The sequence below is a fragment of the Balearica regulorum genome, chromosome 1 (assembly GCF_011004875.1).
Source record: "Balearica regulorum gibbericeps isolate bBalReg1 chromosome 1, bBalReg1.pri, whole genome shotgun sequence".
NCBI classification, from domain to species: Eukaryota; Metazoa; Chordata; class Aves; order Gruiformes; family Gruidae; genus Balearica; species Balearica regulorum.
The window spans coordinates 105,894,741-106,471,456 of record NC_046184.1 but is presented as its reverse complement, the minus strand read 5'-3'; the positions used below and the strand labels follow the sequence as shown (position 1 = coordinate 106,471,456).

The 576,716-nt window shown below is 38.0% G+C and overlaps 1 protein-coding gene across 3 annotated transcripts; it reads right to left on the bottom strand.

Moving 5' to 3' along the window:
• Positions 1-106,126: 106,126 nt before the first annotated feature.
• ROBO1 (roundabout guidance receptor 1) lies at positions 106,127-419,525 on the bottom strand. Of its 3 annotated transcripts, XM_075769520.1 has the most exons (29): positions 418,674-419,525; positions 375,047-375,373; positions 220,214-220,371; positions 193,371-193,491; positions 189,573-189,711; positions 188,192-188,319; positions 169,413-169,537; positions 167,312-167,483; positions 164,551-164,756; positions 163,070-163,151; positions 162,734-162,902; positions 162,473-162,639; positions 158,925-159,046; positions 156,250-156,481; positions 154,862-154,983; positions 151,183-151,354; positions 143,718-143,915; positions 140,337-140,363; positions 137,620-137,662; positions 133,799-133,953; positions 130,174-130,509; positions 127,587-127,694; positions 124,771-124,915; positions 124,211-124,462; positions 119,993-120,402; positions 118,016-118,168; positions 109,933-110,241; positions 108,443-108,639; positions 106,351-107,839 (listed from the first exon to the last, which is right to left on the bottom strand). In XM_075769520.1, exons 1-29 carry the CDS (start codon positions 418,726-418,728, stop codon positions 107,825-107,827), a joined length of 4,845 nt encoding a protein of 1,614 aa, XP_075625635.1. In that variant the 5' UTR covers positions 418,729-419,525; the 3' UTR covers positions 106,351-107,824. The 3 variants fall into 3 exon arrangements, with proteins under 3 accessions (XP_075625645.1, XP_075625652.1, XP_075625635.1); XM_075769530.1 differs by lacking the exon at positions 140,337-140,363 and having other exon boundaries at positions 106,127-107,839; positions 418,674-419,012; XM_075769537.1 differs by lacking the exons at positions 130,174-130,509; positions 140,337-140,363 and having other exon boundaries at positions 106,127-107,839; positions 418,674-419,272.
• Between the last annotated feature and the right edge of the window lie 157,191 nt (positions 419,526-576,716).

Genomic DNA, 576,716 nt, shown 5'->3' with positions numbered 1-576,716 from the left:
AAATCTAAAACGTATCCCCACACTAGCTACTGTGAAGAAAAATCAATCCTCTCAGCTTAAACCAGGACAGAAATGTAAATCTCCCACATCACTCAACTTTGCTGCATGGTTTATCATTAACTTGCCATGTTTTTGAACCAAAAAAATACGTGAAGCAGGGCATAGAGCACAACATGTGTCGAGGAAGCCATTATGTGGGTAGGCTCAGTAATGAGCAGGAATGTGATACCTCTTCTGGGGTTTTTTTGGCATCACAGTGCCCCCATTTATTTGGGGAATACTGGGGGTAGTTGCACTCATACAGGTGCGTTGGAAGTGTCTCTCCTGGGAGTCAGCTGTCACCACGCTGTTGAACAGCAGTCTCCCCTTTCTGTAAAAAGTGGCTGCTTCTGTTTCTCAGCTCCTGCTGAACTCAGCACTTGGCTAAATGTTCTGCCTCCTGCAGGAGCAAAGATCCCATTTTCCTCAGAAAAATGGGCTCCTGCTGCCTTCTGGCTGCTGACTTCGCTCTGCGGGAAGTTAGCTCCCAGCTCTGTGATCCCACTCGCCTGCAAGCACAACAAGAGTGGGAGCTGCTACCTCTCCTGCAAGCATAATTTCCATCTATTTAAAGAGCTGTGAATCACAAATCATGAGAACTCCAAATTTAGCAAAGCAAATTTTAGAAAAGCAGAAGTCCTGCCCCTTCTCCCCACTTGGCCTCAGATCTCAAGAGAAGCCTGAGCAAAGGTACAAACCCACCAACTCACCAGGAGCCAGGAGCAGACTGGGGAAACTTTGCTTTAGAAGAAAATTTAATTATTTTTTTTTTTTTAATTCATTTAGGAAAGGATTGAGAAAGCAAGCATTCAAGATATACAGTTCATTTAAGAAGAAACATGTAAACAGCATTTTTATCAGGTCATCCTGGAGAAGATGTGATTGTTACCTTGAACAAAAATGCTTTATCTCCCTTACTGAGATCTGCATGATAGACTGACTGGCAGAGCTATTAATTGATTCTTTGTATTTCTGATCTCACTAGGGCCAGCACGCATTCCTAACGGTTTCAAATTCCTCATCATGACATCCATTATGTTCACCTCTGAGATGTCTAAATGTATTCCATGTATAATGGCAATGTTATGTAAAATGCAACATGACAGGAATACTTAGAATTGTTCAAAGCTGCGCTGTGGAAACCAACCTTATTTGTGCTAGCCATCCAATATGGGATTTGCATGTTTTGGTTTTCTACGGGCACACCAACAAACTCAACTACGTAAGGGTTTAGACATTGCAGGTGGGTTAGTGTTATATCCCTTGTGGCTCCACTATGAACAGGAAACCAAACACAAACAAAAATAATCTATACAGGAAGAACAGGCACGCTGACAGAGATTGTTTGAAATTAGAAAAGCACAGTTACAGCTGCCTACTCTTTGTTATAATGTCTATGGTAAATCTGGGATAATGCTCACATGAGAAACAAAGACCTACCACAGAGGACTCTTAAATAGGAGAAATAGATTCCAAAAGGTGTCAATTTAAGTAATTTAGCTACAGAAAAGGAAAAATAAAACAATTCTCTAAAATCTGAGCTTTTCAATTACAGAAAGCAGCTATGGGAAAATCTAGGCTTTCTTTGAAATGGAGAAAAACAGGACAGTTTTATGATATAGGCAAGAAACTGTATTCATAAAATATAGCGTGCTTTGCTTATCTATATAGCATAGAACCAATAAAAAACTTAAATCTACTTTTCCTGTGCCTGAACTGTCAGGAGAGTGTGCAGGAGGTTGGACTAGATGATTTTTACAGATCGTTTCCAACCCAAGCTATTCCATGATTCTGTGAGTATGCTGTAGGGTCTCCAGCACGGCAAAATGACTTGTGTTCACAGAAACATGTGAACACATTGGTTCCTTGGTGTTATCTTGCTCTAGTGCCATATAGTAGCTACCTCAGAGGTCTCACCCAGCCTGGGAAGGTCAGAGAGTAGCCACTTAACAGAAGAGCAAATTGTACTATCCAGAGGGGCTCTGCAGGTTATGATTATGTAGGAAAATTAGTAAGACAGTGTTTTAGGACTTGTAGGATTTGTAACTCAAAAGATGTTCCAAACTATGCTGAAAATAAACAGTTTATTCTTCTGCCAGCTGAGAGGCTGGAATCAAAGTTTCTTTTGGATTTACCAAATGTCTGCGAACAAATGTCCAGTCTAAAAAACTCAATGTGAAAAACTATTTGAACACAAAATGAAATATCTGTGACGCAACTTTCTCCAACATGTCTGAGAAAGAAAGACCTATAGCACTGCTAACACTCCAAATTCATTCACACACAGATTGACAAGTAGTGCTATTGGAACACACAGAAACATTCCTTTTTGGCTTTGCATTAATGTGTATTATCTCCCAAATATCTGCAAGCCTTATCTTCCTTTTTTTTTTTTTTTTTTTTGTCAGACAAACAGAACAGTTATTAAAAGACTCCTTATAAGAGAGAATTGAGATAGAGATATTAAACATTTTCTGCTTTATGAGAAACTAGATCATCGGTTCCTCCCTATCATCACAAAAACAATAGATCCTTTTCGGAAACATATCAGAGCAAGAAATCTGTGAAGAACATCTGGGGGCCAGAACTGACAAACAAAGTGAGAGCAGAAAGATTAAATGCAATTTTTTTTTTTCTTTTTATTCTGGAATTTGGATCTCACTCTAGTCTTTCGCAGTAGAACATCTGAATCAAATCAAAGTGCAGATAAAAGTTGTAGACTGAATAGACTAAATGAACGGCAACAAATTGTCAGGTTCATATGATACTCATCCAGCATTTTAGCATAACTCAGGAATAAAATACCTTGCCTAATCATTGTGGTGTATAACTTCTCTGCATTCACCTGTGATGACTGGGTGGTGGCCAAATATCTAATCAATGTTCTAAAGGTTTTGAGAATCTGACATCCAGGGAACTGCAAGTTGATAAACCTACCAGGAAAATGAATAGAAGCACAAAGAGGAAAAGAAAAATCAACACACCCTTTGAAGGCTAAGTCCAAACTCACAGATGGTCAGATTTCTTTTAAAGGAGTCAAAGGCATATGGATAGAAGAGGCCTTGTTAATGCTAATCTCCATGAATTTCAGAAAAGCTCTCACCATAGGCTCTCAGGAAAAATATACAATCACGAAATAAGAGAAAATGATCTTCCGTTGATAAATAACTGGTTAAAAGAAAAGAAGAAGAGGTATTGGTAAATGGGAAGTTTTCACAGCAAAGGAAAAATTCACAGGGGTCTATGCTTTTGCTTTTCAGCATATTCATATTCATCTGGGAAAGGGCATGGCAAAATTTGTTGATGATACCAAGTTGTTAAGGATGGTGGTACATATTATGGCTGAGTGAACCACTGTCAAAGGACCTATTAAAAGAAATAGTAGTTAATGATAATGGCAGTTGAAATTCAAGATAGGCAGATGTAAAATGTTGCACAAAAATAATCCTAGCTTGATATATAAAATGATCAACTCTGAGATGACTATTCCCATTTGGGAATGAGATAGTAGTTCTAAACTGAATGCTTGCTGGTGGGTGAAAAAACCCAAATAGAAAAGAGAGCAAAACTGTTATACCCCTCTATAAATCTGCAATAGACCCACAACTTGATATTGTGTACAGGTCTGATCTTCTGCAACTTGGAAAGAGTAACATGGAAGTGATAAATGTTCAGGCAGGGACAACAGGGATGTGAAAGGTATGACATTGTTTCTATACGGGGACTTAAATCAACTGGGACTCCTAAGTTTGAAATATTAAAAATAATAGGAGATGCAATAGAGATCAATAAAACCACAAGTGGCATAAATAGAATGATGAAGGAATTTTATCTTCCCACATAAGTAGTAAAGTTAGCAGGTGTTGAGGGCAAAATTCAAAACAAAGGATCCTCTCACCGTTAAGCTGTGTAATCCTGAAGCAGGATGATGTGAATGCTGAAAATTCAGATGCCTCATACAGGTTAAGTTCTTGGGAGAAAAAATCCATCACAGCTTATAGGAAAAGAAATAACCTCTGGCACAGGTAGTCCTTGAGCCACAAACTTTGGGAGTTTGAGGAAATTTTGTATGTAGTGTCATTATTCTACTCTTCAGTCCACATCTACTAATGGCCACTGTCAGATCCCACCTTGTTGAATTTAAGTATTATCCAGTATGACTATCCTTATGTTCTTATCTTAAACATTTCCCAGACACATTACAAAAATGAATCCAAGAAAAGAACCATTCTTGAGAAAAGGTAGCAAATTAATCAGGGCCTTCAGAGCTCAAGGGAAGCATTTAAGATAAACATTAAGTGTAAGAATATTTTTGTTTACTACACATATTTTCCAATCCATTTGCATTAGATGCTTAATGATATTTGTTTAATTTCCTTTTTCAATATTTCTCAGCTCTCTGCAGGAAGAAGTTGGATGTGAAGGTGAAGATGCTAAGGAAGTTCAGATAAAGAAAAACAGTAAAGAAGTATTTCAGAACAAAGAACATGTGGCCTATTCTGAGTTTAAAAGACCACGTGAAATGTAAGTAGAGCAGAAATGTGAAGATGATACAAATGCACAGTTGAGATTTATAAACAGAATGGATGAAGGAATTGTTGGGGTTTTTTTCTTTCTTTAGAATTGTGAATCTGACAGCATACCTTCCCTACTTATACAAGAAATGACAGACTAAACCTCTTTTTGTTTACCCCTTTTCTTAAAAGGCTCAAGCAATCTCTCTGCAGAACCACGTCCTTCCAACGCTCAAGATGATGATCCCTAAACCTGTTAAAGGGATTTTGCTAACAAAATTATCTAGGTAAATAGTTTCAAGAACTTTCAGAGAAATCAGATTTAAACTTCACTTCAAATTTCAGAGTATCCACAATTTCAACATTTGAGAACAAGAAACAAGTAAATCTGGCTTAGCAAAAAGTAAAGCCAGGCTTTATTCTTTCTTCCAGCTACATTGTTCTTTTCGTCAAGCACTTTTTAAAAACAGATTTCTGTGAGATTCTCTGCATAATCACACCACTGAAACTCCTGCTGGGCAGCTGTGTAAAATAGCCACTTAAACTACCCTGCATAGGCATTGTGGGCTCTGTACATGTGGTAATTTCTACAGTAAGTTCTTAAAGAAATAATTTTCATAGTCATCAGAGGTTTGACTGATGACAATAAGAACATTTAGTTTCTCTTAAGTGAAAAATTATTGCTTGTGTCTTTTGTAAAGACTAAAATCCTGCATATTTCATTTGTAAATCTTAAAAGGGAGAATAAGAACAGACACACTGGAAATCTAAGTCTTTGGCTGTAACATTTTTTCAAAATATAAAATCCTTGAAGTAGGGAAAAAAAAAAAGGAGAAACTTTTTACTTCTTACCTTGGAAAACTCCCTCTATAGAATCAAAAAGAGATAAGCCTACAAGGGAGAAAGAAAATGGAAGAGGATTGTCATAGCAACCAGTTAAGAACATACTCAACACAAGAAACAATCTGATTAATCTCCTCCTTTTTTAAGAACCGCAGGACATACTGCACCGTGCAGTTGAGTAACAGGACATTTTTTAAAAGATAGTAAATTAAATCTCATTTCATTAAAATTTGTGGTTTATTTGTGGAGCTTTTGACTCATTTAATGTGTATACAGCTTATGAAAATGAAAACAGCCACATCTTTTATTCGTTAAATTACCGAGGTTGTAATTAAGCCCAAAGATTTTTGGTAGGAGACAAAGAAAAGGTGATATTACTATTAAAAAATAAGAATAGATACTCTTGCACTGAAAATAAGAGTATTAGAAAATTAAACTAGTCCAGGGCTAGAGACTAAAGAGTGTAATCCCAGCTATCCTTTCCCATTTTTTTTTGCAAGCTGACCTACTATGCTACAGACACCTTGGTGGCTTCTGAGCAATATCTTCAACTCATGAAATCATATTTCTGTTTTAATAATGACATCAGCCATTCACTCAGTCTTACTCAGTCTCAATTTTACCACATGCAGTAATCAAATACCACTACATTGCTAGGTTTATGACAAAACATAGACACTTATTTACTTTCCCTTTGGGGATAGTCTTCATATAAGTAACAGTTTATGTGATATGTTTCTGAAGGACTTATTTTCAGTTACTACATGAGTTCACATTAAAGAATTCCAGGAAAGACTCATTAGCAGATCTGGATGGAAAACATTGTAGCTCATTAGTAAAACTTTATTGCAAACAGAAGAACAAGAGGCAGCAAAATTTAATAAAACGTTCCACCTTCTTCAAAGAAAGCCAAAGTACTAAATACAGCTAAAGCTTGCTCTTCTAAGAGCAAGTTAAAAATTCTGCAAAAAGCCAACACTTTCTACTGCTGGTAAATAGTTTTGATGGGATTTCTATTTTTCAGCACAGGAGAATTTGCTCTGATAATAGGTCATTTGCTATTCCACAAATTTTCAGAACCAAACTGCATTTCCTACAAATCCTTTCCTCTGTGTAGCTGTTTATATTTAAAAAGTCAAGGAAAAATACTGCATAAGCTAAATAAAAAGGGTGTTTATTACATAATTGAAATCTGCAATTATTTTCTAGGAAGTTAAATGCATCTATCTATTTCACATCCTTCAGAAAAAAGCACTATTATTGCAACTATTAAACCCTGCATATTTCTGAAGTCTAAATCTTTATCCTCAGGGCTTCCTTCTTCAGATGCAAGAAAACAAAACGCAGAAACTTATTCTGGTAGAAAGGATGAATTATAAATTTGATCTCACTCATTCATTTGCTTTAAAATGCTTTGACAGATACTAAACATTAAGCCTAATTCTTCACTATACCCCAGGGCAGAGCCAGAGTTTTTACTGAAGCGAAGGTTACATCTACTTACTTCTTGGCAGGCCCCTGGGAAGCACCCTTCAGTCCCTGGGCCGGGCAGCACAGGGTGGCCCCCAGCCATGCAGAGCAGCAGAAGCTCTCCATGTCACCAGACCTGTCCCAAAGACCTGCCCTTTCAAAACTGATGCCTCCCTTGTGCACCCGTCTTGGTCAGACCTCACCAGCTTTCTCCCTACAGCAGCCTGGAGTGGCCACTTGCCCCTTCACCACCACCTCTGTAGAGTGGTGTGTCCCTCATTATTGCTGCCTCTACTGTTGTCTTCACCGAGGAAAGCTGTGCTTTCCATCACACAAACTCCTGACAGCGGACCGAGCTGTCCCAACAGCCACAGCTTTCCCAAAACAACGGGTGGATTTGGTGGTGGAGGCAAGCAGGCACTTCCCTACAGACTTGGAAAAATCAGCAACGGGTACATTTTTGTGTGATGACCTCCTCACTTGATGGCCTTAGAAATATTTAGTACCTCAATAACATCTGCAGGACAGCACTCACAAAACCAGCATTGTGTGGGTTTGCTGCCATTTGCCAGTGAAAACTATCTGAAATTTACAGTGATGGATCTGCTATGGCTTTGCAAGGCCATGCTGTGTATGTGCACCATCCTCCACCAGAGGACCACTATACCACTGCCAGCCAGCAGTTCCTCAAGCCGAAGGGTTCCTCCATTCTGTCAATTGGTTTCCTATTCATATTAATTTTGCTACAAAACCACCAGTAAACTATTCAATTTTGGAGCCATCACTGCTTGAGGAACATAAGAGGAATATATCCCCTCTCCTATACAAACCTCTGTGTCCCAGATTCTCCCTCCCTTCTTCCACACTCACAGGCTTCTTCCTTGTTCTTGACTGGTCCCAGAAAGCGAATGAGACTTACATTTGCAGAACTATTTAAGGTTCAGTTTTGAACTGTCTAACAGCTGATCACAAAAAGGTACAGGTAAAGTACTAGTGATAGTGGCAGCTGAAACATGCCCCTTAAAATTGAAAAAAAAAAAAAGGTAGAGGTTTGGCTTCTACCGTTTCCTGACACACTCCACCAGCCTTCTCTACAAGCAGGCAAGGTGCTGGCCTGAAAGTGGCAGGGCAGATGTGGGAGGCTGGGACAGTCTATGAGGGGGTGCACGGGTGTGGGTGTTGGGGGTGGAATGGCCATTTCAGTGGGGAAAAAGGTACTTAAGAAACTGCTGTGAACTTCAACAAAAATGCTAGTAACCCCATTCCCCAAGAACACGCAGAGAATGGGAACAGGCTCCAGTTCTAAAATTTGTGCATCGTGTGATGTGGATGTAAAGATTTAAAGATTTATGGCTCATACTTTAAACTGTCGGCTGTCTAAGCCTCCTTCTGGTATTTTACGCTCCTGACCAGCATAGTTCTTATTTAATGTATTCAGCCTTTCATCTTACAATAGCTAATTCATAAGTCAAATGCTCACTTACTGGATTTCAATTTCATCATCTGTTGTTTCACGTCTTCTGAGGATTTTGTTGAAGCTCTTGATAAAAAAATTCCTGCTATTTTCCTTTTAATACTCAGCTGCATTTAATGAAGTCTCAACAAAGTATGTGTTGAAAGAGCATCCATCTTCAATTATTGTTGCCTTGTGTTGTCCTTACCTTTCATGAAGGATAAAGTGGCATTATTTATTTTCTGTATAAATACACTGATTTACGATAGATTTATGTTGTACTTATACAAAATCAGGGATCGCTGAACACATTAGAGGGATTAAGTATTAAGCACTGAAAAAAAATGATATTGTGCAAGTGTCAAAATTGCAAAAACGCTACTGCAAAGAGAAGGTTTAAAAAAAGACAAAGCAGTAATATTTTTCTGCTTCTTCCCTATTGTGAGAACTGTATTATATATTAACACAACATATGGAGAAGTATAGTAAACATTTTCCTTTTCTGTATTTAGCCTCAGGATTATTGTATAAAAAAGCATCAGCAGAAATCTGGAATCAGTTCTAGAAGAATCCACATGAATTTATCTCCCAAATCTCTAAACAGAGGTTAATGAATGAACAGTCCTTGAAACTACGCTGTATCTTGAGCATACTTGCAAATGAGGACAATCCACAAAACAGTGCATTACATTTAAACAACCTCAAGGGCAGACAAAATTCTTTTGCCAAACAAGCAAGCATTATAACCGAACGTCACACAGAGATCAGCTGGAATGAACGTGGCCACTTCAAAGTGGTCACGAATGACAAACTGCCTCCTGCAGACGTTTCAGTGACAGCGTTGGAATATTTCAGGCCTACTGTTTCAGCAGAAGATAGGTTTGGCACTCATGTGTTATCACAGTGAAGATCACTAGTAGCAGTAAATCAATGACGTATGACACCATCCATTGGCAAAATAATTTTTTAACAAAGTGTGATTGGCAAAATGACCAGTTTGATGGAGAATTTTGCTTTTAAAGCTAAGGACTAAGTTGCATGTATATGCCCTTTCCTTCAGTGCAGCTATCTCAAACTTGTACTTTACTTTTTGATGTAACTTACACTTCCAGAACTAATAAAAAAGATACAGTAAATGGAATCAATAAAAGCTGTATCATTTATCCCTGTGAGATTTCAATGTGTTCCAGTTAGATCTTGCTGGATATTTTTTCACTGATGACATTATATCTCATTAATTTAGATTTCTGTAGTCAGGGGCTTTTTTAAAAAAGAAGATTTTTTTTTTTCTACACATGTACCTGTTTGTTAGTCGTCAAAGCAGTGAATTTACAAGGTCCTACAAGTGAGAGAAATCACATTTGAAACAAAACAGACAACGGAATACTCTTACCACAAGCTTACTCTAAGTGTAACCACCTATATGAAACGGTATGTAAGACGACATTATAATTTCAAATGAGCAATAAAAAAAAATGGATATTGCTTAAAATTATATCATTACCAAGGAATTTGAGTAAATACTCATAAAATGGTATGTGAAAACTTTTTTAAAAACTGAACCAACATGCAGATTAAGGAGACAATTAGCATATTTGCTTCAAAACCACACTGCTGTTCCAAGCCAAAAAAGTTAATGTAGACATAGCCTATTTAGCCTGTTGTGGAAAGATCCCCTACAGAAACGTATGTTTTTGCACATGTATATATATATGTACAGAAGTATGTCTATAATACCAGTGCACAATAACACACTCATTTAACATAAAAAAATGAGCTGCTCAAAATATAACAACAAAAGAGTTTAGAAGCCAATCCATTTTTTTTTGTATCATACAATGTTGCTCAGAGCAAGATTAAATAATTTGGAGGTTGAGAGAGAAAAAAAATACAACATATTAGCATGAAGAGAGTTACATGTTAAAAAATAGAAGGTGGGGGTTTTTTTGTTCATTTTTGTTTGTTTGTTTGTGGGGGTTTTTTTTAAGCCATTAGGAACAAGTAAGAGCATTACCACAGTGACTCCTTGGACAGGATTAATAAAGACTGATTGTTTACCATCTTACTAGGGGACATCAGACGAACTTAGGAGGTAATAGGTTCAAAACAGTGAAATGGAGGGGGTTGTTCATGCAATGTATAGTCAAGCATTGAAGCATCTTGTTCCAAGATGCTATAGGTGTTTAAAGTTTACTTGAATTCAAAGGACAACTGAGTAATTAATGGAACACATATCCGCTGTAGGCTATTATCTATAGCAAAAAAAAAAAAAAAAAAACCCACTGGTTTTCTTTTAACCACAAACTGGGAGAATACTTTGAGGAATTATCATTCAATGAAACTTCTGGTGGCTTTCTGTGTGTATCACACCAAAGGAAATGCAAACATTAAAATATGTTGCTGTTATCAGGTTTCTGACTTCAGTTTCTGACTTTTATTTATTATCATTCACCATTGTGTAAAACTTCACTGGGTAATCTCAAATGGTGGTGTTCTGCCTACGGTTCATGGATCAATAGTGACTTGTAAAAGTCACACGTGAAAACTGTACATACACTACACTGCAATTGCAAGCAAGTGGGACAATGAATAAGGTAGAAATAAAGCACATATATAAACAATCATAACTTAACCTAATTTTCAAAATAATGTAAAGCACTGAAAGAGTCTGTAGAGAATTATTCAAGAGTTTGGAACTAGCATTGCTTTTTTTCTAAAAGGCTAGCTAAAAAGATTTAAAAGCAACAATCTATATATACATTGGCTGCCCTAATACAGCCACACTGTCATACAGTTTCTTATTCTACACCCAGCCACATCCACCCACACTAGTAACATTTGAAGAAATGGGGACCAAACCAACCTGTTTCAAGAGGAGTGTAGAAGACATACCTCCACATGCAGTATAATATGACCTTAAATATTCATGTGTTTACATTAATACTGTAAGCAAATCTCATTTCATATGCATAGTTTAAAGCTTTAAAACAGAAAGCTGCACTGTCCCTTATTTTATTCTGTTCAGTACAACTGAAAGTGAAGTCGCATTTTCTTAGTTAAGTCAAAAACAAAAAACAAAAGCAACTTGTTTTGTTTGGAGGCTTTGGTTGCTTGGAAGCGCTGGAGAACTCAGATACTTGAGTAAATCAGACAGCACAATTCACGGTTCATTACGTCTGCTCCGTGTCACTCTGACAGTTCAGTCGTATGTCTTTAAATCTGCAAACAAGAAAAATAAGTAGTTTTGTGAGTAGCAAAACTTAAGAAACTCAGCTTCCTGTGTCTTTATGTCTTGTTTCTAAATTTTTCCAACCTATTAGGTTTCTCTTTTCAGTGGGGCATTCACACTTCCAGTGTAGATTTTCTGGTGTCTGATGACGTAATTGAGCTGGCACAAGAGTCTTTATCAGAACATATAAGTTCATGAAAATATTTTAGAAAGGTACGGCAGAATTCAAGGTGAAGGAAGCCAAAAGGCTTATACAGTAACAATTCTGAAAATCTATGTGTATCTATGTGGGTCTTTTTTTCATTTTCATCCATGTTGGCTGATGGAAGATGCCAGGTCTACTTCCCCAGGATTAGAAGCATAGTATCATCTCTCAAAACAAAAAAACTATGGTAAAGCTGGGCATATGTCAGTGAACAGTGAAAAGTTTCCATATATTTATTTTTTTTAAAAAATATATTTGTGTTTACAGACATATGAACATTGTACAATGAAGTCACATGAGCCTTGCTTACTACAGTAAAAATACATATATACATAAGATTGAATCAAGAGCTCCAGGATAAAGGTCTGTTTATGGATGAAGGTCATTTTTAGTACGCTATATGTCCCATTAGTTGTCTGTAATTTTCAGATCCTAACTTCTGTGGGTTTTTTACAGTAGCACTGCATTAAAGGAGGACTTTTCAAAATTAGCCTTGGAATGCTGCAAAATAGTTTTATGGATTATTATCCATAAAATGGGTATACATAGATTATGGATTCATATGTGCATCTGTAAGCTTTCATAACAAAAACGTATGTATTAATTGACATTAATAATCTATAGATACTGTGTGCTTATACAAATGACTGTATAATGGATGTACAGGGCTTTAAGTGTGGGTATGTGTGTCTGGAGGGAAAGATTGATAGATTTTTACCTTTAATAGGAAGACAAGAATGTTTTTGTGCAGTTATTAATATTTGTGTTTAAATATTTAGGAACTTCATGCCATGATGCTGGCTTATATCTCTTTTACATTATTTCCTGTCCCATATTAATAAGCTAATAAATAGAAACAGAAAAGTAAAGAATAAAATGTGCGCATTGTTTGAAAATTCTTCTGTATTTAAGCATGTTGGGAATACTGGGTACTGATCTTATTTCATAACAACACAAGACAAGCTGACAGCAGAGAACTCATTTATCCTTAACACAGAGCACAAAGTAAATATTCAGCCTTGTTGTTTGAATGTACTGTCTGGACACACTGCTCACTTATTTACATCTGACTACATTACTTTGAACAAGTTCAGCTACAGCTACCAACAAACCTTTGTGATTTAAATTCCTCAGTCATTTTTCTCTTTATAGCTTCCAGATTTTATGATGTTTCATCTTGAACCAACTGCCTTGGGCTACTACTGCTCTAACAATGCTCAGTCTAGAAAACTGTCTAACCTAATGGAAAAGGTAAAAATCAGAAAACAGAATCACGTGGACTCTGTTCTCTTAGGAACTGTAGTTTATGCTCTGCATGCTCTCCACAATGTTTTAGGTAATTTTCTCTCATACTTCCACAGTCCATTTTCTGAACTCTACAATATTTCTACATTAAATACATTTATACCTCTGACTACCTCCAGGGCTGAAAATACTAATATTCAGAAATCATAACTTAGGCCACACTAACATAAATATAATTAAATAAATAAATAAAATAAAATAAATATCCTAAATTTGCATTCATATTATTTTTAAAATGTATTTGTAGTCCTCACATCGGAACAGAAGACCCTAGTAAGTAGCACTCATATAGAGCAAATCCCAGATTACCTTTTTTTTTTTTTTAAATAAAGTGTTTTTAAGGTGATCGTCTTTTTTTCAGTATTTGAGGCCATAGTCAAAAAATACTTTGTGCCACATACTTTTCAATGCAGTCTTAAAAATATAGAATCCACAAGTTCTTTCATAATTTTACTCTTTCATAACCCCCCCCCCCCCAAAAAAAAAGCAAAGAAACAAGAATTCCCAGATAATTTATGTCTGCTTGTTCTGTGCACAACAGAATATGCCAGCATGAACTGAGCTAATAGACCTAAGCAGTCTTCAGTGTTACATTTGAGGTTGGTCCTTGGTGTAATTACAAAAAGAAAGAAAAGAAGAAAGAAAAGGAATTTGTGAAGAGCTGGTACCTTAAAGCATGATCATTTGAACTTAAAATTATTTTTCTTTGTACTAATTAGCTGTACATTCCTCTCTGAGGACTTATATTGCAGAAGGGATGTGCCACTTAGTTTGCCTCTGTGCTGGCCAGAATTGAGTACAAGGGAAAAAATCTTCATGAAAATGGTCTTCCAAACACCACTGGTTCCAAACACACCAAACAGAGCTCTAGCCTTAACTGTTTAGGAAGAAATTGCAATATTTTAACACTAGTTACTTTGAGTGACAGAGTAAATGTAAAGTTAGTCTGACTGTAAAAAAAAAACCAAACCACAAAACAAAACCTAACCAAACCAAAACAAAAAAAAAAACACACAAGGAAGGTGCCTGGAGGAAAAAAAAAGATATTCATAACAAGATTGAGTTCCAAATGCATTCAAGTGATTTATTTTTAGTATGTGCTTACATATATTCATACAGGCAGCTCATTAAAAAAATGCATGCCCCTAGAGTCCAGGTCTCCATCTAAAATGCCAGCAAGTGCACCTTTGCACAAATGTCGAGTAGTAAATAAAAAATAAATTATCTACTAAATAGCATTTAATGAGGTTTAAATGACAAAAAGAAACAAACTAGTATTGGAAGAGGGTTAGAAAAGAGGCAGGCAAATCTCTGGCTGGCTTTAGCATACAAAAGAAAAATAACAGGCAAACAGAGATTCAGCAGTGAATAAAGGGAGTTTCAATGAGCTGAAAGACAGAAATTGGTATGGACAGTGAGAAACTTCTGAACTTTTTGTGAGCAAATGTAAGCTGTAAATGAAGCGGCAAAATGAAATACTGGTATAAGACAGAAGAGCAGATACTAAAGAAACAGAATTATAATCAAGTTTGGTAGGATTTAGTATTTATTGGTTAAGTTTTAATTAATTTAATTGGTAAACACTGTTTTTTGCTGTCTCTGAGTTGTTGGGATACCTATTTCATGGTTATAATTTCTGGACAATACAGCAACAACTGTGGACTCCTGGAGAGAAAGTTCTGGGACTCCAAAGTTGTTGTAGGGAAGAAAGGATAAAACTACCCAGAAATTCCAATCCCCAATAAGCATCAGCAATCAAACCTTGGTTTTAACGCATAATTTTCAAGAAAAATGCAAAATCTAATCTAAGAAGCTTAATTATAATAAATACCAAAAGTTATATGCACTAGAAAGTAAAATGTGAAAATAAAAGATATAGGGTAACTAATATAGACTGAATAATTAATGCTAAGCACAATTATAAAGTGCAGCTATTTCAGGATACAATAGTAAACAGATTTATTCACCAAATACCTACTGAGTCAGCAAGAGATGATTTTATGCTGTTTTTAGATGAGGTTTTGGTAAGTGGCAAGGACAGAAAAGAAGAGCTGATTGCAGAAAATAACCTTGAATGGGCTGATCACGAGTGAATTCAATTTAAACCAAGATTAATAAACTATGGATTTCCATTTCGAAAAGACAGACTTTGAGATAGCGGAGTCATCTGGACTGCATTGATGAATAAATGTGGAAGAGGCTTGGAATTCCTTTTAGTCAAAAAGTGAAAGGAAAGGTGTGGGATTCGTACCCTAAGGGCAGAGTAAAAAGTTGCATTATGGCCTGTATCCATACACAAAGGGCCTTCTCCTGTTTGCGCTGACCTGAGTAGCTACATCAAATGCCATTCCCCATGAACATCTAAGATGTAACTTATGCACAACCCGAAGCACGACAGTTCTGTGTCTGCAATGCTCTCTATTCATTTGTGTTCATTTCTTTCAAAATGGCAAGATTTGCTTGCAGAAAGCCCAAGATCTCTGTACTCTATAAATAGACTGCTTTCTCTTAAGTCTGATCTTGGCAGATGTGTTGACGAGGCAGGGTGCCAGCCCTTGAAAAACTCTTGATATTCATCATTATCCATATTATTGTGTCCTTGCGTACTCAGAAAGTAGTTGATGTCAAAGATATTCTCATGACTGGCCACAAAGAAAGATATTTTCCACTTCAATATATGAGAAATAAATGAAATGTCTGGAAATCGTCTCTAGGCTGCACGGACGCTCCAGTGTTCCAGCTGTTGCCATGAGACCTCTGGATTAACTGCCCACATGCCAAAAATTCTCAAAACCCACTAATAGGTTAAAGATGAACGGAACAACTTGCTGTAAACAAATACATTATTAGCAGATGCAAGATCACAAATCATTAACAGAAGAGGATGGTAACATCTAAAAAAGTGCATTTATATTATGTCAATTTGTCCCATGCTGTCGAACAAAATGCTATTGTTTAACTACCTGCCCTGTGAGAATCTAAAAATTTAAAAGATACCATTTATGCCTACCTGACACAGAAAGTGACACTCTTCAGTCAAGGGCCTGATTACTTGTTTTTATTTTGTTTCTTAAATCAGAGACTATCAAGCAAGAATCCAGGAAATCTGGATTGTTGTACAATTGGTAGGTTGAATTAAAGCAGAACAGCAAGTAGAGGAACATATTTAGCCATTACGAGATAAATGGGGGAACATTGGTTTGAAAGCAGTCACAAAGTTATGCTTTTTTCCAAAAAACATTGTTTGTTGTTATTGTTTTTCTGAGGAAGCACTGTTTTGGGTTACAAAATTTTTCTCTTTATCAAAGAAGGGGCAAGTGTGTTCATACGGATATGGACAAATATGTACCCAAAATGTCACCCAAAATTGAGGAATTTGTTTTTCTTCACAGAAAAAGTGTGATGCATATTTTGTATTTCTCCCAAATGGGAGAAAATTGCATGCCAAATGATAAAAACATGCATTAAATACAAACATTTAAATTCCATACAAAATGATAAAAACATTTCAAAGCTCAGGAAGCTTCAGTATCAAACAGAATTACTGTCCTCTGGAAAACTCAAAATTAAGACAGAATCACTTCCTCTGTCATTATATTATGCTGACATAGCATCAATAAATGTGTCTTAAGCTAAATATATTAATATAGCTGATACATCTTAATTTTACAATACCAATAAGTATGACTGTGTCCCAAGTTCCATATATTAGATTGACAAAATATCAGTGAGAAAACTATCACTGTAACCATTCCTGTCCTTGTAATTGTAAACCTATGTTTGAGCTGACATGTTCTCACAACTCACTGATTCTCCCAGGATTAAAAAAAGAAATAAATCAGAAAAGGTAAATAAAGATAATCAAAGAAATGCTACAGACTTTTATACAATATATCAAATTCCATAGTAAGCTGCATCCCAAGTGGCCTTAATTTTTTTGACTGTAGATCTGTAACAGGTCTTGTTGCATAGTTTACTATAATTTTAATCATTAATGCTAAAATAACAAGTTACTTGCTTTTCAAAATTGCCAGCTTCAGCATTAGCAGTAGTGGCATGGTTCACACAGATTTAATGGATAATCCAAAGCTCAGTGGCCAGTCTTTCATTAACTTTCACAAGCAGTGTGTCAGACCTCTGATGGTGTAAACTTTATAACGTTTTATCTCATAACCTACAAACTATAAAGAAAGCAAATAGGATCCTACTTTTTTTTTTTACTATTACCCTCCTGATACCAAAAGAAAATTCTGTTATGTTTTCCTGTCCTAATAATGTAAATTATTTTGCCATTTTATGCAATTGAAGCTCTGCACTGTATTTGCTATTCCTCCATAAGCAAAATGGGAATATTGGCAATTCACAGAAGGGATTTCAAGTTTAGCTTTGTAATCATAGCTTCGAGTAGCCTGAATGTACAATTGCAAGCAAATGCATGTTGTCCTTATTTTGTACAAAACTAAGCAAGTCTTTTCACCAGGCACTTTGAAAGGTCTGCATGAGATAGTCTTCATTTATTTCTTCAATTGTTCAGCACTTCCTACTAAACCTTAAGTTACACAATTAAAAAATACTGTGAGAAGGTCAGTGTCCTTAGGTTGCTAGTCCAGTTTATCTCCAGTGTGAAGACTTAGTCCTTGCAAGTACTCATAGTCTTCCTTCCAAATCATCTTTGCTCTTATTTGCTCAAGATGTTCAGAAAACAGAACCTAGTAGCACATGCTCTTTTCCTCCAAAAAAGCTGCAACCTAATTTTTACTGTACCATCTAGCTTCACCTCTGTTTCATCTAATTGCAATCATTTGTTATTTTTCTTAATACTGATAAAAGCTGGTTTTGAATCTGCAATCTTGCAAGTAGTTTTTCTTCTTTGTGATCATATTTTCAAGGTAAGGTATTAGACAAAGTCATTAATATTTTGGGGTTTTTTTCAACAGTGTACTCTAGAAACATGCTTCCAAGTGTAGAAAGGGACAAAACATGTATCATATACTTCTTTGAGGAACAGTGTTCCACAACAACATCAATTTTATGCATTTTTGATCCTCTGCATTGCTTAATTCTTAGATGAACACAGGGATCAGATGCCTATTTTGACACAAACGGCTATTATTATAAAGCATGTAGGAGATTTATAGATTCAGTGAGTTGTAATTGATGAGAGGAAGGCAAGCAGCTGTGAGGATGTGAAGAAAAGGAAGAGTGAGGGGGTACAAGGCAGCCTACAGAGAGAAGTAAACTAGATTGGGAACTAATAAGGAGAGACAAGGTGAGTAGTTTCCATGCACTAAGGTGATACCTTCTCTCACTTAATGCAAATACATCGAAAGAGAGTACGAGGAGGACTTTGCTTTCATTTGGCTGTCAGAGGGAGGGAGAGGAACTGGTCTGGAAGATACTCAAGTAGCTGCTCACAGGTAGTAGCCCACAGGTTCCATTAAAGGGGCATGATTAGCTCCAAGTGCAAAACACATTTTATCACTTCTCAGTGTGATTTTGCACAGCCAGAAAGGGTCATAACAGTAACTTACGCTTCTTCATTAGCTCTCCTTGAGAGAGGGGGGCCAGGGAGTCCTCAATGAACTGAAGTGAGGGGAAAAATAATAAACGGCGTGTTAGATGCATGAATGCAATGTCTCACCAAGTTAGCGGTGGCTTGTGGGACCAGCCCCTCGGCTATAACCCCTTCAGCACTCTGCTGGGGGGGGACACACGAATTCCGCCTGAGGAAAGCAGAGTGTGCCACGGCCGTGCTGCGCCACGCACTCCTTTGAGTGTGGCTGCTGTCCTCGGCTGTTGGGACTCACCCCAGGGAAAAAAGTGGAAGCAATTCCTACTCCTCGCTGAGCACAGGGGCTGTAACTGTCCACACAAGTGGGGGAAAACCCCTTCTGGCACTCCTCCCATCCTCTTTCTCCTCTGACATTTTGCACCTATAAAAAGTCTACACAAAATGGGGCTCTAAAAACAAAGCTGGGGGTTTAAAATGAAGCAGTTACCACTGCAGTCACGTTCATGCAGCTTCTGTCCTCGCCCAGTAGCAGTTTTTTGGAAAAGGATTTCGTGATACCTTGCCTGTAAACTGTGTGATATAAAATTAAGTTCTTTGCCCTTCCTTGGCAAAAAGAAATATAAAAATCACTACTATAAATGCTGCATCCATCTTTTAAAATGTATAGCTTTTAAGACTATATCACACATGGTGAAAACAGATCAAGAAAACAGATTGAGGCTTTTTAAACCATCAGTTTTATCCTGCCAGCTGCACTTATTCCCACTGTCATTTACTATCAACATTTTAGTGTTCCAAAAAAAGTGTAAAGACTCAAACATATTCGTGAAAAATAGTATAAGCTGCATGTTAATGAAGCCCCTCTTCCTGAGGGTCTGTCTTCTGCTATTTGTCAATAAAGACATTTAAGTTTCTATAGTAAATAACGTCTGCTCCTTAGAACATATTGCAAAGCACCAAGAAGAAATAGGATGATAACAAGTACCAGGCATTGTTACTTTGCTAAGAGAAATGCTAGTGACTCTCTCCATCAATCACCACCTCCTCCCCCCACCAACCTCCTGAAAATAACATCTAATTAATTGATGTATCGTTCAAAAATTTGGATTCCAGAATATGGCAACACAAATATTATATAGTGGACAGATCATTAAAACAGCACAAATTTTTGTGAACTGTAAATAATGAAAGAGAGAATCGGATTTGTGCCATCATTCTCAGCAGCACATTACAGCAGTTTTAAGAAGCTGAAGCTGACATCTGACTGACTTCTTAGCAAATATTACCCCTGGCTGCACCGGCAGATTCCACCACAATATCCGAGACTGAAACACTAACTGACTTCTGCCAAGCCAGGACTGAGCCCTGGCTTTTATATTGCCTGCTTACTGTGTTTTGGTTCGGTTCGGTTTGTTTGTTGATTGTTTTTCTTAAGAAATTATTAATTTGTGAAAGTATTTACATTTCTGCTTTACATTATCTTAACGCACAGTAACAACAACAACAACAACAAAGTATGCAAATACTTTGTGTCTCCAGTGGCCCAAATAAGATTTATATACTCTTATCTCTTAACGTCGTTGTTCTGTGCCATAAAAGCCATGAGAAATATGTGAACATACGAAGGAAGGGATAGCCAAGAGGATATACAAGTAATTTAGTTTTTATCCCAAATATAAACAACAACATTGCAGTGTGCATAGATAAGCACTGCTCCATTTCCATTAGGGGGTTCTGCTGCTATCTGTATGGCATGATATTTATCATTCATACAGTGACCTTCAGCCATTTACTTTGCTACGCTACCAAGATCCCTCCATAGAATAAAGGCCAAATTTTACAGAATTAGAAAATATTAGTCTTTCCATACAACAGTTTTACATAGGTCTACATTTGCCCCCAGGGTAAAGCAGAGCAACACACTTGCACTTAGGTGCAACTACACAGATCTCCCAGTGACTGATTTATTCATGAGTAATCTGGAGACAAAATACAATCATTAAAGCGTTGGCTGGAAATTTGTCTTATTACTGGGGATGAGGTACATTTGTGATCCAAAATGTCCCCAGGACATTTGAGTACTACAGGATTGGAAACAGCAAGCATTTCATCCACTGGTTCAAACGAATACTTGGCCATATCCAAGTGCCTTTGAACTCTTCCACAGAGGTTTGCTCCCAAACCTTTCCCTCTACCTGTCCCTAGAGGGATGATTTGGCCAGCAGGAAGGTCTTGCCTCTCCCCGGGTAGGAGCAGGACGCCCCTGTTGCTTGGGAGCATGCCCTGGCTGAAGGCAGGCACAGGAACCTATGAGTCATTTCTCCCCGAACCACTCGTGCTGGCTGCACTGCTGTAATGAGGGAAAAACAAAGCCATTATTTGCTGCGATGGGAGTGGTGAGATGAGATGTTACCTTCAGGAGATTGCATGAGTGTGTTTTATTCAGCCTAAAAGGAAACAAAGGCACACCAAAGCGCCTGAAACGTAGGAAGAAGTACAGCCTTCCCAGTTACGCTAGGTAGGATAACAGTTATAAGGGCTATTAGCCTCCATTTTACAGATCAGTGGAAGAGGTCAGGGACATATTTCAGCCAAGCAGTATATCTCAGCTAGGCAGAAGGAAGCATTTTAATCTTCTTTGGCCTATCCACTGGTCTAAATCAAGTGATATAAGCAGTCATTCTGGAGTTTAGAAACGAGGGCTGCACTGAGAGTCCCTGGATTTCTCTGTCTGTTGCCAGCAGTAAATCCAAGTCAGGGCGCAGCCCCAGAGCTAGAGAGAGCTGCCTTAAGAAAGGCTAAGGCATCACTGAGGATACTGGGCAGGCCAGAAGTCAAAGAAAGGAACTGGGCTGGTTGTGCAACAGTTGAACAGACCTACGATGGGGTCAAAAAAGATAAAGAAGTCTTTTAGAGAGGTTGCTTGCACACCTTATTTCTAATGGTAGTGGTAAAACACTGAAAGAGCCTCCTGTGGCATTGTTTTTAAAATTAAACTTCCATCCAAACGTAAGACTTGGGGAAGAGTTAAAAAAGAAACAATGAGGATGTGTAAAAGATTTTATATTCCTGTAGTATTTATTTTAGGCTTTGAATAAAAAAATTGAAAGGTTCAAACTAGAATCACTGGATTCAACACATCCCAATTTTAGGCACATTTAGATCAGAGTGTGGGTACAAAGTCCACTTGTCAGCCCTCTCCAGTAAACATGCCCCAAACTACAGGTGCGGGCAGTAGGAGGGAAGACTTTAATACAATCCAGCTAAATTCTTCCATTGATTGCAGGAGGGACACGTCCTTTCAATGTCAGGAAAATGCAGAAATCAAAATTACAATATTAAAAACAAATGTGACATCGTATTTTTTGAGATGGACGGGTTTGTCCTGCAGAAATGTAATAATACAAATTCCTGGTCAGTCTGGGATATTTATAAAGGTGTCAGTGTTTTTTCTCTTCCTTTATGCAAGCTCTTTGCCTGTTAGGAACATTTATTCAGTTTCACAATAAACATTTTCTGCTTCTGTGTCCTGCAAGGTCAACTAAGCTTATGAAAACCAAGCTGCTGTCTGTCTGACTTACCTCATCACTAAAATTCCCAGACAGAACAGAAACTCCAAAAGTCATCAAAACACTATCAGTTAGACTGGAGAGAATTAGAGCTGAATACTAATTTTAATACCTCTATTATGTATGCACAAGACAACTATACTTGAGGTTGAAATAAGCAACACATCTTGAAGGACTCTTGTTTATTCACTCTTCCCCAAAAGAAGAAACGTAACAATTCCATCTAATGAAGTGAGAAGGTGAAGGGAGTTTTACTTTGCGAGTGAGTTAGTTAATGAGGCAATATCCTCTTGAATCTTTGAGATACGCTCTAGGTCAAAAGTAGACAAATTAGCATAACATTCATATTAATATATTTCAGAATCAGATACAGAAACAACCTGCACTCTGAAACCTGCCTAATCACAGACAGCTAATTTTCAAAGGAGTTTTGGCACTCATTATGGTGATGGATGACAGTACTAAAAACATCAACATTTCCTTGAGATCTGCCATGCTTTGTAGGCACTTCTCTTACGTACTCCATGAATTTTATTTTATATTTTTCATAATTTATTTAGATACTCAGAGAAGTAAAATGAGGTTCCTTGTTGAAGATATTTTGGCATTCTGCAACACTGCATTTGTGTACTTGCAACAGAGATAATTCAACATAGTATCATATTCTAGTACCAGGCAGTTGCAGTGCTGTTATTCTAAAGCTATTATCACAATGAGAACTATACACAGACGTTGGTACGAACACACTCACACACGCAAAATATTCTGTATGTGAAGTAAACGTGCTAGTATTTATGGACTTCTTCATGCCCACATATACAGACACACATACATGCAAACAGCTCTGCTCTCATAGCTGTGTGTACAGACTGTAGCCACTGCCAACACATACCAACCCGTATGCTATTGTATGCACATTATTAAATTATCTTATTTTCCTGTAAATTAAATTAAACATTGGTATGCCACAAAACATTGACAACCCTGGGTTAACATTGCTGATGCTGTCTAGTAAAAAGCAAACAAAGCAGAGGGAGAGGATGTGTGGAAGATGCTATTGAAAAAAAAAAATAATAAAATACATAGAATCAGGGAGTCATTTTAAAGAAAAAGGCCCCTATAACCATTTCCTTAAGTTCTAGTGGATTCAGTTGACGAGGCTGGTTTAAGCCACCTGCAATTCTATGGAGTTCATCTGAACTAGTCAACATAGCGAGCTTGATTCTAGAACAAAGTGCATTCCTTACAGTCTCAAAATTCACTGCTGCTGCAGAAAATTCGCTGTGAAATATAGTATTAATCATCAACAAAAATGAAATGCAGCCCTTTGCCCTGTGAGCACCAGACTTGGAGTAATAGTCACTCAGGCTCCATCTTAGAAGTGTGTCAAGCATCTTTGGAGGTGATGAGCACACTCAGCTTACACGGCCTACAAGGGAAACTGATGTCTTTTGGCATCTTCTGGGTTCAGGCTCCTTTAGATTACAGTAAAAGAGAGCACAAAGGGCTGGTGCCTTAGGCAGCGCAGATTAGCCAAAAGCACATATGCCTAAAAATAAGAAATGACCGGAGAGTGCAAGGCAATGGTAGGGGTGACGGCAAGATTTATCCTGCAAGTTACTGGAACACAAGCTGGCCACGGGCCTACTAGCAGCGGAAACTGGAGAGCGAGCCAAGGGAAGGGAGCTCGTCTTATCTAACATGAGAGCCGACAGCATGTTGGCAGCCCTGGTCACAGACGTGACAGCTGTGAGTCAGGTCAGAGCTTTCCCTCTCCTGCCCCGGGGGCTCCGCTCCCCCTCTCGCTCATGATAGGAACAAAATCTGCAGCTCACTGGGTGCCACGGTGATCAATGCTACCACAGCATTTCTTACAGTGGTCACTTCCAGCTCACCACCGGATTTGTCTTTATCACGTAAATATTATGTTTGCTCGGTTTCACAGTATCGTTCCTCTTGCATCACCCTAAGACTCCCTTTCCTGCTTGCTGTTTTCTGAACAAGTTCTAGCTATGATCACCTCTCTCCCTTTGTTGTTTGAGGCTGTGTAAGACGTAGCACAAAACACTGAACGAGACAGTCTCTATGCTCCTCTAAGCACTGTTACGCTGGTGAAACCATTATTCTTTCCTAAAGAGCTCTCTATCTGCTGGTACCTTCCTAATCACTCGTCGTAAACATGAGAGTTGGGGTCTCTTACAGCAGCTTGGCTGGCACGAGCGGGAAGGTAAAAGAGGGGAAATTGTTGGAGACATCCCAGCGTGGGGACTTACTGGCACAAACACTGCTGACAGCACAAAGCAGGGTGGCTTAAACCCACTGTAAATTCACTTGGCATGCAAAGGCTCCTCTTAGTCAAGCCACTAATATTCCAGGAGGATTTTCCCATCACCCAAGCACTAGCTGTGAGCTTCGTGTCCTGGGCTCAAATCCTTATGCCTGGCCATATTCTTGAATCATGTAAGAAAAAGGAATTAAAGCCATTATGACAACTCCATGAATTAGGGAATTCCTCAACAAAGAAAGCCTGATATGCAACTACTGCATAGATATGAATTAACACAGTATTTTGATTCAGCTAAAAAAAAAAAAAAAAAGTGATGCAGTATCTCCACTAAAAGATGCAGAAAGAAGCCTTAAATATAGGCAGGAAACAAAAAAAACCCACCCTCAAAAAAGCATCACCAAACCAGAAAAATACAATAAGTCTCTGATTTCTCCTTCCTGTAAATTTTTTCCATGGCTGTAACATGGGAAAATTGCTTTATGAAAAGCTTTTGTTCTCCTCAGACAGTAAATATTCACCTTTACTATAGGTGAACAGGTAGCCAGGAGTTTCCTATCAGTAATCCAGAAAGCTCATAACCATGCCTATCCATTGCATCACTGATTCTCCTATATTGTGCCAAACTCTGAGTTTTTTCATGTCCATTCCTACCTTGCCTAGCATTTACTTACTAATATTGAAAATTTAGCTCATTTCTAGTCAGATTATGACAGTAGTTTTTAGTTCACCAAACATCTTTATGCTTTCTGCCATGTGGATTCTTATTCTTCAGAGGAGCTCTCTGTAAAACACAAGAAAGCCATCCCATGGTTCTTTAGATGCCCCCCAAAACTCGCATGTGTCTTGATGCCAAGGAACACCTTAGCTATACCTCAGCTGCTGCTATTCTGACACAACAGAATAGGTTGTCAATGAGATTTTCTGGCATTCTTTTTATCACTTGTCTGAGAGTGTAAGGCCTATGGGAGGGACTGTGTTTTTACTCTGTCCTTGCACACCACCTGGCATGAGGTGGTTCTTGTTCAGAAGAAACAGCAGGAGACAGCTGCAGCTTCCAGCTTGAATGACTGGGGCCAGCTCCAGAGACCACGTTGCAACTATCCACTGCGAGTGATGCCCACATCAAAAAATATAGCACGCTGACTCTATGTCCTTCTCTCAGTGCTTGACTCGGGAAACGATGTTAGATACAATAGCTGATTATAGCCTTTCTATATAGCAACTTAATTCTTCTGCACAGCAACTGAATTCACTTGTTTGATACCTGAGTTTCACTAGTCATCACAACTGATCAAGGGTCATATATGTATTCACATGCAACATTAAGCGTTCAGCTGTTCAACCTCACTTGATGGAAACCAAAGAACACAACAAAAGGAAAAACTCAATTAATGTTTTAAGGGTTGGTGGGGCTTTGTCCCTCACTGTCTTTACAGTGTGTTTCCTCTTGTATCTTTAAGCATTATAGATTCACAGGCATTATGCAAAGCATTATGAGGATAATGGGCACAATGGGGGTTCAGTATTTAATGAAAGTAACTCTTGTTTTTAATTATAGCATTTAAGATCATCTTATTGTCAAGCAGAACACAGCCTTGCTCTTTTGTGATTTGGCATCCATGGTAGGATTTAGGAAACATCTCACCACCCTCTCCTTTTACAATGAAGATCATTTCCCAGATTTTCAGGTAGCTGTATACACATCATATACTTTGTTTGGGAGCTTTCCAGTCTAGGACTGAAAAGCAAACAAATCAAAGGCATTGTATGAACATCCCAGTGGAAATTATTTTATTATTTTAACATACTGTAAATGAAGGAGGGCAGAAGTTCAGTTTTAGATATCTCACTCCAAGAATGTTTGTAACTTCTGGCATATATAATTCCCCCCTTTTGCAGTTTCTTCCTCCTAAAAAGTAAGTCCCATGACTAAAACAGCCCCAGTGCTAAACTACTTAGAGCAGACAATTTGGCTGCAGGTAATTAGATTTCACACCTTTTATATTTTCAGTTATTTCATTTATACTATAATCAATGTTTTTCACATGCAAGGAACACTATATTGGACTAGAGATTTCTATCTTGCAAGAGAAACCAGCAAACAAAAGAATAAAAACCATGATTAAGAAAATGTTCCAAATCCTGTTTGCATACAGATATGCACTACACCTCAGCAATGAGAAAAAGTAATTGTATCCAGACACATACACATTTCAAGACTGAAAAAAATACATAATTGCTGTGTTTAATGTTTGTATCTTTTGTGTATATTTTAACCATATTTGCAATTTGCAAAGCTATTTGCCTGATGGCATTATTATAAATCTATGAAATCCTTCCTTTGAACAGATGGTGCTATAAAACGCAATTGTGTCTAGGAAGAGGTGTTTGAAGACATAGTATATGTGTAGGCATACATGTGATGACACCTAGAAGGCCACAAAAGGTATGTAAAATAGATAAGCACACCAACTGGGAGGCCCAGTTTCCCAGGATGGCTGATAGGTATGTCTTTTTCATAATATCAAATGCCATCTTTGCAATGCTTGTAAAATAATATCCGTTGGGTATAGGAATAAAGATCTCCACTGGTACCTCAGCAGTATCTTTTTCCTGAAAGCTCTGTATTCTCTGTGGATGATCTGTTTCAGGAAGAAAGAGATAAACAATGTGCCATGTTATTTAGTTTCTCTGCATTTACAGCTGAATTTTTCTTTTTCTTTTTTTTTTTTTTTTAATGGAACAATCTGTAATTGGTATAAGAACTCCATAAAATTTAAACATTTCTTTTCATCATAACAGTAGCAATATTTATTTAGTAAGTCTTTGAGGCTATTTTTTCATGAAAATATGCAGCAGAAATAATAAAAAGCCAATAGCATATTATTTGATTTGATGTATATAAGAAGCTGGCTCCAAGTGCTGAAATTCATACAACATGTTGGCATAGCTCAAGGAGAACAAATTTGCAATGAATGATGATAATTTGCACTGAAAGAAATTAGTGCCTATTTTGATTAGGAATTAGCCTTCTGTTCAAATTGCAGCAGAGTAATGTATTCATTCCTGGTTAGAGCATTAGTTGGGTTGAAAGGGTGAGAGAAAAGCTGGTGGACAAAGGGAAAATTAAAAAGTAAAAAGATTAAAGAGCTATTTGTCTAGTTCAGTAATAAGGTAACTTATACAGTTCAAATAAAAAAAAATAATCACAACCAGTGTGTTACACTGAAATGCACATTTACAATAGTACCCAACCTTTGCCAAGGTAGGAACTCCTATTTTTCAGTTTTTTAGGAGTACCTTGTTCACTTTGCATCTTTGCACCTAATCACACCCAAATTGCTCGGGTTTGGAGGCAGATACAAAAGTTACCATTTTGTTACTTCCTAAAAGAAAGCAGCGCTCGAGCAAATAGCATATCATTTGTACATTTGGCATGGTGTGCAGATAATGTAAGCTTTCCCTTACTAACATTAATTTGATACTACACAAAGCACTAACGACTTTGTACCATGGGGAAGATGCTTAGCTAATGAAAACTGCAATCGGTCTTCTGACTTCATAGGCTATGACAGCACACAGCAGTTGAAGATGTGGTATGCACTTCATAGTTACACGCATACAAATATTGCACAGCTAAAACTTTGCTTCCTTCCCTTTAGTCCTGGTCTGGAAAAAAAAAAAAAAAAATCATCAATTATCTTAAAGCAATTCCTGTTAAACCTACAGAAGCAGGCTTCAGAGCTACTGAAATCTTGAGCTGCCCCGCTACAGTTCCTACCCAGGGTGCCGCACTGGCCAGGGCTACAATTCTTACAGTTTCTATCCAGGAAAAACACATTTCCAGAAAGAATTGGCTAGAAATTCAGCTTTACGTTGCAAAATGTGGCAGAGAACAAACAAATTCTGAGCAATCTCTGCTCAGTGGAAGTCAAAGTGTTGACTGTGATGAAGTGGAACCTGGAAGAGTCTGCCATTCAAGTGTGCAAGTGCTTTGAGGAGTTAATCTATGAGATAAGCTTAAAAAATGCCAGTATTTCTGTTGTGGTGCCAGCTGTCAGGGCTCTGACAGTTTACCTCGGCACTGAATCTTCAGAACAAAGGAACTAGGTCATGAAACAGAAAATTTAAGCATATTCCTCACGAAACTTACCTTAAAGACAAGCATTCAGGTTACTAAGTCAAGGACTGAGAAGTCAGAAAATGACAAATTTAGGTCTGTATGTTCAACTTTAACTCTCCCTCTTTGCATACGTGCACTGTTGAACTACTAATTATATGACTGCAAAAATAATTGTATATAAAGACCATACTTCAGCTGATGGCAAAAAGGAGTGTTGTTATTTAATTTAAAATGATTAATCAAAACACGGGTTTAAAATATCTCAGTGAATACAGTGCCTGTCCATCAGTGGGTTTGAGTTATTTATGATTAACCTGACAACTAAACCTACTTTTTTTAAAACTGAAATTAAAATAATTAAAAATACAAAAAATGTTTACAAATATTCTAAAGGAATTACGCTATTTAGGTGCAAATAAGATCTTTTGCACAACAACAATAGCCCTCTGGGGTTTTTTCCCCCCCTGCAGAAAGATATGTAGTGTCTACTCTAATGGCAATTTTTTTCCTCAATTAATATAAATTTAGGCTATTGAACGAATCTGGACTCAAGCATGAAGGTGGCCTTAACCTAAACCCAGCGAAAGCAAATCTTGATCAGATGTAGAATTAATCTGAGAAGGATCTCAATTCCTGGGCCATTGAGAAAGAAGCACCTGGACGATGGCAGTTTGGTTCGTGCAAAGATGAAGCCTTTTCAGCCCAGCTGCACGTTGCACTGCAGCGACCTGGGAAGAGAAATAGGTCTGGTATTTCTTGGACCCACTCAGGCCACAGCAGGGAGCTTTGCCAAAAGCCGTACACTCTTCTTATTCCCTAAGGTCTCCAAACTCAATTCAAGTGCTGTAGCAACACACTCATTTCTTTACCATAGGAGAAAGCAGAAATCTATAAAGGTTTGTTTAAGAAGGGGAAGGATTGGAACTGCATGGGAAAAGGAGATAGTTGTCTTCTTTTCAACTTTAGGAACTGGAAGACATCATCCCCTTACGTATCCCTCTTCCTCCCAGCCCGAGCCCCAACAAGCCACACCCCAGCTCCTTCCCTTACTCACCTACCTGCCCTCTGTCACTGCCACAGTTTCCCCTCATCTTCAATCAAAGTTCAGCTCTTTGGACCCCAAGATGACCAACTCCATTGGTCAGCAGCACCCTGACATCTCTATGTTAATTGTTATTCTCTATTGCTCTTACTTCACCCTTTCCTCTTGGGTAAAGGAGGGGAAGATGCAGCAGCAGAGGAAGGGGACTGCTCCCTCTGGGCAGAGCTGAGCTGATGCGTCTCCGCTCCGTTTTTGCTCTTAGACACCAAGAACCAGTTGAGAAAAGCCAAGGCAAGGACTTCAGCCACCAACAGGGAGACACATCCTGAAGCTGTCTCTTGCCTACCCAGCTACTAATTTTTCAGAAGACAAAATGCTTATAGCCAAAGGCTTTGACAGAGATCTTCTTCATTCAGTATGAGCCAACTTCAACTTCCTTATGCCAGACAGTCTTCAATGTGCAGCTCCCAGTATAATTAAAGAGCTTATTGCTGAGAGAGTACAAGTTTTCAAATGCTGATGCTCTCTACAAGGGCAGTGCTGCTTCTAGCTCCCTTCTGTCTCCTTGCTCCTAATGGAAAAGGAAGGACACAGTCTATATCTCCCCATGTATCCAAAAATTCAGGCAGTGGATTTGCCTTGCCCCACTTTCTACCCAGCCACAAAATGCATGTACTGTGCAAAACATTCCTAAGTTTTGCAAAGTTATTTCCTGCTATTGCAGCAAATTATACAATGCTATCATAAATCAAACCTCAGTCTTTAATGAATGGGCGATTTCATAAAAAGAGACAAAATCTTTTATGAGGCTAACTAATAAAGCTAGGGAAAAAACGTGGAAGCTTTTGGGAATACATTCTTCAAACCATGGTTTCTTCAGGTCATATATTTATGGATCAAGTCTATTTAAAAACACCAGCAGCGAGTGTATGGTGCCATGTACAAGACATGGAGAAATAAGGCAGATTACATCTAATATGTATTTACAAAGCCATCGCTCATAAACTGTTCAGAGAATAAATGTTTCCTAAAGCCATTTTAAGCGTACTGAAATATGCTCCCTGACAAACACATCTTTTACAACCTCTTCCAAGTCAGAAATGGTTTTCAGTTTAAAAACAGCAGACAATGTTTTTCTAAAGCAGTACAGAAGTGGCATATCTTTCTGCATAAAATGCTTGCTTAGTGAAGATAATTGAGGATGGAAAATACATAATTCTTCTATCTACCACAGCAATTAAAAATAACAATTAATTGTGTCAAGGTGCAAAACAATGATTTTAATTACACTGCCAGAGTGACAGAAGATTGCATAAGGTTCCCATGCAATGACTGCATCCATGATTGGTCCAGGATACTACAGAAGAAAAGACAGAAATCCTTCCCTAGGGCAATGTTGTCCACCTCAATCTACTTCACAATAACCTCAGCAACTTATTTTATTGGCCTCCATGGTAGCAGGTTTTTGAAAGTAAAAACAAGATATTTTTTCCTTTTCTGGAAGTTTTATTATTTCACTCCATTTTTACATACTACTGAGAGATGCGCATCATATTTTACAGTCCGTCTTGTAATTTAAAATTGGTTATGAAGTTAACAGAGATAATTGTAAAAGAATGAAAAAGTTTATTTTCACCAACATTCACAGTATCATTCAGGGCTCACGAAGTCTGGATTTCTCACTACCATTGCTATCACACTAAAGCACACTCGGAAAGCAGAACACCAAAAAGACCCTCTTTTCTTTAATTATGCCTTTATGTCTACCATCATTGAAACAGTATGCCCTAAGGCAAAATAGGGAGAAACAGCAAACTCTTCCCTGAAAAGTTCATAAAGCAAACACGATCCATATATTTAAGTGTCTATTCCCCTTGTACCTTCAGGGAGAGAGGAATATTATTGAAATGATTAAGTTCATTTTACTGTCTAGTGCCTTTGAATAGTATTGTTAAATTGGAAAAAGAATATCACTGCACTCTTGAAGCCAGGGTCTCTAATCCAGTGCTAGAGGCACAAGGAACCTTATCCACATGCTGCAGAAGATTAATATATTCAGATTTATATTAGACATTTCAAGTTGAAGAGGGCAGTTTCACACTAATGCAATATCCTAGTTTAAATGGCTTTGTGAAAACAAGTTTTCCTGTGGTTTCTGACCTTTTTTTGTTGAACTGTTACAAATCCAGAGATTGTCTTAATCCCTCTTGTTTTTATTCAAACACCTGTGATGGTACATATTCATAAAGAAATTTCATATCCCATCGTGCAACTTCCAGATGGTTTTTATTAAAGGTCTTTGGGAAGATTTTCCTCTAACCCCCTTCCTTGTTTCTTCACAACAGTTAATTAAAATACTTCCACGGAGATGCACAACATGGACCCACTAACTAGTGTCAGTCATTGTGCGAAAAATGAGCCAGTGTGTTGGGTAACTAGTTATTGCAAGTTTTTTTTCATGGCAGCCTGTGTTCTTATTGTGATTCAGCAGAACTGCTGAGGCATCAATTAGTGTGTGGTTTCTAAAAGCTTTTATAATTCATGTTTAAAATGCCAGCTTCAACCACAAAGCACAGCAGTCCCATAATCTACAAAATAAAATTTGGGGCTCAGTTTCCATTTACCTAAATTTCTCCAATAATAAAAAGTGTGTCTGCTGAAGACATCTGTTACAACTCAGTAACATCTAATTTTAAAGGCAAATAATAGAGTTCAGCTCCATAAGATTAGAGGTTATGGGCTAGGCCTTTTGGCTGGCTTGGCGTCCCTGTTGAAATGTTCTGCCAGCCAACTTAATATATGCATTAAAAAATCCCAATGATTTGATGATTCCCTCCTCCTCCTAAGCCTCAAAATAAAGCAATTCTGTCACCTCTTCATGCTTTGCTCCATTGCATTGTTGAGCCTATGGCAGTGTCTGTTTGATGGGACTGACAATAATATTATTTCTTTTCACCAAAAATACAGGGTAAATGAGGAGAAATCCAAAGTTAATTATATGGTGGAAACATACGCTCTGCTGGAGAGGAGGTGGAGCTGCAAAAATCACTGTATTTCAGGCCAGCCCTGCTTGCATTCCTGGATGTCAGATATTGGACTTTGTCAACCCAAAGCTTGACACCCGATTTTTTTTCAGATCAAATTCAGTCTTCTAGCACATATAAATCGCACAGTGGTACGCAGGATGATTTTGGAAAATATATATAACAACATCACCATTCATAACAATCAAACCATCTGTGACTTTTAACTAAAGTTCTGCATTCCTTTTTAATCCAAAACCCTGTGAGAGATATTTATGATTCTCCTGGGTAATATATATATTAGTGAAATAACCAGATTTGAAATGCCTGTGAAATCATGACTAGAAAAAGGATACTGGCTCTTCATCTAGCCTCTAAAAGAGCACCCAGTCCAGCAAATCACTAAGTAGAACTGCTTGCTAGGACATACATGAATAAAGCTGCAGAGAGCCTTTCACCAGAGACCCAAATGCTACTGAATAAATCTCTTGTAAAGCCGACAGAATCTGGGAAGATTGTGCCATCAAAATCAATCTGCCTCATTTGAAAGGTGAGTAGCAGAAATATTGTAAGCTTGGGAAGAAAAATTATCAGGCACCCCACAGACTCGCTGCTGATGTGGCAGAGGTCTAAATAGCCTGCTGGAATTTTTGAAAGAGAGGAAAGCGTGGGCCAGGTCATGGTTCAGGTTTTACTGCCCCTCTGTGCCCTGCTTTCCCTCGGGGCACGCGTCCTTACTCTGACTGTCCCCTCTCCCAGCTCAGCAGCTTGCACTCTTTCTCCCTCCTTTCTAGGGGGCTTACTACGATACTGTTTCTAGAGGCTATCCATGTACAGATGGTGCCTAAGAGGTAGAAGAATTATCAAATATGCCACTTGCATGCCTCATACAGATAAAGAAATTGCAATCCAGGAACAGGGGAGTGCCCTGGAATAACACCCCAATAAGGATAAGACCGTCTCCCCAGCTATCACCAGGCTTTCCTCAGCTATCACTCACAAACAGCGTTTTAACGCACTATGGTCCTGGTTCCTCACCGTATCACTTCTAGTACAGTCATGTGCAGCTCTACAAATCAAGTGAAAACTAGGTGACAGGTATTTTTATTTAGTTTTAGTAGTGCTTTATGAACAAATCTATAATATAAAGTTTGGAAGTGAGCAACCACCTCTTGAACAAAATAGAAACTATTTAAAAGGGCCAAAGTCTTTGAATGAGCCACTTGCACCTCCATGGAAAAGACTCCTGCTGCCCCCACCCACCCTCTACCAATTGCCAGGTATACGAGTTGCTGCTAACCGAGTGAAAAAAACAAACTCACTGTTCTTTCCCCCCATAAGTATTTCCCTCCCTTTCTTTTAGAAACAGTTACTACAAGCTCACCTGAGTGCCACACCATGCTCAAGAGAAACAGGAGGATTGTGAGCCTGCGAGGGCAGAGGTGGACTTGAGGGAGGGGGAAACCCCTTTTCAGAGATGACAAGCAATTACATCAGCTGAAGCCATGTCACAGAAACACATCTCCAGAGAGTGGGGGATGATCCCTGCAGACTTAGCTGAACAGTCAGGAGGATAAGCGATACTTACCAGCTATTTACTCTTCCAAGTGCATGGCTAGGGAGCAGAAGTGGAGAAAAAGACAAGTGGGAGAAGCTCTGGTAATATCTCTCTCTCTCATCATTAGGTAGAACAGCTGAAAACAGTGTTTACCAAATAGGCTAAAGTATCTACTTAGCACCCTAGAGTGGGGAAGGTTAAGAAGATGCTGAAATCACAGCCACAGCTCACTCCCTCTTCTGTCCAGGGGTTAACCACCCATCTCCCTCTTATTTAGAATGTGTCGTAAAGAACCAGGCTAGCTCTTTATGACTGGAGGATTATTTTTGTTCACCGTGGCTTTTTTGAATGAACAAATATTAAGCAATCCTATTGTTTTCATCTTCTCTCAGTGCTACACCACATACCACTTTCACTCCTCTGTTGTCTCTAATGAAGCTCTCTGTGTGCTGGACACACCTGCAGAGCTCTTTAGAAACAGAAGATTGGTCATCATCAAGCAAATCTTTCTTTACCTCTCATGACTCTATTTATGATATACTGATTAATCAATCATCAGAGAGATTAAAGGTCATCTTTATAAAATAAATGGCTTATGGCTGCAGCAAATCATGGCTTTGAGATTTATTGGAAAAGGCTGTAAATTGTCAGTCATGTTATTACACAAATAAATCAGATAGTTACTGCAAATTGATTAACTGATTCCAATTTTTTTAGGAACAAATTGTTGCTCCAACCTATTTTTCTCTCTTCTTAGACAAAATGATTGCTTTGTAGTCCAAGTGAATGATTGCCTGTGTGTCCAGGGCCACAGTTATTGCTTTAAGTTGCTTCACACACATTAATGCTTTTTGAGTGTTGTTCATCACAGTTTGCTTTCACATGAGCACCGCTCCTCATTTGAAAAGACTGCATGGTACAATGGCATGAGATGTTGAAAATAATATTTCAACAGCATAATCAGCATTATATTCATATATGGAAAAAACCTTAAAATTAATATAGATAGGCTTTTTCAAGTTTCACAATAAAAATAGAGGACCGAGGACAATTTGCTATACTGAAAGAGAAACAATTAAGACCCTCTCATTATACCTGGCTTGCTGTAAACATATCAGTATTGTGGGGTGAGGAGGGGAAAGGGAATTAATGGAATGTTTCAATAACAGAAAATAAAGTTGGCTGAATTTCAGGACATTCATTGCTGAGATTATAACGAATTTTCTTAGAGAAAATAATTATATTGAGGTACATGAAATTAGAAATTAAGAGCCAACTAAGCACATTTAACTTTATTCTCACTGCATTTGCACCATCTGCATGTCTCAAATAAATCCCCCTGCATCACAGCTAGTAGACACGTTGGTTGAACTTACACTGTCAATTCAGATTACTCTTTGTTTCATTTCAGCGCCTTGTTGCTGTGACCAGCCTCGCTGCATGCCTGCGGGATCCCTTCTGGAAAAAAACAGATAAGTTGTTCTCACCAGCTAAAGCCCAGGCATGGCGCCATGGCTAGATCAGCCCAGGCTCTGCTCAGATGGGCAGTATAGATAACTCTGCACCAGGATTTTCTCCTGCTGCAGAGACCCGTCCTACGATACTAACAGGTCTTGCATCCTTGCGCATCCTCTTGGCAGGCCCTGCTGCAGGCACAACCTGAGGTTTCATGTTGTCAGAACACAAACGCAAAAGGCTGTCATCTCTGGCACATTGCAAAGAAGTATCAATTATTAAAATACCTTAAAATAGCTAAAACATCTCAGGATCAGACAATGCTGGGCAGGGCCAGGAGGCTCCTGCCTCAAAGTACCCCAGAACCAGGAGCGTGTAGGGAGAAGGAAGTTCGTAACTGCAAGAGCCTTCATGGCCACTTACAGGAGGATGTACCAACTCAGCTTGCTGCTGAGAATTTTAGAGCACTGCCACTCAAAACTGAAAAACTAAAAGCATCCCACTTGAAGGTCCATCATGAAAATTAGTACGGATATGTAAAAAGTATGGAACAGACAAATTTTGTGCATTGAATATACAATGGGCCAGAGAGGCCTATGGGTAAGGTACAGAATGCTGTGTGATAGGTGTGAGTCTGGGATCATTCCACGTGCCATCCTCTGGGACTGGCCAAGTCTCCTTAAAGGATTCCTAAAGGGAAGGACCTGAAAACAATTCACTTAATGCCAGGCTCAAGCAGCTTGGTGGAATAGGAGCAGATTAATAGACTGGCAGGTGACGACACCCTTCGTTTGCAGCACATATGGTTTGGGATGTACTTCAGACCAGTTTAGGCTGTTCCTATGGGCCAAAAATACACACACATAGGATGGTCACAGTAAAGCAATCCCAAAATCTTGGCTTTCTTGGATGCAGGTCCCTGTATAGGTAAGTCTAGGAAGCCTTGTATGGTCTTCCCTGTTTCATGCAGAAGAAGCATGTCGCTGCTCCTCCCATGATTGCCTGCAAAGTCTCACATGCAGCCACAAGCCTTGTTTCTCTTCCTGCTCATTTCTGGTGAGTGAGCAGACAGGGATCCTCCTACTAAAAGAGGGAGGAATAAGACATGTTAAATTACAGCTAACCACAGCAACTGCTTTGTCACACCCAAGGGTCTGGGCTGGGTCAATGAGCCAGAGAGGTGGGACTGCAATGTTGTCTAGATCTGAGACAACCATCACAGGTACAGCACTTTCAGCTGTGGAGGGACAGAGCAGAGGCCCTTAGCTGTGATCTGGCATTGGTAATTCTCCTTTGCCAGACAAAATCCTGGAAGCCCAAACTTGCATTCAAGACAGCGGCCATGGCTCTATGAGACCCCATCACCCTGGTCTCTAACAGACAGCAGCTGAATAGTGTGCAAAGAGGGCTTCAAGCAGATAAAATCATGACAGCACTCACAGTCAGACTGTGATGGTGATATGTATCACATTGCTGCAGCTCTGTGACCAACATCCTAACTCCAGCAAATGCCTTAGGTATTCCTTTTCACCCCACCTACTCTTCCTTACACACCCTCTATAAACTTTAATACAAAATTAGTGCTCTTTCCCTGGAAAAAATATGAAACAGAGGGTCCTGATGTAGGCCATGATGAGAGTCTCCAGATACTCCTTTGTAGACATCTTCTGTGGGGCTCAGGAATTGGGACCTGAATCAGCTCCAGAGAAAGTGCTGCCTTTCTGGGTGTCCCACACTGTGAGCCCAAGACCTGCAGTTGGGGCACTCAAGAGACTGACTGGCCCAGCTGGGTTTTCTCACCTGACCATCTGTATGAAGTCTCTGTAGTAGGGACACAGTTATGTTGCCACTTCCAAAGAGAGATTTGTGCCCACATCTTCAATAAAAGGAGCTTCATCTTCTCAAATGTAATGTACCACTTTTGCTGGTCATTGTGTATGGGATTGCAGTCATGAGGTTAGTGGATCGCTTGGATTGTTAGTAATAAAACGTTATCCTGCCATCAGAAAAAGTTTTGACCCTTTAGGGCACAGGCAGATGTCAGTGTCACTGGAGAACGTTTCTGGAACTTCTGTGAGAGTAAAAGAAGACATGTTGCCATTTCCATGCTGAGCAGGAAGAAAGGAGCTATAATTCTTTAAAATGGTGATAGAATACAAAAAGAGTTCAGCAACTGAAGATAAAGCAGTTAAAGAAGGGAGAGGATCTTGAACAAAGAGAAAGCTGTATGACTGACTGCAAATGCAAAGGCCCATATGTCTTATGGATTTTAGCATACTATAAAGGAGCTATTCTGAACATTGCAGGAGCTCCCATTGGCTTGTAAATCTTCAAGTGGCATGTGCACACTTGGCATGCACTGGATGTCCTTGCGATGTTGTGAACCAGTCGTTGTGTTGCACCCCTGTGTCATCCACGAGGGTTGGAGCACATTTGGTTCATATCAGGAGCAGAACTTCCAGCTTAGTTTCCCTTGAAAGGATTCAAGTTTGCACACACCAGACTAACCCTGTGAACCAAACTGATGCCTGGGAAGGTAGGATGATCTGCAATTCACTTCAGAACTGTTCTAGCCCTTTTACAAAGAAAATGCTAACACAATTCCAGCCACTTCTGTTACACACACATAATGGCTAGCAGAACTATTTATGCTATCACGAAGCAGCAGCTCTGGCAATGTGGACAGCAGACCTGATTAGCAAGTCTGATTCAACCCCATCCCTCATTAGACTCTTACCCCTCTGCATATACAGTAGCACAATAGCTCCTAAAACATCCACTTTGCCAATAGGAATGCAGATGAAAAGAAGATATTGTTTAGTCTCCTGCATGTTGGAGTTCCTAGTCTCTTGATACTGGAATGGCCCCCGCAGCTATGGGTTGCCGGTCGTAAAACAGACAAGCTTGAGGATAAATGTTTTATGGCAAAGATTTAACTGGCATCTGGCAGGTCCTGAAAGAAGGAGTAGAAAGGTAACTGAAATGTCACATTTTCCCTTCTGAGCCTGCACGAAGCACAGTTCAGGCAAACCAGAGACTCTGCGCCAGACAGCTAAAAGGTCTGGTCACCTCCCACCTAGGAGGGGAGGGTACCAGGCACTCTGTGTCACCAACTGCTCAGCCTCAGCCCTTCATCTTTTTAGGAACTGTTGTTTTCAAGGAGGTACAATAGGGGATTTGGTGCTGGTTTTTATGTAAACACATTGATCAAATGCCAATTCTCAAGACTTGTTTATTATATAACTGCTCATAACTGTTAAGGGAGCTAAAAATGCTACATGCTTGTTAATGTACTTAAAAACTAAAAGCAATTCAAAAGAAAGTAAATGAAAAGAATCCACTAATCTGACTGGGAGTTCATCTCACAAACACTAATGATGCATAGACAAGTCAAAATCTACTAGTCTTAAAAGGTTAACAATACCTAGTAATTCCATTTGGGAATTTTTTAGGCGATTTCTTCATGCGTACTGACTCACATGCATCCTATATGTCAGATGATACTCATCTGTTGCAAATCAGTCTTATCCTATCAACTCAAAAAATATTTCATTAGTAGGAGCTAGGTTGATGCTTTTGTGATAGACTCCTTCCTGCAGATGCCTGTAACACCAGACGGTCAGTGTAAGGTTACTGAATTCAGTGGAGCAAGGCTGATTACCACCAGCTGAAAGCCCAGTCTCTCCTATGAGTGTGACCAGTTATTTGGGGTATTTTTCTTAACTGTATCCTGAATGCCTTTAAAAAGTTTGACAAAAGTTTCATGCGTTTTACAATGGGCTCTAAAACATTAAAAATCTCTATAAATGTTTTAAAGATTTAACAAAGCAAAAAAAAAAAAAAATATCTCTGCAGGTTCATCCATTCCTATTTTGAAGTTCCCTGTGGGCATACCGCTTCATAGAAACTCTTTTCCCAATGTTACAGAATATCCTTTTAATGGCAAAAAAAGCTGTATTTTTATTCTTAACTCTTAGACCAATATTTGCTTTAGTTACATCATAATGAAGCCCTTTCTACAGAAATCAACTGGAGAAAAAAATAATCCCTATGGAACTGTAACAAACAGAATATGCCACCTAGCTCACTAATTTTAAAACATCGCAGTTATTTATTTTTATCTGATAAATCTAGTATGATGCCTGTAGTATACTTTCAAGTAGCACCAAGCAGAACTGTTGAACTTTGCTTTTCAAATATCTTCTTTTCTTTTTCCTGTTTTGCCATGAGGTCTCTGAACTTTGGTGAGTAAATGAAAGTCCTCAGAATCCCCACTAGTTTCTTTCTCTTTCTTCTGTTACTAGCCATCTCTTGGGTTACCACTAAAAAAACCCACACTGTTCTAAGCCAGCTGTAGGTGCTTCACTGTCTCTTGACAATCAGTGGCTCAAAAAGCCAAGCTATTGAACTCCCTTTAGGGTGTCCAAATAACAAAATATCTTTCAAATGACCAGTAATAGAAGTAGTAAAATGCTGATACTTAAAGAGAGACTTCATTAACTTACTGCTCTGAATATTTGAAGTATAAGTAGTAAGCAAAACCATAACATACTGTCTTTCTTATATTGCTCAAGGAACTCAAAATCTAGCATACTTATAAATCACACTGATAGATCTCACCAGAAAAGGGCATATCTGGATGCATATATCAGAATTTAGAAATTCAAATGCCATCTTGTACAGTTGTGATGCTGTGATTTGATCACCTGAGTGAGAGATTTATGTCGTACTGACATACTCCAGTTTGAAAACTAAGAGCACAGAAATAAATCTTGAGGCTATTGAAGTCCATGGACAAATTTTCATTGCTTTCCAAAAGGATAGGATCTGGCACATTGCAAAATCACTGTAAAGAAACACATAATAAAACCAAGTTACAAAAACTACTCTTCATTTGGCTTCAGACCACTGTATAATGACCCAAAATATTTGTATTCCTTTGTTGAGCAAATGTATATCCTATTATTTAAAAATAAGCTCGAGCATATCTTTAATATATCCCACTACTCCCTGAAAGAGTTTGTCAGTTTAAAGAAAAATATTTTCCTTCCTTTTGTACAATCTGTTTTAATACTGTGTTAAACTGTTGAAAAAGACATTAGTGCCTTCCTTAGGTTCTCTTCTTGGTGGCATTGCCACCACTGAGTTATTATGTAAATTATTGCAATCTGGTTAGCTCCTTCCATCTCTTTTCTTAACAAAAGGGGTCTGCAAGTGCTAATCAAAATGTTGTAATTTACATATTAATGAAGTTTTCATAATGGTATTTGCTTCATATGCAATATGAATGGTATGGAGACTTTTCACTCTTCTTTTGAGCAACCACTACATTTTGATTTCCTGAAGTAGCTGAGGTACATTTGAAAACAAATTGTAAGTGCATCACAGTATATCTCTATATATAGATCAATATTTCTATATGTCTTTGTGATCAGAGTGATATACTCCAGCATTTGAAGCTTAAATATAGCATCACTTGTGCCTGTGGACTGTCATTATTTACTCACATTCCCTTGAACACTTTTGTTGCAGTCATTCTGCAAAATGCTAAAGGCACATTTTTCTGCTGAGACTGCTGAGCACAAATAAGTAGTTAATCATTTTTGTGGTTTAAAAAAAAAAAAAAAGAAGAAGAAAAAAGAGGGAGAGGGGGGTGGAGAGAGAGGAAGTGAGACAAAGTTTTAAAAATACCACAACCCACTCCTATGAAAAATTTGAAAGGTAAAAAATTGCCCTGAAAAATTACCCAGGATACATGCCACATTAAAAAAGGTGGATATGGAAGCACATTGAGTTTCAATTTTCCATTCTGTTTTCTATTTTGCTGTTATTTTAAAATATGGCAACCACACAAATTGTGCTCAGTATTAGATGTTTAAAGCTTTCCAATTAAACTGGGATCACATCTATCTATGAATCAATACAGTGGACTGTATCGATTTCTACTTTCAGTTGAATAGCCAAATGTGAATGAAGTTATGTCCCTTAAATTCCTGATAGAAATTGTTAGGAAATGCCAAACAATATGTGGTATTCCAAGTGAAAAATTGCCATCCATATTCAAATTGAATCTCCAATTGTTTTTGTATAGATTCCAGTCATGGGATCTTGTTCAGCTCTTTTCAGTTAGACTGAAGAGTTCTTTACCAAATTTTTGTTCCTCACTAAAAAATGGAGTTGAGGTTAAATGTCTGTTTGCTGAATTAAATAGATCATGTGGAATCTCTCAAAACAATCCATTTTCTTTAACCATTTTCTTTACTCTTACTTGAATCTTCTTCAGTATTTAACTATTTTCTTCAGGAGTGGACTCTAAACTTGAGCATTCCAGAAATGTTTATTCTCAGTGATAGAATATCTATACTCCTCATCAGTTTCCCATGTTTCTGCTCTAAACAATCCCATTGGCCTTTTTTGGCCATAATTTCTACTGGAAGCTCATTTTCAAAGGGATAACCACTATGACTCAGTTTCCTGAATTTGTAACTCTGTGAGACTTTTTTTATGATGTTCTTGACACTTCAAGATAAAAGATTCTTTGTCATGATGAGATCTAATATTGGATTACTTCCATGCTGGATGTAAAATATTTTGAGCTCAGAATAATATGCATAGAAGGCAATCTTTAAGATATTTTAGTCTTATAGCATGAAATTTTAAACATTACTCAGATTTAAGACTCCATCAGAACACAGATTTACCTGTTTTTTTAATAAAACAGCTTCAATGCAATTGGTAAATGTTCACAGTCCTTTACTATCATTTTCTGCTTGAGCATGAGTTAGTGCTTTATCTGAGAACACTGTCCCAGGAGCTTACAAATTTTTTTCCAAATTTTCAGGACAAAATACAAGAAATTATATTTTTGTACAGAATTTCACTCCTCTCCACTTATTCACTCAATCCACAGTTTGTCTTTTAGGGTCTAATCCAAAGCTGACAGAGTCAACATTAACCAGGATCTAATGGAAGATTGGATTTGCATGGAGCATAATTTTTATCATCGAAAAAGAGACCTAGTAATGGTTTGTATCTGAAGCTTCATGACAAATACTTCAAAAGCAGATCGAAGACACGTAGGAGTTACAGAATGATATTAAGAAAAGGATAATTTACACTGAATTTCAGGAAAACACTTGAGAATAAGATTGATTCAGCTACAGAGAATATTCCCGGGGGTGTTAATAAGTGTTTCATTGCTTTGAGTATTTAGAACTAGTGCTAAAGAATAAATATCTTTTCTTCTTTTAGTTCAAAGCATTTGAAACTGAAGTCATGTTTGTTTCTATTTTTTGTTCTTCTTTTTTGAAACTGATATGTGATCAATATTTTTGATTTACTGAAATAGCTAGTGTTTGAAAAATGATACATTTCAATAACTGTTGCAATCATATTTTCAATTAGTAGATCAGAATTTATCCAGAAAGGGCACAAAATAGTCAAAATGTAATATTAAGAATTTAACTCTATGTTTTTAAAGGTGTGTTTTTTCAACCAGAAAACCCATCCCATATAAAAATATAGAGCACCTATATTTAGAATAAAGTTAAGCAATGCTTTGGAGATCATGCCTGCTCTTTGCACCTCCTATCCAGTTCTCAATATTTTACTCCCTGAAGGGAGAGACAGGGACAAAGTACAATGCCAGCCGTCATGCCGCTGTCTCGTATTGTGCAGGGGAAAGACGGAACGTTTTTTGTGTACTTGCTCTCCTTGCCAAGACATCTTATGACCCAAACAGACAGCCAAGCCTTCTAGCCATGTGAACTTCTTACCAACAACATCGTATGATTGAGGGCCATTTAACACATCCCACATACTTCAGAGACCAAAGAGATGATCTCTGAGAGGGGTTAACTGAAGCACAGCGATTGAAGAAGTTGCACTTGAACAGTTCACAAGCTAGTTGCAACTCAAGAATTGCAAGTTGGCCATCCTGATCTAATACAGTGCCAGCATATAAAGCAGGAAATAAAATAGCCAGTATAATTCAGCGCACATATTGCATACAATATCTGCTAACAGATATGGAAGCAAAAACTGAAAATACTGCTTTGAAACTTGCTTTTTCTTCATAAAACCTGTGGGAGATTAATTCCAACCTTGTATAATTTCTGTGAGGAATTCTGTCAAGATGTTAATGCATCCTATTTTATGGTCAGTTTATTTGTCTTTAAATTAGATAGTAAAAATTACTTTTGTCAAAGGCTAAAGGTCCTGGTTTAGTGAGGACAACATTCTCCCCTGTAAAGAGAGTTCTGATGTTCTAGTGGCAGGTGAAGAAAAGCAATGGCTTTCCTTGCCATTTGGAGCCAGAGGGAGATATGTATATAATATCTCAAAACAAAGCACTGCTTGGGAACTGGAATACGGTGTTTAAGAATGTTCTACTATTAGAAGAGCCAGCTCACCTTTTGTCAATGCTCCCCTTATTCTTTTCCAAGCAATTCTCAGGTACAGATGAGGAACTGGGTCCTTCCAGAGCTGGTGTTGGTAGGCAGCTTGCATGCAGCCAGACTTGGTGTGAGGGATAAGGCATTTTACAAGCAAAGACTTGGATTGTTCTCTCAAAGTTGTCATCCATGCCCAGGACCCCTCCTGTTCACATTCAGTTTACTAGCACAGATATAAGCATACAGTTCTTCCAAGGGTGAGAAGGGTGTTGAATACACTGGTTTATTTTCATAAAAATTAGCTAACTCTTCTTTTTCTAGGATTCACCCACCTTTTGAGCAAATCATGTGCTTTTTCCTATCTGCAATGTACTCTTAAATCTGGTGGTGGCTGGTTTTTCGTTTGGTTCCCCACACCACCCCTGCCTCCCCCTCATTTTTTATGCATTTGGTGGCTTTTTCACATACATCCCAGCTGGAACAAGGGTTTGCACAAATGCTATGAAAAAAAGAATTAACCTTCTAAAGTAGATTTCACTTGGATTCCATGACAGTAGTGGAAATATTATTCTTAAAACTGAAAGGCTGTTTTGAGGAATATCAATAATCTTTTGCAGTTGTTCTTTATTCCAGAAGGCATAGCACATATTCCAAATCCTGGAAAACAAATAACAGACTCACCTTCTGCTGTGAATGACAGGGAAACATCAAACACAGCAGTGTATAGATACCTGGAAAAACCAAACATAAAGAGCGTTTTGTGGAGATTGTGCTCTCAATCAAGCATTCCTAAAGAGAACAAATTCACTGATCCATACTGTCTCTGTTTCTTCTCATCCCAGATCAAATGGCCCAACAGAATTCTTTGTACAGATACTTAAAAAGACATTACAGACAAAATTATTTCGAATTGAGCAAAACTGTCTTGTAGATTTCTATTTTTGTACAGCTCTGCACTACATTCTGCCTCTCTCAAGACTTCAGCAGAGTTCCTTCTATAACATCAGTTGTCTATCAGACTTGATCTGCTTAGAACTGATGTAGCAAAGAAGTGGAAGCAGAGCAACAAAAGGTTTAAAAGCATTCCCTGGGAAACATACTCTACAGGGCACCAGCATGAAATTAGAGGGGAGGAAGGAAATGGGAGAGAAGCATATTTCTAGGAAGGTGTTGCATCTGTGACATGCCTGGCTGGGGTATGGGAGGGAACAATAAAGATCCACGCTGGCCAGTTGTTACCCGAGAAAGGCTTAAATAATTTAAGCACTCCATTTCTGTTAGTATTGTAAAGATTAAAAAGTGTGCGGTAGAGAAGTGGTAGAAGTGGCAAGGAAGAGGCAGAACAGTGGGGTATGGTGGGGAACCTGGATCTGTAGTGCTGAGAGGAGCCTGGCTGGTGAAAGCAAAAACCCTTGTTAGGAACTAATGAACCTCTCCGAGCTTAGGAATTACAGGATACTATGGTACATGTATCCAGTTCTGTAAAGAGCTGCAAGGAAAGATAACGTAAACCCAGACCACCTGTGTTGACAATTTTCCTTGTCATGGAAATTTTATTCCCCACTAAGTGTGAAAACATATCTAATATCAAATCCACTTCTGGAATAGGAATTGAAAAGTTCCCAATAAACATATTATTTACTTCTATTACCTACTCTTCTTACCTCATAAAGATAAATAAGTGATTTGAAACTAGGTGCTATGGTGTCGGAATGAGTCCTAAGTTCCTCTCTGCTTTTACTTGTAAGGAAAGACAATGCCAAGCTTCAATGAAATTAAGTTTGGAGTCCAGCCACAAACTTTTTCTGTGCTGTAATATCATTTCATTTCATTTCAGAGAAAGGTGCTGCCAGTTATAGCATTCCAGCTATGGCCAGGAACATGAGGAAGAAAACATGTCATTGTCTCACACTTAGAAACAAGTGGCAGATGTCATTGTTCTAGAAATACTAGGATACTGTATAGATTTGGGGTGAACAGTAATGGTAGTCTATTAATATACTCTCCTTGCAAATCAGCAGAAGTTCTCGTGTTTTCACATTTTAAAAATTGGCTTGTCTAATTTAAGAGCAATGAGGAAATATGGAACAAAATATCTGTAGGGGGAATGCGATGTTTGGAATTTATGGTAAGGATTTGAAAAGGACAATTTACCTGGAACCCTGAATGAACAGGTTCATTTCAAAGCATTTGTCAATCCCCCAGTTTTATCTGGGAGATGCTGCCCTCTGTCTTGGCTCTATATTTCAAATATATGAGCAAGCAGAGAAGTATTTTGGGTCCATATGTCTGGAGACCAGTTACTGTCCAAAACAATCACTTTCTCCTCTTTTTCTAACACTTACTTCCCAAGTAAAGCTAAAAAGCTGATTTCAAGTCATGTCACACCAGCTGTTAACAGAAATTTCTTGCTTTTCTATGGTATTTGTGTTGGAAACAATTGCCAAGGTGTCCAGACTCTTGAATCACGGGGAAGCTGAAATTTAACCTTGGCAGAAGGCCATGTGATTGACATTTCCATTGCCAGAGTTTGTCCAAGTCATTTCAAGAGCCAGCTAGATTTCATTTTGCCTTATCTGTGGGTTATCATTCTTACAAGAATCATCTCATTCTGGCGGGATCTTGATTTAAGGCTTAAAAGTCAGCTGGGCTCAGACTGATTTTGCAAGGTCACAGACACTGCAGGTTTGTTCCATAATACGGAATTAGAAGATTGAGTGCCGTTCCTTTCAAGGTCCTAGCAACAGTTAGATGTGCCTCATGGTCTCATTCTCAATTAGGGCAATTTTTAAGGCTGTCAACAGCTCACAATTTTATCTCATGGTTCTCACCTCAATATTTTTTCCAGGTGCACAATGCTGACAAAAATTTGCTTCCCTTCCATTTGCAAGCTACTTGGAGAGCCTTCCTTTGTGTTATAGTTAGATAAGTACATATTCCAAATTTTCACCCAATCAAATAAAATTTCCCTTTCCAAAAAAAAAAAAAAGTGCTGCTGTAATTGACTCTCTGAACCACGGGGACACATAAGATGGAATGCTCACTTGCAACACTCTGGCATGTGAAGGATCACCCGTGCAAAACTGTTACCATGTTTGATTTAGTTGCCGATTGTTTTATTAATTGACAATAATTAGTTATTGTCAAATATATGGGTGCTTTTTACACTAAGCAATTCCCCAGGGAAACAAAATAAGCACTGAACTGTTGGTAAGTAATTGCAGGGCATAGCTTCAATGGTTTACTATGAAACCACTACAAGTTATAACTTGTAGATATTACCATTCAATATACCCCTTTGGCTAGTCACTTTTTTATTGATTTCATTGAAAGTGGGTAGCTCACACAAAATCCTAGGCAAGTAGTCATCATACATGTGTGAACTGACTCTGAGATGCAGAGGTCCCACTGTGAGTGCAGTTCAGAACTGATGCAGACTGCATGCACATGAGCAATAAATGTGATATGGGGTCCTGGAGTGCACTTCTTGTAGGTTAGTCTACGATCAATTACATGGAGCAGGCACTGCACAGTCCTTCACATTAATAGTGAAACACTATTAATATGTTATATGTTACATGAGCATCTTCTTCTTTGTTAGAAATCTGAGACAGAGATCAGAGAGCCTTTTACTTAATAGAATTTTTTTTAATTATTTTTAATTTTGAGTATTGGATAGCAAATTTGAGTTGGATGTCTTATGCCAACATGCAGCTCTGCATACATGAGGTATGTTATGGAAGGTAATGCCATTTACAGAGGGAAAAAACCCCAATCCTATCAAACTTTAACTTTTGAGGTAGCAGCTACCAGTTATTTTTAAATGTCTTAGTTTATCTTTGCCATAGCTAATTTTTACTGCTAGATGTCTCCTCCTTTAGTTGTCTCACTAATTGTTACTTAAGACCAAAAGAAACTGCAAGCCAATGTTTTATCAGTATTGTTGCAGTATCTTGAAGGAACAAGGCAAATCTATATAAAACAAATTACCAAAAAATACTTTGTAACCAAGTACATAAAGTTCTATTTTAATAATGAATGTGAAACAGCATGATATTTGCTATTACTTACTATTTGCATTGCAGTAATATGAACAACAGAAAGTTACAAATCCTTCCCCATAGAGCTTTGGTCCCAGTCCAGCCATGCACTTAAGTAAATATACAATTTCAAGTAAAACTATTGAATTCAAAATGCAATTCACCTGCTTCAAGTTAAACAATGTGTTTAATGACTTTCTTGGGTCAGGAGCTTAAAAACTATAAATCTCTTTCTGGAAAACCAGCTTAGCAATGTTCCGCTGTGAGCTGCTTTATCTAATGAAAGATAAACAAGGAAGCTTCATTTATATTTTTCCTTCAGTCTTTTCCAGTAAGAATAATTTCCATTTAGTTAGAAAATTCCTTCCTCCTAAAAAGTGCCCCACAAACATACATGTCAGGGACTTCTGCTGTATCATAAATATAACTATCCACAACATAGCCACCCAGGGATAGTCCTGTTATTTATTATATACCATAAAGAACATCTTCTTCCCATCACTTTGAATTATCCTTGATGTCGTGCTCTGTACCCTCAGCTGGGCACTACTCTTTGTTTGAAAAGGTCACTGAAACCAAATACGGTGAACTAGCTGAAGTCTGCCCAGTAGCTTGTATAGCAAACAATAGCATTTCAATTCCAATTTCTCTATGGAGCTGCCTCTATAGCCTGCTTGTCTTTTCCAGTGCCATTACACGCAGTCAGCAATTCAAGGACCGTTAAACAATAAACCCCCTTTTTTGCCACTTGTGTCTTCAATTTCCTATAGCTGTTATTATTTGTTTGTCGTCCACTTCCTCTTACACACACAAGCATGCACTTTAGCCTACTTGTGGCAGCTTCAGAAACTGAGGGGAAGAAGGAATATCAAGGCCATATTCACTATTATGAAGTTTTCTGAAGACAAAAATGTTGCAAATCTCCTAGGCGCTAATAAAAAAATAGTAATTTGTGTGTTCTAAGTCAGATGACATTTTCATCTGCTTGGACTAGTAACATGACAGCATCTCATCCTTTTGCAAACCATACCTTAAAATTTGCTTTGTTTACCAATGTGCTACCAGTAGCAAACTGTGCTAGAGTGACCCGATTATGACTGGCCAGTGTTCAGCAGTCACATGGAGGAAGAGGTAGCCCACACTAACAAAAGCTGAAGACGCTATTAGGTGGAGTTCAAGCTGGAGACACTGCATGGGAATACAGCTGGCTATCATAAGCATCTTCACATCCCTCAGAGATATTCTGTACTTGCTTTTTGATTAGGTTCAAAAATCCTTTTTGTTCAGCGTCAGTCAATAATTCACACTCATGACTAAAACACAACTACTTAAGGATTTTAGCAAGGGACTTGACTGACACTAGATGTAATATGACAGGGTGAGATGCAGTGCCTAACTGAGTCACAAAGCCTTTGTAAGGTAGCTATTTATCATTATTAAAGGATTTTTGTATCCTCAGTGAGCAATATACTATAGAAAGTAGGAGTCAATGTGTGCAAGCAGCTGGGGAAAGCACAGGACATAGAACTGGCAAAGCAAGGGGAATGATGCGCTCCATGGGTAAGCTACTGCTCAGTGCAGCCCTGAGCAGCAAAGCCAGGCTCTAACACTAACGGATCACTCTTGCAAGTGAAATCACTGGCTGACTCATCACTCTGTATTTCCAGAATTACCTCGACATTTTTCTTGTCTGTTCCTGAAACATATTGCTTCCTCAGTCACAATCCCCACTGCTGCATGCAAAAGAGCCACAATTTAACAGAAAGGGAACACAATATCAGGTAGAATGAATATAGACTAAGATATTTATATGAATAACCAATAACTTGGTAATAGTCTATAAGTCTGATTTTCCAGGCACTATAGTGACTATTTATAGGTGAATCTGCCTTCTAACTGAAACAGTAATCCTGCAACAGTCACTTAGCTCCAAGATTACTACTGCATGGGTAGCAGTCCTTGGCCAAGAAGACTCTCCGCCTGTTGAACGGTCAGCTTTACAACCTTGTGAGAGTGCGAGTGAAGGCAAAAGTCTTCTGAAACCTCAGTACCATTCTGCTGTTTGATGGACAGAGAAACGCCCTCCCCCACATCCAGTGTAAACCATGTCATCAGGCTTTTAGGAAATTTACTGAAAGGAAGGAAAGAAAAGAACTGAAAAAGAAAAATACATGATAAAACTGATTACAAGCAAAACCCGTCTCAAAATCTGATTTTGACATATTTGTTTGGACACTTCTGTTTGGCTGGTCTTAATCCAGAATTGTGCTCCTTTAGTAGTAACCTTTTGCCTGATATATTCCAGAAACTATTTGAGCCATTTGAAAACTGTGAAATTATCACACAAAAAAATAGCACTACCTTGGTGAAAAATAATTGACCTACAAGCTTCAGTCCCACTCTGAAATGTGATGTGTAATATGTCAGAGCCAGAAGCAACGTGTTTCAGCAGCATCTGTCACGAGGAGCCAAGCTGTGGACATGCAGAGCCCCGCAGCAGGGGCAGCTCACCTCACCGCTTTGCCACAACCAGAACAGAGGAAGGAGCAAGGCCAAACCATACATCTAGAAGCATCACCTCATGAAATGGTGGGAACAGGCTCAGTCTTCAAAGGAAAAGGATAAGAATATCTTCACCTTCTTCACCAAGATAAGTCCTTCATGAAATTCATCACTGTCAAGGGTGAAAATGGTATGCATTAAAAAATAAAATTATGTAAATTCTTTCTATATCGAATGCAGATAATACCACATAATAAAAACTGGGGGGAAAATGGCAATTGAATTAAGGAATACCAGACTCTCATAAATTTATGTTACTTGTCTCTAAAGAAATTAAGTACTATAGCATGGTCCATCAATGACCCTACACTTTTTTGCTATATATTTTTCCATAATTGATGTCACGGACCTATCTCAGACTAACAACATTATGTTTGCAAGTTTCTAGTGTTCTCATCAAGGAACTTGGAAAGTAATTTCCCAAAGACTTCATCTGTTTCTGTCTTCATCTTCTTGAACTTGCATAGCTATGAATTATTTGCATTCTAGCATTTCTCTTTCCTCAAGATACTAGAAATATTCTTTCATGATCAGGTCTACATCATGAAGACCATGGCCCTGAATCATGTAAGAACATAAACTTGTTCTCAACTTCAAGTAGACGAGTGGTCTTTTTGAAACTGCTGGAAACAGTTACAATTTTACATGTGTTTCACAACCCGGGGTCCAAACTTTTTCTCTTGGACTGTACAAGTCAGCCGGTGGTAGAAGCACAAAAGGAATGATGGAAGGACAGAAGGAAGGAACGAAGGACGGAAAGAAGCCTGCTTGCAGCCTAGGCATACAGGTGGGGTTCTGTATGACCCGAACATGCATGTGGTCTCTCCCCTAGTGAGTGTGACCAGGTCCTCGCCTCCTCAGATATCCCAAACTATTCCACACGTCCCTGGTTCCTACAGGAACCCTAGACACCCTGCTGCAAACTATTCCAGTCTGGTGGAAGCCTGCGCCATGGCTGGCTTCACTGTGGCTGTGAAAGGTGTCTGCCAGTGTGGAAAGGTTTGTAAAGCTGGAGAATTAATTTGCTTCCTGTTCTCTTGCTTTGCTGAGCTATTTTGTTATCTCTTCCTGCCTATAATCAGGATTTGGCAATCCAATAAGAATGGGACCAGAGAGGCAGGGAACTGTCAATCAAAAAGACCGTTAATTTCACCAGTGCTACCAATTTGCTCTGCACCAGCCTTAGCTCATCTCTGCCTGTGCTTCCCCATCTGTAAAATGGTGCTAAGATTACTCCCTTGCATCTCTTACCAGGTAGTGCAGAGCTCTGAATGTTAAATGTAACATTAAGTGCTGATAATTGGTTTAATTAGGAAATGTAATCTTTGCCCTGAGCAGCTTGCCGTGCCCCATCTCTTCTCAAAATCTGTTATTTTATTAGACTTTTTTTGTTTTCCCAATCTCCCTTTTAAGTAGATCACTTTCTCGTTTCATTTTTCATTTATGTAAATACTGCAGCAGAATCCTTTGTTAGTTAAAATACCCTTTACAATTCAACATTCAGTACTGCTAATTATGTTCTTGACTTGCTTATGCTTATTTTTTAGAGATTTCCCAATCCACTCCTCACTACTTTTTGTATATATTTTTAAAGAACCCTTCTGTTTATAATTATTTTTACATTGCCACTTAAACAAAACTTGCATCTGTTGCCTTTTTTCCCTCTAGACTGAACCAGGATGGATTTTAATTGCATCACCAACTGTTTCTATAACACTTCCTAGAGTCTCCACTAGATTCCCTCTGCATAATAAAATCTTGACCAATAAAATACTAACCAAAACCTGTTAGGACATTTCACGTTTTCTCAAAGTCAGCTTTGCTGCTGTCCAGAATGTTCACTTTGCTTCCACCAGCCCCCAAGAATATTTTGAACTAATGATATTGTAATGTCCTGGGTGTTTCTTTGCTTCAGTCCTATTAATCATACTTGGTATATTTTCTAGGACTTGGTCCAAAATAGCCTCTAACCATCTGAATGCTTCGGTAAGCCATGGAAGAAAGCAATCCTGAAATACCTCTCAAAATGTGTTCCTCCTCTTCATTTTTGTATTGAGTGGCATCCAAATCAACATCTGAGTAATTAAAACTCTGCCAGGATCAAACATCCTGCCTTGTTATAGGATTCTCCAATGTATAAAAACATTTGCTGAGTCTGTGTTATTTTATTTTAACTACCCTAGAGATCTAAACTCTCTCTGTAGCATCCTAGAATCAACTTATCATTTTATGGCTCTAATTTCTATACAGATTTCTGTGTCAGCCATAATATTTCTTTTCACAAATCAATGTTCTGTATTACCTACTGCTTTAATTTACTTAAACTTTTGGCAGATTCTGTATTCTTCATATATTTCTTTGTAAAATTATTTAAAAACTTATCCTACTTATAAAATTATAAATAGATAAAAAGTATACAAAATATAAAAGCATAGTATAAGTGCAAAGAAAAATATTTTCAAGATGCATACACACAACAGAAAATAATTTGAATAACTGCTTCAGAATTTAATTTGATAGCCATGCTACAGTCTGCCTAACTTCCTTAGTCAAATTACGGGGTTTGTAGTCACAGGCTTATGATTGTCCCTTGCTGTCAGAACAAATGCTGTTGGTAGAGCTGGATATCTGTTTACCCTTTCAAGTGGAAAACGGGTATTGATAGATCAGACAGAGAAACAAAGATCAGAAAACAGGCTGGTTAGATCTAGATCCCAGAGTCATTGAAAAATGGGGGTGCAGCTCTCAGGCTAGTGGCAATGCACTAGTAAGGGAGTTGGGATATGGAGAGAGGAATACTAGCGATAAGAAAAATATCCTAGTCACTGAATTAAGGCAGTAACTGAGAACCATCTCAGGCAGTGGAAGAGTGTAAAAAGACAGCTGGAATTGCAGGGAAGTTACCTGGAGAGGTAGGGTGAAAAGCCTGCACAAAATCAAGGGTCTTTGTACAGGATTCAACACAGAATGAGACAAGTTTCAGAGGCTGATAAAAATGGTTGGAATTGTGTAACTTGTGATCCCTGAGCATATCCATAATTCTTCCCTAAATTCAAGCTTTTTTTCTTTTTTTAGTTCACCTACCATCAGCAAGTAAGAGAAAATTATTTTATACTCCCTATCATTTTTGCAGATACAATTCTACACGTGAATTTCTAAAATATTTTCAGTTGCATATTTCCTATGTGATATTCATTTCAGGAATCACAACATACTGCAGCAGGTTCATCCTGATTTCTCTCAACTCACTAATCAACCTTCTCATTATCTTCACTAACATTTGGCCTATGCTGAGTAATCATTTTCCGATTAGCCTTACGCTTCTTACTTAAATGGTTATCCAAACACAAATCAGCTCCATTCTAGCAGAATTTCCACAGTGTCCACCTTGGTTCATGACGTAATGCCCTCCTTTTCTTCCTTGGCCGCAAGCATCCCCTTGCTCTGAGTTACCTACCAATGGCTACGAAATCTTTAGCCACTTGGACAGTGAAGCGGTTTTTTGTATCTTTTTTCTAACTAGCGTCTTTTTAGAATTCAATGATAGTGAAGGATTTGGAAATAAAAGCTTCAGAAGAATTCTGAATTTCAGGGAACTGTCAGATCATTCACATTAGGATCCAGATGTCCCAAACTGATGGCACCACCTTAGTTTGTAAAGCTTTAAAGTTTCCACATGTTCTATGGGAAAAGAATAGCTTAGAAATAAACTTGAGGAATTTCAGCATTGGGAACTCACCACCTGGGAATTATTACTAGCTATATCAATTGTGGCATACCATTTGGCTGCCTTTGACTCCAGTTCATATTGAAGTTCCAGCATATCCGGCATGGCAGCACTCATTGGCGGTGTGATTCAGGCCATGATAGTCTACCGTCAGCTTCCACTCTCCATTGGACTTCTGCACTGGCCATATGGGGCTGTAAAAGGGTGAGTGGGTTCTGCTGATCACTCCCTGACCCTCCAGTTGATGAAGTAGCTTGTGGATGGGAACCAGGGAATCTCTATTGGTGCAGTATTGCCGCCGGTGCGCAGTTGTAGTAGCAATCGGCACAGGTTGCTCTTCAACCTTCAGCAACCCTACAACGGAAGGGTCCTTCAAGAGACCAGGCAAACTAGACAATGGTTCAATTTCCTCTGCTTCTAAGGCAGCTATTCCAAAAGCCCACCTGTAACCTTTTAGGTCTTTGAAATACCCTTTCCGGAAGTAGTCTATGCCTAGAATGCATGGAGCCTCCGGCCCAGTCACAATGGGGTGCTTTTACCACTCATTCCCAGTTAGACTTACTTCAGCCTCCAGCAGAGTCAACTGTTGGGATCCCCCCATCACACCAGAAATAGATATTGGTTCCACCCCTTCATAGTTCAATGGCATTCGGGTACACTGTGCACCAGTGTCCACTAGGGCCTTGTACTCCTGTGGGTTCAATGTGCCAGGCCATTGGATCCACACAGTCCAATAAACCCTATTGTCCCTTTCCTTCACCTGGCTGGAGGCAGGGCCCCTCTAATCCTGCTCGTCATAGTCGCTACTCACATCTTGCAAAAAGGACTTAGAAGTCCCTTCGAGAGGATCAGAAGTGCGATCTCACCTTTCACTCGGTCTGGGGGACTCCCCCGTGGAAACTGGAGCAGCATTCTTTCTGGAAGAGTCCCTTTTTACAGCTGTCTTGCCTTGTAGCTCATGTACGCGTGCCCGCAGGGTTGAGGTGGGCTTCCCATCCCATTTCCTCATGTCTTCTCCGTGGTCACGCAGGTAAAACCACAGGATACCTCGTGGCGTGTATGCTCTATATCCCCTCTCTGGAGCAGAAAAACGCTTACTCCTAACAGCTGAAATGCGGGTCTGTACAGGTGGGGAGTAAGATATATCCTCTTTGAGTTGCCAGACGTCCTGAGACAGTTTCTCCACAGCCGAGACGAGGGAGGAAGAAAGGCTCTCTTCATACTGCCGGAGTCGGCCAGCCACTTCGTCCACCATGGGTGCCTCTTCACTCTTCCAGTCAATTACCACCAGTGAGTTGGCGTACGATGATGGTTCGCACGAATTTTCGCCACATGGGTCAGGTACACTGGACTTCATCGGGATCTGTGGGCAACTGTGCATTGTCCGGATCATAATAAACCATCTCCTGCACAGCTAATTCCCTCAGATATTGAATACCTCTCTCCATAGTGGTCCACTTGCCTGGCCGACATACGACATCTTCGCTGAAAGGATACCTTTCCCTCACACTTGACAGGAGTCGCCTCCAGAGGCTGAGGGCCTGTGCCTTCTTCCCAATTGCCTTGTCAATGCCCCCTTCCCTAGACAAGGATCCTAGCTGCTTGGCCTCCCTGCCCTCCAGTTCCAGGCTACTGGCCCCGTTATCGCAGCAGCGGAGCAGCCAGGTAATAATATGCTCCCCTGGAAGGCGGCTGAAATCTTTCCGCATATCTCGCAGCTCACTCAGGGACAGGGATCGAGTAATCACTTCTGGTTCTGGCGGCTCTTCTTGTTCTCGTGATGGCCCCGGTTCACCATCATCTTTCGCTAAGCGAACCGATTTCCTTGTGTATTTCTTTTTGTATATAGGGGCGACTGATACTGGTATGGGTTGATCTTTTGGCTCGACTACAGTGCCTATTGCAGGGGTTTGGGCAGCTGCAGTGCCTGTCGCAGGGGCCTGGGCAGCTGCAGTGCCTGTGGGTCCGCTCTCTCCCTCTGGATGGTGCTGTCTACTATCCAGCAGTGTTTGATAGATTGTGGCCAGGGCCCAGCACAGCGCAGTAAGTTGTGTCTCCTTAGAATCCCCACAGCATTTTCCTTTCAAATATTCTACCATTTTATCAGGGTCTTGCAATTGTTCAGGAGTGAAGCTCCAAACCCTTGGGGGTGAAAAGGTCTCTAGATACCCGCCCATACTCTCCCACATGCCATGCCAGCCCTGACCATTCAGCCTTGGGGAAGATCCCTGGGTGGTACTCTTGAAAAGATTTTTGCTAACCCTGAACAGGAGTGGGAAAACATTCAGGAGACCTAGCAATAGGAATATACTGGCCTGAACATTCCAAGGGTATTCAAAATACTCAAAAATTGTTGTAACCAACCAAAAGGGAAAAGAGGAGGTGAAAGAGTGGGAGAAGGTATCCCCCCCGTCTTCCCCATAGATTGGGTCCAATTATTAATCAATTCGGAAAGATATTGACCGAGGTACGGGCCTGACCGAAATGCTACATACACATACCAGCTCAGACCCATGACTGTCGATGATATCTTATCATAAGTCATTATCACACAATACAACAACATGAGAACGCGAACCCCTCTCTCAGAGGTGATAAACAGCACTGCAGGGATTGCATAGAGTAAACACGGGTTTACAAAACAGAGCCATGTGACCAAACAGAACGTCATTATGACCAGTGACTGTTTCAGTAACATTATAAATGCTTATAACAACTTTGTTTTAACACACTTGGGTCAGACTTGTCCTTATCACAACCCCCCGAGCCCCACGTTGGGCGCCAAAAAGGACTGACGTGGTTTAGCCCCAGCCGGTAGCTGAGTGCCACGCGCCGCTCGCTCACCCCTCCCCCAGCGGGACGGGGAGGAGAACGGGGAAAAAAACAAGGGCAAAGCCTGGAGGGTTGGGATAAGGACAGCTTACTGGGACAGCAAGGGAGAGGGAAACAATCAACAGTGCTGATAACAGATAGTAACAATGGGTGATAACAGAGAACGATTTTACCGATCCGACGACCGACCGGACGCTCGACCCGTCCCGGAACCACGCCGACACGCCGAACCCGCCCCTGCCCGACTGGCCCCCTTTGATGGTGAGCATGATGTCACATGGTATGGAATAGCCCCCGGCCAGCTTGGCTCACCTGTCCTGGCTCCTTGGGAAATTAACTCTATCCTTGCCGGAACCAGGACAATGTCTCAAATATAAACATCTTCCATGGGGTTTAGTTCACTTCTTCCAGGGGAAAAAAAAAAAAAAAAAAAAAAAAAAAAAAAAGGAAAAAAATAGCATTCTGGGGTAGGGGGGAACCCCCCAAAAACCCTGAACTTTGCCTTTACCCTAGTGAAATCAAAATGCTATGTGGTAAGGGAAAATCATCAGGACTCCTTCTTTCTAACACTGGCCTTTGTTCACATGATGATCATGGTGCAGACATGACCATGAAGCTCTCAGTCTACAGATGCCTTGAAAACATCATTAATTGTCCACATTGTTCTTTCATCTATGCTGGCAAATTATCCACATCAAGTAGATGAATACTTATAATACCAAAGTGTTATTGTCCTTGAAACTCTCAATTTCTTAGTGATTTTAATTCAATGTACACATTGGGGTTAACGATATGGGGAAAGAGAGTTCCTCTGGTTCCATATTAATTAAAATAGCTGTGTATTTATTTTGATGTTAATATTCAGGCTACCTGACATTTTGGAGCAAATATATATTACTTGCTTCAAGTACAAGCGTTTTTTTCTTAAATGAAAAATAAAAAATCTTTCTCGCAATTTTCTGGAGGCTTTGTGAACTTTATTGTAAACAATCAGTATTTGTCCCTTCTTTTTCTCACACAGAATTTTTTTCTTAAGTGAAAAAAGTGAAAAATAGAGATGAAAAGGAACAGGGAAGAAAATAAAAGGAAAAGAAGAATCATCTTTAATCAAAGATGCATTTTCTTTTCTTTTCTTTTCTTTTCTTTTCTTTTCTTTTCTTTTCTTTTCTTTTCTTTTCTTTTCTTTTCTTTTCTTTTCTTTTCTTTTCTTTTCTTTTCTTTTCTTTTCTTTTCTTTTCTTTAAGTTACTTTCCCCTCCCTGGAATATTTAACGTTGATAACAGCTTTTACCTTGATTTTTTACAAACGAACAGGAAATAAAAAATAAAAAAAATCCTCTTTTTAGCCTCTTTTTAGCCTTTTGACCAGGTCTTTTCTGCAAAATATAGACAGTGGGAAAAATATTTCACACATTGTGCCTCCTCTAATTGTTATATCTGTATTGTAGCAAAGGATGGAAGGTGTGTGTCTACCTTTGATGAAAGAAAAAGGAGTGAAAGGGAAAGACAGACATCTGGATTACCTTCACATTATACAATATTATCTTTTGAAAGCCTTGTTATTTCAGCAAAGCTTATTTTAGTTAATTCTCAATTTTCCCAGAACAGGACAACACAGTCCAGAGAGGTGACACAGATACAGGAGGTCCCTACTCATTTTCAGCACTCTGAGTGATAAGGCTTAGCAAAAGTCTTTCTGAGATGATTAATGGCAGATTTGACTCTGGGAGGTAATTATAGGTTTTGACAAGAAGTTTGAGACTTTGGGGATAAAAGTGACTGTGAAGGTTTCACTGAGGAAACCAACCCCTGACAGGCACAACATGCTCATTACAGAAATTCTGAAAAAGCACAGAGATCTATAAAATAAGCTAGATACAGAAGAACATATTTTTATTAACCCCACTGGTGCTGATGGCAGATGCATCCTCCTTGTTGTTTGGGGACTGAAATGATTTGTAACCTCAGTAACTGCAGTCTTTTTAAGATGCAGAGGTTCATTTGCTTGTGAACTTGCTCCCATCCTCCCTCCGTCACCCTTTTTCTTTTGAGGGTTAGGCGGTGGAGAGTGGAAGGAGGGAACAGCAGATAAATAGTGTCATGAAAAATAAATTATGACTGATCAGAAAGTTCTTCCCATAATGCAACTAGTTATATTTGCTGCTATCATTTTTTTTATTATTATTATTATTTGGGTTTCAGCAGTGCTATGAGTAAAGAAAAATATCAAAGCGGCATATGCACTTCTGATTTTCAGAATACTTATTTTCAGTATTCTGAAATGTAATGTGTGAGAAGTGGAGCAAAGCCTAATTAAAAGGGCTTCCTCCAAGGAAAAGGTCCTTAAAGACAGCAGGGCTTCTGGTAGGAGCTCTTAGTGTCAGCAAGTGCTTCAGGCTCTTCAAAGCAGCATCTTTCAGCTGCATCAAGCTGCTGTTCGGATTGACCATCATGTTACTACAACTCACTGTTGCAGTAACTGATCACACTTTTACTGCAGACTCTCTGACTTCCCAAATCTTCTGGTGATGGAAGGGGAAACAGTCTGCATCACACGGCAGAGAGCAGAGCCCTAATGTCAATTCCAAAATGAACTTTTCCCCAGTGAATTAGAGCATTGAAATAGAATCCAGCTCTAGGAAAGGGTCATGAGAATACTTATTGTCAAATCTAAATGTATTTATGATTCATACACTCCTTTATACATCTTATCACTATCAGCTACAGACCTCATTTCAGTAGTACCTTCTGGCTCCTTTGTGCCTTTTTGTCAATATAAAGCAGCTGTAAACCTGCCTGCTCTGGCAAATTAAGTTGTTTTGTACTTATGGAGTGGCACAAAGGAACCCCACCCCTCCTTCTCATTTTGGTTCAATAAAATAGGGATATGTGGGGCACACAGGAATCGCAAAAGTAGAAGTGCGACAAGAGTCATGGGCCAGATTCTTGAGCTGCAACAAAACAGTGGCAATCCAAGGGAGAGAGGGCAAATTATGCTAGCCGGGAGTTTCTCTCTGAGATTCCACAAAAGCTGTTCTGTCAGAAAATATAATGACATTATTAGGCCACCTGTCACCCACATTTCTAAAAATATATCTTCTCAAAACATTTGTGGGAATCTGTGAAAAAGGGGTATGTGCCCTAGTTCTTTTTTATGATGCCACTTGTATTACTTCATATTAATTGTGAACAAATGCCCCAGGACAGCAGGGGCTTATCAAGACAGCCTGGGAACCATCAGGTATCAAGAGGATACATCCCTGACCAGGGAGTCAACATGGGGCCATTTTACTTCCTTACAAAGCCTTGTTCAGAGGGTTTGAGTAAAAAAACAAATCAAAATTTGGCCTGGAATTCAGTCCAGGAATAAATCTAACCGGCTATGTGTAATGAAAATATTTATGAGCAGAAATGAGGTGAGTAGCAGAGCTACTCCCAGTGAGACAATAGAATTTTTGCTTCTCCAGGCAGAATAGAGTGCATATTCCAATCCATACTCACATATTCCATTGCATTAAAAAAGTCTGTGACATAGATTACTTTGCTGTATTTAGGCACTTAACATAAGACAAGTTTCATTTAACCTAAATTCAGATAACTGCAATGTAGAAATCTCTCCTTGAGCTAGCCACCTTGTCATTGTGCTGCTTTAGAGTAAAACTGATCATTGTCTAGAAATCATAGAATCAAGAATGGTTTGGTTGGAAGGGACCTCAAAGATCATCTAGTTCCAACCCCCTGCCATGGGCAGGGACACCCTCCACTAGACCAGGTTGCCCAAAGCCCCATCCAACCTGGCCTTGAATACTTCCAGGGATGGGGCATCTACAGCCTCTCTGGGCAACCTGTTGAGTGCCTCACTGCCCTCACAATGAAGAATTTCTTCCTAATACCTAATCTAAATCTACCTTCTTTCAATTCAATACCATTACCCCTTGTCCTATCACTACATGCCCTTGTAAAAAGTCCCTCTCCAGCTTTCAAATGCCTATTTCATTGGTGTCTCTACATTTCAGTTAGATAAGACCTGTCTTTGGCCTCCTGGTCTCTCACTGTGATCAGCAACAAGAGCGAGTAAGATGATCCAGAGAGCAATCCAGAGCATTTGTGATCCACATTCTCCTTGTGTGGTTCCTGTCTCTCCCTGTACTGATTGAAAAGGAAGCCAAAACTGGTTGTTACCATGAAATAACCACTTTGAGAGTGAGGCTCACCTCTTGAACCTCACGTAAGATCCTCAGTTACATGTCTGGAATTAGGTAGAAGGCATCTGGGCCTATAAATTTCTGTCTGACGGGGATTTGTAGACTATAATTTCACTCATATATTAATTTAATGGTTTGTCTTTATAGAAAACACAAGAGCAATAAGAGTAGATGAAGTACTGTAGCACCAAATTTTTTTTGTGACTCACCTATAACATTTAGTTTCACCTTCACTCCATAGTAGAAGCAGCAGCTACTGGAAGATCATGGTCTCAGGACCAGGCAGATGATCACCAGGAAAAGGCAGATCACACCATAAAGAGTAGATAAAATGATGCAAAGCACAAAGTTTCAATGGTGAACTTGGTTAAAAACCTGCAAGGAAAAATGTTTGAAATTTTAGAGGAAGTTATTTCATTCTGTACCTGCAGTAGCTTTTCACAGTTGACCAATATATTCTTTGAAAGCAAATTCAAAGTTATATGCATGAAAATTGCCAGAAACTGACCTTTACATCTGTACATGAAATGCTCATGTAAGAATTCCTAGTGTTTTCATACAGCCAGGGCACAAAGTACCATGGGATTCACGAGGCCAATTGCAGCTAATCAAGGATCAGATAAAAACTGTCCCATTTATTTCAGCAGAATTATAGTACATAGTTCCATTTTCAAATAATTGCTGTCAAGGCATAAAATAAAAACCGAAAAAGACATCTGTCAAATAAAATTTTAATAACATATGAATCAGAACAAGTTGTGGCCCATTGTTTGAATATTCCAATAGTAGAAAAGGAGGTTAAATTCAAATAAATTATTCATTGAGAATAGTTGTTCATCTCTGGTATCTCTCTGTATAATTTAAACATAAACAAAGGTGTGCCACAGAATAAAATGAGATTTTTTAAATACTTCCTTGAATCTAGATGATTCAATTCTCTATCTGATTCCAAAATAATTATTAAACACATGGAAAAGATACTAATGCATAAAAAATATATTCAATTGGCAGATGACAAATACATTATTTATTGCTTCAAGTTATTGATGAGCTTTCATAGCACCTTGTCATTCTGTTTTGCTCTGTCACTCATGAGCTATAAGATCATCAGTAACTCATAATAAATAATGTATCCATAGCCAGTCCTTTGGGTAGCTGCCCCTATTTATCTAGATATACGCACATGGATATGCACTTTCTCACCAAAACAAATTATCAGCACATTAAACAACGTTGATTTGTAGAGGTTTCAAACTTACAGGCAGAGAATGAAAAAAAAATGGATTGAGGACATTACAATTTTTTTTGGCTATGTATTTTTTTCATGCTAAGAATGCATTGCTAGAATAATATGCAAATTGGAAGGTTACAATGGATCTGTTCAAATTATATTTACGATAATTCAAAATCATAATGAAAACGTGTTTTAACAGATTTAATATAAGCAAAGGGGACAAAATTAATACAGAGATTGGTGTGACTATTGTGCCAATTACCTGTATACTTTAAAGTTTATGGAAAATATTTAGTAAAGGTTAAAATGGAAAGTAAATTCGAGATGTAAGTTAGCCTTATAAAAATGAAAATTACACATATTATTGGACTGAACGGGTGTTATTAGTAAGGATAGATGGATTCCCATACCATAACAACATTTATAATAAGTAAATATCTAACATCTTTTCATCCTATAACACAAACATTCTTGGATATTTGTAGAGAAATGCAGATGCAGAGTGATCACTGATGAAAATGCCCTTTGTTTTGACCTGCATGATATTTCAAAGTTACATACAATACCGTTATTAACTCTTTTTTCAACTAATGAAGTAAGAATTGGTTTGGTTCATGTGAACTATACAATAGTATTCAAAATGATTAACCTGTTAACCTGAGTTACAATTTGCATTTTCAAAAAGCCACTGGAAGAGACCTTTCCTACACACTTTGTCTTTGGGGAAAAAAGATTGCTGGGGCCAGGCCGTAGAGCCTCCAATTCTGTATGCTATGTGCTGGATTACACATTTTTATACTATTCTAGCCACCTTGTTTTATAATTTACTATGCATGATCAGTGGTTCTAAATGACTGAGAAGAAAATATGGGTATATTAGCTGCATAAACTAGATGATAAAATGTGTAAACAGGATGAACCTGAACAATTGGTGCTTTTTTTAATTTTTAAAAAGCTAATATGATTGTACAACAATGCAACCCAAATATTTCCATAGGGAGATGCAATATTAACTCTATTGTATAAAATCTTGATGGCAATTTATGTAGAATACCATAAGGATACTTTGTGTAGTTCCAATCGTGTACAGTCAAGGAAGAGAGCTTCAAACTGCAACAGAAAGAAAGAAGGGGGTCTCGGTTAATATGAGGACTAGAAGGGGTTCGTTTGTTCAGTTTAGCAAAAACAATCACTGTTCATGTAAGTAGCTATGTATATTTTGCAAGTGTGTGTGTGTGTGTGTGATGGGAAGAGAGGGAAAAACATTCAAAAGGAAAACTATTTACACTAAAAGACAACATATCCTTTGGCACAAGAACAAAGAGGAGGAAAACATGGCCAGGAATAAGCTTGCACAGAAAATGAGAAGATTTCGTAGGAGTGAAGTTTTTAAGCATATTTCTAGTAGAAGTAATAGGCGTCACAAGGAGACTAACTGGAAATGGAATTCTGTAAATCTATGAATGTCATTAGATAACACAAGGCAGGCTGCAGCCGCCCTTGATGACCCCAGGAACCTTTCCTATGCTCTTATAGACTACAATGTGATTTTTTCCTGAATAAAGGCTACACAATTACGTACCGAATCACAAGGTCTCAGCTCTAAGTGAGTAGAGGAAAAAAGAAATAATTACAAGAAGTGCCTAATAAAACCAAACCAAGCAAACAAACCAACCCCCCGAACCTCCCAGCTCTCAGCTGCTCTCTCAGTGCCCAGCACTGGAGCCATATGGCTAGCGTCTTATCTTAGCAAGGCACAAAAAGCTACACTACCAATTTATTCTTTTTGTGTAGCACCTTTCTCCACAACTGAGAGCTGAGAGGCTGCTCACCAAGAAGTAACAAATACATATGGCATTTACATGTTACAGGAGGTGCTTATGGAAACAACATTGACTCACACCAACTGAAATCAATAGGTATAGTAGCTGAATACACAGAAATAAATAAAGAGCTGCCATGCCAAAAATCCTCAGTGCTTCCCACGGACTGCAGAGACTTATGTTAGTAAAAGGTCCAAATTAATTTCATACATGTTATTAAAGTTTTTCATCATTCAAGGCAGAGATATGCTGAGGCCCCGGGGCTGCAGCGATCTCTACGGCAGAGCGTGTGCGCAGCCGCCCTGAAGCAGGGGAGAATCCAGGCACCTCGATCCAGTCGTACAGAGTGGAGGCCTTTGCTTGACTGCCAGGTAAGGCTCAGAGTCTGTCATATGCTGAAAATCAGCAAGCAAACTCTGCCTTAGCAGAGCATAGCAACACAGTCCCCACATATGGGCTCATTTCACACAGTGTGCATAAAGCAACCAATTACAGCAGCAAGTCAGCTAAGTGTCTGGACTTTTTTTTCCTGGGAATAAAATGAACTAGTTCAATCCCCCACAGAATCTCATTCTTCTCCTTTTTAAATCTGACATTTGCTGTCACATCCCAAATTTTACACTAGAAAGCAGCAGCCTGGAATTTCTCAAATGTGTAAATTTTTCATATTGCACTGAGACTGCAACAGCCTTACCTAACCAACTGGATCTATCTGTCACCTGCCAAGCAGCACTTGCAATTTGTTTACAGTCAACTCCAAGGAGATATATAAACTCCCCCAGATGAGGAAGATGTTGAATTTACACATACAAGTGACAAACGAGCTCGGAATGAGAACGCATACAAGAATAGCCTACAGTATGCCATTATATCATGACATAAATATACGACAACTACTCCAACCAATGCCCATGGCAAACGTTTCCTTGTGTTACCACCACCAGAGTAATTTCTCTGTGTTGCAGTTTTTTCTTTCTTTTCTTTTTTCCTTGAATGAGTGATTCATTCTAAAGTAATACTGAACAAAAAGGCACCTATTAGAGTGAGCAGATCATACTGTATTGAATGGGTTTCAGGACAACAGTCTGATTATTGCAGTTAATGCATCTTATTTCTTGTGGATCAGTGACCAGGTACCAGTAATACGCTCCACCAGAAATATACACATATATACATGCTGTGGTAAGTTATAATCTCACTATGTCTATCATTACATTTAGACTCCAATTATAATAAACAGAATAACCTATCATATGCATCTGTAGAGTAATACAAAGCAAAGCTTTCACTATACATGAACAGCAGCCTTTCCTAAAAGGAGTGGATTCTGCATAAGTGTTGGCATGGGATTCAAGCTTCCTTCTATCAAGCAGCATTTCCAGTTCTTTCAAAGCTTGAAAATCATGCCTCCGTAGAGAGAAACAAAACAGAAATCCTCTGGGCACAAATGAAATCCTCCCTAATCCCTCAAAATGAAGCTTACATTGCAGGAGGTGTTGAATAGATATTGGGCTAATCCTCTGGAAGTGGAGGACTATCTTTGAAAATAAGGAAAAAGTGGCATCAACCATGGCAGCTTCCTCAATCTCTACAGATTGTTATTGGAGGTAAGATTGATCTTTGCTCCAACCCCTGATATGTTTAGGAAGCAGCTTTTCTCTTTTAGAAGGGTAAACTTCTGTAGCCAACAAAATGTCCTATCTAAACACACCCAATCCAGGAGTTTCCAGAATGAGGATCCCACCTTTTCAGCTTGAAAATCCATCCCTGTCATTGAGTATTCATACCTCTGAATTGTTTTACTAGGAAGTTGCAGTTTAGTCGAAGATGGTTGAAAAAGTAACCCACTTTTGTTCAGAACAAATATATAAACCAAATTTCTCTGCCAGAGAGAGTTGAAGCAGGAATCACTGCCCAAATGCAGGCCAACCAGTGCTGGCTGAAATTTAACCAAAGAGTTATGACAGAATGAGTTTGTTTGTTTGATTTTTTCTTTGATTGTTTTAGCATCAATCCAAAACATCGCATCAGGAAATGGAAAAGGTAGCAAGAAAATAATCTGTTTCTCAAAAGCACAAGCGTTAAAACCTGGAGAAGGAGAGCTCTGGATTAGATACTGTTGGAAAATAGTGAACTGTTACCGAGGATAATGAATCCTAGATTTGATTCCTAAAGACTTCAGAAGACTGAGACTTTGTCCCTTTTCTTTCTCTCTCTCTCTCTCTCTTTTTTTTTTAATCAAAGGAGAAGGGAGCAAGGAATTATAATCCACAGGACACCAATTTCAACTAACTACTTGGTTCAAAAAAGCAAATGTTTTCTTCTCTCTCAGTAGACATGTCAATAATTTTTGATGTCTCATGCAGCTGTTTACTAAAGGCAAAGGAAGGAGAGACCTGGAATTGTCCCTGAGTGTAAGACAAGACACCTTCTCTATGCCAAACATATTACCAGCTGCCCCCTGGTCTTTCTACTCTCATGTTACAGAAACATAATCAGGGAAGGTGGCTGGGAAGGAGACATGGCACATTTGGACCAAGTTCTTACTGTGGTTATCCAGAGGACTGGACTTCATATTAAGCCTTGGTGTTTATTGTCCACTCAGTAAAGATTTGACTGTAGTTCTAGACACACACTATACGTTATTATTTATTTGCAGTAAAGGATGCGGTATTTTCAAATCCTGAAACCCGGACGGACTTAACACACAAAGAATGCAACAGAATCATCACTTCTGCCACAGAAAAGATAGAAGATGGACAGGAGTTGCCTAAAGTTACTGAAATAAAAAACAGGAATTGCACGAAGGAGAAAAAAGCTTCATTATGCCCTTATGCAACCCAGTGCTTGAAGCAATTTTCAGCTTCGAGAATAATATAGTTTACATTTAGCTTTGCATAGCCCAGAAAAGCTGTCCTGGTTGCCAGGCAAAACAAGGGTAATTTAGGCAACTAACCACTGTGCTATTTTAGATACCCTAGGGTATTGCCTCCATCCTTGCCTCCAGCTTCCACAGATCTTCCCCAAATCCTACACCCTTTGTGAAAGTGTCTCAGGTACTTAAGGGCTTCTATCTAAAATGCTCTACATACTTGTGTCCAGGCAGCTGAATCCTAGCCATTATGTTTTCCCTATTTTTATGCTGGGGCAGTAAAGAAGATTATAGTCCATGTTTCTCGACAGTCCTGGGATATGTTCTATGCAAAAAGAACAGTTGCTCCAGCTTAACAACCCCTCTGTGTAAAAAGCAGCATAAAGAGGTCATATCAGAGCTGAAAATTGGGCCAAAGAGAGTATATTTTCCTCTGGATGCACAGTTATAATTACTATTATGTTTAGGGAATTGGGCTTGATCACTGAATGGAAAACACTTTGCAATTAAGAGGGTTGAAAGCATAACTAGATTTGAATAATTGATGTTAATTTCCATTTGCAGAGAAGACTATCACAATGCTGAATTCAAATGTCATGCAATCTTCTGGTCCATTCCCTCAATTTCTTGTGGCCATAAATTGCAAAGTAATGCTAACTGGAGGGCCTTGTACAGAATTGCTATATGGATCACATCCCATTATACATCCAAAATCAGGAAGAATCCACGCTTGCATCACTCATGCTCATGAAGCCAGTTCTCTCCTTATTTGGCTGTACAATTAACTGGAATGAAACTGAATGTAATGCCTTGAAAACAATACTAAATTAAATGGTAATGCAGTAATCCATCAATTACAATGGGGCAACTAATAGCTTGAAATAGCTTTGTACAAAAGTTTCTAGTTGGATTAATAATATAATTAATGCTATGTACTCACCATTAAAGTAGGAAATAAAATATTGTTTTAGTTAATCTCTCTTTGTCATTGATGAGGAAGCTCAATGCAACTAAAATGAATATTCATTGTAATATAGTGCCTAAGTATGCAAGCATCTACCAAAAAAACTCCAATAACCTGAATTTGCCAACTATTAAAACATAGTTATTACTGGGATTGCTGCAAATATCAGAAATGGTGAACACATTTTTAATAATCTTATTTGTCCTAAATGCAATAGCAGTCACGCTAGCTTTCTACAAGTTAGGGAGAGTAGAAGATTTCAGTGACACTGTGAGCTAGTGGCCTCAGTATTCAGTTGGTTCAATTCTTTCAGAGACACTCCCAGAAGCACAGAAAGTGGAAAGGATAGATGTAAATTATGTGGCCAGCTGTAGTAAGAAGGAACAGAACAGAATCTATATTTGGAGAAATGAAGGGAAGCAAGCTCCTCTGCTTTCTGATGTTACACATGCAGATGATCAGTTACTTTAGATTTTCACACATCCTACTGACATCAAACAAAGCTTGAGAACTGCAGGAACCTGCAGCCACATGCACGTGTTTAGTGTCCCTCATGTGACATGCATGCAAAGGGACTCACAGCACGTATCACCCTTTCCGGTCTCCTCCACTGAATTACACCAATCACCCTCCTGGTTTATTGAATTTACAAAAGCAATCTGCTCCATTGCTGACAGATGTAAAACAGGCCCCAGCTCCATGTTACAGAGCAGAGTACTCCATATTTACTCAGCAGATCCCAAAGAAGTGGCTTAAGCACCGTCACCATCGGCCAAGAATGGGGTAGGAGCAGGAGGAGGCTCAAGAGGGCAGAGGGAGGGGTGAGCGCCCTCTCCCACCCAGATCCCACAGCTGGGACATGCCTGTAGGCCTTCAGGGAGGGAAGTCAGGCTTTTTTCCTCTTATCCTGGCTCTCTCGCATTTTGCGCTGCCATGCAAAGCTGCTGCCTGATGGCTAAAGCGGAGGGTGCAGGGCTGCCCTCCAAGTGCTGCCAAGGGGGGCACATGAGTGGGGGCCAAAGCCAGAAGAAGAACAGCCGAGCCCACCCTGTGTCCCACTGCTAAAACCATCCCGCTCAAGGAAGTTACAGATGGCAGCATGCTACTGTTGGCAGGGGAAAGCCATGCTGAAGTGTGTGATGGGCACGGGCATGCTGGCACTTTAAAGCCTTGCAGCCCACTCCTTTGAATACCTTTAGATCAAACAGCTCTGCACATAAGGCTCTATTTCAACAGTTGTTTAACACTTCCTATGGACCTAAAACGTAACTATAAAAAGGAATCCAAAGCTCTGATTTCATGCTTTTTATGGAAAATTTACCCCAAGAAACTGGTTAGCTTATGACGTGAGCTAAGGACTCAAAGATTTATCTATAAATAGAAATAGGAACAAATATACACAGAGACACACTACAATTCATCGTGGTATGTTTATGGTGCCCTTTGAAGCAGATATAAAAAAATCCCCATCGCAACAGGGTTTGCTCAGAGGCTCCCCAGGAGAAATGACTTGCTCCTATATGTCTTTGGACCGATGAACTGGAAAGCAAAGATAACAGTACTGGCTCCTCCTTCTTTCACCTTTCCCTCTCAGGTTTTGTCTTGCCCTGTAACTGAACAGATGCAGTTGTTTCCGAGCTGCAGAAAAGCAAGGAAATGGCAGTTCTGCTTTGCTTCCTAATGCTTTCCCCTGACTCCAACAGAACACCCCGTGGGCACGGTATATTCAAATAGACTGTTAACACATGCTGCAGGGGTCACTTACAGAGTAAAAAGCTATCTTGTATTATTTACAAGAAGTATTAGATAACATTTTGGCCAGGGAGACACAAAGAAGCATCGTGAGATCATTAAAGCTTTAAAGTGCATGTAAAGCAGAAGGGTGTCTTTTTAAGAGGTTATCAAAGGATCCCACATGTGTATCAAGTCCACCCCAACGGAAGCAAAAAGAAATACGCCTGTTAACATTAATGGGAACTGCAGTGTAAGTAGAAAGACATTCAATTCTACTGTCTCTGAAAACCAGAGAATGTATATTACAGTAATGCTGAGATTTTAACTTGTGATTTAAGGGAATCTATATATTCAGATAAGAAGCATAGACCATTAGACACCATGCCTAAGAATTTGCAAATGTTTAATATAGCCACACAGATAGATTTTTATTGTTTACTGTTTAGGAAGGGAAGGTTGGTAAGGAAAATCAGCTTATCTTACTGTATTTATTTTATACTCATAAGGGAAATGGAAGAAAACAACACAGGATACCAGAAAACCCAAGGTCTGAGTTGGAAAAGAGGTTAAAATAACTATATGTAACAGTGTCTCCACTGACCTTGTGCATTCTGTCCTTTAAATGTAAATGCTGCCTTTCAAACAACAGTATTTTGTATTTCATTAGTGCTTGTGGAAGAACAATAAAAATGCAGAAAGTGTAGAAATCAGGCTTCTGCGAGATAGCTTGAATAAGCTAAAATTAAGAGCATATCCTACCCAATTAAGGGTTTCTTTTGTGTTACAGTCATGCCTAAGTATTTTCAAATATTGAAGGAGATGATTATGGATATTTGTGACATATATTTCTATGTCTCCCAAGAAGAGGAAAAACTGCATGAGAAGCTTGGATTTGGGGGGAAGGAGCACAGGAAAGAAAGAGTAATGAAATCAAAGGTGGATGGCAAGTGGAGGGGGAAAAAAAGAGATCAAGAGGGAGAGAAAAAGTCATTTTGAAGTCATTTGGGTTTGAGGAAGGGCGAGGGAATTGATTAGGGGTTGGGGTTTTTTATTGTTTGACTATCTACAACTGTCCTAGCTGTCTTAACATCTGGAACAGATTTGAATTATTACCAGAGTGAGTAACTAGCAAAAAAACCCTCATTAAATTATGAATCAATATGTTTTCATGCCCCATAGCAAGAAAATACAAGTTCAAAGAGAAAGCTGCTCAAGTGTAGAACAGTGTCCCACTCCGAAAACACAGCTCCGTTGCACTGATTGGGATATGTGGGTAGTGGGATCAGGGATGTGAAGATAGGAACAATCCTGTGTGATCACCTTGTCCTATAATTTATTGACTGCTGTCATGGTGTGTGGTACTGTGCAAACACTGCCCTAGGGTGTTTGTCCTCTAAATCAGGCCCAGATACTACAGGTCAGACACAAAATACCAGGGGAGAGTCCAAACCAGATGGAGTTAATCCATTTTACATCAGATGTGGATGTGACTTTCTCTTGGGCTGATTACTTCTTGTTAGAAGATTGCTTTGCTCAAGGATTTAATCGAAAAGTGGCCGTCAGTCCTACCAAGACAAAGAGCTCCCTCGCAGGTGCGGAGTGAGTGCAACAACTGTAAATTAAGAGCAGGGAGCACCGTCCAGGGACACCCTGTGGCTAAAGACAGTTTAGCCGAGGTTCTGGATGCAGCATAGCCACATCATGTAGTGCCACCCTTGAGTAATTACTGCATTACGAAGTGGCTGTTCTGCATCTGCAGAACACAGAAAGCATGCCACGCCGACCTGGCACCTTGTTCAAAGCCAGCTTTTATTTCTGTGCCTGGCCTTACAGGCTATATTTTACTCAAGAGGGAGGAAGAAAACTGAGTGATACTAGTGCAGGCTTTTTCATACTTCAGCTATTTAGACTGCAAACTCTTCGTGGGTCTGACCATGATTATGTATAGGAAGATGCCACAATCTGACATGTGCAGAATAATTCCAGACCATAAGTTTTGGCAAACTTGCTGACATACCTTTAAAATCATCATAATAAATATCCTCAGAGAAATCAGGATCCTGAGATCTGACTGCTGCATTGCCCAGTGCACCAAGAGTCTTCGCCAAGATGGTAACACGCTAAAATGAACTCCTGGGCAATGATTAAAGGACAGAAAGGCCCAGTGACTCACATGAGGGTATTATTTCCCACAAAACAACCACTCTATCAGTGATCTCTCAGCCCTGATCTCAAAAGAAATGTGTAAAACATTTCCAGACATGAGCTTGAGAACTAAAGTTTGTAAATCTACTAATACCAAAAATTTCATAGCCCATGTAGTTGTTAGTTTCATAACTTTTCTAGTCTGATGCTCACCTGCACTCCTACTAATCTCTTCAACTTCTGGAGGGTATGAACTATCATTTTCTTTTCCTCCACTTTATTATCCCTCCCCAGCAGTAACATCCCCTCCACTTCTAACAGACCTCATACTTTTTGACGCATGGTCTAACCGAGATTCAGCTACATAAACTCGGCTTATATTTGAAGTTCGCTGTTTCTATTTCGAACCTGAAAGGTGTGCAAAAAAGTTTATCATCTCCTCTGCTAACTGTACTACAAGTCTTAGTAAAAGATATTATATCTCTCTGCCTAAAAACTTAGTGGAGAGAAAACTAAGCTCCTGAATAATTTCTAGAGGGAAACTTCAAATTTACCAGTTTGGTTTTGTTTTTTTTTTACCATGTATACCTTCATGAAAAGCAAATGAAATACTATTTCAAATATTTTCACTACGTAAATATTTCCAGTTACTGAATGGAGACAATACTTTAGACTGCATTTAGTGCATGAAGGAATCTCAACTCCAGTACCATAATATCTTATCCACTCCGATCAAGTCAGGTTTTTTGCCAAACCACATCCTTTCAGGTATACAGTGGTCACCCTTCTTATTCAAGTGCATAGCGAGCCCCTCATAGGACTCACGTCTAGCCATTATGCACTGAAGGGCAATTCACCAAAACAAAATGGTTTTATTTGCTTCAATAATTACTGCAAACTGGAGTCTCTGAATCCTCATTCACATTTTGTTTATTTTGCTCTGCAATTAGTTTCACTGGGATGAATGGGACACTTGAAATCTAATGCATGCCTCAGTGAGGGTAAGTATAGTGGAATTGGGCCATAACAATGGATAAAGTAAACACATTCTTTTGTTGCCATCCATCCTGTTCTTAAAAGCCCTATTTAAAATAGCCATCAGACAAAGATGATGATGAAAAGACACAAAATGAGGCCATGAATAACAGCATAATTCAGATTAAGAATTCTAACCTAAAATGGCCTTCAGAATTAATAGGCCATTCGAGGAAAAAGAATACCCTCAATAAAAACAACTATTTGTGTGAAATCCTCCCTTTATACCTTTAATGTAGGCAGAGCTTTTCCTCCTGAGCTGTTGTTTTGCATGTATTTATGTGCTTCAGTCCACTTCCAGGAGGAAAGAGAAACTATCTATTGTACATACCGACATACACAAAACGAGTAAGAAATATCACTGCAGTTACAGGACACCAAAACTTAGCTATTACAACTGCATGATGCAATTTGATTAGTCACATGACAATACCTAGATTATCACAACATTTGGAAATTACTGGCTGATTTATTTTGGAAATCACCGGTAGCAACAGTGAGTGCACATTATACATGAAGAAAGCGGTTTCAGTTATCTGTAAACTATAATATTAAAATCTTTACTTACATATAGAAGTCTTTTTAATGTTTTTTTTTTTTTTCCTTTGTCATACAGAGTGATTATAAAGTTTGTAAAATGATGCCATAATACTTTGGAAGATTGGGTGATCCGTGCTTTGTTGCAGGGCAGCAACGCCTCACTCTCTGACATTTTCGCCAAATGTGAGACATTTTCCCCCAAAAATCTCTCACCATCTCTTCTCAACTATATAATGGTTGACACTGCCCATTCCAAAGACTCCTGAGCAACTGCTTACAAAAATATCTTTTCTAATGATTTGTTATGTTTTATTCCCCTAGTGTCTTATTCTTTATCTTACTGAAAAACTTTTCAATCCATAAAACTCTGTACAGCCTTGCTGCTAACAGGACTTTCTTCAAGTTGCACTGGCTCTTACCTCAGGTATGAGATTATTTCTGGTAACAGCCATGACTTTCACAATGTACTTGAATTTCCTTAAAAGTTTTCTAGTTAATGCAGGCAAAAGAGACTAAGTGTGAAAATCAGTGAGACCTACTAGAAAGTAAAGTGAGTTGTGTTTCGGGGGTTTTTTTCCACACTATGTTGTGCTCTGTTTAAAAGCACATGTATGTCTGAATACCTGAAAAAAACATTTCATGACTGGGAAAAAGTAAAGAGGAACAAGAAATCAGACTGAATCTGGAACAAAACTGGAATTTTGTCCAAAGGAAAAGCCCAACTTGACAAAGAAGGCAATCGTTCTCACTGAATCAACCTGGAATAGTTGATAGAAAATGCTCAGAAATCACATAAGTCATTATTGAAAATGGTACAAGAAGAGACATCTGATGAACGAAATCTCATATGCTGTGCAAAGTTGGAGTCTGAAAAAGATTGCACATGCTGATGCAAAAGGAACATGCCAAGGCAATATCCCACCCTTAGTCAGAAGAAAGAGCTGCATGAATTTTTTCAGCAGAGCAAGAATTTGGTAAATGTACCAAGGGCAGAGTTCATGACCATTAAGGCAGAGCATGCATGACGTTCCTGATTAGAAATGAGAAAAGATAAATCTCAAAAGAATAATCTTAAAGGAGAAAACATAGTTCTATGGGTTAAGAACATGGCAGTCCTTGGTACACTAAAATATGCAAGGTGTAATAAAACCATTGGAGAAGTCATTGAAAAGGCGTAGAAAACATCTCAACAAATGATTAAAGGGATGTGAAGAACTACAAGTGCTAAAGTCGGTAGGCAAGTTCTCCTTGTTCTTGAAGCTCCAAGAAACAGAAAGCAAAGACAAGGATCAAGAGACTTAGCACCCTCCATGATCATTAAAATATTTTTTTAATAAAATAAAATATATACATATATATAAAACTTGTTCACATCATACAATGATAAATAACCAAGGACGGATAACTCATACTGATTTTTCTCCTGACACCTCAGGAATGTTCTATGTAGCAGAAAGGATGAGACCATGCAGAATGTAATGAATTCTCCTGAAGAGGGTAAGTTGGATGATTGTAAGATATTGGAAATAAAAAGGTTTAAAAGAAAATCTGAAGTCTAATAGGGACTGAAACAAAAGAAAACAATAAGATGATGACTACATGGTTCTATATTAATCTTAAATATGCAAAAGATATTTTACAGCAGAAACTGAACCATGACTGGAGCTCTTTTGTTAGAAAAAAATTAGCTGGTAGTCGTTGACATTTTCGTATTGGTTGTAAGAAAGTATGTCCTTGTCCTAGACTACTTAGATTCACTTCCTTCAGATAGCCTTACTAGATAATACTTCAGTTCAACAGTTATTTTTGCTACCCACTATCCCTGAAATAATGGGTATGCCTATGCAATTTTCAGCAAATTACATGTTTTGACATAATCTGCTGAAAATCTAAATAGGAAACATGGAAAAACACTCTAAAGCCAGACCTTTCTCCATATTTAGCAGTGCTAGATTACAGTTTGGGACCAGTGAAATATAGGTTGCAAGCTGATAACATCTGGTTCGACAGAAATCAGAAAATAAGAATGTTTGCACTTATGTGAGAGGCACTGGAGGCTTCCAGATGTACAATACAAAACTCTCACTGTGATTTGGAGGTGAGGAAACTTCCATTAATTCCCAGAAAAGACAGTGAGTTGTCCTAAGGCCAGGGACAGTAGCGACACCTGGGAATTAGTGCCAGAGGCTCGCCATTTGCTGTTCCCGTCTCTCAGGCACAGTTGGGAAAAGCAAATATCCCTTTCCACAGTGGCAGATAGGTAGTGGGGAAGACCAGAGGCAATGCTCCTGCCGTTCTGTCAGACACAACAGACTGACACTGCTTGGCCTCGGGGCTTGGAGAGACCAGAAATACAGCACTGCCGGAGCCGGTGGAGAAACGCGTACGTCTGTGAAGCAACATGTGGCGCTTCAGAGGCTACAAGAACGCTATTGGTTTACAGGGGGAACGCGCCTGTGGAATCTCACCATCCTCTGTGTGTTCACTTGTTAATGTCACTATGTTTGGCTGCAAAAGGCAAGTGTGGGAAGCTGTACCTATAGAAAGACATTGCAGGAGAGCTGAACTGCTGGATCTGTTGTGTTGTTTGGAGCATTACATTACACAGCAGCGAGCAGGTAGATTCTGAATAAAGCAAAAACCATCCAACCCCCTGATTCGGAGGGACCATTCGCCATTGCCAGATGTAGCATTAGTGAATGGGGGGCAGGGGGGGGGCAGCTCCAGAGGGACAGCTTAGTCCACCACAAGCATATTGGTCCCATGAGGGGAAGGCCCCTGCTCTCGCTCTTCCCCTTTGCTGAGACCCACCCAGGTTTTTGTGGGGTTTGCTCACCATCCCTTAGCCCCTTAAGCAAGACACGTGGGGGGTCTGAGGAAATCATGGGGTTAATTCTCCAGACAAGGTCAGGAGCAGGTGCCCAGGGCCAGGATTACCAGGGGGAATAGGAAAGGTGGGAATGAGACCCCCACCCCCTTTCAGTAGCAACGAGCTATTAATTTGCCTCAGCCATGTCTTGTGGAACAACAGCCCGCAATCGATCTCTGCTCAGCATTAACTGCAGCAGCAGAGCATTTCTGACAGACTAAATGCGCACAATGAATGGCGAGGAGAGATAGCAAGCGCTTTTGCTGTGCCGTTCTCCAACCTTCAAGTTCTGGAAATTGAAAAAAAAAAAATCATAAATGTGTTGCCCCACCCTACTTTTGGAAAAAGGCCTCGCATTTCTCTGACCAGTGCAAATCTACATAATACTGACATTTTTCACTGGAATAGAAGCAGCAAATACTAATTATTAACCAGTTACTAAGTATGGTTATGGGCTGAATCATATACATTCAGCAGAGGAATCGCTGCATCTGTTACGTGGGAGGCAGACATTGCACTGTTACGGGAACGAACTGAGTGTCATGTAATGTAGTATTCTTGTTACAGCTTCAGAACAGATGTCATTTTGTCATAGCTGCTGACATAATTTTGAAGATAAGAAGATTTGGAGATTTAGTCCATGATGTTTTAAGGCTAAACACAGACAGGATTAAAGCTTTAAATTTAAACATAAGCTAGACATGGCCTTACAACACAGAGTTATATCCAACATATCCTAAAAAACATTTAGAAAGAACCACCATACCATTTTTTATTTATTGTAATTGTGGTACTAATGCTACTTCAATTATTATTTTACCATCTCATACATTATTAACTACTATTTTCACAGAATAATGTAGCCAGAAAACTTGACCCAAGATTGCTGTTCTGGAAAAAAAAAAAAAAAAAAAAAGTAGAACTAATGAGGCTTGGTTTCCTTGGATTAAGTTTTATTGACTTTCACGTCTAGGATGATGTAAACTCCAATGCAAGCTTTTCTCTGTGAGTGGGACCGCTTAAATGAACATCTCCTGTGTGGATTGTCTGGTACTGTAAGAGCTCATGCTGTAGTACTTTTTTTTTTCAGTCAGGGATATTATGGAGTTTCTCTTCTCCATCCAGCCTTGTATTTTCAAACAGCTTTGCAGCATTAATAACTATCAAAATTATGAACCCCATTCAGTTTTGACTGGGTTAGCCTAATGGGTTTGAGTCTTTGGTGGGAGGAAAGAGACACTGGCCCATATCTGAAGACACAATGATCACTTAACTCTTGTTTGAATAGATGACTCTTAGTGGGTTTATATTTAAAAGGATAAACACTACATAACAATTAAAGATGCAGTAGAAATTTCTTCAGCAATCTCCAAGTTAATCTGAAGCTGACCAGCTTGGGTATGGGTACAGGTAGGGACAAAATGTGGATTTAAGTGCAGACTAGGTAAACTAAAGGAAGGGTAGCCTGTACTGCTCTCTGGTCTACTACAGCTAACACACTGGCAGTCAAACTAGTTTAGGTCAGTTTAAAGGCTAGATACACTTTTATATCAAGGTAAGCTGAAGTGACGTTGTTGACCACAACACGGTCTGCACACATATGGCTATATCCCATTGTAGCCCCAATTATATCAGTATAAATGTAAGATAAATAATTTAAATAAAAGGAAATAATATTCACTTCAGAGAAATGAGTCCAACTCAGACATGAAAACTTAACCTCTTATTTTGAAAGAAATGTATTCCGTGATTCTGGGTCCAGGGAAAAGAAAATACTAAATGCAGTTGTAACTGTTTTTTAAATATGTTGTGAGGATTTTCTTTTACTGGTTAAATAACCTTAGTAAAGGACTCACACTCTGTCTAGTCATCTAAATTGTACATCAAACCAGTATTGCTTTCTACTGGGGCTTGGTCATGGCCACAGGTACTATAGCAAATTTCAAATACATCAAACTGTACCCCAGCTGAATGATTTGAAACCAAATCAAAGTCTTGCCTTTGCAAGGCTAAAAGAAGGACTCCTAGCATTTTTGACAGAGATCGAGCCAGGTCTTCTGGGAGCTTCCAAATCTTTGACTAATACCTACTCAAACCTGTTCTAGACACAGAATCACTACTGAAAAAAAAAAAAAAAATTACTGCAAATGCTTATTAGTCTCTATCTCTTTTGATTCCTTTAACAAGACTTTCAAATGAAGACCTCATGCAGGTGTGCTGCCAATGGCCTAAGCTGTTAAAAATAGTTTTATAAAACCTACAGTGAATAGATTGAGCCCTCTGATTATCCTGTCTGTCATTAGATACTTTAGTAACTTGTCCATGATCCCCTGAGCCCACAGATGTTCATTGCTCATGATTATTTCTAATGTGGGAGGCTTATCCTTTCTGCTGCTCTGTACCTGCACCTGAAGGCCATTGCTACTGCAGTTCAAACATTTTTGCAATTAATACACAACTACTAGTCTCATACTCACAAACACAGAATAGGAAAAAACGTCAAACTAACAAAGACAGGCAACACTGGAATGGCTGGCACTGTATGGGCAAAATAACTAGCAGCGGGCAAAATATTTGTGCCTTCCACTAACATCGTGACATATACTAGCATAAAAGACAGCAAAATACTGTAACATGTACAAGAATTTTCTAAAATGCTGTTTGAAAGTGTAAGCTGAGGAAGAGGAAGCAAAGAAAGACAGAGGACAGCTAACTAGATATATCATCAAATAGCTTTTCTAGCAAATAGAGAAATCCAATCTTTTGATATAGGAATGATTTTATATTTCACAACTGAAGGCAGTCCAATCTAAGTTACAATAGGAAAAATGGGGCGTTCTGTTCAACCTCTACCATGGTTCCAATCTCATCTTCAGTGGTTATTCAATTAATCTCTGCAGGTATGTCCAGGTCTGTCTGAGTTTTTCACTTAATGTTTAAAATGATCTGCATTGGACTCCTATACCATTTGGACTCACATAGCACTAAACCTACGCCATTTGGATAGGTGTGATTTCATTGATTTATAAGGATTTAACACCACACAATGTTTTGAGAGATAAAACTTATGTCACTGAATATAATCATTCCCTTTACATATTAATGTGAGGGACATCTCATTGGCCCTGAAAAGAAAAACAGACATTATGGTCATATCCATACAGGAAAAGCAGATTTGGGGCTTGATATAAAGTCATCTTCAGTAAGTTCTGTTTAACTTAAAGGAAAACCACTAGACAAAGTTAGTCCATCAAAGGACTATACGTGTCACTTTTCTCTTGAGACTCATTAAAATTTCCAAGGTGTGGGAATTTGGGGGTTTTGGGGGGGGGGGGGGGTTATTGTTAGGTTTTTTCCCCCCATCCACTCTCCTTGAATTCTTTACCTTAAGAACACCCTAGACATGATCCATTCCAGGACTTTTGACTTTCTTAGGACAAACAGATCTTGCTCTGATTGTTGTAGTTGTCAATGCCTTTTTAAAATTTTTTCCCCTGAAATATTAATGATAGATTTTTTTAAGGTCTGAAAGACATTTCCTTTTGGGGGCTTCTAGGGACTGGGGTGAAGAAGACAACACATCATTCTTGAGAAGAGCAAGGTGAAAGAAGCAGTAACGTTGTCCTTCAGAGCTATTAATTCCTACAGGTGACTATCACCCTTCCCGAGTTCAATACACACGTAAAGGCTTGTGTGCTGAATCTTAATTCATGTACTTGTTTCTCTCTATCGATTTCCTGCTATTGAATTTTCTGAAACACATGAATTAGAGAAGCCTGTAGCTGTCATTTTATACTCAGTTGGATAAATGCTTAAAGACCAAACCATGACACAGTGAAATCCTCATAATCTTAAGAAATCTTAATGGTTGGACTTGATGATATTAAAGCTGTTTTCCAACTAAAATGATTCTATGATTCTATGAAATGGTTGTAAACTCAAACGGTTTTGGCCCTCATTTGATTTTCAGTTTTATTTGTACCACTTTGGTCAGAGAAGTTCTATTCTTTTCAGGAAAACAGATAAAAGTCTGAAAAACAAAGCTCTACAGTCTTGAATATGAAACCTGTTTACCAGTGTAAAAAGCAAAAATCAGTGTCTCCAGACCTAAACCAGATCAAAATGTTTGTACTGGGGTCATCACTCTCTGGTGTTACACCTCTAGCGGGAGAAGTGTCAGCTTTATTCACTGCTGGTAGCCCCCCAGGAGGGTGCCTCATGTTTGGCCGAAAGGCAGGCTGTCATTTGGCTCCTGGATGGCTTCTTACCTGTGTGGTGGCATCTGTGTAGCTGTGAGGATTTCTGTCTCCTCAAATCAGGCTGTTAGGGAGGACAAAGTAGGAACAAAGCCTGCAGGGACCCTGCTGTGTGACAGAGATTTGATAGGTTAATGGTTGGACTTGATGATCTTAGAAGTCTTTTCCAACCAAAATGATTCTATGATTCTAAATATTTGAGAAGAAGCAACAGCAGGTACACATCCAGACCTTCAAAAGACAGAAAAGAAACTCCTCCCAGGGACCTAGGTGTTAATGTGTCGAGGTTTTCTGTACTTAAGAAACCCAGAGAACATTTCTGGACTGAGAGCCAAGACAACCCTCTTTGCAAGGGCACAATGGGTTAAAGGTCAGTCTTATCCTGCAGATCCTGTGTAAAATGCAAATGTTTTAGTTTGTCCTCCAGAAAAGCTTTGGTCTTGAGAGTCAAAAATCCTATTATTTGTACATATATTTTCTTGAAGAGGGATTGGCAGACTTACCTTGCATTTGCCTTTTACTTGTAGTCCAGCCACAGCAGCCGTTGAGCACCTGACCCCAAATGGGTTTTTGTTTGTGGTGTTTCTTCTTTCTGGATTGTCGCTCATTCATCTTTTGATGTGTTCCCCTTCATTAAGAAAAAAAATCTAATTACTATTACTTTATGACCAAATAAGAACTTTTTTTTTGGAATCATGACTTTTCTCATAGTATCACATCACACCCATCATCAGACTCCAGTCCTTTTTGACAGACTAATGTGATGCAAAAATACCTAAATCCACAGGGGCAAAAATCTGCCTTGACAGAAATTATCAGAGAAAGCAGCATGCTGTTCCCATGAACCACTCATAGCGGAGAGACCTGGGTGAGGGTGGAGGACCAGTATCAGCAGCAGGACTGATAATAATACCGAGCATAGCACTGTTGCTTCCTAGGCGAGAGGTGGCTACCAGAATAACTTAGCCTGGAAACTGGATTCAAACATGCTGACTGCTGCAGGCTGCTTTGCATCTCTCTTATCCTGTGGGATACCGAACTCTTCCCTTTTTTACCATAATTATTAAAGAAGTACCCCACCCCCCTGACAGCATAAAGAAGTATTTTTCTTGGAAAATGACAGTGTATCTTAAAAATGAAGCTCTCTTAAGAACCAATAAATATGATCAAATGTTTCTGCAAATTTCAGAATTCAAAATTTTCTGCTGTCCATGGGAAAAAAACCCTACACGTTTTCATCATATGCCTCTGTACACATGTCTGTATACACATACACATTTACATGTGCCTATGTACATGGCTCTGTACACATACACATAGAATGCATAGATATGCAACACTCAGCACAACATACTCATATTTCCCATCACTTCCTATTGCCCAAGAGCAGACTGAATACAGGTGGTCTCATAACAGCAAGCATAAAAATGACAACCATTTTTTTATTGTAGAATAATCCACACTGTCAGATGTACCACCATCTGTGTTATTCAGTGCTACTGCTCGCTGCCTGCTGCCACCAGCAGTGACCCATTGTGAAGAAATTGCAGGAGGAGATGCTTGGCTTTATGAGCGAGCTTGAAACCGGTCCCAGAGTCAAGTATGACATAAACCCCAAAGCTGGACATATGTGTGTATTCAAACGGTGTCACCTGCTGTTACACAACCATAGGCATATCTGAAGGGGATGGTCTCCATTATTTCCTTGTCAGAGACCAATGAGTTAAAATAATCAAGGACATAAAATGCTTCATGTGATTGCGAGAGAAGAATTAAAGATCCCAGTGACTCAAGCTTGCTTAAAACATTTGCCTCTGCAGCTGTCATCACTGCGCTACTACAGAAACACTCCTAGCACCAAGCCTGTGCACAAACAGGATGTCAAACCTGCACCAGCTTCCGCAGGACCACCAGACTCCAATTATTATTGGGTGAATCATTGCAAGAGAAAACCTTTGTCACAATTTGGAAACTATTCTCTTTTCATTTCCTGTTACCATATTGCTTTAAAATTATGCCCTAATGAATACTGGTCAACATCAACGTTAAAACGAACATGCTCTGTGCAGAATAATAACTAAGAGGACATTAAGACCTTCTATGCTTGCAGTCAGCTCTTTGTTTTCTTACCTTTTCTGTCACACCCCCAAGCGCTCATGAAGAATGTTTTCTGATATGACAAATGCTGTGGCAGTTTCATTTCTAGTAGATTAATAGCTGGTTTTACTTTATTGCAGGCAGTTATATTTTGAAAAAGAAAAGGTTATAAAAGCCATTATAAAATTAAAACATGGCAAGACTGAGAGATGTTTCCATAATCATAACATTTTAAATAGCTGAAAGAGAAAAAATTCTAACCAAACAATTATCTTCAGTAGAAAATACAGTTTAGTCACAGCTATTTTGTCAGACTTTGGCCTTTTATTACATATGCATTCATAATTCAAACCACCATCTACTGTATAACAAATAAAACCTGCCAGATGGACTAAAGATGGGAGGTAATAATTACAGATTAAACATGGACTAGGCATGGTCCCAGTTGTCCCATTCCACCTACGAAAGGCCTGACAAAATGTAGGAGAGGTTCCTACACAAATATTGCTCCAAGGGTGTTAAAAAGGTTTTTCACAGCCATAATATTTTGACATGGCTTTATCAGTAAAACCATAGTGAGCAAAAGCAAAAATCTTCAGAATGGCTTAGCAGTAAGGCTACCTACTATGAGCCCTCTATAGGTTTGTATAATTTTCACATTGCTTCCAAAGAAGTCTACAGTAGTAGCCTTCATCCAATCCCACATACTCCTCGTCTGTGACAAATCTTATTCTTTTTCTTGTGGTCTAGGTCTGAATCCTTGAACAATCTGAAGTCAATTTATATGTTAGTCATCCACCAGCAGTTTCTATCATGTAATATCTTACGCTATATTGTAATAATATAATAAGGCAATAATTTCATATGATAATGCAATTTAATACTCTCTTTTTCTTTGCTCTAAAAGAATTTGAGTGAAGGCTGAAGCTTATCTGACTCCAAAGTTATGTCTTTCAAAGCTGACTTCTGTCTTCACTGTCTCCATCCAGCTCTGACGTATCTCGGCAGAGTAGGGAGGTGTAGCTAGAGAGACCTCCATGTTATATTCTGTCTTACAAGATGTCACATTATAAACTTATAATCATGACATCTGTTTCACTGACCATTTTGCTATTCAGAACAAATTAAGTTTTCTTTCCTTCGGACTGCTGTTAATAACTTCCATATATTATGCAAAAAAAATGAAGAAATAAAAATCTGAGCATGCAATAAACACTGTAAGTCATGTCTGAAATGACAAAAAAGTACCATCGAAGTAGATCGTAACCCTGGAAAAAGGATGAGTCAAGAACATAAGTAAGCATTAAAAATCATTGCAGTTCTGAAAATGCTTTCAATAGGTATAAAATTTCCATTATATTACTGAAACATATATATTTGATTGCTTTGTCTTTCATTTTCTTACTTCCTTTTAGTGCTATGAATAAGAAAGAAATAGAGAAATGATTAAAAAAGAGAAATGAAGAAAGCATAAAGCAGAAGATTAAATTGTACTTTTTTAGTTCAGCCTTAGACAAAATCCATCAAATTAGAAAAGATTAAAAGCTTTGTTAAATTTTCTTGAAAAAGTTACTTTTGGTTCGAAAAAAATGTTGGCTAGCTAAGTGTACTGAATGTAAAATCTTGAACCTGGTGTTTCTCACTGATATATTAAAAGGAGACTCTAGGCACTAGAAGCTCCAGAAGATAATTCCTTTAGGTTATACATTGTTATGCTATAGCTATTCCATTTTCTTTTCTTTGTTTAAAGGACGGTTCTTCATCTATATGCCTATTAGAAGAAAAAAAATACATGCAATTGCAGTTCCACATTCTTAAAAATAAATGTATTTATTACAACTGAAGTCCTGGTAAATCTAGAATATATTTAAAATAAATTTAGCTGTAAGAAAGGAAAAATACTAATAAGAACTTCACAGAGCATGAAAATCAACTATGATATCTTAATTGAAGATGAATTTCAAACAGAACATGGACTCTTGTAGAGCTTCAATTACAAAAATGGTACATTCAGTTCAGCACGAGAATAGAGTTTTTCTGCCACGAACTGAAGGGTTTTAAAACTCAAAAGTCAAGAATTGTCAAGAAATGTGAGCATCACACCACAGACAGTGTCTACTGAGTATGGGTGTTTTCCAAACACTGATATGAGTAGGGTATTGTGTCACTAGGAGAGGCTTAGTGAATGTCTTGCCCCTGAAATCTGTCTATTGCAGACTACAAACATTACCACATTTAGAACAAATTTTTGTCAAGGTCACTTCTGCCAGCAGTTGTTTTTCAGTACTGGATTGACAGTTTGACTGAGTCCATAATTTTCACAGTTGGAGTTTCATGATTTGTCATGCAACGGTGGCCAGCTCGGCGCAGTGGGAAAGTCCACGATCCTATAAATGCCCCAAAGGACATACCAGGATTTACCATGCGTGTACTGATCCACTGGGATGGGGTCCAAGTCACAAATCATGCCTTTCACTCACAGGCAGGAAAATATTCCTGATCAACAACTGTACAAGGATACTGTTCTGATCTGGAGGCTTACCTTCTTGCCGTCGTGCTGCTTTTTTCCCTGTTTCTTTATACAAGCATATATACGTACACGCATGCATAGCTTATTGTGTTGACGATCAGATAAAGACAAGAAAACATTTAGCTCTTGAGTGAAAATGCCTCCCTGCATGCTCTTTGGGCTATAATCTCAGCTATTATTAAATCTGTGAGCTGTTAAGCATCCTCATCTCCATTGAAATAACTAAGAGAAAAGGGTGGTTGGCACCTGGCATGGCTGGGATCTAAATGATTTATAAAAACTCAGTAGCTGCTTCTCCAATTCAGAAGAATTTGTATTGAGTATGATTTTATGTGTAAAAAGGATTTACCAGGCTCATAATAAAGACAAAACGGTGGACTATAGTATGGATTGGCAAGAAAAGTAAGGGTGAAGAGCACAGTATAATGGAAAAGAAAATGGAAAAAATGAAATACATAAAAGAGTAAGGAGAGCACAGGGAGAAGAATAAAGCTAGTTTCCTTTCAAAATATCTTCTAGCAGGCTTCCTTATGCCAGTTACAACATACTCATACAGCATCCCAAAACCCTTTCTCTTAGCAACCCCCATTGAAAGTTGTTGTTAGCAATGTAGCGAGGACTGAAAATTCAACATTTTCTGGAGACTGATTAGGTTTCCAGCCTTACAGCTATTATTTCATCTTTCATTGTTACTCTCCTCAGTTATGTGCGTTTGTTTATTTTTCTTCTGGCAACATATCTCCTCTACTTTAGGTTCTTTTCAGTTCATGGACCAAGGAATCCTACATCATCTTCTTAAGTGGGACTCGGAGTAGTAGCTGAGACTACCAATTTACCTTTTGACACAGATATTTTCTCTGGCCCAGAAGCCACAGTAGCAAATTGCAGAGCAAAGGGGAGAGAAAGCAGGGGGAGGATGACAAGTCAGTGAAATAAATGGCTTACAAACAAGTGCAACCCAAAGGTGAAATGAGTCTGTGGGTAGCTGTTGCTCGATTAATGGAAGAAATAAAGCTAAAACACCAGTACCAAGACAGCTAGCTGTCACAATGTCAGAGCTCAGGTAAGCCATTTTTCCTAGACAGAATGTAAAATAACTTCTCCCTTTCATAACGTGGGCATCTTTGTGAGCTCCGTGTGAGCAAAGTGGCTGATACAAGGGAGGTCTGTTTCTTTGGGAGACAAACAACATGCATCTGCGCCCCAAAGACAATACTGGGAGAATGATCCTGGAGCTCTGGGGCAGGTAAAAGGGATGGCAACCTCCAGCACTCCTTATTTTTTATATTCCCCAAACTGCATCTGAACCACTATTCAGCATCCTCCTCTGCTTATCAAGGAGTGCTGCATTTTGGACTGAAAGGTTGCTAAGAGCCAAACTTATAAGTAGCTACTGAAAACATTATTCTTTCTTTCTTTCATCTCTGCATTGCTAATTGAATATTAATATGGCTCTGACTTTCTACCACCATCAAAATTCTCCAGCCATATCCTGGCCACAAACCTTTGTTTCAGGATTTTTAACCTCATTTCTGCTCTGATGGTTTCCTGGTGCCTATTTATTCAATACATGGCTTTACCTCTCTTTGTGGGGGCAGGTTAAGTGCCCTCCTGTTCCATTATACAGCTATAGCATACTACTACTCTTCCATAATTAAATATCTGCAAAAGAAGTGGACAGGCTTGATGATGGATGTGATAGAGCACAGAGGAGCGATGGCGGGGTGGGCACGTCAGGAAGGAGCCAATACTGGAGGAAGCATACTCGTGTGGAAGAGCCGGAGCGAGGGGAGATGCGGAAGCACTGCGGTTTGGCAGAAATGGCTGTGCAGTCATTATTCAGATGAGATCTCTCCAGCCAAATGGAGTGCTAGAAACTACATATCTGTGAAATAAGTATATGGTTATGGGTCATTAAGTCTATAGTATCTCTGTTTTCTCTCTGATGGGGGCAATAACATTTGACTGTAATTTTTAAGGATGCCCATGGTCACAGGAAGGTTACATTTCATATTTGCCAGATCTGTTGTTTGTTTGTTTTCCATATGAAAAAACATATAGACTATTCCTGACTTGATAGCTAAAGCAGATCTCATACGTTTTCTTCATGGTCAAATGGTATTGTATATGTATGCTTTTCCTGGGTTAATCTGAGAAAGAATGGGACAACGCAGCTGACCCTCTTCCTACAAGCTAACAACGTCTTGACGATACCTTTTGTTCAAGTACTACTTCTGCCAGAAAAGTTGTTCCTAGAGCTATCCCAGAAATATAGATGGTCATGGCTTTTTCTTGACTGAAGAACTTCTAGAGGTAATGATCTTCAGGTTAACACAATTTGCTTTCCCCTTTTTTAGGTATGTCTAAATGTGATAGAGTCTTGTCCATCGTGATCACACTTCTAAGCACTACAGTCAAATGCACGATTCGGAGGATTTTGATCCAAAGCACTTGGGAAGAAACAGAGATCTCTTTTGATGACATCGCTTCAGAACCACAGTGCCAATCTCATGCTGTACTATTTTGATTTGTCAGGGTTTGTACCCTTATGATAATTTAGACTTCATTACATACTACAAATACAGCTAGAACTCAATGTTTGAGATTTAAAGCATCTATCTGTTCTGTCTTAAAAAACCCAAACAGGCAAAACTCCTTAAATTTTCCCTGCCACACAAATTTGCACTAAGCTTCCAGTTCTTATGGGGACTTTTTTAGCTATTTCAAAATGTTAATTTCTCTTTTGGATAATGAGTCACATAAACATTTTCAACTCCCTTATCTCGTCTGTCCCTCAGAGGAAGGAAACATGTTTCAGCTTTAGATGCAGGGCAGTAGCACTAAGGGATTTCAACGTGGTAATAGTTCCCCAAAGCCCATCCATCAGTGCAGCAATGAAACACAAACCTTTGCATTATTATTAATCCAAAATAATAATCAGCATGACCATTTTTAATGTCTTCTACAGCACTGAATTGGAACTTTCCTTGCCTTCCATTCCTGTCAATCAGTGTGGAAAAGCTTTGCCTGAAAGCAGAACTGGTTCTGCTCAGCATGGAAGCTGAAAAAATCAGCTATGAGGCAGTTAGTGTTAATATGCTACCAGCAATGACATTAAGACAGTGAAAAGTTCTGACAAATAAGAGTAAACAAATTTAAAGCTGTGATAAAAATATGCTCATACATATACTTACAGTAGCTTAATAGACCAAGTAACGTGTGACTTCTAGAAATACAGGGGAAGCTGGTCTGCCTTTAAAGGTTCAACAATACACACTGATGTTTTAAAGTAAAAAACCTGAGACCTCCTGCAAGCCTTGTTTCACAGCTTGCAGTCTGTCCTGTCCTCATTTGCTCTGTAATATACATACTTCTTCAAATGAAATTACCAGGATAAATGATTGGATCTTTAACTTAAGCAAAGTCACAAGCAGATCTTCAGCCCTGTTCCTGTGCTAAATGAACACCTGTCAGTCTCAGCTTGCAGCAGATAATCAATTAGTTACCCCCCCCCCCACATTAGTCTGCATAGAAGAAGCTAAAGAAAACTCTTCCCTCACCAGCTTTCTTGTAGGACCTCTTCAGGTACTGGAAGGCTGCAATTAGATCTCCCTGGAGCCTTCTCTTCTCCAGGCTGAACAACCCCAACTCTCTCAGCCTGTCCTCACAGGAGAGGTGCTCCAGCCCTCTGATCAGCTTTGTGGCCCTCCTCTGGACTCGCTCCAACAGCTCCATGTCTCTCTTGTACTGGGGCCCCCAGAGCTGGACGCAGTACTCCAGGTGGGGTCTCACAAGAGTGGAGTAGAGGGGCAGGATCACCTCCCTCGACCTGCTGGTCACGCTTCTGTTGGTGCAGCCCAGGACACGGTTGGCTTTCTGGGCTGCAAAAAATCCCTTTCTTGCTTTGGAAGTAGCATGCATAGCTCGTCTCTTAGCTCAGGAGAAGAGGAAGCAGTGGGAAGCAGATGCTACATCCCAGTCTGCCCCTGCAATTTGGGGTTCTCCACCCTCACCTTGCAGCAGGGCCAGAGAGCTGGGCCAGGGGGAGCAGGGCTGGAGGGCAACGAGGCCATGGGGGTGAGTAAGGCAGACTGTCCCATTGGGAGCTTTTCTGTAATTGCCTCCTAGATGAAGAATCCTGAAGTGACAGTGTCTCTGCTAATTGGATCAGACCTTGCCTTCTCCATTACATTGCAGTGACGTCTTCAAACTTTATGGATAGAGAAGTTTCTCCCTTTCCCTCATTCTTGCTCTTTTTGCTGTCTTTTTCTCACTCTTTTCTACTTTCCCTTCTGCCTTCCCTTCTCCCTTTCTCTTTCTTGCTCTCTTTTTCTTCCTTTCTCTTCCTTTTTTAGCTCCGTGTGGGATACATTCACATGGCTCCCTTTCACCAGAGAAGAAATTGCAGCCGTGTGTGCAAAAAGATTCTTCGATGGTGCTGCTAAGGTCTTCAAGGGCACAGCTACATTTTGCAAGCTGAACTCTGTAACAAATCTTTCCCCAGGAGGAGTTAAAAAAAGAAACTGGGGTACAAAACGTTGTGGAGATCCCTCCAGTTCATTCCGTTTTCTAGAAAATAGCTTACAGTAGCTTATCTCACACTTGTGCCCGAGTTGCAGGTAAGTTGGAAAAAATGAGCAGATATCTAAAATCCCTCTTTCTTGATCACCACCCATGAGATGAACACTAATCTACCTGAGGAAAATGCCCAGCTCATCTTTTCTTCAGAACAAATAAAAATAAATAAAATTATTTCTGGATCATATTTTCTACAATACACCAAACCTGCACCTGGAGCAAATTTTTACAGCTGAGTCATGAAACTTGAAAGGCAGAATCCATAATGAAAATTATGATGGTGCCATTGTTCTGCTAATAATATAGTCATTTCAACCACTTAAAATAATACTATGGCACAGAAGACATAGAATTGCCCTGGCAGACAGAAAGTGAACACAAGTCGGTACAACCATATGATCGGACTCAATTGCTGACTGTAGGGTAAATATTTGAAATGATATAAAGTGGATTCAGCGACACGATGCTCAGTGACATTAATGGGACCCCACACAGCTAAATCCCCCCACTACGGCTACTCCCCATATTTCTGATACGATAATTAAGCAATGATGGGGTGTGTGCTCTGTTGCATTCATTCATGCCTACCCTGTTAACCTCAAAACAGAAGCCAAGTACCACCAGTACAACCAGGCTTAGGTCAACAATATACAAGTCTTGTACTACTGCACCCTGTTGCTATTAGAAAATGTTAGCTAGAAACATTTATACAGCTAACTAAGCAATGATGTTCTGGGCTGTAACTGTAATCATCAGCCCTATTCACTGCAAGCGAGTTCAGTGTCATGAATGGCGTTGATTACTCGTGGTTTATAAAGCTTCTAGACAATCAGATTACACAGTAGCTCATGCCCATTTTATAATTATGTAACAGAGCAGTAAATAGAATTTTTCATAAAAAATCCAATAAATAATGTCTCTATTTTTTTATGTTTTCTAGCTAACTCTCCACCATTTCCACCTGGAATCTCCTAATCAATATTACCAGTGATGAATATGGCTCAAATTCCACAGAATTAAGAAGATACATGCAACTTCCATTTTACTTCTGTTTTATCTTCTGTGATTTATTGAGGGTATCATACTTTCACAGAATAGCTAGATATAATCCTGTATTTTAAAATACCCTAATCCATTTATTTTTAAAAAATCTTTATTAATGTTATTAGATTCTATTTTAGTTTCCTAAGAGTGAACAGGCTATAGAAATCTGCCTCTGTTAGTACAGAAGTGCCATAAGCCTAGAAAGTAAACAGACATTCTTCAAGCATTCATTAAGTATGAAATAACTTTTTTTCCTTAAAAAAAAAAAAAAAGAACACCCCCCGCCCCCAAACCCACCACAAAACCCAAACAACAAGTCAAAATACCAAAATATCGAAATGTAACAGTAATCACCATCACCAGTAATCAATTATAATCCACAGGAGCTCAAATTCTGCTGAAACTGAGTAGAGGATTGTCTTCTAAGACTGCTTTGGTATCTGTGCTAGGTGACTAATACAAGTGAGAAAGTACACAGGATAACAGGTCTAATTGTTTAAAATCGTTTGGGAGGGGACTACTTTTCCAGAACTATGTGATAATGCTATTAGCTCCAGTAACTTGAGCCTCAGGGTGATCCCACACTGAGTCAGCCACGAAGCGTCTGAGCAGCAGAGTCCCCGACCCCAAGAGGTTTGTAGACAAAGACAGAGCTAGACAAGACCAAAAAAAGTCAAGGATCAAAGAGTGGTAGAGAAGCTACAAGCTTGTTCCGCTTGAATAACTTGAGGTTAATACACAATATTTATTCGTCACTAGGCATAAATCTGAGTGACTCTGAGTAAGCTCAGCAGCAAGAGATTACTTGTGATTTAGTTATGTATCCAACTCAAAAGGATTATTTTAATACTGATATCAATATTACTTCGTTTGCACAGGCTGAGTGTTTGCCATGCTGTGACTGGAATTGGGAGTACAGAGTATATCTTACTCTCCTAATGCCAGTTCCGTGGCTTGTTTCTGTCAAACAGAAATCATCATTGTAAATCCTTGCTGTGGCTGCAATGTGAAGTATTACTCTGAAGGTGTGAGGGGAGGAGCACTTCTGCACATTAATTGGATCCAAAGTGAGATCTGTTCAGTCAGAATTACTCTACTGGTAAACGTTACCCCAGATATTGCATTAGTTTTTATGGCCTGAACATAGGAAATTATTGCAACAAGATGTACACAACTAGGGGACTAGTATCCACTTATTGCACCTGGATCGATGCCACAAGGTTCACGGGGTAGAGTGAGAGAAAGAGAAAATGCAAGCTTTCTACCCAGAGCAGAAAACACCAAAGCAAAATTCACACTATGAAAAAAATATAATCTCTGTACCCTTTAGATGATACATAAATAATAAATTAAATAATCACAATGGTGAGTAGTGATAATATTGATAATAAAATAACCGACCTAGGAAAAAAAAAAATCAAAGCTGGAAAAAATCAAAATAATTTTAAAAAGCAGAATTTACAAATTAAAGGTGTAATAAGTAGCCAGGTAGCAAAAAAAAACCCCATTAAGTGCTGAATACTGGTTGTTATATGGATATCAAGAAAGATTCAGGGAAGTTTCGGGTGGTTTGTTTGGTTTTTGGGGGTTTTTTTTGAGTCGGCTGCTTTCTTGCTGGTACAGTTTCCAGCAATAGACCTTATGTCAATGCATTTTGCAGATATGCTCATGGCAGGAGATGTATTGAAAATAAATAAATAAAACTCCTGTAGAAGTGCTTAATGAATGTCAGTAGATCTATAAATACTACTGAATTACTATTTTTTTAGAGAATCCACACATCACAGTGAACAAGAATTAAAATGAAATGCCCATGCACTATTGAAATATATTAACAAATATTTTTCTTTCCTACTGTCATGACGTTCAAAGTAATTTTGTGTTAAAGTGCTGTGACTATTTATCAAAGACCTCTACTGGTAATTTGCAGGGAAATCATCTATGTTTTAGTTTAGACAAAGCATTAATTTTTACATTCAAGTAAAGGTCAACTACCCCAGCCAGATGCAGCTGTAATGAAAACGTGTTCTGCTGAACAATGAAATAGTTCTTTCCATATTCCGTGTCAAATGCCTCTTTAAATTAGCTATATTAAAACTGTATGAAAAAAAGCACCCACTAATCCTTCAACTGTCAGGTATGATAAGGAATTAGTGAGATGTGAATTACAGGACTCAGACAAGAAAACAGCACCAAGAAGAAAACACTTGAAAAGTCTGAATTATAACAAAGGTTGGGATTGCTTAAAAATAGCAAGGGCTAAACTGTTAGGGATAGCATTTTATAGGTTTATATACCCGATTTATATGTATTTATAGGATTTATAGAATTTCAGCCAGTGCCTCTTAGAACAGAAGAGTAAAATATTATTAACGATTTGGTCATATTCAGTGAAGAATTGGGAGAAATTTTTGCTTGAAATATCATAGTATTTACATTGTCCTAGAAGTAAGTAGTCTGCTCTAATTTTTACATACCTTTGATGACCTCTTCATGAACTGCTCTCACACAATTAGTTTGATGTGACAGTAAGAACTGGGCCAAAATTATTTATGAATGTGATTCAAATTTAGTAACATTAGGATCTCATTTTCCAGCTCTTAACGAAAACATACTCTGAGCATTAAAAAATATTTTTAAAGTTATGGTCTATATGACAAAGTGCTAGGTATTATTGATAAACATATATCTTATAATTGCCAAGTTCACATTGACTTTTAACAAAGAATTTCCAGGGGAAAATAAAAATGTTAACATTTGAACTCTAACTAAAGAAACTATAAAAGCCACCTGCCATAGTACTTTTCTTCAGAAATAAAACTACCAAACTTCTACAGATTTGCTGTTAAAACTGTCTCTCTTGTCCTTTCTGCATTACAACAGATTATGGTTCAGTTCAGTTGGAGGGGTAGCCTGAAAGACGGCGGTACAGATCCAAGCAGCCTTCACATCATTAGGGTCTGGAAGCTAAGCAGACCTAGATTTGAATGAAAACTCTGCTTAGAGGCGTCCAACCAAGATCAGGATTTCGATCTTATTTGCATTTGTATAAAGCCAGAAGGGTTTGGTTGAAATTTTAGACTTTCCTAAGCCAGCATTTTTAAGCTTCAGTGTCTAAAGAAATCCACAGCTAGACAGAAAACTGAATTCTTTTTGAGATTGTTTTTATTCCCTATAAAAACCAAAGGTTAGTGTTTCAAAAATTTTCCACTGACAGGATTTAAAAAACCCACCCTAATAATCCAGAGAATGTCAAAACCTTTCAAATCAATAATGTTCCATTTTTGCTATGTTAACATGTAGTGACAAAATGGAATTGATAAAAACGAGAAACTCAAAATAACTCATTTCAGCATCTTCCAAGAGAAAATTGCCTTAGAAGAAGCACAGCTCCATAAAACTTCCACCTTTCAGTAAACTAATGCTTCTGTTGCCTTTTTTTAGAACAGTAATTCTTATTATCCTAGGAAGAATGAGGGCAATATAAAAAAATTAAAAAAAAATATAAAAATAAATCAGGAGTTCTTTTGAAGGAACTACTTGAGATGGTCAAATGTGTTTTGCAGTGTAATATGAATGGTTATCTCAGTGGTAAAAACAAAGTTTTTGTCTTAACACTGTAAATTTTTTTTTTTTAAGACGACAGGGATGGAATAAATCTCGTCCAAGTTTAGGCATCGGCAGTGCAGATATACCTAAATCTGAGCTGGTCCTCCTGGGTCCCTGGCATAGACCATCAATCAGGAGAAAGGGGTAGTGTCAGAGCATGATGTATCTGACCTATTTTAGATACGTATCTTGGATGAAACGAGTTGCACCAGGAAGGTGCAACTTTCCCATGCAGGGAGCCAGGGCACAGTCCCAGCGCAGGTGTTGGCAGCTATGGTCAGGTCAGAAGACTCTCACCCATGGGATACAGGTCACAACAACAAAAACTAGGAAGGCATGACTGTCCTACTTGTAAAGTATGGATTTAATCCTGGCAATTAAACAAAGAGAAACGTGTGTGTCATCCTGTGCTGGTTTTGGCTGGGACAGAGTTAATTTTCTTCACAGTAGCTGGTATGGAGATATGTTTTGGGTTTGTGCTGGAACCAGTGTTGCTAACACAGGGATGTTTTGGTTCCTGCTGAGCAGTGCTCACACACAGCCAAGGCCTCTTCTGCTCCTCACACCACCCCAGCAGCCAGTGGGCTGGGGGTGCACAAGGGGTTGGGAGGGGCGACAGCCGGGACAGCTGACCCCAACTGACCACAGGGATATTCCATACCATGTGACGTCATGCTCAGCATATAAAGCTGGGTGAAGAAGGAGGAAGAGGGGGACATTCAAAGTAGTGGCATGTGTCTTCCCCAGTAACTGTTACGCGTGATGGAGCCCTGTGTTCCTGGGGATGGCTGAACCCCTGCCTGCCCATGGGAAGTGGGGAATGAATTCCCTATCTTGCTTTGCTTGTGTGCGTGGCTTTTGCTTTACTCATTAAACTGTGTTTATCTCAACGCACGAGTTTTCTCACTTTCACTCTTCTGATTCTCTCCCCCATCCTGCCAGAGGGGAGTGAGCGAGCGGCTGTGTGGGGCTTAGCTGCTGGCTGGGGTAAAACCATGACACATCCATGCATGCATATGCACAGTTTATGCGAGGTTGTTGCCTAAACATGGCAGCTGGAATGAAAAATTCTTTTAGACAAGTTTGCCTTCTCTTTCTCTCTTTTTTCTTTCTCCTGAAGGACAACATAAGAAGTAGCTTTGCAATTTAATTAAATGTGACACGTGTTGCTCTAAGTTACATACTTGCAAGTACAGTATTTATGCCAAGTATGAGCAATCCTAGAGTAATTATGGTTTATGTTTTACAGAGGGCATGTCACTCAGCAGACGAGTTTCATGAAAGGACTGAGAAAAAGAAATGCCAAAAAAAGAAAAGGAAATTATGGGCCAGAGGGTTTAAAGCTCCCAGCTGAATAAAGCGAAACTGCAAAGTCTCTTAATGACAGAGGAGCAGATATGACAATAATGATAATAAAAACCTAGAGGTTAGAGTTTAAGGTCAGACTGCCAAACCAGGCACTGTGCCCAGGCTGCTGAGAGGCAATTACTCCAAGACTTGCTAGGAGAAATACTTTTTCCAAAGATGTGCTCCAGAGCCTTTGGGGTGTAATTCCCTTTCAATGATACAAGCTGGATACAGAAGGCAATTTCAGGAGGTGGATGCAGAGAAGTAACGTGTACCAGGGGGGTGCCTGAATGTGTTCACAGGTAGCCTCCATCTGAAAAACCGTGCTACAGCTTTCATGCTGTGGTGTATAGCATCACTAGCAAAAGCCATAGGAGAGATCGTGACAGTCAAGAAAATCCATAAAGATATTTTTGGTAGTGAATACAATTTTCAAAACTACTTCAATGCAAACTACACTTATTTTTTCCACAGAGCAGATATTCAGTTTAGAGTGGCTGATTTCCTGCTCTGTAAACTACTGTGATTACAATTGTACTGGCAGTTAAGTATCATGTCACTGTAAGATACTTCGATATCAATAAAAACATTATAAACTATTGTAAATCTCCTTCCTCTTTCTGTGTGAGATTCAGCTATGCAGGTAGCAACATTGCCACACTGAAATATTTGGGGAGGTTGTTTTGTCTCTAATTACATTAAGATATTAAAAATTGCACAACCATCATGTGAAGGGGCTTAAAATAGCTGAATGTAGTAAAATGTGCTCAGGGGCTAAATCTTAGACTTCTAAATAATTTAACCATATTTGAAAAGTATTTATTTTCACGCTTAGCACCTTGGGTGAAAAAGATGTGCTCTCAGGACACTGAATCAGTCGCTGGTGCAGTTACACAGAAAGGAATCAGAGCAATATGTAATATCCTATTAAAAAAAGCACCAGGCTAACAAAATTGCAGGAGGAACTGAGTTGCCTCGATTATCTGCATTAAACGAACATGTGAGGGAACTTGTTTTCTCCTCCCAAGTTCACGTATGGCAGTTAGTGCCTGTAAGACAGAGGGAGAGGTCCTGCTCGTCAGTAATACGGCATCAGAGAATTACCACCAGGCACAGCAGAGCCTTCCTTGGGCCTGGAGATGATCTGCGCAACCTTGTGAGCATCCTAGCTCCTGGTAACTCAAACTTCTTCCCTGATGCCATGCTGGTACTGCTCTCATGGCACTCTTGCTCCGTTGCACTTCATAAAATCTACCTTCTGGTTAAGGGTATTTATTCTCCCTGGATTCCTGGTGACTTCCATAATCTTATAGACTTGTCCTCTTTTTGGCTTCTGGACCACGCCAAGGAGTGGGGTTTTTTCAACTTTATTTTTGGAGGGCTCATGTTCTCCTTTCTCCTCATATTGTCATTTCCACTTCCTTACATTTTTTCTGTGAACTGTCTCAGACATTCAGATGGTCTCAGCTGTCATCTTTTCAAACGGATTAAGATACCTCTAGTCCAGATTCAAGTAAGGGTGAAACATTCAACTTTGGATCCACCTCCAAAAGATAAGTTATTACAGGAATGAACTTCATTATTTTCTGTCCACTTAATTGTCTGAATAGTATGGAATGGGTACTCTGCCATTTCTTCAAAACCCCTAAGATAATGGTTTAGTGTTCTCTTTCTATCTTTACATTGAGGTTTAGATGGAAAAGCCTGACCTAAGTATTAAGGTTAATGCCTTGGTCTGAAAGTGAATATGATACTCAAGCATTTCAGCCTGTTTCAGAAGTAGAGTTTTGGAAGCCGCTGTCAGGGGAAAAGTTGCATCTTGTGCTTTCATGACTTTCCTGATGAGTCCAGCTGTCAAAAGGTTCCTAGTGAAGAGTGAGATTTCACTGGAATTTTAGATCAATTACACTGAGATCAAATAGAAATTATTCTGGATTTTTCACATATAAACATGGCAAACAGCTGTTTTTCCATGTGTCTATAATAGTTCCTATCAAAAAGTTGCACTATGACACGAATTAACATTTCTTTACCACAAACCTTCAATTTACAAGGAACATATCTGACTGTAGAGTGTGGATACTTCTAATTTTCTATAAGTTTCACCACAGCATCAGCTCCACGAACAACTAGAATTGGACAAAACATCCCATTTGTGTTTGTGTAAGTGCTGAGACAATGACACCTGCATTTCCCTCTCTTTCTACTGGAAATACATTTGATGAGATATCTCAGGTTTGCATTTATTTTGCTTTGTTTCTATTGGCATCATCTCACTGGGAGCTTATAAAACTTCCTGGGATCAACAAATACATTCAGGCCTGTTTCTTCCTTACAGTTGTTTACAACTGATGAATCTCCAGCATATAATAGGCATTCATACGAATTCCTAAATGCATGACCTTGCATAGCGAACTACTTAATTTCATCCAATTTCTGTTATTCCAGTCCTCAAGGTGACCCGCTCCTGCTCCATACCGACAAATGCTCACAACTTTCGCGATCAGCACATTTCATTATCGGACTTTTGCTTTTGTGCCAAGTATTGTAATGAAAATATTAAATAAGATTGTCCCAAAATTGATTCTCAAGGGTCTCCACTGATAGTCTCAGAATATCATTAGGCCTTACATCTTAATACTGATTATATGGTATTATTTACATTACGGCAGCAATGCTAGACTCGCCTGTCCTGCAGCACTGCACACGCGTGCGCAGTCAGAGCGCGCCCTTATCCAGAGGAGCCAGCCACCTGGACCGGCAAGACAAACGGAGGCAGGCTGCAAGTAGCATTCTACTGTCTTGAGAGGCCCTAATCTAAATGATGTTATGGCAGCTGTAATAGAAGATTATCTGAGAATTTAACATTGTTTTAAATTTAGATATCTGCTGTTTGCAGATTAAGGGGGGGGGGAGGGGAAAGGAGATCCTGCTGTATCTTACTCAACTATAAGAATGATGATCTAAGGTTAGTAGAAAATTGAAATTTCTAAGCAGCTGGTAAGGAAATGGATAGTGATGAAGATACTTTGCTGCCTATTATAGTGCCTGAAGAAATATTCAGGATTTTTCTTTGATGTTCTTCACAAATCAGCATGCTGTCACACAAGGCTTCTCTGGATGTGTTGAATGAGATTCCCAACCATTTAATTGAAACATTTTTCAACATTAGTTTCAGCATTTCTGGGAATGTTTTTAACATACCGTCTTTCACCGACACAAAATTGGTTCGATGACAATAATCAGAATCAATGAAGAACGGCTTGCTTCTGACTGCTGAAGTATTGCAACAAGAAAATACTTTAGTGCAATGTATATTTTTCCTCTCAGTTTTCCTTTGATCCTTTCTATAAATTTATGGTAATATTTGAATTAATTTCTTTAAAACTTGATGAATTTATTAAATCTTTCACTTTGTTCAGAACTTTGTCAGTGTATCACTGATGGTAACAAAATGTTCATATTGTTAGCTGGACTAACATCCTCTATAGTTTGCCCTCACCAAGAAGTACAAAGGAACTGAAATTAGTACATACGTGTTTTACTGGCACTAGGAATCTGCATTTCCCCAGTGTGGGCATGATGTCAAAACATAGTGACAGTGTGCATGCATCCAAGCAAGCAAGCCTACAAGCAGTGAGCATTGAACACAAAAAGAATTCGCATAAATCTATTTTTTCCTCTTCTTTTTTTTTTTTTTTTTTTACTATAGATTTATTGCACTTCAGTGGACTGGTTAACTAACTAAATAAAAGCTCTCCAAAAGCTATTGAGAAACCATCTTGACTGTGATCGCAAAGCAAAACTGACAGAAGTGCTGCTGCTACTTACAGCTTATACAGAAACGTTCATATTCAGAGGGCTTGACAGACATTAAATTAATCCCACTGTATCTTAATTCTAATTGCCACAGGGATTCAGACTGTTCTGAGGCATATCAGCTGCAAAAGTTAAGTGCCTGTAGCACCTTCCTAACTGCGGGAAATAGTTAAGCTCCAGTTTGTCATTTTAGTGAGGATATTCTTTCAAGGATGTTTTCCTACATTTTAAAATGAGGCTCAGACACCCTGGTTGGTATCTTGTTGGCACAGCCTTATTAATCTCTCAGTCGTGTAAAAAATGGGTGTAGCTGAAATTTCTCATTTGAAAGTTTTATGATGATTACTGTGATAGCCAAAAATGGCAATCGCCATAGGAAATATCACCAATTAGTTGCTTTCCTAAGCTTTCACACACAAGCAAGTAGGAATGTAACAGTGTCTACTTGTCCTTCTTTCAGGGCAAAACCCCCCCAAAACAAACCACAAAAAACATTAAAGCACATTTTCACCCCCCCTCTTCACCTCCCTTTTTCAACTTCAAATTTTTGTTCTAGGACACATAACATTTCTGACCAACTCCTTTCCAAGCGCTGGTGCACTCAATCAGCTCATGACAGACCAGAGTGCCAGGAGGACCAAATGTCTGGGGGGTTCACACCCCGATTTCTTTCACGGTCTGAGACTAATACTCTGGAAACAACAGCTTCTTCAGCCCTCACCACCTTACACCTAGCTTCACGTTGTTGCCCTTCACGTTGTTGTTGATGGACAAAACCCTGCGAGAGGCAGAGAAGTACATGTCGATGTGGATATGGATATAAGCAGGAACTGTATGAGATGCTGCTGCATTCCCAGAGCATCGGCAGGCTGAGTTTGTATTTGTGGCATTTATTACTGCGGAACAAAGGAAAACATTCTAAGACTTCAGAAACTGAACATCAGCACTGTGCTAGTCTGTCTTTGTGATTTTGATAAACTCTCAGAAGTGCTCTGAGAATATAAGTTTCAGTTTGTATTTTGTATAGCCGGGAACAAACCACCACCTGTCTCGCAGGAACGCGACGAGGGTGCCTACGTGAAAGGTTCTAAGAGTATGAACAGCTACATAGGCATGACAGAGTGTTAGTAGTGTGTACTCTGGATTTACTGCCTGTCTCTATTACAGCCAGCCAAAGCGAGCTCTCAAGGATTAGGTTCCCAGTGAAGATGTCTTTTGGTTTCATAGCACCGTGCAGAGTTGTAATGGACAAATTAAAAATTCTCCCTGAAGAGAAGCATTTGCAAAATACTCACCAAAGGCACAGACGTACTCAACAAACAGAAAGGGTTTTAGCAAACTACAGTCAATTTTCATCCTGTCCGCTCTATGAAACAGGTTTTGTACAAAAAAAGGTAAAATGCAAGTGAAAAGAATGTCACAATGCAAGCACAGAAGGGCAGAAAATTTTAGGGTGATGAACAAATGTACATTCTTTGCCTTTACACCTTGTACACATAAATCTGATGATGACTCTTGTGAAGTTCTGCCTACAGTAACAGAAGCATAATAATATCCATGTCCCTCCCAATCAGATCACAGAAGAATGAGGTTAGCTCAAGAAGCAGAAAAAATAATAATTATATATATATAAAGCCATTTGGCACTTGTATTGTTTACATCTGCCCAGATAGATTGTTTCCTATAAGACCGGACCCCATTAGCCCCTTGCATTTTTATACTATCTGTACAATTACTTCAGGTACCAGTATCCGAGAAATAAAGACCTGAGGATTATGATGGCTTTTGAATTTTAAGCTAAGCCACCAAATGCTGCCATCTTTGTAGTATCTGTTAATGATGGCTATGGAAACAAACATTTTGTTTCCCTTTTAATTTGTATTAGTAAGGTGAGTGATTAGTGGGGTACACACTTGGCACACTGCTGAGACGATTGTGGCAGGACCTAGTTCTTAGCTCCGCTTTTTTTGGCTTTTACTAGGTATGAGAAAATGTATTGCTCGGTACTCAGCTCAGTAGAGTGCAACTTCTTTTGCAAACATCTTGTTCAGGAATATAATGAAATCTTTGATTCTGTGACAATTAACATTGCAGAAATAAAGGCACTTGGCCATTATTTTCATGCTATCCAAATGCTTTAGGAATACTCTATTAGTTATCATTTGCTAAAGGAGGGGGGGTGTTGGGGTTTGGAGGGTTTTTTTGCTTTGTTTTGCTTTTGTCCTTCTATGCATCAAAGCCTATAAAGGCTCCTTTACTGTTATCCCTTGCTGCTGTCTTTGAACCAGACCTGTGCTTGAAGACCTGTGGGAAGCCACAGAAAAAAGTCAATACTAAGTAGTTTTGTTCTACATTTCATGATATTACTCTTGCTAAAAATATCTTATGCCTGAAAAAAAATTCAATAAACACCATTTTTATCATCATGGCTTTGATTGTCATGCTCCAAAAAAAATCTGCAAAGCAATTGGCTCCAATTCATGCCAGAGACTACAGCTGAGTAGGTCCCACCCTCATCATCTCATGTGACAAGAAAGCTGAATGCCACGGTGAATTCAAACCCAACTTTTCTCTTCTAGCAGCTTAAAATGAGCCCATTAGGTGTATATTTAACAAGGACAGAGAACAAAACAAGCGTGCAGCAAGCATTTCACTCTTCTTCCAGTGTTCATTGCACTGTGATGGCTATTGTTTACCAGTCCTTAAGGAGCCAATTCACTTCCAGGACAGTTCAATTCAACAGGATTTTTGCCATTAGCTTCAATGAGAATCAGGTTCCTCAGCTCCTCGAGTTTTTGCTCTCTTTATATCCCTTACCTCCCCTTCTCCAGCCTGCTTTCCTGCTTTATGGCTTCCAGTTTCACCAATTCCTTTTCCTCTTTCTGAATAGGAAGGAATTTTTTCCCATCCTCAATATGGACACAAAAGTAAAGGGATCCTCATTTCCATGGTGTCATCTCAAATCTTTGACTGTTTCTGTGATCCACAATTCCGTGGCTTGATAAAAAGGAATGGTTTAAGAAATAATGTTCTTAGTCTTCAAATGTTTCACTGTGATAGAAGGCACAATAGTGCACTGGCTTTTGTGAAGAGCATATTTATAGGCAACAGAAAAAATCATCATATACAATGAAAAAAAAGTAAAGAAAATCAAACCTGAATAAACAGTTCACACTGAGATGCACAGTTGGTGTCAATTTTCAAGATTCATCTTGTGAGTGGAATTCTGAAGTTTTCAGTTAGTTCAATACAAAATGAAGACGCTGAAGGACATGTCCAGTGAGGATGATGGCCCTGGCAACACCGGGAGTTACTCATGCGTGGGTAAACCTCAAACATCCATAAACACGTTCGCCTTTCAGCTGAGTGTATGGAACAGACTCTCAGCTCCCAACCCTAATCCCAGCAAATATAAAACTTTATACACATGTCAATCTGCATTTGTGTACACACTAGACATCTTATAATGCTTCTCTTATACATAAGCAGTAGGACTTTCATTTGCAAAGAATTTTCGTCTGTAACATAAGTAAAAACAATGTATAAAAACATTTTCTCCACTTGTAAGTAGGTAATTAATTTGAAAGCTTCACTTAAGGAAGAGAATGTTTTCCATTTTTAATAGATGAGTCTGTTGCTGACAGTAATACAATCTTTTAGCTGTGAATACAGAGGTTGGAGATTAGCTTTTGAAAAAGCATATTGCAGAACAGATGCCTAGATATACTAGGCAGATCTTACATTTTTCCCACGGAAGTTCTTTCTTCCTTAAGTTTATTCAAGGAAGGTAACAGATTATGGAAAACTAAAGTAGAAAACGTTAAAAGCAACACATTATGTTATTTTTGCAGGCTAACTAAAGCAATAAATTAACTAGGCTGGCATTTTAACAAAGAGCTGGGTCTGGAACATAGGAAGTAATGTGGTAGACAGTTCAAATATATTTGCAGAAGTTGAAGCAAACTGCATTGCTTAGGTTTCATGATCAGTTACAGCTAACCTACTCCTATAAAATCTTTGCAAGTACAGATCTAGGGTGTATTCGCATTACCCTAAAATAAAACCACTTTGTCATTTATGCTTCAAAATAAATACTCTTTGGAAAATAAACTGATACATAATGCTAAAACATGTGCAAGGCATTTTCTAAAATTTTATAATTCTGATTTTTTAGACATCTTTCATACTATCCCCAAAAATATTATATTACTTTGAGTAAAGTCAAATTTAACAGTAACTCATACAGGATTTCACAGAACACACTACAAGAAAAATCAAACTTCTACATCCATTATATTAGTTCAGCACACAAATGGTACAGATTTTCTAGTACAATACTTGTTTTCTTCAGGTATACAGTGTAATCAAAACCTCTGAACACTACTTTCTTCTGTTGTGTTGTCTTTCCAATCACTGAGTAATTCTTTAGGTAAAGTAGTAATGCATAAATGACCTAGTTTTACTGCACCCGAATGCCAGAGACCAAGTCAAGTGTGTACCAATACTAATTAACAGGAGTTTTAAGACCAAGCTGTTGTAAATTTTATCTTCATTGCGGTGTTTCTGGTAAGACCACAATGAACTGAGGACCCAGTGTGGGTCGAAGAACTCTGTGACAACTCCGCGATGCACTGTCTCAAGAAACTGCAGATCACAACGGAATGCAATCACAACACAATCCAAGTAACTTCTTAGGGAATGCCATCAATCATCAAATACATTTATAGCACCTCTTAAAAAATCTCATTGGGCAAGATTTCCCACTTACCACTGTATGAGGCCAGAACTTCAGCTGGAGTCTGACTTCTGGTGCAGCTACGCAGACGGACACGGACAGCAGCTGGGGATCCGATGCGTGGTTTCCTGTACGTCACGGTGCCAGCACAGAACGAAGCGAGTACCTGTTACTGCAGGCAGACAGCACCGGTGTTTCTGGACCGAAACACCTTACAGAGGTCTACGCACTACAGCTGCAACTAGATCCCGGTTTTGTGATGCACCACTACACCTTTGGCAGCGGCTTCAGCTTTTGTGCGAAGTGGCTGACACGCTCGGGGACCCTGCCTCGAGCTCCACCTTGTTTCCCACACCCTGCTATGGCAATGGCTTGGTCCCAAACCGCGGGGCCGTTCCCGGTGCCAGGAAAGACAATCAGCTGCTGAAGCAGCCTGCGCCCATCAGATCAACCTCTCCTGTCTCCTCTAAAGGAAAGGTGCAGGCTGGACGGATGTCTCCTCTGGCACAGTCTGGTCTGCGGGCTCCAGACTGGATTATGTTGGTGGCTCTAACACATGCTGGTTGGAACTCGGGCATGAGGGCTGAAGACACCCAAAAAAAGTCCCCCTAGGCAACATAGAAAGGTAACATATTTGACTTACTCTACTATCTTAATATCTGCTTCAAAGCTACAACTACGAAAAAAGAAATACACTTGAGGCTTACACCTGATTAAGTTGTCAAGGCTCTAGAAATCTTCTCTGGCAAGCTACTTGGTGCTGTAGTACACTGCAGCACCTCAGGATCTGGCTCCAGACTGTTTAAAGCTCTTGGGAAAGGAGAAGTATGGCAGTCAAAAAGACAAGGAGCAAAAAAGTTTTGTTGAATTAAAGTGTGGGGTTTTAGTGGCTATCTTTTTTTCTCTCTCTCTCTCTTTTTTTTTTTTTTTTTTTTAACTGGGATGATGGGTAGAGGGTAAGGAAGGGCGAGAACAGGGTGATCAGTAAGAGTACAGGGTTACAAAAATGCAAGAGCGGAAAAAGGACCGTCACCTACTTGATTGTGATCCACAGCAGGCCTGTGCCAACCACAGAATGTCTAACGTGCAGGAGCACAGCAGGCATGTAAGACAAACTTGTATTTGTGCAAGCCCCAACAAACATATGACTCATAATATTCATTCCCTTCACATATTTGGATCTTATTTCCTTTGCAACAAATGTACCTCACCCCTGAGGTGAATGGTTGTGTTGGTACAGATTTTCTTCATCAGCTCTCTCTGGAAATTGGCAGGCTAAGAGACATTTTCGTTATCACAGTTCATGAAGCACCCAGAAGTCAGATCTTTAAGGCAATCAATTGTAATTACGTAAAATCTTAGGCTGCATCCAGCTCTCCCAGTTTGCTCATGCTACTGTAACTGCACGATTTCAGTAGGACAGATTCTGACTCTTCTCAACTGAAATAAGATCAGAGTTGGCCCTAAAATTACATTTCAGGGAACACAAGAAACTACACAAGAAAGATAATGTATTTGAGAACATTTTTAATAAATAATGTGACAAAAATTACTTTTCTGATTATTGGATCCTCAGTATGCAAAATTATGGCTAAAATATGAGGTTTCTTACATGAACATAATGAAAACATTAATCACATGGATTGTTCCTTTAGTACTGCACACCCTTTCTATGGAACCTTTCTTTAAAAATTAGCTAAATGAAAAATTTCAGTCCTCGGTAAACACCAAAACACTTTTTTTTTTCTTCTTTTTTTTTTTTTCATTGGGGCTAGTCCTGATAGCTGTCAATAAACAAACACACATTTTCCCATTAGCACCAATGACAAAGAAATTTTATAATTACAAAAAAGATCTTAAAATCTACAGACAGAGGACATCATTTGGCAAATTCAATGCAACTAATGCCTCTATTTCAGTTTTAATGATAATCCAATGTTGAGAGAGGCCACAGCAAAATTGATAATTTTCTGTAAGTCCAGGAAAAGTGAGAAGTATTTTGATTATGGCCCACATTTACGTTTGTTACTTTACCGTCTGTCATCATTCAAATATTCCAAATACAAAGATAGAGCATTAACAAAAAGATGAAAAATATCCCAAACAAATGCTTAACATTTTCAATAAGACAAAAAAAAAAAGGTTAATAGTTACAATGGTTTACAAACAAAGTTTAGTGATTGTGCTTTTAAAACCAAAAAAAAAAAAAAAAGATAAGCAGTGCATTACAAAAAAATTAATCGCCAAGATCAAACAAAACTTTTTTAAGTGGCACTTCTTCTTTAAGGTGAATTGACACAAGTAGAGGTCTGAGATTTGGGCCAGTAACAGTTAATGATATTACCCTATCATTATTAAAAATGTCCATTGATTCTCCTGCTTATTTTCATAAGCATTGTTGAAGCTGAAAATTAGAAAAAGTTTCAGATAAACTTGCTCATGCCATGATTGGGCAAATAGCAATCACACTGGCTTACCTCCTGCCTATCCCAAAGGACATTTTTAATAAGAATGTACTTAATGATGAAAATGGAAAGACAAATCAAAGTACCACAGGGGATTTAAAATGAGTACATATTTACAATATGAGCCACCTCATCCCAAATTAATTTTACTTGCGGTTGTAAAACTGTATCATCTGCAAAAGGTTAGCAAGAGACTGGCAGAAAACACGCAGTCCGTACGGAAATTGCAAGATACTATTTGCACTAACCGCAGACTACAGTGAAACCCCTAGAACAAAAGAATGTTCTTCTGCGTGATGTTGACTTTGGGGATCTTTTTAATCAATGCCGTATTACTTGCAAGGTTATCGACTGGCTCACCGGTGTACTGGCAGTGTACCGAGCACCGCCTCGCTGGGGAGAAACCTCGGGATCCCAGGCTCCGGAATCCCCTTCTGCTCTAATCCTGAAGCAGCAGCTGGCCCAAGTACCAGGAAGAGCAGCTTACCTGCCTTCTTGGGCAGCGAAGCTGATGCACTTAGCGTTATGGAATAGGCAAGGGCCGTTCCTAATAAGGAGGGTTTACAAAGACTAAAATTAAAACTAGCATTCTGATGGCATGAGGAAAAATGAAAAATTGTACACTCTGATTGCACTGAACATTATTTCTGGCGTCAAACATCATCAGACTTGAGGCATCTTAAGTGATTTTTTTTTTTTTCTGATTAGATTTTAAAAGCCTGTTACAGTACATGTCGTTGTCTTCAGCTTTCTGTTTCCTGTAAAAAAAAACCACATAAATGACTACATGTTAGATATTATTATTTAAAGTGTGTTTCACATACTTCTGAGAGATTTTTTATCTTTAAATAATAATTACTACTCTTAATTATGTGCACCAACGTGACTGCTTGTTGGACACCCTTTCTACAACCAGGATTTAAGCTGAATTAACATCGTTAGGCAGAAAAAAAAAGAAGAAAAGTTCACGCCTTAATATCTAATAAAATCTAGAACAATAAACTTTCAAAAAATGTGAAAGTCAATGTCAAGGTGTTCTTAGATGCTCTGATGCTTTATTTCCACTTTTGAAAGAATCTGGATAATGTAAAGCACACATTTAAAAATTGTACTTCTGCAAGTTCTATTCCATAGGTTTCAGTGTGGTGACAGTTATACTATGCTACGTATTACTTGGTTTTTGTGTTTTTGACACATTCTTAAAAGTTTCTTTTTATTGCACATACCATTAATAGACAGATAAATGTACTAATTTTTCTGAAGAGAAATATTTCTGATTCAGAAGTGGTTTTTCTTGGCATCTATCTAAGCACAGAAAATAGCCTTATTCTAGTCAGCTTCAGTAGTACAACTACAGTTACCTCCATCTCTTCTTCTTCTTCTCCTTGTTCATACGCTCCCAGTACTTGCATTTCTGCAACGTTCCTTCGGGCTATATTTGCTTGATCTGCCCTCTGTCTACCTCCTGACCCTCTTGATGACATAGAGCTGGAGGAGCTGGGATCTCTAGGATTATTTGATGTTGGAAACGTTGGTCTAGAATACGGCAGGATGTCCTCTGTATAATTAAATACATACATGGTTATGTTTACAAACCCAGAGATACTATAATCCTAAAATTTCTGCATGCACTTGATTTATTTTACTTTTTATGCTCCTCAGTAGGTTTAAAGTGATGTCTGACAGGAAAATGAAATACACTGTTTCCATAATAGCATTATAGAAGCTTTCTCAAGGAAATTTATAGTGTTCACTGTAACATTCACCACAGAAAAACTAATTCATGATTACTGTCCACTTCATTTCAATTTATGATCACTGCTCTATGTTCTAGAGGAAAATGAAGAAAACCAAAACATCCTTGCAGTATATTTTCGATATGACTGAGTAGGAGGAAACGACAATACATGCACGATACTCGCAAGGAGCTCACTGCAGCTAAATATTGGACCCTGTATTTCTCAAACTGAGATTGAAAGAAAATTAGTGGGCATGTTTTAAAATTTCAGCACCATCCTCTTAAGGTAAATTTCTAATAACTTTTCGCCATAGTAAACCAGTGCAATCAGTACCAATCTCTTACTAATGTGCCCATTTAACCAACTTACTGCCCAGTCACCCCTGATATTGACCCTGGATACCTGCAGGAAGAAAGGACCAGGCATCTGTGTGAATCTGTGTTGAAAGCCTTAGAGAACACTTGGCAAATTCTATTAATCATTTTTCATTAATTAGGAATCTTATCAACTTCCATAAACAAGGGATTATATTGATGAGGTCTGATTCATATAATGCCATGTCAGTTAGAATTTATACCTAATGCATTACTACTATGGCTTTCTTATTTTTTAAACAGGACCAGGTTTACAAATAGATAAAAATGGGCCAAGTGCCAATTCTTTAGTGGAAAAGTTAAATACCTGACTTACAGATCTGCTATTTGACTTCATTCAGTTCCCTTGTAAATTCAATTATAATTAGATAGATTAGACATAACTAGACAGATTAGACATAACTAGACTATGAATGGATGTTAAGGGCAAGGACATTGATCCTTACAGCTCTTGAGGAATATTTCTGTTTGGGCTTCCTCAGCATTAGCTTTAATACGTGATGGGTGCATATGGAAAGCAAGATAGAAAATCTACCTTTTTCATAAGCTTTTGTTTCCATTTTGCCCTAATGAGAACCTGCAACGTCACCTGTGTTAGCACCTCTAATTACAATAAATGGTGACAATTCAGCAGACGTAACCTCACTCACACCATTGCTGAGAGAGACCTGGAAAGAGCTGCCTCTTCCCTGTGATCAACATAAAAAACTCCACTGAACCCAGAGTATGTAAAATAACCTTGAAGAAGATGAGTTTTTGCTGGTGTGCCTTCTCGTTTTGGTGCTTTATTTCCTCGCAGTTTCCCATCGTTTTGCTGCTCCTGTGATTCTCTCCGCTCTCCCGAATTTGTCCGCACATCTGAATGCTGTCGCCCATCCACCCCGTCCCTCCCCTTGTAGCTCGCTCCTTTCCGTTCTGCAGATCTGTCTGTCCTCGCTTCTATAGAAGCAAGTTTTGGCAACATGACCGGCCGCACCTCCAGCTGTGATTTGGACTGAGCGGTTGGTGATTTTATAGCTGGAGGTGGCACAGGAGGGGGTGGCAAGTCTGCAGAGTTGAAAAAGAATAATAATTACAATGACATCATACACTAATGAAATTAAGAAATCATATTTAACTTCCACTGAAGAAACAGATGCCCCTATTTACTTTCAGCCCTCCCTCTCCACCCCAAAAAGTATTATGTTACTGATACAACTGCTGAGGGGTATTTTTCCAAAGCTTAAGCTTTAAAAATGCAAAGACCTCTCACTGCCTTTTCAAATGATAACATTTTCTTAAAAATCATTACAAAAAGCTGTAATAAACTTTAGGCACTTGGATATGAATATATCAGTTATGGATATCAACACAGAGTTGCTGATATTTATAATTTTTGCTAACTCCATTCAACAAAACAGCAGCTTGTGCTACGGTATTCAAGGTCTTCAGGGTGCTGAGCGTTAAAGCACATTGGCAGGGGTGTAAGAATGTGTATCAGATGCACTGCATATATATGTAAGGATAAACTATATTAATTGTTGCGTTCTTGTTTCAAAATCATAGGTTAATCTAACATACATATCCCTGATGTCTGTGGATATCTCCTGAGATACAAAAAAATCTACGCTCAATCAACAAAGTAACAAGCTCTCAGGAAGAACAAAAAAGAAAAAAAGACACACAAGACTTGAATTAGTGCCCTAAAGTTAGCACAGCTTAAGGGGTTCTAAAATTCTGTATATTTTTAAATAGCCTTTATAAGGCACACATATGTTTTACTTATTTAAATTTTTCTATTCCTGCATTAAGACTTAAAACTAGAATGTGTAAACTATTCATCAGGATACAATAGTGCTCTGTGGAATATAAAATGTGAAGGAAAAAAAATGTAAAAGTCAAACAAGGAAGCAACAATACAAAAGCAGTTCACAACCAACCTGTAGGAACAGACCACATGGATATAAGAGAACAACAGGTTAAAAAAGTGAGATGTGAAAGATGTTTCTGAGGTTAATATTCTCAACTGAGATCGCTTTAAAAAAAATAACAGCACTATTAAAAAATGTAACTTCAGCATTTTATAATGGTGTGCATTCATTCTTTCTACTTCCAGAAAAATCTTGGAGCAGCTGTGTTTTTCAAACACCATCACTATATATGCAGTTAATTCATAGTCTATTCAAGAGAACATTTCAACTGAAAACTAACTAAATTGGGCCAAGAATAAAGGTAGCACTCCTGAATAAGAAAAAAATAGGCATCTAACATATATGTATAAATTCAAATATGGCAGATGCCAGATATTTTTGAGAGGTTTTCCAGTGACACAATGCAGGAATGACTTGATCTAGCCCTGTGGAAAGGTGTCACAATGCAGAATTCAGTGGTCTATGCAGGCTTACTGGGCACCATCCTCCATGTTAAACTGGTGACATAACTTGGCATTGCCCTTGACCTGTTTTAAATAAGACTGGTAATTTTATCAGTTGTCTAGACTGGGATGATGAAGAAAGATGTCATAAAGTTCATTTCCTAACGTTGGACATACTTCAGGTAAATGAGATCTGTAACATCATTCTCGCTATGTTAACTCCACTTTATTGGTAAAAAACCACCAAAAAAAGAGAGAAAAAAACCCCACAAAAAACCCAACCAAGCAACCAAGAAAATTTCTCCTTGTTCTAATTTATGGCTTGAATGAGGGACCAAATCCATTTAACAAGAAACAGAGAGGCTTCTTTCCTTCTGTTTCTCTCAGCTAAGAACAAGTTGGACTACTGGCCTTATATTCCTTGCAAATTGTGTAGAGTAGTTTGTTTTTCAAACTCTGGCAGTTTGGGGAACCTCAGTTTTAGAGAATAGCTACAGGTGAACAATTGAATACCGACACTTGATACAAACATCTACTTAATGTTCACCATTTGCAGATGTCTTTTAAGAAAAAGCACTGTCATTTCCAAAACTTGAGAAGGCATAATGTAAATTAGCTGGAAGTCTGAATATACTAGACTGGCTGAATCAAAATAATTTTATTTATGGAGTGGGAATTATTAGACTATAAAGTAAGAACAAAGACAGATCTATGGGCAATGGACTGGACTTGTGTAACTGAGGGAACTAAAACTGCAAAATGGAGAGACAACTTCTGATCCAGTAGATATGAAATACAACAGATTTTGGGAAGAAAGCACAGAATCAGTGGCATTGCATTCCTTTGTTATCCATAACGCTTTAAACATGGTTTACAGTGGTAACCTCTGTCCAATACACAACCTTAACAATAAAACTCTGTAATTCCACACATCAGAGCAGCATTCGGACTACCTCCTCTGTGCATCTGAAAATGCCCTGTGACCTCGAGCCACCAAAGAGCAAACCAAATCACTCTCAGTGTGCTGCCCAGCCTGGCAGATGCTTACATTCAATATGTGTCTACACGTGTGACATTTGGATCATAGGGCTCCATAGCCATGTGAGGTTCAGTGTCAAAACCTGCTCAGAAAAAATCTTGGTCTGAAGAAGTATATAACTTCTTACAATTCAACAACTAGGTGAAAAATTGTGTGAAGACCTGAGAATAGCATGTGATACGTTCCTTGAAAGTCTAATGCATCAGGCCATGTCTGCCATGATGCAGGCATGTCAGATCCAGCTCAAAGCTTATCAAGCACAATAACTGGTCAAAAGCAATGCTAGAGATGGTGATGGTTCCCACCCTTTGCAGAATACTTTTAGTGATTATAGCACTTGGTCAAGATTTAAAAAATAAGATAAACTCTTCATTAGCCTGAGGAGATTCAAATAATATTTTCCTTTCCCTGGAAAACATCCTTCTCACATGTCTTCTCTCAGAAAAGGACACACTGAATCAGAAGTGGATGAAGATACTCAAACTCAGAAGTGTAGGCTTCTGGAACCACAGCTGTTGATGCAGTACCTTGTGTCTCACATTCCCCACTCACTGTCTCTATCAGGTTATCAGAGCACTGAATAGCCCTTCTGTCGAGCCTGCTGATGTAAAGGGACTGTAGGTACTTAATGCCAAGCTGCTTCAGCCACCCTTGGAGCCTGTCTCCAACAGCTGTGGCACAGCAATGCGCTGGCTCAATACCAAAGGGAACGAACAGCACCTTTCCTGTAGCCTATAAAATGCAACTTGGAACAAACTACTTTATTCAAGAATCCTAGCCAGCTACACAGGACAACGAACAAAGTGGTGTTAAGTCTTGACTATCAAAAGGAAAGATGCATTAGTACAAAAAGTTTCATAAAATGACAGTAGCTCTATGGTACAGTACTAACTAAAGGAAAGTGATATATTCTCTTTCAAGAACATTTTTGCAACCTGCAGAGAAACTATAAAAATCTTCATTATAACACAGTACTCCTCGCTGAGAAGAATCCTTTACAGAGGAAAAAAACCCCCAACTTTTCAGAGGTCAACACTATTACACCCCTGTGGTATTTATTTTAACAGCTCAGATCACAGAGAAAATCCAGATTCAATCTGCCTCCTCGAGTACAAACTGGCATACTTCTTATTAAAAGGAAAATGGAAGCTTCCATTGTAAAGAATAAAAAATAAATCACAAAGCAACATCAGACCAATATAAAGAACTCAGAAGTATTTGTTAAAGGTCAGCTGTGCTCACATGTTTCGTTCATGTCAGTGTATTACTATTGTACTACTTCCGACATAACTAAAATAATTAATGGATGCCATTTCATAACACGGTCTACAGGGGAAATCTTCCATGTACGTCTTTTGAAAGGAGCGATGATAATTTTCTAAATGAGAACATATACAGGAATCATGGCATAAGCAAAACACCAGTGAGGAAAAATAATATACTAAGTTAGTTTGGCATTGGAGTGGAGAAACCACAAATAAGCACAAAAAGATGAATTGTAAGTAGTGACAAATGAGGGAAGTAGGCCTCACGAGGCAAGTCTCTTTTAAACTCTATTGGGCTACAGATTTCTACAGTCACACCCTGAAGAAAACAGCAGAGCTAAAGTTTTGATGCAATATTGGAAAAGATACAGAGTGACTATTTTTTCTGTTGTGTGTTTATGCAGGCATACAAAACTCAAGATTGTTCCTGACTTAGTAAAGCTTTAAGATCATTTAAGATTCCTAGACACATAATAAGCTCAGATACTATTATTGATGTACTGAAGTTATTTTCATGCTTTATCTTTCAAGAAACATGGCTCAAAGTGTACATAATTGGATGAATAAATAGATACAGCAAAACTCAATATGATGTATAAAAGCCGTGGGTTGTTGGGTTGCAGAGGTTTTTTTGCCTGTATGTACATTTACATAATGCTTTTATCAAAACAATTTTCACTCCACAAAAAATCCTTCAGTAATAAAACCAACATTTACAAAATACCTCAACAATGGCATCAGAAGTAAGGACTGCAAAGAGAGCAGGTATCTGAAAATTATTATCATTTGATACCAAGCTGGTTTTTAGCAGAGGTAAGAAATGCATTCCTACTTATTTTTTACCTTTCTGAAAGCTGCGCAGAATAGGTTTCTTTGTACTGCACAGGCAGAGGGAGACAGAAGTACAGCTGATGCTGGCATGCATAATGGCTTATCATTCCAAAGTGAAAATTCAGGGAAATATTTGGCAGATATTCAATTGCCTCTTGCAAGAACTTGAGCTGCCCTAACATCATGACATTGATAACACAGCTAAATACTCAGTCACAGTCTCAACCAGTTAGTTGTGAAAATGTTAATATTTTTTCCTTTGTCACTCAGAGAGCTAAAAAAGAATCAGGATTTAAAATCTCGGGTGAACTGTCAGTGGCATAATTTCTATTGAAAGGCCTACTGAATCAAAGTCCTTTTATCCTTTTATCTAAAAGCTTACAATTCCGAAGACTTGTAACTACTAATAAATAAACTCAAGACAGTTCAGAAGAGACTTTCATGGAAAAAGATATTCTTTTAAAATTTGGTTTCTTAAATTAAATATGTAAGTAGGTCAGTCAAGGTTGAAAAGGAGGATACATCTGTTAGTTGGTTCTTGTAATGCACTCTTAGTAGTTAACTCTCTAAAAGGCTAGATGAAGAGCAATTAAAAATTCATACATTTTAATCCTTACCACCTACTGAGCAAAGATTTTGAGCAACAAATATGGAGAACATTTCACCGCCTGGATGACTGTCAAGGAACAAAACAACTGAGCTGAAATCCCATTCCACATAAAGTAGAAACTGATTTGAACTAACGCTAGCGGAAAATACAAAATTGTTACTACTTATACAATGCAGAGTAGATCAGAGAGCACTCTATTTAAAAAAAGAGTAGTAGTAGACCTTTTACTGCTACATTAGTAACACGCACACTTTCAGAAATACCAATCTCTTTCACAAATCTTGCTGTAAATAAAAAAAAAATAGACTTTTTTTTTTTTTTTGAGACTTACATGTATTGCTGCTGATAATACTCTTGGTGTTTTCAACCATTCATGCAAAAACTTTATTTATTTATATATCCTTTCTGTCAACCAATCATGTAAATTCTTCATGACACTGGTATTTCATGAAACTGCTAGCAAATACTAATTAAGGTAATTTGGGAACAGTAGGAAATTCTTTATATGTGAAAGTAAATTCCCCTTTAAAGGCTGAGAAAGTAATGAAAAAACGTTATCTTTCTCTTTTTAGCATTTACGCCATGCTTCTAGTCATCAATAAATGCTTCAATTCAGAATATCTGCTTTGCTTTATTATAAACACACGTACGTTCACCCACTATGAGGAAAAAAAAAATTGTATCAGGCACTCCTTTATAAAAAAGATAAGTAACAGTGTGACATCAAGCCAGTAGAAAAACCTAAGTATATCTGGGAAAGGTCAATTGTGATTAAATGTTTCATTCATGTCTCCATATCGCTTTTGTCACTTAAGGAAAACAATTAGTAGATGTTATTTTTATAGATAATTCTAAAGGGACAATATATTAGATGTGGCTATTAAAATGAATGGTTAGAATCTTCAGCAAGGTTCCAAATATGCTTATGTAAATGGATTGAGGGGGAAAAAATAATTAAAAAAAAATCAAAACCAAACAAGCCCTTCAACCTTTGAACTGGGTTTTATTAGTTCTGCAGAAATTAAAGCCATAATTTGCTGTTCCCTGAATGACCAGACTGTATTGCACACTAAACAGGTTAGCGGAAATTCTTACCTAATTAGAAAATATGCTGAAGTAAGCAGGTGCTATATAACACAAACCAAATATTGATCATGATTGTCAAATCTATTGCAATATCTAACCACAATGCTCTATGATTTAACTTTGTATAATTGCCTTCACAAAAACCAGCTATCAAATACAGGCCCACCTCTTATTTATTCCTGTGTTAGAGGCAAATGGCCACATAAAACTCCTGTTCAGATTTTTATGTCTGATGTTCTAGCTGTTGTGTTTGTATCGAGGTTTGATGCTCAGCCAATTATTCAGTTAAGAGCATTCTCTTCAAGAGAATAAAAGCTGATAAAACGTCTATAAAATCTCGCAAAATGCCATTACAAGGGTCTCATAAACGTAACATTTCTGGTACAGTTTCAGGATTTTACACCTTGTGTTGTCCTTTTGCAGAAGCAAACATGCACAAAACCACTGTAATAACCTCTTGAAATCAGATAATATTCCAACAGCTCAGTTTCACTGACAGAAGGGGCCTGGGCATAAGCCAAGAGGCCCAGGTGCACTGTGTCATGCCAGTATTTAATGCAGCCTAATATCAGATAGATGCTAGTGAGAGAAAATACTCAGAATAAAGTACAGATAATAGCATGGACAACCACTCATTGCTAAATTACTTCTGCTCGTCGTGCTGTGAGCTTTGTATTAAATTTTTTCGTCAAGGGGCAGGAATCATAGGGAGAAGTGGCTCAAAACTCTCTTCTTGTAACCCTGGATAAGGATCTACAATATTAGGCTTTCATATGAAAATGGCAAACGAAGCCCCTCTTTGAAAAATTTCAGACTGGTAATGAAAGTCCTAATCAGATTGTTGTTGCAGAGAACCAGGAGGTGGGGAACGATGCCTTTCTTTCCCCTCCCCCCCCGGTAGCAAATTTAGCAAACTTGACAAGATGGGTTAAGTCTTGGAGAATTTATCTTACATGAATTTCCAACAAAGCCCGTGGGTTGTTTTATAAAACTGGAAGGTAGTGCTTTAATAAAAGCTGCACCACCTGAGGCATTTTCATTAAAGGCTCTCTCTAGACAACATCACAATGTTTGCATTATCCTCCTACACTCCCAAGAGAATACAAGCACTACTTTTTTCAGCAAGAGTTGATATTGTGTGTGAAGGCACGAAAGAAGATGATTAGATTTTGCTTTTACTCACAAAGTAACCGCTTGCAACAATGCCATGGTCAGGATTAAAATGCATTGATTTGTGTTGCTCACCATTTGAGTGGTAAATTGTTTTTTTCAGGAAAAGATACATTCTGGAGGTTTTAATAGTCAGTCATGTGAACGAAGATTTTATTCCTAACCACACATTATTCTCAATGACTGTACTATTTATGCTATCTGGGCTCTTAAATAATGACAGTAATTAGCCGATTAGGACACTACAGAAAACAGGTGCAAGGCTCTGGAGTGGAAGCATCAATGTACAGTATTAAGGAACTCTGGCATTTAAAATGATTAATCTGCTCAGTGTGTTTAGCAACAGGAAACACAAATCACTGAATTCTGAAACATAATGTTATCTCTGTGGAAAAATTTCACACACACGCGCTGAGTGCATATTTAGAAAGGTTCACTGACGTTTTCACCCATTTCAGTGGACTCACCATCTGTGTAGACTTCTCTGCGCAGATGTCCTGGCTGGTGTTTTTGCTTTTTGGCAGGTCGGACCTTCTGTATTACAACAGCACTCATGTTGCTGTCGGTAGACACGGGGCTGGTGGGTCTAGGACAGTGTGATGCATGAAAATGTCTACGGCCTGGAAATTATTACAGAACAATAGCTATTATAATAAGACGTTTCATAGGTTCTCTTTTTTCACATCAGAATGGCCTGGCTATAAAAAAACCTGAAAATACATTGTTGGAACAAAAATAAAACTCTCATCCTTCCTGAAATCAGTTTTACAGTGAGCCGTAACTAAATGGAAGCGTTTGCTATCCTATCAGTAGACAGGTTGGCTTGGTTGCGCAGAAATTATCCAACCGGTCGGTCAGCTGGTTGCTCCTGGCCCAGGAAGCTGAACACCATCGGCGGTCAAGCACAGGCAGGCTTCTCACCATCCAGAAATAACAAAACATTTCACTTTCTAAAGGGTTTTGCCTCCCCTAGCTTGGGCAGCGCGAGGTCAGCCACGCCATAAGCAGAGCAAGCCACTAGCAGGTCTTGGGTACAGATGCCCCCTCCGCTGCTTTGAGTGAATTACCAGGAACACATCAGGGATGTACGACTGGCATTTTATCACAGCTTGTCTGCAGATAGGAAGTGTCACATTTTTAGGATGTGCAGTCAGGTATGGGTAATATCAATACATAAAAATCACTGCATAACATGAACTTGACGGTTGCAAAATTATTTACCTGTAACGGGATGTAAAAAGACCTTTTCTAAATATGTAAATTTAAACACACATAGATGCAGATATTTATATGAACATATACGTATAAAACGGATAAAATCCTGGCCCCGTGAGTACGAATGGGAGTTTTGCCACCTACTTCAATTGGCCAGGATTTCATCCAGAATTACTAAATTACCTCCCCTCTCACTCTTCACGATGAACAGCTGTGTTGAAATGAAACAGAGGACTGTTAACTGGGAGAGGATATCAGAAATGGGAGGAAAGTTGCAAATCTGTGGAGTCAGGGTGGCCACGGTTGTGACAGAGTACCTGTTCTCCAGGTTTGGCAGTTTAATAGGATCGATTGGCAAAACATTTATGGATCTGCTTGAAACCTGCATCCCATCCTGCGGTATTTTTATTTCTTTGCTGAACTATAACAATATCCACTGGGCCTAGTTACTGATCAGGTTGCTGATTACCTGTATACACCCAGCGTTACTAGCAACCACTATGTTGTAAACCACTAAATATTTCAAATACCATATTTCATATGTCCAGTGGTGATTCAGGAGAAAGAAAAAGAAGTAAGAAACATATGCATAAAGCCTTGCTGCATAGTCATAGTCTATAATCTAAACCACAACTAATAACAGCTGTCAAATTATGAAACCAACACAAACCCAGTTCATATCAATAATACAGCAGTAAGAGCTTGAAGAGCATGCTCCAAAAGATAACAGCCAAATATAAAATGGAAACCAAATATATTACAATTTTTTTTTTTTTCAAATCCAGGGGACATACGACTCCAAAGGTTTACTATTTATTTGGACATTTCAATACAGAGGGATTAAATCTCTCATGAAGAGTGACTGAAAACACTGGGAGCCTTATACTAGGAAAAGGATACAATTCTGTAATCCTTTTTTTTTCTTTTTCCTCATTCATTTCTGGGTGGATATCAACTAGCAGGGTTGAGGTTTGGCAATAATCAATGAGACCAAAAAATTAGGAACTACTTATGAAAAATCACGTAAAGCAGCAATTTATTTGAACTGTTTCACCAAAACTCCTTTTCTGACTCTCCACTAGTGTAAATTGCCCCCGCGCCTTCCTGAATTACTACATGTTGTGAGAACAAGAATAATCCAGGAAGCACTTGTGGATAAATACAGTTCAGAATGGTTTGGTTGTTTTTTTTTTTTTTTCCTTCTCTCATCAAATAGAGGACAAACTCACCTCCTGCCGCATCCTGCATTTGACGTCTGGCTACTTTCAGGCCAGCGTATTCCGCAGCTGCTGCAACAGCCTGTGCAAAATCTGCATCGGTAAAAAACGATCCATCTGAAGAGCTAACGCTAGACCGCCCGCTTGAGATGTTATCTTCTTCGGAGGCCGAACCCCAGCCATTGATCATGGAGCCTGTTACAGAGCTCTCCAAATCCCCAACGCTGGAGGCAGGTGTCTGCTCAAGGCCACGCAAAAGGAGCCTTCTGTTCTGCATCTTGGCGACCTCTATATCTGCCTCATCCTCCTCCTCTTCTGGTGCGTCAGTATCCATATCAGAGACCAAGGGCCCTGAGATATATCCATAGGTATGTGGTGGGGAGATAGGCCTTGGAGGGGGTGGAGGACTCACAGGTTGACGTCTGCAGAAAAATACAAGGGTAAGAAGAATTGAAGTCATGTAACAGAGTCAGAAGAAATAGCAGATTGATGAAAATATTGCTTTTATTTCCCAACAAGCTTGACTTGCCTTTTTAAATCAACAGAATTTATATCTGAAAGGTTCAAGGTTGTCTGGTGGGTTTGTTTAGTTTTTATTTTTGCTCTAAATCAGAACTGACTGCCAGCTATGTAGTTTGAAATCTACAACAAAGAAATCTGATTTTTTTAATAGGGTCCTTTATCGCTGCTTTGAATGAAAATTGGCTTATTTTGCATAAAGTTGTTCATTTTTCCTAAAGCAACACATGTACAGCTAGGCAAAGAGGTGCTTACAGTTCATATGACTATTTAAAAAAATTGTTTGTGCACCTTTGAAAGTATGAGCAAAAGAAGTATCTGTATATTGCTCTAGAAGCTTGAACCTATCCATGTCAAGAGATGGCTATAACCAAACACATTGCTCCATAAACATTATCTTCCCTCCACTCACCCCAGTGATTCAGAAAGAGATGAAAAGAGATAGTGTTATTTCGTTATTTTTTAAATTCGCCTAGGTGATAATATAAAGAAAGAATTCTCTCCCTTAACGTTAGTTCTAGGTCTTAAGGATACCAAAATGCATATAGATGTATAGGTTCATTTATTCTGAGCTTAAATCATCAGTAATGGTGTCTCTAACTTAAAGAGGCAAAGTATTAGATATCATTAGATCAACGTTCAGTTTAGTTAATACCTCACTCAGAAGTCCCAGGTAGTAACACTGTCAACAGCTTTTCTTCCAAGGGACAGAGGCATGCTCTTTAATTGCCATTTGTCTGATAGGAAGAAATACTTTCTGTAGCAATGGCTGTACTGTTGGCTTTGTTTGCCAGGAATTCCTACTGCAGTCTGCTTTGCAGAAATTTCCAAAGTAATTTTCCTTTGTCATTTTTTTCTCTCTTGTTATCTCATTGACAAATGGTGCCTCTCATAAATCAAATCTTTTCTTTTGGGAGGGGAAGCAATTTTTTTATTTTAATAAATGGGAATACTTACTAATTTTGAAAGGAAAATTTAGCAAGGAAAAACCTAATACTTTGTGGCAAGAGCAAGCTGGAACCTCCCTGAACTACATCATCTAGCCACTGCTTTCCACTTGCCTTATGAAGTACTGAATGGAATGAAGGTCAGTTAGGGATACATACCCCATAATTATTTAATAACCCTCGTCTCCCCCAAATCCCAGAAGCCATTGCTGCATGGGAATCTCTACCTGCCTCTGACTAGAGACCTTGCCCAGTAAAGTTTTACTGCCTTAATTTAAAGCTCTTGTGACAACCGTCCTTGTAATATATTTGCCAGTCTTCCTATTCTCTCTGTTTTGGGATCAGGAGACAGGCAACTGGTTACAAAATATGTTAGGGTTCTTGAAAATATAGCTTGCCTGCCAACCTTTAAGGATAGGCTAATTGAGAGCAGCTGGTTCACGGGCGTACAGAATTAACAATACTTTGTTCACTTTATCTGATGCAGTGGTTCTCGCTTTGACACTGACATCGTCTCCTGTCTCAGCTCTCACTTTAATATTGACATCGTCTGCTATCTCGCTAAATCTTTAGGTTTTTGTCTGCTTGTCCACTCTTCCAGAGCACGGATTCCTATTTCAGTTTGCTATACTCCTAGCAAGCTGACCAGACAGAGAAATATTACAGTACACCATCACCACCAGAATCGTATTCTAGATGTCTGGTTCTGATCAGAAATTGAGATAATACTCAGCAGAAATACAAGTAAAGCTAATGAAAAGTATGACAAACAGCATTTTAAACATCATTTTCGCTATAAACCCACCGTTTACAAAACCCCAGAAAACAATAGAGAGGCACCACTCGTAATATATTCTTAATTGGAAAGTATCGTCACACCATATTAAAAACAGACCCCCCCTCTTACAGAACGGGCTACAGCTGTTGAGCACAGTACATCCAACTCCTGAACAGCAGTATCATGGGTCATATCAACGCCGCTAGATGGAAAAGGTAGTCAGCCAAGCCTTACAAATCAAGTAAATTGAATTATGTGAATCTTTTTTTAACTGAGACGGATGTAGCACAAAGAAAAAATGACTGAAAAAGTAAGATAAAAACCACAAATCTAGTCACTAACAATTCTGACTTTCAGCAAAGCTAGACTTAACTATGTAGGAAGAACAAAATAAATATACATTTTATTTTTTCAGTCCACTCCATGTATGCCCCAGGAGCTTAAATTGGAGCATCCTTCCAGATATTTCTGCCACTACTTTTGATGACATTTATGGTGACTAGCCATGAATCTTTGCACTGAGCAAACGTTCCACTTTCCAGGGAGTTGCTGGCTGGTTATGCATGTTTACATACATCAGCTCCAATGCCTACTCCATTCTGTATGTCAGTACATATCTCCCACTCTCCAGAACATGGTAGCTGAGGTTCTGGAAAGTCACTCACAATACATCACTCACTTAGCATTTCTCTTTTCCATTAGTGTCCAGCTAGTTTAACCTCTAAATAACCCAGAAAACTTAAGTGATTAAAATGAACACCTCTGTGCCCCGACATATCAGGGTCAATGGAAATTACAGGAAAATATTATTAGCCACCCACTAATAAAAAGAGTGGTTTTATCAGGAAGATAGAGGAAGAATAAAAGATACAGAATACAAGAAGTGTTACCCTAAAGAATACAGAAAACAAAACAAGGCAGACTAAGTAGAAATGGGGAACAAAAGTAAAAGCAGATATAGGCCTTTTAAAAAAAAAGATTTCTAACCACTGCTTACTTAAAAAAGGGAAACATAAAAATAAACTAACTTTTCAAAACTCATTCTGGAAAATACATCCATAAATGCCCAGCAAGCTACATTCATAAAATCAAAGTTCTACAGTCTACTCAGCAAGATCAAATTAATTTCATCATAATAGGTCTGCATTTCACTAAAAATAAAAAGTATGACTAGAATATTGCAGGTAAGTTTGTATGTTTGTGGTAATAAACAATATGTGCAAACCACTGGAGGAAAGAAAACAATAAAAGAAATATACTGTGGGATGGAAAAGCTGTGCCTTCTTAACAAAAAGCAAGAGAATAAAGCATCATACACATAAAAAGCCTCATTCAGAATTCACTGTTTTATGGAACAGAAGCTGTGAGAGCATATATGCAAAATAGTTTGTACTAAAAGCAACTCAGAGAAGAAACAAGATTTCCCTGTAACAAATATCTATCTTTATTAATGTTGGTCATTCCTTTAAATAAGGGTAGGTGGAAATGTTAAGAAAATTTTGCAAGCAATAATTTCCTGTATTAAGATTTATGAGAGAAGGAAAATCTATAGGTTACATAAATTATATATTTATATATATTCATACATATTGGTGACAAGTTAATTGCACAGTGACTGTGAAATAATGCATGCTATTTTATGGTAATAATGCAGTAAATCTATTGGAAACAATGGAACTGTAATTATATGGTAAGCTGTGTTAACGATACCACTTTAATATCCTGATGACTGTGAATTTAACTTGTGTCAGCATCGTACGTACCGTAAAGTGATATACTGCATTTCTTTCCATGGTATAATAATAAAGTAACTTAATTACGTATTTCTTAGGTTACAAATAGTTCTAGCATCCCGGATTAGAAGTTAAATATTAAAGGAATAAATATCATGGGGAAAATCTTGGCCTCACTGAATTCAACAGGAATTTTCAGTGAGGCCAGGACGACTTTTGTCACATCTCTCTCGCTACATTTGCATTGATTCACCTCCGGTCAGGTTGGTGTTGTATGTGTCCCAGATCCTCCTGACAGTCCTGTAACATGGGCTGGAGTTCTTCCTGGGGAGAGGGGGTGAGAGTGGCAGTTGACTGATGGCTATAGGAGACAGCGGCTGGAGAGGAAGCTGCTCCTCGGACAGGTGGAGTAGGACCTCGCTCATCTTCTTCTTCTTCCTCTAGCTCATCCTGCTGCAGATACATCCTTGCAGGTGGGACAGGACAAGGAATTTCTTGGTCATAGCTAAAATTAATTTTTTAAGAAAATAAGGACTTACATTTTTACTGTGTAATTAGCATATCTGATACACGTACAAACAGCCCAGAAAAAAATATTGTCATATGTGCTCTTGAAAACAGCTTAGTAAGGACGTACTGAGTGGATGTACACCACTGTCAGTAAGCAATCTCTCTAAACAGCCACACTACAGCTAGTTGAGGAGCACCACAGCAGTACTGAAGGAAGGCCTCACTGCCAGCTTGTAGGGCAAATTACAGTTCAATTAACTAGTGATTAAAGTGAGAAATGGATGATGTATTCATTTTTCTTACCTTTCATCCACTGAAAGACTGTAATCTTCACTATTGCTATGGGGAGGTGGATGTGCTGGAGGGGGTGGAAGAAGATCTGCCCAGTTCATGCCAGCTTGCTTGGGAGCTTTTGGGGTCCGAGCACCTTTCTTGTGCCCTTGACTCCCTACAAATAAAAGGCAGTACACATTTGTAATGCTTTTAAGTATCTCCTCACCGCTATGCTTTCAAAACCAAAAAAAATGTAGTCCCTCCCAGATCCTCTTGATTCCCCTTCTCTGAGAATTTACTGTTGTGCTGAGTTGGAATAAACTGGTATTCCTTTTTATACACCGATTTGTAATTGTAGCTTCTTTGTAGAATTAGTCTACATTTTTAAGCACTTGAATTTAACCAGAAAGTTTACATAGCATGGAAAAAGCACATGGGATACAAAATCTGAATTGTTAATAAATAGCCAAAATGCGATAAAAGCATAAATGAATTTTACAAGCAATTTCATTAAGAGTGAGCTTCCTACTTCTATTAATTACATTATAGATTATCATCTAAAACAAATGAGCTGTAGACGTATTTTCTAAAGCGCCTTTATACTATTTAATTGCTGGAATCTAAAATACAATATGATACAGATATGATCTATTAAAGTTCCACTGTTGCATTAAGTCACTGAATATATGTAATTTGTACTTGTCCACTGAAACGTTTTAGGCACAATGAAATTACTAGTTTTAGTCTAAATGGCAGGTGCAGTTGAAAATAATTGCTGGAAGAACTCAAATAACAGAAAGAAGAAGAAAGAAGATCGATGAAGTATGCCACAAATGTTTTCAACTTCTATTACTGGGAAATTATAGCTCATAAGAGAACAATGCAGCTTTAACAGTTCCAATAACTTTGAACAAGACCAATTATTCAGGTGGTCTTGAATTTTAACTTTGGACACGGCTATGATCAGAATGGACTCTACCATTGTTCCTTGGTATACATTTTTATCCTTTGTTACTGTTACTTCTTTAATTGTGGATAAAGTCACTGTATTTTTGAGTCTGTTTTAGACTCCTTCATATTTCTCTCTTCAGCTACAGCATGGTTTTATATAACCACAGTTATGCCTTATACACATGATTAAATATATTGCAGTGAGATTTAGGAAGCTTGTTTTTCTCACTTCTGCCGTCTCAGATTTTCCATTTTTATGGATAGTAGTTCTGCTTATTATTGTCCCACATTAGCTGCCAGATACAAATATGTTTTAGCTAGGTACAATTATTTTTCTGGTATCTCACTATGTCAAGCAAGACCCTAACCATCCCAAGGCAACCGTCATCCGCATTGTCTACCCTTAGCACCATGATATATACTAGGTTCAGCGCAATAAATTTATTACTCTGGTCACCTTGCTTCATTTCTGCTGGAGTCCTTGGTACAGGACTATAAATTGTTAGCATTGAATAATAGCATGAATAACCATAATAGGTGTCGGCATGGAGAATACCACCTTCTCATTTTTAATTTGCATGGGTTCATACCCCTGAGATCATCTACGACATCCCAATGTTGTAGACCTGGGAACGGGCAAAAGGCTGGCTCCGAGAAGAGCACCCCTGAGCAGCTGGGAGAATCGTGACCCGTGCTTATCTCACCCCAGCCACTGAGAATTCAGGTCACCCAAAGGCACGGCGGGCTCATCTACATGTTTATGCCTCTGCTGTGCCTCAGTCACAATCAGTTAACGTGGAGCGCAGGTTAGGATTAAGGCAACTGGACTATCAAAGGCAACAGCAGAACAAAAGGTGAAAAGAAAAGCCCAAGCCTTGATTAGTAAATGTAAAGTCCAGGGAGATGGTGACTGTGGCCATAACTCACCCTATAATTGGCTCGACATAAATAAACATAGGGTCAGTATCAGACTTACAGTAAAGCCTATGTGTAGTTTCCAGTGCAGCTCTGAACATTTCACACACCTCTACCAGAAATCAAAGCTGAAAGTGAACAGGTTGTACCACGATGAGAAGCAATAGATTTTGAATTAAACCATATTCTGTGGTTCCAAAGCACAGAGTACAGTTTCAGTGCCCTGGTCAGCATTCTCCAGCACAAACCCCTGCCTTGTTTCAAGATTTTTACAACGGACTTTCAGATATTTTGCATAGGAGATGTCAACGAGAAACTACATTTAACTTTAATTATCTACTGTCTATGTTTGAACGACGTACAAGAATAGTTTTGGCATATAGCCACTAAAATCTATAAAAACTGTAGGTATGCATGCATGCTTTTTTACTCTATGAAATGCATGGGTTTAATTTAAAAAAGGAAAAAAATTATTAAAGCAGTTCTGTTAGGTATCAGTCAAATGTTCTGATATCTTGAGCCTGTTCATGAATAAGGTTGTCTTGGGTGAGTAGACCCAAGAGATGGAAAAGAAGTCAGTAAAGTACCAGGAAGGTAATATGCAAATTACAATCCACTTTTTTTGTGACAGCTGAAAAGGAGTTTCTATGAATTGCCCATCTGGAGGCCATAACATTAACCAGTAGGGCATGAACATTAGGAAATCCAACTTCTATTTGATTTCATGACTTTCACAATTGTGGACAATCAATCACTTAATTGACATTTAGGTTGCATTAAGGAATCATGAGGACGCAACAGAAATATAGGCACCTGTTGGGCCAGTTTTTATGCTGTTTAACATCCCTGTGTTGTATTACTGTCGGTGGGTTCCTCCCCGTCATCCCTTCTGTAAGCCCAGTAATTAGTGCTAACAACGGCTAGAGAGTCCAAACTCCAAATGACCTAAGGTTTGGAAAACACTGTAGATAGATACTCACCAGATGTACTACTGCCTCTGTCCGAGCTGTTGTAGGATCCACCTGTATTCTGGTCATATGACTGGTTGTATGGAATAGTCGGAGCAATGTTGTCATTTACCCGGTAATCTGCAAGTGTAATAGTATAGTTAATGCTACCCTTCAGAAACACATCTACTTTTATACACCTGCTTTATAACACAAAGTAAGATCTCCTGAAAATAGCAAGGAAGAACTAAATTCATTTTTTTGAAAGGAAAATCATCCTGTAATCATGTTTTATTTTTATCTTGTCTCTAATTGTAGGTTTAAGGAAAATCATGGGAACTTAGTAGCTCCACAGCAAAACTGAAATAAAAAGAAATCCTATGCACAGGGTCGTCGCAATGCCTCTGCAACAATTAAGTCTCAATGGATATATATATATATATATATAAAGACCTGTGTGAGCATTTTGTATACAAACAGACTGTCAGCTTGATTGATTTTCCACGGTCTCTGCTTAATTTACGCATGCAGGGCAGCCAATGGACTGTGGTAGCTCCTTTTTTGCATTTCAAAGGTGACAAACCCACATAGGAGTCAGCCATGTAGTACAAGGGCTGAATGATCCGCTGGAGCAACAATGCAGCTCCACTAAAGCTGGTTTACAGCTGAAGCAGTCTTTGTTTAATGCCTGCTGGCTCCAAGAAGATTTCTATTTACACGGGGTCATGCAGGTTCTAGCTACAGGCAGGGCCTTTTTTTGCTAATGGCTGTTACCGTAACTTCCTTCTCCAGTTCCAAAGAACTTGATATACGTATGTTACTTTTAAATCTATATTTGGCAACCAGATCTGTAGAAGTTTATCAGAAGTAAAATACTCATCTGACAAAACAGTACTCTCACGCCAAAAAGGAATTCTAATTTACAGGGAACAGAAAGGAGCCGAGTTACTCTTCATACAGCAAATAAAACTGTGTCATAAACAGAACCACTGGACATAAAGTAGTGACAATGAAGCACAGCATGTAACTCATCCAAATGGTTACTTCCCGTCACAAAAGCTATAGGTATAATCATCAGCAAGATGGTTTTGACTTAGGAAATGAGAAAACCAAGATCAGAATATTGACTCATAAAATAGCAAATCAAAACAAAAATAAACAAAACTAAGAATCCAGTCCCCATCTGCTGCAGAAATGTTTGTGATAATGTAAGCATGGGAAAAAGAGCAAAATGATAAATTCCACACCAGAGTGTATTCTGTAATAGTTTCTCAGCCTACTTGCATTCCAGAGACCACGCTGAAGCCCTACATACTGCATATGTTTACACAGAGGATAAACAGTAAATCAACACTCTGAAATATGTATATATGACTGTCAGCAGACAATGCTTTAAGGGGGCCTTTCCACACTACAATATGCTAGAGAATATGCAGCTGTAACATACACAGTTTGAAAGATGCCGTATCTTCCAGGGCATAAAAACCAAACATGTTTTAATTCCAAAACAGATACGTAATACACAGTTCATGAAAGGAAACATAATTACAAAAAAAATACAGCTTTCACCCTCTAGTAAGGAGCCACAAAAATTGAATTTTCTTTTGACATGTTTATGTCAAGGGAAGGTGTCACATTTTATATTGCCCTTTGAACTCCTCTGTGAGTAGATGGGTCCAGTAGAGTAATCAACATTCCTGTAATGAAACGTATCTTTTTACTGGAAAACTTATCACTATGCGATCGCTTGAGTTACAACAATCCATGCAAAAAGTTCCAAGTTAGAATGGGTCCAGTTCCTAGGGATACTGTTTTGCAAATCAGGTTATTAAAAGAGGTTGCATGGTAGCCTGGAGGACTAGCAAGAAATCACATACCTATTTCTTCCAACTCCCACACATTGTATTAAAGAAACATGCCCTTAAGGCCACAAAAGTACATTCTGATGTTTCCCGTTAACACTGAAATCAATTTATTTTTAGCTTCTGGATCCACAGGCTTCAGTCAGGGTAACAAAGGAATTTAGTTTCCAAAACTGTGTGTGGTAGCATTGCCTCTCAATGTGTGAATCGAAGGCTTGCTAGAAACAAGTCTAAAATGAATTGGATCACTCCGTTTGTGTCCCCAGTGTACAACACAATACAATTTTACAGAGTTTGATATGCAAAATTTCATTCGTTTACATGAACATGTAGAGTTAATTAGTCTCCATCCACGACTGGGAAGAGTCGGTTGACCTATTTAAAATTTAAGGTAGAGTATAATGTGACTACCATGCATCTGGCTTATGAATAAAATATCTGGCCTCTGTCCTAACCAATCCCTTAACTACTATTAAATTTAAATTAATCTGAAATCCATAGGAAATGTATTTTATTTAACTCTTTTCTAAAGATACAGCCTGTTATTTTTTGTAATAAATTCAATATCTGAAGGTTATTGTGGTGCTAATTAACTTTCTGACACTGCTAACTGTGGATTTCTAAATCTAGAGAGGGAGAAGTCTAAAAGCACCACAGAAGCCTGTAATTGCTGAACCTGAAAGCTTTAGACTCCCAGCACCAGAAGGTCAAAACTCCTCTGATGCCTAAAGAGGAGAAACAAGCTAAAAGCTCTTCACCTTTATTTAATTTGTTTTGCTCCATAATGTTGTACTGTATGGGTGCAACCTCTTGCTTTTGCTGAACAGAGGGTTTCCAGTGTTTCTCATTCGTATCCCCGCTGCCATTGTTAACATTATTGCTGATATTTGACTGGATGAGTTGAGTGGTGGCATAAGGAGTGGGCTGCCCAGGCTGGCTGACAAATCTTCCGTCCTTTAGATTTGGACTATTGAAGGTTTTCATCTCATTGATTTTGTTGCTGAGGTCCACATCACCATATACAGTTGACTCAGGCAACATCAGGTTTGTTTGCTTGTTGTCCAGCTGATTGTTGTAATTTGCTATACAATCGGCTAACCACAGAGGAAAGAAAAAAGAAAAGGTCATTCTGTTCGCTTACACTATACTTTCAATGAAATCCCCTTTAAAAAAATTTTAGTGCATAACTATATGGCTTGCATCCATGAAACAGAGATACTGTAATTAACTAAATAATTTACAGAATACTATTTACCTTATAGGCTACTGCTTCAAAAGTAGTGTTCACTGTTTTGATTCACTGCAAATTCAGACCTTCTGAATTGTATCTACAACAACTTACCTTGCTGGGCTTTTTCTACAGTGGCCAAATAGACATTTATATTTTTAGACATTATTCTCAAAGCAGTATAGATAACCAACCAATAACTGTGATAAAAAATAATTTGCATTGAAAAGAAAAATCAACCAAAACTTAATAATGGAAATAACTAAACATGCCAGTCATCTCATGTTATCTCAGCAGCATTTAGACTTTCTTGTACTTGTGATAAGAAAGAATCAACAGATTTTTTATAAAACAGACTGAAAAATGATTACACATAACAGAATTAAAGAGAAACGGTACAATGTGAAAGGTAACTCAATACCCAGCAGCAAGTCTTTATTTGATCATTGTTTCCTTGTACAATCTTATATTTTGGTTTGAAACAAAAGAACAGGAAAGCACTCTGGAATTTCTGCAAATTATTAGTTGCTTTGGCTATTGCAAAATAAGTAATACTATAGTAATACCATTGTCCGGTATGCTAAATATATATCGCATAGACAGCATGAATTCATATTCTGATAGTTACTGTATCATGAGATCATCACTTATTGCACAGAGTAAATTAGACAAATACTGATGCTCTGGCCACTACTGCACGAACCAGCCTTTCAGCGTTCTCTTGCTTCTGCATGACAGCAGCTCCACACACCTTTTTTCCTCTCCATATCCAATCTACTGGGAGGACGCTGAATGGAATAACAGTCTGTGGGTCGGCAGTAAGAAAGCTTAGCATTCAATGATCATTAAGCAAAAATTATCATTTGCCAGCTGATTAATGCATCAATAATTACATAACAATCACCAGGAATGTAGTTTTCGTCTTTAAAAAGATGTGGTATGTATGCTAATGAGTTTGATTCAAAACCTGAAGTCCATTACCCATGGAGGTGGCAATTAACTTACTGGAGAGGGTGCCAAGTAAAACTAAGTATGGAATTCAGGATTTGACCACTGTACTAAATGAAATAATTATTAAATATAGAGTATGTTCCATTTCAAAAATATTCCCCAATACATACATCTTTTTTGAGAAATATTTCCTGAAAAAGGGAAATAAAATACTACTTGAGGAAGAAAACCACTGATCCACATTTTCAGTGATTAAGGAACAGTATCAGAACATGCCACATACAGCTTATCATTGCACATTTCACGCCCCCCAGCTTGTGTTTTTAAGGTTCAACATATTTTTCTTTCTTATGTGAGCTGTTATTTATTGCTTCATAGTCTTCGACTTCTTGATTTCTACTTCTTAACTGCTTTCATTTCTGCTTTTTCTCTCACCTTCTGAAACCATGCTAGTCTCTCCTCCTTTCCAAGTCTATTGTGTTATATTGGGCAATTATATATGTAGCATGTTCTTCACTCCTAATACCTCACGCTTTGCTACAATATCCTTGCACCATCACTTGTAACATGTATTTTTACCTCCTTCCATTTTCAGCTATATCTGATATGTATGTAGGGCAATATAATTGATACAGTATATGTAGTAGGTACACTTTTCACATGGACGCATTAGAATTCCTCATACAAAGTACTCAAACAGAACTGGTTTACCTATATAACAGAAGATTTATTCTGTTAGATTTTTTTATAGCATCTACTTTTACAACAACCCATTCTCATTCTGTAGACTTGGAAGACAATACTATACTCAAAAGAAATTAAAAATGCACAGTTACTTAGCACATTCACAGCTATAGCGGGGATATGCAACTCTGCTGCTTCAGAGCATAAGCCAAGCCCAAGCTGACATAATTAAGAATATTTGCAAGGTATTCCAGGACAGAAGAGATCATTATGAGCACCTTGTCTGACCCTTAAGCTCATAAGCTTTACCTAAAAGGAAGGAACCACTTTGCAACACAACTGAGCTTAATGTAACAGCTAAATTGAGAAAGAATCCACTGCACCTCATGACGAGATGTTGTAATAGTTTACAACCCTCAAAAATGTGCATTCTCTTCCTTTTCTGAATTTGTTAAGTTTCAGTTACTAGAACTTGGTATGTCTGTACTTGCCACAATACAGCATCTCTATATGAGAAATGTTTTTACATAGGAATTTGTGGATGTGATATCCTTGGGCAGAATAAGATACAAGTCTCTAATGCTAAAATCTCTCACCTTCCTCTGAAGCACCTGGCACTGGTCACTGTCAGACAGCATATTGCAGGAGATGAATTACCACCATCACATTATGGCTGCTTTCACATTAATTACAGGAGGTAATGCTGGTTTGCACTTATGCAACTTCACTATAGGTACTCATACTCCCTCTCTGAAATGCTGGAAAATGCTGCCAGCAAACATCAGCTAGAGACGCTGGTAGTGGAAAAGACTCATTTTCATTCCTCACCAGTAATACTAACCAGGTTGAAACAAAAGGAACGTAAGGTCTGCTAAAACAAAATTTGCAGATATATTTCCCCAACTGTGTTCACAGGGAACTCGTGAGGTTTTCAAGAGCAACCTCCTGGGAAGTACCACTTAACCTAACATTTCACAATTGCTTTTAGAGTGTGAAGGTAACTTTTTCATCCAGGAAACCAGCCATCCCAATTTTGTACAGAAAGGCAGACCAAGGAAGGTTTTGAACATCCCCAAGTAGACTGACTGTCTTGCAAGTACTGTAGCAATGTTTTATTTCTTGCTTCCCATCATGCCCAAATCAGAAGGAAAATGGCACTGCCTTTTGGTACAAGTGTCCTCCAACTAAACAACAATGACATACAGAACAACCTAAAAATTACCTTATCTGCTCTTTTTTCGCATGCTGGAACATACCACTCCAGTGTGACTTTTGGTAACATGGACACTTGCAGGGGATTCTTGAGCCTACAACTTGCTACAACTGGCTAGGGACCAAAGGGGACCAAAAAAAGGGGATTCAAAAAGGAACTGAAAGCATAATCATGACATAGAAGAGAAACTTTATAAAGTCTAAATGTATTGGAAATAAAATACCAAACAAACCTGTACACTCTCTCGGGTATTAGAAGTATAATCTCTGCAAAGAAGGTTCCTTAGCAAGGTAGAAAAATATCTAACCTGGTCGACTGTACGTCGTAAGGTTGCTATCACTGTTTCCGTTGCCAGAGGTGCAGCAGTTGATGGAGCAGTCATTGTGATTGTTCCCCGTGTTAGGCCAAGTATCTGCTAGCCAAGGCTGAGTGGCCGGTTCACTGATGTTTAGGAGTCCTGGCCTTTAAAAACAATGTTTGGTCATTTCAAAAATTAACCAAAAGCATTTTCACATTGCAATTATATTCTTCTCAAAAGGTTAGATATTACAAAATAATATCACATATTTAAAAGCTTGGGTGTTGGAAAAGACAGCCTGATTCAATTATTTAACGGTTTCTTGTCTCCTATATAACCTATTCCTTGCTAAAACACTCTGAAGCGAACAAAGACAGCATCAGTTCAGTTTGCTGAACTACACATATACGTTGGTGTGCAACCTTTAACTGTCACTTGGGTTTTGGCGGGGAGGCTTATTTTTATTTTTAGAGAAGGCTGTAATTTTATTTTTCTGCCCCTTCTCCTTTTCTTAAAGCAAGGTAAAAAAGGGGAAATTAGCAAATCAAACAAACAAAAAATTCACACGTGGAAGTGAGATGAATATGTGGAAATAAGAGCCGAGTTTAGATGTGAATACTCCCAAATTCTTAGTGATTTATGAAGCCAAGTTCACCTCACCTCAGATAGTACTATTGTAGTGGGTCAAAGGGAACAGCAGATTACAGAAACCTCTGCTGCTCAAGAGTGTTTAGATCTCATACTGAGTTCGAGATGCATCTTTGTTAATGAGTAAGCCACTCAACCTTTATATGGGTGGAACAGCAGCAGCTCCTAAGCAAGTTTAACATAACTGGGAATACTCAACACTTTTAAAAATATCCAGATACCAATGCCGCATGTTGGCTACATTTGGAATAAAATGTTTTCCTGCCACAGGCAGAAAAAAATTGCATTCCTTAGTTTCCAAGTTGTTGAATTTTTCTAGTGAGTGTGAAAGACGCTCTGATGAATGTTTTGTCGATTCTTTGGTGCCTCTTCAGTTTCCACACTAACAATGCAATAGCATGTTATAAAGTCCCACATAAGTAGCATCCCCTAACAAGTTCCAATTGCTTTTCATAACTAAGGTGTTTTTAGAAATAGATTAATTTTAGCCACTCTCACTAAAACATAAAATAAAATAAAGGAATAGAGTCTCTTGCATCACAGGATTTAACAGGCAACTTTCCATTTGAAATAGTGCAGAAACTAGTCTCCATAATATTAGATGTGATGCTCTTCAAAACTAAAATATGCTAATCCTCTTAAACTGCAAGCTGAGAATACAAACTGCATGCAGTTAGTTGTGGGGGATATAGTCTGCCAGTGCCGCAGGCTTAAGTCATAGTCATAGAATGACATGAAAAAGATCTATACATATATGCGTACGTATGTTTCTGCACTGCATATGTCATCCGACAATTTAACATAGGAGGTGATGAGGTTTGACTTACTGTCAGAATAACAAACCAGCCAATATACATGCACTAAACAAGCATTTTTTGTAAATCTGAAATAAACGTACAGCTATGTAGTCCTGTGAGCAGGCCAATTGATTTTGAAATACTCTGCTTTTTTCCATACCACTCAGCTCTTACAATAAAACTACACCTCAAGGCGTTTGGAGGAGACAAAGTCTTCCAGAATATTTCAGCCCTTTCAAGGCCTGTGCACTGGATTTTTGAAGAGAATGTTAAAGGTCCTTTGCTTCTAAAATTTACTTTGCATTCACACCTGCTGTCACATAAGAAATGCGGTGCGAGGTATGTAAGTAACCAAAACCTCTACTAATTGGAGCCATTTAGGTGGAATTGTAGGCAAAAGATGTTTGCATTACAGCTCACATAGCCTGGCAATGATTGGAGATCATAATTTCCAAAGATCTTTAACGTTTGCAGCACAATTCCTTGAATCCTTGAAATGACCGTATTAGGTCTGGGGAGGACTGAGCAAGTGGCTGTGTGGGTGCCTGGCTGCTGGCTGGAGTCAATCCACCACAACTGTCATTACTTGAATTCTGTCTAGAAAAGGGTATTTTTTCACCATTGTAGAAGTGAGGATATGTTGAAACGTTATCACTGTGACATTTTGAATTCTGAATAATGCTTTAACATGCTCACATAATTGCACTTGGCTAAACCTCTCCAAAACATTGCAAATATAATTTAAGAAAGTGAAAACTTTAAGTTTGGAAATCAGAGTTAAGGTTTCATATGTAAAAATAACTTTTTTTTTTAATATATATTGCAGAAGTATGTTTTGTACTCTATAAAACACGGTACAACAGCATACATTCTGTAAATGCTATATATGCAAACGAATAAAAGAAGCATAGATGGCAGCGCCTTGAATCAATTACACTGCTAGATTGTGGCACTGATCCTTAAAACTAAGACAGTAAAAAATGATACTCCTTCTCTAGCAGTACCAAAATGACTGTATACGATGTAGACACTTCTGGGCTCATTTCTGTCCTCTGAGTCTACGTGAGTGTGCTTTGTCTAGCTTGTGCTATGGGAAGAGCAAGAAAGCACAGTGGCACAAAGAACACAAAGGATTTTAACTGCGTATCTTTTTGAACAACCTTGTCAGGGAAAGAGAGGGTTCATCTCTGTTCTCTCTTATTTTCTCACTATCCTGGGGTGAAGGCAGCAACCCAGTGATTTAGAGATTTGCCCATTCAAAAATCACATGGTAACTGGTCTAGAGGTTTTCCTCAATGGTTTTATGGCTACAACACAGCAGCATACAGTGCTGGACAGAGATATCTGCAATTGCTCTGAATGTGCCAGGTTCAGCAGCAGAGCAGCCTCGCCTCCACTCAGCATTCAAGTAGACTGGGAATGTTTAATTTTATGCCTAATCTTTACCAGTACTGAATTTTTGTATGGTCTTGCAAATTAGGAATCACAAGATGCCACATGTGAAACAGGAATTGATACCAGAATTTATCGCTCAGCTGCTCTCTGAGATTTTAGTTTATTGCAGTGTAATGCCAAATCTTTAACTGAGATGCTTCTAAAAAGGCATGTTTCAATGTGACCTAAAAAAAAAAAAGAGGTGTGCTATGAAAGTGACATTGCTCTGAGTGGCCTTTTTACTAAAACTGTTATTTTGCCTCCTGAAGAAAACTCCACTTTTCACAGGAAATGTAAATTACTGTTTTGTCCATTGGCATTCATTAAGCAATAATGTAAACCCAGTAAACATGTTTTAGTTAAATCCTCAATCTGGAATGGGCTAGGTTCTCAAAGTGAGGGGGCTTGAAATTTAAAACCTACCTGTTTCCTTCAGTGCCCCGTCTCTTGTAAGCGATGCTTTAACTGGCTTGCATTCATAGCAAGATTTTTTCTTAAAAAGTCACTTTATAAGCCGTTTACGTCTTCAGCAATTTTTTCCAATAAATGTTTTCTTGCTTTGTAGTATTTGTGAACCAGCTATATTTCTTAATATTCATAAATGCCACGACTTAATTACTTTTACTCCCTTAATCAGCCGGTAAGACAGGTCTTTATTTTGAAGTTAAATTGCTCCCTCTGCTGCTCAGTTTTTGTGTTGCAGTTGTTACAGGTTAACAAAGCTGAAAATATTACGACTCGTTCTTTGGAAATCAACCTAAAAATCCAAACCATATATCCTCCTTCTAAACAGAAAAATATATGGCCCAAATGTATAAATTAATAGACTAAATTAAAACATATCTTTGCAAGTGATTACTCTGCCATCACTTACAAGGACGATTGTACTCCTAGCAACCTTAAATTTAGTTGCACACAATTTATAGCTTTAAAAACAAAACACATAATTACCTGCCTCCACTGCTTACGGCCTCTCCTCCTCTCTGATAGGTTACTGAAATAGTTAAAGATAAAAAAAGGAAAAAATTTAAAAATCATAAAAGACTCCGTAAATGGCAGCATTAAATTTGCCTTTGTTTCATTTTAGCCAAGACAATAAATGTGCATTGTTTATCATTAATTCTGAGTCTCATTCTGCAAGCTGTTCCTTCAAATGCAAGTTTATACATAATATTTGTGTGGCTCGATAACTGCTAGTCTTAGCTCCAACAACATTTTACATTTCAGTTCTGTTCCGAAACACACACACACACACACGTATCGCTTAAGAAAGCAGGAAGCCATACATCAGGTTGAACTTATCCTTAACATAACTCTGCTGACTTCAGTGGAGTTACTCTGTGGAAGAATTTAGGTCATATATTTATTTCATGAACGGCTCGATGTTAAAGCTTTGCTCTACCTTATTATTGGGTAAGATTAAAGAGGTATCATGATTCTATAACAGACCTTACTTCCAATGTAAACAATGGCTCATTACAGCTGAACCTACTGCAAAAACACATGTTCTTTCTGAGTATTACTGCGCTATACTCATGGACCAAGCGCACTCTAAATGTCCACAGAAGCTTCACATTTTGTAACGTTTTACAAGTGGATTTATTAATGATACTTTTTTATCTAAAAACTTATATGTATAAATCTTGGTAAAAAATGTCTGGCAGAAAGAACACTTCCTAAATTAGAAGGAACGGTTTTGCTAGCATTTCAGAAGCATTACACATTAACAAAGTGGATGTCCACATGCATTTATTTGTTGGCATGGATTGCATATCCTTCACAGGAAGCATCATAGTTGAAAAGTTAGTTTTTAGGATGCAAACATCCAAGAAGAAAAAGTGCTATAAATTCTGCAGGTTTGCATTGGGCTTGGTGAAGGGTTAAAGAGATTGCCTCCCTGCAAATGCTGATGGATTCTACATTTTCCAGCTAAGGAATGTGTTGAAAAAAAGCAGCCAAATTCTGCTCTTTAGAAGAACTCCAAACTGGGAGTCTGCAAGAGAGAGATAAATGCTGGCAGTGATTACAATAACAGGATTAAAATGTAGGATGCATTGCTACAGGTAAGCCTTTTACTATAGGTAATGCTAAAGAAGAGGGTCTGGTTCCATTTAAAGTCAATGGAACTAATGACTGGGATCCTGGATTGAAAAAGGATTTATTTTTTTCATTTAAATGTTTTACATACTTCGGGTTCTTTCCAATTTCTTCTTTAAAAATCTCAGTGCTATTTATTTTGCAGCTCTGACAAATCTTACGGAGCCCTGATATTTTCTTTTAATGTTAAGAGTCCAACCGAGTAAATATATGTTAGCTAACCTACCAACCTCTGCGGAATTTCAGTAGTGTGCTACAATGCGATTGCAATAGAAGCCCTCTGTTAAGCCAATTAAAGTAACAGCAAATAATAACAGTTTGAATTAGTCTCCACCGTGGATCTCAAAGGACTTCAGAAACATTAAGGGCCACTCTGACTCATGCCGAACAGTAAGCAACTCCACTGAGCATAACAGGATGACTTTTGAAACAAGATACTATTCGATATGATTAAAAGCACGTTGATAAGAATCTAAGCCATTGCGATTAGGCCTATGTGGATGAACACAGACAGAGGTAAGATTGCTTCATCTGCGGTCCACCGTGGAAGGATGGAAATGAGCTGCTGCCCAGAGGCCGAATTAGTACAGTGCTGATTTTGAACCAATACGCCCGGCTAACGTGAGCCTGCAGAGGAGGGGGCAGGCGGCTTTTACCCTGCCCGGATGTACATGTCCTGCCAGTCTCAGAGACCTCTTCTGAAAATAAGGGATTTAGAAGAAAGGAGGAAGAAACAACCTGTCTGTTCACTCAGGCTGTAGCTAACAGGAGCTCATGCAGCCAGCTGGTGGGTACTGACTGTGTTGAACTGTATCTACTGTAGAGGAAGAGCTGCTGAGCTGCCAGACTCTGGGACCAACTGAAGGTCAGCTCTACAGAACGGAAAGGTTCTCACGGACTTTGGCGGGCTACGGCTCAGGTTATGTCATATTTTGTACACTTCCAAGCAAACAGAAATAGAAGATGATTTTAAACCCACCCTGAATTTGAACTGCACCTCTGCTTATGTAGAACAGGATGATTATTTTAAAATTTCATAGCACAAATAGAGTTTAAGGCAGCAAGCAAAGACATTTAACTGCTATAACACTTTGATTTTTCTGTAGCTTCCAAAGCAGACAACTCCTAGGACACTGGTTTAATGCAGATTCAGGAGAAAGAAAAGCAGCAAATGTTTCACCAACTATAATCCCACTGAATCCTTTACAAGTCAGCACATCTGGGCTCTGCTAAGTCATTCCTCCTCCATCAGAAGCACCTTTCACATCGCCAGATGCAGAAGGCCACGCTACTTACTCCATTGCAATGCAAGAAGAGAGCCCAGGTTGTACAAACTGACGGGATCATGCTACAATATGGTACGCTACAAAATGGTACACACAAATGGAAAAAAAGTGTCAGCTACAAAGCAAATACACACTACTTAGAGAACAAAATAATGATACCTGTCATTAATGAAATTGTTTAAAAAACCTTCAGAACAGCTGGGCTGGTTATGTCAGAAAAAGAGAAACAGTACCACAAACACATGCTAAAGTAACAAAGAAGGGGGGAAAAGTGCAAATATATACCTGTTGGTGTGAAGGTAAAAGACGGGACTGAAAAATCAAAACAAAATACAAACTGGTTATTAAGCTGAAGAGAGAAAGGGAAACATACCACATTAGTATAAATCTAGCAGACAGCTGAACATAAAACAAATGTATATAACTAACCCAGTAGTTCAGTCACATTGATATAGAAATCAAATTAAATTCGCGATTCAGAAAGAAGCTTGTCTCTGCAGGTACCATTCTGAAAAAAAGAAGCTTGATATTCTGTTGTGCTCCTGAGGGGACTGGGCTGTGGTTCAGCCTTTCAGACATCCCTCAGCTCAGTATTTTAAGTTTTTCGGAAAATCCTAGCGCAGAGAAAACCCCCGCACTGTTAATCATTTTAGAATGTAGAATGACAAATTCCTTAACAAAGCCTTATCAAGGTCCTATTGAATCTTATCTGCAGTTCACTAAGTAAATGCTCATTACGCTGAACTAATAGGCACACTGAAGTATTCAGTAAGGAAATAATAATCATATAAAGGAACAAAGAGAACTGCTGGTTTACTGTCTCTGAATCAAGAATGGCACCATCTCTCACTGTAATAAAGGCACTGAAATCTACTGCAGCGATTAATTTTTGTTTTCATAGACGAGACTGTTAAACAGAGCTGTTATCTTTCTTTCTTAAATAATTACAGAAAAGGTAAAAGATCTTCCTAGATGTAACACTTTTCTACCTTTCAACCCTTGGCTTTCAGAGGGAAAGGTTAACAATGGAACAATGACATTGCTTGACAATCTTCACTCTCACAGCTACTATAAATCCCCTTTGGATCAATAGGGTCTCTAATCCAAATACAAAGCATCAGCATCTGCTCTTCCTATTAGCACATGCTCCCCCTCCTGTTGACAAGACAGTATAGTTTTTCTATCACTGATGGGCAGAAAAAGGCCAACATTGCCCTTTTCGATCTAATGACAGCAGAGAGAAATGTAAGAGACCCAATAAAATATTCACTAAAAGTAGCCTTGAGAGAGAATTTGATCAGCAAACCTGGCAAAGAAAGAAAGGGTTCAGGCTAAGAGAACCCCTGCCTAATCTAATTTTTACAATAACTCTGATGTTCGGGGGGAGTCCAGAGTGTCGTCTTGTTATAATTTAGGACATGCTGTACTTCTTCCCCTCTTTTACCAAGCCAATTTATTTCCAGGGATATGACACTAAGCAAAAAAAGAAAAACCTCTGAGCATTCCCCTATTTCGGGCTTCATTTGTAGCACAGCTCTTTATCTTGGGAATTCCATTGTATTTTCTTTGAGCTAGGCCTTTTCACACAGTCAAGTTTAATTTAGCTACATTCAAAAATATAAAACCATAGTAACAAGGTTTCATTAAATAGAAGGTGCATTTAAACCAGAGCTATTCAAAAGAGAATCAAGTGTCTCAAAATTAATTTGCAATCACAAGGACATGAAAAAAAAATCTTAAACTACTGTCTCATTGCTCTCCTGTGAGCTAAGTACTAAACCTAGTTTAGTTTCTTAAGGAACTGAGGAACAGATGAACAGAGGTTCAACTAAATGAAATCTTTATCGCTACCACATGAAAGAATAACTTAATTCTCAGAGCTTCTATTAATAAACTCTTCTGAGTGTGTAAGAGTGCTAGTACAATATGTATGTGTGGGAGTAGTGAAGTATTTTAACAGATGTCAGGCCTGAAGCTAAATATAAAAATAAATAAATAAATGCAGGACTGAAGAAAGTTTGGGCTTGCAGTGATGACTTGATGCACTGCAGAGCGGCAAACCACTTTGCAATTTATATTTCACTAAAGTTGGCTTTTTTTCTTGAAGAATACTTTATAATGAAGACCCTACTTTTCTGTGTATTTTCATTAAAGTCCCCACCAAATTACACAAAAGATATTTTTACAGATATTGAAAACCACAGCTGTTTTGAACAATAGCCGATGCCATTAAAGTAACCATTTTTAAGGACAAATTGTATGTCTTTTGCTTAATCATAGGTACTGCTGAAAGCATAGTGATGTTAGTTTGATAGAACTGTAGAAAGGCAGTATGGCAGCATGCTATTAGTAAAACAAAACAGAGCAGGGCAATGCAGCAGTATGTCGGGGTCTGTCTTATCCGGGAAATCCTAGCAGGAAAAAATCAAAGCTGAAATTCATCCCTGGTTTCTGTGGTTACAATTCTGCCTGAAGTCTACCGTGAGCATTGATACTTTAATAGCACGGGGGACACTCTGCAACACTCCAGAACTATTTCCATGTTTCCACTCACCCAGATGCTATTTTTAGCACTGCTTCTTTTTCATAGCAACACACTGCTACTGTTTGAAAACATTTGTGTTATATTTGCCTAGTTGTCTTGCCCATCACACATTCATTCTTGATGTGACTAAACAACGGAATCTCATGACACCTTTCGTACATTAAGGTGTGTGCACTTTTTAAGCCTAGGTCTATCTTTTGATTGCTAAATATCAAATTTTCTCCCTCTATTCCTTCAAAAGCAGGATCTCCCTGATGCATTCCAGAATTCATGGTTCTCACTCTGTGAGATGTAATGAACTGTAGCTTACTGAATTCAGCTTTAACTTCGGGGCTTAATCATAAGATTATTGAATCAGAAGAAATCAAGTTTTTATTCCAGAAGATCTTCCAAGTAGAGATTCTAGTTTTGTTTGTCACAGAGTACACTGGAAAGCACTGCTTGTCCACTGACAAGTTGATATAAAAGGTATCGATAACTTGAAAACGAAGAGCGCTTTAAGTTAGTCCCACTGCTACCATTCTAACCAAATGCAGATGGCAAGATGTGACAGCCCCAGAATTCAGTCCCAACGAAGGGTCTCACAACAGCATGTATGAAAGAGTCTTGGAAAGTATTATTGACTGTTGTGCTTTTGCAAACAGCCACTGCACCACATTCCCCCGGAACACAAGGAAATTCAAGTACACGCACCAGAAGCGTTACTGTAATGTACACCACTGTTAGTATTCTTAGCAGCAAGCAAAGGACCGAACAGGAGGGACAATGAACTACCGTCCACTTGGCTCCTTTTCAGATGGTACAGTGTCAGGTAGCAGCGGCATACTGGATGCTCCCAGCCTTAAATCCATCTTTACATTTTTCCCACATACTGTAGAAGTATCTTTATGAAAAGCTAGTCTAGGTATTTTGCTAAAGGCTCATGCTTTAAAGCCAGGTTTAACACGTTTTGTAAATATTGCTGCTTTCTGCACTGGGTCCTGATCCACACTTCCTGAAAGCACTGAAGCAATTTGATAATTTCTGCATGGAGTCTTAGAAGAACAAGAGACTGATGATAAAGTAAATAGCCAGTAAACAGGCATTCAGCAGCCAGAGGACTGAAATAGATAATACGGCACCTTTTCTGATACCAGCATAAGTACTAGTGAGTCCATTTCGCTTCTTCCTGTGGCGATACAACCAGATGCTGAAGACCATAAGGATAATCCAACAGGCTGCACCAATTCCAGCAATAAAGGCAGGCTGCTTTACTACATCAGAAATCTGCTGGGCTAAACTGACTTGATCTTCTGAAGACACAGGGTTTCCATGAGAATCTGAAAAAAAGACACCCAAAATAGCCAATTAATTTGAATGAGCAACTGCAAAAGGCAGCACAAAAAGAACTGACGTAACCATAGTCCACTTTATCAAGGTAAAATCCTTAAGACTGCTCTTCAACGTCTCTTTTTACTGGTCTAGATAGAAATGGTTTCTTTTCCATACAAGACGGGTACCTCAAACCTCACTGACCTTTGTTTACAAAACCCGGTAAAATCAGGGCACTGGGCATACAAATAGAAAGTTAGGCTCATAAATTTCAAACTTAGGGACTGCTAGTTTAATTTTTTTTTTTATTTTAGGAAAGCAACATCAGCTTCAGAAAATTATTCAGCAAGTCAGCAAAGAACACAGCAAGTAAAAGAAAACTCAAGTATGAAACTTGCGTGGTCTGTTCTTTGAGCTCTCCGAATGAGTAGAAGTCAGCTACCCAAACTGCCACTCTCATAACTGAAAATCACAGAAGAATTACAAATTCAAAGTACATTCATGTGAGGTTGATATTGAGGGATGCATTTTAAGTTAGCAGTCCCTGACAGATCGCTTAAATCTTGTATTACAGCCTAATGCACTCTTTGCAGTCTCTTACTTTGACCTCAATTAAAAAAGACTGAATATTTAAAAGTACGTAAAAAAGCAGTACAAAATAATCAATCCTGCCCTCCTGATGTGGATGAAAAAGCTAAAGGATAACTAAAAAAGGAGTTGTGAATTGGTAACAATAGTCAAGCCATCTCATTACTGAACAAGCAGCCCTTTTCAAAAAGAGTTTATTTCACATCAAAATAAAGACCATGTATTTCTTCCACACACTTAATGTTTTTAATAGAGAAAGCACCTGTAAGAATCACTTTCCTGCTCTGTATGTACTGAACTTTTGCAAAAACCTTCCAGGAACAGCAGTAAGAATATTCAGTCCATGACCAATGCTTTCTAACTGAAATGAAGCAACTCAAAGACAAAATACTGCCTTCCTGATTTTTTACCACTACAGTGAGCACTTACTGGAAATTTCATTACTGTACAGGGTGAGGGCAAGAATTCAAAACCTTTACTCAGAGCGGATATTGCTTTACACATTCCACAGCTTAGTCTTTGAAATATCCATTTTTACTCTTGTGTAAATGCAACAGTTAGTTGCTTTTTACTATGGCTAGTGACATCAGATTCAGAATGAGAGATTAGTGTTTTAAGGAGAACGGTGGTGTTATTAATTCTATTAATATAAACTAGATAAGAAATTAAAACCTCTTTACTTAAAAAGCAATACCTTTTCCCTACAGACTAAACAGTGAATAATTTTTTTTTTTATGATGACATGTCTTGCATTATTCCAAAATAAGCTTAAATAAAATATAAGAAATTGCAATACAAACAGGAGATGGAATCACAACAAATCATACAAATAACAAACATCCTCTGGAAAATGGTACCTTTTTGAATAGGAAATGGTTAAATTAATAAGAGCTTCTTCCAGTGAGGAATTCCAGATTTCAGTTTTTGTGACATCGAGGTCCAATATCTATTTTGCTGAGGGATCACCACCGCCTTTGACTGCTACCTTATTGGAAATTTTATTTCATTTTTCAGTCCCTTTATCTTCTGTGATCCTAAGTGCACTGATAGTCTGAAAGTTCACCAGGCAGACTCATTCTTTTCTTACTAATACACCCTTTGTGTCTGCTGGGTTTATAGATTTCATGCCTGTTTGTGCAAGGTTAAGATGGGTTGCTTCAGATTTTATGGAGACAGCCAAGTGAAGTTCCACACAAGTGGCCAGATGGGCTTAAATGTATAAAGTATACTGTGACCAATGAATTAAATCTGTCACTCGCTATCTCATCTTTTGTCTCTTTGCAGCTGAGGCCATATTAAGATATGAAAACTTGCATCATCAGTTTCTTTTCAAAATGAGTAAGCCTACTGTTTCTCTACTTTTAAACATCTACACTACCTTGTACATCTTAATGGAACAGAACAAAAGATTTCTGGAGAAACTATGGTCCTGAATAAATCGAGAAGACTGATAAATATTTTTTCCTCTAATCCTTTAAATATATATACTTAAAACAATAAATACTGGGGAAAAAAATAATCACAAACTCAAAAGCCAAATAAGAATGTTTTTTAAATATGTCAACAATTCAGCCATGCAGAAGGACAGTACTTATATATACACAAATATTTTGCATTGCTCAGTCAATGCATGTCTGAAGACTACAAAATACTGAAGAGTCTCTTTGAACATTTATGTTCTAATTTTTAATTAAGATTCATTTCATGGCATTATTTTGCTAGCCATTGCAAGCATAAGAACAGCATAATAATACATTTGCTTTTAAGAAACTAAGCTTATGACACGTTGTACATGAGTGGACTGTTAGAGCCATTACATTAAATTAGCTGGTATATGTTTACAGACGTGGTGAAGAGAAAAATGTGTATGCATCCATGTACAGTCATATAAACAGCATTGTTGAAAAGAAGATGGAAGGGCTTTCAAGAGGCCACATTTGACCCATGTCCTGCTCCTTTTATAATTCAGAAACAGAAAGTAAACTACATATAAAGCAAAGGGAATGAAATCTAGTGAACCCCTCATTACTAAAAATTTCCAGGAACAATATCTTGGAAACCTTTCACTAAGAAGGGCATCTCCACTCTCCATAATAGTCCTGTGAGATCCTGAATGATCAGTCAGGAAAAAAGCTCTTGAACTAAAAAAAAAAAAAAAAAGTACTTTTTCTTCATCCCAGGAAATTTCTGGAAGCTTTAACTGAGATATAAACGGTTCATAATCAACATTCCTGTTCCTGCTTGCACTCCTCGGTGAGACATGCCAAAATAATAAGTGAACATAAACATTCTACAGCAAAGTGCATCTCACTGCCAGAGTAGCAGCCGCAGCATTTAACATACTTGAAAATGCCTCTGAGTTGCTGGAGCAGGCTGATCCCACAACTCCCTGAAATCAGCATGTTATCACAGTGACTCATCCCTTCTTCTACCCCAAGATAAGAGCCTTCTTTTTAAACACAGATTAATGTTGCTATGGCTATTGCTCACAAGCTATCCAATCTGACTGTCTCGAAGCTCCAAGTTTCAAACTTCCATCAAAACTAATTAGAATTTACATCGAGAAGAATTGGGACCTCTAATTCTCTAATGTTAAATATTCATATAAATAATAATAATGTAAAACCTAACATTTAAATGTTGTTAAATGTTAAATAAAAGATTAATATATAATTAAGACTGAAATGCCAAAGATTCAAAAAAGACAGGAAATTCCAGGTTCACAGGTGTACAAGCAACTTTAACTTTGCCCTGTACATGTACAACTTATGGAATGGTACTTTTCCATATGCCTGTCTCAGTATACAAAATGTACAAACAGCAAGTAGGAAGACCTAAGTTTTGTTGATATTGCTAAGTCTGGCAATTCAAAACTTGTAAAACACCTAGAATCTGCAATATAATGTCTGAGTGTTTCCTCAAATATATATGCATCATGCAATACGAAAATTTTTTGGTAAAATATTACCAGGTTAAGAATATGCTGTTTTGTCTCCTTTCTAGTTATGCATATTTCCAAAACTGGAAAAATATAGTTTTTGCACTTCAATCTAATATCATACCATTTGTGAGGAGCCAGCACTGAACTGGTTTGGAAGGGCTTGTGGTGAGGGACAAGCAAAAAGACTACTTTCTTTGAGTCACTTGCAGGCCACAAGACAAAAATATCAACAGAAACCCCCTTGCAACTATAATGCTAGCAGTATTTGAAGGGCTGGCAGAATGATATACCCCTGAAGGCATGCTAGCCAGTTCACAAATCACATCTCCTAAATGAAGCAATTACAATAATAAACACTCAGTGAGACTTTCTTGTGTTTTGTACACTTGAGACATCCACTGGTTGAATAATGCACTCAACATTTGTAATTATTGTGCAGACATCTCTTACTAAATAACTGCATACTATATATTCATACAAATTCTGTGTTTAAGAGTAACATTAACTGCAGTCGTGGGGCTTCCCAGAGCTGGTAGCGTGAACAAAATATCTTGCAATGTGTTCCAATTTCACTACTTATTTGCCAACAAGCATGTGTAATACTGCCAAGCTATCATAGGCAGTATCCTATCACTGGGCAAAAGTTAGGCTAGAGATCAGCAAAAACCCAATTTGTTGTGATAATTCTCACTTTTCTGCATGGAGCATTTTTGTGATCAATGTCCTGAAGTTTTATATTGTGACAAAAAAAAAAAAGTTGTGTAAAAATTCTATTACTTTTTTCTCCACAGCACAGTATTATAAGCTCACAATATAGTGAGCTGTGGCTAGCTCTCATGAAATATTTTTTTTTCTTTAACACCAAAGCTCTTGTAGTCTTTCTGTGTGTAAAATATTAACTGTTCTTTTAAATCAAACAAAAAAAAATGGTTTCCCAGCCCTCGGAATTCCACAGAAAGCTTTAAAAGGTCATTCAAAGACCAAGAGGAAAATTCAGAAGCCCTGAGGGAAGTGTTTTAAGAAGACACATGATTTTTCAGTTGATCTCATGATTTTAAACACTGAAAGGTGATTTTTGAATAACAAGCAAGTATATTGTTGGCTTGTCCCAGGTGGCACTGGAAGTCCGGGGTACCACAGCTCAGTGAGCTGCTTCATGTCAGCCGAGACGTGGAAAATGAAAGAGCTTTGAGCTTACAATTTGTACCTGTCTTTGTAACAGGTTAAGTGCATGCACAAGGTCAGTTATCACAGCTCAGCTGATGCATGGGACTGTGATTGCACGCCTCAGCTCTCAGAGAATCCAATTCCTCCCGTCCTCCCCTCTTGTTCTGGAAGGCGGCCTCCCAAAGGTGAAGCTTCCTCCTGTCACGCACCCTGCTAAAACTCTGCCCAGGCATTTCTCACCATCACAAACCCGGGAGCACCCTGCGCAGCATGCAAACAGGTTGCTGTGCAAGACAGCAAGCTACGCTGGGGAAAAAACCCTCCGGAGCCAGCCACAACCTAATCTCACATTTTTGTTGGAAATACACATTATAAGGAGACAGATGTTTGATTTTAATGAAGAGTTCTTAAAAAGTGAATATCTAAATCACATAGTATATCCTGTTTCCACATACAGAATTGTTAATTATTAAAAAAAAAAAAAAAAAAAAAAGTAAGGATTGTACTAATTCAGATATCAGGAAAAGATTTCCTGAAGAAATAGTTGGGATTGGTGACAGAAATGTAGAAACTTGAAGTTGTCAGTGGCAAACATGCAGTTCCTAGAGCACACAGGTCCAGGGAGTCAGGGCTCTTTCAAATCTTCACCCTTAGTCCTCTGTCCTCCCCCTCCCTGGCCTCCCTTCCCTCTCTCTGTAACCATGTAATTTATTGCTGGTGAAAAGTGCCAATTGATGACATCAACAAATTAATTTTTTTTTTCTTCAGAAGAGCTACCAGAAAACTCCAGTGTCTGCTCCACCCCCATGCTGGGAGCACATCCAAGAACTAAGAATGCGATTCCTTGTGGAGGCTGTAGGAGAACTTGTATCACAGGGTAGAGTTGGGTAAACTGCAGCCATTCTTCTGCCTTGATGATTTTAGGTTGATCTGTGCTACTGCAGGGTACTCCTCTTACATTTAAGCACTAATTTTCAGCAGCCTCCTGCAGTTGCCAAAAGGACTGCAGCACTCTCTAGGTATTTCTTTGTGCTGCTTCTGGTGGCATGGATCTCCACAAGACTCCTGTCTCCTGGTCTTTGCCATGTAACAACCAAATTACGGGATTTTTACTGGAGTATATGTAATTTGGCCATGCCACTTGATTACAAGCAAGCAGTACAGACTATGAGAGCAAACCTCAACCACAAGGAAATATATGGATTCTACCAGACTTGCACATTTGAACACCCTCTGAGGTGTGTGATTGCTTCATGCTTTCTAATATAGTGTCAGTAAAAGCCAGGAACCCAGAAGCAGGCAAAAATATAGTCTCATTTGTTTCTTTTTTCCACTTACCAAAACCCACAAGTGATTACATGCCACTATAAAATTCACCTTCATTTAGCATTTCCTTATCATCAGAGATAAGGAAGAAAAAAAAAAAAGTTATAAAAAAAAAGTTATAAAGTCTGTCTTTGAACATAAACCTCACTAGTGTAAAATTTTCAAAATCTAAGCCATACAGAACAAAATTGACTTTCACTGGAAAGCTGGCTGTAGGAAGCTGTGAATGGAAGCTAGCTGTAGGAAAGAACAATTCAACATGTAACTATGGGGTTTCACACATATTAATGGAAGATCATATAAGCTGTGTGTAATTTTGTCATAAAATCTCTATTAATGTAATTGGGAATCATATGCCTGTATAAGTTAAGTTAAAGATGACCTCCATTTTAATAGCCAAGGAAATGCACATGTAATTTTCCAGGGAATATATTAGTTGTTCAGTCTTGTTCTCCCACGCAGTAATTATAGATTTTTAAATCTAAAAAGTGAAATAACAATGAAGATCTACTAACGACACAGAGACAGGACATAAAGTCCAAAGCAACACGCTGAGTTTGCTTTCACAATTACATACTGTAATGCTAAGGTATTTTGATAAAAGCATACAGGTAAAGCAGCATATGACTATACCTAAAGCTACTTTAAATAATCTTCAGCTAACCAACAGCAAAGATGCATTTCTCTCAGATACAGCCAGAAACAATGCCCCTGATCTGCATTTAAAACAGAGGGATGTTTGCTATAAATGAAGTGAGGAGGTCAAGATTATTTTAAGTCATCTGTGTACCTTTTTCCTGTACGCAGGTTATTTACTAGCTTTCATACACAGTTGATACTTACTATGCCTAATTTTACAATGCTCTTGGTTTTTTGCTTCAATAAAGAAAGATAAAATCTGATCAAGACAAATTACATCCCTAAACTAAAGTCAGCCAACACTCAGCAATTCATACTCCCCTATATGTTTTATTACACCAATCTTAAGTGTGAAAATTCACTTTGAAAAATCAATAACCAAAAAGCACTGCTGAATGAAGAGATTAAAAAAACCCCAAACCTGTGTTGTTATAATCCCATTTTCAGAATGTAGTTCTAAGGCAAGTTTAAAAGCAGAAATGCCAAATCCTGCTATTCCAGAGATCAAGTAACACTATTTCACTTGTCTTGAAAGTATTTCTGGTGCCATAAAAGACAAAAGCAAACAAACAAAAACCATTGAAACCAATAGGTAGGATTACCAGTAGGCTTACCTAATTGGATAAACTGGGGATCGCTTTTCACTCCAGGTCCTGCCCCAGTACTTGCTGCCACTTCCACGCTGTATCGAATACCAGGAACTAGGGAGGGGATGACTACAGAAAAGGTAGAACCATCTACGGTCTTGTTTATATGGTATCGACTTTCATTGCCAAGACACCAAACCTGCAGGGAAGTAAGTGTATTTATAAATGTTCAGTATTCAACACCAAAGGCTAAGCAGTAGAAGGAAGGATGACAGTCCTTTCTACTGGATAAAGAAATTTAGAATTTGTCACTACTCAAACATCTGCAGTCATGGATTGCTGTCCTAGGCATTGTACGAATACTGGAAAGATACTTCTTGTTCCAAAGAGCAGCTCCAACTACTAAAATGATTTGATGGGTTTATCGTTCATTTACATTTCATCCAGTGACAACAGTGCTAATAAAACTAAAAGCATTGGTAACATGGAACAAATAAGGGAAGCCTTGTAGCCAAGAATCATTCACATAAACAACAAAGAGCATTCAGTTAAATGAATTTGCAATTTTCATGCTCAGGAATCACTCGTCGAGAAAAGCTTGCTTCACTAAAGAGCAAGGGCAAGTCTTTCATCACATGATGTCACAAGACAATCAATTTAATGCTGGAATCCAAACGTCTTTTTTAAAAAAATGGCAGCAAGAGGCAAGGATTAAGTAATATGTCATCTTCTACTGAGAGACAACAGCATGATATTAGATCTCAATTTTTTGATTGCGATCAAGACACAGGTGTAACGACTTCAATTCACCACTTTATAAATTACATCAGTGATATTAAATGATTGAGAGAAACAATATGATGAGATATTTTTATCTCTTCAGGCCTGCATCATTGATGTAGCAAATGGTCGAACTCCCAACTGCTATTAAAGGTGAAGTAGCAGCTAATCTAGATCTGCTAAAAAATTGATGAAGCGGTGTTGATTTCCTTTTTATTCCCTTTTCACAAATGTATTGCTCTACAATGAGTATTTATCCAGAAAGTTAAATTACTTAAATTCTGTACTTTATCTGTAAAGAAGCAAAGTTTCCTGAGAACAGCAGCATTTCTGAATCTCTGCTGATTGTACACAGGAGGGAAGAATTTGCTTTTGACATATTGAGCTCCCTAAAGATTTAGTATCCCGATAGCTGCTCTTAATCCCTCGTGCAATTCTCCCATTGAGATTACCAGGTGAGTGAGCTAGAGTTTCATGTATAGAACAATTGCTACGGCCATTTCTGTAGAGCCCTTTCCTCCCAGCCACTGGAAATTTTATTTCAGCTTCAGGACATTGTAAGACCCTTTTTCCTTCTCTAGATGCCAAGGATTGAAACAAGGCTAGTGGGACGTTGTGAGGAGCTGAAATATATTTTAAGCTCCTTTGAAATAGAATCCCAACGCAGCATATATATAACTGCTGCCGCACAGCAGTTTGGAGCACACAAAGAGAATCGAATCTCCTTTTTATACTTTAAGTAGAGACTGTTTCAGTCAGTAGTAGTATAATTGTTAGTAATATTAGTAACATTGCTCTTATATCCTAAAGGATGGTCCATGAAAATGCTCTTCTGTAAATAGGAACTTGGTAAAGTGAGGAACAAAAGATTTAAATCTACATTTTGACTTACGCCATTTTCACAGAAATTGTTACCGTCACTTTGTACAATGGTGTATGTATAAACAATAAAAACAATTTATTATGTACTTGGAACTATGCACTACTAATTTATAAAAATGTTTTGTTCTTAGGCGCTCAAATACATGGAGAAATTCACAACACAAGAATGTAGCGTTAAACATCAGGTTGTTCAGTACTTGCCAGACTACATTCGATACCTACCTAAACAGGCAAGTGAAAACAAACTTTCACGATGTTATGAAGGAAGGAGAAATTCACATTATAACAGACACATAATTGAAGAAAGAATTACTATAATAAGAGAATTTCAACCTCATGCTAGGGAAGGAGGGAATGACTTCTGCTGCGATTTGAATTTCTGGCTTTTTGTGTGTGCTACTGACACTTCTTCAGTTAAATGGTATCCTCTTTCCTATTTATTTTATCCTTTAATTACAGTAGGTACACTTCTGCCTTAGATCCGAGTTGCTGAGAAAACAAAGAATTCCCCCACATGAGATACCTTTTTTTCTGGGATAAAACAGGAAGTAGAAGAACAAAGAGAAAAGAAAAAAGAGAAAATTTTACAAGATTTCTATTTTTTTTCCTTGTTATTAGGTCTTAATCTTAAATCACTAGTTCTGTATGTTTTTCAACAAAAATATTAATTACATATAGCAACTTAAATAGCAATTTTATATATATTCATTGTGTCTAATTTCTGCCCATGGTGAAAAGCACAAAGGAAAATATTGGCACCCACACAATAAACATAGGTGCGAAATATGCCAGTGTGCCATCTACTGCTACACAAGCACTACAAGACTCCTACACCTGATAGCCTATTACCTTTGAATGCTAGGAGGTATGTTAGATATTATATCCACTGGGAAATGTGAATTTCCTGACTTTTATTGTTTTGTCCTTACAACCTTAACATTCCTCTGATGCAGTTTCTTGATGGAAATAATTCCATCTCTCCAGCTCAAGGTCTGTCTTTAAATAAAATAACTTTGCAAGGTTTTTTTTCCCAATTACATTATATATCTGAAACTAAGCCATAAACTGATTTTTTTTTACCAGTTGACCAGGTTCTGAAAGGCATTTTATTACTTTAAATTGACCATGAAGCTTGGTGATCTCTTCCCTTTTCTACTGAGGACAAAAAAAAATAGCAGAATGAATTTTGATGGCTAGGAATATATGTCTATAGCACAATATTTTAACTGAAAAAATAGCCAAGACATTCTCATTTGAAAAATTTTCTCAATAATGTGCATTTGCAGGAGGCTGAAACCAAAGATCCTGCCTCTCCTTGGCTATAAAGCTTACTTGATATCCACACCTAGACATTTAAAATGTCTGTAGCTTGCTTAGGAAAAATAAGCTTCATTTACTTTGCTATGTAAATTATTGCAAAACAATTTGAACTAAAAATAAATACAGTGGATGTTGCTCAATGAACATCAAATAATAAATATTCTAAAATGTATTTACAATTTGTTAAAAATTAAATAGCATGATGAGAGCTGTTTGTGTGAAAGAAAAATTTCTATACACTAAATATGTTTAGTATTATACAAGCACATTCTTTACTTGAAAGTTTTCCATTTGTTTTAACTACCCAGTTACGCATAATTTACTCAGATCTTAACACTGTTAATTATTATCCCTGAGCTTTTCAACTCATTAAGCCTGTTTATATTTATTACCTCAGCCAATGTCTTTGAGTAACAAAATGGTTCTCAAACAGGTATGGTTTCCTCTCTACTTGTGTGTGCATTTCTCCATTTATAATGAAGGCAAGAAGGTAGTTGTTTTAATTAAGAGTGTTGAACCTTTCTTTTGATTTATGGAGGCTGTTTTAATTGCTTTCTACCATCTAGAGAAATCACTAAACATGGAGTTTGATTCAAAGAAGTGATTTTCTACCTCATTTGCTCCGACTAACCAGTAGATGGAGCCAAGCACCCACGAACAACCTAATCTGTCACTACCTGGCCAGGACCGGCTCTGCCGGGGACCAAGGCATGCCAAGCAGTACCTTGTATTCTTGAACCATCCCGTTCTGGTTGTCCTCGGGGGGCGGCTGCCAGGTGACCACAATTGCTGTCCCGTTCCCATCGTTCTTAGTTACCGAAACGCTCTGGGGCGGAGCACTAGGAGCTGTTTGTTTGGAGAGAAGGATTGAACGGTTAAGTTCATCACATGCAACGGTGAGCTTTTCTCAGAGGAAGCTGGTTTCTGGGCTACACAAATGCATTCTTGTATGCCCTACCCTTCATTAAGGGCAGTTCTTGCTCACAAGCTAAAACGATACAGAAGGAAAGCAATGTGAACCTGCAGCCAGGCTTCCGAGTTCTGCTGCAGTCTCACTGTGCAGGACAGAAGTCACTCTGGTCACCAGACTCTCCCAACTTGGATATATGTTACCTGAATGCCACAGTCTCGAGCACTGAATTCCTCACTGGTCTCAAATCACTTCTTCCAGGATCAACAGTTTTGAAAAATAAAGTCTATAAATTGACTTCAATAGAACGCTAAACCTCAGCTCCTCTAGGGTGTAAATAATGAATAATACAAAACTTATTGAAATCAGGACAGAATGTGTTAATATTAACACATTTATAATAACAAATTATGTCGTGAATTTTAAATAGTTTTTCTAAAACGGGATGCTTAGCTGATACTTAAGATGAATGCAGTTAAGCACACCTCTTGAACCACTTGCAGCAATAAACCAGAGCTATGCAGCATTCGTACTGGGGAGGGAAGAGAGAAGGGGAAAGGTATCACATCCCAACAGAGGTACTGAAATCCCTATTCAGAGGCACTGTCCATCTTGCATACTCATTATGCCTGAGTGGCAACAAAAGGAAGAGCTTCACGAACCTTCTCTTTTCAGCACATGCATGAGATGGAAATACATAATTTAGTCCACTAGATATGTTGCCCTCATTCATCTTTTCATTTTGTCTTACTGATTGATCCAGATATGAAAGCCTTCTAAAAATGTGGTTTCCATTCCCTCAGCTCTAGTGCTTTGATGATTTCTGTAGTGTCTGCTATCTACTCAAGATAGTGATTAGTAAGTGCTTGAATCTGACAGAAGTCACTTGTGACCAGACCATGAACTCAGCAGGGAGGAGTGCACACTGCAGTGAAGATAAAAAGCGCGTTTCCCATTGTGTGTTGGAGGGGATTTTTGCACATCCCTCTCTCTCCGCCTCTCGCGCGTGGTTCTGAATATTTACTTCTGTGTCACCAAACAATTCACATAATGATCAGTCCAACACAGCCTCCTCTGCTGCAGATTGCTGTTCTCAAACAGCACGCACTTCAAACAAAATCAAATAATGAACATATCAGAGGAAAGCAGGCCAGACTACTACTTCAAAAAGGAAAGATGAAGAGAGTCTGGCTCCTACTTGCCTTCTTCCAGGGTCTTTGCAAATTTCACTTCGCTATCTGCTCCCTGAAACTCATTAAAAAAAGGGCGAGCCTTGATTTCGTAGTTTACACCTTTCTTCAGCTCGGGAATGATAACGCTGTTTTTGGTTGGAGTCCTCACTTCAAAGATTAACCACTCTGACTCTCCATAGGATGCTGGCGTAGGCCGGTACAGAATTTTATACCCTTGAATATACTGGGATTGCTGGTCCACCTGGGAAGACAGCAGAACACACAACACATCCTTTAATAAATATGACCCGGGAATGGTGTCTGTGATGCTACGCACGGCCCTTGGACTATCGGTTCATTTTATTCAAAGTAAACAACACTGCCAAAGCAGATAAAGGCTCCTTGCATTGCAGCAAATTACAGGCCTGATTCACAAGTGCATTAATCTGTTCGATGCTGGTAGAGCCGCACTGGTTTCCGTGGATTTATGAAGGCATTAAAGAGGGATAACGGAGCTGTATAATGTGCCCCAGCTCCACGAAAGGAACAGCCTTTGCATCTGCGGAGCGATGGAGCTCAGCACAGGCCAGACTTCCGCCCACCCGAATTTGCCCGGCAGGGCACGCGAGGAAAGCAGGAAGGGCGAGGGCAGGGAATCCACAGCTCAGAGTGATGAATATGGAGATCAAAGGGAGAGCCTGCCAACTCTCCCGCAGTATGGAAGCCTCCCAGAATCCATGAAATGAGCACGGCTTCCTGCCTGCTTCCTTCTGGAGAAGGCGAATTGAATTGAAAGAGCAGCCAGCTGGCACTATCTCCATCGTGGTGATTAGGCTGGGCTCTGTCAGAGGGCAGGCTTGTCCAAGCACTTCCTCCATGTCCACCCACTCAGCAGGAGGGTGCTCCGCTGGAGGGAAAGGGCTGGTTTGAGAGGGCTCTGAAGAGACTCATAAAACTCAGCATGGTAACACAGACTTGGAAAAGCAGATTGAAGTGATACTCAGTGGTCCTGAGTGCTTTTTAGACTGAGGTCATTTTATATCGCATGTATGAAGAAAGAGATCTTAATGTAAATGAGAGTGGGACTCAATGTACTTGGCTATAACTGAAACAGAAAGCTATCTTACAGAAGTCATCTCTTGTGGAGCATTCAATATCTTTTAACTACCGGTTTCAGTTTCTGATGAATAAGAAAGTCCAGTAACAACAACAATAAAATTTTTAAAAGTGCATCAGATTTTCCCTATTTTCAAAAATCTCATACAGTGATATAATAAAACTGTTTGCTTGCAATTTTACTCCAAAAAGCAACACATTTCATTTTTTAATAATCACTTAAAGAATGTGTGTGTTAGCTAAAACTGAGGTAATGCTTATTTTTGAAATTGAAAGCCACAGGCCACCCAAGAGACTGACAAAAACTGCCTGTCTGGAAAAGGTTGTTCTGTAAGTAAAGGTCAGACAAAATCGTGCTAGGAACCTCAAAGATGTTTTAACATTATTAGTCAAAACAGGAGATTGCCTGCTGCAGGTGGCCGTACTGCAGATGACACTGTAATTACCCTGCAACACAGCAGATACTATTTGTACTCCTGCAGCACTGAGGAGCCCTGGTCATGGACCAGGACGCCATTGGGCTAAAGCTCTTCTACAAAGTCAAACACCTTTTGTTCTTGTTCAAAATGTTCTGCCATCGCCTGGCATGGGCTACACCCTGTGCTCTCTTACGCTGTCCCTGCCAATATATTGACATGTTCAGAAGCAAGTCCTGGAAAGACCTCAATGCTCACTCCCTTTGGATTTATTCCTGCACCTGTTACAATTATCCCACATTTTTACTTCATTCTGCATTAATTTTAAATCAAGTGCTCTTCTTTGAATTACATTTTCTTATCTCATTGCTTAGTACTTGCAGTTTCCCATGTTGTCTTTTCTCTTCATTTCTACCTCCTGATTGCCAAATGTATCCCTCAGTAAGCCATTTCTAATCTTTCCTCTCACTGAGGCCTCAGCCTTGTAAGCCTACTTGAATCTTTTTGACATATGTTCCCATTCCCCCTGCTTCAGGACTCCTACAGTATTATTGCCTCACTCTCTCATTTCCTCTGCTATATCCTCCATGCAGCCAACTTCCTGCTTCCTCCTGTCAGAGCAACATCAACACAACATCTCAAAACTGTTTGCCTGTTTCGTCTCTTCTCCCTGTACTGCGTGTACTCATAGCGCTGTGGGGAAGGATAGGTTCAGGTGAGGCTACATTGGTTTGGGTGTGTTTCTCAGTATGTACGTAGGATGGAGGTAACACTTTCAAACAGAATTATGCAGTATTTCTCTCCGCTGGTGACTGACAGACAGGGAAGTGCCCATGTTATCTCATTAAGGGACTGATACACTTCCTACTGAAAACAGTGCAAAAGCTTCAAATGACATGACATAAGAAGGCTTTGATCAGTCAGTCCTTTACCAGAGGACGACTCAAACTCTCACCATATTGTAAGCAGCACTCTCTATGGAGACATAAAATGATGAAAATGGGACAAAATGTAATGAAGAAGGAAAGCAAAGCCCAAGTAGTGCTCATTCCATAGAAAAAACATTTGCAGGCATACAAACTACAGAGCTACTTAAAGCGTGAGTCCATTGCAGTCAAACAGTACAATTCAGCAGTATATATAACCACCTCCATGATACCAATTTCTACTTACAGTCCAATGAACTTCAATTGAGGATGAAGAAAGGATAGTAGGGTTGTGCAGATGTAGTACCACATCACCTAGTTCTCTCTGAACCTGCTTGTGATCCACACCTTGACTTGTTGGCGGAACATCTGTAATAATTTAAGATTCCATTCTCACAAGTATATATGATTGTTAAAATAAGTGTATGTAAATACAAATGAATGTATCATAAAGCATATGATGCTATCACCAATAAAGTTTACCCCTCAGTACTTCCCAATTATGTACAAAAAACCGACGTATTTTCCTGAGCAAATCACCAATGCTTAGGTAGTACCAAATCAATGCACTGCACTTTCTTTGACAGAGAGAAACAGGAGGGAAATGCTGCATAAAAAGAAAAATCACACTCAGAGATGTCTTTGGTAAATGACTACAGCAGTATCTCTTTATTCTTTCCTGCTGGGAGGAGAAAACATTCTATTACCCATTGCAAATTCCAAGACACCAGGAAATCTATAAAGAATGGCAAAAGCAGAAGCTGTACCTTCAGATAAATTGATGGGCAAACTTACTCGTTTTAACTACAAAAGAAATGTAACAACTTAAAAGAAAAATGAGTCATGTGGCTGCAGCTTCTCTGATGGCAAGTGACTTCTGTAAACCGGCCGCAGAGCACAGCTGAGTGCTGTCTGGCTCTTCTGAGGTTTGGTCTATCTTATAGCTAAAAGAATTGTTCATGTGCATGAAGGGACAAATTCCTCTCAAAATACACAGTGGTACAATGGAAACACATATTTTCTCTATGCAGAGCCCTTGAAAAGCATATTTAACTGAAATGGAATGACTGTGAGACATGTATAAAATTTATAGGGCAATCACTAATAGGGTGTCTAAAATATACATGTACTTTGGACAGCAGAGTAACATAGTTTCTGTATTGATTTCATATGTCTCCCTTTGATCACTTCTTTTTAAACAAATACCATGCTGACTATGGCTAAAAATGACAGACTAGGAGATTCATGAAAAATACTTACAGTGGTTTTTTTTTTTTAATGAATCTTATTCAACATACAGAGTAATGCATTACATAAACTTTGCTCCAGCCTACTACTTCCCTGCCTGACCTCCTCTACTGCCTAGGCAAGATCAGGGTTCTGTTCTCTGCAGACCTTGGAAATTTCCATACCTGTCTGCTTACAAGAAGTGCCAAAGAGTACACAGAAATTGCGTATATGTATATATATGGCTACAACTACTGTAATGTCACTGCAGGTGTGTAGACTATCTTGAAAGCTGAGTTTTGGATAGCACAGTTGATGCTGATATAGAAGGCACTTATTAAATACAAGTGCAACAGTTGTAAAGCATGCTTTTTGCATGGTGGTCATATTCTCAGTTTACCAGCTTTCAGTCTTGTCTGAATAATAATGAAAAGCATTGTAAGACTGTGTAAGGACGAGGCATGAAGACAAGTCTCTTTTCAGAAATGTAGTTCCCATTTGGGAATGCAAAGCCTGTATCACTTTTAAATTTTATCACACAGTTTCCTCAACATATTTACAGGAAGATGGGATTTCTTCAAAGTTGAAGCAGCACACTGAGGTTAGCATGCATTCAGTGTATGCCAAATCTGGATTCTTAGCAAGGAACACTGATAACAACAAAACCAAAAAACCCAACACTGAGTCACTCCTGTATCCACATGTAGTATGTTCCGCCAAACAGTCCATTTATCAGAGTATTTCCCTCCCCCCAAAGTCTGAAAGCATTAAAGATAGAAGCTTCTGTTTGGAGAGTTGCCTAAATATTGTCCTGCTTAGCATGTAACAGGAAAGTCAGTGGAATAATCAGTTTTATCTTTGCTAGTCATAAAAGATGAGTCATCAACAATATGAATCAAACTATTAATAGGCTTAGCCATTTGCACATCTGGGCTACACAACATCACGCATGTTTTCTTGTTTTGGCTCCAAGCTTCCAGGACAGGGACTGCCAGTGAGAAAACCTAAGTGTGTTGTTAATGTTGGCGAAGTGTAAAGATGAAGGTAGGTTAGGTTCCTGGTCCAGACATGCACTTAGGAAAAGACTATACCACCCTCTAGACAAAAGTGTACTGGGAAATTTTTTAACTTACTTAGCTAGACCACAATTTACACAAAATTGAAACAGTCTTAGAAAAAGAGTGGAACTGCTTTAAAGAACTTGACATTTGATCAAATTTCTTACTATTGATGAAAATTTTATATATTGGTTGTTATTTTCATTCAACCTTTGTGTGGTTCTCAGGTTTTCAGCCCTACTAGACAAACCTTTCAGTTATGTGAGTGAACAGAATATTCTGCCTCATTTGCTGTTTATCAGTCAGGACAGTGATGGGTTAATTTGGGATATTCAGACCTGCTATCTCATCTCCAGCAACGAAACCACATTGCATGAAAACCAGACCTGTGCAAAAAACTGCAGCCTGCCTGCATGATAACACGTGTTGCCCTATTACCAGGAATACAGGAATCACAGAAAGGTTACTAAATCTCTCCTTGGTAACAGACCTGTGCAATCCCTATTTTCCATGTGGCCTTGGCTCTGCTGTCTATATATCCAATGAAATTGTCACCCATTAGGAGAAATGCATAATAACAAAGGACACCAATGTGAAATTGTTCATTCCCAGGGGAGATGCAGTAGACTTGCTTTCAGACCAACTTCAGAACAGATGAAAAGTCACCAAAGGAAAATGCTTTGCTTCCTTTAAGGAACTTCCTTTTAAAAACACATACTTACTTATGCAAACAAAGAAACAAACATACAACACAGGCACTCTTAATAAGCCAATGGGTCAATATCTCCAGTAAGTAGGAAAAGAAGAAGAAGGAAAAAAAAAAAATTATCACTTTTACTTTGAAAAAGAATATGTCCAGTTTCTCCCTTCTAAGAATCAAAATATTTCCACTGGAAAAATGAAGGCTGCAAAGTTGCAGTACATTATTCCCTGCACACAAATGTCATTTTTTTTCTACACTAAACACAAAGTTATTTTAAATTTTACTTTCAATAGAAGTACTATTACAATACTTTTAATATATTGCCAAAAACTCCTCTATACTGCCTCATGATGCCCAATTCCTTCAAATTTTAAACTTCTCTCCTTCCTAATGCAGCAGAAACCAAATTAAATTATGTGCTGTTTCTCTCTATGTCTCAGTCTTAAGCCTCATTTGATTCACTGGACATAAGAGTAACATTTCCATAGAATTTGAGAGTTTGTGCGACAACTTAAAAAATCAGGGATCACTACTGTTGCTAACAAGTGCTATTCTGCAAGATATAACTATCTTTGGATAAGAGATACTAGGGTTCCCTTAGGCAATGCAATATGCTGTCTAAGCAGCTTTTAGAATCTAGGTTATAGGGAAATGCAAGTTTAAACATTGTATTTTACTATCTAGCATATATTACCAGCCAGGACAGACAGACATATGAAAGCTAACAGAATTCCTGCATCTGGTTTTGCTCAGTCAACTTGTGACAGCCACTGCGTACACCCAAAATGTTCAGTATCAAAAGCTTACCTTGAGTTTTCACTGGATCAGATATTTGGCTCGGATCACTTAGTCCATACGCATTAGCTGCCCTCACAAGGAACAGATAAATTGCGTTAGGTTTTAGCCCTTTAACTGCAAAACTCTCCGTTTTCACATTTTCAGCTACAGTTTGCCAGCTGCTACCAGATGCATGGCTAAGGATAAAACACGCAAAACAGCAGGTTAGCATGTGCTTCTTGAACAACGTGTTATACGTAAGTACAGCGAGATGACATGAGATGCATATACCTGAAGGCCTCAATTATGTAAGAGGTTGGCGTTGCACCTGAATTCAAATTAGGTTGCCATGACAATGTTACTGTATTTCTGCTGACATCTGTCACCTCGGGTTTCGATGGAGCACTAGGAATCAAGTTTGGGTCAGTGGGTCTTGGTGGCTGCACTGGGACTCCAAACTCTGACAAAGGAGAGAGAAGTGCTGAGTGTAGACAGGAAGCAGCTGTAAGCTAAATGCTGTTCACATCTGCACTGGCAATTTATGAGAGAGACAGATAACTTCTGCATTTCAATTTCTGACTTTCCTTTATGTATTTTCTCCACACAGAGAAACCCTAATTGATTTACCTTGGACCTCTATGTATGCACTCCACGTAGCTTCGCCACTAGGGGTTGAAGCGATGCAGGTGTACCGACCAGTGTCGCCCAGCTAAGTGGGAAAAGAGAAGAATAAATATTTGAAACAATCAGGCACTCAGTGGGCTAGAAAAGTAATTACAGCTCTCTATGTTCCTCCATGAATATGGATAAACGTATTAGGCTGCAAAAACTTCAAACCAGAAACTTCTTCCATTAGAAGTTAGGATTTTGTATGCTGCAAAATGAAAATGGATACTTATTTCTGACCATTCGATAAAGAATTGGAAAAGCTGCAGATTCTAATTTAAGGTTAGCTATTCTGTAATGAGCAAACTGAAAGCCAATTCTTGTAGCATTTATTCCTGACTCTGCAGAGGTCCTAACAAATAAACTGAGAAGGAGCTCAGATGACTAGACCCCATGCAACTGTCAACCTTCTGCCTAAATAATGCCTGGGGATTTGTCTGGACTGCAGCACTGGGGAGCATGACATCCTTAAAACAAAGCTTAAATATTGCACAGGGCCTTGTACATATGGGGTTCGCTGTGTTAGTATAAATTTCACTCAACAGCAGACCCAAAAAGGAATCTCCATATGCTATTCTCATCCTGTTCTGAATGTTGGATTATTTGTCCATATGTGACTTAATCACATTTCAAAAGAGTTTTTTTCCCCCCAAAAAAAGAAACGGTATCCTCCTACGGTCCCAGCCTCAGCAGATGAGCTGAATGGAAGTGCTCAAAAATCAGAGGTTCAAACTCTAAGCAGAGTAACTTGTAATTGGTAACAGGGCAACTCTAGGGAACATAGTAATGTATTCAAGCCTATTTTTTTTAAAAAATACCACATTTTAAACCACAGAAAAGTTAGCAGAGAATAGCCAGTATGCTAAAACTTAACATTTTAAAACATTTTACAGCACATGAGGCATGACCAGCAATACTGACCAGGTATTTGCTATAATTCCCTAAGGAAGCCAGGTATTTGACAGGTGATTAACCATTTTTAAGCTATGTTTACACTGTCGAGTGAATATGGTTAAACTTTAAAAATTGTTTTGAAAAAGTTGTGTACGTGGCTCTATTACTGCAGTATGCTAAACAAAGGTTTTATTTATAAACATTTGAAATAATTAGAATATTTTAATCTATTAGTGCTAAAGCCCAAATAATTTAAAGGATCTCTCTTACTGAAATACAAGTTTTGCTTTCCCCTTCATGTTTTAAGTCCCTTAATTAATACCTCTTAAAAGCATTTTTCCTTATGAAATCTGAAATAATGTGCCCTAGGCAGAATAAGGTGTTAAGCGAAAAGAATGAATTATCTGAAAGCATGAATTATCAAATATTTTAATATATTTATTTAACATTTCATTAATTCTAAATATAAGATTTACTACATGAAAGGTGCCCGGAGGTGAAAAAACAAAGTCAAACAAAAAGAAAACCTGTTTGCCAGTTCAAGCTACCTTGGCATATCGGATCTGCAACGCTCCTGTCTCCAACTGCTTGATGCGAGAGTCCTGGGTAGAAATGAGGATCCCATCCTTTTTCCAGAGGATAGTGGGCATTAAAGTGCCTGTGGCCACGCAGTTCAGTACCAAAGTACCATCTACAGCCACAGTCTGATTCACAGGACCCTGTCGAATGACAGGGGGAGGCCGGTCTGCAATCACTGCCCGAAGAAACAACAGGAAAGAGATTTCTGCAACTGGAAGCAATTTTCTAATCATCTAAGCAACAGCAGTTGCTTGAGGCTTTGAAACAAACTAAAGATAATTAAACAAGTAATTAAAATGCATTATTCAGGGTAGGGTACATTATAATGATGCACAACTACAGAATTTTAAAATGATACATGACACAGTATTTTCAGAAATTAAAGAAGCATTACATATTACATAGTGGTATCTGCTAGGCATTCTCTATTCCCAATGTCTTTATAAAGTGATAATGGAATGAGAAGGGACTTCCCAAATTCTTCATCAAGGCACAGATTTCACCTTGTTTATCTTCTATCACGTTGCAGGCCCATATAACAGAATTCATACTTTCAGCATTCAAAGACAGAGAAAAAGGAGGTGGGCAGGCAGGGGATAACCTGGCAAATATGTACTTCTTTAAAACATTTTACTTGGTAGCATCAACTTATCTTGGTGCTATCTCCTAATTGGGAGATGTCTAGCAGTAGGGTAAAACAAACACAAAGCTAATCAATAGGACCATATTAAAAATTTTCAACGAAGAAATATCTTTCCAGTAGTTTCTAACTTTTAGTCCTATGATGACTTAATCTGTCAATATGACTTCAAAGTCACAAAGAGAATCCCACAGTGTGTTTGCATCAAATTTAATGCATCTTTCAGACAATGATAATTAAATGTTATTCATGGGTAATTCAGTAACTGTGCACAGAAAGGTATAAAGCAGTCTCAGTATTCACAGAAAAAAGAATGATTGTCTACATGAGGGTTTGGGTTTTTTTCTTCATTATCCAGTGGATAATGAAAAAAAGAGGTAAAGGTATCTTACTGTGTTTCAGTGACCTCCTCTACCTGTACCATCCAACATGAAATGGACTGATGATCTGAAAATAACCCCAACTTTAAATGACATAAATCTGTTCAGCAGTGTCATGGGAGCTCACGCAACTTAAAAACAGGTTTGGTAGCTGAAGTATAAACCTGAAGTTCTGATAATTTGTGAACGTTAGAAATTTCTAAATTACTTTTCGTAACAACAGACAGGGTGTTAGTACTGCTTTTTTGGGCTAAATTCCAACTCCTGTAATTTCATTTGCATGTTCAAATGACACTCTCTGTTTCCAACTGCATAATTTATCCTTTACTTCTTGTCCCAACCTGTTGCAATGCACTGCAATGCACTGTGAGGCTCTTAGTATCTTCTTCTGCAGAGACGGTCAAAATAAGCTCACTTTTAGTTTGCATTTGACTTTGACAAGTTTGTAAAGAGCTTTGCAGTTGTCAATGGTAAGAAGATGACCGATCTCTACACAAGAAATCTAATGCCACTGAAATCCATGGCTAATTGAAGTGGCACTGAAGTTGATGGCAACTTCTATTACGGGTAGGAATACCAGGGTATCATTCCACGTATCCTGCCTGCCTTTACTTTTATAAAAGAACCAAAAAAATATTGTCCCAAGACATTATAGAAAACAACTACCCATCAGATCAATCCAGAGCATACAGTCATAATAAAGGAAATATATTTAAATTAATTTGATGTTTTCCAAGTTCAGATAGCATAGGTCATTAACAGGAAAACTTTTTAATTTTCTTATTTTACTTTTAAAAATTTATTTCTCACCTTCCCATGGCCTTCTCCCCAGTGAAAAATGGATAAAAGTGGATTAAGAAATGTGGCTTACCACCTGTGAGAGGATGCAGTCCTATTCCTCCAAACAATCTCAGTCCGGTGGGTATAAATAAACAATTTTATTTTCCAGGTTCACTGCATGTTTCTAGTACTGCATTATTTCTGTGTTTTCTATAGGGCAAAGGCCTAGTTTATGGAAACTCTTCTCAGACAACAGCTTCCCTCCCTTCAAAGTCTCTCCATAGACTGCCCTTATCCTCTTTGTCCATAAGTGCTAAGATTATTATTTTTTCTGTGTATCTTTGCTATTAAAAATATGAAGTATTTCTGATAATTGGCAAATTCGCCTCCCATCAGCATACATTACTCCTTGCAGTCATACTCCCTGTAGCTTTTACATCTTAATTTTTTAACTGCTCCTAAAAAGGAATGTATAATTATATTAATTTGTATGTTATTCTACTGACTTCCATACAGGTTGAGGTTTTTTCCTTGCTATACTGCAATATTAAAAAAAGGGGACAAAACCGGTAAATGGAGATGCTAAGCAAATGGACACATAATAATAAGGATAAAGAGCTAGGCAGCAAGCAACCTGAAAGTAAACTAAATCTAGTAGGGGAAGCTAAAAAGAGCCAGATAAATTAACAGATCTGACAAAAATCCATAAGCTAAATTATACTTAATAAATACAAAATGGAAATATAGTGTTACACAATATCCAAAATTTTAAGCCCCTGACAGAGATGGCCAAAACAGGATTTTTATGTTCAAAGACAAGTGCAATCCACATCTAATGCAACCCAAATTTCAAAGTAGTGTCACATCATCCCACTGCTGTCTTCAAATACAAATAAAAACTTGGAAATGATAAAATAAAGGTCTCATTACCATCAGTAACTTCCAAGTAGGCTTTTGTTATGATACTTCCTGCAACATTTAAAGTCTGGCAGATATAGTACCCAACATCAGATCTCTGGACATTGGTGATAGTGAGGTCTCCTGTCTGGGAAACTGAAAATCGGCTGGATGACTGAGGGGGCTGGTATGAGAAAAGTAGATTCTACAAGATGTATAGGAAAGAAAGTGGGGAAAAAAAGGGTTAAATAAATTCAAACATCAATAATACTAACTTTCATATATCTAAACAAATTCATCTTTTCACATTATACATAAAACTTTCTGCTCTACATATTGTAAGCATGTCTATACTACAATGCCAATAGATTTCATAGGGGTTTTTGTGATAAAATAGGTGCAGATATGCACATATAATTGTGTAATTATTTTGGGATTGCTCTAACACCCTCTATGGTCAAAGCTGGGCTTTACACAAAGTTTAACAGGCACTAGCAAAGATGTGATATGTGCAGATACCATAATGGTGCAAGCAACTGTGGTGAAGCTAATTTGCTTTAACGTCCTTTTTTTAGAATTTACTCCAGGGCATTCTATTTATTTCATTTAAATGCAGATGTTGGTTTACTTATTTGTATTTTAACTTTTGCCTTCCAAGAATGGAGCGGTTTTTTAAAAAGAGATGCTGTTTAGGTCTTTCTAATCATAGTGTTTGTGTCCTATAATGAATCTTATAATATAGAATTAAATCCTATGCCAGTTTCTACTTAGAGAGTTTTGGTATGAAATACATAGTATTTACCAACAGTGGTCAAAAATCAGAACTGCAATCAAAATAGTACAAGTCCTTTACACTAAATACTGATTCTGAATTTCTACCTCTGGCTGAACAACTTGTGAATGAGAATACTTTAAGGTCACAGAGGCTATTTTTTATCTCTCTGTCTTGCTTAACTACTTTTTTGCATTTCCAAAAATCATCCAAAGGAATGGGACACAACATCCTCTATTTCAGTATTAGCAAACCCTATTCATTGATCTCCTCCTCCAGTTCCCTCCATCATCACAAGTGGTCACCACTCAGCAGAGACAAAAATGCACCAGAAATATTATGTACTAGACAACATTTGGCAAAAAAAAAAAAAAAGGTCCAGGTCATACAAGAATACAAACATAATATACTGGCATACTTATACCATTGAAGATTATCATCTAAATTTGGTTAGCAGTCTAGTTGTACTTAGGTACTATACAGAAATGTTGCGAATGGAGTAAAGAAGCCAATCTCTAAGCGTTCTCAATTTCTCTGGCCTATTGTTTTTTAACACAAAGAACCCTGTCATATGCTGTTGCACCATTCATTCCTTATATTCACAGGAAAACCAGAATCCCGCATTCCTTCTTTCCTTCCAATAAAGAATACTCTGTGTCACGTCCCTCCTTCAAAAGATGACTCTGAAAGAAAACTGTGATTCTCTTGCAGTGCTATATTGTGTTTCACCCACTGGCTTTCCTTTACAAAGAAGCTGAAAATATTTTCCCCTCCCATTTAAATGAGGAAGCTGGGAGAAAAAGGTGACCTATTCAGGTATGACCTGTCTGCCAGCTGACTGCGGGGGAAAGCAGATCTCCTCAGCCCCAGACTAGAGTCCTACCCACGCAGTGATGCAGATCAATACAGCAAATGGTTCAGTTTGCCAGACACACACAAACACGTGGCAAACTAATAGCTGCACCATAAACCCAGAACCAAACTTTCCGAGCATTTGGGAGTGTTTGGGAGGTCAGACAAACTTCAGCATTAAGTCATCTCTTCATCTCTTAAAAGTTCTCCCTGGTAGGTGGAAAAAGATTTTCATAGTAGTGAAACACGGAATGTTTCTGGTTGTTTCATAGATTTATTTTTACATTCATGGAGAAAACGGGAGATTGAGCAAAACACAGATATCCTGTCTAGTAAGGCTGACATCACCTAGCATGCATGTGACTTAGAAGTAGAGAAGAAACATCCAGCATCTCCAAGCTCTAGACCTATTTTCCACATCTTTAAAACAATAATTACAATATTTTTCTCTCATGTGATATCATCTCTTCAAGAAACTGCCAGGAAGAAGGGACAGAAAAGCTGGTTTACCTGACTTCCCTCTCTCCGCCAAAAGATGGCTGGCTGGGGGTTTCCAGTTGCTTCACACTGGAAAGTCACCGTTCTCCCCAGTGCAGCTACCTGATCTCGAGGCTTTACAACAAACTGTGGAGGCTCTGAAAGGAAAATACCAAAAAAAAAAAAAAAAATCACACTACTATCAGAAGACCAAAGTTAGCCTATTTGAAAGCACAATTTGCCTACTGACTTTAAATGGCATAACACAGAATAGTTAAGTTTCTTTAATAAGGAGAGTTAGTGCAAAGACACGTCAGTCTCTAACAGCCACAGCTTCGGCATCACTCAGATCATCTTTTCTGTTGCTGGACCTCCCAATTAAAACTCCGACTGTGCATCACATGCTTTTATTACTGACCACTTATACGAGGAATTAAGTCCCACGCAGTTAATGAGACAACTTGTAGAGCAACAGTCACCAATACGAACAAATTTGTTCCAATTTCGTTTTTAAAAGGAGGAGTACGGCTACACGTCAGAAAGGAGAAACCTTTGAGGGACAGGTGGCCCACAGGCCACGCTTTGTCAAGGGCCGCAGTAAAAACTGTCGAGTAACTAGGAATTCAGACTTACATGCACAAAAGGCATTATCTTTGATTTAGGAAAGCTGAGGAGGGAAAAAGCCCTTAGTTGCTTAGATAAGAGACTTTTGATGTCCACGAGGTCTCAAAAAATTTTAAAGTCAAAAGCCTCAGAAATATTTTTGAACAAATTATAACCATTAAAAATACTCAGTCCAATTACTGAAGAGGAGTGGATTTAAAGGAACAGCAGAGCTAAATGTCTTCCTCATTTACATAGGCAAGGGCATGTTCAAACAAAATATATATGCAAATGAAGGCAAATTTGAAACATCTGCTCAGCCTAACATTATAAATACTGCCAACATTGTCCAAACTGTTTGATTTATGCAGACTTCAACAACCCCTTCATCCAGTAGTAAATAGAATGTCAAAAAATCATGTCAGTCACATTAAAAAAAAGTCAGCATAGATGACAGCATTAGATATTTTGATGGGGCTAGCACCGAAAAAAAAAAATCTAGCTTGTTTTATAGGCTGTTAACTCTCACTTCTTGAAAAATGTGCATTAAATGAAAGTCCATTTACTTACTAATTTCCAATTCCTTCTGATCATCTGTCCAAAACTAATTATGCTCTCTCTCTTCTTTGGGTTGAGAATAAAGGGCATGTTTTGAATCTGACTTTAATAACTGAAATGTTTTTGGTGGTTTTGTTGTGGGTTTTTTTCCTTTCAAACATCTATTTACAAGATTTTCCTTTAAAATAGAGTGTGAATCATATAATTTAAAGGTATCACTCAATGTGTTTTATAAACATCAAGTAAGTGTGACTTTCTCTAGAATGACTTCAGTAACACTCAAAGTCCTTTTTCAGAAAATGGCTTTCAGTGTTCCTGTGGGCCAATACTTTCGGTTATCCGTTCCTCATGCGTTTTATTTTGGCTCCCTATTGAGTTCATATTAGAATATACTCTTCCTACGACCCTCCTCTTTGGGAGGAATTTTTAAAGCACAACATACTATTATTTACATTTGGATGCAAATGCTACCTTTCCTAGAATTTCCTTACATAGGAAACTACCCAAAGTGAAGGTGAGATTGACCTACAGTAATTAGCAGACTTCAAAACATTTAGCTCCGAAACGTTCAACCAATGCCTTGGAAGAAGATGTGGGAAGACTTTGACATGACAGCATGTTTAATTTGGAATGGAAGGTGAAACCGCTGGGGGTTTGCCACAGGGTTGTGAGGTATGATGGGGAAAATGGAGATGAGGGAGAAGCACGTTTGTTATGCTGTTGGATTCCAATAACAAGAATAAATTTAGCATATAGTTAAATCTAGACCTTGCCTGGTTCTGTCCTAGTCTGTGACACAATGCCACACAAAATGGAACTGAGGGTTTCTAAATCCCATGGTAGGGCATAGGATTTGTAAGGTTTCAGGTTTCATTGAACGTGAGAATGAGTACAGCTATAAAGAGATTAAAATGGAGAAATAGCTAAATGCTTGTGATTCTAGTACCTGAAGGTACTAGACTGTTCAGGGACTACTGAACACAAAAAATGAGGGGAAATTCAGTCTTTCAGGTAACCATGGCAGAATTTATAAAATGTAAATAGGTATATGTTTCTCTAGATATTATTCTAAATATGTATTTTGTATACTATTCTAAATACAGAGGTGTATTATGCATATGTGTATTATTCTAAATCTATTGTCATTAAGGTAAATAATAGAAATTCTATCAGATTCAATGTCAGAAGAATTAAAACAGGGTCAAGTGAACTTGGCTATTAAAGTCCGTGTATTGGAAGCATTTTCACCATCTTTTTTTTTTTAACTTCAGTTTGCTTTCACACCTTAGATCACATACATGTGGTATGTGATGAATATACTCTAAAAGATGCTGAAATAATAATCCACTTAAGGAAAGAAAAACTTCTATCCTTGAGACCTTTAAAACAAAAATATTTTTTATAGAGCACTTTGAAGTTCAACTAGTACAGTCACTGAAGAAAAAGACATTAGGATTCGACTTGTTACATCATGTAAAAACAGACAGAAAGTTAGCAACCCATTACCTTTCTCTTTGCCATTAAGTTACCCATACTTCATGCAGAATTTATTCTGTGCGATGTGTCTTGTCAATAACAAGGAAAAGATGGGAGCTGACTGGTTGAAGGACATGGAAGGGGATGGATGGGAAGGGGAGGAGAAGTTCCCGTCACAGTGATACGATGATTAGAAGATGGCCAATAAAATTTCAACTTACCAGACACAACTAAAAACAAAAACAAAACAAAAAGAAAACATGGAATAAATAAAATTGAACAGATATGAAACAAAGCAAAGAATAAAGCAAAATTAAAAATAAAATAAAATAAAAAGGACCCTTGGTAAGGACCTTAGAAAGCACACATATATTCTGATATATGAAAAATAGGTTAAAAATGTTGAACCACATATTTTAATTTGATTTTTAAGCAGAAGACTCTATCAAATACTGAAAGCAGGCTGTAGAGGAAAACGGGTAGCAGACTAAAATAATGGTCAGGGACCCTGGGTTCTACTCCAAGCCTTTCCAATGAACTGTTACGTAACCTTGAGTAAAATTTCTTTTTTCATAGCAGCATTATTTCTCTGCATCAAGAGCTTTCCATGGTAAAATGAACTTGAAATCTCCAGTCAATCTCCAAAATTGCTGAAATGGAACAGTGACATTTACACCCTTTCTAAAGCATCCAAGTATCTACAAATGGAAAAAAAAACTTTTCTGAGGCTAATACCTATTACAAAGGAAGTTTATTAAAAAATTATTAATACGCTGAGGCATGTAGCCCACACACCAATCTTTTCAGTATAAAATTGCTGTATCGAGGTCATAATGCTCAGTATTAAACTGTAAATGCAAACTAAACCACAATAAAAATAGTTTTAAAAGATTCTTAACCATTTTCTTCCCTCCCACCCCAAACCTCTATTTCACTTTATTAAAAAACAGATTTATTGCAAAACATTATATTTCTCAACAGAATTTCCTAGTGGTAAATTATCTAATATTAAATTATCTTTCAACTATAGTTGAAAATTTTCATAAACTTTGAAATGGCACAGATCCTGGCAGGCTAATTTCGCTTATGGAAGAAAGGCATGTTAAAAAGCGTTCCAACCACCTATCTCAGTAATTGAAAGAACAGATTGAAAATAAAAATGTAAAAATAATACATTTCTAAAATACACACAGATGCTGGCAAAAAAGTGAATCAAAAAAGGATGGGCAGTATAATTACAGTAAAAGTAAAAAAATACCTGATTTTTTAAATGCATGTTACAAATACCAAGCCCTGCAACACTTTGGTCTTATCGCTTGATGTTGAGAGTAAACCAACTACTGTTCAGTGGGGTACACTTTCATATAGAGTAGGTAAGCACCTGCAATACACCATCCTCTGATAACACCCATGGAGGAAACTAATAATACCCACTCTGCCAAAATTCATTAGGCATGAGGAATACTGGCTTACTGTTCAAATAAATACAGAGGACTCCAGGTGTATAATGAAAATGAAGCCGAAGGAGAATCAGATATAATATTGGAATTTGGATCACGTTGAAGCCAAGAAACTGCAACTGAATGCGCCAAAACCAGATCATACAGAAAATTTGGTTTTTATGTTACTAGAGACATTTTTTTAGGAAATAATCCCAAACATAGGAAGTTGAGATTACCATTTTTCAAAGCTTTGATTTTCAATTTTAAGGAAGTATTCTGAATGTACTTTAGTCGTCTTTATGTTTGCGGGTTCAGTATTTCTCAAAGAGAAAATCAGCGTGTATCATTCTGCTGAGATTATCCTGGCAAGTCTATGATTGGTAAGAGGAGTGGCGAAGAAATAATACACAAGAATTCCTGAGAGAAATATGCTTATCCCCAAGACTCAGCTCCTAGCTACTCTTGATCATGTTTAAGTACATTACCCAGTAACCACTACTTTTTAACTGAAAAGCTCTCTACTAAACTTGCAATTACAGTCTGACCTACTCTGGAATTAGAAATGCTTCTCCATAAAACACATCTCACATTCTACATGAAATAGGCTGATAAGAGACTTAATGGGATGCAATTCTTGAACAGAGGAAATAACTATAAATTACCCATTTTCCATTACTTGAGTAGTGCCAAAAAGAGAAAAGTTCAACCTTCTTGGTAGCAACGCAAAGCTGCCTAAGCCCTCTACTGAAAGCTCACTTGAAAATTTCTAACAGATAGATATCTGTCTTGGTTGCTCAATTACATTCCTACAAATTAAATTAACTTGTAAGAAGTGCTGAATTTCCACTTTTCTTTTTACCAGACGGTTCTGTTATTGTAGGTCAAAAATAACCCTGTCAAGCAAATGTATTTTTTTGCCCACCTGTAAAAACAGAGGGGATACAGATATATGAAAATAAATCCCTGCAGAAACAGGGCATCGCATTGGTTGCAAATCTGCGGCAAGGGCAAAGGGCGAAATTTCATAGAAAAATTTAAACAGTTCTGTCAGAGGGACATCATGTGGTTTAAAAGAACAACAATAATAGTAACAACTACAACAAAGACCACTTTCTTAGTTTGATTTACATATTATTGATATCTAAGGTTATTAAAACTGAGAAGTAAGTAGTTTTTCCTCTATTATGGCACATTTTACTTGACAGCATTTTCAATTATAAATAAATTAATTTTCCCTGTGCTAATCGTGGCTTTTCACATGGCAATTAGGGGGAATAACCTGTTTGTAAAGACAGGAAGGTAGCATGCAAAACCACAAATACCAAAGGAATAATATTTTTTGCCTTTCAAATAATTTCCTTGACGCATGAGGTTTTTCAGGGAAGATATTTCCAATCGCTGAACAAAAAACAAAAGAAAAGCAGTTTCCAGACTAGTGACGTGATCGTTTAATGCCTTATTCTTGCCAGCAATCCTATCAACCTCACTGGGACTATTGGTATCATTAAATACACTCGCAGGAGTAGGAATTTGCAGTTTTAGGACTCAAACTACAGACTAGTATAGCTGCCAGATGTTAATGGAGCAACTATTGTATTTGACAGATGTAGTATTGTAGGGTCACAGGATAATCAGGCTGGAAGTAACCAAGAGGTCTCTAGTCCAACCTCTTGCTCAAGTGGGGTCAGCTATGGGGGTGAGACCAGGTTGCACAGGGCTTGATCCATTCGGGTCCCAAGGACTGAGAAAGCACAGCCTCCCTGGGCAACCTGCTCCACTGCTTGCCTGTCCACGCAGTGCAGAAATTTGTCCTTACAGCCAGCCTCGATCTCCCTTGTTTCAATTTACATCCATTGTCTCTTGTCCTCCCACCGTGCACCGCTGCGAAGAGCCTAGCTCCGTCTTACCGACAACCTCTCTGCAGGTACTGGGGGCGGCTGTAATGTCCCCCCACCCCAATCTCCTCCATCTCTCCTCCAAGCTGAGCAAACACCATTCTCTCAGCCCTTCCTCACAGGACATCATGTACATATGAGACCTCCGCACACTGTATGTAATGCCTAGATCTCTAAATAACGCATTTGGTAATTCTTCTCACAAAGGCGAATGCAAATGCTGATCTAGTGTTTCTCTGTAACTCACTGGTTTCCTCATATTTGCAATTAAATATTACAGAGCTGTGTCTATTTCTTAGTCTGATATTGGACAAGCTATAAGCGTCAAGTATGCCATTCTTGAAAGCTGTGGTAGTAATTATTTATCTCAAAAAGAGTAAAAATTGTAGAAATTTTCATTCATTTATACTAATAAGGTGCTTTTGAGATCCTGAGATTCAAAGTGGTACTTAATTACTAAACAGTATTTTGTTCTGCATATTAAATACTCATTAGTTATTGTTCTAACTATTATTATTTATGAATACCTTCCAGGTGCTCAGAAGATATCTTGTTATTCAGCTGACACAAGCTGAATACTTTTGATTTAAGTTCAATGTGTTTCATTTTTGATTATTTAAATAAAAATCTCCATGTCTTCAATAACTGCTTGACACCCTTATACCATATAGAGGCTATTATAAAGGAAGCAAGAAACTATAATTCTACACCAGAGAAATGAAACTATCCCAATCTTCAGGTGAATAATTACATACAACAATCAAGCTCATATACAGTCTTCAGCTTCTGTATAAATCCTTTGCCGTATGATTGATCTAGGAAATGGCAGTCACAATGAGATTTAGATTGCTTCCAATTAATTTTGTGATCCATTAATCCCAGCTCAAGTGAAAAATATCAGAGGTTGCATGTGCCTGTAGAAACAAATGGGATGCGAGTATGAGCCTATGTGCTAGAAGAGACAGCGGACTTTGGGAGCAGGCGTTTCTGATGTGGTTGGCCAGGCACAGACCAGACAGTGCGAGAGGAGAAACTCCAGAGCTACCAACAGAGATACTATAGAGAGCGCTGCATTATCTGTGACGGAGCATTGCGGTTCTACAGAATGGCTGAAACTCAGCTGTTTATAATCTCTGTAATGAATGCGTGGGTGAGAAACCCACTGTCTATAATCTTTGTCTGAAATGCGTGGGTACAGAAAATTTGGGCACTAGAGTTACATGCAGAGGAAATGTGAGAGTCTGAATACGTTTAGCAAACTGGTCAAGCTCTGACTGCTCACTCCTTAAAAAAAAAAATAAAGAAATTCTGAACCATTTTATTTTCCAATTCCTTCCCTAATTCCAAACAAAACCTCGGATGAAAAGCGGCCAACCTCTTCTGTTCATAACTACGTTTCGTTGCTAAGCCTGCTAAACTCTGAAATCTAATTAACTACTTTTTTACTCTCAAGTATCTGAACAAGGGTCATTGAATGCCTTTCTGCAACATGACCACCAGAAATTTATGTTGGTGTTTTGCAAAAATTATTATTAAGGGAGATAGTTTAAGACAATATGCCATGTTTCATTTCCTATCTAGTGATTTGTAGGCTATTTGTTCTTATCAAAGCAATCTGAAACACCCAATATCCTTGATATGCACATCTCTCTGCAGTCATTTGTGGAAAGTATCACTTTCTACACAGAAATAAACAAAGGCCAAAATCTCTTGTTCTGAAAAAATATAAATGCTGCCATTCAGCTGTCTCCTGGCTTCACCCTGTGAAAAATATGGGAAAATAACACCAGGTACATTACAAAAGAATTGGGGTATATCGCTTTTCATCCTCATTGGTTTCTCTATTTTCAGCTGCCACTTCTTGAGGTCTAGATAGATATATATATAAAATTCATATTTTCCCAGATTTTCTTCTAAAATTGACATTCATGTAAGACCAGACTGAGAACCCTTAGTCACCATGAATGCTTTCACGGTACGCAGTCCCAGAGCATGAAGAGTGATTCAGTACAGTACAAACTTCTGAGGAAAGGTCTAACAGTCTGACGCCAAGCATGCCACAGCCATATAGTTGAGTCAAAATGCTTACATGAGATTTTTGATGTTTCAAATCAAAAGTGATGACTTGTAATTCCAAAACCCCAGCAAGGCAGTGATCATGGTTTATTACATTTAGGTTGACTAGAAAAATTCTGTTTTGGATTGCTGCAGATGTGTCAGATAAGCACTTCTTAAGTTTAAAGGAACAAGTGACTACGGTAACTTCGAAGTTACCAAAGGCAAGAAGACAGAAGTCTAACTGATTGGAAAAGAAACAGATTAATGGTTTTCTGTAACGGTACTGTAAGAAAGAGTATGAAATTAAGAAAGCAAGCAGTTGACTGAGTGTTAAGAAAAATAGTTCTGATAGTAAGATCACCTTTAGAAATAGTGGAAATGTAGAAACCTGTAACAATGTTTTGGATTCATGCACAGAAAAGCTTATAAGGGAAAAATCTCAGCATCAACTAGCTGCCGTGTTCCTCAACATACTTCCCAAAGAGTTTTTATTTGTATTAATCTATTTTTTGTTTACAATTGACCCACGCTGACCCATCTGTTAGTGCAGGCTCCTCATGTGCTGGGCAGTAAGTTAGAAACAGGCGGGCTAGAGTCTGTGCCCTACACAAAAGTGCCCCTCTGAGGGTGCCGGCACTTCTCACTGTGCACTTACCCGGCTGCACCCTGAGCCAGCGGCTACGAGACAGCTGCAGTCTGCAAACCTGGTAGCCACATCGCCAGGACACTTTGGCCACACAGGGCAGAATATATGCTCTCATTTTCAGCACAGGGTGCATGCCTGGCAGGCTGGATGTAGCTTATACACCTCTTGACTTGGTACTCAGAGAAAAAGGGCAGGTGCCCGTGTGTACCCAGGAGAGCTAACGTGCTCTAGGAGAAAGCGGTCTGAGTCTGACGACGAAAAAAGGCAAGTATTGCTCCTTGGTGCTGACAGTACAAATAAAGCCTTGAAAATATAATTGCATTTAGAGCTGGTACACATACCAGGGGGACAACACAGGCAAGGGTATGACTTTCGAACATGTACCTAAACATGTACGTCACAACACATGCAGCATGGCAGTTCAACATCATCAACTCCAGATACAATTTCAGAGATCAACTTAAAGTGCCATGGATTCAAAATCAACGATTCTCCCTCCTGCAGCAGAGCAGGAGGGTATCTGTTCTCAGCTCTGCGGTGGGAGCAACAGGCAACGAGTTTGTTGGTTTCATTATTGGCATTACACCGTCACTAAGCTCCTCTGCTCTCTTTGATGGCTTAAACTCCACCCTCTGCTGATAAACAGCACAAGACCTGTGCATTAACCAAACCTCCTGCTTAGCTGCTATTCTGTTTTCAAGAGCTATCAAATGGTATTTTGGCACCTTATGGATTACTGGCCATTTTGAGATTTAATTTAGGCTGAGAGGTGTTTCCCTCCTCAACTCTAAATGATGGGGCTGGGCAGTAGAGTCTCGCTCCCTATCAGCTGTGTCTCAGTTGTGGAACTATATTATCTTAATGTCTGCTTCACAGCAGGCTAATGAATCTTCCCTTTAAACCATTTAAAAAATCAAGATGAAAAGGGCTACATGAGTGTGTGTGTGCATATGCGTGTGTGGGAAGGAACCTACTGCAAAAATTTGTGGGAAGAGAACAGCGTGTAAAATGTACTCACAGGAGATTTTTTGATTTGCAGCTGATTTTTGCTGATACTAGCTACAAAATAAAGTTCATAATCTCTCTTTCTGCAGGAGTCAATGAAGATTTCCATGATAAAAACTAAAAATGTGGAAATAGACTTTGCGGTGTGGTTTTAAAAGGTAGCACTTCTCAGGTTAATGCATGTAGCATGCAGTTTAAAACGTTTATAAATCCTATAGTCATTGCCTTGAGGTGACAAGACAAATCTGAAATATGGGGGATTAGAAGACAAAGAGAGGGAAAGAAGGATTTAACGTCTTCCAGAAGTTCCTCTCCTAGTCTCCCCTCCCCCTTCCTTGCTCTAAGTCCTCCTAAACCATCCTATAAACCAAATACAATTTAGAGAGCACACTTAAGACAAGTCTAATTCCATCTATTTAAAAACTAGAGTCATGCAGTGAACTGTGGAGTCCTGTTTCCCAGGCTTCTCTTTTCAGAGGAGAGTTGTCTTCCCTGTGTTTAAAAAGAAATGAGGTAATTTGGGGCACTGCTGCAACCTAAGTAGTTGTGGCTACAAATATTTATACTAAAGCCTTTTAAAAGAGTGAAAAAAGATAGACGAATTTCAAATAAGCTGTGCGGTAGTGCAAAAAGATTATTATAGCTGGATACTATTTGAAGAATTCTTAGGTGCTTCCTACAGCATTTTTTGACTTACAGTAAAAGATAGTAGAGCTGAAAAGGAAAGAGAGTGGGATTTTTTCCCCAGCTGTTTATGATAGCACAGTTTTCCTCTTGGAAAAGAAGTACTTGAAATCCATAGCAACCTTCTTATTATAAGTCAAAGCTATTTGTGAAAAGTGGCCAAAGCCCCATGATCAATAGATACCAAACATGCACTAAAAAATGGAAGGACAATAAATCTCTACAGTGCAGTGACTTTTGATCATTGAAAAATGTTATTTTGGGCATGCAATACTCAGTGAGGAATACTGTTAACCGAAACAGATACTATTTCAACAGAAATCTGGATTTCTTTTTATGGGCACACCACATCCCTCACATAGAGACAACCAAAGTCTACATATGGGACACTAATACCTGAACTTACTTTTTAATAATGTTAACAGGAAGGTAACTGTGACATATTAACAAATTTTAATTATAGGTAGCAAAAAATACAACTTACAAGAATTCTTTACAAGATGGAATTAGCTATCCGGTACTGGGAATTTTTACTGTGATGGAGATAGAAAAAGGAACAAGCTGCTTAAGGAAATAAACACAATGTGCAGAAATAAAAAAAAATCAGAGACACTCAGCCTAATTTTCATACAGTGAAGCAGTGGTTCACCTCTGCTAAAAGATGACAATGCTATCTAAAATTGCTGTTAGTCTGAAACAAAAGCGTTGCCGCATCTATGATGGCCTAGGAATATTAGCAAACGTGTTTTGACGTTAAGTCTTTAGTTAGGTTAGCCACACTCTTCAAGGAAAAAAATCTGACAAGATGTAAGCACCCAAGAACTCGGAAGGGAGACGTACAGAAAAGGCCATCAGACCTTGCTGGTGGAAGACTGGACCACAGCAGAACTCTCAGGTGACTTCTTCCTCCGTACTGAGAGCCAAGTATGAATGTGCTACCTTAACTGTCAAAAGACAGAGTGCCTCTTTAATTTGAGGAGAAGCAAGTCTTAAGTGGGCTCTCATTATGCCACCGAAAGATGCAAAGAGAACAGAATCGTCTTCAATGCTGTGTTTAGAGAGCATAGGACATTTATGAGAACAAGACAAGCAACCCGATGTCCATCCAGACAGCTTTGGTTTTTTGTTTCTCAACACTCTCATCCTATTCCATACTTAAATGGAAAAAAAAATTCACTCCAAACTTTGGGAATTAATGTCTGGTCACAGGTACAAGAGGAGCATGCAGAAAATAAGGTGAGCAGTTTAACCCAAAGAGGCTGTTGTTTTCTTGCACTGGAAGATGCTGATACTGAGCCTGCTAGGTGATCTAGTTCGTTTATAAAGACTGCAAGATATTTTATTACCAGTTCTTCAGTGTTATTCAGCACCTAAAAATAAAATATTTCAGTGCTCAAATAAAACATAATTCATAGTAACAAATGGTACTCAAAACAGCTTATCAAAATAGGGTTTGAATCCACTGTTATTGTAAGTAAGTCAGCCTTTTTTTCTGAAGAACCAATTCGGAGATGACTGATTTTAATGATGCATGTAAACTAACAAAAATAAGGAAGCACACTATAATCACTGTATAGTCCTTGTGAAAATTACTTAGAGGCAATAAACAAGGCAAAAATAAAGTATTACCTTTTTATGGATGTTTAGTGTAATTTAATAAAGCTTAAGTTTATTTCCGAATGAAAGCATAGCAGAAGTACTGTTTAATGAACAACCAATGAAAATTATTATACCTTGCACTATATTTTATTATATACATAAACCAAAAAATTTGCAAACTCAACAACTTGTAGTAAAATTCCACTTTGTCTATTCCAAAGATTATTGAAATGTTATCTTCAGAACAGCAGTCACAAAATAAAGTCTGCAACAGTGAAGCTTGTTACAAAACCAATTGATTTTTCCCTAGTCATGGGATTTAGGATATTGCAGGCACTAGAAAAGTCTTCAGTTTTTCTTTGCTACTTTTTAATTGAGTTCTGAAGTATGCCGCACAAATCTACTTTCTTAAATTCTCTGCAGCAAGTAATCAAAAGGTAGAATTTTTAAGAACTTTACCGTAAAGAAAAGCCTTTCAGCAGGAGAAAGCCTCTAGCTTTAAACTATTTTTGTAGTAATCTTTCTCCAAATTATTTGGACTCCTGTTCTACTTGCTCAGAAACATCTGCCTCAAGTCCTTGTTTTAAAGTACTAAATTGCAGGAAGGGATCTCAAAAGTTTTTAAGTGTTATTTTCCTGTAAGCAATTGCTGTCACTGTTGTGAGACTATGTAAAAAAATAAAATTCCATTTAAAAACTTACAAATCACAGAAGCAGTTATTTATTAAAATGTTACATGGATTTGAAGCAACTATAAATCACACTTTTTTTTTTTTTAATTTTGCTGAAACATTTACCTGCATTTCTTATACCTATATTTTAGAAATGCTTCAGGAATCTTAGTGTTCATCACTTGCACCAGTAGAACAAGCACCTTCAGGGCACTAATCTCTTCTTCAGATAGTTTCCTCAGTTCCTTCTGATAAACTTTCAAGATTTACATTCTTTCACCAGAAATAGGTGGCAGTCAAACTCCTCAGATCCTTGATAGAAATCTGAAGTGCTGTCATAGTTTACAGCAGTCATTAAGGGGGAAAGGGCTGTCTCTTTACACTATACAAATCACAAGAGACGGTTTCCCTCATTCATCCTGCCAAAAGTTTATTAATTAAAAAAATCCTGAAGTTCATAGGACAATCACTATTCTCCCTCCCTCTTTCATGAGGACTGAAGACAGAATATGGCCTAAAATTAGTTCTTTCAAAAGGAGAAATACTGATTTAAAGAGAGACCATGTACACAAGTTCAGATTTAAATCCAAATCCTAGTTTTAAAATTCATGTGGTTAAATTCATCCATAATACTGTGAGGCACTCACTGCAACACATAACAACCACCATATACCTCAAGAGCACTTTGGTAATCCCATAAAAATCTGAATTTTATCTTTGTTATTTTAACGTAGGTAGCTCAGATGCCTATAAAGCAATTACATTTACAGCCAATTTATGTGTACCAGTGGCCTGACACAGTGGAAACATTTATATGGTATCTGACAGATAAAAGAACCAAACCCATTCGTTTTCATTCCGGGTGGTATTCTCAGCCCTACCCAGAAGCTTTATCAAATAGATGTCTTTTAAGGTGTGCCTTGAAGCTACTTTGTACAAAGAGGGGGTGGAAGGAGGAGGAAATTCCAGACCTGAAGCATGTGCCACCTTTTCAGATTAAAATTCCTTGTCAGTTGACTAGTACAGCAAAATCACAGCCAGAAGTCACCCATCAAAAGTTCTGCTCGCTATTCACCTTGCAGACAAGCTCTGTTAACCCTAAAATTAATGACATCGTAAGCTAAAAAACCTCAATATCAAAGATCACCACTGTAAAATATGAATTGGCCAGAGTAATTTCCATAGGAATTCTTTTTTTTTTCCTGCCAAACTGATAACACTGAATGCATTTAGTGCCTTTGAATGGCAAAATTTACATTTTACAGTTCAGTCACTGCTGCTGCATGCTGAGGTGCATGTTAGGCAGGGCACTGTAACAAGTATTGCGAGGTCCTCCAGAGCCACTGCTTGAGCAAGAAGACTTAAGAAGAACTCAAAGTTTGAGCACTGTTGTTCACTACCAACCTGCTGGTATCAACAGCCACGGTGTTGGTATTATTCGTGTGAAGTCCTCAAGTCAACTGACCTACTTGATCTATTTCTCTTTCAACTGCTGCTGAATACCAACTACGCTGTCATTGCAGTAACGGTTCTTGGCCAACTGCCTAGTAGGTCTTCCACTGGAGCCATAATTTCCACTTGTATCAGAGAGCAAAGCTTGTTTCAGCATAAATTATGAACAACTTCTAAAATCAGTGTTAAAAAAGCCTAATTAAGTATTGCAAAAGGGAGTGAATATGGAAGTAGGGGAAAATATGTAAAACCTTTCGGTTAGATTTACTTAAAAGCATTTTTATGATAAAATGTGAAATTTGCAGGTTTTTGAAGAAGCCCTACTTCTATTTCCATTAATGGTAAAACTAATTCTCTTCTAGAACTGAAGTTCTGAGGCATGCATTTTTGGTAATTTTGTGTCCCTTAGGAATACAGGCTTCAATTAAATTGTATATAATATTATTTCTACAGTCTTGCTTCAAGGCATAAAACTAAGCAAATCACATAATAGAAATCTCCACGAAAACATGAAAAGCACCTTGCATACATATTAAATACATACACATAAATATATCCAACTTGCTTAGTGCAAGAGCAAGGCAGAAATCCACTGGTTCCAGAGATGCTCTTTTGGCCACTGTTTCCTTTTTCCGGAGCACACTGGCTACTTGGTAACATACAGTGTATTGGTAAAACATCTGGGCTGCTTCCTGGCAGTTTGTATTGACTGAGATATTTTTTTAATAATTAATCATCTCCTGAACGAAATGCTTCCACATGTATTTAGCAACGTCTCTAGATGTCTTACAGATACACTACACATTGCTGCAAAATGAAAACGGGACTGAGACACTCTAATTTTAGGAAAATGCAAACAACAGCAGGCTTACATTTGCTTAACTATTTAACTTCCCAGGAGAAAATAAGATAACTTGACAAACAGTTTCAAGGATGGAAATGCTTTTAAGCTGCAATAGTAAAAGACTAAGTGAAGGTTTCAAACTTCCATGTCAATACAGAACTCCACATTTGGTTTAGGAGTATGACTGAAATGGCAATAAAAATGGCATCTGTACTTCATGTAGGAGAAACACTTAGAATCCCCAGAGTTTGGAGTCTGTATGCAGGAAAATACCGATTCGAATAACCAGAATCTGTGATGTAGTGCCATTAGCAGGAAGAACATTAAAATGGAATTCATATTCCCTATCCGTATTTCTATTTTCTACAGTTAGCGTTATATATAGTTGAGTGGAGTTGACAGTTCCTAGTCCATGCACGCAGACAGGGCCCATTCGCCGAGCTCCTGGGCAGCGCTGTGCAGTTTTCCTGAGGCAGGGAGCACCGCAGGGCACGCACTGTGCACTCCTACGTCTGCCAGATCAAGCAGGGTCAGCGCTGACCTGGAGGTAACGATACCGCCAGACCCTGGGCAGGTCTCCACGGAGACACCGGGTTAGCTATTCGCCATGTTTCATCAACACATCCCTGACACCTAGATATCTCAATTAGCCTCGCTGTTGCACGCTCTACCTTTTAATACCCTAGATAACCCTGTATAGTGCAGAACACACGCAGGTCAACTGCAGTGCTTGAGGCCTGAAAAATGACGAGTATAGAAGAGGATATGTCCTCTTCTTCACAGCGCTACCAACCCTGAGGCCTGAGACGTGTCCTGAAGAGCACGGCTTGCAGCCCTTTCTGCTGTGTGCCACTTCCACCGTACAGGCACTTGACAGGCGATGATGGCCCCTTTCCTACCACAGACATGCATCTTCGGGGGTTACCATTAACAACTCTCATATTCTTTCTTGGAGTATACGCTGGCATGAAAACACCACAGTCTATCACTGAGATACCGAGGGGAAAAAAGTCCCAAAACACCCCCCCCCCCAAAACCCCCCAAAACTCAGACAAACCCCAAACCAAGCAAAACTCCCTCTTTGTCCTTTGCTGAATTTAACAAGTCTGCACAGTGGCAGCTGTAGCTTCTGAGGCCACGATTTGTAACACAGCCCCGTTTACAAAGATGTAACAGAAATAACTCTATTTGTAACAACAGAACACACATTTATTAATCCCTACAGTCAACACATCACATAACAATTTCCAAAAGTGCAGAAAAGACTTGTTGTTTCTATTCCTTAAATCACCTGGAAAAAATACTACTCATATGAAAAAAGCCAACATACTCCTCAAAGACCTGTGTGCCCACAAAGAGTGAGATCAATGTCATCTTAGCACTGAAACTGCTCATGATCAAATCTACCTCTCTAGATGGAGCAGTCAAAAAGCTGACCCTTTAGAAAAATAAAGTATTTTAAACAAGAGGGAAAGTGGGAAGAGGAGGGGAGACGAGGGAAGAAGAGGAGAAGGACAAGGAGGAAGGAAATATGTGGGGAAAAAAAATATCTGAAAATGCATGTTTTCTAGAGAAGTTTGTTGTTGTTGTTGTTTATTTACTTCCCATAAAACTGCATCTCCTGATTAATAAATGGATTTTGATCATAATTTACTACATTACTGATCTGGTTTCAGCTGAGATACAGTTAATTTTTCTTTAGAGTAGCTGGTATAGTGCTGTGGTTTGGATTTAGGATGAGAATAATGTTGATAACAAACTGATGGTTTTAGTTGTTGCTAGGCAGTTGTAGTCAAGGACTTTTCAGCTTCTCACCGTGCCCTGCCAGGTGTACCAGAAGCTGGGGGAGCACAGCCAGGACAGCTGGCCCAGGCTGGCCAGAGGGACATTCCCTGCCATGGAACGGCATGCTCCGGGTGTAACTGGGGAAGCGAGACAGGAGGTGGGATCACTGCTCGGAAACAGACTGGGCATTGGGTTGTTTGGTTTTCCTTTTGCATGCAGTGAGCAATTGCATTTGTGCATCACTTGTATTATTATTGTTATTGTTATTATTATTATAATTGTTGTTATTATTATTATTATTCTCTTCCTTTGTTATCCTATTGAACTGTCTTTATCTCAACCCATGAGCTTTCTTCCCATTCTCCCTCCCATCTCCTTGCAGGGAGGAAGAGTGAGTGAGCGGCTGCGTGGTGCTCAGTTACTGGCTGGGGTTAAACCACGACAATTACCAACTACAAATTGGCCTTACACATTACAATTTCTCACATCAATCCCTTCTAGGAAGACATTAGTACAGACAAATGGCTCAGGAGGTAATCCATTCACACTGGGAAACAAATTATCCCATAACAATATCTGCAGAGCAAAGCTGTTACAGTGTAAATATCTACTGTGTAATACAAATACTGTAAAAAAAAAAAAAGAAAAAAAAAAGATAATCTTGCTGAATCAAGACCTAGGTTATAATCCTGTCCCTTAAAAGTACCTTTTTTTTAATCAAAGATTTCACTCTAGTTCTCTAACATCTACATACTTATGTCATTTTATATCTAAGTAGCACCATTAAATTAAATGAGATTACAAGAACGTGTTTGCTTATGATTTTGAATAGGACTATGAAGGATTAGGGCTACCAATAGCTTATGTCCAGAAATTTAACTGCTCAACCAGTCATAAAGCAAGTTTTCTATTTAATACTAACGTTTTACAAGGTTAACAGTTGATATAAGACGTGATCTTCAGAACAAATTGCCATTTTAAAAGCAATTCAGGTTTTTTTCTTTTGAATAAACTGTGTTTCCTGCTCACACGTTAATCTTTTATTCTAAACCACTGAGCGTAAGAGCTGGTTATTTTGCAAACATAAGGTATCAGTTTCGATGTATAAACATCATGGTGACTAACAAAACAGAACATCTCAAAATTCTTGGGTTTATGAAAGCCTCCACAGAAGAGTTCCTCTTTTCCTAACAGCTACAGATGTTAGGGACAACAAATGTTTCTAGCGGAAAAAGGAGGGCAGGTTAAGGACGAGACCTTTCCTGTTACAGTAAATGTGTCAAAATAGAGGCCTGTTACCACATAAGATACTTTTAAGCCTATACTTCCCCAGAACTCCATAATGACTAATTGCCACTGAACAGAGAAAAGGACAGAAGGACCATCAGTGCTTAGAAAAAAGCACCAGGATGACATCATTGCCTGTCTGCCAGCCAGGAAAGGAAGAGAGGGATTATCTGAATAGTGAACATCTGGATTCTGTATATAAAGGCAATGAAGGATTTTTATACATATTAGTTTACTGAGTTCCACTGAATTTTTATCTTACAAAGAAGCAGTAGTGCTACGATACCCTTCTATAATGAAAAAGCAACAGGAATTCCAGTGGTCTGGGTTAGTGCATTAAAAGACACACAAACAGATTTATCATTCACTGCTGCTTTGCTACATTTAATTGAAAAAATTTGGCAGATACTTGAACTTATAACTCTTTCTTTTCAAGTTAAAACAATGTCGTTTGGTAACACTGGTTTTCTTCTTTCTGTTAGGGTTTCAGATATGGAGATTGTAAGTGACATGATTCTGATCATGCTCAAGCTCAAAACTCATTCAGTTCCCCATCCCAGTACCGTAAAGACTGCTTACAAAAAAATCTTACATCTGAAATGCTTCAATTTCTTGAGAATACAACTCAAACCAAATTTATATTTTTTACTTTTTTTTTTTACAATACAGCAGAGTTCCCACATAAGTCGCAACTCTAATAGTTGTGTATAGACTCAACTAGTCTGTGTATGACAACTCTGTAAAGTCGCCGTGAAAAAAAATCAACTTTATTCTAGATTAGAGTACTATGCAAAGAAACATTCTTACCTTGAACTGTTAGAGTTGCTGATGCTTCAGCTTTTCCAACCATATTTTCTGCAACACAAGTATACGAGCCCATGTCTCCTGCCGTAACTTTCCGGATTTTCAAGGTATGATCATCACGGATTTCGTATCTTTAAACATACATAGTAATAAACAATAAATAGGAATAGTAGAACTTTCTGCAATTGGTGTAAAGGGTAAAATATGGTGGGTTTGCTCTCCTTTTCATTCCTACATTTCCCTTAGAAATAAAAATATGTATAAATCCTTACAAATTGGTAATGTATAAATAAAGTTTTAAAAGCAAAATATATCTAAACATTTGAAAACCTTTTTCTGATTTCACTTGCAATGTGAGTCAGTTTTAGCGCTGTCAGTAGAATTTCACTGGCGTAATACAATCATAAAGCTGTAATGCAGAATGTTTTAATTTTTAGAACTCTTTTAACAAGTACATGTAATAATAGTTATTATTCTCCCTATAATTTTTTCCATCTCAATGATGGATTTTTTTAATATAGTTGAAAATATTGTTCTCAAGAAGATAAGAATTGCTTGAAAATCAAGATAAATTACAATTAATTCAATGATTTTTTTAAAGAACAATGTGTCCTGTTACCATTTCCTCTCATCACCTTTTTTCTCTTCTTTGTATAATGCAGTCAATGTGTTTCTCTTTATGGGAAGTAAATTTTTCTCTTAAAAACACTATAGTTTTGATTAAGGCTATAGACGAGATTAACAAGAAGCTGATTTTGGATGACTGGAGCCAACTGTTACAGGGTTTCTTCTTTCAATCCCCTCCCCTAACAGGTTTTTAAACTGATGATTGGGAATTCAAAGTAAATAAATAAATATCTATCACAGAATGTATTGCTTTTTTAATAAGACATTTTATTTTTTGGCCTGATTTAGAGCAATGACAGGGGAAAAAAAAAAGTTAATTGGAAACTTAGTAACAAAACCGTGTACAACCAAGGCAGCTTTCTACATTACCAGACTAAGTTTTATATGAACTGCAATTCCAATATATACTTCTTGATGTTGTAATCTAATTTATTATTTGTTACACATTCTCCAAAACTTTTAGTAATTACAAAAGACTCTTTAGGTGAAGAATCTGTATCAGATATTACTGATGGAACTTAGGGGTTTTTTTGTTGTATGTGTCTTGTGCTTGAGAACAAAAGCTTGAGAACAAGCCATTCTTAAGTTTCAATATAAATTATAACTTCAAATGGAGCTCAATGGTAATTAGAAATGTCTGATTATATCAGCCAGGCCTTCTAGATTCAAGAGAAGGAAGAGCTAGCTGTCAAATGTTGAATGGCTACATCATGTACCAAGCTAGATGTCATTAAAAAGGTAACTCCATGTACTGCACCTTGCTTTTGGTAATTCCCCATCATCTTTCCTCCATCTTACTGTAGGGACTGGGTCACCTCTTGCCTCACACTTAAACTCCGCACTATCATCAACAGTTACAGCCAAATTACTTGGTCTCTTCACAAAAGATGGTCTCTCTACAAGGAAAGGAAAGAAAAACCAGGGATTAGTCCAGCAGTTCTGTGCCCAAATTGTGACTTTCCTGGAACTGTGGCTGTTAGAGCAAGGGACCAGGGTGAGGAATCTGATGGAGGTGCCTGTGCTGCCCGCCCTCTCGCATCCAGCCCCAGGACAAGAGCTCGGCCAGGAGGCAGAAGATCAGTGGCCCTGCAGGTGGCCAGTGCTGTGAACCTCAGCGCAGGAGGCAGATGCTCTCAACAGTGGCTCAGGATCCAAGCATAGACTTCCTTATTTCTTATGTATCATCGTCACAGCTACTATAGCTAAAGGAAAACACAACCTGCACAGAAAATCTAAATACAGATCAATCCTCAGATAGAAGCAGGCCTGCTGCAAGGACCTAGACAAATGACCACTCATCTCCTGCACTGCTTCAAAAAGACATAAGGCACAAACCAAACATAGTCTTACTGGAGGTTTTGGCTGAATGGTGCCCAGCATAGTAGCTCTATGAGGTTGCTTGCAGGTATCAGCAGCAGCTAGTATTTGAGGCAATCATTTCCAATTCTACATTAGAAAGACAACATTTTCTTTCACTAGCACACATAAAATAAACCAAGCCAAAACCCCTACAATGTCTCTGTAATCTTTATTCATAAAAATTGCTCTTATCCCTGACTGACATTTTAGGACACAGATGACCCAAGTCCTGGCTCACCACAGCCAGATTAATTGTTGCATACTTTTTCTCAGGCTTTCTGAAAGAAAATGGGATCTCAGTGCAGGCTGTGCTATTTTGGCAACTCAGCTACTAGCTGGAAGTTTCAGGAGAGGAATCGACACACTTTTCTACCTGTAACAGGGTTCAAATCTTTATGGTGCTGGGCTATTCATAGTTTCATACCAGGTTGGAGTGCGGTGAGGTCTGTACATGCATAAGGAAGAAAAGTGTTTTGTTTTTAACTATTTCTGGGATAGTCCAGGAACGATTACCCATCTAGAGAGGCAGCACCAGATGACAATGGGATGTCCATAAAAGAACAGGGAAGGTTCAACAGGCGAGCGCTTGGCAGGTTCCTTTGCCTAAGGCAGATGACCTTTTTGCCTATAAACCTATGAAAGCTTTGAGTGAGTTGAGGCTTGTTTTGACTCGTATATATTAAAGATATAAATATCATCTCCCTGGAACTGGAAGAGTCTGAAGCCATTGGCACAATCAGGAAGTGTGAATACCCAAAAACATGCAATACTTTTCTCACAGGAGTACAAAAGCACCAGACGGAAGGATAAAGAGACAACTCCATATTCTTACTGTCTCACATTTGTGTTTGACAAAGGTGGTTCCAAATATTACTTTGATATTTGCAGATAAAGATACAGAGATTCAGTATTATAAAACCTTAGTGAATGATTCAAGAAGGACTGAAGTGGAAACGTGAACTGAACAAAACGCTATAAAAGAACTTTCTTCATTCTCGAGGATGTCCGGACCAACTGGACACATGTGGTAGAAAACTTACCTTTGCTTGCAATTCTAGGCAAATAATATTAGATGAAATAGCAAGTTGATCTTTCAGCTGTCAGTTCTAGCCTCGGTTCATATACAAGAGGTGAGAAATAAACCAGGGACCTACAAATGTGAATCTAGCTGTGAATTAAAAAATACAAATATAGACAGACACACCCTTTCTTGTAGTAAAAACAGTCTGATTGCAAGAAAAGAACATTATGGAATAAACTTCAGAGTAAGAATAGTTTGAGGAAGAATATTCAACTTAATTATGCAAGAGAAAAAGGAGTGATCTGGTAAGACCAGGACTGCTGCACAACAGCAAAACCACAAGAGGCACACCATTCTTTAGATTCACTTTCCTAAAGGAAATGTCTGCCCATTCATAACACTCTTATTCAAACGCATAAAAGGATAAGGGAAACCAGCACTGATTTAAGTATCTTTTGATTTAAGTCTTTGTCACATGATTATTTGGTAAATACAAGGAAAGCTTAGCAGGGATCACTTTGAAAGTTTCTAATATTACAGTTTCTGGCATATAGTCCTCCCTCTGATCTAAAGCAGAGACCTAAAAGCAAAGTTCAACTTCTAAATAACCAAACCCCATAAAGAGAAGATTTATGCTGAAAGATTTTAATATATGAAGTCAGCATGTTTTTCATGCTTTTTCATGCATTTCTAAGGCCTGAGTTGAAAGAATAAGGTGTATTAAAGATTTCTAGAGACAGAGTGATAAGACATTCAAAGCTTTCCTCTCCTGTTTGAAAAGAAAACCTCACTAGTTTTCCCAGGCTGAAAATCAGAAATGTATTTGAAGGGAAAATGAGATGAAGGAAAAGGTAAAGACAGACCTCTCTTTGCAATGCATCCCTCTTACAGGTGTTCCACAAGAGCAGTATTATCCAGCCTGGATTATCTAACAGTCCGTACTGTGATTCCCTGGTTAGTAGTAGACTAGTGATGAGCAATTAACTGGTACAGTTGACTAGGGGTCCAGTGCCAGAACTTTACTCCTCGAACTATGACCTTCTTTCAATTTTAGATTTTGCTTGGACGTTCTAAAAGTCTATTTGACAATAAATTTCCTCCCAAAGTGCTTCAAAGGTATCTATAAATTAAGAAAAGGAAACAGTATGGTGGATCATAGGAAGTCTTCCTCAGCTTCTAAAAAGACTATCTTGCTGGATATGCAATTTCAACAACTTTGAGATGGCATACAGTCTCATTTTATTAAGGAAAACCCTGCTTCAAATAAAACTCTGAACAGGACTTCAAGTTGCTTGAGTCCCAATTCTAAAAAGTGGTGAAGACAGATAAAAGTGCCAAAGGCTAACAAGGCAGATCTGAAAAATTATTTTAAAAAAAAAAGAGCAAAAAAAAAAGCCAGGACTACTGCAGCAGCACTGTGATGGAAACCAAAGAGTTCTGAACTCATGGCTAGGATATATTCATCTTGTGATGATAAAATATCTATTCCTTCTGCAGAAACAATTAAGCTATCTCAAGCCCCCTCTGCTTCAAACTAACAAGACACATTTTGAAAGAAAACTACCAAAGCTGCATCTACAGTGATTAGGAGGCAATTCTCATACGCTGAAGGTATTCTGAGATTGCACTTGGGGTTACAGCTTCTTTTCTGCCATAGCAACAAAAAATGCAATTTTCAGCTAAGCTCAGTTATCTTAAATGAAAGGTGGAGAGGAACCATTATTAGGATCACTTGAACAAGTAGACCTGTTGTATCTTTACAACACAGCACACACAACTGTAAATGAAAGGATAATAATTTAGAATGGCAATTCAGAACAGCTCTGATTTTCTTCACCGAGAAGGAAAAATTAAGCCTCTGCTTCTTAGCGATGTTAATTTTTGCTTTGCTACTATTTTATAGCATTGATCCAGTCAGTGGACACTGGAATTATTTTCAGTTTGGTAACTGAGTATGAAAGCAACAAGATAGTGACAAGAATCCAAGGTGGACTGCAAAGCCATTAACTGCCACCCATTTGCTAGAACACAACTGTGACAAAAACATTTCCATCATAAACACTGAGAAGGAAACAGATGAGAATGACCCTTAATTAAAACCTTCTTAGAAGAAACAAAAGATGGACATTTTCACGGACATTTTCATTAATACAGATTTAAAAGAGGAATTCTTACCTAAAACAGTGAGCTCCGCAACTTCACTTTCACGTTCTCCAACCATATTTGTTCCAACACAAACATATTTGCCAGCATCATTCTTTCTTGTGTAGGTGATCATAAGCTTTCCTCCTCTGATCTAGGACAAATCAAGGATAATAAAAAATACTTTAATATGAACTAATAATTTAATAATATTTATTAACTTGAAAAAGGGTTTGTTATAGGTAATGAAAAAAAAAGCTATCAGTGATTTGCCAAATCATAAAAAGGTGGCATAAAAAGTAAAATTACTATGTACCTGGTTTCCTTCTGTTATGCACAAAGCTTGCCTGTTAGTTTTACATCAGTATTTTAAAATGTCTCAGATTTGGAACCCTGTTACTCTTTTCTTCATTCTGCTTAATGCAATACTGGCTGTTCAACAGCCTGTTTAATGCGCATTGGACGGAAGGACTACAATTGCTTCCTATGTACTACTGCAGTTTGATATAACCAGGTGGAGAGTAAAAATTAGCACTAGACATAAATTCCATTTTCACATCAAGTGCTGCAATTACTTATTCTTGACAAGAAATATGGGGACGTTATCCTACCGTTGGTCATGCTTGTTATTATTCATGAATTTTGTGTTTGTTTTCATTTTCATTTCCAAAGGAAGCTAAGAAAAATTTTTATTCTTTAGTTCTTCACCTTTGAATAAGTAATTTTAAAGGCTGATAAGCAGCTGGGCAGAAGCAATTAAATCCTTATGGGGAAATGAATAACATTCTGCTCTTAATTCTGATTTCAGTTTTTGGAAGATAATGGAATTCCAATAACCTCAAAATTGGAAAACATACTTCCCCTTTGTGATTTCAAATCTTATTATTTTATTTAAAAATATATTTTAAATGCATATGAAAATATCTGATCTCCCTTTAAAAGTATTTATTCTCCCATTTGATTGACAAATGGTTGAACAAGTATCAAAATTCACTGAAACGTAGCAAAATTTGTGTAGGCAACTGAATACATACCATGTTTACTTTAATATACAAAACTATTATTTAATTACATTTATCACATTTTTAAGTGAACATATGCTTGTATAAGCCCTATCACATATGAAAATCACTGCAGTTCAAGGCATGGGTGGAAGTAAACAATAAATAAAAGCCACATATGAAGCTACATGAAAGGGTCTAATGTGGTCAGTGACAAGGAGGAGAGTGTTCTCAATATGAGGTATTTTGCTCAAGTTGCCTGCAGCTAGAAATCTATCCCTGAAAATTTGACATCTTGAGCAGCGGTGGGCTCTTATTATCATTGTAAGATGTACGCACACAAAGATGACAGTCAGTTATTGAGATAAATGAACATGCACACGTAACGTAGATAGTGTTGCATATAAATTTCACTCTGTTGCCTTTGGCACTCGTTGTTTGAGAACAGAAAAGATATGTCCTTTATCATCCAGAAATCTAGTAATGCTGAAATTTCAATGGGGATTTGAGGCATGAAGAATGAAAAAATAAAGGTGACCTGCAAATACACATTTTTCAAGAATCTGTGTGCATTTTTAGATGGCTGACCACCTGAAATGGTAAGTATGAGAAGAGAAAGTAACATATAAAAGTCTAACTATATTTATTCCTTTTTACATCTCCCTCAATGACAGAAAGCTATTTATTTCCAATTAATCTATGCAAAGGATCTAAAAAAAAAACGTTAGGAAGATTTCCACATGTATTTTGGGGTACCTGTATATCCAGATATATATGCAGAAATAGATCTTTTCATGTGTATCAACATTGAATGCACTGGATTTTACAAAGGAATCTATTTACATATCACAAGAATTTACCAACTCAGCTGATGATTTCAAACCCATGTAAACTGAAAGCAGTAATTTTTGCACATGTTTTAAGAGCTTAAGTCCTACTGACGTTCATTATCATTTGTGCTCCTCTGTGATTTTGGTACTTACGAGAAACCCATTCAAACTCATTACAACATGACACAGCTCTATATTTTGCACAAATTGTAACCTCCAGCAAGAACTATCCAAGGAATTTCTTCTAGGAATCACCAGAAGACTCTTGAAAGCATAGATGGAGAGCAACATTAAAGCAGAAACATTTGAACAACTAAAATATCATTGAAAGCTGCTCTTCTTCCAAGTTATTTGAGATTTTCATAAGGAAGGAGAGGCAGAGGAAACATTCCCTCCTGGACGTTGAGGCAGACTTCCAAAGACATGACATGCCTACTGAACAAAGCTGCGCTTCCAAGATGGAATTCTGAATGTAGTTGGTTTATTTTTCCTAAGGGTTTTCCTTTGTTGATCTTTTTTGTTTGTTTGTTTTCCTTAAAACAGAAGGGTTTAGAACTTTAACTACAATGATGGCTATGCCACATTAAATTGTGATGAATTACACAGTTACAATAAAATGTACCACAGTGCATGTGGAATTACATATGTCTGTAACTAGAGCATTCACAGATGGCTAGAAGAAAGCACACTTCCGCTGTTGGGTCACTACCCAAGTTTTCCATTAAATGTTAACAATTAGGTACCCACCATCTCAGCAAGACTGATCAAGCCCTTCTATTTGTTAACGAGCCACTGCAAATTGAATCTGTAGCTATGCCAAACTTATGCTCTATATGTTTGCCACATTTTCTCTCAACAGGAAATGCTGGAAGTACCTATGGACTGTAGACCAATGGCTTTAACTAACAAAGTACGCAATGAAATACACACATGTGAATTTTTGTAGGAACACATAAATAAGCAGTGCTACATTTCTTCGTCTTACCAAGTTCATACCCAGTAATCCAGTACTGTAGTGAACAGCCAGTATTTAGAGCAGTAAAGAGCCAAATCACCTTTGGGGGCAGTACCTGAAATCATGCACATAAGAACTAGTCATAGTCTGTGGAAACTTAACAGTTAATCAAGGCGTTTTGAGTGCTTTGGCTCTTCTTCTCATATTCGTGCCCCTGCCACAGAATACACCAGCTGGACTTTATAGTAGCAAATGATATAATGGTTTGAAAAAGTGACAGGCAGTGTAACATTTCATCTCAAACCTCCAGAAGAGTAGCTACCAGGCTGAACACAAAGAGAAGTCCTTTCCTCCTGGTAAACAAGATATAGCAAACAGTTTTATTACACTGCTCTGGGAGATACTGCATATCATGGGAAAAGAATTGCTTTGCTAACTGCCAAAGCCTTAAGTCCAATTTGAAAAGATGGAAGCAAGCATCATGTTTCATTTATACAGAAATGATGCCATGGCACTTTTTGACTTTTCACGCCTCTTCAGGATTTTGTTCTGTTCTGTGCCTACCAGCAAATTTATCAGGCCTGTGCAAGTAGAGAATACAAGAATAGCACTGAATACTGATGAGAGAAAAAGATTGTGACCAGCGGTTCACAGATGATCGTCAGTTGCCTGTAACACATATGGATTGTAGTATGTATGTTAAGAGAATATATGATAGCATGGTGACTTACAAAGACTTATTGAAAGCTATTTTCTATGACCTGCCTGACCATATTTTGCTCCTCATGAGTAAATTGTTCATTCAAGCAAGTCCACTTCATTTATTTCTTTAAACAATAGTTGGAGATGTCCATACAGAAAATTCTAGGCACCCACAGAGTTAACTAGGTCCAGAATTGTAAATTATGGCCACCCAGCAGCAAAAAAATCATATACAAAGAATGAATCAACTCGGTCAGCCAATAAATCAAATCCATAAAATCCTACCCAAGGGTTCTACAACATACCACCAAGTATTCAGTATTGCTGTATACATATATATACTTATCCTAAGACCGTATTTTATGTACCTATGCCTGTTGTGTGTGTGGGTGTGTAAATTTCTGTATGTATAAATCCATACCCATCTGAGTTTAGAAATATTTTTATACATGTGGGAGTTTAGAAATATTTTTATACATGTGGGTGATTAATTTACTTTTCACAGAAATGTGCTATGAAATATGAGAAAGAATGAAGCCATGAGAGAAATGCTTGGGAAGTCCAAATATAAAGGTGACTGGCATTTTTTAAAACTTTCTTTTAGCTCCTAGTTTCATTCTATTTAATAAATGAAATCTGCTCTGTTGCAAAATAATTCTAAAGCAAACTTACATCCATAAGAAAATGAAATTTAGACTTCAGAGTGAAATACTGACCTCTGTATAGCCAGGGTTTCTGCATATGTAATATCACAAATTTCACATATTTCAGTCTTCTACAGTACAGCATACATAATATCACATTTATTTAAATGAAGTGTGACAGGCATGTGATATTAATCTGTCAGATATGCTTTTTGCTTTAAAAGCGTACCATCTAATTATAAATGACAATAAAACAGTGAAAGAACAAAACGAATATAGGCAATTATAATTAACAGTGTCATCAATGGTAGATACAAATAAGATAGAGCTTTTATTTCTTAGTTAGGAAACAGTGTTTGCTCAGTTCCCTCTATATGGTCTAGCATCCCAAAACATACTAGTATATCCATATTATGACTTATCATTGCAGCATAGTCTGTAAGGCATGGAATGTCAGCAATAAAAGACAACTTTGCAGTTTTAACGGAGTAAAAAAAAGAGTATAAATGAATATCTATCTTAAACTTTTATTTAAAAATGTGTATCTTGTTCCAAGCTTTGTAAATCCCGTGTATTCTTCCCTGCCTATTATAGCATGCTTAAATATCAGACACTAGACTTCAAAACCTGTTTGGAATGGGTCTTCAACAATGATGAAAGTTTGTTCTTGCTCAGCTTCAAAGTTCAGACAGAGGAGTCTGTCCCGTTTTCAGTTCCATTCTCTGGGACCCCAGGAAGGTACATGCTGCATCCTCCAGATCAAACACACAAAAAATTCTATTTGAAAGAAGTTTAAAACATACTTTCAAGTGGTCTTCCTGTGCCGTAAATCTCTGTCATGACAAAGTGCAAATCAATTGTTCCCCCCTACCATACAGACCAACAAAACAGCCTTGCAATGATGACAGGTCTGAAGGTAGAGTCTATAAAGGATGGTGCAAAATGCATAGGAAGATAGCTTTACTTATAAAGAAAGAGCATTTAAGGTAGATAAAATGACAATAGATTCAAGCTGTTGCTTCTGGCACCCCTGCCAATCTGGCCAGGATACATCAAAGTCAGAATTAGATTCAAGTCCGTTCACAGGTCTGCCTTCCCCACTTTTATGGCCTCATTATTAATGGCTGTATCTACAAGAAGATGGATATCTACAAAGGCTTAAGGGTTATCTATGTCCTGAATTGTTTGGTGACTTCAGAGGGAGCTGTGGGTTATTCAGCACTTGGCATTATCAGAGGACACCAAATATCAGAATTACCATATGTGTTTGATACTTCACCCAACTAAGAAGATCGTGGAAGCAGACAAGATATATGCAGAATGTTATAAATCAACTTCAGAAAAGAAAAATCCATACCCCAGCATGTATAATTTTCAGAAGTTTAAAACTGTAATGATCCCAAACTTACTTTCTACCAACATGTGGCTTTAGTTAATCACAAAGGAAGACTTAATTCAAATATAGGCCGTATTGGCTGACATTAATCAGAACTAATTTCTGAACAGACAGCTATGTTTATATGAAAATATTTGAATCAATAAAATACTTTCCTGAAATGTTTTCACAGCTACAGCACAAAACATTTACGATGTAATATTTCCTTTCTTATTATAAACCGAGATTAAAATCCTCCTACAACAAAAGCATGTTATGACTACTTTCATGGCCTTAAATCTGCTCTACCAAGTTCTCACAAAAAAGAAAAAAAAAAGAAAAAAAGGAAGGAAAAAAAGAAAAAAAGCAAGTAGCAAACACTTGCCTCAAACTGTTTTTCACAATGCTATTTACTGAGTACAGAAAACACACTAAACTCAACTAATAGGCAACACATAAGCACATCCTACGGGTCAGTAAAGTATACGGAACAAACTAATCTTTCTGCAACGCCCAAAGAAAGCCCATCGTGGGAACAACTTGTATGTAATGACAACTACAATGTTTTTTGTAAAACTGTAAATTTAACCTCATGCATGAATCTCCCCTGGATGCACTGGTGCATATATAGCTTTCACTGCAATCAGTGACTGAAATCAGAAATAAAAGTGAACTTGAACTGAACTCGGTGTCTGGTATGTCTTCATTTCTCTCCCCTTAAGCAAGTCAGATGATTTGAAGTATCTGTTACACAGGAATTTTCTTCTAAGCATCACTACCAATGTGTTATTTACATACCTCCAAGGATAAAATCCCAGACCAGCTGGGGTTAATTTGCCACACAAAATCTCTCAGATTTTAATTATGTTACATAAAGCATCACAAATGTAATATTGAAAAATGATCCTAACAAACCACAAACTTTAAAACATACAAAAAATTTCTACCTGATAACCATAAAAGAAACAACATAGCCCAAATCTGCAGAAGAGTTTAGCAGCCTGTTTCCCACCGAGAGTGCCTACACTGCAGAAGACAGACGTAAGGCCACTCTGTGAGGCTGGGTCGGAAAGTCACCAAGAATGAAGCCAAGGGTGGTTTCAGGCCAGCTCTCCAGGGACCACAAGGGTCCATTTACACGACCAGACCAGGCTCTGCAGTGACTTTGCATGCTGCAGAGTGCGCCTAAACTCTGCAGATGGCACCGGTGGGGTGGAGGAGGAAGGAGAACCACCACACCATTTCAGCAGAGTACGGACTCTGCTGCTGATTTCAGTTCCTAACTGTCATTGTAGATATCGACCAACATTGCCTCACTTTTCTAAGCCTGGAGTTAATGTTGGCAGGACAATGACATGGATTTAAGACAAACTTGGTATCAGGGAGTGTATTTCCATGATAGGAAATTTCCTACTTTCCCCTAAGGAAAGAGGAGCTGTGCAGAGCACAGGTCTCCAACAGTAGAGTCCTAACTTTCAACTTCAAAGCTTAGAAGCATGGGTAGATAAAACGTCACTAAGACTTGTAATCCGACGAAAGACATTTCTGAGACTACAGGCCTCTCACAGCCATCGTGCCAAAACGCGGGATTTTTCAAGGTCCTGATATAGGGTGTTCTAAAGGGAACTATTCTGACAGGACTCAACTTATCAAGAGCTTTAAGTAGATGTTCATGGGTCGTCTTCTACAATGAGATCCCACAAGAAACTGAAAGCCCTTTAACATGCAAAACCAAGGTTCTCCTAGACTTAAAAGTACAACCGTGAAACAACAAGAAAAACAAAATCATCACAGTCTGAGGAGAGAGAATAGAAATAAAAAAGAATTATTCAAAATTTCTCTCTTGGCATGGGTCTGTGCAGCAGGTCATTATTTTCAGCTTTGGTTTCAGTCTTTTGGTGACCTTCTGAGTTGCAGCAGACTTGTCTCAGACTCCCACTGGCCTCGAGGAGAGAGCACATCCCCTCTGAGACTGGCTGTGCACTGCCGGCTCCTCACTGAAGGGGATGTGAATTACAGGCTCCGGGATCCTTCCCGTGACCGTTGCACTTCCTGCGCTCGACTGCCTGTGAAAGCTTTCCTCCCTGGAGCTGGCGCAGCAGCTTCCCAAGGGAAGAGGGAATTTTTGCCTTCCTCTGGGGGTAAACCTGAGCCCTTTATGGCACAGGATACAAACTGAGAACCAAACTAAGAAGGAAAAAAAAAAAAAATTGTCACAGGTGGCAAAATGCAGTTTTCATACATTTCCAAGTTGGTATTTTGACAGTTTTGAATTTTGAGACATATTTGACTTCTCATTCAAAACATTTCCCTTTGAAACTTTACAATCAAGTTTACTTCTCAGCAAGTGCTGGCACTACCAGCTAAGCACTATAGATACACAAATATTTTGCAAAAATGTAACCTTGAAAAAATAGAAAATGTTTTCTAACATAAATACTAAAAACGTGCTGATTCTCTGACTTTTCACCAAAATGACATGTCATGGAAATGAGACCATGCTTCAAAAAAAGCACATAAACCTGGCTTAAGTTTCTATTGCATTTGTCTCTGACTGAGCCTGAGCTTAGTAGAAGTCTAACTTTTATACTAAGGCTATGTTGGACATACAGATTTGTGAAAACATTCAACCTTTCACAGCATTTGTTTAATACTTTCAAGAAAAGGAACACATGCAACACACTGTTCATTTTTCATGAACAGTTAAACACAAAAGTCCTACATTAATCTGCCACATTTCACTCTTCCATCAGTGATCACTGGAGCTCTTGTGAGCGTAGCACATGCAAACTGTAAATCACAGTCTTCCTTGTACTTTTTGTGGTCTGAACACAAGCTTTGTGCTACAGGACCGAGGTAAAAACCTGCAGTCACAGGCAACCACAAGCAAATCTGACTCTAACTTTCATTTCTATTGGAGGAACACTGAAAAGCCACTGGGCTAGACTTTACAGCTACAGATAAGGTCCCTGCTTGGAAGCTGCTAAAATTTAAACTTACAAAGAATAAGGAGGAGAAAGTATGCACAGAGAGGTAAAGATCAAATCCCCCAATTTCCCCAGCCCAGCATAGTTATTTTTATTTTCATGGCCAACTTTAGATCCTCCAGACAGACTCAACACATAGTGAACGACCTGCAGATCTTGGTCCATTCACAAATGTTCAAGTCTCTGTTGCTACAGGGGACTCGACAATATAAGTTGATCTTTAGCAATGGACAGTGAAGCCCGGAGCTACTTGGAGTTTCCGTTACTGTTAAAATAAGCCAGCACAGGTTGCAACCAAGCAGAACAAAGCACACACTGTTCCCATTCTCTATACATACTGGGATCATTGCTCCCTGATGCTCACACCCCTGATGTGCGTTTCCGATCGCCACCCTTTACCTATGACACCCTCCGAGAGCTGCAGTTTGTGGGCTACTGCTAGGCTCGCCGCTGAGAAACAGGGCTCCCGTGCTCTGCTCTTCCCACTCAGGCCTTGCCTTTGGAGCAGCGAACCGCTTATTGCTCAGTGTACAAATGGAAGTGGTTAGAGTGTGAATAGCCAAGGAGAACCAAGAGACAGAAGCCTGAGGAACGGTGCCTCTCCCCTTGCCTCCTCTGCTCGGGGTGGGGGCTGCCTGAGCTATTCAGGGGGGCTCTGGAGCCCTGCTGGGATAATTGCTTCCTTTGCAGCCGTTTCTTGCTGTTCCTCTCAGATACCACGGTGCATTTAAACTCCTGCCACAATTTTCTGTGGTTGTTAAAGGGGGATTGTAAACTGCACCAATGGAAAAGGTGGAGGAAAAAAAACTGGCTGGAAGAGGGGTATAAAATGTTCTGGACACTGGAAATATCAGGGGCTCGACTTTTTCCATTTGTATTTACAAAGCAAACTACGATCTAGCTGGCCAAGTTCTGCATGGAAATCAGTGTCTCCTGTTTGTGGCAGTTTGCTATTGGTGGAATGGGTTCGTAAAAATGGCAGAGAAATTGAAATTACTCAGCACTTCCGGTTTCCCAGTTTTTTCTTGTGGCTGTGTGCATGTCTTTTTCTAAACTAGTACTATCCTAACGTAAATAAGAAACTTTGACATCTTTGGTGTGAGCAGTGTAAAAAACACATAATGAATAGGAAGTAATCTTTACAGAAAACTGAAAGCGTTACCTGAACAGATTTCAGTTCCCTTGATACGAATTCCCTTTTTTATGACAGTGACAGGAAGTTAAAAACTGCGATTGCATTCCCATAGTAAACTTTCCTCCCTAAAAACACAGAAACAGCCACACTGTGCTTCCAAAACAGATACAAACTCAAATGTTCAGTCTGAAGTAAACACTTAACGTTTGAAGACATTACTGTTTCTTTGCCAGCTACTTCACATGACAAATGAAAAGAAGACATACGTTTGCATTTAAAAGACTCATCCACCTAACATTCTGGCCCCATTTTCCAAAAGTAGATGGCAAAAGTTAGTAGTCCTTGGCCGCGCCGTAAGGTAAGGGGTAGTCAACACTTCCGACTATCAGATGGACATACTGACACATCCAGGTAGTCGAGTTTGTAATTCCAGTTTCAAAATCTGGTCCTGAACGTGGATCATCAATAGGTGCTGCCTGCAGCCCATGGCATGCCATACGACGAGTGCCTTCCTGACCGACTGGGGACCATTTACCAACGGGATGAGTAAGAGCTGCCCTCAGCTGGAGCCCCACCAAGGTCTGAACTCACTGCTCCTGATATACTCAATGACTCCAATCAGTGCCCCAAATACATAAAAATATTTATAGGAAAAATAGTTATGACTGGCATTTCTCTGTGTTGCTCCCATTACTGTGAATTTTTCCTTTGCTGACTTTTGTTCCATGCTGATGCACCTCAAGGAAAGGTAAGGAAAATGATGCAAAAACACACACTAAAGAATGGTGGGAAAAATTCATATACGTGAACAAGCATGGAAAACAGTATGTAAAGGACTGTCTTGATAGCATCTATGCAAACAAAAGACCTTATCAATAAGCTTCCTTAGTCTTGCTTCCTTTTCCAACACAAACAAACATTAACAGGATCAACCACTATTGCAATAAGTAAACAAATTTCCGTAGGTCGCATCGGTACCCTGATGCTTGCACCAAAGCATAACCTTACAGAAAATATTGTTAACAGTACAGTTCACCCTCGTATGTCTTTGAGGACACGTTTGCTCCAACACAGATCCACTGGTTTCGCTTATTTATGTCTAGAAAAGGTAAAGAAATATGTGCTACCCTTGCGAATTCATTTTTAATAGAAGACTAGGAATGTAGTTTTCAAACCTTGAATAGAGAAAACATTCAGAAATTAAGGGAAAACGTTCTAAAAACCCTCACGTATGATCAGCATAAAACCAAAACAGTCAGCTGAATTAAGACTTCAGCAACTATGCACTTTGCATTATACTATTAGGCATTATACTTCATGCACTGCACACAGACTTTTTCTAAGACAGCCATATTGATGACTTTTTTGAAAAAACAGAAAAGCCAAATTCGTCTGAAAATGGAAGTCAGTCATGACCAGAAAAGTCAGAATTTTAGAGAATGTTTGATATAGAGGGGAAAAAAGTGTTCTGATGATTCTCTTGACCTTTCAAATAGTTCCATGTGTTACTACACATTTGACACAAGTGCCAGAAAATCTTAAAAAGTTTTACCCTTTGATGAGATCAACTTTCAGTACATTACAATGAAATGCCACATGTTTTCCCCAGACCTAAAGTTTGGCCAGACATGTTTGGTAGAATATAATATTAATATTTCTACTATATTTCAGAAAAATGCTTAAATATTCTTAAATTTCTGAATACAGAAATTTTGGAAAATGCTGTTAGATTCAAACTTGTGTTCAAGACCTGTAAGAACAAAAGCATAAATGCTGTACTATACATATTATTGCTGACACTTCCCTGCAAAGAACAATCTGAGATGCAGGACATTCTACACATAGAATATTAAAACATCCTATTTGCTGTATTTAGAGATGCCTTTAATAACGTGTTATGATTTTGATCTAGGCTCATTCTGCTCACACAGCAAGCTAATTTCATAGCGTGACTGCCTGGAAATATACCACAAAGGTATGAGCTTATGATCCTAATGATAACTTTTCAACAAATGCTTAGGAGAAATTCACCTTGAAGCAGAGGACTAGGACTGGGTCTCTGCTGAGCCTGACATATTTGTAGCCCAAAGCAGCAACTCCATTCCCGAGACATAAGAGGAGGTAAAAACCAAAGCAGGAAGAGGGATTTAATGAGATGCACACTTCCTTGAGGAGTTCAGGACTAGAAGTTCTTTAAATGGGGATTTGGAAGAAGGTATACGTATGGGATGCCATCAGAAAGAAATTTTAGATGCTAAATCAGTCAGCTAGGCACGTAGATATTAGAGTGGTTTGAGGTGTTTATTTTTCTGTATGATCATGCGGTTAAAAACTCAATACTTTTCCGTTTCAGAAAGCTCTTTTGTGGCATTGTCAACTACCGTTCAAATACTTCCAAAGGGAAAAACCATGGGATCATACCTAACTGGAGTTAGTTAGCTGTTACACTGACTATTATAAGTTTCCAGACAAGTCTAAGAGAAGGAAAATGACATAAATCCAACTAAAAGAAGTAAGTGATTTAAGGCTTGCTACCTGAAAGACTGTGTTCAAAGTGTTTATAGAGAGGATAGAAAAGGATGCAATACTGTCCCATTAATATCTCAACTCCCTCAACTGAATGTAAAGAGGACAAAGAATAACTTCGGATATACGCTGAATGCTGCAGATAGGTACTTGGGTATAATGCCTGCAGACCTATTTTAAAGACTGCATTTTGTAGAAATTGAGGAGGAAAGAATACAAAGGTAAAACCTAGTAGACTATGTGCTGCTTGGGATTAAAAGTAATCTCCTCCATTAGCAGAAACAAAAATTACATTGGCATTCTCCACTGTACCTGATTAAATAGGTCATCTTTACCTTATAAAACTTTTCAACATTAGCTAGTGTTAATTCTCCAATGAGAATATGCAGAAATCATTTGAACCAATGCAGCAGGGAGAATAAAACTGATTTTTGTATCCCTTTTATTATTTCACGCGCACAAAACTGATGGTCATAAGAGTATCCAGGAGTAGATCTGACCAATCAAATTACATATGTGTTTTATCAGAGGACAGCCTTGACAAAAATACGAACTTTGCTAAGAGCACAATTAAAGGGTACAATGTATTAAAATAACTAATTTTAATACATATTCAGAAAATCTGTGTCAACAGACTTCTCTTATAAAGGAGTTCCCTTGGTTAGATATCAGTCCCATAGACAAGAACAGTATTTGCAAATATAACTCTGCGTTAGCAAATCAAACTCCTTTTTAATTATAGGTGGCTAATTATCCAACATGGTACCTTGGTAAGACAATTCAAATAGACAAAGTGTCCTTAACCTGTCAGTAGCTAGAACTTATCCCACAAAGCCAATACTTAGTGATGTCCTTTTGGCTGTCACCACATACCTTTTTGCTATGTCACCACATACTTTGTGTAGCTATGTAGTACTGTAAGTAACAGTTCAGGTATGAATCTTCCCATTTTCAAATTTAAAAAGAAAATGGTTCCTTATCTTTTTATTTTTGCTTACAGCCCTATAGTTGTTATTTTAATAATTTACGAAAAACAGAGATAAAGCTGTAAGTCTAAAATTTCACATCTATTTTAACACAAAATTAGGAAGAAATATGATTCATTCTCAAAAATCATCAAAACATATTCCTATGAAACAGTAGTGAGAGACTGAGGCTTCTGTTTAAGTTGTCTGAAACAGTGTTGGTTGATAAAGGCTCCAAATGAACAGGTATCCCGAACATCACAAGCTGTAATGATGTGTTAACCTTGGTGACAGTCAGAACAGAAGGGTCAATGGTTCAGCCGGCATCCCTGGGGGTGATCCTTCAAGGTGAATTTGAGACTCATTGGCAGGGCAGCACAGTAAAACTGACACAGCAATCTAAGAAATGTATACGTTACAAAGATGAAGAACTGCCTTCTTCCTGAACTTTATATTCATAGCAGTAGAAGAAATGGCCTTTGTAAAGATGGTTAGTGTGTGGAGAATACAGTTCTCCACCAGCTGAAATCGTAAAAGCAAACATTTTCAAAGGTTACTTTCTATTTCTGAATTGGAAATAATTAGCGAGGCAGGCTTGCAAGTTTGTTTGCTCTGGTTGCTCCAGCTACTCTTAATTTTGCAAATTTTAAAAGTTGTCTGCCCATGTCCCACTTAAAATGTCCAGATTGCTAAAATTAAGATTTCTCCTCCTAATGAAAAATCGGTTACAACTACTTACATTTGTTAGCTTCAAGAAAAAAAGATACAGTAGATGACCTTTATACCACCAAAGCCTTTGATTTTGGATGACAGAGTAATAGCTGTCACCTCCAGTTGGGTAATTCCTAATATTCAAGAATGACAAATGCAAAAGATACAAGCTAGACAAATAACAAGGAAATTTTCTTAGCAGAAAGTCTCATTAGGACAAAAATGAGAATGAATACGGAGTATGTCCATAAAACTCCAGCCGGCAAAAGGAAAGTAACTTAATGCAAACAAGCCAGTAACAACAAAAAGTGAAGCAGTAAGAACAACAGCAACGAAAAGATGAAAAATGTCAACTCATTCAGCACTTCAAAAAGGGGCTTCTGCCTTACTATAAATTATACTGTATGCCTCCTTGGAGAGGGTGAAACATTAGTCCCTGTGAAGACAATGGTAATACTCACCCTGATTTCAGTAATGTCAGAATTGCACACTGACAGTTCAGGATGTGTGCGAAGTGTATTTTCATGAAACATACTAATCATAGTCATTGTGAATGCAAATTTCCCAGGAGTTATAATCATGCAAAGTACCTACTATAAAGACATTCCTAGTTTATTAACAAACTTTTGAGATCCTTGAATACAAGGGAACAATCATTTCAAAACCACTTTGATGCTTCAGCGTACAACTTGAATGGTAAAGAGATATTTTCGTTAAAATAAAAGAAAATCTCAAAATATTTGCAGCTGGGCTAGATCCTACAAGTATTACACAGTCACAAACACCTAGAATAGACCATGGCCTGAGTATGTAAGTGAGAATATTACCCTACTGTTTTGCCTACAAAAAAGAGCCTATTCATGATTTAGGATATAATAACACTTTGCAGTTTGGTAAGTGGCGCAATCGTGTCAGGCTGCTTTACGTGTATGAATGTGTTCAGTCCCACGACTCATGAAATGCTGAACAAGAAGTACTCAACAATTTCAAGGCTTGCCCAAAATCACTCAGGAAGATTGCAGCAGCCCGGCAATCTGCTTTGCTTAGCTTGCAGACTTTCTACCTCAAGGCAATCTTTCCTTTACTGTACAGTAATTTTCTCTGTAGGAGAATCTTTTGCAGCTCACTTTTAAAAACTGTGTTGCAATGACTGTATAAGTCTCATGGTAAAAACAGCTTATCTTTAATTCTGTTCAACGTACAGGCTTGCCAGAGAGCAGAGCTACTCATTGCTGGAGTCTGGAATATCTACCACGAACTATAAAATAGCTTCAATCGGACACCTGCAGCTTCTATGGGAACATTTTACCCTGAACATGCTATTTTTTCCTGCTTGATTTGCATCAGGTCTTACTCCAAGAGAAATGCTCAACTGAACACCAGAGTTCACAGTAGTCCTAAGAGACAAGTGACTTCAGATGAATGGGAAGAGCAAGATCTGCAGAGTCTGAAATGTGGGCCATGCAGGAGGGAAGCCCAAGCCATCATGTCAACATCTTTTGCTTTCAAAACCTTGGCATTCTGAATGGCATAGCCACTTGGAAAAGCAATGATGCAAAATACACAAACTCACAATTAAGAGATCTTGAGTCATAATCATTTTGTTCGAGGAACTAAACTTCACATTTTGTGAGGGTGGGCAAAGTTACTTCAGCATACATCTCCATGGCTAGTTTCAAAATTAAATATCTTCCATGTAGCACTAAAAATATTTCAAGATATCCACCAGGAAAGCATTTCACTTTCTCAAGTTTTACATTTTTAACAGCATTATTTTCCCTGGAAGGTTTGTGGGGTTTTTTCTGTATTAAACTTACGAGGGAAGAAGTTATTCACTTTTCCTCCCTCTTCTCTCCGTGTAATTTATTGTCCCCCATGCAGCCAGAATCAGGCAGCCTAGCAGGGGCAAGCAGACAACTGACAACAGCAGCAAAAAGAGAGGCAAAAGCAAAGCTGTTGACTTAGAAGAAAATGAGCATAATTAGATCCAAGTATAATTAACCACCCACACTTCCACGTTAAATAAAAGAACAATCTTTATGTGACCATGTGCCAAATAGATTCTTGTTAGATAACAATTTTTCAGGAGGGGAAAAAAAAAATCAATTAATTGCTCAATGCAGCGTGAGTATTAGCAAGAATTGTCCTACAGCTAGGTAAGGAAAGAAAGTAGCTGATTTTTCTTTCCCTTTTAAGGAGGGCAACCACAAGAAGGCAGACTTGGTCCTGCATAATATTACACAGGAGTCTGGAATAACACCCTGCAATGTGTATGTTAGTCCCACACTACTGCACGTGGTGAATATCTGAACTTGGCAGTAAGCAATTGTGAGTATATTATTACCTGGAGAGAGAGAAGTACTCTTTTGGGTTGAGGAAACCCAAGAACTGCAAAATTATTATTTTTGAAGTGCTGTGATTTGGACTAGACTTTTCATATAACCAGAAGCATCACAGGAAACTCAGTAAGGCAAAACTATCCAAACAAAGTGAAATAAGCAAAAATGAAGTTGACAGAACTTTCAAAAAGTAGACCAAAAAAATCAAAGCAAACTAAACAAGTAGCTCTAATCACTTACATCTGTTAAAGGCTCCAAAACCAGGCACTGTTCTTCTTTACTATTTTTATTCTACATTTTTCTTTTGATTATGAGAACATAGTATGTGCAAACTCAGCACATAGATTGTTGAGGTTTTATTAAACATGCTTTTAGAGTTAGTGTCATTTTTACTTTACAAAACTAATTCCTAAAAAAAAGCATGATACACAGTAAAGTCTCAGTTAGTAGTTATCTGATATTTAGATTTTAAGTGATAACATGTGGCTGCTGTGGTGTGCAAGTGACTAGGAATATAAAAAATGACAAGAACAATCAAAATTATAAGGTCCACTAGAGACTTTCAAGAACAAAAATGTACCTTCCCCCCCCCCCCCGCCCCACCCCAAATGGAGAGGGTTTCAGTGTTTGGAAAACAGTGAACACAGTGAGGAGCTGGGTTGCTTCACTTCACTGATACAGATTTGCCACAAATAATACATTGATTTTGGGAGGACAGTGGTGTGTTACAAGGTCTTTCATGGAAAATTTCTTTACTAATGGAAATATCTCTGTATACAAGTAAATGTAAATACAATAAAAAAATAGAGTAAAAGGCTCACAGGTCACAGGAGTCTGCATGAAAGAGCTTTGGAACGCAGAAAATTGCTAGTGCTTTTTTGGACGTTTGTTCTGTAGGGATCCTAAGTCCCACGCCCAATGGACTGAACTCTGCTCTGAACGTGTCTTCTGCCTGGACACAGTGTGCACGCTTCCCAGTGTGAGTCCTAATGTCCAGTGTGTCAGATTCATAAAAGTCTGATTCTCTGAATATTGCTTTGCTTCTCATTGGTTTTGCTCACGATGTGGAACTGGAGAAGGCACACAGCACCACAGTCCCTAAGGGGCTGGGAACAACAGTGTCTGGTGTCTCCTGAAATGGATTTTTAACTTAGAGGAGGATGTCCACACTCTACATGTAGGATTTCCATACAGCTGATAAGGGAGGGGAGGAGAAGAATTAACTTTCTAAACCCAATCTTCATCTTTATTGTGCATAATATAAGCAAAGGCTCCTTTCCCGACTGCTTAAAAAAACTAACCAAACAAAAATGTTTCTTTTTCATTAAGAGAATAAAATGAATCAAGAAATAATTTTCCTCCCACATCCTTTCTTCATCTCCCTCATCCACCCCAAAAAACCCCAACAACTAGACTGTCAGCCAAACAAAACAAAGAATTTACTTTCTCAGCATAATAAATCACCTTTGCTCCTAACCATTCAAATCATAAAGTCCTACACGATCTGGATAGGTCAAGTAACCTAGTCTGAGATAACAACCACCTGGTTTTTTATTATTTTTTAAGGAGAAGCTTCCCAGACTCCATTTCGAAAATTTCCGATGGTCCCAGAGGGTCAAAACTCTCAATAAGCCATTTTAACAAGAAAATCATGATAGTCTAATGTCCAGGCCCATGGAAGTCTCAAAACTCAGATATCTAACACATACTCTATTTGCTGCAGGCATTTATTTTCTTTTACTATCTAGGTCATCAGTTCATGACTAGGGACAAAAGAAATCCATGGAGAATTTTGACTCAGTGAGGAGTTTTCAAATTCCTTTAAGTCCACAGAGTATCTGCAAAAGAACTTCATTCTTCTTCACTTTACTTTTATAGTTTAAAGTAGAAATCAGTATAAGATAAAGTTGCGCAAGAAAAATACATACCTAGTTCACATTAAAGGAGTCCTTTTCATTACTGCTGGGTGAAACAGTACTGAGAAACCATAGTTATGCATGTCTAATGCCAAACATTTTAAGTGACAAGAAAACAAAATAGCTAAAGCAATGCAGATCACTGATGCAAAGGAAAATTTTTGAAAGTTGTGAGAAAAACCAGAAGGAACAGATACTCTTAGCTATAGGGACAATATGATCAGCAGTAACTTGGTTTAAAATATCAGCAATTAAATTACCGTAATGAGCCTTTTAATCTAACACTGAATTACGATGAGTTTTAATTCTAGTAGTTTCGGTCAGTGTGAACACAACTGGTAAATCTCATAACCTCACACAGTAGGTTACACTATTACCAGGCATACCCTTAGGAACACGAGGCCAGTTTGGTCCTAAATGCACAATCTAGTGTCTGTGACAGCCAGCAAAAGCCTACAGAACCTGGTGTCCTCCCCAGTCCACGGATGTTTGACATTGGGCCACTCTTTTGCCCTGCGTCATGATGCTCCTTCCCTTTCCACTAATTCCACATACCAATATTATCCTTTGGAGATGTCTACTGAAAAGACACATCACATCAAGTGTGAACCAATGCATGGTTTACCCTGTCCTATGCTGTATCCAGCAACCTTGCATAGAAGATTCAGGGTTAATAACGAGTCATTTAAACCAATCAGAACACTGTCAAGCACTGAGTATGACTCAAACACTTTAAACTAACTGGCTAATGGGCTTTTTCCTCACCATTTTCTTGCAGCAAACATCTCTTGTCTCCCAAAGTAGTATGGGAAACAGTTGACAGTTGTAAGAGCTATAGAGAAGGAAGGGAATGTCCACGTGGATGTTTTCTGGCCATTTGCTTTGGCTTGGCAAAGTGGAGATTTCAGGCCAACGCAAGCTCGTTTTGCCCTTACCCTCAGCGCAGCAGAAGCTGTGTGGCCGTATCAGTACAATACCGTACCGGAGCGATCAAGCCTGTCTCTCAGCAGGGCTTATTAGCTCAGGCTCGGCGCCACATTAACCGCTGCCATATGGCTTCTGGTCGATTCAAAGAGTGAACTGAATGAGCTCACATCTGCCTGACAAAGTCTGCATAGCTACGCTCCTTAAAATGGCAAACCTGCAAAAAAGCTGCAAGGACAGAATCTTGTAATGGGCTAGGGTTTTCAACTTGCTTTTACTTCAGTGGTTGTAGAATTGCAAGCTGTCATTATTAACAGCTGTGGTCAGGGTTGGAAACTACTCGTGGATGTGTTAGAGATGAAAAGGTTCGTCTCAAAGACCTGAGTCTGAAAGATGATGTGAGTACGGTAAGATTCCAAACAGGAGGGAAGAAGAGGAAAATTAATAAAAAAATAAAAGTACAACTGATAATTTGTTCTTCTTTCTGTTAGCCCTTGCTGTTAGTCAGATTTTTTACAGCCTTCCAAGATGAGCAGGGTCCTCTGTAGAAGGTGGTAATGGTTTTTAAGGCTCAGCCAAAAACCCCACAAACGACCTACAAAACTATGAGAGAAATGCTAGTCAAAGATTAACGTACCACTGAAAAGCACTCAGATATGCCTGTGATAATAAAAAAATGACATGGGAAGCAGCAGCGTAGCAGAAGTTAGCCTCAGAACTCTTTGTCTTAACACAGAAAGAGTGGTTGTGCAGATGTGGAAACTCGAGTGGTTTAGATAGGGCAGGGGAAAAGGCAGGCACACAGAGAGAATTGAGGGGGAGTATCGCAAAGGTGCCCTGATGATAATGCAGGAGACAACAGAAGCACATGTCACGGTCAGAACAGAAAACAAGGGAGATGATCCAGAAGACACATTTTGAATGATTTGTGGAATCTGGAGAGCAGAGAGACTCCAGCAGGAGCAACAGGGACCCTGAACCAGAGCTTTAAGTATGAACACAGAAAAACAATGTCACATTTTGGAAAAAACTAAGAGCAAGAAACAGCAGGATTGAGAGCCATTCTCACTATCCTCTGGGACAGCTGTGTGGTTCCAAATTACTTTTCACAATCTTTTACATTTTTTTCCCCTTGGGGTGCCAAGTTAACTAACAGCAGCTCCAGTTGTGTCGCCAGAGGAAGCAATATTAATACCAGAAGAAATATAAATCATTAACAAAAACTACTCTTGATCCTCAAGGAAGCCACCATTGTAAGGATCAGCAGATGAAGGCAAAAGAGAAGTAGAGTGGGAAGTCATGAAGTGAGAAAAAGAGACAGAATGAAGAAAAAGGACTGGGAAGAAAGGAAATTGCTGGGGGGCAATGAATATATATTGGGAATCAGAAGAAAAAATACACTTCTCTCTCTAACCCTCCTGGGGCATATAGGAAATTGCTGCCTGCCCTTTAATCTGCCCCAAAAAAGAAAAACAATTAAAATGAAATAAAACCCTGAACTGTAGGTACTTGCTCTCCCGCTTCCCCTCACCCCCATTGCTTCGTGTGCTGTGTACCCAGGCCATGGTCTTTCACCGAGCTCTCCACAGGACAGACCATGTTACCATAAGCATTACGTCTTCTGCAGGAATATGCATTCTTTCGCTATGTATCTAAAATACGTAATTTGGGGAGTTTGAGATGTTAAGAGATTAATGATTAATAAATTAATGAAACAAGAGAGGAGACCAGAAAAAAAAAAGAAAAAAAAGAGAAGTGGACAAGAAAGAAATAAGAATGAACATCTTGAATTAATTTGGAGTGGCACCATAACAGTATGGTTTGTGTCAGGAGCATAGCTGTTTTAAAGGGTTAAGACTGTTACTCCTGCACAGCACACAGCAACAAATTTGATCAGTTTTTGTTTCCTTTTTCTTGATTCACCTCCCTTCTGCAATTTTTCCCCCTGCAATTTGACTTTGGAAGGAAGGGCCCCTTTCCTAAATAGCAAATTAATTTCTGCTTTTTCCACTGTTCCCTCCAATACAAACAACCCTTTCTCTTTTCCTTTACTGATAGGCATAGTAATTTCTTCCATTTCTTTTTTCGTTCTTGTCATGACCGAGATCACATTGGGATTACCCATGTAATTTTAAACTTGTCAAAGCACAATGAGGCTGTGAATGGTCTCCACCAAGAAGAACAAACCAAATTCTCTTTGACAATTCATTAACAAAACATTTAAGGCAAACAATTAAACAAAATGTCTTCCTGTGGATGGTACCTTTAAGGAGGTTTTCCTGTCACAACAGAAGTTCAGAGGCTTCGTTTTTACATTTTGTAGAAAACATTTTCATCATTCACTCATGTAGAAATAGCATTGTGCAAGACACAATAAATGCTTCGTGTTTGTGATGTACTATTTAAAGGCCAGGAAACGAAACAGGAATCAAAAATTCAAGCTACAACTTACCTAAAATAAGAGTGTAAGTCATTCAAAACTGTTGATGTCACAAGACAGCCACACAAAAAAGGAATGAAAACCTGCATGCATTATTCATACTGTAACTTTGATCTTAAAAGCTGAGAAACTTGAACAAGGAAAGATAAATGGCTTCTCAAGCTTTTTCTTTTAAAAATCAAATGAGGACGATTCAGGATAAATGATAGATAAGAGTTAATACGAAAGAAGGGGAAATTGCAATCACAGTGCTGCACCAAAGTTTCAATGCAAAGGCTTTGCTTTTTGTATTCAATTACAAAGGATTTCTTTTTTAGGTACCAGCATCCTTTTTCATGTATATGTAAAAGATTTTACTTATTAAAATTTCATGTTCAGTATGCATAGCTTTTTTCTTCTACCATGACTTCATGTGAACAATTAGGAAGCTTTCTGAAGCACGGGCTTCTACTGGTCATGGAGCAGGAACAACAGAACCTGTGAAACCCTGACCTCCAAACCTGGCTCAAACATCAACTTGCTCCAGAGTTTATGCAAGATATATATATATTCTCCCACTAGGAAAGTATTGACAATTACAGGCACTCTGACTGCATCCTGATTTTATTGAGGCTTAGTTAATTATGCAGGCATTGCCCCTAAAATATGAGACAAATTGAGAGAGAGATCCGAAAGTGCATGGAGGTTCCACTGTCTAGATGGGAGATCCACAAAATCCTCTTTGAACACTTCGTGCTCCTCAGAGTCTGTAATTATTGCCAGTTTTTGCCTAAAGATATGCTCAAAGACCTCACCACCTTGGTTAGATTACTGATGTCAGTATCTTATATACAGACAATTGCATTTGGGATTCACAAAGACGACGGAGCAGCAACACAGTTCCTTAAGGGAGGCTCTGAGCAAACCTAACGCAGACAGACAGCGCCACTTGCATTACAAATCACAGCACACCAGCCATTTACATCAACAGGAAAGCCAGAGGAAGAGTGCCTTTACATTACAGCTTACAGCAGGAGGTTTTGCTTATCTGAGCTTCCAAATTGTTACCTTTACACAAGCACTTAGCACTAACCAGATGATAGAGCGGGGCTAGACAGGTGGGAGGAAAAGGCTGGCTGGATGCAAGGGCAGGTTGTGAGATGCAGGAAATGGATGGGGAATGAGGTGAAAATTTCATTGCAGTGGCATGTGGTAGAAAGGCAGTGGGGACACCATTTGAAAAGTAGTGGGAGGTTTTGGGGTAAAACAGAAAGATGGCTGAGAAGTGAATGGAGGCACCATGGAGGTATTCACAGGCTCACAAACAGCTAATACCCACTGCAATTGCTGTGAGAGCCCAAGCAAGTCATTGCTAATGGTGCTCACGGCCACTGATGCTCCTGCCAACTGCATCTAGACAAAATACATTTGGAAAGACCAAGCCCAGTGATAACAGCAGTCAGCAGAAACTAGGAGACTGACTACACTTCCTCCTCAGCCCAAGGGAATGCAAACTCATAGCTTTCGGCACCAAGGGAGGTGCCTGAAACACGTGGCTACGTCCTGATGAAACTGGGCTGCCATGCAAAGGAGATGGCTAGACTGATGGGGCTGGGAGCAGGCCTGTTCATGGTGAAGATACCTAGTAGCCTGGAGTCCTGGCCTAGATCCTTGCTCCAAGCAATTCGTGGGCCTATGAACTTCACCCGGCAAGACAGCGATTCCAGACGCATAAACACCCCTAAGTGCTGGAAACAGAACGAGGAACTTCCCCACCCCATGAGCTCCCTTCTCCCTTAACTCACAGACAGGGCATTGCACCTTCTTCCTCCACTGTGTCTCACCTCCAAGAGGAGAGTCGCCACAGCCTCTCCTAGTTCAGAACGTTTCAGAAATTGGAAAAATACATTTTATTTTTACATTGTTCGCAGTGAGAAAATAGAGGTATTCACTGGACTGCACGGAAGCACCTCTTTTCAGCTATACATATTATAAGGAAGGATTCTTGATTCCACAGTAATCCCAGGAGAAAAATTAACTAGATGAGCACAGAATCGCACTAGTTCTGCTCTGGCCTCATGATAATTGTTTTTCAATTGAACAAATTAAGTTAAAGATAAGCATTTGCTTCACATGCAAGACTGTCATTCCCGCTTCATTTATAATATATGGAGAGGGATTAGCCACATCAAGCATATGCTTTCACACTGTCGTGTAAAGAATACACACGAGAAAGATCATGTTTAACTCCAATGCACTGAGAAAACTTCTTCTAGACAACATATTCAAGAGCAGAGAGAAAAAAATGTTTTAATGATGATTCTTCATCAGATGCACCCAGTGGACACGTGCACACTGAAGAGCCTACATCGAGTCTGAGTTGTGCTAGAACTGAGCAGTACTGGGAAAGCTGTGCTCAAAGAAAATGTCTGCTTCTATAATCCCCACCACAAGTAGCTGTGCCCATACCCTTACTTTCATTTCTTATTTGTTCCATTCACTACTGTTTATAACCTGAAAGATATATACATTCATTTCTCTTCAAAGCACATTTATTTGCCCTACAAATGGACCAAAAATATGCAAGGACTACTTTGATTATTATCTCACCTACATAAACATATTGATTTCCTTAACCCTACCAGGACAAAATAATACTTTCTTTTTATTGCATTCCAGAGGAAGTTGTGTCTTAACTTGGATATTATTTAACTACTATTTATCTACATCTCTTGCTTCAAACTCTCTGTCAGTAACCAAGCTACAACTTCTGTTTCTCTGGCACCCGTAATAGTCTGTAAAGGCCAGTTCTGCTGATTCAAAGATCAACATTGTCACTGCAGATGAGAAAAAAGCTTCCACGTATTAAAAATAAGGTTGCTTCACGGACATATTGTCTCTTTGAAGAAAGTATAGTTATGAATCAAAAAAGAGGTGTCAAGCATCATTCCTTATTCCAAAAAAAGTATAGTCTTAATGTTTATTTTAAATCTCTTGTCAGAAAAGAAAGCATTAATATGAAATGCTCTAAACAGCCTTTGACACAGAACTCTTAAAATGGCAATGAGTCAAAGATCAACAAGCCTTTAAGAATGAAAACAACTGGAAATGCTTTAGAAGTGGAGCCACTAAAATTTTTTCAGTGATTAAATGCCCCCAGGTATTACATATATATTGAACACCAACACATATAGTTTGACATTTCCTGATCTGGTAATTTCATGGCTTAAAAAGAGGAAGGTAACACCTGTAAACTATATTACCTGAAATTTAGTCTCACTGAGTCAATGACAATTGTGCCATCAAACGAATGTAGGTGTTAATTTTAAATATAGGAACTTAAATGAAAAAACTTTTTTTAAAAGGTTGATTTCAAGTAAAAATGAAATCTATGACTTAAAACCCAACAACTTCATCTTTATTTCAGCTGCTATACTCTTTCAACTCTTTATGTTCCTGTTTCTAAACTGAAATGGAAATAACCTAAAGGAGAAAAGGTAACAGAAATAGAATAATTCTAAGTCAGGTTTCAAAATTAATATTTTTTTGCCCATCTGTCCTTTAGCATGTTGCCGATTCCACGTCCCAATCTCCCCTCGCCTCCTCCCAGCCACTAGCAAGATAATACAGATGGTTACTGCAAAGCTGTTAAGACATACATCTGAATGCTTATTTATCCTCTTGGCAAGATCCTGCTACAGCTGTAAGTCGATGCAAATCTGCATTACAATGTAGTTTCAGTCTGTGTGAGAAAGCAGCCATGATATTAATAGTGCTGCTTAAGACAATGCCAGGCAAATATGACGTAAATGAATGCAGTTGAGCTAGCTGTCCCAGCACTGTTAATTTACACCTCTGAAAACAAACACTCATTTGGGCACGTGTGTATCTACACCTACATCAAAACTCATTTTCATTTGTTTGTTTTTGGAAGCAGAAACTGATAATGCAAGATAACTCCACCAGATGTCATGGTGAAAGAAAACTATGTAGGTGAGTAGTTGATTCAATCACCAGAAAAGAAAACCAAACTGAGGGTCTTCATTCCATCGTAAGACAGTTTTAATAAATACAGGTGGCACTGCCAGTCAGTGATAGTTGCTTTTGTTCTGGGCATGTCTTTGTTCCGGCAGCTGGGAGGAAGAGCAGTTTTCATGTCTAACGAAAGCAATGTACTTAATAGGCAACACCTGAAAATCCTTCAAGAGAATAAACTATAGCAATAGAAATTGCAAGTTTAGAAAGCATTTCCTGGAAAAAAAAAAAAAAAAAGTAGCTTTGGAATCTTCTCTTTATCTCAGGTCAATTGACTTGTCACAGTGGGAAGGAGATTTGAAAAGGAAATTGCAAGTTCTTAGCAAGTATGATTGGAGGAATTGAGTTAATAGCCAGCAATCAGTATAGGTTCAGTAGGGTACTTAAAAATTTAAATGTATGCATGTGCCACAACTACAGAATGCCTGAGCTTTGTCTTGTTTGTAAAAAACAAATGGAACAACAGGCAATTTAAATCTCAAACAAAAATGCTAGGTTTTTTACTTAGATTGCTGGGGTTTAAGTGTTCTTCCATTAAAAATTTCCCTCATTTCAGCATACGATTGAAGTATGTAAATTGTATGTGCCTCTGATCTTGTTTTATGCTAATAATCCTCCCAGTACCAATAGGATCCTATATGGTATATGCTTTCAGATGATTCAGTTAATCACCATATGGAAAGATGTTTTGTATCACCATGTTGGCAGCATATAAATTATTTTTGAATTTCATTTTTCATTGCCATTGCTTCAAGCCATTTTGGCTCAACAGCTTATTGTTTCACAGGTAAAAATTAAAAGAAGGATAGTTTTCTGATTTGAGAAGCTGCTTTACCCATACTCTTGAATAATCACACACTGTATTCAGCAAGCTACAGATAGAAATGCATGTGACAACACCTCTAAGGAGAAAACAGCTTAATTTGAGAGGGCAGTATAAGTCAACATCTCTCTAAAGAAATGTGATTACATCCCCAAAGCCTTCTTATCCTTTCTAATACAACACCCTACTTTTCTGCGCAGATTCTTTTCAGCAGAACTACAAAAGAAGGTCTCACCTAGACTATTAGTAGCTCCTCTTTCCAACCAAAGGCGGCAGATATTACAGGTTGCAGAAATTTGTAAGTGGATAAAAGGCTAGAAAATTATAGAACAATGACAAATATAATGAATTTCATTTCCACGAGCTTCTAATTCCTCTGAGGAAGAGATGAACATACGTTTTGCATGGACCTCTTTAACAAACGAATGCGTACCCTGCAATGAAGTAGTACGAGACTAGAGGATGCCTCCAAAGCAAGGAAAGGACAGATTCTAGAAAGTACAGCACGGCTGGATGCCCACATGCTAAAGACACTAGTAATTATAGATTAGTTGATTTTTGCATTGTTTGAAAAACTTTTTATACTTACTGTAATTCTCTCATCTTTGTCATCTAGCGGGGTCCCATCTTTTTTCCACGATATAGTGGGTTCTGGGTGACCTCTTGGGGGCTGACATTCCATCACTGCAGGTTCACCCACGGCTACCATTACATCTGATGGATTTTGTCTGAAGTCATCCCGTAGAACTGAAAGAATAAAGAAAATGAAGTAATGTTACCCAACAATATACCAATAGCACAGCAAAGTGTTTTGATTTGGCCTTTAATAGTCCCTGTTGTCATTGCACTTTGTATTAATGAACAATTCAGATAACGAATTTCATCTGGCATCTGCAGATGGTCTCTGGTACTTCCACGCAGTAAAAGAGAAAACCCATGTACAACTCGTATTTAATTTCTCACATAGAAGCCAAGTGACTTTAACACAGACAGAGGTGAAAGGCTGACACAGACATAGGGCTGTCCACACAGAAGAGCTGCCTCACTTGGTTGCATTTAGCACAGCGTCTGCCTACCGTGTGAGCACAAGATTCCTATCACAGCTGAAGAAGGCACAGTGTCTTCTGCTCAGGTAGAACATCACTTGGGGAGAAGTGTGGCAGAGATTGCTTTCTGCCCCTCTTTTTCTGATACACAAGGTCAGCCTGCCAACAACTCAAAGGCATTTAGTTAAAGATTGGCCACTGGCTGTATGAATTGTACCGATTCCCTGAATTTATGGCAAAGATGAACAAACTAGCTAAACTTCCCAGTTCTTTGATGACATTACAAGACCCATTTTTGCAGCTTTGCCAAACTCTTCTTTGCAATTTGGCTTGTGTCTTTGTAAGAAAAAAAATATAAAAATTCCTGATCTCTGGGAGTCATCCCTTAGCCTGAGCCAGGACCACATCCTTCATTTGGAAGAAGTAAAGTTCACTACTTTTTCACAGAAGGAAACACTTTTATTGTGGCTTCATTACTAGAACTTCTTCTTTCTCATCATTTGGCCAAGCCCAGGCCAAGGAAACTCTAGTTCCCTCCAATAACTCACTATTAATTTTATCAATAGCTGTGTGATTATTTTTCTTTTTGGGAGAGGAGAGACATCATACTGTGCTCAGCAGACCACTACACAGGGACACAGTTTAAGAGAATAATGGCATTCCTAAGTCTTGCCAAGTAAGTGGCATTAGGCTTAATCTAAAAATAAATAACTCAAATGATAACAAATATAACATTCTAGTTCTCTCCACTGCTGTTACTTCATCCACAGTGAACACAGGATAAGGTAATGGAAAAGTACATTACAACCAAAGGACTTCTAGGATTTTGACGGAGCTATCTGTCACTCTTGCTATGTGCATCAGTAAATAGTGCCAAGAATATGCAGCAAAAAATGTATCCCCCAAGACGTGGACCACAGATACATGGACATTCACTACTGAATAATGGTTTGGTTGTTAATGCTGTTTCAAAGCGAGGTGTGATTTATTGTTAGATGTTAAGGAATGTGGGTGGTGTGCTTACAGATTGGCAGGTACAGCACTGCCACCAAACCATTCCTCTCTGCAAGGTCTTTCATGCTGTTAAGACCTTTTAAAATGGTCTGAGGGCAAATAGTCATCTACTTTGGGACAGGGGGATATGCCTTTCTCACATGTACTTTCTGCAGTGCTATATAATCTAAAATGAAAGAAGGGAGCAAAAATGACTTGTAGTTGTTTTGAAAGATTATTGACACATAGCCCTGTCAATAATCCGTAGGACTGTCTTCTATATTTTCTTCTCAAGTACATCTACTTTACATTCTGATACTCTACCATTCAGTAACTACAGTCACAGGCCTAGGCGTGCAGCTTGGCTCACTAATAATACACAACAGGGAAAGTTCCAGATTGATATAGAAGTGTAGATGGGAATCAAAAGCAATAAATACAGAATATTTTACTACTGTTCTAGAAATAGGATATAATTTCTGGAAGTACACCTGTGTACTAACAAGACTGAAGTACATGGCAGACCTCACCAGACATCGTCTGAATTTACCAATCCCTTCCATACTGAAGCACTAACATTTCAAATATTTCAGTTTAATTATTGAAGTTTCTGGATGTCCTGGAGTCAGGAGGTACTGATGCACTGAAAGAAGATAATCAAGAACAGAATGTCTCTATCCCTCTAACAATACAAACCAATACAACAGAATAATAGGCCCTAATAAAGAAATTATAGAATAATTTAGGTTGGAAGGGGCCTATAGAGGTTATCTAGCCTACAACAATGAGATGCTGTTGGATGAACATGTTCCCTTGGACAGACCTAGTCTAAAAAGTTTATTAAAAAAAAAAAAATTAAAAAAAAGCACCAATTGCTTGGTGTACAAAACCCTGAGAAAGCATGCTTTGTCTAAGAAGAAAGAATTTCCCTCTAAAAAGCAAAATACCCAGATATGTTCCTTCTAATGGCTAGGGAAACTGACAATGTTTTCAGCTCTAAAATTAATCCAGGTGACATCTAGATGAAATAATATGTTTTCAGAAAGAGGAACTATGTCATTTTTAGTTATTCAGAAAGGTAAGTTAAAAGACCAATCCTTAGCTTCCCTTCTGCTTTCAACAAAACTTTACTGAGTTTAACCTGCATTCTCTTACAGCTTCCTTACTACATCCCCCTAAATACTGATGCATCAAAATTGGATAAATCAAATTATTTTAGTTATGGGAGCATTAAAATACTACTCACATACACTGAAAACCATATATATATATATATATATATACTTATTCCTTTTATAGTGAATATGGCATTACTAACCAGATGCAACTTCTTGTGTTCCCAAGTAGCCTTCAAGCCATCCAGGCACAGTAAATCATGTAGCGTAAGTGGCTGGGCTGACACTGCTTCTGCTGAAGTCAAAGAATTTTTTCTATTTACTTTAATAGACACCTGATCTGGCTTGGAGCCCCTGGTCATGCTATTACTTTTTTTCACTTCTCCAAACCAAAGAACATAAAAGAAGAAGAAACAGAAGTTGCACCAAGTTACTAAAAAAATGCCCATATATCCAGTTCCCAGTGCCAGCAGCACATGAAAGTGCAAAAGAGTTTATTTGCTACACCACAGATCTACTGCGACACAACAGAAGGGATGTTTTGACCATAAGTAAGAAGCCTCTCATTACTGTTGAAGATTGTATAACTTAGATAAAGCTAAGAGATATATAAAAAGAAGTGCCCTTAAGTTTAAAATAAAATAAAATCAAGTGAAGTGATCTTAATAAACCATAAGTGCTTTTCAAGTCTGAAAGACTTCATAAATCCAAGAGGAAAGCCTATCAGATAGCACCTCAGATGGCTTTTAGCACCTTCGAAGCAACAAAGGAGTCCTCTACTTGCATAATAAAACCAAATTACTTCAGTAATTTCTACACTCCTTAGGCTCAGATCAGCTTTATAAGCATAGTACCTTGTCTTGGACCTTTCACAAATTAACCAATGCATAATAGAATGCCTTAGGAGGACATCAAAGGTCCAGGCCACAGATACATCAAAACAAGTATATATTTTTTTAACTATTAATTATTTTGCCTCTAACATTACATAATGAAATGCTAACAAAATGTAATCCCTTAGAGATTACTCCACAGATAGTCGTCATGTAATTATTTTTGCAGCTGTAAAGTAGATACATGCTCTGGTTTTTTGCCTCAGGCCCTGGCAATCTTGCATAAAGTTATAAATTTTAAATTTTCTTCCCTTACTGATTTTTTTTTTCTCTTTTCTGTCCTTCCTAGTCAAGGCTCACTGTAAATTGACAATACATTTCCTTTTGAAGATATATTAGAAGTATATTTTGTAATCCAGTGCAGCATGTGCTTTCGGTCACCAAAGGGTCAAATTTCACCACGTGCACCTCTTTCTATATATATGCAGCTGGAATGAAAACAGATAAATTAAGAAGATGCTTGCCTTTTTATCTTTTTTCTTTTTTTTTAACAAATTCAGTGTAGAATCTTCATAGATAACCCCTCACACATGGATTTCTGACATACTGTGGGTAAGGTTTTCTAACATTTTACTCTAATATTTTCTAAAATACAATGAATTATGATCGTAATTATTGTCACTGCATAGCTAGGATGACTCCATGATCTTGCTATATGAACTCTGTACTCCTGTGTTTGTGCGGAAAACATTTTTATGCTATGCTTGCTGAAATAATCAGGTTCAAGAGCAACTTTTGTAACTGCGTTAAAGCCAGCTACTCATACAGCTATTTAAAATCATATACTATTCAATCAATAAAGTAATTACGCTTTCCCCAGAGAATCTTTTCCAGAGCAGAAAGGAACTAGCAATCACTTGAAGATAAATTTTTGTTGACAAGCAACATAGAGTAGAGACAGTATTTTTTGTGTAAAGCCTAAACAGTGCTTTTCAAAATGCAGCACCAGGTGTTTTTTTCTTAAGTTCTTCATTGGCTACTATGAAAAACAGCACAGCGTCATCACTGGTTGAAATGGGAGGTAGGTAGGCAGGGTTTTTTTTGCATACACACACTGCAGATATTTAAGAAACATTATTGTTAGAGTTCATCATTGAATAACTGTGATCTAGTTCAAAGACAATAAAGAAAACCAACGGAAAACATAAGAAAAAAGAAACCAACTAGAAAGGTTTAGTCAGTAAGTGAAAAAAATGAATTTGTAAGGAATATACCAATTACCATCATACATTACTTAACAGGTGGTATCACTTAAGAACCAGAAATAAGAAAATCTCCTGGAAATTTTGATTACAGGTCTATTCTAGTCAGACTGGCCAGACGCTTCATGCTAGATCAGTTCAAAGCAGTGCACCAAAATATACCCAGGATCCTTAACCAACCAAGATATTACAGCCATGGTCACAGGATGAACGGAGGAAGAGAGGGAAATGAAGAAGTTTGGGGTGCAGTTTCCTAATCAGATTAAGGCAACCTTAATTCACTTCAATTCTTCTAAAAGAGATCATCCCGACTTGCTTCCTGCTAAGTCTCCATCATTGCCCTGGACAAAGGGCACACGTTATTTTGCAAGGGTAGCTGTTGGAGAGAGATCAGTGAGCCAGAGTCACACAATTAGACAACTGAAGAGATCCCAACAATTTCCACCTTTGCAGCATGAAGATAATTTACATGTTGCTTTGTGTTGTAGCACGTGTCTCAAAGACGTAGAAAAGTGAAGTAAACAGAAGAAATGCCCATTCCTCACATTTCTTTACAAAACAATCAGACCTCAACTAATGAGCAAGTTTCCTCCCAGCACACAAAAAAGTGCTAACATCAAACTATGCGCTAAAGCTGAGCAGTGCCAGCCTACTAAAGGCCCGCTGCCCTGCCTTTTGGCTAATTTTGTTATAAAACCCCATGTAATAAATTTTAATTTTTTTAATACCCACCAATTCTAGTATTTTAATTCCTGTAACTTTATAACAAGCATTTCAGTGTTCCTCTTCCCTCTCTCCAAACAAAACAGCAGTATTACAAGGAAAGTTTCCATCTAATATGAGGAACAAAATCACAACAATGTGCACTTGTTGTAAAATGCTGTAAGATTAGAAAAATAAAAAATGGGATTGAGAAGGTTGTAGAAATATTCTAATCCCATGAACCCATAACCAAAGAGAAACTAGACACGTGGCTTAACAGTTTAACTCTCTCACAGAGCCAGCCCTCCTACAACACAGGACTTCCCTGATTATACAGGTTAAGAATTCGCATTGAACAGGTTTCCTGATAAAAGAGACGGCTCATTGTAAGACGACTGATCATAAGGTGTAGTTAGAGGTACGAAAGAGCAGCAGTGAAATTAGATCACACTTCTAAAAAGTTAACGTGTACTGCCTCAATTACTGTAACCTTTAAGTTGTTTTAAAATGCATTCTCTCCAAAGACTAATGTTTGTGATTGACTGCTTTTTATACAGCACCACCAAACTAGGATCTTCATATCTACTGAAGGTCAACAGTTACCTTCTCTGGAAAAAAGTGTCATTCTTTGTTATATTAAGCAATACGTGTTAGTAAATAGAACACCTGCATGCTTCTAAACCATTAATGTAGAAAGAAATCAAGCAGTACTGCACCTACTCGATCACGTCTTTGAGAAGGTGCTGATGACAAATACAAGTGATATACTTGAATCAAGCAATCTGCTACACTGCAAAAGCAATTGAACAGTGAGGCATTGGCAATAAACATATTGAATGCATATAAAGACATTAAAATAAATATATTTATTGTCATTCATTATTTATCATTCCATCATTAAGAAGCTTACAATTGTTAATAGAAAGAAATGCATGCTTAAGGAGCAAGTTCCAAAAAAGACTTCTGTAAAAACCACTGGCTGAAAGTTACTGACAACAACTACAAAAATTTATGGAAATCACTCAGAATCAGTCTGATTTTCTTTTGCTAGTTGAAGATTTCAGCTTTAAGTATAGCCAGGAATCTTACTGGGCCACATAGCTGTCATCCCATAACAGTATTTCTATGTGTGGAAAGGAAAGTGTAAATGAATTAGATTATAAATTGGGAATCAATTAAATGACCAAATCTGATAAGTCATATAAAGAGTAATTTTAACTCCTCTGAGGAGGGTAACTGACAGGCCTAAGAGAGCACGGTGCAGCACTGGGAATCCTAATTAAACCCTGAAGGATCTGTGATGCCTCAGGCATGCGACTCTCAGAGCGTCCCTTAGGTTGATTGAAAATTGGAAATAGATAAGGAGAATAGACCTAATTATTAATTTGATTGACTGTGTACAAAACGTAATCCCTCTCAACATCTTCCACATATTATGGTCTATGACAAGGCATTTACTACCTGTAAGTCAGAATTTACCTCCTGGAAGAGTACATTCATTTGTTCAGACTGCAGAGACTGTTATTCACTTGTCCTAAATATTTACAGTTATTTGCTTTTTCTATTACTATTATTATTATTTTATTGTATATTTCATTTTAGAGTTTTGGGGTTATTTGAATCATGCCTCATTACAGACAATATTTTTAGTGTGAATAACACTATGGATTGCCAGGCTTATGGAAACAAACCAAGGGGTTTTAGACACAGCTCACAGAAGAACTGTGTCTTTGGGAGATCACAAATTAATTTTCTCTAGGCAAAAAAGTGTTTACATCTTTAAATCCAAGGATTTGGGTGTGTTCTGTAAATAAAGGGATTTTTCTGTCCAAGAAAAACCTTTCAGTCCAAGTCAAGGTCCTGATGTCCTGTTTGCACTGAACTGTTAGCTGCCCTAGCCTTCCTTCAATGCAGATTACAACAGAAAAGAATCAGATTAAGATGCTGCAGCGAGACCTTGTCTTGGCCTTCCACGTTAAAGCATAAAGAGGTAACTGAAATGACAAAAAGAGATATAAGGACCAAACAATGAAAGAGGAAACGTGAGAAGACACTTTACCAAAATGCTAATGTTTTCCTCAACTACTTATCAAACTTCCTTTCACAAGCAGAATGGTTTTTCCTTTTAAGAAAGAAGACACAAACCAACCCAGAAACGCCAGTGTCCTGTGATTCAGGATTCCAGGGAGAAAAATAAAGGAAGGAATACAAGTATCAAGGACAGAAGCATTTAGCCAGTTTTCAATGAGAGCTTAAAGTTGGGATATACAGCACTGGCAAATGGAGCCAGATTGCAATTGATTGAAGAGGTGTTGTTGCCAAATAGCAAGCTACGCTGGCTGGAGATGTGAAAAACTGTCTCTCTTCCCATGGTTTCTGAGCTGGAAAACCCCTCACTAGGCCAAACCTGAAGAAACCTTATTTGTCTTCATTGTGTTGTTAAAAGAGGAGATACGACTGTTCCACAGACTTGCCAATGAAACCGTGGCAGCAATGTACTACAGCTTTCTGTAGTACAAGCAAGACTCAAATGGCCGACGCTTGTACAATTGCTTATAATCATCCTTTCACCCTGAAGAAGACAAAAACTTATCAGAGGAGACATTTTCAAAGAAATAGATTCACCCGCCTGTGATAACAATGTTTCTGCAGCACAGCTTTAAATCTGCACATGCACTATGCTACTGTTTTGCTAAGGTCCTGCCTCAGGGCAACAATTTTAGCCGTGTCCTGCTTAGCATTCAAATTTTAGCATGTTATAACTGTACCACTACCATCAACGTTTTTTGAAAGGACCCTATTTCCATGAAAAAAATCTCCATTGTGCTGTTAAAGTGGTCAAAAAATGTGACATTTTAATATCAGAGAATATACAGTATCATTATCACACTCAAACAGCTAAGTCACTTCTCCTTTAATATTCTGGAAAATTATATTCCACCATTACATCTGAGGTCAAGCCTGAAACATCAGTCAGAAGGTGCAAGATGCAGGCACTTCATAGGGCTGAGTGGCTAATTCTAAGTAAGAGCTATGAACAGCATTTGTTGTCACCAGGCACTATACCAAAGCCACACTGCTCAAAAACGTCGCTGAACTATTGCATAGACTTTTAGTCTGTTCTATTGTTCTGTTGTTGTCATAGACAATTTTATTCTTTTGAAGGGAAAGACAGACCACAAAACTCCACCACCTTTTCTCCACCTCTCTAGACTGCTGTACAGCAGGATATACCTTAGTTAGATAGAGGATGTTTCCTTAATTATACTCTGCATGTCCAAATGCATGGATATATCATTCTTACAGTATGTTATCTTGTTTCTTTACCTCCCAAAACATTCAAGATTTAAACTGACAACAGATTGCCACAGCAGAAACAGGTAAACTTTTTCAAAATTACATTTATGACAAATATCATATACTTTTCAAATTACTTTTGCTGGTTTTAGAAAACATTCCAGGAAATCGCCTCAGGGAAAAATGGCAGACAGGCTTATACAGAGGTCATAGAGAAATACAGTCTTCATCTAATTCAATTAACTGCTTTGAGTTAGATCCCAAATGGTACACGCAAATGTTTGTGCTATTTCAAGCATATTCTGACATACGAATCAGTCTTCTTTCTCAGTATATAAAGCACAGGGCAATACCATACACTCAAATTTTTTATTGCTCAGAATTTGAAAAATCTCTAGACAGATGCCTTCATGATTTACAATGATAGCTCTTCATTTAGACACCCATCCAAAGGCTTCAAATACTGTAAAACTCTACCTAGAGCATTACAAAAAGTAGCAAAGTTAATAGCTACAACAATGAAAAACGGTATCGTAAGCAAATGGACATTGCCAAATTCACCAAGCTGGAACTCCAAATTGCAACTCTTGAAGATTTATACGCTATCGTAAATGGCAAAAGACAATAAAATCATGCAGAAAAGTACTTCTGCATTTGGACTCTTATTCTGGCTTCAATCCCTATGAGATATTCAAAGACAACGTGCCAATTGATCAATATGTTAGCATTTAATGTGCAATAAGTGCTACTGAGTAAAAATCAGAGAAACATTGCCTGTTAGCAGAGTCTGCCTTATTGCTGGCAGGAAGGAGTGCATGAAGTTTTGGATCACCCCATGTGGTAAAACAGCAGCCAGAAGTCTGATTCAGAAGTAACAAAAGGAAACAGAGAGCGATGCTCAGCATGAACACAAATGCACATAAAGCCAGCCAGATTTCATTACTGAAGATTTTAATTTTGATTAAACGCTTCCTTTTATATCGGGTCACACTCATTGTTTTCAACCCTCTGTTTTCATTAATATTTTAATACACGCAGAACATTAAGTTGCGTAACTTCAGTGTTGCAGCTAAAGATAGCATCTTTAATAACAGCTACAAAAGAGATGCTGGCATCCATCGCTTTCCGACTTTGTAAGGCTGTGAGGCACCACAGGCTGGTAGGGACTTTGTGGCATGCAAGACAACGCATCTGCACTCGCCACCAAGGAAAAGGAAAAGTGGATGACTGTAACATTAGCTTAGCCTGTTTGAAATAGGAACTTATAAATGAATTCAAGACAAAACAAACTGATGTAACAGAAATGGCTGTGAAAGTCTAAATGGATCAAGGCGGTGAGTGCATTTGGTGGAACTGTTGCTTTCACCTTTGTTTTACACCCTGTGAGAAACTGCAGTACAGTGCAACTCCTTAAAAACTTCCCAGGCAAACACGGCGGTAAAGAAATTGTAACATGTAATTTTAGTAATTTGACTGTTGGCTTTTTTCCCCTTGTTTTTGCTATTTCTAACTCCTAATGATGAAACAAAAGTTTGGATGAAATTCAAGAGACCACACTTTTTCTTGATTCCATACAGCTGGGGTACCATTAGCTCAATTTCCCTTGCCATTACAGACCTGAACTGTGGGGTGCCATGATACGCTCTACAGAGACCGAGAAACTCCGTTAATTCAATTCCTATCAGTCCTAAGCAGCCCATATAGGTTAATTTCCTGGTAAACCACATGACTCTTAGATTTCCATTAAGAACTGTTACAGAGCGAAAAAGCAAGCGTGGTATTGTGTGAGACCGGGATTCTTTTAGTTCTCTATGAACTCTGAATATAATTAAATTTTCAAGTCCTTTCAAACATGCAATTCTTTTCTGTATGTTTAAGCACAAAAAATAAGCTTGAAAACATTATGAGACTTGACCTAGATTATCAATAGATGCATAAAAATTAAAGTCATACATTTTCATGTCAGTTTTAAAAAGCAAATACATTGCAACTAATTTTGGTCAACAGGATACTGAGAAGCCAGTGAATTTGCAAGATAAAAGCTACTGGTATCTTCTAATAATTCACTCGGAAACAACTGAGTTAAGGGGGAAAAGCCAACCGCAAAACACTATCTGGATTGCCAAAATCCTTACACTTGTTTTACTGATACACTGTGAGAATACATTTCTGCCGTTACAGGACTTCCCAGTAAACAGAAACTCCAGCTGGTTTGGTGCTGCTCACTTTCTCTGTTAGCCACTTTAAATCTTACTGCCGAAGGGCACTAGGGAGGTTATTTACGGTTACTCATTACTATTAGTGCCTTTAGTGCAAAACAACATTGGCTTCAGCAGTCTACAATCAGCAAGAATTCCGGCTTCTGTTTTCCCACCCTACCTAGTTAGTTAGCGCAGAGAAGTTGTACAAGGCATGTCAGAATGTCAATTAATTTCTTAGGTTTCTGGTCTGCATATTTATGTGGGCCTCTAGTAAATACATGAGGTATAATAAAAGACATGAATAATTAATTTTGGCTTCTCTTGCTTCTCTTCAGTTTGTGTCCAAACCGAGCAAAAACCAAACTCAAAAGCAAAATGGAAGTTCCTCTATGGATGTGTTTATGCCAGCACTTGTGTTTGGATCCGGATTGCACTGTGAAGGAAATCTCCAAATCGCCTCCACCAACCTGGCTTTGATCCCTATCTTAGACTGGGCTTGGAATGCTGATTATTTGGGGAGGGATGGATGGAACTGGACCAGAAGATGAACAGCAGGTTCTAATGGATGTTCAGGCAACAGACCAAACTGAAGTCCTCATGAAGTATGCACAGTGTAGACACTGTTTCTCAGGCCAACTGTCTTCCTCTATAAATACACTTCTATTGGGTTGTGCCACTTGTCACTACTTCCTGTAGACATAATGTACGTATAGCAGAACTAAGAACATCTGATATCATAAAAATTCCTGATTAATATCCAGTATAACAATCTTATCTTTTCCTCTCCCTATTTCTTTTAGCTACCACACCATGGCCTGTCCTCCAGTTCTTTCAACATCACCATGCCTTTCCTTCCCACATGTCTACTAAATTACCATGGGATAAGAGGAGTTGCATGCCTACTGTCAATATTTACACACTCTATGCCCAGCCAGGAGGCTAAAAAGGACAGATAAGTTTTAAGTTCATATTACAGGTTTTCTTTCAGTCTATGTATCTATCTGCTAGATTTTGGCCAGTAATTACAAAACCGACCAGGAGCAAGAGAGCTAAGAGAAGGATGATACAGGCCTTCTCTTTTCAGGAAACAAGAAAAAACAAAACAGCAAATAAGAATCTTCAAAGTCACCACGTTCATTTATACATGAGAATCTAAAAAAGAGAAATTATCTTTGCTGAAGAAAGTGCTTTGTTGTTGCTTGCATGTTTAAATGAAATTGATTGGCATCTTTCCATAGCTTGCCACCATAAGTGATTACTCACAAGTTTTCCTGAACTTTCAGAATAAGGCACTGAGGTTATTTCATGTAGAAAATGCTTTTAAATAGTAGACACTCCTAATTTTTATACAAACGGTAAGGTGCATATAAGCACTCGGTCTTCTGTGCTATGTTCCTTGTTTGCTTTACAGCAATGAGATACTCGTCTCAGAATGTATTACGTAGTAACAAAAATGCAATACATGTACAGTGACGCTAAATGTTAAAATATATTTGTATATTTTGGATTTCTTCAGGGGAGGAAGTATATCTGTTGTGTCCTTACTAAAGCCACAGAAATAATAGTATTATATATCCATAAATCCACTGAATCAATGCACCTGGTCTAAAATGGGAACCCTTAAGAATGTGATACTAAGCGGGGTGGGGGGGTGGGGGAAGTGAGTGTTTATTCCCATTTTTGTGTCTAACTTCTGCTTTCACGGTAAGTCTATATGAATAATGCCTAGGTAGCCTTTGTTATTTTAGCATGTGAAACTGTACAACAGACAAAACTATCTGATCTCTCAGAGGAAATTTTTTTAAAGAGCAAAATGGTAACTCTATACATATTCATCTAAAACCCCAGTAACAAATACCTCACTAAATTCTGTCAAGGTTCATGGAAACAGTTGGGATTTGTATATACATCATTTGGATATAGGCCATTATCAAACTATCTAGAGAGTTAATCAACAGAGGACACACTGAGCAAAACAAGACTGATGCTACATAATCAGAAACACGAGAGCTGTAAACAATGGAAATGCACATTATTCCCAAACAGTATAAATAATTTAAGACTTCCAGAACAGAAATTAATCTACATACCATTTGAAGCACACAGAACCACCAATTCAGACAGAATAATAAAAGGTAAGGGAAAAACAGATGGATATTTAAAAAGATACTTTCCAAGTGGGAATACACTTGGCTTAGCAGTGCTGGTAACAAGTAAAGAAATAAATATCAAGGAAATCCTATTACGTGCACATATATTTTATATGTTGGGTTTTTTTTGAAAAGGGATTGGGCTTTTTGTCCTCTTGTGTGATTGGACATTGAACCTGCTATATCTATCAACATCTATCTGATTAACTCTTCAGCTCTTTGAAGCTTCAGTGTTTTGTTGGGCATTATTTGCAGAGAGATGGAAACAATCTGATTTGAAATGGGTATTCTTCTTTTAGCCCCCACTGCCCTAGAAGCGCATACCCTTTTGTCCCCAGATGAAGTCTCAACAGCATACTTCAAAAGAAAAAGATATTGATGGTGTCTTAACCTTTCCTTTGAAACTGAATCTCTAGATTCAATATCATCTAGCAAGGCTAATTGCATAGTATGCAAGCGAATTACTATTATTTCAATATAACCCACCATAGAGAAATGATGAAAGCTGAAGCACTGTTGTAACAAGTTTACATAAAGCAAGCACTGCAAACGCACTATCAAAGGTGAATATCTTGCACAGATAAAACGGGAAAATTTCACAAATTATCTTCATAACCTTAACAATTACATTCAAATATCAGCCAGCTTATCCTGCAAAGAAAACCTTGGGAGAAAAGCAAAAAGACAGAGGAAAAAAAAGAATGCTGATATGAAGAAGATATGTGATTTCGTGGTTAGATTTACTATATATCTTTCAACATATTAACTCACTGTACTCATAATTTATTTTATATTCAAATCTCCTTACCCTCTACAAGTTTTACATTTTCCTGTAGTACAGGTCCAAATTACTCTATGAGTTGTTTTAAGACACAGCAGAAAAAAATATGGAAACTAATGAAAATCTCATCATAAAAAAGTAGAAATGTTCTATTTTTCATTAACTGTTCATATTTAACCTACCTAGCAGCCCAAGCCACATATTCTAAACATCTTTTACAATTACATCGTAAAAAGTGGGCAGCTGCTTGATTATTTGATATGAAATAGTCATATTTGACACTATTTACCCACTTAGACGTTAAGTTTTTATGTTTTAAAAGCCTAGTGATGACATTTTTGGAAGTCAAACAGTGAAGAACCAAAAAGCAAGTTTTTTACTGTTGGATTACTTCACCTTTTCAAAACCTCTCAATTCCAGGAAATGAGTTTCTGGAGCAACAATGAGTTTAAGTTATGCTTATAAGTTTTCTTCAGTCAGCGAGAGACCTGTCAGTTCTCCCTATAAATTTTGAAAGCAGGGAAAAGGTCTTCAATCTTGTACAAGTATGGTGTTCAGGTTAAAAAAAACCCACACAAAACCACACAACAAAAAGCCCCCAAAACTTTGCCTAACACTAACAATCACGATTTTTATAGACTGGGAGCTGCCTTCTCTGTTACTTTCTTACATAAGAGTGGGAAGGTACAATTAGACACCAAGGACCATGGCTCATCTTATTCAGAACGCAACAGTTGAACCCAAAGTCACTAAGGCCTGGTATGCAATAAGAAGATCCGGATCCAGGTGAGATACCAGGGATTCAAACCAGCTTTGTCCACTTACGAAATGTGTTCAAAGAATATTTTTTTTTTTTAATGTTTAGCATATGAGGAGGTTGCAAATTGTTAAAATGAATGCTTTTGTACATTTTTATATATATATTCCCATACTGTCCAGATACTTGATCAAAATAGCTTTTGTCTCTCCTGTTTCAAAATAAATATAATGTACTTTCATGTGCATGTATTGTTTATCATAAAATAAAATGTGTCTAGAATTTATACATATTTACTTTCAGCAACATGATCAATCAAGAACAATTAATCACATTCTTCAAGGCAGCAAAACTCTTCAGAAATGGGCTGGATGTTACTTAGTAACTTTAATTATTTTTCCATGTGAGTCAATATTACTAGCACCCAAGTTCAGCAAACACTGAAACCAACACCGGCATTTTTAAAGACATTTTGTGTCAGATGTAAAAATGAGGCCTGAAATCTTTGATTTAACTGAGGGAAGAAATATGAGAAAGAGCAAAGAAAATAAGGTTACTTTTAATTAAACACAGACATTAATATCTAGCACAAAATAACACATCACTGATGTGGTAATTGAAATATTGTATTCTGAAAGATAAATATATTAGCAAGCCAGAAGGACCTGGCCTTACTTTATTATGCTTTAATAGAGGGGAAACCAAATTAAACAGATGGCACTCAGGATCTCTCAGTGAATTCAGCATCTGTGAGTACACGTTGCATAAATGCCAATTAAAATGTGTCCGAGTAAATTTAAATCTCTTGCTGATAGAATGTAAGCCAACCTAGCTGGCTTAAGATCAAGGTTAAACTTAATCGCCTGCTCAACTTCTAGCAAGTTGCTCTCAAATTGTTCACAAATTCCCAGTGAAATTGTAAGCCAACCTAGCTGGCTTAAGATCAAGGTTAAACTTAATCGCCTGCTCAACTTCTAGCAAGTTGCTCTCAAATTGTTCACAAATTCCCAGTGAAATAATAAAACAGTGTTCATATTGATTTGTATTTATTTACATTTGTAACTCTCAAGTGTTGGGCTGAAGCACAAAGGAAAAAAAAAAATACTATGTGAATCATTTGGCAAGTCTAAATTGAAAAAATACTTCTCTGATTTAAAAAGCTTCTGCAGAAATGTTCTGCAGAACTTTCCCTTTGGGTAGTTTTATGAAACAATCACTTTGGAAGTGTCTTCATAATTTTTATTAACCATACTAGCCACTTTTTACTTTCCTTTACTCTGTTACTGACAAATTACCAGTATCTTCTATTAGGTTGTCATCTAAATTTTTCATACAATGCAAAGTGAATGTAGAATATTATATAGTAAAATAAGTACAGAAGAGGCTACACTGAGGAGTCAAAGCAGTGCTGTTACGCAACCCTGTAGCAGTTCTAATTCATTTTAGCATTCAACTACCTTGTAATAAAAAATGGACTGACATGAACAGAAAAAAACAGTACCTCTGGTACAAAGAAATTAAAGAAAAACCACTCCAAAATTCACAAAACTTTCAATTAGCCATCTATTTCAAGAATTACAAAGCGCAGTTTAGCAGGTCTGTGCCCAAGAAGGCTGACCATCCACTCTCATGAGAAAAGAGAAGCCATTCTTGTGATGTGCTGAGCCATCCATAAAAATTTGGTATCATTGACTGAACTGGGGCAAACATACACCAAGCAAAGCTTGGATCTTTTGCAAAGCTAATCAATTAAGTCCCTTTATACATAATCCATGTGCGCAGCCTTTTCCCATACCAATTATTTCATGCTGGCAGCGTTTTGTTGAAGGAAAAGCCAGTCAGAAACTATAAAACATACAACACAACAGCAAATGAAATTAAATGCCTGAAGTGCAAATTACTATCTAGGAAATGAAATCTGAACTATTCATGCATGTATACATAGTAGTAATAAATTAAATGACGGTAGTCAGGGAAAAGACCTAAATGTCATTAGGAAGAGTGCAGTGGAACACTGGTGCCCCACTCAGCAACTATAAAATGAAAGTGGGAAAACAAAAGGTTTTTATCACTGTTTTCTACAACAGCAGGAATAAAGTGACCCAGCAAGAAACATATGCATCCCCTATGTATCTTCAGATGACAGCAATCACACTGGCTATTGAACAGTTCACTAATTCAGCAAAATTTCTTAGGCACTTCTGCAAGACTGGCTGGGGAAGACATCCTCATGTCTTTTACGGAAGGCCAATGCTCAACAGAACGCACACAAGGAGCTGGCTTTTCAGACCTAGTCATTACTGAACTACTGAAGCTCTGGCTGAGAAGCATCACTGAAAATTAGGTCCATAACCATTTTAATAACAATAGACGATGCTATTGGAGCAGTACGGAAATAAAAAACACCAAAGTCAGGGTCCGCAACGGACATGCTTCCTACATTGAATTATGAATTGGGTAACGTTAGTAGAATTTTCAGATATGAATTTAACTAAGTAAGGATGGCACACTACTCTTGACTGCCTCGTGACTTGTAGTCTTTTATTGTAGTATAGAGCGACTGCAGTAGGAACAGTAAAATACTGAAATGTTGAGGTAGTCAAAGGTCATGTAGTACAATAGGAGTGACTATATAATTTACTGGGAAAAGCAGCACATGGTCCAAAATAAGAAAACTTGTCATTCAAAGTACAAAGAAAAATAATACAAAAAACCTTCTGAGCACAGGTAGCATTCAGCACAGAGGGAAGCTGAGGGAATGAAAGACAGATGGACAGAGTAACTTGGCACTGCTGAAAACATGACTTGACAACCAATGGTGTCCACTTCAGGCCCTTTCTGTCCTCTGTCTTCGCCTTCTGGGAGAAGCATTTTTGCTCGATTCATCTGAAAAGAGGACTGTGGGGAAAGAGCAAATTCCAACGGACAAATGCAACAGCCCCCAAAACTCAGATTTGCCTTAATTCCCTGCAGAAGAGAGCGTCAGCGAAGAGGAAGGAGAGATCTGTGTGCTGTGTTCTTTTGTACTTCTTTGCTCTCCACTTATTATTCCTGATTGCACCTGTGCTTGATTTCATCTATTGGCTCATTTTCCAATCCTCTTTGGAGGCTTTGTATCACTGCACTTCAAAGTTTCACCAAAGTGAGAAGAGGCCCATTTCCCCAATCAGTTTATAATGGCTGAAAGGCACATAGATCACATCAGACTACAAGATTTTTGAAAGTGGATGCGGATCTTTTGATGGTAGGAGCATCTCTAACTTCAGAAACAAGTTTTGCAACTGATGTTTCAGATATATTTGTCTCAAAGGTCCTGGAAAATGAACAACAGAGCACCTAATAGAATGGATCAGGCCCCACCAGTACCCTTCCAAGCACTAATCCTCACAATGAGTGCAACGATACTCAGATTAGAGTCTTTACTCTAGCTTGCAATGCACAAAGTAATAGGATTCAACCATTGCTGTAATGCTCTGCAGTTCCACAAAGAATAAACACTTAAAGATTCAACTCAGCAGCTTTCATTGTTTTCTACTGTAACTGCTGCTCTATTTATTCAGAAGAGGCGACCTTCTAGTAACCTTGTTCTGTGGCTATGAATGAATGGAAATTTGACGTTGACCTCACTCTATGACCTCTATAAAAAGAATTACACTACAATGATTTTGCATCTTTATGTCAGCATGTCAGATAAATATTTTATTCAATTGCTAACCGGATAATGCATTTTCAAAACAACTCAAAATGCTGAATGTGTTTTTCAAATATATTGCTAAATGAAGCAAAAATTCAATTAATTTTTTAATATTTAAATATATTTGACATTTAAGAAATACTGGACATATTTGCCTTAGTGAGAATGCATTATGCATTAAAAAAGTTTTAGCTTCCATTAGGAAGCAGTACCTATGAATAATATATCTTTTTCTAATGTCTTTTTATGTACCCAAAACCATCAATTTGTACCTAGCTTAAAAGAAATCTAAATTACAGGTAAGCCATCTAATGTGTCACTTACTACCTTTTGGCAAGCTTAGTCTAATCAGAGTTTTTCCACTAAATTACCCAGATCAACAGAAACTGCACAATTATATCCTGCTCTCTAACACAGCACATGATCTTTGCTCATGTGGGTAATTGCCAGGGTGGAAAATTGCAGAGAGGATGACGGTACAGATGTTCTTTTTCAGTTGACCAAACAAAATGAAAGAAAACAAAGAATTCTTGTTTCATAATGACTTGTATTTAAAATGCACTGTTTTATACACATTCACACACACATAAACAAATATAATGGGAATTTTCATCAGATTTTTCTAACGGAAGATTACATTCTTCTGTTGATAGTACAGGAAAAGATTGGGTTTTTAAGGGAGAGAAAGTATTAATAAAGCATCAACATGTGAAAAACATATGTTCAATGCTTGCAAACTATAAAAATATACACTATGATACTTATTAAGTTAAGATTGTTGAAGAGGTTTCCAAAGCAGGATAGATACACTGGAGAAGAATTTTTTCACTTGTATGGAAAGATGAAAAACTAGCAATCTCAGCACTGACAGGATAAAAAAAGATTTGCCTGCAATTGTTATTACTGCTACATTTACCAGTCCCCATCACTGAAACCAGAAATTGCACTTTAAGAGGATGAAGGTAGGTCATCGTGAGTAATGTCCCCTTTCTTCACCAGCAACTGCTGCAGAACCATGCCCACAGAAGGGATACTTCACGAAACCTGTTTTCCAAATCTCGCAACTCTCTGCCCTCCTCCTGTCTTGTTCTTCTCTCCCCTCAGAGCTCCCTGCTCTCTTTAACTGTGGGAGCGGTTCTCCAGTATATGTTTGTTCAGTGAGATTCTACCAAGTTGGATTTTTTTTTTTTTTGTTTCTTGCAATTCATTACTTTACATTGTACCCAAAACCCACCATTAAGCAACACTGCTGTAAGTTAAGGGGGTTTGACATTTAGGTTATTTCCAAAAGTGACCTGCTTATTCTCAAATACAAAGCAAAACAAACAAACAAGCCCCAGCAATTATTTTGCATCAACGCACATTGGCACCAGTCTTCAGTTATGGCAATTGTGCTGGTTTTGGCTGGGATAGAGTTAATTTTCTTCACAGTAGCTGGTATGGGGCTATGTTTTGGGTTTGTGCTAAAAATGATGTTGCTAGCACAGGGATGTTTTGGTTCCTGCTGAGCAGCACTCACACACAGCCAAGGCCTCTTCTGCTCCTCACACCACCCCACCAGCCAGTGGGCTGGGGGTGCACAAGGGGTTGGGAGGGGGGACAGCCGGGACAGCTGACCCCAACTGACCACAGGGATATTCCATACCATATGACACCATGCTCAGCATACAAAGCTGGGGGAAGAAGACAAAAGAAGGGGATGTTTGGAGCGATGGTGTTTGTCTTCCCCAGTAACCGTTATATGTGACGGAGCCCTGCTTTCCTGGGGATGGCTGAACCCCTGCCTGCTGAAGTGGTGAATGAATTCCTTGTCTAGTTTACTTGTGTGCATGGCTTTTGCTTTACCTATTAAACTGTCTTTATCTCAACCCACGAGTTTTCTCACTTTTACCCTTCTGATTCTTTCAGCCATCCCGCTGGGGAAGAACGAGCGAGCAGCTGTGTGGGGTGTAGCTGCCGGCCGAGGTTAAATCATGACACAATACAGAATAATCAAGATTTTACTATGTTACAGGGAGACACATCAAGAAAAGGAGACACACAACCAGGTAAAGGTGGTGGAGAGCTTGGAAGAGCAGCTGTTTGAAGCTAGACCACCACAGAATCCCTTCATATAAGCAACAGGAGTCACTTCTATCAAAATGAGTAGCACAATGCATATGGGAAAATAAGGATTTGCAGCAGAACTTGTGCTGACCCAAGAGAATATACTATGGATAGTAGTGAAAACCAAATTTCTTTCCTTTACCAACACTGAGAAATATCTGGGCTGAAGATCTTCCACCAGTGTAACCAGGAGAAACGGAGAGATCTGCACCGTTATGTTTCCTATCTTTTCTGTCCCTCATCAGCAAAAGTATTTGTATTTGATAAGGAGAAAGAGAAAAGTTAACGGGCGTCTTATATGCATAAAATTTTGCTTTTGTGAGGCATGCAAGAATCTGTACCTCAAGAATAGCTGCATAACAAATTCTGGTGAGGTAGGCACAGGCCAGAAACAAGCATTGCACACCTTCTATAGTCTAAGCAATAGTGCTTTACTGTTGTCTGTCTTAAAGCAGACTTTTGTCCTCATTTGAGTTGCTTGGACACAAATAATATTCCTTCTTATTCAACATGGATATGAAAAAGACCAAGAGGCATCCACGTCACAGTCGGGCAGCACGCTGCTGTCACCTATCTCGAGGGCTCCGTTACATCTAAGTCTACTATTGGGGAAGGAAGAACAGCTCAAAGTCAACATGAGATTGGGGACTAGGTATGGATTAGCTACCCTCACCCTCATTTCTCATAAAATTCAGATGCTTATGCGTCTGGATTAAGAGAAACAACTGGAAATAAGCAATAAAATTACCAGCATTTTTCACGAAATACCGTATCGATTTCATGGTTCACAGCCGAGTACCTTGCAAGATGTGTAGTTGCTGCATGAAAGCTTGCTGGCACTCTTTACAAGTCCTTCCATTACTGGTTCCTAACAGCACCACTGATCATTCCTTTCAGATGATTCTGTAACTGCTGCCCCTCTGCACTGCTTTGCTATTCACTGCAAATATCGTATGTTAGAAAGGGAAGGAATATCCATGTATGGTATAAACTGCAACTAAAAATCAACCTTATTTTTTCAGATGTCTTCTTTCAAATCATGCAAAGGCATCTGCTCAGTGTTAGGCTAGGCAGAAGAAGCACCAGAGGAACTGCCTCTCCCTAAGGTTTCTGAATACTGATAGTGAACAGAATATGCAATTATTTTACAATAATAGATGCACTGTTATGTATGCATATTCCTGTATGATCTCTAACCATGAACAGGGATAAAACTGTGTGTCGTAGCAACCTCAAGTATGTGTTTTATTTATCCTCATTCAGAATAAAGTAATCAAAAACATCTGACAAGTGTTTAACAATAACAAATACATAATTACTGAGAGTTACAGAAGGAAAGAGTAAATCCACTATCTTTCAGCACTTGATAGTGTTACCTATCTGGAGGAAAGTCAATTCCCATTTGTTTCCTCGGCAGAGCATATACCCATTAACTACAGGCTTGGCTCACCCTTGCTTTGTAGCTCAGCCTTATGGGCAACTAAGACAAAAGCATAGCATCCTTTGGGCTATGTGTCTGTCTAAACCAGTTTTTCAAGGATCAGTCACACAAGGCAGGTTCCTGAGATGCTGACCATCTCTCAAATATGCAAGTGACAACGAGTCGGAAGAACCATTTTATTTCTGTGTAATGGCCGTGTAACACCCACAGACTTACCTGATGACTAAAAGATCTGTCATCCTCTTACACTTTCAAATTTTTGCTCTGAGAGAATGGAAGGGAGGAGGACAAAGTAGACAACAACTTACTCACTGCCTCATAACGCAAGTAGGTGAGGCATAATCTTCCCCCCTCCCTCAATCCAAAAACCAGCTTGTGGTGCAGGATTTTAGCTATTGATGTCTGGTTAAGCTAAGCACTGCATCGTGTTTCTCTTCACTGTGCCCTGGCCACAGCTCTGGCTGATCTATCTGCACTTCTCTGAGAACAGCTGAAAACAGCTTTTTCTGCAAAAAGTATCACCTTCGGAAACTCTGTGAACTATTTCTTGATTTTACTTGAATCACCAAATAATTTCAACAAATATGTGTATAAATTTCAGGAATGTCACATTAACAATACTTAAATTGCCTCTCAAACAAAACTGGCACCCGTAGTATATATACATTGCTGGCACACACAGGTTACCTCTCACAACCGAGAGGTCAGCAATTACATTCACATCTCCTTGTTGTGATTTATGGAGAAATTTTTAATGTTGTCTTTCTGAACAATGTCTCAAACACTAAGCTTTTGGTTTATCTAAGCAGTAGAGATCTAGTATTGGCAGCTCCATTCTATTCTTAGTTGTGAGCTCTGATCTCCACAAAAGGTTAGGCATATTACTGGAGTAATTTAGCATGCAGCAGTTTTAGGCTTCGAGCTTCTTTAAGTATTTGGTATTGAAAATCAGCTTTTTTTTACAGCGATACTATCAAAATTCTTTCCTTTAGCAAACATGTCAGCATTTAACTTATTAACTAGTACTTGTAGCTTATAATAAAACATACTATTAGACAGCCTGTATGTTTGATGCTGTGTTCACAGAAACAGCTGGATGCGCACACCATAGCATTTACCACTATTCACATGATGCTTCAGTGACACAAAGACGGACTAATCTCTTGGTGTTTCCAAGAAATGGGAAGCTCTTCAAAACTATTTTAATCAATAACTATATACTTATCAGTACCAAAATGAGAGTACCAGGACTCAGGTTAATTTATTGCTGTTTCATGACTTTGAAAGCTTGCAAAAAATCAGCAATGTTAGAAATGGATCACGTAGGATTATTGTGTATTAGGGCATCATCTAAATGCCATTCCTGTTCTGCTATAAATATCCAAAAAACCTTGCATGGGCCACTCAGGGTGTATCTGCATCCTTCAGACAGCTTGCAGAGTAGCTACAATCAAGTTAGCACATCACCACGGTGCGGTACCAGTGATGTGGGGATTCCACCACAGGTCTGACACCAGTGAAGCCGCCACACAACCCAGCACCTGAGGTAACAAACCTACTCATCAGCGTTTACAAATCTGGCAACAGAACCACATTGATTGCCTCTGTAATGTAAACATGCCTTTACTTTCTCTAGTCCCAGTTTCCCATCTAAAAAACCTCATGGCTTACCAAACAGCTAAAGGTCATAAAATATTAGAAACACGAAGGCTGTACGAAAACCTCAGATAGATGTAGAACATGACCTAGATCTAGACATAAATACTGAAACGTAGTGAATACTGAGAGGATTTAGATCACTGAGCCCTTCAAAAACTAAAATGGCTTTACGTTAATGAAAATCCTTCCATCCTCTCCATATTGCCAAAAGTCTGTGCACGTATGTTAGGAAATTCAACTTAAGCATAGCTTTCTGTGCTTAAGGTCCTATTTTTGCCACAAAGACAGACACGTTTTCCTTGACCATGCTATCAATATGTTAACCTGAGAAGGCATTAACAGGCTGCTTCACTGTACTTTTTATACCCACATTAAATTCTGATCTGAAAGCCTGCAAACAAGTCATTAAATAGATTTAAATCATACTGAAACTGTACAAGTGAGATTTTCTATTGTCTGTTTATAACATAAAAAGCACCGTAATCAATTATGTGATATGGATCTGACAATTTCCATTCACCTGTTCCAATGGGAGCAAGAGGTTAATAAAAGATGCCAATTTAAATGAAAAGTACCATAATTGGAATCTCATCTTTTCATTTGCTCTTGTACTATCAAATCCTGCAGAGTAAACAGTTGTCAGATTCCTGGGGCAAAATATACGAGGACTTTACATCACTGATTTTTAGTGGATAATGAGGCTGCCACCATACCTGGGTCTCGGCTACCATTTTATGTATGCTCAAATTAAATTCACATTCTTTAACAAGCTCCTTGAAGCTCTGTTGATATTATGTGTACTCTAATTATTGCTGGACTTTAAAGTTATCAGTAATTATGTTAACTGGAATTCAAGTCAGATCGTTAAAGTTCAGGAATAGCTACAAGAGGTGACAGGAAGAAAGAGGACAGCAGTTCAATATACTCATGGAGCTGGACTACACACAAGCATTGTACTCTTCCATAGGTTTCCATGTTTTCAAATTACCTAAATAATGATAATTTTCAGTGACAACACAAAAATTCACAATCTTACCAGAATCTGCACCTTGACAGATGTGATTCAATTCAGACCATGAATTGAAGAAATCCTTCTTACTGCCTTCCATCCCTTTTTCACATACAAAATGCCCAAACTAACAACAGTTCCATGCACTTAAAACTCACAGCACAGATGTATATATAGGCACGCAAACAAACATGCACATGTTGACCGTCTGTTTTTCAGCAGTTCCGAAAGAGCAGGCGATCCACTGGAGGTGCCGGGACCTCCCAAGATCCTGACTGCGGCTTCGTGTCCTGCCGATTTTGCAGGAGGCCTTGGGGCCATAAGAGCTGTACTGCCCCTTACATGGGAAATGGTTCCCAAGCAAACCTGCTTCCAAGCATACGATGGGGTTTTTTGGGAGCTTTGTTGCTGATTTTTTAAAAACAATTTTAAAAGCCTCATGCAGAGGCCAGCTCCTATGCCATTTACCTGAGGATATTTTTCAACTAACTGCCATGACTCCTCCTGTGGTCGTAGCTGTGATTCTGTAGCACTGCTACAAGCTCACCGATCGCAAGACACTGTTGGATGCTTTTTTGAACGAAAAGTATGAGGAAGAGAAGAACAAATTTTAAGGTATTGCCAATCACCAAACTTTTGCCAATAAAACAAATTCAAAATTTAAGATGAACTATAATTCCTTATTTATTGCACTCAATAACTACTTATGATTTTATATTTGGGTACACTGGTGGATGGTACCAAATTGCCAAGCAGTATATAAAACCACCTCCACAAAAAAAGGCAACTGTCCTCCTTTGTGTTTTCTTTGCTGTTAGCCTATTATGAAGTGGCTAAAACCTACTTCCTGAAGCAAACTTGTAGCTCAAGTAAAAATGCATTCATATGTAATGAGTGCAATGCGGTTTTAACACAATAAAGCTTCATGTTGAAGTACTTTGTCATCACTACTAGATCATCTGTATTCTACAAATCAATTAATTTCATTAATTCTAGTACAGAATGACTATTAAAAACTCAGACTTTAGTCTATACTTACGTTTGCAGTAGACAGTTGTAATCACGTGAATGAATAATTTTCTGAACTAAAATTAAACTGACACCTAGATAAAATGAGTGAATCTTGGGTCTGTAACAGCAAAATCTCTGTGGAAGAAGAGCCAAACCGGTAATTTATAAAACTGAACTCCATTTCAGTGACACTACAATAATAGAAGGATTTATGCATAGTTTTTCTCCTTGTTACACCCAGATTAGTGTGTCATCTGGGTGAGGCTGAGGACTTAAGAGTATTTCACCTAAACTAATAAACTTATTTACTGAATCTGAATTAAGCACTGAAGTTTACCTCTAATGAGCGTTGACTGATCTTGGCAAATAACGTGAATTAGACCACACATGGCTGAGTCAGACAAGTCATCACTAGTCAGTGTGTCCCCAGGGGACAGAATGACTAAAAATTATTTCTCAGCTTATTTTTTTCTGAAGGATCACCACAAACGCTCATGTTGATAGTAGCACTATCTTGACATCCTTTCAGAGCTGTTCTTAGCACTGGTATCATCTTGTCTTGTTGAGACTTATTTTGCAAGTTAAAAAATGAAGCCATCTTAACAGTTTATTTTATTTTTATCTATCCAAACACTTATAACACACTCATCACCCCCGTCTTTGTAAGCCTGAGATTTGAGTGTTGTCACACAAAGGATTAGTGTGCAAATCCTCCAGGGCCTGGAGTGCTCCACATCAAACAAAGAGTTTCACCGCCGGTTTCCAGCGTAGCAGCTCTGGGGTGGCAAGGGGCTCTACTCCAAGTGGCAATGGGCTGGGGGTCAGAGCACCCGGCTGGTTTGACTCGGCTTTTCCTGACACCCTGAGCAACTCGCCTCACATCTCTCTGCCTCGGTCTCCAAGCAGAATGGAAACAGCGATAGCTCTCAAAAGCTATGCCTAGAAAGTCTAAATAAACATTCTGTCTCTATGAGTATTCTCTATGAAAACTGCACAAGATGCCACTAAAAGGTTCAGGGTATTATCACATCTAATTGCTTCTACTGAAAGCAATGCTATGATGTCACCAGCGCTGTCATTCTCATGAAATGAAAATAGGAAAAACAATCCTGACCTAATGAAAACATAAACATAAAATACTGTGCGTTTAAAGTTTTGTTGCTTACACTCAGTTGAAGTGAGAACACGAAAAAGCATGTTCACTTCCCTGGTTTCATAGAAAGTCACTTGTGGCTCAGATCAGGACCCAAATGTAACACGTGTCCAATGCATCTATGCTGATCTCCTGACCCGAGTATGGCTGGAAGAAGGGAAAAGACAATCTTTTCGGATGTACCTTTCATCGCAAAAATAACTTGGCAGAACTACGAACTTACCAGTCCCTGGACATCTTTTTTTCCTCGATGTTCTGACTGCTGGGTTCAGAGCATCCGAGCACAGCAAGGGGCCCGGGGCGCCTTTCCCTGCCGGGGGCTGTGCTGCAGGGGCTCAGGTCCAGCAGAGCCTTCCATGGGGCAAGGGCAGCCCTGGGGAGAGGGTCCCTGGCAGTGCAGCGGGGAGGCTACAGCCAGGGCGAGCCCCAGGGATGGAGGATTGCCTGCCCCAACCCCTGGCACAGAAATGCAGAGGGCCAGCACTTTCAGAGAGAGCAACGAATGGTGCCTGCATGTTCTTGTGCCAGAAAGACCAGGGAGACACATAGTCAACCTCTGCACATCGGTAAATGCAGAACTGCGTTGCTGAAGTTCAGTTACTGTATCTAGTCATAACTTGATTTGCTCTTTCATAAACACTTGCATTTGTGCTGCCTTTAACCTGGTTCCAGTAAATTTTACAGTCACTGGACTCCCATAATTTTCTCCATAGTTTAATTGTCTTTAAAATAAAAAAAATTCATGTAATATGTTATAGAGAAGCGTTGTTACAGCCAGATAAATCAGGCCTTCTGTAAAACGTCTAGGTGTGAAATCAGAATGAAAGCAAGATAAACTCTTCCGAAACAATATACAAAGGTTCAGTCTTATTTTTCATTTGCAGAAATTGCAAGCAACAATGACATTAGATTTCAAAAAAGAAAACCAAAACAACAACAACAAAAAAAACCCAAACCAAAAAACCTCACAACCAAACCCCCCTTTTTTGGCAAGGATGGCTATTAGAGGTAGATGATCTGGAACACGAAACTGCTTGAATCACATTGTGCTACTGACTGTATCACAGCATAGGAAGCTGGAGCTCTTCAAAGGTTATTTTAGAGACATCAAAAACATTTGCAGCCTAATATAATAATAATAACAACTTCTCTTTAAAAGTAACAGTGCATCTGCTAAACCTCTTTGTGCAAAGGACACAGCTCATTTGCTCCCTCGAGATTTTCAGCTCTGCTGTATATTAGCTTGAATGATCATAAAAAAGCAAATATTACCTGCCATGAATTTTTTTTGTAAGTACATTTTGAGATGGTCCTGAAGTTCTTCTTAACTACACCTTTTGTTACCTGTATGTTTCCCAGATCTCTAGGATATGAGGCCAAAAAATGCTGGTTAAAGACAGAAAAGAACTCGATGCTGGTGCTGTGTCGGGGAAGGAAATTAGCATGTCCTTTGCACATAAGCTTCAGACAACCTGGAAAAAGTAGAAGGAATTGGAGTTTCCTCTAATTGAAACCTAGTATCCAGATAGACTCGCACACATCTAACCTTTGTTCTCTTACTACAACACTGTTCAATTACACATGGCAAAATGGAGCACAATAAAAGCTATGGCATCTATTCACACCACAGGAATCCAGTTTAATCATTCCCACTAGGAGATATGAAGTATTTCCTAATGCAAATACTGGACTCTCAAAACATTGACATCAAGGACCTGCACCGTGTTTTCCCCCACAGGGAAGAAGTATAAAAAATGTTGCATTTTACACTCAGTTTAAGCACAGTATTTTCTGAGGATTCTGCTATGGAATTAAAAAGGCAAATCTCTAAGTTTTCAGTAACGTCCTTGCAGGTTTTCTAACATGAAATATGAATCTGCATAATGGATTATTGCAAAATACAGCTATTGCTATCAACATCGGCAGAAACACACCACAGTACGCTCTGCATTCATTTGTGGACCTGTCATTAAGATATAAGTAACTTTCTGTAAGCACCAAGTGTTTTAGTGCTGGGTTTTACCATTAGCTATGCAGTTACAAATTAGTACCAGTTACAATCAAATTGGGTGATAAAATTGTGAAACATATCAAAGACCAAAACTTCATTTCTAAAGAAATGCCGGATGAGTGGCAATAAACGAGGGTTTTAAAGAGGGCAGATTGATTTGCTAATGGTTTAATCAACAACTCAAAAGATTTATATAGCACAAAATTCAAAACTGAGGCTTCAGCCTGAGCCAAATTAGTATTTACTGCCAAACACTGAAACCATCCTCTAAACAGAGGAGTTTCATCCTTGTTCTCTGCCAGTGCTCCACCCTTTGACTTTGCCCATGGTCCCCTCTGTGTTCCCTTTCATCAGCTGCTCTCACAGGCCTCCTTTTCTACTTCCAAGTTATTTCCAGTGTCTTCTCCTGGTCTGTAAACTCAGGCAGCCTCCAAGCAGCGACTGTAGGCTGGTAACCTGGGCTCCACCGCAGAGCTCAGCTGCAGCACAGCTGACGGTCCTCTACACTATGTACTCCAGTACTCCAGAAATTAAAATTTGTATTTCCTTTATTTTAGAATAAATAAATAAAAAAATTAAATATGAGGGGAAAAAAGATCCTGAATCTACAGACTACCATACAAAGAGTCCCTTATATGTCCCCAGAGTCTATGGATCTTATGTCAAGTCCCCTGAAACAGCAACTGAGTCCCAAAGCACACATCTGTCACGAGCAAAAGCTCTTCTTCCAGCAACAGAAATAGGAAATAGTTTTAAGAAAGTATCTGTGTATTTTCATGAAGAGCATCTGTCACTTGATCCTGGGAGGAAAAAGGTTCATTATTGGGTTATATTATTTAATAAAAACAAAAAAGTCTCAAATTTTAATTTTGGAGGAAAATTGGGATTGTCCTCCATGCTGTGCTAGCAAACCAAACATTCTTACTTATACCAGAAACGGTTTGGTTGCAGATCAAGCTTATGTTTATAAGTAAATTGTTTCGCAGTGTCTATGGTGAATTAAATATATGCATATGTGAATTATAGATATGCATGTGCGTGTATATATATATGTCTTCATCCAAAATACTAGAGCTAACGTTGGGTGTTCTTTCAGCATTATGTTCAAAGGTACACTTACTTAAGCACAAAAAAATCTTCTCAATATAACATTTTTAACTTGATAAATCATTTTAAAAAAAAGCTGGATAAATGAAATGCTTTAGACAAATATGGTAGATTCACCAGTTTAACTTCTGTACAGAGACATATACACATCTTCGCCATACACACAGCTTAAAATTGCTACCATGTGCCAAGTAAACTTTTACAGATGTTCAGCAACAAAGTTCAAAGAAACTTCATTGTGTCTTCCTGGATATATACCAGCCAAATATATAAAAACAAAGAAATGTCAAGATAGCAAATGAAGTGTCCATTTGCTGATGTTCAGATAAATAAGAGATGCAGGACTGCTAATATTCTTTCTTTCCCGTTACTTGAACTACATTCAAACGCTGCTCTGCAGTTATTTTGAGCTTACACCGTGAGGCATCCCAGCTAAACTAAGACGTGTTTTAAAGCGACTTTTCCCCTCGGCTCTCAAAAGGATATTTCTACATCAAAGTACATGCGCGAAATTCTCCTCTGAGAACTTTTGTGCGCATGCATAGAAACTTGCTCTTTCTTTCAGCATTATACAGATTGTCGAGAGGAAAACATACCCTTGCTAGGGTGGGGTTACTTTTGCAAATTTAATAATAAAAAAAATTTAAGCATTTTGCTTGGTACAACCAATAATTTCCTAGAAAATGTATGCCTAAATAAGGCATCACCTCTGCCCTAAAAGGTCTACATTTATTTTTTATTGCTTTAAAGACAAATTTATTGCAAATTCATGTAATAAATGTAAAAACCTTGCAATGAAGCCTGTGACTGTATGGTAAGTTTAATTCGTCATGTCCTGTTGACCACTCACCTGTTCTGTACTTCTGCGCCCACTAATCCATTTTCCCTAAGGCCTTTTCTAACATTTCCAACTTTTAAACATTCGAACATGTACAATCACTTCTTAAAAATAAAAATAAATATAAACTTACCTCCCTCCCGAAATACTTTTTTTCTTTCCATTTATCTCTTTATCCCCGTAACACCCCCATGCACACAGTCCAAATTACACTTCCCTAAGGCACAGGACAAGCAACACTCAGTCCTGGAACAGTGACAGGTTTAAAGTATAGTATTTCACAGCCCATTAGGGCTGGAAAGGGAGGCTTTCTAGCATTTAGTCAGCTACAAATTCCCTTTCCAGTAAGAGATACCACTCCTACTCTGCGTTATTCACTCTATATGCGTGTGTGTATGTATATATACACCCAGCTTAATACTTATCTCTTTATATCCATCAATCACTTTTTTTCAACAGCAAATTTAGAGAAAAGCCATATTAGGCAATTTTTAAAGATTTCTACAATTTATTGCGTATAATTTTCCTTTGTATTCTAGTTCCACACAGGTGGATTTGTTCCATGAGAGGAATTCAGTCAAGCAAACGAAGAGATGAGAAATAATATGTAACTCAGAAATAATTCAAGAGAGTTTTATGAACCTAGCTGCTTCTTCCATGCAAATTATGTGGTACATAGAGAATTCATGGTGTTTTGGTATAACATAAAGGTTTTATTTGCCCTTCTTTACGATGAACTGCAGAAGCAACTTACGGCTTTCACATACAATACCATCAAAAGCTCTTGCCAATAAAAATTACTACCAAAGCTTCATGCTTTCCTCCTCTCTTAAATCTAAATTTTCCTCTCATATAAAATAGTCTAGAGATATTACTAATGAAAAATAATCAGATTTTTTTTAACAGATAATTCACTAGAAAACACGGTTTTGTGAACTGCAAAATTAATGAAGCTTGATTTCTTGCAAATTTGTATCTTATAACCGGTTACTCCAGTATCTATCAAGGGGGCAACTTAAACTGCAGCTTTTCACTGGTTATATCATTTACAACTGCTCTGTTCTCTGGTGTCTCGTAAGGGTTAAACTCATGCACAGTACTTCCTCCAAGGTCTCTCGCTCTCTGGCTTTCTTACTTAGGTGCTGGTATTTCAGGAAATTTGTAGGAACAGAATATGTGAGAAACTGGGCTCTCCTTCACCCCTTCAGATTTGGTTGAAATGGGCCAGTGAGTTAAAAAAATCTGTCGTGGGAAACGCTCACATGCATGTGGATGCACGTGTGCACGCACACCCAGGCACACATAGTGTAATCACATAAACCTCATTTCCTTCGGAAACCAGGCTAAAAATGACATAGCAACAGCAGATGTGTACACAGTTATGAAAAGCAGCTGCATGAGTTTTCCGTGAAACAAACAAACATAAGGTCAACACGCATACAGGTTCCTGTAACAAAGCTCAACTGGCAAGTCTTTGAAATATTTACATAAATATTTTAAATATCCTCTTTCCGTGGGGCAGAGGACGTACATCTTGACTTCAGTTCAAATAAAGCATGTTTCTTATTTTCTCAAGGTCAAATTCTTACCCACTGAATCAATGGAAGCTTTATCTCTGACTTTTAAGTCTATAGTCAGGATTTCTTTCTCTGAATGCATTGATATAATTTCTGCGAGTGTACTCACACCTCCCCTTCCTCTGCCTACACTTATATAAATAATACGTTTTTATATCTTTTCCATACCCTATATTAATATATTTGAGGAATTCCAAAATCTAACACTTACAAAGTATGTATGAAAATCTTTGTAACAAAATGAATTAGAACCCGGAGACATTTGGAAACAAGTATCACCACAAACCAGCCCTATACTCCTCACTAGAGAGAGGAGCTTTTCACTTCTGACCACAGAAAGCAGTTTGGGTTCTCCTAGACCAATGTGAGAGCCATTTCGCAAACACTTTGTTACATCCAACTTCCAAAGCCATCTGGAAATTATACTGTGGCATGTGTCATCCTGGTAACGTAAACACATAGGCACGGTGAGGGATCCTGAGGGGCGGCAGAGCAGTCCCATCCTCCCCTCTTCCACTATGCAAGAGACACTCCAGCCAGAGAAGCCCACAGCATACCTATGCTTCACACCCCACTTGTCTTTTCTCACCTGCTGCAGAAAGCTCACGAAACCAAAGCTAGCACCTTAATTAACCCAAAAAAGACATCTCAAGTTGAAGAATCTATTCCAAATACTGGTTTATACGTGGCTTAACATTATTAGTTTCCAGTAGGTCGCAGGAGCTACATTTCCTCCTCAGTACTCCTCAAGGACAGCTTCCTGGACAGAACATGCATAGTTCGAATGTTTCAGCTAAATAGACCACTAGTTGCTGTTTTTATACCACTTCCAGAGGTAAAAAGGGTTATCTTAACAGCTACTATGGCAAACACAGTAAAAGATTAAAAAATACTCTTACATTTTTAAATGCTCAGGCAAGGGCTCAGTTTTGCAGTACGTTGACCCTAGTGTTAGTTACTGTATGTTACTCATACAATCATAGAATGGTTTGGGTTGGAAGGAACCTTTAAAGATCATCTAGTCCAATGCCTTTTTTATTTAAGGGGGTTTATTTTCCCAAACTCTAATTTCCCTGGGCTTTGCAGTGAGTTTAACCAAAGTTCTCCTTTGAAATGAGGGACAGTTGCACAGGAGATGAGAGAGTTTGGGCTGTTCTTTTTTAGCCGTGTGACTGATCCCTTGTTAGCTCCAATAAAAAAAAACCCAAAACAACAGAAATATTGGATCTAGAAATAATAACAATTAAAAAAAAAAAGGCAGCAATCAAAATTTTAACAACTACCTCACTTACAGGCTGCCTTCCCAAATCTAGCAGTTAGTCTCTTTTTTGTATGGAGTAGAACTCAATCACCTCTGCTGGGGAGTTCTAGCTAAAAATTAGAAGAGAGGAAGAGTTACATGCATCTGATAGTGAAGGCACTGGTAGTCATATATCCTCAGGCTATATACTGAAAACGAAGACTATTAGAATGTACAGTAAAGCATAGATACTTTACAATATTACAGCTTCTCAATGTTCCGAAAACAAACAGCATTAAGTGCAGTACATACTTGGTGATTACCAGCCTAAATGCTCTAACTGGGATTAGTTATCTAAACTGGAATGTTTTCAGCACACTGAAGTTTCCCAGCACTGCTTGTCTCTTCTCAAAACGGGCCATGTGCTTTTGCTGGTTTAATTTCTATTTGGTAGAACAAACAGTATTTTTCCTCATTTGAACGAATGACTAAAGCAGTTGTTGAGACAGGGCCTCCTCAACTGGGTGCGACTCTGTAATGCCTGTGTGCATCCCCATTTGAAACACCATTCTCAGCTCTACCAGTTTTTCCCATTCTGTCACGTTTGATCTTTCTCAAACACTGGGGGCATAGTGACGATTGGATGCTTATTAAGAATCTGCATAGTAAATGTTTCTTACAATATGAGATTTAAAGTACTTCAACAAAGATGACAATGCAAAGTCCTCTGCCCAATAAAAGGCGTACCACCTCTGAGGTGTGCACTCGCTGTTCCATTTACTTAGGAAGGGGAGGGAAAGGCAAGTTCAAATGAAGCCAGAAAATGAAGATATGAAATGTAAACATCAAAATTAAGTCCATCCAGGATGACTCTACTAACATTTCAATTGCATTTTCAACAACACGCAGAACTCATAATTAATGATGTCACCAAATTTGCAGAGACAGAAGTAGAGTGCCCAGATTAATTTTGAAGGCTTATTTGCTGCCAGTGCTTATCTGATGTATTGGGAATATAATTAGAAGCCAGCAATCAAGGAAGGAGGTTGATCTGAGAAGTTCGTCTCCCGCATGCGTGCTTGAGTGATGTTATCAGTGCTCCCTGTTGAGAAAGATTACTAGTACCCAATCTTGGTTAGTGTTTGGGATTAGAATTGTGCTCTAATTACATCTTGTTAACATTTTTTTTCCCCAATATCAATCCTTGTAAGCACATGTCTATTCTTTTACTTTGCTAGAATATACTTCTTTCTGTCTATAATCTTGTAAAATAAGAATAAGCTTAATGTGATCTGACAGTCACCAAAAGCACATTATTTCTTAGACAGATATTCCCCCCCCTCGAAATATGTAACTATTATCTGGTGTCTTTTATCCTCCTAGATGTGTTTTGGACTCTTCAGTATCAGGGTGAGGTTTCTAAGTTTGAGATTGCTGTCAGATCAATGAAACGCAATCTCCACTGCAACATACAAACTGCTATACAATCACATGTAACAGAGAAAAAGCCAGATCACAATGCTAGGAGCACCCCGTTAACTTTGCAAGACAGTTATCTATCCCTCTGAAAAAGTTTAGCGAGACTTGCTACAATTTATTCAAAAAAAGAGGAAAAAAAATTGCTTCCAATTGTTTTGGTTAGTTTCGTTATTGCATACTCATACATACAGAAAATATTAGGAATTTTCATACTATGCATTTCTCTGCAGTAAAACTCACACACAAATGCTATTATGCATCAAAATGTTACTTCAGCCCCTCTCTAAAGAGGAAATAATGACTGTACTTTTTTTCCAATTTAGAAAAGCAAAACTAACCCAAAACCTAAAATGAAAGAAAAGTTCTGTTTCCTCAGTGAATCCTTAAAGTAAAGGAAATACAACTGATTTTCATTTTGCATCTGCTTCAGGATCTGGCACATCTTGGATCAGCTTGCCAGTGTTTGGCTGCTTAGTTCACTGGAAAAAGAGAAAAAAAATAAAATAATAATAATAAAAATCTTTCTCGCTTTGGCAAAGTCCTTTTCCCTCTTGGAAGTTTTCCCAATAGTTGTGGTTCCCGATGCCTTTTTCTATGGACAGCTCAGACATCTCTGGGCTAGCTTGCCTTGTGCAGTCCTCTAGATTTCTTTGCTGTGCTTCTTGGATCAAGTTCCCAAACCCTTACACTCACAAGTACTTTCACAACTCCCGCCTTTCGCATGCTCTTCTGGTTTCTGAGCTGATTCTGGCACCAGTTTTTCTATAGTTCCTTTCCAGAAATGAGTCAATCTGTGGTGCAAGTCTCAGCACAGCAGCTGCCTTCATCTTCCTCTTATTTTAACTAGCAGTACTCTGCTTAACATCTTACATAAGGCCAAGCTTTAAAATCAGTTGTAGTGGTCAGCAGCAGCTTTGTTCCCTTTTGTCTGGAATTCAGGATTTCTCAGAGGCTCGTTCTTTCTCTCAAGTAGCGCTCCAACACGGACAGATTCTCTTCACTTTTCCAGCAAGTTTTCAGGTGTAGATGCCTACTTAGATGGCGCAGGTAAACCCACTCTTGAGAAAATGGTTGCGGTTTGGTAAGAAAACATGGCACGATGTACTTGAATGATGGGAGCTTGCTTGAGATGTCATCTATCGAAAAAAATCACTCGCAGGCGCACGCTTTCTCTCTCTCTTTTTTAACCCCAAAAGTCAATCCAGCTATGGAACACTGAAATGAATCTGACTTTGGATCCTAATGAGCACAGTAAAATAGTCTAATTCTTGTCTCATTCTTCTGATTTGCATCTACTCAACCATAACGAAATGTAAGGAAGCCAAAAACTCTTCTATGAAACCTACGCTACTAACGAGGATACGCAACCTAGAGGAAAAATACCTTTAAGGGAGTCAGGAAAGGAAATTTATTTCTTGTAAAGGCTTATCTGACTTATAAATCCAGCAGTATTTATATAGAATAATTTTGCTTGCTGCTGTTACAGAAAGATCTCTAAACAGAACCAGATTCTTAAAGGTGGCTCTTCCATATAATTTAGAACAAAAACCATCATACTATCATTTTCCTGTGCCACCAAATCCCTGTTAGCTTTGGGATTGAGCGACAGTCACAAAGCCACTACTGAAGGCCTGAGATAACAAGAAACCCAACACACACCTAACGTCAAGAATGTAAGGAGCCCGTTCTTCTCAGTGTGGAGCGCAGGTTGCACTGGCACGTTATCAGTCCTACTTGCTATTTTACGCTTCTAAATACTGAAGATACTAATACCACCATGAAGATCTAAACAAGTCTTTCTTTACAGTTTCTTACACAGCTTTGTCCTTTTCTGTTCATCACAATGCAACAGTTCATATCCTATCAATCTTACTTTCGTGCATTCCTTATTAAAATGCTGTAACTATCCCTGAATATTTTTTTTTTAATTAGTCAACCATTTCTGTAACCCTGAATTGTCATATCATAGAAAGATGTGTATGAGATTAGGAGTTGAAGTGAAATCTAAAATAGGATTCTGGCATTTGAAGGTTATTTGTCATACAGAGATTCATGCCATATCAGTCATTTTATATATGGCTACAAGGGAAACATCTGCAAGGTCTAACAGCTGATAAAGAGTAACCTGCCCTGCTACTAAAAAAAGGAAGACTGCATTCTATTCAAAGGCTGCAGATAAGACTTAATGAACTGAGATTTCATAATGGAGAAATGATGGATAAAATAGACCTAATATATTTCACATACACAAAGCATTACGAAAATATGTTAAAAAGAGAATCATAAGCTGGGGTTTTTTTTGGGTTTTTTTTTTTTTTTTCCAGGTATTTGCAGCCCTGCATAAAATACAGATTTAACAATTTTAAACAAGTCTTTCAATATCAACTGTTCCAGAGATGCTATTTCTAAATTAAGATCATGTGATTCCCTCCTGTTCTCCCACCCATGTTTTGGCAAGTGCTACTAAAACACATTATTTTAACCAGGATATAGCATGCAGGCTCAGAAAGGGCCTCGGGATATTAGCTTTGCTGGCCATTTTCAGAGAGAAGAGGTTAAGCCACATAAATTTGAACAGTATTCTTGCTGGTCATTTCAGAGGGAAGCAAAGCCAGTTGGTGGCATGGAAAAGAAGGATAGAATTAGAAGTTAAAGGGAAAAAAAAAAAAAAAGAAAAACCTTTTTACTGACAATAAACAACAAGCTTGACCTTTTGGAGGAGGGTACTCTTTCCTAATACTGTAGCTCAAATGAGCTGAAAAGGAGATCTTAGCCCCACAGAATGATTTATAAAATGGCAAATCCTACAGCAAAAGAAAAGAGGGGGTCTAAATGACAATGGACAAAGGAATTAATTCCCATGACTGCAGGCAGCGTTTCACTTTTAGCTGTCTCAAACCAAATGCATTTGCATCTGCATACTGATTTAACCCCTTTGCAGTTCTGTTTAGTAAAGGCCTAGCTTTGCGTCTCCACAGGAAGGAAACGAAACCCATATATTGTTAAGTAAGTCCCTGACACTTCATCTGGCTAAAGCTAGCACTAGAGGCTGGTTTTAGTTTCTGAGGTATTAAGACACAGGAGTTTCAAAGCTAAAAGAAACCTCGGAGACAGACAGGACTTCCACTCCACATCAAGCCTGTCGCACCACAGCCCTTCTACAGTATTTGTAGCCTTGTCAACAGTTTTCCTTTCAAAATATATTGCTGAATCCAAACTTTAATCTAAAACATTTTATTTGGCCGGGAACTGCTACTTCTCAACCAAACGCTAATTGTGCCAACATTTTTTTCTCGTCTCAGTAACTTCGAGTTGTATTCTTGAAAAGATTGTTAAATATGTTACAAGACTTGTCCTTCACAGCAGTGATATCAGACTAGTAAGTAAAGAGCCTTTCATCATGGAACAACTCTTAGCTGCCAGCTTTCTTTACTGCATATTAGTGAATAAAATGGGATAACCGTGTGTTGTACAAGTATAATTGGCTGAAGTGATCAATACGATTGGCTTCCACTCCTGCCGTATGCATTTGCCTAATCGCTCAGTAGGTGTTATGTAACAGAGCGCGCGTTTTAGGATCGGCATTAAAAAAACCACTAAAACCAAAACCAGTTAAGGTCAATAACTGCTCCTAGGAATGCCAAAGGGGAAGTACAGTACCAACATTTCTACATTGTTTCAAAAAAAATATAATAAAAAAAAAATCTATGCAAGCAAATGCATCTGGTGCAAAAATTACTCTGTAAAATGCACTGGAAAAGTCACTTTATTCTGTAACTACTTTCATAATTCAGCTCTTATGTTACCCATAATGCTCCCAGGTCTGTGTGGGACAAAGGGAAATTTGCATCCAAAAAAGTGATACATATGGTTTTAATTGCTTTTTGCAGGGAAGTCAGGGTCCAATGTAAAGAAAAGCTATTCCAAGCTCCAGTTTGCAAACCAGGTTTTCATGTGAAAATTTCCAATAAAAAAGCAGCAACAGATGTGGCTGAGGCTATTAACTTGCTTGGGACTTTTTTTTCAGTCTGTCCACTTCCAATCAACTGCCATCTAGTTCCTCCCCATCAACACTGTTTTCACCAAGCACAGTCAAGACTTCCCTCACAAAATCTCTTCCTACAAAAATTCAGCTGTACATACAGCAATGTCCAATACCTTCCTGTCCCTTCTGTTCTCTTTTTTTAAAAAAATAATGTATGCCTGAGTTTTTCCTTTTATTCCTGAAATCATAGATTTGATATAGAGTATCATTTTTAAATGAGGCAATGAAATACGGTAGCAAGCTACTGCACAGCAAGGTAGCTGTCTCTTCTAACACTAACCAGAGCAAAAGAACTCAACTTTGAATATAACCAACATTTTCCTAATTCAATTCCTTGGTCATGGCTACTCAGGGCATTAGGCACAGTAAACCTTCACTTACAGAAATTGTATCCAATGGCACAGTACAATTTTAATACCCTCAGAATAAATGTTAACTACTTCTTAAACAAATTCACCTAAGAATTTCCACATCTGAGAACTATCTGCTGTTATATACTCTACTCTTCCAACTACCGGTGAATGTGTTTAATTCTGCAAAGGAACCATTCTTACTTGGGTGGAAAGCAGAGGAAGACAGATGATGCAAAGCTAAATGTTGGGGGCCAACGTAAAGGTTAGCAGAGGACACAGGAAGAAACATTTTAAAATTTACCGAAGAAGAAAGATGATGTGAGAGATAATAAAGACATCAGCAGAGCAACAAAAAAAGTGAAATAACCTCACATAAGATTCTGAGTGTAAGCTAAGTTTTTTAGGTCTGAGTAAATAAATAAATAGACAAAGTACACCAGAATGAAAGAAAAATAAAAATACTAAACAAACCAGCTTAGCTAGGTGAAATTTTACAAAGCACTGACAATTGTTTTTATAGAAGGTAGTTATTACTAGGTCAAAATTTCTTGTCAATCTATACATACAAATATTTTGTTTAGTCCTTATGATTCACAGAAGATCTGGATTGTTACCATATGTGAAAGATACAGAATAAGCAACTAAAGCACAAGAATTCAGTTTAAACGCAAATACATTTGGGGGTTGCAAGCAACCATTAGAAAATGGCATCTGAATGAGCTCCCTCCAGAACAAATCTTCACTTTTATTTTCAACAATAGTATGGAGGTGATGGCTGAAGTATGGAGTGAAAGAAAAATGCTCTATAAAGCTGCATTTATCTATGTTTTTGTTTTCTTGTGTTTGCATTCTTTGACTGTTAAATATTTGGGGCAGAGATTATACATCTTTCATGTCCTTTATATCTTTTTTTTTTTTTGCATAATATTAAATCTGTCCAACATTCGGGCTTTCAAAATAACATTGCATTTATAACAAAGACATAAAAAAAAAAAAAGCCCAGACAAAACCAAATAGAAAGGAAAATACTGCAAATGTTGACTTAATATGCAGCCTCTTGAAAATGTATGAAAGAAGTTAATTTTAATCTATAGTCTACTTAATGTAATTTAGATATCTTACATTTAATGAAAGAACATTACCAGTAAGTTCCAAGTGAACGCGAGGATATGAAATGCTCTGATAAGCAGCGAGGCTTTCCTTCTATGAATATTCTTACCACAACATATTGTCATGGTTTAGGCCCAGCCGGCAGCTGAGCACCACGTGGCTGCTCGCTCACCCCTCCCCCAGCATGATGGGGAGGAGAAGTATAACAAAAGGCTCGGGTCGAGATAAGGACAGGGAGAGCTCACTCACTAATTATTGTCACGAGCAAAACAGACCGAACTTAGAGAGGGAATTAATCTAATTTATTACTAAGCAAAACAGAGTAGAGGAATGAGATATAAAATCAAATCTTAAAACACCTCCCCCCACCCCTCCCATCTTCCCGGGCTCAACTTCACTCCCGGCTTCAACCTCCTCCCCCCTCAGCGGCACAGGGGGATGGGGAGTGGGGGTTACGGTCAGTTCATCACATGGTGTTTCTGCCGCTTCTTCATCCTCAGGGGGAGGACTCCTCTCATCGTTCCCCTGCTCCAGCGTGGGGTCCCTCTCATGGGAGACAGTCCTTCACGAACTTCTCCAACGTGAGTCTCCTCCATGGGCTACAGTCCTTCACGAACTGCTCCAGCGTGCTCTCTCCTCCATGGGGTGCAGACCTTCAGGAGCAGACTGCTCCAGCGTGGGTCCCCCACGGGGTCACAAGTCCTGCCAGCAAACCTGCTCTGGCGTGGGCTCCCCTCTCCACGGGTCCGCCGGTCCTGCCAAGAGCTTGCTCCAGCCCGGGCTTCCCACGGGGTCACAGCCTCCTTCAGGTGCCTCCGCCTGTTCCGGCGTGGGGTCCTCCACGGGCTGCAGGTGGAATCTCTACACCCCCTCATCCTCCCTCCATGGGCTGCAGGGGGACAGCCTGCTTCACCATGGTCTTCACCATGGGCTGCAGGGGGATCTCTGCTCCAGTGCCTGGAGCACCTCCTGCCCCTCCTTCTGCACTGACCTTGGTGTCTGCAGAGTTTCTTACATCTTCTCACTCCTCTCTCCGGCTGCAAAAGCTCTCCCCAACTGTTTTGTTTTCCTTCTTAAATATGTTATCACAGAGGCGCTGATTGGCTTGGCCTTGGCCAGCGGCGGGTCTGTCTTGGAGCCGGCTGGCATTGGCTCTGTCAGACACAGGGGAAGCTCCTAGCAGCTTCTCACAGAAGCCACCCCTGTAGCCCCCCCCCCCCCCCCAAACCTTTGGTGAGAGAGGGCTGTCCAAATGAGAACACCTGACCATACCCAACAGACCCTTTAGTTCAATGATGCTTTTTCTGTGATGAAGATTTTTGGTAAAGAAGTAATCACAATAAAAATTATTTTTTTTTTTTAAATGGAGTTTCTCAGTTTGAGTACTGAGCTCAGAGACTATTTTATGTGAAAAGATAGCCCAAAAATGATTTGATGAGTTGTGCAGTCTAGCAAGCCGAATCAATGGGAGTACTACATTTAAAGACAATCTGGGAACTGTTCTTTGCTGTCCTTTTTAAGTAAGTCTGCACTCTTAAGCCTTAGCATAAAAAGGAAGAAAGGAACAGACAAAATATCCAAGGTTTTCAGGTATTTTTCATGTTAACATTTCTAGTTCTTCAATGGCCATTCACAATGTATGTACAATTCCTCTATAATTTCAGTGACTTGTAATTATGAATCCTATCTATGAAGACATCTTCAATCTGACAAAAGAAGTCTGCGGGTTGTTAATAATTACGTTGTCAACTCTGTATTTTCAGTTGAGTTGAAAGCACAAGCAGAAGTAATCAAATTAATACGCTTTGGCATATGTTAGCCCACTGCCCAACATAGACTTCTTTCAGGTTGTTCAGGAAATATTCCTAGTAACTTTAACATGCTTTTAAAAGGAAATTCCTGGATGTAAACTGGGTGATATCTAACTCTTTGGAGACCGTGGACACATGTATCCTCTTAAGCATGAATTTGGCTGGGAGGTTGGAAGTATCAACAGTTTATGAACTAAAGTACAAGAAAAACAAGAAAAAAACCCTCCTGTTTATAAGAACATGGCACCCATCGAACATTTGTTAATGTTCTATAAAGGGCTCCCAATGTTCATTAAAAATTATATAAGCCTTTCAACTCCCTTCTTGAGAAAAGGCATATTGCCTCTGTAAATAATAACAAGGATGTACTGGAGAGGGATTTTGCTATCCACACATTCTTTCCTCAAGAACAGCAGCATTGCCTCCATCATGCCCTCAGACCGAGGTTGCAAATTACTTGACCAACAGAATTTGCTTGACAAACAATACAATTGAAAAACTTTCGCAATACATCCTTGCTGTTACTTTTGTTTTCTGTGATGCTTTCTTTTTTTTTCTCTTGGCACTCTTTCTCTGCAGCAACATTCAGATCTCAATTCTTCACTGCTTTACTATCTCCATTCTCCTGAACAGTAGTAGGAAAATATCACACAGAAATGGACCTCATATCTGAAAATAAAGTAAGTATATGGGCAAGAGGCTCATACTTGTGCTTTACAGCCACCAAGGCTAGCAATATAAAACTAATCACATAAATAATGTTATGCCATGCAAGCTATACCAATGCACCATGCCACCTGCAAGGCTGGTGGATGAAAAAATTACAGTCCTTATCCATAGGATTTCTTGGAGCAAACAGCGGCAGAAGCCAGAGAAGACAGTTTTAGAGCAAGAAGCTTTGCAGGGTCCAACCTCAGAGAAGAGAATCAGACTCTCTTCTGACCACAGGAGTCTCTATTGCCTGCCAGGAAAAACATGCAAACAAGAAATCTTGCTCCAATACCTGCCTACTTACCTGCACACGTTTATTTTAAGGCAATTACTCAACTCTATGCATCTCATTTTATCTGAATACAGGCATTTTTTTCTAATCTGAGAAGAAAATAAGTAGCTGAAAAGAAGAAAAGAATGTCCTATGGTCTAGAGAAAAGTCAAATTATTTGAGTATCGCCTGGGTGAAAGGAGTAACTTAAAGAATGGCTATGCAATAAATCAAGTGTACAAATATATTCTCCTTTTAATTCTTCCTCTTCTAACACAAATCCAACATCCAGACATCTAAAGTGCATGCAACTCCAGCATGTGAGATCTCCCACTGACATCAATGTTCCTAAAGTCAGCATCAGGCTTGAGAAATTCTCTGAAACATACTGTTAATAAAAGCCATGAACTGAAATATACCAAGAAAGTGCTTAGTATTCTCTTATTTTGAGATTAATTACCTCAATTTCATACAAATAGCTGAAAACAATATACAAAACTAAGCAGTTCAACAATCACAAAAAAGGACAGAAGTAGTTCAGTTAATTACCACCCAAAATAATTATGAAACTTTGGTGCTACCATGTAGCAATGACAGAGTGGCTAAAAAGATGACTGATTTGCACTTGTACTGCTGAAATATATGATTCAAGATCTTGATGCTGCTACTGCAAACACTTGGCTTCTGTGATCTAGCCACTCTCCATAAGTAAGTTTCAGGGCATCTGTTGGATGACCACCTCCCAATTTTTGGCTTTCTGCTAAAACTGACTTGCCCTTTTTTAAAAAAAATATATATATGTGTGTGTGTATATATATATATATGGGTTATGCTATGCCCATTTAGTCACAATAATTTTATATTCCAGTGAATTGATTTACTTGGAGAGCTTATTCCACTTACTAAAGCATGATTTCATTCCTGCTTACCTTTGTAACCCATGGTCTCCATTACTCTGTGATCATCATTATTAAAGAATGCACTTTGTTCTTTTGTTGAAAAAAAAATAAAAAATTCCACAATTCTGTCTTTGTTGGTTTTGGGTTTTGTCTTTTTAGTTAATACGCAGGAACTATTAATCTTTTCTTTCTTTCTAATGTTCTAGATTAGAATGTTCTTTGCTATCTGAAAAACTTAATAATATAGCATTTCTCTATTTCTCATGTGGTTGTAACAAAATACAGTGGGAAATCTTTAATTTTATAGCTTCATAATTAAGATAAGTGAAGCTGAATAAAGAACTGCTCCTATAAAACTAAAGAACACCAAAGAAAGATTTGTAATTAGTATGGGTTCATAAAGATTCTACAAATAATATGTACCTTCTTGTACATTATAAAACATTCTTCTAAGGCTGATGCAAATTAATATTTACAAATCGTTCTGAATCTTTTTCTCTAAGTATACAATAGTTCACTTGTTAACACTGACATATTTATCTGGCCTTTCCCAGTTGTAGGAAAAAATTATGTCAATTTTCCCTCAGACTGCCTTCCTATTCTGTCACACACATTATTTCATGAAACATGAATCCAAATGTTCTGTTTCATTTCAATTTCCTTTCACCAAAAATTCCAGAGTCCCCCTCTCCGTGGCTTTTAGTAACAATTCAGCCTTTCTAGTCTAATGGCAAAAACTCAATACTGCTGTCTTTAATCAGGCAACATTTTACTTCGATGTCTTCAATATTGAAGATTCAATCCTTTGTTAGAACTACTTCTTTCCAGGTCAGAAGTTATGCCTACATTTCTACATTAAGCATCTATTCTCGTAAAAACCAGCAAGGCTTGACAAGATGTCTGAAAAACACAGAACGCTCACACACAAAAGGGGAAAAAAAAAAAAAGTAATGGATTTTAATAAACATATTTTACAAGTTGTAATAATCAAGTACTCAGATACTTCTAAAAGACTCAGGTGACTTTGTACTGGGATATGGGCTGTTAGAAATATATTACCCATATTACTTGAAAAAGAAAAAGAAAAGGTGATGTTTAAATGATTAGAGGTAGTATCTTTGTCTCTTGCCTCTCCAAATTAAATAACCATTCATTAGTTGCTTCAAACCATCTACAACCACAAGTCTGTGTCAGACTTCAGACAGTTGAAGAGATGAAGGTCCAAAGCAGCTGGGTTCAAATAAGGATCACAAAACTGACATGATCCTGATACTTTCTATCCTCAAGAGCTCACAAAACCAAGATGTTACAGACTGCACAAATAAGGGGACACCATTTACTATGCTCTGAGGAGAAGAACATAATTAGTGAGTGGATTATTTTTTTTTCACTAGCTGTGGTTTTTGAGTGGTTTGTCCTGTGGACATCATACTGCAAACTCTAACCTCAGTGTGACGAAACGAGTCACAGGTACACAGGCAAATACCTGTAAAAGTAAAGAATGGTAAATCATTTGATTAGAAGACATAGCTGTCTTTCACATACTGCAGAAAGAGAAATCGCAAGCCTGCGATATAGTTCGATATAGACTGAATAGTCTACATTGAAACACGACACATTGTCTGTTTAACTCATCTAAGAACACCCTTGATTGTGAAGAACAACCACCCTTGATTAGCCATGTCTCAAAGGAGTGGATACTCCAAAGGAATGCCATATACAGCTACATTTACACATCCAAATTGAACACAGCAGCAATCAGTATGTAAGAGACATTAAAAAAAAAGAAATTTCTCTGGATCTGTGGTCTGGCTGATGCTATGAAGACTAATGTTCTAAAAATCCTTTACAATCTTTCTTTAGTTATTGAACGACTTTACATACAACTACTCAACTCTGCCATATAAGCTGTGAGACACAAGGGTTAAGCATTCTGAGTTCTGTGCTCCTATGAAAGATTCATGTCCTCCTTCTGTGATCTGAAGGACAAACACCTGTATGGACACTTGAAGCCCACTTGTGTGGACTTCATATACATCAACAGAGACCTGCTGCCAACTGCAGACTCTGTTCAACCGCTAATACAAATTTTAGATTCTTTAGATCTACGTCCCACTGTAGGTGGAGAATATATCCTGAGGAAATATATTCTAGAGATAGCCTATGCTACAAATTGAAAATAGCACAAAAAGTGGATCTCAGGATAACTCAACATAAAAAATCAGGAGCATTGTTCCATAGGATTGTATACATTTTAGGACTTTGTTCCAAAAGAACCATATGTTTGGTTTTAAAATATATACATTAAGCTCAAAATTGCTTACTGAAATGAACAGCAGTTCTGATTCAGATGTGTTTATAAACACAGAGGTTATGCTGAAAGATATACAGGCATTTAAAAATGCTATGTATATTTGTGTATGACTATCTGTATATAAACTGGCCTCAAGTGTTATGCTTTGATTAATCCCTAAAAGGCAAACTTTCAGAACTAAGGACAAGTTACAGTAACAGCGACCACAGAAATTACATGGGAAAAAAAGGGTTCGCCTATAAGTAATTCAGTTATTTCTTTAAAATTGGGGGTCTAGCTCACACGTGCTCCTTTCTGCAATACCGCTTCGTTTTAAGGACACAGATGGTAGGTACAGATTTGCTTCAACAGTGTCAATACCAATGGAAGATGTTAGCAAGTCACAGACTGGGAGAAGTATTAAAAATATGGCTCTTCAGCTTTGAAAAGATGCAGCACCTCACAGAGCCAGTAGCAAACAGTTTGTCTCTTAAGTGGGTAGGACTACATGCTCATTGGAAATTATCTAAACTCTTGTGGGTTTTATCTAAGCAGGTGACCTGGAAATCTGTTCAAATAAAAGTATTCTTTCATGGGACATTAAGTAAGGAAACGCTAAAAAGTGGTTTTAAAATTGCAGCAGATTAGGTAACAAAAATATTCAGATATGCTTATTCTGTCCCAAGGGGAAGTCAAGCAAAAGGGAACACAACTGAAAACATTTTAAGATAACTCATTATGGAGAACTGCATACCAGAGATTCCTAATGGGATACACAAAGTACACCTCTTAATCATTGCTGTGATATAGACTGGATTATCAGTGGCTGAAAATTCTTGCCCTGTGATGGTAACTAGTTGCTTTAGCATTGAGTTTTAAAATCAGGTCTATGATCCTAATGCACAACCACAGCACCTTTTTATGTATTGATAATTATTTGCCCATTTAACTTTTTTATACAGTTGCAGTTTTGGAACAGCAAAAATTAATGGTTCCATTTTTCTCTGAGCTGGTGGTAGTGAAAGGCTCACATTAAGAGGGAGCTGTTGGAACGCTGAACGTTAATTTAACATCAGAAGGGAGCCACCAAAGAAAGACAGAATAGTTTTCCCAGTGTTGAACTTCGTATTGAGAAAGACTGGCATTGGAGAAAGCAGTTTTCTTTCTAAAGACATTTTCATATGTTTAAAGAGAAAGAAAAAAATTAAATAAGGAACTGTGAAAGCTGTCTTGGACTGAAAAGTACTCCTGAGATCAGTGCTATATAAGAAAGATGATTCTAATGAGTCGAAGAATTAAGGCAATGGAAGTGAGATACTGCAACCAGGTTATTGTCCTTAGATTTGATCCTAAGAATGAGGAAGAAAGAAACTTTTGAAATGCTAGTACCAATAACCTTGAAGACAGTTATTAAAAGGTACAGAATTTGTACAAAACTCTATAAGAAGGCTGTAATGGAATATACCATGATTCTCTACTTCCTATTAAAACAGTAAAGAGATGTTTTGAAAAGACCAAGCACCTTTTGTTGGGATGTTTAAACAGATTGTCACATTTCCAATCCCCTGGTAGAAATTAAAGCGCCGAAGTTCCAGATAAATCTTAATGAGGCTCTGCAACTGAATTCATCTCACAGCAAACAAAAGGAAGGGAAATACTATTCTAGGAGTGTTCTTCAGTCCTTAGAGAAAGAGTTTCCCAGAAGACTGATGCCTAAGTACGTAGTTAGAGCCGAACAGGATTTTCACAATATACATCACGCTATGTGATCAAGCAATTGCATTGTTCTGATCTTGCTTCTCACAGTACTTGAAGGCTTCAAAATAATACCACGGCTAGGAAAACAGTGTTATATGCTTTCTACAGACAGAGAACCGAAGCACAGATGAGCCAACATGTGCATAGTCACACAAGTTGTCCATGAATACTGAAATCAGGACAACCAAGTATCAGATATGCCTTCTAACTCTTCTACGTTGGAGACCGTGGAAGAGGACCTCAGCGCTTACAGGGACGCAAGCCTGGAGAGTACTCACTGAGCTATTTTACTTCCTCTTCCTGTAAATTGGTACTTTGTTCTATCCTAATCTGGAACTAAACTAGATGTAAAACTGATGACTGCAAAAATGAACTATTACTCTATTAAGGATTGAATTAAGCACTCTATTTGAAGGAAGACTGAACAGAGTTCTTCATAGGCAAAAATTCCATGTTCTATTGATCCTACAAACCCACAAGCAACTAAGATTTCATCCAGAATTTTTACCATATTCAGCTGTGACAAGATTCAAGGCAGATTTGTTTAATAGATCCCATGTTGTCTCCTCTACTCATCTGGCATCGTATGTATGCACAATACACCTTTGTACACTGTCATACGCATGTGACTAAGAGACTTGAAAATGTGTACTAGCAGGTATGGACAGAGACAGTGACTTCCTATTTAACTTGATCTAGAAAGCTGAAATCTCACCTTATTTACATACACACAGCTTAACTGAAATCAGTGAAGCTCTCTCTATTTGCTTAGGCTAAGAAGATGGCCCAAGATTTCTAATCCAATAAGCCTCTAGAGTACCTCATTTCAACGGTGCAAACCCACTTTTACTAGATACAGCAATCGCTGATTCCTTTTTAAAGTATTAGACTTTGTCTATACAAATTATCTCATTCTGTTTCCTTGCCTTTAATCAGATTTTGCTGCTAGCAAACTAAAACTTTCTCCCACCATCTCTTACTCACATTTCTGGTACCAGGAACCCCAGAGCCACTCTATAAAACTCAATGCATGTCAAAAAGGCTATTCCGAGTGTTTCAACTTGGCTTTAAGCCAATAAGATTATTTTTCAGGAAACGGACAAAACTGGAACATATTATCTATTTACACTGATAAAGTCAGTCAGCTGGAATATATTAAAGAATTTGCTGGAGCTAAATTAAATTTTCTAGTAACTGCATCACCTGCTATAGAAGTAACAAAACTTCTCAATTATAATGGGTTTATTTGAAGACCTGTTTCTTTCAGATTTTATGTCCAAAATGATGACACGTGAAACAACTTCAACTCTGCCTGATGCTGTACAGCTCAAGATCAAGCTTATACTCTTCTGTGGCTGGGAGTAAAATTGCACTCAATTTTAAATTATCTCTAATAAGCAGCATGTGCTAGTATACTTGTCAGAATTGCTCTGTTTACAGCAACAGCGGAAATAAGTATTTTTCAATAATTGACTCATTTACAGATGCTGAGTTTTAATTATGATATACATCGGTAATTAGGAAAAATGTGGAATGCAATACATTTAATAGAAGATTTGATTTTCTGATAAATGAATGATACTCCTTAAGAAAAAGATGGAACCACTGAGACAAAATGAAGTGATTCTTTGTAAGTCTTCTTAGACATTTGCTACTGCACAAAGATTTTTAAATTTTCTAGCTTATTTTCTAACTTTTCTTTTTTTATCTAAAACCAATTTAAATTATTAGAAGAGGTACACTATTTAAAAAAAAAAAAAAAGTTAAGAAAAAGAAAAGTAAGCAAGCCAAGGAAATACTATTACACAATAAAACTTCAAATACTCAAACCTTAGAAACTATAAACAAGCAAAGTAAATTCACTGTTCTAACAATAAATAGTTAGGGCCTACAAATATCAATAATGTCAACTAGCAGGTCTAGCAAACCAACCTGTTATATTTTTGTGATAGTGTCAGTGGTCTGTGTTGTGTTGATAGACTAGACTTTCATTTCCAATTTAATAGCTGAACTTGATTTTATTAAATACCTGCATTATATGTTTTCTCTTTTATGACTTTTTGGCTCACAAAGAACAAGCAAAAGTGCTTTAAGGTCTTCAGGGACCTGTGCTTAGTACACTGCTATTTCAAACTTTTTTGGGTTGTGAATTTGGTTTGTTGAGTTGCGTTGTTTAGGGTTTTTTTAAACAATGATCTAAACATAACATCTCTATTGCAAGTATGCAGATGACAGCGATATTAGTAAGTACATAAACAGTTAAAGAACTAAAGTGACTTGGCTACTGCTACAGTATAATCCATGAGGTTAAACAACTGCATATCAACAAAATATATTTTATACTGACAAATTGAAAATAACACCTTTGAGATTAAAACACAACTTCGTGTAATAAAAGAATAAAAACTCAAGTTTGGAAGGTCTTCGTACAGTCCAACTAAAATAATATAGATTGCAAGCCCCCAAAATAAGCTACTGTTGGACAGGGAAGAAGTACAGCCGCCGCAGTATGGCACCATGCCAGAGCCCGATAGCCTTGGCACAATACTGCTCCGACAGACAATCTGGTCACAAGCAAGTGAAACTAATCTAACATTACGCTACCACTGAAAAACGGTTACAAATTTCCCTGCTTCTGGCCAGAAGGCAGCTGTAGTGCTCTTCAGGGGGACTTGGATCAGCTCGCCAATTCAAGAGTGGCTTTTTTTTTTTTCTTCCTATGGTAGATTTAGTCAGATGAGCCAACTTGATTCACCATGCTACAACTCGGGTACAAGAGCCAACGCAGGGGGAGGAATGGGAACCTGTGGCTGAAGAAAGAACAGCCCGTTCCCTTCAGCAGCACTACGGGCTTTGACCAACTTTTAAGCCAATAAATAGGTACACTGCTTCCAGAACCACATCAAGAAAAACATGCCATATAGCAATGCTTGCAGACAATTGCCATAACATGTGTTTCTAATGTAATACGGTGACAAAAAAAAAAAAAAAAAAAAAGGCAAGCAGCAGCAGCAACAATACAACAATCACTGGCTGTATACAAAGAAACACTTCAAGTGAAGAACTGGCTACACCTTTACACAGCGGTAGAAGGCAACCTACCAGTTTTGGCTCCCAAAGCTCAAGACAGAGAAGCAGTCATCACTTCCAAGTCTTATGAGAGAACCTAGTCTTCCAGGCTCAACTTAGGACTGTAAGGAAATCACATTCTTCATTTGATTCCCAGCAAATCTAGATTACTAGATAAAAGTGATCATATGTATTCTGATGCAACTTTCAATTTCCACATTTTATTATTCTTTTCCCATATCTGGAACAAAAGAAAAACCCTTACTTCCTTTCAAATTGTACATAATGGTCATTGGTATTCCTAGATACCAGCCTGTGTGCATTGCTTCCCCACAAAGAGTCATCGTGATCCCCCCACGTATAATCAGATGGGCTGTATACTGTAGGTCTGACTGACAGGAAGGGAGGGGGGAAACAAATCATCTCCCTTTTCAGCATGCATGATGACACACCTGCTGAGATCATCCTAGCAAACTAATTTCGCATAGACCTCAAAAATGGATAATGCTCTAGTCTCTGCTGTTTTCAGCTGTTTGGAAAAAATAATTTTATTTATATCAAGTTGCCAGTCTTTGCACACCAATAACTGGGTGAAATTTAACAGATGTGACATGCATGGTCCCAATGAGACTAAATGGTTTATTGATCCTTCCCAGTCTTAAATGTTATGAAAGCCAGACCTAGTGGACATAGCAGACAGATCTGAATTATGATGAATCCCCAGGTGAAAACAACAACTGTGGCTAATGACAACTGTGGGGGGAAGGGGGGTGGCGGTGGTTAAAAAATAAAATAAAGCAAAGCAATATAAAATAATTTCCACTTTAACTAATTTCATTTGAGTGAGCATGCGGCCATAAGCATCACAGAGTTTGAGAATAGGTATTTAATAGTGGTATTAAATATACTCATACTGTGTGTATGCTTACATGAGTATATGCAGATATGTATCACCATCAGGTGGAATTCATAAACCATTGACTCTCCCAAGCTTCCTCTACTGACACACATCGAGGAAAAGGATCTGAGTCACAGCCAGAGGCATAGGGGACAGCAAAAGACTTTTTGAATTTTTCTGAATATATGCTGGAACATATTTTGGTTCAACATGAAAATGAAGAAAAAAAATTAAACCAAAAAACCCCAATTTACATAGACATTTTGCTTGCTCCTATTTTGATATCACTCAGGCCATGGACTGCTCTTGCTGACTTTCTATAGTATCAAGCATAACAATGTCCCGATCATAGCAGGAATCCCTGAGGTCTAGTGTAATATATTTAATGAGTAATAATGCAGTCTCCTGCTGTTTCCTGTGTCTCTAGCTGCTACGCTGACCTTCTTCTCTTGATACTGCACATGTCAGCTGGCTCCATTTGCTTCTGGAATTAGCATTAAAATGGCAATCCTTAGAGATTATGCTACAGCCAGAGTAATGATAATGGAGATTTTGAAATAATTTCTAGGATATTTTAATCACATATTTTAAAATACAACATTTTTCCTATGACATTATGGAGCAAAGCTAAAGCTTACTGTTTTCTTCAAAAAAAATAAATTTGTGTTGGGAGATACATTTCTCCATCTCTTGTTGCCAAGACAGCCTGTGGATGTATTTGTCAGAGCAAGGCCATTAACGAGATTTTATTGCAAGTTTATCTTAATTGAAAGAATAAATGTTCTTCGTTTCTAAAGTGACTGCTACAGACATGAAAATTCCAGGAATCTTTGATCAGATTTTAAAATGAAAGACAAACTAGATTAGTTTAAAAATCTGATCAACAGTTCTAAGATAGGTGGAAGGAATATAATACTTGATAAACAATAATTTTCAGATACTGAAGTGATTGGTTAATGAAATTTTGCATAGGCATTGCATCTTGGAGGATTCCTGTCATGCTATATGTCAAAGTTGTTATATATTAAATCTATTCCCTTCTATCGAACTAAACTGTGTTTTCTACATTTGTATCACTTGCCCTTTACCTGAAATTCAGTAGGAAGATATTGTCACAACAGATTTGCAAGACCATATGAAAGTTCAGGCAGAAATAAGATTAAGACATAGCACACAACACAGCCTGTAAAATAAAAGCTTTTTTTTTTGATCTAAGATGAATCTTATTGTTTAAAACTCTGAAATTGAGTTAACGCTGAATGTTTGTAGTTTTTTTCTGGTGAACATATATATAGAGGAACCCATATATTAGGATTCTTTTTTATATATTTATGATGCATGGAAAATATAAGGAAATACATTGATTTTGCACCACAAGCTATTAACAATGTAAAGAAATACAGTTAAGTACTGCACTTTATCAATTTTTTTAACATCATCCTGATTATGTTTGCAGTGTGCCAAACCTAAAACACTATTGCCTAGTGAAGTATCTAAAAAGATGAATATTTCTAGTAAAAAAAAAAAAAAAAGGTAGACTTTAATCGGGCAAACAGAAAGATCAATTGCTGAAAGTTGTAATTGGACAAATTCAGTCCAGAAAATACAGAGAACACTCAACAGTCAAGGAATGCAGTAGATTCTCCCTCTTTTTAAATCTTTTAATTAAGACTGGATGTCTGTCTTAAAGATATGCTCTAACTCAACCACAAATTGCAGGCTGGATGTAGAAATTACTGAGTGAAACTCTAAGGCCTGCGTTATGCAGGAGGTCCATTCCTGGTCTACATTTATACTGAGATGAAAGGCACTCTAAAACTAAGTAGCACTTAATTTGATTTCTGTGAATTTTGAAGTCAATGTGTGTTCTCAGGGGCAGAAAGAAAGAAAGAATGCAGGCACGCAGACTGCAGTCTTGTTCTAAATGAAGAGGGTAATTTACCTTTCTTGTACGACACCACTTATCTAACTGTAGAAGTAGTACCTATGCCCTAAAAAATACGCCAATACTTTAGAAAAACTCAATTACTTACAGTATTTTTTAAATAGGAATAAATATTACTGAACTGATTTGTCACTGTGTCATTCAGACACCATCTCAGCTTACTATTCTTGCAGTTCTGTGGAACAGCTTAGAGTAATATTACTACCATTAAAAATCAAGGGATTTTTACCACTTTAAATACCTACCAATAGGTATGCATTTTCCTTTCCATTAACACAAAATGGAATTAAACTAGATTTCCAATAAATGCATGCAAAACAGTTTCTGTGACATGATATGAAGATTTTATATTCCCTTTATATATAGTGCTGGGTGTGTTACAGAGAGAACTTTCCACACAATAACTCAAAAGTACCTCAACAAACTGATGAGAATTTAAGGGCGGCAATAAAAAACGTACAGAAAGACTTAGAGGAACGGTTTATGCAGAAGTATGCAGACATACTAACATTTCCCTTTGCTAAGACAACATGAAATGGAACTATCATGAAAACTGTCTCCAGGTATCAAGGGCAGAAAAGAGAGGGTCTGCTTAGACTGTACAAGTCTAGTAGCGTTATTTACACTGACAGTCACGCTGAGCTTTGAGCTCTAAACTGAAGCTCAGAACTTGCATATGTTATTAATCACCGGCTACGGAGCACGGAGCCCCCCAGACGCTGCAAGGCCAGAAATGAGCCAGGCTGGGCTGACTCAGCGCTATGTGCTGTGCAAATAGATGCCCTGAAGTCCACGGGGTTACAAAACCCTTCCTTCCCCCTCCACTCCTGTTCCTGTTATCAGTGGGCTGGCACCAGGCTGGCAGCTGCAGGCAGCTCATCCCGATTCACTTGTCAGAAGGATGTGGAGCCAGGATAAGCAACGCCAGCCTCCCGGGGAAAGGCGGGCTGCTTCAGAGGAGACCTTGCCCACGTCAACAGCAGCACTGCGGAAACAAACAGCTCAGGATAACCTGTTCTCCCAGGTGAGCTTCCCATGCTGCTTGCCAGCCTCCGCACCGGCGACAGCTGCTCATCTGCGGCTGAGACACTGCAGCCCAAAAGCCCTCCTTTCCATCCTAGCCATCCCGGGTATTTTCCCTGCCGCTTCCCAGCTCCAGTCTCTGACTGATGCTTAGTATATCAACTTTTTGCTATGCACTGGAGCACAGGGGAAGGGAACCTGCTGTCAGAACAAAAGAATCAGAGAGAGAAAGAATAAGGTTTAGGTTGTACAAGCCCTCAGCGCTGGCCCAGCCCGTGTGGACATACTGTCGGTAGAAGCCTGGCAGCACCTCGGGTGCTGGCGCTGCCTTCAGCGTCGGCCGCCCCTGCCCAACAGGGCTTTGGGCCCACGCGAACCAGCCTGCGCGGAGCTATAGAGGCTCTGCACAGAGAACATCTCCCTCTTGCTGACACAGTTACCTTCCGCAGCTCAAAAGTGGTATGTTGGAATATGGTCATTCTCCAAATACGCTCATTTACATAAAAGCAAGAGTATCAAATAAATCACAGCAAATAAAAAAAAAAAACCCACCCCCAAACAACCAAAAAAGCCAAACCAAAGGCAGGGGAAGAGTGAAACTATCAAATAATGTGCAATTAGCTTGTGGGAAGCTGCTCCCATGATGTGAAAGATGCACTAATGTTTAAGTAATTTAAACATTAACTTAATTACTCTCCTTTGGGAAGTAACTGCATCGGTGATGGGATGGTCTAACAAGCTTCTCTCCTCTGTGAGCCTTTGGAAGGAAAAGCACTTAATTTTAAAATGCTTATTTGCCAGTGCTATGACACTATCACCTCTGATTGTTCTTACAATACCAGCACCATTTCCCGAATCCTACTCAAGTTTGAACTAAGATGTCAAAGCTGTAATTTTCATCAATGAATAAAAAATGCAATGCATTTTAAAATGGCAGAATTACTCATTAACTTCACAGACTCCCTTATCTACTACTGAATGACCATCCCTGAGCTGTCTAGCTGAGATTGCCTTAGGGAGTTGCTCCACTATCAGCCGAAGTAGCAGAACTCTTTGAAGTCATTCTCTCCTAACATCAAGTTAAAAAGAAAACACTGCCTCCAAGGAATTCTAATTACAGTATTTCATTTACAGGAACATAGTTTTATACTGACCCAATGGTTCAAGGTACTCACATCTTTTTCTTGTCACTATGATAAATTAATAAAGAAAAATATACATTTTAAAGGTTTCCTGTGACAGAAGGTTTTAAATATGTGGTTAAAAAAAAAAAAAAAAAAAAGATCAAGGTCAGAAATCATCTCCAATAAAGCAAATTCAACTGTAATGAGGATTAAAACCCAGGTCATTCATCCGCTTTGCAGTTCTATTTACAGTGTGTCTACAGAGATTATTTACTAAATTGTGTATCCAAACAGATTAATGGGAGTGGAAAAATAGAATAAAATCAGTAACAAGGAGAATGTCAACAGTTCGGGTTACAGTTTTTGTTGCTATAGTCACTACAAAACAGATAAATAGGTTGTATTAAGTTTTATTTCTTTACGAAAGGCTACTTTACCCTTATTTTGAACTACAGTCAGATAATGGAAATATGTCTTTCTCGCTAAAATCTATGTACTTTGATTTGGTAGTTTGGAAAACATTTTAGCATTTTGCCTTTCTGAAGAAATCAAGGAAAAACTCTGTTCATTAAATCTCCAGAAAGGCAGCCACAAAGTAATGACTTTGTATGGTCAGGTTCCAGGGAATAGAAATAAAAGTTCCCTGAGAACGCATTACTACTGTTTGGAAAATTTTGTCCACTGACTTTAAAAAAAAGCGATATTTTGTCATATGCGTCACAATCAATTTTATGAATATGGCAGAAATACAAAGAAGACTGAACTAAGGCTACACAACAGTAATCTACATTGTTTACATTACAAGACTGCATTCTAATTTTTCTACAGGGAGCACTTAGTGTTAAATTATAAAGCAATAATTTTTTACATAAAAATCCTACTGGGAAATGATATAACCTGAGTATTACAGAAGCAGTATGTCTATCTGATTAATTAGACCAACTTCAGAATTCCAAGTTGCCTGTATTTAACTAACTGGGAAATGCACATTTCATTGTATTTTTAATGCTGTATTAATCTCCAGTATTTCAATTTATCCAGACAGTCAAATTAAACATTTTGGAACAGCACAGTGTTATATCTTAACTTTGTGTTACAGACATTCCCTGCTATGAAAGCTTAAGTATTCATTAGAAACGCAGGTGCGATAGAAGGGATTGATCAATTAAATGACAAAAGATATTTGGGTTTACTACTTTTTGAATGCCATTAAAGAAAGCAATAGGAGGCAATGGGATGAGCTTACTTATAATTATGTTTGCCACCTTGTTTTAATGATGTTTTCTGCTGAGCAAACCCAGATCCCCAGAAATTCTCACCATTCCCTGGTCTTACAATTTCCCTCACTGCCACCATTCTCCTGGTCTTACAACTTGCATCGATCTGAGCACAACGAAGAGTCAGTTGATTGCGTTTCTGTAGGTTTAGGAACAAAACTTCTCTTTATTGTCCCACTGGGTAAAATGGGCTTGCATGTCAGCAAGTGCCCTTTTCTAGCAGTGTCACACGTAGAAGACCTATGGGACAGCACTGCAGAATCTGTATCATAGAGCGAACAATGTTAGAATTAGACAATGGAGGAAATGAAGAAGAAAATGGGAAACATTTAGGATTCTCTGTTTCTAAAGGTATTTTCCTACATGTTCATGGACCCAGGTGTAAATAGCCCACTAATCATAATTTTGCCACAAATTCTAACTTGAGCAGGTGGCAATATTTACCAGCTATGATATTATTCATATTATTTAGATATGCTTATGTGTATTTAGGAATCTACTAATCAACAAAACATATTTGAAGATAAATACTTCATAAGAGAATAGCAGAAAGAAGACTAACATCAACAGGAAATTTCCATCAGCTTTATAAAAACAATAGTGCCTTTCATCTCTCTTCCTCAAATGCCTGCCCATGCTGTTCTCTCAACTAAAGAATTCATTAAATTTATCCATATTTAATGCAATTTTGTCATAAATTCAAAAACCTTGGTTGTCTCCTGAAAGTCCTTAAATACATTAATCAAGCAGTCTGGACAGGTTTTAGCTGGAGATTGAGTTTTGACATCACACTTCAGAAAAGATGTCAGCTAACTCTGTAGGTTTAAAAAGAGACCAAAAAAGGATAACCAAAAGGTCTACATGTGTCCTCAGAGGAAAAGGAGCAACAGTGCTCTAAAGAATGAGTAAGACTGAAAGGAAGACACGATAACACTCCTTGTTTATATATAAATTCCTTTCCTGTAACCTAGTAATATATCAGACGCATTTCAATTTCTTAAATGCTGCTGAGAAGTTTGACTTGGACATAGTTATCTGTTGCAAGATTTGGGAGCAGACTTAATGGGAATGGTTGAGGAAAGGTTATCTTACAACTCCTGCATCCTATTACAAAGCGTGTCTCCTCTGACTTGCATGCAAAATATGAAGAGCAAAATTACTGTATAGCCAAAATTATGTTGGATGACATCCTCGAGTGTCAAAGCCTCTGCTTTTGATTTGCTTAATTTTAATTCTTCAGTTTGAACTTTCCATCGGGACGACAACAGAATGATCCCTTGAGGCTTGTTCTTTGTGGAGGTATGGATTAGAAGAATGATCTAAAAAATGTTGATCCAAAAATGCTGCCACAGAATGGATTAAGCCTTGGTATTGTGTAATGTAGAAACTGTGACTTCTGTGTTATTTTCTTTAAGTGGTCTTCATATCTTTACTTTGAATCACAAACTGAAAATAAAAATTGTCTAAACTCATATTTTTTTAACAAACAAGTCATTGACAGAGGCAGTCCAAACTTCCATGAACTGCATCCCACAATTCTTTGCAGTGACTCAAACTTGGGTTTTGTCTGCCATGATAGTATCTGGAGACAGGAGACTGATTTTTTTTTTTTCTTTTCACTCAGTTTTTTTTAATGTATTCTGGATGAACGTGGAGATATGTCAGCAAGTTAACAAATGTTAAACGCTAGTTTCAGAGGTTTCATAATAGTTTCCAAAATCACTATATTGAAAGTTTTAACAAGTTTTATAGAGAGATATGTAATGCAGCAGACTGGCAGGGATGAGAATTCCAAAGACTTTCTTCATATTGCTAGTCACTCTCACATAAATCTTTCAGATTTGCATGTGCACATGTGTGTACGTGCGTATGCGTGATTACAAAGTCCCAAAACATCAGTAGTATGATGATGGAAAAACATAGGACTAGACAAATCTGCCTAAATATTTATGTGAATGGTAGAGTCAAAGTCACCTGAAGAAGCTAGCTCTTGACAAACACAGCGGCTCCCTACTCAGAGGGCTATTCCAATGAGGCCCTTCTGCATCCAAACGTGTTTTCATTGGGCATTTTCTTCTTTACTGCTAATATGTGATAGAAAGGAATCCATAAGAATAACCAAGTCAAATACGTATTTGCTACACCATCATTTCTGTAAGAGGGATAAGAGAAACACTCTTTGTCATTTTGCCTAATTCATAACTCAAAGACACTTCAATGGTAAAAATGCATACAAGGCAGGGCTGTTCAATACTGGAGTCTTAAAATATTGCCATTGCTGCAGGGGTTATTTCCACCCTACAGGATGTTGTGTCTAAGAACAAGTTCCTACACAGTTCCTACCTATTATACCTGCAGGACATAATGAGATTTGAAAGATTCAATGTTCTGTGAGCAATGCTTTTAAATAGAAGTAGCTTTCCTAAACAAGCAAGGTTTATATGGTTAGAATGCCTGTCTGCTTACCTGTCTCCTTCTAATAACTTTGTGGAATACAGTAACTTTCAACCAAATTTAACATCAGGCTATAGTCTCTGAGATAATTGCACTCCTACAAGTTCTGTGAAAATGAACAGCTAGAGCCAGAAGAGTCTAAATCACTGTTTCCAGCAAGAAAAAGGCAATCAAAGCTTTTAGGCAGTAGTCGGCTGACAAATCAGCAGAAACATACATTAACCACAATAGCCCTGTGGCTTAGCTGAGCATCGCAGACTACATAGAAATTAAATGGGGTTACATGCATACCTATCCATACGTTGACAAAGAACGAGGAAACAACCATCAGAACTTATTTTTCCCCTCTGAACAGTATTTTTGCCTTTGACTGCCTGTGGATTTGAGGTTTTACCAGAAGAACTCAAAATACCAGGACAGAGTGCTCCAGTGTGCAACCCTAATGTTAGGAAAGCTTTCCATGATGCTTCTCTACAGCCACCACGCAGAGGCAGAAAACTCCTCTGACCCACTTCTCTTCCCAACTCCTCCTTCTGAAGCTCCACGCATAGTCACAGGGTCTATGGCAAATGGAAGGTACCATTACATAAATACAGGATATTCACGGCATTTCGAAACCATCAAACCAACACAACACAAGAAACCATTTTGGATTTAATGATCTAACTGATTTGTGTTACCCATGTGCTGTAAAGGACGCTGAGTTTCAATGAGCAAATGAAATGAGAACAAGGACTGGCCAACAAGGGAAATTTGTGTCCCTTTCAATGCAATTATACATACAACAGTCCATATGTACCTACCCCAGTTTTAATTTCTTCTAATTAAAAGCAATGAATCAGGACAGTTTATTGCTGTTTTGTTGTGGGTTTGTGGTTTTTTTTCCCTAAAGAAGGTTTTGACTTATCAGTTTGACATGTTCAGCATCAATTAACAATTGGACCTCAAAAGGGCAGCTTCTGTTATGAAGTTTAATTTCAGATCCATTCCTATTAACAAAAGTCTTTGGATTGAAACCTCACTTACTTTCACAATGTATAGCAATAGGACTAATCGAGATCACAGAAGAGAGATGGTTATATTTTATCATAAAAGGACTGAATAATAATGGAATATCAGATTTGAGAAAAAGCGTTATTTGCTTTTTCTGCATGTTAGTCTTTGTCCTTCAAAAAAAAAACCCCTATGTAGGAGATACCCAGAAACTACCCCTCAATCAAATGGTTCTGTCCAGCCCTCAGCGTAACACACTGCAGAGATGCCAGTTGGAGTCTTGAAAGCAAGAGTATGCCTCATCACTGCAGTACTGTGCCCACAAGTGAAATTCTGTCATCTCCATGAGAATACAGATTATTTTAAGGCCATACAATACAATCATTACTGGCTGCACTGTACCTCATCATGCAGACATACAAAATGCTATACAATAGGGGTTTTTCTTAATCTGTATTTAATTTTAATTAAGCAATTTACATTAAGAAGAAAACTATTTCAGTCAAGTTTAATACTTGTAATATTAATATCCTGTTAAGATTACAGATACAGTTTGACAGAACTCCTAAACTAAAGCACTGCTTTACAGCCCATGAAAAACTATCAGTTTAAAAACATCTCTGAGTAGCACTGCTTGCTTTTTTTTTGTTTTTTAAAGCTACTTGATAAAAACTGTATTGGGACCTCATGCTATATTTTAGTTAACTTTTAAAATTATTTTTAAATATGCAGAATCTCTACTGTGGCAATGACTTGGAAATTTGTATTATCAAAAAATACAGTGAACTTGGATTAAAGTAGTAAAATTCCTTTATCTCTTAGTGCTATAGTATCTGAAAAAACCCACCTGTTCAAAGAACTTCCAGTTTTACCATTCTGGTACACTTTTGCTGAAGAAATCAAGATTAAAACAGAATATAGTCAGTAGCCAAAATAAGTGAATTCATTCAATGTGCAAAAAGATCTATGTTTCTCATCTGAGCAAACACAGAGCTCATTTTCCAAGTCCCTTAAGTGTTCAAGGAGCTGAAGGTAGTTTTAGTCATTTGACTCTGGTTACAGTCAAGCAGAGTCTTGTTGCTAAAATCTCAGTTACCACTTTGAGAACTGAAGTGCTGATGGAGGCTTTGTTTGTGCCGTTTATCTTCTGAAGGCTGTCTACAGCAAGATACTTTCTTCTTTATGGAGCAAGTAACTTGGATCCAAAGGACAGCAGAACAATGGCCATAATATTTTTCAAAAACCTGTTGGTGACAGCTTTTTAACTGTTCTAGTCAGTGCTAAATATCTCAAGATAAATGCTAATCCTGGATAAAGAAATGTAAAAGTCATGCTCTTACATGAAGTTTGATCAGAGGGCTGGAGCACCTCTCCTGTGAGGACAGGCTGAGAGAGTTGGGTTTGTTCAGCCTGGAGAAAAGAAGGCTCCAGGGAGATCTAATTGCGGCGTTCCAGTACCTGAAGGGGGGCTACAGGAAAGCTGGAGAGGGACTGTTTGCCAGGGAGTGCAGTGATAGGACAAGGGATAAAGGGTTTAAACTATAAGAGGGTACATTTAGATTAGATGTTAGGAAGAAATTCTTCACTGTGTGGGTGGTGAGGCACTGGAACAGGTTGCCCAGAGAGGTTGTGGAGGCCCCATCCCTGGCAGTGTTCAAGGCCAGGTTGGATGGGGCTTTGGGCAACCTGGTCTAGTGGAGGGTGTCCCTGCCCATGGCAGGGGGGTTGGAACTAGATGGTCTTTGAGGTCCCTTCCAACCCTAACCATTCTATGATTCTACGCTGACTTGACAAAAAGGCTCCCAAATTTCTAAGTTGGAATATCACTTTTGCTCCTGGTCTGTCTTGAATAGAAAGCTTTAGCAGTGGTTGACTCCAAACATGTGGGAAACCCTCCCTGTTGAATTTAATACAGAATATTTCAGAGTTAAAAAGTAACTCAGAATACATACTCTACATCACCCCAAACACAAAATATTTAAGTACAAAGGGTGAAATAGGCAATAACTACAGTACTTGAGTACTTAGCAATTTAGCAAATATTTCTACAGTAGTACAATGAAATTAAGTATTCGGCATTTTACCTTAGTCCTCAGATAAACAAATCAGTATGATTCCAAAAAGCAAAATTACTTTTTTACTACACACAATTTCTTATGAAATACTACTTACCTTAAGTACTGCTATAAAATGCATTGTCTTATTCAGACTTTGTAGAGTGATAAAGATAAATGGACATGGACAATAGCAAAAAATAGCTGAGTTACAGCTAACAGATATATAAAAATATATCCACATACTCACACACACAAAAATATGCAAACATATGTATATACAAAGAAAGCAAGTTGGCTTTATGTGGTTGTATGATACTACCTACTGCTGAAATAATAATAAAGTAGCCAAACATTACACTTGTTTTGTAAGAGAGAGATTTTGTTGGTTCCCCCCCACACACACACACACTCTTCCAAAAGAGTGTACAAACACATACCACAAAACCCAAACACCTATTCTTTGTGCATTTGACTCCACAGAGAAAACCTGCTTGTAAACCTGTGATTTGAGATAGCCTGTGACTGGCTTTAGTTTAAAGAAAAAAAAAAAATCAAAAAATCTACACATTATCATGTACACAATATATTAGAACTATTAGACAGAAGATATAACTACAAAGGACAATGGAAAACTTAAGACAGATGCTTTGGAAACACCTGACTTGTTTTTAACTCCTCTTTGACATCTACTGTTTATATAGTCAGAGTATTTACTACCAAATTAGGATGGGGTTTTCAAAAGCTCTCCATGTTGGTTAAATCTGCTGCCACTGAAGTTAATGGGGGCCAGATTCACAGATGGTGTAAATCGGCTTAATCCTATCAAATCCAGCTTTGAGTGTTTTATCAGTAACTTCACTGAGTACAGATTAGGCCACTGCCGAGTCTTTTGAAAATCCCACTCCTTAATTCTTCTGCACATAGTAAATTTAAAGCCCAGTAATTAAAAAAAAAAGGAGAAAATAAAATTCTAGGCAAAATGAGGCTACTAGCTCCAGAGGAGTCGTCTTGTCCTCTCAAAGAACATCCTAGCTGAGGCCTGTAATCCCAGTTTTCAAAGACACACAACCTATACATATTATTATTAAAAAGAATCCTGACTTTTTCTAAAGGAAGCAGTAATATGCTGACTAATTCACAGCCAGCTACTCACTTGTGAACTAAATATTCTCAGAGCTATTTGATAAAATCAGGGGAGGCCAACAACATGTACAGTAGCTAATTTTTTATATTATCTTCATCTGAGTCAAATTAAGACTGTAATTGTAATGTATTCATCTCATGATGCCACTGCACAACTGAAAATATTGGTTGGGTTACATCGATCTTAAGTCATTGTAAATTATTCTGTAAATAATACCTTGACAGCAAAGAGAGGGACTTTTTGCCATAAGAGCAAGAGGGATGATATCCTCTGCAAGGGTATCAACTTTTAGGGGTATAAAATTCCTACTGCACAAGGTCAAGTGAACATTGCACAAGTACCATTAATTTTCACCTAGACAGTGAAAAGTCACTAGCTTCAGCTACACCAAAACATTTCCATTTGTTAGAAATAGTTTTGTACCACAGACAAAGAACTGGAGAGATCGAAGTGCCGAAGCACTGGAATGCCAAAGAAACGATTAGGTAACGTGATCAGAGGACTCTATCGGGTAGTTTATATTTCACACAGTTTGGAAAAGCAAACCGCTTTTTGATGTCTCTTCCCATCTTGTTTGCAAACCCTCACTCTGTATGTGGCAATGCTAGAAAGGGTGGGGTTTGTACCATCTCGTTTAGCGCTCAGTCCCTCTCTCTGAAGATATTCTGATGTTACAGAGCCCAAGCAGAAAAGAAAGAAAATAAAAAAGCATTTGTTCAGCTGTTGTACCAGGGAACAGTCTAACCTCCTGGCTGACTCTGCAGGTGACCAGACAGAACAGTCATTGACTGAAGGGTCAGGGTTATGAGAAGGCTGGAGGCAACACAAGCAACTCTGTTCTCCCCAGGGCCCCTGAAGGAATTGTGAGGAACTCCCAGTGCTGTCTCTCTTGGGAAAAGCATGATATTAAAATTGTAAGCCTTGCAAACCAATACATTTTCTTGCAGTTAGGAGGACACTGTTCCTGTTCTGCACATCTTTTTACACTTCCCTGACATCTTCTCCACGACAAACGTCTCTGAAGAAAGAGAAAATGTTAAGCACATGACTTGGAGGTTTCCATGTTATAAAGACACAGAACATGATAGGAAAATTGTTTCTGGGGTTTTTACACTCATTTAGTTAAATACTGTCAAAAAGATTCAATGGCACATCATCATGTCTCTGGCACAGAAAAACAAAATACTTCTTAACTGAGACCAAAAATACGAAATGATGATTTCAATCTTGTTATTCTTTGAGACTGGAACCTGTGCCACAACTTGTTTCACGCCTGGTGTCAGATATTTAGAAAGACTCTGCCCTCTGTATCCCCTCGTGAGTTTACTCACACAACAGAAGGGTGCACATGTAGACCATTTTTACAGTTTTATTAGGATTACAAACATTTCAAGTGCTATTCCCTATCATAACCTTAACTTTTGAGGCACCTTAACATCTTACCCCTCCATCTGTCTTCTGTTTAATCAATATTTCCTTTACTCTACTTTTCCCCACGGACAACTAACTCTGTGATTGCTAAATAGCATCCCTGTAACAGTAATATTTCCCACAAAAGCCTCAAAATCGCAAAGCAGTTTTACCAAAGTTGGCCTGTTGCAATATTTACACAGAACTCAAAAACTGCTAGGGTGCTGATGGGCTGTCATCATCACTTACCATTTACTTCTTGCATTATTAGCTTATATTCCCTCTGGCTGATTTTTCCTTACCCATCTACTATCTCACATCACAGACCTACCTGCACTGTGCGTGGTATCACACCCAGCACACACTGCGTACAGTTTCTTCTCCTCCTGTTTTCCTTCTCTATTTAGCAACTGAAATGACCAAGCTACAGCAACTGTTTATTGCAGTGGTAATTAATGATAGAGGGGCAAGTGCCCCTCCCAAAATCAAGAACCATCTTTAATACTCACACTCAAAATCTATTTTCTAACCTTTCAGCAAGTTAAACCCTCTGAAACTTATCACACAAAGAGGTCATACAAAACTAGAGCAGGAAGAAGCGTTTGGTTTTTATTTGTAAGTGTACCTTTGCACTTAATTCCAGCGAGTAACAGACTCCTTGAAACAGTGCTTTCAGATCTCAGGTTCTGTAGCAACACATGCTAATGCTCACTCAATTAATTTCTTCTTTTCATTCCAGGGAAATAACGAAGAGGCACAAATCTAGTTGCAAAGGAATCAAACAAGATCTCTTCAGTGATGCACCCCTTGATAACTACATGTGTTCCAAAGCTGCTTACAAAAGGTGGGATTTCATGAGAAGATTGTTGAAGGTTGCTCTCCATAGGAAAATGTAAGTACAACAACTCCACTATAGTGTTCATAGGGATTTACATACAAAATCCAGAACAGAAATTTAAAAAAAAAAAAAAAAAAAAAAATCCCTCTCAGGCGTTAAATCTTTAATCCTTGATTATTTGTCCAGCAAGGTGACAGATGGCAAATCTACTGCTATTATTAAAGCTCTTCCTCTGCATTGGCATCTGTTTTCCCTGGGGTAAGTAGAACGAGGGAGTTTGCCTGCCTAACCAAATCAGCCAAGTCTAGATATGACTCCTTTCAGTATATTAATACTGCACAGAACTACATATCCTCACATTGTCTTCTAGTACCATGCCTGCTACTAACCTATATATTAGGTTGTCATGATATTCTGTTCCAGTCTTTGCATAAAGGAGAATCTAAAAGTACATTAATTCACAGCTATCTACATATTTCTAGTACATTAATCACTGACATAAATAGGCATCAAATATTATCGATATCAGAGAACTGCAACCGTAGTCACGGAAACAAGATCCAAGCATCAATTTGACTTCGGAATTCAAAATGAATGATCATTAAAAGGAGATTAGTATTGACAAAGTCTTTGATACAGCTGTGTGTTCCTGCAAGCATATCTAATCCCCTATCATACAGAGCTAGACTTGAGTCCTAGATAAAAATGAAGCTGCAAGGATATCTGCATCTATGGATGGGCAGTCTGGAGTGGGGAGCAAAGGAGGTGTCTGGATATTCAGAACACTGATTAATGGCAGAGTCACTGTTCAATAAAAAGAATATTCTTTGCTTCAGAGACCTGAAGGTACTAGCAGTTACCTATGATGTGTAACGAGAGTTTGCCATCCAGCTTAAAAGAAACAAAAGAACATTTTATTTCATGTAAACTATGTAAAAATATCCAGGGTAAAAAAAAGCAACTTGCTGAGCTTTTCCTTATAGTCAATCCTTTTGCTTTTTTGAAGCATACGTAAAGTCTAAGTGGTATCTGGCAGGGACAGACGACAGTCTTGTTTTCTATTGTTTCAGAAGCAGACACTACCACCTACTTCAGAACCCTTAACAGTTAAGGTTTTTATCTTCTCTATAACCCCAATTACATTCTTTTCTTCAAAATATAAAAGTTAAATTTTGCTCTAAATGATGTTTAGCAACATTTTTGCATTCCCTTGAAATTTTGTTCATGTTTTAATGAAAGTACTTTCCATTACTACAGGTGAAAAGTTAGACTAAAATCATAAACTAAAAGATAATAAGCTTTGAGACACTCTAATGATTATTGTATGCATAATGCTATATATCCATGCACCTCCAATGCTAATACCGTAACCTACTTTGCAGAAATAAACAACTGGTATTCAGTGTATAAAACAACCTTTCTTTTGGGGTGGGGAGTGCGGGGAGGGGGAGGCGCATCGGCAAGGACTATAATTCATTCAGATTAGTTCCATTAACTCCTTTTTACAAACAATTTCAAATAAACCAAATAAAGACAAACCAAAGAAAAGAAGCCATCTGCACAATTAAATGGTCAGTCAGCACATTTAACTTATGTAAGCCATATTACTGAACAATGTAAACACTATCTCTCTGAGCTGACATCCTGGCAAAAAAAAAATAAATGCATCTTTCATGTGTTTGAGGTTAAAGTTGCTGTGAAGTGGTATACCTTGCTCTAGAGAAGAGGGCAAATATAAATTTTATCTGTGAAGAAGTGGGGAGGAAACAGACCCTCTCAGTGGTGTTCTGTTTGTGAGAAAGATTAAAAAGGAGGAGGCTTAAAACATGAAAAATGCAGCAATCAGGATCTTGTCTGCCATTTTTTTCCCCCCACTTGGTACAGATGTGAGTTAAAAGACAAGCAAGAAAGAAGAAAAATGCATGTGATAACAGAAGGCAGCTACCCATTGTGAAACACGCACATTTACCCTCTCCCGAAAAAAATTCATTGTTTAATTCTGAGAAATATTTCTGGCAGCCAGGTTTTCTGAACTTCTTAATTATGGACAATTTGCTTTCTCCTGCCACCTAGATTATTAAACTGGTTGATTTATTTAAAATGAGCCTTTTGGCCTTTTGAATATAGAAGAAAAAAACCTATTAAACAGTATGACTCAGGCACGTACCATAATTTTTCCAGCAACAAAACAAAAGGTCAAAGGCTGAGCTCAGAATTGACAGGTTAGCTGTGCTGTAAATCAATACTAGCCTTTGTTGACCACAGCAATTGCTTTATGGATAAAGGTCAAATCATTTAGAAGGTTCACAGAATAGTAATGAAACCTCGTGCTTCAATTCTTCCGTTTTCCTACGCCCCCAAAATATACTTCTCCTGTATTAGTCCTCTACTGAACAGAAAGATGAAATGATAAATTATAAATCATTCAGTTACCAGTCATAAATGGGAGCCAGACAGAAATCATCATCCATAAACTCTAAAAGTTCCCCTGACACCAGAAATTAAGAGGATGATGCCTTTCCCTGCTGGCCTGAGAGAGTGATTACTAGCGCTGTGCTAGTGCTGTAAAATACCACTTAATTTGTAATTCACCGTGAGACTACTAATTGGGTCAATAGCCAGAAAGTGAAAGTCGGCAGTGACAGTCTGCCACTCAAGCATGCTTTTGCTATCTGCTTAGAGAAATTTTATGCATCTGCAAGGAGCCTCTAGCAATGGGATGCAGCTGCAATTACACAAGGAGAAGTGATGACTGGAGCAATACCAGCTGAACCTGTGTGGAAGGATGTGGGGTCTTTACACTGCAAACCTTTCTGGCACCCAGCTAATGTTGTCTATAGCACTGCCTCCCTGATCCTCCCATCACATAACAGTGCTCTGAGCCAGGTCAAACAGGAGGAAGTTCAGGGCTGGGCTAGAAGACAGCATTTATTTTGAAAATAGAAGCGTCTCAATGAATCTAGAGTAGTCCAACTGTCCTTTGTGAGACAGAAACATGTTCATTGTCTACACTGAAAAGATAGAGCTAATTCATGCAGATCTTTTGGAAGAGATGCATCTTGAGATAAATAGCTGCAAATAATTAGATAGAATTAAACCACAACACATCTAATTACATAACCTTCAGAGAGTCATCACTGGTTCTTCTGTCGATACAAATTCTATAACTGGGGTTTCCAGCATTTACTTTGTGAATGCATTCAGTGCCTTGTCTGATCATTTCTTTTGATCTATTAAAGTTTTATTAGTTTCAACAATTTTTTGCTACTGACTTAGCATTTTGATTAGTTACCACTCATTTTCTTCCCTATTGTCAGATCCCTATTAGCAAGATCGTAAGCCACTTTGTCATTACACTGTAGGAGAGAGAGAGGCTTTCTCCTGTATTTCGTCAGCTTGGCAATCACAGATTTAGGTTTCAGAAGAAAAGACAAATGCTTTTCTCTCAGTTTTGATGCAGGTCAGCAGTAGGAATTTGTCCCTTCCTGGAAAGTCCTGTACTACTATTGTTTTACACTTCGCTGAAGGCAGTCAAGAAAGGTTAAAAAGTCTGAGGTTCTCTCCCAGGCCAGAAATGTCAAGAAGCGAGTAACCCATGTGAGCACATGGTCTTACTATGAGGTCTCAAAAGCTCTTCTCCCGCTGCTTTGCTATTGTTTAATGCATTTCTGCCCATCGTGTCAATGTAACTTATAAATGATTTGTATGTGTTTCAGGAATGTTATCTTCTCTTTATAGCAAAACTGCATCTGAAATACAATTCCGCGTGCAACCTGATTCAAAGGTCATACCTGTATATGCAACTATCGAAAAGATTTAAACAAGCCTCTTAAGATCAGTCTTTATGTGCCATGTGCCCTGCTGGAATCACTTCATTTTTTCCCCCTTTTGAAAAACTGCAACAAAATTCCTAACCTGGCTGTAAGATGGGTCTGTCAGTTCGCAACAGACATCATCCGTAGATTACTTTAAAATGGAAACATCCATTTAAAAAGGACAGGCACTATTTAAAAAAGAAGAAGTAAAAAAAATCTTCCTGTGGTTTTCCAAAAGCATTCCAATGAGGTTACTTACATTGCTTTGAAATTGGTTTGAGTTATGGGAAGGCCACAGCCTGAGACCGGCAGCTGAGACAGCAACAGAGATGAAAGTTTTTTAGCTTCCAGATTCAAGGGGGAGCACAGCTGCTACAGCTGGTCCTCTCAGATCTCAACACTTACTATAGCGATCAAGAAAGCGATAATGTTTTGTGTCTCGGTTTGAAGAACACATGAATAAAAACACTCCTTAAATAGAATGAAAGCCCCCCAAAACAATTAATCAAACACAAGGCTTTTAGCTCTGGAAATTGAAGTGGGATGATTTTCGGGAAACTGGGTTCTGTTACATACTGAATTACCACCTCTGCCCATTGCTGTGAATCAATACTTACTATTTTCTTGTTTTAAAACAACTGCCATTTGTTTTTGTTAACCCCACAGGTGTGGGGTGTTTTATTGATATACAGCAGCATATACATAAACTAATTACAGAAGTTGCCTGTAGAATGTTAGAAAAACCCAATTAATACCATTAAATGTTGATCGGATATAATGGGCAAGTGTGATATGAAGCACATTTTCAAAGAAAAACAGCAATAATAACCTAAGAGGAAATGACTGCAGAACTTTAAGATCACTGTTCGGTAGTTGCTGAGCCCTCAACTCACAGATGATTGTGTGATACTGTACATTCCCCTCTGGGAATTTCATTAGAAATTTGGGGGGGTGGGAGAGAGAAGACACATAAATATGGATTTTGGAGAAAATAAACATCCTATTCCATACATGCAATTTCAACAACACCGCTAATTTTGGAACTTATCTACAAACAAGCACTGGTTTTAAAACCAAATGCTACCATGATTACAATTATAGTTACAGTATTCAAGTCTACTTAATAAGCATGAAATTCCTATTATTTTAACTGAAATTATCTGGATCCTGGAACAGAAAATAACTTTATTAAAGTATAGAGGAAAGCACCAAACCAGAAACTCAAATTCAAATTTTCAGGCTCAGTTTATAAAAAGCTTTTAGTTTCCAACTGAGAACAACATAAACTGCTGAATATAATAATAATGATGACAGCACTAGTTCAATTTAGGTGTTTAAACATGAACAGAGCAACTTTAGGAATTTGCCTTCTGCAGTGTTGTATTCTTGGACAGTGTGCTGGCTTTGGCTGGGGTAGAGTTAATTTTCTTCACAGTAGCTGGTATGGGGCTATGTTTTGGATTTGTGCTAAAAATGATGTTGCTAACCCAGGGATGTTTTGGTTCCTGCTGAGCAGCGCTCACACAGAGCCAAGGCCTCTTCTGCTCCTCACACCACCCCACCAGCCAGTGGGCTGGGGGTGCGTGAGGGGTTGGGAGGGGGGACAGCCAGGACAGCTGACCCCAACTGACCACAGGGATATTCCATACCATGTGATGTCACGCTCAGCATATAAAGCTGGGGGAGAAGGAGGAAGCGATAGCATTTGTCTTCCCCAGTAACCGTTACATGTGATGGAGCCCTGCGTTCCTGGGGATGGCTGAACCCCTGCCTGCCCATGGGAAGTGGGGAATGAATTCCTTGTCTGGTTTACTTGTGTGCGCGGCGGCTTTTGCTTTACCTGTTAAACTGTCTTTATCTCAACCCAGTTCTCCTCCACTTTTACCTTTACGATTCTTTTGGCCATCTCACTGGGGGGAGCAAGCAAACGGCTGGGTGCCTGCTGGGGTTAACCCACAACAGTCAGCAACCAAGAGTTTGTCCAAAAATAAATGATATGAACTTCACAGAGAAGTTAGTGATAAATAATTATTACATAATTTCAAATGGCAGGTGCAAATGCTTGAAACTTTTGTTTCTGCAGCGTGGGAAGTGATTCATTGTAATGTTGCTGGTTTTAATTAGCCTATATTTGGAAAATGGATTTCAGACAAACAGCTTTCACAGCTTTCAGACACATCCTCCAATTTTAAGTTTAAAAAGGTAGTCAAGAAAAAAAAATCCAACACAACCTTCCTGAGAAATGCAGACATAGGAAGTAAATACTAATTAATTTCTAGTAAGATTCTGGACCTAATTAAGTCAATAATTGGCTATTGTTGATCTAGAATTTCTTTCTAATCTTCGAAAGTACATTTCTTTCTAAACTTGCAACTGGGCCCCAACGTTTGGACACTCTCACTTCTCACTCTCACTTTAGAAGCTTCCTGTATCAAAATAAGCATCACTGCTGGGACTTCAGTGCAAAAGACAAAGCCTCCACTGAAGCGGATTCATCACATCCAACAGTCTGTAAAGAAGTACCACATCATTTATTTCAGTTGTTACACATAGCAAATGGTGCAAACATCTAAGCAGAGATCATGAAGCATTAGCTATAGCCATAAGCAAGAGACAGTGTCACAGAATGCTAACAGATCATGACCTTAATAATTCTTTTGAACATGTGCCATTAAAATGCCATCCTTTAAATGTCCAGCAGTGAAGCACGTTTGAAAAAAAATTACCACTGAGATTGTTTTGCCTTACCAGAATTAACTGTTCCTTGGGTTTTATATTCCTTCTGCAAATCAAGGGTAGCATCAGGTATATCCATTTGGCTACTGAACATTAAATACAACATTTTCACTTATTCATTGTAATGCTTCAAGGCAATTACATCAACTTTTTCTTCAGAACTGACATTTGGGATACATCAAACAGTTGACTGTCAAAACGTTAGTAAGAACACTTAGCATTAAAACCAAAACATAATCTTCATTACTTCAATGGAAGCACTGGTATATAAAGTAAAATATTAAGAAATACTCTTCTGTTTTCTCAATCATTACTTATATCTCTTAACATTAATCTATGACATTAGCATTAGATCATTTATTTTCCTCAAAACTTTAAGTTTTCAAAATAAAGTACCTAATCTTCCTAAGCTTAAAATCACTGCAAACAATAAGGTTAGAGTGTATGATAGTGAAATCCACATTTTTGAGCGTCTAACGTTCTAGAAAAATTACAACTTCAGAACATTTGGTAAAACCATCTGTGAAACTTTAGATGAAATGGAATGAACTAGTCTAAAATGATGCTATTCCATTTACTCAATTACCAGGCAGAATTCAGAAATTAATATCAGCCAATTTTAAGCAAAAATCCTATTAATTACGTATTTGTTGGAATTTTAGGTCAGAATTACATATCTATGAGGCACTACCAGCAAAAAGACAGACAAGAGCTCAAAACATTTATATTAAGAACAAAAGCACAGCTCTACTTAAGACTTTGTAAGTGAGAATACTCAGGGCATTTTTTGAATGGCTTTAAAATTTCCCAGTTAAAATATACAGCCATTTCTGACTTTACTAGATAAGGCCTTTGCAATTCGAGCACTTGTTCAAGAAATGTTAAACTAACTTCCAGTATTCCTTTGGAATTCACAAGAGATTCAAATTCACATCTCCTACATCTTGCGGTGTTGCATCCTGAGCAAGCAGTCAGGCTACCATGTAAAACAGAGCAACATAACGAAAAGTGGCTTTTAAAGCCATTATCTTTGTAAAAGAGGATCACTACTGATAAAGCTGCCATGCCTTAGAACCCATCCCACATAAAGGAGATAACCCTGGGAACAAAACTTTTCAGACAACGTAGAGCATCTAGTTTGCATGTCGCAAGCATTCGTAGACATGAATTCAGAATGAGATGCTCACCTTAGCTGGGACAGTGCTCAATGCGAGTTTCCACAATAATAAAAAAGTAGACAGCTGATAAAAACCATAGGCTACCAACAACTACCAACAGAGCTTTTTTGAAATCTTTATTTGGATTAAGAATAAAAATTCTGCTGAAATTTTGTAGGTCCTGTCTTAGACATGATCTGCACAATTTAAGTCATTATTTTAAAATACCTGTTCTTCTTTTCTTTTCGGTAAACATAAGCAGGATATTAATTAAAACCACGACATTACCATCAGCTACAGCACATAATTTTTGAGCATTCTTTCTATGAAGTTAAGAAGAATCTTCAAGCTTTGCTATTGCTTTTACAGAATCTTGTGGGTAGCAGTAAAACTCTAAATAATTATGCCAATGCCACACCACTGCTGAGTCAAATGCCTGAAAATAAATCCAAGCATTAAGGAAGTCAGGAAATACCAGTATTTGTGGAGAAATATGACCTAAAAATCTGGTGTTATTGTGGGCAACTATGACCAAAACCTTGAAACTGGGGGGAAAAAAGTTACAGACTTTTTTGGGAGATGAATAGCAGACACAAAACCTTGTCTTCCTCCTGCACTTGTCAAGAGGCTTTGCCATGGGAAAGCAGTTGAAAGCTCCTTCTCATCTCACCCTCTGTGTCAAAAGACAAATACCGGCTAAAACCAAATCTACAAACTGCTGAATAAGGATCTGATCAATGCTAGACGCCAAACCTAACAATTGGTATCATGAGGACATTGGCTTCTGCATGAGGTTACGGCCTCCAGACTTCTGTCTACCATGTTTTGAAGATCTCCCTATAAAATTACACTTTTCACTCAGACCAAACAGAATGTTCTTCAAGTGGATGATCTCAATGTTTCTTTTCTAAGAGAATTCATTAAAATAGCAATTGCTGTAATAAACTGTACACTGAAGTTTAATAACCTAATGGAGAAGTACTTGAATTCAAGTCATTACTAAAGGTGGTACAGGTATTGACTTTACTGTATTTTTGCTTGTGTTCATACAAAATCTGCTAACGCTAAACAGATTACAAAAGCAAGTGAATGGATAAGCCGTTTTGTCATAGATCTTATTACTGCACTCCAAGTAGGTGCATTAAGAGCAGAAAAATAAAAAGCTTCAAATTAGATGTTAAGAAAAAGGTAGAACTATAGTAATTACACATCAGACAGACTTTTCCATTAAGTACTCCTTACTTTTCTGTCGTCGTCCCCCCCCCGAAAAACCTAAAATACTGAAATATTCTAAGTATGTGGCATCCCAATTCCATTTCCAGGCTGCAGAGAATTCAACTGAAATACCATTTAAAAATGTCATCTCTAAAAGACAGTAACATAAAGAGCTAATTTTAAGAAAATCTTACTGGTTAGCATCTGGTAACTGTAACTACTTTTTTTTCCGAGTAAGTTCTACACCAAAAACTACAACATGAAGCAAGCATTATTCTTTCATAACTAAGAATTTCTTATAAATATTATAATTAACTCAGAAATGTTCTGCATTAAATATAACATGAGTCTAAAGCCTATTCCTCTAGTTCAAATGGCCTTTCTGCAAATCAGTGAAGGATTTTAATTTGGTGCAAGAAACTGGCAAATGAACCACCACTTCTGGTAGGCAGTCAAACTTTTTAATGCTTTCTACCAATTTGCAGCTACCCCTGAAGCCATTTCAGGTTCTTATTTAGAACTACACCACATTTATATTTAAGGTAAGTGGTTTAGTATGTTTTAAGGTTGAAAAGATCATTTATCAAACCACTGTTTTCCACTCAAAAGGTATTTGGCTGACTTAGTAATTTCCAATTAAATCACATTCATTAACACTCTGAACACTCCCTTTTCTCTTTATCTGTTATTTTATTTTTTGTTCTATGAAGAATAGTTTAGAAATATCATTAAGGCTGTAAGGGATACAGTGAATATTTTTCAGCACACTAACAGAACAACCTATGTATATTTTCAAAGGAAATGAATTCTGAGGGAGAATATATCTACTCTATACCCAAAAGTCACCAAAGTGAATGGCAGTACTCAGGTCCCTGACTTCAACCCCGGAAAATACTAATATTGTAATTCTTATATCTCATTTTATTTGCCTTCCTTTCAACAACCCTCTAACAATGATTGCAGCTATTAAATGAAAGCCTGCAAATGAGCATTTTCTGTTCACTCGTTTACAACCAAAAGTTTGCCAACATCTAAGTAAATAAATTGCATGCTTTCACTAGAGATAATAAAACTACCATTAATTTCAATCAACAATGAGTTTTAATCACATAGACCTAAAGTTATGAAATAACTTGTCTGTAATTTCAAAATCACTGTCATCATTTGTATATATTTTTAGACTTCACTCCTGTAAAGATTTATGCACTAGGAGCATATCCCAGTGTTGCTTTTTAATTCCCTTAGAAAGAAGCCACAATTTGTATTGTAAGTTTGTAATATGTACTTAAAACTCAAAAATAGTATTAAATTATAATGCAATGTATTCCAGTTTTTTAAAGTAAGTTCAAGTAAACTCAGTAAACTATTTTTAGTGGTTTTTTGGTTTAAAATATTTAGAAGGTCTATCACTTCTTTTCTTGCTTTCAAATGGTAAGATCATAGACATGGAGACCATGGCTGCTTTTGGCTACATACAGAAATAATGATCAATGGTGTAATGCAGACTCTGAATCGTACAGAATGGGCACACATAAGTTCAAACGAGAAAACCAGTTGAAGAATCAGATATGCTTGCCATTTCATACAATAATACACCGAAGCAGTATCAGCAGTTGGCCCACAAGTCCAAGGCAGCCAACTCTTCCAACCTGGGGGGAAATCAGCTCACTCCTGGCTCTTGAAAAAGTTTACCCCTTGGGTATTTAAAGGGATTTCCATCCAGGTACTCCCTAGTGATAGCCAAGTGTCGTGGTTTAGGCCCAGCCGGCAGCTGAGCGCCACGCGGCCGCTCACTCACTCCTTCCCCAGCATGATGGGGAGGAGAAGTTAACAAAAGGCTCGGGTCGAGATAAGGACAGGGAGAGCTAATTATCATCACGAGCAAAACAAACTGAACTTAGAAAAAAGGGATTCATCTAATTTATTACTAAACAGAATAGAGCAAAAAAAACAAAAACCAAGTAACATCAAGCCTTAAAACACCTCCCCCACCCCTCCCCCCTTCCCGGGCTCAACTTCACTCCCGGCTTCAAACCTCCTCCCCCCCTCAGCGGCGGGGGGGGGGGGGGGGGGGGAATGGGGGAAGGGGGATGGGGGTTGCGGTCAGTGCAGCGCACGTTGTTTCTGCCGCTTCGTTGTCCTCGGGGGGAGGACTCCTCTCATCACTCCCCTGCTCCAAAATGGAGCCTCTCCCACGGGCTACAGTCCTTCCCGAACTGCTCCGGCGTGGTCTCTTCCATGGGGTGCAGACCTTTAGGAGAAAACTGTTCCAGCATGGGTCTCCCACGGGGTCACAAGTCCTGCCACCAAAACCTGCCCTGGCGTGGGCTCCCCTCTTCACGGGTCTACCGGTCCGGCCAGGGACTTGCTTCAGCCCGGGCTTCCCACAGGCCACAGCCTCCCTCGGGTACCTCCACCTGCTCCAGCGTAGGGTCCTCCACGGGCTGCAGGTGGAATCTCTACACCCCCTCATCGGTCCTCCATGGGCTGCAGGGGAACAGCCTGCTTCACCATGGTTTTCACCACGGGCTGCAGGGGGATCTCTGCTCCGGTGTCTGGAGCGCCTCCACCTCCCCCCTCCTCCTGCACTGACCTTGATGTTACATCTCCGCACTTCCCCCTCCGGATGTAAAAAAAACTTCCCACCTTCTTAAATATGTTATCACAGAGGCGCTGATTGGCTTGGCCTTGGCCAGGGGCGGGCCCATCTTGGGGCTGGCTAGCATTGGCTCTACCAGACACTGTGGAAGCTTCTAGAAGCTCCTCACAGGAGCCACCCCTATAACCCATGCCCCCACCCGCTACCAAAACCTTGCCACACAAACCCAACACACCAAGGATCCTAGATTTCATGGATTCACAAGTTAAGTGACTACGTTACCTTTAACAAGGCAAACTGTAATTTATAATGCACAACAAACACAGTTGATTGTATGCAAGTCCCAATGGTTTATTAAAACAGTCAAAAGACGACAGTGATTTTGTGCTATCAATATAAGTGTTCCATTGAAATCAACACAAATTTTAGCATTCATATAGAACTACTGTACGTATTTATGAAGATGATTTAAAAATTCTGACTGCACTCCTTTGAAGTACATAAGTACTGTTTTCCTATTTTGCTAGTAAGTAAAAAGAAAAAGCAGAAACAAAACTGAATTTGGACATGGTGTTGCTTCTAAGCTATTTTATACCTAGGCTGAAACTCAGCCCTGTGAGGCACTACGATGCAGACAGGTGAACTTCACAGTACCAGAATAATCACTTCAAGCAAACATGCAAAGGCAAGAGAAACTTTACGTGAATAAAGTAAGACTATTCAGCAAAATTAGTCTGACTATCTCTCATAATTATCTGCACAACTCAACCAGATAAGAATATCGAACCGGCACTGTTTAGCAAAGGTTATCATACTCTTTGCTTGAGACTTGCAAAATAACCCAACCCATCTATTTGAATTTCACAAAAAAAATGTACATAGCATTAGGATAAGGTATTTAAGGGATTTTATAGCATAAGGATTATTTGTTGTATAGAATTAAAATAAAAAATAATGTAATTTTTAATTATAGATCATTCGTAAGTAATCACATAGCAGAAATCATATTCAAAAGAAGTAAAGATCAAAGTCCTTATGATATTGTCAACAAATCAAGGGAAAGAAAAAACAGATTTTTATTTTTTTTTAAATTTTATTTTTAATGAAGGGTTTGTAGACCGTGAGGTAAACGGGTGTAGATTTAAAGGGTAAAAATGAAGATTGTGGAAGACATGGCAAAATGAAGAATGGTTCAATAGCACACAAGGAGAAAGTGAGAGGGAAAGTAAATCTTGCCAAGAAGATGGGATGGGCACTAAACTGACCTAGAGAAAATGACAGGAAATGTGTTTAGAAATCACGTCACAGACATAGAAAGAAACCATGGGACTACAATGGCACCTGTTCCCCTATAGTGGACAGGGGATTGAAGATGGACAGAAGAAAGCAGAAGAGCTATCTGATAAAAGACCAAATGCTAATTTTCTCTTTGTCTCTGAAACAATCCCACATAAATTAGAAGTAATGTATTTTCCCTCCTAAAAAGCACACTACTGTGATTAATCTGTACAATTTTAAAACCAATTCAAATCAAGCCAAACATAGTTGAGAATAACTCAGATATTTGAGTACTCTCCTCGGTGAGAGTAATAAATTCTAATTTTTTAGAATTTGCAGCTCCGAGTAGTAGCAATTGAGCTCTCTGGCTTACATTTATTGTATGTAGGAGAGAAAGTGCTTGTACTGATTTGAAAAGAGTGCTAAGTGAAAGCTATAGCAGTTTCATTAAAGCATGTTGTGGCTATTGTCCAAAAGGACTTGAGCACTGCTCTTATGTCTAATTAAAATGTAACATTCGATTCTCTGTATCTGTCAATTTAGAAACGATATGACTTCTGAAGCATCAAATAATACCGCAACTGGAAAACGCATTAAAGTTCAGAACAGCAACAACTGCCAAAGAGCCGACCTGCAGTTCATCATCTCAGAGTTAATATGTTGTCATTCCAGCAGCAGCATACAGTGAGCGTACTTGCAAAAAATAAACCAGGCAAAAAATACTTCAGGAAACAAATGACAATTGATAACATACTTTCCTTTTATATGCATCTATGAGAGAGAGCAGGCGAGATGGAAAGACACAACAAGAGAGTTAACATCCTAAGAAAAAGAAGGGGAGTGCATATATGTTGCTCAATATTTATGATAATTTTTCCTAGAAGGCAGTCTCAGTTCTACAACTGATTTGTGGAGTTTTGCCAAGGACTAATGAGGCAAAACTTTCACCCACTGGGATACTATTCTTTCTGGGTTAAAAAGAAACAGAATATTGAAAAGCCGTCAAAAAACCTGCTCCTCCAGCCAGTCATCAGCGACATCTCCACTGCAGGACACATCAGGGTGGACTTTGCCCTAACATTTTGTATGCAAAGCACCTCATGTGCCTACAAAGTAATAGGTTGTATCTTGAATTACTGGTAATTATTTTCTGTAATAATATGATGAAATGTGTTTTAATGTCACACAAGAACTTTTTATAACGGTGTAAATATTTGAACCTGAAGGTACCTTTACATTGCATAAAAGTACAATGGAATTGCTTCAAAAGCAAACTGGCCTACCAGCATGAACTGGGACTCCCTCTCCAGCCAAGACCTACAGTCCCGTAAGGTTCAAGATGGGCAAAGGTCATTTATCCCACTACTAAAAGGTTCAGCTCATTTACAGATCAGCGATTTTACACAAAATACAGGAAGCCAAATCACACACCATCATGGGCATGCACAGAAATTTCAAGACTAAGTCTGTGATGGCCTGAAGGACTCCTCCTCCATCCAGGAACTGGTGAGAAAGAAATGCTGCTATATTTACATTTGTTGAGATGATGAAAGAGCAGTGAGGGATGATGGAGTATATGACTTTGGAATTTAGAATGTGATTTAGTAGATTTTGCATGAACAAAGCTTTCTGAAATCAGCGCCTGCCACATGGATCACTGGTGATTCAGAAAATATTTCAGTGGAAAAGATACACACATAGGCCCTTGTTAGCATTTTGGCAACAGATCATTGCAGTTTTTCTGCCAGACGTGCAGAAGCCGAACTGGCATAACATCATGCTACACTCTGTACATCCTGCACGTATCTTTCAGCTGTGATTGCTCTGGTATAACAAATGGCATCTGAGAACCCATAAATAACAGTTCCAGCCTACTAATATCTTGTCTCTCTCTCTAATTCGGCATTTCATAACAAATAACATCATGCCGTTGCTGCTGTTCTGACTAGAGACTATTGGCTTTTGGGAAAGACAGGCAGAAAGACATAAACTAAAACAAATTCAAAGAAAAGAAGCAAAAAAGGACACAATTCAAAAAGAGAAAGATGCCCAACTTGCTTTTTCTAAAACCACTGAATACATGCAGAATTCAACTCCTGTGCAATACTTTATACACGTAACTGAGTGATTGAGTGCAACTAGGACAAAACAGATGCTTGACTTTTTGCCACTACTTCCAGGCAGGAAACATTAACAGCCACATGTTCTCCACAGGCCGCTAGGAAAGTCCGGGCGACATCTGTGGCAAGCCCTCTACTTCAGTATGACATACTTTCATTTTTATCTGCGTTGCTGTTGCAAGCCCAGCAGCATGTATACGAGAAGCCTAAATCTTCTTCCATCCAGTGCTCACGCTCATTAAATGTCACAAAATGTTTCCAAATGGAGAAAGCGGAAAGGGCAAGGTTCATAATAGGATTTACAAAACAAAACATCCCTTTCACTCACTGTGACTTGGGAAAACACTTATACCAAAAGGAAAAAAAAAAAAACCCCACCTAAATAAACAGTGGAAGAAGTTCAGTCATCTGACTGCCCTAAAAGCTGTTAAACAAAACTGATAAAGCTAACCTATTAATCCTCCAGCAGGACTACTGTAGAAATAATAATTTATGCAACTCCCCTGGTTACTCTGATGTCTTTATCTGTGGAAGTGCAGTGACCCCTAAACGTCTTTGACCTACTAAGTGCTAACAGATCAAACACTCAACAGCTTTTAATATATTTTCAGATTTGAGTCCTTCTAATCAGATGCCGACTCTCGAGTTCTCCAGCAATGAATATTTCATAATATTCAGCCAAATACTGCTAGAGTCAGAAAGTATCAACGCCTGTGGATTATATGCAATATATTCTCTGCATACAATTATAATAATTTTGTTTCCTAAATCCTTATCGTTTGGCAATATCGAGTGATTGGAGTGAATAAGACCAGGCATGGCAATATTACTTATATAATAAATCACTATGAAAAATATATGGAAATTTTTAGTCTATAGCATTATATACGCTTATTTCTTAAACAGTATTTCTTTACAACTGAAAGGTGCACTTGATATATTGATATATTACATTCAGAAGTTTATACTGACAGGAAGTACAAAGTGAAAATGTTGAACTTTTTCACTGAAATTCCATTTCTATACATGTATCGTACTGGCAAGGAAATAAACTATTCTTAACACAGCTCTGGATGTGGCATCATTTTACAAAAATAAACACTTTTAATGATAAATTGACCTACTCAACTGTATTAAAATGAAAAAAAGAAAAAAGATTCAGTAGTGCAATCAAACAAAAGCAGAGAGGAAATGAATGGTAAAGATTATCCAATACAAAAAAATAATGACTGTAAAAGAGATTATTTTCTTAGGTTGTTGTCTACAATTGCAAAAGTAACAGATCAATCTAACCAAGGATAATAATAATTTTAAGTTTTGTAAAATCCTTATTCGCATTAATATTCAGTTCTGCAGGTTTCCTCTATATGACAACCAAGGGTTTATAAGGGCTTTGTAAGGAAGAATAAAGACAAGATCAAGACAAAGGTTCATTAGAAGCCACTGAAATCTGTCCTGGAAAGAAAGACTGCCATTCACTACAGTAAAGTATTCTAAACATAACCCAGGAGATCATCCTTCTTCCTTTGGTCCACTTTTACTGTCAGAGGAAGTACAATGTTATTTCAAGTTTGTTTCTACCTAGCAGAAATTGAATGTTAATAATGTTTAATGACTCATTTTACAGTTAACGTACTACTTGAATGCAAAAGTACTATGCAAAGTAAAATCCTTCCAAACATGCATAGTTAATAAATCCACGGTATTCAAAATAGGATTGAGAAGGCAAACATAATTTGCAATGTGTGCCAGTAAGTAGCTTACCTTCTCATGAACTCAGATTTGATGATTGTTTCGTTGTTTTTTCAAGCCAAAAATTGCTTGCACTTCAGCAGTTTGCCAGAGGGAAAAAACCCTCTAGTATCCTATGAAGTGCAACTGAAGAACAAGCGACTCCATATTTGAATGAAATAATTATACAATGCCACTAAGCTAAGTTAACAATAAATAATCAATCCTCTTGAAAAGATGCATTACTGCTCTCTCATTTTTATTATGGAAAACACATTACCTTTTGAACATTTTATTAAATTACTTTTGTGCAAGTGAATTTTAATAACATTTTAACTTAAAATGGAAAAAATGAGCTTGAACTTTGAGGGCTGTTTCCCCTCCACACACATTGGGAGGATAATGAAAAATTCACAACCTGACTTATCCTTATTGTCTCATCTTGCTGAAACAAAACTAACTGCCCACATTCACTCACAATAGCTGTCTAAAAGGAAAACTGTCAAAGAAGTAAGCCTTCAACACATGATTTGCCACTACATACCTCACACTGTGACTTGCATTGAACAGGCTGGCAGGCTCCACTGAACCTCCTTCATCCTAAGTGTAGAAATAGGGTCCCAGAAGAAAAGAAACAGATAGCAGCAGCCATATCCTCTCTTTCTAATGTGCAGAATAAGCACTGCTTGGAAGCCAGAAGGGGAAATCGAGTTTTGAGAATCCTCTCTCTGAAACCTGGATTTATAACAACTTTTAAAATCAATAAAATTGTCCAAACTTATATTAGAGGAAGTAGTACTCTCTACTTTTTATGATGGTAGCATCTTCTGTATTTCTGGGATTTATATGGACTGAGAAAACAGCAGGAACCACAAATAAGTCAGTCCTTTGAGACCTGTATCTGAAAAAGTGTCACATTCACAGTAATTAAATGATAATATTCACAGTTACTGTATGAACTAAAGTGAAAAGTAGCCCATAAAGATGATAGTGATTTCCACAGCTATCTATTGAACACTTCACATTGTCTATGTTCAAAATATAAACTTATTTTTAATTGTAAGTGTTTAATTAAAACAGAGATCTTCCAATTAAATGTAGCCAGTTGCATGGGAAGATTTTATAGGGCAAAAGGGGAACTTTCATTGAAACCAGCAGGCAGCTAAGTGCAGCCTCCACCTGGGCATTTGAATGTGTCACTCCAGTAAAGCCCTGACACAAATAAACATGAAATACTTCTGCAAATTGTTGTTCGCCACTGTGAAGAAGGGAAATTATGTATTTCACTAACGCTGCTAATGCAACGATTCTCACACTAACCTAAAGGAAGTCTGCTGGAGTAGACTTGTCACAGGAAAAGTGTAAGGGCTACCAAGTCCAGGCTCTGATTGTTCCCCTCCAGGGCTGCAGGGCTCGCTTGGAAGAGCAGCATGCCACCCTTCAGTGAGGACGACCGCTCCGCCTGGTGAATGGCAGGGAGAGATTGCTGCAGGGCTGCGACACCTCTCACTCACCAGAGTTGCCATCGCTGTCTGCAGTCTTCCGAGACATTTTGGATTTGTACAAATAGACGTGGAGGAATAAAAGCCAAATGGAAGAAAACAGCACATGAGGAAGTGTTATTAAACAGCAAATTTTCTAGGCTGTTGTTTTATCAACTATGTCCTTAGCTAGACACAAAGAAAGAAGAATGAGATTTGAAACCAGCAATATATCACATCTGGCCTTATTCATACTATTACAGGTATTGAATCAGGTTTAGATTTACTGGATGGGAGACAATTTTAGACTGCCTTCTCAGGAGGTACGTATGTCAAGAACCACGAACAAAGAAAAGAAAAGCATACCAACGGAGAAGAAACCGAGACAATTTTGGCAAACCAAGGACAAAGGGCAAGGTGTCAAGCAAGATAAAAACTAAAATACATTTGTGCAAAAACTCTCTCTTGAAATATTGTAGTGATTACATTTTGGCAATGTGCACACGCAGAAATGAAACTGTTTACAGTAAAAATTAAAAAAAAAAAAAAAAGAAAAAAAAAGAAAAAGACACTGTCCGGTTCAAAAACAAGGCAAAATTGTAATGTTCTGGCTAAAAGGAACTTGTTTTCTTCTGGCTCATTCGAGATGGGTAGCTGGCAGGAGTCAAAACTGATGCCTCTTCAAATATTTTAATTCAGAAAATATTGTTTTGGACTTGAAAGAATGCACTTTCCAAGTCCTGGAAAAAATGGCTTTTCCTCTAGATGAAAGCTTAGAATACAGTAATAGACTTGAAATATTTGGCTTTTCTGTCTAACAAGCAGATGTTTTCTAAAGTATTGCTACGGTGTAAAAGACAGTCTGGTGAGTGCTGGCATTACAAGCAAGGGATTGAACCCGTGATCTTAGCCAAACATCTTATAGCAAGTCCCAGAAGGTGGTATGACAGAATTCCAGAGCACAACACAAAAATCTTCTTCTTCTTTTTCCTATGTATTAAAACTCACCCAATATCCAAACTGGACATCAACCAATATCCAAACTTACCCCATTTCAAAGCAGACAAAACAAAGAACATCTATCATTTACACCACCTCTACTCAGCAAAGACTTTTGACTCTGCTGCCTTAACATGAAGAATGATATTGAAATAAGATGAATCACAAAGATTGTTGACACTGTATGTGAAGCAACACTTTTTGCGCAAAAGTATAAAATAGCAGCAGCAGTAACTACGTGGTGATCGCATTTCTTTTGTGTTCCTGATTACTTCCCATGATGTGGAAATAACAGCATGCATTCTCAGTGCTTATGTGCTAATATCAGCTTCTTCCAAAAATACATTCAGATATTATTGACACAAACATTTAACCTTTAGGTAACAAACCTGGATCTTTATCTTTAGTAAATGGTATTAATTCACTGATAACCCAGTTTGCATGAACTATGACTCTGAAATAAGTAAGAAAGAGAGAAGGTAAATACTACTTGTATTGGTCTCTAAGTAGAAGTACTTTTGAAATAGGCTTTAACATAAATACCATAGAAAACAGAAAAGAATTAGAAAAAAAAAGGAAAAAATCATCTCTGACATGAAACAAGATTTATGTTTAGTAAATGAAAATTATTTAACTGTATTAAATGAAATTACAAGCATCTAATTCAACATTTTAGACACATCTTTCATAATAGGCCCATAGTACATATTTGGATAGCTTCAGTATCCTCTTATCCCAATTGTGCAGCAAACACAATAGAATTATTCTCTGTTATTTCAGTAAGAAATAGAAATCATATATATTTCAGGATAATTAATAGAGTCTGGAAACATGATCCAAACTATTTGCTTTCATGTATTTTTTAATTTTAAATTTTAATTTTTAAAACCATACTATAATTTTCTCCCCCACTGTAAAATAAACATGAAATGCCTTCATCTGACATTCCGCCTAAGTGAAAGACTTCAGATATGAATTGATACTGCTGAAATTTTCCTCTTCATTTCAGTAGGTGATGACAAGTCAGACAAAAAGCAATTGCAATAAGTTGCACACAGGCCGGAATTGCAACCAAGCTCAGTTTTATCATACTTCAGGGCCTGCAGCATTTACACCATACCATCAATTTTCTATTATTACAATATCATTATCAAAATACAAAACACAACATTGAGGTTCTTCAGACATGAATGCTACTCAACCTAAACAGTAATACTTTGTGGTAACCTGTATATTTGTATAACAAACCTAGGTAGTAAAAACATAATAAATTCTTGATGCAACTTCTTTATTCTTCAAAAGACAAAGATATTTCCCCCTTGGATGAGACCAATAAATCCAGAAAGAACACGCTGAGCCAAATGAAAAACTGGCAGAGAAGCTTAAAGGACGTAAATTTAGCAGAGGTGAAGAATGCTTATTCTCGATCTGAGAGTATATGCACAGGCGCATGGGCACACACATAAAAGATCTTTTCTTTACTAAGCTCACGCTTTATTCTCCAGCCTCAAACAGGGCACCTCGCTAACAAACAGAGTGACAAGCCATCACATCAAGATACAATGTCTCTAGCTTACCCAACCAAATATTGCATACATTCTGAATTGCCAGAAAATGGTTTCTGCAAGATGAAAGTCTATCTGAAATTGCTAGTTGAAAATTCTATCTCACGCTTGGTGAGCAGACAAAAAATACTGAACATGCTGGAAAATGAGCACATTCAGCTGTATCTTCCCTGCATTATTTTACATAAATATTGGAGTTGGGGTTTTGACAATGTTTATTTGGGTTTTTTTTTGATAAAAAAAAAAAAAAAGTCATTGAGGGAAGCATGGGAGACACAGAGATGGACAAAAACATACATTTGCTCTTATAAACTAGAATCCACTATTTGAATACAAAGCATTAGCCAGGAAAATGAGACATCAGATTCTCATGGGACTATTTCGTACCATAGCGTCTTCCAAACTTGATCCAACTCCTTACTACGCAAGTTTTTACAGTTCATTAATGAGAAATAGCCTACCTACTTGGCCCAAGATGGGTGCCAGTAAGGTGCTGAGAGCCCTATGAACAGAGCTATAAGAACCTAAATATTCATATAGCCATGAATGCTGATGAGTAGGCAATACACTTTCAGAAGTATTTTTGTCCAACTTAGATAATTATCCACTAAGAAATTTCTGAATTCACACAAGACATCTATCCATTAATAGCAGGAGGCCCCTAAGAATCTTTAAATACCCCAATATTCCACCTTAAAGTTCACCTTTGTAAAGCATTTGTGAAATTCCATGATTACTCTTTCAGAAATGTACTGATCAAAAATACTCCATTTACAGGGAGAAAAACAAAGCAACCAACCTAACTACTGGAGCTACAAAAATCAAAGTAGAACCTAACATCCAAGCTCTAGATTCTCCACCTTGAAAACACTAATCAAAGTTTTACAAATCCCACCCCCCACCCCCCAGTGACAACTGTATACCTGCTGTTCACAAAAGCTTGCCCTTGTAATGCTGGGAATAGCAACCTTGATATCACTGAAGTTAACTAATTAAAATTCGTGTTAATCTTGCTGGCCAAACCCAACATAACTCTGACATACCAGCTCCACAATCTACAAAGTAGATTTGAAAAGACAAGTCCATTTTTTTGAGACTAAGGATCTATGCAAGTTCTTTGATGTATGGAAGTACTATGTATATTAAAATGATGAACAGTCTGAAATTAGTTATTAATTACTTGGAAGACATAAGAGTATAATAGCTATGCATTAAACTATGTAAGTAATTACTATGATGATAACACAAGTTCTAACTGTATTTTTAATTATCCAAGTTCTTACTTGTGTTAATAAGCAATCATGTATTCTGAAAAAAACACAGAAAAACTTTCATGATCCACTTTGTACAAAAAGTCTGGAATTCAGTAGTGAAAATAAGGGGGGGGGGGGTTAATTACAAATATTTTAAGAAAAATGTTTTGAAAGCTACTTCTTTACTTTTTGTTTTCTGTCTTAAAGTTTTCATCTTCTTTAGGCTGAATAATTATCTATATTATTACTATTCCTTAAAAGGGAGAGAGAGGACAGAGAAAGAGGAAGGGAGGAGCAAACAACAGCTGAACAAAAATTCCAGAGTCCGTAGTCTTTTTACCTGGATGGAAAGGAGAAAAAGTTTTGGCTTTGTTTTTCCCTTTCCCCTCCTATTATGAATGACTGAGCTACAAAGAAAATAACTACATGCGCATCTACGTATTTGATGGTTTATGTATCAACAAGCGTACACCTAGATGCCTAGGTACGCATTTAACGTTCCCAAGTGTCCTGTGTAACAGTTATCGCTTACAAATGCTTTGCGCTGATTTTAGCATACATATCACTAGCCCTAACAAAAGGCCTGGACAGTTGCTGTTTTATCGTTGCATGGCTGGATCTCGTGAAGATTTCTCTTCTTTTTGTAATTCTCATGGCATAATCCTCCCAGCAATGAGCTATTCAACAAAACAACTCTCTCTCCCTTTACAAAGATACCAGTCAGGAAGTCAGATATTGCATGAGGCAGCAACTAAACCAGACCACCCTCTTAGCCACCACATTAGATACCATTCCTTTGGAAGTCACTACTGAAATGCGAAAAGCCAAGTCTGCAAAAAATTGGTTCCAGCAGACAGGAATGGAAACATCTGACTTAGCCTTGCTGTGGTGCACAGAACCAAGATTTTTCCTGTCATCTCACCCGAGTCCATGCTGTGCCAGCAGACAATGGGACTATTCTGAGAATGACCCTATTAAGCTGTGCAATTATAGCAAACTCCCAACTGAAAAACAGATTTGTTTATGTGTAAGTCTAAACATTACTTATCAATCAGATAGGAAGTATCCTGCAGATAGGTTTCCTCTCTAATTCCATGTACTAGGTTTTTCTCTTTCCAGAAGACTTTCCAAAAGCTCCAGTAAACGTGATGAAAATGTGGCATTTCATTTTTTCTGTCCTTAACCTCTACTGTTTTGTAAGGCAGCTGACAAAGTCAGCTTACAGAACTAGCTTCAGCTCTGGCTTTGCATTCGTCACATGTCCAAGACAAAACCGAAGCAAGCTGCTTTTTCAGCTTGGGTTAAACACATCACTGTGCTACTACAAAAGGCATCAGCTCTGAGATGATGTTTTATTGTGCTCTTTTATACAATTTCAGTAACAGTTCATTTCTCACTGGTTTCATCCATCAGCTGCCTTCCTGTCCAACTCAGTTTCTATGTCGCTCTCAAGAAATGAGTTCACAAGGCTTCAGTGCAACAGGCCAACTGTCTTTGGTCAATTTAATGCCTTAAACAAACAAACAATTCTTTCATGGCAGTCACTAAAGCTAACTCCTAAACATAAACTCCACCCCCACAGTAGAGAAAATAGCAAAAATTTGAAAACTTATTTAAGAAATTCAACCTAAGTTAATTCTTTTTACACTTAATTTTTTTAGACTTTCATCTCTACATATCAAAGACAGTCTGGTAGGTGGTGTCAGGCAGGCACACCACCAAGCACCTCATTAAATAATCAACCATAGAAGCTGTTCCTCTTCAGAAATGAACAGTTATCACACTGGCTGGCTGGTTTTGTACAAGACAGTCTTTAACCTAAAGAGACAAAGCATTAGGATACAGCAGGAGAAACTCAGGTCATCTCAGAGAAAGCCTGTATCAACAGGTACTATCTCTAGGCCAAGGCAAAGGAGTTGAATGGGAGATAAGGAAGGCAAGTTTTTCCATTTGAAAACAGCCAAACAAAATCCAAGTACCAAATCTATTCCTGTCTGAAACTGACTTATTTTATCAATTCATTGCAAAAGATGATTACTCATTCCTTCTAAAGACAGTAAGGTAATTGTTGCAACTGAACTAGAACAACTAAGTGCAAATATGAATTTAGCAGTAGAGTTCTCTCATTTTGGAGGAAACAGGTTAGGAATACTCACATACGGAGTACATTTTTCTATTTTGCTTCTTGTGCACTAAATTAAAGTTTCAGAAGATTCAGAGTGATTGTTCAAAAGTAAAACCCTCTCAGCTAGAAAACACTACATTTAGGAAAGCAATCAGGATATGACTAACTGCAGATGTATTTCAAAATATAAATTATGATGCAGGGGGTATATATGTAACTCAGACAAAACCATTAAAACTTCTCTCAAAAAAAAAGAAGAAAAAGTGACTCAGAGAATGAGCCTTTTAAACTAAACTATATAAAAGGGCGATCAGAAAGAAACTAGGTGATTGTACTGAAGTAAATTATGCTTAATATTCAGAGATAAGATCAACTCAAATTTTACTTGTATATAACAATTTTCTTTGAAGCTTTAATGTCTAGAGTATGCATATATTCGATTGTATCCATTTTAGTAAATCCTTTCCCATCAGAGAACCTATTAGCTTTACCTGTTAACTTAGTTAATTGATTAACTAAGACTCAGGTGCATCTGCAATATAGTAGGCTATAATTGTGAAACATCCATGGTAAATTTCATGTTTGGTAAGAAAGAATAAATAACTGTTTTGATTAATGGATCATTTTCTTTTTACAAACATGCAGAAAATTAAAAGCACCTGGAATGTGCAGGATGGCTCTGAACATAAGTCATTCCTAGCACAAGTTCCATCCATGTAAAAAGAATTTATCTTGCACTTAATTTGACAGAGGTGACTAAACTTTCTGACTGAGATGACCAGGTTACTCAAACAGTTATCCAGACTTCCATTAGGATGAAATAAAAGAAATGCCTAGCCCCTGAAAACTCTTCATTTCTATTTTAAGGATGGACACCAAAGATTGGGCATATATAGTAGATTAGTACACAGAAAGCAGAAACAAATGCTTCAACGATTATCTCAAGTATACACAGAAAAAAAAATTAGCTGTATTTATTTGGTTGACAACATGCATCATAAACATTTGAAAGTTACTCAACAAGACAGGCACGTAAGGACTATGGCATTGCCACAGAAATTCCTCTTTTCTCATGATGAAATGTCTCTACTTAAAAAAAAAAAAAAAAAATGTAAAATAACTTAGGTATTTGGGGTCCTTGATGCACACTGCTCCAAGATTTTAAAGCATGCTATTACAAGACAAAGAAAAAATATCAACCTTGTCAAAAGCAGCAAAAGAATAAGAAGAAAAAGTATCAGGCTTAAGCTCCAAGGAAGAAATCCATAAGTGAATAAAACCAGAGATTTACAACGGAATCTCGGTTGCAGCTTTAACTATAGCTTTCACAGTCAGGGACAGTCATAGACATTATCCATTCACACAAAGGCTAGAAGGGAGAAAAAAGTATGTTTGGTACATCACAGTTGTCTTCCATTACCTGTAATCATCCGTGTTCAGACCATGCTAGGAACGAAAATACACAAGGAATGATAGTTATCTGCATGTTTTAAGGCAGCAGTGTAGTACTCTTTCCCATACATGACATTCACTTGCAATGAAAAACACCAAGCATCCTACTTGCAGGAGACAATGTTTTGCTTTACTTTGTGGATGTTTTAATTAAATGCAAGTTAAATTGGGTAATTTTAAAAACATCCATTATTTTTTGAAATACGCTCCTTGATAAATTTTAATCAAAGATGTATCCTTACAATCATATACTTTGTAACAACAGATGACTAGTACAGATGTTCCAAATTAATGAGGCTAGTCCTTAGTTCCAATACAAAATATATAAACTTCCAAATTTATTTATTGAGATCTGCCTTAGAAAGTTACACTTTTGCCCCCAGTAGGCCAACCAAAAAGCTGCTTCAAAACCTCACATCTCTTTTAACTAAACTCCCTTTCTAAATTCCTAGTCAGGTTTTATTTAAGATCATTTTCTATTCATTTGTTCTTGGGTAAAATCTGGTCTTTAACAGTAAGGAAATACCTTTCTCTTGTACACCACTCATATAGGATGGATTTTTTAGCTCTCAACTTCACTAAGTCAAATAAAGCTGCTTTTATAGTCTCTTCTTATGACCCTGATTCATCATTCTTCCAGTCATTCTCGTAGCTCTCCTTAGCATCACTTCTAGTCTCAATTCACATCTCTGAAACATGTGAGATAGAAGTTGTATACACTATTTCAGATGAGGTCTCACCTACGGTCTCTACAATGGTACAAATGCTTATCTACTTAACAGTAACATTTTTAAGCTGAATCTCACCAGATAATCAGTCATCTTCTGATACCCTCCTAAACCTTCTCATTTTCAGTCACTTTTGCTTCATAAGATCTTTGTATATATTTGACAATGCTGTTATTCACTTTAAATGCAGGACTTTCTGTTCATCGTTCTACAAGTTTCAGCTGATACTGAATTTAAAATTATGTTATCCTCTTTACTGGATGAAGTCCTAATAATAGTATTGGTTGACTCATGCTACCACACAAGATGAAAAGTAACAATGTTTTAAAGTTAAAATTAGGAAACAATGTCATTTAATAAAAGACTACCATGTCTTCTCCTTAAAATATACAAAAGGGTGAGCGAGTAAAGTATGATCAGACATTAACCTGTTAAATTAAAAAAAACAAAACCCACCGCCCCAAACAATTTCCAAAACTGAAAACAAGTGACCTTACACATCCACTCTTCCTCCCACTTCTCTCCTGTACTATTTGATAGTCCCACTGCTGTATTTATTATAGAAACAAAATCTCAAAGGCAAGGATTATGGGGGGTCAGACATTTGTAATGCCGGGTTAATCTTTTGCATTTTCATCAGACGCTGCAGATAAGGGAGAAACATATTCAGAGTAGGATGCTGAAAAGTCATCATGCTGAATTACAAAATTTAAGTCAGCATGTTCAGCAGAAAGTTCCCTGTCATTAGGTAACAGAAATGCTGAGGAAAACAACCTTAAAGCCCACCACTAAAGCAGGCACCTTTGTAAGGGAGATCTTAGCCAGTAGCTTACAAAGACGCAAATTCACAATAATGAATCATTACCATAAACCACAGACTAATTTAAAGACAGACTGGTCTTTTGGGGTTTGCTTCACTCTTGAGAACATAAAACTCACATTTTTCACGCTGTCGCTGCTGTAGAGCAGAGGAAGATTTGTATGTAACACCACCTCTGTACAAGATACAATCCCAAGGCATGTGGTGCTTTCCATAAAATTCTGACCTACTTAGTGGTTTCAAACTTAGCTTTTCCACTTCTTGAATTATGTCCCAACTTCTGCTGTTGCAACTCAAACATTTTCAATATCAAGAATATCAAAAGACTTACAGAAATTTTGTGCAGGATAACTATTTCTTCTCACATTTAAAGTAAATTTTAAAGTTTTTCCACCAGAAAACCAGCAACGTTTCTGCTGATGCTGTACACTTTTCAAACTCTGCTTTTTAAAAACAGCTTCTTTGTAGCTTTTCTTGCTATTGCAGAGGGTTGAAAATACTTTTCTCTTCTTGCCAGCTTACACAGTATTGAGCAATATAGTTTCCTTTTTGTCTAGATGATTTTATAACTTAGCTATCTAATTTTACTTGGAACTTCCAATTTTCCTGTAATATCTTTCAGAATTGGAAGAAAAAGGATGCAGACCTAAGGAAAAGTATTTAGTCATAGTCCTTTTTTCACTTCGTCTCCAAAACCTCTTTAAACATTAAATTACTCATAAAACCATTGCATTAAACTATCAGACTCAATTAAACGTATCTTCCCTCTTCCCATTTTCTTCAATCTGAATGCTCTCCTTCCTTTACAAAAGGGAAACTGCCCAACAGAAAGTGTTATTCTTACATGTCTGATTTATTTTATTCACCTTTTCAAGAGAACTGAGGTAACAGTGACTTTCAGAAGCACTTATTGTTTCATTTGCACTATTATCTCCCTCTGGAGAGATCAGATTTTGCTGTCTCTCTTCCGCCAAGAGAGAAATAGATGGGCTAGCTAAACTGTTAGATCTTATTTCTATGTTGTCCGTACCCCTTTGTCCATTGACTGAAGCTCTGTCTGCAGTAGTATGCCTGCACCAGGTCTCCCTCTTTTCCCAGGCTACTGTATAAACATTTCAATACCACTGGGATCACTAAACAATTGCTTGAAAAGTTCATCAGTTTCAAGGTTCCTTTCATGCTTATATCCAGCCCTGATAATTCTTTATTTAGATTAAAAATCAGACAACTAAATAGCAGAAGGCTTGCCAACGAGCTTCTGAATCAGCAAAATCTGATCTCTAACACAGTGAAAAGATCTTTCTCTCGCCCAGTGTGACTACATCCAAAGGAATTCATTCATCCTTGTGCAATGCACCTGGCGTACAAAAAAAAGTACTTGTCCCCTCAGTGAGTGATTCTATGACTGTGGCCTAGTCCCACGGTTTTTCCTGTGGCAGACATTTTGCTACTTTGTCACTTACGCTGTTCAAAAACACTCCTCTGTCTCCTGGAAGAAAGTTAAGAAAATCTTTGCAGTTTCACTCATCAACTCGCTATACCAAGAACTCCTTATTAATAAAATAGTTTCCTCCTGTGGAGGAAACTGTCCTGCTGTGAAAGCAAGTGCTACATTACAGATGTGGTTCAGTGGTACTCGCTATCAGCTTAAGGAGAACACTTGCACCTGTGCTGCAACACGTACTGCCCCAAACCTCTCTTTATAGCTCCATCTGGTATCTGACTCATCTTTCAATTCTCTCACCTCCTTTCTTGGCAGCTGGAATGAACAGAGAGCGGGACATGTCCTGTCCCCCACTCCAGCACGCCCCTGCTTTGGCACTGTGGGCATGCTTTATATGCCACATGCACCGTGGAGGGGCACCATGAGATGATCACTCTGTTTTCTCAACGTGGAGAACTAAGAGAGTGAGAAAACTGGACTAATGGGCAGGGCAAACCGCAAAGGCCCAGCTGCCAATAGAGCTGCAAGGCCACTTTTACCCCACCAAAAATTCATTGTTTCTCACAGCTTGGCAGATGATCACAAATACAAAACAGAGTTGTTCTTTCAAACGTCTACAAATGTTAGTTATGTGAAAATGTGTTCGTCTTTTGCTATTATAATTACTGCACGGGACTTACAAAATAAGATTTATGCAAACGATATCAACGTCTCAAAATCCACACCTGTAGCTGGGAGAAAAGTGATATGGGGCCATGACAACAGTTTTCAAATAAGCAAATGTTTCTGCAAAGAGAAAGAGAACAATTCTTGGTGTCCCTAGTGAACTGGACCAAGAATTAATGCATTTAAATTACAGCAGGATAATTCAGGTTAGATGTTAGGGAACTAGATAATGCAACAATAGAATAGATTACAGTCAGGAAATAGTGGCGTCTCCAACACTGCAGATCTTTGAAAAACGCATTAAACAGACATTTACCAGGATTGATACTGGAGGCTGATTCAAGAGATCTGCTTTGAGATTCTTCTTGAACAATAGTGGAGAATGTCTCCTGTTGCCACTTTCTGCCAGGCTTACCCTTCAGCTAGATGAACAATATAGCATTGATATATACACTCACAATGTACGTGTAGCTTTCAAACACCCTCCATTCTCATTTCCTTGGGACAAGATAATTTCAAGGACAAGTTTTATGCAAGGCTTATTGCCTACAGTACAACAGAAAAACTGGTAGTATGATGCAAGCTAACAAAGTCAGGCAATGTCAACAGTTGCCAAATGACAATTTCAATTTTGTTTACAATATAAAGTAGTCACAATAGCCATGTGTTAAATATCCATGTTAAACAAGGTATTTCACACCTCTGCTTCAGAGGCACATAGGCCACCAACACGTTCTTAGGCATTTTAAAAATATATGGAATGACAGAGTTTATATGTTTAACAAAAATAGCTTCCTTCAACTTCCTATACTTTTGGTTTTTGTGATGCTAAACAAATCAAAGTAAATATGTCTTAAACTTCACATAAGGAGAGTATAGAGTCACTTCTTAAAAGAACTGATAGTTCTCAATACAAAACAAATGTTAGACTTTTTCTTCTCCTACTGGAGAGCCAGTAACTTGGAAACAAAATCCAGTATTCTGAAATGTGGGACAGCACACATATCAAGACTTGAAATTTGAACTTCATTACATGTAACTTATCATCTCTCAGATGGAAACCATCAGCTACCTATTTCTAGTAACACATGGGGAGCCTGTCTCCTCAAGAGGGCACAGAAGGAACCACTGAGTTCCTTCTGAGCACAGAATATTTCAAATATATAACAATATTTCTTAGCCACTCATCCCTTTCCGCTTATATGTTTAATATCTTTATCAATGATCTGGATGCGGGGATCGAGTTCACCCTCAGTAAGTTTGCAGACAACACCAAGTTGTGCGGGAGTGTTGATATGCTTAAGGGTAGGAAGGCTCTACAGAGGGATCTGGACAGGTTGGATGGATGGGCCGAGGCCAACTGCATGAGCTTCAACAAGGCTCAGTGACGGGTCCTGCCCTTGGGTCACAACAACTCCATGCAATGCTACAGGTCTGGGGAAGAGTGGCTCGAAACCTGCCCGGTGGAAAAGGACCTGGGGGGTGTTGGTCAACAGCAGGCTGAATATGAGCCAGCAGTGTGCCCAGGTGGCCAAGGCGGCCAACAGCATCCTGGCTTTTATCAGAAATAGTGTGGCCAGCAGGACTAGGGAAGTGATCATCCCCCTGTACTCGGCACTGGTGAGGCTGCACTTCGAATACAAGTTCAGTTTTGGGCCCCTCACTACAAGAAGGGCCTTGAGGTGCTGGAGCATGTCCAAAGAAGGGCAAAGAAGCTGGTGAAGGGTCTAGAGAACAGGTCTCATGAGGAGCAGCTGAGGGAACTGGGGTTCTTTAGTTTGGAGGAAAGGAGGCTGAGGGGAGACCTGAAAGGAGGTTGTAGTGACGTGGGTGTTGGTCTCTTCTCCCAAGTAACAAGTGATAGGACAAGAGGAAATTACCTCAAGTTGCACTAGGGGAGGTTTAGATTGGATATTAGGAAAAATTTCTTCACTGAAAGGGTTATCAAGCACTGGAACATGCTGCCCAAGGAAGCAGTTGAGTCACCATCCATGGAGGTATTTAAAAGACATGTAGACACGGCACTTAGGGACATGGTTTAGTGGTGGACTTGTCAGTATTAGGTTAACGGTTGGACTTAATGATCTTAAGGGTCTTTTCAAACCTAAATGATTCTATGATTCTAAAATATATTGTTATGATTGTAAATAATGTAATGGCATCCAGAAACACTCCATCTGTGAATCTGGTCATTTAAATAGCAATTTATTTATTTTTAATATAGGCTAATTCATCCATTAGTTCTCAGGCATCGAGATGATACAGGTAGCATTTTATTAACTGCTATCATTTCAGTTTTACACAGAGTTTAAAAAGTTTAGAACATCATTGTATTACACATTCTCACGAGGTCCCTTGCCAGCCTTCAACCTTCTACTATTTTTAGCGCAGTATCTAAACTTTTTGGGGGGAAGAAAAAGAAAAAAAAAAATAGACTGGCGTCCACATGCCTTTTTCCTGTCCCCTACACTGTGACTGTTCTCTCTGCCTCACCGCTATGTGACATAGGTCTTGCCTTTCTTACCTAGACCAGGAAATCTGTTACTGTTACTCTTTTTCTCCACCTGCATCGTTATTCCTATGTTCACCTAGAATCTCCACTCTCTACCATTAAAAAAATACTAGAACTTAAATCATCTCAAATTCTATTAGCATTGGATTCACAACATTTTGTTATAACTATTATTTCTTGACTTTTCTTTACCTCTACTTATCTTCTGGTTCTGCAATCTGGATGTTACTTGCATGTCTTTTTTTTCTTTCATTTGTTCCTTTGAAGTTCTTATGAGAATCTCTTCAACACTTCAGATATGTTCAGTAACAGTAACAAAACATAGTAAATCAGTGTTTTATCAAAACAATGTGGAAAAATCCCATTTCATTTACCGAACGTCCACCTTGGACAATTTAAAAGCTGCAATTTGATTCCAATTGCACCATATAAATGCCAGACAGAATGAGAAACTGTCACTGTAATTGGCAAGTTCAGTATAAGATTTAAACACAGCAACTCTCATCTTTTATGATGGCTCATTTATTTGTTGGTTCTGTGGGTGATGCAAAAGAAAATGCAAAACACTGTCATCATTGGAGTCATTTTTAAAGCAAGTATGCGATTTTTCCTCATATATAATATTGGGGATATTTATGTGATGGATTAAAAAAAAAAAAAGCTCTGCAAATGACTACCCAATACAAGTGCTTTACAATGATGCATCTTCTTCTGACATCTACACTATATAATCCCTTTGTCCAAGAGGTTTAAATCATTCTCTAGAAAATTAACCTACTATATATTTTAAACTTGAAAATTCAGTATGTCTTTGTCAGTACTTATTGTTCAAAACAAAAGTGAAGCATAGCTTCTTTATAATATTGGATATAAAACTGGAATGAGAGCAATAATGTAAACTTTATCGAATTTTACTTTTTGGGGTCAACGACCAAGAAAATGAAAAAACTTGTTGGCTTGTCACAGATACCACTAGTGTGGCGCAATGCATTTACTTATTTATTGCATGCTGTAAAGTGATTTGCTAAGAATTTCATTGTGTATTTAGGTTCAATTTCACATTTGTTTCCACCCAGTGGTTTGGCCCAAATACAAGGTTAAGAAATATGCGAGCAAAACCTACATAGCATGTTTGATCTTATAAAAATTCATGAATATTGTTACCACATGCTTTCTTCACACACAAAAAAGGATCTAAATACCATCTGTGCAAGATAGTCTAATTAGGGGATTAGGACCACAGAAGTTCTGCTCGTTCATGTGTTCAAGCGCCTGTTCCCTTGGCCACTTAAGAAAAAACATAAGTGAAGAAGAGAAAAGGAGACAGCAGCACCCTCCTGGATCCAGTGTAGACAGGAGTTAACTACCCTCACAGAATTTAGTTGTCCAACTCTACCCACGGGAGTTTGCATTTCTTTCCCTTGATGTATAATGGCTGGCCCAGCACAAGGCTTGTGAATAAACTTGGCACGAGATGAATCACATTTTAATAAGTTCAAATGATATTCTGCAACTGACTGGTATTTAATGGCTGCAGCATACTACAGGGACCAATTTTTCAGGATTTGGCACCAACAATAGAAAACTAAATGATAAAAGCACATAAGTAGTTCTTAAACAAAATAAATGAGGTATAAACATAAGTAAAGGCTGTACTGAATGTATAAAAAGAGTCTGACTACACAAAACCCCAAAGATTTGGAACCACCTAATTTTAGAAATAGAACTGATAAACGTACAAAGCAATCTTCTAGTAAAACCCAGTCACTAACTAAAGTGCTTCACCATCAATTTAAAACTGTTTCTGTTTGCTGTGTCATTTTTCTTAATCATGGGATAATTTGCAAATGCTAGTAAGAACACGCAACCAAAATCCTTAAAGGAAAAATCAGATCTTTGTATTTTGAACATGAATTCTGACAAGTTTCAACAGCTTATATCGTATTCAACAATTCAAGAGAAATTTGTAGAGCTAAGCAATGAACTTCCTCAGAAATATGTATTCAAAACATTTTTTTCTCTTTGGCTCACCAAATGCTCACAAACAGATGGGTTCTATTTGTTTAACATATTTAATACATTTTTTTTTAATTTTTTTTTTTTACCATTTCTGTAGTGGCTGCTGATAGTTCACTTTGACTACAGAAAAATAAAAATGTGAGACTGGTCAGGAATCACAATTATGCAACTAGCCTGCTTCTTGACTGAATACACGTGTATATCTACTCTGTCACTGACTAAAATTTGTATTCTGAAAACATTTTCCAGTTTGAAGATAAGGCAGAATATCTTTGTGGAAGTAGCATGTAATTCCAGACTATGGAAATATTAAATGTAATGCCCATTGCTATCACAATCTTATAGCTAGGACAATGCCATACAAAAAGTCAAAATGATATACCAATGTTGTGCAAGCTAACTGAGTATGGAGGGAATGCCAGGTCTCCAGGACCTTGCAGTAGCTTTGCCAAGACCAGATCGGGTCTTTACCAGTGCCCAGATAAAGTACAAGTACCTTTTAAAAGCATTATTTAATAATAAAGATGATCAATATTGTGCAATAATTAAGCTGGAGAAGGAAATTACTCAAGTCAGTAAATGCTGAGGTATTCAACATGATTAAGTCATTGAATCTAATTTTGACTTTCAATGTTACCCCTTGTTTAGTCTAGCACTGCTGTGGAGGACCAACGACTGATTACAAGGAATAATGTTTTAAAGTGCTTTGGTAAGATACAGCTGGCCATCCAGAAGAAAAGCAAATCCTCAAACGTTAATTTATTTAATTGCGTAAGGCCAGAATTTAAAGTAGCTCTGAAAAATTAAGACTCCACCAACTTTCCTGAAAAGATTTGTTTTGATTATAATTTCAGTAAATTCACTAAAATGAAAAATATTAATCAAGTAAATATTCAGTAACTGGCCAAGCCAGAATGCACAGGCTTCTCCCAGCATAATGTTCTTTGGTTCTCCAGCTGAGCTACATAAATACTGGAGAAACAGAAGACATCAAACACCACATCCCTGTTCTACCACGTGAATAGCTGACTCAAAATAGTGCTCAAATTCAGAGCTCTCACTTCTTAGTAACTAATAATCTCTCTCCCATCCCGGATGCTCTAGTGTCTTCTCAGAAACTGGCTTCCACAATGAACTCACTTCATCAACAGATGTGAGGGTGCTGCTTACTCAGCTTATGAATGGTTGCCAGAAGAGATTTGCTGCTTGAGGCTGCAGTAAATTAATCCCAGTAGAGGAAAGGTTTATTTGCTTCTCCCAGGGTTTGAAGAAAATACTGATGGCACAATTCCACGCAAGGCTAAGGACAGCAGAGCACTGGAGATAGCCTTGGAAAAGCCAGAGCTCTGCTGGAATGCTCTTTCAAGTCCACATTACCTATAGGGTATTCACCTCAGAAACCCCATTCACCCTTTACAAGATACTGCTGTTTGCTCTTCAAATGTTTACACAGAGAAAATTGTTAGTAAGTGTATATATACATTTAAAGTCAAGGACACAAAGCTAGCCAGTGAGGGCAATAAAATCAAATAAAGTGCAAGCTATGGAACCTTTTTCCCCAAAGCTCTACAGTAGAAGGAAGACAAATTTTTTCCAGTAGAAATTCTTTCAAGATGACTGCTATTCTTAGAAATTCAACTTCTGCAGGGTTGATTTTGTTTTAAAATTTTATGATCATAAAATAAAATCTAAAATAACAAAGGCAGACTAATCTTGCTTCCATTTTCAAAACATCACCTAGAAGAAATGTCTGGCTGTGTATTGAGAAAGGGAAGCTTTCCTTGCTGTTCTGAAGGCCAACTCAATGCGACAGAGCCAAGGTGGTACTAAACTGAATTTTTTTCCTTTACCTGCTTGGTGAGTCAAAGAACTGCTACAAATTGAGCACTTGCTACACTGCTTCCCTCTCTATGTTTTGCCTACCATATTACATGTGTTAAAATACCTTGCTTATCTACATCACAACAAAATTCTAACAGCTACTTGAAAAAGCCAGCACAGCAATATTTTTTTTTTAACCTAATACGACTTAATTATTTTAGATACGATTTTAGTTGGACAGCCACAGTCAGCAATACAGGAAAGAAAAATCAGGAAGCTATTACAAACTCTATGTATCTAATGGCAAATGCTCAAAAATAGCACATGCATTAAGGAAGCTGCTAACTGATCTTTCAAATCATAAGTACTGTACATGAGAAGGAACTTCTCTTCAGCAACATTCATTCCTCTTAAACGGATAAAAGCATTACTGCCAGTGGGAGTATTTAAGTGCTAAATTGTAAGCTAGGCAACATAAAAAAGTTTCTCTGCTTTGGGTTCAGCTGAAAAAGAAAGAAATACGTAAAGTTCTTTCCTCAACTTTTATTTTCTTTATGTAGGCATGGATTTTCTACACCGAAGTTACACAGTTCCTACATAAAGTATGTATTTGTACAGTATCTAACAGTGCAATATAGAACTTGTACAATAGTTTGGGTTCCAGAAAATTTTCAGCCTCCTCAGTGTTAATTTTTTTTTTTTTTTTTGCCAGTCTCAACCTGCATTTTTAGCTTTTCCATGGACATTTATAAAATTAAAATCATTGAACAAAAATCTCTGAAGGACACTCTGAGAGCTTACATGTGGGAGGAAATGGAAATTTAAGTTCTGTCTGCAACATGATTGACAGGCAAATAATCTTCAGTAGTGCAGATACAAAAATATGTTTACTGGTAAATAAAGTATTACTGAAGCCAGTACTTTCTGGACTATATATATATATATATATATATATATATAAAGCAGCAGATGATTCAGAAATCTGTTGTAAGTCCTGGAACCCAATTGGGTTTTTTTCCTAATTCTGTCGAGCATGCGTTTCAACTGACGGTTTCGGCTTCACACTCATCCTCACTGAATTGCTCAATGCAATCTCTGCCAGTTTGGGTTTCCTGATATTTCCAACTTCATATTATTATTTTCTCAGAAATACAGCATCAAAAAAGCTCTTGGGCTAGATAAATCAACTATTTACAACTGGAAGGAATCTTCTAGCTTCTACTTCCTCCACCAACTCTGCTTGTTAGGAGTCCCGCATTTGTGATTTTGTCACAGTAGGCTTTGGCAGGGTCTAATGGCAACGGCAAGTGTTGGTACTCAAGCCCTGTAGGAGGAGCAGGAAGAATAAGCAGCAAGGTTTCCTTCATTCTGTAGCTTCTGGGTGCACTTGTAGCAGTAACAGACACAGGGAGTTGGCTGCAGAATGGCAACCACCAGAGCTGGGTTATTTACCATAACCATAGATTTTAGTGAAGGACACAGGAACAAAACACTGTTGCCTTCTTTTCCCTTGCCCTAAAGACAAATTGGTATGGGAAAGAAGAGTTAGGCTTAATTTATCAAGCATTTACTAGAAAAAGCCAGAGGAAATTAAATTCAAGAGCAACAACAGAAGCATGGGAGAATTTCAGCACTTCTCCCTGCACATCACCTCTAGTAAGTCATCAGTTCTTTAGTTTTAATAACGTATTCAATTTCTTTTTAATTGTTTCTAAAACACTCATTTTAAACTGTCTTTTTTTTAAAAAAAAAAAAGCTACTGCATTTACTCAATATCTGACAATTCTGTATTGAGCTTCCTGAGATTCTGCACCTTTGGGAAAACTGGTGCATGCAGTGGACGCAGCAGGCTGACTAATAATGAAACGGAGCCCAAGGCCATAGAGGGTCTGAAAGGCTCAAAGATGGTGTAAAGCCACTTCAGTTTGACTCCAGGCCCTATTCTTATTTATTCTTCATGTCCCTTTCTTGAACTCTCTCGAATAGTCAAAAAAATGCCACATACTCTAATTTTCTTTGTTGTTTCTCCATTAGCCTCTACAGTAAAAATATCTCTACCTATAAAACATAAGAATACAAAATACTTCCTTGCAGGACTAGACTCAAAGCCCATTTTGCCCAGTATTATGCCCCCATTAGTGGTGAGCTGCAGATTCTTAATTAACAGGTTTAATGGAATTATTCTTTTCCTAATTCATAGAGTTCAGCTTCCGGACGCCAGAAAGAGTTTGCATCTGGACTTACACATTTAGTAGCCATTTATAAATCTATTCTCCACAGATATTTATTTCCTTTAGGAAACAGTCTGTACTATTATATCGCACCAATGAAGCTAGAAGGAAAAAAACAAGCTGAGATTTTCCAATTCAGTAAGTTGGTAATTTTCTTCAGTTGCTCCAGAACAATAACTCAATTAAGCAAAATGATGCATCATTCTCCATTTAATGGGAGGAAGAGAATAGACACAAAAATCTTTTTTCAGACAGTCATCTCAGAAAACATGTAATCTTTAAAAACTGCTTTCTAATTAGAAAGGATAACTAAAAACGAATGATGGAGTTTTTCTGGATTGTCACATGCAGGTTGTCAAAACACAAGAAAAGCTTAGAAAATGTACTTTCCATGCTTATACTAGATTCTTAAGCCTTTCGCTCCTGATGACTGCTTAATCTGGCCAAATGAACAAAATCTTCCTATCCAAAGCATTTCCAGGAGGAAAATTACCCAAGCCCCTCCTTGAATAGAGCTTTTTTAAATTGTTATCATGGTTGTTATTCCAATGAAAAAAAATCTTATCAATTTACCTGGAAGTAGCCAGTTAATAAATCATTCATTGCAGGCTTTGCAACAACTCTTTCATATATTAAAATTTTAGTCTTTACGAGGCAATCATTACCATAAAGGAGGATGGGCAGACAATGGGGACAAGTGGAAGGTTCTTCATCCTAGTTCTACAGCTGTCCTCTCCCACTTTTTTTAAAAAAAAAAAAAAAAAGGCAAAAAACCCACAAACCACCACCCCACCAACATACAAAGAAACAGGAAAACATCCACCACGAAACAAAACAGATAAATAACCAAATGAAACCAGCTGAGCTAACAAGGGCAATGGTCTAATGCTTCACACAGCAGAATCATTTAAGATATTCCTAGTGGTCTTCCAGAAGAAAGGAAGGAATCAAATTTTATCAAATGTTACTGTCCAGCACAGAAAAGTCAAAATCAAATAACTGATAGAAATATGACTTTTAATTGAAGATGTTTCATTCAAATTTTATAAACTTACTATCTGGTTTAGCTGCACTGGAAGGTCTGAGTGCCACCAAAAAACCTCTGACATCTCACAGTAGCCTAGAATTTTGACTACAAGAGTTGAAAGAATTACTACAACTAAAACTCCTCCATAAAATCCCCTTAGCTCCAGAGCTGATTCTGAATACTAATTTCTGCCTCACCTGTCAATGCCAGGACCATTTTTTCCTGTTCCCTTCTAGTAAAATATATTCCTTTTCTTATTACTTTTCCGTCAACAATACAACTGTTTCTACCCTCAGCTCCTTTGTGATGCAGATGAAAAGCAGTCTCAAAACCAACTGAATGTGCTTCACAGATATTCCCTTAAAACAGGTATAATTAATTTTAAAACATCACTTGGACAATCCGGACAAATCCTGAAGTGAGTTCCTTAGTGAGTTCCGCTAGCTAATCTAAACCAAAGAAACAAATCCCTTCCCAGACCTTCTCAGGGTTTAACCTTCCTAGAACCTTGCTTTTGCTTTTCAAATTTATTGTGAGCAACAGAGAAAGGAGGACAGTTCATCAGCTGCCTTCCTGGACACATAAAGAGTTATTTAAATGCTTTATCAACGTTTTGGAAAAGACCTCTCTTTCAAAACCAAGTTCCCACCACTTCCTTTGTGGTTCCACTCAAACAGTGGGCAACAGCATTAATTAAAACCAGTCAGCCAGATTTAGAGTATGCGCTGTTTGTTGTTTTAAATTGTTGAATATCAATTACCTTATTATTTTGTGATTAGCATGAAACATATGCATCTATGTCTTGTGGCTTTTGGCAGTGATTTAAAAAAAATTCAGCAACTTTGCATACGGCTGTAAAACAGCATGTTTCCAGGCATTTTTAGCGCTGACTAGAGCCATTCTCAATCTGCTCACCAGCATGAAGTTAATTAGGAGAGGCATGAAGCTTATGGCTGGGTGCAGAAATCAGCATTGGAGCAAAATTATCCTTTTTTTTTCTTTTTTGGCTTCAGCCAGTAACTGCCACTGTGTCTGCATGATTATTTTTTTTAAATGCTTTCACTGTTAAGTATCAGTTTAAACTGTAACTTCGTATCTTATCCAATTTTCTAAATCCTTCAATGAATGCAAATTGATGAACATCTGAAAACGGAAAGAGCTAATTGTAGAGCTTGGGAAGGTACTATAATGCACTAATTTACAGAAAATCTAGTTTCAGACACAGCCTTGGGATTCCTCTATCAACAGTCCATTTGCAACCAGAGTGAAACTGGCCATTTTATTCACAGAATGCCAAACCAAGCTTGTGATGCAATGCATAAACACTTTTCAGGAATATCCACGTAAGCAGGAATCTCCCTGAACAATTCACAAGACTCCTGCATCATTACAGTTCACACAAGGAGGGGGGGAGGAGAAGAAAAAAAAAAGAATACTTCCTTGGATAAGTGGATTTCTTCAAGGCCCTATCTATTTTTCTCACGTAACAAGATAACAGTGAAAGCAGAGGAGTATGATGAAAGAGATGTAGATAGGAAAATCTTCCTAAGTAATAGATTTCATTCCTTATATGATAGTAGATCAGGGATTTATTAGGGAAGAGGACACATTAAGAAAACCAACAAACCACAAATAAAAAAGTAATCTAGGAATAGATGAAATTCAAATTCCTTTGTTTCTCTTCATTTAGCAAACTAAGGATGGATTTCCTTTTCTAGGTCACCTTTCACAGTAAAAGGACTGCCCAGCTACATAATAAGGTATTTGTTACCCCTGCTATGCCTCAAACTGTGTGCATACATTACGTTTTCAATTTCGATATGTCTGCTTTTGAAATCACTCCCAAACATCCCCTCGTACTGTATTTTAGCTTGCATTGTATAGCAGTCCTGCAGTGTGTGAACTGGCGAAGCTAAGACAGGGTCGTGGAGAGGAGCTAACGTCATTCAGGCCAAGCATCTAGACCAGAACTAGTTTTAAAGCAAAAGCTCTGAAGCCCATAAACAGCTGATGTTTGGGCCTTACCCCAAACCTTTTTACTGTAGTCCTATTACACTGTAATATTTGTAAACATCACTATAATCACAGTCTTGATAAGTGGCTTATGTTAGCAGAGCTTAACCAAAGACAGTTCAATCTCATATCCTACAAAGGTGTCAGACATCAAGGAAACAACATTAGCTAGGTGCAAGAGGACATACAGGAGGATGGAGTAACAGTGGTTCAGATGCTAACGACAGGAGGAGGCTTGGGGTATTCTGAGTCAGACCCTTCTTTCTCTTCTTAAGTAAAGAAATATTATAACAAGTCTTTTTTGGAAACTGCTATTGTCCCTTCTGACACTGACTTAAGTTTCTATTCAAAGTACTTCTTTAGGAAGCACCATGAGCTTATCACTTAAAAAAAAAAAAAAAAAAAAAAAGATCGTTTTGTTAGGTGAACCTTTTTCTGATCCTTTTCCATTTCAAAACAATTCTCTGGAAGAACATCCATGTTCCTCAGAACATTGATTCCAAATAACACAGAGTGCAAAATACCAAAAGCCAGGAGACGTGAGCTGCAGACTCAACCTCCCAAAGCAAAATCTATTCAGGTTGTTGCCACCTCTTGCATCAAGCATGACCACTGCACTTAAAAGTACAAAACAGGACGTACACTTTGAAACTAGATACAAGTCCAGACAGAACCACTGCGTATTTCAAAACTTCATAATTATGGCATTCCATCATGTCAAATTCGCATTAAAATATAATCAGAACATTAACATTTTGATAGATAAATACAGAAGATGGATTTTTATAATGGGCACATCAATCAAATATTGGTATGCCTGATCTTAGCTTTTCATTTTGTCTACTTCGAAGAACATTTAAAGACACAGTCAAGATATCACAAGCAAAAAAACCACAAAACACTAGCCACAAGTGGAAATTCAGACAGTCCTATAAAACATGAAGGTTTTCAAAAGGGGTGGGTTGGCGTTGGGGGAATAAAATCTTCAGATGAATTAGAGCAGATGAATGCTGAAGACTAGAGAAGGCAAAAGGAATCAGAGTTTAGAGTTACAAGCTATATTAAAACTCATTATTTTTACTGTGTCTCTTTTGTGAACAAAAATACTCTCTGAGAAACTTTTGCAAAGAAATACAAAGAATTCTTTCTTGTACTGAATATTCAAACAAGAGATCATTGAAGACTCCTGGGTTTGGGGACAAGATGAACGGAGGGAGGAAGCTGCTGCATTTTTCTGTATTCAAATTAATGTTACAAGAATTTGGAAGAAGCAAAAATTAATTGAAAAGCAAAAGCATATCCCTGAAATGATGAGAACTTTGGGATCCAGTGAAACTTTGTGTTCCAGTGAAAAGAAAACACCTTGATATTGCTTATTCTTCTGGAGACTGAAATTCAAAAAATATTAATGTATACTCAAGACAATAAAAAAAAAGACTCAGGAGTCAACAAATAGTAAAAAAGCCACACAATATTTACATCTATTATTATAGTTACCAATTCCAAAAGTAATATTTTTTCCTATAAATGTGATAGGAATGCAAAAATAAACACAATTTGAGTTCTACACAAATATAGCATGAAGTACTTTACAAGCACACTTACAGTACAAACAAGCCTGCACTTACTTTACTGATCATAGAAAAACTACATTTCAGACTAGCCATTTCTAATCAGCATATGGGGTTTTTTTAAAGATGCTTTTTCATTATTTATTCTCCTGTCATATCAGAACTATTTCATAGTGGACTAACAAAAGGAAGGATTTAAGCTGTTAACTGGTAAGTTGAAAAGTTTTTATATTAAATTCCCAGCATTGCAAGGAACAGTTTTCTGTATTTTAAGTATATCTCAATTAAAATATTATAGAGTAGTTGATTTTACTAGATAGTCACTAGTTTGTAGCAACCATTTTACATTCAGTAAGGAACTGCTATTGTATAGCTATTTTTACATATATTTAAATTCTATATGACGACAATTAAAAATAAGGTAGTGGAAAGCATGGAAGAGTTTTAGAAAGACTAACAACACTCTCCTGTTCTGTGTTGGCTTTGCTCCATTAATTGGCTGAACAGTGCAGGATTGCTCAGAAGATTAATTGAAGCTAATGAACGAAGGTGCCTGCCAAGGGCACGACAGGCCCTACTCTCCAAGGCTTGTCACAGGGGTTTGTTTCAAAGAAGCAGGAGTGTACAAACAACCGCAAACTAGGAACAGTAACCTGTCACAAGACCAGAGAATTAGTGAACTCACGCACCCCCATTCCTTACCTCTACAGCCTTTTCCAAGCCTAAAATAAAAACCGGCAAAAAAACCCAAACCAAACCCGAACATCTCACTCTAAATTTAGCCTTAGCCATTTAGTCACCTGCCGACTGAAGCTCATTACCTATTTTGACAAGAGAAAAGTCCTTAGACTATGCATGAAATACAGCCAGGGGTCCCAAGCAGTAAGCAGCCTCGCAGCTGCGAGGACCATGGCTGGGACACGTGCCCTTGGCATCTCCAGAGAGCAGAGCCAGGCTTTCAAAGGCTCTCATCACCCGCTCACGTTCCGGCCAAACTCAGCCTGACTGAAGCTCTGGCAATCAATTAGCCAAGGTCCAAGCAAGCCCAGGAAGGGAAGGGTGGGGAGCAGGTAGGACAAAGCTATCTCTTGCACTAGAAGAGCTTTTCATGTGCATATGTGCCTTGAGCATTGTTCTGCCACTGAGGAGCCACATTAATCAATGTTCAGGGCTGCTTTAAATACAGAAGTACAGAGCTGGCTATTCATTGGTGATTTATTACCGGGCCCAACATGCCATTGACATGAAACAAGTTGGTACCTTGGAAGCTGCCACCAACAGAGAGAAGAAGGGGGACGTGGCAGTGGGTGTACGGAGGCACAGTCAAACCAGCTCCATTTAACTGCCACGCGAGGGAAATGCGATGTCAGCAATCACCTCAGAAAACGTCCACAAAGTGTCCCAAGGGACTGAATGCCTCATTTTGATTAGCACAATTGTGTAATTGCTGAGACTCCAGAAAATTAAAGCTCATGCAGTCATGAATACTGCCATTATATATACATAATGTCCTAAATGTCATTTAGAAGTGCCTGGAACTGAGGTTATAAATTAAGATATCTACACCTCACCCAGAAGGTTATGGAAGTTTTAAAGCTGTGTGTCCTTAGACAGAGAAAAATAAAACCAGTTTTCCATGTTCCTATACTTGAATAAGTCCTTTTAATTTAATCCAGAGATGGACGTTTCACAAGAATCTTTCATTCTGATGACCAGGAAATGTCTATTTAAAACTTTAACCAAAATTATCTCTGAAATCTCCTCTCCCCTCTGGTTACGTGCTTATGTCTCAGAGTACATATGACAATGTAGTATCTTCTCAACAAGCTCAGTCCTCTTAAATATTACTCATGAAGAGAGGAAGGACAAAAAGCTCTCTGACCAAAAGAATACACATTCTGATTTCTTATTTTTCCTTATGACAAAAGCTAGAAAGAACAATTGCACTTTTATTACAGGGCAGTTAATATTTCAATTTTATCTTGAGATGTACAGATTATTTTTACATAAAAAAAAGTATTACTACACCAGACCTCACATTCAGCTATTTATTTTTAAGCTAAGATAGATACAAATTACTGTAATGTGAACAGAAAGAACAGAAATTACATGGTAGAATTCTTAACATGCATGCATTACACAAAGAAGAAACAATAAGAAATTGTTTCAGGAAGAAAAAGGAAATCACTGCAACTCAAAACACAAAGGCCATGATAATAGTCAGAGGTCACAAGTTTAAAAGTGTGCCCAATAAGCTCTGACACTAGCCCAAAATACATATGTTGCAAAGTGCCATCTGTGCACTGTACGTAAATGTTTTTTGTGATCAGTCTGAAAACTCAAAGGAAATGCAACCACAGCCTGTGGACAATTACACTTTATCTGCTATTTCTAGAAAATTTAGGTTTGTGATCTCCATTCAAGGAGTGAGTCTTCACGTTTGCTTGAATAATCTATTCCTTTCTTTTAAAGGATACAACCCCTCTGATAATACAACACACACACACTCACACACTCTTCAGTGCCTTCCTTGGCTTTTGAAAGAACACTGCAAAACCAGATGTAGCATTTGGGCGTACAGCATTAAGCCTATTAATATTACACTAACTGGATTTGCCTCAAGTGTCTATTGGGTATCCTTAAAATAAAATTAAAATTAAAAAAATTACTCTTTTTCCCAAATTCTACATCACCTGAGCCAACAACTTCATCCAAGTAAAGCACTCTGAGGTTTTGGGTTTGGTCCTCACAACACCTTATTTTCACAAAGCTTTATGGGAACACTTTATTATATATTCTAAACAAATATGTCTTAGAAAAATCTGCTATTTTTTCCTAAAGCAACATCTTACTGTTTTATAGTCTAAAGAAACATTTCTAATCCATGCATTCTCATTTAAAAATTCTTTTTAAAATTAAAAATATTTTACAAAAGAAAGAATGAACTTCTTTATGCTTTTTATTTCTAAGTTTCACTTGCAAAAATGCAAGTACACACAAGTATACACAAAACACAATAAACAGATTCGATTTTTTTTCATTACACTGCAAGTCTATGAAGTGAGACTGCTACAATTACAACATTAATCTGAGCACTGGGTTTCAGTGCAATGGCTGGTTGGTGTAATATTGTCCTTCAATTGACCTGAAGGTTTAAAATATTCCCCAAAGAACGGACGTCGCTCAGAATTACAAAGACAAAAGCAATTCAAAGTTTATTGCATATGCTGAAATTACTCAAATTAAATATGAGAAAATGAAAAAGTACTCTTAGAATTTGGCTATGAATAGTTACATTACACATTTGTTCGTAAATCTTAATATATACCCCTCCACACACATACGTGCTTTTAAATACCTTAACCTACTTGACAGGGGAAGCATAAAACAAGGTATAGCAATTAAAAAATAACAATAAACATGAGTTAGAGAAACTAGAAAAATTTACCTCCCTAAGGAACAACAAATGTAGGTCTTATAAAGCCCTGGAAGAAAGCAGGACTGTAATCATTATATTTGCAAATGATGTGTAATCAAGAAGAGTAAAAGCATTGAAGAACAGAAGCAGAGAAAGGCATCATGTTTGAAGAAACATATGAACAAAATCAGGTACGTGGGTGGAATATATTCTGCACTGAGGTTAAAAACATGTATTAACTTCAACTATGAACTTCTAGGGGAAAAAAGGGAATGAGCCTTGAAAACATTCAACATATTCACAAGAAAAACTCACACGAAGAACAGAAGATTGGCAATTCCAGGAGGATTACAGGCTTCAGGCAGCCATTAGTAAAATGATAAAGTACTGCATACGAGGATTTATTAACTACAATAGCATTTACTTGGTTCAAAAAGAAACTAAAAAGGACACGCGTGTAACATTCTCTAATATAATTGAATATACAAATTAGAATTATAATGAGACAAAATGTAGATGGTATTATTTAGGTCAATTTGCAGTTGATGCAAATCTGGAGTTACTCACTATGGTATTTATTTAAATACTCTATTTTTTTTTGAATGATGGCAACACACAGAAAAAGGGAAGAAAACCAGAGCAAGTCTGAGGCCTATCATGTATAAAGTACACACACTTTGAAATCAGCTATCAAGAATTTACTAGTTACTCCAGTGACAGCAGTCTCAGGAAAAAAAAAAAAAGGCAAGAATGAAGAGGATTGTAAAGAGCCAAGAACCCAATATTTAGCTAGCTACAGCTCAATTTAAAAACACGTGTCCTTTTCAAAAAAAGGTTACAGAATGAAATAGGACAAGAGAAGATAAAATTTATTAAATCTCTCATAATACTTAGAAATCAAAGTTTCAGCCACAGGAAATCAAGTTAATTCAATCTAAGTTCTTCAAATAAAAAGATGCTTACCTCACTTAACTAGTTAAGTTAGTCTACCAGTCTTAGCTGGTTGCACAGCTCCCTCTCGAAATTAAGGGAGCAGGACGGGCGACTGAAGGCTAAAGCTTTGGGTGCACACCCTGATTACTGATTTGCTATAGGAAGAGTCTAGAAAAGTAGTATTCACTGGACACCACTCAAATGACCACAGTTAGATCATATATAGCTCCTACTAACCCTACAGAGGGTAGTGTTTGCCTCACAGTTACATCATGGGTTTTCACAGTGATTACTAAATTCAGGTAAATTAACTTTTCTAATTAGTAGGCCATAACCTAGAACACAACAGGTAAACACTGTATCCATGCAAATACGCCTCATTTGCGCACTGAAGTAATCCAGAACTTAAGGGTCCACAATTACCATTGCAAGAGTAGTACACTCCCGGGTACTCCTCGGCCTCCACTGAGTCTACTGAGAAAAGCATTTGTTATAATGACAATTATTTTGTAATGCAGATGAGGAAGTGTCCAAATCAAAGAACTCTCCTCACTCAAGCAACAGGATTTCTCTAAAACTGCTAAGTTTGAGTACCATCACTGTGACTCCAATTTGAAATGGTAACCTAGGGGCTAAAGGCCCAAGATCCTCCAAGCTCAAGATCTGAAAAGACCTCCTCTAAATCTGAAAGGTACAATTCATGATTGTCATGATGTACACTTCCACTAGAATAGCTGTATCACGCCAGCATGAGAAGGACAAAGACTAGCAAGCCACATAGACAAAGATTATTTTCTTTTTTCCAGAAAAAAATAGGTAAGATATCATCTGTCGTCCAGAGAGGTGAAGTATTGCAATGTCTCCTATTTTTTTTTTCCTCATTTACAGCTAGACATGCATCAATGTTTTAGAGATACTTGGAAGGTGACAAAACAGTTTGTTAATAAAAGTCTGAAATACTCTTCATTGGAGAGCTGTTGAAGTAGTTTATATTTAAAAATTAAAATCTCAAGATGCTATGAAACAAAAATTATGTTTTCATCCCCAAAGTATTAGTTGCACAGTTGTATCTCCCAATAATATCTACTTTAATAATATTATTGACATGCAAAAAGAACCTTCTCAGATGACAATTTCTAAAGAATTGCTAAAAAAACCCCTAACAACCCTGAAAGTGAACTTTTTACCTTAATGTTTGAGACAAAAAAAAAAAAAAAAAAGCATTACAGAAATCAGTTTCAAAGAAAATTCTCAATATAAATTAGTTGTAATTCCTAAATGGGATTAAGTATGTATTTCAATTTAAACTCCTTTAATTTAATCCTATCTCTTGATACTATAAATCCCATTCATTTATGGAGTTATCTGGTTAACAGGCTTGATGCCCTAGAGGAATCTTCGAAGACATGCGATCTGTTGTTACTGAATGACACAAAAGATCTCTTCCAAACCTTATAAATCTCCAAGTAAACTCTCCTTTAAAAGTGAAATTGAACCATCCATATGCTTAGACCATGCTTGATAAAATGTTTCATGGGTCAACTAATGTTCTTACAACATATTTTAATTGAAAGAATTTGTCTTAATCACAATGCTGTGCTAAAATCAAATCAACGGTCATCTCTTAATCATCCAAATTTTATTTAAGCTACAAGAACCCATATGCAGAATAATTCTATTCAAGCTAATGAGAACTCAGGAGAATAAATTTACACAAATAAAATCAAATATAATTAACTATTTGGGACAAAGGAAGAAACCTCCACAAAGCATTTACACACTAGCTTCAGTCTAAGTACTTAATTTTTTAAAGATTATACATCAAGGATAAACACTGGAGGACTCAGGACTCTAGCATATAAGTGATGATAAACAGGCTGCTGTGCTGTTACTTGAGGTGTATGCCATAAAATCTTTACATTCAAACACGACACTCTTTCTGCTGCTGTACATTGCACTGTACTGCTTTTATTTTACACAGATATAAATGATTTTTTTCCATTGTTGTAAGGGATTCCCTTGGTGCCTTGCAGCTTGGTCTGGTTCAGTTTTGGATCAAGCAGACCGTTCCCACTGCACGAACGCGAATGAGAAACAGGGTAGTGAGGCAGTTCCCAGGTTACGCAGCCCGTCCAGCTGTGGGTCTGCAGCTGGCCCACGGTCTCTTTAACAATGGTTTTAATTAAAAACTTAAATGATCAGTATGTCCATTGGTCCTTGTGAAATCTGGATGGTTCATTATTGGCCGCCACTCTTACTGTTTCGATTACTGATGCAGAAGTTACTTACCCAAGTAGAAGCTACTTCCCCAGAGTAACTCTGACACAGCTCAATGTATGTGCTGTTTTTTTTCCAGTGTTACTAAGCCTTACTCAGAAATAGGGGAGGGGAACCCACTTTAAAGCAGATACTGATCTTGTCTATTTGGGACGCCTATTTTGTATTTGGGCTGATGTAATTTTTGTGGAAGAAATGCATCATTTGAAGGGAAGACCCATTGATCTGTCATTTTCTTGAAGTTGTTCAGGACTATAGAACCCTTAAATAAGACCTGATGAAACACTTTAGCAAGTAAAAAGCAAATGAGGCATTCAAATGGGCATGAAATTCTTTTTCTCCCATGCCACAACTGTTTGTCATGTGACTGAACTCTGTGAGAAGCACAGCTAGTCACCGTGCATGTACTTTCCATACACGGGCATGGGTTTAGCTCACTGACGGACAAAGAAATCCAACTTCTTTTCTCTCCCCTTCCCCTCCTTTTTTTTTTTTTTTTTTTAAATGGGAGTCTGTTTACTATGCTCAAACATTAAAGAACGGAGATGCAGCCTTTCAATTTCAGAACTGTTATTAGTTCTTGAATCAATGTCAGTAATTCATAAAAGCTGCGACTTAGGCTTTATTACCTAGGCTGTCATGGGAGAAGCATTACGAAAGCACTCACCGCAGGCATACACTTCGGTCACAAAACAGTTCAGATAATTTTACTGATACTACTCAGAGGAGTAAGAGTTATAGGAAGACTGCTAACCCTGTCTGTAAATCAAGACTACCATAACATTTCTATGTGTAAGAAACACAGAAATAAATTAAGTCATAAAAAAATAATCTTTGAAAAACAGAACAAAAGTAGCTACTGGCTTTGCCTCATATCCTGCCAGCACAAAGAATTCCTGCTTGCAAGAAAAACAGTCCATGTTGAAAGCAAGCAGAGGCCTGTGGGAATTTGAAAAGTGTAAGGCTATTATTTCTAGGCTTTCATAGACAGAAACATGCTCAGAGCTCCAGGAAAATGCAGAAACCAGAAGACATGGCAATTTCAATTTGAACTACAAGAACTCTGAAAGCACAGTTATGCATAGCTGCAGCTCTTGAAATTATATCAATATTACCACATAAGCCTTCATAAAACAGTTAACATTTTATTTTATTCCAAGCAAGGTCCTTTTGACAAGGTAACCTGTTCTCCAACATGCACAAGATGGATTCAGTTATGTATCCTGAAAAAAAAATAATTCATTTGCTGGTTAATGAATGGATGACTTCTTTATTTTCTTAACTGAACTTTAGGACAAAAATATCTTGACAGGTACATATACGAATTCATTATTTCCTTCTCAGTTCCAGTACTACCAGCATAGATTTGAGGGGTGGGGAAGAAGACAACTGGCACAGAGGAAGCTGTCCAAAGAATATCCTTCAGGAAACTGAAGTCTGGTCCACATACAAAGTTGGACTGTTGTAATAAATCAGTTCAACTTCACATGTTGACACATTTTAATGGCTCTACCGCTGACTTGTATATTTTAACACGTGTCAGTAAATAAACAGAAATAAGCCAAGCTGACATAAGCAGTTTGAAACCAGTACAAATATTCAGCTGGGACACTAAACTTATTCAGTTAAGTCATCTTCAAAACCTACTTTAAAAAGTAAACGAAGCGTAGCAAGTGCATACGCATGAATGTATAACACTTATAAACCCCCCATGCGTCCATGGTCCTAAATGTGCCAAAAGTACAGCTAGGGTGCAGCTTCTACAAAAGAAGTGAGAAGGGGGTTTTGGTTTTGTTTGAGCGTGTTTCACATGAATTTAAATGGAAAGACAAAAACACAGATCTGTGCATCCTCGTCTCTCAAATTTGCTGTTGGGAGACTACAAAAATTATAACAATTTCAAGTTTATCTTCAAAACCATTGCTCTAACAAGCCTTTGGCAAAGTATCATTCTTAAAATACACAAAAAACAATTACAGAAAGTGATATTAACATTAGGCTCCTGTATACCCTGAGCACTGCTCTGCTTTATTGTATATTCCCCTCAATCATCCATGTTATTTGTAAACATTTCTCATGATTTCTCCTGACTTCACATACAATCATCCATTTTGTTTGGACTGGGAAGATGGACAATGTTTTCTCTGCTTATCAGCTGGCTTTTTAAAAACCAAAATAATTAAAACCAAAAAAGAACAACCAAAAAACCCTTCAGATTGAGATAAAAAGAAATTAATTATTCTCATTTTCAGACGGTTCCCGAGTTTGAAGATGTGACATGCAATACCAACCACACCCAAAATTTAGGACTGACTGGCCAAAGGACAATTCTACACACCTATTGTAATGAAGAGAAACTATTTTGTTATCATTCAGTTTTCACATTTGCAGAGGATATTTTTAAATTATGTAAGTCTACAAAAAACATTTTATATTACTAAATTCAATTATAAACAAAAGCACAGATTTATCTGAAAACTCAGAACAAATGTTTGTATTTTCTCTGTAATCTAACAAAAAAAAAGAAGATATAAATAAAAGTAGGGAACTTCATAAATACCTGCTTTATTGTCTTATATTTTCTCTTTCTCTGGCAATATTCTCCCCTCCAATTATTGTTATATAATTAAGAGTAGAAATTGCTTAATATATAAATCAATATATAATAAACTGTAATTTCATAGATATATCTTATATTAGTTTTTTCTAGCAGGAATAAACCTACAGTGTACATATTGCAGCAAGACCTCCGGGACCCAGAGGTCATCATCTCTGTAGAAGTCAGCGTGGAAACTCGGAAGTTCTGTCTAACAAGACCTCATACCCAGAGTTTCATGATGACATGATGGCCATGAGAAGTGACAGTCACCTCTGCACGTCATGGAGAGTTAATCAACCAGCTCCATTTCATTAAAGTATAACCTTGCAGTGGCATACATTATCAGAACATAAAAGAAGTCAGTGCTTGTGTTAAACACAGTATTTTGAAAAGGAAGAAATTTTGAGAAGATCACAGTAAAGACGAAAACACTTTTGTTGACGGACTGAAATTTGACAGGACTTTTTCAAGACTATGAAAAAACAGCATCTAGGAACTAATGAAAATTCAGCAGGGGAGCACAATACTGGTGATTTTAACACAGTAATCTTTATTGCAAGAACATTTGCCAGTTCCAATCAAGTAGGTTTTATTTGGGGTTTGTTTGTTTTAAGTGGGTGGGTGGGCAAAGTACTGTAAATTGGCAGTGAACAAAAATTCTTGTTAAGGTGGGGGAAAACAATCTTGCACAGAAATTATTTACATCTATAAAATGTTAGCTTGACAGGCATGAATTGGCTCCTGCCTTCTGATATGCAGAAGACACTTTAGCTATCATTTCTTCACACCTGTACCTTTGGTAAATTAGACAACATCAAGTGTCTCCTCTAATAACTTCTGTGATAAGCCAATTTTCCCTCTGCAGTGGCCATTTTCATGCTAGTTTTCCTTCTCTCATTATATCAGTTTTTCCCTTGTCTGCATCCTCCTCCCCCAATACTGGTTTAATAAAACAAAACAAAAAATTACAATAGTTTATGGCCACATCCAAGGGAAAGTGAATACGCTGTTTGATTTCTTTATCCACAATTTAAAACGTAACACAGAAAAAAAAATTACTTTTTTCTAGTCAGTATAGTCCAATCTTTATAGACTAAGCACTTTTCCTATTAATCTTTCACTTAAAGATCTTCTATAATATTTTTACCAAGAAGAAAAAGTAAACCTAGTATTCAGAAAAAGTCCAGAACATCAAAAGGAACCATTAGAAATTAAATACACCAATATTATACAATGTTATAACTATTAAATTGGTCTAAAGAAAATATTTATTGACAAGAATTTTTAGAGCTGGATTTTTTTTAAATCTGGTTAGAGAGCACATACTAGAACAGAATGTACTTAGAATTAAGCAACCCTATTTCAGATCAAAGGATTTGAGAGCCATTTCTAGCCAGAGAATGACATTATTTATACTACTGTCTCCACAGAGGATAAATCCATTTCTTGTTTGAAAAGGTTAGGCAATAAAGAGAGATTTATAAAACAAGTACAAATAATTGGTTTCCTTTTCCTTATCCTCTGTTGGCTTCAGTACATGTTGGATAACCTTAAACCTCCACCCAGTCTGGAGCAAAATATTTTTACTAAGATTTTACATTACTGTTTTTCTAAGAGATCTGCATAATCATAATTACATTTGTACTGAATCAAAACCATATTTTAAAGGGAGATCTATCTGCATATATTCTCTCATACTGTCCTAAAACTCACACTTATGAAAAGCTGATTTTTCATAAAATTAGTTTTCCTATTTCATTCATCTGTGGAAAATAACAATTAGAAATATTCAGAAGAGAAAAGATGAGAAGAAACTTCTAGTTTCGAATTAATTACGAATTACAAATTAATTTAAAAGAAGGTGAAGGCAGCAACAAATAAGGAGGTAACCAGTGGCCTTAATTATCCATGAAATCTGTAGACTGACACCAGGTTTTATTGTGTTTTACTTTTTAGTTTAGTTCTTGATTAATACCAGTGTTAAGTCACTATATCTAGCCATCATGTTCTATACTGTAAATACAATTTCATTTTCCCTTAAAAAAGCACAACAATTTTTTTAAAAAAATTGGTTAGCTAGAGGTAGCCCTTCTGAAAAAAAAAAAAGCTTCTTGATATGCTGTGACAGTCACTCAGATGATTTCCTAATAACATTTGTAAATCAAGGGTTTCAAGATTTTATTGCATTTCATACAATGTCATTGATACTATCATCAATCGCTACAACCTATTTTTAAAAGCATGTCAGACTTGCTGATGACTATGACTGACTACACTAGGTGATAGAATCACTGAAAATTATTTTTAAATAAATATGAAGAGATGAGACTTAGAATGAAATTTTATGTATCTTATGCTCTATTTACCCATACAGAGGCAGAACAATAACAGCAAAGAACAAGATTTCTTTTTCTGTGCAATTAAAAATGAAATCTATCTAAACCATAATTGTAAAGGAGGGATTTCTCAGAAAAATGGTTCAGTGATATTTTTCACGCTCTAATTTAGCGATTTGATCCTGTTAAGGAAAAGACTTGGATACATACTTAGTACTAAGTTTCACATACTTAAAACTTTTTGATTTCAAAGTAACATAAGAATGAGCATCAACATTTTGTAAAATTATTGCTTAAATATTTGGTGTTTCTTTGATGACAGCTTGCCAATTAATGCAAATTACTACAGCACTTAATATACAACTTTAACACCTGGGCACCAGAAATCAGTGAATATTCACTTATTCATTTCACATAGGCCACTGAGCAATAAATCAGGCCTAATGGCTACAATGCAACTTCTTACCTAAAATGGACAAATTGAATAGAACAAAAGAATATTTAACTGGCCTATAAATAAATGCAGCTTTAGAAGCCTTATTAATCTCTCTTAGAAATACACAATGACTATCCAGCCAAAAGGAATGATGTAACATCACAGAAAGTCACAGAAGATGTTAGAGGGAGTGTGTCTCCTTATTTTTCTCAACTAAGTGAATAGCCAATTGGCTATAAAATGCATTTTTATCATATACAACCCCAAATATCACATGCAAAAATATTATCAAGAATTTATTTTAAATATTATATATATTCCAGTGGTCCCTTTGAACAGAGTTTCATATGCTGCTCCAGCAAAAGTAATGAATCAGGTAACATTTGTGGGATTATGTTTTCAATAATTAGGTTAACACTACCCTGGAAGCTCCAGACATAAACTTGTGCCAGCCAATCTGCAGAGAATGCAGAGGAAAAATAAGGCTCAGCTCAGAAAACTGTTCTACTATAAAGATCACACTACATAAGTAACCTCAGCTTTTTCATTGAACAGACTGAACAGCTAGATTGAATGTGAACTCATTTCAACTCTGTTGATCAAAACTTTTTGTATGGTCCTTATCTAGTGACACACATCAAAAGCAAGTGTTGAACTCACAGACTCTTAAGAGAGAGCTTTTCTGTACAACTACAGATCTATGAGGTCCACTCTTTTCTTCCCCACAGTGTCTTAATTCTTTGTATAATCTGGAATCTTAAGAGTCTGGACCTGTAGGGGATAAGAGGATGACCCAATAATACAGTGCTGTTGTGAGACCCTATGCATGCTTTGCATCCGTTAGGCTTCTGCCACAATACTGTGTCCAATTTGGGGTCTCACTCTTCAAGAAAATAGTAAGAAAAAAAAAAAAAAAGAGTCAGAGATCAGAAATAGTCCATGGGAGTTTAACAGGAATGACTAGAAGGTATGAAAAACTCAACATAGAAGGAAAGATCAAGAGAGTTAAGATTTCTTAGGCAAAGGATAAAACTTAGGCGCAACAAGTAGTAAGGGTCTTCAAATACGTGAAAAAGTTCTTGTGCAAACGACACTTGGGCTCTCCATCTCCACGAAATACTGGACAAAGAATAAAGCTTTGTTATTTCAGTAATAATGACACAGCCAGTCAAAGACTATGAAAATACTAGTAATATGAAAGGCCTTTCCTCAAAGTAACATGAAAGGCCAAAATGTAGAGTGCATTCAAAAGACAAATTCTAGTTACAAGCTTCTGTTCACGCCTAGAAGCTGGGGAAGTGTTCCAACCACACCTTTCCCCCTCCTTAACCTTTAATACAGACTAGTTGACTCTTGGCCTGATCCAGCATGGCCCTTCCACATTCAGTAAGTTAGAATAAAAGGTGCAGGAAAGGAGAAGGAAAGGAAGTTAAAGGAGAAAAAAAAAAGGTTCTCTTAACAAGAACTGCTTTTGCATTCATCCTCTTTATTATCAACATGCATTTGGTAAGAAATATCTCCAGACGTAGATATTCTCTCTTCTGAACTAAGACACCTTTCACACATTCCAACCTAATCTATACTTTCCAATTACACTATCCTGTAGTTCCTCAGTAGTAATTCCTACTGATCTTACTATTTGTATGAATTATCAAAGCTCGTTCTCATTCGTTCAACTGTTAAATACTGAAAAATGTCTACAGTGGCTATCCAGTACAACACAATCCTGTTCCAGTCCACCTTCTTCACTAAAGTAATATTAAGTCATCAAATCTGAACAAAACCTCTGAAACTGTAACCATGGACAACATATTACACAGTATTTCCAGTATATTACACATGGGACCTATTTCTGATATTACCTTTTACTTCAAGAACTCCACCATTTAGACAAAAGCATGCAGTACAGTTTCTAGCTGTATGTTTACTTTTTCTCAAATATAAATCGATGAAATGGACCAATTTTAAATTTATAATCAAAGCCATCAAACCTGACAGTAAAGGATATTTTGTGAGTGAGATTACTAAGCAAAAAAATCAAGTTTATTTCCTTTTTAATCCCATTCTAATTATCTTTTTAATCTCCCAGCTAATGGAAATCTACTCTAAATGCTATTTTATTCTATTGTGTTGCTTTTCAGTTATATTGTAGTGCTCATCTTGACTAATATATGTCTGCAAATCAACTAGGCTGGCTGTCTCTCCCAGTATCTACTGACCAGAAGGCATAGCCCAAAAGCTAATGAGCTGCTAAACATTGCTGCTATTGAAGAGAGATGTATTGTGAATTTGCAATTTTACAAAACACCATGCACATAACTGATGATTCCTGTCAGTAGCTGTAGTGTGAGATCACGATTGACTCCAAGATAACAATTAAAATGGAATACATTAGAGTAACTCGTTATGGATAGGAGAAGCATAAAGCTTGTCATTGACTGTGGCTTCATTTCCCTGACGCAACACTTCATGAAAGCCTTAATGATTTGTCAGGTATCATAGATGATGAGTCCATATACAAAACTTATTTGGAATAGTCTACAGCTCAAATTTTATTTACTTTGGAATATAAAACCTCTTTTGTGTGGATGCCCAGACAGAAGAAAGGCTAAATGATTCAGAAGACAACTATTACCATGCAGTCATTTCACTCACACAAAATTAAAGATTTGATTCACAAAAGGATGACTTATTTTTCAAGAACCTCAATTTCACATTGGACTTTACTGTCCTGTGCCTCAGTTCCCATTTCACTGTGGAAGAGAAAGAGATGGCTCAGAACCAGATTCACACAAAAGGATTTTGATAACTGCACTCCTGGACTCAGTATATAAATGCTGCTTATGCCTTCCTTAAAACATTGATGTCCTTTTGTGAATCTCGACTACCTATTCACTAAAACTTTCAAGGCAGAAGAATTTTTCTGAAATTAGTAAATGCTGAACAGGGAACACATGAAATCTCATCCCTTTGGACATAGGCACATGTTTCATCACTGAATTCATAAACCATAATCCTCTAGATTTAGATAAGATTCCTCCTTCAAAAGAAAAGGGGTTATTCTTTCCAAATATAGCAACATTTGGAAATGTACCTTTTTTACATTCAGTAGTTCAGGGGTCAAAGTTCTCACCCATGTATCATCACATCCTCAGGGACCCTCTCCCTAGCCATCTGTACTGTTTTGAAGTGAGTTTAGTGATAACTTTGTGTTATAAATAATAATAATTATTATTTAAAAAAATCAATTTACTCTTAGCCAGCTCAAAATAAATTTCACACTTACTTAGCTCCCTTTCAGCAAACCTGCTTTTGCCACCTTTGAACTCTCCTCCACCTGACTCATTTCTAGCATAAAATTGTCTATATTTTGTTTATGAAACCAAACACCAATATTTCTATGAATCCCTGAACCAATGTGACTGTTGTTCTAGTTATAGCCCCGTTCCTTTGTGACTAACAAAGTAAATTTTCACTGACTGTGCTTTAAGTGCATACATATTTGTGCATACTGATCAACTGAAGTTTATGAATTCTAATGAAAAAAGAAGTGAGTTTACATGGTCTTACAGTAACATTTCAAGCAGTGCATACCAACCAATTCTATAACAAAAAAAAAAAATCTGTTGAGAAAAGTCCAGAATGTCAGGCTGCAGATGTCAAGATTTTCTTCTGATTATGACTTTTCATGTCACTTAAATTCTACAGTGCAGTGAATTTTATAAAATGAAAAGAAAACTACACTGGTTGAAGGCTGAGGCTTCTTGGGAAGGTTGCTGCTTTAAATGACAAATGAAAGCAAGACATCATTAAAATTAGACACATTTTAAATCAGAGGTAGAAAATAAAGTAATACATCAAGCCAACTTCAGAAATCTTCTCTTTATAATGTCATTATATTCCTTACACTAGAGCTGATAGGTCTGGAGGCCTTAAAATTGTGGTGGTGGTGGTGGGGTGTAATTATTTTTTTTATTTTACTAGTTTGCTGTGATTCATTAGATAAATTCTAAGCTTGATTTTTTTTTTTTGCGACTAACAAAGCATAAAGGACTAAATCTATGAACCACTGCTTTCACTGTACTCTCCCTTTTAAGGTCAAAAATCCAGCTTTCAAGCAGCACTGAGCAATATTAGCATCTAAGTCCACTGGCTTATGAAATACTGGACATTAAAATCAATCAGAGTTTATCCTGGAAGCCTAGACAGAAAATGAGATGTTTCTCATGTAACTTTTAGACATAAAAAAGGAGAAGAATTTTCATCATTGCAACTGATCATGGATGAAAAAACACGTGGACAGAATAGTACAGACATTTTCATGCTTAGGAAATGCAGATACGTGAGCAGTAATCAGACAGGAAAAAAAAAGCCATTCTCCAAGGACACATATGATTAACAAGCTGAAACCAATTAAAGTCAAGTGAAATCCATTAGAACAGAAGATCCTCCAAGTTCTGCTCACCCCTCCCTGGGTGGCTACGTGCTGCCTAAATACGCACATGCAACACTGGACAGGACAATCAGAAGTAAAAAGTTATTTTTGCACTGTTCACATTGGAGAAGAGATTGTGTAACTTTGTTATCCCCAAGTAAAAACAAAGTGTCTGAACACTGGCCTCTCTCAGGCTCTGCTGTCCCTGCACCCCTCTCACCCCACCCCGTCTCACCCTTGAGTAGATGTTCCTCTTTCTCCTCCTTTCTCCAGGATTGGTGTTAGCTGATCTCACCGATACGGCTTTAATGAACACTTCTGTGATGATAATTCCCAGAGCTTCCTCCCCGCTCCTCACCTACCCATGTTGTGTCCTGCTACACTGCTGTCCCTTGCAGTAGCTCAACACTATCAGAGCTTGTCTGGGGCTTGAACCACATCAGGTGTGATGGAATAATGTAACTGCTGATGAATTTTATCAATTAACTGAACACAGCCATGTGTAGAGACAGGCCAGTTTGGCTCCTGCTTGCCAGGGCACGGGAGCAGAAGGCTGAGTCCCGCAGAAGTGGTGCCTGCTGCCTTTCACGGAACATCAGTAGCTGGTTCCTCCACAATCTAGACCATTAGTAAATATTTAAGAGAAAAATCAACTGTAATACAATATTTGTTCCTAATTTCTCCTCAGAAGGGAAAAGGAGGGGAAAAAATAAAAAGAAAGAAAAAGAGAAAGCCAACCCATTGTACTTATGCTGGGGATCAAATTACTATGTTCAGAAAGGAAAAGTCACATATGTACATAAATTAAGCAATATGGCTGAAAATAAATATAAGTGAAGTTACAAAACAGTTTTATTTCTTTTCTATATGACCTTTAATATTCTCCTAAATTAAGAGAAAGGGGATGATTCTCAAACACTCCCTCAATCTGTCTCCCATCAGACATTTACAAAAAATAATCTATACAAATTATAAAGTTTGAGATTTTTATCTACTATCTACTGATAAATATCAACATAGTAGCACATGTAAAGAGGTCCATAAGACAAGCTGTATGCATCTTATATTACTACAAACATTAAATCACCATGCTTACGGACAGGCAGTCTGATACTTCCCCCTTTGGACATCACACAGGAATAAATAAAAGGGTTAATATCTAGTTGGTATTGTTCTAACAAGCAAGATATCAGCTGGTAGGTGAAACCATATAGAAAAGCACCACTGAAGCCCAAGGAAAATACCAGCTGTCTCAGCTCAGAGAAGACAGATTACCACCTGTCCCGTTATCTTCCACACACAATACAAGGCACGTTGGTCATTTTAACAGGGACAACTGTACCCATATGCTGTTTAATTTTGTGCTGCACTCTGCCTACTTGTAAATATCCGTGATGGATCATTGTAAATTGTAGATTAGCCCAGTGGTGCTGTTTAGCTAAAGGCTGAACCTTACGCTTGCTTTAACTCCCTGAAGCCTTAGTCGACAGTATGCTATGTTAGCGTTGCTACTTCAGGCAAATGGCAGAAAGCATGCACATGCACGCGCGTGCGCGCACAGGTACACGCACAGAGGGAGGAAAAGAATTAAAAAATTAAAATTTAAAAAAGATTTTAGAGAAGAATTGCTTTAAATCACAGTCTGGCAAAAGAGCACTTAAGCTTTGTTTTACATACTGTGAGAAGTCCTGCTTACATTTTGAGCAAATGCTGGTGTTACAAGATCATAAGTACTGCTGTAGCTTTAAAAAACAAACAAGAAAAAAAAATACATCTTCCCACATCCTATACAGCTGGGGGGGGGGGGGGGGGGGGGGGAATCTGTTCCAGTAAGTTTTACAATGTTAGTAGAACATGCCATTTATGATACAAAGACATGATTGGGTTTTTGTTTGTTTTTTTTTTTAAAGAGCAAATAACTAGAAACTCAGCAACAACTTTCTGATGATTTGGACATTGATTCATGCACGTTAACTGAGCGGTTTTATGTTTGAAATGTGGCTCTGACTAACTAGTTTCATAACACAATCGGAGTTTTAAAAAGAAATATGCAAGAGAATCATCTACAGTGCAACTCTGCCACCTCCACAACCATAGCTCTGCAAAAAAAGCAGACTCAACCTGAATCCTCTGATCCTATAGAGGATTTTATGGGATGCAAATTATTTTTATGCAAACTTTATTAGAATATTCTCGCTCGTTGTATTATTCTTTTTCTGCCATTCTCTGTTTTGAAGAAAAAAAAGGAAAAAAGGCACTTGAGAATTGCTGGCATAGAATACAGCTGACTGCTGTCTGTCAGCCAGATGTTAGTGGCTAAAAGCTGCATCATTTACATGGAATAGCAAGGATGTCTGAATAGGAGGCAGGAATACATCAATGAGGAGTGGGATGAAGAATCTCAAATTCTGAGAGTCTCTGAAATTTCAGAGATTTGGGGTGCTCCCTAGCCTTGCTCAATCCCTGCAAACACAGCTGCCCTAGCAGCTGTTCAGCTGTTTGTTTGAACAAAAGTTTGTAAAAAATGTTGAAATAATTATTTTGTATGAAGTTGTTGCATCATGGTCTAAACTGCTAGTTATTGCAGGGCTCTGAGACAATGCACTGTGGTTTTGACCCAGGATCAAGTATTCACTTATGCTGCTTCCAGTTTTAGGAAAAATTAAAGACCCAGAGTCATGAAAGACATACTGAAAGGAAGGATCACAGATTCCCTGTGAAAGCTCTGGTCACTCACTCATACCGTTAGGTCAGGTGCAAAATTAATGATAGCTGAGCAGAAACTTAACACCGTATTCATCCCCACGTTTTTTTGCTAAAATAATGACGCAAATCACAAATCCACCCTCTAATCTAGCCTTTTCAGTATTTTGGATTTCTCAGTTTTTCAAACAATAAAATGTCACTGCATGTTTACTCATAATATATATTTTAATTTCTTCCTTGTCTGCACTTACTTGGTATTAAGTTGCTGAGTTAGCAAAATAAAAACAAACAAAAACAAATTTGCACCCAAAAAACCTCAAATCCATAGAAGATGATGTTGAACAGTGACATACTATTTCTTATTAGAAATTCCAGGCTAGAAAACATAAAATTGTCATAAAATTAAACCAAGGTAACTTCTAATTTTAAAACATGCTATAATATAGTTGAACATGCAAGAGATGCACAATTTATTGACAAAATTGCCTTAAAATATCTAGTCATTTCATTAGCTTCTACTTCATTGAAGCTGATAAAATTTATTCTCGGATGAAGCAAGTCAAGGCTTTTCTTGTGCTGATCTACATAGCAACTGAGATTCACACGTTACTTTTAATAAAGCTTCAAATGTTCTTGAGATATGATTCTTTAAATATAAATGAATTTACCTTAAAATTGTTTCCGTATTTTGTAAGGGAAATATACATTCTTTAAATTTGATTTTAAAACAAAATTTGTAAATCTACTGCAATACAAAATAGTTTTTATATCTGAACTTCAGATACATTACTCATTCATATTCTACCTCCAAGTATATGCAGAATGATGGAACTTAATTATATATTTGCTCTGTGCATATTCAACTGCATGTAAAAAGGACTGTATAGAAGTTAATTGTACAGCTATCAATACTCTAAGTCTGACCAACTGCTAATCTCAGCCCCAGTAGTGTGCCACCCTGCCTGGGCTCCCCCCACCAGCGCCTGAGTTACTACCCAAGTGTCAAAGATACAGCTCTGCTTCAACTTCAAAAAGGCAGCTTTTGCAACTCCAGCTAAGTTTAACCAAAATAACCCACTAAGCAATAGTCATAACACCTAACTGCAATCAGCAATCGGTCTTGGATTATTATAAATGGACCAAAAAAACCCCACAGATAAAAAACAAACAAAACATTTAAAGCAATTTTTACAGAAATTAAGGAATGCCTCAAGCTCTTTTTCTGCTCTTGAAAGAAATTCCTGTGGGTAAAATTGACTGTTAAAAATTTTATGTCAATTCACAGGTTTCATACATAACAGTTTATTCCCTATAGAATAGTCTAATATTTTACCTAAAACCTCACAGCAGGATGTGACTATATTATACTTAACAGTAAATACTGTGAACACAAATTTATTGTGTTAGCTACTACATTAAATATATAGGTTTTCTTAACAGTTCAAACAAACTCTCTTTCTGGAACATCTCCTTATAAATAAACAAATTATTTTTAGTTTAGGCACTCAGAAAGAATAAACCTTCCATGCAGTCAGGATTTTATTGCTTAAGTCTGATTAGACCTCTGTTTCAAGTTATTGAAGGCAGTTGTGTAATCCGGGCAAGAAACAGAGGTTCCTACCAGATGTCATTACTTAAGGCTAATATATCAGGTCAAAATAAGGAACATCAATTGGTGGAGTTTTAAAAGTTCAATTGATCACTAGGTTAAAGTCAAATAAGAAAAAACAAGTAAAGGTGCAAATTCTGTATAGGAAGACAGAAGTCACAAAAACATGAGAAAATCTGGAGGAATGATTTTTTCATACCTTTACCAAATTCATAATTATAGTCTGGCAGCAGTATGACATAGCCCTGCATGCTACCCTGACAGCGAGATGAGGTTACCACCTTCAGCTGCTTATTCTCTCTCCTTTACCAAATTCTATCCTCTTCGAAAAAGATCTGTTTAAATTTAAATGTTTAAATACATTAGCCTAACTGTAGGCTAAGTAACAGCCAGCATATAGCCTTTCCCTAACTTCGTTTTGTCAAAATCATTCTTTACAGTTTAAATAGCACAATTTAATTTAGGTTTTCCCAAAACAGATCATCTTGGCAGTGGCTACACATGGAGTTATGCTCCATCTGAGTAGGGCTGTAATACCTATAGGGGAGAACAGAAGCAAACAGCTGGAACCAAACCCTCGTAACTTGGCGTAACTGTAGCCAGATGATCACATTTGACCTAATTTGACAGAAAAAGTTAGCATCACACTCATCCAAGCTCCCCACCTCTGTGGGGTGGCATGCATGGAGGAAAGGGATGAGGTTATCCCCCAGTCCCTGCTTTCTGAGCCACACAGTAATGACAGGAGCTGTCTGCCTGGGATAACAAAGTCTTTGTACTTCAGCAACCAAGATCTGGAGAATTAAACTCCACAGTACTGGAATTTCTTCCTCCATGCACCCAAAATAGCCTGCACTTGCTGCTCTTCTGTATTTCCAAATGTAAAAAAATCTTTTTTTCCAAAAACTTGCAAGGAAAGAGTAAACATCTGAAATGGAATAGATTTTCCCTGCAGTGGTTCTTTTTTGAGCACATATAATCACTCAAATATTTAATTACCTATTCTATTATGCAACTATTATACAGATTAAACCAAGTTTGAGTTCCCACAGTGTTGTGATTTAGATGTAGCAATCCAGACCAGCAGCAGGCTAGAGCCAGTCTGGTGGGTGTTCTCTGCAGTCTTAAATCAGTGGACAGACATCCAGGCTGAGCTTTCTCACATAAAACTAACAGATTACAAACCCTTTGAAACTATATTCAGGTTACTTATTTTAGATGGAGACAAACTCATGCATACTAACATCTATGTTGTTGCCATCTCATTCATGACAATATCTGCCAGTTGTGCCTAGTAAAGCAGTACACGCCAGTGGCCACAGGGCTCCATTTCCCCTGCAAAACTACACAAAGAATTGCTTATCTCAGCATGCACAAAATGAGTTGTGGCACAGCATCACAAGTTCCCACACGGTATGGTGGTTTAGCCTGCACCTGAACTGAAAAATCCAGGAGACACTCAAGCCAAGCAGTGAACAGCTTTGGACCGTGTCCGCGGCTCACTGTTAGCTCAGGTATCAAGCACCACTCACTGCAAACTACTGGGAAGCTGTTTAAAGACAAAGCCCAAGTTAAATATCCAAAAAGACTCAGTTACGGGCACTTGCCACCTCTGCCTGGGTAAGTGTCCACAGCAGTACTTTTTTAAAGACTACAACATATCCACTCCCTGCAGCCTGTTCTGCTCTTCCTAACCTCTTTCTATATATTTACTCCTCTTTTGCTCCTGTAAACAATGGCTTTCATTCTATAAACAGTATAGACAGTATTAAAAAAAAAAAAAAAAAAAGGATGAAAACAAAATATGTTTTCTTAATGTGTTCCTGACTTGGTCACTATCTGTGCCTATAAATTCTGGGGTTTTTGTGCATGTGTTCTGATTTTATAGAACAACATCATAGCAAAATACTACTCAAGAACAAAAAAACAAAAACAAACCAGATATTAATACATTAGAAGAAAGTTAGCCATACAATTATTTAGATTTTCTTACTGAAGAATTTCCTTACAGATAGGAAGAAAAATTATGGAGTTATGTCAGATATCATTATATGAAAAAAATAAATATAAGCCAACCAAAGATGTTGCAATCATGATAGACTTTTTTTTTTTCCCTCCTTGTAATATGTACTTTTTAGAACTCCATGAAAGATTATAAATAACTTTTTTGCAAAGCTTCATAGAAAATTGATGTAATGACGTTTAATACAAAAAACTCCACTGTTTTCACTTGGGTTCCTTTAATTATGTCTTTTTCCCTGTTGCCTGGAATAACATAGGCAGAACAAAAATATATTTTTAAGTGGCTTATACTTTATTTCTTTGAAATAGTCACTATAAGTCCTTGATCAAGAACGAGAATATTTATAAAGACTTCTATTTAATTAAAAGAAAAAAGAAAACTCACATTGCATTTACTGTAATTTTCATTGTCTTCCACACAACTGTGTACATAAAAAATCCATTAAGAAAAGTCTGGGAGAGTACAACTTTAGAAAGATCTATGCTGGATCGATACAGACTTTCCTCAAAAAGAAAGCACCTCTTGCTTTCCCTCACAGGTAAGTAGTGAAGTAAGCTATGAGCAACAGCTAATAGAGATGCTTTATTGCATCAGGTTTATGACAATCTGAAATCTATTACTTTCCCCTATAAACTCAGACATAGTTTGGCATTGACATTATTCTGAACTCTTTCCATATGATTAAAAGCTAACAGGCTTTGAGGAAGGGAGTTGGGCTAGACATTCTCCAGAGGAATCTTCCAACCACAGCGATTATGAGGCTGGTTTAGAAACAACAGTCTGCTAAATTTACATCTTTAAATGCTTATATTAGTAAAACTATTTCTAGGTTTATTTTCTGTTAAAACTTTGGTAATTCAACTACTATTCTTATTAAATGAATCTTGCAGCAGAAGACCTTCATGCATACTAGACAACAGAATATTCTATGTTCACAAAAGCAACAAACATGCAAGGACACTTCACACAGACTCCAACAAATCATCTTCTCTAGCTAGTTGTTTAACCAGACTCTGTAAAAGCCTCAGTGAGAACATTTCATAGAATCATAGAATGGTTCAGGTTGGAAAGGATCTTTACGACCATCTAGTTCCAACCTCTTGCCATGGGCAGGGACACCCTCCACTAGACCAAGTTGCTCAAAGCCTCTCAGCAACCTGTTCCAGTCCCGCACAGGGAAGAATTTCTTCCTTATAAATCATTTAAATCTACCCTCTTTTAACTTAAAAACATTAGCCCTCATCCTATCACTATAGAATGTAACCTAAAGCCTTTGTAAACAGTCCCTCACCATCTTTCCTGTAGGCCCCTTCAGGTACTGGAAGGCCACGATTAGATCTCCCCGGAGCCTTCTCTTCTCCAGGCTGAACAAGCCCAACTCTCTCAGCCTGTCCTCATAGGAGAGGTGCTCCAGCCCTCTGATCAGCTTCGTGGCCCTCCTCTGGACTCGCTCCAACAGCTCCATGTCTCTCCTGTACTGGGGCCCCCAGAGCTGGATGCAGTACTCCAGGTGGGGTCTCACAAGAGTGGAGTAGAGAGGCAGGATAACCTCCCTCAACCTGCTGGTCACACCTCTTTTGATGCAGCCCAGGACATGGTTGGCTTTCTGGGCTGCAAGCGCACACTGACGGCTCATGTTGAGCTTCTCATCCACCAACACCCCCAAGCCCTTCTCCTCGGGGCTGCTCTCAATCCATTCTCTGCCCAGCTTGTGGTTATGCTTGGGATTGCCCCGACCCATATGCAGGACCTCGCACTTGGCCCTGTTGAACTTCATCAGGTTCACATGGGTCTGCCTCTCGAGCCTGTCAAGGTACCTCTCTATGGATTATATTAACACTCCACTGGGTTACAATTCTGACCTAAATCTTGCAGGGCTTTAAGTTAAAGGATAATTAATAATATTTGCAAGTAGGGGTATTTTTTCTTTTTTAACACGAATGTATGCAAATAAAAAGCATTTTAGTATATTTTTTTTCTAAAGAAAATATCAAAAAGAAACTTCATTTTCTTCATTTTTAACCAACTACTGTGGTTTTGCACGTTGACTAGCTGTACTTTTGCAGACAAAGAACAAATTGTTTGCATTAATTATTTACAATCTCACCATCCAAATATTTCCAAATTAAATCCATTTCCTACTTCAGGTTCATTTTTCTGTTGCTGCTTCATAGTTACTGGAACTGTAACTTTTGATCTAACAGGTAACATTAAACAATAAGCGACAGAAGGAAACACTCAAAAGGCAAATCTTAACCATACCCACAACAAGTATATCAAAGTTTTTGTTGACCTTTTCCAGTTACCTGGGTTTCAGCACTGCTCACCTAAACCAGGAACCACTTCACTCTGGAAACTAAAAGTTTTTTCTGTCTTCTACAGTTGTTACCAATTACAGTGTGGAAAACATAGCATATTTCTAAACAAAACATGGACTATACCTATGAATTACAACATAAACACCTATGACTAATTCTGAAACTTAGTTCTTGTTTCTACTAATTTTTGAAAATATTTTACTTGAAACCTGAAAGGTCATTGAAAATATTTTACTTAAATCCTGCGATAAGCAACACTATGATGTTAATCTGCAAATCTCAGTAAAGCTGCCCTAGCAGAATGGCTAACCTGCCTTAAATACTTGTCAATGAAGACTCAGCTGGCACTTTTTCCTCAATAATGTACTCGATAAAGCACTGCCTTTGTTTTATAGAACTCCTGTACAAAGGTATTTCTATATGGCCACAGGTCTCTTGAGATACATATTCTACTGAGACAAGGGAAGAAAAACTATACTAGTTCAGGGCCACAAAGCATGTTAATTCAAGTCTGGAATACAGTGTGACTTCCTGGCCTCAGTACTCTCTGACATAACTCCTTTAAAAACCTGTTTTTTCTTTTTTTTCTTTTTTTTTTTTAGACCAATTCTACTCTTGCAGTACTGTCTATTATAGAACCCTGAAGGTACAATACAGACTCCATTGATACAGACAGTCCTGAAAACTAAAAGCAAGTTGTGTTACCTTTTAAATAGGTAATAGTACAATCCAATGTATATTTCATATTATTTTTAAATACTAATGTACTTGTCACTTTAAAGACAGCAAGGACAAATGGAAATTTATTTTATGGTATTATTGGCTTTATAGAAAAACCTTAAAAGAGGACATCTGAGGTTTTAAACACAATAAATTCTGCTCTATGTTCATATATGCACATTTGGCATATTGAAAGTAAAGGTTGCACATACACATATAATTATTCTTCAATGAGAGAAAAACAACACTTCATAGGTAGTGATAAGTAGTGTAAATATTGTAAAAATGAATTTATTTATACAAACGTACATTTGTACCAGTGGCTCCCAAATCAAAGAGCAGGCCAGTACTGATCACCGTGAAAACACAGAACAGAAAGTAACTATGCTGTTTTTACTAACCATCTAAAATGAAAAATACCTTCATTACTTAGCCTGTTAAATGCTGACCGATGCTATCAAAAATTACACTGAACTTGACAAAGTGAAGTAAGCAAGCTAAATAACTGAGCAATGCACTTCCAGCAGGTGTATCTGCAGCTTAAAGAAACTGTCCATCAACTTGCCACGTAACAGAGACGGTTATGGCCCACTCAGAGCAGCAAACAGCCCAGAGATATGATACAATACTACTTCTGTAATTAGTATTTTCCTAATGATGTGTGCTACGAACAAGTGTGCAGCAGTTTGACTGAACTTTGGTGTATAGACAGCATTCATCTTAGGTTTTTTTGGTTTTTTTTTGGCAAATATTCCAGATTAAACTAAGACCTAGTTTGTAGCCTTTGTACCGGTCTATTTATACAGACTAATTTAATCCCCAGTTTGGGGAAGAGAAATCTGTAAATAAAGAAAAATAGCAAATGAAAGTGACTTTAAGGACACATGAGTTTCAAGATAACTCGGCCTTCAGAAGATGAATGAAAACTAGTAGTAATAATAGAGATTAACAGCTCTTTTACTGGAAGCATGACTAAAGCTGAAGTAAAAGCTGTGTACAGGATTCCATGGATAAAAGGCAAATATTCTCCAAATCATTAAAATAAATATCTTTCACATTAACTTTTCCCATCCTTAACTAAAGGGGGGAGGGGGGGAAACAACAAACAAACGTGCAATCAAAACTGTATTTCTGTTCCTGCCTATGAAAAAGTAAGCAAATAATTGAAAAGCTTTTGAGTTTTCCCATTAAAAAGAAGTTTCTCTCTACTCACTAACAGAAGAGAACGCCTGTATCACCAAAAGACTGCACACAAATCCGCTTTGTCCTCAACTACAACCTTTGTGTACTTCATCTTGAATTAGAATACAGATATGATGAAAAGCAAAATTCCCTGCCTCCTTAAAATCTTCATAAACTAAACTAAAATGGTTAAATGATAGCCACAGGAGACTCTTCATATTACATTCCTTCCAAAATCTTCCTATGCATTACAATCTACCTAGAACAGCAGGGATTTGGCCTCTGCTCCACTAATGAAAAAATTCAGGAGCCTACAATCACACCATAGAGCCGACTTTCTCCAGGACACACACAGATGCTGGTGCTGGTATGTAAATAGCTAGAGAGATAACAAAATGTTTCACTGATAAATAGAAAACTAAGTATTTCCAAAATAAGGTGTAAATCCTAGATGAGAACAGAAGCCTGAAAAAAGATGTCTCAGTCACAAGACATCAAATAATTATGAAAAAAAATTCTAATGAAAAAAATCCCTTGTAAACAAAATGTCTTTAACATTCACTGGAGTAACAGGCCCTTAGGATCTCCACACGCTACCATCATATTTATCACCAGTTCTAATTACAAACTGTATTGCAGAGACTTTTATTGGCTGACAAGTCTTATTTCACATCACCATTAATCCTTACCATAGAAAAAACCTGCAAGAGAAACAGTAATACTCTACTAGGATGCTCTCACTGTGAATTAGTGCAAAATTGTTGCGACTACTGAATTAGTGCAAAATTGTTGCGACTATTATTTTTCTAAACAAAATAGCAAAGCATGCTCAGAAGGTATTCGTGTATTTTGACTATCTTAATCATCACTGAAATTGCATGCTTAACAATATTTAGAAAAAAGTTTACTACTTTACCAAATCATCCTACTTTATATTTTATTGCCGTCACAAAGAAACAATTACCTTTCCATCACCATAAAAGTTACTTCTCCCCACCATAACCAAACACAACATCTGCCAGCATTAGCTTTATTTCTGTCCATGAAAAGAGTGAGGACTGTCAGATGGTATTTTACAATGTATTTTGGATGAAATCTTCTTTCATAAGGAGTACTACTTTCCCTGTAATTTGCCCTAATATAGCACTACTCCTTCCTGATTCTTGTTGTAGAAGGTCTCTCATTTCCAAATACACCTTGAACTTCCTCAAGAAGGTGAAATCCGTAACATTTCCCAGTCAGTGCATCAAAAAATACAGCTGCAAAGCCTGCCGTAACTTTTTATAGCAGCCATATTACTTCCTTTATAGATGATACAATAAATCTAAGGTAAAAAAAATAAAATGCATGGGGTCATAAAAGATCTTCAGTGCGTGCAATAATTGAAAATATATTTTGTATTTTATTTTTAAGGTATTGCTTCTTTGTGTATTAAATTACCAGAGCTTTGCACAAGATGCCTGAATAAATTTGTGCAGGATTTTTATTTCAAGTCATATGTACATGAAACCTACATAATACACATGTGTACGTTTCATTAAACAAACATTTTTTAAATAAGATGCTAGCATGCATTTTATTTAGAAGATCAACACAGGAATTGTAGAGTATGTTATCTAAAGTTAAAATGTTTGTTACTTAAAACAGTTGAGTCAATATGAACACTGACATGCCTTAGCATTCCATTCACTTGAGTTGTTTCCACTTGCAATTGAAAGAAGCAACTCAACTTCTTCCGAAGTTTGACACACTGCAAAGCTTATAGAATAAACCAACCTGAAGAGCCTACCTGTGATTATTTACTATGCATATGTATTTCAGATATGCTTTCTACTCATCAATCAGAAGAGTCTCCAATACTTCTATAGTAGGAACAATCAGATACAAATAATCACCAGGCATTAGATACACTAAGCCATATCTCTCAACAAATCATCTTAGTAATACCCTTCAAGGGAAGTAATTTTTATTTCTCCAAATCATTTAAAGAGAAAGAAAAAAACTCAAGTGATTAAGGTCAGGAATAAAGAAGCATTACTCTTAATTTACCTTCCCGTGCTTCAGGTCTCCCCAACGACACAATGCTGAACGGGCCAACACCACATACTGGTGGGAGCAATCCCCAGCCCACTTTCACAGAAGAAGTTACCAAATTCCAGAGAGGCCATCAACACAGTTTAAAAAATATAAATCTTAGGAAATAATAGATGGAGAAGATTTTACCTAGCTTGGACAGATCCACTAACACAGCTGCCTTGGTTTGTTGTGGGTAACGATCCTATTTCCAGGCCAGCACTGCCACTGCCTTTCAAGCCGACCTTGCGAGAGGCATTCCCTCCCCAAACCCTCCTGCGGCAGCACCTGCCTGAGGAGCCCCTGGATGGGGGAAGCCTGGGGGCTGCAGAGCTGCCAAAGTCCCATTTCTACACTCTGAAGAGTATCAAAAGCCAGAGATCCAGAAAAGACAAAGGACAGCTCATTAAGGACTAAAACTGCAGGTACAATAACTAGCATTATCAGAAAACAGACATACTTTGAAGAGCCCCCAGAAACAGAGAGTGAGGGGAGGAAAGGGAGGAAGCACAGAGCCCTGAGGGCCTGGCACCTTCTGCCACTGGGCAGAGCGCTTCATTTTCCTACACGAGGCCAGCTGGCAGGTCTGATGCAGCTGAGTGCTGCTGGCAGAAGTGGCTGAGGAATAAACAATTTCTTTTCTGTGTACTTTGCGTGCATCAAGACACTTTTAAATGAAATCTACTGAGCAAGACTGCAGTGTGTAACCAGCTACTTTCAACTGTTTCCTGCTCTTTTGGTGGTCTGTGGGTTTACAAGAAGCCATTGAGATCAATTACAGGCAGAGATAGTAACCAAAGTCTGGTGAACAGTTAGTGTCTTCAGATGTAGACCACAGATCAATCCAAACTTTCTACTCTCCTCTAAGTATAAAGATGCTGCGCAGAGCCTCATCCAGTCTTACGTATCACCAGCTCTCTTCAATACAGAAAAAATTCCAGCAAACATTAAAAAAACCCCAAATAACAAACACAAAACCAAAAACCTAAAAACGCACATCATCTCATTTCAGTTAAATACGACCCAAGGAGTCTTACACTTCCCATGGAAGAAAAGCATATTAAAAGCTACTACTGTTTTCTGACAAGTTGTGCTTCTGAAGTTTCAACTGCAATTCTCTCCTGTCCCTTCTCCTACCTCTATTGGATTCACTAATTTGTGTACTATATGAATAACTATGTATTTCTTCAAGACACAAATGCTACTTAGGAAGCCAAAGAAGACTGAACAGCAAATTGCACACTTACTTTCCTATCCTGTAACTTTCCTTATTCCGTTCTTAATTGAAGAATAAATGACAGTAATGAAATAAAGTCCAGTGCTGCTTTAAGTTCCCAGAGCAGTATGAAAGCCAAAGTACAGCAGAATTAACAATGGTTTACCTACTGATTTACTTCATAGGCACAAAACTGTTTAGACTTTCTTCAATGCCTATCTGTGGTCAGGGTCGTATGCATACATACAGCTTCTTAGAGGCAGAATCCCTGCAACTACTTTCATGTAAATTTAGTACTAATTGGAACTTCTATATAGTATGAGTTGACTCATAGCCTCAAATTACCTCTTAACAATTGCTTTAATAAAACTATACTAGGCTGAGCAGAAGTCTCATGTGTACCAAGCTTTTCAAATTTGAAATAATACGTGCAATTGTTTTCTCAGCCCGTTCCAACTTTCCAATGCCCTTTTTCATGTGTGTGTGTGGACTCAGCATTCTAGTAATGGTCTCAACAATGATTCACCTGTACTTCACTTCCCTACTCGTATTTCCCAGCATAACTTGGAAAAATATTGTTAGATTATGTAATGTGATTCCAGATCCTTTTCAGCATCACTCCCTTACAGCCTATGATCCCATAACACTAAACTTCTGAAGTTACCCCTTTCGTGTTTAGACATATGATGTGGCATTTGAATGCAAGCATATATATTTGCCAAGCCATTTAGTTCAAATACAGAGAGTGGACTTAGCTTTAACACTACTTGTTTATCTGTCAACATTTGTCTTATGTGCAAATCCTGCAAGTTGTGACTAGTGATTATCGGGTAAATCCATTTTGAGCTATGTACTCCTACTTCAGTGACTCTTTCTACATATATCTTATATATCTACTTTGCAGTTTTGTGTGTGTGTTTAGAGAAAATGATCACTGCTTGATTCTTTCTATAAGCTAGTCAGATATTTTGAAGAAAAGTAAATCAGTTTTTCACCATTAGTTTGCACTGCTCTTCTAAGGACAAGCTCTCCTCACGCTCATTTAATCCTCCATAAAGACTGGTTTAAATCACATTTCTTTTTTGTCATAACTGAAGTCAGGAAAAGATTAAACTTACTGGAAAGAAGAATGCAACAAAATATTTAAATGATGACAGCATACTGAAGGAGCAAAACCGGGGACTGTGACTCCTAATTACTGCTCCCATTTTCTACCCTCTTAACTTTGAAGCTCTGCATCTATTCCATGACATAGAGCAGAAATATGCATGAGTTGTGATTCTCCCTCTAGAACAGGGAAAACTAATTGACAGCCTGAAGGCTGAATCCAGCTCCCCAAAATGGTTTTACTTGGCTCCCACAATGGCCTAGAGCAAGACTGCACATCATGTATTGTGCTAAACAATTTGCGTAGCCCACAGGAGAGCAGGAAAGAATGAAAAAGGAGTGAAGAGAAGCAGGGGATGGGAGGAACAAAGGAGTGTGGGTGAAGGCTGATAGGCTAAAAATGGAAGTGTAACCCTTCCAGCAGTTTCCAGTCTCCTCAAGATGCCAATATGGAGAAGAGCAAGCACAGAGCAGAGCTGGAGCAGAGCTGGAGCAGGCTGGGTCCTTCACAGGGTCTGCGCCAAACCGGGTTAAACCAGAGGAGGGATCGCTTCCTGCTGCAGTGACTCAGACAACCACACCAGGCTTTTGACCCCACATACTTTTTGTAATGGGCTTTTAAGAGGTAGCTTTGCTAGATCTACTGCGTAATTAGGGGAGACCAGGAGTGAACCAGTGTCCTAAGATCCCCTACAAACAGAGGAGAGGAAGGCAGCACCACTCCTGCATGGGTCCTACAATCTATCCACAGGGAGATCACACTGCTGGAGCAGAGAGATAGTCTGGATGTTTCTGGTCTGGGCACAAAGTCGTCTTATTTGCATCTACTATGTATTAAAGCAAGAGGGCTGAATTTTACTTCATAGACTTTCCCTGAGCATGGGTGTGCTGGCTTTGGCTGGGGTAGAGTTAATTTTCTTCACAGTAGCTGGTATGGGGCTATGTTTTGGATTTGTGCTAAAAATGATGTTGCTAACCCAGGGATGTTTTGGTTCCTGCTGAGCAGTGCTCACACAGAGCCAAGGCCTTTGCTGCTCCTCACACCACCCCACCAGCCAGTGGGCTGGGGGTGCACAAGGGGTTGGGAGGGGACACAGCCAGGACAGCTGACCCCAACTGACCACAGGGATATTCCATACCATATGGCATCGTGCTCAGCATATAAAGCTGGGGGAAGAAGAAAGGGGCAGGGGGACTTTGAGGGTTATGGTGTTTTGTCTTCCCAAGTCACCGTTACGCGTGACAGAGCCCCGCTTTCCTGGAGATGGCTGAACCCCTGCCTGCCCATGGGAAGTGGGGAATGAATTTCTTCTTCTGCTTTGCTTGTGTGCATGGCTTTTGCCTTACCTATTAAGCTGAGAACCCAGGAGTTCTCTCATTTTTACCCCTCTGATTCTCTCCCCCATCCTGCCCATGGGCAGCGAGCAAGCAACTGCATAGTGTTTAGTTGCCAACTACAGTTAAACCACAACAATGGGTGAAATTAAAATCAATGACGCTCATCTGTTTCTGCAGGAGCAGTCCTCAGTCCAGCAGGAACACACTAAATTGAACTCGAAAAACAAGTGTTCTCCAGCATCTTCTATAGCACCTATGTATTATTAGGATTTCTCTTTTGTCCCTTTCTCTCTCTGGACAATGGAGCTTTAAATATACAATCATGTTTATATATTCATCTGATCCATGAGCAGGTGTGGGGGGCGGGGGGGAGGAAAAGGTGGCCCACAGGCATAGGATACCATCAATCTAGGCCCTAAAGGAATACATCCATAGAAGGAAAATTAAGAATTACAAGTTAGATAACTAAATTTATATCCCAGCACCATCCAAAACAGCTAAATTTTCAAGTATTTCAAAGAACTTCCAAAGTTATTTGCAGTTAGTACTAACAATAGCTACGAAACATTTCAAATAGTCCTTAAAGCAGAGTGATGAAGAGCAGTCTTGTCAGGAACAAATCTAACAGTGAGTGAGCTCCCAACCTCTCCACGGGTGACAGACATTTTTGTGACCCTCTGAGACCAAGATTTAATTTCTTCCTGCCTCCTTTTTTTCTGTCCAGAGAACAGCAATAGTAAGACCTACTTGTTTGCCAAGTATGAGTACATTTGAACATTTATAAAATGCTTTTAAAAACTTGATTTGAAATACCCACACAAAAAGCAGAGGAATGTGGACTTTTCAGGGCATTCTTGCAAAAGAAAACATCACAAAACAATGCTAAGATACTGGAACTGAGGTATATGCGTTGATTCTTTCTCTTCTGTACATGGACAATATTTACCAAAACTAGCTGGCCTTTAGGATTTTTTTTCCATTTTTGGAAAATATTGTGATGATTTTTGGTTTAAAAAACTTAATTACTTCAGTTAGCATTTTAAAATGAAGTAATTTGCAATGCCTACCATCACACCTTTTATTAACATGAAAGGACTGCTTAATAGTGAACAAGCTACATATTGAGGAGATTTTGATTATTTTTATTCTACTAGCTAATTCCATGATGGCAGTTTTGAATATTTGATTGTCCGCTTCCTCAATAATTATTAATATACATCTAGTAAAACTTACTTTACAAGGAAATTTTGCTATCATATCAAGGATCTTGCCAAAAATGCTGATTGGTGCCTATTTATGAAAGGACAGTCCTTTCCACTGTATTTTATGTTTATTCACAAAGTGGTACATGAGTAAGTTTTCATGTATTTTGAAGAAAATTTAATCACTTAATAAACCAAAACCATAGTTATTAGAAAGAGCAGTCCAAAAGACGACACAGTTTTATAAAATATCTTAGTAAAGTCACACTATCAGTGGAGCCTTTCCTGTTTTAAAACCTCACCACAGACTACACCAAAGAACTAATTCCACTAATAAAACTGGAGCCAAACAAATTATCTTCAGATAAAGATGTCTACGAGAGAGATTTGCTAGTGTCAGATGAAAAATTTAAGAGCAGCATGGTATTCAAGGAATCTGCTTAATTATTGCCATCTTACTCTTCTGGCATTTTGAGTCTACACATACTGTATTCTTTAGGGTGAAAAAATATTAATTTTTTTGACATCAGAGAAAAACTTGCAAATTTTTACTAAATACTTCATCTGTACTATAATTGTTGAGTAAGGATAAGACATTGAGCTGAATACCAGACTTGTAACACTAACAGTTTCTGCCAGTAAAGCATTTACTAGTAGGAATTGAGGAACAAAAGCAACCAAGAATGCCTTTGCATCTGGAAATGGTTACAGAAACCAAAATGGTAACTGTGTATAAAGTAGCACAGTCACATAACCCTACAATTTTCTTTTTTTAAGAACATGAGTTAAAAAAAAAAGTATTTGACACTTTTGCCTCTTTTTTGTTAACTGGAATATTTTTAAGTTGTAAATTAATAGGAAAAAAATAATTTTTAGTGTTTTTTTCCCCCCCATTTTATTATGAACTTTTGGAAGTGAATTATAGCAGGCATATAGGTAAAAATATTAAATTTCAATCAAGCTGGCTCTAGTATACAGCTCCCCTCCAATCACTTTTGATAGCACAGAAGCACAAAGAAGCCCAGTTTAGAGAGTCCACATGTGTTTAATCTTTGATTAATTGAACAAAAACTAAGTGCCTCCAGACGTATTTCTTTTAATCACGGGAAAGATATCTTTTCAGTTGCTTTGCTAGTAGGAGAGAGTCAGCAGATGTCTGTCTGGTCTAAAGGGAATTTCTTTTTCTCTGGAGAAAACAGTTTAAATAGGAAAGGAACAGCCATATGCTGACTATGCACTGCTTAACAGATGACGTAGAGAAGCATCTACTACCGCAGGGAGTGGAACAGGGCAGTTTTCAAATTAAATTTCTTTCAAATTCAAAGCAATCAGCTGAAATCAATTTACATTCAGGACGCCAGTTAAGTCAGACAGTTCTCATCAAAACAGCTCAGACACAAAGATGCAAATCTATCTTTGTCAGCAGTATGATTTTTAAGAAAGGTTTCAACGTGATGACAGTAAAAAGAAAGAAAATAAATTTCTTCACAATTTTAAATACAGCTGATACTTTTGTTCTCTGTGGAATGATGACTCAAAATAATTAAGTATCTCTTCAATATGAAGTATTTGCCAAAGGATCTAAATTCATACAGAAAAGAATATTGGCACAATGCAAATTTATCTCCAAATTTACCTAAAAGCAAGCCTTTCAGTACTTCAGGAAAACATGTTTTAAAATGTAGGACCGGGGGAAAAAAGCATCAATTGGTTGCAAAAATGCAACCAATGCATGAGGATTACTAGTCAGTTTTATTTGACTTTGTTTGTCTATATCCTTTTGCCTACAGGCCTATGTCCTATATTATCATTTAGGAAATATAAACACTAATAATAATAGGAATGATCTCCTTCATTTAGTTCTACCAAAACACTGCGGGGGCAGGGGGAAGAGTGGTGGTGGTGTGGAGATCAGGGTTAAAAGCAGAAACTGAAGGGGGAAAAAAAAATATACTAGACAACTGTTAGCTGAAAACCACATATAAAGCCTCCCTTGGACCAAAGGAAACACACCAACCAGAAAAAAAGAACAGACAGTCAATAGTCCTAATTCATTTGATAACTTCCACCAAGGAGTGGAACTGAACTCTGAACTCTGCTTAAGGCTCCAGCTTTCACAGTCCACAGGGCAACATACAGCCTTGAGATGCAGCACGTTGCCTAACGCCGTGGGGAGGGAAGGAGAGTATGTAGCAGAGACTGAAAGCAGACTGGTATCAAAACCACCGTTTCCTTCTTCATATAATTAGGATGCCTACCTTTATTGGTATTTCTAGTTGATGTTAACAGTCTGTGTTGTCTTCCACAGGCTTCTGAACAGCAACAGCAAAACTAAGGAGAGCTTTGGTATCAATTGGTTGGATTCAGGAAAATGACTTACAATTCTATCTTAGGCTTATGCTTGGAAAGGAAGAGGCCTTTAAGCCTGAATGATTTTAATTAAATTATTTTTTTTTTCTCTGAAACTAATGACCAATGGGTCTAAATCTCCAAGGCAGAGCTTCCAACTTGTTCCAAGAACCAACTTTTCCAGTTTCGGTTCAAGGTTTCAGATACTCTTTAACCCATCACAGTCACCATCCTACAGAACGACTGCCACCATATTCTTTGCTTTATGAATTTGCTGAGCTGCACTTCAATTTCTGGCAAGACTACAAAACACATCATTCACTTGATCACCCATCCCAGCATGGTCACCATAACATCCTAAATGACTCACCAGCTTAAGAATAATCAGTATAGTCACAGTATCATAATCAATCAAGAAATCTGTTGGCTGAAGGCAACCTAAATTCCTCTGTTTCACATAGTTTCTGGGAAGACACAAAAGATATAAGAACAGCTTTCTTGGGTCAGACAAGGTGCTTGTCTAGCCTACTATTTTGCCTTGACCTTGGCAAGAGTAGTTAATTGCATTGAATAGGCATCTTTTATTTATGTGCTCTGTTTTCACAGTAGTTGTAAGTGCCACATATATCAGCATCCAGAAAAAGCTTTCATTTGTTTTATCGGTATCATTGTTATCCACTAACAATACCACCGACCTGTGAACTGTCTTGAGTACAGAATTAACTGTAATACTCAAATATGTTGACACACATCTTCAATAGAAGTCCTCTTAGTCTGCTTCCAAAATATATTGTATCTTAGCTTTTCATAGCTAACATGAAAGATATAAACAGTATGGGCTTCCAATCTTCTCCACAGAACAACTAAAATCCTAAAACACTAATCCTACAACTGTAGACTATACAACCTTCAAATCTTTAAAAATTACTTTTATATATTCCCAAATAAATATAAGTTGTATTTTAGATAATACATATATAATTTTCCTTTAAGAATAAACTTCGGCATAACTGCAAAATGAAGTTCCACCATACCAAAGAACTGTGTCACTTTGAATACATATTTAAGTTATGGCATTTCCAGCCAAGTTTTCTGTTGTTTTTGTTTGTTTGTTTTTAAAATTTGTATATCACTTGATTCCCCAATGCATAAACTAACCTTGTAACCCTCTCTACAGTGTAAACACCCAATGACACTGATAAGGCACATTTCTTATTTTATTCATTTATTTCATGACTACAGGCAAAACTGAATCATCACAACTTCACCAAACAACAACAAAAAAAACCCTAAAAAACCCTAAGTCGTCTTTTTTTTTTTTGTCTCCCCCACTGCCCCTCCAAGGTGGCCATTTGCCTGAAGAAACCTAGTCTTTGAACAAAATAAATGAAGAACTCAAAGACATTTTGTGATACCTGAAAACTAACTGCACACTTGAAACAAAAAATCACCCACAAATTTTATGAGACTTTGCCAAATAAAATCATGACCAACATAAACGGCACATGTTTTCCATGAGCAGGCTTTCACTACATCTCACTGCAGATAGCACGTGAGTGCAGCAAACCAGCTCCTTCTGGCAGAAGCCTCTGCACCAGCGTTCTCCGAGACCCGTCACCCAGCACTGGCAGCCTACAAGCTGAGGGGAGGCCCTCTTCCCAAAAGAAGTTACTGTGGCACGTTCACTGTTGCTGACAAAGTTCAGAAAGAAGCTTCAAAACCTATGGTGGAGGTAAAAAAGGAAGAAAGGCCTGCTTTTGACTTTGCATGAATCCATATTCCTTCAAGGGTGTCTCCAGGTGACTAACTAAACCTGAGCTGTCATCACTATAGGAGTGTTTGTTTCAGATCCCACGTAACAGATTTGATCTAAGCACCTCAGATGGAGGCAAGGCCTTTAAAGCCAAAGCAGTCTTAATCTATCTGCACTTTGTATGCAGAAATTATTTCTGTCATCACTGGAATGGAAACAAATATAAATACACTAATACTTGTAGAAGAACTGTAGTCTGAGTTACTGTATATAGTCAAAGTATTGATAGCTAAGTATGATTTCTTCTCATACATTTATCAAGCACTAATGGAAATTGTAGTGTGCACCATAGCACACATCTACTAGTCCACCTCAAGGAGGATGCAGAGCAGACAAAATGATTATGAGTTAAAACTGAGTTAATAAATCTTGCGGTGGTATGGATCACAGCTCTTGTAGCAACGTTCCACCACCAAGTGTGTGGGGGGGCCCTGCCCTCCTCAGGACACAAAGAGGAAAAATCCTACTAGAAGATGAGGGTATTTTTCCCAAACCTGGTGAAGTGCAAGTGGTAAACAGCATGGAAACGAATCAAATCATTTTAGCACTGCCTTTAAGAACAAAATTCTTCAAGTTTTGTTATTAAGAAATGTGAAAACATAGTGACTGAGGTAGCTGTTGAAAGCAGAGAAACTGTACCCACGTTACCCAATACGTACCACTGTTAAGCATAGTCACTTATAGAGAGATCTGCTGATCATGTCAGCAAGCAAACAGAACTGTTCTTCTGAGGTTCACCCAACGTTAAAGTGATACAGCCTGGTAGGATGGTATACTGCCAACATATTTAGTTCCTCTCTTCAATGAAGAAAGGAACTTGGGGAAAAGGGCATATATTTCTCTGAGGCCATGGGTGTCTCAACCCACAGAAATTACAAAAAGTATCCAAAATGTTTTGTTCATTGTCATACAACCGAAGAAGGGAGTAACCTGTTGTTTGCCTGATTATTGTAAAACACCAGGGATTGCACATTAGGTGTTATTTAAAACACAGAACATTTATAAAAATCAAGTGGTTTGAATTTTGACAGTATTGCATAGCTTGCAGGTAATAATACAAACATTAACTCAGGGACACCCTATCTTGCCTAAAAATTAATGGAAAATAAGAAAGAATTTTGCAGCTAATTGAACAGGTCATATTCTGCATAACATGAAAATGAAGTACAGGAAAGTCATCACTGATCTTTAGATTCTGCAGCAACCTTTTCTTCATCTGCCAAAGGAGTTTCAGAATAACAGGGGATATTTCATTTTACCAATGACAATTAATGATGTTGCTGATGAAACCACCCTCTCCACAGGACGGTTTCTTGTAATGCAAAGGAACTGAAGTGGTTTTAACCATAAGACACCTACACTGACTCTACACCATTTTTATTCCTTTTAAATCATTTTAAAACTGCAACAATGCATTTTTAGAACTCAAGCAGTCATCAAATAGGTACTGACGATGACGTTACAATGATGACAAAGCTACATATGAAGGAATCATGCCAAATTCCCTGGTCATAAATACATCTCTTCTCTAAAAACTCATTATGACACAGCAAGGGGTGAGGGGAGAGAAAAGAAAATAGTCTGATTCAGTGGGAAACATCAGATTTCCTATCTTGATTTCCCATATAAAACCATCTTAAAGTAATTCAGCCACCTTCTCTGAAACTTGGCATGCGTCATGTGTGGATTGCTTCCATGAAGATAAGTTCTGTTCATAAAGAACACAGAGACTCAAGACATGTTGGGACAGTCCAATTTGAAGACAATCTAAAATTATGTCTTATTTCCACCCAGTAGAGGAGACCACCCTGGCAATTTTTGTTTTCATTTGGAATCTCCTGAAATATATTTTTCTCTTTGCAGCATGCTATGAGTTCATTATGAAGTTCTTCAAATGTGTCACTATTTCATTTTTCAGCCATGCTATAGGACCATCGCGGAGGACAGCCACAGAAGTCTCATGGAACACCAATTTTTCTAACCCTGAACTAGGAATATAATACTAATACAATTAAATCTGAGTACTCTAAGAGCTCTAATATTTAAGCTTTTCCATTTGCTGCACTGCTTGGTTTCTGTGCAGCCTCACTTCCCTATCTCCTTATTCATTTGGTGATTCATATTAGAATTCAAAGAAGGTGCACAAAATAGAAACATTTTTTTATTTATATATGTATTTATATAAAATGAGGAGAAAGTGTCACTATTTTGTTAGAGAGGTTTAATAGAACAATGAAATTCTTTATCTTTCACTCTTTTTATAGGTGAAAGTAAACAAAACTGAGTAAGCCCTTCTTTAAAGTGTGGGAGGTTTGTAAATCATCTGCTACTCTTATTAGGTCTAACTCAATATGTGACAACATCATTTTCATTTAATGGAAAAAAATTTGAAAGAAGAAAGTATAATTTTCACTTTCCAAACTTTCTGTTAAGCATAGTAGCGTTGCATCCCTGAGAGAGAGGTGCCCCCAGTTACTAGAGGGTTGGTTAGTAAAGTAAACAGAGTATCAAAAGAGTAAAAATAAGGCTCTATACATCTTTAAAAATTACGTGGGGGACTTAAAGGACTACACTGACATTAAAATTCTCAATGTTCTTCAACTGACTGTGATGACAGAGGAAAGCAATATACATAAACTAGTAAAACTGTCTGCTTTCCTCAAGCAGATGTAACTACACTATAAAAAGTAGCACACTTGCATGTAACTTTGACTTCATTGCAAAGAAATTCCTCCTAAATGATGTTATATTTTTTGCTAAGATATGCTTCAGAGGCAGTTTATAGTAATCTAGCCTTTCAATGCTTGTTACAGCTGCAGAGTAAGAGTAAAGGTAAACCTACCATTGATAAATGGAAGCTTTTAAGAAGCATTAGCAACAGCACTACTATTAAGCCTTCTACGCCTCAAGCAATTTTTGTTAATGACATTGCTTGTGGTAAGCAATGGTATAGCTTTAGTAATTTTTTTTTTATATGTACTTAGGAGCTTAATGAGTTTCTTATAAAACTGAGATTCATCTTCATTATATATGCACGTAAGCATTCAAATTAAGTCACTTGTCTATGACCAAGATATGAACAGCTCAGATAATAAATGGATTTGCGGATTTTGTTAATTTCAACTTGGCTTAAAACATTGATGCTGTACAATGGTGGTCAGGAGAGCTAATGTAACACCATACAGACTGAACATATGATGAAAACAATACACAAATAAATATGAGTCCTCATTGTGAGAAGGATATTACTGTTTTAGAACCCCTGAGCAGACAGAGCTGTTAAGTCACCTTTCAGATCAATCCTGTGCTATGGAAGGTTTTTGGTTTGTTTTTTGAACACAACATAGCAAGTCTATAACTGGGACATTCCTGGGATCTTATGTAGAAAGCATTTGGTGTATTAACCATTATAAATTGAAAACAAATGTGAGCAAACTATCATACACAATAGCTTACTGTAAGATACTCTGTTACTGAGGTTAGGGATAACACGCATGCATACGTACTTTACAAATACTTTTACAAAAGCATGGCTCTTGAGAAGCAAATCCATCTATCAACGGAAAACAGAAGTGTTGTGATAAAATTTACGTAGAACGTTCATGGCAAACGTGAAAGAAGTTCACAGAGAAATATGATTTGAAATAAAGATCTACAAAGCTACTGATCAACAAACATAATTAAATTTGTTTGCATTTGATCTTAACACCTTCAGAAACTTTAGAGCATAGAAAGAAAAATGGATATAACCCTGCAGCTATTGTTAACACTCTTGACACAGGTAGGTTTCTATATAATGCTACATAACAGACGCTCACAAAATCCAGACAATTTTTCCTCAAAAAGGAGTAACAGGAGGAAAACAAACAAGAAAAAAATTAAACACTGAATAAAACTGCCACACACCAATAACTGAATTTGGTCTCAATCAGGTGCACCCATTCACAAGCCAATCCTAAGAGATTCAAGCACATGAAGCAGCTGCAATCACCTTCCAGTCTGCTAATGGGTAACTTTCCACTTTTCCAAAGCTGCTTCTAGTTCTCTACTATGAAAAATTACTTTTGTTTCCCATCTGTTTATGTGATAACCAAAACAGTCTCCACCCCTTACTCTGAGGATCAAGCATGGTTTCATTTTGTGCTCCCACCTGTAAAAGCTGACATTTATAGAGAGAATTACCCAGTTTCGTTTTGACAGGGACATGCCCTTTTTCACGTTCTTTAGGACCTTTCACCACTGGAGAATGTGTCACTGGTAGGCAGTAATCCAAAACCAGTTACATTCCTCAAAAACAAAACATGGAGCTAATTTAAGTCAGTTTCCAGTGATCAAAAGGCTGAGTTCAGGAAGTCAGGAAGAGGGAGGTAAATGGACTTGTAGCAGCCTAAGTCAGAAGGATGACTACAGGCTGTTATCTGATTATTCCATCGGACGCCCTTCCTGGGCTACCCTACTGAAACCTCATTCTACTGCAAATTAAGTTTGAACACATATAGAGAGTCTCCATTTCAGAAATTTTGTGGGAATAACATTTCAAATAAAGATGAAACCAGTCAACTACCAAAATAAAAAATCCCCCAATTAAACTGGTGTTACATCTCTTTCATTTAATTGACTTGTAATTCAGCTTTCTGTTGAGTTCCTATTTATGCAAATTTATACCCTTCCCATTTATGAAGATCTTACAGATCTAAATTACACAGAAAATGTCATGTAATATTAAATTACACAGCTACTTTGCACAGGCCTGTGTAGCTTAGAATAGTTTTACTAGTCCCTAAAGTGTCTAAGATATTTTAATTCTTGAAATATCAAGTGGCTAGCTATTTGATTAGAGAAAGTTACAGTCCCTGTAACATAATCAAACAGAATATAGTCCATGGGGGTTCAAGTACTTGTTTGGTATATTTAAGAAAGATATCCCCCTTTACCAGCAAGAATTATCACCTTGTGTTTAATGTTTGACTGAGATACTTAATCCAAAGGATGCTACATTTTCTTTCACTAATGTGAGATGCACACCTTAGTCAAATCACCAAAGAAAGGGTGATGAATAGAAAGGAACAAAGCAGAGGGGAAACTCTCTGCAATTGTATGATTTATGATTTTAGTCTCTCCCTCATTGGGGCCATCACATGTAAAGCTATTTTTAAAGTGCTTAGAATACACATCTATTTCAGAACTGCAATATATAAAAACCTGGTTTATCTTCTTAAATTTTCATAGATTTGAAATTCCTCTACCTTTCCTTCTTTGCAACTGTAGAATCTATGCACAGTGCACTTAAGGAACATGTCTGCCTTATTACATAGGCAACAAACTCTTTGTGGACTACCTCAACAACGAGCAGTGGAACTGCTTGGAAAAAGTTATTTGCATGAAGGAGCAACAGATATGAAAATTTATTTTTAGTATTAACCTGAATCTGAAATCAAATCTACACATCCATTGAACAATGAAGGAGCATCATCTAACTGAAGTTGTTACTATAACATGTGAAGAAAACATTGTGATACATTCCCTATCATGTTATGAAACTGGTGCAGAGAGGAGCTGCTTCTTCCAGGGAGAGCTAGCAGTCACAGTGCAAAAAAACACTTCTACATTCTACGTTTCACAAAAGTTTTTTGGTTAAACTTGCAGCATCAAAGCATATAACCAAGTGAGTACTCCAAATTATCTTCTGTACTTTGCAAATGAAAACCAGATAAAGGCAATTTTACTCTGTAAACATACAAAAAGTAAACTATAACATAAGGATTTATAAACCAGGAATTCTATATGACATGTATACAAATGTAAATGGTACAGTACTCAAAACAGGTGTACTGAGAAGCTAATCAAGACAGTTTGCTGATTTGCAGTAATCCACTGTGAATGTAGCTACAGTTTATAATGACGACAGCATTACAGCTATAATGCACAGATTTTGAATTTAATGCAAATTTATTCCACCAGCCTTCAACTCTTTCCTTGTTCCTCGCCTCTTCTGTGCTATTTAAAGTGTTTTGGTGCTTTTACACTGTCACATCACTATCTTTTCTATTAAAATCATAGCCTTCTCTGTTAAGATTCTTTGTCTATAATCTGCTGGTATACAGTTAAAACTGTATATCATTATACCTACAAATATTAGTTCCAAATATAGGTTGTGATTATTTTTTTTCCCCCCTTACAGCATTGCTGGTATTTATTTTCTGACACTAGCCCTCAATATGAGAGTAATTTTGAGCTCGATTAACAATTTAATGCTATATTATTGTTAGGTGGTATGCATTTGAACCCCTTGAAGAAGTTACTCATCTTTTATTTTTTGTCTTGAGTGTTGGCAGACAAAAAAATTGTGGCAATATCAATATTTTGCATTCAGACCCTCCACTGTAATCATATGAAGATGACTAGAGGCAGGGGCGGCAAACACAATTAGCAACCAGTTGAATTGATGCATGCCACAGGGTGCCAACCATTGAAACCTACTTCACATTTCTGTGTTCTAATGAAAAATTGTGGAAGACACAGACACACTACATGTATTTCAAATATTACTTCAAGTACATCACTGTCATGTTTTAGCCCCAGCCGGCAGCTGAGCACCACGTCCTCACGAAAAGAATGTGAAATAAGCACAAGAGTCCATGCTGCTTTGCTGCTTGGACAGAACATTAAAACTTCTTTTAAGAATCAATGAGCAGTGCTATAAACAACAGAAATCAGATAAAAATCAAGATCTCTTAAGCATTAATGCCCACTCAAAATTATACTTGCAAGATACTGAATATAACATTTGGAAGCAACCAAACAACAGGTAATTTAAACAGGTTATACATTTACTCGATAAGCATACTTCCAGCAAGCCAGACACTAATAACTTTCATCACTAAAAGCAGTAACAAGGAAACAGCATGGTCATAGATCTTAATCATGTGTATTTACTGCATTATACGTGATGCTCGAGAGACTTCTGGTATAAGAATGACAAAAGTCCTTGGGATTTTGTGTGAATGTGAGCGAGACTAGACAAAGGCCTGAAATAAGTGCACAAATGTATAGTCTATTTCCTTGGCATTCTGTGAATTAATATAGCCCTTTTTCTAAAGAATTGGTTATATACCAATGGTGGCATTTATTCAACTTGTCTAAAAGTTAGGAGCCTCGTCAGAGCTCGTTAACATGAATTGTTTCATCAACAGAGAGATCGGTGTTTTCAGAGAGCAACCGACCCAGTTCTGAGCTGGCTCTTCAACATGATACCAGATGAATTACTACAGATTACAGAGGAAGCCTATAAAAGCAACTTGAAATAGATACCTAACTTGAATGGAAGGGTTTCTTCTCATACTTCAGTATCCCAAAACTGATATTTTTTGACCTACACTTGGCCCTTCGTATGAATGCTCAAAACCCTTTCATGTGCACTCTCTTCCTTTAAAATAAGTAGAGTTTAAAGGGTACACAGGAAGAGATAAGCATTACAAAGTGATGTGAACATACTTGACTGCTCCTTCCGTTGGCTAAATACTTATCTCTCTAGTTCTAATTTGTGGGCCACTTCTTTTAGAGAAAAAAATAAAATAAAATAGAGTTTCTAAATCTGCCATTATTTTTTGGTAGTGTTTATTTGTGCCACAACAATTCCAAATATACCCTATTAGATCAAATTCTGGCTATCCTCCCTCCTATTACACATTGCATTTTGCATGGTTATCTGGAGAAGAAAAAAAATCTCTAAGTTGCAATGAAGTATACAAAATTCAGCAGACAGTAAGTAATCATAATTGCATGGAAGCATAAAAGCTGTGAGAATATACAAAAATGTGCAAATTTCTACAGTGATAGACTGACTATTTTTCTATTTTCCTATCTCTGGATCAATAATAATTAACCATATAATTCCTTTGTTGCTTTTAAGTCAATGCCTTAGAGGCAGCTCACACTTATTTTTTTAGCTTCAAATAACATCAAAGCAAGCAGCTCTTACCAAAGAGTGAAAAAAAAGAAGTACTTACTTGCCACCTCCAGCGACGCATTATGACTTACAGCTTCCCCAAGGTAATTCCTTGCCACACAGACATAGACACCTTCATCTGGCCTACTCTTGCGCCCATGGACTATGCGTAAGAAAAATAATGATCCGCTGGGCAGCAGCATGCGGTGGGAGCGTGGATCATCCTTGTCCGTTTCCACTCTTTCTCCCCCCTTGTACCACTCGATGGTGGGGGTTGGCCTTCCTTCTGCTTTACAGTTTAAAGTTGCCGGTTCTCCTTTGGAAACAATTAGATCAGAAGGGTGTTCGACAATTCGAGGTGGAAAATCTTCTTGCCGAAGACGGGAGCCTGGAAGATAGAAACACAAGTTTTCTTAGGAGATCGCTGCCAAGTACAATCACTGTGTTTTGCAATACAACTACTTAACCATTACCCCATAGTATAGGATTTAATAAGAACAGTTATTAACATCTTTTCAAAGTGAAAAAACCAAACCAACCCTTAATGCACTTCAATGTGCACAAGGTTCTCTCAAATTAATTCAATAGCATTTTTTCAACAGGCGACCTGTACTAGTGAACTAAACTGCCATGTTCCTAAGTCATATCCATTTTATATTGATCTATCCAAGTATATAAATTTATACATATCTGTATATGTAGAATTATGAAAAACTAATCCTACAGATACTCTACAGACATCAGACCATCTCACCAGCGAAACTAATACTGCTCCAATTCATAACAGAAAGTCATAGTCAACTTCATTCGACCTTTTGGAAAGCCCAGGAATTCACACAATATCTACAGAGTAAGCCTAATGTCTCCAGCACCCACAAAGTTGCTTTATTTCACTTGTACTATCAGCTCTTTTTAGTCACTTGTTAAGCAGTACCAGAGAGGTACAAATGCATGGAGTGCCTGAGCACTTCTTACACCTCTCGTGTCAGGGAAAACTAGACCAACTTTTTGAATCATAAAATTTTTACTTTCTCCAATCTAGAATTCTGATGCAACATGAGATGACAGTAATGGGGATAAAAGAAAAAAGTTACAAGCAAAGATGACACTCTTCTAGAAAAGCATTCAATTTCAAACTAATTCAAGCTGCAAGGTGATAACTGGCATGAAAAATCCTTTAATAGTCTGGATAGACATATACCACAGAAGAATACGGGAACCAACTGGGTGCCCAAGAATTCCCAATTAGGAATAAAGAGCTACAAAAACTTCTGGGGTTTTAAATTGACGACTCAATTTCAAATTACTATTTTCCTCATTTCTCTCTTTCTTGATATACAACTTTGACATGGATAAAATTAGTCTCTTGGGTCACTAATTCCTGATTATTAAAATTTTAGATGCCAAGATTCTTTATTAACATTAATAACATGGTTTTTGAACAGCTGTGAGGCACCAGAATGAAATACAAGGTCTATTCACTGCAGGTTAATAGACCATAAATTGGTATGGAAAAAGGGAAGGAGACAAGGAGAGGAGAGCCCCAAAGACACCTCTGTTTTCAATATATGTATTATACTCACACACAAAAGTACAGTATATATTTCATATATACATAAAAAATAAAAATATTTTAAAATGTAGAACTTTACACGAATGCTTATTTCACATTTCCTTCACCTCAAGATACTCAATGCAAATTAAATGTTACACTAACCAGCTAGCAGCAACCACACATTCCCAAATCTCTGGTAGTATGGCTTGACTACATTGAAATATGTTTGCATTCTGTATGCAGTAAAAGAAGATAGTTTTATATGAACATTACTGATCATTAAATTAAAAAACCCCCTCAAACAGCAATAAACATACTCGTTAGTCCTTTGAGGAAAGATAAGTACTATTTAGGACTATATTCCTAAATGAGAAAATATTTCTTTTAATTTATCTAATTTGCCAATTTCTGTTCATACGTTCACAACATTGCAAGACTTTGTAGTACCTAAAGAAAACAAGTAATTCTATTTTACGTTTACCTACCACAACTCCCTGAGACATGAAAACTAAAGGATGGGCAGAAAGAGCAGAAGCCAGGGAACTCCTGAATCCTTTTGCTGGCTACGCACCACTGTGCAGACCAGCCCTGCACATCACACTAAAGCGAGATTTTGAGCTGCACCTCCTAGAGGTAGGGCACAGGCCAAATCCAGTCAGAGGAGAGCTAAAAGTACAAGAAGAGAAAATTGTGCCAACCAGCAGCACAATTGGTTTTCTGCAGCAGCTAAAAAAAAGGCTCAAATATACTTCTGTTTGCCCTGAGAGCAGATCTCAGTCATTGCAAACTGCATTTGTATCTACTCATCCTGAAGTTTTACAAAGCTTTTGGGAAAAGCCCCTCACACAATAATGCTCCCCTCACAATTGGAGTGACCAATTTTAGATCTCTCTTTCCAAGATAAAAATGCCTAGATGAGGATAAAACCCTTGTTTTGTTTATTCTTTTACTCAGCTATCATGTACCTCACAAGAAAAGGCACAGAAACAAAGGATGAGAGAGCTAAAAATCAATTGTAATAAGTCAGTCTGGAAATAGAAAAATTCAAGTTTAAGGTAAAATGTTTAAAAATAGTTAAGAATTGTTTCAAAAAACAAAATATGTATCACATTTGTATTTTCACAGATTATGCTAGCCAACCAGCATACAATATAGTACAAGCTTCCCATTTTTTCTGTCAGCCTGGCCCAGATCACAAATAAATGAAATACCATTTTCAGATATATTGTATGCATGCTTTCCATACTGGCATTCAAATGACTGTACACTAACCTCAAGTACTGTACAGAATGAAAGTTTAAAGACTGACCTCTAAACTTTCTTGAAAACTGAGACTCAAAACTCTTAGGGGGAAACAGTCCTCGGGAAACTCCAGGAATGCTCATATACTTTTTAAATTTCCTTGATGGAAATTTAACTCCTAACTAGAGGAGTTAAAATGACAGAAATGTCCATTAATTTATTTTTTTTTTTAATCCTAGCATTTTATAAAGTAACATTTCTCTAGAAAATTTCATAAAATTGCTTGAAGCAGAAAGGGACAAAAGTTGCATGAGTAGTTGACTGGCACATATTGAGCATTAACCACAGATTTAGTGACAACTGCCTGAGGGGTATAATAGCCTTGACAACCAAGTTATAATCTTTCCACATCTCTACACATATATATATATTTATTTTTTTTTAAATCTTTCTTTCCTGTTAGCCTAGTTATTTAAACTGCATTTACATTTTACTGAGAAGAAGCAGCTTCTATTATGAACATAAATCTTACAATGGGCACCAATCCTGTAATTTTCCTGTCAAAAATCCTTCCCAAGGGGATATTTGGTAAAAAAGAAAAAACAGAAGTGGAACACCTATTACATGCTGGATCTGCTCTTAAATATACAACAGAGTTGCTTTTTTCTTTCCCCCAAAGATGACAGCATTGGGTTATAGGAACTAACCAACTTGTGTTCTCTGCTTTTATTATAATTCAAGTCTTTCATAAAAAGTCAACAGGATGCCACCCATTAAAGTATGCCATACTAATTATTTCATGCTGCTACTTAAAAGAACAATTACATGAAATCATGTTTCCATTCTCTTGGACTGTGCCACAACTATTTTTACAAGAATTCAAACACTGAAATAAACAGATGTGAAGGTTCAAAGAAAGCTAGCATTAAATTTGTAGAGGCAAGATTTGCCTTTATTCCCACCTTAAACCCTCCTGTTGGCAGCATATACAAATATAACGTATTGAAAAATAGCAGGTAATGTGAATAAATGGGAAAGCTGCTGATATCAAGGGTACAAACACTGCGCTATCCTCCTTTAGGGGGAAAAACAAAAATGTTATGTGCTACTGGAACAAAGTGCCTCAAATTTGAGCCATGCAGCCTAAAACAGTTAACAATCAAGACCATAGCTACAGTCCATCTAAACTTCAGCTCAGATGGATATAGAAAACCTGATTTCCCAAGATCTATATATCTAAATAATAATTTATCCTATGTCTTATAAAAACGCTGCATAACAGTGTCTTTAGCCAAGTGCCAAAAAGCCAGTAAGCTCTTGGGTCCATTTCTTAGCCATTTCACAAGTATATCATTTAATGCTGATTTTCAGAGCACAAAACCTCCACTCTTTTCTTTTATTGAAACGCTTTACATTGTAACACAAGATCTGAGTAACTGGCCTAATTGCTATCAAAGTTATTAGTAAAATGCTAACAAGGAAAATGTTCTTGCAAACAATTATACTTCATCAGAACATAAGAAAGTGTATTCCCAATTCCCCACTATTTCCACTACATACAACTTAGCCTCTTTCAGAAACTTCTCAGAAAGTGTGGGAAAATTTTTTGTGATTTTGTTTATGTTGAGTGGAAAGATGTTCCATAACTCTCTTGGTGTAGTGGTTAGAAATCTTTCTCTAATCCTCAGGTTAAACATATCCCCAAGTAGTAAATACCTCATTCTTCCTGTGCTTGAGCTGCCCTTTAATTAAGATCTCTCCACGCACTTCTTGAGATTTTATCCCTTTGGCATGCAGAATACAACCTTTTCCTTTTTTACCCTCCTCTTGGATTTTGTGTTCTTGTTGCTGTTAGAAATCAACAAACTAATCTCATCTGGTTTTCCCCTCATAAGATTCGCTTACCTTTTCCTCATCTTAAATTCTAGGTTGAGTTAATCTTTTTTGAACATGGAAGACCCAAACCACATGCAGTTAACAGGCAAGCACACTTTGAATACTACTTCAAGCACACACTGCAAAGCAATCTCGCATCATTTTGCAGGTGAAATATAACTGAAGGAAAAATCAAAGTATTTTTCTCAAAGCGGCTTTTCTGCCCAAAGACATGCAGCTAACCTAAACTATTGGGTTTATCTGTTCTCACAGTGTCCTAGTTTTCAAGGAAAAACAACAGAACAAGGAAGATCTGCAGAGATTTTGTCCCACACTCTTTCTTTCTCTCAACTTCTCCAATTTTTTAAATATTCTTACTCTTTGCATGCCACCCTTGTTCAGCCTAAATAAAACATCTGATTTCCTGACCTTTGTAGCCTGTAAGAATAGTGCATATTAAAAGGCAACTATTTTGAGACTTCCTTTACAGGTGTTGCAGTCTTCCCTCTGTGACCAAAGACATGAAATAATGAAGCCAGTAACTGATGCTGTGCCTATGCCTTTGGATTTTCCCAAAATAGTCAACTGGATAACAACACAAATTTCACTTTTGAATTCTAATTTGGCATAAAGCAGAACAGCCAAAACTGCATTTAACTGATATTTCTGGAACACTGATTTGAAAATAGCATTGGTCACGGTATCATTTTGGTCTCAGAAAGTAGCTCTCCACAGAGAGTTTTATTTACAACAGCTGTTCATCTCTAACAACCAAGTACTGAACACATACTCTGGAAAAAAAATAAAGTTACCCTTTTTACCTAAATCCCGCCATTACTTTGCACAGTCGTAACTATGAAGATTTCCATAACTACTTTAAAACGACACCACCTTTACAAACAAAAATGTCAGGCAACAGAGGTGTTACAATCCTGAAAGTGAGCCGGTATTTGTACACTAAGGAGAAAAATAAATAGCTGGAACATAACAGCACTATGACATCAGTTGATTAAGGCCCAGGACTACAGGTTTATTGAAATGTATTTTAAGATGTGTTTAATGGTTCCAAATACTGATCTGGGAATAGGTCCAGTTCTTTCCAATAACTTAGATACCATAACATGTGGCAAGCAAAGCTCTCACTTTGGATCACTAGAACCTGCAATTCCACTACATGTTCCCAAGGAAGAGTAACATCTCCATTTCTTTTTCTAAGCACACAATGGAAAACAGGTGAGCAAGATGTAACTAAAAAGAAAAGCACTGAACACTAACTGATCATTCCTACTATGAAACTACCATGAAGTTCCGTGAAAAAGTTGTTCTTTTTTCATTTTACACCATTATGTAAAGGAATCCTTCTGCTTCCCTCCTTTAATTGCTATTGGAGTTCCTGTTCCTGCTGAGAGATTAAATTATTAATGTGTTCTTTTTCATTTTGTCTGTTACCAAGGGATATTTTGGGGTAAAGCAAGTTGCACTTCGTATTTAAAGTCTGAATATAAGATATAAAAAGAAATTTTGTGGGCCATGACTTTTAAACTAAAGTTGTAGGCACCCATAAAACATTCTTCCCCACTTAGAAAGATAACCTGAAAGTATTTTATGTTCCTAAGACACTATGAATTACATTTCTGTCATGGCTACCACACTATCAGGAGATGTCAGAAACCAGTAATTTAGTGTACAATTATGTCTGGGAAAAAAACCTAGAATAACCACAGAGAGCCTAGAGTTTTAAGCCAGGTCTGCCTATCTCTCTGAAACAAGAGATTAAATGGGAGCTGTACTAAAGATACCTCAAATCCAGACCAATCATGTGCCTGGCTCTTATACTGAGAAAAAAAAAAAACCCCAAACATTGGAAGCTACAGACATTCAGTTTACACAATACTCATGTACTGGTCAACTGAAGAGGAGTTAGCTAAGGTATTACAGCAATAAGCTAAATAAACAAGGGAGAAAAATAAAAAACATTCATACATTATATTGGTTTAAATGGTTTGTTTCTGTTCCTTATTCTGCAGCAATTCTGACCATATAGGATTAGGTCAGAAAAAGCCATAAATTTTTAGGAAAAAGACTTCTGGAAAGATGTACAGCAACTCACAGTTACTGAAATACTCTGCCTACTGGGAATGAAAAAAAATATTGGCAGGTACTGTATAGCACAGATACTAACAATGAGTCTTTGTTTTAATACCTAAAGACATATTTCCCAGGAGATGCTAAGAGAGACTAGCTCTCTGAAATAATCACTTTTAACAAAGAAGCTGAAAGCAGCAACATTAAGAGTCATGCTTTAGTTTCTTAATCCAAAATTGAATTTAAAATTGCTCTTGAACAAGCCATTTATTTTCAAGAGACACAACTTTACAGTCAATCTTTGTTACACGAACACATGCTACTGGTTTGTCCAGCAGTTAGCATAAATAAGTCCTGACCTGGTTATTCATTAAATTAGCTAGAATATAAATTTTAAATAATAATATTTGTATTGAGCTATGTAAGACGCTGACATTTACATAAAACCTCAGGCAGTAGGTAATGTTCCCAGTGTAAAAAAAGTGTTCAGTTTTATTTTTAGTTTCCCTTAGTACTGCTTTCTGGCAAGATAAATGTCTCATCTGACTTTAGTGGATACTGGAGTAGTCTGAGATAGTAGTATCTAGAGCGCTGACCTTTGAAACCAAACTTCATTCAACAAAAATTAAAATATCCCACATCAAACTGGTAAGTTCGGAATAGTATTTTCCCTTAAAGAAAACATTAATGAAGTTACAGGATTATTTTCATTAATAATTCAAAAATCAGCTATGACCCAGTGAGCACCCACACTACATTAAAAACCAAACACAATGGAAAATAAGCCCTACTTCATTCCTCATTTTGTCTTTGAAATGGCTTTAGTAATGCTGGGAGATATCTCCTACACTGGGATGATATTGAGAAGAGCACAAGATGACGGAGAATGGGTGGGATGCATCCAAAGGCAAGCTCGTCTTTGGAGATTTGGATGTGACAACCTGGCAATGATTAATTGCTTGGAGATGATCATACTAAATTGCAGGATGAGTGAAGCAGTGGTGTCAGGCAGGTAGAGGGGGAACACAGAGAAGGCTGTGATGTCATGAGAGCTGCATAGACCCTGGCATGGCAGTCAAGAGTATGAAAAGGATGGCTGGGGGAAAAAGAGGTGGCAAAGGATTATGGAAGTGCTGTACATATTAGGTAGAAATTGAAATAAAGAGTGACTGGAAGACCACTAGGGAAACAGATACTTTAATATTCAAGTGATAGGACTTGATGATAATTGGATAATTCTGTGGATAACAGAGTTGACCAGATAGTGGAAATGATCACTGCTTAAACAGGTGAGTTGGGACATGGTAGGAAGATCTGGGACAGCTCAGAGCAACCAACTGCTGCCCTTTTCCTCCTTGACAAATTGTGTTCCCTACACAGAAAGGCCTGGCAGCTCTGATCTGGCATCAGCAGCTTCACTGGTACACCCGAGCAGAAAAACCAACTGCAGTAAATGGTGAAGTGTGGGAACAACAGGTGGCACACGTCACCAAAGAACTGCCATCTCCAGTGCTTGCTTTTCTGTTGAGTAGTGAAGGATTAAGAAACAAAGAAGAGACTGTCAGGCCCTCCTCCTCTCCATCTTCAATCCTTGCTCTCAATCATGTTTTATTCCAGACAGGAAGAATATCTCGTTGGCTGTGAACCATTGGTTTGCCACTTGGAACAGGAAAGCAGAACTTGGAAAAAAACAAAAACCAAAACAATGATAGCACCACAAAACCAAAGGACTCTTAACTGCACTGAAGGAAGCACATGAAATGCCAATTTAGTGAAAATGCCAAGGATTCAAAATTATATATTACATTAAATATTATTATATTAATAAAGAGACATATTAAAATGCTACTTATTGTATTTTACTTTTATATATATTCTGTGTTGGTAATTGAGATGTCAGACATACTGATGCAGAAAAAAATGTATTTCACCTTGAAGTTTTTCTGTAATCGGTGACATAGATTTCATCTATTTGTGGTATAATTACAGCCTACTAGGCCATTTTACTGCCAAGTTTTATATATGTGGACAAACAAATAAAACACAAAATACCCTTCTATATGATCATACTCATTCATAAACAAATACATCTAAAGATATACCTGCCTCTTGGGTTGTTCTTTAAAATCATTTAGTCATCAAAACAAGCATAACTTATTTCAGATGAGTTGCCCCCACACTCTTCCAGACATTTCAAAGCCACCTCCTACCATGCTTATGAATACCAACTTCTAATTCATTTCCAGCTCCAGATTCAGTGTGAGATTGCATCTGATATTGATCAACTGCACGTTCAACAGTCTCAGAGATGCTGAGAGAAGGAAAAAGGATCCTCATTTCTGCAGGACTATCAGGAAGCCAGAGAAAGAAACAGCAATTGTCAACAGGAGCAAGGGGTTTCCCCTCTCAGCTGTATTAGGCAATACTCCTCAACTCTGCGACAACAGAAGCCCGGTACTGTAACACCACACTCAATGGCACTTCTAGCCTTATGCCTGTGCAAATTTTGGTCTCTCTCATACAATTGATATGGCCATTTATTCTTATTTTCAAAATAAATTTGAAGAGAAATATAAGGATTTAAAAACACCTGTCCAAAATCCTACTTTTTAAGACTATAATAAGTTTGTTTCACCTACAAGGGTGAACAAAGTATGAAAACTGCCCTCATGAATCAAAATGTTAGATATTAATAGGAGGGTTATGTCAGCTCAGGAATAAGTTTGAATTTAACTACTCATAGTGCTCATAATTTAGAGGAGATTAACAATAGAATAAAAAAATCACTATTAAGTAGTTCAATTTCCTTATTTGTATTGTTATTATTGTAATATGTTAAAATTTTGGATTAAAACAACTTACTTTCACTCTATTTAAATCAGTTTAACTTTTTGTACAACATTATGTTTGGACAAATACAAAAAGGCCAGGCATTTTCAATTACAAATTGTTACTGCAGTAACACACTACTGTCACGTTTTAGTTGCAGAAAGAAGAATAGAAATTTAAATCCAAATTATTTTTTTCAATCATTTATTTAGAATTATATAAAAGGTACACATCAATATCAATTAAATATTTTATAATTAATGTTTTCCACACACAAAAAAAAAACCCAAATAACTACTTATTTAAAAGCTGTCTATCCCTACACTCTCTCCAAAACATACTTTTATTCAAATATAAAGCTAAGTAAATTAGTATGAAAAGCATAAATGATAACATGCTCTCAGGGAAAAGCAGCAAATATCTCCTCCTGAGAGGAAGAGAAAAAGGAACTATGATCCCACCGATTTAGAAGTTAAACATGTACTGAACTTGTAAGAATACTGCTAGTCAAATCAGTCCTTACTGCTGGACACTGACATCTCAATCACAGTGAGAGATTATTCTGTATGCAGCAATAAGCTAGAATGAATACAGTATTTTCAGTGAACTTGTGAAATATTTTACCTTCCCATATAAATGCAGGTTAACCACATACTCCTCAAAATATATTTCAGCTCATTTGTATACTAAAAAGCCATGAGTTACTTGGCATGGCAATCAACATGACATTCACTGCCTGGTGACTGAAGATATCTTTCTATTGCTTTTCTTTCACTAATATAAAGATATGTCAAAACAGCAAACGAATTTTCACATAAAATAATCTTCCACCTATCACTGCTGTGCGAATCATCTTTTTTTGAGCGACTGTGCAATGTTTTCCCTTTGACTGTTTGATTTCTTGTCCCTCAACAGGCAAGAAAGTCCACTGAGTTTGTTTTTTATCTCTTCAAAGGTTTCTTTGGTTCCAAATTCCAACTGAAAATCAGAGATCTTCCACATGCCTATTTCTTTTACAACTGTTTCTACTTACTCCATTGCATAAAACATAACTTTACAAAGATAACATTGAATACACCTGTAGATAAAAGCCATGTAGAAAGCCATGTCCCAGGACTTCCTTAAATGTACAATAGTATGTGCCCAGAAGACTGAGTTGTTTTCTCCAAGGGATGAAGAACTAACGCTTCCACTACCATCTGTGGTCTGAGTTCCCATTCCAGAGCATGACTGCTGAAAATCTAGTGAGAAGTCATTCAAAAATTTCAACCAAAATCTCCCACTCCTGTACCTTACCAACTGGATTTTAGCTCTGGTTGTAGTGAAAACTGTACAACAACTTGAATACAATCACAGTGAAGACCTTTGTATCATTCAGTGGCTACCACAAAGTTTCCTAAAACCAAGGCCTGGAGAAGTTCCATTAAGCGGCCTTATGTATTTACTCTTACATAAACCTTAAGTCATCTTGATCACCTACACTTCAGCATCCAGAGTTCTCATACGTTGAGTTCTGAATCGTGCTGCTAGGAAAACTCTCTGGAAGACGTCAAGAAACAAAGCCACACAGGGAATTGCTCAGCTCCATATACTTCTCCTCTGTCAATGCACACTGCAAAATTTCTCAGTTACCCAAATACTGAAAGACGACCCATACAGAAGAAAAACTGGTTCAGTGTAAGTAAGAGCTATGTTAAAGTGACTGTGATAGAAAACATCACCCTCTTACACAGTGGAGAAGCACAAACAAGCAGCTTGGTGAAATTTCTCCATGATCTCATAGCCGAGCACAGGGAGATGTTTCAGCCAACAAGCTGGCTGTTACCCATAGGACGAGTGAAGGGAAAAGCAGACCATGGTACCTGCTACGAGAGGCACTCCCCCACCTAGCAGTCTGACACTCTGCCAAATGAAACATATGGGTATAAAGGGAACTGAGAAAAGTACAAAGGACTTTCATTTTTACTTTACAATATCTAGAAGATTGCTGAACTAACCTCTCAGTTTTCTCAACATAACAGCATGTCTTCTTGATAAAAGAAGATTCTACAGTATATGCACAGCTACATATATATAAAATAGTTAGCTATGTGGGGCTTTTAGTGTTTCTCTCATTTTATACTACAACACAATCTGTGAATAAAGGAAAAACTCAAAGAAAATAGTTTCAAAATGAATCTAACTTTGAAAGTATTCTCTGTAGACAGTAACTTCAATCTTCAAGCATGAAAAATTTATTTAACATCTCTCTCTATAAAATTAATAGGAGAAAAAGAAAAAGCATACTCTATCAAGTCAGGTCGTTACTGCTAAAAGAAATGGTAAAAAGAAGTGTTAACAGACTATTTTCCTGAATGTTCATAGTCAATTCTTCAGAAAACTTGTAGCTAATAGCCTAAGTGTTCAGCAGCCTGAAATGTATTTAAACATTTAAAACAAAGCTTTTGAGATGTCCTATATGACAGGCACACTCAAGGAAGCTATTTAAATAGCACCAGTTTTAGGTGAATTAGTAACTTCAAGAAAAAGTACTGAACCACAATTTTAAGGATAATTGTCTCAAGTCATTTATACTTTCAGAAAACAAAATATTTGAAACGGCCTTTTAAAGGATTAGTAACAAATCCCTAGAGGAATGCAGCCCACCTCAGTCAATTTTCAACCTTAAAAGCAAATTCTGACATATCCAGAACATTAATGAAGACAATGTTTATACTTTGCATAGCATGCTAAATGTGAGACTTCTACAGATAAACAAAAATGCTGTTGACTCAGCCTACTGAAGCTTATAATGGAATGAAAAAAAGGTTCAAGAAGGTCAGTAGCTTATAGTCATTGAGGATGAGATGTAAGGAGTGAAGAACATTATTAACAGTATGAGAAAAAGTTAGAAAAACAGCATTATTTGATCAAAAGTCAAGAGTATGTTTTTATTTTGGATATTTTAAAGTTATTTTAATTAATTTATAATTATTTTAATAGCTTAACAACTAGCTTTTGAATTACTATTATAAGGGGTTCTGGTGAAGGGACTAGCATGCTGACAGAGAAACAGAGATCAATATTCAGAGGTCAAAAATAGATAAAAGGAATGAGAGGGAAGAGGTAAGAGAAAGACACAGTAGCACATAACCATGAGGCTGAGTCAAGAGTAGCAGACATGAATATAAGCCACAAGAAAGGAAAAAGGAACAGATCTCAGAAGAGTTCTGCACAGCTATGAAAAACATAAAAAAACAGTAAGTGAAAATGAGAGGAACAGAGTTGTGTGATTTGAGAAGATTATAATGCATAATAAAACACTACCACAGGCAAGCAGGCAGAGGTTTGTATGGTTTACACATATAAATGCAAATGACGACGAAGGCTCAAAATTATTAAGGAGAATAGCTGTTTGAAAACAAGGGAATTATCATTATTATTATTTCTAGCAGCAATCCCTATGTGATGGGGGAGGGGGTTCAAACAGCAAAGAAAAATAGGTTGTACCATGAATTAATAAGCCTTAGAGGAGTCTGTGTGCCCAGAAATATTCATCTTTTTTGCAACTTTATCAGTAGATCTAATGAAAGAGATTACTTCTCTGCACAGGCTTTTTTCACAAGTTAAGATAGCCATGTACAGAGAGGCAAGTGGAAAAAGAACAGCAACAACCTACAAAAAAAGGCAGCTGAAGTCAAAGAAGTCAACTAAGTATGCTCCTTCAGCAAAGATATTTTTCTCCAGTCTGTAAGACTCTAAGGTACGATTATATTATTAGACATCTCCTTCCAACAAATTAAACTACATTTTACAAGGATGTAGAAATGCTGAGGAAAAAAGCTACTTATATTCATATAAAGAAACAAATTTAATCTGAAGTACAAGAATCTCATATTTTACTACTCAGGATTATGGTAATACTTCTGGCTAATAATAATGGCTTCCATTATGCACAGAAGTAACCTGTTCACTAAGTTTGCATGTTCCTCTCTAATCTATTAGAAAGTAGACTAGTTTTAATTACCACCTCCACTCCCTGCCTCCTTCCTTCCCTCATCCCATGGCTATTCCATGCAGAATTTGCTCAATCCCTCCAGAAAGATAAAAGTAGGCTAGGACCTTTACTGCCAACGTGTAACATTAATCTCACTAGAAACTTACACTGTTCAAGTAGCTACATCCATCTCTGTTACAGCACAGGTAGGCTATCAACCATGACTTGAGAGGTGGATACAAGGAACTAGATGTTTTGTTCATTTTCATCCTTGCAAAGGACTACCCAAGGTTTTAAGCAGGCTTTTTTGCAATAGGGTTTTCAAGGCTAAGCTACCTTTTTGTATCATGAATGTAAGTACAGCATAGTTTCTAAACACTAAAAGGCAACCAATATACGACTTTTCCACTTTATGTAAACAGCTATTTGAAACAAAACCCTTCTGCCTAAATTAAGGGCTCCTGAATAGGCTGAAAGCCTTCAGTGGGACTAATTAGACAGAACCACTAGGCCTTGAGGCTCACAGCTGCTCACCAGTTGGTACTCTCTGCAAAGGCTGAGAATTAAATGAATGGTTAGGGGTTTAAATTGATTAATGAGTATCAGTTGTCCCTTCTCTACAGGTAAAGCCCTAATCTCAATCTTCTTATTCTCTAATATACTATTATATGGCTAATTAGTAGGCATTATGGCACAGGTATCAGCTTAAAGGAATTTTTAATGACAATTAATCTGTCCTTATTTTACATTCTTACTTTAAATAAACAGGAAATTCTCCCTCAATGTTTTGATTAAAAGCAAAAGCTAAGTAGAGCTAAAAAAGGTCTATTAAAAATGAATGGATCTTTTCTTGAGAGACTGTACCGCAAATTGTCAGTCCTCTACACGTTATTTAGGAATTCTACTCTTAATTTGTTCTATAATTTTGTCATTACTCCAAGTATTTATAAGCTGGTGTATCTGCATTAGAGACACCACACTGTAATAGCTACAGGACTTTATAAACAGAAGTGAATTATAAATAGTCAAGCTACATAGGACAGATTCAACACTATTTGATTCTTCATAAGCACAGTGGTGAACAGCTCACTTTCAAGACTGTTAGGAAGGAAACACTGGGGAAAGACTAGGGAGTCTTTATTTGCATCAAGTGCATAAATCCTTCAAAAGAGCCCATCATCATTGAGAAACATTACCATCAAGAAGGCAGCTGAATTAATTCATCAACTTTGAAAATGATAATCTAATGAAAAATAAATGAAGAAGAAACTGGTGTACAAGACTTAGAAGAGGAGAAAAAAAAAAAAGGTGTCTCAAATATTTCAGCCCAAATCCCACATTTTATTATCAGGAAAAATGAACTGGGCTTCAACGAGAGCTCAAAGCTCTCAGCAAAGACTGTGTGCCACTCAACCATATGTTCTTCTTTCAGCTTAAGAGCTATATGGTGAGAAGCCACTCAAGGTCCTCTTTGGATTTACCCCTAAGTGAAACCACTATATGTAAACATCAAGTGCCTGGCCTTTGCAGTGAAAAGAAAAAAAAAAAAAGATTTTCTATTAAGTACATAAAACACCTACAGAGAGCAGAGGAAAGACAAAATAGCTCAATTTTTTAAAAACATTCTAAGCAGAAAATTACATAGAATTAGCCTACTTAGTGTGAAACTGCCTAACCAAGCCAAAGCCAAACTCCTTGTTTCTTCATGCCTTGCCATTTTAGTAATGGTAAGTTAGTCACCTTTTTCCACCTGGAATGAGCAGTTAGGTAGCCTTCTTTTCTGTGCAAAGATATTTGGCATATTAAACAGGCTTTCCCAAAAGAGTAAGACACCATACCACTTTTAAAAACAAGATGGGGTTTTTGATTAAAAAAGCTGATGAATTAGCAACAGTTATAGAAGTCTACTCAAGACAGATTTCTATTTAAAAAGACAGAAAAGACTGAGCCAAAGCTGAAAGCTTCTTACATCTAAGTCAAGTTACACAGCTTTAAGAATGAAAATACAACCTCTGCCTTTCTCTTGCTTAAAGAGCACTGTTTTTCATCTAGTTGTTGTATTAGTTCTTAATTGACCATGCAGCATTATGAGACAAGAAAGTTCAGTGTTTGTACTTGTAATTTTCCAGAAAGTCATCTGTTAACTGATGAAGAAAGGCACAGGGGATTAGGTTAAAGCCTGGCTACTGGAGCTTTGACCTTGTATTATTTACATGAACAGAGATCAGCTTTTGTACAAATGCTTAGCTACTACAAACCTGCAAATGGAAGAATGTCTTTCTTGAAGATAAATTGATAGCATAGGATAAAATGTTAAAATCAAACAACAGTTCCTAAGTTACTTTGAAAAATATATCAGAGAAGTCTGGGTTTCAATCAGGTACAATAAAATAATTTTAAATAAAATCAACAAAAATACTTTTTTCACATGAGAGACTAGAGAACTCTGAAACTAGAAAAATGCCACAGCATTTAACAGTCTTTTCTTCTAATGACATAGCTGAATATACTAAATAATATCCATTAAAGCTGTCATTCTATATACTTTATACGCACCACAGAAAGTGTTTCATGTAGTACAGCCTTCTTTAAAGGTCTTGAAATGCACTTAATATTAAAAATGCAACAGACCCTCAACATGCCTTTTCTTACCAATTAAAGTAATTGTCATCATTTGGGCCTTTGTAATCACATTAAAAGTACTGTTTTATAAAGAAATAAAGGTGCTCCCAGACCTATTCTGAAATCATCAATTTATGAATTTAGGCAATAAAAATGTTCTGTGAAGTATGAAGCTCTAGTGCATTTTCAATGAGATTCCAGTATCTAAATCCTTAAAGTTGATTTGAAAACTGGGAAACTTAATATACTTCTCAGAAGAGTGTGGAGAGTTTTTGTTTGGTTAGTTTTTAGTTTAGATCACTTGACCATAGAACTCTTCCCCTATTAGAGTGTGCCTACGCACATGCCAAATCAAATGGGTTACCTCAGCGAGCATTTACCAACATTCATACAGGTTTCACTGATCAAGCTCTAAGAAATTAATATTATACGATGATGACTAGAAGCAATAGAGCAAATGCCTACCCAGGAAGCTGTACAATGAGTATGCTGCATGTGTATTACAGTAAATAGTGTATCTTAAGTATCTCATCCCATCCTTCTTAAAGCCTAATAATGCCTATCTTTAAGAAAGGGTTGGCTAAAGGAAACTGAGATATGAAGTATAGTTTTCTATTCCTCATTTACTAAACACATGGAGATCCCCCTTTCCTTGACCTTGATAAAATATCAGCTTATAATTCTTTGAAATTCCACCTTTAACAAAAAAACAAATACAGAATTACAGAATCACAGTTCTTCAGCCTCACTTAATTACATGCCTTAACTAGGCTATTTTCTTTCACAAGTCAGAGTTTGATGGGCCACAGGCTAGAACCTCTCAGATATCACCATAAATATGTCTCTAAAACAAAAGACAAACTTAACCGCTGTTCTGAAGTAAAACAACAGATCCCAAAAATATCTTTCATCCTTGTTTAAGTAAATATCCTCAATGATTAATTGCAAAAGGAATACTCATATAAACATGTAGAATCAAGCCATAATAAAGATCATCCCTGACCTTGATAAAAGCATTTCTTCATACATTTCAGGAGGAAAAATCCCCATTTTCCTGTTAATGCTGTCATAAAGCCCAGAATGAATTACTAAAAATGGTTACTTTTATGTTAAAAGCTCTCATGATGACAAGAATGAATTAGCAGAGGATGGGAAGTAAAAAGACAAATAATGCTAAAGAGGCCATTTCCACAAAACCGCTGCTGTGAATGCAAGTGCCTAAAGCCTTGCATCCTTATTAGCATTGCTCATTGTAGTCCCCTCTCCCTCTCCATGCAACAATTTACCTGCTCTCCTTCACTAATGTACAATGTTCCTTTTTTTTTTTTCCTCTCCATTAAGATGACTCCTTTCCTTATGAATACCTATCACTCTTCAGCACGCTGGCTCTCCACTGAGACAGAACTCTATTAGTAACTCCCAGTGAAAAGAAATCTGCAGGGGTATCAAAATTGTACTGGTAAATAGTGCATTGCTTCCTATGTAGGAAAGACAGTATGCTACTAGAAACTACTCTGAATCAAATATTAATCCATACTACTTAACAATTCTATAGATCATTAAACATTATTAAAATAAACCATAACTTAGTTAAAACAGTAAAGCTGGCTTTGCCATTTCCTCCAAGTAAATATGTTTTTAAGTTGAGCTTTCAATCAAAATATGATAGGATGGCATTATAATTTTACAAAACGAAGTACTATTCTCAAGATGAAAGATTTCTTCACACAGCTAAAACAGAACAGCTACACGTTCACATCAGGGAATCCCTTAAAAAAACCCCAACCTAATAAGTTGTTTGCACCTCCTCCTTTTCTGTTTTTAAGGTCAACAAATTGCTGCATACAGATGACAGATTCTTCTGTCTTGCACATGAAGATACGTTGAAGACACCATTTCATGAAGGAGAAATAGATGAAGATAAAAAGCATGAAAGAAAATGCGGGTGAACTTGACAAATTACCATGCATACTTTATAAAACCGTATATAATACTGACAGAAGTCTAAGTTATATTTTAAACAAAGTTTAAAGCTATATTGCATCCAAAGTATATGGTGTGATGTTGAATATTACTTATTATTACACTTTTAATTTATTAAATTATTAAACATTCCTTTTCTTTATAGTAAGAGTTTGAGGTTGTAAGCTTTTCAGTATCTTTGACACAGCCACTGTTGGATCCCTTTTGATTGTGATAAGGCCTCAGCAAAAGTGATGACTGAATACCACAAAGACATTTTCAAAAAGTCAGAATACTCTTGTAATTACTTCTAAACAACTGCATGTGAGACTGACAATAAAAACAACACCCTTCTATAAACCAAAACCAGATTTCCACACCTCCCGCCACGTATCGGCTCCTTTATGCTACAGATTTGCAAGTTGTCTGAGAAATATATTTTTATTCATTGTATCAAATCTTTATGTTTTCCAAAAAACCCCAATTTTTCTCTTCTTCCCCAAAATGCTCCCAACATAACTGTTACAGGACTTGCCCAGGTCTGCAGAATGAAAAGCAGTGCCTGAAAGGTGTGACCCATACATTTTTCATAACAGATATGTGAAATAAATTGTCTGTTTTATATAAAAAAGTAGAAAAGCAGAAATATTAAATTATGAAGACATCTGTTATGTCTTCATGTTGCTCTCATCATCATGACCAATAGCTAATTTTAGTGCCATAAATGAGTAAATTTAGCAGAGTACAGTTACTTTCCCTGCCCTTCAAATTTAGCAAGAAAAGAAGAAATCCCATCAACACCTACAGAAATAGCAGGTCACCCAATCCTCTGGGACAGGAGAACAAGAGTCTCGGGATATTACAGCATTAGCAAAAGGAAAGCCAGTGCAGGAAACCTAGAAAGGATTTATAGGTTGGTTCTTTCTCTATGATCCCTGAAGAAACTCAGTGGACACAAATGGCAAGTATTTTCAAACAATTTACTGCAAATGACATTCATATGATTTAAACACATTTGTCAAGCAGAGTTGAGTATGGCACTATTAAATTCTTGTTATGCTTGGATTTTTTTATTAACCTGAAAGTATAGTCTTGCAGAATGTCCAAGCAGATGAACTTAAGATCTCTAAATACCATTGATTATATGGGTGATGTGGCTTAGTTCAATTGAGAAAGTACCTTAGTATTGCCTTTATAACTTAAAGATTCAGATTGCTTAATACTAACCCAAGTTAAACATTACAAAAGAAACAAACATCAGCCAAACAGAAAAACTTGTTCATTACGAAAAAATAACCTTAAATCACTACCTGACAGAAGTTAGCTCTCCTTCCCAGAACGCCTAGATCTCTAGCACTCACAATGGCACCATGAGCTCACTGCCATTGCTCACAGTTGGCCCAAAGTTGGATCTTTACCCAGGGGTTTTTTGGTTGGTTGGGTTTTTTTTTTTGTTTTGTGTTTTTTTTAAATGAACCTCCTCAGAGCAACTAATGATAAAGCTATTTCTCCTCTCTTTACTGGGTCCTCATTTACAAACTACTGCTTTTGCTCTGACTTGCTAGAACTTTTAGCGAGCGCAAGCAATCGCTATCGCTCTGGAGAGGGACCTTACTATTTTCACTTCACAGATATTGGTGAACGGCTCAGTCAGCCACAAGCTAAAGCTCCACCACGTTTCAGAAGTCTTCTTTACAGAAGTCTACATTTTAATATAAATTTATATAATTGTCCCTCTAAATCATCAGCATTAGCAACATTATTTGCCCAGAGCATCATGCTGCTTCTGCCAACCATAAATGGCAAGACTGTGCAGCATTAGTTACTACTGGAATCCTGCATTATCAACCTATGCATGCTTTCCTCCTCCCAAACACCCTCATACTACCCAAGTAGAATAATTTTTAAAGAAATGTATATTCTAAGTATTAAGTACAATTTGACTCCACCTTGCAGAAATAGGTATTTTATCATGAAACAGAAGTATTTCAGAAGACACACTATTAAATCTGGTTAATTCATCATCAGTTCATTTCTAAAAGCATTATCTATGTACATCAAATAGTTTCTGAAAAATCAAAAAAATTTAAAGAGAATCATCTGCAAAATAAGCTATGAATGTTTTATTTCTGTCCAGATTGCCCTACAGCTTCTCTACTGTGATAAAACATGCCAACTTATCATATAATACTGGAGAATCAACAGAGAAATTTACTGGATGTGCAAAATGAAGTTGGGGGAGGGGGGGAGTTGTGGGAAATTCCAGTATGAATCACCAGTGAGGAACCTTGGGAGGGGAGAGCGAGCAGAAAAGAGAAACACAGAAATAATTCCTCCTATAAATAATGCTTTTCTATTGAAAACTAAACCAGACTTTGAAAGAGCGGCTGTGGATTCCTTAGACAGATGGTGTCAATAGATCTGTCTATTAGTCACTTTGGCAGCAGCACTATGGTGATGGGGTTTGTAAAATGCCACTTAAAAACTCAATATAAACACAAGAGAAATACCTTAAGAAGATAATTCAACTTTACAATACATGACACTTTTTCCCAACTATCACATAAAACTAGCTACTGTCAATGTCTGAGAGTTTGTAGTTCATGCTGTAGCTTTACAAACTGTCGTAGAAATGGACTTAAACCAAAACCCCACATGGGACAGCTGGCTTTAACAGGTGAAAAGCTCAGACCTAATGGCTTTCCTCTCAAAGTGCTTCTGCATCTTTGCTTGATGTCTTGTCAGAACTGACGACACATAGCGCTTTTTTCTCAGCGATATACCACATGAAATTGGAAGTCATGGTTACTCATCCTCCTATCTTCCCTACTGCAGGGCCTCTACTTCTTACTAATGTGATCTAACACTTTAGGTAATTGAATCTTAATTCTTAAATGTTTTAATTGTAAATCTATCTGATTTAATTCTCTGAATTTACATTCCAGAAATGTTTGATGCCAACAGATATAAATGAGGCATTCTTAAGGAATTCTTAAATGAAAACAAATGAACTTTAGAATGTTTCACAAATACTGAAACCAACTTGGTTTGCTTCTACTGAGATTAAGTCTTGCATGGAAAAAAAAAAAAAACCAACACAAAACCACCACCAAAAACACAGATTTTGGAATTAAAATATTACTATTGTAACACAATATATTTTCATAGGACTTGATAGGTTAAAGATATGTAGAATTTGATAGAATAGCTAAATGCATTAGGAACAAAGTCAATTTGGTATTTATGCAGAATTACTCATTAGCTTTTAACTGGCATGCATCTCACCAAGTTCAAGTATATGTAAAATAATATCACTCTATTAGAAACTAAATATATTTTTAAAACACATATATTCCCAGGATTACTCTCTTCCTCATTGTTGGTTCACTGATTAAAGTAAGCTGTAGCAATCACATTAAACAGCACTTTTGGTGGCAAGGAGCTCAAAGATTCACTTTTAATTCTCAGAGATACTCAGAACATCCAGAAAGTCGGAGTCTATCCCATTGCCCTACTTTATTTCTCCAATAAGAAATGTAACTGAACAAAGCAATAGTTGAATCCTGTTCTTTTAAGGTGGAGGCAGATGCTTCACACAGAACATCAGTCCTCAGAGAGCATAGACACGTAGTTTCGATAATGTTGGTTGTTACCCATGTAAAAAGGAATGCATAAGGCAAACAGACAAGGTTGGTCTAATCGCAGGTAATGCGTATGGTGGGAAACTCCTTGGAAAATGATCAAGATCTAAGAGCAGAATTGTAATTTAATTACCCACTACAAAGCATTCCACCTGCCTAGCACAAAATCTGAGTCACACAGTTGCTGTCTTAATTATAAAAAATTCATTGGTTCTAACTATGCCTCCACTGGCATGGCAAATCAATCTTCAAGAACTTTTCCCCTCTCTGTTACTGCGCTAGAAGGGAAAGCATTTCTGAAAGAATCCATAGGACGCACTTGAAGACCAGCTCCTGGATACACGTACACGGTCATGATCAGATTAAGCAAGTCAGCAACACCTTAGCCTGCTTATAAATTCTAACTCTGACCAAACAATACCTATATATGGAGAACAGACAATATGTAAAATGTCAAAGCCCCAAAAGTCCTTTCTACTACTGTCATTAGAAGAGAAGCTTATCTTTAGTCATTCCTTGAAGATGGATCCTAAACTGTAAGCTGCAAATCACTACCACCCCACGTGAGGTTGTTTTAAGAGGTTCATAGTTTGATATGATGGAACCATCTGGATGATGTGGAACCATCATCACCCCTACAGTATTTTCCATTACATTTTATTTTAATGGGGTGTGTATATATATATAGCAATGCATCACAATTTTTTTGTGCATTTACATAGTACCTTAATCCAAAAAAGGTGGAATCCACTTGTCATACTGTATTTAAGACTAGTGCTATGAACAATTTGTAAAATACTACACTGTGACTTTCATCACTTATAAAACTTAATTTCATACTTGGTTTTGGAGTCAACTATCTTTATGTGAAAAACAAAATGCTTTTTACTGTAGTACCACAACCTGGCAGCTCCTGGCATTTCATGCTGGTTTTATACAAGAGGCTAGAGCAATACTGCTCTGTAACCAGTATGTTATGTAAAATTTAAATTCACTCAGAGTTTTATGCTGCAGACCAGTATTTCCTTTACGGAAAGAGAAGGAATAGAGGCACTGTAGCCTTGTGTTCACACAGCAGACTCCAGCAAGGTACAGATGCAAGAGAAGAGTGCATGGATGCAGGGGGAAGAGTGCCATTTCCCAAGGAAACTGTAGCAGTACCATAGCAATGTTCCAAGTAGTGGCTCAAACAACAGATGTAGAAGGAATCCAACAAAAATTCTTAGAAATGAGAATGGGATGAACAATGAATTGCTTGTCATCATATATTTTTAAAATGGCATTTTCTGTTCTAAGGGAACAGAAAATACTTTTTATAAACAACGTTTTCCTCTCTGAAGCTTCCCAAATTATAATAAGCTGTTTAAACACACATATTAAAGATTACATGGGGTTTTTTTCCTAATTATATATAAGCTTCCTTATTTTAATAACATTCTAGGACACTTCATTTTTTCTTTAAGGATGAATATTGTCTCAGAGAAAACATTCCCCCCTCCTCTAGCATGCCTAAACTTGTATTTGTAATGATGGAGACAGGCAGTAGTAAAGGATTAAAGACCCATCTAAAAGGGGTTGCAGAAAATTGTCAAAACTCTTGGCTATTCATGAGAAGGATGAATGTGCTAGGGAAAAAAAAAGATCATGACAGACTAATATTCAAATGTTATTCAAGGATTAATCTATTTCAAACTAAGTAACTAGGTATCCTAAATGAAAAATATGGCCGTTTGAGATCTACAGTAACAAGTTAACCCTTTCAACTATCTCAGAGAGGGAATTTGGAATAAGACAAAGATTTTGGAAGAAAGAAATAGATACTTTTACCTTATTCAGAACAATTGTCTCTGAGTTCGGAATTTAATGATGTAATAAATAATAATTCAGTGCTCCATAGCTAGAACAGAATTACACCAAAGTTGTAAGCAACATAATTACATATTTTCTTTAAGAAGCATTCCTTATTATCTAGTAAGCTCTGCTACTTAAATGTATTAAGAGCAGTATATGTTTATGTTCAACATAAAACCTACTGAATTATTTTGGAGTATTTCCTTTGTACAAAATCCTTTGGAGAAAAGACAATATAAGTGAAGAAAGCCGTCCAAGATATAAGCATCTGTACTCATCAAGTATCAAAAAATCAATTCTAAAAAAGCAAAACAAAGCAAGCTAAAACTTGCAAAGGACATAAAACTGACAATCAACCAATAACTGACTATTCATGTACCTGTTCAAAAATACTATAAAACTTCAGCTATCTACCCTCAATTTTGTTGGAACTGAAAGCTCCTATTAAACTACATTAGTTATGTTACCTATTCCCAAATCCAGTTCTCTCCCAATTCTGACATTCAGTGAAACAGTGCACCAAAGCCATTCGCCATATGGAGCCTGACCTGGTTGTTCTAATACTTAGTGATTTTTGCATGATTTTATTCATCAAATTTACACATTTAACTTTGAAGTCTATTTCCATGACAAATTGTTTTCATTTCCTAAAATGCAAGGAAGGAGAGAAAGAGTTTATCTTTAGAAACTAATATAATTTCTGCTTACAAGGTTTACTCCTTAAGACTGTTGAATGTGAAAAAAGATGAAAACAATATAATCAAAATAGTTAAGATTTTATCACTGTGGTAAGGATATCTTAATCCAGTGAGAGGGAAAATGTTACTAAATAGAATCAAGAGAATTCTTCTCTTCCTGCTGCTCCTGAAACTGAAAAATGCTTCTTCTTTTTTTAATTATGCTGAGAAAAGGTGTAATGCTCTAGATTTCGAACACAAATATTATACTAAAAGTTATGTGATTAACACTAACACATTTCAAACAGGTGTGACGCTTCCTCTACAAGTCCAAAATAAGTTAGTAACAAAAAGAAATATATAAAAAAGCAATATTTTTTGTTGTTAGTACTAGTTCTGCCTATTGTAAACCTAACATCATGCTAGCACTCCTATTGTGGACAAACAAATCCAACTCATATTCCCAACTATACCTTGAAGTAACTGAACCTCATCACAGGTTAACATTTTAACAATCAAATGTCAGTAGAGTTCCATATAATACACATCAGCAGGGAAGACTAAGTGAAGTGAATATCCAATACTTCTCAATGATCTACAACAGGAGGCTGAGAGAGTTAGGATTGTTCAGCCTGGAGAAAAGGCGGCTCCGGGGAGATCTAACTGCGGCCTTCCAGTACCTGAAGGGGCCTACAGGAAAGCTGGAGAGGGACTGTTTATCAGGGAGTGTAGTGACAGGACAAGGGGTAATGGGTTTAAGCTCAAGGAGGGTCGATTTAGATTAGATGTTAGGAAGAAATTCTTCACTATGAGGGTGGTGAGGTACTGGAACAGGTTGCCCAGAGAGGCTGTGGCTGCCCCATCCCTGGAAGTGTTTAAAACCAGGTTGGATGGGGCTTTGGGCAATGTGGTCTAGTGGAGGGTGTCCCTGCCCATGGCAGGGAGGTTGGAACTAGATGGTCTTTAAGGTCCCTTCCAACCCAAACCATTCTATGATTCTACAAGTGTAGTGAGGATAGAAAAAGAAATTTCTTTTTTTTTTTTTAACACTAATGAGTCACAGATTCAAATGTACATACGCACACACACACAAAAATAAGAAATGGAACTAGCGCTTCATGGTTAAAGGATAAAATATTTATCCCTAACACAACATTCCTTCACCTGTGAGACTAAAACCACCTCCTTATGATGGCAAAATAATGTTGGATCTGTAATTTTCTCTTCATGTTATTGAATGCAATACTGCACCCAAAAAGGTAAAATATGATTTCAAAAGCCAGTATGTAGTAGCTATTTCAAAAAATATTGTTCTTCAGACTCAATTTTCTTCACACTAGAAATATTTCCTTAAAAAACAAATACAGCTTGAGTAGCATCTACTTTTTATTGAATGCACATAATTAAAGCTGGCCAACGTATCAACAGCCTAACGCAGAGAGGCATTAATCAGCTCAACCGCTTAATACATCCTGGACTGCTATTGCTTCTGATAGTTGGGTGCTGTGAGGCTCTTCCATGGCTTTCATGGCACCCTAATTAGTGATTTCTTACTCCCATTATGAAAAACAAAACCAAAAAAACCCCACATGCAACACAGCCACAAAAACCAATAATAAAACAACCTCCAGTTTATACAATGGCATAGCCTAACAAGTGGGCACTTACACTAGGTCAAATGAAAACAGCCCATAAAAGCATCTTTACTCTGTCAATGTGAAACAGAAGCGAGGAAAAATCCTGCTTGCTTAATCTTGCTAGATTCCACCTAATTAGAACATACAGAGCCCTTACATTACAGACCTGCTGATATCCTGCACATTAACGCACTAACAAGAAGTGGTGAATACCTGAACTGAATGGCTGTTGAAACGTACAGTTTCCAACAGAAACTAAAGATTTTGTTCCTCTAGTCAGGTTCCAATTGCGAAAAAACCCTCCAATTTACTTTTCATATTTTCCCCAGAATTTTTGTTCACTTATTAAATATTTTAAGTCTATATGCTTACAAGCCAGATATATTAATCTCTGGAACTGAGACACATCCATGAAAACTGAGAAGCTGTATATGCAATCTTTCAGGTGTGTGTGCACACTAGCACACCTTCTGACACTTTTCACAACCAAATTGTGGAAACATTGTTTTCTTTAGTTTAATTCACCCCAATTAGGCCTCTACTATTCTGACTTGGTCTGTAATGACATAGGAAACAAAGTTTAGGAGGAAAGAGTCCTGTCTGACACCCGTCCCAAAATTGGGTATTAGCCCTCAGACTGCCAAGTCATTTCACTGGGTACAAATATTAGCAAAATTGCAGTATTAACACTGACAATATTTAACTTCTTAAATATAAATGGCTTTTGATCCTACTTTATCCTGAAGGATATTACTTCATATTTTAAAAAAATTAACTCTATATGTAACTTACGAGTAAAATAATTTCCTCCACTACAACATACATAATTTTGCTTAACAGTTGCCAGGGAACTATGCACGTTCCAAAACATACCAGATACATTATATAATATCTCACTTTCAAAAAAAAAAAAAAAGTAGAGACATACCTTAACACGTTCAAAGAAAAGTTAACTCAAACTGTAATTAAAATAAATCCCTATAAGCAGGGCGGGGCAAGCAAGATGTCTGGATAGACTGTTTAAAAAAAGAAAGAACTAAGCAAAGCATTAAATGACACAGCAACCACACAACCAACCAAGTCAAACCAAGACATTTCCTGTTGCAATGTTCCACACCACTATCAACGCTAGGGGATCTCTAGCCAGGATGGAAGGAACTGCTGGGGAAGTCCTGTGTGCAAGGTTTGTTTCTGAATCATTAGCACAGACCACATCTTGCCAAGTTGCTACAAATGGCAAGTAGTCTTAACACAGTCAATCAGGATGCAATCATGCCTTCTGCCTGGGACTATCAACCATTCACACACACAAAAGTGATGATACTTGATACCATTTGAAAATATCCAGAAATCATTCCAGGCTAATGATTTCATTTGAAGTTACTGTGGATGGGAAAAATGAGCAAAACTCCACATACTCTTGGTCTGATACAAGGGGTAACATTCTTCACACAGTAATTCTTTTGCTTATTGCAAATCTCCCCCAATTGCGTGTTTGTGAAAGTTTAAAAAGTGTAATATTGGATAATAATATAGGATAAAATACATTCCTGGAGTTATTTGATCATAAAAATAGCAAATACACATTAAAGAGTAAACATTTCATATGGTTGCACTTAGTGTAAATGCAGAGCAACTGGTATGCAAAGCACCTCATGTAAGAAACTCCAATACATCTGCTTACAGGAGGAAGCAAAGTACTGGGCAGTGAAGAGTTTCAATTCACACTGAACAAAATAAATTTATCCAGTCCTGCAAACACTTAGAGCAACATTAAATCTAGGTAACCAAATCATCCCATCAGTTGGAAGGGTCTAGTCTCTGGGCAGCGCTGAATTGTTAAGGACAACAACAACAAAACCAAAGGAGTCAGCATTATATTTTTTTCTCATCTACTGCACACTCTTCCAATAGATAGGTATGTAGTATGCTATAGAAGTCTTTTTCTCTCCTATTTGCACATCTTTTTAAAGTAGTGCACAGTCCAGCACTAAAAGCATGTGACTCCTCACTGAGATTTAGACAGCATTACTCAATAACATTAGATTAGCAAACTCTAATGGCTTAGTTACTCAGACGTGTTTTTTGAAGTCACCGGCTTTGTCATCTAGCTTGCTAGAAGAGACATAATTTTCATTTGACCTGTAAGACTTATTTCTTGAACAAAAAATTTTAAGTGTTACCAGTCTTGCAATTCTCTGTAACATATATTTGCATCTATAGGGACCAGGCTGGTCCAAGTCTGTCTGATGAAGTAGTTTTGAAGGGACAGAGAATACATCCTCATGAGCCTCAACCAAAGGCCTAACCGGCCTATATCCTGTTCCTTCCGCTATGTAAAGAGCGTCAGGTAAACACTAACTATAACACAGCAAAGTCAGCTGTTTCAGGGCAAAACACAGTGTTTATTTCATTTTCACTAGACATATCAAAAGCCCTGGGATACAGGATGCCTCTGTTCTCTGAATGAGGCAGGGCAAGCGTAAGCAGTCTCCGCTAAAAGCAATCTTCAGTCTCCTCCACCTAGAAGCTGCTAATTATGTCAGTCATGCTGAATGATGTCTGACAGTTCTGTGATCTCACCTATTCTTCAACTGAGCTCAGATCACCCACTCATTTTATTAGTAAAGAGAGGATCTGGAAGGAGAAGCTCAAGTACCTATTATCCCTTTATTTCCAAAACAGCAACAGTTTACAAGCTTTTCATTTGTGAATTAAATTGTTCTTGAAATAAACACAATCAAGACTTGTCTCAGAAGACCGGGAGAAAAAAACAAATGCAAAACACCAAACTGATTTGAACTTTTCCTGTGGGATAAGCACTTGCCTTTGAGTTTGCCAGTTGCTCATCTACTTGGGCAGACAAAGTGAAGTAAATTAACACCGGCTCATCGACTTCACTAGACCTACACTCCGTTACAACAGTGAAAGCTGACCTACATTAAAGTAGCATTTCACAAGAAGGAAGAGCTGCCTAAAGACTGTCAGAGCCAGGAACTGCAGCATGTTTCTTCCTCACACTCAATCGTTACGCTGAACGCTGGTCCTCCCCTTCTCTGAGGGCCTGCAGCCCTCCTTACTCTGCAGTGATATAAAAGCGACGGCTTACACAACCAGCAGTTTCTAACTGGTCAGCCCTGGCCAGCTCACAGCTGGTGGATGACTAGACAAAGCGTGTGAAAGCCTGAGCAATTGCCCTTCAAACTTCTGGGAGGGAGTGGTGCCTGTGCTTGCCAGGCTAAGTTACAGAACTCTGGTTTCAATTGAATTCTTATGGCTTCACCAGCCATCCTTCTGTTAACAGTCAGAGGCGTGTTCTGTCTGGAGCTGGTGGTTCCTTCTGACTGGCAATGGACCGAAATGAAAGGAGGCTCAACACAAAAAGAGTCAGAGATCAGGCAGTGAGAGAGAAAGAAAGAAAATTCATGTAATTCAGAAGGGAAAACTGTTAGGATACCTTCACACCCTTGAATTTCTTTCCTACCATAAACGTAGGTCTGAATACATAATCCAAACCACTAATGAGGGGGGGAAAAAAAGCAACCAAACCCTACAACCACTCGAACTAAATAAAGATTTAATATACTTGGGGAGATACACAGCACCATTCAAGACTGCAAGAAGGATAAGCACATGAGCTCCGTGACAAAAGAAAATAATATTCAATACACCTAACTAGAAACAAGGGTTCTAAGAAGTCATCTCATTTTGACCTGGAGGCAAAAATTAAAAACTGCCTACCTGCAGATTTCATGAAATACACTCTGGGAAAACTACAGGAATGTTATTGTATGAAGTCTGACACCACAGAATCACTCAGTAGCAATGGGCATCCACAAGCAAGCATAAATAAAAGCTTGTACTTCTCACTTTTCTTGCTTCACTTTTCCCCCTTCGCTTTTCCCCATGAACTAATTAAATGAGGATATAGAGGCTGCACTAAAATTTTGATATGAGCTTTTTTTTTTTTTAAATTAGCTTAACCTCGTTAAATCGATTCTTATACTTACCAGGGCATGACATTGTTTACATAAGACTAAGTGCAAAACCTTGACCTCTGTATTTCTATCATGACCTCAGAGAATACAGCCCACTCACCCTACCCCAGTTCTTACAACTTTAATTATGTTCGACAAGGCTCCTGTGCTTTAAAGGTATCATTTACCGAGACAAAAAAACTGTTTATTTTTATTCCCCTTAATCACTTCCATTTTGTTTTATTCCATTTATATGCCCTGGCTTTTGCAATCAGAATTGCTATCAGACTGGATCACTTCTTCAGACACAGTTGAGCGGCTGCTTACATTAGTACACAGCCATATAAAAATCCACACCATTTAGCTTATACCTGATGTAAATGGAATTGATCACAGATATTCAAAAAAGCTTCCACATTTCTTGGCTCTTTAAGAAATCTTTAACTAGGGGGAGGTGACAGGACAGGGACAGGTTCTACCTGTCTCATCACTTACAATTTTAACAATCAGGTTGATATCTTTAAAAGATATTCCAGTCTTTCTGTATAACTTCCCTGTCACTCAAAAACCATCTATTCTCTTCCCACATACTGTTGAACTTAAATATTCGGGAATAAAGTAAGTCAGAGAATTGAGTGAATGCAATTTTAGAACTATCTAGAAGGAAAGCTTAATCACACTTGGGGAGTTTTACTGAGGTTTTATCTCAACAGGTTCTTCAAATTATTTAATGGCATATGAGCAAATCTACAAAAATACATTAATGTTAAAAGTTAAGCTCTAATAATAAGCCATTATCATTAAGTCTATCATTATCACTTAGTTTAAAGCCGTTATCCCTTCACTTCACATTTAGAAGATGAACAGCCAAAATCAATGTTGTATTAGATTCAGTTTATTTACTGGAACTTCTAAATTGAAATAAAAAGTATGCAGTTTGAACTTTATGGCAAACTGCACAATCTTCACATTTTCTTTTCTGTACCACATGAGCTACTTGCTCACTAGACATAAACGGGTAGAAAACAACAGTTTCTTTGTTTGCGTACATTAACTTAAAGCTGTAAAACTCATTCAGCCAAACTTTCACCTTTAAACCTTAACCTGACTTGTAACAACATTTGTAGCCTCTAAAATTACACTGCATGCACCCAGACGGAGTTAATCACCCTTCACGTTTGATGCGTTGAGTAATGATCTACCACTTAAACTTGAGCCCTTAAAAGCCTGAAGAAAAATATGTACGTATCTGTCTTAAATCAGTAGCGAAATAACAAAACTCTACCTAGCATTGCCCAGTTGAAAAGACAAACAAAACAAGACATACAACTTGTAGCTCATGAAAGTTGAAAATAAGTGCATTTAAAGTCTCCTCAGAGATGAAATTCATGCTTCCCACCACATGCTATTGATCAGACACCTGGTATTTCTAGGAGAAAAAAAAAAAAAAAGACTAGTCACAGCGGAAAATCTGGCTTTATTTCTTCTGTAATTTAAAACTTTGGGGGCAAAGAATGAAATTAAGTAGAGATTTGGAAATAGCATGTTCTAAAAGCTCATAGCTTGTTATTTTAAATGGATGGCACCATTCTTTCTTTAAAGAAGCGATCTGTGCTTAACACTGTTTATAATATATTACGGCATTCTTCAAGTATTATGCTAGTAGGAACCAGACTATTCCTTTTCAAACCTGAGCAACAGCAATAGTTGAGTATTTTTGCTATCTAAAAAAAGTCAGAACTATGTAAAACAAACTAATAGTTTTATGCATTACACTTCTCTCACAATCCCGGTTAGATGCCACAGAAAAAAAGAGTGTTACACAGCACAGGAAAATTCAAAGCCAAAAATGCTTTGAAAAAGTAATTAGACACGCAAGCCAAAAAAAAAAAAAAAAAAAAAAAAAAAAAGGAGAAGCTAAACCAAAACCAGTACAGGTGTTGAGGAAGCAGGGGAATGACTGACTACCACAGGAAACACACCAGCAGCACCAACACAACATGCAGTAAATCCAACCTTGCAATGAATGACAAAAAAAGGATCCTAAATGGCTAAATGGCAGAATTTGATTAGTCTTCAAACTTTCCTCACTGTTTAAGTGACATTATTAATTGTCTCTTTCTCCACTATTAAGCTTTTCTATGTAACACCACGAGTGGAAAAGTGACACACAACTTGAGCCTTTGCAAGACAAGGTAAAACTTGAAATAAGTACTTAAACTTCCTTTGACTTTAAGGGGCTGAGGATTCATCCCGGTTTTGTTTTTCTTCCTCAGGCCACAAAAGGAATGAGTTGCTGTTTCTCTCTCATTTATGCTAATAAAGAACAGGGAGCTATTTTTATTTTCTCTTTATTAGTGCTTTTAAAAAAATGGAATCCTCATTTTAAAGCAAGTTTTAACAAGTACGTTACAGTCTGCACATATAATGGTTTGGGTGGAGTAAAAGCCCTCAAACACAGTGCACAGAGCCAGTAATGGACTTGTCGCCAACACCCTGTGATTTCATGACTGCTAGAATAAAAACAAATGCCACTTTCAGTTCATTGCAAACAAAAGGATTAATTAACTCGATGTGGCTTTTTACTTGACCTGCGTAAGGTGAGTAAAATAAAATTTCATTTTATGAGATTCAAAATGATCAGCTGCAAGCCTACGGGAATTGTGATGAAATGACCAAGTTAAACGACTAACTCTGTTGAATTCTAATTACTAGTGGACTGTAGGTCACCATGAGTTTTTAGCTGTGAGGTTGTTGCTTTCCTTCCTGCAATAAGGTAACAGGCAAACAAAATGTAAATGTCCTTCTGTAAATTGATGTAAAATAAAATGTAAATTCCTGTCAAAGACAGAAACATCAATCCTGAAGACACGATAATCTGAGGGCAGACATTAAGCTAATCTTTTTTGAATAATAACAATTGACTTCACTGACATTTAAATAGTGATTCCCCCCCTAAAAATTCATAGTTATCAATGAAAATCAAATGTTCGCAGTATCAATAATCCTTATACTCAGAGAATAAAAAAAACCCAAAAGCTGCCTGTATAAATAACATTCACTCCCTGGTTAAGGCATTGGGTCAACCTAAATCTGCCAAACTTCCCAGCTTGGCTGTCCCAGCAAAGGCAGGAAAAAAAAATCCCCATCTGATACAGAGTACCAGGGAGGTAGGAATTAGTCTCATTCCACATTATGGTAATGGCTACCACAAATGTATGGATGGGAAAGAAGCAATCATGTAGCTTTAGAAAAATCTTACTTCCTTGCTTTCTGATGGACACACCACACACACACACAAATAACAAAGAAAACTAAGACAGACATTAAACAAGTGAGTAAACTGGCAATCCAGAAGCCAAAAAATGTTGTGAGCAGAGATTTTTCAGCAATGCCGTTTAGGGAACCTCAGCCCCTAACTGGTAGAGATTAAAGTTGAATTCTATTTTAGTATTTGCAGTGATAAGACCCAGAGGGATAATATCTTATTCTAGAAGGGCCTAGCTCCCTTTTATTTTCTACCCCTATGAATGTGCTGCAGAAAGGTCAAGCACTTTAAGCAGTAGCATCATAAATGATCCCACTGTTTGTTTCTTTTTACAGTTCTAAAAATTAACACTTGAACACATGCTTCACTGGTTTCTCTGTTCCCTCCACTAAAAACTTGGAAGTAAACAGAAGTGTATTTATATCAGTACTATAATCCTCCTACGGAATGACAGCCTTTGAACATTTTGAACATTATTCCTGATATGATACCAAGCTACATTACCATTCAGCTCAGTAACGGCCAGAATCATGCTCGAGAGAAGTTAAAGTAAGTACTCTGTATGCCTCTAATCTTGTTTCATTTTATATGTTTCAATATTTTGCTTTCCCTATAGGCAACACAGATTAGCGCTCACGAGTAAAGGAGAAAACAGAAATAATTTTCTGATGTTTTCTAAGAAGCAAAGTACTCATCAGCAGCAAAATTCCATCCTGCACACTCCTTCCCATTTCAAGGCTCTGACTGCTCCATACACATTTTCAAAGTCACAAAATGTTCCTCAGAACAATTGTTCAACAGTTAATTTCTTAGTTTCTAAACTTAACAGCAGCACTTCACAGATTTCTCCTTGTATCAAAAGGTAGGGAAGACTTTCATCCACCTTCTGTATTCAAGAGGTAAACAGTATCAACGATTCCTTCTTTCTGCTTTGCATCTAGTTTTAAATTATTCCTTTTAATTTTTAAGGGCTATATAACCTAAGTAATGAGTGTCATTAATCACTACTGAATGATTTAACCCAGCCATTCAGTTCCAGATGCCCCTCAGTGCTAGAGATATGCTGATTCTTTCCAAGCCTTACCTCCTTTTGCAGCCAAAACCATAATTTTCCACATTGGTGGAGACAGGATTTTACTCCTTGCATGGGGCCTCCTGCCAATCACTTTTATGCCTGAGCAGTGGCACAGTGCAAGTTCCGTTCAACGGCTACATCAGACACCTTTTCATTTAACCAGTTTGTTATTTACATCCTCTCTCCTACATTTTGCTGTTACAGCATCATAGTCCCAAACTCTACAATCTCCAGTGAGAACTCCTGGTTTGGGTAGCAAAAAGTAAAATAATTTGTTACTACCCTTGCCTTTTTTTCTTTTCTCCTTGTTTCCTCACACTACGTTTTGGTTTTTTTTTTTCCCATCACCTCCTACCATTAAACACTTTGATTATAAAGTATCTGTCAACTGCTGTACCTAGGGCATCAGCTATATTCCAAAACCACAAAGTTGCACTGACAGAGTTTTGTGAGTGGGAGGTGAGGGAAGAAAACATTCAGAATTTGCAAATCCCAGTTCTGAACCTGCCTGGCATCCAAGAGATCTCCCAGCAGGAAGCTGGAGCAAGCGCCAAGTTTAATATCAAGTGCCAAGAGGTTCTGAGAGAAGAAAAAGGAGAAGTGACATTGCTGAACATTCGATCAAAAAAAAGATATCTGTATTTTATGGCCCTATATTATGCATTCACCACATAAATACAGGCACAACCTACTTTTGGATTTGGGGCTGGTATCCTTATCTTGGGCTTACATGCTTGGGCTTATTCGGCCAGCAGGAGACATTTAGGTTGAAAAGTCTGCTTTTGACCGATGTTAGTAAAATACACTACAAAATTGACAAGCCAAGAAGATTCTAAAAGAATACATACTCAAACACATTTTTCATTGGCTTCTCACACTACACAGGGCTACTGATGCACATGCAAATTGAAAGGGGTTTTTTTTTTTCAGTTAATTGAGTCTCAAGGAGATGTTCACCACAATCTCAATTTTCAGACAGGCTAACTACCCACAGTTATCTATAAACATTCACAACTGAAGTCTGACACTTTATGCAATTTAATTTAAACACTAGAATCAAGAGTTTCAAAAGGCACTACTGATCTTAAGTTGGTCTAAATTTAGACTGTAGGTTCCCAACTTCAACAACTCACAACGTCCTGGATTACAAAAATCTGAGTTTTAGTATTTACTGAAAAAAAAATCAAGCCACTCTTTAAAGCATGTTCATCTGGTCACTGTCAAAACCTCATTTCTTTCCCCCTTTACCTATTTCCAAAACAAAGGGAAATTCATCCAGCGCACATATTTAGGCCCACATTATATCCTTGGCCACATATTATATCCTAATTTCCAAGATGAGAAACTGTTAATGTGTATTACGCTACTGTAGAAGCAAATAGTAAAAGTCTTCTATATATGAATTTTAAACCATTAACTGTGTTACATGTCTAATCTTCAATGTAAAGGCAGTTAAGCAATTAGATAAGAGGCAATATAACTAACCCAGAATGAAAAATAAATATCTTGCCTTGGGACATGCAAATTTCAGAATATACAAAAATGCTAGCCAAGCAAGTTTTAATGCAATACTAGCATGGAACAGTTTAACAGTACTAAAGAAATCACAATTCTGATTTATGTACAAGACAGTTAAAGGAGCAGAAGACAAAGACTGTAATAGTCAGTAACATCAAGAGTATACAGACTGTCCAGTTCTCTCAAACGGCTGTCACAAACGACTTCAGGTTTCATTGGTTGGAAACCAACCCTCGCTATACTCTGCACTCCACATCTGAGAAGACAGGCTGTTCCAAAATTGAGCTTATCCAACTGCTAATTCACTATGCAAGATAAAGAAAATAAAATATTAAGTTTAAGATTTTAAATCCAGAGCTCAGCACAGGCTTGTCAGCTTTACAAATCTTTAATCTACAGTAAGGAGTGCTCATATTATTTTAATCATTCACTATATTAGCATTAGACTTAAGGTAATGCAACACCATATTGAGCAAATACTTGCCAACAAAAAGGGCACCTTGAATAATTTTGCATATCTGACTACGCATTTCTTCAAAAAAAGTACATATATTTCAGGACTGCAGCAGTCTGAGCTGACTTTATAGTAAGCTATATTTAAATTAAATGTTCTATGTATTTAATTTACAGTGATTTACTTAAATGTAAATAAATATAAACATTTAACATAGTACAGAAAGCCCTATGCCATTCTAAAGGTGGTAAGTCTGGTGGCAGAAAACAAGAGGTGAATGAGAGTACATTGTGGAATTTACCTCTACCACCAGTTAGCAAACCCACAGAGGTACTCCCCTCTTGTTTAGATATGGAATCCAATTGTTTGTTATGGAATTTCTTTGAAAGACAAATAAGAAAGAAATTTTCAGCAACATACTTACTATTTTGTGAAAGTATATAGGCCAATACAAGTATTCTATACATGTCAGCACTTTGACTGAGAAGATGAATACCTAAGATGTCTTTATAAAAAACCCTGATGTTTCTATGCACTAGTTGTATAGAGTTTATTAAAAAGAAAATCCCTTCAGATAAAACCCAAATGTGTTAAAAATGAGGCTGAAGACAACAAAAAATGCTACCACTGTTATCAAAAACCACATACTGAACATCTACATCAGAAGGTGAAGTGCACACACAAGTTACACCATCAGGGCCTTCATTCCTGTAGCAACACGTTGACATCATTTCGCTAAAAGCTAGATGGAGAAGTGCTCAAGTTCTGTGTAGTTCTTTGGACAATGGCACTGAAAGCAACTATGAGCAAGCTTGAGAACATGAAATGCAGTTTCAGACACAAAGCTGCTTTTTAAACTTTTAAAACATGCAGATCCTTTATCCGGATCTACAAGCACATTCTCTGCTGATTAGTGGTAGATCCTCATTCGTATTTTCAACATTTCTGTTTCTGGAAAACACAATTAACATTACTTCTCACTAAAAGTGGGAAGTAATGAAGGAAAAAGGTTTTCTATTCCCCTTCTCAGCACAGAGTTCATGTCCTTTTGGTAAGGCCACCTTGAGGATGTACCAGTCAATAAACCGTTCCGTCCTCAGCAAAGGACTTCCCTGTTCACAGGTGTGAATGCAGACCACAAGTCGGCTCTAAATTAAAAGACTGGCCTTCCACCATTCACATATCACACTATTGTCAAGGTATCTGTTTTGTTTTAACCAGTCAGACACACACATCAGTCTTGGTTAGAAACTTTCCTAAACTTCAGAACAAGAGAGGCATGGAAAAAAATCTACATATCTCAGAGAACCCTAGAATAGTTCTCAATATTTGACAGTATTTAATTTCATTAGTTGTTCATATACTCCATCTTCCCACTAAAAATAGTTTCCTCACTTTATTTTCAAAAGACATGGAAAGAAATAGAATATACTTTCCTTAAGCCTCTATTCATTGTTTTATTGAAGTGTAGAACATTTCTTCTACCACTTATACCTGAAATGGATACTCCAGTAACATTAAATGAGAGTAAACACTTGCCTACCTCTGGCTAACTTTGTGCTGTTGTTTTAACACCAATTAAAACATATACATTCCTTGTCTGAGAAGCCTACCCTTGTACCTCTTAACAAATGTTCCGGAACTGTATCTTATCATTTTTGTGGGTAAATGTACAATTTTTCTAATGAAACAATTGTGTCAACTACCAAAGAAATTCTGGCATCCAGAATTAAATTCACCACCATTTTTTTTTCAAAAAAGCTTGCCATCATCTTCAGGGAAAGGTCATTTCCAGTACCTGGCCTAAGTCCTTCAGTATCCTGATTATTAACTTAGCTCGTTAAAAACCAAAACTCCAAAATGTAATACAACAACAGCATAACAGAACTCTGCACATCTGAGTGAAAACTGAAGTCATTATCAGCTTCCCAGCTGCTCCTCTTTTTCACCTGTTGAGATTTTCCATAGTACCAAGTCCCAACTGTGTGAGTCCAACGTAGCTAGCTACCACCTATGGCCCACGTCTGCAGACCACAGCATTTGCTCTCATAAGACATTTTCTTTCTTCGTATAAAATGCCCTTTCACTCAAATCAATTCAGCGCTAATTTAAGGCTGACGCAATAATCGGCCAAGAGGCATCAACGTATGTGTGAAACATGCTATTATAGTCAAACAGTGGTATTAGGACCTACATAGGTAACCCAAAGAAGGTATGAAGCAAAGGTATAAACTAGTAAATTATCTGCCCTTAAAAGCACCTCTAACTTTCAAGATATTTAAGAAGAGTATTTTTTTTTGTAACTCTACTCCCACCTCTTGGTCAAGCTTCTAGTCACTAACAGGATTATACTCTTATTTCCCCTGTTTACACAATTTATTGGACTTAAAATACACCTGAGTTGCTACTTCAGTTATTTCACTATTTACTTTACAATTTTATGAAGAGGCACTCAGGTGAAAAGTTAAGGAAGGTTATCACCACCAAACGAGATTATATAGCAGAATACACAAATAAAATGTGTCAGGACCTCAACATATAAAATTCTTAAGTGCCCTTTAGTTTGCCTGGAAAGAGCAAGGTTCCTGACCACAAAATAACCTCAAAATATTAAAAACTATTTGCAACAAAAAGGTTCATTCCTAGCCATTCAAATACGTAAAAACCCCAACAAATTCACAACAATAATACTGATCTTCACCATGAAAGAGAAATATTTTGAAGAAGAATCTAAAACAGCTACCATGACACCAAGCCAAGCAACCGTTACTCACATAATGCATTTAACTATGACAAAAATAATAAATTGTAAAAGCTGAGCAAGTGACTGGACTTGCTAGCCCCAGTATATTATTAAATTAATTAGACAAAGCTATTCCCTAATGAGACATAATATTACACTTGTTTAGGATTGTGAAACAAAACTCTTTGTTATTTACGAAAATTAAGTGCCAAACCAAAAATAATATTATTTGAGAGCAAGGGAATAGGTTCTCAGATTCTTAAGTACATCAGTAGATTTCTCTGTCTTGAATGTCTGAAGATAATATTTTCTCTCTCTACTTCTTACAAGAAAAAGATTTGTTTTGATCCCCCGTTGGGCCTCTTTGGCCATCACTTCCAAAGCATTTTGTATTAAAACATAATTTGGCATGGGTATCACATGTTAATGTTTGACATTAAACAACGTTGTTACCTAAGTGTCGCTAGTTTCTGATAATATTTGTAATGGTCCATCTATCTTTATCGATTCAAACAGAACTTTTAGCCTGTAAACTTTAGGCAGGAGATTCAGGAGTATCCTTCACATAAATTCATGTTTTCTCATAAAATATTATGACTGGTACACAGTAATCCTCCAAAGTTCAGTACCATGAGCTTTACAGATGATCCCTGCTAATGAAAATACTGTGTTGTTTCAGGACAATAGTATGGGACTACATGGCATACAAGCAAGAAAACATCTGACAACCAACACTCACTGTAGTGAGCAAAAAAAGTATCTTGAGTGTGCGTTTGTTTTAAACAGGTATCCAAACTACCTAAGCTATATGAAAAAAATTGTCTCTTTCTAGTAGAAAAGAAAAAAAAAACATTAATGCAAACTGGGGGAAAAAAAAAAACAAACCACGTTTGATCACCACAGATACTATCAGTAGTCACAAGGATAAGTGACTTAGAATCAGTCAAACACCTGGATACTTTGATAATTTCCTATTTGTGATGGCATATTCTCCATTTCATAGCATATGGTTACTTCCTTTCTAGTCTGAAGTCCTCACAGTGCAAGCACTGCCAGCTTCTTCAACTGTAAGTAGCTGTCTGGATCTTTCTTAAACATTGTTAGAGTAAAATTACTTAGAACAGCACACAACGTATTGGGGTAGGTGAAAAACACCTGGGTTTTATGCTTTCTTGGGTGACTGACTGACTTTACAGATTATGCACTTAAACATTCATAATCCTTTGAATTGCTGTGTAACATTTTAAAATATCTTATTTTATTACTATTAGGCAGCAAATATGGAAAGAGAGCAGAAATACTCTAATATCACTTCATTAAGGGAAACTTTCCTCTAAGTACAAACTTATGAAACAAACAACCAAAATGTATAAAAGAAGAAATGACTGATGTATTTATTCCAATAGGCAGGCTAGCCAACTAGAAAGGACTTTGGGGACACTCCACGGACACCCCTTAAACTATTAACTGTCAGAAGGTAACTCTCCCATGAAGGAATACAAGAGACAATTTTGCCCTCCACTGGCTAGAACTATCACTGGAAACCAGGCCTGCCTCGCTGCTGTCAGAGCTGCCTATTTCATACCGCACAAAAAGCCCTCTTGAGCAAATGTACCAATCCCACATGAAGTACAGTAATTAGTATGGGATATCACGGACAGGAAAGGGGGAAAACATGTTGAGCAGGTGGGAATCAGCAACACAATGAAATACCTCATAGAAATATAAATATTTCTGTGGAGGGATCAGAAAAAAAAAAAAAATCACACAGTACCATATTTAGCCTTGAGAATTGCTAGAGCAGTGAACACACATGTGGAAAACCAGAACCTGGACATTCTTATTCCCAGAAAAATCATTCTGCATGTTTCTTTCCAGATAACCGAAAGCTTTTATTTTCCAAATGTATTAATTTGACGCTGCTGTTTCTTGGGAGGTGGAGAGATGAAAACTCAATGGATTATGAAGGAAAACCTGCCTCAAAATGGAGGAAAAAGGGCAGAAAGCAGGTAAATACTCAAGAAAACAAGGATACCAGAGAAGTACTCCTTAAAGCAATTTTTATTCTTATCTTTATGCAAAGAAGCATTGACATTATACTGGGAGAATAAGGGAGGAAAGCTGCTAAATTCCAGTGTTCAAAATTATTCAAATTTTGAATTTATTCTACATTTATTAACCACAGGCTTAGATGAAAGAAAGTACTTCACAGCAATGCACAGAGGCAACACCATGGTAAAAATTAGGGGTTTTAAATTCTAAGTGGTTTACCAATTACTGTTTTAACAAACACTAATGAACTTACCTTTCTATTATTAAGATTTCCCACCTCCCCATCTCCCAATTATTTCTCATCTCTCAGTAGAAGTTTCTAACATCCCATTTAGAGTGTGGCCACACAAACCGTTGATTCAGTAGTGGGCATGAGGGAAGCGAAATCCTTCAGCGGAAAAGGGAGGAAAGGATCAATCAACTTGCAAGCAGATCAGCTGTCAGTAGAACTCAAAGGATTTCACTGTGGAAACTGCTGTAGATGAGTCCTGTCCTTCCTTCTGCACTGCAGCCATCTGCCCTCAAACTTCATCCTGCCAAAGGTTTCTGGCATCTCCATTGTTCTAGACACAGGACTGACTATTTGACCACACTCTAACTGAGGGGGGGAAAAGAAAAAACCCTCTGATAAGGGAGTTGGAGCTAAGTTACTCTCTGGTGTTTGTCTCTATCTTTTTTACTGACTTTGCTTACAAGGCAAAATTAAAACCCCATTAAAAAACATAGCTTTTTTTTTCTTTTTCTCTCCCCAACAACTCAGCTGGAATCAACATTATTAAAGAGAACATCTCTACTCGGGGGGGGGGGGGGGGGGGGGAAGAGACACAAAATAACATACAACCATCTTACTCTATTATCTGAGAAACAGATGAGAGAATGAAATTAAAAAAACCTAAAAAACCAACTCATAAACCCACACCAAAAAAACAACACCCAACCCTGCTTCTTAACTTGGAGTTAATGATACTCCAGTACAGAAATGACTTACAGAGTACATTGTCTATGAAGTCAACTTTTCCATAATTGAGATGATCATCATGAAAGATCTACAAAGAGCAGAATGGTGAAAAGGCTCTTCCCCATTCCAATTGTTTCTTCCATTAGATAAAGAAGGCAATACGGAGAAAATCAAATTGAAGATGGCATGACTGACACGCTCAAAAGCAAAGAGAGTTACTCTTTTTTAAAGACAGAGATGCAAAGCTTTCCATATTCAAAGCCACAAGAAGCAAACCTAATACCTAACAGCAAAAAGGTAATAGCTAAATTTATGATATAATCTAGAAACAGACATAAGTTATTGCATTTGGTGACGTTAATTAAGACTTAAAGCTTCAGGCGATGTACTTAAATCTTTCAAAAACTTCATTCATTCATTTACTGACCAGGTGTCTCATGCTACCAATAACTTCAATGACTCAAAGGGTCCTCAGCAAACTTATAATAATCAATCAGGGTAGAAAAGTTAGCGCCCAAACTAACCTTGACACAAGGTTTTACTGAATTTACTCTTAGCTTAACGTATGACAAAAGGTGTTGCTGAGAACGGGATTACCACAGGCAGAGAAATCTGGCCTCCTAAAAGCAACAGGAAGCTTGCGTAGAAACACCCCCCAAACCCCAAGCACCTCCACGACCACCCCGGTCCACGTTAACGCCCCACGCCACGCGGGCTGAGCGGTGCGATGGGCACGCCACCGCGAAGCGGAGGGATGCGCGCCGGTTCTGAGGTCATTACACGCTGCCCTTTATCACATTCCTCGACACCACGATTTGATAGGGTGCTTACACAGAGCAAAATCTGCCATCAACAAAACCCTATTAGTACGACCCTATCTTCAATCTACAGGCACGATAAGATGCCCCAACACGCATAAGCCCCGCGCAAACAGTGCCTAATGACCATTAATCCCCCCTATCTCCTCGACGATCTCTCCTGCTCCCATCTATCACGCTGGCGCTTCACACACGTGGGTAAACTTTAACTGCCAAGGTGAAGCAAAACTTGTCCCCGAGCCCCCCCCACGTCACGCCCCCGACCACCGTGCTCCCCACCCGGGGTGAGTACGCGGGGTTAAACCCCTCACGCGTGGGCACAGTCCCGGGCTGCCCCCGCCGCCGGGAGGGGGTGAAAGCCGTTAACGGCCCGCCCGGGGCAGAGGGTGCGCAGTACCTGCGGCCTCTCCCCTGGCGCGTTACCCGTGGGGAGCCCCAGCCGAGCGGAAGGCGCAGCCCACCTCCCGCCGTCCCCTCACAGCCGGGGCTCGTTACCACCCGTGGTTACATCAAACGACCCTCCCGAGCCCGCCGCCCCTGCTGCCGGCGGGGGAGGGGGCGCCGCCGCCGCCCGTAGCCCCGGGGCCGCACCCAGCGCCGCGCATCCCCCCAGCCCGGTCCCCGCGCCCAGCCCGGGGTAGCCCCCACCCGCGGAGGGGCCACGGCCGGCGGCTGCTCCCGACACCGCGCCCGGGACAAACGTGGTCTGGGCGCCCAGCGGGTGGAAGTCAAGCTTCGTTTCCGAGGAAAGGAGGGGGGCGGGAGGCGCGGAGAGGCCGGCTAGCGCATCTCCCCCCACCAAACCGGGGCGGGCGGCGGGAGCACGGTCACCGCCGCGGCCTCGTATCCGACTCGCCTACGTGTGGTGGTTACCTGAGGTGAGACATATGAATCCAAAGAGGTAAAAGTGAGCAAACTCCGCGATCATTGTCCTCGGGTGGCGCCTGCAAGCAGTCTCATGCCAGAAGAGCGGGGGGAGAAACGAAGAGCCCCCAGTTGTAATTCCACAGAAGCTTAACGTAAGCGAGGTTTCCTAGTCCCGCCGGACTCCCAGAGCGAGCCCCCTCCGGGAGGACACTGTCAGATCCGCGGGGCTCCAGGCAGCACGCCAACTCCGGCCGGCCTCCCCTCTCCTGGCCCTGGCTGTCCTCGGCGGCGCCTTGACACTTCCCAGGACCATCCAAAGCGACAGGAGAAAACAAAAGATCCTCGAGTTCACGCAGCCGAGGTCCGCCGCCTCCCGATCACAAGTTGCTGCTCCGGCCCGACACTTTGTTTTGGGTGCCCGGGACGAGCCAGTAACGGAACACAGCCGGGACGGGTACAGACCGGCCTCCGCCGCCCTCCGAAGGCGAAGGCGAGAGGCGAGGAGGGAAGCGCTCTCCGCAAAGTGCCCCGCCAAGTCACTGGGCAGCGGCGGCGCGGGGCGAGCGGCGGGCAGAGCTCGGCGGCGCGGCGGCAGCCCCTGCTCCCATCACGGGGGAAAGGAGGCGGGCGCGTCGGGGGCCGCGACGGAGCCCGGCCGCAGTCAGGCGGGGCGGCTGGCAGGGGAGCCCCGGCGGCAGCCCCTCGCCCTGCCCAGCATCGCCGCCACCCCCTGCACGCGGGAATCCCAAACTCGCCCCCACCCCAGCGCCGGAGGAGGGCACAGGAGGGGCGAAGGAAGGAAGAAAGAAAGGAGAGAAAGAGAGAGGGCGAGCAAAACTTCCCCGGGCCAACGCCCCCAGCCACCCGCCCCACACGCCCGCCCTCGGTGCAGCAGCAAGCGGCGGCGGGAGAAGGAGGAGCGGCTCCTGGCCTTCCCCCGCCGCCGGGGCAGGGGTGCACGAGTCAGGCGGGGCCGAGCCCGCCGCGCCTGAACTTTCTGGTGTCACGTCGAGTCGCTCGCGGCAGCCGTGGGTTTCCCCTTCCCCTCCCGGCCGCCTCCTCCCCGCGCCGCCGCTGCCGCGGCAGGTCTGGTGCCGCCTCAGGACACCTTAAAGGAGCCGCACCTACACGGCCCCCGCACGCCCGGCGCGGCCCGGCCCGGCCCGGCGGATCCCCCCACGCCCCGCCCCGCGCGGAGCCGGCACCGCCTCCCGCCTCCTCCCCCCGCCGGCCGCCGCCGAAGGTAACGCGTAGCGCGGCGCCTGCGGCCCCTCCGCCTCCGACCGTGGCCCGGGTCACAGCATACCCCCCCCCCCCCCCTTCCCCCGCTCCCGTCTGAGCCTGCTGCAGGGGGGAGAGACCCCGGTCTGAGCCAGGGGTAGCATCAGTCACAGAAAAAGTGATTTCCGCCCCCCCCCGCAAACAGGCAAACAAACAACAAATCCCCAACTGGGGTCTCCCGAACCTCAAGCCCCAGATGGAAAATCGCCTGACACGTGTTGAAGCCTCCGTCGAGGTTACCGGCGTTTGGTTTCCTGTCACCGGGCTATTCCACACCGCTGGGCACTCACTCACCACCACGGCGTGGGCAGCGCGGGCCCACAACAGGTAGGGCCACAGCCAGCCTTTCCCCTCACGGTTTGCCTCGCTGTTTTCCTTTCCTCTGCTGTAACGATCATTGGCACTAGCAGCAGCATTGCGGCCAGGTTCGGCATCATCAGGCAGGTATGGCATCATCCGGCATTCCCGGTGGAGCAAGGAGACTGGGCTTTGTTGGATGGTGCCTGGTGCCTGCAGCCTGGCTGTGCTCCAGGCGTTGGAGCAAACCTCTGGGACAAGCGTCCTCACATCCTCGCTCCTGCAGCTGGGCACATGGACAAATACTGTGCAGAATTACACAAGCAGCTCCACATGGTTGTGTCAGCTTTAGCTCGTGCCACAAGAGGTAGTGGTGGGGCGAGAAGGCTTAACGCGGTAGGTGAAAAGGGAAGGTGGACTTGGAAAACAGACTGCTGCCCGTAAAGCAGACGTAGAGCAGCGCTACCACCTCAGAGCAAAGCTCCAGCTACTCCTAGGTTTGATTCATTGTTACAAGATGTAAAAAGTTTAATTTCCAAGAAGCCTGTTGAAAATATTAACCCCATTACAAGTGAGCCTTTTCTTGCAGTGGGATAATAAAACTCCAGAGAAAGAACCTTCCTTCACTTCCTGTCACAGGATTTATACGCGCCCTGCATTGTTATCAGCCAAACAGGTTCGGATGCTCTCAGCCACCATCAGTCTAACCACACTCATGCTGCCATGCCACTATGTTTGCCTCATTTTGCCTCCTTCAGGGTGCACAGGGCAAACTCCGACTGGAAGTCCAACATCAGAAAGGTCCTGTGGGTTGCACTGAATCTGTTTTAGTCCACTTCTATGCGAGATCTCTGAAGACAAATTTTCAATAATGTAAAGCAAAACTGGTTTACATTGGAAAAGGAAGTTCCTGGTTTGTAAGTGTTTATATATATCAGCAGCAGCCAAGCTGACAAGATTTTCCACTAAAACTGTGAAAATAGACCAAGCATTAGAACACCAAAAGTCAGGAAAATAATCTAGTGTTCTAACACCAATCAGACATTAATTTTCAGAGAGAAAAAGGAATTAGTGTCCTACTCCAAACATGTTTAGAAAACAATCGTAGCTATGGAATCAGTAACAGTGAATACTTTTGCATGTGACCAGATTTCTTGAAGCCATACCTAGCCAAGAATTCCTCTTTCTGTTCAGGGACCTCATGCCATTGTTCTGCACTTTATGAAAGAAAAATGTATTAGCCCTGCAGAATTAAAACACTGCAAAAACAGTGACGAGGTCCTAGGATAATCCTTGAACCCTAGTGAGAAGTTTGCGATTTCAATAAATTAGGTTTCAGTTGTTCTTTTTTAATTAAATGGGAGTCACATGCAGGCCTGAAAATGAGCCTCAAGAGTTCATTTATTTCACCTCCCTCTTCTCAGATAGGGTTAAATACAAGTAGACTCCCACCAACAAGTATTTTTTAATACCATTATTGTACATTTCTAACGGTTGGGATTTCATATCCTCTTTAGGTAACCTGTTCTAGTTATGATATAGTCAGATAATTTTTTTTATGCCTAGCCTAAATAGTTTCCAGAAACACACCACCACTGCCACCGATAACATTTTGAAGGCATGGTTTTTTATTCCTTCTGTAGTATCAATCACTTGATAGACTCATGTACCAAATTACATATTTTAATTGATTGCTTCTGTTAAAAAAGCAAACCCACAAGTCTACAAGTAGGTTACTCTGTAGGGAATAAATGGGTTTACATATTCTGTGAATGTACATACATGCATATATTTTATATACACATGTATTTATTTACTTGTAAAGTGTCATTTTTATGTCTCCCTGGTTTTATATGAAGCTGTCAATATTCCCTGTAATCTTTAATTGTAAAAACGTCATTTTTAATGCATGTCTATGACATATGTGTTATCTAACAACATAAATTAATCCATTTACTTTGTAACGGCAACAAGTATATACGGTGTGGAGAGAAAGTAAATAAAGCGTTTAGCTTTAGTTCCCAGAGTGCGTTCTCTACTCAAGATAAATTTGTTTCCTGTATATTAGTGAAATAGTAGATTTCTAGATTCACGCACACTTTTGCTTAGGTCATTCAAAAAAAGGGCCAGTAAAATTTTACGCTGTGTTGAAGTCTTACGTGTGCTGGATGTTAAGTTTCTAATTTCACATTTCAAATACAGAGATATTCTAAATACAGCGGCGGATTAAAGCTCTGAAGCTTGAACAACCTTACCATATGATCACGAGGTGAGTGTAAGTACAGATTCATTCTCCTTTAGGTACCGATAGTGAAAGTACACTAGAGCTTCAAAGACTTGTTCAATTTTTACTGTCTCAGATACTTCATAACATAATCTTTAGCTGTCACTGTTTTCTTACTGCAGAAAAATTACTAGCAGTGGATATATACTGCTCTAATTGTCTTTTTTTAAAATTCATTTAGATTGTAATAATATATAACAGCTGCACGGCTGAGTGAATCTCTTCAAATTGTAAGCCTACAGAAATTCATCAGAATATCTCAGAATAAAGAATATATTAAAGTAATTGATATCAGAATAAACTAATTGACATGATCGTTAATTCTGCAGATGTTCTTACAAAATGTGTGCTATTCAAGCATCCTTATCATCATCTCCTTGATACTGAGACATATATACATATATGAGATGCACACACACATATAGATATATGTCATAAAATATGCTAGTAAAAGAAATACTTCTTTAACCTCTTAAAGTCTGTGGAACACTTCTTCTGTGTGTATTAAAATGCAGATGTACTTGCTGTGTTAATTCTATAATACGTTAAATGTGAATGCCTGAAAAATAATCAGATAAGATAAAGTAAACTGGGTGGCATCTGAAAAGAAGAAGGCAAAAATGTCATAAAATTATATTCTACTCTAAATTATATCAATGGATAATTTTGCCTCCAAAAAAATAGAAAAAAAAATAGCCCACTTCCAGTAACATAAAGTCATGTTTTTAAGTGAATTTTAAAACTACAGAAAATACAGTGATGTATGCATTTGATTGTACAATAGCATACATCTAATGCATTCATCAAAGTGAAATATTAGCTCTAATTCCCAGCATGTATCTTTTTATTTAAATTTCATACCATACTGAATGCACAACAGTTGAAGGACTGAATTTTTAGTCTGGTATTTATCTTTTCCTAAATCTCACACACGCACACTCACCCGCCATTTTTCAGACTTACACAAACATGTAATTTGTGAGAGACTAGGACTACTCCTGTGCACAAAATGACACCCGCAGCCTGTGCTTGAGGCACAGGACTCTGGTTGGGAAACCTCCAAGAGAAAGAAAAAGTTCTACAGAAATGATAGTTGTGGTTCAGCAGATGGCACTCTTCCCTCGAAATGACTGAAATCAGTGCTGCCTCTGATACAAGGGACAATAGGCTTTTACAGATTATTTATTTCACATTACCCAGAAGAACCTGAAGTTCTGTAAGAGATCCCAGGGTACTTCTCTCTAAAGGCAGAGATATGCACATGATGTCTTGCATGTGTTATGGGGGCAACTGCACACTCTCTCCACAAACCTTTTTGAACTTCAAATGATTCTTACCTTCCTGATCTTAGAAATGCTGTGTAGCCTTCTGGTTATCTCTAGGAGCTGGCTGCCAGAAATACCTGCGTGTGTATATTGTATGATCAGATGTGCACGTGCCTGCATATGTGCAAGGAGTTTATTGTTCTGAGCATTCTGAGGCTGGCAGCGAGGATGACTAAATCAGTAACATTATTCTATATGCTACAATTGAGCTTCCACTGACCTCACAGAGAACTAGTTCAGGTAAGAGTGCACTGTTAGCATTACCAATTAGATTATTATGAAGATGTCTGTACAGTTTATTCAGATTAGAACTATTTTCACAGATTTTTGTCAAGATTTGCCTGACATCCATCTCAGGCTTGGGTCTGCTTTCATATGATCAACTATATAGATTCAAGAATCACACAAAAACAGCCAATGCACTTGCACATTCACTCATAGTAACTCATGTGTCCTGTACTTTGTGTTTTGTTTTGCGTTTTTTTTTCCCCCCAGTCATTCTCTTAATCACTTTAATGTTAGTCATTTACCTACTGTAGTCTAAAATATATTTAAATTACTGTATCACATTATGTTACCCTCAGAATGTAATACTCATTAAAAAAAGGACAGACACCTAAAAAGTCTGCTATATTCCTGCTACTGTTCTATCAGATATACTAAGTTTCAAGAACTGTTTCTTCCCAGACTGTTTAGGACACCACAGAAGCAATCAGTTGGATTATTTAGTAAAATGTCTTAAAAAACTATTAAAAATCTTTTTTTTTTTTTTTTTCTAAGTGTAAGCATTAATAAGCTGAAATGAAATGGAAAAATAAGTTATACATCTCTCTTTGCATATTTGTCTCTAAGTGTATTATGGCCTAACGCATCCTAGGAATCCTAACTGAAGTCAATAAACATAGATGACAGCAGAACAGTATATAATTTCAGTAGTTTTTTGCAGATTTCAGTAGTAACAAAATGGATTTCTCTACGTTAGAGCTAAACAGTCAGTGAAGTTGTTAGAAGAAAGAGCACTGTAAAGTGTAGGTGAACATAAAAAGTGCATGGATAGCAAAAGCTTGAACACCTACAGTTGCCATATAATTAATTGGGATAATTACTATGAGTAAACAAAAAAGCTATGATTTCCATGCCCATATAAGTCAATTTCTGTCTCTTTCTTGCCTTGGCTGGTTACTGTTTAAACTTGCTATCCAAAAGAAATTATTTTCTTGTGTTAGATTGTTAGGACCTTAACATGATTTTGCTTTTATTGAAATTAATTTTGGAATGTAACTCTTATTTCTTTGATGTTACTCTTAATTACACCACTGGTGAATTCAGACTTCCCAAGTCTTTCACTACGTACAACATTTAGAATAGTGCTCATAGTAATTGCAGAGTAAGGAATACTAGCAATAAAATACAAGATTTTATTTGCTATGTTGAATTCGTAGATAGACACCCTAAACAAGCTCAAGCCTCATTATGCTAGGTATATAAAAACAACATGACAAAAGAACCTTTCTTCAAAGGATTTATAAAACATCGTTATCCACATAAAGGACTACAAGAAAAATTCACCACTGGCATAAACATGCAAAATTCCATTGATGTTTGTCCTTTAATACTCCTTTATATTAGGGGTGAATGTGGCTTTTCACTTCTGTTTCAAAGATGCTATAGCACATCCCCACTGGAAAAAAAAAAAAATCACTGAAGCTATATTCCTTCTGTTCCCCCAGTAAAAAATGCTAAGGGCATATTTTCTATTCAGTCTACTCAGCAGATGAGTTCAAATGCCTTTTAAAAATTATTACAATTATAGGAAATACTGCATACAACTTCTGCTCTGTGGTTTTGTTCTTGTTGATGACAAAATGGTAATCTGCTTAATATGTAATTTATATACAAACAACACAGTATTTATTATATACCCAGCGTTATCTCTGATATTACTAAACAAAGAGAGACCTGTCCCTGAAATCTCAGTATTTGCTTTAAATGTTTAACAAATGAGCTATTCAGTACTCACTATCTCCTTGTTTCTATACAGAGTATAGGAAGAGTATGAGGGTGTCACCTAGTGGATTGTTCGGACTGCCTATAAGCGAGCTAACAAGCAAAACCGTCCAAATGGCATTGAATGAACTAACAAAATGAAAGAGAAAGGATTCTTTTTTCTTTATTTAATTACTCCAGGAATTGTGAAGGCTTCAACAGAGCGTTATTGTTCTCTAATATCTGCCTTTGGGTTCTCATTCATGTCACAGAATCTATTGGCACTGAAAAGGGCTGTAAGAACGATGCATCCAAAATTTTGAAGAGAAAATTACCTATGTTCTTGGCTTAGAGGAAAGGTTTAATATTACCAGAGACAACCATTTGAAATGAGTTGCACAAAACTTTTGTTTAAGATTACAAATAAGTGGAAGAAATGATATACAGTGCCTGTAGGTTCCATCAATTATATTTTAAAAGGAGGAACTATTCCATGGTTTTCAACAGGCCATCAAAAAAAGGTTTTTTACATGTACATGTATTAGTTTGAGATTGCTGTATGCATTTATAATTCATGAATAGTTAAGGTTAACCTTAGCAATGTGGAGATGAAAAGGATTACATAAACTATCCATCTTATTTCTTTGATTGAATTACTGCACATATTTAAAGCAGACGCCACTTAAGAAATGAATACCTGCAGTGAATTAACTCAGTCAAATGCAAAGCAGATACCCAAGCCAGCTCACCCAGTACAATTTCAATTGCATGTTGAAATTTAAAATAACCAGCATACAATTTATAATTGCATGATGAAAGCCTATCTGATCCCATATATTTAACCTCTTTTAATTAAAAAAAATGCTTACTATAGTTTTAATATTACATTCTGCCCTTGAGTGGAGGAAGGGAAGAAAAGAGAGGATGGAACTACAAATGATAGAGACATCCTGTTTCAGTGCCTCGAGCATACATTTTATTACACCCCCTGAAATTTTTCAGTGTGTGCTGTGTGACCAGCATGAGAAGAGGAGAAAGTCTTTGCCTCATGATGGTATGCTTATTTGCTGGTGTCAGAAGTATGTACTACCTGTCAGCAGGCACACTATGCTACTGGAAGCAGCAGCAAGAATCTTACGCTAGCAGGACACTTTGCTGGCCTTGCTGTTGGTACCCTGCTTGAAGTGGTAATACATCTGTTTTAATTAACAAGTGGAACTGCCTGCCTCTGTGTATAAGGGCTAGCCCAGCCTTAGCCTTTTCTGCACGTACAGAATACATACAGACAATCTAAAATTCCTTGCAAAATACCCTAGGCAAAAAGGTATAAAGACCCCAGCAATCCTTATCCATATTAAAAGCTCTCAAAACCACACTTCAAGAGAACTGTGAAAATGTCTATTAGTTTAATTTCCAAACAAAAAATGTGTATAAATGTATTTCAAGTGTTTGAGTAAAACCAAACTACCCCTACTTTTTGAGGCAGGAAATAAAGGAAAAAAGGAAAAAAAGAGATTAGTTAAACACCTCACCCCCAAAACAGAGAACAGTGGTCTGTTGATCAGAAGCATCTTATTCTGCTCGCTATTAAATGTTTTCTGGCCCCTAGAAGCATTTCTCTCCTCTTTGGGACATGGAGTTATTTTCGGTTTTTCTTTTTACTTTTTTTTTTTAACTCTTCTCAGAACTGTCAGTCTAGGTCCTAATGGATTCTGGTGAGAAGTGCCCAGATGATATATCTTGTGAAGTTTGGTAGTAGACACTGATAAAGGACAACATCTGTAGGGCAAGTAAGGATTGCTGCTGAGGGAGAGGATGCTGTCAATGAGTCTTGTATACCCATCCATACAGCAGGCTATTTTATTATAAATAGTTCCTTCCAGCTTTGAGCAGGAAAGAGCAGTACCAGGCTCCCATATTGCATACATCTCCTTTCTCACAGAAGGTCAGGCTGCCTTCAGAATAATAAAAAAAAAAAAACGAAAAACAAACAAACAAACAAACAAAAAAACCCCAAAAAACCAAACTAGAGGGAAGGCCTTGGGCCCCAGCTAAATATTTCATTAAAAAGAAAACTGGTCTTGCATGTGTTCTCCTTAAAACCTCCCAAAGGACAAATCTGTCAGGGTATGTCTACATAGTTAGGAGCATCCAGTAACACAGCTATTCCTCCCACTCTCTGAAACAGCCCCACACGAGCCAGCTCCAATCCAGAAGCTGAGTAAATATGCTATCATAGTGCCAAGCCTGAGCTAACACAGGTTGTGTCTCAACAGGCCTTATTAGCTCAGGCTCATTACTGTAATAACATGGCTATATGGCTGCTGCACTGCAGCTGGCTCTGTGCGCCTGGCTTGCCGTGTGCGAGGAGCAGGCACTCAAGTATCTGCTCCTGACTGTGTAGACATGCCGTCAGCGTGTTCCTCCTCTTCTTCCCGGAGATTTTGTCATTTAATTTAAAGCCAGCAGCTGCTGCTCTCAAAAAACTCTGCTGGCATAAAACAAGACTATTTTAAAAATAGTATGTTTGTAAAAGGTTGCGGAGTAGTGACTGTCTCTAGCAGGTCAGAGGATCACTTCTGTGATACCGTGATGGAGTTTTCCTCAGTAGAAAGCATGACCTTAAGCAAGGATCACATAGATAGACAACTTCTAGTTTCCTCTTCTCTCACCTCTTAACAGGAAAAGATGCACTAAGCACTGGAGGAGGCCTAAAAAATGCAGCAATCAGCTTTCAAACAAAAAGTGAAAAACTCACTCTTTTATAGAAATGGACAAGTTTTGTATTTCCCAAGTTGTTACTGAGTAGACACAATTTATCTGCATTTACCCTCAATGATATTGTTGGATAAACATCCTACTTTTAGCTGGAGGGCACAGTCAGAGCTGCATGGACTCATAGCTAACCGCAAAGAACGCAACAAGAACAGAAAAATCACTCTTTAAATCTTATTGCTGGAAGGGGACAGCACCAGAATAGTTGTTCAGATAGAAATATCAGACTAAATAAATACTCAGACCAAACAAAGTCTCAGGCAAAGTTTTTATAGACCACAATAGGGAAGGATATTACCTGGGATCTACCCTTTCCACATATGATCTCTGTAGTTGGATTTCTTGGGTGGTTAAGTAGAAGAGCAACAGCAAGACACAAACATTATGTGCCAAAACCCTCATTCTAAGCCTACACCTACACACACGCAGAAAATTATTCCCGATCGTTTTGCATTATGTATTTAACACTTTTGTTTGTTTTAGCTTTAACTGACATTTTCAGATGTTGCTTCCTAATGATGGAGCTGGGAAACTATTACTTTTGTGTATTCAGAATTGATAGCCTCACATAGAGATAACAACATCAGGCCAGGGGACATTGCCTTGGCATTGAGAGGGTTTGAAATGGTGCAAATTTCTTTCAAACATACTCAGTTGGTTCTCTTTACGAACAACTTTATTATTAATTATAAAATTTTAAATTTGCTTCCCAGCTTTTAAGAAAATACACATGCCTACTTTTTGCGACACATTTTGGTATTTTGTAGTAGTATTTTGCAATACTACTTGTGTTGCAACATTTGCATTTTGATTTAAAGAAGAAACCGAGGTTTTAAAAACCTAATTTTTATGGTTATTATGGGGAAATCCCCTCAGTCTGTCCAATATGATCATTTAAGAGTCTACATGTCTTTCAGTAAAGTACTTATCAAACTTCCAATGTACTTTGTCTGTTCATATCTGTATTGTTTCCAAAAAGCAAGTTTCTAGATTTTACTGAACTATGCTGTAATGCCCTCTGCTGGTATTAAGTTGCCAAAATCAGTTTAAATTTCCATTTTAGGTGATTCAAAGAGGTTTAAAAAATGGTTTAAAGACTGAGGGCTCAAACCACAATGAACTTCTCCCAGTACCCTAGGCTGGTGAGACTCTCTAAGACGCTTTTAAGTAAAAACAGCCAAAATGATCTTAAACAATATCAAATTTGATATAAACTTTTTACAAAGTTGACAAGACCTTTCAAGGTTGCTCAAGAAAGAATATTTGTTAAATTCGCAAATTCTATGAAAAATACCAGGCCTAAAGGAAGAAACTATTGAGAGCATCAACTGATGTCCATTTAACTTCAGAAGTTAATTCTACATTAGCAAATCAAGACTGTGAAAACCTTATCAGAATGATCATGTTAGATTTCAGTATTTCAAATGGAATTCCAAAGGTCTTGGCTTACATTTTACCCAGCCAACACATGACAGTAATCATAGACTGAAGCCACTGTTCAAGCAAGGATCTGAAAATATGCACTAGGACTTACATGATACTCTTGGTCAATATTCTGAATAGCTGTTAAGAAAATGGGAATGACAATTTAGAAAGTTAAGTAGACATGTACTGAAGAATCCTGCTTCAATACTTTTATAGCATGAGTTTATGGAAAGATGAAAAATAATGAAAATCATCTTAAGTTTTTTCCTTCCCAACTTGCTACTGTCTTACAGAAAGCTTAGTGAGATGCTGCCCATTCCCAAGGAGTTAATTAATACTTTCCCTGAATCAAACGCAGAAACGTCTTCTGTGCAGCAGGATTAATCAAGTAATGGTTTTTAAAGTGCCATATCATTCGAAGTATGTATTTCATAGTGGCTGGTTAAAATTGCCTTAATTAGATAGGGTACTGATAACAATAAGGTCTAGGATGTTCTTGGTTTTGTCTTTCAGTTCTCTCTGAGCACAGAGTGAAAATTATAAACCTGGCCTGAATTTGGCATCTTGGAAACATGAGTGAGAGTTTCAAAAGTGCTTTGCAGAGGGGGATGTTCTGCTGCCATTGAAAGAACTCCCCTTGGTATTCCTGAAAATCCCACCCTTAAACCTTTATTAAGAATCCCTTGAAAGAGATTTTTGCTTCAAGCCATAAATCCTCCCATCAGATATGCAGGGCAAATCACCAATTAACAGGAGACATGAAGGATTTTCTTGATTACAGTTTGGACATGCATTTCTCTGGAGAGCTGTTTTTGTTCAAAACCAGCCTGTCTCCTCCATGTTTGAGCACACAGTATGTTTCACAATCGAAAACCAGACAATTTTAGTGCAACAGAAATATGGGTTTGAACAAGTCTAAAATGTTTTCATGAGACAAACTGTTATACAATAGATGGCATACTATTGTTTTGACACAACATTGTTTCAGATGGCAAAAACATTCTGCTTCTGTGTGACACGATGGCATTGGGTCCAAATGATGAGTACATGAAGATGTGGTAATAAACACGTTAAAGGCAAACATTAGCACTCAAGACTATTGTGTAGATTTAGGCTAATCCTTAGAGGATTTTAGATTCTTGGATCTGCCGTGTCCTAAGCTGGCAGTAGCTTGAGGTGACAACCCACTGCCTGAGAGCAGGTGTGGGAGACATGCCCGCCACTTTTCAGATATGTATGAAAAGCTGGAGTCCATCTGTTTTCTTCCCCAACATTTTGATGATTTGTTATATCTCTGATTATTCACGTCATTTAAGCCACAGTGAAGACAACAGTGGAGACAAATTTTAAATAGCGTAATGTAGTTCTCTTTGAAATCTGCTTTGCTCTGATGAGGATTGTAGTTGGGTTTATTTTGTTTGTTTGGGTTTAGGTTTTAAACTTAACGTACTGACTACAGGAAATGGTTTGATCCGTGATCAGAGTTCCTATCAGTGAAATAATGTGATGCCTAGCCTTTGTGAAATTGGCTTTATTGCTTTTCTGGAAGGCATTGCCCAATGCAGTCTACCAAAGTAACATTCTTGAATTGTCCCTTACCTCTTCTCTAATAAACAATATATTACAGGTAATGTTAGTCCCAATTATATGTAACCATTTCTTACTAAATAGGTTAGTATTGTGTCCAGTGGCTAAAACAAGAGATCTTGAAGAACCAGCATATTCTTTTATTACCTATTGGATTCAGGATAACCTATTGATTTGACACTGATTTCTCACTTGAATAGTAGAGAGACTGAAGTAAGCGTACAGTAAAACACCCATCTTACAGAGAGGAGAGGACTGATTTCTGGAACCTTGCTACACAAACAAACGTAGATTGTTGCGGCACTTTCACAATGTAATTAAAGTATAGCAATCATGTAATACCCTCGCCCGAATGCTTGTGTGCTTGCCATGATGCATAGGTCTCAGTTCCGGGGAAAAACGATCTCTTGGTAAGGAGTAAACTTAAGCTGTTCCAGGGATGGCAGCCATTTCCATGGCATAGCAATCTTCCCTGCGTCCCGCAACGAAGCACACACTAACAGCAACAGGCAGAAAGGAAAACTGAAAGGCCTCGTCTCTTCAATGCTCTATTGCTGAGCAGGTGACAAGCCCCTAAATCTGAGATTCCATAACCACGAAGTTGGATCCAGGCCCATATAGAAAATAACAGCAAAATCCTTATGTTCTGTCCACTCATTCTTCAAACGTTTGCCATCTGAAACACTGCCATGTCCAAATCAGAGCACAACAATTCTACCTCATGAGGCTTGAGGTCATGACTTCCGGAGTAATGTGAAAGTCTTATTTCTATCATATCCTGGAACAACTAGGAACGTGGTATTCATACTCATAGGAAAAAAACAACAACAGATAAATAGGTTTTTGGGTGCATTTATGCCAAACTGTTAACAACGGTAGTAAGACATAAGAAATAGATCTCTATTTTTGAAATCAGATGCCCGCTTCTGAAACTGGTATTTACAAACAAATTGTTAGTAGTAGTTCGAACAACCTATAATAACATGGTACTGAAGAGTCAAGGGAAGAAATGGAATCCCCATTTCTTGATCCCTGCAAATTAAGATAAGGTGCTTTCCTGGAAGCCTTAAGCAAATACAGGCATGTCTTATGGAGCCCAGTACAGGGGTTAAATGGGTTTCATAAGATTATATTTGTTAATCAAGTGGTCTTTTCTATCTTAAATGCTACAAATCATGCAAGTGATACTAAATGATATATTATCTAGGAGATGAACATCAGTATTTTAAAGATTTTATACACCACAACTAATTTAAAAGGTTTTATTTGTGTCTGCAACTATAACCATGCCACAGCTTGCAAAAGATTCCTTTCTATTCTATTGACAAAAATGAACATAGATCCAAAACATGATAGTCCATACCCACAAAATGGGAATGAGTTACTCCTTTGACACCTCTTCAGTTTGTGGTTTATAGACTACAACACAAGTTGATTATCATGTTCCTAATTATAAAAGTTAAGGGAATTTTCATCTGTTTCAATGAAGTAATGTCTTCAGTTGATTACAAGTAAGATTGGAAAACAAATCCTTTAATGAAATATGTGACACAGTTGTACTAAATACAATCACACAGTGCTCAGCAAAGCTGCCAATAAAGTGAAACAAATACAACTCTTCAAATGTTTCCATGAAATAAGTAATTAAAGGTTTTCTAGTATGCATGGAGTACAAAGAATAAATCACATAAAATAAAGGCAAGACACTAACAACCCAATTTCATGCAGAATTCCAACTCCTGAAAGGTTTGAAGCCTCAGGCACTTAGAATTTACTGTTCTCATTCAGAGAAATGATTTGCAGACCTAAATGAATATTTTAGGTTTTTTTCTTTGAGTCAAATGATCCATCTGTTTACTAAAACAATTCACTGCAAAGTCGAAGAGGTCATTTCAGGGTAAAACCTCCATCTTAGCAAAGGGTAAACCAAACAGGGTGTCAAGTTGAACTATTTGAAGTATAAAGTGACATCAGATAATGTTTGATGATGGTCAGATTGTATGATCCTTCTGCTGCAGCATTTTTAAGACTGGGATACAAAGAATTGTTTTCTTGGAAGGTTAACAAAGGTTTATCTTTCTATGTCATTATCCTAGTTTTATGCTATCAAGTAGTGTTGATAATGAACTTTATATGTAAAAATGCATATACTCTCCAAATTACTAAACAACTTATAGCCACACCCTCAGACAGAGAAGCTTTTGTCAGTAGGCTATGAATTTATAAGTTAAATCAAGGTAATAGGCATATGCCAATGTTTCTCATCTTCTCCCATTTTAGAATGAGATATTCCATTTATTTCAAATTGCTAATTTGCAGTAAAGTTGGAATGCTTTGATGTGGGACTTGGTGGCAGGGGGAAAAGAGTAAAACCAGGATAGAATATGTTCTTGTAGAATCAGCACATTGTGTAGGAAAATGTTTGTCTGAAATGAAACCATACCGTATGACCTAAATTTAACATTACCAAAAAATTCAGTGGTGTTAGGTTTACAATACAGCTTCTACTAAAATCAAGGGAGAACCCCTTCAAATGGATTATATTCTCAAAATCAGAATCTATTTTTGCTTCCTAAAATAGAAAAAATAAGAGAAGTTGCCATGATTCTTCAAATGCCATCACTATTCCCAAGAATTAACAGAATATATAGAGAATAAGAGCTGTTCTCAGTGAGGTGATTCCCCCTACTTGTTTTTGGGTGGGTTTTTTTTTTTCTTATTCCATGCATTGGAAACAGACAGGTGGAAATGCTGTATGAGTGACTCTGCAGATAGTACAGAGTCTAGTGGAGGAAACGGAATTAAGCAAAAAAAAAAAAAAAAAAAAAAAGTATTGATATTATTGTGTATACTCTTCCAACTCACAGCTTTGTCCAGTGGGTGAAAGTACAGCACTTGGTCCCAGCCAGAGTTTATTGATGTATTTGCAACAGCTCTGTGGAGCACCAGGCTGAAAAAGAGAACCTGTTCCATTGAACCCAGATTTCCTTGCCATGAACATAAATATCAGTCATCATCTCCATCAGAAAATTCCAAGATCATTTGTTTTACTCACATGCTTTTCCAAATTTTTTCTTAAAGCCGAAGTGGAAATTTTTACAGCATTTCCTTTCCTGCACTAATGCCTTCCGCGTACCTGATTTGGAATAGTGTTTCACAGGAGCTCAGCTATCTAAAAGCAAGTTCTGTCCCTATTCCATCTACCACCAACACAAAGAAATTGGCAACTCCAGTGGCTTTTTAACGGACTGATCTTAACACCTATCTTAGAATTGATGAATCATCTTCTGGAAAGAACCGATGAATCGGCTTCCGGAAGTGCCTGTTTCTGCCCTCTTACTGCAGAGAGGCGTGCATGATCGGTTTAGACTTGGCCTAACAGCTCTTCATAAATCTGTTGTAGACAAAGTCTGTGAAGAAGCAGTGAAACTCCTAAGAGCTCTGAATCCAAATAGTTTGGCTGAATTGTCAGTCATCTGATTGAATCATCTGAATCAACAAGTTTCCTTGATCATTTTCACAGAAAATTCTAAATCCGCTGTTTGTATACATAAATTAATTAAAAAATGAAGTAGCTGTAAGAAAAGGATAGACTACTTACTCTGCACTTTCCTTTAACACCATTACATTTCTCCTACTATTATGCAAGAACAAACAGACAAACACAACTATATTTCCCTGGCCGGCAGTTTTGCGGTACAAGAAGAAATCGCTCAAGCCATAGTAAGGGACTTTTATTGAGTCTTACATGCATACAATGTGTATGCTTCTCTCTTTGTCCTCCTTGTCATTTACCTATTCTTGTATTTCAGAAAGAAAACATAATGAACTCTCTGTGCAATTAAGATCTTGTCCTAATGTCTGTATTAGAGGGTCTCAACTCCCTCTTAATTATCCTTTGAACAAAATGCTTAATTAAACTTGCTTTAAGGTGGCTGGCCTCTTGATGTTGAATGTCATCATAGTCTATCAACAGAAAAATCTGTTCATGTTTTTCTATAAACTTGCATCACTTCTTGGCTTATAGAAATTATGTTGTCAATGAGCAAAAGTTGCATCAACAGTCCAATGAAGCAAACAGGGCACATGATGGTACTATTCATTCTTCCGGTAAAAATTCCTAGGATGACTTTTTATTTCCATGACCCTGAAATTGCAGGAGATCCTTTATCAAGGGCAATGTTGCTTCTTCTTGTGCTCTGTTTTGGAAGATGCATTTTCCTTTGAAATTTGTGAAGTTGATGGAGAAATTGTAGTGAATCTATGAAAAATATCAGCATCAAAATCAAATCTTATTCTCCAAACATCCTACACATTAGACACTAAGCAGGTAGAGAAAAGAATAATAAATTTGGCTATTCTCAATGTAAACCAGAAGTGTTCCCCATGTTCTGCCATGTTCTGTACAGTGTGTGTGAAGTGTGATGATGATGATGACAAAAAGTTGCCTCTTGCTTTAGCCTGTTTTCACGTCTCTTGAGTTTTAACACCCAAGCAAGTGTTTAATCCTTACTGTTTATTTTCAAAGCCATGGATAAATTCTTCCAAAGCTCTTTAGACAAACAGTGAAAACACTGTTCTGAAAACATGTGTTTCTGTCTTTCTGTTTCTTCTTTCAAATCCATCCCTTTGTACGCTTCTTTTATACTACTTTTGAGATTATTAGATACACAGGCTAGAGGTAAAATACTGATATTACATAGATTTAATCTCATAAGAAAACAGATGCCATCTTTAAAATGATTTAAAGAGTACAGGTGCTTTATATTAATCAAATTCTTTTTTGCTTTGAGTATAACTATGTCAATTGAGGTGCTTATCCGTTCGTGTTCTGTTCAGATAAATTACTGCTAATCATGTTTGAGGGCATGTTTAAGAGTTTTTAGACTGGCTATAGATATTATACCATTTCAAAACTATCATAAATATTATACTCTAACAGCTCTAGTGCATCTGGATAACATTCAACCTGATTCATAATCATTGCCACCTACTGTGCTACAGTAACCAAGCACAAAAGCACATTGTTATTAGTCTGTGCAGACTACACTCAAACTACACAGTAAATATTTCTGGATGGATATCACAGCCTTACCTGCTTGACTATCACTATATATTTGCATATTACAGTGGTTAAGAATTTATTGCAAGATTGTAGCCCATGCTGTATATCCAAACCTATTCCACTTTCTTATGGGAGTAGGCTGTTAGCAGGAGAGGCGGAAGAATCAAAGATACTATTTTCATTTCTCATTGGGAAAGACAGTTTTAAACTAGGGGAGGACAACAGGAACGAAATTGATTCAGATAACAAAATCAAACCTTTTTTTGATTCAAAGCATAGAGATTCAGGTGAGGTACACTTCCAGTGAGCTGTACGCCTGCTATTTTTCAGTATCACCAACTGAATTAATAGAGAATAGAAAGATAATCAAGTTGAGACTACTAAAAACCTTTGCAAGTGGCAAAGAAGCCACTGGAATATATAAGGTGCGACTTGGCTGATATTGCAAGGTATAGCCATACAAAGCGCTCATCGAGAGAAAGGAGTAGGAGTAGGCAGAGGAAATCAGAAAATTTGGCCATGAACTTCACATGATGATATTATGCTACCAGAAGGAGATAAGGGGAAAAGTGAGGGAGGGAAAATGGGGGAAGTAATACTGAAGGCAGATTGGGTGGAATATATTGAAGGAAACCAGGGAACAGGCAGATGCAGAAACTGAAAAAAAGTGACAGCAATGCTCTAATGAGAAGTGGAAAGGATTAGAATAGCTTCAGCAAGTCTAGTAGCATAGCAATAACCCTGAGAAACCTAATGACGTTTGGGAACTTAAACAAGGCCTCATATCTAGTCTGGATGCTATCAAGGTAAATGAAAATCTTTAGCAACTGCACCGCTTGAGTTCTTATTCCAGTGTTATGACAGTTACTTGCTGTTCATCAAAAGATTGCACTGTTGAGAGGAGGACTGGGTCATGCATTAAATATCTGAATAGAAAAAAAAAAATTAAAAATCATCCTCTGAGCATACAGGAGTTCCTATCCCTTTCCGAAGAATACTCCTCTCCTTATTTTCTTTGACAGGAGTCAAAATGTTCAGTGTTTGACAGGGACTGGGCCTTAAGAATAGTCTCCAGTCATCACTGTCTTTATGTTTTCCTCTCTGCTGCCTATCTTGTAAAATATCATTTCCCAAACCCAGTGCCAGCCACCACTCTTCTTCAATCAAATTCTTCACAGAGACTCACAAGTGTCACATCAACCAATCCAGCACCTCATTATAAAACAGGGGGTGAAACATTGGGAAAAGAAAGCAAACAGAAAAGAAAAATGTAAATAGCATCACTTCTTGGTTACCAGGTGCATCTTATCTTATCTCTTTCTGTCTCCCAGGCTGTAAATTCCTTAGTGGTAAGGGCTGTCTTAACAAGTGCTTTGTAGAGTGTTTATCGCAGCATCACGCATGTGTTCTAGCACTGTGACAAATATGTCACGGAGCTACTTTTCAGTTATTGTATGTTAGCTTATGCAATACTACTTTGGGATTAATATATATCAAGAAATTTGGATTTCATTGTCACCTTTTTAGGACCAAACCCCAGAAATTAGTGCCAAACCTAACTTCTGATTGGACTGCAATGCAAGGAGATGCATGAGTAAAATGAGTCATTTATTCACTCACAGTTTCTTTATGCTGAGATTTGCTGCTGCGTTGTTGAATTTCAACATGCTGGTTAGATTACATGAAACTTGGCAAACTAAACTGTCTTTATACCAAATTGCAAAACAGATTTCTAACAACTGTGCTGAAGTCAGGACTGACCAGAGATCCCTACATTCTGAGCAATACTAGTCACCTATTAGCCGACACCAGACATTCAAAGCATGTGTACTTTAATATATGTCCATTCAATTTCTGTTTGGCTGTAGTCCTGCATAATCTTTTAACTTTAAGCATGCTGCTTTCAGTTGATATCAATGGAATTTAATCCCAAATTAATGGCATATTGGCTGTTTTTAACCTAGCCCGTTCAAAGATTTTCCCTTGAAGCAGAGGCGTGGGAGTGAACACTTTCTTTGCACTGCCTGTAGCGTAAGTTTGCAATTTTCCCTCCACCTAACAAGAGGTGACACTAGAAGAGGAATCAGTCATTTTTGTCTCTTCTGGTACACTGATCTTTTATACTGTCTATTCATATCCCAGAATTACAGTAAATTACATTTACTTCATTCTTTTGTGCAGTTTCCTAATCTGCTTTTCTCACAATCTCAGTGAAGCAGGTAGGTTATATAAATAGATTTTCGCAAAATGGCTTAATACATTGTGTCGGACTGTAAAAAAACAGTAGTTTCAGCACTGGGATTAGACCTAAAAGATCACAGTTACCTTCTTAAACTCCAATCAAATTTGACATCATCATCTACATATATAAAGTCAAGTTACAATTTGCATACAAGCCTAATAGTCCACTTACAAAACTACATGTTTAATGCATGTTTTATTCCTTCAGGTAAGCTAAGGCACATTCATATTAGGACCACATGACAACAAGTTATAGGGCTTACATTCCAACAATGAACAAGAGCAATATTTCACATTTGAGCTAACAAGACACAGGAGAGCTGTTCAACAACTCTCGGCCTCTTATTTCTTGTGCACTGTGGTCTTCACGGACTTAATAGTAGCTAATATTAAGAACAGAGCCAACACCAAAGTTCTAGTTAGCTAACAAGCAATGCCGCTCTTGCCACTCTACTTCCTTGTAGAAGCAATGGGTGTGCAATCACATAATTTCTCTCTGCTTCCATGTGGAACAGAATTACACTCACTTGTTATTTGTACCACCATTTTGTGGTGAGTCCCGGAAAGAAAATATACACTCTTTCATTAGTGCTAGAACGTGTCAATACACTTTGAAGTGATGAGATAAAAAGCAGCAGAGAATTTGGGGCTACGTACATTTTGCTTCCTGAATCTCAGGTTTTAGAGTATTAGTTTTTCTAAAGCTACTTTGAATGAAAAGCGCCACTGCTAAGTAGAACTGTAAGTCCTACTGCTAGCCAAAAATAGGAGGTCTGAAATTATTGATTACTTAGAAGAAATGCTTTGGCACCAGCTGCAAGCTACTGAGAAATAGTGCAAATGCAACAAATGGCTTATTTTGTTGGAGTTCAGTTGGAGTTATTTTCTTAGATGCTGGGTATGAAAGATTTAGGCAGCTGTAAGGAGGGAGCTGAGATTACCTCTCATCTGGTGTGCAGGAGCCCAGCCAGGGAGTTAGTGTGGGGCAAAACAGGCTCTCCAGTCAGGTTTTCTCCAGTAGTTGCCACGGGGAAGTAAGGACTCACTAGAACGTGCATTTTGCTGTACATCCCCAGTGCGGAAGGGGTAAAGCAAAGGTAACGCTTATTTAATGAGGATCCATGCCTACAAATAATATTTTCAGCCTCTGACTGAATTCCAAGTCTCAAAGTACGTGACAGAAATATATCCGTTTACTACAAGATGAAACATTACACCCGACCTATAATCAATGAAAGGCTTATTTTTAAAAAGTCTTCATTCTGTATTGAAATAAAGAATTTTTTCCCTTTAAAATGAAAGAAGAGTAAAGACATCATGCTGAGGAAATTATGCAAATTAAACCGAGTCCATACAAACCAATTAGTTTCAAGATCAGAGGTGACATTATTTTCTAACTAACACCAGTTTAAGCTTTAATTTATGAGCCTATAAATAAATATAACCTCACAGGAACATGTATGAAAGAAGATAGAGTATCTACAGAAGAGAACTAGGTTAATTTTCCATACCACTAATATGTTATATTAATAAAAAATAACCTATGAAGAACAGTTAATTTATAAATTACAGAATTCCTATTATTGTCCTGTAGTCATGAGTTTACACAGCATTACAAAGCTTGATTGAAAGCTGGAGAGGGACTTTTTACAAGGGCATGTAGTGATAGGACAAGGGGCAAAGGCTTTAAACCAGAAGAGGGTAGATTTAGATTAGATGTAAGGAGGAAATTCTTTACTGTTAGAGTGGTGAGGCACTGGAACAGGTTGCCCAGAGAAGCTGTGGATGCCCCATCCCTGGCAGTGTTTAAGGCCAGGTTGGATGGGTCTTTGGGCAATGTGGTCTAGTGGAGGGTGTCCCTGCCCGTGGCAGGGGGGTTGGAACTAGATGGTCTTTGAGGTCCCTTCCAACCCAAACCATTCTATGATTCTATGACTTCCAGACTAAAAAATTGCTAAGACCATGGACATAATGGTTAGATGCCTGGGGAGCCTTATAACAGACCCTTTGATTCAGAATATACTAGAGCAAGCATTCATTTGGTGGTTTTCCTTGTGTCCACAATAACACCACCTGCCTTAAAATGGCTGCTTTGAGTCAGCTCTCCCCCAGAGCAGACAGTCGGCTAGTGCTCTCCAGTGCATTGCATGCTCTTAACAGCAATATACTATTTTTTCCCAAATACCACAGCATCTATTCATTTGGGAATCCGTGGCAAGCTGGACCGAGGCCAGAGAGTAGTCCCCCTGCTCTGACTGTTTCTGGCAGAATCACCATCCGCAAACCTGCTGCTTCTAGCAGAATTTACTAGAGGTGTGTGGAAATTGTACTCGTGGCTTCATAAGGAACTTTGCAACTCTGTATTTTTTTCCTATTCAGGAACCAAATAAAAAGAACATACAAAGCCTGAAGTATTTGGTTGCTGAAGCGGACATTCTCTAATTTTGTCTTTACTACTGAATTACATAATAAATTCTATGAGAAGCATTTTAAGAAAGGAAAATTTAAATGTCTCACTCTTATTAAAATCCTTTATTTTTTATTTTCTCTTTTTAACTTTTTTTTCATTCATCTCAAATATTTTGATTTGGATAAATCACCATTTCAGAGGAAAAAATGTTTTGCTAAACAACTCCTGTTTCACACATTAACTTTCCTGCAAAGGAATTACATTTTAAGTTTGATTTTGCATCAGCTGTCCCTATTAGAAGGCTGTGCCAGAATCTTACTCCTCTGATGCATAGATGCCTTTTTCTAATTTATACATTTATTTATAGCCACTTCATGCCTTCTTAGCATTGTGCCAACATCATCTTTATGTTTGATCATTACCTTCTCTTTCCCTGATGAATATCTCCTGATGAATGCTTTTGGGAGCAAACCTTCTCCCTCAACTTTGTTTCTGCATCACTGTTTACCAGTTGTCATTTTGTGATTGATGTGTACACTCAGGTGTTTTTCCTTTATCATTTCACAATCATGACTTCTCAAATTTGTGGTAGATAATCTAAGTCCCCTAGTTTATGACCTTGTTTTTCACATACTCAGTCCCACTTCAGTTTTGTTAGTCCTTATGGTCAATACAGCTTTCCCTAAATGATGTTCTGGTATACTTCTGTATTTGCAGTATCTCCAAACCTTACCATACATCATGCTTTCATGCAAGGATGGTTAGGAAAACGAGTAATCTAGGGCAAAGACAAATATTTGAAAGATTCTGCTGTAACTTTATTTCAGCTTAAAGATTTCTACAGTTCTCCCTTCAGCATCACTCTTTGAGTCGCTTACTCAATTTACTGATCTTACACTAGTTTCAATCTTCTGCAGTGTACTTTAATTTTTGTTTACATAGAACAGAAAAAATACGTACCCAAGTCCAGGTATATTGAATATCTGCTTTTCTTTCATCTCAAAAAATCAGTTATCAAAGAAAAATATGAGATCTCATAATTTGTTTTCCTAGTCATCAAATATAGAAAATCTTATTCCACTTTCCTTTTTTCCCCTCCCTCTCTCAGTCATAAATATGAATCTCATTTAACACCACAGTGATCACAGTGCTTTTCACAGTAAAAATCAATGTGCCTGTCAACACAGTGTTTTTCCATCCACCATACTCTGAACTCAAACCATGCAAAAACACAGTTTCTCTCCAGTTTAGACCTAATACTACCAGCACACAGCTGTGAATATGTCAGGCAAGTGCAGGTAACTGAAGAGCAGGACCTCTCACACTTTGGGTTTTTAACACTGACTTCCAGCTTCCTACCAAACCTTTCCACACCGTCCCTGGTCTCCTACCACCATCTCCTTTCTCCTGTATTTCCTATCTCCCTCAGAGAACCCCAAGCCAATGCCCATTCCCTCCTGCTCCCTCAGCACCTCTACCGCGCACCTCTCCTCACAGGAACCACGGTCCGCACCTTCTGCATTGCTCTACCTTGGCTCCACTTTCTGCACCCTCAGCTACCGGTGGAGCTCCTCAGACTGGCCGAGGGGCAAAGAAGAAAGCAGTTGTCGGAAGGGGAAAGCTCCTGTCCCTTGCCAGAACTTACTCTGCTTCTAAACACGCTTTTGCCCAGAATGAGCCTCTTCCAATTTCCAGGCATCAGTGCTAACATTCGTGGAGGCTGGGAAAAAAAATCTGGTGGGTCTGTTTGGAATATAAAACAAGCTGAAAATGAAATATAAGATTCAGCTGAAGTATTCTTTCCAAATTTGGCATTTCCTGGAAGGCTGCTTCTCTCATACCAGGTCCTCTTTAAGTCTTCACTCAAAACCAGCACATTAACAGGAAGAGGCCTTAGGATCAGATTAGATCTTTTTTACTATCGTTTATTCAAATTAACTAAAAATTATTTACAAAAATTTCAGCACAGAAGTAAATGGAAATAGAGTAGATAATGAATCCTTCTCATAGCTGCTATAACTGCAGCAGCAGCACTTTAATACTGCACTATTTTTTCCCCCGCAATATTTTGTTTTTAATATCCGCCCTCCCCCCCCCAAACTCTAGAAGCATTCCAGTGCACCTTGTGGTGTCTTTGCAATGGTAGCTTCTGTAACACAGTGCAACAGTTAAAACTTCTGAAAAAGCCTGATCCTTTGGGAAACAAATAATCCATGTTTGCTTTGCCCGCCTGAATTTGTATTCTTGTGAAAGATGAGACTCCAAGAAAACTCCAAAGTAACACCCCCCACACACACACACTCACACTAAACCACTGCCACTGGCATCTGCTTAAGGACCGATAGAATAGGCCACTGATTTTGGGGGCATCACGTCCTTTAAAACAGTTCCCACACTCAGAGGGCTGTCAATGGTGGTGCCAGTGAACCGTTACGCAAAGTCCCCCAAACACTTTGTAAACTAGGATCCGGGAGGACAATAGTAAAGTTCAGTGCTGGAAGGAGATAGTGTACTGAATGCACAATGCCAAGCTTTGTCTGCGGGGGCTTCTGTCGAGGGAGAGGGCTACTTAATCTCCCCACTTGCCCTGGGGATTCTAGCTGTTTTAATGTGTCCTTTTTGAGCCTGTGAACTGTAGAATATAGGCTGGTAACAACTTTCTTTAGGACTGCCTCAGCAGAACCAAAAGCTGCCAACACAGAATACCAGCACAGTGGTGCTAATGAGCACAAAGGCGACCTTTAACTGTTTTTACAGCTACCGTGGCTAGGGTTTCATGTCATTCCTTGGTGAAGGAACTAATTCTTTGGCTTGTTTTATATGAGCCTAGCTTCTATCACGCTGCAGAGGATGGCCTCTTCACCCATTTTTCTTTTTTTCCCCCCTTCTTTTTTGAATAATAATAAACCCTGATGCATCTTTAATGAACTGTAGAGCTGTCAGGGCTTTCCCCTGCCCTTCTTACTATACCATGTACATACACAGTGCATATGTATTTGGAATTATTATTGATTTGTCTAAGGATGAGTAGCAAGAGCAAATCAAAACTGTTGATGAATATTTTAACATTCAGGGATAAACTCCTGAAGTCAGTGAAATTCCTGAAGTGAGAATAGAATAAACCGATAATCTTTACTTCAAGAATGTTCTAGTTTTTGTATTTTTAGGAAATGTTAATGTTTTATTTTATGTAATTTGGGCCTTTGGCTGTTTGTTCTATATTACGAATGAAATATGCTATAACTGAGAACAACAAAATTGTGAAAATGATGCTATATATTAAAATGCAAGCATAAAGATGTAGACTCTAAAACAATAGAACAAAATCAGAAATACCTTTTAGAGGAATGAAGTAATTAAAGGAGCCCTATGCATAAACATATGAACTCAAGGGCTTTCCATTGTCCAACCAAAAATGTTTTCTTTATTAGCTACATACCACATTACCTACCTGTGGACATAAAAAGTAGAAATCATTTTCAGTTTAGGCTTTGTGAATATTTGTCTCTGCATCAATCTGATGACTGCATTTGTCAATCCACTCACGACAGGCTATATGAACATTTGTCTTCGACTGTTATCTCCTTCCCTCCAGGTATCTAGATACCATATAAAATCTGCATGTGCATATATTCATACTGGTATCTGAATATCCTTTTGTTTCCTTTTTATCCTTCTTCACTTTCCTTTTCCTTTCTACTTCAATCTGAATTTTTGCATTAAAAATTAAAAAGATACAGTGCAACTAAGGTTGAGGTGTTAATGAGATACTCAGGGCAAAGGACACGTTCAAAAGCTGCAGTTAGTTGCTTTTTGCTGCAGAAGCGTAGGACAAAGCAGCACAGATGTTCTTTGTATGTATATTAGTACTTCATATCAAATAATAAATGGACCATAAGTAACAGACTCTTGCATATGCAAGCCCAAAATGCAGCTGCATGTTTTCTGTTTTGTCTTTGTGAATGAATGTACTTTATGGTCTCATGAGAAATCACAGATATTTACTGACATAGCCAAATCAAAAGCAGGTTGATCAGATTGAATCCATGAGAAATGCACGTTGTAGTTAATCTGGAAGGATTAAATTAACTCTACTTTTAGTACTTTGGAGCTTTCTCTAGCTAGAATCATTTGTGCACCACTAACTTTTTACGTGGAAAGCTCTGCTGTGAAGCAAACCTGCTTTAGTATATATTGATGCCTCCTGAGATTAGCCAGCAAGGTGAGAACTCATGCTGAAACACGAGCTTTACACCTATATGTCATGAGCCAAACTCATGACCCACTTTAATAAATTGTTGCTCACTTTGCACACGATGGCACACGATGGTCAATGAAGTCAATTAAATAACATGGTTTAAGAAGGAAAAGAAAATCAAGAATAAACAGCTATAAAAAGTTTCATTCTACACTATACTAGAATCACAGGATACAGATTTAGGTATTTGGCAAAAAGATAAACTATGTGTGGCATTTTACAGGCAATGGGGTTTTGCTTGGCAACTAACATTTGCTGTGAACCGAAAGTTCATACAAATCCAGTAACTCAGTCCTCCTCTAGAAAATTAAATAAACAATTTTGCTCAAGAATTTACAGGGAATTAAACCAAGTTCTACAGGATCAATAGCCCAAGATTTCTTTAAGCAGCCAGGCTAATAGATTAGATTTTCCCTAGAAACTGTGGCGTCAATTCAAGCCCAAGCCAATTGCTCTCATTTTTTCCCCATGGTATTTTGAACCAAACCTGTTCTTAAGGAATGTAACTTACTTTCAGGGTTTACTCCAAAATATATAGCTAGGATAGCAATGGTGTTAGTGATAGTAGCATTTAATTAACCACAACCTCAAACAAAACAGAACAGAACAAAACAAAACAAAGCAGAGATTTGAAGTCTGTTGGTATTTGAAGAAAAGAGGAAACACGTAAACATGACCTAATGCAATAAACTACTAATGAAAATTATGAAATTTGTTCTAAATTTTGCAGGCAAGTGTAGGTTATTCAATCCATGCAAAAGCTGTAAGACGAACCTGCAGAACAGGTGGGAAACACCTATTGTTTAGCTGCCATGTGGGATAAAAAGTCCTGAAGAACTACAAACTCAGTCAAATCTGCTGTAAAGTTCTCTTACGGCACCAGGTTGGCTTATAGCTATCTGGAGCAACTGAACACCAGAAGATGTGATAGGTGTAGAAATCATCAAGTGACATGACGTTTCTAAAGGCAGGTTTTACGTCACTTGTACTTGCAGGCCCTGGTGTAATGGAGCAGAAATAAATATTTGGTGAAAGGAGAATGAATGTGGCTGGAGCAAGGTCGTGTTCACTGGCTGCCAGAACACTCCCCCTGAGACATGGTAACTTGTGATAAATTAGAGTTCTCTTGGGATTCCTCGGGGTTGTACCAGGATATAGACAGCTCCAGTGCAAAAGGGTATAGATAGATTTTGTTGGTGGTTTGATATACGACATAACGTTTAGTTACCTTGTGGAGGGGAGATCACTTTGGATAGGATAGGCTAAGGGAAAAATCTATTTTCCTGGCTTCAACAGAGAAAATTAGTCTTTATATTAGCAGTATAATTTCTGACCTAAAAAGAAAAGTTAGTTGGCCACGAGAGATTGGTTTTGGATGCTCATGAATCAAGCAAAAAAGTGAAGGGGCAGAGAAAGGGAAATTAATTATATGAAAGCTACATCCACATTTCCCCCTCTGAAGCTGAAGGTCGAACAGAAAAGCTTCCGTGGCTTTGCCGAGCGTGGAGCCAATGCCTGTGGCTCACTGTGGATACAGTGAGCCCCTAGGTAACTATAAATTGCAGATCCCTGCATGAATGCAAATATAGCTACATTCACACATCTGTGTTTTATTAGGTCAATAAAGGTTGCCAAAGTAAGTATTATCATTTCCACTAATAAATAAATAGTATTCTTAGGACTAGTCAAATACAAACTTAATTTTACTGCAACAGACAGCCCTGCTTCTACAGAAAAAAGTTAAGGTCTTGTACTTTAGGCATGTTATTTTTGTGTACAGAGCATGAGTTATTTGATAGCGGAGTAATACAGTCTCCAGAAATGATCTTGTATAGCTGCAGCAAAATCTTACTAATTTGTCCTAATAAACAACAGTCCCATTTGTGAGTTATATCTTGTCTATATGAGGCAATGAATGCACTGTGAACGAGCATGTGAATTAAAAGTATACTTGCTACTCAACACCAATTCCTTGTATGGATGTGCTAAGATCTAGATTCATCCACCTAATTTTGGGCATGTAACTGAAGAATCCAAGTTAGGAGTGTAAGCATCCTGCAGTTTTTCTATTGCCAGTGAAGAATCCATTTGAGATTTTTGCTTATGCTCTAGAAGAATATCTCCTTAGCTGTCACCTGCATACTGTAAGTAAATAGGGTGCCTCAGATTAAACAGCAAAAGTTAGGTGAGATGTATCGTGGTGTAAGGGTGCTCTGAAACAGCGAGCCAAATGTATGCAAGGAGGCATCTTGCATAGGTGTTGGCCTGGCTCTGTAATTGTTCCCTTTGTCCCCAGATCAGCAGTAAATGGTGGTTTGGTACTGTGACAGCTTACGTTATGCTGGCTCTCTATATAAAAATAAGAGTTCTGTCTTCAGGGCTGTCAAATCAATACTTTTTTCACAAGTTTTAAAAGTTCACAGTTTTCTAGTAGAAAGGAAAGAGTATAAATAAAGAAAATACAATCCTCAGGCCGTTTCCCTCTCTCACTCCCACCCCAAAGGACATTAGTATGTTCTGTTTGGTCTCTTTCAGCTTTAACATTTCCTGCTACACTCAGTGAAATTTAAACAAAATCACTTTTACAAACACTTAAATGGAAAAGTATGGAGTTTTGTCATTTCCCTCCTTGTCTAGCACTAATTAACAAAGCCTTTTTGTGAAAGCAAAAAGCTTTCCTTTTTTAGAACTGGCATGCTCCTCCTTACTGATTCCCAACTGTGGTGGCACAATCCAGTATTTTTGAACAATGATGAGAACAGAAATAGATGGAATTCAATAGAGGCATGAATAATGGCAACCAGAAAGGGAGTGGTGACATAATCTGTCTTCCAAACTGCCTTGAGATATAGTCAAGAAAACACCACATTGTAACTTGTATGTTGTGATCGCCTCTGATAGGTATCACCAAATAATTTTCAGGACAGATTTATCCACTCTGGTTAGCCATTTAAACATTTCTTAATAAAAACTATGCTTACATACTTATGTCATATATGCCCTCAGCTCCCACATCCTAATGATTATCAGCTGGTTATTTTTTCTCTTGTGCTGGAAAGAGTAGAGGTTCTACAGCGTTTCCCATGTGGTGGTTTTTGAAAACACACTCGGGAAGGATATGCCACGTGAAAAACATATTGCACAAACATGTTCAAGGGGGCAAAAGAGAGAGACGTAAGGCTCTGTAAGCATAAAGATGCATGCATATGCAGAGAAAACAAGGGAACAACCTGAATGTGGTGTGAGGCCGTTAAGGTTTCAGAATTCAAGGAGGTGGATGAATTCGTATTCAACAGAAAAAACCCTATTTCCAGCTGATGTTTTATTTTGTTTCCAACACCAAGCTGTAAGCATGTTTTATCAATACTATATTAGGGTATCAGAAAGATGAATGCATTTTAAAATAAGTGGTATGTTTTTGCAGGGTTTTTTTAAATCGAAAAAACCTTATAATTCATTAATAGTAAAACAATCTAACACAGTGAAGATGCAAAGTAGTAATTTAGTGATTGAATTTACAGTCCTCAGAGGGATATGACCCATTACAATTTGCTTATTATTATAGCTTTTGGGGGAACAAGAGATGCATGGCTGTTAAAGCTGTGCCACGATTTATCACAGTCTTCTGTTTTCATTTGTTTGTGACTTTCTGAAAGAGTCTTTTTTTGGGCTGAGACCTCTATAATTGGTCTCAGTACAATGGAACTCCTCCTCACTCATCCCTCTTCCCTTCCCATCCCCCCTGCCTTCAATCTGTTCAGCATTTTTGTGTTAGTGGTGAGTGGAAAAAATAGCATTTATTAGAGACCTTTTTTTGTTTTTTTGGCTTCACTGTGATTCAAAAGCTGTCTAAAAAGAAACCAAGAGAATTTTTATTTGGCACAGTGAACAGCACAAGCTGCCCAGTTTCAAGGTGCAAAGTGGTGGTTTTGAAGGATGCTGGCAGAGTGCCCCAGGAGGCATTTTATTTATCTTTGCCACAGGCAGGTAAAATCCTTCCAGTTCCTTCCTGCTCGCTGACGTAACGCCATGCCCACAACTCTCTAGAACACTTCCTGCTGCGCTTGCCAGAAAGCACACAAAAGCACAGAAAAGTCAATGCAGCAGCAAGATCAAATGGAGCACAGTGGAAGGAAAGGTGGGTTTGGGACTAGTGCAATGGTTTACAAGGTCTTTAAGACAAGACCTCTCCCCCTTCTTTCAGACAGATCTGTGCATGATTTTCATCTCCATTTCTTTTGCATGCAGCAATGAGCGCTGCAGTTGACCTGTCTTTCTCCATCTCGTTTCCTTCTTCCCATCATTTCTTTCTGATCTTTCTTCTCCCTTTTCCTCTACCCCTTTGTGAGATTTGCTACTTGGAGTTTAGTCTTTTTCACTTGCAAAGCCATTCCATTTGTTTTTGTTCTACTGCTAGTGTTGGTTCACTAGGGGTTACATGCAGCTAGTAGTAACGCACCCTCCAAGAACTGTGAGGCTCCATTGTACTGACAAAAAAGGCAACTGTGAAAGAGAGCTCAAACCCCTGCCAAAGCAAGAGCTACAGTCCGACCATACAGATCTAGCACAGGACTGCGTATCAGAGGGCTGTCTATCAGAACTCTGTGTCCAGATCGATCGGTAACTTTTTTTGCACCTGTAAGTATTCCCTAACCCTTGCCTGTAATGACTGGAAACTCTTTGGAATGATTCCTCAATATATCCGAGCGCAAGGTTTGGGACAAGAAGGCACTGCTTTTAGTTGGGATCCATAGATATGATTTCATTGCCTATAATTAATCACTGTAATGCTTCACGTGAGTTCAAACTTTCAGACTTGCTGCTCTTTTCTCCTTCTCTTAAGTTCTGAGAAGTCATCAAGGCGAAGATGGGCCTTGGAGTCTCCTTGCATGCCAGGTTCGCATCAGTGGAACGCCCCTGATATCACTCACATTCCTCTTCAGCTAGACGAGGTCACGGGGAGAAATAATCACAACCAACCAGTGCTGCGTTGCTTGCACTTGATTAAATACACTGACACTACCATTAATCAAAGTTATGTTTCAATGGTATATTCACAGTGAAATATATGATTAATGCTATTGATATCAGAAGAACAACCTTCTGTTATCTTGCAACTACTTTGTCTTCTTTAAAATGATTGGTGATTTCCATTTGAGGGTATGCATGAGTGAATGAATGCACATGTGTATTTATTTCTGGCTTTTACGTATTTATCCACAGTATCCATAACACAGATTTGCTTCTCGATGTATAAGGCATGCAATATGTGCACAAGTAATTTTGTTATTTACATATGTGAATCACCAGTGCATGCTTTCAGAGCAGCTTGTCGTACCACTCGCTGCCACCCAAGGAAAGCCTGGGGCAGCTGAGTAACAGCACTCTGCAGCACAACCTGGAAGACATTCTGCATTAGAGAGCTCCACTTGTCTGAAGGCGCAAAACATGGGTGTGAGGGAAAGAGCATATTTGGCGTGACATTGATTTATGGGGTGCAATGTACTCCTCCTGCATACCAAACACAGTGCAGGCTGGTGTGGAGATTAGGGGAGGTGAGGCCGTACTTTATTTCCTATCCCCCTGAGAGCTTGCTCACCCCATAAGGACGAGGGATAAAGAAGTCTCTGTAAACACCTGTTTCTCTATTTTTCCTTTCTCCTCCTGCACTGTTGTCATATCTAGGAAGAATCTAGCCCGTATATTAATCCAATTTCTTTAAAAAATTAAAATTGCAATCATAAGGAATGGGTTTAGCAAGCAAACAAATTACATTCCTAGCCATTCTCTAATGGGCTTTGAGTTTCAAGGCTTTGTAATTCCAGTCTCTGTGCATACTACATACACTGCTTTTCCCTAAAGGAACTGACAGAATTTGTCTTGATTACTGAAAACAGATGTTGGTAGCATATGCATCATGTGTTGTAGCTATGTTGCATAAAAAATTGTGGCAAGAGATTGGTTTCACCGCATGCAGAGTTACAGGTCTCCACTAGAGGGAGATCAGTAGAAAGCAGAAAAAAACATCCAAAAAGGATGACAGGAGCATGATCCTACTTTTCCCTAAACTGGTGGGTTTAGGTATGTTGCTGTTTAGGCATTGTTAAGTAACCAGAATCCACCTATACGTGCTTTTCAAGGTATTTGCATATTTATGAGAGAATGTATGGATTTCACTTACTTCAAAATTATCTTCTGTATGAAACATGGAACTTCTACATTGGAGTTAGTGATCTTATTACGACCTCATGTTTGGCTTTTTATTTTGCAATTTTGGCTTATACATGTCATGTTTGAAAAATATACATAAATACCCAAGAAATACAGCTACAGGATCACACTGATGTTCTGCTTTTGTCTGACTTCTCTACATTCTATTGCATACACTATAATTTGATATCTCAGGAAATACTTAAGCAAGCAAAATACTCTGTATTTATGGATTTTAGATTATCTCCGTCATGAAAAGAAGAAGATAATTCTCTGAGGGAGAAGAAAACAGTTCAATCACTTTAGCATTTAGAACATAAAAATAGCAATAAGGATTTGAAATTATATCTTAATGACTTAGTATTTTACAGTTGAAAAAAGAAACCAACACAATGCAGACACAGTGTTAAAAACTAGACAATGACGTATAATGTCATGTCCTGGAATTGAGGATTTTTGCTTCTTGTTACCACTCAGTTATGACCATGTTGTTGGTACACTGCCTTTTAGGAGCAGAATGTCTCCCTAGACTCTGTGCGTATTTATGTTTTTCTAATGTCTGCGCAAGAATAAGCTCCACTCTTAAAACTAGCGGTACTGGCCTCACTATAACAACTCTGCTGGTTCACGGTGTCACAATAACTCTGGTTATTCTATACCTAGGAACTGGAAACTGAGTGAAACTCTAACAGTATAGAACTGGGATATTTAGCCAACCTAGACAAACTGGGCAACAACACAGTGTATATATATATATATATCACACGTTGGACATCTATATACATATGCACAGGCTTCTTTTAATACATGTGATTCAAATCGACTTCATGATAATGCGCATGTAGTATAAAAGCTTTTCTACCACTGTGTGGATGCTTCTTTTGCAAATGCCCCAAAAGGGTCATCACAAAAGCAGTTCACTCAGTGACAGTTTGTAAAAGACTATGAGTTCTTTCTATTTCATAGACTTTATAAACATTATTGCAGGAGTTGAAAAAGTTAATTTTCCATAATCATTTGCCAGTTACATCTGAATACTTTAGGTAGTGGTTTGAATCTTGCCCAGCTTGCACTCAGAGCAGCTATAATTTTTAAGATAAAACTACAGAACTGGAAAAAAGGAAGAATTCTTTCTTAGGCATTTTCAAGCTAGTCCCTTTGCCCACCAACAGGAATTAATTTCTGACATTTCAAAAATGTAAGAGTTTCTGTATTCTTATCAAACACAGCCTATCTAGTCCAGGATCTGGCCTTTGGGACTGATCCGTAACAGAGGTCAAAACATAAACCAGTAACTTTGTATCAGACAAAATTTTTTTTCTTTTTTAAATTTTAAATACACTTTTTCCCTTTATTCAATGCTATAGAAGAAAATATGGGCATTTAGTCCAGCTTGGGAACCACAGTCTAGTATTTTCAAGCAACTGTTGCTTCTAAATCTGTTTTCTGAAGTTATTTTTATGTGTATTTTTACATCCCAGTTTGGACTGTTCTACTGGTTTTCTTCAAATTTTCAATTATTTAAAATAAGCAATTTTTTTATATAGTGTCATGCTTGTTTAATCTTAATTTCATCCAACCTCAATTGTTTTACCAGAATTGAGATTACATAATGTTTTTCATTTTCAAATTCTAATATCTTAATGCTAATGTCTATTTGATTTGAAATATGTATATTATCACACAAATAGAAGTACTACAGCAATCTAGCAGACCTATGTATTGTTACTTGACTTCCTGTAAGAGTTTTGTTCCTCGCACTTCTACCAGTTCTAGCAGAGATTAGGGCCACGCTTCCCTGAGCTGTGGTCTACACCTCTCCCAGCATCTCCAAATCCTTTCTGTCCTGCTTCCAAGATGCTTAGCAGAGGCACCATTCTTTTTCGAATAAGTAGAATAGTACTGGGAAAAAGAAGAGTATGTTCTGTAAGGGTGTAAAATTCCAAATTTGGCAGACACCTGTCAATCAGGCGACTAATGGCATCTTGTGTCTGCAGCGATATCGGCTTCCCCCTCGAAATGACTTTGGAACCCAGCGGCTGGCCTTCTCTCTCGGAGGTACGAGAGTCCGACCGGGTCCTGTGCAAGGCTGTGACTCCAGCCTGTGCTGGCATCAAATGTTAGTGCCACTAATAACACTGGGGCACTAACAATGCCACGTTCAGAGGGTTCACCCTTCCTCCTTTGCTTCAGAGCAGCTACAGCTGTGCGAAGGGCAACGCGCTTTGCTGTAAACTCTTCAGAAGAGCACAGCAACTGAGTTAATGAGAGAAAATTCAGAATTTAGATTGACGTGCACTAGAGTTTTATCACCAGGAGCAATGCCTTCTAGAAGGCAAATGGCTAAAGTTTTGCTAAACAAAGCTATGTGATAGCAGTTGGGTTCACTTACTGGTAAACAGATGTATTTTTCAAAAGCTGACATCTTTCCTTGCCTCAGTAAAAAAATAACATACATTTGGCTAGCAGTAGATTTGGTTAATGTTTATGCTACTTAGATCTGAGAAAGTTGATATTCAAGGGATATCCTAGATGTTGATTTCTAAAAGTATAAGAGCTATTAATAAACAAGAGCTTATTTAAAAAAAATCTATTTTGAAACAATTTTTGTATTTTTAGTAGCACATTTTATCTATTCAGAATTAGAAACTTCTTAGAATTTCCCTTAAAATTCAGAAATACTAAACTGACTGTAAGTTTAAACAAAAAATACATCTTAAAGACAATTTCTTACATCATATGAAATACTGTTTTCCAATGAATTTTTATCAGGGTACAAAAGAAAGGCTTTAAAAAGAATACCAACAAGAGAAATTAAATCATTAATCCATCTAAAAGGTGACAGTTGTAGCCTGGAAAAATTAGCATGCATTTATACAATGCAAATTCATTTTTACATCTATTTATGTTCACGTGCATTTACATTTACATTCAGATAGATGATTCATCAAGCATTTTCATTCTGCCAAGTATGTTGGGAAGGTTGGGATGAAAATAACCAAAGTACAGCTAAAACAAGGCGTAGGTTTTGTGCTACCTGGCTGTGATGGTGCACAGATTTTTTTTCTGTCCCTTGGTAACTGCTGTCTTTAGAAGCATGAAATGTGCATGTTCTCCACTTGGTTGATTCCTGAACGTATTTATTCATAAATATGGTGTGTTGACATTAAAGTCCACTCGCAGAGGTGTCTCATTGTTTTAGATTATTGCATATGGTACTATACTGTAGCTTCCATCCTTTAGAGTGCACAAGATGTCTACAACAGGCCACTGCAAGATATAGGAGGACAAAGTAAAAGTTTCTATAATTTGGTTTAGGAAGGGTCGCAAGTTAGTTTAACTTACATAGTGGTTTTCATCCAGCTTGCACTAGGTGCTTGCTCACAAATCTTCTTTCAGCTGAACCTGTCTCAGCTGGAAGAAGATTTATCCACGAGTCACCGCCTAACACCTCCCCGCTGGAAGTCAGGTTCCTATACCGGCGCTCTCTAACCGCGTCAGTGAAAATGAATGATGGGAGCTGAAGCAGTGACTTGCGTGTGTCCCTCTCGGATTTGGGAGCGTTTGCAGGAGCAGCTGAGCCAGCAGCTCGCTGGGGGCCATACCCTTCGTACCTGCCTCCATGCCTGCCATACCCTCCAGCAAGGTGAAGCAAGGAAAAGAGAGGGAAGACCAGAGGCGCTAGCTGAAGAAGATGTATTAGCAAGTCTGACCAGTTCAGGTAGATTCAGTTGTCACCACCAGCAGACTGAGACTAACCTAAAGATTTAGGAATAGGTACTTCAGCAGTACAACTGCATGGCATTCTGCAGGAACGATGAAGAATTCAGGGCTTTTGGCCATTACGTTAAAATGTGTTGGTGCTTTCTCAATCAAATATCTGGGTTTAACCCCCACTCATTGTTCTTCTGTATCCTCCCACGTTCCACATCAAAAGCCTTTTAGTGAGGGTGGTAACAGGCTGTGACCAAATTTCTCCTTGATCTTATTTTTAATAATTAAGCTAAACAAACTAAACTTATTATTAGTCTTCCAGTGGGAAACACAGAGCAGCTTGTTTGACACTCCCCTGCATCCATTTTTTTCAGTATCTTCTGATATAATAAACATTTAAAAAGCAAAATATAGGACTCCCTCCATCCTGGAAGTTTGCATCTAAAATCCCAATCTACAGAAAATATATCGCAGGCGGAGTGAATGGTGACAAAAGGACAGTTTATGAGGCTTTCTATCTGTTTCAGATTCTGAACTAAGCTTTTAAACTGGAGACATTTTTTCTACTCATTTACCTTCTAAAGCTACAACTGGGAGACTGGGTCATATATTAGCTATACTGATAAGCATTTTATGGATGCATAATTATATTTTAATATAAAATTATAATAATCAAGCATATGTGGTGGATTATTCTGCAGTTCAAACACAGAAGTGCCATTTAGAATGAAGACTGAGATCCTAGGCTCATTGAAATCAATGGAAAAATCCAGTAGACTGAATACTTAGCATTTTTAATTTCCCAGAGAAGGGTTAACACCAAAATAAATTTTTTTTCCAGGTTTTTTTGTTCTTATTGTGCTACATAAGAATGTAAGAATGTTCACAGATTTGTCAAAAAAGGTAGGTATTGAATACCGATGAAGGAAACTCACCATACACATAAAAAACCCTAGCATTTTACCTGTAGACCTTTCGTAGACAATTTGAAATGATAGGCATTGCTAATACAGAACACTGTTTTTGCCATGCTATGCAAATTTTATGTAATTTGTCCTGTTTTGACCTCTGCTTTTATTTATGGCAAAATTAATCCAGAAAAGCATTTCTCTTCTTAGCTCTTTAAAATGGAGACTGTCATTCCTACCAGATTATCCTATATAAAGTGATTTGATAATATGTACTAATTTCCAAAATGAATTAGCTGAGCCATAAAGGCTGTTTATAATTAAGTTGTTGCCATTCGATTCTGAACCAAGCTCTGCAAATACCACAGAATTTTTTTCAATAGATCAATTTTTATCCCATAAGCCAATTGACCCAAATATTTTCTTTTCTTTTAATAAAGGTATAGTCCTGTTTTAATCTCTAACTACACATAACATTTCATATGAAGCTGTGAAAATTCTAGACCACTAATAATATGATGTGTCTCTTGTTCCCACAACAACAAGAAAAAAGAACACCTGTATGACTTTTAAGCCACAAGACTGAATCATTTGGCAAGAGATCAAACGGAACAGCATTGTTTTCGATTGCTATTCATTTATGTGCTGCCAAAACACATTATACTGCTTTTAAAAAGTGTCATGCTGATTACCACTTCCAAAGAAGATTGCATTTCTACAGTTGATGAGCTCTGCTTCATCACCTCTGTCAAAAATGAACACTTGCATTGTTAATATTCTCTCTCATAGCTTCTGAAACACTTGAAGGAGCTTACAAAGTTTGTGAAAAATATGACTAATATTAATTAAGTGGTATTTTTTGGTGGTATAAGATCTAGTAAGCTTAACCTAAATAGCACCTAGGCAGGTGTCGATGATGTAATTTTCTAGTTTCGTAAAAGGCTGGGTCTGAGAGAACTATGACTGACACAAACAGATAATTCATCAGGGCATTTTCAGTCAAGCCCAGAAAACTCTTTCCAAATGAGCATGATACTTATGCATGTGAACGGATCCATTTTATTTGTATGATTGAAGTCATACATGGGAATTGGTCTTTTGGTGAACTGGGCCTTCAGCTGTCAAATTTTCTGACTAGTCACATTTTCAGAACTTCATCACAATATGCATTTACCTATATATAAATTAAGATTATTCAGACATTCCTAGCTATGCACCTATGTAATGTGCAATTACAGTGTGCCTATGTTTTTTTGGACTTGTGAGGGTGGAAGCTGCCCATCACCCTCCCAAATTACAGGGCATCTGCCTCTTGACTAAAGGCTTAATGTTAAGAAGTGTCAATTGAATAAAATTAAAATACAGCATTTCAACACTAATTTATGCATTGTAGCTGTAAGTCATTTTCGTGAGTAGAGCTAAGTGAATCTTATTATAAAGCAGGTGTAGTTTTCATGGCTAGATCATGTCTTTGGGGTCAAAGTGAAGAATATGTCAGTCAATAAATTGCTACGACATACAGAGCACCAGGAAGGATTTGTGATGAAGCATACAAAAAGTTTAGTTACAAAATTTAAAAAGCAATTCAGTAACTGAGGTTTTCCATCTAAGAGCACTTTATGCAAAACATGCAACATTGTCAAACAATGAGATCCGTCTTTTTAAAACAGACTTTCTTTTGTTTACTTTTAAATAAAAATTTTAAAAAACTTACAAAAATGCATTGCTTCCATGGACTTATGACAGCTTTTTCAGAATGCACATTTTATAGTATGAAACAAGATACAAAAACTGTAGTTTCCCAGTAGTCCAAAACTGTCCAGGACTCTTAGCAAGACTTTCAAAGTGTGAAGACGACATTATAAAATGGTGCCATAAAAAGCTGTCTTAGGTGTTTTATAAAGTGAACAAAGTTATGATTCTTGCCCTACAGAGTTTCTAATCTTTGAGACAAATAAGTATGAATAGAAATGAAGGAAGAGAAAATGAAGATTACAAAGAGAATTACCATGTGGTCTGTTTGCCACGATATGTTTCCTGCTGCCTGAACCACATTGTTGTAATATGTGAAAATATGTAAAATATTTTGCAAGAGGGTCTTTATTAAGAGCCAAAACTTGTATGTTCATCACACAAAGCTGGTAAAGCAAAACAACTTAGCAGAGATTGATCAAACTGAAGTAATCTCATTTTTCCTTCTACAGTTAGGTGGCTTTTGAATTTTAACAAAATCTCACTGCCATGAGTGCCACTTATACAAATCAAAAGTTCAGAACATGCAAAGATAAACAAACCCTACACCAAAACATGTGCTAGAGAAATTCCTGCAAATGCACACTTTGCACACTTTTTTTGAAATAGAAACAAGTCAGCCATTTGAATTTATATTTAATAAAATGTTTTTTCTTCTACACAGATTTCATCAATGGGAGTGACCTTTAGTAGGCAGCATTGAACCTCCGGTTGTTGAAAAATGGGGGGGAAAAAAAAAAAAGAAAACAAGTTTTTACATATGCCTTTTACATGTATCTCTGTCTTCCTGCAACCTGCCATTACACTTCAATTCCAACTGATGCCTCAGGATCCCTAATCCTGAAGATACCCAAAATGAAATGTAATAATGGATTATAGCCATTTCCATGAAGTATATTACAAATTCAACTTCAAGTTCTTGTGATTACTTTGATTAGCCTACAGTTCTTCCATAGATCTTAGTTACTATTCATCAATTATGCAAACAGCTTTAGTCACACCAAATAATATGTGAAATTATTCTTCTTTATGAAGGTTCTTGAGGAATAGGTACAGTTCTCAGAATCATTCTTCATTTAGCATTATAGAGTTGCAACAAATCACTGAAATAAAATAAAAAATTGGGGTGGTGAAATACTGTGCTTACTAAAATTAATGAAAACCTTCAGCAACTCAGAATTTTATTCAGAGTATTTGCACTGGAAATGCAGATTATTTGGTAGGCTCTTTTATCCCTCTATTGTACTAATGTAATTCCAAAATTCATGTTTTCTATAAATACATTTATGAAAACAAATTTCTATTTGTGCCCATAGTTAAACTGCACACTTAGACCTGATTTGCTCCTATCATTCCAACATAAAACCAAGTAAAAACTACATATACCAAAGTATCATTCAAAATTAGCTTAGAGTCAAAATACATTTTTGACTAAAATTTTCCATAAGAATTCAAAGATTTCTTCAAAAGACAGAGAGTTTCTATCAAAAATAGCTGAAAACACAATCTTGTTTAAAACAACATTGCAAGAAAATCTCAGTCAGACAGAATAATAGCATAATTAATTCCTCATCAAAACCAGGTATACATAAATGAGAGCAGAGCATGTCTGTTCAGAAAATAATCTGGTTTTGGACAAATCTAACATTTAACAAATGTTTTTCAGAAATTTAGGGTTATCTGTTAAATTCTACAGCAAGTTCACTTACACCGAAACACTCAGATCATTACAACCAGAACTATTTATCCCAAACATCTAATGAATGGTTTTGGGGAAACTACTTTTTACTAACTGTTATAAGCCAAAAATAGGATGACAATCACTGTATGGGGGTGCACACTAAAACATAGCGTGCATCTAGATGTATTCATCAGAAACGTTAAATGTCAGAGCCTGCCCTAAGGATTTTTCTTCTGAGCCCTGCCCACATGTGGACTCAGACTCTTCTCCTGATCTGTTTTGGCCAGCTGTTTTCAGAGAGTTTCAGACTTAGATAAAAGAAAACTCAAAGGAATAGATGACCTCATGAGATTTCCACTCCTTAGGGTAGAAGCCTACTAAGAGCAGTTTATGATATTTCCCAGCTGTCAAAGTCATAATGAAAACCTTGCACTAACTAATTTAATATAAACAAGTACCTCCAGACTCGATTGACTTGGCCAACTTCAAGTTTGCATTTAAAGATCTTCCAAAAAAACAAAATCTGAGTTTATTTTCCACAAACCTACGTGTGCAATGATTCTACAAATTATACAGAAAACATTTCACACTTTTTTCTAGAATGCATCTGTTTTAATTAGCTGAATGTGATAATGGAACTGTGTCAGTTTTCAGGTTTCTAGCATTTAAACCAAATATTTTAGTTCACAAGGATGGGAGCTGCTCTGTGGGATATGTCTGTGGCAGGTGGCAGCCTGCTTGCTTTCAACACACACCATACATGCATGCATTAAAAAAAAAAGCAAAAAAAAAAAGCAAAAAAAAAAAAGCACTGAATAAATTCCAATTTGGCATGATTATGTGATGTGTGGCCTTGCGTGCATGGAAACTCTCACCTATTGGCACTTGCAATTTTAGTATCATGTAATTAAATTGATTTTTTTGTCAAGTCAGTTTTAAACTATGTCTTTGAGGTAAAAGGCCAGTGCATTAATCCACTGTGGTATTTATTATTTAAATACTAATCAAGAGGTCAATTAATGTTTTCATTGCTTTTGTAAATGAGTAATGGAGTACTGCTCAGAGCTCTTGGGAGAGTCGACTGTTAAATAGGAATCTGATTTCATTCCTTCTTTTCAAATGGCCCTAAATGTATTTATTATGCAGCTCTTACCTTCTGTGTAGCGAGTGGAGAGTTTTATTTGAACTCTAATCCCTATACTGCACATCCAAAAGCCCAAGCTTCTCAAATATGCTAGGATTCTAGTTCCACTCTTCAAGTCCATATCTATTTTACGGTAAAAAGGTGTGATGAATATACAGCTGATTTAACTGTAAGAACGAACATCTCTCCATGTGCCAGACACGAAGTAAGAATTTTCTATTTGATTCATATTATCTACAATAGTGAACAGAAGGGGAATTAAGTCACCAAGGGATGATTAGCCACTCTGCTAAAATTGCTTCACGTGTATGGAAAAACATGTTTTGATATATGTATTCCCGAGTTTACCAAATACATATATAACCTCTATTTTCCCCACTAATTAGGGATAACATTATTTAATGCATTTTGTGTTAAAGCCAGACTTCCAGTTTCTTTATCCTATGGGAGTCAGACTTGAACAGCTACATTGTCACCTAATGAAACTCCAGACTGCTGTAAAGTGATCATGATGTAACATACTTCTCCTCATGGTTATCTGTTTCGTTATAAACTCCCTGGCCCAAAAGCATGCTGGCTATCTCAGCTAGGAGCGGACATGCCAGATGTCAGCATAGGAAAGGACTGGTTCAAGATCTTCATCTTCACAGAGTCTTGCTCACTGTCTCTCTGGCATCTGTTACTTTTCACTCTACTTCCTCTGGTTTCTGGTGTGAAGTGGAAAAATCAGATACACAAGGAGACGGACACTGTCATAACAGTTTCTATGAAGAATATATAGAACTGTTTTAAGAAGTGATACTTAATTTCTTCCTGCTGCTGCATTTGGGAACAAGGTTGATGGACCAGCTAAAATCTGATTTCATTACTGCCTCTAATGTTATGCAAGGAAGAGTTTTAGACATGGCCTAGAAGCTCTTACATTGTTCAAATGTTCAAAACCTTTAAGTTAGGTCTCTAGTATTATGCGGACTAATTGGGCAGTTAGAGGAGGGTTTTTTTATCAAAATGAATAATAAGTAATGGCAGGCAAAATATATTTCACTGTGACATCTCAGTGATCAAAACTGTTTTTAAAATGCCATAGAATACATTTTAGAAGCCATCACTACTATACTGGCAATGTCACAAAGAGAAATACATACCTACAAGAGAGAGTTTGGGAAGAATTTTAAGCATTTTAGACCCTCAGAATATAAGTTTCATGCCAATAAAGAGGAGAGTAAGACCCAAGCATGACCATTAACAAATAAATGGGAAAAACCATGAACACTGAAGAACAGGGAACATGACAGAGCTCTGTAATTATACTGAAAGACGACAGAAAAATTCTTTCATGTACTTTGTGTAAAACAAGCCCTTTTACTTAAGTCAAGTTGCAGACTGTCTGCCTCTTCTTTGACCTTGCTCATCTAGTCCTCATCTCTGATGTATGAAGTGAGAGGCGAGGTGCTGAAATGCAAATAGGAGTACAAATAAGGATCGCGTATGTGCATGCAATGCTGGGACCTTCAAAGAGGCTCTGAAAGCAAATCTACCACAGAAATCCAGCATTACTGCTACTCATCAAGACAGACGTGCACTCAGGGCAATCAAGGAGGTTGCTTATCACTTAGCAGAGGTTGTTAATTGACAATTCTCCACATCCATTTGAAGAAGGGTGCTCAATAGTAGGATTTTCTGTCTTTGTATAAGGGATGCGGCTTCTTCACTGTACAACTGATTTTTTTTTTTTTTTTTTTTTTTTTGCATTGGACTTTTATCTGGAACTGAAGCTTTGAAGTCTAGGGGCCTGCTGTCAGGGTTTATTCCTTTATTGGCTCTTGCTCCCTCTCAGACTACAGTAATATAAAAATTGAAACTGACAATTTTTCATTACTAATATATTTTTCATAGGTTTTGAACTTCATATTCAAAGGTTTCTTCTCACAGGAAAAGAAAATCACATGTTTAGTTTGTATTACAGTAACACCCGAAAGCTTACTTTGAGCCAATTGCAATGTGATGCTCTTAAAAGGACAATTTCTGCTCCAGAGGCCTTACAATTTTATATTATTTCTAACAGTTCTATTTCTGAGTGTGCTGAGCGCTTAGCCAAGATGCAATGTGGTGAATGAGGTTCAGAATATGACTACTGCTAATTAGCAGCTGTTAACAACTGAAAAGATGCATGTGGTACGAATGCTTCAATGCCAACAGAGAGAAGGGCTTCCTACATGATGAGAGGTTATTCATAGGGTTGCACTGGTTCCCGAAGCAAGTCTATTGTTGCTGGCACCCATACTGTAGGGACAAAGATCTTATCAACTGCGTGCAGGTGCTAAGCCATCCTGACAGATGGCTTCTGCTGTGGGTAGAGCACGTGTGTTTTATGTTGTACGCAATATGTCAGGGAAACGGTGCCCACTTAGGACAAGTGAAGCGTCTGCCTTACCTTGATTTTCAACACTGCCATTACTGACTCAGTTCTGAAGTCAATGCGTTTTAAAAACCTGCTCATGCAGAGATTTTCAGTATTCCTGGACTTTGCAGAGAGCTTGAGAGGTAAGAAGGGTAACAGTAATGACAGTCCCATCACCACCTTTCATCCTTCAGCTAGAAGAATCCAGTGGAACGAGCCAAAAATTTTTTGGTAGGCCTGCCAAGGTTTGTAAATATGTCAACAAGGGGAGGAAATTCTGTGATAGTCCCTGTGCTTGAATGAAAAGCATATGTGTGGACAATTGAATCTCTAGTGCTTTCAAATGAGAGAGCTTTCTATGTAACTGCTGCTATACTGTGGTAAAGTAGTTTTAGATACTGGAGGCATTTTAGCTAGATGTACGTACTTGCCAGTAAGAAATGGTACTTTACTGAAAGCATTTCTCAACTGACAGCAAACCAACTGTTTTATCATGAGGTCGATTCTTGACATTTTGTCTATTTACCTGCTTCACAGAAGAGAGTAACATAATGCTCCTGGAAAAAAAAAAAGTTAATATTTTTAAATCCCTAAAAGTGAGAACAGGGAAGTTATTTTCCTTAGAAGGATGACAATTTTAGCTGGCTTTCAAATTACACAGTAATTGCGCAGTGTCATCAGCAATGAATAATACATCACTGGTACAGCATGCGGCATGAGAACAAAGTCTCCTGAACAGCCAGATCAATGAAGCTTGGTTTCCTAAGGATTCGTTTCTTGCCTCCTCTCCCAGCATCCACATTGCCACAGTTTGGTGCTTGCTCTTCTCATGATCCCTACATTGTCTGCAGTGTAATGCACTATCATTAGTTCTCCCACAGTCTTCCTTGTGCACCGTCATACCTCCGCTCTCTCCTGTGTCTCCTCTTTACCATTTTGGAGATGGTGGCTGGCCAGAAGTCAGCCCGTGCTTGTAGGCAGTCTGCGGCTACATATCTGTTAATTTGTCAAGCAGTTCAAACAGAATGGGACCTGCCTTTTGGAGAAAAAAATAGGATCCTTCTCCTTTGTCACATTTATTTGACATTTAATTGTTAAAAGCAGGACTGTGATCACAGACATTTTGTTCATGTAGAAGTGCAGACAAATAAAGACTGCTTTTGCCCCTATACCTAAAATATTAATATAATTTTTATGTATTATCCTACATTTGAAGGAGTATTGCATTCGCTTTTTTTTCTTTGCTACTTAATGTGTCATGTTAACATTTTATTGACTCCAAAACGTCTGATTATTATGGTTTATGTTCTGTACCAAAGGACCCCGTGACACTCTTCCTTCACTTTTCAACAGAGATTTACTAGTAAATGCTGAAGTGCATAACAATGTTAGGGAGGCCTCATGCTTTCCAGTATATCATGCTTCTGAGCATTTATTCTGTTTTCATTACTTAACTGTGCCTTCTAAAATAACTGTCTGGCATTTATCAAAATGTAACGTACCTTTAATAAATATTATCCTTTCATTTTGATTATATTTACTCCAATACGCAATATTTGCAACCGTTGTTTAAAACAGGGTTTTCCTTCAGGAGTACGAATATGGGAGGCTCTTTCCTATTCAGTTGGAATTACATAGATCATAAATTCAAGAAAAAATGGAAACTACTGAGATTGAATTAAATTGTGAAACACAACCTTCTTATGAACCCTTGTAGTTCATTGCTTGCAGAGCTCGGTCTTATTTAACTAGAACCCAAGAGACAGTATTCTAGAGACAGAATGAAAAGCTCCTTACTGTATACCTTGCTGTGGAACATGATATTGTATAAAACTTATAACACCATTAGATTGCTGGTAGCTTGTTGAAGTCAATAAGGACAGATGATGTTTTCTGATGTTTGTTTCACTTGAGAAACTTATTCTTGGTTTGTATTGATTCACTCTGATGTATGGTAGCAATATCATGAAATGTTCTAGTCTCTGAGTTCCGAACAAAGGTTATTTGGGAAACTTCATATATTTGTCTTACCATTTTATGTGATTATCTATGAAATGCACGTCTCTTATTTTTCATATAAATAGCCAGGCATTCTCCATCCACTGTAACAGTTTCAATGCTGAAACAAAATGTAAATCCATTCATTCTGACATCTGAAGAAACAATATTTATTTCATCATTGATTTCTGTTTATGTTTACAGTTTATCAATGGAAATTTATTTCTGTAATGCAGTCATCTGTGCAGTTCAACATGTTTTAATCCACAATCTCATTTGTTAAGTGTTTTGGACCAATAAGGTGCGTACCTGTCTTGCAATAAAGTTGATGTGCAAAAATTAACTACTCTAAAACCTTAATCATCTTACACAGAGGTTATCTATTTATTTATAATTTGCCTTCCATATTTTTATTCTTTTCCCTAACAAAAGCCTGTATTTTAGGAAGGAGAAACCTTATTTAATCTAAGACAAGAATGTTACAGTTTACTATACCAGTTAAACAGATTGCTGGGCATTCATTCCTCTCTGCTCTTAGAGCCTGTTAGATGTGTATAGAACGGGTAGCTGCACAGTACATGAGATGGGCACTGCTTGAATCAGACAACTAGTTAGTCTTATATTTGCACATCTATCTCAGCAGAACTCCTTCTGATTTAAATCTAACTAGACCTATTTCCACTAGTTTCCCTATAGAATATATTTGAAGAAGAGGGGTGGAGTTAGAGGTCAGATCCACAGCTAGATGGATTTCTAGGAATGGATCCATAGAAACCTTTACAAGGCTTAATCCTTGCTTTGAGCAGTACTGAGTAAAGGACTGGTAATCAAAAGCAATACCCCTGAATTGCTGGCCACTGCGAACTGAACAACATCTTCATAAACAATTGTGAATTCATTTGTAACTCTATAGGTTAGAATAATCAATATAAATGGGACCATGACATGTAGTAACGTGCATGCAACATTTTAGTGTGGAATAATTCAAGACAGCACTTGGCAAAGATCAACGGGCCTGATCTAACTAAATTTACCCATGCCAAAGGGGGTCTTTAATGATATTTGGATCCTGTGTAATTACCTTTTGCCAAAATAACACTTCATCTACTGGCATTTCATACACATCATAATGATTTCCCAAAGATGTAGAAAATTATATCCCCATATTCAGCATTCTAGTTTTTCAACTGCTTGAAAAAGAAAAGAGAGCCCCAAGACTTTTCTTGAGAAATCCTTCTATTCTTAGTTTTAAGTGGTAGCTACTAATACAATCCCTTCAACACTCCACTCACTTGAATACAATGAAAATTTCTAGGGACATCATCTAAGAAAACTAATGATATAGAGCTATCACATAAAATTCAGAATATCCTGAATGGGTTTTCTGAAAAAGCTTTTTGATATATATCAGGTGTTACAGTAAAATCTCTTTAGTGAATTAGAATTTTCTATCATATCACGCTGAGAGCCATACAACGTGGAACAAAAAGTATTATGCTTGATTTGGTAGTCAAGAGAAATTTCTATCTATAAATCAGAAATTGACTGAATACAACACCTATACCAGGTACCTTTGGGGAACATAAAGCTGTGAAACGTAGAGTGTAATGGTACAGTTAATTTCTACTATTTTAGTATTATATTCCCAGGCTTTCATTAGATGATCATTCTTTAAAGGAAATATAATTGTTTCAAATCCCTTTGGATTCTCGCCTATACGTTAAAGGACACATTGCAACTAAAAACAATTTCAGAATGCAGGAAGCTACTGCTTACTGATTTTGTTCTGTGGCATGTTTTTGGCTTCTTATTTGAATATTGTGTATTTAACTGTTTTGTTTCTCTGCCATTTCTTTCTTATGCCAGAGGAGGTTGAATTAAAGCACATTTAAAATTGGTACTTGTGTTGAACATAGGTAAAGTAGAAAGAACACATATAGGAAATCACTCTCAGATTATATAAGTATTGAAGGCATGCTGGCCTAATTTTTTTGCATCCTTAGGTTTTGCTGAAAGACCTTTCAGCACTAAAGTACTGAAGAATCAGCTTCAGTGGGACTACTTGAAAGAACATTTATGTGGCAGGTCCAATCTTAACCTCATAGGTAATGTACTTTACTCAGTCTTTACTCAGATTATTCTCTGAATGTATTGCTTTGGAAAAGAAAATAAGGAATGTTATAGCTTTCATTTATCAGCTAATATTAATATGATAGATTAATAGACTCCATTTTAAAGAAAAAGTATCAGCTGTGGAGAATTTTTTTTTCATTAGTGTCCCAGGAAAGTAGTGTTTGCTGTGCTAATGGCAGCATATTTTAGGTAAATCTATTAATCTTATATGCTTGCCAGAATAAAGAAGAAAATTTGTAAAGAAAATAAAATAGAGAAAAGGGTCTGCTACTAGGTGTATGATAAAAACATCACAGTAAGATTTCATTTCCCAAAAGAAGGTAATCTTTTCTACTACTCTGAAAAACTATTTAAATGAGGTCTCATTAGCCTCAGTAGTTAGTGCTCAAGGTGTGCTGCTAGGTTTGCTAACCCTTTGATTAAATCCCCAGAGGTCTCTGTCCTAGTTCTTCTACGCTGACCATCTAAAATGTGTTCTGATGCATGCTGTTGTTAAGGTAGTCCCAGCACCAGTATAATTAGTGAGCCTGAAGCTATTTAGAGCTTGAAAAGGCAAGAAACCATTCATATGGAAACTCACAGGCTTGGTGTCTCTTCAGAGGAAATCAACAATCATCAGAGCAACCCTGGAAGCCTTGAGTATACTTTATAAGACTACTTTCCTATTTAACTCTCTTGCAGGTTTGCTTAAAAAACACTGAAGTTTATAAATAAAAGAAATTATAAAGACAAGGATGGGAGCAGAGTTGGATGTTGTTAATAACGGTGCCAAGGAAGGACACGAGAAGTTGTAATTGTCAGTATTTTTTCTCTCTATCAGGAAGAGAAGATGCTCACATACTATTAAAATATTTGAGTTTTGGTAGGTTTTCCATATACTGTAAAGAAGTAGTCATCTCTGACTAAATAAAAAGAAAGTTCCTCTGGGCTTTGTTTTCAGCAGTGTGCACTGAACCTTACAAAGCATACAGGTCAAGCTGTGGCTTGTTCATCAATCTGATTTATAGAATTGTAGAATGGTTTGGCATGGAAGGGACATCTAGTTCCAACCTCCCTGCCATGGGCAGGGACACCCTCCACTAGACCAGGTTGCCCAAAGCCCCATCCAACCTGGCCTTGAACACTGCCAGGGATGGGGCATCCACAGCTTCTCTGGGCAACCTGTTCCTTTCAGGGCAGTGTGTTCTTCACACTGACGTAAGATCCCAGGAAACAAGCAGTGACTCTGGCAGTTAGTGTCTGGGAGCTCTCAATTCAGCTGAAAAGTTACACCCTTTATCTGCTGCAGTATATTTTCTTCCCATCCTCTTCTCCTCTCTTGTATCTGCTACCAACAGAGCTGCTTCTGAATCTGGGTTTGATGAGTACAGCCAGGAAAAGTGCAGAAGGGAAAAGAGAGGAATGAGGGATGAAGGCTGGCAGGGACCTTGGGGGAAGGCCAGAAGAAGCAGGTGCCGTACAGACCAACAGCAGGAAAAGTAAGAGAATAACTCTGCAGCATGCCAGCCCTCCCCCATTACCTTACATTGGGCAAAGACCCTTGATTGAGAGCAGTAGGGAAGGCCCAGAACTTATGTGCTTATCTGCAGCATTTCTGAGGCTCTATCCCAAAATATGGGATCTCTCAGCTTAGAGCCTGTGGTGTGGCTATCCAAGTGTGTTAGTGGGTGCTCGAGGAGAAGGAAGCAACCATGTTGCTTTATCAGCTCATCACTCCTTCCCACCTCTTCTGCTGTATGTACATGGGGACATGTAGAAAAGACCTTTTTTATGACTAGAGTAGTACACATGGTAAGGGAGCACAGAAGAATATGAAAATTGATGATGACCCTTTGTGTCTCAGGATGAAAGTTGAGGATAGGCAGTAATCTAGTCTATTGGTTAAGAAATTCTTTAACCAGGAAATCTACAGTGTTATTTTTAGAGAAACGCATATCAATACCTGTAAATCAGAAGACTGCATACAATATGTGTCATGTCATCTCTCACTAGCTTATAACCAACTCTCTAATTGGACTTCCACTTGAATACAGAAAAGTACAGAAAACAGTCAAACTGTTCCAGTCCTCCTCATTTTCATCCCCAGACTCTCATTTTCCTTCCATCCATACTATTTTCTTCCTTGCCTGCTTGTAGTGGCACTAAGAGGCCAAGCTCACTGACTCAGCAGGAAAGACCGACTAAATCATTTATAAGGAGCCCTTTTGCAGGGAAAAGGCAGGCTAATCACTTCGGCTCTCATAACTCTCCACTGTTGCTCCATTACAGTAGAAGAGACAAGCTGCCAGTGCGTATTTGCAGTGCTTCACCCATGGACTTCTGTGTAACACTTATCTAAAAATATTCCCCTTATATGGAATATTCCACTTTATTCCAAACCACAGGTTATTTCACAAGAGATGCTCACTAGAATCCAAGCCCCGGACCTGACTATGTACTGTGTGTTGGAATCAGGTGGTTTCAGAAGAGTCCAGAATAAATTTTTATTTCACTGATATCATCTAGTTAAAGGATAAACAAATCCCACTGATTCTGAGATCCTGAAAAGCAGATTAAGAGGCTTTTATCTACTTAATTTAAAAACTTCTTGCAAGAGAAAGACTTCAAATTTAACTTTAACCATACTAATAAATGACAGATTTGAAATCCCCTTTTTCTATAATTTGAGTGCTCTAACATAGTCCTAAAAGCATGGTTTTTACCCCTGCTGGAAAAGACAAACAAATAAGCAAGGAAAAAATAATTAAGAAATGTTCAGTACCTTGCAGGACTGGAATCTTCACTATCTCAGTAGAGAAAAGAAGGCAACTACATTTTAAAATGCTAGAGGACTTAGGATCCTCTGTTGTTCTAGTTGGACTCATGCTCTTAAGTCAGTTTTTAGTTATTTTTTGAAATCTTCCCATGAATAGTATTTATTGGATCCATTGCTTGCTAAAGTAAATGGGCTGTAGTTGGATGGGCATTGGATCAGTCTTACCACGACAGATGTGTTATGGCTAGAAGGAAATCAATATAGGCAGCAAAAGATTGTAGTGAATCATAATTTCGCACTATATTCAGTTCAGGCTGTGTCCTGACAGATGCACAACACTGTCTAACACTGCGCTACCCTGCCAGCACCGCTGCAGAGCCTGTCACAGGGACACAGTTTTAGGAATGCTAACTCAGCCATTTCAAACTGCATCACTTTGATACACTTGTCTGCCTAAATACAGCCGTCCCGCTTTGATCAGGCTGCCAAAATAAATGCGTCATGATGTTTTTTCTTTATCTCAGTTCAGCTTCTGGACAACAGATTTATTTAAGAGCATCTGCAGCTATAAAAAAGACCTTAACCTTAATACAAGGACATTTTCCAACCAAATAAGTAGAACGCTCGTAATGATGCCATCTGAGTATTACAAAAGAATCAATGATTCAGATTTTAAAATTTGCTGCATCCATTCCTCAGAGAACTTTTATAGACCTATTAAGAAAGAGAACTCACCATATATATTCTTTCTAGGTATTATATTTACAGTCATGTGGTTTAAAAACAAAAATCACTCAACCTCTCTATTCTGTTGTCCTCTGAGTCTCTACTCTCTTGATAATATTTGTAGCTGTCTTGGTTTGGATCAATATTCAGCATGTTGGGAAGCACAGAAACACAGAGACAAGCTTGCCTGACACACTTGTGTGTATACATGTGAATAAGCTTATAATTAACTTGTATTGAATTTATATATAAATTAATTAGCTTATAAAGCACTTAAACAATAGAAATATATTCTAACACATTTGTATGGCAAAAGCACATTCCTGTCAATAACAACAGGGCTCTACAACTCTCGGTTGTGCTTCTGGAAGAAAGAGCAAAGAACTAATCTCAGTGGTTTTTTTGTCTTTTTCTGGAAAGATAAAGCCTCTGTGTCCTGGAGTTTAAGGGCAGTCAAATAATCTTGCTGTTCCTCACATCTTGTAAGTATTAGTTTTTCAAGGACAATTTTTGGCCAAGAAAATAGCTAGCTTCAGGTAGGTTAAGATCAACACAGCTTTTTGCTTGCCTTTTTTTTTTTTTTTTTTTTTTTTTTTTTTTTTGGGGGGGGGGGTGTGTGTCAGAGTTCTTCCATTACGCAATCACAGACTGGTTGAGGTTGATAGGGACCTCCGGAGGGCATCTTGTCCAGTCCCCTTGCTCAAGCAGGGCCACCTATAGCCAGTTGCCCAGGACCATGCAAAGATGGCTTTTGAATATCCACAAGAACGGAGACTCCACAACCTCTCTGTGCAACCCGTGGCAGTGCTCTGCCACCCTCACAGGGAAAAAATGTTTCCTGATGGTCAGAGGCAACCGCCTGTGCTTCAGTTTGTGCCCACTGCCTCTGGTCCTGCCAGTGGGCACCGCTGAAAACAGCCTGGGCCTGTCCTCCTTGCACCCTCCCTTTAGGTATTTATATACACTGGGGACACCCTGCCGGTTATGACAAACTTTAGTGAACTTTTAGCTCAATATTGTCTATTCTTAATAAGATAAAAAATGGCTCGCTATGCTGGTGTGCTGAAGTGATGCCTAGATCAAGACTGCCCAGCTGTTAGTGATGTGTTAGAAGTAATCTTGCTTATTAAGAAAAATGCACACCTCCTTTACCTAAACAAACATTTCCTCTGAAAGTTCTTCACTTCATTATAAAGCCTTCCCTTGGGGATGGTTATGCTGTTTACCTGCCTTGTATACCCTTACAGGACCTTGAATTTTGAAGAATTTCCATCAGGGGCTGTCTGGAATCAAAACGTTGTGATTACAGAGAATTTTATTTTTTTTCCTCCAAATCTTCAGTACATTCTTGCAAACCCCCCAAAATGTATAGGGGGAAAAAAAATAATAATCAAATGTTGAGTGTGATATCTATATCAGCTCTATTATTTTTTTATTTACTTTTTTAGAGAGGGTTTATTTAATTTCTCATTGCATACTATCTGATTGTTTTGATTATGTTATGGATATAATTTTAGTAAGTAATTCTTAATAAACCCAGAAGTAGAAGTATTTACATTTATGCATGTAAATTTTGTATAAAAATCCAGTTATCCCATGGGTGATATTGTATGCTCAAGAGCTGAAAAACATGTGCACAATATGCACACATGCAATTTGTGTGCATATTGTGCAACAATAGTCACGCTATTCCCACAAATTTCTACAGTATCTTTTCCAAATAAGTTTTCTATTTCATCCATTTGATAGTGATCTGGAAGGTATAATTAAACAGCTACAATTTTGGAGGAAAAAATAACCCCCAAGCCATTTCCAGCCTCCTGTGATGTACTTACTATTCATTAAAAGTGATCTCTAAAGTCTATGTAACACCTGAACATTGCACAGTAGTTTTTTTCCAGAGAAACAGAGAAACATGTCCCTCCCCTGCCAGGCTATTATGTTAAATTTGCCATTTGAGGTTTCATAAGAAATCCACAACACTAACTTTGTCATCACTTGATCGGTAAGTTCATGACCCTTTCACCTTCCTCTTCCTTTCTCTTGTGTTTCCTGTCAAAGTTTACCATTTCCATTGATGGGAAGATTGCAATATTATCGATTTGTTTTTAAGCAAAAAAATAAAGAAAAATAAGCTACATATGAAATTATGAAAGGCCTCATTACACATCAGAGTACAAACAAACAATCTTACTGAAAATGAAGCAAATGATACTTTGCTATCCAAAAGCTTAAATCTACTGAAAAGCAATTTGGTTTCCCTTGGACAATACTTGCTCCTAACAGAAAGAGAAAAATCTTGTATTTGGCTTTACACAAATCCAGAAACAAGACAGAGAAATTTATTCTGCTAAAGATTAGACACAAATAAATACAGAAAACAGTTCTTCAGTGTTTTTTGAGTGGGTAAGTTACCAGTGTTTGAGTGGGCTGCTTACTCCATTCCAACTTTTGCCAAACTGCAACCTTTCTTTTCCTGTTGGATAGTAACCATGAAATTGGGGGGGGCGGAGAAAACAGGAGAATGAAGCAACTGGAGTTTATTATAAACTCACAAGAACTATCTGACGGGAATAGAAGGAAGAGTCTAAGAAGAGGCAGCGAATCTAGTCAAAAAGCTAGTGTAGATTTGGACTAGATTATTTCATAATATTCATAATCTGAAAAAAAATAAGATTAGGGTTTACCTGTACTTAGGAGTGCAAAATAATTTAGGATTTTCTGAAATAAAAAAAAAAGCAGCAGTGAGTTTTAGTAGTAATTTTTCACTGTTTTTTATGAAGTATCAGATGGAAACCCTATAAATAATATACTGTCCAGTAAATTGTAAATTTTACCACACAAAAATGTCTCCTTTCTTATACAAGGGTCACTGAAAAATCAATACACTTCCTTCTAAAAAGCTCTCTACAATGTTTTAACACTTGTAGGTGATGGTTCAACTTTTTATGGTTTATGGATAAGTAACGTACAAGAATCACACGCATACACATAAAGCACTGAAATAAATGTCTGATAGTACTTCCAGAATGATCTGATAAAAATAACTCTGGATCCACTGATAGATGCTGATTTTTATTTTCTTATTCAGTGTTGATGTATGAAGCTGTGATGCTGGGACAAGAGTTGCAATTATAAACAGTGCTAAAAGGAGAGATCAATTTTGATGGGTAATCCTAATTTGATAGATTCTTTGGTTTTTTAGACTCCCACGTATTGGGTTCAACACTGTCTCCCACAATATTCCTGTATCCCAGCAGGGACATTATGGTCTGGATGGGTGAACCACCAGATGAGTAAAAACTTGATGATTCATCGTCTCAGAAGGTAATGGTTAATGGGCTGCAGCCTTCCTGGAAGACAGTAACAAGATGAGGGACCACCAGGTCTGTCCTGGGACCTGGTCTGCTAAAGATTTTATCAGGGACCCGGAGGAGGTGAAGGAGGGCATGGTCCTCATGTTTGCAGGCAAAATCAAACTGGGGGAACCAGTCAACACGCCCAACAACAGGGCTGGCACCTGGAAGGAGCCAGACTGGCTGGAAGAACAGGCCAACAGAACCTAATGAAATTTAACAAGGACAAATGCGAAGTCCTGCTGTGGGAAGGAAGGAAGAACCCTCTGCATCCACGCGGGCTGGAGGCCCTGGGGCTCTGCCGTGAAGGCCCTGGGGCTCTGGGCCGGCAGCAAGCTGAGCATGAGGCAGCAGCCTGCCCAGGCAGCAGGGATGGCCAGCAGCATCCTGGGGTGCACCAACAGCAAAGCCAGGAGACCAAAGGAGGGGATCATCCCCCACTACTCAGCACTCATCTGGAGTACTGCATCCAGTTTGGGGCCTCTCAGGACAAGAAAGATGTTGATAAATAAGATCTGGTTCAAGAGAGGTCAGGGCTGGAGCACTTGCCTGGGAGGCTGCGGGTCCGGGGCTTGTTTAGCCTGGGGAAGAGGAAGCTATGGGGGAACCGAACAGCCACCTGCCCATACCGACAGGGAGGTCGCTGAGGAGATGGAGACATGCTCTTCACAGTGGCCCATGGCAGAGTGAGAGACAACAGGCATAAGTCAAAACAAAAGAGGTTCAGACTGAATAGAAGGAGAATTTTTTTTCCTATGAGGACAGGCAGGCAGCAGAGCAGGTTGCCCAAAGAGGCTGTGCCAGCTCTGTCCTTGGAAATTTCCAAGACCTGACTGGATCAAGCCCTGAGAAGCCTGGTCTGACCTCACAGCTGACCCTGCTTGCACAGGAGGTTGGACTAGAGACCTCCAAAGGTTGCTTCCAACTTGCATTATCCTGTAAATCCATGATCTTATACAGTAATTATTATGAAAAATGACCTACAACGCTAATATCTGAATTATAAGAAATTACCTTTCAACTTTTTTCTTTTCCCATGATACTCAAGAAAGTGCACTATTTTAGACACAACAAATGAATGTTGCCATCTGTACAGTACATTTCACTGCCATGCATCTAATGAGACCATGTGCATTAGTAACTTCCTACTTCTTTAAATAAAACAAATTGCCTGGCTAAAACAAAAGACTAACTTGTATAACCCACCCTGATGAGGATGAGGAGTGATGATCTTCTCTTACCTTTTTCATCCTGTGATAATTCATACTCTTTTGACCTACCAGCAGAAATTTACACTTCTGAACATCTTCACAAATTGCTTTGCATACTTAATTCACTGAACTGACAGCAGTGTCTGAGGGTAATTTGCTCTGTCTTTACTCTTGCTAGGAGGCCCTCAGCAGAAAGCCTCTCATCAACTCCAGGGGTTCCTGTCTGCGACAGTCCAAATGGAAAAGAGAAAGTATAATACACTGAGAATGCCTTTTATTTTGATTTTGCTTGTCTCATGATTAATTAGGAACACATGAACTCAAGATTAAAATGCTCCTCCTGGGGAATCAAATCTAGCATGTGTCGCCAATTTTTAAATTTAAATCTTTGAAAAGGAGACTTCAAATTCCTGTCTGAAAACTGCTCTAGAATCTGCTGCTGTAAAACTTCCTAAGTTTCTATCCTAAAGTAACTAGGGCCCATTTTATGCCTGCTTATTCTTTTGTCAAGTAGTAACATGTGAGTAAAAGCTTAGAACCATCCATTATAAGAGCACACATTTTCAGCACTGTTTGAAGACAGGCTATTTACCAGTAACTAGGTTTCTTCAAGTTGTATAGTCAGCGTGCTTTGTAGCTAATTTTTTTCCTATGTGTCTTCCAAGAACATAAGGCTGGCAACAAATGCCAATCACACACACACACACACCCCCTTTCATTAAGACCTCTGTCAAAATAAGCTTTCTCTTCCCTGATTATTTTAATAGCCCTTTCCTGCACATTCTCTAGCTCAAATTCATCTTCCTGAGATATGGTTGTTCAGAACAACCCCTACTATCTCAGCTGTATAGGGACATATACTGCTACTAATGTCATCATGAGACAAATTCTTCACACACTGTTTTGCTATCTTTTTTTGGGGGAGGGATGTGGGGGTGTCATTTTAAATTGGTCTGACGGCTACCAGAAAACTCGCTAACTGGTTGAGAAACATGAGATGTTGCCATTGCTTTCTGTTTTAATCAAAGCTCTGCCTTGAAGTGTAACACAATAACTGGAGGAGGAAATTTTCTATAAACTTTTTCATAAAAACTGGCAGTGCAAGATTTATGTAAGTGGGAGTATCTGTGCTCCAATATTGCTACTATATGTTTTAATTAAATTATTATTGCCCAAATATCACTATTGTTGACAGGCAATTCTATTGATTGGTGCTATATTTAAGTCTATATTTTAATACATATTGTAAAAAAAATCCTCAGTATCTGTGTCACAGCAATGCTTGCAAAGAGAAGCACAAAACTGAAAGGACCTTTCTGGCAGTTTAGATTGACATGGGGAACAGAAAGATTGCTGATAGACAAGAGCAGGGGATGGTTTTTTCCCCCCGTTCTTTCTTTCTTCTTTCTTTTTCTTTAAATAAGCATAACAGTACCCATCTGTTCCTGGATTTAGAGTGCAGATGTACTCTAAGAAGTAACTTTGTAAAATTGGTATCATGGGGGCTTCTGTGCTTGTTCTCCCAGTGACGCAAGAGCGCGCTTGCTCAGTTGGCAAGTTTTAAAGACTATGAAAAAGGTCTAACTGCTGGCTTTGCATCTATCCTGAGATGTAAAAGTCAAGCAGCCTACTGAGTATTACCACTAGCAATATGGATTCTGTAACTGCAATTAAATTAATAATGCTGCTATCTAATCTAGCGATTCATTCAGCTCTCTCAGATGGCTGTTGGTTCTGCAGTGCAAACAAGTGTTTGTTTTTCTCTTCAGGTTGTTGGACACGATGAACTCAGTGCAGTAGGAGACGTGCCGATAGCTTACTTGGAATACTTGTACGGAAACAAGATCTTTGTTTTGTTCAGACATCGCTACCTACCTGCTTCACATCTGAAATTACAGCCTCCTCCCAACCCAAAATATCCTAACTCTACAACCTGCATCTTAATTTACCACTTTTTGCATTCCGTTAGCCAAACTCTGCTTTGGTTTCATATGTTTTTTCCCCAATATCGCTCATTCTTTCCAACTAATCCTTAAACTAAAGATGATAACTTAGAAGGAATGTCAAATCAAATAGCAACTCTTTCTTTACAACATTCTTCTTTGTCATCCTGTTGCATATCATAGCTTTTTCTCCTCTCACCTCTTCCTCTCTGCCACAAAATCTGTATGTGCATTTACTACCTCTACTAATCTGTTGGAAAAGAAATGGCTGAAAAAGTACTTCATTTCTCACAGGATAAGTCTTACTGTAGATTTCCACCTCTGATGTCAAAGAAGTCTTAGAAGTGTTTTCTTGAATATCTTTTTAGAACTGCCACTTTTCAAAACAAGCACTCTATAATCCATAAGATAACTGTATTGGGTTTGCATGGCAAGGTTTTGGTAGTGGGGGGTGCTACAGGGGTGGCTTCTGTGAGAAGCTGCCAGAAGCTTCCCCTGTGTCTGACAGAGCCAATGCCAGCCGGCTCCAAGACTGACCTGCCGCTGGCCAAGGCCAAGCCAATCAGTGATGGCGGTAGTGCCCCTGGGGTAACAGAGTTTAGAAAGGGGAAGAAAAGCACCAAGGGCAATCTATCTTACTTGACACAGGACAAGTGGTGATCTACTACGAACAATTCTCCTGATCACATAACAAAATAGTAGTAAAAAAGGTAATGAGAGAAAAAGGGATGGGATCCCTTGTCATACAAAAGAATACCACCACAATGATTTCAAGATTAAAATGAGGGGGGAAAAAAAATCGAAGGCTAACTTTGGGTCACAAGTGGGAACCACAGGATTTCTTTGCATACTGGAAGAGTGTTTTGAGAAAACTATGAATAAAAAAGTTTGTTTGGAAAGATTCCTTTAGAAAGCCATGAATCTACTTAATGAGGAGTGGTGATCCTTGTCTGCAAATGTTTGACTGTATAGTGTTAATCTAACAAGCCATCATTCCGGTCTCTAACACAAGCGATACTCTGTGATCTGTTAAATGATCCCCGATATTTATGTCACAGTTGATTTAACAGGAAATGTGCTACTTCCTGGAATATAATGCATGCACACACTTCAATAGCACAGCACAATGCAATCTCAGAGATTACTCTGCAGCCATTGATTATGTGGAAAATAACTGAGGCTCATACTTGATGCTTGCTGCCCTTGCACTATTTTGGGGAGGAAGAAAGAAGCCTGTGAGCTAAGAGTGAACAGTTACTTTACCAATCAAACTGGTGAACCACATGTGAAATATGATGCGGAAAAATTAATTACTTTCTCATTTCTTGAAAATCTGCTCTAGCAGGTAAATATTAAAAGTATGTTTAGTAGTTTTAGTCAAGACAGTTTAATCCTATGCTCTTCTTCAGGTTTCCTCACTCCCTGCTGTAGGGCTGTGGCTCTCGAAGCTCCGCAGGCACTAGGGTACATCATTCAGCACATCATCTGCTCCATTTGACCACTAACCACAAGCTCTTCTCTTGGAAATCCTGACGTTATTTGAGGCCCTTCCTTCTATGAGCTTTTTTCCAAATTCTCCATCTCCTGAGTTCCTGCAGAGTATCTTATTTGGAAGATTTTCCGTATTTCTCTTCTGATATACAGAGGGAACTCTCCTACATCTTTTTCCTTGCTTCCCTTCCTTTTCTGTTTGTTCCTGTACTTATATCCAGGACTTTACTGAAAAAAAAAAACAAAACCAAAAACGATGGGTAACTTAAGGTTTTCTTTCCACTCTAAAATACCTGTCCAAACAATAGTCTTTGTCTGACATCTCTGCAGCCTAAACTTGACAAAGAACTGAATTCCTGCTTGTATCTTCCATTTCCCTGCCTGTCTTTGTGATCAGAAAAGACAGAAGTATATTCTCGGGTGCACGCTCCTATCAGCTGGTTCTCCTTTCAGAACCTGGATCCAAACTGATGGAGAGGTGGGATTACTTGCAATCATTTTTAGGTATCTATATCACTGCTAGTCACCTAAAGTTCCTTTACAATTTATAGAAAGAGAAGCAGGCATAGTTACAGAACATTTCAGAAACCTACTTTGGATGTCTTCCTTAGGGCAAATTAGGAACAACAAAAAGTATCTAAACCAAATGCTTTTATCCCTTTTATCCTATTGAATGTCACTGTGATCTGGCCTGTTCTTTATGCACATTGTTAAAATAGTAATTTAGATTTTTACTATTACATGTCTTAACTATGCAATTATTTTCCAATCTGGCCTTGACAGAGTAGAATTGGTCTTTTGTGAAGATGCAGACAAGGTAATCTTCCTGGCTCATTTCTTTAAACTGACAGAGTTACAGTTAAAAGTTTTTGGTTTTTTTTAACCCTGATCTGCTGAATCAATCCAGATATGTCTAGCATCTTTAATATCCTACATATGTGGTCACATCAGCTTTTAGATTTTTTTTTTTTTTTTATTTTTAGCATTTCTCTCATATCAAATATGCCAGAGAAATCCTTCCTATAAGCTCCTTCAGTCTAACGTCGGGGTCATGCATACAGAGCAATCCTGTGACTGAACTTCCTTTCTTGGTTTGTTATTTATTCAGCTCCTATTTATTTACATTACAAATACTTTCCAAAAGTGACCATCTTTAATATAGATGTGTATACAGCTTCTCTATTTAGGTCTATATTTAATAATAATTACTTTGATAATAAAACCCCAATGATCTATAAAAAGCACAACAACCTATTGGATACCACATTACTATACTGATTAGGGTGATAAAAAAATCAAGAGTTTGGTCCTGTAACATACTAAAAACCATGAAAAGTCAAATAAAAGTTCATCGTTTTCCCATAATAATGATCTTGAAATTTATCGACAATTTCAAACTTTATCTGAAACAACTTGGGTTAGCAGCTCCTCTCCGCCCCCCGAAACTGATGTGTTTCCTGTGTGGCACGAGGTTACTTCTCAAGGCAAGTGCCCACATCCAGAGTGGAGACAACAGAACCTAAAGGGATAGCCAAAAACCTCCTGGTTTAAAGTGGATTTTAGGAGAACACGCTGAAACACTCTCTAGGAGTCATGTACCTCCACTTCAGAACAGTATGAAACAGCTGCATCTATTCATCCTGAAAAAAAATATATGGACAGAAAAACATGTAGGAAAAAATTACAATCTTTAACCCTGAAACTTCCCATACTAGCAAATGCTTTGCTTAGTTATCCCACAGCTAAACTTATATGGAACTAGAAGGAAGATGTGCCCTACAGATGTATCACTGCTCTTAGTATGAGTAAAAATTTGTGATCCTACTGTATGACAGCAAGTTGTTAGCTTGTTTGGGTTTTGTCCATTCACACACCACCTGAAGATAAATACAGGATTAAAAAATAAACTGCTGCTTTTTTTGCCCACAGGTCCAGACATACTGGACTTGATTTGAGTGATTTCAGGAATCAGTCAGAGAATTTTAAGTACAAACCTTTCTTTTCGGAGAATGGAATTCTACAGGTAAGAAAGAACAAAAAACGATCTAAGAATACTTCTGTAAAATCCACGTACTCCATACTAGGCCCACATAAATGGGCCCATAAATTAGGGAAAAAAAAAAAAGTAACTTTACCTATAAGATTGTATTACAGTTAACGTTATTTTTAGAAATCCTTACTGATTACTATAGAAACCTGTTGACCTAATTTTAATAAATACCTCAGGGCTTTTCCATATAAACCAATGTATACACACATAATGCTACTGATTACTATTACATAGTGGAAGAAAAATACTGGATCGTTACATTTCTAAACATGAAAAAACTTGGTCTTTTCTTCATTCAGTGTTCATTCAAATAGAGGCACAAAACCTCCAATTAAACAAAGCCAGCCATCCTCTCAGTTTTCATTTTTGTTCAGCTTGTATTTGCTTCTAACTTGATCCTGACTTTTGTGTTTGCTTGGAAAACGCCTATTAGAATAGAGCCTAGAGTTAAGATCTGGAGCCTCTGGGGAACTACTAGACCAGGGTTTGATTTTGTCAGTCCTCCCAAATGACCCCGTTAGTGTCCGAGAGGCAAGTTAAACAGCTGCAACACCCCGCAGAAGCCCGTCCTCTGACGCGGCGCTGGGATGCACGTGCACACCTTGGTACGGGCGAAGGGTCCCTGTGGGTGGACGGACACAGAAGGGTCTGTGCTTTGCTTGGGAAGTCGTCCCACGTCCCCACGCTCAGAGGGGAGCTACTGTCTTAAACGTTGTCTTATATGGCTTAAATACTGCAAGGGGGGTAAAAAACGTTTCCGCTGCGGAGCAGCACCGCCTGTAGCCCTGGCACCCTCCGCCTGCCATCACCCACCAGCACGCTCGCCATGGGAGGTCCCTGCCAAGCCTCAAGCCCCTCTCCGAAACATGCCAGTGGGAAAAGGCGATGGTGTCTCCCCCTGAAATCTTACCCCCACTACTCTCGTGGTTAAGTGGAGGGTGGTGCAGGGCCCCATCTCCCACCTCCGCGGGCAGACGTGAGGCTGGCAGGCGTGGGATGCTGCCTGCTCGGCCCCTGCCCCAGGCCAGGGAGGGGTGAGGTGGCTGGAGGGGAACAGATCACTCCTCTCTAGGTAAAACTAAGCAACTTGATTAATAATAGAGTCTGACTTATGGTCCCAAATCAATTAGTGGCTGCTTAAACACAGGACCAGAGATCATCGTTCCCAGCCCTGTTTTCTGAAAGCAAAAATCTAACTTACAGTAAGTTAAAAAAAGCATTACTTAAACTATATTCATTTTCATTTTGTCAATAGGATGACCCCATATGCATCAGGGCACATAGATGTACCAAAATCAGAAAGGGGGGGCAAGGGGGGAATTTGGGGGGGGGGGGGGGGGGGGGGAGAATACTCAGAAGGTAGAAAAGTCTAAATAATTCACATGCAGCAGGGTTCATGCTATGTTTTTCTAAGCAAGCACTATTTTCTTGACCGAGGGAAAATTTGTATTGCTTTGCTTTTTTACGTTTTTACAAAAAAACGTGTTTTAAACTGGAATAAAATTATGTGACAAGGTTTTAAACCACATGCAGGGATGATTGCGAGGGGTAGATGATGAAAGCCGTAATCAGCGTAAGTGGTGAATAACAGACCTGAAGTTTTATGAATGGACAAGAAATTAGTCCTTCTCTCTTATACCCGTCTATCCTCTTCTTGTATCCTGTAAGACTTAGTTATGAATGTCTGATTCAGGATCTTTTGTTAATAACTTGACTATATGCAATTTTACACAGAGTGAGGAGCGGCAACACTAGTAACCTACCGATAAAGTATTTAAAGAATATCTTCGAGTTCAATGTCCAAATCATTTGTCCTCCTTCATTCCCTTCTTTCCCTTTCCCAAAGTTACTACCACCAGAAGAATTAATACTTACCTTCACAGCCTAAAAGTTACTTATATCTAGAGCCTGTCACCGTACTGGACCACCATGAAAACCACAGACTCGGGGACTCTGTAGCTGAGCCTGGGCTGCGCTCAGCAGCGTGCCTCCTGGAGCTGGGTATCTTTTCAGTGCGCGGAGGAGTTGCAGGACTGTGTCCCTCAGAGATCACTGCTGCAACACACCGTATGGTGCTGCTTGTCTGTGGCTTTTCTTATTTGGCCTAGAGACACGTTTCTCCAGTTTATGCAAAGCAGAGGCCCATGAAACAGATTCTTCTCTGGTCACATTTTAGTTTCACTTGGATTTTTTTTGGTCCTGCTGCAATATATTTTACTTTTGTTTATAACAGAAACAAAGGAAAAAACCCCACAAAACAACAAAATAAACATATGGAAAAATCCCTGCCTTTGGTCTTCAAAAAAATTGCTCTGAGATGATATATTGCCTCATGCACTAATATACACAATTGGAAGGAAAATAATGGGTACATTGTTTCAGCAACAGAAAAGGACTTTAAACATTTAAATAATTGAAATGTACTGTAACGCACACAAAAAGACAGTCATCCTGGTTAGTTAAAAGGCACAATAATATTTCGCGACGGTACTAACAATGTTGAACTTCTAGGGTGATGATGAAAGACAGCCAGCTAGCAAAGATGATTAAAAACCCATATACAGGTGGTAATGGCAGATGTAGGTGGAAAGTGTCAGAAGTAGGCAGTCAGGAATATTTTGGAAAGATGCACTCTACCTGTGTAGCCCAGCGAATTGTCGCCGTTATCAGAGGTGGGGAGTGGTGTCCCGCTGTCGTTTCCCCTCTCTAGGTCGTCGGAGTCTGTCGGAAACAACACCAGAGCTGCTGATGGGGTCACAGGAGTAACAGTAGTTGCCATTTCGATCACAACACGTCCAGACACAATTAAATCCACACATGACAGCAAGAGCCACAGTGCCAGCGCACGGCACGCTTCCTCCTTCTCCCTCCTGCCTGGCGGCGCCCAGCGAAAGGCAGCCGGGAGCATTGCCCAGGGTCCCCAAAACGCCGCCCGCTGTCCCCCTCTGCCCACTCCAAGTCCGGCTCTGCAGCCCGCCAGGCGCGGTGGCCACCCTGCCAGCGCAGGCTGTGGTGAGCATATGGGGACGGGAAGGCAGGGGAGCTGAATGCTAGCATTGCTAATTTTCCACCTTATTGTTAATCAAAGCTATTGACTGTGATCACTCCCCATCATCGCTTCATCTCCTGGCAATTACAGACTCAGGGGACTTCACCTCTTTGTGGGGAGGAGGAGGGGGGGACGACTGTGTCTTGGCAAGCACAGGGGGGCTGCTCTACCTCTTCTGGAAGATGGGGCAGGGGAAAGGGGTAGAGCCCCTCTACGAAAAGGCAACAGTTTATCAGCGTAAGTACTAAGGTGCATTTTCTGAGTTGAAAGATGCTTGCAAGGAAACATTCCATTTTAATGTCACATCAGGAAAAAAAAAAGAAAAAAGAGAAGGCAGCTGGTCAGCTAAACACTTAAATGAATACGTGTTTTAAGACCCCAAGATAAATTGCTGATCAAAACACCATAAAGCACCACGAAGATAACTCATAATAATGAACTAAATAATTCAAAGCAAAAAAATAAAATAAAAATCCCAGTGGCTCTGAAAACAAAACAGCACAACCCAAAGGAATTTGTTGTCAATATCACTAGAGCTTTTTAATCCCTTCTATACAGCTTAATGTAAAACTGTTTATTACACTTAAATTCCATTTTTACTTTACTTTTGACAGTGCACTGTACAATAGATAACACCTAAAAAGTAACATTCATATTTTGTTTAAAAAACCCTGCAAGAAGCAGATCTCTTTGCAAGAATATCACTACCACAACAATAGGCTGCTAATTTCTTTTTCCTGTTGACAGGTGTCAGATAATTTATTAATTATTGTAAAGACCCTGAATAGGAAAGATACGTTTTGCGCTCTCACACACAGACATATTCTGGACTTCTATAATGACTGAAAGTAACTCTTCCTTTTCAAGAAAATGCACATGCTGCTAAAAATCATTCCGAAGTTTCACAAAACACCTAAACCAAATATGTATGAAATTAAACTACAACAAAATCATAAGTTGATTATCTTTTTTTTTCTGGATGCTTAATTTTACTAGCTCAGTCAATCTAATTTTTAAAATGTGATGTCAAACATTCATATTCTCCATTTGCTTTTTAAACAATCTTATAGAGACAGCATCCTTATAAATCAAAATCTTTTTAATGAATTACAAAAGAAAAATAAAAAGAAACCCAAAATCCTCAAGACCAACCCACTCAAGGGGACTTATTGGAAAATATACTGCTTTTAAAAAGTCAATTAAACAATTGATAGCACACCTTTTAAAATACTGTTGTGCAAATTAGGAAAATAAAAGCCCAGACAACAAAAAACAACCAAACACCAAGACGGTGTTTCATCTTGACAGATGAAAAAAGTGAAATATGTTCATTTATTGGTCCATTCATCTTTGCTGGCTCACTAATGGCCAATGTCACGTACATCTTTTAAATCTGTTCTGAAAATGGCTGTAGAGTGACTGGATCAACATTCTGCTTCTCCAGATTGCTCACTTATTTGCATTCAAGGGTTGATTGGGTCAGAGTTTTAAATTACAGCAGTAGAGGACAGAAGGACGGGACTTTTTATTAAATTAAGAGGGAGAGACTGTGCCTACTCTTTTAGGGCAAATCTTTATAACCAACTACAGAAAGCTCAGACTGAGATTTCAAGTAACAAACGTGCTGATCATCATTTTGAAAGATTGATTGCCTTCTAGGAGATTTAACCACACACTACTCAAAATGATGAAGAAGGAGGAAGATGCACTGAAAGCTTCTGGAGTGTTCTCCGTGTCAGTGTAACACCTGGCATCATGTGCAAAGCATAATTGCATAATGAATTGATCATCTTTTTTACTGAAGATACTCCCTCAGACATGGCATTCCCAACAATGGGCCACCCTCCTCGAAACAGCTCACAAAACAACTGATGCTCGTGCCCTTTTAGCAAGGCTCCTAAATGCAGCAGCTTAAATAGGAACAGTCTCCATTTCAGAAATGCTGTACGTTTAATACAGCCAACAGGACAGGAGAGCAGCAGCTTTAAAAACTAGGCTACAACTGCTCGCAGACATGTAGGCATGAAAATCTTGGCTTCGATCCCTCCACTGAGGGACATGAGGGGATTAGTCTCATTTTAACACTACCGATATTTAAATCATATCTGTTAGTGATAATGCACTTATTATTTACCATCTAAAAGTACACAGACATTATTCACTCTCTCATTCTTTGAGAAATGCTACTTTTTGACCTCGTCATAAAGAACATGATATTCAACTCATGTTAAATTGCAGTCTCTGTCTGGAAATTATTTTCACTAATGATGACTGTTGAAGTTCAGTTCTTGCTGTGGGTAAATTCTACCCATTTCGCTGAACGCTAACTCTGCACCCAAGTCCCTCATTTCAGGCTGTAGCCCCCTGCACTGAGCTGAATTTAATTTCAGCTCTGTCACAAGATCCAGCTCTGCCGTTGCTTGAGACTCTCTGTTAAAACTTAACAGAAATAAGTACTATTGACTTACATGGCACATTTCACCATGAGACTGCTGTGAAGGCACTCTGTTGAATGGGCAGTAAAAGGCCTGAATGTTAAGACGTGATGTATTTCTTATGACTACCTTGCTGTAGGATCAGGCAATTTTCCACTTGGCTTTGCTAAACATAATGAACAATTTTACATCGTTACACTTTTTGAACTAGTTGCTGTGCCAAAAAAAAAAAAAAAGCAAAGGGGATGAATTATATAACCTGGAACAATTCACCTGATGTATGAAAAATTTACAGCTCAGCCTGAGTCAAAGCAGAGGCTGAACTCGGTGTCTCATCCCTCTAGAGAGATGCCATAATCACTCTACAACAGGGCTCTCATCTCGTTGAAACTAATATGAAGGGGTAGGGGTTTCACTGAACTGACAGAGAGAGATGTCCCTCAAAACAAGTTTCCAGTAAGGTTGAACGTCTTGGTTGAATTTCTGCATCAGACAGTAGGAATATAAACCAAAGTCTCTGAAATCCTAGTTGCTCAGAAAAGCCTATTTTCAGTGAAATAAAACTTGCACTTAAAAAACACCTAAGCAGCAATTGGTTGATTTACTAAGTCAAAAAACCCCCACAAACCCAACCAAAAAAACCAACAAAACAAACCCCAACATTTAATTCAACAGAAAATTATTTTTACCTGTAAGTATGCAAAACTTCAGGAAGAATGTAAAAGGAGTTCCCTCCTTGTCTGCCTTTTTTTTTTTTTTTTTTTTTTTTAATAGTCCCAAACGGGTTTATTTTGGAAGAGGAAGATGACAAGTGAAGCCTTGACTACCAAAGAGAGAAAAAGGAGCAAGCAAGTGTAGTTGCTACTAAACTTTTCTTTCACAGGAGCACTTGAGAGAGGCCTCATCTGAGAGAGGAACCCCCTCATCATGATGTCATTCCCTCTTTCCACAGCCATTTCCAGAGCCACTAGTTGGGCAACTATCTTAAGGCATTAAAAAGAGGCCAACAATCATCTTGCTAGGGCAGTGCTAAGTTTACCAGCACCGAGTCTAGATTTTTGGTGGAACGGTTTCAGGTTTAGTCAGCGCAGCCCAAGCACAGAGGAAACCTTCAGAGCAGCAAGAGGATTTGGCTTCATCACACAAGTTCAGAGCAAGTTCAGGTGGTCCAATGGCAGTCAGATAGCACCAAAGATTTATGCAAATGTGGGGAACCTTTTCCAATTAAATTTCCACTGAAATCCTTAAGTTACTCCATTTTATTGGACTGCAGCAGGAGTTACTAAACACCATTCCTACTTTAATTTACGTATCTTTAACCCTTCAAAATGATCAGTAAATGTGAAAACTGAATATTTACTATTGTTATTTATTCTCTTGGCTCCTACAACACCTCATACCAGAGACATTTATTTTCTCAGGTACTTACATTCAAGTGCTTTGTGCAATCCTAACCTCGAAATTATATTAAATATACTTTTAACCATGGCTCTCCTATTCACAGAAAAGTCACTAGTGATTTTTTTTTTTTTTTTCAACAGTAATAGAAAGCAATGCCACGGTTATTGCATCTTTTGTACCAGGGAGATATGTCTGTATGACACATTTTATTGATGATGCATCCTTAAAAGTCCCCAAATGATTCAGTATTGATGCCCTAGCCCATCCTCTGGAGGACATAAAGAAAAATTGAAAAGACCTAAACAGACACAACTGCTTACTACTGTAGGAATCTCATGTATCTGAGTTTCTACACAGGTCATAGTTTATCTGAAATTAAAGACATCTACTGAAAAATGTCTGACTACAAAAATAGTAGCTGTTGCCTTATTTAATTCCAAAATATATAACTTCATTATTTCTTGTTCTGTTTCTCTAAATTTCACTGTCAGCTTGGAGGTACAAAATTGGGAGGAAACAGCATGATCAGCATTTTGCAAATGAACATTAATAAAAGATTAGGGTGAAGCAAATGAATATAAACTACTATCAATATTAGAATTGTGTTCTACAAATTGGATCAATTCCCATTGATTCTTTTCTAGTGATCTAGAGGAATTCAGGAAGAGATATCAGAAAAAAAACCCAAATTTGACTGCATCAAACCACAACCTAAGATGAGGAAATAAATTAGTAGCCTGTACTGTAAAAACAGTAGTACTGGTTTTTTTCAGTATTTGGATTTATGCTAGGTTTTCACTGAATTACAATAGAAGTACACTATAGTATGTCTTAAAGGATATTTGATTTAATTCTATTTCTTAATTTTTTTATTCATAATGACAAAACATTTTATGCTATCAGAGTATAGGTAAGTAAGGATAATACCAAAGGGATAACTACTGTTAAATTAATATATCTGTGAGGGAAGTACTATCTAAAATTCTATGTTTATTTAGAAAAATAGCTTTCAAGAATGTAGACCTATTCTTCAGATCTGGAATAAAAAGGAAAAACTTCAAGCTATGCACAGAATTGGGAATAATTAGGCGACCCTTAGACTATCACAGCTTCCTAAACACTTACAGGTCAGTATCAGAAGTCTATGTAGCATATGGCTGATTAATCTGGAGAATAAATTTACCAATGTTTCATATTAGCTGAAAGGAAACATTGTATTATTTTTAATAAGACTTAATAGAGCAACTTTGTAGAGACATTCACATTCAGCCAGCTAAATTGTTTAAATTGGATAACTTTAGGGAGTTATGACCATTTTCATCAGCCGAGAGTCTCCACAAGTAATTAAGAAGTTCTTCATTAAAAGTTTACACTGTTCAGCTGCCTCATCTTAAGAGTTAAGAAAGGTTTAAGCTAAGGGGAAAAGGCAAGCATTAGTTCTCACATAATGGCTTTAATATGAGGATCTGGCATGAGTAAATCACAAATAAATCCATAAGGATGCTTTTTATTAATGGCCTGTTCAAGTATGTTCTAGCAACTGAGTATGTGGTTCTAAAAAAAAAAAATGTACACTATACACAGGTACAGAAATGTTATTCACTACACACAAGAGAATTTTCTGAGAACAGAATCTTTTGTGGTGTAAAAAAACTTAGGAACGGATTTTTCTAAAGCAAGGAAGAATACAGCTTTTATGTAATGGTTTCAGTATTCTTTTTTGTTTGTTATTGTCTTCAAAGAACAGTGCATATGACTGAAATCCTGACAAAACCTCAGCAGTGGATGCTATTTAAACACCTTTCCTTCCCTTCGTTTTCATGATTCATTCAATAACAGCCTTTAACTCAGTAAAAAGTAAATGAGGACTTCAAGTTATGCAAAAGCAGTAAACAACCTCTTTGCATCTTATTTATTTTAGAAGTAGGTCGTAAACATAGGTGTTAGCAACTTCAACACAGACACAGCAAATATATTTTATGGAATAGCATAACTATGATTTGTTGGTTTTGTTGTTTAAACCTGCATCGCTGGTTTTCAAATTCTAAAGCTGAAGTCTTCTGTGGGATCAGTCATGCAGGAAACCATACAAATATAATTGCATAGCTCCATTTCTGACTGATCACTGAAATTCTCAGTAGTTGGTATTTAGCAAAGAGTGCATAAACATGTACTGTAAGACTTTGATGCTCCCAAATCTGTCCTTTGCCCTCTCTCCGCTTCCCCCCACACCTTGACTTCTCCTAGCTCTTCCTTGCACTTCTTGGGCTGTCCCTTGTAGCTCTCTCCTGTTCGGCATCTGCTCCCATTTCTTTCCCTGCCAGATAAACCCGAAGGTAACAGCCATTCAGGCTAATTAAATGGTGCTGGAAGTGAGTTAACAGGTGGCGGCCCCAGCTGCTTTAGTTGCAGGGGTAGATAAGAGACCCATCACTAGCATGTATAAGGCACTATGATTAATTAGGACAAGAAGCCATTTGCTAAGGAGGGACAACCAGATTTATAACAGAATTTTCTTCTCTAAGGCATAAGCAAACTTTCTCCAGAAGATACAGAAATAAATGACTTATTCTAAAGTGCTCACCAGTCATCTTGACTACGTTCAATCTGGCATATGCATAGAACTTAACATGTTCGGCATAGGTTTCTTCATACCAAGATTTTGTATTTTCTTTTTACTGCAAGCTCTGAATTTGACCTTACTTTAGTAAATGTCCTCTCTCTTAGAGGGTCTCTTATTTTGTTTTCTTCCAAGTGAACTTGCACGTTTCTCAAGAGAGTTCTGATTACTGTGGGAACTACTATCAAGACATTTAAATAATAGCAACTAGCACCGTGTACAGCTGAGGAACTGGTTATGCAAGCTTCCCATGCAATCTTCCAACTCCTTGGACTTCTTGCAATAATCCCGTAACCCTTGTAATCAAGTCTATGAGACTACACCCAGTCCTCCAGGCATTAACCCGCGGAGCTGCTGCTTCTATGACTTTAGCCCTGTAAGGTTGTTTTGAGGCTGAATTATGCAGCTGCTTTACAAGTAGCTGCTCTCAAAATAGTAGCAAAGAACTGAGTTCATTTTCTTTTTACTGTAGAACTGGAACACAGCGAGAAACCCACAATGCTTAATTACACCTGATTTTATTCAGTTGAGTGATGAACTTAAGGAAAAGATGAATTTCCCTCATTAATGACTACTACAGACAAACAATGAAAATGCAGGAACTTATTCAACATATCACCCCCCACAGGCTCGCAGTCGCATGATTTAAAATTACAGCTGCCATAAAAATGAACAGGGAAGGGGATGTACACGATTCAAGAGCTGATAAAGCCCTTTCTCATTCTCTTGCTTTTTCTGTATATGCAAAGTCATCTTCTGAGTTGTCAAAGATGTATCTGCAACACAGCTGTGTCATTTACATTTTATTAGTCTATCTGCAGAGCTCAGCATGAATAATAATATTAAATCAATGTATGTCAATGCTTGTTCATAGAAAGAATGGACATACTTGCACTAATACACTGTCCAGCAAGGGAACACACTGACACGCGAGGTAAGCCTATCAAAACTGCTATATAAGCAAGAAAGTCTCTCTGCTATCGCAAGAATCACAGGTCCTTTTTTTCAGGGGACACTCCCAGCTACAGTTCTCACTGTCCTGGTTTGGTTTGCCTCCCCTCCTTTTCGAAGGGCAGCATTTTGAACCATTTTGCTGTTGCCAACACACGTTCTGTGCCTCCCAACAGCGACTTCAGCCACATCGCGATTACTGATACCCTTAGCATATAGATTTCCCAGAGGAAGTATGTCCTGTTGTTGCTCTTCTGTGCTTTCCCTTCCTTTTTGCCTTCCACAATCCCAGCCCTTTGGCTACGACAGAGAAGCCAGCAGATAGGATAGGCTCTGGAGTCCTTTTCCTTTCATACTTAAAGCCACTCACATTCTATTTAACCTGTTTTCTACACAAAGCAAAAACCTGATGATGCTCTATCTTATGGGGTGATTCAAGGATTTAAAAAAATTGAGGTTTTAACCCTGTGGTAGTTTACAATTAAAATCTTAGTGGCTTAATAGGAAAGTAATTTAGTAAGTAATGTACAGGGATGATCCTGAAGTGAACCAAAAAGGTGAATTGCAAGATAAACAAAATATTCACACTGACTTGTAAAAAAGACAGGGAATTGAAAAACATACCATGTCAATCAGTACAGCTCTACAAGAGTAAATTTACAACGAGCTACAAGCATCATCAAATCACAAATACATACCCATGCAAAGTAGTAGTAAATCGAGTCTGTCCAGAATTCCCTCTCCTATTAACCTTGCAAGACAGTGAATTACCCACAGATATCAAATGATTCTCACTTGCAACACAACTTTTTTTTTTCTTTTTAAATCCAAAGAATGTTGTCTTTTATTCATACTAAGTAGAGGTAAGTACTTCAGGGAAGTTTTTGTCTTTTGTTATTAGATCACAGGGGTTCTTTCTTTAAAGCTCTTCCTAAGAGCTACTGCTTTTGTGCAGCGTAATGAAATGCATTCTACAAAGGAAGTTTTTAAGTTTGTCCCTTGGAGAGAAGAGAAGCCGTACAACAGGTGTTCCTCCTTTCTTTGTTTACCTGAGCTGACTACTCGCCACTCAAAATCATATCCTTAAGAAAACAAATGATGGAGCATGTAAGCATTTGCCTGGAAAATTTGATATTAGGCTGAAGTCCTTTCTTGTTAAGGCAGCAAAATGCTCCCATTGACTGTATACAGGGTTCTGTTAGCACAGCTGTGAATACTTCAGGGAAACGGGAGAAAGAGCCACAAATAAAGAATTAGCAATTACTATCTAGCTCATAATGAAACATACACATATGTCCCAATCAACTTAATAAATCTCAGTCTAAACCGGGAAAGATTCATAAAATAGTGGTAAGTTAATTTCATAGTTTCTAGTGGTTCTTTAGCATCTTCCAGCTGGGAATCTCATTTCTCAGTGTGATTAATGTTGGCCTCAAAAGAAAGCACAGGGTCAAAAATTACTCCGAGTTTATGAACTCAAACTCCAGACGAAATAGAACTACGATGAAATGAAATAGCTGAGGAGAACAATCAATAACTCTTCTATCTTGTCAGAATTCAGCTCTGCAAAATTAATACCAGATAAGAAATCATACAACACAGCAAGGGGTACTTGGCTTTACAAGGATCTACAGATTTCTCTAGATATTGTCAATTTGTAATATTGTGTACATTGAGCATGGGAACTACTAGCTAGAGGCAGTAATTTTGAAACAAAATAGGACCTTCAATAGATCCATGGGAACCCCTGAAATAATTAGAGCTGTAACTGGAAGCACAGAGCCCAAAGCAATAAAGTATGAACACTAAAAATTTATATGTTTTAAACTACACAAATATGATGAGAACAATGCCAGTGTAAGTAACAAAAGCAGCCACATAAAAATTTTGATGGATAAGACTATCAAGATGGCAAAGACGGACCAAATCACATATCTATGTTCAAAAACCAACCAGACCTTTGATACAAACTGTCCAATAAGACATAACCTTATAAGGAACGTCAGTTTGTGTGTTGGTAGATACAGAACAAGATCTAAATAGCAAATAGAAGGAAGCAATTATGCCACCCTTAAAAAGTAAAACCAGAAAACCCATAGAGCTAGAGCTCAGGAAATTGGGCTTTTCACAGTAAGGGACTTGTTTATCATCACAGTAGTGAACTGAAAATGGAAGCACAGGTGACTAGGAATGCATTGTGTCAGATTTACTTGTAGAAAGTTTCCAAGCATGTCATTGCTGGCTAGGTCACAGCTTTAATATCTCTGAACTAGTGTACAACGCTGTGAGAGTGACAGCTCGAAAAAAGAAAAAATTCTTTAGCAAACCCTGATTGTTTGTTTGTGCTAACTTCATTAAACGTGTTGGTGCAGCTGCTTTGGGCAGGAAATAAAAAATACTTCTGAAGCAACATTATACATATCATGTGTTTCTAGCATGATTGGTTCCATATTGTTGGGGCCCTCAAGCGCCTCTTAGCAGAGTTCCTCAGCAAATTTTAATGTGTCAAACTGGATAAAAGTCAGAAGTAGATGCTCTATCCCTACAGGCTAGGACAACTGCTATCCAGCACAGAAACTCCAACAGGAAAGATGATGCCCTGGCTTCGATCTGAGCAATGCATACTCCCACGGGCTGCCAACAGAGCATGTGGCCTGAGCCCCGAGGTGGCTGTCAGCAGCCCCTTCCAAACTCCTGCACACCCCGGTGCCCTCAAGGTCCCTCTCTGACTGTTCGTGGCTGAGATGTCAGCCCAGGGGTGCCCCAGCTCAGTGGCAGTGGGGCCAGCAGCCCTCAGCCCTTGCTGGGTGCCGCACATGAGCAACAAGCTCGTGGAGCACAGCAGATGTGTCAATAGACTAATCCAATGTCCCTCAACAACATTTTTACTACCTAGTCAATGGGAAGTTCATAATCGGGTTAGGTCTCAAGTTGAAAACTTTAGCTTACTGCAATGAACCTTTAAAACTAAATACACAGAGCAGAATGTAAGTATACCACATAAGAGATTATACCAGAAGATTAAGCCACTGATAAACATGGAGCTGTGGAACAGGATCTGCACACAACCTATCCATTGTAAACAACCAGTGGCTCGCGATTCAGTGATACCTCATTACTGCTACTGAATTTAAAAGACTGCATACCATGTCTAAAGGTTTCCTAGCTTGGAATTTCATCATATTATGATATTAAATATTTCTAGGTATATGTAAGATTATTTCACCTATTATACTAAACTCCTACCATAAACCAGACCAAAATGGAAAAACATTTAATATTTTTACAGACTTCAAATTTGGTTTGTTGACTTTGCTGGGAATATAGGTATGAAAGATTATGGAAAAAGGAAAGAAGAGAACAAAACAAAAACACAAGAACCTAGTGAGAGAAAAGCATATTTAGCAGATTAAAGGCAATTAATCATCTTTCATTTTAGGAGGCCAGACTACAGAAAATTCCTGGAAAAACACTGTAATTTCAGAAGGTGCTAGATATGAAAAAAAGAAACTAACACATTGGATCAAATAACATATCCAGCTAGAGACTGGTCTGACATTGAACACTGGTTAGAAAGTAAAACTATAGAAAGCAGAATGGTATTGTTTTATTACACCAATTTAATATGTCAAATAGAAAAAAAAAATTTCCCTCAGAAGATAATGAGGAAATTTAAACTTTAAAACAAAAGAAACAGTACTGAGTGTACCACATCATTCCCATTACTCAAGTTTTACAGTTCATCTAACTCTACTGAAAATTGTGGTGGTGGTGTTCTACAACTGGAGAATGACCAAGATGTGACATGATCTTTAAAGTATAACACTAGCGAAAAATAAGCTGTAAGTGTGTGTAACTGCTCAAAACTAAACACAACTGAAGCATTAAGCATGTCAGTGAAAAAAAGCTTACATCTGAGATGAAGACTGTTTCAATGGTTACATATTTTAGAACTTTTTCTTAGCTACAAAGGATTGAGCAATGAGAACAGAAATATTTGTCACTAATATATAATTACAAATAATCTGTTTTCCCTGTAGGTATTTTTTTCTAAATGGCTATAGCAAAGGGCTGTATTTCTGAAAATGCATTTAGTCTCAGAAAAGAATGCACTGACACATAAAACATAAAGAAAGTTATGTTTAGTGATGAAAGGCAAGCTGGTTAAAAAATTGAAATAAATAAATATATAAATAAAATCTCCCATAAGCACTGATCAAATGTTAACTAGGTTTACACTGACGCACTCATGCCTAAGAAGGCTCCCTAGGTAAGCTCCTACTTAAGCTTTTCTCATCAGCTTGAAACTTGAACATAATTAGGTTTGACTAGATTCGGGCTGAGTGTGTCTCAGGGTCCTTTGCCCCCAGCCATCCCCACCAGAGTCCTAGACAAAACCTTCCCTGGTTTTCTTGCAGCCTCCCGCCACGGGTATCTTCCTCAAGATGACCAAAAGACAGAAGTTGGTGTATGGTGAAATCTTGTCCTAATATGCAGACAAAATGTAACTGCATCTCATGTCTACTGCTTCAGGCATAGCTTTGAGACTCCCTCTATCTTTATTTAAGATTTTGATTAAGATTAGCAAATGAATTCAGAAGACACTACAGGAGGATACCCAGACTACATGATAACAGAAAGCCCATTCTGTAGAAAATCAAACTAAAGTAAAACACCTCCAAGTCCTTCACCCATCCCACTCAGCTGTATTTATCAATATATCTTTCATAATCTGAATTAGTAACATGAATAAAAATTACATATTTCATAAATCTGAATGACTGACTCCAATTCCACAATTTGGAGAATTATAAAGATACTTACAATTGAAAATAAAGGCCATTGGTAAAAAGAAAAAAATTAACTTGATGAAAAATGCTATAGGCACATGAAGATTTTTCCGATGATATAGTATCAAAGAAAATTTAGCTGAATTTAAGCTGACCCCTCATTTATCATATCCTGTGGGCGAGTCAGTTAATGACTATATTGATTCTCTTTTGTGTTCATTCTTATATATATTACCCAACCAAGGTGAAAGTAACCATAAGCTATTAATTTTAGAGAAAAATATTTCAATTATTAGTATTTGAAGTTGCAGTTAAGAATTATTATTATACAACAGATTTACTGTGCTGAAATTATAGGACGTATTCATATAATCGCAGTGGGAAATATCACATAATACGCACTAGGTGATCTCTGGAAGTAGTGTATTGCTAGTAGCTAAAATAGACTGCAACAGAATTGTATCAGCTGAGGATCTGTGTTAAGTGCCACTGTTTGCTAAACTCAGGGCTGCTGGATTGCTTGAGAACCTTTGATCGTTCAGAGAACAATGATGAAATAGGTACCTGACTACGGTACACTTTTTCTCTAGCCTACCAGTATCTGAAGAAGAGAAGAAGGAAAAATATTCCATTTCTACACACATCTGATTTCACAGGCATCTTACGGAGTTTGGTTTTTTTGCTGTCACTGAAATATAAAGAGCAGAGCACATGACTTCCACCCTAATGTTTGTCTGTTTTGAAGAAATGGTCATCAATGAGAGAAACGGAAATGATCTCTCTTCCACAGGGAGAAAGGATGCTCTGCGCTTTGTGCAATTGGCTTCAATCTGTGAAGAAAGTACAGAGCAGACTAAACGAGTACGTGACTAAAACACAGCACAACATATCTAATACTACCCTATCAACACAATATGTCTTTTAAAAATACTGGAAGCAACATCAATTTTTTCTTTGACCTGCCTTTCACAAAATGTAGCTATTGTTCTATCTTTCTTGTATAACTGGTTTTCGTTTTCCAACTAAACAGCTCAACTACCGATCAATCCTTGATTCCTAGACCAATTCAATCAGGTATTATTTTATTATTTGCATATTTAGAAAGTTTAATCTTTGCAAGGATCTTTTTGGTATTTTCTTCATTTAAAAACCTCTTTCTCAACAGCAAGCTTTTTCATAATCAAGCGCAAAGTCTCAGCATTTCAGGTTGTTCAGTTAGTTAGCACAAAACAAAACAACGTTGAAGATGCATCTTTGTGAAAACTGTGTTCGCACAGGCTTCCATCAGCTGCTGAAAGGTCACTGTGCTAAGGGAAGCTGCAAGGTGGTAGGTAAGTTTATCTTATGATTTTATTTAAGCTCTTTGGAGAAAAGAAAAAGAGAGGGAGAGGGGGAGAGGGAGCATACATTTGGTCGAGTCTGTGGCTCCTTTTAAGGAAACAACTGATTTCTTTTGTATTTTTATTACTAGAAAAACTGAAAACAGATATCTGAGGAAAACAGAACCAGATCTTCCATTGCAAAGACACTCAGAAAAATCGGGCTGGTGTTTCATGCAGTGCTCAACCACAGGGAAAACCTGGGCTTGAGAAGAGCCCCCGACCGCTGCAGCTGGGGCTGGAGCCCCGCGGAGGTCAGGGAGGTGCGGCGGCGCCTCCGGGGAGAGCTTCCGAGGGGCCCGGCAGAGCTGCGCTACAGCTGCCGCTGCTGGAAAGGGAGGAGATGAAATTATAGCGTGGAGGGGGGAGGCAGGGAGGGGAGAAAAGCAGGATGTCTGAAGGGATGAAAACACCACAGTTTCACTTTCATCCCTCTAATATTCTCGGGAATCGCTTTAGGGGGATGAAAGCCATCACTTGAAAGTCTGATTCCTCAGTCTTTATGCTTTGCAGGCATCTACAGAGAGCAGAAATAAAGTGATAATGAACAAGCATTAAAAATGGTACAAACTGTTGCCTGAATCCCAATTAAGTCAGTGCAGCTAGATACGCTTCCTTCAACAAACATCGTGACCAGTTATTTTAGTCAATAGTGCCAAACAAATAGGCAGTTACAAGATGATCCCCCTCCCCCCAAATCCTTGCAAGTAAAAAGACTATTGTACAGTCTTATGGCCACAAAGACCAACTTGAAACTTAGGAAGTTGTAGAAGTGAAGCTGCACGACTGATCTTACTACAGCTTCCCCAGGCACGTCTTAATCGTTAATTTCACGATCATATCAAAGGATTGTCCCAGTGCAAAGAACAGATGATGGTCAGTCAACAAGGAACTATGCTATGTTCGATTTCTCCTTATTGTTAATACATATTCCAAATATCAGTCTAATGATAATTTCATTTTGCTAAGTCACTTTGCCCTACAGTAATTGAAGTCCAAAGTGTTTGAGGTATGTAGAGACCAAACACTGATTAAGAATTGGATTTCTTTGAAACCAACAAACTCATAAACACCACTGTTGGATGTCCTGCAAATCTGAACTAGTACATTTTCCCCAAAAGCCTGCAAGCTGGAGGAGGTACTGTTACCATCTCCATTTTAAAGTTGGAGAACTGAGATGCCTTTGTGGTTAGAGTCAAGTTCTCTCAAGAAAGTTACTCTCTTCAGACTTCCACCACCAAGGCTGCCAGCTCCATGTTTAAAAGCCTGTAATGCTAGAGGTAGTACAGGGAGAAGAGGATACCAACGGTGTCCCAATACCCTGATGATCTCTGTGTTTTAGAGCTTTTAATCTGCTGCCTGATAGCACAAGGTTGGCTAGTTTCAAAGTTTCAGCCTAGCTGGCCCAAGGGACCAAGCAAGGCGAAAATGTTATTAGCCCAAATAGGGACATTTCCTGCCTTCATGAATGTTACTAGACCAATAAATAATTAGTTGATTGACCTACAAAGGAGCATTTCCAGTTCTTAGGAGAGGATTAATAAGCATGAAATACATTTGTTACTTCCGCTGTATGTGTTTAAATGATATAAAAGTTAATCTGTAATATTCTGAATAAGACTGCAATGTCTACTTTTTCAAAATACATTTAAATGTTATTTTCAGTCTTTAAAAATCTGGGGGTTTATTTGCATGGCTAACATGAAATCAAACAAAAAATACAGACTTTGATTTCTGCCTTCTATTTTTCTCTCTTTCTTCTTCCCAGTCCCTCTCCCAACAAAGCAAAAATGTAAGCCCTATTGCCATTTGTAAGTATGCACGTGGAAGAAAATTGATTGCTGAGGCAAAGTTCTGTATGTGCTGCAGAAAATAAGGTCGTGCTGACAAAGGTTCATTTTATTTAGAGGAAACAGTTTGTGACTGATTGCTTGGGAAGTAAACAAAGGAGAAGTTATTTTAGAGACTGTTTTGGCTCCTGGAATGAAGACAGGTTAAAGAAAGGGAAATCTTAAGGAGAGACATTTAGAAAGAAAGACTGACTGCTAGCCTGGAAACCATCTCAGCTGCTGACTTTTGAAATCAAGCATGTTAATTTGTCACTTTCTTGCTGGGTTACTGCAATCAGATCAATAGCACTCAAATCCAGACAGGTACTAAGATGCCAGACACCTCTGTGGATCTATTCCCAAGTCTCTCTGTATCCAGTTCATAAAACGGGAATAAAAGATTCCTGAATTATAAAATATGCATGTCCACATGAAATTGAAATGTGTCTTAATGTCTTTGTTATTACTGTAAATTACACTATCAAAAATGTTTCAGTAATAATTTCAGAGGGTTTGGCAAGTTATGAGAGGCAGAAATTTATCTAAGACATTCCTTAACCACTTAACCTTCTTAAGCATTGAAAGTTAAAGAATTGTGTAAGTACAACTCTTATCTTACTAATCCTAGACTTTGAAGAGAATGTTGTATTTGCATTGTAATTACATCTTCAGAAACATCAACTGCTGCACCCTGTGAAAGAAATAGTTTTATTAAGCCTAAGTTCAGCACTAGTCCTAAAAGCTGGCACTTTGCTGAGCAGGTAGAGGTATTTGGTATTCTATAAAACAGTGATTTATCTCACATAACACCATTCACGGTTTAGAGGCAACAATGGGGATTTTCTTTGACATAAAGAGAAATACTAATACATTAAGTATTAACAACGTTCTTACTGCTAGTCTCTTCAATGGTCAAGTGGCAACTTAGTCTTACAAACTCAATTTTCTTAATATGAGACTCCTAAAGTACAAAATCTGACTATGCCTACCAAAAATGTACTCTACATCTTAACAGATTAGGTTTTGTCATTACTAAAAACTAGTGTCAAAATTGCTTCTTGTATTTCTGTAGTACTACAGAAACCCCCAGCAGCATTTAAACATGACGTTTTGCAATACCACTCAGTGCAATCCTGAAACGATAAAAGCTGGAAATACTTTCCTTCCCAGCATCTCAGTGAATGCAAACTCCACATTTGCAAAAACCTAATTAGCAGCTTCTAAGACTGTTGACTCAGGTTCTCCTAATTTGTATTATGAAAAGAACTGCAAAATGAGTGGGTTTTTGTTCTCTATTACATGAAGCACCCCTTGACACCATACTGATTTCTGGGACGATGTCAGGATGAAGAATCCACAACAGCTTGCTCTTTTGTAGGTTAAGGAATTAGTGACCTTTTAAATATATCAAAAAGTCTAATTTGGAAAGAGTAAATAATGATGTGGTCTAAATATTGTTGCTTCATGAAGCTGGGCTAGCTGCAGCACACCCAGGTTATTCTCAAGACAAAGAAGTCCAGGCAAAAAAAATCTTGGCATCTACAAATGCCATATGGAGTTTCCATGTGTCATTGTTGTACGACAAAATTATCTCCCAAAATTTGTTTTCCCAAGATATTGACAATATATTGACATTTTTGCCAGTACTTTTTCTTCCAAACTGGGGAGGAGGAAAGTTAAATTATTTTTGAGTCCAGAAGCAGAGGAAAATAATTAGCTTAGAAAAGTCCAGCTATAGTCTGAAATGGCTTTTCCAGGCATAAAACTGCACGTTATTAAGGCCTAGTGTTGTGGGACTCTCCATGCCTTGAGGCTAATGCTCTCCCCAAGCGAAGCTGAGGATCCATCTTTTCTCATGGTTTGATGCTCCTGTTTCTAACCTTCATGGTTTGTTAGCCAGGTGACCTTCAACCTTTGATCCTGCAAAGACTATTAGCGGTGACTCCAGGAGATTTGCCTCAATAGCATGGCTGTAGGGGAGCATTCCCAGGTGCATTATAAATGCAACTTATCACATCAGTCTACAATTAATCAATGGGCTGTCACCATACACTCAGAGTGCATATATAGAAATATATTATAAATAAATACATGTGCATATAAATAAAAATTGGCATTTAGTGGCGATAAGTCAAGCTGCACCCATCCCATTATGCTGCTGTGACTCGTTCCTATGTGCGTATTCCCCACTTATCCTCATCCAAAATAGGATTTACGCAGGTGCTTTGGTTGAAGCAAAATCTTTGTGTCATGACTGGGGAGTGTTCTTTAAACAAAGCTATGGGAATCAATGGCACAAACTACTAGAGAAATTATCTATATGTTTCAACAGCTTTTGTTGAATTGGGGTCTAATCCCAGCTCTTTAGACTACAAACTAACATTTCAAAACTTGAGACAGTTTGACTACGTCAGGTAAACAATTCAACACCTGCCTGTCCTAGGCATACACTTTCTATGGTGATAATGGATCTCTAGTTAAATTCTGCTGCGTTTGATATAGTTGTAAAACTAAGGCTTACCTTATGTTGTATCTAGATACAACATTCAAAAACAATACTTAAATCATTCTTTTTTTGTTCTATTGAAATCACAATTAAAGTGAAAGTGTATGCGTAGGACAGGAAGAATAAGGGCTATGAGAATAGAAGGTCCAAAGAAGATGCCAAAATAACGTGTAAAACAAAGCAGTATTGTTTTACTGAGTTTATGGAATTTGAAATATATGTTTCACACATAACACAACATGATTCAAAACAGCTGACCTTTCCTTACAAAGAGTTAAGAAATGACTTTACTGACAATTACAACTTAAAATGGCTCCATTGACATAACTGTAACATGAACCAAAAGCCTCATCTTGCAAAGACTTTTGTGCTTCCTATTACGTGCTGTGGGAAGTCCCACTGACCTCATGGCTTGGAAGGGGAAGCAGGCAACTATGTCTTCTCCTCTTTATAGTTTAGTTGACTTCTGGTCTAGCAAATGAAGAGCTAAGAACTGCCAAGCTTAAAACTAAGCACTTATATTGGGGGGGGGGGCAATAATTATGCAGACTCAAAGGAGGGGAATGATAGTTAACAAGAGTAGAGTCACAAGGATGGAAGAGGGAAGAAAAAAGTTTAGTTGAGAAATGAGCTCCAGCTGCTGACTCATAGAAACATTTCTCAATAAAGCCATGAGGATATTGCATATGGATTCAGTATGCGTGTGACTGCTGAATAGTCCACGGATTAAGAGCCATAGACACAGTTAACATCCCTCTTGAGCTTTTAAATTCTAATGACTATCAAGCCTCAAAGTTTCTTTTTTTTTTTTTTTCCCCTCCAATAAAGTTTATGGGTTGTATATTACGCACTTAAAGTCTCCAGAGAGTGCCCATACCTATTTTGGCTGTAAGGTACCCTTTGGTGATATTACTACATAATCAATGATCAAAAAAGGAGAAAAAACATTTTCCAGATTGTTTTTGTAGCTGAGAAATAAATATTGACTCTACATAACAAATACCTTCATTAGTACTGAGGGTATAAAACCTAAACAAGCATAAAATCTACCTCCAACTTTCTGATACTCTCATTCCACAGTTTCCATTTAAAACAGCAACACAGGCAAAACCTTTCTTGACATTTCTCCATCATCATTACTAATAGAGCTGTATCACTGACAACTACAACATGGTTTAAAGCACTAAGGCAGTCAATGCCCTCCTTTGTTACACAGTCTCCAAATATTTAGTACTATGATAGGAAGCATAAAATGTTCCAACTTCAGCAGAGCATTGAACAGATTTAGGTTTATGCCTTAAACAACAGTAAAACATATACTCCGTTTAAGCATGTTTAAGCTACATATATTTCAATAGGACTTAAGCGTGTGCTTAGCAGCAGTCATATGTCTTGCCAAATGAGGATAAAAGTGCTATGAAATCAATGCTGGTTCTACATTTGAATTTCCCGGTGTCCTTTTAAGATAGACTTTGAAAGTGGTTTGTAAATATATTCATTTATTATTGCACATAATAAATGCACATCATTGCATAACAGACTTGTGCTGGGGAGTCCTATAATAGTACAGTGCAGACTCCTCAGATTATACCAAAAAATCAAAATACCTATTATATGCAATGTCTTTCCTGTAAAATGATATGCCAACTTCCATAATCATTTACTATTCTATCTTTAGAAAAAAAATGATATCTTTTAAACCTCCTAATTACAATAACAAATAAAAAGTCCTTTTTAGTAATAAGGAAGGAAACTGGCACAGAATCATAATAAAGAAAAGCCAGCTGAGGAGCCTGCTAGAAAACAATACTATGTATAATTGGTGTTTAATTATGCAGAATTAACAAATGGCAGCACCACTGGTTGTATTACTTGACCAGGGCTCTTTGCCAAGTCAACAAGCTGGTTTTAATGTAGGAAGAAACTCATTCAGTTATCTGGTGCCTTTGAGCAGGGCCCTAACTGCTGCGCTCTCCATCTGTGTTGCCAAAAACATTTAGCAGAAGAAAGAAATCTGTTGATTTGCTAAAGCAAGATAAATTTTGGTCATTGATATGGGTGAATGCACCAATAAGATCATAAAAAAGTTTTCTAAACATTTTATTCATCTGGTGCCAATGATTTAGTAACACCATGAGAGCTCAAAATACTAATTAGTATGAATTTGCAGGGTTGATATATTATACAATAGAATATCGAACATGTTTATTTGAATATATTACCTCCAATAACCCCTCCCCTCTCCATACACACATATTTGAATGCATTTAAAAACATGTTTAAATATTTATGTTCTCTAGAGCCTCATTACATAATTTTCTCTTATGGTAAGCAATTAATTTGCATTTTGAAATGAACACAACTATGATGAAACATATGAGATGTTTGTGGAGAGCGTGCCTGCTGATGTACCCACACTCACAACTGACCCCTGTAACAAAGCTGAGTGCTGGCCTTAGCAGCAGCTCATCCTACTTCCCCACCACTGCGGTCTGCACCTGCGACACCGTGCGCTGCTTCAGGGGAGCTCAAACTTCATTTGGAAAAAGCCTTTTTGAATTAAGTACAGATAACGAAAAGCTTTGAGGGAAAGGAGAAGGCCATGAAAACTCTCAAAGATCCCCAAAATCATGTAGGAGTCTGCCCCTTCTTCTGAACTTCTCTTTCATGTGTAGGTTTCTTTGAGAGTTGTCACCATGACAATGGGAACAGTAGCAGACGTACTGTCGAATGAATGAGAAATGCACTGATAGATGTTGTATATTTATGCTGTTTTCAGGAAGGCAGAAGATCTACTCAGAACCATGGAGAGAAAAGCAGAATTTGGGTTTTGATGGAACAGAGAATACAGATTGAAAGTAAACAGATGACAAAGTCACTGTCAACCAAACTCCTCTACAGATTTGCATGGATTCAGGTTCACCTGTGTGGCTGGATCTGGTATTGTTAAGATCCTGACTAGTTTTCTCTTAGGTAAAACCAGGATTTAGATTACTGCAAGGTACGGCGAGCTAGTCTCATCTGAAATCCTGGGAGAAAAGTTCATTTTGCCCAATCTTTCTCACGAAGAGTCACTGTCACAGGAATCTGGTTGCAGCTGAAGAGAAACGAAGGACAGAAAGATTCATCTTTGCCTTCAGAGCTTCTCAGGATGTCAGGGTGCATGCAAATCAAGGGCACCAATCTATGGAGCACCAGTTGTGACACAGAAATAAATAAGGGCCTCTTTTACATCCTTAAAAATAATAGGCTTTAGAATTTAATGCTCATTTTAACCCCCACCTTTATTGGCAAAGAACAGCAATTCTCTCCTTTCTTTTTTGTCATACTTTTCCAATGACATTCAGCATCATAAAAAACAATTCTTAAATCCACAGCATGTTATGTTTGGAAATAGAAAGTTAAATAAAAATGCCCCTCTGTGTGTGCGTGTATATCAGTATGTGACTTTACAAAGTTGAGCTATTTCCAATGCAAACACAAGTAAATCTGGACATCCTCATATATTCAATATTTTATAGGCCCAGTAAACCTTGATCAAAATCCACTTATACTTGTCGGTTGTGTGACTTAACCTTTAGGGTAGATTAATTAGATTAACAGACCACATACTGTAGATTCCAGTACTTCCTCAATGGCTATTAAATTACACAGAAGGAGTTATGTTTTAGAGTCCTGCTTCCTTAAATCAAATTCCAGCCCTGTCACCTTTCTTTCATTTATTAGACTGCAAAGCTCTTGTTCCTTTTGTAATAAAAACTGAACCTCTGTTAAATTCCATCCTCAGTACTTGAAGTTATTCATGATTGCTGTGCTTAGGATCAGATAACGACAGAATCTGAGTCTATGCTGGGAGAATACAGTTCATGACAGGTATCCTCCCAAAGGAGTGAAAAGGTGCCACTTAATTTGTGAAGAGGCAGGGGTATTCTTACTTTTAAGAGACCGGCTACAAGCCGTGCCCCATGCAGACCACAGCAGCGGAAGCGCAGGGCAGCCGCTGGCACGCCAGAAGGGAGCACCCAAAGCTGGGAGAAAGGCACTGCTTGAAGGAGGCCAGTCCAGCTCTCGCCATCAGGACGGAAAATGCTGACATGCAGAATGCCTCCTGGTTAAGGCATGGAGTTCAGTAGATAGGACTTAAGAAACACCTCTGCAGCTTTCCTACCACGTTCACTTTTTCTTTCTCAAAACGTCCAGACAGCGAGCAAAGATTTTATACACTTGCCCTGTTTTCCCAGACACCAGGGAGCCTGGGCAAGCCCATAAAAATGAGCAGAATATCCAGCATTTCCCAGAAAGCACCAGAGAAACTATATACACACAACACAACGCACTAGCAAGCTGAAGAGAAGACACGAGGTTTTGCGCTTTCTTGCGTCTTGTCTAGAAACTGTTCCCAGGATATTACAAATAGCAGAACTACTAAGAAATCTAGGTAAATACATCAGGCTTAAAAACCTAAGATGACCTGAGTTCAGATCTTTGTTCTGAACAGGCTGCACAGCTGAGAAGAATATAACAACAAGCAGAGCCACAGGAAGTCAAGCTCTTTGCACTTCTGTGATGAAACAGGGGAGAAGAAGATGCAATCTAAAATCTGTGACATAAGAACGTGACTACGGACATATCATCTACTGCATGCCTGCTGATGCATCCCCTTCCACCCAAATGCCAGCATGCTCCTGCTGTCAAAATTGCTAGAAACATTGAAAGAGTTAGTATGGAAAAGTTGGTGACAGTGTATTTTTTTTAAGCTGTGAGGATGCCTTCATTAGCTTAGAAGCAGTGCCACATGATCTGGCACTAAACAGACCAGTGTGCCCAGCCTCAGTCCCCATTAATACTCCAGGCATTACAAACAGCATTCAGGACTGTCCCATTAGGACATCAGAAAAGTCCGTCATCGTCAAGACAACGCAGTCTCTTCCTTCTTTCTCTGCAGCTCATTTCTGGTCTGTGATACTAACTCTGCATTACACACCTAGCTTTCTCACTGCATTTACTGCTGATGCGGCTCTTTCTGTGCTCCCCGTATTGCTGGAAGTCTGTGCCGGCAAATCCCCTTACAGTTAGTACAGTTGCTTTAGTAGCTAGGGCAATCCATGGTTCCTAATGAGAGGCCAATTATCTTTGAGGGTAGCAACTTACCCACAATTGTATTTCTCCAAAACTATGTAATTAAACCCATATGGCTTCAGTAAATAGCAAAGCAGTCTTGGAGAAAAAGCTTGATGGACAAAGACAAAAGAATCCTCCACCTTTGTTTACAATGTGCTAAAAGCCACTTGCCTGTATACATTTTTAAGACAGAAATTTCATTTCAGTCGGAGCAGGCAGGCAGAGCCTTTAAGCAGCCAAAGACAAAGAGGGTTTGGGAACAATGGAAGAACCCTGACAACCCCGCACTTGTGATCAGGTAGCGGAGCCCAGGAGGGGAGCCTGATAAGGCAATTAAGAGTAGCTGACACTTGCCAAGAGAGACTTCAATCTTTAGGCCATCCCTGTTAGAGGGGCTTCGACAGAGCCTACAGAGGAATCCAAAGCTGCCTTAACTGCTCAGAACTTCTGCAGGATATGAACTGAGCCTCACGTCTGGCACAAAGTACGACGAGCTGTGAAGACTTCTTACTGTAATCATGGCAGTGCATAAAAATATTATTTATATAGTGTTATTTTTTTTGTATTGGACTTTTATGACCTGCTGATGCTGGCATCTTCGTGCTTTGCATGGCGGGAAAAGGAAGAGTGTGCATATTTTACATTATCTGTTCTCACCATCCTAATTTGGATGCCATCTACACCCCTGAGGATCCCTCCATGGTGGGAAGCTCCTCTACAGGAGGAGCTCTACAGGATTTTAAGCACCTGAACTACAGCTACCACTGGAAGAGTTTGTCCTCATTCATTAAGTACTTACTGACTAGAGATAAGCAGCTAAAATTACATGCCTAAAATAGGTGATATGGTACTGCACTGTAAATAATGCCAGAGGGTTTCTTCCCCAAAATACTTACAGTTCTAAATAAGAAAAGAACAAAAATGGACAGAGGCTTAATTTGCTATATGCCACAAGTTAGCAGCAGAGAAACGGTACCCGAGGTCTCTTCTCCATTCACTAGACTTCATTTGCACAGCCAAAGACTTTTGTATGACCGTGTTTAGAAGTTAAGCAAAAAATCTCCTGATAAAGAAAATCCTACCATATTAGAAAAAAAGAAAAAAAATCCTTCTCCCTTCCTTGAATCCTGGAAAAAGAAAATTCTTTAATGCCTTCATCTCCTCACTTAAGATATAAATCTGCATTCTGAACTCTATTTTTCTCCCATTTGATTACCATACTGAATCTGGGGGGGAAAAGCACACAAAGGAACATACATTCTTTGAATGAAAAAAGGCAAAATTCTTAGTGTCACAGATGGCTGTCAGGATGAAATGAAGCCCGTGTCTGCTGAGGGAATCAGACGTTAGTGTGAAATCTGAATAGAAAGGAACATAGCAGAAGGCAACATTTCAAAAGGAGTTCAGCACCAACTGGCATTGTGAGGGTTAATTTACTGCCACAAACTGCTGGGCTTTTCATTCTCAGTAGACACACAATAGACAGCTCCCAAAAGTACCCATCATAATCACAGATGCTGGGGATTAATGCTAAAATGAAAGCTTCATGAATATTAAAAATATCAAAACTGCTAATGATGTAGCAGAGTTTGGAATAACAACCAATCTGAAAATCTAAGAGTGTGCCATGCAGACATAGTGAGACACTGTCTTTTTAAAACTGATTAAACCTACTCAATTTGTAACAGAAAGAGGCTTATGCATATTAGGAGCTGAATTGACTGCCAAACTTTACAAATTGCACAGGCTAATTACCATAATTAAGCTTTGGATTGAAGAAGAAAATTCCATTTATCTCGGAATGACTCAGTGGAACTTCAACAAAGGCAGCAAAGTACATCAGATGGTTTGGCCTTCCTCCTCCTTCCCCCCGCCCTTTTTTTTTATTTGCCTCTGAGTGGTGTTTCAAAAGCAGTTGTAAAAAAAATAATAAGAGTGACAGCACAGAAATACTTTTGCTTGAAAATCAGGAAAAATACATAGCTTAGAGATCTGATTTTGGAATTTGTCGTAAACCCTCTCCTACAAACTAGTACAGTAAAATATGTTCTATTTTTCAAATATGAAATCTGAATCAGGGGTAATGCAAAGCCACGTGTCTTTTATAACCTGAAGCTACATATAATTCCTGTAACTATGCTTCATCGGTTTCCTGCAGAGGACACAACATAGCATTCTATCCGCTGGACTCCCCTGCTGCTATACACGTCTGCTTTTTGCCCTCTCATGCCGACGCAAAGAAGTTATCTTGAAGGATGAGATAACAGCTACCACATTTTAAGATAAAGATTTCATGTTATTCTATGACTTTGAGCTGGATCCAAAGTCTTCCACTAATCTAAAATGGGATTTGGATCTTGTCCTTAGGGAATGCTTAGTCTGCTAACAATAAAAGCACAGCTGTGAAAACTTTATTGTGGGATACAGGAAAATGTCTTACTGTATTTCCTTTCTTATCCCCATTTAGGAAGAAAACATAATATGAAGGTCTTCCTTAAGCTTACCTGGGCTTTTAAGTTGCATATGTATGAAACCGTATGTACATAGAGACATCACGCAAAGGAGAATGCTGAGACACTGGGGAAGTATTAATCCTCCCACGTATAATGGGACTCTGACTTTTCACCCATCGATTTTCTTTGCATTTATCTAACTTTTGCTTCTAGGGTGATGATGATGTCTACACATTTTCAGGTCTCTCTACAGAATGCCCTGAATAAAATGGTCCTGAAAAAAAATCTATGTACAGGTTCATTTCATAAAGAAAACTCACAATGCATAAAAAAAACCCAAAGCAAATTAAACAGACCTGCATTTCATTCACTGTAGAACTCAGGACAGTTATACTCTATCTACCATTATGGGCGTGCTATAAATGCTTGTAAAAATAAATGTGAATTAAAGGCTTAGGTAAACATATGAAAGAAAACCAGGAAAAATAAAAATATTTTCATGTTCAAACATGATTTTATTCAGCTACATTAGAAGAATCATGGGGCCATCAGAACAGAACTCTGCAAAGAGAAACCAGGAACAATTTCAAAATGCAGACAACTGGAAGTGAGATATGTCACCCAAAAGAAGAGGGAGAAGAACATAGTGATATTTATCTATCAGCATTGGTGCTTTCAGGAACCACCTGAATTTTCTACAGCGCATCTTTATTAAAGATTCACTGACATTATAAAAGAATATATTCATATATGAGCATGTAAGAGAGAAGAAACTACCAGTTAATTCTAATCCTAAATTTGCATCCATCAAGACAGATTCAAATTTTAATGTGATATTACTCATCTCATTTATACAAACCATGTATATCTGCCTCTATGAAATTCTGATGTCATACAATAACTAAAATACAGACAGTACCACCACATTTACTCCTTAAGGAATCAACAGAAATTATATTAAAATAGCAGATCATGTACTTTTCCAAAAATCTTCCATCTATGCACTCTGTACCTTTCCCTCTTTTATATGGCTGCTAACATAACCATCTCTGTGATAGCCATCAGCTGAAATTCCCCACCATGCAAACTAAGCAGCAACTCCACTCTGCATTCTGAATAATCAGAAGGCATTCGCTTCACATGCTCAAAATTAAGCTTGTGTTACTTTGAGTGGCAGCAGAAGAAAGAAATGCAAGTTGTGGAGACCCGCTAGCCATGAGGAATTTCTGTGATTGGAATATGTAAGTGATTATGTTGAAGAGGTATGTATGTGAGCAATTTTGTCTGTTATTAATTTTGTATATGGAAACATGTCAGTCTCCTTGTCTAAGTTGGAGATACATTGATCAGACATAGTAGAGATGCAAGTAGTAAAGAAAGAGGACAATCCCAGATTTACATCATTTTCACTGTTTCTTATGCTCATTAAAAAGAACAAACACATTTATTGTTGACAAATATAATAAGGAAGATTATCTGGGGTTTTTTTAAAAACCTTTTTTTTAAGACTCTTTTCTTGTCCTTGTATGGATCTATTCTGGAAACACATGCAGCTGTTACTGAATGAAATAGCAATACAAGAAGCTGCACTATAAGTTATCTTAATATGATTATGTCAGATTCTTTTTATATCAATCTGTTATCAGAGACTCCATTTTCTCTTTTTTCTCACCATCCTGCACTCAGTGGAAAGCTCTGTGGCCAGAAACTGCACAGGCAGCTTGCGACAGGCAAACCACTGAAATGCCCAAGCCATACTTTTAAGCAGAATAAAGAGTTTAAGTGGCATCTAAAGCAGACAAAAAAAAATAAAATAAAAAAAAAATTAATTACTCCTACAGCAAGACACTGGCTGACTGAACTCAAAATCAACATTCACAGTTCAACAACTTGAGTGAAAAATGCCAGCACTTCAAATGTCTGTGCTTCACCTGATCTTTTGTCTGAGGGACCATTCCTTGAGCACTTGTGGCTAGAATGAATGTCATACAGAAAACATACTACCTAAAACAATTCTCTGTGCTTTCTCAGAAAATTTGTCCTTGCCCTCACTTTAAGAACAAAGAAAAAAATCTTTTTATTCATAAGTTTGTAAACAAAATCTTAACGCACCTATTACTTGATATTTACAACCTTTTCAACAAGAATACCCATAACTTAAAGCAGGTCAACCACAATTTTGTGTGCTATGCAGGATGCCCTACTCTTGGTACAACCTCTTGTTTATCCCTCAGATAAGAACAGGAAAGATAAATTCTAAATATTTGAGTTTTGAGTGAATGAATGTTCAGTTAATGATTCAAGATTTCATATAGTCTGTTCTCTTTCATGGCCTGTTTGGGTTTAGTTTCTTGTTTAGACAAACTAACAAAACCACTTAAAATACCTCAATCCAGTCTAGAATCTTGGAGAAGAGGCATAGGAAAGAAAAGCTACAGCTCTGTTATTTATCACATGTAGAAAACAAATGTCTTCAAAATATTTAAAGCTTATTATTGAAACTGAATTATTAAAATAATTTCATACAAGTAATTGGTTTATATTTTTCATTTCTAGGAAAAAAAAAAAAAAAGTATGTAAAGGTTTTTTTAGAGACCGCAAAGTTAAAAAAAAAAAACCACCACCAAACCAAAAACCCCACAAAAACTCAAGGTGGAATCCTAAACCACAGATGTTTCACCAGCTTAAAAAAACATTACAGAACTTTACAAACTGGTATATTATTAGTCGAGAATAGTTTTTATTACAGTTTATAATATGTCTGTTCTTTCTAAAATCACTCAGGATTTTCTGAAGTTTTCTTTACGTGCATTCATGTTCTGTGACACTAGGCTAAAATCTTCACACTTTGCTCTGGTGTCGGGAATAGAGACACTGAAGAACTCGCCACTGATCCTTCAGAGGTCTAAAAGAACCTGAAAGATGCCTTCATTAAAAACTCTCATTCTCCTGCTGGCCTAGAAGGAATGGGGTAATTTTATCAAGCTGGTGCTGATGAGGCTCTGGAAGTCTTCTGAGAAACGTAACGTAGAATTGCACTCTTGGATGTTAATCTGTTAATGCAGTAGAGCACAGACATACAAGTTCTAAAAATTTTTCTTATTGTTCAAGTATTTCCTGAGAGAAGAGGGAAGATCATTCAAAGTCATCCTGAGCCTTTAGTACGAAAACATACAAACATGATGTAAAAAGGTATCTGTCATGATCTTCAGAAAGAGAAATTTGGGAAATACCCCCAGCTGACCTGTACTTGGGAAGATAACATTTCTTTATATTGAACTACGGACTACAAATTTGCTGAAATTTCATTTATTCTATATCTTGAAATATGGACAAAATAGTGGCAGGATAAAAATACTCAGAGAATTAAGGAATATATTGTCTATCACCTGTAGGTTACTGGTTCAAATTCTGTCAGATGAACAGTGACAGAAAGTCAATACAACCCAATGGCTGTTGCACGAACTCCATGTGAATCAGGTAAGTAGTCCAAGGGCAGATCCTGGTATAGTACAATTCCTGATGAGGAACAGCCGGTGGCTGTAGCAAAAAAGCCAAACTGAACTCCTCTCGAATAAAGACTCCTATTATGAAAGTATGCAGTTGAAAGAATGGGCTGTGCATCACTTAGAGTGTAGATTCAAAAGATCCATTTGCCATCAAGTGTTGTTAATGTGGCATGAGCATATACACAAAATCAATGTCACTAGGCACCATATTCCAGAACTCTGTAGAAACACGTCTGCAGACATTGCTTTTGCTGCCAGGGAAATGCGTTCACTTCATAAAAATACGCCCTTCAATAAATGGTATTCGCCAATTCTCTGTCTTGCAAAGTAATAAATCAAAATGATAATTTCAAAAAGGCTCCATTGGTCTTAGACAACTGAGTATTACAATATTACTTAACCAATATGAAGATGATAATATTAGAGTTTTTATTAGATGGTACTAATGGGGTTTTAAAAAACTTAAAAACTTTACGAGGTTAAGTTTTTAAGAAGGTTTTTTTTTTTGAAGAAGAAGAAATGGTTTAGAAAGTGAGAGTGAAGAAAAGATAGGAAGATACTAGTGGACATTCTATTTTTCAACAAGAGCTGCTTATTACTTAGAAGCAATTTTCTGGATTTCGTTTAAGATTTTTCATGAAGTTAATTTCCAGTACATTTCAATGGATACTGGGTAAGTTACAAGTTAGTCTAACTCCCAGGAACCCCAAAGTGCAACTTTTTGGTGCTAGTGTAGCCAGATCCACAGGGAATATACCCAGGAAGCAAATTCACTGCTGCTGTAAATCAAGTTGCTTTCTAAATTTAACTTCCCACACTGGCCAGAGTTTTTGAGAAAATAGTAATGCCAGCTCTTTACCACCTACACTGCAGATAATACAAAGGATTTTGCTAATACCATCTAGCAGCATAGTTAAAAAGCTGAATTAAGTCATCAGAATTTAAAATACATGGGTTTGGAACAGATTTAAGCAGCTTCCAAATTAAATCAAATTTAAATGAATAGTTTACAGAACAAAAAACAATCTAGAAAATACTAGAGTGATATTATCAATGCTTTTATTCATACTGCACACATCATTCTCCTCTTCATTCCATATTTTCACATTTACAGTCCGATTTTTATAAAATGGCATCTATTTCAGAACCTCAAATGTATAATAGCTAATGTAACACAACTGTTCACTAACTTTATTTCAGGCAACAACCTTAATTCTGTGCATTTTTAAAAGAACCTCAGACATCTACCCAGTGAAAATCCTTGGATTTTTACTCTAGGTTGCTCAACTCATTTTCAATAGATCTAGCTTCTTCTAAGATACCTATCTCTTCAGCAATCTTTATTTTCCATTACTTTGAAGGCAAATCTAGAAATAAATCTCTGCTGTACTTTTTGATCACAGATAATTTCTTCCACTGTAGCTGAACTGCAGTTTTACCCATACAAATTTCTGTGCTACAAAGAGAGGTGAAGTAACTTAATCTATCCTGGTTATAGTATAGGAAGAATGCTTTCAAGGACTTAAGGAGCATCTGCAAAGCACTATTAAAATAATGCAAAATACTTGAAACATTTAAGAACACCTTCAAAAATCAAACACCTCTCCTCCACAAATACTTTGTTTTTGCAGAAAAGGACAACTTGATTTGTAACAATCTGTGAATTCAAAGTGCATCTACTTAGCAAAACCTCTTTTCAAACCATGCAAAATTGCAGACATCTGTATCGAGGCTGGCTACTATTCTCCAATATTGGACAATAATATTAAACACCTGCTTTTACAGCCTACTGGATGAATATGGCTGCTTTTGACAGACAAGTACTGGAACTAAACCATCAAATTACAAACCAAGTTAATCTAGGGAGGAATAGAAGAGATGGAAAGAGTTGAAAAGGATACAAATGTCTGCTCGTATGTAAGCAAGTGATAAATCATGGAGCACAACGTTATTTCCTGGCATCTTTTTATAATGTGGCTAAAGACTGATGAAATACAGGACCAGCTGTAGTAAATCTGATAAATGGTTCTATCAAGCCCAGATTTCTGTCCAAGCTGGATGTTCAGAGAGCTCAAACATACCTAATCTATAGAAAGTGGTAGAGATGGAGGAAGACTACTTATAATCCATTTATGGTTAGAAGAACGAGTTCACCTATTTTTTTAAAGAGAGAATACTAAAAAGAAGTTATATAGAAACAAAATATACTGCACATCAGAGACACGCACCAAACATTTCAGCAACTGTTGCTAATAGGAGTCCCAAACAACACACTTGGAGTGGAAATCACTGCCACATGTTAAATGTATTTAGGATGTGATGCAGAAGGGCAAGATTAGTACAAAAATTCCAAATATGCGCAGGGAAGGAGATAACCCCTAAGGAATTCCAGTTCCACACAATAAAGGTGAAACTGCTCTGCTCAAGTTTCTCCGGACTAGCTGTAGCTACATCCGTGTGGCTATTCCCACCACCCGTTTCATGTGCAGCTGCACCAAAATCTAAATGCGAGGAGAATCACAGAACCCATCTGTGTTTAGCATAATATTGCCACAGGCACCGGAGTGGCAAATATGCAAATGAGCTGATTAATCAGGAGGTAATTATGCTTGGGTTACTCTTTCTGTTACAGGACTGCTTTGATAGCAAGATTAGGTATCATAAGTAGGAGCAGCTCACAGGGGAAAACGTTGCAGTACCCTGTGAGACAGTTTAAAGTCCTTTATAAGCACATTTCCTGTAATATTTAGATGAACGTTTCATTTATGAGAATAGGTTTGTATGTCATTAACTAAGTGAATCTTGACAGTGAGAAGCAAGTCTATAAAATATTGATTTCCAAAATAAAACATTTAGATGGCACTTTCCAGCTGAAGTAATTCCCTGGCACAGGGTAAGATCTATGTACTGATTTCCTTCATGGACTATTTTCTCAGATTAACTGATTCTCAGATCTTTCCATCTCTTAGAACCATGCTGCTGCAAAACGGAGTAGGAGTCGCTAAAGGAAGATTATCTTAATTAAAAAAAAAAAAAAAAAGAAAAAGAAAAGGCAAGATGGATTGAGCATCTTCACTGACTATACAAAAATTCAGATGGGCCAAGTCGAAAAGCAAAAACTCTGTAGCAGTTATGTTGCAGAGTAACAAGAAAATTTTTGTGCCCAGAGCATAAGTGTAAGGCAGTGGAAGATTTCTATCTCCAGCTTCGAGAAAGATTGCTCTAGAAGATGCTCAGTGATAGCAATGAAGGAAAGCCATCCCAGCTCATGACCCACGGATCAGCAGCTCTGGCCTTACTGTCTGCCAGACCTCCTCGGTGGCTCCTCTGCAAGCAGTAGGAATTGCCGCACTTGGGGACTGGGCCTTATTCTGCAAGCGTACAGAATCTAAGTACATTCTCAAATTGCGTTGTTCTTATATTTCTCAGTGTTCAGAACACAGCTGACATCTTAACATTCATTTCTGCATACTGTTTAATTCCCTGTATGTTTACACGCATGCATTTCCTGCTTTTGAACTTCTATAGGATCTGGTCACAGACTGCCAGAATCAGCAGAACAACGTGCATGCTGTATCCCTGAAACAATTCACCGTACAAGGACTTCAATGTGTAGTCGCACTGATAATAATAAATCTCTGTGGACTCAAGGCTGTGTTATCTCTATCAGTTAAGGTTATTTTCCCTGCTGAGAAGATTTAGTACACTTCACCGAGAGGACAGGATGCCCAAGTAGGAAGCAGACTTTCACAGATGTCAAGCACAATAGCCTGTTCACAGGTGAGAGTTACACGATGATTAGGATCACAATAGTGGAGGTTTGTATTTCTAGAGGGACCACTAAATGCCCTGGGATCCATTATTTATACCAAAAATATTTATACGTGTACAAGTATCATGTGTCTGTCTTTCACCTCTCGAAGGGTCTAGCTTAGCATAGCGAACTGAGCTGAGACACAGGGGCTTCAGCACAGCCAGAGCCAGCCACAGCATGCCTTTTCCTCACTACTCGGGCACCTGAAACTCTCCAAGCTTTCAACGTGAAGAAATCTTGAAAGCAAGATTTGCACCTAATATTAAATATTGCAATAAACTGAGAATGATAAGGGTACACCTAAAATATTTTTCCTCTGCAGGGAACTTCTCTGTCTCTCATCTGTAGTGAGATGTCTACGAAGCGTGTTTAAGAAGTGATGTGCGATTACTGCTCTCCACCATTCGCACAAATGCACCCTGTGCAGGTCAACTACGACAGTCCTCTGAAATGCTTCAGTGTGTCCCTTTTCCTGTTGGGCCTTCTCGCTAACGTGGCTAATTACATCTCTGATAGAAAGCTCTGCCAGTGACTTTCCATTAGGCTTTTTCAAGGACTGGATGCCGGTCGCAAAAGTCAGTCAGTTTGGAACCTAGCTGATTCCAGCTGGGTTTCGGAACCCAATATTCATCTTGGATCAGACTTATTTTAAAAGAAATGAGCTAAAATACGCACAGCAGCAGTGACTGCTGACAGTCAATGACTGTGTTCTGGACAGTCTCATGGCAGCTGGCTGTTTTAGGAGTCGTTCAATGCCTGGAAGAGCCGGCTGTGGATCTGCCCCTGCTGTGCCTGGGGGAAGACTGGTGATCCGCTGGATCCCTGCATACTATATAAGCTCTTTCCTATTGAGAAACTCTTCTGTCCTTTCACCTGAGCGCCGAAGCGTTAGTCTGTTTCCCACAGCACGTGGCATGAGTTTGGGAGCTGAAGTAAAACTGAAATCCAGTGTCAAATTCAGAGCCTTTGTTAGGGAAGAGGCTCCTGCTGCTCACAGCTGCTCTCCGGCACCTTCGTGTCTCTTGAAACAATACTAACATCTGTATTAACCAACAGAAAAAGTAGCAAAAAAAGCTAAAAATATTTCTTCTCCAAAATATCATTCAGTGCTGCGTTATCAAGTGTAACATTCAGCAGTAGTTGAACACTCTTATAATTCACTGCAATTTTCTAACAACCTGAACCAAATCGCAACATACAGAGATATAAATAAATAAATAAAAATTACCTCACTGCCATACATCAAACAAGTAATACTCGACAACTGCTTTAATATCCCTGCTGAGTAGACACACCGGGCTGTCTTATGGAAACTCAAATTCATTTTATGGAAAGATTAAAAAAAAAATAAAAAAAAATCAATAAACTTGGAAGCGGTGTTGTTCCATCACTTGGGCTTTTTTCCACACCTTGCATGTTTGAGAGAGGACATTGAATGGGCCATATCTTTAGGGTGAATATGCCTACATCCTTCTCTTACGCTGAATACCCAAAGTGGACCAGACGATGAGAAAAACAGATTTTATTCAAATAAACCCTTCAGTACTTAACTTTTAAAAGAGAGAAAACTCCATGTACAGAAAAGACATAAAAGTAGTGTAAAAGTTCACAGACAATTCCCACTGCTCTCCTTGCCTTGGCATATTTGCCTTAGCCCTTTGTCTCACTCACTGAGAGACTTTTTGATTAGAGCAACTCTAACTGGTCTGTGGTGATCTCTGGGAGGTTATTTCTATCCCCATCATTGGCTAGAATTGATTTTTTTAATTTTTTTTTTTTTTTACATGACCTCCCAGTTGTATCTTTGCTGTGACTATCTGCTCTTCCTTTTCCTGCCATTCACCCACATTTCTAAAACTTTTGTCGACAAAGGCAAATAATTTTTGTTCATCATATCTGTATCCCTGAAACAAGAAATATTCTCTGTGAAAACACTTGTATCATTTGAAATATAAGAAGTTGTTTCACACAAGGTGTGTTAAAAATGAACTGAAAAAATAAGATGAACTAAATACTGAAAGACAGTTAAATCATCATGCTAAGGGAAACTCTACAGGCATAAGTTTTGCCAAGAGTGGATTATGCATAACGCATATTTGTGTGGATAATGCTAGTAGCACACAGTATTTTATCTTGTATTATAACTTCCGGAGAGAGTTTTACAGAAGGTAAGAATCCCACCACGCTTGGAAGTCTAAAACTAGGTGACCGTGCTAGAGCTCTACACAGGTGAAGCCAGGGTTTTGGGGTTTTCACCGACAAAAATCAGTAAGGCATTTCAAAAGATTTGGCTCAATTTGTCTGCCTATATTCAGCAAATAATGACTTTTTATCTTTTCAAAGTGCCAACTCAGCCAAAAGGATAAAAGTTGTTATAGTCGTGAGTCATCCCAGAAAATACAAGGCTTATAGTTTACCTTTCTCTTCTGTCTTGGTTTCAGCTGAGATAGAGTTAATTTTTCTTTCTAGTAGCCAGTATAGTGCTGTGTTTTGGATTTAGGATGAGAATAATGTTGATAACAAACCGATGTTTTTAGTTCTTGCTAGGCAGTTGTAGTGCCTACACTAAGTCAAGGACTTTTCAGCTTCTCACCATGCCCTGCCAGGTGCACCAGAAGCTGGGAGAGCACAGCCAGGACAGCTGGCCCAGGCTGGCCAGAGGGACATTCCCTGCCATGGAACGGCATGCTCCGGGTGTAACTGGGGAAGCGAGACGGGAGGTGGGATTGCTGCTCGGAAACAGACTGGGCATTGGGTTGTTTTTTTCTGCATGTGGTGAGCAATCGCATTTGTGCATCACCTGCTTGTATTATTAATTATTATTCCCTTCCTTTGTTATCCTATTAAACTGTCTTTAACTCAATCCATGAGGTTTTTTTCTTCCATTCTTCTCCTTATCCCACGAGGAGGGGAGGGGTGAGCAAGTGGCTGCATGGTGCTCAGTTACCTGCTGGGGTTAAACCACATAATTTTCACTAACCGTGTATAAATTATACTACTTTTAAAACATCGTGCATTACGTGTATTCTTCCTTATTCAGAGATTTCTTCAGATTAATTTTAAATATAGTAATTCACAGCACATACCTTAAGTTTTCAGTTCTCCTAAAGAATAATAATGATGTGATTAAAATGGCTGTGAAATAATATAATTAAACATTTTAGGTGATCTTTAGAAGCTTCACTAAAGTACTTTGAAAGCACTCAAGCCACGAATACATTCCTGAAGAGCATACTAAAAATATATTATTTTAATTCTTTAGCCTTTAAAGAAAACCTGGGAAAAAAAAAAATCTGCTGCTTTATTTTGCTCTCAACAAATGTAGCTTTCATCAGATATGCATGGAGCTGACACAAATATAAAGCTGACATAGAAATATCAGGCAGTTGGCAATACTTGTTAATACTTTCCTTTGAGAGGACATTTAAACCAAATTTTTTTACAGTAAGATTTGTCAGTATTGTTAACCTAAACAGTGAAAGAGGTGCCAGACTGTAAAAAGTTATTAAGGAAGTGGTAATGAGGCAGCTCCAGGAACAACTGGATGCCATAATATTTGCTATTTATTCTTAACAGACTGAAATGATGTGGAAGTGGAACTGAAATTGTACCAACATAATGGCCCAGGGAAGGCTGCCCTCAAGCAATTTTTTTATTAGCATTATAAGCAGCTTCTGATACTATGACTAAAACACACTGTTGATTTGCCTACAAATTTTAGCAAACCAGAAAGAATGCTCTTTCAGGTTATTCATGTCAGAGGCCTCAAAGGAAAATTTGGCAATTTTTCACCTTCTTACATGGATTACAGTTTAGGTCCTCCCCGGCGTAACCTGTTATGTACTGTTTACAATGTGCAAATATGCAAGTGGAAATCCGTGAAACGTTGTTCTGTATGATTCTCAGCTTGGGCAGCATCCGATGCTCACCCATGTCATTCACTCAGCTTCATGGAATTCAGCTGGTGGACTTCAGCAACACAGCATTTATTGACTAAGCAGCAGACTACGTACCAAGCATCTAATATAATACATCAGTGATTATGGTTTTGTTTTCTCATTTATGACTGGAGTTTAATAATGAAAAACTAGAAGAAAATTCTTAGGTCATTAAGTATAGTCCCTTGGTATTACAGGCGACCACATTTTGTAATCCCTTATGTAAACTGATCAAGCTCCCTCAAATCCGTAATATTTTTATGACCTTCAGAGACGGCAGCAGCAAGGTGTGTGTGTATATATACATATATTTTATATACTGGATGAAATCTTCCTAGCTTTTGTTGGGTTTTTTGGTTGGTTTTTTTTGTTTGTTTTTTTACAGCCAAAGACTTAGCACCCCCTGCAACAAGCACAACAGAAATTAAGAAAAAAAGAGTACCCAATGTATTAATAAATAGCTGTCTCAAAGTTAGCCAAACACTTTCATGTGATTAAAAAAAAAATCTAATGCCATGCTATCCTACAACTTATTTTAAATTATAAAACCCACACACCTACAATTATAAAATCATACTGAAACGTGCATTTTATTTTATGCTAAGCAACTGTGCCATACCAAGCTGCAGTTACCACTACAACTACGGATGGGACTGATCATCCAAATTTAATTCAAAGCATTTGTGAAGCTGAAGTTGATCAAAGACTACAAGATTTGCCAAAAATCCAGCTTAATTTTATTTTATCTAATATGTGGAATCATCCCTACTGCAACCAGAAGAAAAAGGATAAAGAACACACACGGCATAGCAGAGTGATTCAGCATCAGAAAAAGAACCTAATGAGACAATATTATGACTTACATCTGGATGATCCATCTATAGATGTAGAATTTAAACTTGAACATATTGATACCATCTTTCAAGCCAAATCTATAAATTTAAGACCTGAAAATAGGAGTGGCAGAAGATATTTCTGATCCAAAGCTAAACAAGAACATTAAAAAAAAAAAGACAACTGGAACAAGTCGTATATTTTTTTCTATGGGCCATGAAGAACCGGTAATTACTGGCAGTAGCACATTAGACATTCTTTAAATAAAGAACATTGAATAGAACATTTGGTTATATTTTCAGATCACACTTTTGTGTTGTTCAGAAAGCTGTCTTAAGAAAAGCAAACACTTGCTGTACTTGGGTTTGCAGAACAACAGCTTTATTTGTGGTCTCATGAAATACCTCATATCTTGCTGATGACAGACAAGTGCCTGTATTTCATGCTCAAAGGCAAGCTGGAAATCAGGATTTTGGACAAGAAAATGTGTAATAAAATAGTCAGGTTCAAATTATGACTGTAGCAAGCACATGCTCAGTTTTCAATACGTAGGATCTGCTAAGGCTTTCTTAGCTGTAAGGTAATTAAGTATATATTATAGCCTTCTCCAAACAGATGGACCTGGAAGAATGAAACAGCCTCAGACCCAGCACCTGACTGCAGGGGAAAGGGGCGGTGGAGCGTGGGTAGCGACATCTGCACTGTATTTGGTTAGCAAGACCAGCTTCAGAAACAAATTCAGAGGATTAAGCTCAACTTTTTTGCAAAGATCTTGATGCTGTGCTGGGGAGAGCAAGACATTTGACCTGGTGGCTGTTACTGTCAATCTCTGGACTTGGCAAAAACACAGCTTGGCAGCAGTAGTCACAGCATCTCTTCCTTTGCTCAGTTTTTCATTGCACTTCATCTCAAACAGCCATTGGTGTATCTGGGAAGTGATGGGAGGATGACACTGTTCTAACGCGGTAATGTTTGCATCCACCTTTGCCTCGGACCCTCAGTATATTCAAAAGCAATAGTTACAAGCGCAAAAGAGTGTGCTGAACCATCTGATAGAAATTCCCTTTCTGCCATTACTACCAAATACTCCAGACGTATTTAATGACTAAGCTATAATAGTCCTACTTCTATCGTTCTAAAGCTGTGCAAACCACTTTAGAAAAGGAAAAAAAAAAAAGTGATGTGAAAACAAGGACCAACAGCCAAATTCAGGCCATTGCAGCTCTTGAAATACCAGCTCCAGCTTTTCTTGAGAAACACAGATATCTCACCCAGAAATCGGTCTGTATTTGTTTTGCAATTTCAGTGAGTCAGACACATAAATATTTAAGTTTTAATTCAATTGCCTCTCCTGCGGTCGATGAGTCACTACTACTCTGATATCTGAGGAGTCTCACTAGGGGAGGTCCTGGAAATGTGTTATGACTCCCAAGTGGGTTCCAGCCGGAAAGTCTGTGAGCTACATGTTTAAAACGTATAAACTTATTTTCCTTTCGTACACTCAAAATACATGTAATGAACTAGAGTGTGTTTGCTTCCTGGACAGCAAACAATCTTGCAGCCAGAAAAAATGTTTACTTTGTAAACACTATTTTCTTTTCAGAAAACTGTTTTAGCAATAGGTTCCATGATGAAAAACAGTTTAGGTCATAAAAGACCTAAAAGAAATAGAAACTGTAACACTTTTCCTTCTCTCTAAACTCCTGAAATTAAGTTACAAGACCTTACAGTCACTCTAACGTGCTAAAAAGACAGAGAACGTACTCCATACAAATGCACGATGCAAGAGAATTTCAAAGCCTTTGATCAAATATGGAGTATTACGAACTCGAATATGAGTTGCAAACAGAGACTAATTTAAAACTAAAAAGCTACATTCCATTGGCATACACCTTACAAATCAGGCAGGGAAGTCAGTTGTGACTGCAATGTAAAAATAATTAATGCAGAGGTGTGAGAGAGGCACTGCCTTTCCTCTATGCCACTCTTTAATATTCCTGTAACCTTCTTGAGTCATCTTACCACCACCTAGCATGAAATGTGCCATCATTAACTCACTTGTGACAGTTTCTATTTTGACTCAGACTGGATAAAACAGTGGGTCAGTACTGAGCAAGCAGGCAGACACCGAATTCAGTCCTGCTCTGAATTCGGGAGAATTCATGTCTTTCATCCATGGAGGTACAGGTGAAAGAAAAAAAATATCCATGCCGGAGCTCGACAGGTCCAAAACAACGACAAAGCAAGAGACAAATCTGCACAACCTTTGTCGCCTTGCAGGCCCGGAGAGGCTCCTGCTCTAGCTGTGAACCAAGCCAGCTATTTTGCAGACAAGAAGTAAACCTGCCACAGGTGTCCTGCCGCAGACCAAAATCCTCAGGTCTCCAGCTACGAGTTACGGAGCCTGTGCAAATGAGCTCCCCCTAGCCCACGTTTGACAACTCCCAGTCCTCAGAAAGATCTCTACGTATCTCATGGGGACGAAGCCCAAAGTAGCATAACTTTGCTGTACAGCTGTTAGCCTGGAAATATTAGGTGTGAGCACAGTATTATTAAATCTTCCCTGCAATAACCATCTGTTGTTATATCCTTGATACAAATTCTGTATTTGCATGTGAAATGCAAGGGTATGAATATATATTATGCACTCCCCCCCCAAAAGAGAGACAAAATCCTTTGGGTTTTGCTTCACTAGCATTTTGAAACTAGAATTGGTATTTACCTGAAGTCCAGGCTTTCACAGGTTGCTTAGCAGGTTTTGTGGCAGCTCAAATGAGTGTCACAATCTAACGGCACATATACAGGAGAACACTGGTTTTACTGATCAGTAATGGTAACACAGAATAGACACCCAAAGGAAACCTATTTTTACAGTATGCAAAAGCCCCTTTTACTATGTGTAGCAAGCCTTACACGTTCTTTTTCATTTTCCTGATGCCAGCCTGTATGAATGAGGTGGTGAATATAGAGAGAAATGTACTGCTTACATATTTTATTTCAGAATAAGGATTCCAAGAACTCTGAATAAAATGTCCCCCCACATGCTTCAGTTTAAACCCACCAGTTCTCTTCTCTAATGGTTGTTACATTGGCTTCTCTTTTTCGCTTTGCAATAATCATATCGTTTTTCTAGATGCTACACTACTCTTCTATGGCATTTTGTTCTTAACCATTGCAACCACCTTCAATTAATTTCATTTTTCTGAGATACTGACAGGGGACGGCCATCTTCCTACAGGTTCCCTGAGCGTAAGGATTTTCATAGGGGGAAATACATGCCATGGGTAATTTCATGGACACGGAACGACATCATGCCACTGGCGCCTGAAATTTAGCGGTTAACTGTGGGTGCTGCAGGGCTGCTTTTTATCACTGGTGTCAAATTTACAAGAAAATCACCACAGAATGCCTTTAATGTCGGCTACAGTTTTCAGTTCTGCAAAGTATCAGATGGAAGCAAGGCAATGTATCCCTTCCCATGTACAGGGATTTGTCTTCCAAAGCTGGAGCTATTAAGGATGATGGGTTGTTGTTCACAAACAATCAAGATGTCACTGAACTACAAAGCATTTTTTTCTTTGTATGTCACATAAGTAAGATAAAATTGAATTTTAAAGAAAATAATCAGTTTTTTTTTCTTTCACTAATTTAGTGTTCAGATCTTGATGGTGACTTATGACTACGCAGACTAAAGAAAGTAACTAACATCACTTCATCACTAGGGGCCTATACAGTCACAGGCAACTTTTGTCCACAATGTTCATACAAAACACAACACTTGATTTCAGGTAATTGCAAACTATGCTGTTATTCCCTCTAAATAATATATTTTTATTAATCAGAAATATAGGTCTAGAGTATTATCATGTATAAATTAGCATTTTCCCATCAACAATGGCAGACAACTTTCTAATTTAAAATAACAAACAAGTTTATTAACTAAATATTCATATTAAAATGGTAGCAGAAAAGTATTTGAATATGACTTATTACCACTGTAGCAAGAGAAGGGATTTTACATGCAGTAATTTGGCAAGGTTTGACATACAGTAGTTGTATTTTCCCAAAGGGAGAGCCAAAATCTGGCCAGATCTGTCATGGTTTTGTAAGTGTGCCAGATATGACACAGAATAGATGTGATTAATTATCTGAAGAATTATATGTACATGTATTTCCATGAAATAGTCACAATCCCCCCTATACAAATTATCCCAACAACAGCCGTCTTGCTGGGCAGTGAGAGATGAGGGAACAGTGAGAAATCTCACAGAGGCAATGAGGTTCTACCATGTACTAAAAAAAAAAAAAAAAAAAAAAAAAATCTTCTTAAGTGGCATTTATTTCTCATTCTAGAGTGATTTTCAAGTCTCTTCATTGCTCAGTTTCTTACTATTTTATCCATGGTATAAAACTATACCAAGGCATTCAAGATTTACAAAAACATATGGCAGTTGGTTTGAAAACTAAATGACAAAAATTAAGCTTCTGAAGCAATGTTTAAATACGTAAGAAGTGGCTTCAATATTAAAAAAAAAGTCAAGCAACAAATGTGTTTTCCCAAAACTTATTAGAAAGGCAACATTTTAATTGGCAGCTCCTTTTTAAGGTGCTCTCTTTTAATCTTTCTTTACCAACTACAATAACAGCAATTTTTTAAATTTTTTTTTTAAATCCTTGCTGTCTGTAGACAAGGAGTACAATAGCTTTCCGAACTGAGCCACAGAAATAATTGTCATAATAAATCATAAAGATTATAAGTGAAATGAAATAAGTTTAAAGATCATATTTTAGTAGATTTGGCACCAAAACACTATGTACTATAGATACTGTCAGATGATAATTTCCAATTAAGCTTGAGTTACAGGAAAGCAGTATTTTAGACACGTTACTGTGCAGCCTCAGTGTTCTTGCAACTATAAAGGAATTCCAGAATTCCTTAGGCACAGTTCTAATTTTTGTGCCTTGGGGAAGACATAAAACAATTGCTTTATGGTCAATCAGTGAAGTCCTTAGAAGGCCTTGCTGGGGAAACTGCTACTGTCATCTGTAGTGAAACTGTATAGGCATAACTAAAACGGAGCACAAGATATTCTTCCCTTATAAACTCAGACCTGCTGGAGTAATTCCTGTGAATAGCCACCTGCTCCTACAAGCCATTTGTTCCATTTGTAAAATGGATGTTAGCTCCATACTAACTTCTGAATGAGAAATTCATTAAGGTAGCCAACCATTCATGCAGCCATTCCATTGTGAAAATTACCTATGTTCCTATGATTCAAAATAATAAGTGATAACATGTCATTCAGGTGTCATGCCTTTCAGATGGTACAATTAAAACATTCAAACTGCAAGACAAAAAGTAGGCAAAATAAAAGGGTATTATAAAGACAGATTTTTTGTTTACTTTTCTGAACTACACATTGTGTAGCAGCCCATATCCAACCTACATGGTCATCTCATAGCCTTTGAAGCCATGAGGATATCCAGCAGCCACGACAGTCATGCAGTTTCATGCTTTCAGTCTGTTCCAGACTGATCAACAACTCTAAGCAAAAAGCTTGGCATTTTTTTCCTCTAGGGAATGACATCATCAAACTGCCTTGAGACACCACCAATTGTTTCCATCAGACATTGTGAGGTCATTGTGGATCCGATCTCCATGCTGAACTGCATCGCTATGGCTCCTCTCATAGTGTCAAAGTTGTATTCCAAAGAAGAAAAACACACTTGAAACAGGTTAATTGCATACGTTATACCTTGAATTTTGCACCCTTCTGGGCAATGGGTAATAGATGTCAGAAATAAGCTGGGAATATTAGTGGGAATTTTCTGAATACATACTACAGCGGGCATGTAGTACACATCTACATTATGGTAGGGGAAAGTATGAAGAACAAACTAGCAGGATAAGGTGTAGTCCATATCTACAAGAGCAATCTTCGTCTGCTGTATGATCCTTCTAGGATCGTGGGCCAAAAGTGAAATTTAGTACTTCTGACCAGTCCCAAATGCACCACGGGAGCTAGAAACATTGCTGGGCCTGAGAATGCCAAGCCCTGGCACCAGCTCTCCGTGCTGCGGATGTGCCAACAGCACTTCAGTGCCAGTGTGTGAAGAAAGATCATGACTTTGTGTCACCAGTCACATGAAAGTGAAATTCATAACTGAATGACAGCCAAACCCAATAAACAGAATCTCAACCAAGGCCCACCTGGAAATATAAACCCATTCCCTCACTTCATCCAGACTCTCAAAGATATGAATGCTCCTTTTTGTCCAGCTTCTGCGCATTTATAGTCCTCTGATGCCCCAGAATTAACATTGCAAAAATCACTGTTCACCTTGCAGTATGTTTCCAGGAGTTGTTCCCAAACAAAAGGGAAAGCAAGAGAGTAAAAATCTCTTGATGAAGAATGCCCAGGCATATTGTACTCATACAACATCTCTAAGTGGTGGAATTAAAAAAAAGACTGGGGGGGGGGGGGGGAAATCAATCTCATAGCTTTTGTTCACCAAAACACATTTAGTAAATCAAAGCTATGAATTCAACAGCACGTCTTTAAAAATGTGATCTGATGCAATGGATAGATTTGATGCTAGAAGTATGTCATATGTTTCTGATGTCCATGATGCGAAATACGCATTTCCAATGCTGCTGACTGTAGCCTTCCTGTTACCTAAACAGGAAAAGAGCATTTTAAATCCTTTTTCCACTTTTGTTATTTTTATTGTGTGCTCTTGGTAAGGAGGTGAACACTCAGTCCCAGCTGGTGACCAAATCACATTCATCAGATTATTTTTTAAGTAGTAACTTTTTTTTTATTAAATAGTAGACATTTTGTATTTTCAGAATTAACTTTTTAGAACTTAAAATATTGTTCTTGTTTCAGTGCCTAGATGTCTGGGTTTATTTCTAGACAGTAGTCTGAATACATGAAAAAGCAAGAGAGGTGAATTAGCAGACTATTTAGCTACCAAGTAATGCCTTCTATAAGATCTATACTCTATAAGATCTTGCTGTTTTCAGCCTACTCATCACAGCCTTATCACAACTGTCAAAGTGACAGGTTTTCTGATACCATTTTGGGGTTCGGTTCATTTGTGCTTGTAACAAACATCACATGCACTTGGACATACGGCGACACGCCTGGGAACTTTGGTAGGGCTCCTTCTGCCACGGGAAGGGTTGGCTGGCAGCAGAGCCCTGCCAGGCTGACCCCACAGGCAACCGCCCACCGCAGCGGAGGAGCTATAGATGCAAAGACTAAAAGCAGGTTTCGAAAGCCCCCCTTCTCCCTCCCCTTTTTTTTAAATGCCTCTGTTTTTCTCCGTTCATACACTGCAAATGAAGAAAATGGATTATCAGGTCACCCCTAATTCAATGCATGAGTGCTTTCTGGCACTGCTATATCTTTTTTACATTTGAAAACACTGAAACAGGTTGACCAGAGAAGTGGTTGGATAGGGGCTCTAAGCAACCCGCTCTAGTCTAGCTGAAGATGTCCCTGCTCAACGCAGGGGGGTTGGACTACATGACCTTTAAAGGTCCCTTCCAACCCAAACTATTCTATGATTCTATGATTTAGGACATTCCCCCAGTGAATTAATCCTCCTACATACCTGCTGTGACTACCACTTCTCTATTTAAGTTATTAAGAATTGATTTTTCTGGCAGGAAGAGCACCCAAGTGATGTGTGGTGCCGTTCATTCAGGAATACCTGTGTCACTCTTGTACTGGAGTGTCAAAATGATGCCCCACGAAAGGAAGCCTGCAATACTGGGATCCGCCAGCAGCCCTGCTCCGCAGGTGTGCAATAGAAAAAGCAGGATGACTGGAAGGTGAGGTTTGGGAAACACTGGCAACATGCTTTGCCGTGTCACTCCAGTAAGAGCCATAACTGTGGGGAAAGAGGGGAGATAGGGGACCTCTAGATACACTATAAGTGGTTTGGAATAAATTCAATAATCACTGCCAGCATCTTTAATATGAAAAGCAGAGGATGTGCTGTGTCTTCTCCCCCGAGTCTGAATAAACAGCATCACCCTACTCTTTTGCTGTGGTGTGAACCACCAATGCTGTTTCAAGACACTTTAAACAGCCACAATGCACAAACCAAAGCTTTCCAAATTATTTTGTTAATAATTGGGTTTTTATTGAGCACATCTATACTTCTGGGATAAGTTAGAGATGTAACGTGGAAAGGATCAGCCACACTGAGAAAAACACTAAGGCCACCTTCTCCTCACAAGAAAAGAGTAAGGCCGCTGGGATTAGGGTCTTAGCCCTAAAATCAAGAAATTAAGACACAGACTTTCTGTCTGACTTGGAAAAAAAATTACTTTGCTTCTGAATCAGATAATGTGGAAGTATTGACACATTCTCCTTCATTATCAATAAGGCCTGCAAGCCTGTCAGATACCCTGGGAACAGAAACCATTAAAGTGCATTAACATCAGCGCAACTTTTCTGATATGAATGACTTTAAAGGGATCTCCACTTTACACACCGGGGTTTTACTTTTAAATACATACATATGCACACTTGTACATCTCTTCAAAAAAGTACTTTCCTCAGGTTTGCGTGTTTGTGTTTACTTTGAGAACAATGAAAGCATCACATTTCCACTGATACGTGTAATAATTTCCTCCAAACCTTTCTGAAATGTATTGTTACAAGCAAAAGTATGAAATCTATCCCATATTTTTTTTCCTCTCTACCTTACCTTCTTCTGAGAGATTGCATTAACTGTCACTCACATGCACAATTCTAGTTATGTTTTGTTTATGGCTTTTCAGCAGCTCTGTAATCCTAGAGGATGAAAATATTTTCCATTTGCCACAGTGACACGTGCTGCAGAGAAAAAATATGAACAGCTGCAGGCTTCCCTAATAATGGGATCAGATAACACACTGTTCAGGATTTTAGTTTATCATTTTTCCTTAAAGAAAAAAGCAGGTCTTCCGTTCAGACTTCTCAATGTCAGACTACACAAGGACCATCATACTCTGGATTAGAAGGGAATGCTTGAAAATGAAATGTCTCTACACTGCCTGGTTGAGGGACATTCACCAATACAGAATCAGCCTATTTTAACCATCTTCTGAATCAAACTTGCTGGCTTTAAATTAGCCATGTATGTGCTGTATGTGAGTACTCAGGAGGTCAGTCCTTTGCAATTAAACAAACTCCTCAGAAGAAAAAGGAGCTTGCAGGTCAATGAAACTGAGGTGGTGAGTTGCCATTCCTCTACTGGAGAACTTTCAATATTTGTCAGTGATATATTAGGTCCATAAAAAATAAAATATCATTATTTAGGATGTTTACTTTAGCTTGGCTCTGAAAGGCATTTGTGACCTTACAGAAGTACTTCATTGGAGGTCATTATTTAGACTAAATTCCAGATACAGAAAACAAAGAGCTCTATTCATAACAACTAAGACAGCAAAGTATTCACAGGAGAAATGAGCAAGAATTTCAAAATGTAGACTAAATAGGACTGTGATTCAACAGAGGTCCCAATCCAGGAAAGCACCCTGTAAAGCTAACTCTTTAAGCACATACTTATTTTCATTCTAAGCAGCAGTGAATTCAACAAAACTTCAAAAATATTTTATAACGGTTTCTTGACTCGGAGCCTGGGATTCCTCTCAAACAAATTCCTTGATTATGCATAGGACAGACTTTATTAGAGAACAAAAACACCCACTACAGTATCAGTCACCACTGCAGCTGTCAAGCACATCGTTTTCATGGTTCAGGCTTACAATTCGTCTTACAGAACGGCTAGAAGCACACAGGTCAGAAAGGGATGAAGCTTGCGGACAGTCAACTTGAATTCATAGAATCAACAATAAATGCATGAGCCAAAAGAGGGAACTTTGTATTCCCAGGATACACTGTAGAAGGATAGCCTGTAATACCTTGAGATCTGAATGAGCAGATCAGTTCTTAATGAATAGTTCATCTGTCTATCTTTTCAGCAATCAACCCTACTGAAAATACTGAACACAAAGAACAAGCAATACTGGTGCGGGGTCACTATTCTGTTTTGTCATGAAAGATACATCAGTGTTTCCTGATGAATACCTAAGCATCACTTATGTAAGGTGATCTCAGAAACATTCATGTATTTCAAGATACCTACAAACATTCTCCAACCTAACAAGATGGAACAAAAAGTTGAGAAGAGAATTGCTAAAGGCCAGAAAAAGTACAAAGACAATAAACTTTTGACTGAATTGATGTCCATTTACAGAAGCTATGAACAATGGGTCAATGGCTGGAGAGGTCCTGAAGACTGGTGTGCCAGTGAATATCAAGTCTAAAGAGAGTCAGGTATGGGATCTTTTCTGACAGCCACTTGGAGTACATACCCACTGATATCTTCATTAGCTTCCTCTTACATGAAATGGGAATCCTTATTTGGGCTGTGCTGTCTTACACAAAATCATCTGGTCATGAAAAAAGTGAAATTGCAAATTTCAAGTTTTCTTCTTCAAGATATAAAGGAATAGTTGAAGTTCTCACTGACATGTTAAACAAGACTAGCTTTGAAATAAACAAATTTTGTCATTAAAATATTATCATGGTAGATAATATTTAATAAGTATTAATACTGAACAAATAACATTGTCAGTAAATGTCAGTGATTCACAGATAGCATTTTTTGGCCTCTTAAGTTGCTTCCTTTTCCATTCCTTCAGGTTTTTTATGCTTTGGTAATGTGAAGGCTTTGCATAGAAATAGTTACTACATCTACAGCCTGTACTACAGGGCTTACAAACCCTTGGAGATGTTTGTGGTATTGTACTAATAATTAGTGAGACATGATGCCAAGAAGGAATGACTTTCTACAGAACATCCTTGGAAAACCAATCCTCTTCCCCTATCTGTTGAATGTGGAAGTTGAAGAACATTACAAAGACAGAGAAAGTACTTTTTACTTTCAGATATGGTAAAGTAAGCCCTAGGTAACACTCACTTACGGGATAGACATTTCTGCATCTATTTTTTTTTAAGCCTTCACACTATTTAAAGACCATTGCTTTAACAGTGAGAACTAGTCCTCCTTCCAGATTGAGGAACAAAGTTGATTCCATTTAAATGAGGTTAATGTTGTTTAAAAGCATAGACAGTTTTTTAGGTCACAGCAGGCTTAAAGAGAAGAAAGCCTTCTACTCCTCTACAAATTAGATGTATATATTATATTAATATATTTTATTGTATTATTTGAAGTCATCGTAACATATCTCATGATCCTTCTGGATCGTTGTGTATGATCATCATTTCAATCTCTGAATAGATGTTGTTCCTCTAAAGAAGGAAAGATCTGTTTCTAAAGGAATGCTAAAGGAAATTGAAAAACATCTTTTTCTCGATTTAAGAGAGGAAAAATCTTTGCAACAGCTGGGATGTAGCCAAGTATGTACTTTACCCTGTATGTTCTTCAGATAATACATAGTTGTTCTGTTGTTACAGGCACAAATCCATTTGCCATTATTTTGAGGACTCTTAATGGTTCACATACTTACCAAGGGGCTTACTCACGGCTGAGGAAACTCTGACATCACTTATAAATATTCACAAAACTCTAAATCCTGATTTTGCACAATTGCCTCAGGAAATACATATATATGCATATATAAAATTTTAATCAGCCTTATCTTCTGATAAGAGTACGTCTATAAAGAAACATATTTAAAAAAAACACTTGCTTTTGTTTAATAGCAATATTTTCAAACTTCTTGAAGTGATGTATATCAATCAAACTTCAAGTTCTTCAGGAAAAAACATGTATAGTCATTAAAATATATGCTTGAAGTGCAATATGCTAGACTACAAGTAATAAGCAATATTAATACATTTGCAACACTACTTCTATTACATTTCTATATGACTCTTTCTGAATAATCACTACAACCATGAACTTCTCCAAAATGAACCCTACAGCTCAACTGGACCTGATCTTTGCATGACTCTTCTATCACACTAATGATGATTGGTATTTACACTGACTGGGATTATGGTTAGACCTTCTAATTTCAGGGAAGAAAGCCAACAAAAGAACTGCTACCATTGACTAAAGACTGCTTTGGCACCGTCCGGACATTTTCTGAAGATTCAAGATTCAGCATTCTTAAACTGAAGAAATTTTTTTCTACCTTACAAAACAAATTAAACGTTCAAACCAATCCTTATCAGTTACACCATTCTGATAGAGATTGGTATGAAAACGTCAAATCCCAAAGGAAAATTGCACTAGAAAAGTAGACTACTATACATATGGGGGTATGGGAAGCTGAAAAACGCGGAACTCATTCAAAGACAACTTCACTGTATAGCTAAAATGTGCAAAAAGTAGCTGAAAAAAATCTTTAATTCCAGATTGCAGTTATTCCTCTGCCCTGTGAAGTATGAATTATTGAAGCATACGACACTAATTTTAACCATGAATCATATTTTACTCTCATGTTCAAGAAGCCACAGATTTCAATTTTCTCCTGCGCTGGCGTGTAGAGCTGCCGAATACAGATTCGGATTTCCAGATATCACTGTATCTATTATACATGCTAACAGGATTAGCTAGCATTAGACTGGCATCCACAGGAAGCATGATACACAGTAAGACCTGAGGAATTCTCTCGGGAGGCAAAAGGTCTAAGTTGAGGCATGCATGATTTCAAAGCAATTCTTAGCACAATTAACTGCTTGACCTGCAAGATGAACAAGCATATCATTTAATTAATTGCTGAGCTTTTTTGAGCCATGCTGCTCATTTTTCTTATAAGTGTATGATAATATACTGCTACCAGTTTTTATAGAGATGATCAAAGAAATTATACATTAAATTGCCTGGTGATGAATCAGGACTGCATTTCACATTGCCCTCAATCTCTCCCATCATCTTTGCTGATGTGATATATATATTTGTGCAACTTAATATTGCTGTAAAGGTGAAGTAACACTAATACTACTAGAAGTAGTTCTGGTTCTTACAGAGGTTCCATATTTTCTTGTCTTCTTGTAATATGGGTAGAAAAGTAAACTAAAAAATAAAAATATTTTTAAGCAAGGTGTAAAATACCAATTAATTCCGTTGTAAAAACAGGTTTTGTGGCTTTTGAACTACATCAAATATACTCTATGCTAACATCTCTATAGTCTAGAGCCTGCAAGTCAGAACAAGACCCAACTCTCTTTCTCCCTATGTAAGTAAATGGATGGATTTTTATCTTTTCTTTCTATAGATACAAACAAGTGACTAATTATTCCTTTGTTATCCACTTAGAAGTAAAAACACGCGTTCTTTGTATTAGTGGCAGAAAATGCATTTGCAAATCTATTCTTTAACTTACAGTATGCACAAGGAAGTACATACTATTTAAAATTATTAAAGTATAACTTTTAAAATTATGGCCAGAACACACAAGAAAAACCTTCTGCTTATGAAAAATTAACAGTGTCTTGTCTATAACTGTTCCTTCATGCAGTGCATTCACAAGCAGAAGACCTGCATTACTGAGCTCTTACGATTTTCATTTTGGCAACAAATCGGGTGTATGTTTTATAATAAATGTATTGGAGAATTCTTTGAGGACTTTGCACCTCTACTCCGCTCTCGTGAGACCCCACCTGGAGTACTGTGTCCAGCTCTGGGGGCCCCAGTACAGGAGAGACATGGAGCTGTTGGAGCGAGTCCAGAGGAGGGCCACGAAGCTGATCAGAGGGATGGAGCACCTCTCCTATGAGGACAGGCTGAGAGAGTTGGGGTTGTTCAGTCTGGAGAAGAGAAGGCTCTGGGGAGACCTTATAGCAGCCTTCCAGTACCTGAAGAGGGCTTATATGAAAGATGAGAATAGAATTTTTAGTAGGGCCTGTTTCAATAGGACAAGAGGTAATGGCTTTAAAATTAATGAAGGTAGATTTACAGTAGGTATAAGGAAGAAATTTTTTCAGTGAGGGTGGTGAAACACTGGAACAGGTTGCCCAGAGAGGCTGTAGATGCCCCATCTCTGGAAACTTTGAACATCAGGTTGGACAGGGCTCTGAGCAACCTGATCTAGTTGAAGATGTTCCTGCTCACTGCAGATAGGTTGGACTAGATGACCTTTAAAGGTCCCTTTCCAACTGAAACTACTCTATGATTCTTTGACCTAAGGAAAATCATCCTGAAAATCTGGTTTACTCACATAGCTGGGAAGAAATGGTTCTGTGATATTAAGCAGCTAAAGTTTTTATCAATCAAAATTTTGCCTTGGGTTCTCTATAGTTATGTCAAAAATTCCAGGCATCCCTATAGTATACATATTAACTCTTTGCCAGATTTCATATTAATTGTATGTAGTTTTTTGGTCAAATTAATTTAAAAAAGGGAGTAGAGTCACCGACAAGTGCTTTTTAATTTCCAGTGTTTCTTTTAATTCTTCTTAGAATATAGTGTTGTATTGCTCTTATTTATCCCCGCCCTCAGTCAATAAACATATAAAATTATTAGTTCATACCACCTATTTGAAGCCCATTATAAATATAAGAGAAATAGTATTTAAACAACTAATGTCTTTACATGATCAAGCTAAGCAAATAAAAAATTATGGCCACTTGATGTTCCCTTCCCTAATTCTCCCAAAAGACAAAGCAAAGACCCATCTGTATTTTGTTTGATTTAGTCATTTAGAACAGGCTACACTTTTTTCCACTGTTTGTTTTTTTTTTTTTTTTTTTAAAAAAAACCCTACATCTTTGTATAATTTAGATGCTAACTGATGAAATAGTTTTTTTTCCTTTCTTTGTAAAAATGTTTATATTTATAGAACTACGTAAATAATAGAACACTCCTAAGAAGTCTCTAGTAATAATAATTTCTTCTAACACTAACTTTTTAGTCTAAATGATTTCTCTTTGATCAAACAGCATCAATGTGTTGCAAAACCAGTTGTTTTTAACAGTTGGTGAAAGTATAACAAATTTTCAGGATGGCTTAAGAGTTTAGCAAGGAACATGAGGCTAGGGCAAGTAACGCAGTGATTTTAAACAGAAATATAGTAGAAATTGGGCGGGGAGTTAAGCTGCAGGGATGAATGGGAGCGTATAAGTCTTTAGAGACTGAGGAAGTCAGCCTTTGTACCTCTTTTGGTCTTAGAACTATTCTTCCTGACAGCAAGAGATTTGCTATTAAAAGCATTTCACTCTTCTCAGTACTTTTCATTTACAAAGCATTAAAGATTTTCTATGACCTTATCAAGTCTCCACTTGCTTGCATTCACCTCTGCTCTAAAAACTACCAATAAGAGTTTTCTCTTTAATTCCCTAATATAATTAAGTTAAGCTTGAAGCAACTCTTCTCTTCTGTGATTAGCTTGAAGTTTGCTGTTTCTGACCCTGGTGCCTCAGAGCCAAGGAATCTGTATTTTCCAACTGTGTCCCCTAGTCTAATAAAGTAACATAAGAATCCCCAACAACCCTTGTCCCCTGAGCCAAAACTCTCACCCAATTCAAACTGATTTATAAATATACATTATTTCTGAAAGTGGAGCTCTTAACACACTCTGATGCTTTGAAACTAGCAGATTATATGGAAGAGCAGCCCTTCCACCGTTAAATTTTCATGGAAACAGACATATCAAGATCCCAGCAAACTACACCAGGTACATATAAACAACACAGCGCAGCAAAAGGCAGGAAGGTTCCTGTATAATAAAGCAGTTTTCTATATGAGTAAGTGCATTTGAAGGAGGCAAGAGAAGCAATGCTTCCAAACACAATGCATTTTTCTCAAAAGTCAATTTTTTTTCCTCTTCCACCTCTCTTTGTTCACATATACTTAACCACAGGGCCTACTGATGTCCGAGGAGGTTAGAAATTACCAGACTGCCACTCCCACTCCTTTTAGCATGCAAGCCTGATGGAGTGCAGACTGCCACAAAGACAGCGTAAGACAGAAAAGCAGCCCTAGGCTGCCTCCTGTTCTCTGATCTTCAGTGTCTCGTGGTCAAGAATATTCATTAGTAACACAGACAAACTGACTAATGGCATGCAACTCACCCATACCTATCTGTCAAATATTGAAAAGATAGTCCATTGATTTGTACAGGTCACTGATCAACTGTTTTAGCAATGCAATGTCACACAAAGAAGGGCAAGCAGGAATTGACAAATATGCCATATATTCTGCTGAAATTGTAGAAAAAAGGAATAACAACATTTCCTAATGCCTACCTATCCAAGTAGGTTCTTCTCCCTGCCTTTGAAATTATTGCTAGTAGGTACAAATGCCAACATAATTGACACATATTCTATTTACTATGAGATTTGTGCATTTATTTCAAATAGGTACAAATAAGATGAAAAATGACATTTACTATTTGGAAATCCTATGTGCATATGAAACACCATATGACTACTCTTGTAGGCTTTTTACCTGCCCTAAGGCAGATGACAAAAATGCCTGCTGCAAAATTTCCCCAAAGTCCCCCAAGTCCACTGTCCTCCATCCCAAGAGTCACAAAAACAGAATCCAAGAAGGGTCACATGGAATGACGTGGCCCATCTTGAACAAAGCAGAAAACTATTTGTTTCTTACTAAGGAAATAAAATAAAGGAAAATATTTTAATTTGCTGCATGCACGCTAGCTGTCTTTTGATATAAAAAAAAATAACATCCTAACATTACCTCTGGAAAGAAAAATGATTGGTACATTTAGTCAGTTAAGGTAAGAAAATTTCCTAAATAGCACAAACTTATCTGTCTGGTATGCGATGCTCACTAAATTTTCATAGAAATGGTAGTACATCTCCATAATTTCATCCCCCCCAAAATCTGGGGAAAGGTAAGCATGATCTTTTTATACAATCTTTTATGCTTTAAAATTTTCACTGGAACTACCGACATTTTGCGTTTGGTGTGGGTGCCCAGGGTCTGTCAGGGGCTGCAGGGGCCTCTGTAAGGAGCGGCCAGGGCTGCCCGGTGCCGGGCACAGCTGGTTCCAGCTGGCTCCAACCCACCCACCGCAGGGCACAGCTGAGGGGGGCCTCTGGGAAAGCACGTGTAAGAAGGGGCAAAAAATGCCAAAAAGAAAAAAAGGAACAAGAAAAGTGTGAGAAACAGCCCTGTGAGCACCAAGGCAAGAGAAGGAGAAGAAGGAGGGGGAGGTGGTACTCCAAGCATTGGAGCAGGGATTCCCCAGCAGCCACCATGCTGGAGCAGATGTCCACACAGCAGCCCATGGAGGACCCCAAGCAGGAGCAGGTGGACGTGCCCTGAAGGAAGCTGTGGCCCATGGAGAGCCCACGCAGGAGCAGGTTTATCCAGAAGGATGGCAGCCTGTGGGAAGGGCCCACGCTAGAGTGGGGGGAAAGTGTGAGGAGGAAGGAGGAGCAGCAGAGAGGAGCTGTTATGGACTGACCACAGCCCCCATTCCTCATTCCCCATCCCCCTGCGCTGCCTTGGGGAAGGAGGTAGAGGAGTCGGGAGCGAAGTTGAGCCAGGGAAAAATGTGGGGGACAGGTGGTGTTTTAATTTTGGGAGTTTTTTTTGTTTCTCGCCACCCTGACTACCTTGTTTCTCACTATATTAATTGGTGTGAATTTAGTTTTCTCCAAGTCAAGTTCATTTTGCCTGTGACAGTAATTGATAAGTGATCTTCCTGTCTTTATCTGGACTCATGAGCTCTTCCATCCTAGTTACCACTTCCTATCGTGCTGAGCTGGGGGAGTGAGCGGGCAGCTGGGCGGGCGTTTCGCCCTTAGCCAAGGTTAACTCACCACACTTTTTCTCCAGACGATGCTTCCATGAACAGCATATCTGTCCAGACCCAGGATCTTATATGAATCTTGACACTACAGAATTTCAACTACATTTTTAGTAAAATATTAATATCCCATGAGGTAAGAACCATCTTGTCATCCCTAATTTATTTATTTAGAGAGAATTGATGCTTACAGGTTTCTTGACTCCCCTAACATCACAGATTATTTACATTGCAGCAGAACTTGAACCTACATATTCCAAGTCTGACTCCTGGGCTGCAAGAAGTCAAACTGAAATGATCAATGCCTCACAACGTTGTTCAATTTCCTGAGGGAAGTAGCAACTACTGTTGACATCTTTACAACAGCTACCTCTATTACTGCATGATAACAGCACATTAACAACATTGATAAAATAAATTTCTCTGAAGATATGAAAATAATTTTTCAAACACTATGAAGTCCTCCTTATTCTTAATAACGTCACCTAAATAAAGCCTTAAGTTGAACAGTAATACTACCAAACTGCTTTCATTACGTGCGCACCATGAAGGAAGCATGAGTACATTTGCCATAGCGACACGAGCTTTACCAGGGGATTGTAGCAGATGATTTTGCCAAGATCAACCAACCTGCTGCTGATTTCTATTATTGAAATGGTCTCCCAGCCATGGCGTGTGCTAAAGCAGAATTTATTTGTGGAAAAACATGCATCTCTGTTTCCAGTGCAAAGAACTACCACTAGGAGCAAACACTAACCCTAGAATTTAAACCAAAATTAAATTAAAACCTAAGGGATCTAAAGCATAAGGAAATAGGTTCATCCAGTTCCATATTTATTTCACAGGGGAGATTAATGTAAGGACATCAAGACTAGCAAGTAAAAAGGGCAAAATTATATAATAATTAAAAAAAAGGCTTGGGACATGGGAATGAAAGGCCTACTAGCCTTTGTTTTTAGGCTAATTTTTCTTGAGAAGCTTCATTCCACCAAAGGCAGCTCCACTGCTTTTCAGTCTTTCAACAGATCCAGCTGAAAATTAACCTCAGTCCCTTAAACCCACCCCCCAAAACACCAAAAAACCCACCAACAACAAGAAACCCAGAAGTTTGGGTTTAGCTGGATCAGATCCCTTATGTGGCTGAAGATGTGCTCACACAGTACTAACTCTGGTCCTGGGTAATTGGTAAGAACCAAGTTTGTGGACCAAAGTGGAAAGAAAGAAGAGTTGGATCATTTCCTCTAGTGGTCCACTCTGCCTTTAAAGAGACCCCAGCTGTTTGTGAAATTGCATCCCCACAAAAAAAAAGATGCCAAGTACAATTTTGAAAAGGTGCAAAGGAACATAAATCTTATGAATCTGTGTGTGCAGCTCCCAGGCAGAATTGTTCATCTTCGTTTGTCACCTGAATTCAATCTACAATACCTGGGGAGAGCAAAGCTCCTCACAATAATATTTACAACAACCAGTAGCAAGAACAGAGTGTATTTTAAGTAGCAGGAAATCCTGAAGAAGTCATCTCCATCCCTGGAGATAACCAAAACACAACTGGACATGACCTTGAACAACCTGCTGTGGCCGACTCTGCTCTGAGCAGGGGGTTGGACCAGGTAATCTCCAAAGGCACCTTCCTGCCTCGACTAGTCTGTGAAATTCACGCCACAGACGCACCTTTAGGAGGCTGTGTGGTGGTTGGAAATCCACATCCCACGGCCATACAAGTTTGGGGTTTCCTATCACTTCCACTTTTAAAAATGCCTTCTGCCCCACATAAAGTAAATGCTTTTAGAAAATTTCTCTGAAATTATATATTTTGTTTTCTGACAGGTAAATGTATCACTACATTTCAAGTAGTGACATTTTTACTTTATTTTGAATACCGGTACAAGATGTTAACTGATAGAATAAGAATAAAAAGCAAAGCTATTTCTATCAAACAAAAAAATTAAATCTCAATGTGTTGTGATTAAGACTTAAAACTCTGTGGTTATACATTCTTTCTCAGAAAGGTGCAACAATTTACTGTTTTTATGAAACTTTTTAGTACAACTTCTAATCTCAAAAAAATGTTATTTTATATTCAGTACTTTTTCTGGCAGTCCTTTAAACTACTCTTTCTTTGACTTACAGAGCTATCAGCCACTGTTTAAAAGTCCTCCATAAAATAAATCAACTGCCCTGAAAGAAAGCCATCAATCATATTGACTAGTACTAAGAAAGGCCAACATCATGTTAATTGCATACAAAATTAACAGGAATTTGCAAGTGATTTTCTCAAGCAGAATCCCTCCTATGCTTTGCATGTCTTGAATTACTAAGTATTCTTAGCATAGAAGCAGCTCAGGAAATCACTTAATATTATCAAAACACAGGAAGAACAGTAGGTGATGAAGAAGCTTTTCTTTTAAAACCTTGGTTGCATCAAATAATAGCTGCCACGCTCCTCTGAGGTTTTAGGGCTGCTGGCAGTGACTGTGCACCTTCTAACATCCCGACAGCTGCTGCGGCCCTCAGACGTTAGGCTCATGGAAAGCCCTGGCCAACCGAGTGTCAGCATTCAAAATGCAAGTAGTAGCGTAACGTACCTAAACAAGGACGATGCGTTCAAATCTGCTGAACAAACCCCCACACACACACTATTGCTGTATTTCTAAACTCCAGAAGTGTCCACTTTGGTGATCACACAATTACTTTTGTAGAAGTCTTAGCATAATCCCTTATGAACAGTACTAAAATTGTACGCACAGCTGTAGCCATTTTAGTCTGACAAGCCTTTGTTCTTAGTTTCAATCCTCTACTTTTTTCACTTTATAACTTGGGGGGATATTCTCATATTGATGAGTTCAATGTTTCTTATAAAACTCACAGTGCAGGAGAAGATAATTACCCCCTGAGTAAGGTCTGACACCTTTCTTCCCTGTTTTTTTTTTTTTTTTTTTTTTTAAGAGTGGGTAGATGAAAGCATGCTTTTTGAATTTTATATTGTATGTAAAATAATCATACTTCTCTCATTTGATCTATATAATCTTTATCTAGCATCAGTCACATAAGCTTAAAAAACAACACGGGCAGATCACATGAAAGCATTCTAGAGGGGCAGATGTGGAGATTAACAACTATCAGAAGGATACATTTTCACCAGCCTTCCAGACAGATCATAATATCTTTTAAGACAAATTTTTAATCCTGCAAGTAACAGACTGATGACCTAAAACATTCTCAAAGTATAATATTATATGTATGACATCTACACATGTTGAGGGAGTTGAAATCCAAAAACATACCTCAAAAAAGTGGCAATTTTGGATGGTATGGGCTTTTGTTTGTTTTAAAAGCAGCCTGTCAGCACTTCATGGTCCATTAAGAGAGTCATCTTGCGTTCTCCTTCAAATACTATTCCTTCTGGGAGATTTTTCTAAACAATATGAAGGGCCAGATTGTGGGTCATACTCTATCCACATTGCATGTCTGCGTTGGCATAAAAAGGCTATAAAATTCAGAGTGATGGCAGGCAAGACAGCTCAGCTGACCTAAAAGGCTACTGTAAGGGGAAGTTCACCTACTCCTTCACTGTTCCTGATTTTACCTCTTTTCTCTTTTGCTCCCAAACACACGCTCTTGTGCCTCTCTGCCACTGACTGTGGTTCTAACCTGATTTAAGAGCAAGCTGATATGGCTCAGCAAGGCAGCAGAAAATGCAGTTCCCTCCCCACTTTATTACCTTTATGTCCCCATCTGAACTGCTTTAGTTTACCAAGGGGTCAAACTAAGCATCAGGACAGAATAAAGAGCAGAGGGAGGAGAACGCAGGACCATCATCTCTTTCAGTGACAGTGAACCCTGCGATCAGCTACACCCTTGTCCAGTTACATCCTGATTCACCTGATTTCATTAGCTGAGAACCAGCAAATGGAATATACTGGCAACAGGAGCCTGCAAAACCACTACTGTGTTCTGAAGTTCTTTTAAAACTAATTCTCAGAAAAAAACCCCAACAATTTAGAATAGTATTCAAAACTTTGAAATTTAGTCTGAAAGTAGGCCTCAACACCTAGAGATGAAAGGATGATAAGGTTGCTGCATCTTGCATCCTGATAGCTCAGCTTGTCTGAGCCCCAAAGTGTGGAGTTCTGCATCCACCCATAGTAAGAGGCATTGACTATATCACTAAAAGAAATGTTCATTAACCAGTACCAGGAATTTATCAGGGGGCAGGGGATGGGGAAAGAAAACAATCAGAATTCTTAGTGGTGAAGGGCAAGAGAGGCAGCCTAAGTGTTTGGAAAAATGACAACAGTCTTTGAAAGACCCAGCTGAAGAGGTTCAAAAATCCAACTAGGTAAAAACCTGAATACATCCAGGAGGTCTTACATCGAGGCATCATATTTGTTATAAATTGAGTAAGAAGTGAGCCTCCTGAGAAGCAACTCTGCTACTCTCCCAGGTAATTTGAACATTTTTCCTCTACAAAGTTACATGTCTTGTAAAGATTACTCTGGTACTGGCTCTCCTGGGGAGCAGAGTGGGAACAGCTAGATGCACTGATAACATCAAAGTATTGATCTGTTGGTCTAAACAAACTCGCTATCCAGCAAAACCTTTCATGCCACAGTTTCATGCACAGGAATTCTGCCCGATGGCTACGTTCAAACCTCAGTTTGCCGAGCAGCACTGACCAAAACAGCACCTCTCCTCCCAGCACCACGCGTCCTTGGTCAGGCCAGGCCAGCTGTGCTGACGCCACAAAGAGAACCGTGCTCAAGAATGGACTCAGGCTCAAAATAATCTGCTTGGAGGTTTTTGTGCATGTCTGTCTCCTTTCTTTGGATCAATTTTCTTAATAAGTTACTTAATCCAACAGAACATAATGTCTCTAATATGGTCGAACTAAACCAGATTTTTCTGACATGAATAAAAAGCTGCTGGTTCACTCCCCCTCCCAACTGCTAGCCTCAGCCCTTTTTTAAAGAAAAATGCAACAATTGGGTTCCATACTGCATTACTAACTAGATAAGCCCTACTAAGAGGTCAGATAAGTAAACTGAGCCTTAATTAAGGATTTAAATTAAGTATCCCCTTTAACTTGTTGCATGTGTATTTTAGCCGTAGTACTGACTACATAGGACTGATATTTTCAGCAACACTGGAGTCTCCTTGAAAATACTGACACCTTCAGTGAAGTACTGGAAATTAAATAAATACAGTAGACTACACAGAGACTTTCTCTGCTTTAACCCATATATGTCTGAAATAGAGTAAGCACAGATTCAGAACAAAGACTACGGTTTTGAGATAACTAAAAGATAAAAAGATGCTAAGAAAACAGGATAAAGGCCAAAAGGTAAAATCACAAGAGAAAATGGAGATAGGTGGTGGGCATTAAAATTGTTTAAAAGAAATGCACAATGCTTTTGAATGCTATACTAAACACTATTCAGAGTAACACTCAGTGCAAACACACATATTCACAATAAAGGGTTAAAAAAAAGAATAGTAAAGGCATGCTTATATTAAGGTGCATGCTTAATTATCAAGCAAGTGAAACTGAATCACAGAAACCAAAGCATGTGTCCAAAGCACCAAGAGCCTGAGGAGGTAAAGATTGATCAATTTGCAAAAATACAGTAAGATATTCCTCTTAAGTAATTTTTCACTGAAAAGAAAGCAATTTGTGTAAAACATTTTTTCCCTAACACCACTTGTCTGCTTTCTGTGAGATATTTAAAAGGCTTACTACCCTCAAAAATTAATTAACTTTTCCAAGAGGAAAAAAATGAACATGTTGAATGAAAGCAATCATTTTTTAGTGAAAATCCTTTATTTTTAAGAACTTTTGATTTCTTGATGAAAAATTCTAATAAAGTCACAGGCAATATGGAAACCGGCTTTAAAGGGAAGATGTTGGCTCAGAAGAGTCTCATGCTCTTGAACAAGCTAGACTTTACTTTATCTTTGTGCAAGACACTTGACTATTTTTAACCGTGGCCAGTTTAGCTGTAAAACTAATGCAGGTACTCAAAATAAGGGTTAGCTCAGCAGAAATAAAGTGGTGTATCCAAGAGGAACTAGCAGTATGTATATGGATTAAACACACTATCTTAAGCTAAAACTTCACCGCAGGACTCAAAATTCTTCTGATTAAATTATTGCTCTCTATTCATAAAATTAAGAAAAATCCTGCAATAGCCATGAAGGCACTAAGCAGGTGAACCTCTTGATGCGTGCAGTTTTGCTGCAGCCACTGGAAGCGGAGCAACCCACTTTGCTGGTTCAGACTTGTTCTGACTGTAGCATCTGTCACAGTAAGCGTGGTGCCATTCTCCGGCACCCACGCTTGAAGGGGAGCCTCCTGCTACAGACAGTGTCTTATTGCACATAAATGGCAGAAATTCAGGTATCCAAGAGGATCCACTCCTACAACAGGCAGGAGAACTAATTCCTGGGAGGGCGGTCACAAACGCAGAACTGCTTGAATAAAGGAGGCGACACTTTCCGCCACCTCTTCCGTGTAGGAATTCAGCGAAAAATGCACTAGGTTACTTACTGAAGTTTTCCTCCTTTAGAGTAACCCCCTCAAGCTTGCTTTTGCAATAGCAAGAAATTTGAGCCTGATGAAGGGCAGCGCTGGCTACAGTCAAATGGAATCCACATGCTTGTGCAACATGAAAAGGCAGATTAATAGAAAGAAGTTACTACATGTCATGACTGTAGAGTTTCCAGCCCAACTTCCTCCCATTTTCCTTACTGTCTGTCTCATTCTCATTCACATCACAACTCTCTAAAAAATAAATAAAACCAGCTGGGCTTCTTTCTATAGCATTATATCCAGGAAAGTATAGCTAAGCCCAGTGTTCGAGTTACACAAATTTAGATCAGCCCAGGATGAGGTCCATAAAACTTCTGAAGTAACTCACCAGTATCATAAAAGCTCAAAACCACTGGCCAAGCCAAAAGGTCTAAAAACACTGGGAAGCAGCTGAAGCTGGCAAAATTACAAGCAATTGAAAACAGACGTGGTAACAGAAAGTGTTAAGAAACTTTAGCTATAGACATTGCTGCCAACTCTAACTATAAATCAGACAAGTAAAATGGGAGGGGAACCTTCAACAGTCTGTTCAGAGCTTTTTAGAATAAGAGCACGTCTGTTTATATACTTTTGTACAGTGCTAGAAAAATATGGTAATTAGAATGGAAGTACTACATTTTGCTTTACGCTAAGAACAGATTAAGTAAGGGATCTCCAGATTTTGCAGAAAAATACAAAATCAGAGAACTAAACATTTCCTTTCAATTTTTCAGTATCCTCTAAGGTTTTGTTAAAATACCAAAATTTGAAACAAACTACATCTCCCAACCAGCTTTGTTGAAAATGTTAGCAAGGTATACTCATCTTGATTTAGAATATCAGAATAATTTTCAATGAATTTCATTTCAATCATCAAGCACCCTTCTTCAACAGTAGGAAAATAATTTGTACAGATCTGTGGAACACGTTTTGAGTATCATAGGGTTAAGAGGTTGGTGAATGAGTGAGGCCCCTCCTAAATTTTGGTCTTTGTGGCTAACCTTCCTCCAATCTGTTCCAGAAGTTGCTTCTTTCCATCTTAAACCCCCAGACAAAATAATATTGCTTGCCTCTTTCACAGTGTTTTATATCTGGGATATACTCGCTCATCACAGAAATGCTGTCATTCCTCACCTTGCAGATGGGGAACAGAAGTGATTTACCCTGCTCCCTTAGCAACTCAATAGTTACACTGAACAGATGGACTAAAATAATCCGAGCAAGGGAGCCACAAACCCCCTCTCCCCTCTGCTGAGATCTGCCACTCCTCACACCTAAGATGCACCACATCACAGCTCTGGGTACCACGTCTTCTTCTCAATCCCTTCTCCATTCCCAAAGCATCCCCACCTTTGCAGGGTCACCCTCATATTATTCCTGCTGTTGCTGCTCCCGCAGCCCACTCTACTGATCATTTGTTATGACTTTTGATAATGCTAGTACTAGATAACCACTTGGGCTGACGCACTGACAAACTTTGTTCCATACGCACAGCCTTGGGCATCTCCAATGAGCCCGAGGCAGGCAAAGAAAACCTGTGATGAGGAAGACAGGAGAGAGTGGGAAGAAAGTGAAAGAGGAGGACAGAAGCCTTGCAGTCCACTTTTAAGTACTGGTGATACACTGACTACAAGTTATATGCCAACTAAGAGGGATTTCTAAAATGCAATTTACTCTCAGCCAGGATTTGTGCTACTAAGGCTATTTTTGAAAATATATAAAGAAAAGGGCTGTAGAAAGATATAGAATCACAGAATGGTTTGGGTTGGAAGGGACCTTAAAGATCATCTAGTTCCAACCCCCCTGCCATGGGCAGGGACACCCTCCACTATATATATGCAGTTAAGTTTTTATTAACTGTTTTATTCATTACCATTAATGACTTAATAGTAATATTTATTCCCCCCCTAGATTGTTTGATTATAAAATGTAATACTAGTTTTAAATAATTCCAGATTATCCTAAATATTGTTTCTGTAAAAGCTCAAGTAAATCCGTTACTGACCTTGACAGGAGATTTAAACCAGCTAAGTATTTTATTCATTTTTCAAACTCTTACCTTATTTCTTCTCAACTATGTCTCTGTGTTTGACTGAATGGCTAAATAACAAGTAAAGCTATGCAGTCTAACTATAGATTTCAGCCAGCTTATCTGACAGAGCTGTTATCTGTGAAGTTTCTTGCATACAGTTTTAAGGAGCCAGTATTTCTTGCTCTAAAACCTACTGGAAATACAAAACAGTTGAGCAGCTCTTGTTTACTGTAGTATGGAGCCAGGATAATAAATAAAACAACGGTTCGATGCTTCTTAGACATGTTTGAGTTTCTGTTGGATGCATTTCAGTATGACTTGAAGAATACATTGACCTATAGACACTAATTTTGGGTTTGCTCAACTAACACAAGCCCAAAAATTCTTTTACATGAAATGTATTATTATAGGGGACAGTTTCCCTTTGATTTAATCACACGTTGACTCAGTTTTGTTTTATTTTAAGTGCTGAAGAAATTGAAAACAGGAATTTTAGGAAAATTTACACTTGAAAAGCCTAAAATAAATCTCATTCACTTTCAAATAAATCAAGTAAACTGTAGATGTAACAGTAGAGAGCCCTTTTATCCATAAGACTAGTTAAAAATAGGGGGTTTTGCATAAATAGGAAAGTAGAGGTATACTGTTGCTGGATTTGAATATCTATATATAAGAATACATGGGGTTATCCGGAATAGGTATAGTCAGTAATGAAGTGCGACATTAAACTACAATAACAACAGAAACATGGCAGGAAGCACACACTAATTTTATATCCAGATACAGTTTAAGACTTTCTACATTATAAACATATAAAAATAGGAAAATAAGGTGTGAAATGCTTATGTAAAATGCTTAGGGTTGGTGAGCTATACTTAAGCTGTTTTTCTGGACCACATAATACCTGACTTCTGGCAGGCCTACTTTATATAAAGACCTACAACTAACTCGGATCCGAAGAACAAAGAATGCTAACTCGACCTCTAGATTTGTCCTTATATAGACCTACTTTTTCTGTAAAAATTCCAGAGTGATTACTTAAATATGAATTGAAAAGGTGAGTACAAATTGATCCACATCTAATCTAATGAAGAGGTGATCAAAGCCTTACAGTTATTCTTGCATAAGTGTTCAAGAATCAGCGTGGAACAAAACTTTCCATGCTTTGATTCACTGCAAAAGGATGTGAAGTCAGGTCTTTGGCAGCAAGAAAATACAGAGTCATAGGGCTCGGAGTGCATTTTTTTTTCTGCCAGTGATAAAAAATTAAATAGTTAGGGCGAGGCAGGTAAGAATGAAATAAGGAACTGTATTGTTTTCTTTACTTTTGAGCTTGGGAATGTCTCTAATGAGCAGGAAAGGAGAACCATCAGATCAACATGTATTTAAACAATTGGCTGGATCAAGGTCAGAGTGCTCAGTGTTTGCCACGACTAAAAGGAATTCAGATACTAAATAACACTGTTTTTCCTCCCTAAATTATACTCTCCTGAATTCCGCAGCCACAGTGGTGGGAATACACAAGGCAAGGTAATATTGAACAAGAATTCATATGTAGTAGCTTGGCCATTTACTACTTATTACTGATTAGAGTTACAGTTGATTTTCTCCCAGTGGTGATTTGCATGGTTTTTAGACAACTATACTATGGTTTCAGACACTCATGCCTGCCTCATGTCATCCTTATACAGCCTGAGCCCAACTGCGTGCGACAGCCCCCCTCACCAGGCACCCAAAGCCGAGCTCTCAGGACAAGCCTGTGGCAGCAGGCAGCTGCAGGGCAGCGCCGGCACCAAACACCCCGCATCGGTTCGGGAGCTGCCTCGGCCCCCTGGCGCCAGGTGCACAGAGCCTGGCTTGGCCAAACTGGGCAGGGAGGGCAGGTTCACACCAGGGAGGACAAGGGGACACTTGGCACTGTGGTCCTGTACTGCATCAGCGCAGAGCCAGCGAGGCATCCTGGCACCGTGAGTAAGCCTGGCACAAGAGGAGTGCAGTGCAGAAGTACCCAAGTGGCTCTGCAAGACACAGCTCATGGCTAGCTAGCTAATTAAGTTTCCCTGTCAAACCTGAAATAACTCTCACTGGGGGCAGCTGGGCTTCTGCCCAGCACTACATAGCGCGTGCCATAGTATTCGATTATCCTGAATAATGGAACACACAAATAACATTACCTTGAATGACAGAAAACTCTCCTGAAAAAAACCCACCTAGAAATATTTTCTAAACTTCAGGAAAGGGTGGAATGTAATTCAAAGGATAAATAGAAAAAAGCGTCCTGAAAACTTTACACTTTTTTTTTTTAGTTATTTTTTATTTTTCTTTCTTACACTAACCAGCTGCTTATTCTTTGCCAGGATGTATTAGCAAATGCTGTTTTGACTTGGTCAAATATCCTCCTTCTGTGCTAAGATGATTAGGCTAATGGAATCACATTATATTTATTATTTACAGAGTACATGGGAATGGCTTAGCAAAAGTTCAGGTTGAACAAAGCTCAAAAGATGACTTTATTTTTGGCACTTGCCATGTTTGCAGAAGAAACAATATCTAAGGAAGTGCAGTTAATGAAAGGAGTCTGTTTAATCAGCATAAAATAAACAGCTAAAAGCAGGTTGCACAGGGAGAAGCAATAAAAGAACAAGTGACTCGCTATGGTATTGTTTTCTTTTCAAGTTCTGCTCACAACAGAAGCTTTTCAACAACTGTACTCAAATGCCTTAGTTTCAACACTGAATTCCATAAGGAAGGAAAGAAAAAGCTTTCAGTCCTTTGTACTACAATGCTCACAAGCCACCCTGGATCTTCTGTAAGCCTTATAACATGCTCCTCAAATAAAAGGTAAAAGCACAAAAATCAATAGAAAAAGAACACAATTTGTACACCAGATGCAAGTAAAAACAGTAATGGAGCATAAAGACTGTATTTTAACTGGAAAGCTATGTTCACTTAACAACACACACGTAGACCTAAGAGTACATGTTGAATTTGGGAATGTGCTGCCCTGCTGGAAATCTTTACATGATCAGATCCTTTTACCCCAGAGGGACTTAGAAAATGAAACCCCAGATTTTCTTCCAATAGCAAACAGTTATGATGCTATTTTGATCTTAAGCTGCTACTTAGGCCAGACACAAATAATGCATATATTGTCTTTGGAATAATAAATATAAAGAGAGAGAGAGAAAAAAAAAGGATACACTTTTTCTCTTTCAGCAGCCTTTCTTTTTAGAAGAGATTAAAACAGTCTGACATTTTACTAAGTCATCAGAAACAGAGAATTCCAAAATGCCAGTTTTAAACAAAATTGCCTTTTGCAAATTGCTTTATTAAGACGAGGCTTCAAACACAAGTCCTCCTAGGAAGTTGGATGAAATCATATATCCATTCCTAAAAGAAGTGTGTGCAGTACAGAAACCGCCTTCTTCATCTGGTAAGCTCTCCTTGAAGGCATGACACACAGGAGTCAGCAGAATCAACTGGAGTACAAAACTGAGCTATAGCAATGTGGTATACATGACTTTGGTCTCTTATTGCTATAATCCAATAACTCAATAACATCTGGTTCTGTGATCTGGAACAACAGATTCATACTAGAAGACACATACTTCTGCAGCATATTTTATTTTTCAACCATAGTTTCAGCTTTTAAGTAAAGTGAAACTGGTTTCACTGGCAAGACATCAGATAGGTATGTAGAAAGTGTAGGTAATACTTTTTCTTTAAAAACTGTCTAGCAAAGGAACTGGAGTAAGAAGTAGAACATGCTCATCTTCAAAAGGGACGAATAAAAGGAGTCATACAACACCACAATGAAAAACAGTACAGGCTAAAAAACCTCCGAGCTTTTCGGTTCACCGTACCTCACAACACAGGAACACGAGAACAGTCCAAGTACTTAAGAAGTAGGAAGCTGAGAACAGTTGAAAGAACTCATCCACCACGCAAAGAGACCATGGAAATGGCTGCCAAAATGCACAACAGAGTGCACTTAGGGACACCCAGAGATACATTTTTCTATTTTTTCTAATAATTGGTGAAGATGATCACGTCCATCGCTAATGTTGTGTGATGCTGCAGCCCATTCTTGTCCTGAGACCCAGCTTGCGATTGCTTATACCTTTCATTATTCAGGCAAAAGATTTTCACGCTGGATATAGCTGCAGAATGAAAGCTTTGCAGGTTCACAGTAACCTCAAAGAGCATCAATGTGATTCTACATCCTGGAATGTAAGATTTTGGGATGTTATTTTCAGTGTCTTTCCTTAAAAGCAAACCTTAACAAAAAAACAAACAAACAAAAAAACAAACCACACACCAACAACTTTCCCTCAAACACTTAAATGAATCACTGATTACTGATGGCATTCTATGCTCCGAGGAAGAGCCAGAAAAATATGGTGACAGAAATTTCTGTCAGCTTAATTTTCACAAAAAGTAAAAGCTGTATACTGAATACATCTAGAAACTTTAATTTCTAACTTTTATTCCAAAACAAATGTTTTCCAAATAGGAATGACATGTAATGAATAATGTTATGTTCATACGAATAAGGAATCTAGGACATAATCTCTAATTAGCCGAAGAGCCTGGACGGTAGGTAACAGGAAAATGCCCAATAGCCATGAAGACAGCACAGAAGAAGTGAGAAAACTGTGATGTTAAAAGAACCACTGCTTCAAAGTACGTATGTTCTCTGAGGAACCTAGGAAAGACAGTGCATGATGATTGTTTTCTAGAAACTAAGTACAGGAGAAATAAAACTCCCTGTAATTGTAGTGCTTTGTATTGACTGACCAGCTGCAGCACTGGGAGAACCTGGGACCATGGCTGTAATGTGTTCATAGAGCAGTTGCTGTGATGCAACATCCAAGAAGTAGCTCTGAATTTTAAGTACAACTTGAAATAAAGCTGTATCACAGATAAATTAAGTTCAACATTCTTAGCTAGTTTAGAATAGCCACATACCTATTATACCATACAGCATAACGCTGTAGCAGCATGTTGATGCAGTTCCACAATGTCCTTTTTTTCTTTTTTTCCCATTAGGAGATGGGTTTCTAATTACCATCTGGGATCTTTGATTTAGAGGTATTTTTATGTGCTGAGCTACTACAAAAGTTCTTTGCTTTTGTGGGAGGTAACGGGAGAAAGACAGAGGAAGGAAGGAAGGAAGGATGGAATTTATTTTGTTTAAAGCAAGATTTGTAGGAAAACAGCTTACTTTTGAAGAAAATTCCCATGGGGAAATATGTCTTAATTTTTAGGTTTTGCTTTAGGAAATTAAGGATTTCACAATTTTGTACTACATTTTACCTTTTTTACAGTTAAAAATGTATTACCTTACATTTATTTCTGATCATGCTGGGTATATTTACAGTTGAAATGTATACAAGTTTCTACATGAGAAAGTTCTGTCAAGTTGTTTTCAGACTAACACACATTTTGGAAAAAACAGAAGCAGAGATATTTTACTTAGGAGTAGCTGTCCATAATGATTTCAAAAATGTACTAAAATAGAAGATAACATTTTGTGATATTCTGACATAATAGCAATAGAAGTGTGCTATTACTACTACCATGATGTAGTGATACATAAAGAAATAAAACCATCACATGTATGGAGTAAAATGGTATTTCAAAAATCTAAAAAATTTTTTCGGTAACATTTTTTTAACTCTCTATCATTTCCTTTTTATGGGTGAATAAGCACCTCCTTTAATTCTGAAGGGAAATTAAAATAGTGACAAACAGGATTTCTAGGACCTGCAACTGCATTACGTGTTATTAAGTCAACTTTTAAATTTATGCATATAAAGCTGTATATTAAGAAGCTTACCAAAATCCTATCTGACTGCACTGCTTTATAAATAAAACCCTGACATACAGCAATGCATCTCATCAATGCATCTCATCAATGCAGTAATTGATGAGATCTTAAGTGATAAATAAGTAAATAGCTCTTCAATAACTATCAATAACTCAGTAGTAATGCATACCAATTTAGTAGCTACATCCTTGAAAGAGGATCTGGAGGCTGTCCCTGCTTTTGTAGTTGTGTGGTGAAGAGCAAGCTGATGAACTAGAAAAGTCCTCTTCCACATGGGGCATTAAGCCTTACTAGCTAAAAACTTTCTTAAAACCACGTGAGAAGGAGTCCTGCTCCCAAGGTAGGCTTGCATCTTATGCTGTTGATATCAGAATACAAAAACTGTCTAGGTCCCTGATTTTAACACTCATCATATCATACCTTTTGCTCATCAGTTAACCTGAAACCAGCCTTGACACCTACGATGTGTTAAGGTAGAAGTAATGAAGCAATTTATTCATTATACTCAAAACATCAAGTATTAGCAGGTCTACAGAAAGGCATACACATATAAGGAAACAATCCTTACAGCGACCTGTACTTTAGTTAATTTCCAAGAAGCTTCATTCTTGCTTTATCCGACTATCCAGCTACTATAACAGATGATCAAAGGCTCACAGCTGGGATCCAGGCCCACACAACCTTCACCTGAAGAACTTCTTCCATTGGACCATATCTTTGCCAGGACACACGTAACTCTTATGTTCAGAGTCTTCTCAGGATGCTCCTCAGACTCAGACCTTTCACCCAGGAATATTTCACAAGTCCTAACTTAATCAGGTCAATTCTATCGCTTTTCTAACAGGAATTAGGCCAAGACAGTTAGTAGTCAAGAAATACGGGTGTCCATTGGAAATAGCAAAGAAGAACCTATAAACCTGTCAAGTATTGAAAGATGTGTAGCTTCTTTTTTAAATTGAAATCAACATCTCATACTAACATATATTAATATAACATTGTGTAGTCATATCAACAAAAAATTGGCATAGGCTTCATTTTCAATTCTTTTGGCAGTGAAAGGCATTAGTTAATGCTAGGTGAATAATCTCTTAACCAAATTTGCATTTATACTACTTCCCTGTAACATTTTAGTTTAGATAGATACATTTGCTTTCCACAGGAAACGTCCATATGATGAATTTTGTAGGTTGATGCAATTTTAAGGGGTGTCAGATTTCACGGCATAATTCTTAGTAAGTTTTTCAATTATAAAAGTAGTTAAAGAAAGAATCTGTAAGAAGGAACTGAGAGGTTAAAAATCTCAGACTAATTTATAGTGTAGCAGGCTACTGTGAATGCAAAAAAAGACTCATAACTTCATACCATTTTGTAGAAAGAATAACTTGGGAAAGAAAGTGCTTGGAGAATTTACTAGAAATGGAAGAGTATCTTTGCCTTGTAGCGATGCTTAATGAAGGTATTAAATTTTTCTCTTTTGAGGCTGTCAACTTACCTTGCTGAGGTTCACAAATCCTCCCTTAGGAGACATTTGTATTGCATGCATTTCAAAAAAAATGAGCTGAAAGATGGATATAAAGAGGGTGTCTTATGAACTGAATACAAGGAGCTGAGTAAAACACTAGGTTTGGCTGCTAGACAGAGTTGTTTTCTTCCCTTTCTTTGTTAAGATACCACCATTCCTCTTGCAGAGACTTGAAAGAAAAGACCAGATGAAAGTTAGGGAAAAGTGATGTAGGAAACGTGATGGGACTGTAAAAGAAAAAAAGAAAGAAAAAAAAAGAAAAAAAGAAAGAAGAAAAAAAAAGAAAATACTCCAGTGGCTAAAAAAAAAAAAAAAAAAAAAAAGGATACAGATACAAAAAACCCCATGAGAAACAAATGAAGAAAACAGACATGAAAAAAACAAACTAGAAAACTATGTAGTAAAGAAAAAAAATGGGAAGGGAGAGAGGGAAAGAACTAAATACTACCGGGGAAAATTAAAAGAAGGCAAAATTTTAAAGAGTACAAAAGCGAGTTTGAAACATAAATCACTTGAAGTGATTATCTTAATATTTAGTTCAATGATTCTCAAAGAGAAAAGGCTTCTAAGTAACTATATCTTCTGAATATGGGACTTGAGCTACTCCAAGTTTTATTCAAGGACAGAAATTATCTTGAGGAAAGGGAAGCGATTTTTGGAGAGAATAACAGCTTTAGAAAATGCGTGCAGCTACATAAAGGTTAAAATGGAAAAAAGGAACTAAAAAAAGGATCAAAGAGAAATTAAGATAAGAAAGTCAGTGAAAATAAGGGACTTTTCAAGCTTTTACCCAAATGCAGAATGAAGAAATGAAACAGGAAATGAATACAAATCAGGGACTTTCTTGACAGAACAAAGTTGAGCATTAAAGGCAAATCTGTCATCTCAAACCCATGTGTTTGCACTCAGTTCTGGTACTTCAATTTTCAGACATGACATTGAAATAGAGAATTCTCATTGAATTAGTAACTTTGAGCAAAATACATCTCAAGTCATCATGTTACAAGGGCAAAATTGTGTTTTAAATTAACCTAATACATGCAATAGCATGTAATTGCATAACTTCAAAATCAGCTCAAGAAGAGAAGGATGGCTCAGTCACATAGCACCTTCCTATTATCTGCTTGGTTCACAGGGCAAGGTACTACCATTTCTTTAAATATTTTAAAAAAATAATTTTTATCAGCGCATTTCATTTTGTAGGAACACACAAATTCAGACAGCCTTAGCCTGCAATGGAGCAGAATAAATGCATTGCTTGTTGTCCCCAGTTTTCTCCAATAGTTTCCTGAGCACCAGGAAAAATAAGTGAGAAGTGCTGGTCAGAGAAAGCCTACTCCCTCTCCTAACTTCAGGGGATGCTATAAGAACCACCACAGAAAGGTACCTTTGTGCCTTCAGCATCAGTGACCTTTCTATTTGCTCAGAGGAGACAGCCTGGGCATAGATCAAAAGACAGACGTGTATAAGATGTAGTATACGAAGGAAATGGAAAGAGTTTCCTGGTCCTGAGATATGATCTTCTCCCACCCTTCCCTATTTGTACTGGGCTGGTCCTATTGCAGGTGCTGGAGGTCTGAAGAAGGGTCATAGGAGCAGTGGAGAAATGGGGGGGAAGGACAGACTCCACCTAAGGGTCCTCTCCCCTTGACTTGCTTTTACCAGCCCAGGCTTCACATCAGCTACAACAGATCCAAGGAAACTAGAATGGGACCCGGCATTACTGATACTATAAAATACTCCAAGTTCTCTATGGTATATCCCCATTCCCAATACTTTGTTTCTCATTCCTACCATGAAATGTTCATGATGACTTCTGGTCCTCATCCTTTATGTGTATCCAGCACCCACTGCAAAGAGGTATGTAGGGCAGCAGCCTAATTCACTGGCCTTTGGAGATCATCTTTAACTCTCAGCTATCTGCTCTAATGAACATATACTCCTCTAAATACAGACATTATTTTCCTCTGCTTGAAATATTCTGCATTTCTCAGTACTGCAGACCCTGCAAGAGATGGTCCCTTCTCTAAATCTAGGGAGCGAAGACAAAGAAATACAAGAGAAACAGAAAGGTAAGAACAAAACTAAATCCCAATCACCCTTCTATTGACAGCAGAAGTGGGAGACAAATCCTATGTTTTAACTGACAGGACAGTGATTTGGGTCTGTGTCCCCCGCCCTGCTCTATATTTTTGGGAGTACTGCCTCTTGGTGAACCTTACATTTTTATTTTGCCCCCACCACAGTTTTAACAGGAAATATTTAAATGCCTATCTTAGTCCATGGACTGTCTGCAGATCACTCATTGTCTAGCTTTGTAGTCAATCAAAAGGCTGAAAGAACTTATTTTTAGAAAGCAGAAATTAAAATAATTCTTTGTTCACATAATAAGAATGCAAAGACACTTTAAAGACATTCTTTAGGTCTAAGCACAGAGTTGAATTTTCATTCAAGATCACCATTTTAAGCAGCAGGTTTTTGCTTAACTTTTTGACACTCAAAAATATTTCCATATTCAAGTCACAAAGTTCAGTAATGGAGGAGAAGCTGTAAACAAAAGGTTGTAAGAGGTAAGTCGTGAAAGCATTTGCCAAAGTGCACAACTAACACTTCAAAACGTCATGCCAAAAAGATCCTGGTGTGTACTTTATAGCAGTAAAACTTTCAAACTCTTTCTTTAAAATTAAAACTCAACCTACCTTAAAAATAAATTTGTATTTCAGAAGGGTGTTTTGTCCATCCGCACTAAAGCGAAGGATTTAGGTCAGGGACCATGATCACCGATAGCAGTCTTGGTTATAATTTGCAGGGAAATAGGCTAGAGTCAGAGAATAAAAAAAAAAGAAAATGGGCAGAGACAACCTTAAGAAAAGGCTAACAGGAGGAAATGGCAACTTCCAGCATCCCAGTTCTGCAAAAGTCTTCCCCAGCTCCTGAAGGTGATACAGGGCTAATAAGTTCTATAGAGCCATGGTACACAAAAGCAATCTGTATGCGCGTACTGTGAATAGATAATCCACCATCAGGGCATCTGCCAGTGTGTCAGCCAGGGCTAGGAAATGTTCTAGCAGTGTAGGCAAGTCTATTATGTACAGTAAAGCTTCAGTCTCTCCCTCCCCCCCTTTTTTCTTTTTAAACAGCTTACATGATTTTGATAATCATTTTCATCTGTCTTAAAACTGCTTGAAATATGATGTTGCATACAAAAGCACATCTAGAATTAGAGTCCTGCATCTGCAATTACATTTTCAGCATATCTGAAAAAAGAAGCAAAATCTTGATGACAGAATTCACAGAGTGAAATCTTAGTTTAACCTTGGCAAGATGAAAATACCTTAATTTAATATTCATTGATCCACCATCTTAGTTTTGATCAATATTAATTTCTGATGCTAATAAATCCTTACAGTATGCCAAGGACAGAGGAGTCAATAATTGCTTATTATAGAATAAAAGCACAAGATTATATTTTCATTTTTCACATTTCACACACAGCAATTATCAGCCAGCATTAAAGTTTATAAAAGCATCTGTCTCGGGCTCCACCAGGTAAAAACAACTTAAAACTTTCTAGGCAGCCATGGTTGATTTGAACACCACAGAAAATTTGAGTTTTTTCTCAATGAGCCACAAAGTACCACCTCATTTAATACCCGTTATGTTGCAAGAAGATTATTCCACATGGACAATCAAGAGACACATATCCCAAACAGTTTCTCATGGAGAAACTATTTAGCAGACTCAGACCTCACAACTGAACACCATTCTTAAATTTTAGGCTAAACATTTCTTTTTAAGATTTCATTCCTTTACGTTCACTTAGGCGTCGGGCATCGAAAGGGAGCTCCTGACTATGCTTAAGGCAGTGCCAAAATTCCCATTGATTTCAACTGGGACGGCGTCTCTCCTTAGGGAAATGAAGATGACTGTCGGTAATATTGGGAAAGCAGCCAAAAGGCTAAAATAGCCAAGAGTTAATAAGTATATTTAATTTCAAAGTATCCTAGTTTTGCCTCTAAAAACTGTGCCTGCTCTACCAGCATCACTTCTGGCTGGCACCAGCGAACAAACATGTTATCATGACATCACCAGCTCATTAAACAGGTCATGCAAATGAGAAGGCAATACATAATGACTTGACATATTGATGGTTTGGTTTCTCTAATTCCAGTCCTAACAGGAATTTTTAAGCCTAGATGTAGGCTGTACACAAAGCTTACTGCACAAATAACTTTAACTGGTAAGTCTGCTTTTTAAGTTAGATTCCATATAAGTTAGTGACTTTTGACTTTGATGATTAAGCTTTCTAATGGGATGCCACATGTTCACAGGGGCAAACAATCAATCAGTGCAATATTCAAACCTCTTCATCAATGACTACAGCAATCATTCTTTATTACACAGTCAGCAATCTCCTGCTTTTAGCCATCAGCCACACAAAAGCTGCTTCAGTCCACTGCCATTTCCACCTCTGACACAAGATAGTGTGCCATTTATAGACAGCTAAAAAAGAGGCAGGCATATATTACTAAGTTTTCTGAAACTTGTCTTTTGATAGAGCCTTTGTCTTTTTGCTAAAAAAATGAAATTGTCATCTGATTTTACTGAAGTCTAATTTATATCTATGTTAATTATGCAGTCAACGAGCCTCACGGGATTATGTGGGAAGCCAATAGTACATTCTTTATCATCATAAATATTGTATTACTTCAAATGCACTTTGGAAATTCCATTCTCAGCATTTCTTAATGATATTCAGAATTCCAGGATAGAGTAGACTCTTATCATCCAATGTTAGAACAAGTTCTACTGCTTGTGTATTATTTTTTCAGTTACCGCAATATCAATCTTCTTTTATACTTCGATAATCCACTAAAAGATAATATTATTATGCTAGTCAAAGGGTTACTGAAATTTCTATTTAAATGCTTTTGATCAAAAAATGTAACAGTTGCAATGCTTTTACCATAGCAAGAAAAAGTCTTCACACAATATTTTAGCCCATTACAAAAAAAAACCCTCAAAAAACAAAACAGCAAAACCCCAGCATACTTTCAGATAAGCATATTAATCTATTTTCTTCTTAATACACTGAAATGCTACTAAGTTTGTACATGTCTTAATTATTGCACTTAGATTGCTTTGTGTACTTATTTTGCAGGCATGAAATAAAATCTTCCTCCACAACTGGTGGATTTATTGTAATTATTTCCATCATTTAGAAGTCTTTCTTTATGGGCCTCTATTCATGACTGCTTTTAGGATCTCTCTCTAGCTGACTTGCCACAGCTCCTTCATTGTTAAGGCTGTGCTTGCTCCTGAAACTGCTATGCTTCATAACTACCCAAATGCTTCACTGTCTATTATTGAGTACTGACGTTAAAAAAAAACAACCAACAAACCACCTGATCTGCGTTCCTTTCCCTTACAGCCCTTAGTCTGTAAAGGCACAAACAGAACTTGTTCCTACTGAAAAGCAAATTGCGCAAGTGCTCTAAGAGGAAAGAGCTGTGCAAATCCCCCAGTCCCAGGCATCAAATAGAAATCACCTTTAAACTGTATTTGCTGGTTAAACACACTGTTGTTCATTATGAGGATTCACAATATAAAATCTGAGCTGGAAGTGTAATGAAAAAGACATTGAGCGCGTCACGTGAATTCTGCCTGCACGTCTGGCGATGGACTACGCAGAGAACATGCAAAGCTGCGTGCCGGAAGGGTTCCAAACTCTCGCTGTTCACTGCAGGTTTCTTCCATGCTCTACAGTTTACGTATCTCTTACTACAGCGCTACAGCTGCGGGTTTGCCTTGCTGTAAACAACATTAGAAGCTGACCCACACCTGTGGCTTTCTTTTTGGTCCTTCAGGGACCGGTCAAGGGTTGGGAGCAGAACAGGACTTTGTTTTCATGGCTTCCACAGCACACGCGTGTGGTTTCCTCTTGCTGCGCGCAGGTCTGATTAGTCCCACTAAGCTGTGCTTGTCGCGTCCCAAAAGCCACGTGGAAACAGTGATGAAAGCTGCTTCAAACTGGCGAGACCGCCTCTTGCATTTCAGAAAGAGTAAGGGGAAAAGAAGATCAATGTCTAAAGAACTTTTTTTTTTTTTTTTAATAGGTTAAAGTGGATACACCCCTTTCTCCAAACCAGTGCAGAACAAAGTTATAACCCCAAATTCAACGCTGCATTGGAAAGACAGCTTCTAGAAATCTTTAAGATACTGCCTCCCCGTCATAATGCAAGACACAAGTAGAAGTCGTGTGTCTCAGAGGAGATGGAAAGAATGAAGAACGCAGTGTTCCTGAAATTAATTTAAGATAAAGTTCCAAATGGAGTACGTTCTCAAATACCACTTATTTATCAGTTCTTACTGCCACTCTATTTGTATCAGCACATTTCAGGTTTTAACTACATTTCATCTGAAATTTACATTAAGTGTGACTACTATTACTCAGGTAAAATTTAAAGTGTATGTTTTAAGTCTAGATGTGCAATAGGAGATAACAAACAAGTAATAAGGAAAGTAAAGTACAATGATAAATACAAATAGATTATACAAAAAAGCAGATTTCTTTCTTCCAAATTCAGAAATAATTCCTGCTCAGTTTCAGACAGATCTTTTTAATAGGCCTTCTTTTTGAGAAACATTTACAATAAAGCAATTTCTTTTCTTTATTTATTTTTGAAGACAAGCATTATTAATCCAAGTTTAGAAGTTGATCAAAGTAGACTTTTTAAAAGGGGCTTTTATTTCTGTAGTTAAACAGAGAAGACTGTTGCAAACATTTTTCCTATACTTTCGGATAGTGGACACTTCTTTACAGATTTTTATTAATCGTAATAGAACCCCATTCAATATTAGTCAAATGGAGACTTCCATGGCAGAGTTGAAGGACTGCATTGTAAAGAGGTGGAAAGCCTTTTTTCTTTTTCATCTTAGGCATGAAAATACCTCTAAAGGAATTTCTTACAACTTACATAATGATTGATCAGCAGACACAAAAAATGTGTTTTTGCCAGGCATAAACTTACTAGTTCCTTAAATGCAAGATGGTTTCACTTTTGGAAGGTTCTTCTATTGTCCTTCATTTATTGGGAATACCATAGTGTATTTCTTCATCTCCGGAAACCCTAGATCTATTCATCTAGGGACACTGTTTCACGAAGACTATCTGCACAATACTGTCATCTGTTACTTTCATAACCTACAGCAGGTTTTTTTCAGGATTTCACCCCCTAATTTATTTTTTATTCTTTGTTAGATATGCTTTTCTAAATCAGTGTGATTTTGGTAAGATGGCTATTTTGGCAGGGAAATCTGCAGTTAAAGAATCATCTGGGGGTTATTTCACAGGTCAATTGGGATTGAAAGTCCTAGAAACTGCAGAGAAGAAAACAAACCCGAGCGACACAGTTCAAAAGACCTGAGGAGTCATCAAATACGGAGGAGGTAGAGACTGGGAGGCATTCATTGCCCTTAAAGAGTGCTTCATCCTGCCTCTGTGTTTCATTGGCACTCCACTTAGTTCCTTAATCTGTTACTTAAAACACACGTGTATCTGTGGGAAGGTGAAGCTTTCCAGTTAAGCTAATTCCCACATTCCACTTCACCTCTAGCTCCCCTTCTCCCTTCCTGCAAAAACATCAAACTAAGCACCAGATCCACCCTATGCACTGAAATGATCTGTCCACACAGCATAAAATCCCAGGGCCTAAAAAAAAAAAAAAAAAAAGGCACCAGTGTTTTTACTTCAAGGGAACTTACTCAAAGTCAAAATGCAACCAGGAGGTTTGACCAAAGGAGTGATTCTGCTGTGTCCTATCTCAGTCTTCATGCGTGGTGCCTGGTGGCCACATAGCCCTGAGCTAATGGGTAAGGCAGCGCATCCCTTCTGATTCAATTGCTTTGAGTTCACATTAGATCTCACGTCACAATAGCTCTGGTGCCTCATATCTGCCTAGCCTATGTGGAAAATGCAGCTAGTAATATTTCTGTCAGGCATCTAGGTCTCATCGGCACACGCAAGTCAGAAGCCTCATCTGTGATCATAGCCAATATTAACATTATTCACAGCTAACCTAATGTAATTTTCCTAAAAGGAAAATTGAGCTTAAATTCACTGGTATAATAAGGAGAAATTTCTGCTGACTCATTCATTGTTTGTTAAATATTAGAACTTATTAATAAAATACCATAGATTTACATAGTCCTTTGCAAACATGTGTCTTTTTAACGCCTTTTAAGAGTTGCACGACCACAGTCTGAGCTACTTATCTGTCACAGAATTGCTGATTCCACATACTAAAGCTATCCATAAGTGTTCAGCATCTTTCTTGATTTGTGCCAACATTGTGATTTTTATACTACATACCTCTTCCTTTATTATATATTGATTTTTATTGCTATTAACTACACAATTGTTTTCATATTTTTTGGTTTCCTTTTTAAGGTACTTATGCCCCATGAATTCATCTGTCATAGCTGAAGGCAGTCTAATTCAATAAATTATACTTAGCTTCAAATATATGAAAACAGCAGTTTCATACAACATTCAGGTTATATGAAATAACAGAAGTTAAACAAATTATAAATGCCTTTATACAAATGTAAATAGTTTCAAACTGTATTCTTTTTTACTGGGTAAGTATTCCATTGAGATACTTTAAAATATAATGGTGAAGCTAGCCACATATAAACATAAAGGATTTTAAAAATACTTTATAGGAACTTGATCCACAAATAAAGACAGCTTATTTGATTAAAAGAGTAATTTCTCTCAAGGTTTCCCTCAGTGACCTCCATGGTTATCTAATAAAAAAAGATTCCTCTATGGTTTGGGCAGCTGCTCTTTGCACAGTATGCATTGGGTATAAATGTGACTCTTGACTATCCTAAAATCTGGGGAGCAGCAGCCTACCCTAGGCTCCTTCTACAGCTGCACCAAGCATAGAATAGCCGTAGTGAAAAGCTGCACCCCACAGAATGCAAAGCTGGAGTCCTACTCTCTACTGAAACCAGGACACAATGACCCAAATTCTGCCATTAATGCCACAACTACATTGTGGTAAGCATGAGATGGGACAACATTTTTGAAGAGACATGACAACTTTGGCATTTAAATCACAAAGTTATTGGATGCTAAGCTCTTGAACCCCTTAAAAATGTGATGGTATAGGGCTGCCATTGTGAGGCAGAAATTGAAAGTCAGGTGGGATGGGAAATTACAAAGCACATACTATTCTGATACTAATTCCATCTTGAGAGCATTATCAGAGTGCAGGTAAGGAAGATGATTTCCAGAAGTGAATGGGCCTGTAAGGTAGCACATGAGGAGACAGCAATGAGGAGGAGATATCAGTGAATGACCAAATCTCATCCAGTGTGCTTTGCAATAACTCCTCACCACTGATTCCAAAATCAGCTGGGCCTTCTCAATTGCAATGCCAGTGTTTACAGCTTTGAACTTTGGAGCCTCAGCATAAGCAATATACACATCTTAAAAATTTGGACGTTAGAACCTAGATAAACATTCATGAATGGGGGAATGGAATCATCCCAAACCAAAACAAAATGTTCTGTTTCATTACCTGCTATGAGGTGATATTGAGAAATGAGACTACAAAATTACCTGAAGCATCTCAAATCTGATCTGGGGTGAATACAGAATATGATCCTTGCACATTTGTAACTGTCTTCTCCTTCCCCTCTGAACCTGCACCAAACTGAAAACCCTGAGTATCTTACTGGTCTGGGTGAGCAGGTCTTCTCTTTTCCTTTCATCCATCACACGCACTCAGGTATTTCCACATCCCTTAAAAAGCCAGGCTTGGGTCCCACTCCCTTCAATGCCAGAAGACAAACCTTGTCTCCAGACAAGGGAAGCAAGTGCTGTCCCCTCGCTCAGGCTTACCACACTCTGGCCTTTCAGCTTCCATCAAGACTCAGCTCTTCAAGACTCCACTGATCACTAAGATAGCTGTGTCCCAGGGTGCCTACCAGTCTAAGCTTCATGGCACGAGACCCCTAACTTTAAATAAATTACCCAGTGTTTCTAGGCTAATAGTAAAATCTCACAAGAAAAAAAGTATAGACTTCTAAAACTGCTGAATTGCCTGACTAGACGTACTTTATCGGCTATTTCTAACATTTAAGCAATTAGAAAATCACCTAGACTAATGCAGTTTAGTTAATAATTTTGCAGGAAGTTAAACTTGGGCATCTCATATGGCAGATGAGAAAATTTTTTGAATAAAAGTAGTATCATTATTCGAAAACCATTTTATACAGTGAACTGTACCAAATGATTTCTCCTAATCTCAGAATTTTCCTATTACAAGTGGAACCTTCACAAGAGGATATTCTAGCAGTTCTCCTAACCACCACCTTTCAAGTATCTTCAAGGACACTACACCAAGTGAATGAAAACATAGCCAAGGCAAAAATCTACTAATGAGAAAAGCTGTGAGGCAAAGACTGAAACAGCTATGGCTCCTTTTGGCTTACAAGGCCAATATAGATAGGGACTATACAAAACTGTTGTTTGATACCAAGAAATAAAAATTCAAAACCAGCTATTTTCAAGTTTAGCATCAGGAGAAGGACGTTCCAGAACTGGAAGAGGACATTTTGCACAGTTATGTTTAATTTTTTTGTACCTCTCTTTCTGCCCCCTGCCCCCCTTGCAGTAGAGGTGTAGCTCATTCAGAAGCCCTGCTTACTGTCAGTCATGGATGGAAAAAGAACGAGGCTAGAGGCTGACTGGAGCATCGATTCCCTGCTACAGCTCTTTGAAGTTATATATGTACACATAAAAAAAAAATAAAATTGTGTTTTCTATTTTTCTTTTGCAGCCTAAAGAATCACCTGTCTTCTACTGATATCTCAAGTCTGACTGAACCAACTTTAAGATTAAGAGCATTTTTGCTGGAATTTCATCAGTTTGCCTATTACTGGTGGTCAGGAGCTCAAATCTTACCACTTTGATTTTGCCTTGGGAGTTTGGATAGTATCATATAAATATTTGGATTAAATCTGTAGTCAGGCAGCATAGCCCCAATTTCATTTACTAATTACATTCCAGACGTACATTCCACGCAACTACTTACCACTAATTGAAGATATTTAAAATAATTGCTTTAATGAATGCACCATTAAGAATTTCATCTAATAATTCTACTCCAGACTGTTTCCAAAAAAGTCTCAGGAGATACAACCAATGATAGCATCTACATCAAAAACACTGTATAATGTTTGGTATTTTAAAAGTATCCTGAGCCTAACCACCAATAACAATAACAAACAATAAATGAGTTGAATTCAACAGTATCCATCTCCAATTATGTCAATAAGATATTAACAGGAAAGAATTTGGTTCTATGGCTCTTAAGAGCTTGATTATGAATTTAACAATGACATGAGAGCTGTCTTTCATTTGGCAGAGGAAAAAGAAAAAACATCAAAAAAACCCAGATCCCCAAAATGAATATGTACCGTTGAGAAGCCTAGTTTACTGTTGCTGAATTTTATTCTCCTTTTCATTTTCAGTAATTGCAGTAAAATAGCTGCTCTTCAGGGACATATTAGGAAAAGAATAGTAATTAAGCTTAGGAAGGTATAATCTGTATAAAAATGAATTAGAACTGACTCAGTCCAAAACTAACGTATTATAGATTCAAATGAAAACCTAGCTGTACTCTGAATAGCTTATTCAAAAACACTTCCAGATTTTTAGATGTCAGCTCTGTCACTTTGGGCACATTTATTATCCTCCTCAAAATGTGTAACCCTTCAATGTGAAAAACGGCATCACTGAGGAGTCAACACTTTCCCTTCCCTAAGGAGCCATGCCTGGGAATACAAGCAAAAATCCTAAAACCAGATAAATAGAAACTCTCTTTATGAATGGGCCCACAATGGGTTTATAAACCCAATGGGTTTATCAACACAATCACTTAAATTGTCCAGAATATTTTAGAATAACATATAGCCCATGCTCTATTTTTTAAACCAATCACAGCAGTAAAGAAATCAACGTCCCAAGGGCTTTTAAAAGCTTGTTTTCCAGCATAGGTTTTTTGAACTGAAGCAGTTTACTAAAAATAAACTCACTGTTTAATAGTTCCTATACTTTGTTTCCAGCCAGTGAACAGGAGGACTAACAACCCATAAACAATTGCTTTTTAGATGGTGTGCTTGACAAAGTAAAGCAGTGAAATCTGTAGTTAGACGTGTTTTATGGGAACATCTCACACAGTCCAAAGAAACTGGACAACAAAAAAAAAAGTGAAGTGTGGCCTGTTGGAACATACATTAACTACCAAATTTTCTTAAAATGGCACAGACCCCAGAGAAAGATACCACCAAGTTCACTGGACTTCACATTCCCGCGAGGTCAAAACTGGTCTGCTTCCAAGTTTATGTGACATTGTTGCTTTCCCCTCTCCCACCCCCTCACTCCAGTATTAGGCCTTCTCTTACTGAAAGGATTAGAAATACACAGTTTATTTTGTCAAGTCTAAATAGTAGATTTATTTTTTAAATTATTTCAGTCAATATATGCACAGAAGAAAATGAAAGGCCTTTAAGCAGACCTCTTAGATTTCTTCACTATAAATTATAAAACCAGAAATTAAATTAAACAGAAAGCAACGTAAAGTATGACCCTCCTTAACCACTAAATAATCTGTGGCAACCTGTACAAATGGATGTATTTTGGAATATTCCCAAAGCCAAACTGTCAAAGCTAGCTTTAAAACAGGGTGTGAATACGCTCCACCCTTGACTTAACCCTCAACGATATGGCCAAAAATTTGCTAGACAAGCAGACAGGGAAGGAAGCACGGTGTCACTGAGAACAAGAAAGTCATACAATTTCTTTCCTATAATTTTGCAAATCATTGCCCTCTGTATAGAAAACGTAGGAAGTGTAGCACATGAAACGCGCTACTACCCCAGACTAATTTGTTGTCTGATGATATTGCTGCTTCATATTTTTAACTCAAAATTGTATTTTAATGATTATCACATTGCATTGCTTTTCTGAGCATCATTCAATAGTTTTAACTTTCATCTTCTGATGACATATGAAAATCCTATGTATAAAATTTTATAAAACAGTAAAGAAAAAAGGTGAAACCAGCTTCTTCTAGGATACAGCCCTAAGACTTGGAAAATGCATGACAGTTGTATATGAAATTTACACACGCAAGGAGGGCTAAGTAAAGCTTTACTATCAGACTAGAAATACTGGGTTTAATTATTCTAAGAACATTTGCAACAGAATTGTGTAAAACCCAAGTAGATCTGAAATACTGTGCAATAACATTCTGGCCTATAGATACATGCACACACAGAACAGCTCCCCGTCATGCTCTTAATGCTGATGGATAAGACACTGGCTCAGTTCCAGTCTGACACACACGGGCAGGCATTACGGCATGTCCTGGAAAATAGGCAGTTGGTTTTAAGTATGCAGGACTAGAGAAGAAACCACCTTCTGTAGCATGCCAGACAGTAAAAGTGGTTTAAAATCTAATATAACAAGGAGTTCGTAAAATAGTCTTCATTTTATTTATTAAACACTTGACAGTGCATATCAAATGGTGGAAGATACCACAAGTGATTTACCTACATCATTTATTTTGTAGTGCATTACAAAAAGAGACAAACATGTCCCGGCTCCTTATTGCATGTTAATATTAAATCATTACACACAACAGCTGTTTTGTGTTCCATGTGGTTTTCAGTTTCTTGCTGACAGGTGTCCAAATCACAGCAACTATCCCCACATGTAGTGGCAGCTGGCCACATTGCCATCTCCGAGACACCAGAAGTGGAAAAAGAGGGAGTTTGTTTACTGGGATGATTAACCCAATCATTAGATAGCTCTCTGTTTGGTTTGAAAACCAAGCAGAATTTAGAACAGTGTATTTTGAAGCATTCAGAAAAATAGTCTTTCTAAAAGTTATAAGCAGGATGTTGGGTTTGTATGGAAAGAAAACCGTGATAATTGTTTGAAATATTTGGACAAAAAGCTGAAATATCATTTGCAGAGTTTTCCTTTAATTTAGTGAGCTTTCCATAACATGGCTGTGTTCAAGTCAGGTAATCCCATCACTGTAAGAATCCAGCATAGTACACACATAGATCATGTTATTCCTACATCTCTGAATTCAGATTGTTGTGTACTTTTTGAACGTTATAGTCATTTTTCTGATAAGTGAGAAGAGTTAGAAGACAGAGGTTTAATTTACAAGACAATACATGTTTGACCTAACGTTGCCATGTTTTTACTTCATTTACACTGGGAACACAAATCAACAATACTACTTTCAGCTGCCTGTTGGAGTGACAGTCCATCTAATGGTACGAGAACTGCTGATGTGGACTAAAAGACATAAAGCAATAACACTTGCAACACCCCACAAGGCAGAAGGTCAGCCTCTGGGGGCTGGTGGAACCAACCCTGCTGCACACCGCTGTCCTCACAACCAAGTGGTCAAATGCCACGGCAAAGAAAGCAGGACAGACCTCGACTGGCTTTGTAGAAACCTCTCTAATGAGGGAACGGTGGCTGAGGAGCAAATGTTGACTGCTTCACTGAACTGCCTTTCCCAAACGCTGGGTCTGCCCAACGTGCCGTGATCCCAGCTCTTCCACTGTTTGCAATTAGAAAAGGGAAGCTGAAGTCCGAATGGGCTTCATCTCACACTGACGCTTCTCCTTTTTCCCCTTTAACTTCCAGGCTTTAAAGGGTTTAGCACACTATTAACCATCTTGGTTGCAGTCTCATTCCCTTAAGAAATTCTAAACCTGATATTGCAGAAAGGCATGGATATTTCATCCTCACACCTGCTAACCCTGGAGGGAAATATCTTTAAAACAATCTTCTGGGAATGCTTAAAAAAAAAAATCCTTAGAGCACATTCCCCAGAAATTTTAGAAATCTTCAAGAAGCACTGTGCCTTTGAAAAGAAAACGCAGCAAAAACCCCCAGCAACAAACAAGGCAAGTTAATTCAAAGCATATTTTCAAGTATCAGATGTGCTCAGCTGTAGTAACTTTTGCTTCTATCACATGAAGTTACAGTTGAGCAGCACCATTGAAATGTACTCTATTAAAAAGAAAATCACAATGGAAAAAAAATAGGGGTTTTTGTTATTTTAAGTGGTTACAAAAGAAATAACTGTTTTGGTTTGGTTTTTGTTGTTTGGGTTTTTTTTTTTTTTAAAACACTGGATCTAATCTTGTTATTAAATATGTGTATAAGCATTAATGTATTCTGATTATCTGTAGTGCACTCTGAATGCAGTTCTGTTTAAAATTATTTTTTAAAACATACAATAATTTCTACAACTGTAATTCACTAGATATGTTACCTTTTACTTAGCATTATATTTAGAAATCATATGTATTTATTATTCTGGGGAAGTTTTTAACTAAAAGGTACCTCCCATTTATAATCAGTAAGGAGGAATCTCCTAAATATGCCAGGAGCCCCAAAATTACGTAAATGGGGCTCAGTTGCATACTATTTCCAGGCCGTTGCTAGTAAAAGAAAAGCAGGTCTTCCTTTTATCCCTCAGTAGCTGGTGGGGCAGATGGACAACACACCAGGAAGCTTCTTAAGCGGCATTAGCTTCCTTCCTTCAACCCAGCTCTAGCTGCAGCTACATAGGGAGTTATTCCCCGATACGCTATCAGCAACTTAGCACAGAAATCAACATTTCTGGTACAAACGCACACTATCCAGACTGATGAAATCACAGTCCCACAGTGCTTTCGGTGGCCTTGCCTTCCGAAAAGATAAATTACTACCTACACAAGATGGAATGAAGCAAACTCAGATGGGAATTGTTCCTCTATAGCGTAAGTCATGTGCTGATAAGCAATCCAAAACTCTGATTTTGGATCCATATGAAACTAAAGAGAGCAGATGCAGAATCCACTGGTCTGGCAATAAATCTCCCCCGCCCCCAGCACTGTGGTTTTCTTTATTGAACCAGCTCCCTTAGAAGTTCACAGCTGCCCCCTGAGCCCGACCTTCAACCTTCTGCCTGACTTGGTGTTGCAAGTATTATTAACATTATATCTTTAGTGCATATCAGCAGTTCTTGTCTTTTTTTTTTTTTTTTTGGAAGTTACTCTTTTCTCTTTCAAGCAGGAACGTAGCTGTTGAACATACAGGCATGCAAGATACTGTTATAGCTGTTCAGCCAGTTATCACTGTACCACTCATGCCTATGTCAAAAAAAGGGGCACTCATACTTGGTACTTTTTTATATCATTGATCAGACTAAACACAGTGAGAACAGCTTTTGATGTGATCATTGCTATGGGCCACAGAGCAAGATATGCAGATGCAATTCAGAATAAAAGAAATAGTTCCTTTTCCTAATTTGAGGTGCATAGTTATTAATTGCTTGTTTTAATAAATAAAAGGATACCCAAACAAAATTGTTGACTTCCTCCCTCCCCGCCCCCCCCCAACAAGGAAAACAAATGCATAGGAAACAATAGCATATTTTCTATCCTCCTTCATTGGCCTTCATGTTGACAGAGATACAGAATTTGGGACAGATCAGTGAATCTTGCAACTACTAGTCCCAAACAGCCTGGGCAGGTTTCAAAACCAACCTGACCATGTCCCATATCTGATCATGTTTCAATTATGAGATTTTCTCCAGTAGTGCGAGTCTGTTTTTACCTGATGAAGCCGGAGAACCTCACAACACTACCTAATGAGGACAGGCGCCCTTTTTTGCTATTATGAAGTCATCTTTATGCTTTCTTAAAGGTAGTACTACTAAGCACATGTTAAATGTCATTAGCAACCATTTAAATGTATTAAAGAGAAAGACACATGTAAATAATCTTTCTATTCTTGCATAAATTTATCTATGGTTCTATTTATTTAAACTGATTGGTAACATAATCTGGTTACTACGTATAAATATTTTCTTGCATTCTGAGCATGATACATTCTAATTTTCTTCACAACACAATAATTATCACTGTGCATACCAGTATATGCTTTAAAGACTATTTTTTTCCTACATGAAAACAAGTACTTAAATTTCCACTTTCCATGAATGCATAACGTAAATCTGTTTACTAAATGGTTTATACTAGTGCTCTGTGACCAGGAAAAGGAAGAGATTTAAGCAACAGTATAAGGTAATTAATCTCTAGACCTAAGCTGCCATTTTAAAATATCCCAATATATCTCTATTAGGCCAAAGTCAAAAGTCAACAGAAGTGCAGTCTGCCGAACCTCCTTATTCCTACATTAATCAATCTCATCCTGCTTCAATTTCCTTTTGGACTAGGAAATAAAAGAAATAAGAGAGGAGGGGGGGGAAGATGATTACACAAACATACACTTCAAGAAGATAGATCCACTGCAGCTAGATTGTTGAAAAATATTCAACAAAATAAGGTAAGATAATGCTTTCTTTCTGTAAAAGAAAGATCAGTCATATTAATGAAATAGCCAAATGGAACCTTCAGGCCTAATGTAGTAAATCTCCAGTAAATTCCAATTAGTATTGAAGTAATAAGTCTGGAAACGATTTTTCTCCCTATAAGTAATGCATATACTTAAAGAAAAAAAAGCTAATAACTTGGATACCATCAAGGACCAGGTCATTAGATAGCTAAATTCATCATTTATCCATACTATATAATTAATTGATACATACTTTTCAAGACACATATCTTTTTAAAAAAACCAACAAAACAACCACACCACAAAAAAAGCCACCATACCACACATCAGTAAATCAAAACCATAACATTGGCCTTCAGTAGAGTGGTGCCATTTGACGGCCACTTTCAAGCTGGCAGTCCCTTCCACTGACAAATTACCATAAAACATTCTACAGCCAAGAGCAGAAATCTCACTGTTGTAAACTGAAGTCCTCAACAAAACAAGATGAAGAAATAAATCAACAGCCACATTGCGCTAGTGCTTCGTGAAACACTATATGAGTAAAGCAAAATGACCTGAGAGGCCGAAGAGACATTTTTACAAAAATACTGCAAATGTATGCATTATGTTAAGCTAATACTGAATTTTCCTAAATGTTGTTTATTAAGGATAATTTAAAATGTCAAAATTCTAGACCATACAATGCTTACATTAAAGTGGGCAAATGCTGTAGTTTTTTGACAAATACTATCATGAATACACTTTACTACATGTGAATCTATAACTTGATTCCATCTGTGTCAACGTGATGGTGAAACTGGAAGACAGATGCTTACGACTCACTCTCACCTATTCCTTCTCCATTCCCATATATATAGCACAAAAGTGGAGAGAAATCCTAGACTTACCTGTATCAGAGACAAAATCTTATGGACTACATAAGAATGGAGACTTCATGCCCGGGTCTGGGCACTGACTCTTAAATTGGGAGGTTCAACCTGAGACACAACTGATTCTTTTTAACTTACTGTTCTCCAGGATTTTGCACAACACAGCACACTCCCATGTGACATGCACAGTAAATAATCACCCCAATACCTTTGATCAGTAAAATAGGAAATAAAAGTTCCTTCCTTTGCCTTTGCTTTCTGCATGCTGGCCAGCAAATCAGAGCTAACGTGGAGAAAAGGCAGCCCAGGAAAATCTGCCCCTAGAAGGAACAAAAAAGAATCTATACATCCTTCCCAAGATGTAGCAGGGTTTTCTCCTTTCTATGGATTATGCCACAAGAGCAGTCCAATCAAGGCCAGAAGAAAACAGCACAGGTTGTTTACCTCTTCCCAGCTGCTCTAATAATTTAGGTTTTTAGACAGTATAGATTGAAACCTGCACATTGCATTAATTTATCTGCTTCTATAGACACGCTTAACACTTGGGCGGGGGGGGGGGGGGGGGGGGGGAAGTGGGTTTTTTCTTGCTACTACTCAGCAACTCGTGTTTACGCCACTTCACTATTGCATACCTCCAAAGAACTGGTAACTCACAGATCGCATTTTTATGCCACTATGATTTACAGAGTGTGAGGGGGACAATTACATAACTGTTTATTTAACTCATAATTTCTCGGAAGCCCTACACAATCCTTTTGTTATTGTAATCTCTAACGGGCATATGTAGCGTGAACACATCATGGCATGAAACTGGATATAGCTGACTTTGCCTGTCTGACTGGTGACTTACTGAGTCCTGCACGTCTGAACTTCTGGGAAACAGCTGCTGGTCCCACACTGAAATTAGAACATTTGAGCTCGCCTGATTTATGTTAATTCCCGTGGGAACAATGACATGAAAAATGAACACCACTTGTAAATAATGTACCAGTTCTCTCAGCGGTGAACCCCCCCCCCCCCCCCAATAATCTATTTCAGAACACACTGATCTATTTACCACCTTGCTACATTGAAACACATACAGTGCAGTGATCTCATAGAAAACAGAGCCCTGAGTATCCGGCTGTTCAAAGAAGCAGGTTGTTATCTGCCCTATCTTGTCATTATTTGAAGAATTATTTTGCTACAGTTATTGGGTAGTTTTAGTCAAAAAAAGAAATATTATGATGTTCCAGGGCATGAGGGAGGTGAGTAAAAACAAAGTTTATGTAGAAAAAGACAAAAGACAGGAAATACGTCCAAGTAATCCAATTGTCAAGGAGTTCATATTGTCCAAAATTTAGAAGTCATTACAGTTTATCTAGGTCTGACGGCTCAGCCTGACAGGTCAAACGCTTGAAGCCTGCTTTTCTAACATACTGGACTCTCATGGGAGGCTCCACACAACATTACACTGTCCACTGATCAAGGCTGGTATTCATGAGACCAAAGCCAAGGCGGCTGGAAATGACTCTTCAAGGATTTCATAGTTGTTCCCATAGATGGGAAGAATAATCTCTCTGAATATTTAGTGCAGCCACATAAATTAGTCGAAGCAAACAACTAACCAGTTGTCCCTGAAACCAGAATATGACTGGTTCATCTAGTAGCATAGCTGAGATACTTCTCAGGGTTGCATAGGTAACAACAGTTATGACCATTTGATGACCTTTTAGTATTCAGAATTTATTACTTCTGAATCTCTAGCAAAAAATCTCATCAATTGGTTGAGTGTCTCAGTTTTACCTATGAGCACAGACAGCCTTTAATCAACTGTGGAGATTCTGCTGCTTGAGTTACATCAGGTAGCAAAGCACAGGCAGGATTACTTAACAAAAGTTACGGGTTTTTTTAAGGAACATCTCTTCATGAAATTAACTCTTTTGCTAGGCTAGCTTGGAAAGGCACAGTAATAGGAGGTCAGGGGAGGAAAGAGGCACAGTCAACGTGTTTACAACTACAGAGAATCAATGACTAGAGCCATTTCAAAGGACAGAGCACTAACATACTATTACTAGTCATTTCCTTATGAATTTTACATGCCAAGCTCAACTCAGGTTTAAAAAAAAAAAAAGAAAAGCAAAAATGCCTCCCCTTCCTCCAGGTTTTTGTTGTTAAGATTTCATTTGTCAGCTTCATGTTCGAAAAAGGCATTAGATGAACAGGTAAAACCTACATTCATACATTTAAGAAAATTGCAGATTGTATACTCAAGGAAGGGAATTCACAAGAAGTTCTTAGTTTTTATATGTAAAATTTGAATGTGACAGACAACAACTTCATTGTCGTGTGTAAATGCTGATATAGAAACGTCACTGAAACCAAAAAGCAGGCATCAAGTAGTGGCATCTTCATACAATGTGCTGATGAAGTGCAATGCCCCAAAGACACCCCCACCCCCCCAAAAAAAAAACAAAAAACCAACATATAAGACTGACTGTTTGAATACCTCCACATTCTGCAGCTCTTTAGACGAGACTGTGTTTCAGGCACAGGGTGACTTGAATTTAAATTTCGCTATGTTCTTGAATGGTATAATTTGAAAACTTAGTTGACTAATCTGCAGTAGTATTAGTGCAAATAGCTCTGAAAAGGGAAGGAGGAATGGATGCTTTTGCCAAAGAAATAAGAAAACCTCCAAATATCAAAGGACTGAAGCAAGGGCAGGGGAGTAAGATACAGCACTTTATGCAGATGTTTCATTAATGATTGCCAATCCAATTGTGTCCCTCCTCAACGTGCTAAAGGAGATTAAAGACTTTACTACAGTCTTCAGGGTTTAGGGGTAAATTAATGTGGAACAGGACTTACTGGAACTGAGATTTGGACTCAAGCAAAAAAATAAACATATAAAACCTGCTATCAACAGAAGCTATTAATGAGAATTGAAATTCAGATTTTTTTATTTTTTTTTTAAACAACTGCACTGACTGAGGATGAGAAACAGAATGTACATAC

What these genes read in the sequence shown, in the direction of transcription:
- ROBO1 (XM_075769520.1), bottom strand. Translation starts at nt 418,728, where the DNA reads ATGATCGCGGAGTTTGCTCACTTTTACCTCTTTGGATTCATATGTCTC. An exon ending in TTATGCTGGTATCAGAAAAG is followed by an intron (nt 140,364 to 143,717) that starts GTGCCGTATTAT and finishes TTGATTTTTCAG; the next exon opens with TCCCGTCTTTTACCTTCACA. An exon ending in CAGAGAAGTCTACACAGATG is followed by an intron (nt 110,242 to 118,015) that starts GTGAGTCCACTG and finishes TCAACTCTGCAG; the next exon opens with ACTTGCCACCCCCTCCTGTG.